We start from the raw sequence: 549,249 nt of genomic DNA, 5'->3' as shown, positions 1-549,249 counted from the left end.
AGAGGCCGAAGCACACGTGCTGTGTGCTTTGTCACAATAGAAAATGTCCCGCCATCCTGCGAGTACGCGCGCCAAGGTAACAGCTCCTTCTCTATCAAACGTGGTGATAAAATTGCTTTGAAATAATTGTCCGGAGGCGTTTTTATATCCCGAATAAGTAACTTTTCTACTTTTTCTCTTGTTATGTCGTGAGAGATTTTTAAATTTCTTTTTTGCTTCTTCTGTAATAACGAAACGCGTGTTAGAAAGGAGCAGATGTGCTTTCGCTTGAATTTAACGCTTTTGAGCGAAGAAAAATTTCAGCCTGTTATGTAAAGAAGTTCCATATGTCAACTGACTGAATCAGATCTAGTCGGAAAACTGTTTCAAAGAAGTTTTATTACTTCCGTAGATAACAAAAGGTTTGTAAAACGAGTCACAGTTACATATCGGCGATAGCCACGAATATCAGCGTAGTCAACTGATAAGGCATATTTGCGCAGTTATTCATCGATTCAAAGAATAACACGCGTGAGATACGCTCTCTTCCTCTCTCAATACTGCCGCGGAGAAATCTTACACCGCTTTGAGGTACAACGACGCGTCCTCTGTGTCCTCTGTTCCTTGCTCAAAGGCACTCTCTTTGTCAAGCTTCTGCGGACGTGTGTTTTCCGAGACTTTTTTCTTCATTTCTCCCAACATAGAATCTCCGTCCTGTGAGTTTTGTCGGCAGAGCGTTCAGTGCAAATTAATTCGGTGCCTCTTTTCAGGAAATTCAAAGTTTCTTTACAAAACGTCAAGTACGAGCTTAATGCTCGAAATAATTTCCATTATTTTCTATGACTTTACTTCACCTATCTCGGGCAGCTGATGAATGCCTTCGCGGAAAAAACTTGACGGTTTTGATTCAATAAGGTCATCAATGCTTTCTCGGATCTCGTCAACTGTTTGAAAATGCGTAGCCGCCAGATGATGTTGAAGCGACCGAAATAGGAGGCAGTCCGAGGCAACGAGGCTAGATCTGGCGAATAAGCCGCATGAGGAAGAATCTCCTAGCCCAATGTATAAACGCGATCCTTTGTCCCTTTTGCGGCATGTGGTCGAGCGTTGTCGTGCTGCGAAATCACTTGCCTACTTCCGTCGCCAGTATAAAGCTTCTTTTGCTCCAAAGTATCGCTTAAACGGACAATTTGCTGTTGGTAATATAGTCTGCATCAATAGTCTGGCCAAGATTCAGCAACTCATGGTAGACCACACCCTTCATATCCCATCAGATGCACAGCGAAATTTTTCTTGCGGGAATATCCGCCGGGCTTCGGCGTTGATGTCGACGGTTGACCAGGATCTACCTACGATTCTTTAGGGTTGTCATACAATATCCACTTTTCGTTATTCGTAATGATTTTGTATAAAAAATCTTTTTTTTTAGACCGAGTCAGCAAAGACACGGCCGTGTCGAATCTTTGCTGTTTGTTTCCCGGACTGAGGTTATGCGGAATCGATCTACCTTCTTTTTGAATTTTTCCGAGTTGAAGCAGACGATGGGATATGCATTGGTGGCGTAACTCTCAGTTGCAGTGCAAACTCCTGTTGAGTTTGAGCGGAGTTTTCACTTAATAGTTGCTCGATTTCTCCGTCTTCAAACTTTTTGGTTGGCTTGGACGTTCTCGATCCGAAAGATCTGGTAGCATTTTTTGCACATTTTATACAGCGTCACAGCGTCTTTACCCAGAGCGGAACAAATGATCTCCGTAGCTTCAGCAGTATTTTCTTTCGATTGAAATGCCAAAAGAATGCAGTGCTGCTACTCGACAGCCATCGTGTTCACTGCTATTTTGTGAGGTTATGTCGGCAGGGCCGTCAACTATTATGAAGCTTAAAGTTGGCACTTCGTTTAGTTTGAACCAGAGTTACAAGACGTCAAGTGTAAAGGCACCGAATTAATCTGCACACCTAATGTATCGTACCTTTTTGTTTTATAAGACGCTATCGCGCGTCGACTACGATTACGGTACGATCGACGTCCGATCGTCTCGCTCGCCGTTCGATATGTATCGATGATATTTGGCATTCTACGCGGGACGGTCTCTCGCTCGCCGCTCCCCGCATTTTGATTTCGGGGCAGAGAAAAAGGGATTACGACGAGCCGGGTCTGCGGCGGACGCGGCTCGCATAGCAATTTGCCGCACGTGTTTTCGAAACTGGACTTTCTACCGAACGGACGAGCTGCGCGCGCGTTTAGGCGCGACCTGGCGCGTTCGGCCGAGCGCGAAAAAATTTCGATCGAAATCGAGAAGAAAGCCGAACGAAAGTGATTCGCGCGAACTTCCTTTTCGCGCCGCGGCCTCCTCGCTCGTTTCTATTCCCGTCGCGTTGTCGACGAAAGCGATATTGTAAACACATTCCTGGGTTTCTCGGCAAGCGCCGCGGAATCTGCTTATTCATGGTGTCACGGTAGCAGGCGACCTCGTCGTTTTTCCTCGGGGGCCTCTGTGACGTAACTTGCCGAAGGTACCCTGGAAGCCACTTGAAAACTATCCCGACGCTCGCACCGTTGGAATTTACCGTTCGATTATTACCGTCGCCTAGCAAGACGTTTTTCACGTCCCGCCTATCGATTGCCGGTAAACCTCGACCTATTAACCGACGGCACGAATCCTTTGTGCTATTTTCGCCCCGAGTGACTCCTCGCCGGAGAAATGGCGTGCACAATTTATTAACTTCAGCCTACGTCCGGCTTATAATAGAAGGATGTCTAACGACGCTTTGAACGTCGCGACGTAAAGATGGATATATATATGTAAGCGCACGAGTTCGATATAGATCGTTCAGAAACTATAAAAAAGGATTTTTGCTTCCTTCAATGCGGTTGTCAGCGCATTTCATCGGTTTGCTGTTCTCTGCCTTCCAATTTTTTCGTGCCAGCACAGCTGACATTCCGAATTGCCGGAATAAATGTTCATGCCAGCTGTGCTGGCATTCCGAGCGCAATACATAGAGTTCAGCAGGGAAGTCCGCAGTTCTCGCAGTGCCTGATAACGCATAACGCGTTATCGCCGCGACAATTTTCAGCGACTCTTTCCGTCAAAAGTCCAGAGCTGCGTTGTCCTCGAGAGAGACAGATCAGCCAACACGAGGCAAGCAGCGAAGCCATAACCGAGCATAATTCGCTGAAATCTTCGCTCGGTGCCGCTGCAGAATTTCCGATCGCAGTTGCACATCCGCGGCGCGGCGATCGCATAATTTCATAAAAATGACAACAAGCTGTCGCTCAGAGCGGCACTCGCGTGAGCGGGGCCGGGGGGGGGGGGTTTCCGAGCAGCGGCGTAATAATGCCCCTCGAGTGCTCTCGCCCACTAATCCAAATCTCGAAATGCGACATTCTCGGACGAGTTCCACCTGCGTTGATGTATACGCGCGGTGGATTAGTCACGCGGCCTCTGAGAGTGCGTCGAAATAGAACGCTTAGTCAGACGTCACCAGGAACTGCACCAGGAGAGTCACCGGCCCGCCGCTGCCACCGCCCGCCGTCGCCGCCGTCGTCGTTTTACTTTGTTACGCTTTATGCGCTTATTCGACATTTCGCAGAGATCTACGGCGGAGTTCGCGACGCGTCGGGTTGTGCGATTTTCGTCATATCGTCGGATATGACGTTACGGGGATGGCTCGCTACATATTTAGTTTGTTTTAATAATCTAAAGGTATTGTCCGGCGGGTGGCTTAGGAAGAATGAAACTTGAGCAGCGCTGATATCAGTGCAGCTTACAGTCAGAGATGTTGAATCTTCCTCGACATTGACTGAAACATTGCTGCGATAACAATAGCAATGATTTTATCCTTTTGCACTCGAGGAATATTTTCTTCCATCAACTCGATAATTAATATAAATGTAATTACCAAATTTCTAGAAGAAGAAGAAGAAGATTACTAAGTTCTTAGAAAAACGGATCTACGAAAAAGGATTTTTACTTCCCCTAATGTTGTCGCCGCATTTCATTGTTTTGCTATTTTCTGTCTTCCAATTTTTTCGTGTCAGCACAGCTGGCATTCCGAGTTGCCGGAATAAATGTTCATGCCAGCTGTGCTGGCATTCCGAGCGCAGAATCAAGAATCAAGGATTCTTATCTCAGAATTATCTACACATTCAATTGTCTCAAAATACTTCGCTGGCGTCTGTTTGAGATTCCCAAGTTCAATCAGCATTGCTTAATTTACTCAACTATGTATAGAATTAGATTAGCGGAAATATCACACCCAGAAAAAGCTAATTTTAGAACAAGTGAAATCATTTAAATTTTAGAAGATATTCTCATATGTGGCATCAAGAGGACTCCTCTAAGATTAAGAGGAAAATATTATAATTAAAGTTAGAGATATTATATGTTATACGTGTAATGCAAATCTGATTGATTTTAATATAAATTTCCTCTTATACATAGATTATTCAATCTTTTTTTAAGACAATTATTATTTATTCTCACTGTACTTTTCTTTTTCCTTTTCCTGTAAAAGCCTTCGCTTAGAATATGAGACTACGGAAAGCATCACTTTACAAATAGAATACATTTTTCTAGATGCAAGTATTCACAGGGTGGGGATGAAAAATCTTGTATATTTCATCTGGAACTAAAGTTCCAGTAAGTTCCATAATTGATCGATGCAACGCAGTCGTCGCGCTAATAACCACAGCGATGAATCAAAAGTACACACACACACGCTACCGCGGACAATAGCAATGTAACGTTACGGGACACCCAGATAACCGCGTTTCTCCGTCCGCCGTTACTATCCGCGAAATATCATGGCTCATCAATCGGGTATTATCTCCCGATTCAATATTCGAATCAGACACAATCGCGACTGACGAGTTCTCGAGTGACGCGCGGGGCGGGTAGATTAAGACCGACGGAGGAAGTCGCTCGCTCGCAATAGCGAGACCTTCTCGTGCGCGACGAACACGTGCGAACGTTCGGTATTCGCGCGCGCGAGTTCAATCCGCGCGTTGATATTCCGCTTTAGAAACTAGACGCGAGCGGGTGAGCCATGAATTCACGCGCCTTATACGCCGGCCGCTATTGTTACAGCGATGGCTGCACGCGTCCGCTCGCGTCACGCCGACCATTCGCTTTCTATTCGCCTCTTTTCATTCCTATTTACGTATGATTTATGCGGCACCCACTGTTGTACAACATCGTGTCGTCGTCGCATGCGGACGAAAAAACGAGGAGGAGGGAAGAAAAGGAGAGAATATCCCGGTGCGCGCGCACGCGTATAAGGACAAGCCCGGCACCATCGGAAACGTGTCGCGCAATCCAGCGTAAAATTGGACGATCTCGCGAAACACGCGAATAAAGTGCATGGAAATGTCAGTCGGAGCCGGCCGATAAGTCGGAGTTGCGGATCGAGTCCGTGTGCTGTTCGCTTGGCCAGAACGTAACCGGTTGACCGTTAATCGACCGGAGAAAGTATAAATATTCGGGAGATTATGAAAGATCTCGCAGATTACGGAAGATTATTACGGTAACACGTAATAATCAAGCGATTCAAGCGGCACGCGTCGGTTACGCGCGAGCGCGCCTTGCGAGCGATGTCCACCGTAGTGGATTAATTTTAATTGCAACTTGTTCCCCTCGTCTACCGCTAATCCCGCCCGTAGGGAGAGAAACGAGAACTCGGTTAAGCCGGGTTTAAAGTTCACCAGTGTCGGCGTCGTCGGTCGGCCCTAAGAGTGAAGGGAAGGCAGCACCGCCACGCAAACTTTGCGGCGCGTACGACACCCACCGAATTTATGTCTGTGAACTCTGGTGAACTTCTGAACTCCCCCTCTCTCTCTCTCTCTCTCTCTCTCTCTCCCGCCGTCCCGTCTCCTCCTCGGAGCGACAATGACGAAGGAATGGCATCCTCGGCCGTTCGCGCGATGTGCGTGTCGTGCGCGCGCGACCGCTATCGAGGTTACGGTACTTTAGGACATAGGTACCGTGTCTTTCGTTCCTTCGCCGCTTCGTGCTTCATCGTGGTAACGCGATGCTTCGTTATCCGGAATATCCAGAGATACTCCTGAATCGAAAAAAAAAGTATAAGACTGAACGGTTGCAGTATCGCAACTTGTTTTCCTCAAAGAGACGCGAAACTGTGCGAGTGTCATTTTCCTTCGCAGCGGAGGAAGCGCGAATTTGCTAATGGAAAACTTGGCAACGCCTTTCATATAACTAATGTTGCTAATGTTACCTGAGAGATTATCTAAACACACACAAAGAGATCGGTCGAATTGAGGTGACGAGATGAATGAACCGATCGCGTTCTGTTTAAAATGCGTTCGGATTGAATTCTTTTCCGTGCAGGCTTTGGAGTCGGTGAGGAAGCATTTAGCGGACGAATGATCAATTTTGTATGTCCCAGCTTTAAACTATTAAATTATACAATCTCTGGGATGTCGATATCCTTCGCATCTCTGTGTAGCAGGAAAAAAAAATAAATCTAGCAGAGCGTGGTTTCGATCCACGGACCTCTGGGTTATGGGCCCAGCACGCTTCCACTGCGCCACTCTGCTTCTTGATTGTGCTCTTCTAGTAGAAGAATTACAGGTCGTCTATGAGAGACATAACATCGTTCTGAGATCGATAAATAGTTGAATCTTGACACTTTGGCCATGAATCAAATATTGTTCCATCAAATACCGCAGAAATTAATGAAACAAGACTTCCTCAATTAAGCGATCAACCATTAATAGAAAAGATTCGTATCACGAAATCACGTGAAATTATTATTACTTCTCCAACTCCACACAAATTATTTTTTACAATGATACATATATAAATAAAAAATATATACAGGAAGTTCGGGATCTTTTGAAAACGAAAAATTGTAAAAATTAATCAAACTGGGGAGAAAAGTCAAGTACCATTTCGCAAGTAAGTACGCAAGTTTTCAATTAAAAGAACCTCTAGATTTTCAATCATTAATAACTGAATAACTATTGCAATTTTTGTAAAATGGCACTTTTGGACTTTTTTTCTCAGTTTGATCTGACTAATCATCAGAATTTTTCGTTTCCAAAAAATCTCGGACACACTGTATATCACATATGTTTAATTGGGTGTATTACAATTACAATTATATCTAATTTTGCACAGATAATTTTTATTATCATATTATATTTATTTATTACTTATTTATATTTATGGGTATTTATACATTACTTATTAATATACTTATTAATTTTACACATTATTTTTTATAATGATATACATATATATGTGTTTAATTAAGTATGTTACAATTATAACTGCAATTATAATTATATCTAATACACCCTAGGGATACACCCTATCGGATGGAATAAAAATAGCGTGTACAGATGAGAAAAGGTGTAAAACGGCTCTCTCTTCAGGTCTGAAACAGTGTAAACGTGTCACAATGAAGTTTCCTTGTCTTGTCCCGTCTCTGCTCGCAAATTTGGGCTCGGGCTGCTGGCTCGTTGCACGCGTCTACATATAAGTAACATAACGGCGAAACAGTGTATCGATCCCGGGGGTTGAGGGCTGGTCGGATTACTCGCGCGACGTATATAGCGACATTTTCTAATATTAGAGAAACAGATCGGGGCAACGATGTTGCGAGTAACCTTGCCTTGCGAGAACGCGCATGCATATTTACGCGGCCGATTCCACGGCTTTGAAGTCAGTCCGGCGGGTTGCAAGGCGACTGAAGTTATCGTGCTTCTTTATCGGCGTGACATTTGAGATGAAACAAGAGCGCAGCAGAGAAGGGGGGAAGGGGACGGGGGTCGACGGAGGGTTCGTCCCACGATCTCACTGAGAGTCTTAACTTAGACTCTCCCCGTTATTAATACACCGATATATCGTTATCTCGGCCTTGAATCCTGAAAGAAACGAGAGCGCAACGTAAAGTGCGACGCGCCGACGCTTGACGCTTCGGTGAAAAACGTGTCAATGATGTGCCGACGCTTGAATTCCATTTTCGCTCTCTTTGCGAGAGAGAATCGCCAGACGTATCTGTGAGTCAAAGAGACATCCCGGCACAAGAAGGACAAAAGGCGTCTAGAAAATGTCTGGAAAGTATCCGGCAGCGAAGGAGAAGAACTACCTGAAAACTCTCGCTGTGCCCTGTCTCGTTTGCGCTCGTTGTTTTTATTCCGTCCGGTAGGATGCGTCCTTCGGAGGCTCTAAGGCTTTTAGCAGGGTTGGCAAGTAACTCGTTACTTGCAACGAAGTTACAGTTACATTGTTTTTCTTTTAACTATGTATTTAACTTTATATCTTTTAACTATAACTTAACTTTGTTCCGTTTTTCCCATCTGTAACTGTAACTTAATTTAGTTACATTTGTTTCATAACTAGTAACTAATTTAATAGTTATTTTAATAGTTACTTTTTATATTTCAGATTTAAGTTTCTGGCAGACTAGGACGATAACGCGACGTGCGACGCTTGATATCCAATAAGCATACAGTTATTGTGGCTGCATTTGGAAAACGCGTTATTGCGTCATTTATCGTTCATTAGATATAAAACAAGGATAAAATGACGCAATAGCGCTGATAATCTCCTCTCCGAATGCAACTTGTATTTCTTTCAAAAAAATTGCACGCCTATTGGACATTTCCGTTGCGCGTCGCCAGTCCTTATTTGTTAACCTAACCTGCATTCAGCGTGAAGTGCGCTGCGTGGTTTCAGTTATATAAAAAATTCAAGTAATGGGTAAAACATCTTAATTTTCGGAGAAATATTGTAAAATGCCATGGCCAGCATATGCAGAAATATTTGAGATACAGCAAACATTTGGGAACGAGAACAACTGGGCATTTCTCTGCAAAATTGCGGCCAGCAAAAAATTATTTATACAAGTAGAACTTCAACTGCAATTTTAAGAAAACATATGAGTGTAAATCTTTATTTATAAAATATCATTATATTTTTTAGTGAAAAAATCTAATTTTTGATGCTGAGATTACTTTTAGCATTTTTAGTATTTATTATCCTCATCAAATTCATTCACTTTCTTATAATTGTTATTAATACTTTTGAAGAATAACTATGAATTGCTTATTTGAGTTAATGAATCTAATTTGCAAAAATTATATGCAATATGAAAAATGTAATAATCAACAAACTACTTTTATCTAAAATTGTAGGAATTTACACAATTACGAAATTTAAAATAATATCACAATTATTGTAAAAAAGTAACTGAAAAGCAACGATTCGTTACTTTCTGAATGGCTATAACTGCAACACATTATTTTTGAAGACCAGTAACTTGTAACTGTAGCTGGTTATTTCTTTAGTGAAAAAAATTGCAGCACTAACCAGTAGAGATGTGCGAGTCAAGAATTTGTATGTCGAATCGAGTCGAATTGAATCTGTGGAATTTTATTCGAATTCAAATCGAGTCGAATCATTAAAAAATTTAACATGACTATTAAACATGCAAATAATGATGGGAAATTTTAATATTAATAGGAATATTGATATTGTAATATCATCTTAAAGTAAAATATATATTTAAATATTTAAAGTAATTTGTAATCAAGTTATTAATTATAAGTTAAGTTAATTGTAAGTTAAGGGTTCAAACATACAGGCTCAGATGGCGCCCTGATTTTGTAGCTGATGCGCTCAGACGTTGTATGTATTTGATCCGTATTTGAATCTCCGCGATTCGAAATTTTCGAATTATTCGGATTCGAATTCGAATAGTTCGCACATCTCTACTAACCAGAGACTTTTACAAAGTAACTTTCCCAACCCTGGTTTTTAGTCTCGCATCCTCCCCCGCCGTCTCCGTCGTTATTTCAGACTTGAGCAAAAGCGGCGGCGGGTGAGGCGTAGCCGAGAGACATTATAATATAAAGCGACCGATGCGCGATTTCTTTGACGTCGCGCGTCGCGCAGCGATTTCCTCTTCTTGTTCGAGCGGTAAATATCCTCGCCTCGGGGAAACTAGGCCGTTATAGCCCGCGAATAAATGTGTATCGAGGGCACGCAGGATTTTTGCCGCGGTCAGATGTTTTACGCGTACTTTATCGCGACAGTGCACTCGACTCGTGTCTACGAATTTGCGGTTGCACCGTTGGCGCGCTAAAACATCCGCGTGCACTTTCCCTCGGCCGCAAATGCACGAGCCAAACTGTGACGGGAATGCCGCGTTTATTCCTTGCTTTGAAACGGCCGTAATTCCCCGGCGCGTAAAATACCGCCGGGAATGAATGGCGAATATTTTAGCTGTCGCACTTCGTACCAGGTGGATTTCATTTTGACAGGATCTCGCTAATTACCGGCGTATTTCACGTCGCGGGTTTACAAGGGATTACAAAGAAATGGCGTCCGCCGCGGCCGGCCGGGATTCTCGCGGGCTAGGCGAAGCTTGGTTCGGGAATATTCCCCCGAGGAATTTGTAACAACGCAGCGGCGAGAAGCGCGCACGACTCTGGACTCGCGTTATGTGTACGTTTTGTGTCGGCCATCACATCACCCACTTATTTACTCGAGCCGCTCGCTGAAAGCTCGGTTACACCCGCACGTGTCTCGCGGTTAGTAACGGCGATTTACGATACACCCGGAATGTGCGGTCGGGGACATTGTATTGTCAAGGAGGCTACTCGCTGGCTTATTAACATTCCACGGGGCCGACATATCGGCGATTTCGTCGTCGCACGATCTTTCCGGCACGTTTGCCGTACTCGCGCATAGCCGCTCCTCCGCTCCACTCGCGCGACCTCTGTCAATTAGCGTCTTCTTATAATTCCTTGAGGAAAGTAGAGTACCATTCTAGGCCCCTCCGGCCTGACAAACGCTAAAGATTAACGGCGCGGCGAGACGCTCCGCGAGATTTGAACGCGCGATATGCGCGTATTTCTGGAAAGTATACGTCACTTTTCACTTCTCACTTGGAGGAGTTGATTTTAGGACAGATTTAATTACCCCGGATCGTAAGGAAGCCTTTTAATCGATGTAACGCGTCGGACGATAGATCGATTAGAAACCGAGTCGTGCCGAGGCATTTCTGAAAACATGAGTGAAGGGTTAATTTCTTCTGCAAAGAAGCGTGATTCAGTTTTGAGAGTTCTTTTTCTCAGAAACTGATTAACTGATTAACAAGATAATGAATCAAGATATTTTTCTTCGCTTTCTACGATTCTTTCCCATCTTCTTGGCAAGAGATGGATTCCGCGACGGTAAAAAGATTCTTCTCTGCAGTCGATCGAATTTTCAACAAATTTTCGCACTTGTTCCAAGTTACGAAAGTGTGTATCCTCTAGTAGGGATGCCGATTTTAAGTCGATTTTAGATTAATCGAAGATCGATTTGATCCAATGCTCGCTTCAATTTGTATTGTAAATTGTTGTCGGTAACGATCAGTGGTGACAGTTTCATTCGGATTTAACAGTTCATAGTACATAATACCTTCTTGATCCCAATAAATACACAGCAATACCTTCGAACCTTCGTGAATATTGCGCCTCGAAGTGGATGTTGCCGGTTGGCCTGGGTCAACTCATGATTTTGATGAAGTTTGGGATATTTCGAAACAGATCCATTTTTCACCCCCCTGTAACAATCCGATACAAAAAACTCTTCATTTTTTGTCTGGCAATCGACGAAATGCAAATGTTCAACCGGTTCGCAATGGCATTTTCCGATAATGCATGTGGAATCCATTTTTCTTCTTTGTGAATCTTCCCCATATCGTCTAAACGTTTAGTAACTGTTGCACGATCAACATTTAATGCTTTAGCGAGTTCTGAAGTGAATTGCGCTGGATTTTCGTGCAATAATGCTTGCAAATCTGCATTTTCGAGCTTTTTGCTTGTACCGAGCGATCTTTGTCGTTAACAATAAAATCATTACTTTTGAGTCATTTAAACCAATATTACGAAACCAATATTCACGTATCTTAATTGACGGAGCAACATCACCATAAATTTCTATCAGAATTCTATGACCCTCAGTCGCCGTTTTCTTTCGATTAAAAAAAAAATGAAAGAATAAAAGCTACGCATATTGAAAATGCTCTTTCGAAGGAGGCTCCATTTCGAAGATGCTATTAACATGATTTTTACTGCATCTATTATTAGTAAATGGCTAAATATCACGAGTTGATATTAAATCATTGAGGAACTATAGCTGTGATTAGAATGTCTTTGACAAACTGATGTTAGTGCCAAGGGTTTCTTGCAAAACCCTCGAAACTGAATTATACTTATAATTTTTTATATTATCGCATACCTGTGCAATTCCACACATTTATTTTAGGACTAAATTACTTTTGATTGTAAAGATGCGTTTTTTAATCCGATATATTGAACGCTAATCTGTCGAACGATACATCGATTAAAAACCGAGGCGAGGTAATGTGCATTTCCCGGGGAACATTTCCGAAGAAATGAGAAGTAGGGACCAATTAAAATATCTCTACAAACTATATCGTCCTTATATCGTCACATGTCCACCAGATTCCACAAATTAAGGCCCAGTTGCACCGACATTATTTTGGTTTCAAGTGAGACTTAAACACAAGTCTACCTTTATCTTTCTTACCAAATAAATAAAGACAGAAATATATTTAAGCCCAGCTTAAAACTAAAATAATGTTGGTGCAACTGGGCCTTATTCTTCTCAACCTCTGGAATGGATATTTTCCCAAAAGAAATGCTTCGGAAGAATCGTGAATACGACAATATGAGAGTAGAGACTTGTCGAATATTTCGGCAAGGCTCCCGCCTGTATTTACACTCGCATTTAACGCTGCAACTGGTTAACCGACTCGGTCCAGTGATCCTCGCGTGAGGTAAAACAGCAGGCAGGATCAGACGGCTCTGATACGGAGATTTTACGAGATGTTTATCTATTGTTTCCTGTACGCGCGCCGCGCCGATGAAAATGTAAAGTGCGGGGTGCGCGATCCCCGCGTATATATCAACGAGATAACGACGAGGTGCTCGACATAAGAGCTGAAAATCGAGCGAGTGCGGCGCGGAGATTATCTTACGAGGAGAGAAGCCAGAGTGCGGAGAAAGAGACCAAAACTAATTTCCTGTCGCGGTATCGTGACTTGTCGCCGACTTGCGGCGACCGTTGCGCAAACTTCTCTCGCAGTTACGCAAGAATGTACGTTCGGCGTCCTTTTTCCACGGCGTAGAGCCGTGATCGATAGAGCCAAACCTATGGCATTTCGATTCGGCCGAGCAGGTACACGCGTGCTGTCATAAGCGCCGCTCGCGCGCGGGCGATTATGTAAAAACAGGCAGGCAGGCAGGCAGGCAAGTGAAAGAAAGAGAAAAAAGCAATCCTTCCCTCGCGCGTGATATTTACCCCGAGACCGCTCGAAGTCGCATGCAAGCTCGGGAAAGCGGTATCAAGTTCTGATCGCATGTTACGATTGCGGAATGTACGATTTCATTTACTCATCACACCGGTCGCTCCACACGGGTTCCCTCCTCCGCCTGCCCCTCCCTCGGGACGTCTTGGAAAGGTCGAAGACACGCGTGATGTTGCTAATCGAGTTATCGCTCGGAGTGGCTTAACGTTGAACTTACTCGACTAATTAAACACGGAATTAATTAGCCCGCCTTCTTCCCCCCCGCCCCTCCTGCATTTTTCCTACGGCTGAGCATGTTAACTAATACGCGACGGAAGATACCGCACACGCGAGGAAAGAGAGAGAGAGAGAGAGAGAGAGAGAGAAAGGAAGGTAAAAAAAGAACTCCTCGTCCGCGCGCCGGTAACCGAAGACGCACCGCAACCTCCCGGGGATCCTGCGTCAAGGTTGCCCGCATGTAACCAGCGCGACTCGCGCGATCATCTATTTTCCCCTGTCCATCGATTGGAATCCATTTCATACGCGGAAGAACGATCTTCGATTACGATATCCAACTATGACGGACCGTTATAGATACATGCTAATTGCGGTTGGCACGTGTGACTCCGCGATGAAAAGTATATTCCCGTTCGAGGGGTCCTTTAGATCCTTAGACGCGGCTCCTCCTGCGAACTCAACGACCGCTAGCGCCCCGGCGATTCTACGCCCGGGAAAAATCACTAAAGAAACGTGTGTTAGAAGAAACATTAATTTTTCTTAATTTGTTTACGATTTGTTTAAAAAAATTTTGTTTCGATCAATTTGAAGCACCAATAATCATTGCTAGGACTCGTGTCAAAAATCCAATAGTTACTTTTCTCATATTTCTAGTGGTCTAAGGATGAGCCTTGATGGATCAATGTATCAAATTTATACAAATTTTTTTGAGGTTAGGTCGAGTGTTAATTCATTTATAGCAGTACCTCGTTGTAGCAGGATCCTTTGCGAGTATTTTAAACAAAAGTTTCATTAAAATTGACGGAGTTTTGTTTTGTCGGTGGATTTTTGTCCGTAAAGTGGCTTATTTTTCCCACTGTGCGGCGATTCCGCTGTATGACACAGTGACTCGCTGGTGATACTCTTGTGGGGGAGGGGGGAAAAGAGGTACGCTCGCTAATTAGCGAGGGAGATAATCTCGAAGTACTAGGGAATGCGGGGAATGCGCGATAACGTAACGTGTCGTGAAATTGAGGATAAGTGGTCGAACGAGAGGAGTTATTATTAGGAGGTTGAATTAGTGCTGGTCCTTAGCAATAGATAGGTTTTAGTAACAAGTTAACGGTTAGTACGAATGCTGAAATCTGGCAGCACTGAAAGATTTAAAAAGTCAAAATTGCATTTTCGACATTCATTACTTTTTTTATTTGATTTGAAAGAATCGGCAACTGAAGCTCACGAAATGCTTGTTGCAACTTACACTAATCAAGCTCCATCGTATTCCAACTATAGATTTTCGTTTCAACAATTCAAAAGTGATGATTTCGATTTGAGTGACAAAGAACGTAACCGAAAAGTCCAAAAAATTCGAAGATTCTGGATCGCAAGCATTATTGAATGGGGAAACACCGCTCAGACGGAAAAACAATTGGCCGAACAACCCAACGTCGATAGGTCAACAATTTCTGAACGCCTACACGCCATGAGGGGAGAAGCTCAAAGGGAAGGCAAATAGCTCCCACATGAATTGAGTGAAGGTGCCATTGCAAATTGTTTGAATATCGCCATGTCTTTGCTTGCCAGACAGAGAAGAAGACTTTTTGTGCAAAAATGGGTGTCTGATGGGATCGCTTCGAAAGACCGATCGTTCTATCGTCGGGGGATCGCTATGTTGCCAGAAAGATGGGAAAGAGTCGCAGCTAACGACGGAAAATATTTTGATTCACGTAAATTTGATCATTCATCCTTAAGGATAAAAAATTGAAGAAAACAAGACCAGAATTAATTCTACCTCCTGATATTAATATATCTATAATAATAACACACATCGACGATAATCCGCGACGACGTTACGCCGATCACGCCGTTGCGCCGCGAAAGTAATCGCGCGCGAATCTCTCTCTGCGCCGGGCACGCAGCTCGACGAATTAGCCGATAGAGCGGCCAGCGAGCGTAATGATCGCCGGCACATAAATTTAGCAAGGAGACGAGGCGAGAGACGAAATGCCGGGCGAATAATCCAAACGTGATGAATGCTGGTCGGCTTTACTTTGGAACGGATCCACGCGAGCTCGGCTCTCCGGGGACCGAAGACTCGAGACACGACGGAGAGAGAGAGAGAGAGAGGGCGAGTGAGGGAGAGAGAGAGAGAGAGAGAGAGAGAGAGAGGGGGGTGGAGAAAGAGAGAGAGAGAGAGAGAGAGAGAGAGAGAGAGAGAGAGAGAACGAGGCTCGAATCTCGGAGGCTCGAGCCGACACGCAACGTCAAACCCGCGGACGAAATTCTCTAACGCTTTTCGACGTTTGACATATTCGCCCACGCGCGCACCTGCTGACTCTCCCTCAAATCTCGAACCCCGCGTGCCTCGCGTTTCCGCTTCGTTGCGCGGCATCCGTCCCCCGACTTTTCACGATTCTTCGACCGCCCGCTGATAAATCGCGGTCGCTCGCTCGCTTCCTCGCTCGGGATCGTCGCCGGCCAGCGGTGCGACATTTTTGTGTTCTCCGAGATATCGGAACGAAATTTCTGTCCGTACTCCTCCTCCCCCCCCCCCTCCTCCTCTTCCTCCTCTTTCCGACACCGTGCGACTTTGTGCGAGAATGAAAGAATTTTCCTCGGTGAGGTGTCAACGACCTCCCGGGAGATCCCGGCCGAACTTGTCGGAATTCGATCGAGATTATCGAGCCTTCCGGTCAACCTCGACAGAATTCTCGGGCTCTTCGGTGGAAATTCTCCCGAACGTATTCATATTTCACCGGGAAATTGCTCCATTCAGCCAAACACATTTGTCTCTCTCTCTCTCTCTCTCTCTCTCTCTCTCTCTGCGCGCGTGTTCTGCCCCCCCCCCCCTCCCGGAATCTCAGAGAAATTATCGACTTGAGGCCGCGAAAACTCGCTGTTACTCGCGCATTGTTCGACGCGGCAGTGCATAATTCATATTTCACCGTGTCGCCTCGTCGTCGCGCTATGGCCGCTCGCGAGCCGTGAGCGCGATTAGATTAGATCTCTCTCGGTGGTCGAGGAGCGGCCGAAGTCTCTTGTGGACTCTACGCTTTATCACCTCGGCTAATTACGTTTCGGTGTTAACGCGCGGTGTGAGCCGCCGCCGCGCCGCTTTCTTGAGCGCTCATTATCGTCACCGCTGCTTTGACACAATTACGTATTTCGATGACGGACGGATAAGAGATCTCGATCGCGTGGCAGATGGCGGCAAACGCGCCTCTCCGCTCTCCGACACCGAGACGGCCAGGTATATTTACCTTCCTCGCGAGAGAGACGCTGGGCGCGCGCGCGCGCGCGCGTTCCGCTAATAAAATTATAACTCGGTAGCGCAGGACCGCCGCGCACAAAGGGGCTTTGAGCGCGCATCAACCGATCGTCTGTGCGCTGATGCACCTTTAAGTATTTATAGCACGTGACGTGTGTCTGAGCGCGACGGAAGGATTTATCGCGCTGCCGAAAGCTGCGTCAACTATTCCGCGGGATAAACAGCCTCGTTGTTCCCGGCGGGCTTTTACAGTGAAAATATATTCTACAGCTGGAAGAGGGGCGCGCGGTGGCGGCCCTCCCTCCCCCGCCGACCACCCCCTCCCGCCAGGCTCGCCCGCCGGAATTATTAGCTTGTCAAGAAATTAATGTTACTCCGTGAAATCACCGCTCGCGCCGCTTTCACTCGCACGCTATTCAGCATGGCGGCCGGAATGCCGGCGGCTGCGGCGGGGGATTAATAATTCCTGTGATTTTCCGCGGGCTTCATTGTGCTTCTAAATGTAGGTGTTGCCTCTCGACGTGGAAGCCGGCCGGTCGTCCGCCCGTTCTCGCGATGCGTTTCACTCCGCCGGAGTGATGTGTCTCTCGGCGGTGGCGTTTATCAGTCGCTCGATTAACTAGCCTAAGGGGCTCTAAAGGGCTGATTCGCGGGCTGCCGGTCGCGAGTCTCAATCCGCGGCGAAGAAAGTTGATTATTAGGGACCACGTCGCGAATGTGCACGGTCGAAGTCGTGTCGCGCAGACGTCTGCATCGCGCACGGGATGACACCCTCCATCACGAGCGAGCAATTTTTGTCGTCTGAGAATGCGACAGGCGAAACCAAAGGCAACGTGGACACGGTCCGCTGATTGAATATTATCCGAAAAGTGAGCAGATTTGTTGGGCAACTGGCTGTAGGGTTTGTCAACCCTTGAACACTAGGATGTTTTTATCGCCTCCTCTCACCCCAGGACGCGTGAGCTTTTATTCACAATTTCTTTTGAATGTGATATGAATTATAAATATCTGATGAGAATTTGTAGCAATGCGCTCTGAATCACGTACAATTTTTTAAGGGAAAAATAATAACCATTCTCACTGTAAGAAAAAAAACTTTTATTTGAACTGCTCTCTCTCTCTCTTTCTCTCTCTCTCTCTCTCTCTCTCTCTTTCTCTCTCTCTCTCTCTCTCTCTCTCTCTCTCTCTCTCTATCTATCTATCTATCTATCTATCTATTTAGTGATAATATTTGAAAAATATTATTGTATGAATTTTCACCCATAATTTTTTTATTATTCTTTTTGAGTATACACAAACTATAAATATCTGGTAAAAATTTGTAACAATGCGTAAAATAGTTGTAAATCATATACAGTTTTTTCAAGGGAAAAACTAACAGCTTTTCTCGCTGTAAAAAAAACTTTTATTTGATCTGCTATCTAGCGGGAACGGTTAAAAAAATATCATCGGATGAATTTTCACCCATAATATTTTTATTATTTCTTTTTTTAACTGAATAAATATTTGGTAAAACTTTATAGCGGTGCGAAAAATGATTTTAAATCGTGTGCAACTTTTTAAGAGAAAAATAATGACAACCTTTCTCACTGTAAAAAAAACTTCTTCTTTTATCTGAATATAAATAGTCATAATGGTCTATTTATGAACATTATAAATCCTAGCAGGACACCGCTGTGCAATGTACTGCCATCTAGTGGCAACAATTAAAAAAGTGTCATCGGGTGAATCTTCGCTCATCTTAGTGTTCAAGAGTTACCTGCTTCTTCGTGGCGGACAGCTCGACGCCGTTCGAGTGGATTGTTCGATTACATTGTAACGTTCAACGAAACTTCGGCTGCGAGGAACATCCGTGATCTCGAAGGAGAGATCGAAGAGGCGCGGTCTTCACCGACTTGTTCCGCTGCCCCGACGTAATTTCCACGGGGTGTCTCTCATCGTCTCTCCGTACCCTCGCTGCGTGCGCGTGTTATTCCCAGCAAACATAGCTTAAAGTTGCCGGTCTTCAAGCGACTCACCCCTCTGGGGCGAAAAATCGCGGCTGCAGTCCAGTCAACTGAAAAAGTAACGGAAACAGCCGTACGCGGAACGTCGCGACAGGGTTGACGGCTGGCGCGGTTCGAGGAGAGCCCCGCGACAGACCGCGCGATAAATTCTTGCGCGAGGAGAGGCGCAGCGCGTGCGTCGCTAACTTACTCACTTCGCAGGCCGCATTTTCCGCGACATCGGCTGGCCGAGCCGGACAGAGAAACGGCCGTAAAATCTCGACCACTCTGGCGATTAAGACGCGCCGCGCCTCTCTCTCTCTCTCTCTCTCTCTCTCTCTCGGCACCCCGGAGATATTAGCTTGTAGCAGCAGTGATCATACCCGACGAGGTACAAACCGCGGCCTCGGCGCATCGCGACCATATTTCTTTCTCTCAACGAGCGCGCGCGCGCGCGCGGTGCCGCGCTCTCTGCTATTTGGAGTCGCTATTCGGAGGCGCCCAATATGTCGTACCGGCACGAGAATTGGTCGCTATTCGGCCGGTTATTTGGGGACAGAGAGAGGCACTATCACGAATATAAACATCCAACGACCGCGATCCTTATGGTGGTACGGAGTTAGCAGGCTACTCCGCCCGGTTGCCAAGAATCTCACGTCCCTACAGCATCCGCCTTGGCGGTGCCAAGAGAACGTATTCTGTTTCTTCGTCTTGCTCGCTCACTCGCGCTCCTCTCTCCTCTTCCGTCTCTGCCACCCTCTCATTCTCTCTCTCTCTCTCTCTCTCTCTCTCTCTCTCTCTCTCTCTCTCTCTCTCTCTCTCTCTCTTTCCTGCACGGTTCCCTTGCGGTCTTGCGTTCTGCTGCCCCCCCTCTCTCTCTCTCTCTCTCTCTCTCTTCCTCTCTCTGTCTCTCTGTCTCTCTTCAAGAGAGGTTCCGTCTTGACCTGGACCAGGGCTGGTAATCATTTTTCTTCGGACACCCGTTGCTCTCTGCTCGATCGGTGATCCCCAGGCGAGAAAACATGGAACGAGAGATTAGTACAGCACGCAGCTGATACACCTTCTCTGTCTATCTTCTTCGTCGCCTCGCCGTTTCCTCGCGCGGAAAATACGCGCCCGGCGCGGCGGGACAGGAGAGAAGTACGACGAGCAGCGACAACGCCGTCGACGGCGTGTCCATTTTCAATGATGAAACGGCGCGATGCATCAACATGATATCCGAAGTTGTCGCAATTCGTATCGCCTAATGGCGCTCACCTCCGCGCCGGGCTATTTTCGTCAGCGGCTGACTGATGAATCGATGTCGCCCGACATTGTGCTCCTTGGAACGTTTCTCTCGTTAGCCGCAGCGCAGCCGTGATGAAATTCGCGCGATCGCGCCCGTACTTGAAAATACTCGCGCAGTAAAAATAATCTGATACTCGATAGGACTCGACGTCACACACGTCGTTGCTCGGCGGACGTTGCTCTGCCAAGAGTAACTTTGTATCGCGAGATAAAGAAAGACTTCGGAGTCGGCCGAGACGTACGACCGAAGCGACCCGTACACCCGTTTCACCCGCGCGGAAAATCTTCTGGCTTTTAATCGGGATCCGTTCTAATTCTCTCCCCTCTCCCACCTCCTGCCCCCCCGCCCAAAAAAGATTGGGTTACTGAAGTTGGTTCAATGTTTCAAAAACGCGATTCTCAGCGGGAAACACAAATAAACACAGACGGTTTTTTCAAACGTCGCAAACGTTCTCCCAAACGTTGTTTTCCTTTTACTTCCATTTTGTAACAATGAACAATACATCTTCTTTAACGTTCTTCTAACGTTCTTTCAGTGTATTTTACTAAATAATTAAAAAAATCAAAATTACTAAAATTAAAGTAAAATTACTTACTAAAATAATTTACTAAAATTAACAAAATATATATTTTACTGAATAATTAAGAAAAGAAAATCAAAATTATTAAAATTGAAATAAAACTACCAAAATACTTTGTTAAAATTAACAAAATACTTTACTGAACAATTAAAACAAATCAAAATTATTAAAATCAAAATAAAATTACTAAAATACTTTACTAAAATTAACAAATTACTTTGCAGAATAATTAAGAGAATCAAAATTATTAAAATTAAAATAAAATTAAAAAAAATTAAGGAAGCGTAAGTAGATCTCGTTTAAAGTATTTCGCGCTCAAGCCTTTTTTAAATAGATTGTAAAATTATTCCAAGTATAAAGCATTTTGACGTAACACTGGACAAAATGAAACCCAAAGTGTTTCCGGCTCGATTTCGGACAGATGTCTGAAATATTTGTTATATACCTCGCACGAAATATTTCTCGCTGACGAATTGCGTTACCTAAAAGACAATGTTCGTCGCCCATGCTCGTGTTCCACAAGGCAATAAGTACTCCTCGGGAATTCCGTGGGCGTTTTTACTTCGAGCAACTCGGTAAATACGGCTTGCGCAACGCAATCGAGTTCATCGCTGCACTCGATCGGTTCGTCGTATTGTTCGACGAGTACGAAAGCCACGATGTAGTCATGCGATCTCGCCGCGGGGTACCTCCGCGCGGTATCTCCTTGTAAATCTAGCCTAAGTATCTGCTTTACATAATTAGAGTTGTTTCGCGTACCGGCGATTTTCCTCTTACAATGCACCGCGCGGATATTACGGGCCGCTTCGAACGGTTTGCTTTACGCGGAGAAAAGACCTCCATTCGATTATTTATTACCGCCTACCGCGCGCGGAAAAAGGTGTAGCGGCGTCTGCTTGGGCTTGGCGCCGGTCGTAGCCGGCGAATGTTAAACATTGATGGACTCATGCAAAAACACACACCTGACTCTATTAGCGCACCCCCCCCGCCCCCAGCCCCCAAACGTAGTGACATCGGGGACATTTTCAACCGATCGCGCCATATCTGAATATTCGTGCATCATGACTGCTTCCTGAAATGATGGATCCGTGTCCCGAAGCTGCTGACCTGTCATTACTATCGATAAATCGATAATATCGGCAATATCGATATATCGAGGGACAAATATCGAATATTTATCGATACTCTTTTGTCTCCGATAAAATCGACATATCGATATGAATTTTACTGATTTTCGTATTTTTCCGTTACAATTCTGGGGCGGGGGGGGGGGCTATTACGGCCTCCTACGACCGAGATGAAAATTACAAAAGTGAGTGAATTCACTAGAATATATATTATACGTATAATTGCTCGATGTCTAGTAAATTCGCTCACTTTTATCACTTCCACCTCAATCGTCGAACCGTAATAGATCTGCTCCATGTATGCGGTGATCTCCGGCAAATGACTGCGGTTCATTATATATTTTCTAATAAGAATACGACAATAAATTATACGAAGATAAAAATTTTTAAAAGATGCTTTCAAATTTTTCGTGCATACCCTTTATGCATGTGTGTTATACCCCTATATGTATACATTTTTTTATATAAATATCGACATAAATATCGATATCTTTTAAAATTATCGATATTATCGTTACCGATGCTTCTGAACGGACCCGGTAATATCCCGTAATCGATATTTTGAGAAATCGTTGCATCCCTACTCGCGCCGCGGACAGTAAATTCGGCGGGGCCCGCCGAAAGTCATCCGGCGCGGCGCAGTACTGCAACCGTCGTCGCGAAAAGTTTCGTCCGAGGTGAAACTAATTTTACCGTTCATAAGTACGTTCTCGCGTGCGTATCGCCGGTGCACGCCGCGGCGGAAATGATCGTTCCGATCACGGCGAGGGGCGAGGCGGAGCGGCCGAGGGAGCATTGGGGAAACGCCGCGGGCATTTTTTTGCATCCGACTTAACAGAACGAGACCGCGATACGGCGCGCGCGCGAAGTAAAAGTATTTATAGGCCTGCAGAGCTTCTCGAACGGAATCTGGAGCGGCATCATTCGTCCGAGACGAACGATCGAGCGCGCCGGTATTTATCATATTGTTTTATTCATTCCGCGCCGATTATGCCGTGCTCGTCGTTTTCCGAGCGTCACGCAGCGAGCGCGCCGCGTAAAACGCCCGACCGCGGAGGGGGGAGAGAAAAGTCGAGGAGGAGGCGCGCGCGCGGGACGGCGGCACTCGCGGCGAAATTTGTCCGCTGCGGATTAGTGCTCGACGAGAGGAAAAGAAGCGCACAATCACGCCGGACATTCCCGCGCTCGTCGAGCTGCTTGGCGTTGGCGATGCGAAATAAATTCCGCGCGGCGACGGAAACCTGCGACGCGCGCGCGATAAGACGCGATCGTCCTTTTCTCCTCTTCCGCTTTCCTTCCTTCTCTTGCTGGAAAACGCGCGCGGTGCGCGTCTCCTCCCGTACTTTTCATCATCCTTGAGACTATCGTCGCTTTTGTTGCCTGGCCTCGCGCCGCGCGTGATTAATATCGCGGCCGATCGACGAGAACGACAGACTTACTACCGGCTCGCCAACTAGATCCGATTTGATCTACAATGATGACTACCGTTGGTCGCCGTTCGTTTTGCGATCGTTTCCAATCATCGGCCGGCTCGAGTCTCGGATGGATTATCGCCGAGATACAGACGGCCGAGCGCTCTCCACAAGATTGGCATGTTTTAAATTTTTTATTCAGAACAAACAAGTCTTCAACATGTTTGAAAAACATTCGATTTTTCAAACATATTCAATTTCAAACATACGTCTCTTAAAACATGCTTTTTTTCAGTGTCCGATATAAATTTTGCACATAGAATTATCGGTAATATATAAATTTGTGATATAAATTTTTTTCACAAAATATCAATTCTTTTATGGCACATTGGTTTATTGCACGATTATTAAAAAAAAAAATAATTGTCACTTGTGTATATGAAGGAGAAGGTGGTATCACAGTCACTCTCAATATCTCTGTTATTAGGTAGCGAATTCCGGTTATTATTTGTGGAATCATTTGCTCACTTTTTATTTGCATCATTTATGGACATTATTTACATTGTGTTGCCCCATATTTTTATAAACAATATCCCAAATAATAAACATTGCGTAAATTTGAGTCTATAATCGATTGAACAACATTGCGACAAGTTTAAGTTCTCATTCAGAGAAAGACATTCAGTTCTCATTTTAAAATATCAATTATTCACCAAGTTATTGTACAAATGTGAATGAATTTATTATTATAGAGGAGGAGGCGGCCGTAATGCCGCCTCCTCCTCTATTTACTTTAATAATTCGCATTTTGTATATATATATTTTATAGTTTATTTAAATGAAACGACTCTTCGTACTGAACCACCGACTGCACTCCAAACCGCAAAAGTCAATTGCGTGTGTGTTTAAAACAAATTAAAGTTAAAAAAAAGTTAAAACATTTGATAAAACTTTAGAATAGGGCCTTTTCCGAATTTGGATATTTATTTGCTACTCTCATGGTAAAAATTTTTGTTGTGACTCCGACAGTGATAATTAATCGGGGGAGCTCGGAAAAAAATGTTACCCACTTATTTTTTGAACAATTTTTTTGGTAAATATTCAGAAGTACTATTATACCGAAAACTACGTTTTCTTGTTCAGTAATTTACAAAACTAGCTGTAAAAAAATTTTTATACAAAGTTTCACATATATATTAAGAGAGGGGGGAGGGGGGTTAAGATCTTTATAGGAAAAAATATGAAAATTTTATTCCACATATTAAAAATTTTAAATCTCGATTTTATACTGATTAAATACCGTTCACAGTTGTTACTCGAATCTTTCGCCTTACTTTCGCCTTACAGTTGAGCCTACGATATACTAAAAATGGATACTGAAAATATTAGCAAGACCCCTACGCAAGGTAGGACGTATCATAAATTACAAGTAAAATAAAGCAGAGCATTATTCACAATCATGCTCTGCTTTAATCAAAAGCACAAATTTATATTATAAAGTCTAAATTATAGCGGAGAATAGCTTATGTCTTTGGTTTATTAAAGTTCATTGAGTTTTTTATACCTTTACTCAATAGTTCAAATTTGGTGCATTTTTCCTTCAGAGTTTCATAAGATCCGAAAAAACTTGAAAAAAATAGGTCGATAACATTTGTCTCGGACTCCCCCCATTGATTATCATTGTCGTGATCACAACAAAGATTTTTATCCAGCAAGTGGCAAAAATATATCAGAATTCGGAAAAGGCTCTATTCTAAAGTTTTACCAAACATTTTTCAGCAAAAGAAACACGACGTTTCGTTTTTCCTTTTACTTTTATTTTCATCCATCAGTTTCCCATCAGGTCTGGCGTTCTCCGCACGGCGGTGAAGTCGCGTCACATCCGTTACACAAGCGCGTCGAGCCCGAAATGCCAGCAAACAATCGCCGTCCTACGCGCCATTCTTCGAGATTCTCCGCACGGATAGAGCGGGAACTAGTTCTGCGCGCGCGGATCGGCCAAGGCCTAGATCATTGCCGTCGATGTCACGGCGATGTCGTGCTTGCACATTATCAATGACATCCGCGGCGACACATGCGAGGCCAGGCCCCTTGAGATATATTCGCCCCTGCCTGCGACGTTTCTAATATTGTGGCCGTGCCACGAAGAATTATTAACGGGACACGCCCGCGCGATATCGAGAGACGCGAGTATACACGAGTGCGGTGCTTCCGGTTAACAGTCGCTCCTCTCGCCTCGCCTCGCCTCGCCTCTTCCTTCTGTCCGATACGCTTTATTTCATAGTCGCGCCTCGGCGGACCTAATTGGGGCTTCGGGGACGTTAATCCGCGCGGGAGTCGTTCGTCCTGTGATTATTAGGAATAGTATGGTTCAGTTTTGAGGAGACGGTTTTTCCAAGAGACGGCGCTAATGTCAATTTTGTCGAAGACATTCCAATCCACAGTTGTTGCTTTTTAATGCTTCGATATTAATCCGTGATGTTTAGTCATTTTCTAACAAAGACGCAATAAGAATTGTGTTACCACCTTCCATCGGAGCTTCTTAAAGAGGCTTCTTAAAACGCATCGACATGCGTCCTTTTTGCTTGTCCCGAGCGATTTTTGTTGTTAACAAACATTGTTAAAGCTGGAATGGGAAGTCTTACCGCGTATTCTCCAGACATTGCTCCATCCGATCATCATTTGTTCCGGTGGATGCAACACGCTCTACAGCAGGGTTTCCCAACTGTTTCATATTCCGCGCCCTAAAAATTTATTAATGAACCTTCTCACCTCCTACAGAAAGAGCTGTTCGTATGTTTTATGATAAAAATTAGTTGTTAGGATTTTAAGGTACGAAGTTAATTTATAATAATTTATTATTACATAGTATTATTTTATAGAAATTAACTATCATTTTAATATTATAAAATTATTATATATGAATATGTACAGATACGCAAAAAATATATAACTTTAATAATATTTGTTTTAATTTGATGGTAAAAATGCCGGATTATTCCAGAATTCATCTTAATCATTATTAATTACAGTCATTTTTCCTCGTACCCCCGATAATGTTTTTTCGCACTCCCCTAAGGAGTGCGAGCATCACCGGTTGGGAACCCCTGCTCTACAGGATAAACACTTTCATAACTTGGAAACAAGTGCGAAAATTTGTTGAAAATTCGATCAACTCGAAGGAAGGATCTTTTTATCATCGCGGGACCCATCTCTCGCCAGAAAGATGGGAAAGAAGAATTGTAGAAAGTGAAGGAAAATATTTTTATTAAAATATTCGTTCATTATCCTGCTAATCAGTTTTCGAGAAAAGGAATCTCTCAGAACTAAATCACATTCCTGATGATATTTCGTTAAAATTCCCCAAGCACAGAGAGAGAGAGAGAGAGAGAGAGAGAGAGAGGAGAGCTCCTTTTGCCCGCTTTGAGATCGCTCGGGCTCCCGTATGATCTAGTTCGCGTATCATCCCGATAGCTGGCTCGATCTCGAGCCGGTAGCTCTCTTCCACGCTATTCCGCTCCGCCTCTCTTCGAATCTGATTAGTATAATACACCCGTACGGCCGACCGGCGACCATTGATCCTCCGCGTATCTGATACATTCCTCGTGACGTTAAGATGTAACTCGACTCTCGGGCACAGCTTTGCTCCGGCGGATGTGTACTTCCTTGACCGTAACAAAAGTTTCTATCAGATATGGTATGAATTCCTGCTGATTAATGACGGCCGCGGAACTGGGCCATCGCCTCTCGCATCGGCGCTCGTATCCGCGATTGTTTTATTAACGCCGCCGCCGCCGCCGCCGCCGCTTGCAATCCTCTGTCCGTGTGCTATTACATTGTACGCGATTTATCACGTACAATGGTATCGTGATATGCGCGTGTACCTGTACAATTATTACACATCAGCGGGTAAATGATAAATTAGAGCACGCGACGTGCGATCTGCTAAAAATGCCCGGCGGAGGCGATCTTGCGAAATATTGTTTCTCATTACTGAGCGAAATGAATAAAACGGCTGCTGCTTCTTCAAGGATCCGAGGAATGCACGAGGTCGAAAAGTCCTCGGCCTGACAAGCATAAAATGTCAAATGGCTAGGATTTTTCTCAGATTTGATCCTTACGTTAAACGTTTCAGACAATAGTTTAATTGTTGGTGGTCGAGCAAAGCAAACAAGTTTTGGCGTTTCTCGAAAAGTGGGTAAAGTCGAATGTCGGATAATGACAAAATATTTCGTTTTAAAAGATTTAATCGACGGAAATAAAAAAAAAAACGAGCTGGATTCTATTTTAGGGAATTCTTCACCATCGTTTTCAACGGTGACGTAATGGACCGCTGAATTCCATTGTGGTCGTTCGTCCATTCTCGACGATGAACGTTCAGTAGAGATGTGCGTACCAAGAATTTTTATATTGAATCGAATCGAGTAGAATCTCATTTTTTAAATTCGAATTCCAATCGAATCGAATCTATGGAATTTCATTCGAATTCGCATCGAATCGAATGAAATCGAATCGAACTATTAAAAAATTTAACATGACTACTAAACATGCAAATAATGACGGAAGATTTTAATATGAAAGGGAATTTATAATTAAGTTGTTAATTATAAGTTAAGTTAATTACAAGTTAAGGGTTCAAAGATACACAGGCCCAGATGGCCCGTTTTGTAGCTGATGCACGCAAACGACAATGTATTTGACTCCTATTCGAATTATTCGGATTCGAATCTTAGGGATTCGGATTTGAATCGAATCGAATTACATTAGGATTCGATTCGATTCGATTCGAATTCGAATAGTTCGCACATCTCTGACGTGCGGATCGGCCAAAAACCGCTACTTGAAGAAATTGTATCACACTGAAGGTGCAAGAAAGTCAGAATATCGTTGGTCCAAGTGTACCGAGTTGAAAGGCGATGTTCAGAAACGAGAGAAAAACCTTGCCAAAAATCACGTGTTTTCTTCACGTCAGGCTGAGAACTTTACGAACTACCCTCGCGCGCGCGCGGAGCACAAAAGTGGCCGTTCTCCGGCGGGACCGAAATAGAAGCGTTAATCGCGGCTGTGTCGCGAAATGCGCGAGTTAACGTCGACCACGCAGGACGCCGCTCGAAATTACCCGAGTATTTCACGGGACGTCAGCAATTAGAGATATCACGGAGGCTGAATTACTGAATCGGCCTGAAGCGGCCTGCGCGGCTCTGCGCGTTCACAATGTGAACGCGAGGATATGATAATCCAGCCAGATAGATATCTGGAACGCGACAGGATACTCTCATAAATAAATGCGCAGTTATCGCGCGTCATCGTCTCGAGCGATCTCTGAGCGTCGACTCGAGCGAGAAGGAGGAAGCGCGCAGAGGTGAGGGGGGGGGAGGGCAGATCGCCCCTTCGCCAGACATTCGATAGACGGAAAAATTGCGTGTGGATAACCGTACGCGGATACACCTACGTCCAGCGAACTAACGGCTGTATCGAGAATACCGATGCTCTCTCTCTCTCTCTCTCCCCCCCCCCCCTCCCTCTCTCTCCTTCTCGCGGCGGGCTTGGCCGGTCACCTACTTTCGGTATCTTAATCTCCGCTCGCGCGACACGATACCGATTAGGTTAACCGCGAGCGCGCGGTGTTTTTGCTCATTGCAACGCAACGCGACGCCACGCCGGCTAATTCTATCCGCTGCGCCGTCTTCGTCCTTTTCGCGGGATATCCAGGATAGCGCCCGACAATATGTCGGCCTTGTTCTCTCCCTTCTGCTACTTCCCTCGCTCTTCTCCTCGCGCGCGCGCGCGTATCACGCCGATGAAATGCGGAGTTGGGAAGTAACTCGTTACTTGTAACGAAGTTACAGTTATAGGTTTCTTTTTGTTTCTTTTTGGTCACTGTAACTTAACTTCGTTCCGTTTTTTTCATCTGCAACTGTACCTTAACTTAGTTACATTTGTATGATAATTAGTAACTAATTTAATAGTTACTTTAATAGTTACCTTATATATTTCAAACTTAAGTTTCTGGCCAGCACGATAACGCGATAACGCTTCATGTCTAAATAAAATAAGCATACAGTTGTTCTGACTGCATTTGGAAAACGCGCTATTGCGTCATCTATCTTTATCGCTCATTGAATGTAAAACAAGGATAAAATGACGCAATAGCGCTGATAGTCTCCTCTCCGAATGCAACTTGTATTTCTTTCAAAAACAATTGCACGCCTATTGGACATTTCCGTCGGCCGTCGCCAGTCTATATTTGTTAACATAATCTGCGTTCAGCGTGAAGTACGTTGCGTGGTCTCAGTTATATAAAAAGTTCAAACAATGGATAAAACATCTGAATCTTGGGAGAGGGATTGTAAAATGCCATGGTCAGCATGTGCAGAAATATTCGAGCAAAAAAATTATTCCTGCAAGTAGAACTTCAACTGTAAATTTAAGAAAACGTACACAGAGAGAACGATTTGAATCTTACAAATGCTTATTTGGAATAGTCGAAATAAATTTTCTGATTGATCGAACAAAATTTTGTTTGACGCAACAAAAAGTTGGAACTAAGCTGCAACAAAATATTTTTGTTGCGTCAAACAAAATTTCGTTCGATCGATCAAAAAATTTATTTGGACTATTCCAAATAAGCATTTGTTAAATTCAACTAAATCGTTCTCTCTGTGTACGAGTGTAAGTCTTCATTTATAAAATATCAATATATTTTTTAGTGAAAAAATTTAATTTTTGATGTTAAGATTATTTTTAGTGTTTTTATAACATTTATTATCCTCATCAAATTCATTCACTTTTTTATAATTGTTATTAATAGTCCTAAAGAATAAATATGAATTGCTTATTTAAGTCAATGAATCTAAAAAATTTGTAAAAAATTTGTAAAATAAATCATACGCAAAATATGAGGAATATAATAATCAACAAATTACTTTCATCTAAACTTGAAGGAATTTGCACAATTACGAAATTTAAAACGATAGCGCAATTACTGTGTATTTTTTCAAGTGAACTGAAAAGCAACGACTCGTTACTTTCCAAATAACTATAACTGTAACATGTTACTTTTTAAGGTCAGTAACTTGTAACTAGTTACTTTCTCAGTGGAAAAAAAAATCGGTAACTGTAACTAGATACTTTTACAAAATAACTTTCTCAATCATGATGAAATGTAACGGCCGCGGTCGTTCGGTAGCTGAAATACAAGCGCGCAGAACGCGGAAGTGCGTGAAGTGCGTGCGGGCGGAAAAGTCCCGTCGCTACTCATCGATTACGCGACTTTTCCCCGCGAGCGAGCGAGCGAGCGAGCGACGACGCGCGGAATGCGCGTTTTATCGCGCGAATTAATCCCGCGTGGGACCGCGCGAATTCTGCCGGCGCGGGCGTGCCGTCGTCGACTCGTTCCATTTACCCGCGGAGTACGCAGAAATGTAGCACGTTGCTGCTACATTTTTGCTTCCGTTCGAGCCGGCGCGCCGGGCACGTTATTACACGTTACACCGCGACCTTCCTCGCCGGAATTTCCGATGAATTAGCAGATAACGCGAGCGCATCACGCGCGAGGACTATCTCATTCAGACGACGGGAACGACGCGCGAGTGCTTTCTGGCTAGCCCGTTTGGAAGAGACAAAGGAGGCGTCAGGCGGAAGATGACGTCGTTTATAGCGCCATAACGTGTGCTCATCTAGATAGATCACGACTATCGTGAGATATCTGGACGGCGGCTCGCGAAAAAGCAGCGCGCTCGCGCCGAGCGACATCGCTCATAAATTCACGCGGACGAGCGAGACGGCGTTAACGCAAGGTTTACCGTCAACGCCGTGAAATATTCTAGGTAAGTCGCCGTGTAATTTACGTCGATAATCACGGGGATAAGGCGAGGCGATCTCGGCGGTGCGGGCGTAGCTTGCATCGCGCGCGCCCGACACGCACGCTGCGTGTCGACGCAGTTTTTCCGTCCGCGCGAAAACTTTAGTGTCGCGCGGATGTTACCGTCGAGTTACACGCAGGTTTTTCGCGGGAAGAGCGCGATTGCGATAACGCGTGCCCGCCTGAACCTTCTTCCGCGAGGAGATGAGTAATGAAACTCTCCTTGTATTAGGTCAATCGGAAAGTTCCGTCCGTATTTTGCAAAACGTACGGCTTTATTTAAGAAACAAAATGAGAAAGTGCATGAATCAAAATATTGTCCACCGTTAGCGATGACATTTTTCCATCTTTCGGTCAGCAAGCGAATCTCGCGGCGAAAGGATGACTCATTTTTGGAGGCTATCCCTATATAGTCAGAGACCCATTTTTCGACGTCTTCATAAGAATTGAAGCATTCGTCAGCAAGTTACCGTAAGTTTCAAGAAGCACTATAATAGTTGACGGCCCTGCCGTCACATAACCTCACGATGTGGCAGTAAACACGATGGCGGTCGAAAAATAGCATTTGAGGCGCTGCATTCTCTTCGCATTCCAATTGAACGAAAATGTTGCTGAAGCTACGAAAATGATTTGTTCCGCTCTGGATAATGACGCTGTGATAAAACGTGCAGAAAATACTACCAGATATTTTGGAATGGAGATTTTGATTTTTCGGGTCGAGAACGTCCAGGCCAACCAAAAAGTTTGAAGACGATGAACTCGAGCAACTGTTAAATGAAAACTCCGCTCAAATTCAACAGAAGTTTGCACTAAAATTGAGAGTTACTCACCAATGCACATCCCATCGTCTACTTCAACTCTGAAAAATTCAAAAGGAGGATAGATGGATTCCACATAACCTCAGTCCGCAAAACAAACAGCGAAGATTCGACACGACCGTGTCTTCGCTGACCCTGCGGTCCAAAGTCTGCGGACCTGCGGTCTAAAAGAAAAGATTTTTTATACAAAATCATTACGGACGATGAAAAATGCCACAGCCAAGACAAATTTCGCTGTGCATCTGGGATATGAAGGGTGTGGTCTACTATGAGTTGCTGAGTCTTGGCCAGACTATTAATGCAGACTATATTACCAACAGCAAATTGTCCGTTTAAGCGATACTTTGGAGCAAAAGAAGCTTTATACTGGCGACGAAACTAGGCAAGTGATTTTGCAGCACGACAGCGCTCGACCACATGCCGCAAAAGGGACAAAGGATCTATACATCGGGCTAGAAAATTTTTCTTCACGCGGCTTATTCGCCAGATCTAGCCTCGTTGGATTGCCTCCTATTTCGGTCGCTTCGACATCACCTGGCGGCCACGCATATTAAAACAGTCGACGAGGTCTGAGAAAGCAAGCATTGATGACCTTATTGAATCAAAAGTTTTTTCTGCGAAGCAGAAAATTCATCAGCCGCCTGATAGATGGGGTAAAAGTCATAGAAAATAATGGAAATGATTCCGAGCATTAAGCTTGCACTTGACTTTTTGTAAAGAAACTTTGAATTTCTTGAAAATAGGCATCGGATTAATTAGGCATACCTAATATCGTCGGGGAGGCGAAACACGATACTCGCTTTCTGCTCGCTGAAGTTGAGATGTCAAAAAAGATTAGACATCAAGCAGAATGCGGAATGCAATTACTGTCTCGGAATTTACTTGCGCGCAATGACCGATCTCGCGAGCTCGGATACTCAACATTTTAATTTCCGCCTGTCTCTCAATGGAACATACTGTTACGTCGATGGACGGAACAATGATTACATTAGCTTTCACTCCTTCCGAAGTAGTTACATGAACGAGCAGACCATTAACCTCTGAAATGTCTGGAAGTTCAAGCCGCTCGGAGCGAACAATCGCGCGAAGCCGTTCGCGCCTTTCAAGTTTTTCAAGAGCATTTCGTAATCCCGCCCGTGCGGGCTTTTCGCAAATTTTCGTTTCCCCAGCGAAATATCGCTCTCTTGAGAAATCAAGAATACGAGGCTCGTCATATCTTGCCTGTGTCACACACGTGTTATCGCCTACAAATCAAGTCTAATTACGAAGTTTGTCGTCGTTGGGCGTGATGAAACGCTGTTCCAGGCATTTTTCCAACATCGCGTAAACATTCCTCTCGTCCGTAACGGCGCATTGTTCGCGACGAAAGCGAACATTGCGCAGTTTATCTCGTTACCGGATCGCGGCGACAATAATCGATCGCGCCGACAATGGAGAAAGTTGCGCGGATAAAGGAGCCGAGCATTGCAGGCCGGCAGCATTGCTTACAATGAGAGAAACAGCCGATTCGTTCGTGCCGCTCGGTTTTTAAGACGTTCTCAAAATTATTACCGTAATGGACGGTTTCACCGGCGGCTTACGGGTTAACTTTAACCTCGATCCGCACACAAGCAAGTCCCTTATCTCCCGCCGGAACTAGAAATTCGGCCATTAATGCCGCGACGCGGACGCGGGCGGCTGCGAAAGCTTTAATTGGTCTATTTCTTTCAACGAAGCTTTCTCACAGACTCTGCCTCACCTTTCTCGTGAGAGATCCTTCGTTTTGTCCGTCAGCCGAGCCGCCCGCTAATGGCAACGCAATTGTGCGCTCCCGCCCCGAGCGGTGTGTGCATATTATTAATTAAGGAACAAATTTATCGTCACATAGGCGAGATACTTGATTACTCCGCGTCTCTTAATTATGATTCGGCTGTGGCAGCTGGAGCACAAGCGGCAATTCCGCTGAATAAAAATGAAACGCCGGTGAAATCTCTCTCTCTCTCTTTCTCTCTCTCTCTCTCTCGAAGGGAATTAGACCTGGCCGGTAACCGACGACGGGAGGTCGTCGACCGCTCGCGATATCGCATGATCTCTCTAACTAGAAACATAATATATAGATATATGTATATCGCGTGCTTACAATCGACAGAGCGCGGCACGTAAACTACGAGATAGCCAGCATCGCGTTATAATCATTTGCGTATGCGGAAATTGTCCGCTGATACGCACAGACGCGTCTCATTTCGCGGCGATCTACAAATTGAAAAGTGGGATTTTCAGAGAGAAAAGAATCAGGTAGAGCGAGAGAGATGTATCGCTCCTCCGGACGAGAAGAGATATTCGTGAAATCCGCTCGTTATAATGAGAAATGTGACAAGCGACTTCTTTTTTAATGCAATAATAATAACAGGCGAGTGAGAGCCAGTGCTAGTTGCACGAGCACGTAAATTAATATATTAATTGGGAGACAATAAATTATGTAAATTATGTAAATTACATACGTATGGATCCCCCGTGTATCTGTTGGACCCTATCTCTCTTAAGTGAGATTGCAATATACAATTAGTAACGATAAAAACCGTCGAGCAGTACGAAACAAAAATATGATGAATTATAATTCAATGAATTATCCAATTATGCGAATTATGAAAATTATAAAGTACGGATTGCAAGTACGGAGAAATTTCCTAAAGTTTACGAGTTTATTCTTTGTTTCTTTTTTTTCTTATTGCAACAAGTTCTATCATAATAAGTTTGTATATCGACTTTATGATACTTACATTTGCATATTCTACAGAACTTTGCATGTAATGTATCAACATTCGTTGGCCCGCGACGTTTTGAAAATGTTTATCATTTTCTGATGCGGTTACCACATTACGTTTTCATTTTTTGAATTTTATTTATTTATGCAGCTTCTTTCCGATTTAGGTAACTGATAATAAATTGGATCGTAATTTTCTATTTTTGTTTCATATCGTCGGACAGTTTTTATCATTATTAATTTTACATTATGATCTCAGAAGACTTCTGAAAAGGATATTTTACGTGAAATTCCTTTTCCTTTATCTCTCTCCGATCCATTTCTTCCTTATCTTCTCTGTTCACTTTCGCGAAGGATATTTTACGGCGATACAAGGGAACGGTATTCCTACGGGACAATATGGAAAATGATTGGTTTATTCGACCATTGTGCGCAGACGTTACCATTAATCAATACCATGCATTACCATAATTTTCAACTTTTGTTTTATATTGTCGACTAGTTTTTGTCGTTATTAATTTTACGTTGTGATCTCAGAGGACTCCTGAAGAAAATTCAAACGATTAGACCCAAGTGTGTGTGATTTATGCAATTTATCGTCTTTTGATTAATATATCAACTCACGTTTGTACTTGAAAACGTTATATTTTATGTGAAATTGCTTCTCCTTTATCTCTCTCCGATCCATTTCTTCCTTATCTTCTCTGCTCACTGCTTTCGCGAAGGATATTTTACAGCGATACAAAGGAACGGTATTCCTATGGGACAATATTTCCATAAAAAATGATTGGTTTATTCGACCATTGTGCGCAGACATTACCATTGCATACATTGTACCGCTCATGCCACGCGTACTAGAGACGCGACATAATTGCGCGTTGATTCTTGAATTAGGAGAAAGCTCCGAGCGCGCTAATTGGCTATTCGACTGATATTACGCTGCCGGTGGTCGCCTCACTTTCGTTGGATTAGAACGGCGGCACATTGTGACGGCACTTCGGCTCCGTCTCTTCCTCGGTCGGTTCACGGACTAACCGTGACTACATCCGGCTGCGAGACTAGAAACGACGATCGGGTCGTCCCAACATCGTTACAGTCATTGTTCGGTAATAATTGCACAATGACTGTCGTATTATTTGTCGGCTCGATTCGTAGCGATTTGCGCCGGTTTGTACTCTCCAGCCGGAACGCATCGGCGACGTGCTCGTCGTTGAGAGAAAAAGTGCCTCGCAGGATCCTTCCTTTGTGCTCCTTCCTGGACCGATATCCGGTCGTGGGATCACGTCGCCGGGCGGGGCGAGGGGGAGGGGGAGAAGCGAACATGGCGTCTCGCGCTCGACCGCGATAGATCGCGAATTTGCGCGAGCGCGTTTGTCGCGGATTTGTCAGCCGCGGATCACAAACGTCCGACGAGCTGCGAGATCGACTTTGGATAATATCCTGACATCCTGCGACTCGCCGGGAGGCCGACGCGACGCGACGCGATGCGACGCGACGCGTCCGGACGTTAATGGATTAACTTGGCAAAAGCGATCGCGCCGCGATAGAATCGGCCGCCGTGCGACATCGCGCGACGAGGCGCGCGCATGCGCAGGCCGCCTTCAATGTTGCACGTCCGTCGTTATTCTGTCGGGTCCGACACGCGGCAGTTAGCGGATACGGCGGATTGACAAATGCGCGGGGCGCGCGCGAGCGCGAAATCACAAAGCGTCGATTTGTGGTTCCGCGCCGTCGCCATCGCGCCGTCGCGACGATTCTATTTATAATTGCACCGCGGAGACACACTCGATGGAGCCCGCCGCTGTCGGCCGGGCTATCGTCTCTCGATTCATCGGGAAATTATGGGCCTCGCGCGGTATCGGGCGCAAACTGGCGGACAGCCGGAGCCCGTAGCAATGACAAACGCGACACTATTTGCGTTACTTTGGATACCGGAAGTGAGAGAGAGAGAGAGAGAGAGAGAGAGAGAGAGAGAGAGAGAGAGAGAGAGAGAGAGAGAGAGGGAGAGCGCGCGCGAGACGCTCGAAATATAATGGCATAATGCCTGGCGATTTATTGTCCAGCGTTTTCATGCCGCTGGACGGGGATAATAGCGAAATCGTTAAATCCGACTCGCGCGCTCTTGATGGGCCGCGAGCGCCATCGGGCCACGTCGTAAAATTTAGATGCCGCGCGTAACGGTGGATTGTAAATTTATGGGGGGCATACCTTTTAGCTTTTCGTCCGGAGACCATTTGCCGCGGATGACTGCGCGTCTCGGTTGCGATAGCCCGTCGCGAAAAAGAAAAGTCGAGCCGCGCTCGTTCCTTCCTTCGCGCGAATTATTCGGTCTCCGCTCTGCGCTCCCGAGCGCTCGGCTTGACATCACGTCGACGCGTTCGGCGCGCTAAACGAGAGGCACTGCAGAAGACAATGCGCTATAAAGAATGCCCGGACTCGCTCTGTAAGAAGTATCAGGTCGGTGCAAAAGTAATTGCGGTTTTTACTGTTTCAAGTTTGGCGCCGATTTTTCCATTGTCTTTCGTTACAGTCGTGTGACACATCATTGTAAACAATGACACTGGCACCGCTCGAGCAGAAAATTGTTAGGACCATCCTCATGAAGCATAAGGCCCCGGATAAGGCTGAAAGTAGGATGTTCTAAAAAGGAATGTCTCTTTGGGTGCTTCCGAAATGTTCAAGGTTGAGTCGAGTTGAGTTAGTTCCACTATAGTATATGTAACGGATACTATAGTGAAACTAACTCAACTCGACCCAATCCTAGACATTTCGGAAGCACCCTTTTATTACATTCAATACTCTCCGAGGAATCGATTTTTCCTTAAAAGAAGCATTTCTTTTTCAACTTTGATTTGTTATAAATAATCACAAATGAATAATTGGGTATGAAAACCTATTGGAGTATGTTGAACAACTAATCTGGAAAACTCAAATTCCCGATTAGTTCTTCAAAATTATGTGATTTACAAGGCAAGATTGAATCAAGTAAAGTATACTTCCCACTAACAGTGAAAGGGTTAATTCTCGCGCAGAAATGTCGAGACGAATGAGCCCAGGTAAGTCTGGACGGTCGATGAAGCGGTCGACGGGCTTAAAGATATAGCCGCGACAGTTTCCGCGTGCGGAGGGGCTCCAAGATGTGGCGTGCGAACACTCGGTGTTTGCGAGAGGAGCGTGTCCGATTTGACGGATCATTATGTAAAGGCTTGATTAAAAGTGCACAAGCGAAATGGAAGGGACACGCGTATGGCGCTTTATCACGCGCCGGACATCGTATCGCATAAATCCTGCGCGGCGCGATCGTTACTTCAGCAGGGCGCGGTCGGACAAACTCGTTCTGCTTGTACGCGTCGCTTCTGATTCTTCCATGTCGCGCTTCTCGTATTTCCGTCTCGTAGAGAGCCGCGTCTGTAGGTGCCAGCGTCCTCCCGCTACTTTCGTATCGACGATCGCGTCCGGGAAAATGCTATATATATATATATATATAGGATGTTTAAAATAAAAGGCTTCCAGACTTACAGGATAGAGAGCTCTCATTCTGCTATTAGGGGCGTGATTTAATTCTGAGGGTTTTTCCTCTGAAAAACTGATTTACTTAAACGAGATAATGAACGAATACCTCAAAATATTTTCTTTCGCATTCTACAATTTTATCCCATCTTCCTGGCAAGAGATGGATTTCGCGACGATAAGAAGAGTCTTCTTTGGAGTCGATCCAATTTTCAGCAAATTTTCACACTTGTTCCAAGTCATGAAAGTATGTATCCTCTAGAGCAGGGGTTCCCAATCGGGGATGCTCGCACCCCCTGGGGGTGCGAAAATACATTCTTGGGAATGCGAGGAAAAGTGATTGTAATTAATAATGATTAAGATGAATTCTGTTCGCCATTCTCTTTCCCCTTCCAAATCATGGGACACGTGTTTCAGCTTTTTTTAATATCTTTCATAGTTCTCGAAATTTTTTACCTGTTACATTTGAAATTTAGCACCCTGTATATATATATAATTCAGCGCCGCGGTCTCGCGTAGCGATTGCGTGGCGGTTGAATCGGCGTGCACCGATCGTTAGTTAAACTCAATTGCTAGCCGAGCGGACACCGCGCAGCAATTGAATCTCTCGAACGCGTCTCGATTACGCCGAGCATTGAATCTGACGAGCGTCTGAATGAGAAATCGGCCCCCTCGGACGAGCGTCGAACGACCCGGTAATTCGCCGAGACTCGAAGAACTTTGATAGTAAAAGGCGGACGCAAGACTGGAAAGTGAGAGCGTGACTTCGCTTTATGGTTGGCGATCTAATAGTTCAGAGGGACTCGGGTTATTCTCATTAGACAAAAACACTTGGTGTACTCAGGATGCATAAAAACCGAAGTTGTAGAGAAGGTCGGTGAAACGCGTCGTTCTGAGGAGTTTTCATCGTGTTTGGTCAGACGTATATTTTGACGGAGCTATCGCTACAGAGATACTTGGAATGAGATCGGGCAATATATCTTTTGGCGAAAAGGCCGGCGGTCGTTTATATTTCCTTGGAAAATACAGCTTGATTTGAGCAGGGATTATAAAAGGAGGAACGCAGCGTGATTTGTTGCATCCCAATACGCAAGCCGCGTCTCGCGCGCGTCCACGATATATTCCCTATAATATATATTTAAATATACGTACGTTTCACGTATAACGTGATTGACTTGGAGTACTCCGTGTCCACGGCGTTGTTCATAGCGACGCATTCATACTTTCCCTGATCTGTTACATCGGATTCGGTAATCTGCAAAGCGCCAGAAACATAAAATGCGATATTCTCGAACAGCGTTCCTCTCAGGATTTTCCTGTCCAAAGAAAGATCAATGACGCGATCGCAGATCTCGTGTATGTCATGTCAAAATAGAGGCAGTTTGAATGCGGCGTAATATGATTCTCGGAACAGACGTAAATAAGTATTGTGATGTTTGAAGCGAGTCTTTCACAGGCATGCTTTGAAAACACGAGTTGTTTTCATTTTCAGCTAACGGACGACGCAGGCATCAACACTGATCGGCAAGGTCAGCGACTGGTGGGGGGTAACCGTGCCTTCCCGATTGTTTGGTTTCGTATCCTTATATATGACTCCGTGATTGCGGAAAGGACATTGCGCCTCGGGCCGACGAACGACGCGCATACCGCGACGCAGAGTATCGGTTAATACGCGTTTCTTTGTCCCCGAATCTTACTTGCGCGAGTGTTAAAGCTAGAGTCAGTGTCGTCGCCAGTGCTACGATGGAGTATCCGGGGGTGCTGCGGAGTTACGGAGCAACCAGAAGGAGGACATCGGATCGAGAAGCCAGGATGGAGGAAGGACCTGGAGCCGAGAGACGTGGACAGCGATACATCAAGTATGGTATTCGAGGTACCTCGAGTCATTATTATTACGCAATGTTTTTCTGATTTTAACGGACCTTACTCGAAGTAAGGATATACCCGAGTCGAAATTAGATCAGCATTCATAGTTTATCATCTGAAAAATGATAAAATAGCTTGAGATTTGATTATTCGTTAACTTAATTTCACGTAATATGAGTTCTACTTTGCTTTTCTCATAAAATATGAATGTCTATTCGAGCAAGGCTGCTGAGGCAAGCTAAGGTTTATAAATACAAATTTGTAATTATGTTCTCAATAAAAAATTGCACATAATTTAGAAAACTATGAATAATGATCTTAGAATCTGATATGAATTTTGCAAGTGTTGATTTTTATTCGTCTAATAATGCTCAGATTGCTGTTTTCGTTTAGAATCTGCTAGAATGCCCGTTTCTAATTCTTGTTTATCTTTCTTATTGTACCAAATCTGAATTAAAATCTCTATTGGTGAAACAGCATTATTAGACATAACCGTTGTCTTTTTGCAGCTTCAGCTCTTTTGAGAGCTACAATTCTCATCATTCTTATTAGAAAAAAGAAAAGAAAAAAAAAAAGAACAAAAAAGGAAAAAAGAACTTTAAGAATGATGAGAATAAAAAGTGTTTTCATCTCCCCATTTCCTCTAATTCTTATATAATTATTTAATCCTTATATATTTATCTCACGCGCAGTTCTAACAAAAGCAATTCTATTTACGTTTTTATCTTTGATCTCTTTCTTGCGCTGTCAAGCAAATATATAATCAACATCAACAAAAATTGCTCATTTAAATTAAGAATATAAGGATTAAATACATATATATTTTCGAGATAAACGAGTATTAAATAACTGCGGAATACGTCGCTGTTGAAGACTCATCATGGGCGAGACTGCGAGAGTAGCCAGATGTAACGTTCAGGTAGGACAAAGCTTGTTCACTATTGCGCATCTAGATATTCTGCATTGATTTTTCAAATTGGATGCAATTTGCAGGATCAATGTAGAATTAATATTTCGACTCGGGAAAGACTCGGGAATAAGAACGAATTGTCATTGCACTTGGACAATCTTCTGACACTTCTGATTTCTGGTATTGATCAATATTCGATTTTCGGTACTGATTTACTCTTTCATTTCTCTACAAGAAAAAAAATTGATACGACTCATTCATTTATCCGCGTTAATTTGATGAATAAATTAAATATTGATCGGTCTTCAATTTTCGGTACTGATTTATTCTCTCATTTCTTTATAAGACAAGAAAAATTTATACGAATCATTCGTTTATTCGAGTTAATTTGTTGAGTAAATTAGAGGGACAAATACCTGAAAAATGAGAACAAATTGTCATTGCACTTGAACAATTTTCTGACACTGATTTACGGTATTGATTGATATTCGATTTTCGGTACTGATTTACTCTTTCAATTCTCTATAAGAAAAAAAAAATGCATACGAATCGTTCATTTATCCGCGTTAATTTGATGAATAAATTAAATATTGATCAGTCTTCGGTTTTCGGTACTGATTTATTTTCTCATTTTTCTATAAGACAAAAAAAATGGATACAAATCGTCCTTTTATCCGACTTAACTTGTTGAGTAAATTAGTGGGGTAAGTACCTGCAAGATGAAAACAACTTGTCATTGCACTTGGACAATCTTCTAACACTGATTTATGGTATTGATCAGTCTTCAGTTTTCGCTACTGATTTATTTTTTCATTTCTCGATAAGAAAAAGAAATTCATACGAATCGTTTATTTATCCGCGTTAATTCGATGAATAAATTAAATTAATATTGATCGGTCTTCAATTTTCGGTACTGATGTATTCTCTCATTTCTTTATAAGATAAAAAAATTGATACGAATCGGTCGTTTATCCGAGTTAATTTGTTGAATAAGATTAGAGGGGTAAGTACCTGAATAATAAAAAAAAATTGTCATTGCACTTGGACAATTTTTTGACACTGATTTATGGTATAAATCGATATTCGATTTTCGGTACTGATTTATTCTTCCATTTCTCGATAAGAAAAAGAAATTCATACGAATCGTTTATTTATCCGCGTTAATTTGATGAATAAATTAAATATTGATCAGTCTTCGGTTTTCGGTACTGATTTATTTTCCCATTTTTTTATAAGACAAGAAAAATTGATACGAATCTGTCGTTTATCTGAGATAATTTGTTGAATAAGATTAGAGGGGTAAGTACCTGAATAATAAGAACAAATTGTCATTGCACTTGGACAATTTTTTGACACTGATTTATGATATAAATCGATATTCGATTTTCGGTACTGATTTATTCTTTCATTTCTCGATAAGAAAAAGAAATTCATACGAATCGTTTATGTATCCGCGTTAATTTGATGAATAAATTAAATATTGATCAGTCTTCGGTTTTCGGTACTGATTTATTTTCTCATTTTTTTATAAGACAAGAAAAATTGATACGAATCTGTCGTTTATCTGAGATAATTTGTCGAATAAGATTAGAGGGGTAAGTACCTGAATAATAAGAACAAATTGTCATTGCACTTGGACAATTTTTTGACACTGATTTATGGTATAAATCGATATTCGATTTTCGGTACTGATTTACTCTTTCATTTCTCGATAAGAAAAAGAAATTCATACGAATCGTTTATTTATCCGCGTTAATTTGATGAATAAATTAAATATTGATCAGTCTTCGGTTTTCGGTACTGATTTATTTTCTCATTTTTCTATAAGACAAAAAAATTGATACGAATCGTCCTTTTATCCGACTTAACTTGTTGAGTAAATTAGTGGGGTAAGTACCTGCAAGATGAAAACAACTTGTCATTGCACTTGGACAATCTTCTAACACTGATTTATGATATTGATCAGTCTTTAGTTTTCGGTACTGATTTATTTTTTCATTTCTCGATAAGAAAAAGAAATTTACGAATCGTTTATTTATCCGCGTTAATTCGACGAATAAATTAAATATTGATCAGTCTTCGGTTTTCGGTACTGATTTATTTTCTCTTTTTTCTATAAGACAAAAAAATTGATACGAATCGTTCGTTTATCCGAGTTAATTTGTTGAAGACGATTAGAGAGGTAATACCTGAATAATAAGAACAACTTGTCATTGCACTTGGACAGTCTTCTGACACTGATTTATGGTATTGATCAGTCTTCAGTTTTCGGTACTAATTTATTTTCTCTTTTCTCTACAAGAAAAGAAATTGATACGACTCGTTTGTTTATCCGCGTTAATTTGATGAATAAATTAAATATTGATCGGTCTTCAATTTTCAGTACTGATTTATTCTCTCATTTCTTTGTAAAACAAAAAAATTTGATACGAATCGTTCGTTTATCCGAGTTAATTTGTTGAATAAGATTAGAGGGGTAAGTACCTGAATAATAGGAACAAATTGTCATTGCACTTGGACAATTTTTTAACACTGATTTATAGTATTAATCGATATTCGATTTTCGGTACTGATTTACTCTTTCATTTCTCGATAAGAAAAAAAAAATTCATACGAATCGTTCATTTATCCGCGTTAATTTGATGAATAAATTAAATATTGATCGGTCTTCGATTTTCGGTACTGATTTATTTTCTCATTTTTTTATAAGACAAGAAAAATTGATACGAATCGTTCGTTTATCCGAGTTACTTTGTTGAATAAGATTAGAGGCGTAAGTACCTGAAAAATGAAAACAAATTGTCATTGCACTTGGACAATTTTTTGACACTGATTTATGGTATTAATCGATATTCGATTTTCGGTACTGGTTTTTACTCTTTCATTTCTCTATAAGAAAAAAATGCATACGAATTGTTCATTTATCCGCGTTAATTTGATGAATAAATTAAATATTGATCAGTCTTCAATTTTCGGTACTGACTGATTCTCTAATTTCTTTATAAGAGAAGAAAAATTGATACAAATCGTTCTTTTATCCGAATTAATTTGTTGAGTAAATTAGTGGGGTAAGTACCTACAAGATGAAAACAACTTGTCATTGCACTTAGACAGTTTTCTTGACATTGATTTATAGTATTGATCAGTGTTCGGTTTTAGGTACTGATTTATTTTCTTATTTTTTTATAAGACAAAAAAAATTGATACCAATCGTTCTTTTATCCGATTTAATTTGTTGAGTAAATTAATGGGGTAAGTACCTGCAAGATGAAAACAACTTGTCATTGCACTTGGACAGTTTTCTTACACTGATTTATGGTATTGATCAGTCTTCAGTTTTCGGTACTAATTTATTTTCTCATTTCTCTACAAGAAAAGAAATTGATACGACTCGTTTATTTATCCGCGTTAATTTGATGAATGAATTAAATATTGATCGGTCTTCACTTTTCGGTACTGATTTATTTTCTCATTTTTTTATAAGACAAGAAAAATTGATACGAATCTGTCGTTTATCTGAGATAATTTGTTGAATAAGATTAGAGAGGTAGTACCTGAATAATAAGAACAACTTGTCATTGCACTTGGACAGTCTTCTGACACTGATTTATGGTATTGATCAGTCTTCAGTTTTCGGTACTAATTTATTTTCTCTTTTCTCTACAAGAAAAGAAATTGATACGACTCGTTTGTTTATCCGCGTTAATTTGATGAATAAATTAAATATTGATCGGTCTTCAATTTTCGGTACTGATTTATTCTCTCATTTCTTTGTAAAACAAAAAAATTGGATACGAACCGTTCGTTTATCCGAGTTAATTTGTTGAATAAGATTAGAGGGGTAAGTACCTGAATAATAGGAACAAATTGTCATTGCACTTGGACAATTTTTTAACACTGATTTATGGTATTAATCGATATTCGATTTTCGGTACTGATTTACTCTTTCATTTCTCGATAAGAAAAAAAAAATTCATACGAATCGTTCATTTATCCGCGTTAATTTGATGAATAAATTAAATATTGATCGGTCTTCGATTTTCGGTACTGATTTATTTTCTCATTTTTTTATAAGACAAGAAAAATTGATACGAATCTGTCGTTTATCTGAGATAATTTGTCAAATAAGATTAGAGGGGTAAGTACCTGAATAATAAGAACAAATTGTCATTGCACTTGGACAATTTTTTGACACTGATTTATGGTATAAATCGATATTCGATTTTCGGTACTGATTTACTCTTTCATTTCTCGATAAGAAAAAGAAATTCATACGAATCGTTCATTTATCCGCGTTAATTTGATGAATAAATTAAATATTGATCGGTCTTCGATTTTCGGTACTGATTTATTTTCTCATTTTTTTATAAGACAAGAAAAATTGATACGAATCGTTCGTTTATCCGAGTTACTTTGTTGAATAAGATTAGAGGCGTAAGTACCTGAAAAATGAAAACGAATTGTCATTGCACTTGGACAATTTTTTGACACTGATTTATGGTATTAATCGATATTCGATTTTCGGTACTGGTTTTTACTCTTTCATTTCTCTATAAGAAAAAAATGCATACGAATTGTTCATTTATTCGCGTTAATTTGATGAATAAATTAAATATTGATCAGTCTTCAATTTTCGGTACTGACTGATTCTCTAATTTCTTTATAAGAGAAGAAAAATTGATACAAATCGTTCTTTTATCCGAATTAATTTGTTGAGTAAATTAGTGGGGTAAGTACCTACAAGATGAAAACAACTTGTCATTGCACTTAGACAGTTTTCTTGACATTGATTTATAGTAATGATCAGTGTTCGGTTTTAGGTACTGATTTATTTTCTTATTTTTTTATAAGACAAAAAAAATTGATACCAATCGTTCTTTTATCCGATTTAATTTGTTGAGTAAATTAATGGGGTAAGTACCTGCAAGATGGAAACAACTTGTCATTGCACTTGGACAGTTTTCTGACACTGATTTATGGTATTGATCAGTCTTCAGTTTTCGGTACTAATTTATTTTCTCATTTCTCTACAAGAAAAGAAATTGATACGACTCGTTTATTTATGCGCGTTAATTTGATGAATAAATTAAATATTGATCGGTCTTCAATTTTCGGTACTGATTTATTCTCTCATTTCTTTGTAAGACAAAAAAAATTTGATACGAATCGTTCGTTTATCCGAGTTAATTTGTTGAATAAGATTAGAGGGGTAAGTACCTGAATAATAAGAACAAATTGTCATTGCACTTGGACAATTTTTTAACACTGATTTATGGTATAAATCGATATTCGATTTTCTGTACTGATTTACTCTTTCATTTCTCGATAAGAAAAAAAAATTCATACGAATCGTTCATTTATCCGCGTTAATTCGATGAATAAATTAAATATTGATCGGTCTTCGATTTTCGGTACTGATTTATTTTCTCATTTTTTTATAAGACAAGAAAAATTGATACGAATCGTTCGTTTATCTGAGATAATTTGTTGAATAAGATTAGGGGGGTATGTACCTGAAAAATAAGAACAAATTGTCATTGCACGTGGACAATTTTCTGAGACTGATTTATTAATCGATATTCGATTTTTGGTACTGATTTACTCTTTCATTTCTTTTATAAGAAAAGAAAAAATTGATACGAATCGTTTATTTATCCGTGTTAATTTGATGAATAAGTTATATATTGATCGGTCTTCGATTTCGATACTGATTTACTCTTTCATTTCTCTATAAGAGAAGAAAAATTTGATACGAATCGTTCGTTTATCTGCATTAATTTTATGAGTATATTGGATATTGATCGATCTTCGATTTTTGTTACTGATTTGCTATCTTATTTCTTCATAAGAGAAAGAAAATTGATACGAATCGTTCGTTTATTCGAATTAATATGTCGAGTAAAGTAGAGGGGTAAGTAACTGATAAATGTAAACAAATTATCATTGCACTTTGACAATTTTTCGACATTGATTACGATATTGATCGATATTGAATCTTCGATATTGATATGGATAATATTTTTCGATACTGATTTACTCTTCTTTCACTTCTGTATGAAAGAAAAAGGGAAATTGACACGAATCGTTCGTTTATCCCAATTACTTGTTTGAATTGAAATTGAAATTGAAATTTTAAAATTGATTAAAATTTAAAGTTGATTAAAATTTAGAATTGAACAAAGTTTAGGATTGAATAAAGTTTAGGTTTGAATAAAGTTTAGGATTGAATAAAGTTTAGGATTGAATAAAATTTAGAATTTAGAAAAATTTAGAATTGAATAAAAATTGACGAAACAAGACCAGAATTAATTCAACCTCCTAATATAATATTTCACGCATACACACAATGTGTCGACGCGCACAATGCGAGCGACATCCGTCGGCGAAATGAGCCGAAAATGAGCTGAGACACGAAACGCGAAACAGCTCTAGTAGATCCGCGCCGTCGGCCGGACGGCTAAATAACAACAAACGATCATCCCCGCGGGCGGGAGGGGAGCGGCGACGGGCGACGGGCGACGGGCGAGCGGCCAATCAATTCGCCAATTCATCCCGACGCGATATTTCTCGCGAGGTCGTTAGAAATTCTAGTCACGCTATGAAATTCGCCCCTATGAAATTCAATTCGCGCCGTCATTGCAGTGTATCATTTCTGGATCTGCGTTACGCAAGTGCCTTTCACCGGCGCGCTAGCTGTCACCTCCTCGCGCGTCAGTCACATTGTCCGCGTCCGCGTCCGCGGCGTCCAGCGCGTCGCGGCGCGGCGCGGCGCGGCGCGGCGGCGCGGCCGCGCGGCCGCGCGGCATGCGGACCGATGGTATTCTCGATGCGATGCGCGGCCCCTCTATTTTCGTCCGCCACTGGAATCCGCGTCGAATTCTATCATCCGCGTCCCCAAACGTCCTCCGCGAACGATCTCGCCTCGCCCGCGGAACTCGCGCTGACGAAATGAAGGAAGTCCCGGCAGCGTGAGTATCGCGCCAGCGCGGCCGGGATTTTTCATTTTCCTCCTTGGCGAATCGTAACAACTTTCGCGCGCGCGCGCGCGCGTACGCTTTATTACATAAGACGGCGAATCGAAGTTACACGAGCGGCCAGTCGAGATGAATAATGAGCGAGGCGCAAAAACAAGACACACCAAGTACGAAACTCTCCGCGGGGGGATCGTACGTGTGTAACGAAATATTAGATATTTACGGTTCGATTCACAGGATCGCAGGAGCGTAAAGCCGCTTCGCCTCGCTATATTATTTCCCTGACGAATCGGCGGTATCGGCATTATGTCGAAGACTAGGAGAAGCTTGAAGGTGAATAAATAAGTTGATTTTGGATTTGGACATTGCGAAGCTAAATTTCAAAGGTACTTCTCGATATGCATTTTATTGTCATTCCGTGTGTACAGACTCGCGAACATTTAACGCACCACTTCTTCTGGTTCTGATGAATAATTGCAATACACATCTACGGTTATTATCACGCTACGCAGCGATTTAAATCTGTTCAAGTGTGAATTTTAAAAATGTTCTGCGATACGCATTTTATTTCGCTCCGTGTGTATTGCCAACTCGAGCGTTTAACGCGCCCAACCGCCTTACTTGAAAACGGTACACTGCACGTAGGAAATATTACACTGTAAAAAAAAAAATAGTTAACCGGTTCGCTGGTGATTCGTTAAAATCAAAGTTTTGCGGCAAAACCCGTGAGAGCGAATAATTTCGTAATTTACACGGAAGCTCACCTATAAGGGTTTCTTTGGGTCGCTGATAACGAATCCGCACTCGTAATTAAATGATGGATCCAATATGGCGGATATCAAGCTCGATATGTTTTTTGGTTGCAGGTCCGACTGTCATAAATTCAAGCTTTTCACCAGAAACGCCATTCGGCACAGAAATAGTTTCCTTCTACGTAATTCATCTAATAATGGAGATAAGATTATCCATATTGGAATACCGTTAGTCACTGAAAGCCACTGCGTGAGATCCTATTGCATCCGCCATTTTAGATTTTGCAATTTCGATTGGATTTATTATCAACAACCTGAAGAACATGAACATGTCGAATATGATCTTCTCCATAATGGAATGACAAAATTATTCACTGGAAACCGCCATATTGAATCCGCCATTTTCGGTTTTGCAATTTCGATCGGATTCATCATCACCAAATCTGAAAAACATGAAATTATCGAATATAATCTCCTTCATAATAAAATAAAAAAATTAGTAACTGGAAGTCGTCATTTTCGGTTTTGCAATTTCGACTGGATTTATCATCAGTAACTTGAAGAACATGAACAGATCGAATGTGATCTTCTCCATAATGGATTATCAAAGTTAGTCATTGGAAGCCGCCATTTTCGATTGTGCAATTTCGACTGAATTCATCATCGGCTACTTAGAAAACATAAACATACATCCAACATTCTCCTCCATAATAGCATAACAAAATTAGTCATTTGGAGCCGCCATATTGAATCTGCCATTTTGCATTTTGAAATTTCGACTCCGGGTTCGCCACCAGCGATCGAAAAAATCCTCTATAAAGATTTCATACAAAATTAAATACATCTTATATCTAGATATCTTAATAAATATTCTTCAAAAACTAACAAGATTGACTATTTCAACGCCGCCATATTGGAAGTGTAAATTTTATTCCGCCATTACGCATTTTTCAAAAAACATGGGTGTACCAAGTTTCATGCAAATCCGTTGAAAACTAGCGGAGCTATTCATGTTGCTTATACATGAGTCATTACTGGCGAACTGATTAATGTCATTACTCGACTACATCTTCTTATTATTTCACACTTACTATCGCCTCATTGTGCGATTGCAGTTCCGGTAAATATATAGAAAAGGGTACATCTCACCGATTTTTTTCATTTTGAAATATGTTATAAAGGATGAAATTCTGAGTGACTTCCTGATATAAATATATGGAGGTCGCTTATAGTTTCCAAGATATTTGATTTTAAAGTTTTGGAATTTTGATTATCCTGGAATTAAATTCCAGATATCATAAGCTGACGTTATTTACAATACAATCCAAACAGTTAATCCATAGAATACATAGTATACATAGAAATATAGGAAACAGCACATATAAGCGTGAGCGGGGCTCCGCTCCTCCCCAAAAAAATTCTAACCTAACCTAACTTATTGCATCTTTATATATTATTGAGCGATGTTGACAAGATCTCCTTAAAAGCCACAACACCTAATATGCAGATATTATGATAAGTTAAGTTGAGCCAGGTGATAGATCTTAAGAGAACTTTTTTCAACAGTGTCCAAAAATATATAAAGATGCAATAAGTTAGGTTAGGTCAGGATTTGTTTGGGTGCGAGGGAGGGGCGGAGCCGCTCTCACGCTTATATGTACGTTTCTTATATTCAAGGTGAATGAAAACTGCTTGTCTGCTTCAAATATACTTCAACGTACAATTATAAAACTTTAAAGTCAAATATCTCAGAAACTATAAGCGACCCCCATATAATTGTATTAGGAAAAGTCACTCAGAATTTCATCCTTTATAACATATTTCAAAATGAAAAAAATCAGTGAGGTGTACCTTTTTCTATATACTTACCACAGTTCCAAGTGCAAGTTTTGTCTCGGTCCCCAGAATCCATTCGCGGATTCGATCAATCAGGCTCGAATGAAAGTCGATAGCGGCGCTGAACGCGCCGTAAAACGTGATATAACGAGAAGCACGGCTGGAACATAAGCAGCGCGATACTTACGCTCGGGTTTCCCGGAGCAAAGCAGAAGCGGACCTCTCTGTCATGTACCTCACCCTCTCCCTGAGTCCCTCCCACCGCTGCGACGATTCAGATTCTCTCTCATCTGGATGCGCATTATTATTGTGCGCGTGCGAGACTGCTCCGACATTATGCATCTCACGATTGCGTAACGCGACTCACGGTACCGTAATTTCCCGTAAACGCAGCTGCTACCTGGCCAATCTCTCATAATAAATCACTTTCCTTAACGGCGATTAAGCCCCGACCGGCCGAGGTGGAAATGAATATTTTCAAGCGGCGCACAGGAGAGGAACAAGAGAGAGATAGAGAGAGAGAGAGAGAGAGAGAGGCGGCGAGAAAGAAGTTTCGCCGGTTATTCGACGCCGCTCTCGATGGGATCCCATCAGCAGCCATTAATCATTAGAATCACAACGACTCGCGCGCGCTAACAATCCGTACGCGTGCGAATTAATACGAAATTAGCGGAGATCAATCTCTCCCGGCGAGCGCCGCGCGGCGGACAAATTGAGCGCTCCGATGGATTATCTCGCCGAAGCGAGATAAGCTATTAGGCGCTTCGCGACAGTACGCGCGATTTGTTCTTCACGCGCTATTTCGCGCTCCCGGGGGGAAACTCCGCCGCGGCAACCTCGAGAACGCGCCGTGTAAGGAGATACCGAAAGCGCGAGAAATGAAGCGCTAACACGCGCGGCATTCGCGAGAAATGGATTCAGCTAATAGCTTCGACCAATGTATCAGGGCCTTATTACGAGAGGGGGAGAAGAGGGAGGGGGGAGGGAGAGGGAATATAACTCGGGCGTTGCGTCTTCCGTTGTGCGCGCCGAGACGGCCGACGACGACTGTCACGCACATTCATCGGCCGCGTTCCCGAGTCCACGCGCGTCTCTCTCTCTCTCTCTCTCTCTCTCTCTCTCTCTCTCTCTCTTTCTTTCTCTCTGAGAGTGAAATTAACATCTCCATTAATATTATTATACGGGCCGCAAAATTACGCGAGACCGGCTAACTTCGCGCCGGGGATCTAACGCGCTGGGACGCGATAGGACTGTGATTTAACGGCCGGCCGAATGAATTCTAGCCGCGTTGTTTAATTGCGGTCGTAAAAAGTCGAATTTAAGGGCGGGGACATCCGTAACTGTCGCGGCCGAGCAACAAATCGCCGTAACTGGAACGAGTGGTGGATTAAGCCGCGGCTATTATCGAGTAATTTAAGCGCCGCGGCGGTGTCGCGGAGAACACGCGACGTAGCGCACTAAACATCCAGACCCGCGATGACATACGCGAGCGCCATTTATTGTCCTATTTTAACGCGTCCCTCCCTCATTTCTCCCTGAGAGAGGGAGGGTGCGCGTTGGACGTGCCCGAGGACGCTGATTCGCGCGAACCACGGCCGCCATTTCGTTCACCCGCGGACGGTCTTTTTTGTACAGGGTGTCCGGAATCTTCCGGAAACGAAAAATTGTGAAGATTAATCAGATCAAACTTGGAAGAAAAGTCATGTACCATTTTGCAAAAATGGAGATAGTTATTAATGATTGAATATGACCACATCTAGAAGATCTTTTTAACCTTTTCTCTGGGTATCCGCGCAGGCGGATACCCAGAGACCCACCTATATTCCGTCAGTTTTTTTATATTTTATGAACAGTTTTAATGATCGATTTCTTAGCAATTATATTTCTTAGCTTCTTAAGACCCTACCTAGTGTAGAATAATTGTGATTAGTTATAAATTCTTTAAATTTATTATTGCTAATAGTAAATAAGTAAACACAATAAAATGTTTTTAAGAATAAATGTATGGCAAGGCGAAGAATTGACTATTTTTATTTGGGAGTTGATACGCAGGGATTGTTTTGGGGCTGATTACGAATCCGTTGTCAGATTTTCGAAATTTAAAATGGCGGATCCAATATGGCGGACATAAAATTAAAAATTCAACCAATTTCCATGAAACTAGGTATCTAGGGTTTTCTTGGGTCGTTGATTGCGAATCCCTCATCAGATTTTCAAAGTTCAAGATGACCAATCCAATATTTCGGACGGAAAACTTAAAAAAAGCTTTAATTTCTAGAAAAATTAGTATTGAGGATTTTTTGGGTCGCTAATTATGAATCCATCATCAGATTTTCAAAATTCACGATGGCTGATTCAATGCAGCGAAGCGAGAATTTAAAAAAACCCAAATTTCTACGCCATTTTGAATTTCGAAAATCTGACAATGGATTCGTAATCAGCGACCTAGAAAACCCCTGGATAACAAAGTTTTACAGAAATCGGTTAAAAGGAAAAATTCGTGGCTCAAAGAATTAATTGATAACTTGAAAACTTGCGTACTTGTTTGTAAAATGGTAAAGGACTTTTTTGTTTAGAATAACCCAATCTACAATTACATAACAGTTGTTATGTGTAGCAGTAGATATGGGTATATTGAACTTTGAACCCCGAACCTTGAACCTGTCGCTGGCCACAATAGCCGTCGTATAATCGTAGGTTAGGTCATTCTGAACAAAAAAGTCCTTTAGCATTTTGCAAACAAGTACGCTAATTCTCCGTCACTTCGCGTGTCGAAAATACGCTTTAGGAAGCTCCATTTTTAAGATGGTATCAACACGACTTTTACTGCGTCTGTTGTTAATAAATGACTAAATATCGCGGATTAATATTGAAGCATCAAGAAATAATAACTGTGACTGTCTCCGACAAAACTGACATTATTGCCACCTCTTGCAAAACCTCCTGAAAACTAAATCACTCTCCTAATATCCGTGTTGCAAGGTGGAAAGAATGTCGAAGGTTGCCTGAGGCTTATCAAACGCACCGCGTGTGTTTTTGTAAATTATTGCTCGATGAAGCAGCAGAAGAACGAGCGGACGAGAAAGGTTTGTTAAACCGCGCGCGGTTGGAGTCGTCGGCGTCCCTGGGAGAGACGAAACGTTGACCCCCCGAGTTCATACGAGTCGGAGGTTAATAGATGAGAGTGTGATTATTTTCGACTCAGCTGCCGGAGACGAAGATTACCGGCGTGGTACGGCAGCGTTAATCCAACGTTCCAAACTTGCCCGCGCCAGATGGTGAAAGTACCGCGGCAATACCTTTAGTCGCTTTGCCCGCCAGCGTTTCTTTCCGTTTACGTTTGCTCGAGAGGAGGGAACCTGGGAACAATTATGGAAATATGACCCTTCCACTTTCAAGGAACGCGTTAGATTTACTCGAGAAAACATAGAGAGAGAGAGAGAGAGAGAGAGAGAGAGAGAGAGAGAGAGAGAGAGAGAGAGAGAGAGAGAGAGAGAGAGAGAGAGAGAGAGAGCCGTGTGTGTGTTCTTTTATACCGCTCATCGCTACGCGCGGCGAAAGATTTCCCCATTAGTGTGTTCCCCGTGCATTAAGGAACGTTAACGAAAATTAGTCTTTCGAGATGAAGATATAACGGGAAAATTGCCTCGCAATTTCGCGATCGACCTTGGCGATAGGTAGATTGAACACATTTCCGTCGCTCATCGCGGGCCTCCTATATGCGTGCAATTTGTACGAGGCACGCGTGTGCGTCTCGATTAAAAGTCGATATACGACAGCAAAACCACGACACTGTTTCCTCGAGATTGAATTACGCCGCGGTAAAATTGCTTCGCGGTAATTTCATTAGCTGCAAAAGGCAAAGAGGGAGGGTTAATATCATCGGCGTGCGATTCGCTCGATGAGACGAGTTTGAGCACGAAAGCGCTGTTGTTCCGCCGCTGCGGAACAATGCCACGATCTGTTCTTCAGGAGGTACCGTTAAGTCACTAAGAGGGACTCGCTCGCGTCTCGTTCGACTTGGTGTGAGACGAAAAGTGAGGAACTGCACGGATACCGAGCGATCCCCGGCGAAGGCATATCGACATTCTGGAGATTAGCTCCGATGAATGGATGGATTTCTCGACTAAAAGAGCGCTTGCGATGCAAATCGCCGTAGTTAGCCGAACTTTCCAAACTCGAAGCGAACTCTGAGACCGTGATTAATCAAGATCCTAATTAGCTTCGAAGTATGCCCGAGTCCACAACGTTGTTTGCAGGACGGATGGTCTCGGACGATCGATTTATGATCTTTCCTCGCGCTCGAATTAAAAGCACAAAGTGAAATTGCGAACGCTCAGAATTATAAAAGGCTTTCTCGCACGGAGAAGACAAGTTTTAAGTCCTTTAGTGTATTTGGATTTTCCCGGAAGAACAGCGACCGGAATATCGCGCGACGACAGATTTTCTTTTCGTATTATTTCTCTCGTCACTGGACTTCCCTCTTCATTCATATTATTCAGTATTATTCAGTATTACGAGAACTGCCCGAATCAGAAAAGATTACATCCCATGTTATATATCATATATAAACCATATATTATTATGTATTATTATATAATATTTATATATAATTATTATATGATATATATATTATAATTATAAATATAATATATATTACAATAATATATATATTATAATTATATATTTATAATATATATATAATAATTATTATTATTAATAATAATTATTAATATATATATAATATTTATATATATATATTAATAATTATATATATTTAATATTACTGTATAAACTATATATTTTTCATTATACACACATATTTGATATCGTTATATATTAATATGTGATCCATAAATATATAAATGTTCCTTCTATATAATATATTAAATATATAAATATTCCTTCTATGGTTACATATAAAATTATGTCTACGCATATCCACGGTTTTTGAACCTTTCTTTCTGTGACTTATCCTACCTTCCTGTCGGTGCTTACAAACATTACTTACATTACAGACATTACTTCTTACTGAAATCATGAAATTGCTGCAAAATTTATTTTCCTATCCCTTATGTTTGCCGAATATGCCGAGAGCTAATCAATTACACAAAAATTTAATAAGAAGGTCTCAGGCGAATTAATTGAGAATATAAAGGGTTAAATGGAGAATAGCAGAGACCGCCTCGCGCCGTGCCACAAACAGCAACATTTCTCCACTCGAACGCGCGTAATCGCGCGCGTTGCCACACGGTTATTCAGCGACAGCGTTGACGCACAATCGCGCACCGATTACCGATTATCATCACGCAATGACGATCATCGCCCTCCACCGAGCAAGGCTCCCGTTTTCCGCACCGCGGGCCCCCCTCGCTCGCAGCGGAGCGGGGAGCCAGCGCGCCGCGTAAAAATCCGCGCGGCGCGAACTTTTCCGCGGCGCCTAAGATTTTTCTCAGGCCGCCGCCGACGGTATATTTACGACGCCAGTCGCGCCGTTCGCGAGCGATTAATTCGCTCGGTGGCTTTTTACAAGGATGCAATTGACGCGGCTAAGTAAGTGGGTAAGTGAGAGCAGAGAACGGAGCGCGGCGCGCGCGTTAGCCGAGCCGGGCCGGGCCGGCCGGCCGGGGATGATTAGGGCGGGCGCCGCGCTGCATTCTACGACGGCCACTGCGCGCGCGTACGCATGCCATCGGGACTTACGTCGGATGCAAATAATACTGAAGTGCGAGCGCGCGAGGCGGGGGGAGCGGAGCTCGAGCTAATGACCGAAAGAGTATGAGGCCGCGTCCTCGAGTTTCCCCGACGTGAGAAAAGGGATCGCGAGAGGCGTGGGCGAAGCCTGCGAACGACTTCTCTCTCTCTGTCTCTCTCTCTCTCTCTCTCTCTCTCTCTCCCCCTCTCTCTCTCTCTGTGTGCTCTCTCGAGCCGATCGGTATTATTCCACCGTTCGCCGCAAACATTCGCGGACTCCGCCTCGGCTCGGCTCTCCTCTCCCTCCGGCCGCGAGATCGAGTCGATGAATTCTCGTATCGAGGGGAGATTTATTTCTTTGCACAGCTCTCGCCGAACTTCGCCAATCATTCTGAGGCTCTCCTCCTCTACTCGGCTCTCTTCCTCTTACTTTCCTTGCGTCTCGTGCAACCGTGCAACTCTTCGTCGACTCTTGTGTGGATCTCGTAATTCTTATCCCCGTGTGTATTTATTATTTCCGTCTAGGCGTCTGCTTTGGATTTGCCAGGATTGAGAAGTAACGCGTTACTTGTAACGAAGTTACAGTTACAGTTATTTTCTTTTTGGTAACTGTGACTTAACTTGGTTCCGTCTTTTCTCCATCTGTAACTGTAACCTAGTAACTTAACCAAGTGACATTTGTTTGATAATTAGTAACTAATTTAATAGTTACTTTAATAGTTACCTTATATATTTCAAACTTAAGTTTCTGGCCAGCAACGATAACGCGATAACGCTTCATGTCCAATAAGCATACAATTATTCTGACTGCATTTGGAAAACGTGCTATTGCGTCATCTATCTTTATCGCTGATTAAATGTAAAGCTAGGATAAAATGATGCAATAGCGCTGATAGTCTCCTCTCCGAATGCAACCTGTATTTCTTTCAAAAAAAATTGTACGCCTATTGGATATTTCCATCGCGCGTCGCCAGTCCTTATTTATTAACATAACCTGCGTTTAGCGTGAAGTGCGTTGCGTGGTTTCAGTTATTATATGAAAAAATTCAAGCAATGGATAAAACATCTCAATCTTTGGAGGAGGATTATAAAATGCCATGGTATGCAGCGTATGCAAAAATATTCGAGTTACAGCAAAAAAATTTGAAAACGAGAACAACTGGGCATTCCTTTGCAAAAGCGCTGGCAAAAAAGTTATTCATGCAAGTAGAACTTTAATTGTAAATTTAAGAAAACATACGAGTGTAAGTCTTCATTTATAAAATATCAATATATTTTTTAGTGAAGAAATCTACTTTTTGATGTTAAGATTATTTTTAGTATTTTTAGTATTTATCCTCACCAAATTCATTCACTTTCTTACGATTGTCGTTAATAGTCTTAAAAAATAAATATGAATTTCTTATTTAAATTAATGAATCTAATTTGTAAGAATTATATACAATATGAGCAATATAATAATCAACAAACTACTTTTATCTAAGATTGAAGGAATTTACACAATTACGAAATTTAAAATAACTGCACAATTATTGTAAAAAAGTAACTGACAAGTAACGATTCGTTACTTTCTAAATAGCTGTAACTGTAACCTGTTACTTTTGGAGGTCACTCCCTTGTAACTATAACTGGTTACTTTTTCAATGAAAATAACTGTAACTCTTTCGCAAAGTGGTTTTCTCAACCCTGTTGATATCTTATCATTAATATTGTAAAACTCGTTCTCAGGGGGAGCATACCCCAAAATGCCACTAAATGTCTCTTCCTTTCTCCCTCTCCCTCTCTCTCTCTCTCTCTCTCTCTCTCTCTCTCTCTCTCTCTCTCTCTCTCTCTCTCTCTCTCTCTCTCTCTTTTTCGTGACTCCTAGAGTCATGATGTCGCGAGACTCGCCCGAGTTACTCCTCTATTTTTGGATACTGGCGCGATAGCGCGAAGATATATTTGAGGTCAGAAATTAGATTAGCGATTTGCCTGCACTTCTGAACTTGATACGCGTCCGCACGTCGCGTCGCGTTGCGTCCGCCTAAACGCTCTAATTAGAGAGACGCGATATCGAGATATCGCGCGCCGCGCCGGCCTTTTTCCCGTCCGATCCGCGCGCGACGCGACGCGGCGCGGCGCGGTGCGGCCGCATCGGCGCCCGACTAATTATCCGCAATGGCAGACAGTTTCGCCGCATTTCGCACCGGCGCGGCGCATTAATTTCCATCCGCGCGCTCGCTCCCCCCTCCCCCCCTCCCCCGCCTTCTCGCTTGTGTCCGTGTCGCTGACCGCGTGCGCGCGAATGCCGCAGCGCGGCCGCGCGCATTGCCGCTTCTAATTTAATGAACAATCATAACCCGCGCCGATCGAGCGCGTTGATACGCCGAGGAACGCGCTCGCGTAAGCCGCGGATCGCTTAGGATCGCGCGCTAATTAACCGCGGACAAAAGTTCAGCCGGGAGGAATCCCGGGGGAACTGGCGCGCGCGGCACGAGAGGGGCGGAGAGAGACCTCTGCTTTCTCTGGTAATTACGCTCGCAGTAATATCGAGTGAGAGTCCCATCCGCGAGCGATCGGCCGCCGCGCCGCGCCGCGCCGCGCCGGCGCGTTCTTTTTCCGTCGCTTTGCATTCCGTGCGCGTGAATTCGCACGAATTCGCGTTCTCGCATACCACTTGTGCCCGGCCGCGGACGCGCGTGGAGGACGCGGTCAGCGAGGTTCTTGCAGCGTGCGAGAGCCGGTCATCGTGTCGCGACATGTTGCTCATCATCGGCCGGCCGACCGCAGAAACGGTTTGTAATTGGCAGGTATGGCAATGCGACACCGCGCGACGCGACGCGACGCGATGCTACGCGATATACAACACTCGGCGCGGATCTCCTCTCGGCGGATACACGGCGCATTCTGTGGCTCGCATCATCGCCCTTCGATCTCCTCGAGAGGAAGAGAGCGAGAGAGAGAGAGAGAGAGAGAGAAAGAGAGAGAGGAGCGCTCTCTCGGGTGCACCGACGCGACGTCGTCGCGCCGTAGTCCAATACCGTCTCGCATCTTGTCACGACGGATAAAGCGCAACGAGACTTTATGGTAGCCCCGTTATGGCTACGTCAGAAAGTATCAGGGAATCTTGACGGACACCCACTCGCGCCTTGCTTTATCAGCGCGCGATGAAAATTACATGCGGTGGGTGTAACGCGTATTCCGTTACTTTTTAGTTATCTCGCTGAATGCATATAATCGAAGATTTATACTTCAGGGACAGTGAGAGGCGGCAGGTGAGGAGGGGAGATGGGCGGGGGTGGAGGTGGGGGGAGAGGGAGGGGAGAAAATCGTGAGGATCGGGAGGATCTCTCGGGGCTCTCGAAGGCAGGAACGAAGCGCGCAGCGGTCTCCTCCGAGTCCCGACGAGGCTGCGCAATAATTTCGCGAGCAACGACACGAGAGAGAGCGAGAGAGAGAGAGAGAGAGAGAGGAGAGGGACTGCGGCGTATTCCGCAGCTGTCGTGTTATTCAATATGTCGGCGAGCGCGTCAAATAATACTTTTCTTTTTTTTGTCTCCTCCTTGTCCCGCATCTCCTTTGTCTCGCTCCCACCCGGCGCGACTCCTCTCGCCGTCGTTGCGACGCGCGACGTGCGTGTACGCTCGCACGCGACGCCCCGGCCGGAGTAAATTTCGACCGGGGTGTATTCTGTTTCGTCGCTGGCAGTATCGTGTGTCTCTGGAACTTTCGATTTTCTGTCTCACATTTCGCGCTTTTGACGCTTTCGATGCGAGTATACACGGAGGAGGATTAACGAGAAACAAAATGCGAATTCCTCCGACGCGGCGAGCAAGCGGCTAGACGCAACGCGACGAGCGACAGTTGCTTTCACGTGCGTGAAGTTGGCCCCGCACTTTTCGAATTTTGCATTCCTTCGATTTGTGCCGCGTTGTGCTACGTTTGTGCCGTATCGCGCGGCAATCTGCGCGACTCTGTAACTCAAAGTGTACTCGAGAAAATTAAGGAAAAGTAAATTTTTGGCAGCCCCGTACTTTTCGAATTTTGAGTTTTTCTTTATTGTGCCGTATTGCGCTGTTTGTGCTGATTTGTGCCGCAAACGCGAGACCGATAACTTCGATAACATTTGAGGAAAAAAATAAAAACGAATATTTGTCAGCCCCCACTTTTGCCCCCGAATGAACCCAACTTTTGTTTGTGAATCTCTACTAATTTGTGCCGCATTGTGCCGTTTGAAGATACTGGATATCTCCTTTCGTTCAGTAGAAAAAAATTGTTAAAGTTAAAATACAAATTAATAAATAACTTTTTCTACAATGCATTTATCGCAAGTTGTGCTGAATTGTGCTAATCGAATAGCGATTAGCATAGAATAATCTAACCACTTAAAGTTGTATCGAAAATTACTTGGATTGCAAAAGAAATTTGCAAAAACTGATGGCGCAAAAAAATTTTTCATATTTTCGAAATTTCGAAAGTTGTGCTGGATTGTGCTAGTCAAACCCACCAATTTTTTTCTAATCGCAAAATGTCCTCAGATGGCTGGTTTTCGCAGTACGAGTATTCAAAGAAAGTAATTTTTAGGAATAATTTTACGAATAATTTTCAGATCACTATAGCTCTTGAACCGTGGTAAATATTCGAATTCTGCGAGCTGTGCTGAATTGTGCTAGTCGAGTACAACAAGAAACGACTTAGACATGTTCTGAAAATTGCGCGGCTTACAAAAAAATGGTGGCAGAAAGTGGTGGGTCAAAAAGAATTTTTTTACATTTCCGAAATTTTGAAAGTTGTGCCGGGTTGTATTAGTCAAGCCCAACAACTTTTCCTAATGGCCAAATTACGTCAAACCATCGCAGTCCACAGTACAGCAAAAACATTGGTCTCTTCGCTGATGTGTATCTCTAACTTCATACCTCTGTAACTTTTGAATTGTTACGAGTAATCAAAATCTGCAAGTTGTGCTGAATTGTGCTAGTCGAATACAACAAAAAAAGCGACTAAGGCATGTTCCGAAAATTGCACAGCTTGCAAAAAAATTGGCAAGTAAAAAGTAGTGGGCCAAAAAAGTTTTTTTTACATTTTCGAAATTTTGGAAGTTGTGCCGAAATTGTGCCAGTTAAGCCTAAAAACTACGTAATACAATTTTCTTGAGAGTCTCTGGATTGCCCCTGTGCTTGAAGAAGCGAACAAGTCTACAAGATGGTACTAATTCGGAAACCAACCGAATCAAGTTTTTCTCTGCACCGCGCGAGGATCTAAAGTATCGCAACAAACTGTAATTAATTTTCAGCAAATCGTGATTGACAGAAGTGATGAAAAAATGATTAATGAGACACGATGTCTTCCCTCGCGAGCATCATCGTTGCTTCCTTGCTATCCGCTATATCTACCGTTTATTATTACACGCGTATTGGAGCCATATCATTATTGCGTATTGCTTGTATCAGCGATGCTTCTATTATTATCTATTTCCCGACAATCTCAGTCGCCTCCGCTCACGTCGATTATTCCCGAGTAATAAATATAATTCATATAATCGATCGTAATGAGTGAACGCACACTTGTTTCATCGCTTGATCACGGCCGATCCTTCGCACGTCGCCCGAGGAGACGACCGCGAGACCGGCAGAGGGCTCGATCGACAATCGCCATATGTATTTTATTAAAATGCGCTTCCGACTCGTATTTGTCGAAGCTCGCAGCGGCTCGCCGCGGCCGCGGCCGCGGCGCTACTGGCCGCATCCTGGTATTGGTGCATCCTGCCGAGAGAAATCGACGGGTATCGCAGGAGGGAGAGATGCATGGGTAGAGACAGATAAATAGGAATAGATAGGCGGGCAATCCGTTATCTCTCGGGGTTAGCAGCTTCCCCCTGTGCGCTTTACGCGCCATCAAATATGTTACACCGGCAATCAAGGCTCCGAGTCTTCGGGGTTCGTAACGGGACGCGCATACAGACCGGTGGGCACGAGTTCAAGGCGTATCGAGGCTGCGTCGCTCGTAAATGATACACTAATGAAGAAATCGCGATACGTCTTCCTGCGTTAATCCCACATCGAACAATAGGTAGACGTAAAATAGGTGTGGCGCGTGTGGCAATATTTATTAATATAATAACATTGTACTCATTCTGTACGCATTTCGGGAAGCGCACAATGCACCGTGGCTAGACTCGGTTAAATCGTGTTGCATTCGCGCTGAATTGGTCGCTCAGTCCGTTTCTTCGGGGAGAAGAACGACTGTTATCGCGTCGTTGAACGTCGCTTAAATTCTCGGCAAATCTGGGTGCACAAGTTTGGACGGGCTCCTCAAGGATTCGCGACTCGCTGATCCAGTTTGACGGCAGTGTTTTTGCCGAGATACGTACAACGTACCGTTGGATAATGAAAACCACTCGGCAGAATTAACAAATCGTTGTTTTTTTTTTTTCTTTTTAATCAAATCGTTGGCTCCGCATTTTTCCGTCGCGCGAGGTCCATCGAGACTTTTGCACTCGCCCGTACTACGCGGTTTAATTGCGGATCACGCCGAGGAGAGAGAGGAGGATCTCTTTCGCCAGTTTCCGATATATAAGAAGTGTTTGTAATGACGTACCATTAAACCGCGTTTTTTTTCTCGATTTCTCACGTGCCACTCTACATTCTCTTATCGCGGGTAGACGCGCGTATCCGAAGGTCTCGGAGCGCGCTGTAAAAGTTCGAACCGGCGCCAATTACCGCTTCGCACGTAAATCTTCTTCCCGTGGACCGAATGCAGAGCCCTGCGCGCTTGCGTGACTGAAATCCGAAAGAATTTTTATACCGTATAATTGCAGGGGGGCAGGGAAGGGAGATCCGTGGCGCGGGCGCGGGCGGTTCTCTCGCATCGATTTCGCGCCGGAGATCGTCTGATGGCCGTCTTTAACTCTTTGCGAATCTCGCCGGCCAATTTCGTAGATTGGCGAGCGATCTGTTCGGGACATTATTAACGTTTTCAAGACCTTTCCATTGTTGTTGCCCGCACAGGCCCGTTGTATCGACCTTCGATCGATTCTTGCCCGCACGCTCGTACGACTCCGTTCCGGAATCGGACGAGACGGATAATCGTTCGCAAAATTTTATCGCTAACCCTCCGTTGCTCGCGATACGCTGCGAAACCGTCTTGAGGTTTTTGAAGTTTTTTCATCCTTCGCTGTTTTTTATAATACATACTTCGGTGAGCCGCTCTAATGAGAGAAGACAGTCGTTTCGAGTGAAAAATTGCCGGAGGAAAATTCGTGGAAAACACGGCGACTAACGGAGGGCCAAACGTCACGCGAGCGTGACTCGTCCGGGGAATCTCTTTCTCGTCCCGGGAATTTGGAATAGATTAGACTACCGTTATACCCGTTCGATCGCGACGATAATGACGCGGCTCATGTTACACCCGGAGCCTTTCGGTTTCCGCTCAGGCAGAGCGACGTCGAAGACACCGAAGTGCGTCTGCGCCGCTCGCACAAAGATCATCGCACCAGTGGGTCGAAACTTCAAATTCTGTTCGGAAACAAAATTTTGTGCAGGAATAAGTTTTAATGAAATTAATTTTCATAAAATGCTTTATTTACAATATCTTTGTGTACTATTTTGATAACAATAGTATTGCAACGAATATATATAAATATATAGTGTTCCTATTCGGTTTCAACAGCTAGCACCACGTGAAGGTAAGGAACAAGCTAGCCTTGGGCGAGTTATATCAAATCAAATCTTCTTGTATAAATTCAATCAATAGAATATTTGTTACATATTTTTGAAAATTTCAAGATTAAACAATCTGTGTGAAAACACAAGAGAAAATTGCAAGACCAGTGGATTTTGTAAAACAAAATTCGTGAAAGCAGCCAGGAATAATAATAACACAGCATAGAGGTTCTTCGCAAATCCTTTGATTACGTGTGTATGAATAGAACTGGATTAAACGAAAGCACTATTCGAAATTTTGCGATTCTTTTTCAATCCGTTGCAACAGATCGAAAAAAAATTTATGTCTTGCTTCTTATCTACGTGACGCTGACTTGAAAACAAACAGGAATATTTAAAATTCAATATATAAAAAATATAAAAAAAATATATTGTTATGGAAAAATATTATGGAAATATAAATAGAAATTTTACTGAAATTTTCATTACAATTGATTTCTGTCGCGAAATTCTGTCTCCGAATCGAATTTTCATTCATGTACAATTGTATAATACATAATAAGTTAGATGATTTCTATTCACTATACGATGTATAGGAGAAAAGATCGCACGAGATCGCACCTGAAACCTATATGGTTTTTTACTATATGAATGATTTTTCAAAATCCTACTTAATAGATCTTGGACAAATATGGACATTTCTTTTAATTATTCAATAAACACGTACGAGTTGAGTTACGATTTCGTTCTGATTCACCATCAGAGAAAAATGTAACGGTAATCAGTGTAAAATATAACGAAATCTGGCAACGGATATGATAAAAATGTTCTTGAAGAACCATAGAATTGTTGTGCCGTAAGATAGACAAGGCTCGATAATTATTTATATAAAATACAGCGAACGCAAATGGACGACTTATGCTCAACACATTTTACTTATCACAGAAACCCGAGACTTTAGATACTTACAGTATCTAAATATATCACTCATTACTTGATATTTTCTGCATTCCGATCATATATTGGGACTATTTTACAATACATTCTAATAGATGAAGTTGTGAAAATTCGAACTTTTAATTTTGGCCCGATGTCCACCTTTTTCACCGTTTCGATCCACCGCGCTCGTTTTCTGCGCTCCCTGCGCCGCTGATAGGTCGCTCTCCCGCGGCGGTTCTCGGGAGAGAAGGCCTTCGGAAGGTTGTGCGCGATCTCTTGTTGCTCGCCTCGCTTTCGCCTCGCGCGCGCCGTGTGTGCCCGCGGAATATTCTTCTATCGCCCCCCGCCCCCGGGAGCTGCCTTGTGCGTATAGTAGTATATCGCACGTTCATTGTGAATTCCTTCACGTTCTCCGCCTTCCGGCCGTCCTGGCGCACCGTTATCGGAAAAGGCACTTTGTCATGTGCGCGCCGAGTGCGCGCGCTGACGTTCGTCTCGAAATCATGTCGCGATAATACTAGCGCGGACACGCCTACGAGTGCAGCCTACCAGAAATGCGCGTACAATAACAGAACGAGTCGAATCGTTGAGTGCTGCGCCGCGCTACAAACGTTAAGATATACCGAATGCAATAAATTGCCTTGCGAGAAATTTCCTCGACCGCGGAAAGGGGAGAAATGGAAACACAGCCGCTCCGACAACGGCCAATTATCATTCGATCGGCCGAGCGAAGATAGCGACGCGGTACAATTCAACGATATTCGCGCGCTGTGCGTCACATCCGTTTTTGCCTCACCCTTACACGATGCTTGGTGAGAAAAGCGAGGGAGTGTGTGCGTGTGTGTGTGTGTGTGTGTGTGTTTCTTTTTCTTATCCCGGCACGATTTCGTGGATGATCGCATAACGCATACCCGCCCACGTCGCGGGACGTAATTGTATTGTAGCTGAAGAAATCTTAGCAGCTGAAGGCGGAAGAAAAGTCAGTCCTAAAAGGCGGTCTGTCTCGAGCGAAGTATCGAGGCCCCTTAACGGGACCTTACCATTGGCCATCCGCCATAAATTACACATTATATCGCGTAAGAGCCAACCCACGTGCCGGTAGATCGTAGAGTGCTCGCGAGATGCATTTTTCTCGGCCGTTCGCGTGATTTACGGCCGACTGTAAGCCTCCCGAAAGTCGGAAGTCGGATATCGTTGCATCGGCCGTTCGGTTTATATCCGCGTGTTTTTAATAGATCGCAGTCGAGAAGATTGCGCCTCGCATGATTTCGCGCGAATAAACGTTAAGTATAGCGATCGCGCGGATGTGTTTCCTACTTTCCGCCGGAGTTTCCGCGATCCCGCTTCTCAAACGCTTGAGACGCTTCGCGCTTCCCTCCATCCTCCAGAGAGAGAGAGAGAGAGAGATGTCGCGTATTGTTGCTGTTTTTTTATTTATCTTTGCCACGATATGCGATATTGTCCGACATATTATTTTCCGTAATCATTGCGTGTCGATTATTGTTTTACCGAGAGGGGCATTAACCGTCTTTGGCAAATTTCTATTTTAGAACACGGATGTTTTGTATTACCGAACGGATGAATTTTTATTCATAATTTTTTATTATTTCTTTTTTGGGTGTATATAAGCTACAAATATTTGATAAAAATTTGTAGCAACGTAGAAAACAGTTTTCAATCATATACCATTTTTTAAAGGAAAGATAACCTTCCACTGAAAAAAAGATCTTTTATTTCAGCCATCTAGTGGGAATAGTTAAAAAGTATCGGCTGAATTTTCATTCATAATTTTTTTAATTTTTTTTTTGAATGTACATGAATTACAAATATCTGGTAAAAATTTGTAGCAACGCGTAAAACAGTTTTAAGTCACATGCAATTTGTTGAAGGACAAATAATAGCTTTTCATTGTAAAAAAAAACTTTTATTTGAGCTGCTCTGTAGTGGCAACAGTTAAAGAACATCATCGGATGAATTTTTACCTATAATTTTATTTTTTTTTGAGCATACACTAACTAGAAATATCTGGTAAAAATTTGTAACAATACGTGAAACGGTTTTAAATCATATATTAATCATATACAGTTTTTATTTAAATCATATACAGTTATTTTAGAGGAAAATAATAATAACCTTTCTCACTGTAAAAAAGAAACTTTTATTTGAGCCGCTATCTAATGGCAACAGTTAAAAAACAGTTAAAATCATCGAATCAATGAATTTCCACCCATAACTTTTTTTTTTTAGTGTAAATGAATTACAAATATTTAGTGAAAATTTGTAGCAATGTGTAAAACAGTTTTAAATCATCAATCATGCATTTTTTAAGGGAAAAATAATAACCTTTCACTGTAAAAAAAAAAAATTTCTTTTATTTAAGCATAAATGGTCAATAAGGTATTTATGAACATTATAAATCCTAGCAGGACATCGCTGTGCAATATATTGCTATCTAGTGGCAACAATTAAAAAATATTATCGGCTGAATTTTCACTCACCTCTGTATTTAAAAAAACCTATTACACACACACACACACACACACACACAAGTATGTTCAAACCTATGAGAGATACGTCCGCGTCCGCTTGCCCGGAAAAAGAAGACAATCGTCTGACTGATTTCGTGCTTCATCGCGCGTCTTTGCGGTCTTATCATTCACGATCGTTTCGTAAGACACTCGGCGAGGGATGATGCGTCTCGGGCCGCGACTAATCGAGCTTATTTCAATGATGCAGTACTCGTTTCGGAGCGTACAGCGGCGCAGCCGCGAAAAAGTCCCGCCCGCATCGCAAGATAAATTTCTCATCTCGCAATAATAATACGGAACAAGTGATGTCGAGCCTGCATAACGGTGCCACATCGTGGAGCATGATTTGCCGGTACATCAGAATCGATGTCGTAAATTTTTCGCGTGCGCGCGCGCGCTCGCGCTCGCGATTCCGACTTCGTCGGGAAATAATTTATGTGCGTTTTCGAGCACGATTCCTACACGTGGGTGGATACTCGGCCATGTGCGGGCCATCGCCGAGACGATCGCGCGCGATTGAAATATCCGCATGCCGGGATCACCGATGCGCGAAACAATACATTCAGAAAACAAAGCGGGTGTCCTTTTATTGCCCTCGTTGCGATTGCGGCTAAGAAAACGGGGATAAGAGCGCGCTCGTCGGTGTCTCGCCGAGCTCCCGTGCTTCCGATAAAGCTGAACTGACGGAATTGGGAAACGCGATAACGGTGCATTCTAGTCGGGCAAAGCCAGTCGACGATAAACGGACGATAAATAACGACAGACCGTCGTCCAAAGCCAGTCGTGTCTTTGAACGTACGTGTATATATCACACTTAGTGGTTGATCCTTTCGGATGAAATTTACATAGCTCGGAGCAATATTTGAAATTGAAGTATTCTCCCGCTCTTTTGCGGCTTTCAAGTGTTGACATTCAGCTTCTCGAAGTGACATATGGCTCGGCGTTTGATGCACATAATCTCAAATAATCAGTAATGTTCACGGTGGCTGTCAACAAGGAGCGTACGCGATGCGTTTCACATTCCACTTGTAAACAAAAACAAAAATCTTGTGTTGTATTGATTTTTAAATGAAGATTGAAAATTGTCGAAAATCGTAAAGAATTAACCAGTATACTTATGATATTATCCTCATGATAATTAACATAAAGTAACGCAATGCGCAGAACCATTTTACGAGACGGTTTTTGTGCTGAATCGACGCTGAAGCGCTCTCTGCGACGATCGAGCGAAACTAGTTTTTCGTGCGTGCATATTTGACAATTACAAATCATCACGCAAAAAATGCAATGTGTCAGTGATGAGAGAGATTTTCTTCCCCGACGATTGTGCAGGCAGAATCTCACCATCGCTAATTTTCAGCCGGTCATATCGGTATTGACGCGCTTGATAGCCGTAAAGATTTATAGCTTATTCGCAACAACTATACATTTATTTTTTAGGTTAGGCGATGCACAAATATCGGCACTAACGAGTCGTAGAACATTTGGCAACGGAGAAAAGTGCGACATAACTCTTTCTAATGGATGAGTTTACGAAATTTCAGTGGCCTGCCGTCCAGGTGGGATTCTTTTGTCGTTAAGGTAACTGGAACGCCGGCGACGTCCTCTTCCTCCCGCCGTCGTCATAGCCCGGATGGGCAATAATGTTATTGAGTTTTGTTTGGTAACACCAGTAGGCGGTTCCTGTGAATCTGTGATAAAAACATCTTGGGTGAATTCCTACATACAGGGTGTTTGAAAAGAAGTGCGATATCTATACTTGTATTCTTCTAGTCAAAATGAACAAAAAAGTTTCTACGTGTGTACACCAGCGACTAAAAATTCGAAAGTAGTCGAAAATTTAACGTCGAATCAAAATTAAAAGGATTAATTTCGATGTTAACGTATACGTTAACGTAATACATATACGATAATATTTATTTAAATTAATTTCAACAATTGTTTTCGAATGGTCTCACGGAAAAGCAACGTCAAATGGATTGAATAATTCCGGGAAAAATAAATTATTGCTTATATTATATTATAATCGATTAATTAATTATTTAGTTAAAAAAGTTAACATCGTTCAGAGTTCAGAGAATTAATTTTGATTATAATATAATTATAATTGATATTAATTCTCTTAGTTACAATCACGTTACAGTCGAAATTAATACCCTTAACGTTGCCTCGACATGAACTTTCTAGCTGAGCGTTTCAGATAACACAACATACAGCCAGCCTGCTCCGTTTGAAACGCTCTGTACATCCAAGAAGCTTATTTACATCATAATACACATTTGTGCGTCCGATTGCCGTGTAATCCAACATCCAAGATAACGGTTATACCTAATCTCGTTCAGACGACTATCTCTGTTTATAGAATTGTTTTTAATCTCCAAATTTATATTCCATCTTACGGTCATCGTACTTTGCGATCAATCGTCCTTTATACGAGAGCTTCCCAACATTCGGACATCAAACTATCTAGTGATGTCCGAAATCGCTCTCGGCCCGAAAACGTCGGCTCGTGACCTCGCTATTCGGATAATCCGGATAATCCAAATTATTCGAGTCCAAAATGATCAGGAAGGGATCCGGATGAACAAACTGGGACTCGAGTGAAATATTGAAGCCCTAGTTTATATGGATTCCATTTCCTGGTTGCGTCGACATTCAACGAGCCAAATTTACGACAGTGTGGAAACCTAACCTAAGCGGTGTGATTCGAATACGAACCTTGCCCGCAGTATCTCGTCGATACGTATCTGAGCGTCCTGCCGCACCAGCCGCCGCTGATCCTTTCGCGAAATTTCGGCGTAGTGAAGGTATACAGCAGCGGGTTGATCGCGTGCTGTTCACCGGCAAGAAGAATATCACTATCCAAGCGTGAACGTAGGCTGCAAATTATTCGCTCGATTATTATTCAAGCTTAATCTTTCTCTCTCTCGGGCTGTCGAGTCACTCCGTCGCTCGCTCGCTCGCTTCGCGTCGGTGTTCCTTCCGCGTGGAGAATTGTCCGATCTGCGCGGCGGCCATGTTTCCGTCGAGCGACGATTGTCACTCGGCGGAATATATCGCGAAACGAGCGGGAGGGGACGCGGACTTCCGGCTTACACGGCACCGGGTACTTCATTATGGCGACGATCTTCAGCGCTATAATGGGCGCCCAACACGCCGCGTCGGTCAACACGATGAGGAAGAACCTCAGAGGCAACTCGAAGTCGCCGTTCGACAGCGACGTTGCGTTGCGTTGCGTTCTCCAGACGCTGACGAACATGCTGGCGTAAACGTAGCCGATAATGACCAACCTGCAAATGAACGCAATGATAGCCTTGCGCGGGTCTCTCTCGGCCTCCGACCCCCCCCCCCGGGCCCCTCTCTTTTCTCTGCACCGCATGAAATACCTAATAATCGGAGTAATCACGAAAATGAGAACTCGAGTCGAGAGCGCGCGGCGCCGCGCCTCGGTTAAATTCTTTCCTGGATTGAAACGGATCCCGATACTCTATTACCGCGCGCTTCAGCTCATTCGAGAATTCGAACGCCAATGATTGGATTGCGCGATTGCGGAAGGGATTCCGGAAATCGGTCCTTCGGCTGCAATTTTGCTGAAAGAATATCACTGACAAAGTTGCCCGTTGCGTTATACGTTACGTTACGTCGAAAGTATGCAATAACGATCGCTGATTCACCGTAGCCGTAATGTCTTATCGGGAAAAGTCGATTCCATATTGCGTAACTACGCCCGACTGCAAGGCCGTCGTAATAATAATGCGCCGTTTACCCGACGAGATTAAGTCCCAGAAAGATAAAGGCCGAGTACTCCCAGCCGACCAGATACGGATCGTCGATGTGTAGAGGAAAGCACATTCCGTTGACGCCGTAGAACTTCGTGCTGCTCCTCAGATGGATGGCTTCCGATTCGGGAGAGACGAGAGATTTATTTCACTCGGGATCGAGGAGAGAGAGTTGTGTGCGGAAAAGTTTCTCTCTCCCTCTCTCTCTCTCTCTCTCGAGGAGTCTTCATTATACAGAGTGAGGAGAAAAAAGATGGAAACCCTTAAAAGTCTCGAAAGATACAAGGTTTACAAAAGAGTGTTTCAGACAAAAGTTATAAGGCTCAAAACGATGTATTTAGTGATTTTATCAGTTTAATCTCGAGTGGCGTTGCCAAGGTCAGGTTAAGGTCAACTTATCTTTTTTTAACAGAAACTCTCATTTTCTCTGTTATATCAGCTTTTTCTACCAATTAATTCGAACAACTTTTGTCTCGCCACTCAACAACGCCACTCGAGAACAAACTGTTAAGATTAGCAAATACATCGTTTTGAGCCTTATAAACTTTTGTCTGAAACACTTTTCTGTAAAACTTATATCTTTCGAGATTTTTAAGGGTTTCCATCTTTTTTCTCCACCCTGTGTTAGGAAGTTGCACGGATTCTGAGGGCGAATACTTTGATTGATGTATTCACACATTTTGTTATTGAAAGAAATGCTCGAAAAGCACGAAAACATAGCGGCTTTCGATGCAACCTCCTGACGCACTCGGCACTTCGTTACGGCGTTCGAAATACGAACTAAAATGAGGAGGGACTTGCCTTGCTCCGGCGTCTCCGCGGCTTTCAACGGCTCTCGATACAGGAAGAGGATTATCCCATCCCCCTTGCGAAAACAAACCTGGCATAATGGCGAGGATCAGTCCGGCGACCCAGATGACGATCATCGACAAGAATGCGGCTTGAGATGTCATGGCACGGTGGCGCCTCAAAGGGGCAGTGATCAGGACAAATCGCTCCACGGACATGAATGACAGGATGAGCACGGAGACCTGGATGAATACAGAGAATCATGAATATGAGAATCACTCGTGCTCTCACTTTGGCGGCGTGATTTCGTGACGTACGACATTCTCGAGTATCATCGGTTGATCTCCGCGTCTGTCGTCGCACACTCGGAATGATGTTGTAAAATCTCGCGAAGGGAACGATCGCGGAAGACTACTAGAGGTTCGCGAACTCTTCGCTCGTTTTCTCAGCGAGCTCGGGAATGCGCGAATGCTCGTGACACAAACGGTACCGTTAAATAATAATTGTACGTTGCGAATTGAAAATCGTCCGCTTCAGCGAGAGGTGTTAATGCGCATACCTCGGATGACGTCATCGCCAACGCTCCTAGAAGCGTGCAGGGCCACGAGGACATCCACGTACTCTCGCCTCCTCTTTGTAGTTATCGCGGAACCTCACGTCTTCTACGGCGATTATGAAGAGATATATTCCCATCAACATGTCGGACACTGCAAAAGGATCACGTGACTTACCGCCCTGTGATTTATCGCGGGCCCAACATTGATACACACGATCGATCATCGTGTTGCGCTTTGTTGTGAGCCGCAACGACGATGACTCGCGTGCACTTCGTGATTCGTGCGTTACCGCGAATCATTTGAATGCGGATTATTTATGCGCTTGTTATCTCTCGCGTCTGCGTAACGGTTGTGTGTATGTGTGTGTGTGTGTGTGTGTGAGATGCTGTGTGATATGGAGCTACAGCGGGCAATTCGCGCTCGCGTTTCGCTGAGTTCTTCGGATTTCTACGAAACATTGAGCGAAATCGATACGATTTAGCTAAATAGTCGATACTCAAACATGTAAGGGACATAGATTGTGGAGAGTTATTTAAAAATATTGCGTTATTAGAAAAACTTTGTATTGAGCTGGCCGATAAGTAACGTCGGATCTTTCCGTAGGAGATTATTTCTGCTGTTTTTAAAACAAAAGACTACTCATAGTCCATAAAACGCGTAGTTTAGTACAAAAGCTGAGGTTTTAACGTGTGATTTAAAACAAAAAGTTTATTATATTTGGTTAAATTTGTTTTAATGCTTATTTTGATTTAGAGACGAGAACAACGGGAAGTATTTTCGTGCAATTATTCTTTTTTATTGCCACATCTGGAAGCTTTTTTAATTGATAATTTGGGTTTTTGGGTCGCTAAATATGAATCCATCATCAAAATTCCACGATGGCTGATTCAATACAACGAAGCGAGAATTTAAAAAAAACCCAAATATCTACGCCATTTTGAATTTCGAAAATTTGAACGGATTTGTAATCAGCGACATTAAAAACTCCTAGATACCTAGTTTCACGGAAATTGGTTGAATTTAGAATTTTACGTCCGCCATATTGGATTCGCCGTTTTGAATTTCGGAAATCTGACAACGGATTCGTAATCAGCGACTCAGAAAATCCCTGGATACAAAGTATTATAGAAATCGGTTAAAAGGAAAAATTCGTGGCTCAAAGGGTTAAAAGAGTCTCTAGATATGATAATTTTCAATCATTGATGACTCAATAACTATTGCGATTTTTGCAAAATGGTACATGACTTTTCTTCTCAGTTTGACCCGATTAATTTTTTCACAATTTTTCCTTTCCTAAATATCCCGGACATCCTGTATATATATATATATATATATATATATATATATATATATATATATATATATATATATATATTGGTCAACCCAATATAATTACCTGCGAGATTCCCGATGACAATACTCAAGACACGATTCTCGTCCCTGACGGTGAACCTTCCCTACAAGACGAGACCATTACCCAGACAGGTAACAAAAGAGATACTCCAGACGATTACCCTTAACAAGGGTGTGTGCCCAGCAAATGAGACATCGATGACACGCCTTGAGAGAAAGAGGAATGACTCGCTTTGAGAAAAGAGGAGAAGATGGAGAAACAATCGTTCAAATGAGGAAGAACACGTTTCCTAGACGCTGTAAACTCTCGGGAAAGAAATCGTTCATTTTATTTAAGTAAAAGAATTTAGATTTAAGTAAATATGCTATGATATACTATCAGTATTCGCCGAGTGAATATTTCTCATTTTTTAGATATTTTCCTCTCGCTGTAACTTTTGTTGCGATTTTTTTTTTCCGGTAAATTAATCGTTGGTAATCAGAAAACTCCAATTGTGACACACACACACACACACACACACACACACACACACACGTGGCCTTACCATCGTTAGTGGGGCCGCATTTCTGTACGTTTGGTGTGTAAGTCATGCAGTAATGGAACTTCTTGAAGTATCTGAAATTTGAATCTACTTGATTTTAGTTGTTCAGTGTGCGCGTTGATTTATATTCTGTCTTTGTCTTTGTTTCCAACGAGCCACCTCGAGTAATAGAGAGACGTACACAAAGTTGAGTTTCGGCAACTTGTCGAACACCCTCTTGTTCATATTGTCCATGTTGATGTCTTCGACGCTTCTGAAATGTAACGTGATTGCTTCATTGAGCAAGATAACCGGCCAGTTCGTCGCGTTAACGAGAAACGCGGAAATCGCTCAGTCGAGCGCATAAAGCTAATGCGGTGGGAAAATCAGCGGGTGGCTTCACTTCGCATCGCATTTTCACACATCTCTCATCGCGATATCTCGCCAAATGAAAAAGGAATACCACATGAGCCACGGAGCTTCCTCCGAGAGACGCAGAGAGACGCAACTTACAGAGAACGAAGGTTACTCAGCGGATTAAAGAGAGTCTGCGGTAACTCGCCGACGGGATTGTAACCGATTAATCTGCAAGAACGAGATTATATCAGGCTCTCTTTGCCGGGGCGACGTGTTTTACGTTAGCCGAACGGGTTCCGCTTTACACGCGCGCGTGCATACTTAAATTATAATTAAAACCGGTCGCGCGCGCTTCGTGACGTTTTCGTAGTTCACTTTCACGAGCGGATAAACTCGGCGCGGTAAGCACAACAACAAGCAAAGCTGCGGGAGGGTTGTGATAAGACCGGGGCTAAGCTCGCGCGCACTTACAGCTTCGTCAGATTATTCACAGGTCTGAACACATTCGGCGGCAGCGTCACTATCTCGTTGTGGGCCAAGTCGCTGCAATGAGATTGTAATTTGGAATAACTCGTGCGATCGAGGCGCAATTCATTTAGACGCGTTCGAGTCAGGATTGGCATGTTTTGAACCTTTTGTTTGCAAAACAAAGGTTTTAAACATGTTTCAAACATTCCACAATTTTAAACATGCTTTTCTTAAGTGTTTTATATAAATTTTTAATAGACTATTAATGATAACGCGATTAATAATGACGTAAATTATTAATGATATAAATTTTATCTTTTCACGAAATATTTTTCTCTCTTCATATTTCATCGTCGATTACAATGTTACACACAAATATGTACAGAGTATTTCAAAAGTCCCGGAACGGCTAAATATCTTGACAATAAAGCATTTTAGAGAAAAATGTTTTATACAAAAGTGTTAGAATTTCAAATGACGCATTACATAGCAATATTAACATGACCCTGAATAGTGCTGTCAAGGTCATGTAAAAATCACTTTAAAATTCTTAAACGGAAACCCCCGTTTTTTTATCATATCATCTTTTTCTATCAATGAATTTGGATAAATTTTGTCTGAAATATTTTTTTACTTGCCTAATATTTTCTGAAATACTTAAGGAAAACTTTTTCGATATTTAGTTTACGATATCTCGGCAACTATTTGTCGGAAGAAAAAGTGGTGCTAGACTTTGTTCTACTCTATTTGGTCTTAAGAAATACGCTATTCTTAATTTTTATCAACTCGATGACTTTTGAAAATTTCCACTTCACTCTCTATTCAAGGTTGTATTAACATTGTTGCATGCAACGCGTCATTTGAAATTCTACAACTTTAATATAAAACATTTTTCTCTAAAATACGTTATTTTCCAGATGTGGCCGTTCCGGGATTTTTGGAACACTCTGTACATCATATTGCACGTTTATAAAAATTAATTATTATATGATATATGATACATATATATACATATTTATCATAGTTTATTTAATATATTATATTTTTTCGTCTAAAAACTGAATTTTTTCCGTCTAAAACTGAACTGATGGAATTAAAGGTCCTAAAAATGGCCGCCAATCAAAATCAAAGGAAACATTGATGACCCGCAGTTGATTTTCTAGAGAACTAACCGTGTTATAAGGGAAACGAGTATTAGAAATCATCAGCCTTAATCGTGTTTTTTGCACTTGTTTAAAACATAAAAAGCAGCTTTAAACGAAAAAAATGTTTGTTCTCTTGTTTTAAACATGTTTTCTGCCAATTTTGGCTCGAGCTGTTAATTGAAATTAATCGCGCGTTTCGGCGTGTAACGTTAACGTGCGGCACACACACAGAGAGAGAGAGAGAGAGAGAGAGAGAGAGAGAGAGAGAGAGAGAGAGAGAGAGAGAGAGAGAGAGAGAGCCGGCGCCGGCAGTTGCACCGATCGCGATCGAGCTGCATTATTATTAAACATCCGCGAACTTACAGCATGACAAGCCGCCGTAGAGCGCGGAACGCGCGCTCGTCGACGCTGCTAATGCCATTGTGCTCCATCCTCCTGAATCATCGTCGCTCCGTTAGCAGCTCGCACGGCTCTCATTAACAATGACAGCAATCGCTTCCGTAATCTACTTACGTACGTACAGTAATTTCAAATCGGGGCATCCGGCGAACAGGTCTTCCGTTATCGACTCGAAGCGATTCTTGCTCAACACTCTGAAACGTTACTTCGGAAAATTGGGAACGCGCACGTGCGAACGCGCACTCAACACCCGCTGGACTCACATTGTCGTCAGCGTCGACCATCGTGGGAGCCTCAGAGTGGACGTCGTCAACAGGTTGCCCGTCAAGTCTCTATTTGTAAACGGAGAGATAATCCGCCGAGGTAATCGTTGCGAACAAAAGCAAGCCGACTTCCAAGCCACGCGAATCAGCATCGATTCCACCGGTGCGTGGAATTCGCCTGCACCTCGATGGAAACGATACGACACAGACGGCTGGAATTCCCGGCGCGATTTCGTCTAATCGCCGCTCGGACTTTATACATTAGTCGCTGTCCTCCATACGAAGGTTATCGCGATTAACTTGCTGCGCGCACCGAGGAAGTAATTTGCAAGCGAATCTATATTTTCATAACGAATCTCCTGGCTGGCCCGATGCGCTGATTACACCAAATAGTACCGCACGCGCGCTTATCACGCGCACATTAGATTACTCGGAGACTAATGGCCGAGTGCGATTCTCGCGAGTTACGAGGCTGAACATAGTGAAAAATGCGGACGGTAATATTTGCAAATGAAGCGGCTCAATAAATGGAGCAGAATATAAGCTCTCCGGTGATAACGTCATATAACTCCGACGTCAAACGGGAAAGCCGCGCGTAACGCCCTCGTCTACGAGCTAACGTTACATAGACGGTTGGATTAAAGAAAAAAAAGAGAAAGGAAAAAGCAGACGCCGATAAAAATAACAAGCATTCAGTTCGTGAGGAATTTAACAGATCGAGATCGGCCGTTACGTTTGAAATAATTTTAGATAGACTCTTGTATCGCACGACGATTTACATGTTCGATAAGTCGGTGCTATTCTCCAGGTCGGAAAAATCCGCTTCCGCAATCTTGTTTTGCTCCAGTTTCAGAGTCTGCAGCTCGGTTAGCCCCTTCAGATGCCCAGGCTGTATCTCTCTGATCTTATTTTTACCGAGATCTCTGTGCACATAAACGAACGGTTTCGGCTCAGTTGCGTCTTCAGTATCTTCAGAGGAATTATAAATTGTTAAGATACAGGGCTGGGAAGTAACTCGTTATACCTGTGACAAAGTTACAGTTACAGTTATTTTTTTGCGGTAACTATAACTCAACTTCGTAGCATTTTCTTCCATCTATAACTGTAACTTGACTTAGCTACATTGATAACTAGTAACTAATTTAATAGTTACTTTATATATTTCAAACTTAAGTTTCTGGTCAGCACGATAACACGATAATGCTTCATGTCCAATAAGCATACAGTTACTCTGGCTGCATTTGGAAAATGCGCTATTGCGTCATCTATCTTTGTCGCTCATTAAATGTAAAACAAGGATAAAATGATGGAATACCGCTGATAGTCTCCTCTCCGAATGCAACTTGTATTTCTTTCAAAAAAATTGCACGCTTATTGGACATTTTCGTCGCGCGTCGCCAGTCTATATTCGTTAACATAACCTGCGTTCAGCGTGAAGTCCGTTGCGTGGTTTCAGTTATATAAAAAATTCAAGCAATGGATAAAATATCTCAATCTTCGGGGAAGGATTGTAAAATGCATAGTCAGCATATGCAGAAATATTCGAGTTACAGCAAAAATTTGGAAACGAGAACAACTGGGCATTTTTCTGCAAAATTTGCGCTGGCACAAAATTGCATTCATGCAAGTAGGACTTTAACTGCAAATTTAAGAAAACATATGTAAGTGTAAGTCTTTATTTATAAAATATCAATATATTTTTTAATGGAAAAATCTAATTTTTGATATTAAGATTACTTTTAGTATTTTTAGTATTTATTATCCTCATCAAATTCTTTCACTTTCTTACAATTGTTATTAATAGTCTAAAAGAATAAATATGAATTGTTTAAATTAATGAATCTAATTTGTAAAAATTGTATACAATATGAGGAATATATAATAATCAATAAACAACTTTTATATAAAATTGAAGGAATTTTTACAATTACGAAATTTAAAATAACGGCACAATTATTGTAATAAAAGTAATTGAAAAGTAACGACTTGTTACTTTCTAAATAACTATAACTGTAACATTATTGTTATTTTTCAGAGCCAGTAACTTGTAACTAGTTACTTTTTCAGTGAAAAAAACTATAACTGTAACTAAATACTTTTACAAAGTAACTTTCCTAGCCCTGTTAAAATATAAAGTATATATAGGGTGTCTGAGGTGGAAAAGTAGTGGAAAAACGCTCGCATGCAGATCGGATGAAAATGAACATACAAAAAGCCTCTGCCGTTTCACTACGGAGAATTTAAATATTCCGAGAAACATTCACTTATTGGTGATTTTATTCCAATATTTTTACACGCCGAAATTAATTTATATGAAAAAGGTTATATAATCCCATAAAAAAAAAAATAAAATTAAAGGAAACTTTCGAAAACGGCCGAGGCTCACAATTGTCTGTTGGCAATATTGAATAATAATTGATGATTCTATCGCATCGCGCGCGTCGATTGACCAATTACTACAATTTACGTAATTTCTCGTCTCCTGCGACTCTTGATTAATGACGTCGAAAGCGAGAGAGCACACGTTGAAATGAAAGGATATATTCATAAAACGACGCTCGTAATTGATCGAGTAGATTTGTCAAACAGTTCCTCTTGCCCTGATAATCAATCAATTACTGTAAAATTAACGTGACGTATGTATATGTAATCTTTTTAACGTAACTTTTTTGCAATCATTTATCGATTACTAGAGATATTAAGGAAAATGTTCCGACCATTTTCCAGATATGCTCGATTGCAAGCGTCATTTGGTGGGTACATCTATTTATTTCGAAGTACTTTGTAAAAATTTTTACAGTGTACTTCTCTTCTTGCTTTTGACGTTATAATTTAAGATAGCTGTGACGAGAATTATACCTCGACATTTTACGTAGTATTTTGCAAAATGACAAGGATAATGGTAGGATTTGAATTTAACGAGTTCTACCTGTACACGAGCGGTGTCAGACACTCAAAATTCAGACACCCTGTAGATTACGCAGGTACTCACAATCGAATCAATCGACTTTGTCGAAGGAACATCCCCACTTCCAATTCGGTTACACTGTTTGCATGAAGATTCCTGAAGTTACAGAAAATTCCAACGCTTTGTACAACGTTTGCAAATTATTTTTCTTTCGCCACATAGAAGGGGCGCACATTACAATGCAACTTACAATGAACGTATATTCGGGTATCTCGATAACGCATCACAGGGCAAACGCGTGAGCGAACTATTGCGCATGTGTCTGTAAAAGTCTCACGTTAATATTATACTGACGACATGATAAATGAGTCAGCAGAGCTGCTTCGCGAGGAATCGCTCCGCATATAACGTAACGTTGTTGCAAAAGTACAATCTGTGCGAAACGTACAGCATTACGATACTCGTCGACAAGTCCTGCGGCACGTTAGTGCGTTTCTCGCAAAATATATTGCACCTGAAGTTAATGCACCCGTCGGATCCGTTAAACGTGCCTGCAAAGAGAAACAAATGAAATATTTTTTATATTTATATTTATTTATATTTTTTATATTTATATTCATATTTACTTTTTTTTATATTTATATGTTTGATAATATTACTGCAGTTTCCAGGGTCCTCCCAGTCCTTGATTTTTATGGAGAAATTCCACATACCGTGCATGTCAACTGCGTGCAAGTAAAGTTACCGATTAGAGAAGGAAGTGAAATTATTTATTGGAAACCTGCAGATGTCTAAATGTTTCTTTTTCTTTCATATTTAATGAACCGCGACTAAAAATGCACGTTACCGCTGGTTGCCAAAATAATGCATATCTCAAAGTGAAAAAAATCGGTGAGGTATACCCTTTTCTATGTATTTACCATTTCTCGCAATAACGAGTCTCTATTTCAGTCTCTGTGTGAGTATAAAACTAAAAATTATATACAAAATACTTATAATTTAGTCAAAGACCAATAAATACCGAAGAGACAGAACCAAGGTGGACACTTGAGAAAACTCGCGGAAGAAATAAGCAATTATCGCAAGGGTCGGCTGAAAACGGGATCAAGATGAGTTGTACTTTGTGTACCAGCGTACGCCCACGGGAACACAGTTAATCCGGCGAATTCCGACTACGTAATGAATCAAATCCCAAGATAGTCGCGCGCCCGTGGCGTCGCGGAGTTGAAGCACACGTGCGCGCCCCGGCGCGCCTGTGTTAATCGAAATCTCTCCGGAGCGGCGAGAATCAAATCAACGACAAGGACACCTGAATTGCAGATACCTTCGCCGATGTAGTACATGAGTCCAGAGTACAGCAGGCAGAGCGTTACAACGAGTAAAGCCGACGATGCAAACGTATCTGTACCTCATGATGTCCCCTTGCTTATAATCGCTGCAAACTCGATCGTCCAAAGTCTTCAAGTTCGAATCGACGTGCCTCGTCCAGGAGGCGAGATGTGCAGCGTGCTAGCGCTCCGCGCGTTAACTGTGTGTGACACCCCAGCTGGATTTATCCGCCCGGTGGAAAGCTCCCTAAGGCGCGCGCGCGCGCGCGTGTCCCGTCGGATCTCTCTCTCTCTCTCTCGGCCAGCGATGCGTGCGAATAAAATTCATCGCGTGTGCCTTGCGAGTTTCTTATCACGGGAGCAAGATTTTCGCAGCGCTCGGACGCGACCGAGCGCACCTCGCAAGGCACTTCGGCCATTTTCCAGGTAATAAAGCAGCGAGAGAAAAATCGCACGAGATGCCGAAAGCATCTCGTGCGATGCAGGCGGAATCTGGAGATAGGCACCGCACTAACGTTCTCCCGTCAGCGCCCGTGCGCGGTGGTGCGCGGTGCGCGGGAGGAGGGAGAGATTTTGACCCCGGGAGGTCAAAGGGCACGTCGTGCCTCGCCTGAGATACGACATAATGCGGCTCATGAGACATGCAGATTTATCTGCACCTTTCGAGATTACTCACGCGGCCGAGTCGCGTGAGCGACTCGCACCGCTGGCGAAATTTCACACGATGTCTCTCCCGTCCCGACGCGCTCTCGCACTTCGCCGCCATCGGGAACGTGTGATTACGCATCAATAAAACAAGCGATATCGATTTCGGGGGGATTTCGTTCGCGTCGCGAACGGCGGCGGCGAACTTTTCGCCAAGTTCGGCCACGCTTCGCTATTCCGACCGTACCTCATGGTATGAATTCGGGATTTCGGGCTCTTCATCTCCCGCGCGAGTCTCGCCTGCTCGCGTGTGGGAACGTCTACGTGTGGGACGATAAGAACCGTAATTGAGAACGTGAGAGGCACACACGCAGCCCCGGTCGTCGATCGCGCTACCTTGGCGAAGTCGAGGAGAAGCGCTGGCCGAGCTCGACGAGAACTTGGACGGGAGCTCTCATGCGGCTGCGGCTCGAGACGTTTTACGACGGCCAGGTGCTGTCGTGGAGCAAGCTGCTGCTCTCGATGCTCGGCCTCTGGCCGGAGAGTCGCAACGATCTTCAATTTGCCTTCTTCGCCGTGTACATCATCAACGTCATGGCGTTGTTAGTGGTGGGCCTACTGCAGAATATGCACGACACCGACAGGCTCATGAGGAACGTCACTTTCACCTTCCCGACCTCGCTGATTGTGCTGAAGAATCTCATGTTCCGCTGGAAGATGGGCAAGCTGTCGCCTCTATTGGCAGCTGTAAGGAGCAACGTCAGGGAAGGACTCTATCGGAGCCTCGCTGAGAGCCGCAAAGTGATTTGGTACAACGCCGCGGCGACGCTCTTCACCGTATCGTCCGCTGCCTCCTTGTTCTTCGTGCCCACATTGTTTTACATAATACCGATTCTCAGCTGCGTCCGATCGAGTAAGTCAAGGAGACTGCCGGGTAGGTCGAGTTAAAATTTTCGGGAGTTTCCTCGCGTCTCTCTCTCTCTCTCTCTCTATCTCTCTCTTTCTCTCTCTCTCTTTCTCTTCCCCTTGCGACGTGGACAGCAGAAGTATTGAGTGTGCAAATTAATTTGATGCTTTTTTCCATGAAATTCAAACATTCTTTATAAAAGGTCAAGTATGCAAGTTTAACGCTAGAAATAATTTCCATTATTTTCTATGACTTTACTTCATCTATCTCGGGCAGCTGATGAATACCTTCGCGGAAAGAACTTGGCGGTTTTGATTCAATAAGGTCATCAATGCTTTCTCGGAGCTCGTCAACTGTTTGAAAATTCGTAGCCGCCAGATGATGTTGAAGCGACCGAAATAGAAGGCTAGATCTGGCGAATATGTCGCGTGAGGAAGAATCTCCTAGCCCAATGTATAGACGAGATCCTTCGTCCCTTTTGCGGCATGTAGTCAAGCGTTGTGCTGCAAAATCATTTGCCTAGTTCCGTCGCCAGTATGAAGCTATCTTTTGCTCCAGAGCATCGCTTACACGGACAAGTTGCTGTTGGTAATAGTCTGCATTAATAGTCTGGCCAAAATTCAGCAACTCATAGTAGACCAGATCCTTCACATCCCACCAGATGCACAGCGAAATTTTTCTTGCGGGAATACTTTGGGGTTGATGTCGACGGTTGGCCGGGATCTACCCCGGGATTCTTTGCGTTTAGGGTCGTCATGCAATATCCGTTTTTCATCATCCGTAATGATTTTGTATAAAAAAATTCTTTCTCTGAGTCAGCAAAGACACGGCCGTGTCGAATTTTCGCTGTTTGTTTTCCGGACTGAGGTTATGCGGAATTCATCTACCCTCCTCCTTTTTTCCAAGTTGAATCTTTCCAAGTTGAAGTAGACGATGGGATATGCACTGCTGGGTAATTCCCAATTGTAGTGCAAGCTTCTGTTGAGCTTGAGCGGAGTTTTCATTCAACAACAGTTGCTCGAATTCTTCGTCTTCAAACGTTTTTGGTTAGCCTGAACGCTCTCTCGATCGGAAAAGTCAAAATCTTCATTCCGAAATATCTGATACTAGTTTTTGCACATTTTATACGTCACAGCGTTGTTATCCAGGGTGGAACAAATGATTCCCGTAGCTTCGGCAGCATTTTCTTTCAACTGGCATGCGAAAAGAATGCAACACCTCAAATGCTGCTTTTCGACCGCCATCATGTTCACTGCTGCTGCTGCGAGGTTATGTCGGCAGGGCCGTCAACTATATCACAGTGCTTTTCTTAAAGCTTAAGGTTAGAACTTTCAAGTTACCACATGAGAGAAAATTGAAAAATGAGAGAAAAGAATTTTAATTTGTACCAGAGTTACAAATCGTTAGATGCAAAGGCACCGAATTAATTTGCACACTTAATACTTAGCGAGTGCGATGTCGGTCGCAAACAGTAGCACGAATTCAATCATTATATAGTAAACAATACTGATAAACATTATACATTATAAAAAATATAGGGATATTTAGTAAAATAGGTATTATATGATGTATAAATATTAAGAGTACACAAGAGTTAAGATCAGCATGTTACGTAATTTCAGCCATCGCGCAGTCGTTTCTTCCGTTTAATTCGTCATCTTGCATGATCATGCGAATAACACATCCCGTGCGTATTCGTGCGAATATCTTAATATCCCGCAACGCTAAAGTTCTCCCCAACGGTTTACGAGGCAGCGTTATCCCGCGGATAACGGAGAACGCTATGGATTCTCCTGACAGGTTCCGGCAACTGCACTCTTCCGTACGAGCTGCCCGCTCGCGTAAATCTCCTGTACGAGATATCGGGGATGCGCTCGTACGCGCTATTTTGCGCGATTTTACTGCCGTCCAGCACGTTCCTGACGATCGGCGCGACCGCAGCGGACAGCCTGCTGGTCTCCCTGACGTTTTATCTGTGCGGTCAGCTGTCGATTCTCGGTCATCGTGTGAGAAACACCGAGCCGCGATCGCTCAGGTATCATCGTGAGATGAAGCTTCTCGTGACGCGACACGCCGAGCTCTTGCGGTGAGAGATGTCCACGGAGATGTAATTAAGGACGCTTCCTCCATGCACAGCAAGCAAATCCCAGTTTGTGCAACTGAACCAGGGAGCAGACAATTGGTGACGAGGAATGATGTCTGGCTAAATAAACATTAAAAAGGAAATATTTGAAAAACATCGTATCACATTTCAGGTATCTTTAGACGTCTTTGAAACGTCTTAGAGTGTCGTGCCGCCTGAGAGCGTTCAGAATTGTGTTGAGGCTTCTGAGAAAACGCTCAGAATTTTCTCGTGCCACTTCCAGGGGAAAAGATATTTGTGTGAAAGATTACACGAGGTCGCATATCTGTAAAATGTTCCCAACACCCATAAGCCTGTTCTGAAATCGGTTTCGGAAACTTTGGTTTCAGTCACGAGATTGGTACGCCTTACATTCATTTAAATACATTTCGTAAGTGATCAGCTGATCACGCTTGGACGCCCACACGCCTGTTTTGGTTTACAAACTTGGCTTTAATTACCAATTTTGTAGTATTGAATAGAGAAGTAAATATATTTTTTATTACTTATTATATTGACAATTGATCAGCTCAATTATGTATCTAAGTTAGCTTAAGGCCTGCCAACCTTATATAACCTAAAACTAAAACCAAAGTTGCCGAAACCGATTTCGGAACAGGCCTTACACTTTTCCCTTGAAAGTCAATCAACTGCCGTCAAATGATTGCGATATGAGGTTATATATAGATATATAGAATGATTGCGCATGCAACTATGACTAGGGCTCATATAGCGGTCATTTCCCAGACAGCACACGAATGTCCACTGGACGTCCTGGACGCGTTATATGTTCATTCTTTTTACAAAAGACGTCCATAGGACATACGTTTGTCACAACTTCGGACATAGGACGTCCGATGGACGTACATCGGACGTCCTACAGGTCCGATGTCCAATAAATAAGGACATCCTTGTTACGTCCGTATGTCCAATTTATGTCCACGGACGTAAATCGGACATACGGACATAAATTGGACGTGAAACGTACATCCATTGGATGTCCGGTGCTGTCTGGGTTTGTGGTCGTTGATTGATAGTCGTTGATTGAGTCAGGATCAAGGGAGAAACGTAACGTTTTTTCACAAATGTGAACAATATGAAATATTCTTCCGTAGAGATATTTTTTTCTGGAAATGGCACGCGAGTTTTCAGCGTGTCACTCCTCGCTGACGTTTGACGCCACCACCTATGGTCGCGACCCAGTCAGAACCACAACGTTGATTCGACGTCGATGAGGATTGAATTAACGTTGAACGAATTAACCATTTCATTGAGCATTTCTACATTAAATCAACGTCCAGTCAACGTTATGGTTCTGACTGGAGACGAGCACACTTGGAAGCTTCAAAACTCGGCGGAGACAGCTTGAAAACGATCAATTGGGACATTACCTAGAAGAGAATATTTCCGTCCCCACAATCGAGTTTTCTCCCTGGTCCCTGCTTTTCCCAGGAGGATTCAGTTACACTAACGGGCTAGTTTTTCTCTGCGTGCGCAGGTCGTATAATTAATACCCGCGAACGCGATCGAAGTTTCTGCTTCGAGTGCCGCGAAACAGACGCAAATGAGTCAAAGTGTGATTTCTTGCAGATTGGCGAGCATCCTGGCAGACGCGTTCAGTTCGCTCATGTTCGTGCAAACGGTGGGTCTGATCTTTTCTCTCTGCATCGTGGTGTATCAGCTACTTATGGTGATGTTGTCGACTTGATACGTACCGCTTAGCTCTGACTTGATTCGATCAAGATTAGGCCGCGCGCTTGGGGACAATTTTCCGATCGCACGGACGCGTTTTTCCGTCGTAGATGTAAAGAGCAACGAGGAAAGACGTAGCGTGGGATTTAGTCCGCATCGAGGCTCCTCCTGCTGTTCTCTCGCCGCTCTCGCAGCCATCTTGGATGTCGACGACAGAAGCGAGGAGATTCGTGCTAAAGCGGACTTCCTACGGATTGTAAAATCGAGACAAAATGACACTCGCGACGGATCGAGCGCTTTTCTAAGACGCTGCGCGGAAACTTCTGCTCCGTCGAAGCGATCGACAAGTACGCGAAAAATCCACGCGGCTTCGTCATGGGAAGCAGCGGGTCCGAGAGAAAAGTTACCTACAACGCGCGTGTCAATTTTACGGTGATTTATCGTCAGAGCGAAAAGAAAGCATTTCCGAAGCATTCAGAGGTGCGTTCGATCGATCGCGTGTGTCGTTTTTATCTTGTGTCTTTTTATCTCGATCGCGATCCGTGAGAATTTCCAGCAGTGAGCATTTCCTCGCTTCCAACGTCGTCAATTAGTCGCGGCCCCGCCGCGAGGGAGCAGCAGGAGTCGCGGAGGTTGTCCTAACGTTCGGCGACTTGCGACATTTCAGACGGCCGAGAGCGGCAAAGGATTGAACGAGATGGTTCACTTTATGATTTACTCGGCCGCGGTGATGTTGCTGGCGTTCTGCTATTGTTTCCTCGGAGAGTGCTTGATCGGCGAGGTGAGAGCAGGTTTCTCCGCTTTGTAACGGCCACGTTCAGCGGAGAAAGCTGCTTTGCGACCGTTGTAAAATTCGTGAATCTGATTGGCGCATGCTTTCGGATTCTGCGAAATTTAAGAGTGTAAGTTGTGTGGTTTTTCACGGATAGATGGCTTTACTTGTCATTAAACGCCATCAGGCCTAACGTTTAAAGATTATAGCATTTGGACCATCAGGTTACCATTTATTTCGTTCCTTGCAAAATTCCTTGAAGGGACAAAAATTCGATTCTGATGAGGTTATCAAACAGTACTTGTGTGACCAGTTATTCGCCAATGAGGACCAGAAGCCTCTATGAGAGGCCGGAACTCACGAAGCTACCAAACAGATGGCAAAATGTCGTTGAATTAAACGGACAATATATCACAGAATAAAGTCTTTCCTTTGTATGAAGGAAACATTTATATAGAAAGAAAACGCGACATGACTTTCTTGCCAGCTTGATAGATTCACGAACTTTACAACGGTTGTAAAGCAGCTCTTTCTGCTGAACGCAACCAATTTCTCCATGATGCCCGTCTAACACGAGACGCGTCACACTAACTCCTGATATTTGACTCCAGAGCGTGGCGTTGGATTGGGCGTGTTACTCCACAAACTGGCACGAATTGCCGACCGAGTCCGTGCGTCTTCTAATGATATGCATTGCTCGATCGCGGAAGCCGTTATATTTAACGGCCGGAAAGTTTTATGTCTTTTCCCTGGAAATGTTCGGCGCGGTAAAGTCTCTCGCGGACGATCTCGGCGGAGTGGTCCTGGGGCAGGACAACGACCTGCAAAAATCGACAGAGATACAATGCATCTTTTCTTGCAGATTATGAAGGCCTCCATGGCGTATCTCTCGGTGCTGAAGACCATCGTGTAGTTCGGCTCGCTGAGCTCTGCGATGCTGACGCTTGTCGGCGACACGTGAGAGTCCATGCATGCTTGATTACTTAAGAAACAAATATACAAAGATAATTATTTTCGCACGATATCCTGTAAATATGTCCTCATTCCGCGAGACTTACGCTTGTACGACGTGTGTAAATAGAAAAAGAAAAAAGGCAACAAGAAACGATTCTCCAATTGAGGCGTCCCGACCCAACTTTTCGTATCTTCTTAATCCTCTTAAACGCATCGGAAGAGCAAGTGCGCGCACACTAGGAAAAATGTATTGTTGCGTGAATCAAAATTTTGTTGTAACAACAAAATAATTTGGTTAAAACATGCCCAACAAAACTGTTTAGTTCCTGCAAACAAATATCTTGTTTGATTACAGTTTGTTCGTATAACGTAATAATTTTGTTATAGCAACCAAAAAGCTTTAGCTAAATGAATTTTGCTAAAAATACTATAAATTTTTTCTTAATATATAAAATCTAAATTTTACTGCACAGAAAGGCAAAATAGTATCCATTTTAGTTTATGTAAAATAATACTTCGTTATTATGTAATTTTTATGGACGAAATTACTAAAACGCTTAATTTTTATGTATGAAGCCTAAGAACAGAATCATTTGGTTCTGAGAACAAAGTTTAGTTGAAACAACTATATAAAACAAGATATTTGGTTGCTATTAAAAAATGCTTCAACCAAACAGTTTTGTTAGAGATACTAAATTTTTTTTCCTAATGCAGGATATAACTCGACGCATGGAGACGCGAAATACGTCCGCAAGAGTGATCGATGACGATCGATAAGAACGATTGCAAAATTCCGATTGAAGCGGAAAGTATCAAAGGTCAACTTCTGTCACGATCGATCGCAAACTGCGATATTTGCTCTTCAGAGCGCCGTGTGACGCACAGAGGCACAGATAGGGGAATGAAGAGAGCAACTTGCCGGTCGCGACAGGACGAGGCGAATCGGCGAACGGAGGTCAGTCCTGCGGAAGTCTCGTCTCGTCCTGACGCGACGCGGCGGCGGATCTTGGCTGGAGGAGACGTGGAAAAAGAAAAATTTATTTCTGTTTATTCAGAAAAGATACAGAGAGTGTACATCTGTCGAGGATACATAAATTATACATGTCCTTGCCTTTTGTGCTATTTCCGGTTGCGAGAGTGCGCGCGGCGAATTGGATCGGCGATTGCCGCGCATGCGCGTGCGCGCGCGCGCGACGATCGCCGCACGACTTCCATGTTCGATTCATATCGAGCGCGGCCGACGCTCGCGACGCGTTTTTTGGCGTCGGGAACGTCCAGGGCGCGAAGTCGTATGCGAAATCATCCGGGGAATAATCGCGGATGCCGGCGACGACCGAGGCCGTTTCTCGCGGACGCGTCGCGAAGATCCGCGAGAGCCTCTCTCTCTCTCTCTTTCTCTCTCTCTCTCCCTCTCCCTCTCCCTCTCGCCACGCTTTTTCCGGCTGACCGGAGCGTTTTCTCGCTTGCTCGTCTCTGTCCCGTCGGACTCTCGCTCGCGGATTTCTCGTGACCGGAGAAGAATGTTTCAACGTGACTCGGCGCGCAAGGAAAGACAATCGTCGCGTTTCTTCGCGGAGGATACGAGTCGCGGGCTCCGAAACTGTCGATATGTACGCGCGAACCAAATGAAGATATATTTATGTATAGCGGAAGAGGTCGGGGTGCGCGGAAATCCGTAAGAATCCTCGCGGCGATGTGAGACGCGAGATCCTGAGCGATTTATTCGGACTTCCCTGCCCCTCGCGAGATCAATCTTCGCTCCTCTCTTGGCTTCTCCCTTCATGTATTTCCCATCTCGCGTTTTATTCTCTCTCTCTCTCTCTCTCTCTCCCTCTTTTCTTCGCGCACAACGAAAGATAAGACTGATAAGACGGCATGGCCGTTTTCGCGCGATTTTCTTGCCCTGCAGCTTCGACACTGCGGGAACGATGCCAGCCAATGGTGGTGGTTTTCAGGACGGAAGAGGCTACGCGAAAAGTCGAGAGTGTGCTACAGACATGTCTATGATCTCCCCGAGAGAGGTAGACGAGTCGAACCGGCGACCGGCCTCGAAGTAACGAGAGAGGACGCCGATGAAGTCCCGACGTACAAGGGTAACATTGGCTGCGTTCAGCCGAACAAAGCGATCAGTGAGCGCTTAGTGATTCTCGCACCTGATTGGTAAATACTTCTGGGTCTATGAAGAATCTAAAAGAATGCTCCAATCACAGACAATAATCACTAAGCGCTCACTGATCATTTTGCTCCACTGAACGCGGCCGTTGATGTTCACTACTCGGGCGAACCCTGATCGGGCAAAACCGTTTACTTTCTTTCGTATTCTCTCTTTTTCGTTTCAGCTCGCTCTTATCGAGCACCGAGTTCCCGTTTCGGTTGTATGTGTGCGGCGTGCAACTTCCGAAGCTGGAAATCCAGGATACGCGGGCGACGAGAGCGCTACAATCGACGCAACGCGTTAATCGAGTATAGCTTTGCGATAAACCGAACTAATGAAGAATCGCGACTCCAGATTTTAGAATCCGTGCTCCATGCTGGAAATATAAGGGGCTTCATAAAATGCTGGGCTCATTCAAAGAACGCGATAATATCAATATACACGCACACACACACACACACACACGCGCGCGCTTCATATACTTTCTTCTGCACACACACATACACACACGCGCGACGAAACGTCTAGCGATATTAATGAGTTTAATTTACAAATCTTACGTTTAAGCGATTGTAACTTGCCCCCGTCGCGAGTGACTGACTTCTCCTGCGTATCGATTGTATCGAAAATTTCGTCGGGGATTTATGCGATAAATATCGGCAAATGGCGGGGGAGATCGGGCTGTGCTAATTGCGTGAAAAAATGAAAGAAACGAAATCTCTGCGACAGAATCCGAATGCCATGGCGTTTATTCAAGGCGATCGAGAGCTGATCAAATGCTGATATAAAATGACCCGATGACGATACGACGGGTGACGTAAATACTCGGTATGAATAAACAACGTGCGAGGAAATGTTGACAATTGCTTCGCGGGACAAGTACGCAAATTACGCGTCGTTCACAACAGCGTGGACGTTTCCTCGTCGCATTTTATCTGCGAGGTTCTCGATCAACCCGTTTCGTTCTCTGACTAAAAAATGATGACTCTGCATTTCGGTAAGAAAGAAAAAAAAAAAAAAAAAAAAAGAGAAAAAGAAAATAACGTATTGAACGGTGATTTGTATACGACGGTTTGCTCGGTTCTAAAAACACAAATCACGCGGCTCCGCAGGTTATATTCCTGCTGACCCTGCGATTATACGTAAAGCGTAAATCGATTCGATAAAGTCCTTCGTCCTGGGGACGAGCAACACGGCACGCTCTTTTTATCGTCAAATAGAGAGAGAGTGTATCAGCCGTATCAATTCGAGAAACTTTTGCACTTGTATGCACCGTTTTTGTCCAACAACGACGAGGTTTACGTGGGCGCGGACAAAAACGATCCTTCCGATGAATGCGAGAATTTTGTCGTTTCGGGATCGGACAAAATTTCGTACTTCGCAGAATGAGCGAAGTACGAAATACAAATACGAAGGTGGAGAGAATCGAAAACAGCGCGACGAGAATTTAGAAGAGACTATACGTGAGTAACAAGTGAGTAACAAACTCGGCAACAGTAATTCCCCCAAATTGTGCTCGATGGCAAATAACATTACACTGAATATATTTTCAAAACGTCCGTGAAATATAAGACATACTCATGGAAATTCGTTCTTTGCATTATTTCGTATTGTCGTTTCTCGACTCTTGAACTATTTATGTAACTGCTGCGTAAATGTATCTACGAACTGACGGAATCAGATGGCGCGTCTAATTTTGAGAATATTATTCGGCGAGTATCGTAATGTTGATTAATGTCTCGACAAAAAGACAAATTAACATCTTTTTTTCTCGCACAAAAAGTGCAACTTTGGAAGAAGGTCTTGCGGACGAATAGATTCAAAATTTACGACTGCGTCTCGAGTACAAGTATCGACATATAAAAGTGGTGGAGACTGCAATACGTAATTTTATTTTATATATATTATGTCTCTTGCACATAACGAAATAATTATTATATTCGCACAAATAGATCTCGAATCTCATCCGGCGAATCGAGTCTCAATTTTTTACTGCTGATCGAAACTACGAAAAATATAGAAGTATAATCTCTTCTCCCTTCTTCCTTTCGAGTGTAGAATCTACTTGGGACACTTGCCGAAATAAATTTACGGATATTCTGCGATTCCGTTAATTTCCAATAATTCGGTCTCGCGGATAATGATCGAGAAACACGGCCGTGTCTCTTGTCGCTGGCGTCGCGTTACGTCGATATTGATGCTTGTTAGAAACAAGAATGAATCATCGATAGATCGCAGGCGCGTCCTTGCTGCTGTATGTTTAGTCGTGAGCGAGACGGTTCGAAGATTTTTCTTTACGCAATTCGGCGACAGCCAGCGGCTGTCCAACGACGGGGCTGAACATTTTGGAAATTTTCTGGAAACAAATTTTTCGCGTCGGAGCCGCGTTTCCAGGTGCATCCAGGAAGAAATGTCCAAAACCGTTCAAGCCGCTTCGCTCCCGAGTAGTATACATACATTTTAATCTTTGATTAGAGCGTGAAATTATCGCGAATCCGCGGGAAAATGACGGAAGGGGGGCAGCATCGATGCTGTTTCGAAGTACACAGAGGAAAGCATGCAACTCCTGCGCGGTACTCCTGCTCGGGAGGACGCTGTTAGCGCTATTTAGCGCTACAGGCTTGTTCGCGCAGCGCTAACAAACGCTATATCATAGCTTCACCGATGATAGCGTGTGTGTACGTCACACGCTTCCGAAGTAGCGTTAGCGTTTACAAGCTTCTTCGCGAACGCCCAAAGTATACTGCTGCGCTGTAAACTGCGCGTGATCGTCAAATGATGCCGGTGAATCGTATTTATTATTTTATTGTCATTTATGCACCTAATGGGAGGACAACCGAGTCGAGATAAATCTCCGAGATGTTAAAACTAGAGAAGTGTTTGAACGACGCGGGAACGACGCTGTAACACGCTAGCGCCGTTTGCGGAACTCGCCATTGTTCTATCGCGCTATTATAGCTCCGCGGATCATTAGCGTTCGCGTTGATAGCGCTAACAGTGTCTCCTCCTCAAATGCGTCTCTAGAAGTCTGCATCTCGCACATGCTTATCGACAACCGTCGGCTCGGGTGCAGTCATATCGCGCAACAGCCGCACCGAATCGATCTCGGTAAGGATGCGCAGGATACAGGCGCTGATCAATAAATAAAACGACGACTCGATAAAACGGAGAACATAAAAGAGTGGAAAAGAAGCTGTCGCCTCGGCACACCTACAAATATATATATACATAAGTAACGGAATGGTCTCTCTAATCGTCACTGCACGCAGGCCGGCATGATAGTCTTGACACTCTGCGCGAACGGGTTATTAGGACTTTTTAACCGCACGCAATGTAGACTCGTACTTGCTTACTGATCGTTCCAGGTGACGACTCGGTCAAGGCGATACATTTGTCACAGCGGTGGTCTTACGTTAATTCCTACGAGGAAAGAATTCGTACGATTAAAAAACGCTTAGTAACCTTGTACGTTGAAGAGTGTTGAGGCCTATCGCGCCGGTTTGTGTACACGAAATCACAGCACTTACAAAGCCGTTGTGACGCCACGAAATCACAACGCTGTTCAGCCGAATGTCGGGAAACGGTGCGCCGCATAGAAATCTCTCGACGATTAATTCGACAAAAACTAAAAAAACGACGACCTCGAAGTGACTCGTTACTTTGCAAGTGCCTGATTTTTACATACATTGCAGTGTTTCCGCAAGTTTTGCTTGTAACAGTTGTAAGAGTGAACATCAAATACCTTGCAGTTTTACGATAATGGACATGTCTTTAACACGCGAGTCGAGACGGTAATGCTCAAGAAAGATAATCGAAGTCGGGACTAAGGATCAGAGCCGTAGTAGGTCGGGAGAGCGAAAGCTTGAGATTGACACACCTGAAAAAGAACTCACCGTTCCGGTGACAGGTGGTTTCAGTCGTCCAAATTGTTCTAGTTCGTTAAAGCTATAACTTTGTCTCCGAGCGAGAAACTAAAAGGCGACTCCGTACGAAACTGTTTCACGCAACATAATCACGCAACAGGATAGTCAATGGCCAATTAGAGGTGTTTCATTTGGACCGAAACCGCGCGTTCAGCGTACGCGAAACACTCTCGGATTTATGCCAGTGTCGGTGACTCTTGATTGTTGCAGCAACGCAGTTACATTACGGTTTTGCACCTAATCTTTACAAATAATATCAACATTAAGTATCGCGTAAATGATAGTTTATACTTGGTACAAACAGCGGCGCGTGTTGAGGCGCCCACGATATAGTACTGCTTGCAAGTCCCGAAACGAGACACGGATCACGTGTGTGTGACTAATACGAGTAATAAAGTATACGAGCTACTTAGAACTAAACGATACACACTCTCGAACCATATTTCGCTGCGTGCATTACGGAAATGCACTTTATATAAGAATATATATTTTTGCTCATTTCTTTTGTCTTCTTCTTTTTCTTTTTTTTGCAACACGCGGAAACGGGGCCGCGCGAACGCGAGCGCGTGAGTTTCCATGCGCGTAATTTTCGACCAAACTATTCTTGCTCGTCATGTGTAAGATATGTAAAATTATGTTACATCAGAAGTATCATCATGTCTCTCTCTCTCTCTCTCTCTCTCTCTCTCTCTCTCTCTCTCTCGTTTTCTTTTTTCTTTCTCTCTCTCTCTCTCTCTCTCCCTCTCTCTCTTTCTTTCTTTTGTTCAAGTAATTATCAATAAAAAAGGCATCGTAAACAACGTATGTACAAAAGGAAATATATAAAAAGTACAGTTGCTAATTTGTTTGTTTTTTCTTTTTTTCCTTTCCTTTTAAGAGGCAATAGACTTAAGATTCCCGGTGGCTGCAATTCCTTCGGTTATGCGGCTCAAGAACTATTTATACAACCCACGATGTGTAATATATAAAAGACATCACAGACACTGGCACAATCGCGTTAACTTGTTCTGTTCGTAATTGTTCCCATTGACTGTCGATGTTCTTACAAATTACTATTACTTATAGCGTGTCCATATGCACTCAATGCACACACACACACGCACGCGCGCGCGCGCAAATATGCACAGTCGTTTTTCTTTTTTTCTTTTCTTTTTTTTTTTCGATTGACTTCATCCGAGTTAACTTCCTCCATTGCGCAACTTTGTTTTTGCTTTTATTAACGAGACGAAGGACTTACAGTGGGCAGTAGATGGTTGCGTGAGAAATGTTTACAGTCTAGATGGTCCAGAGGAGCATCTGTGGATTGGTGTGAGATAGTAATTTTGCAGTGGTCAAGTGCATACGAATCCCTCCTGTGCTACTGTGGACGCACCGGTAGGTCCTTCCTGTTATGTCAGACATTACATTACGTCAGACACAAATGTATGAATTGTACCGTTAAATGTCACAGATAATATCACATGCGGCAGAAAAATGAAAAATTGTTAACGGTTTCGATACAACAGACGTATCGAGCACGCGGGGAAAGCGGATAACTGAGGCCATGACGATTATCACATTTCTTTTATTTCTACTCGTCGTAAATGTAACAAATATATACGGATAAAAGAAGAAAAAAAGAAAGAAACTCAACGACAAATTTGGTCTTTCACGTTTTAGTCAACTGATTGTATATTATAAATATTATTTACAGATGTTATTCATCATATTGTACGTAAAAATGTTCACGAAAGGCACGGTTCTTACATCTTTAGTAGTCGATAGGCTCTGTTTGTACTCGTCCAAGTTGAAGTCAGAATTACTATCTTCTCCGCAAGATTGTACTACTATCGATGAGTTCTCCACCTAAAATCGCATCATCGTACAATTGTTATACCTCACACTCGATTCTCCACATTGTCGAATCGACAGGATAGAGTGTTCTTCTCTTCATGCAGTGCGTTTTATGATGTACACTACCTACTTGCTCTTCCACTTCATTGACTCGCCGTTTCTTCCCACACGCATCAATCCCCTGATCTGAGAGTCGCTTTCTGCCCGTTGTATCGCCTGGATTTCTGGGTGACACGCTACCACTGTTCCCGTTCCCAGCAATGCTGCCGTTTCGATGCACACCGCCGGAAACCTATAAGCATTTCAACACTAACCATCGCATCATGACAATGAGAAAATGGATGCTCTTGAAATACAAGTCTTGTCATTTTGCAGTATCCTATTGTATAATATTAAAAAACAAAAAGATGTGTAAAGTATTCCTGGAATATCTCAACAAAAGATAAAAATGATTACGCAATAGGACCGCAAAATTCACATGTCCAGAGTTGAATAGGCAAAATCAATAAAATTCAAATGTAATATATTGTGTTACCTTTCGCTCTTTTTTCAGCAAACTCGGAGACACATAAGTATGCAAATCCTTCCTTTTTACGTGTTTAGCCTCTATCCACATACCCTCTTTCAGCATATTTATTTGTTCCGCTTGTCTCTCAACTGCAATAAATGCACGTACAGTTGCATTATTATGTACTTGGTGCATTTGTAACGATTATATAACTTGTAGCCAAACTTACTTGTCTCCACGAAGGACTTTATATCATATGTGAGGTCGATATTGAGATTCTCGCTTTTAGCGAATAGCAGACCAATGAACCACATAGAACAATGCTTGTCCGGTTCTGGGTCCAATGGTGGAAATGCTTCAGGATTAACATGCGCCAAGTTAATATGAGGATTCCTTTCCAACGTACCTGTTATAGAGTTATAATTTCATCATTTTAGTATTGACAGACACTATTGGTATATCATTAATATTTGACCACTAGAGTAATATACACCAGAGTAATATAAGAGAGATGAATGTATACATATTTACGACGTTATCATCACAAAATTAAGAGTGAGATTCTAGAAGAAAGACTAGTCTCTAGTTAATCGTAACTGTTCTTTATTAACTTTATTAACTGAAAAGATTACCACACACACATAATTTATTTCAAATCTTGTATTCTTTGTAGTTGTTAGTAAATACGACGCTTCTACATCTTTGTTTCCATCTATACTGACTATAGCGGGATAAGTGCAGATAATGGTAGAGCGAGATAATACCGAAAAAACAATACAGAAAATAATATCGAGAAAATAGTATGGAATACCTTTGTGTACCAATAAATAAAATGTCTTTTGTTGCGAAATGTGTTCGAGTATTTGTTACCTATCAAATGCCGTATTTTCGACTCCACGAGACCACACCATTCCAATTGATCTTCCGCAGTTGAACTTCTAGCTAACAACACAATATAGTGTTTGTATTTGCTAAAGAAGTTTGGCGGTTCAAACAATTTGTCCCAATTCGCCTTGCCCATGATAATCTCCTCGGTTATGGATAATCCGTTCTCAAATGCTTCTTGCATAATGGTTCTGGTTGATACAGATACGTTGAAAGTGGAATTTTGTTGAGGATACGCTGGCGTAATTATAGGCATCAAATGATACCTATCTGATATATTAACCTGAAATATAGATAACAAAGAAGTAGAGATTGATTTTCAAGAGCTTTAAATCAGCACAAGTTTTTAAAGTAAATATTATAGCTGGTTTATAAGTAGCTACAGGAAGTACAAATTTCAAAATCTATGTAAAATATGTTAATATATTATATCTATACATTTTTCATTTGTTAAATATATATATTTGTCAAAGTCGTATAGAACAAATAAAATTCTTACTCTTGGATCCCAAACCGGATAACCTAAATTGACATTGTCGGGTTGTTTTAAAAGTACCGGTTGAGGCCACTTCCACTGAGAGAATACGAGAAAAAATTTTTCTATTAAAGTAGCAGCCACAGCATTGGGATAAAGTTGACATGTTCGAGCGACTAACATCGCCCATGATACACCACCAAGGTAACCTAATACATTGCTATATATGCCATGCCCTAAAAATAAAAAATAGACATAGGCAAAGATGCACGTAGCATAGTAATAGTTGTTGTTAGGAGTTATTATTATATAAACTTACGTTTTGCCCATAATTTTATAGCTCTAAGGGCTAGTCTGAAATTTTCTATATTAGGTACTAAACGCAATATTTCATCCGTTACTCTGCAACCGTTAAGACTCCGTACGCATTTTTGATCAAGATTTTTGAGTAGCATGTCATCCCTGAGATCCTAAACATTTATTAAATACTTATTATTAACACAAGAATTGTAGAATATTACTTTTGTGTACATAAATACACAAAATATATTACTAACCATTGAATCTGGAATTTCTTTAAGAGTTAATTTTGCAAATAGCATATCAATTTCTATACCATCAAAATTCATCTTAATGACTGGTACAAAGGCTTCTTCCACTGCCTGCAATAAATTATCATTAGTATTTGTCATCACGCCAGAATTTTTACATGTATACATGAATGATCTTTTTACATTTTAAATGCACATGCAATAAATAATAATTATTTGTATTACACATTGTTAAATTACATACTCTTAAATCTGTAACTTCTTCTTGCATCTTCAATAATTCGAAAAAGGAATTAAAATAATCTGATCTATAAATGTGACGTGGTACAACACATAGTGCATCAATATCGGCACCCTTGTGATGTACACCTAGCCTATATGAGCCAAATGTGTATATTTTACCACCGACTTGTTCAGCCACATTAGGTGGCATATTTCTAGCTATGCTTGTATCCCTTATCCATTGTTTAACCAATGCATTCAATTTACTATAACAATAAATAAATTTCATCATTACTACAGTAGTCCCCACTGTTGTTTCAATATAAAAAAAAGAAATGCTAATTACAAAGGAGTATACATATTTTTATATACATATTTAGAAGTGATTATTTTGTTCTTTCACCCTGAGATTCTGAAATGTACCTTAAAATCTCCATCCTATGATTCAACTCTTCTTCAGATTCAAAAACATTGTAGGGTTTAAGGGCCTCTTTCAATTCGTTGGTTCTAGCGATATCAAGGGGCTTGGGCTCAGCTACACTGATAGCAGATGTCATGCCCAGAGTACGTAAATTCTTTTCACTTGATGCCGAGTTTGTATTAGAATTGTTACTTTGTGTCGGCCACATCTTAATATCCTCTAATCAAGTATTCGTTTCTAAAGACACACTTCACTGTAAATATCATGAACAATACAATTTCTCACTATAACTTTACGGATGCAGAGTGAAAAGAACAGTAACAAAAGGTATCATGTGTGAAAGCAGATACGTCAAGAATAAAGTAAAAAGAAAAAGAAAAGAAAAAAAGATAAAAAATAAAAAACGTAACTCTAAGGAACAAAAAGATGCAAACTTTCGTTATCAGTAAAGTGCATTCCATCACATGGGCGCACACATATTCAGTTATTGACGACGATTCGATTAAAACAATGGTCGGCGCGTCGATTTTACAACAAAATGGGAGCAACAAAAGAGGGCAATAAAGGGACAGCGATACGTAAATGTCTTACCGCCTGAATGTTTCGTCAAAGATACAGCGACATGATAAAGATACACAGGACGAAGAACTCGATTGTGTTGTCAGGTTATAAAACACGCAGATGCTCACGCTAACCGTGGCATAGCGTGCATTCGTTTGATCGCAGTGCGACTGCCGCGAGACCAATCGCGATCTTAGAACGAATAGCACGTCTTGTGTATCGCACGGCTGCCTAATCGCGTGAGTCTAAACAATTTCTGCAGAAGCGAGGTGAAGAACATCTAGCTGCGGGTGTAGTGTAAGAGGGAGATGCAGTTCTATACGCGCGATCAAGACAAAATACACGCGCGGCACCGTCACGGAACTGCGTAATTCGTCATACGCCACGGAGACACGTGGCTCGTGAATCGTATTCCGATCGCGTTGCACTACATAGATATAGGAGCAAATATTATTACACGAAAAATTATAATCGACACATATACCTGAACACTCCGCGCGACAAACTACCTACAGTATAAACATGGCGTTACCCCTGGTTCGTTTGCTCGAAACAGTCTATGATTACGCGAGACTTGAATAGTCACTAGCAGAAAAGTACCGTTACGTCGTCGGGGTGACATCTGGTGAGCTATTGTGCCACTATTATTTCTGATGCTTTGTTATTATTTCAATTAGAAACACTGAAGCCGGTATTCATAGTCAGGTCTTATATTTAAAACCGTCTTAAGTTTATCTTCAGATACTGTACAAATTACTTCATTGGCTACGGAATATCTGAAAATGCACAGACACACCATATATAGTGCCTACCAAAAGTTCCGGGCCACCTAAATAATTTTTGGATAATAATTTTTGAATGGTTTGAAATGTAGGATTGAAATTTATAGGGATGCAATAATCTGCACATAATTTTATTTACAATACAGTTGGGTGTAATAAGGTGCAATGAAGCGGTCTGGTTATTGCATCAGATTGTACCATCACTGTCCTATTAAGCCAGCGGCACACGATGCTTGTTTTCGTGCTGGATTGCTTGCTGGATGAAAATACTGCGTTCTGATTGGTGCATTTATCAGGACGCAGTATTTTCATCCAGCAAGCAATCCAGCAATCACGAAAACAAGCACCGTGTGTCGCTGGCTTAACTAACACTGCGTGTAGCTCCGAATTAAATCGATCTATCATCGATTGCTTTCACCCGCTCCTCGTACACTTTGTGCAGATAGTTCCACTATAGAAAGAAATGAATTACCGCGATTGGTCGACTCAGCTTCCCGAGTATCCCGCTAGTGGCGCTATTGCATTCGTATTTAGTTATGGCGCCGGTTACGGGTTGTGTTGTGTGCGTCGAGAAACCGTCGTTCGTGACTTCTCGTGATTTTGACTCGCCGTAGCTGAGTTTCGCGCCTTAAATCGTTACCGGGAGTGTCGAAAGTAAGTTTCGCGCGTTTTGTGTTATGGCGCAATGATGTTCGTTCCGCTGCGCGAAGTGAAGTGAGATGAGTCGTCGGAATGCCGAGGTAAGTTCAGCACGCCAGCGGCGCGATTCTTTAACTCATTATTGGACACTTAACAACACTTTCGTTATCGTTGCGCAGCTTTTGTATACCGTAGAAAAGCTGCGCAACGATAACGAAACTGTCGTTAACTCCAATAACGGGTTAAAGAATTGCACCACAGCTGCGTAAGGACAGCTCGGTTTTCGCGTCGCAAAGCGTCGTCTTGGACTCATCAGCCGAGTCTCGGCCGTGAAACATCGAGGTACGGCACAGCTTTCGTTAAACATATTCGTTGAAAATGTGCATTGTTCGTCGGGAGAGTTGAGTAAAGTTTCGGGAAAGTTTTTCTGTCATGGCCGACTTCTTGTGGAATATTTCAAACGGAACGGACAGATTTCGAACAGATTATTTTGATTGGCTAGTACGCCAGCGTTGCATTGCAACGCTTAGTACGCGAATTCCAAAAGCCGACCGTGCATATTTTTCGCGATTTTGCGGAAAGTTCCCGAAATCGATTTCACAACAGACCTAATATAGAACGCCACAACAACTTACCAGATGTCACTTTTACAACGTAATAGTATTTTTTGGCTAATATTACATGCGTCGTGCGACAAGCTTGTCGAACGTTTCAATTCGCTTTTAGATAGAAAATTTTTAAGATGACTAGAGAAAAAGTTAGGCAGCATGTGAATTCTCTATTGATAACTAATCAGAATGTCCGACAGACTTGTTATACGACGCATGCAATATTTACCTTTTGCTGGTAAGATTTAATCTACAACACGTCATTTGACTGAGCTGGAGGTTGGACGCATGCGTACTGGATTGTCAGCTATTCCAATATGCCAATGACTGCGTTCTGCAATGATGTTGACAGTATCGACAACACTGTTACTGAAATCAGTACATAGTCGTTTCAAAAGTCGGTGAGCGGAAAGATCTGAGAGTGATGTCATTTTTTTTGTCTCGACGATACTACCGAATGCAATTCTAAAAGTTCATAAAAAACCTCTAGTTTAGATTTTATTAAATTAGTTAGCCCCATAAAATTTGTAGACCCTAATTGAAAATCGTTTTATATTGATCTTCAGATACTGTGCAGATCATTTCATTTGCTAAAAGAAATATCTGAAGATAAACTTAAAATTATCTTAAATATAAGATAAAATCTTAAATATAAGATCTGATTATGAATACGGATTACAGATTATATATTTCGAGCAAACGAACTAACATATTAATAATAATTTCTAGCTGAGACACAAAATGTATAATTTATATAATATTATATATTATCTATAAACATCATTCGCATATAACTAATATTCGTTGCGACATACATTATATAAATATATATTGATATATAAAAAGGATGGAAAATCGAAGAAATATTTATCCAATCGGAAAAAAGTATTTAAGAAATATTTTTAAAAATATTAGAAAACATTTAGAAAACATTTTTAAAATGTAAAAAATAATTTCAAACATGTTATTAATGTGAAATAAATATTAAATGAACATTAAATAAACGTTAAATTAATATTTTTCTAAAACACTATTTTAAATGAATGAAGCGAAATTAATATAAAATACACATTAAATAAACGTTAAATAAGTATCTTTTGTACAATGAATAGAAGAAATGAAAAGAAATGTAAAATAAATATTTGAGAAACATTAAAAAAATATTATCTGCTGATTGGGTAACGCTGTCGCGTTGAAAAAATCACATGAACGTTGTTATAAATTTTTTGTCAGTTAATGATCGATTGGATTAATTAGAGTTTAGGGGAAGTCATTTTTAAACATTTTTGGTTAATAAAATATCTTAAAATTTCAGTCATTACATACAAATATGCAAATACCCAGACAGCACAATGTCCAAAACTGGGACATAAGACGTCTTTAAGACTTCTTTAAGACGACTTAAAGATATCTTATTTTCAGACATCTTAAAGACTACTTAAAGATGTCTTATTTTCAGACATCTTAAAGACTACTTAAAGATGTCTTAAAGACGTCTTATGTCTCAGTTTTGGACATATGTGCGGTCTGGGTATATATATCAATTGGGATAAGATATATGTATTTATATATATGCAATATAGCATATTAATTCAGACCAGAAATGTTATGCTTGGTCATATTGCGTATGGATTGTTTCCATTTTTTTAAGCTTCGACTTAAAATTATTCCATATATACATGTTATGTGCGCGTCCGTGATATCGGGCATCGATATCTGTATATCGATATGGTATGACTTCGAGCGGCTATAGGTATGAGATAAAGCAGGTCAGGGCGTCTAACAGGATGGCAACACCGGTGCAGTCGAACTGTATACGCCACAAGCCAGATGCGATGTTCTCGTATAATCGGGTTGTCGGCACAGTTTTTCTGTGAGCGTCGGAGCCAAGAGCTTCGGCAGTCGTCTCGACGCGGCGCTGCCGTGGCTCGCTTGTTTCCTGTTGAACCGCACCGCGGCAAAATATCAACCGGTGAGCTCGAACGCTCGTGGTTTTAGGGTCTTCAGATTTGGACTGAAATTTGAATCTCGAGATTCGGACTTTCAAGTTTAGGGACTTCAAAGAATGTATTTTTACAAAATTACAAGAATGTACTTACAAGATGTATCGTTACATCTGCAGTTTTCCTTTGTTTAGATTTTTTAATTTATAAAATTAATGGTCCTGTGCTCTTCACAACGGCAAACGGCTGTCCTTCTCCAATTTACAATTATCCGTTTTATTTCAGTTTGTTTGTATCGTTTGATTATTTCTTGCCTGCGTGACGAAGTCACGACGTCCATATTCTATCGTCAATGCCTACAGCTGTATAATACTAAAAATGTCCAGATTTTAAATATTCCTTACCTATTGATATATTCTTGAAAATTATATTTTTATAGACTACATTTCCAGTTATTTCTCTGAAATATAATTACTCGCCTTACTTTGTACGCCCTGTTTGCTCCACTCTTGAATACCCGATATTCTTTGCCCGCCTGCGTGAAGAAGCGGCGGCGAGCCGAGCACAGCAAGGAATGCTTTTTGCAAATTGTCCTTTGACGATCGCTCTGCGTATTCCCGGCAGGTAGAATAGACGGACAGCATCGCGGGGCTAACGAATGAAGACGAATGGAATGCCCAGCGCACCGAGAACGACAGATGCGCGCCGACCGTGGCGGCTGAAAAATAAGCTAGTCTCGCGCCATGGCGACTGAATTGCGGGGGCGCGGCGGAAATTCCAAATTGCGCGAAACATGATGAACGGATGAGCGGACACGCATGCTTGTAACTCGCGCGACCGGCCGCGCGTACTTAACTGCGAGTCTGATGGAGGTAAATGGCGGAGTGTAACGCGATTTGAGTGTACACGGCGTAACGGGCCGCTACTTGTTTGCCCGCGATAAAAGCCCGAGAAATATATCGCGCACGCGCGCGGCTGAGATTTTATGTGAGCCGCGGATGTGGGTCGCGCGCGTCGCGCCCAGATCGCCCCGGCGCAATTATTTGTTTCGAGTATTTCGCCGGAAACATGAGCTCGCCGCCGGGGTTCGCCGGGAATGTTTTGTAACGTAAGTACGGAGATATTTCGCGCGGCATAGCTGCAAGGAAATGTGTCTCGTCAGCACGTACTGTTTACTGGAATTAAAATCATATAGCGCGGAAGTCGGCGGAAAGTATGCGGAAGTTATGTAGCAACCGTGTTGCTCGCAAGTATGCACAAAACCGGCCGTTTTACAGGTCCCGACAAGTTACGCGGGGCGAGAGGGGAAAGGGGGAGGGGGGCAAAAAATAATGAAATCGATACGGTGGGCTTTTTTTAAGCGCCGGGATGCCGATAGCGTTAGCCGATAACGGGACGGACGCGGCATAAATAAAGTCTGCCGGGACGTGACAGGACATTTCGGAATGACAGGCGGAGGCTCAACTGGCTACTTAAAACTCACGACCGCGAGCGGGAGGTCTCAGTGCGAACGTTGAACTGAAAATCAAATATTATTAATGAGACACTCAGCTGAGTCTTACTTGGCGCGATAATGTCTCTTTCATGGTGAGCTGTTCGTGGTGGTTCTCGCCGAGCGTTTCGTTCGCCTTCGTCCCCTCGGTGGTCCACCGATGACAATCGGACCGATATCGTGACAAACCCATTTTATTTTGCCGCGTAGTAATCAAGAGAAAGAGTTTTCAAGCGCCAGTAAGATGACAAAATGATGTTTACGCACGTTGCCCTCCGTGAAGAGAACTCGAGCAAAAAATTGTTGGGCCCATCCTCATGAAACATAAGGCCCTGATAAGGCTGAAAGTAGGATGCCCTAAAAAGGGATGCCTCATTATTACTACATCAAGCTCCCGAGATGGATCTTTTAAGGATATCTTAGATTTTATGAAATAAAGGATGATTGATAAGGAAAACTGATGAGGAATTTAGAAGGATTTTTTACTTTAGATCTAATAAATAGAATCTTTCTAGTATTGCCTTCATTTTGAAATGTAGCAAACTTTAATAAAAACAGTGCCAGGATTTTTATGTGTAAAAAATACTATGTTTTATTGTAAAGTATGCTATATTTTTAAAATAAAAAGTTCTTGTTGTATACTAACAAGGTTATAGAGAAATAAAGAAATTACAGTCTAAATTTCTTGTCTTTCTATCCCTATTAGGGCTCGATTAATATTAGGGAAAAATAATCAGACCCTTACCAGATTCTTATTAATTTTTCTATTCGGGAGGTGCGTTTTCCGTCGCACATTCGCGGCCTGCGAGAGCGCTACTCATCGAAGGTTTACCAAGCTCGGTAGTTGTGGTTTCACGCTCAGGTTCGCAGCGATGTAAGGCGATTGCAGATTAGCGCAGGTGTTAGCGCGGGCCAGCAGCGCTCGCGAGTGTTGGGTAATTATAATAGAATTAACGCGGGAGCGCAACATTCGAAAGCCCCGCCCATACAGCGCACAAAGTTGAAAAAAACGTTGCTGCAACGTTGGAGCAAGGTTATAATGTTGCAGCAACGTTACAGCAATATTGCTGCGACTTCTGTGCTGTATGGACGCTGTAGTGACTGCCAGTGAGCAGAAAACCCCACGAGCGAGATGCAACGATGATGTCTTGGTTTCGTTCAACATTACATTATATTTCGTTCGCATTACATTATATTTCACCGCGCAATGTTTTATCGCGCTCGCGAGCTACGAAAGCTCCATCGCGGCGGAGTTTTATAAGACGGGCGAAACTCGCTGGACGGCCAACGGGTTAACGAGCAAGCTGTCAAGCGTGCTGATAACTTGTATATACTAAATAACTTTATTACTTAGTTTATGGGCGATAAAGAGAGACGAAGATAGGGAGAGAGAGAGAGAGAGAGAGAGAGAGGGGGGATGGAGAAAAATTGAGCGAAGAGGAGTATTAGGGGGAGCGCGAGGATTCTTTCGTTTACTTTATTGTATTTACTTCTGCTTACTTCACTTGCACGCGTTTTATTTCCACGAGTTCGCACCGTTAAGTTTCTTTACAATCTAATCTGCTGGGATTAATTTAGCCTTAAACGGTCCTGACAGTTTAGGTTGTAAAGAAAGTTAACGGCGGGGCTGTGAAAACGAAAAGAAAAGTGAGAAAGTCGAGTAGGGGGAAGAATTTCGAAGTTGGCCGGGTTGACGCGCGGTGGGACAACGCGACGATTTGATCAGTGGCGTATTGTTTGCATAAATTAAGTGGATCGGTAACCGGGGCGAAAAGCTGATACACCTGTCGTGCGCGAGGGACACGCTAAATTAGCGGTCGGAATATTCATTCCGACCTGCGAAATCGTAGCCCTCTTTCGGACGCGCACACACAGGGGGAGGGGGGGTGCGATACTTTGCCGAATGAGATAATAACGCGAGGTGCTATGCGCGATACACAATATCCCATTGGAAATCACCGGGTCTTGTCGCATTTCACCGGCGCTTTTTGCAATCGCGAAGAGCGTATTTGTTCACAGCTCGATACGCCATTGAATCCACGCAGTAGCGCGCAATCAAATTCCGGTTATTTACGCAGCACGCAAAGTACATAGCGCGCACACGCAGGCATGGAAAGAGGTCTCGGAACGGGAGAAAAAGCTCAATGCGGCTTTCGCCAATAATTCCTTGTTGACGCAAGAAGCGATCACGCGCATTACGTCGCGAATATTAAATCCGCGATTTCGAGCCCGCTCGGGCGATTCTCGTATGTTATACATTTTAAAACGTGGCCGAAATTTCAAGAGGACTCGGCCGCTCCTCGGAAGGCGAGGAGAAGGATTCAGCTTTGCATCATAATTTCGCCCTTTGCACGGTTTTATTTCACGTATGCTTGTCCAGTCGTTTGGAAAATATTGTCGTGTAATATGACTCTTGAAGTATCGCGAAAATGTTTGAGATATATCGCCTCCAATTATTGAGTTCATTCATTGCTAATGACTCAAATCTGAACACCATGAATAAGTCTGCCAATTTTCAATGGATTTGCTTCAAACTTGGTATATGTTTTTTGGGTCGCTGAATCTGGAATTAAATTTAAAAGATTCATAATGGCGAATCCAATATAGCGGCGCTTAAATACTCAATTTTGTTAATTTTTGAGGAATATTTACTAAGATTGATATTCTCACTTCATTTTGTGTGAAATTTTTTATATAGAAGGCTTTCCGGATCACTGATGATGAATTCGATCGAAATTGCAAAATCTAAAATGGCGGATTCAACATGGCGGCTTCCAGTGACTAATTTTGTTATTCCATTACGGAGGAGATTATATGCGAGATACGTTCGTGTTCCTCAGGTTGCTGATGATGAAACTGATCAAAATTGCAAGATCGAAAATGACGGATCCAATATAGCAGTTTCTATGGACTAACGGTATTCCATTAAAGATATTCTTACTCTATTATTAGCGGGTGAAATATGAATAGAAGGAAATCTTCTTCTTTGCCGAATGAAAACCTCGGATTTATGACAGTCGTATCTGCGACCAAAAATACTGACTTTGAAATCCATGATGATATATCCATGATGGAACATCAAAGTTAGCCGCTTGAAGCCGCTATATTGGATCCGCTATTTTGGATTTTATAATTTCGAACCTGGATTTGTCGACCTGGACAGCGACCCAAAAACACCCTTATAGATAAGTTTCCATCTAAAATACGAAATTCGCTTTTACCAGGTTTGACGAAGTCTCAAAATCTGTATCAAAGTTGTCCATAATAATGTTCATAACAACGTTGAGAACTACATTTTGACTACTACTTTGAAACATGTTGTCGTGAAAAACGTTGCATCGTTCTGTTATCATTATATACAAGTTACATGCAGATATTAATTATATTATACACAAACGCATTATTTTACGTACAGAGAATTTCACGTTAACACTAATGTGCGTCGTGTAATTTGTAATAACAGACCGCGCGGATCGCGGCCGGTAACGATTAGCAGTTACGTTCCCGGGAAGTACACTCGACGAGTAATGCTCGGTCTTCGCGCTCAAGTCCGGCTTCTTCATCGAGTGGCCACGTAGCTCGATTTGGTTCTGATCTCAGGAGGTGGTCCACGGGGAAACATTAAACCGTTTAGGATGAGCAGTTACGACGAGGTCCAATCACCGTTCATAGTCCCGAGGCGTACGGCTCAAAGACGTTTAATTCCGCAGCCACTCGTTATGGCCGTGATTTCCCGGGTGATGTAGATACGGGGTTGGAAAAAAGCGCGCGCGCGAGAAAGCCGGACTCTGACGATTAAACGAACCCGAGAAAACATAAACAAGAAGACGGGCCGCTTCGGAGCGCAGAAACAAGTACGCGAGCGCGCGGGCGGGATCGGGGGGAGGGGGGAGGGGGAGAGAGGTTTCTAACGATTACGGACGAGGCTCAAACGCCGATCCGAGTGGATTGCTCGTCCCAGCTGCCGAAGCAGTTCGAAGTGGTGGTGACGCTCAGGCGATGAATCTGCGACGTCCGCAGGTAATTGCTGGCATAAATTCTTTGACGGCTAGGCGAGGAAATTATGCGACGGCGCGGCGGCGGCGGCGGCTGCGATGGTAGTTTCGGTCTCCAAAATTCAACCTCTCGAGATTAGGTTTCTGAGTTTCATAAATTGCTCGGCAAATCGCCGGATGATCGAGTGTTACGTTACGTTGTATTGCGTTGCGGCGCTCGTGCAAAATCGCACATGAGACGATGTTCATTAGGAGTTCGCCTCACGTCGGAGAGGTCGTGCGACCACGCGACAAGCGCGACAGCGAATGGAGATCCATTCCGGCGCTAATTCAGCGCATCTCGTCTGGATTATTTGCGCGAAGCTCTGCCACTTCTCCGGAGCTACGCAAACCATTTGGGGCTGCCGTAGCGGGACGTGACACCGGCAACGTCGTTATGTGATATTTGTGTAATACATATTATCAGGCTTGTTGGCAGGATTTACTCGTAGGATCCTCAGAGACCACCTCATGTTTTTCTCTTCTTCTCGTAATTGCACAGAACAGACCCGACAACGCGCGGGCACGGGAAAAAAGCCGAAACTGCTCCTCCTGCTACACGTGTGACGTGGCTGGTAGCGCATGACTTGCGGTTACGCGAGTCTTCTTGCTCGAATCAACAGAGCCGACGACGAAAAACGCGCGCGATCAGCACCCCGTCATTGGCGAAGGTTCGGAGTCTCCTCGGGAAAATCGCTGTTACCGCGGGATAGAGAAAGACGCGCCTACCGAAGCTCCTCGAATAGAAAAATTAATAGGGCTCTGGCAAGAGCCTGACTATTTTTCTCCGACATTAACCGGGCCCTTGTAGGGATAGAAAGACAAAAGCCCTGCAAGATGTGTAACAAATGGTTTAACGGGTCCTTATGAGGCAATATTATAAGGGACTTATAAGGCAATGTTAATAGGGTCTCGTAAGGAAATATTTTTATTATTGCTTGAGTAAAAATATTCGTTCTTTTCATTCCAAGAAATTTAGACTGTAATTTCTTGATTTCTTTAAAACCTTGTTAGGATATAACAAGAATTTTTTATTTTAAAAATATAGTATTCTTTATACATAAAAATCCTGCTACTAATTTTATTAAAGTTTGGTGCATTTCAAAACGAAGGCAATATTAGAAAAATCCTTGAAAGGGACTGATGAATATAGCAACTGATAAAACTAATAAAATTTGTTTTTAATTGCGGTATAATTAAAAAATTAAAAAAAAACCAGATAGAGCGTACCTATTAAAACAATATTAAACTGTGACATCCATGTGACAATTTTATTACATGCTTCAGATCTTATTAATTTTCTATAACAAAACTTAATTCTGTATATCTAAAACATCCTTCTCTCTCTCTCTCTCTCTCTCTCTCTCTCTCTCTTTATCTTTCTTTCTCTTTTAAGAAAGATCCTTCTAACACCCATATCAGTTTTCCATGTTATTTCGTAAAATCTAAGTCATCCCTAAAAAATCCTTCTAAGGCCCTTTTCAGCTCTCCCTATCAAAGCCTTATTTATTGAATTTAAGGCATCCCTAAAAAAATCCTTCTAAGGTCCTCACCAATTTTCCTTATCAACGTCTTATTTCGTAAAATCTAAGGTATCCGTAAAAGACTCATCTCGGGGCCTGACGTGGTAATAACATGAGACATCCCTTTTTAGAGCATCCTACTTTCAACCTTATCGGGGCCTTATGCTTCATGATGAGGGGCCTAACAATTTTTTACTCGGATCCTGCGTATGGCACTCCCGTTAATTAGCGGTGCACAATTTGGTGAATCACGACGTGGAAGCGGCAAGGAGGAACATTTCTATCTCCGCGTGAGGATGTATCCGCAGCACCTCCGAGGGGGGGGGGGGGGAGGATGTATGCGCACACTTTGCTCTCTATTCTTCTCGCGCGATGGTTCCTCTCGGCACTGGCTTATCCATAAGCGGCGCGACATACATTCCGTGCCTTGCAAGAGCGCACGAAAAGCCCCGGGACTCGGATTTGCACTTAGATCGCCGCGCGCGTTATGTGACGCGCCCGACGTTATTTGCAAGTACGATATTACGGATACGAGATCCAACTTAATACCGGGCGCAACAGATGTCGCGGTGTTATTGTGCAATATCTGCAAGGCGTTAATCACGGGATGCCTCGCGCGTTCGGCGCGCGCGCGCGCGGATGTCCGTTTCCTAGTTTCTCGATTCGGACTACCTCCAGCAGCTGGCTGGAGGCTACGTGACTGGAGAGAGAGAGAGAGAGAGAGAGAGAGAGAGAAGGAGAGTCGCAGGAGCACGGACTGTTCTTCCAGGCACGATAAATTCCGCGCGGTCGGCGACCGCACGGAAAACAATTCATTATTGATAATAATAACAAGTATGGAATGGCGGCGCGCGTGAAGGTCGGACGACGCTCGCCGACAGTGAGGAAGAAATGCAAAGAGCTCTCTCGCGAGCTCTCTCGGGGGAAATATCGTTATTCATAGTCGCGGTAGAGAGTCGCGAGCTCGCGCGCGCGCCGCGCCTTTGAGTGCGGCTGGCGGCGGCGTATACATTAAAATTCTCTCGGAAATATTTTTGATCGCGAATACTACTACGTCCACAATCATCCTGCAAAATTCATGCTCGCCGTTTAATTATCTGCCGCGGGCGGGCCGTCAATGAATATCGCAATCTGAATTTCCTCGACGCTCCATCGAGTGTCACTATCGATATTCGGAAAGACCGAGTTTACTCTCAAAGGATCATTATTGCGGCGGCGGCGGCGGCGGCAACAGCCGCCGCGAGCGCTCTTGTGATAAAAGGCGGCGGGTACGAGCGGCGCGGCGGCCACGATGAAGGTGCCATTCGGAAAAATTGAATATCGCCGGACGCCATAACTTAGGAAATGACGACGAGCCGGCCAGTTCCGCGGCGTAGGATTTAAAAGTAAAATGCAATCTCAGCTATGCAAATCCGGCATAAACCGGTCGGAATATGCGAGCGGGCGGGCGAGTTGCCCGGTCGTGTGTCAAGGATCAAAAATTTCCCTCGGGTTGGGAACACTCAAAAATGTATTCGGTTAAGTGCGCTAAGGTCCTGTGTCCAATTGCGCGAATGGCGACGATGACGATGCGCGATGTAGCACGGCTCGAGGCGATGCCTGAGGCAACATTTTTCGCGACATGCCGGATCCCGGGAGAAATAAAGGATGAGGAGACGTGCTTGTGGTTGGTAACGGTGATTATAATTGTTTGCTTCAACTCCACCGTCCTAACGTCTTCACCGTCAGTGGCTGTTTAGTGCTTTCCGGCTGTGTCTGTGCACGGAACAACGTGTGAACGTAAAAGTTCACACACGATTCTTCAAACTTCGCCATCGAAGTCCAGGGTCGATTCTGCCGCGACTTCGGACCGAGAAAAAATCTCCGCAAGATTGTTTTTCTGCAAAACTTGCCGCAGATATTTTTGAGAGAGAGAGAGAGAGAGAGAGAGAGAGAGAGAGAGAGAGAGAGAGAGCGAGAGGGAGAGATATTAGAAAGTGGAGAATCACTTGTTTGCGTGAAAAGTACAAATTTAGCACGTGGAGAAACGCATTTCTGCGAGACTCTGCAGTCCATCTTGCGCACTCGCAATTTGCACTCGAACTATGGAACTCCGTCGCCATGTTGCTATTAATCCGGGATAGTCCGGGGTAGATGAGCATAGGGAATAGATGGCCAATTGCTATAACTTTGTTAATATGATATTATATATGCTAGGCGTCAGCGCTGATCGGTCAGTTGTGAGTTGGATGTACCACGAGTAGGTGTGTCTCTGATGTACAAAAACACTGTTATTGTGAGTAAATAAATAAGTGTTTCTATTAATCTCTAAAATGTTTTACACGTCGGAAAAATACTTTGTGAATACGGTTCATTTTGAATTACAACATTAGACATGGGCTTAACTCTTCATTCCGCACTTTTTATAAATGACCATTAATAATTATTTTCACGTGCAGGATCTTATATAATTAATATCCTTGAAAGTTTACAATAAACCTTCTTAAAAATCTTACAAGTAAAACACATTACAATAATAATAATAATAATAATAATAATAATAATAATAATAATAAAGTGCGAGAAACGAATTATATTTTGACTTCCAACTTCAGATTCGTAATTAGAGGCCCCAAAAACCTCCAGATACCGAAATTGGTTTGATTCAGCCATCTTTTTACAATTTCGGTCCGCCATATTAGGTCCGCCATCTTGAATTTTGTAATTTTATCTCCAGATTCGTAATCAGCGACTCTAAAAGCCCCTCACTGACTACCTCAATAGAAGACAAGTTTGACGGAAATCACATGTAATATGTACAAAAGATTGAAATAGTGCTTTCATGTTCAGGGATCAAGGGGTGATTTCCACCCTTAAAATGCGTTGTCGACCGATATAAGAAAACACGTGTTCAGTATTTTTCAATGTTCTACGTGCATGCCAAATTTCATTGGAATCGAATGAGTGACAGTCGGGTAGTGTTACTTGTGAGTGTGTTAATATGTTGTTGATCATTTATCGCAATAATACAGACGTGTTATTTGCAATTAAAAAAAACTATGCCCATCTATCCCGGACGTAGCCTAGCACACCTTGCGTCCGCTCCTGTCCGCTGCGCGAAAAGAAGCGCGACCGGATGAAAATTGAAAAATATCGGCGTAGATCGGCGTCGACGAGGATGGGAGGCGCTCCGCGTAGCCCGGCGAGCGCGACCGATGAAACGTCTAGTCCCGCTCTAATTATACGGGGGCAGTTAATAAAAAGCTTTTGGATCCCCGCCAGGACGTCACGGCTGCGAATGGCATTCGGTGGTGCGAAGGGACGGACATGTGCGGAGAAAAAGCGCTGACACAAAGCGTCCTACCTATCCGTCGCACTACCTGCCGCCGCGCGGCCGGTATATCCGGTGCAGCGCAGCGAAACGCGCGACGTGCGCATGTTACTTCCCGATATACGATTAAATCCATTGTCGCGGCAATCGGGGCGAAATGTTTCCGATGCATTAATAACGCATAAATGTCAACCGGTGCGGTTTCTGGAGCCCGGCCAACGCGCGCGCGAGAGCCCGCTTCGCGCGCTTCGAGCTCCCTCCGTTTAGGAAATCCATCATTCTCTCTCTCTCTCTCTCTCTCTCTCTCTCTCTCTCTCTCTCTCTCTTTCCCGGGTCAATCGTCGTTCGAGGCTTCGGTTTCTAGCTGGTAAGTACGCGCCGCAGAGATGCGCGTTAACTTCGACCACGGCTGTTCCGGCGAACGGGAGAGAAATCCGATTACGGGCTCGTGGACACGAAACGAGATTGCTTTCGTCGCAGCGCGGATCACGCGCGGTCGGCCCACTCGCTCCTCAGCTGCGAGACGCAGCAATGAATCGAATTTCTTCAGTCTCCCGACGTAATAGCGACTCCGCCGTTATGGCTCAGACGTTAATGGCTTGATATCCTGTTATCGGGTAAATGGAGATTCTTTCGCCGGAGATCTCCGCGGGTTATACTGCTGGACGCGTTATTGAATGATAGTTAAAGGGGATACCAACGACACTGGGTCGGCAAGAGACATGTTTGAGATCAGAAAACAAAACATCGTGCATTTTTTGTTTAAAACTGTTCCTTTCTGTTTTAAATTTCCGTTTTAAACAAGCTCGAAGGAAACATGTTTGTAACATGGGAGATATGTTTTAAACACATATGTTGTGTTCACGTGTGATTTCTAGTGCAGTATGGGCATTTGTTTTTTTACGCGATTTGGAGTGTAGTTGGAAGTTTAATAAGAAAACATTTTCAACAACCAGTGAAATATATATACATAAGATGTGAATCATTAAGTAAATAGATGTAACATATATACATGTATATGTAATAATTATTTTTTTTATAGAACAATAATGTGTGCATTTGTGCGTAATACTGTAACGTGCTAGAATATAAACAAAATAGATATTCTGTGGAAAGAATCAATTTAGATCACCAATAATTCTATGTCCAAAACTTATATCAAACACGAAAAACATGTAAAAGAAGACATATGTTTAAAATTATAATATGGTTAATATTTAATATGGTTAAAATATCGAATGTTTAAAACATGTTTAAAATTTTTGTTTCAAATAAAAAGTTTAAACGTTCAACCCTGTATTAATATACGCGAGTGTTGCACTAAATTATGATTAAAAACTATATTAAAAATTCAATCAGAAAGGAATTAAAAATAAAGCAATTAAGGGGTACATGAATATTACGTTACATTAAAAATTAAAACATTAAAAATATTACAAATGTGAGAAAAATTAGAACGTAATTGGGAAGTGCGAAATTGAAAAAAGTATAATACATTCTTAAATCTTGTACGTTTTCTAATTTCACATTTTTTAATTCTCTCCTAGCATTATTTTTAATATTTTAGTTTAATGAGGTGTGAAATTAAGAAGTATATTCTCTATTTTTATATTTCTCAATTTCATATTCGTTTATTCCCTGCCGCCAGTTTTCTGTTTTTAATAGCTTTGACGTTTTAATTAGAACAGACGTGTTATATTGTTAACTCTTATATTTTTTAATATAATTCGTATATTCGTGTATTTATTTATAATTCACTCTCAATTTCACAATTTTTTGATATTTTTGGTGTTTTAATCGTGGATGTAGTTCTTAATCTTGCGCTAAGCGACAATCGTGGGTGCGGCATCTCGGAGAACGGAAACGGAAACTTCGCACAAGAGTGCCCTATGATTCTACCTCACGTCATCGTGCCTGCAATTGCGAGCGGAATGTTTCGCGCTCACCATCAAATAAAGCCCCGCGATTACGATTAGGCGCTTTACAGAGGTTTCCCGAGATCACGTTCTAATTTTGCGCGCCTCAAGCAGTAAATTTCAATAAAACGCAAACTTGTCGCAGTATATCTCACACCGCCGCGGGTGTACAATGCAAACTGTTTAATTCTTGCAAATTAATTGCGTTTCGTAATGAGTTCCGGCGTGAAATCGTCGATATCATCGAAGCCACCCAAAACACAAACTTCCCCTTCGCTCCCCTCTCCTTCAAGCTCTTTGATGAATTAACGATTCCGACGCGCGCGCGGTAGTGCTCTCGACGTCGTACTAATCGTCACTCGATCAGCGATTGATTATTATTCTCTCCGCTGCAATTTCACTATGACTATAATTAGCGCCTCGATATTTCTAGCGTCCACCGAGATACGCGGAGATGTCGGAGGTTTCGTCATCTTTTTGCATTGCATCAGAGATGCGATGAAACAATGTCAACAACGATCGATGTGCTGCAATCAATGTATTAAAATAATACATAACGTATAATCGAAATATGTGGCGAAAAATTGCACGTGAAAGAGGAACGCTGCAGCTCTCTTCTTCCACTCCCTTTGTTCTTTTTTCATTTCTCTCTCTCTCTCTCTCTCTCTCTCTCTGCCTTCCTTTCTTACACTCGGCTATTTCATTCTGCTTTCGAACGACACCCTTCCGATTACGACGCAACTTCGCGAAGGTCTTTATTCGAGTCGACATCAAAATTCACGGAAGAATTTTTGGCGAGGAACGTCCCTGCGGAAGGGTCGCTCTTTAAGATCAAACAGCGAAAACTCTTGTTATTGCGCGCGAGCGTCACTTGTCGTTTCAAGATTTCCCGTAAATTGCATATTCAAGCACATATTCGCGCGTTTTCTCTTCACCCGCGGCACTTCCTCGCTGCGCCGAGAAGCAACGATGAGAGGACGAAGCGAAGTACCGCTTCCATATTATTTTTACGTCTTTTGAGTCCGTTTTTACTTTTTGAGATCGTGTCGTGTGTACGTGTGTATGTGTGCCCGCGCGCGCGCGCGCACGCGTTTGTGTGTGCCTCTTCTATTGAATTCTGAAGAACACTTTAATTAACGACCGGTCCTGCAGTGGCGCAGATCCTTGCCTCTTTTATCCCTGGGAAAGATTTCTCGACGGCAGTTGCTCGAGTGCTCACAGTGAATTCCGACGATCCCAGAACTCTCCGCGACAGAGCCTATGCGACAGTCTTGCCCGGCTTATTTTGCACCCGTGGATCTTTATTGCTCCGTCCTATCGGTCAATTGGCCCTTGCCAATTGGTTCGAGCCCTGTGAGTCTGCGATAGAGCGGTAGTCCTTGGTAACTTGGCCGTCCGGTACTTCGCTTTGCGCAACTTTCGGCTCCCTTCTTTTAGAGACATGTTTGTGAAATTTCAGCGGAGCTTGAAGGCGACGAATCGTCCTCCGGTTCTCGTGCAAAGGAGTGTTCACGTTCTCCCGCCATTTTTATATGCCGTGTCCTGATAATTTTTTCGGACAAAATGAAATCATTGCGTCTTGATGTCGTGTTAGAATATGATAAATCAACGCGTGCGAAATTTGCGAAATTTCGGCGGAGTTTGAAGGCGACGAATCGTCCTCCGGCGGTTCTCGTGAAAAAGAGTGCTCACGTTTCCCCGCCATTTTTATACCGTGTCCTGATAATTTCGGGCAAATTTTTCGGGTGAAATGAAATGAAATTGCGTCTTGATGTCGTGTTAGAATTTTATGAAGCAACGCGCGCAAAATTGCGCACAATTTCGGCGGAGCTTGAAGGCGACGAATCGTTTTCCGGTTCTCGTGCAAAAGAAGTGTTCACGTTTCCCCGCCATTTTTATACCGTGTCCTGATAATTGCGAGCAAATTTTTCGGACAAAATGAAACGATTGCGTCTTGATGTCGCGTTAGAATTTTGATGAAGATCAACGTGTGCGCCGATTTTCGTCCACGATTTGCCATCCTTCGCGTACAATTTTTGATGAGATCGTCTCATGTGATCGGAAAACTCCGAAATCGCTGATTACACGGGTAAATAACACTCCTTATTGTACATATTATTATAAATATTGTTATGGCAGCGGGGCAATGGAGAGACCCGAGCGACCGTCGAAATCAACGGGCGGAACGAACCGCGCGACTGATACGCTCGTATTTCGCGATCAGCCAGCGGAAAATCGGTCGTCTCGCTAATTTGCCCGCGTGCTTCGCAAAAGCCGCCAGCTTCCGCGCGCTATTTGTTCAATTTTAAATGCGAGCCAAATACGAAACAGCGCGCGAAATGAGGATGTTTCAAAATGTCCGCGCGTACTTACAGCCGAGTTTTAAAGCTTTAATTAAGCCTTCGGAGCCGACGTCGCAGTCATAATGGATCAGGAGTTCAGAAGCGAGAAATTATGCGGAACTCTTTCGGGAAGTACACACCGCGCTAAATGAGTTTCCTCCGCTCGCTTCTGTCGCGCGCTGATGATTTTCTTCGTGCTTGCACTTCATCAGCGAGAGGCGTCGCGCCGCCGCCCGGCGACAATGCCGCCCTACGATGCGCGCGATTGATCGGAAATGTACGGATATTTACTGTCGTGCAAACCAAACAACGCGTTATCGCCGCGTGTTTCACGGGATTCCGCGCTATCGGCGCGCCCGACGACGACGAGTGAGAGAAAGCTGTCTCTTTCTCCCTCGCGAGAATACAACACACTCCGGCGTCCCCGTCGCCGTGAAACATTTCGAGCGGCAATTAATGCGCGCCCGATGGAATCGCGCGCGCAATCGGTCATTCTCTCGAGAGTCTCGCGATTTTGCATCGCAAACACAGCTTTCGAGTATCGGCGAGTCGCGATTTCATCTCGACTAACTCGTCGCCGCCCCCTCTCCGCCCCTCCGCTCCCCCGCCGTCGATCATACGTAATTTCACTTCGTCGCGCGACTTTACTTTGTGCACTGGAGAACGCGAGGACGACGCTGCGATAAGAATCCAATTGTCGCGATTGAAAATGTAGAGAGCGACGTTCGCAGACACGTCGCGAGATCGCGCTTCCTCCGCGCCTTGTCTTCGCCTTTGCGCGTGCGCATGCGCGGTTTCGATCGGAGCGTCAACAAGCCGCGCCGCGCCGCGCAATTTGCCACGCTCCGGCGGCTCCGCGGGAAAAAAATCGCCATTAGACTCTCGCCCTCTCGCAGCGCGACTTTGACGCGCGAGTTCACCCTCGTTACAGGCGACTCCGCGTCTGCTTTAATACGACCGCGGCGGAGGTTAAATTAAGCAAACACGCCGACCGGCGCTAATGACGATAGGTCCCGCCGCCGACAGCGCCGTCGGCGGTGCCCGGGCGAAACGCCTGTCATTTTTCATCGTGGCGCGCATCGAAACTCGGCCCATCCGCTAAGTTAATGTCCCCGATCAGTCGCGGCGATGGGAATTGCCACCGAGGGTATTTACGAGAGCGGATATTGGCCGCGCGCATTAGGATTGTCCGTGCGCGCGCGCGCGATATCATTTACTGCCAGCTTTCCCTCTCGGGTGTGGCGATAAATAAATCTGTTTCGTACCTGGAAACTGTTCCGGATAATGAAATGTCAATGCGGCCAGGCGTGTGCCGGCCGTAACTAATTAACGACAGTGCGCGCGATGCATAATTACGAGGGAGACTCTCATTCCTCATCGCGCGTGACCCATTTTCATGTAACTGCTAATTTACGGACAGATAATCAGCGCCAAGTCCGCAAGGATAAAGCGTCCTTTGAAATGCCGCGAGAGTCGAAGGAGAGGAGGAAGAGGCGAAGGTACGAGTATTATTATGTAACGTGCGCGGTGAGCTATCGATGGAGATTTAACGACGTGACGCGCACGGAACATTGCTCAATAGCGCGCGATTTCAGTTACCCGCAGACTGCTAGCTTTCCACGTTTCTCCGTTATCGCATCGCTGCGTATTTTCCTCTCGCCTATCACGGCGGTTTCGCGCGTGAAAGCGGAATGAGGCAAAGCGTCGTTTGAAGAAGGTGAGGCAGTGCGCCCATCTTGGGATTCCAGGAATCGCTTCCCGAGTAGAAAAATTAATAGAGCTTTCTGGTAAGGGCCTGATTATTTTTCCATAACATTAATCGGGCCCTAATGAGGATAGAAAGACAAGGCAACCTACAAGATGTGTAACAAATGGTTTAACGGGTATAATATAAGGCATAATATTGTGAAGGCCTTGTAAGACAATATCAACAGGGCCGCAATATTGATAGAGTCTTACAAGGAAATATTTTTATTATTGCCTGAGTAAAGATATTCCTTCTTTCCATTCCGAGAAATTTAGACTGCAATTTCTTTATTTCTTTATAACCTTGTTAGTATACGACAAGAGTTTTTTATTTTAAAAATATAACTATCAAAGCTTTATTTATTAGTTATCTAGATCTAAGGCATCTCTAAAAAATCCTTCCAAGGCCCCTGTCAGTTTTCTCTCTATCAAGACCTTATTTGTTAGATCTAAGGTATTCCTAAAAAAATTCTTCTAAGGCGCTCATCAGTTTTTTTTATCAAAGCCTTATTTCGTAAAATCTAAGATATCCCTAAAAAATCCATCTCGGGGCCTGATATGATAATAACGAGGCATCCCTTTTTAGGGCATCCTAATTTCAGCCCCTTATCGGGGCCTTATGCTTCCTAAGGATGGCCCTAATAATTTTTTGCTCGGTTTAGTATAGGGATTTAACACTGTAAAAGAAAAAAATTCGCAGAACAAAGAAGGAGGTGGGTGAGGGGAGGGGGGGGGAAGTACACGTAACACGATCGATCGTTTGGCGGAGCCTCGAAACTTGCATGTCTCCGATGTCTCTTCTTTCTGCCTTCTTAATTTTCAAGTCTTAATTTTCAAGTCGATCTGTGCACGACTGATCGAGGCAGCCGATTTTACGTGCACCCCGCCGTGTAGCTTCTCCGTCTTCTTCTTTTTTTCTTCCTGTTCCCTTTTTACAGTTGCTCGACGTTGGGAGAGCCACGACGTAACGAGGGATCTCGACAAAGAGCCGGTCGTAAAAATTTCAGCGCCGCCGCCGCGGCGCGGAGTACATCGGCCACAAATGTGCAGGAACGAAATATACCGCGAGTACTTAGTACAGTAATCCCGGCTGATAGGAGGCTTTCAAGCCGAAGCGGCAACAAACGCCGCGCCGGATCGGTAGATAAAGGCAGATGTGTTGATGAGCGAGGAGCGAGCGTGGAGGAGCTTGCAACTATCAGCCGCCGGCCCTCGCAGCGCCGGCAAGAGCAGGGCTAAGACTGCCGTTCCAATTTAGCGGATCGCCTATAACGCGATCGTCAAGTTAAACGCGACTTTGTTTTATCGCGGCAAATTTAATGCGCGCCTCGCGCCGGGAACTTGCTATATTTTTTTACACTGCTCGATACGAGCAGTCCGCGATAAAGGAGATTTGCGTGTATTAATAGCCGCGTAGAAGAATCACCCTCCGCCCGGACACCGGAGAACGTGTATTTCGATCAGAATGCCGACATTTCCTAACCTCAAGGTGGATGTCTCGTTACAATATCTAGTTAGGAATTCTGTTCTTATCTCAAATTTATAGCTTACCCGTTTAGAATCGCAACAGAAGCACCGTGAGAACGCAAGCGCTGTTCGGGGGGTAGTTGGTTGGAGGGTAAAACTGGTATTTTACGGAATCAAACGCGAAACGTTTCCATTTCTTTAGCCCGACTAGCCGGGAGAATTCAATGGAACAATAAATAGAAGTTCCGCGTGCCGATCGCACAGTACAAAAGTGGATCATTACACTCGATACGATTAATAGCGAAAGAGAAGTATCGATCTTTCCGGCTGAAAATTAAGAAAGAGTACGAACCCAATTTGTACGTAGTTGGAAAAGAATGTACGATACTAACATGAAATATGAATTTATTAAATAGCTGAGAAATGAAAATTTACACACATATGTATATGAGGCGAGTGTAAAATTCATTTCATGTTAATTGACATTTAACGATACTCAAATAATGGACGGTGATATTAGGTGTGTGCAAAAGTTTTTGCCTGTTTTCGGCCCTCTGATGTAATTATTTTAAATTGAAATATTTTCCCGCCGTTTTGCGTTTCTGCGAGGTTGGTAATGAACTTTCGAAAATTCGCCATTCATTATGATCCATCGGTGCAGATAACTTTAAAAATAAGTTGATGCAACGAGCGACGAGAAATTTTATATTCGACATCGAATTCCAGCGAGGAAAAAATGCTGCTAAAGCGTGCGAACTTATTTACTCTGTTCTTGGGGAGAAATATTGTGTACCAAAATACGTGCAAATATCGCTTTCGTCGCTTTAAAGACGGTGATTTTGACGCGAATTATCCTTCGTACTCTGGAACGTCACGAAAGCTCGAGGCCGATAATTTGGAAGCGTTGTTGAATGAAAACCCGCCCTAAACGCAAATAGAACTTGCAGGACAATTCGGAGTTGACCGAGCGACAGTTTCAAGGCGACTGCATGAAATGGGAAAAATTCGGAAGGTCGGAAAATGGCTGCCGCGTGATTTGTCGTAAGATAGCATCATCCGCCGGTTGAGTACGTGCGTTTGATTGCTTTCCAGATAGCGCGGAGGAGATTTTTTGCCGAAAATTGTTACTGACGATGGAAAGTGGCGATGAAAAATTATGACAATCTTAAACGCAGACATTCGTCGGTGATAGCTCTTTACATCAATGGCAAAACCAAATATTCACAGCGAACAGATCCTTTCGCATATTTGGTGGGATGCAAAAGGTTATGCGCGCCAATGAATCACAACGAATAATGTTTCAGAAAGCCGTTCAATGCCTTACAACCTTACAAAAACACAAAACGGCGGGAAATATTTCGATTTGAAGTAATTACATTAGAGGACCGAAGAAAAAGACTAAACTCCACGAAACAACTTGAACATCAAACAACCTGACAGATTCCGAAACAACTCTTTTTCAAATGAAGCGTGAAATGTGCGTTGTAAAAATGTAAAATAGTTTTCTGGTTTGAAATGAGGTTAACTGCTTAAAAAGACAACTACTAACACCATCTGTTTGAAAGAACCGAAATTACTTTCCGAACAATCCAGGTTGAACTGAAACTTTTGCACACACCTAATATACATCTCCAAATCGTTATTTATGCTAATGCAATAACGATAAGACGCAAATCCTTGAATCTACCAGCGGCTTTGAATCAGAGAGCCTCATAGAAAGAGAGCGGCGAACTGATCGCGTGATCAGGTCTCTGTTGATTCGATGGAGGCACAAAGCCTTCTTGACCAATTAGAATATCGATACAGTAAGACGACAGGTTGGTTTTACAGTGAATTTTTAAAGCAGTCTGACGTACATCTGTTAATCATTAGAGGAGGTTACGACGAGTCGCGCGATATTCGCCTACGAATTAATAACAGCAATAAGAATCAGATATCCGCAAGTAATAAGTATTAATTGTGAAAGAATATTTGCCGCGATTCGATTTACATAGAATAAGAATCATAATATATATTATTTACATAATTTTGTGTCTTGTGTATACATAGTATAAAATGCCCAGACTGCTTTTAAAACTTGCTGTAAAACCAACCTGTCGTCTTGCTATATCGATATTCTGATTGGTCAACAAGACTTTGTGTCTCCGAATCGAATCAGCAGAGACCTGGTCACGTGATCAGTTTGCCACTCTCCTGCTATGAGGAACTCTCTACTTTGAATAGTGCGCAACGTATTTTCGCTTTAATTAGAGTCCAGGAAACGTTCAATGTGCATTACATTCGCGGTGTTACTTTCCCGCTGACTGCCGGTGCAAAGTTTTCGACTCCTAGCTGCGCGAAAGTGCAAAAAATCTGCATTGAAATGCGCGCACGCGTATTGTGTGTGTTCAATTGATATATATATATATATATATATATAATAATTGAATAGCGTTGCCGCGCGGATATATCGCTGCCACGCGGATTACGACGAGCGAAAAAGACAGCCGGAGGCATTCGCTCGCCTTCAGTCGCGGCAACGGCGAGGGCGGTTTCGCGTATTGCCGTTGTAAATTCATTGAACTATAACTTTCCAATTATTCCCGGCCAGCCGGGCTGGTAACTTTCCGAATATCTGCATTACCGCCGTATCAACTATAATAAAGCCGGCGAAACGTACAGCTCATGCAACATTATTGGTCCGATCCTAACTTTCCCCGAATGCATTTATCCTCGCGCTATCGTTAATGTAGGTCCACTCGCGGTTGCAGCCATGTTAATGACTTTGTCCTTTCGTAATGACGATCGGCCGAACTTGTGATGAACGTTACGCTACTGGCAATTGTGCCACGATAATTATTTGTTGTAATTACAGAGTGATTATCGGAACAAGGGGCGGGGACGTCATCGAGCCGTCTCTGAGTTGGCGAGTAATTCTTTGTTGCTTCTTTTAGATATTCGCGGTTTCTTCCGCTTAACCCTTTAACGCCTCATGGTAATTACAGTTACCAGAAACGCATTTAAGAATCCATAACTTAGTCAAAGAAGGAGATATTTTCGTTGCACCACTGTAAAGTGAGAATTCTTCTTCTAAAAATATAGATTGTATGTAGATTCGGTTTAGTCTGTTTTTAGCTCAGTTTTAATGATAATATGTTTTGTCAAATTCCAAGTAGGCATAGTTAGTATTGTTACTGACATCTAGAAGCGCACTATGAATGAATAGATTGGTGTATCTGTTATAATTTTATACATTTGGAAGCTTTCTCAGATGCAAAATATGAAATTAAAAGAATACAGAAATTCAAAACGCGGCGAATCCAATATGGTGGACACGGGAATCAAGAAGTCAGCCTATTTTCGTGAAATCTGGTGACCTACATTTTTTTATGCGGTGAAAAATGCAGGGACGATTGACTATCTAAATGGTGATCTATAAGATATTCTTCTGAAATAGTAAGCTTGACGCTCTGAATGATAAACTTCACTCACAAATATAGTAAAGTTTCAGCTAAAAAATGTCAAGCTGACTATCAGAGTTATGTCGTATAGATTACCCTTCATTTTTCTTTGTATAGGTTGCTCATTTCGTATATTACCGGCTCATTTCGTATATTTCGCTTTTAGGATCCAAATTGTATATCATTACCAATGATTAGGCGTATTTTTCGCTTCTGAGAGTAGTTTCTGCTTGAAAAAATCGTTTTTCGTAGATATAAAATTCTGATATTTTTTTTGGTTATCACTACTTATAGTCTCAGTTAAAAAACAAACTCAAATTTTATTCTTAAAACATTAAAAAAAAATGTCGGGCGTTAAAGGGTTAAAAGAGCGGAGAGACCCGTCATTGGACGCATCGCGGTGTCTGTCATCGATTTTGACGCTCGTCTGGCATTTGAATTGCAACCTCGCGTCGAAATGCTGTCGCGATGCCGTCGCCATGCCGTCGCCCTGATCCACCCTTTAAGAGACCGCTTCTTCCTTTCAAAAGCGCACGTCGACGTGCGAAATTTCTTGCTGAGAAAAATGCGATTAAGTAGCGCCGTCAGCCCGCCGTCTTTCACGCGTATCTCTGCGGTGTATCTAATTAGATTAATTCATACGTAAAGAATGACGAGAAAATGTCGAGACAATTGTAAAAACATCTTGATAAAAAGGACGGCTCGCGAGACACGATAAAACCGCGGCGGAACAATAACAACTGGAACATTATGACCGGCGCGCTGAAAGTACATTTTCCAGCTGCGCCATTTATTTTTGCTTAGAGGCAAGCGGACGGTAAAAGGGCTAAAGAGAGCGTAACCGGGAAATGATTTCTCATAAAAGAGAAGCAGATCCGCGTTCGTGGACGATATAATGCCTCGCTTTGATGTAATTTTGCGAACCACCGGAACTGACGCAAATTCAGTGAAAAATTCATCTCGACGATATATCGCCGGTCACCGATTATCAAGCGGATCGCGAGATCAAAGCGGACTTCCGATAAAACGGCATTTAATCTCTCGGATCTTCCTTTCGGAGATCGCTCTCGCGCGCCTCCCCATTATGTGCACTCTCTCTCTCTCTCTCTCTCTCTCTCTCTCTCTCTCTCTCTCTCTCTCTCTCTCTCTCTCTCTCTCTCTCTCTCTTTCTTTTTCTCGCATCGACGAATCACCCATTCCGCGATAATGAAGGCGATATTTAAAAAAGTCGCCGTTTTTATTGACTGTGTCTACAGCAGAGTTAACGAACGGTCGCGCGTTGGAATGAAATCGGGTGGATGAAAAGGGACGCAAGAGATATCGCGAAATTGCGACGCGACGATTCTATTTTTTTTTATTTTGACGATCTTCGGAACTCACGAAACACGAGGAGGTCGATCGCGAGACGCGAAGGTTGCGCACTGAGAAAAAGAGACTTCTGTTGTCGTAACAAATGAACGTTTGCTGTTTGACAATTGCACGGGGAACAAGTCAAACAGTCACCGCAACGCGGTATCACTTTTCGTTCTTTGTAACTTTAACGAGTATATATCGTTGGAGATGCAAATCATATATGTTAGATGTACAACTTTCAATGAAAAGAATAGCAACGTCGTAACAGCATGATATATACAGGGTGTAACATCAATATACAGATCAGTATGACGGGGTTGCCTGCCTCTATTCGGACGATAATGCAGAGGTTGCCGAACAAAAATCGTTGACTTGTCAGTAATGATATTTGCAGTGTAATATTCCCAGTGCATGATGAGTGCAACTAACTTCGCACCGTGATCGTTACGATAGTTTATCGGCCATTTATCGATCGTTTATGCCAGGAGTCGAGTCTCATTGAATTAAAAAAAAGATGTTTAAAAAAGTGAGAGAAGTAAGCATTACGGATTTAAGCAGAGTAAATAAGAGTAATAGTCAAGGAGATAAACAACACAATGTATTTTCTAATTTCACATAATTTCTTAATTTCCTTCTTGCGTTGAAAAGTTTGATAGGAATTGGAGATTAGAGAGAACGGTATGGAAATATATTTAGAAGTTTTATATACTATATTCCATCCATGTTTCTACAAAAGATCGCTCTGCGCTTCTACAAAAGAACTCTGCTTAAATCCGTAATGTTTATTTCTCAGTTTCACTTGTTTAAACATCTCTTTTAATTCAATGAGGCCTCGACTCCTGTCATAAACGGTCGATAAACTGTCATAACGATCACGGTGCAAAGTTATAGTTGCATTCGTCATAACTGCGAGCATTGCAAATATCAATAAATCAACAAAGTCAACGAGTGACTTTTTCGGCAACCTCTGCATTACGTATTGTCCGAATGGGGACAGGCAACCCGTCATACCTACATGTTGATGTTACACCCTGTACTACGTGACTCTTCTGTGGTCCATATTCTGAACTCTCATAGATAAAGGCATCCCTGAAAGTGATTTGTAAGCCTTTTTAAGTAGCTACGAACCATTTTTATAAACTTTTTTCATAAACTTTTTTTATAAACTTTTTTATTGATAAAAGTACGTTTGCAGTACGAACCTCTTTCTACATCTATCCCCCTTAACCTTATCCAATAGTTTATTAATTTTATACAATCTGTCGTGCTAAAAATAAAGGTTAATGTAATAATGCGTTGCTCTATTTCTTTCTCCGAATTCTTGCAAAATACACACACACAGAATTATTATTTTGTCAACCCTTCTCCACCAATGTTTGATTAGATGTAATGGATTTATGTTTGAATTATTTGGTAATTACGATACGCGCTAATATAGCATTATATGTGTTTCATGGGTTTCATCAAGTATTTCGCTATGTATTACACGTTGTTGAAGAAGAGTTGACACTAATTTCTAACCTCTTATACACGATTACACGCGCTTATACACGATTTCTAACCTCTGTTCGTATTCCGTATTGCCAAGTACAAAATTTATGATTTGTTAAACATTAATATAACAATACCATTTGTTCCCGTATAAAATTGTTGGTTAGAGCAACAAAGTTATCAGTGACAAGTCACTTGTTACCGCAACAGAATCACATTTGCTGCCACATTAACGAACCATTTGTTGCGGTTACCGAGCTTTCGTTAACCCAACGGAACCTCTTTTCTCGAAACCGAAAGCAAATCGATTGCGATTCGGAATTCGTGAGAGGAGTCACACTCGATACGTGAGCCGTTGAGTGCCACGCACTTTGTAATCGCCGCGTCTTTTCGTGTTAAATTCAAACGTCGCACCCCGGCGCGAACGCCATCAGTGCTTTAATTTGCCCGTCCCGGGCTCTTTCAATTAACTCGGCGGACACACTGATCCCCGCTGCCTGACTAGGAGAAAGAGAGACAGAGAGAGACAGAGAGAGAGAGAGAGAGAGAGAGAGAGAGAGAGAGAGAGAGATACATAATGTAAATATTTATAAAAGTCTCGTAACAATTTGTAATCCACTTGCTCGGCGGGGAAACTTTTACCGAGCTCGGGGATAGGATAAAACGCGAGCGGCGAGAAAGACAGGCAGAACGGAAGGGACGGAGAGGGAGCAGGGGCAGAGGGGGGAAGCGGCCGCCGGGCTGATGCATAATTGATCGCAATTGAAACAAGAAGATGTTTCGCAGCTCGAAGTGATCGCGGTGAAGATGGTAATTGCACGGTGGAATTTTATTCCTTAGCGTATATTTCCGCGGTCGAGCCGCGCCTCCCCGTCGCCGACGCGCTCCGAAACTCCGCCCGCAAGCCGGCTGAAATATAAATTATTCTCGCAACCTTGCCGCCCGCGTCCCGCGAGAGGCCCCCCTCGCAGAAATGACATTTTGATGAGTACGCGTCGGCCAAGAGACCGTAAGATGCGCGTTGCGCTGTTTCTTATCTTGTTGATAACCACTGACGGATTCTAAGGGGGGAGGGGGGGTTGGGATTAAAAGCCCCCTTCCAAATTAAAAGAAATCGGTCTTACTAGATCCGTTAACAAAATTTAGGTAAAATGATAAAGGCCGATTGACACAGGCGTCCGTGAATCAAATTCTTATGTCTAGGATTCACTGCATCCAAACTGTCCGATTTCTGATATATAATACAATGTCCGCTGTTGTTTGCTGAGAGTCTATTAATGGTTATAACAAACCGCAAAGCTACAGTATTATTGTTTTTGGGACTTCTTTTCTAATTAAGTTGATAATTTAGCAAATTCTCGTGAATCCCCATAAGGTCAGTGTTAAATTAAAATTACATTAACTCAACAACTGGCCTTGTAAATCTGCTGAAATTGTATACAGTGTTTTATGACTGCAATATCTACTGATTATCAAAGTTTGAACAATTTGACATTATTTTTGTCTTAGGGGTACAACCTTAAACAGTTTATTTTTATGAAATTCTGTTAAAGTCTATAGAAAAGCTCTCCTATTGAATATCGGACGTCGTATATTGAACATCGGGCGCAGTGTGAATCCTCCTTTATAGGCTTCGCCTATTCCGGCTTTCGTCCCTCCTCCGACTCTCTCTCTCTCTCTGACATGAAACAAAAAAATAAAAATAAAACAAAAGAAAAACAAAAAAACAAGAAAAACAAAAAATGGGATCATAAGTTTCACCACGTTCTCGTCGTTGATCTTAGTGTTAAAGCTAAGCGTGAAACAAAGAAACATATGAAATAAAACAATTTGATTAAACCCCCTCCACCCCATTATCGACGTCAGCTAGTTATCCGCTAGTGTTGATAACACACGCGCGCGCGCGCAACTAAGCCTAACTCGTCATGCAGATCGACGCGAATGCGACGAATGTCTGCTTGTGATCGTAACGCATAAACTCGCGGACAAGATTTCTCTCTCGCGACGCGATAACGAAACGCTCGCGCCAGATGCGCGATTTCACGTTCTAAACGTCGCGATGCTATTTCGTAATCGCGGTGTTTCGTTGCGACGAGAACGTAACAACGTGTAACTGCGCGGAGCAGGTGTTTTCTACGTGACCAAAGTTTTCAGTCAAATTTATTACAGGCAGTTTGAACAAATGAATGCCAAGCCGAGACTGTGTGGAGGCTTTACCCGGCCGTAACGGTCTCTCTCTCTCTCTCTCTCTCTCTCTCTCTCTCTCTCTCTCTCTCTCTCTCTCTCTCTCTCTCGCTTCCTGTGAAGCTACCCGGTCAGAAAGAAACTTAAGCTGGATGTCTTAGAACATGCTCTACCGCGTTGCGGAAAGTTGCGACGCACAAAGTCTGCGCGTTGCTTGCTCAGCGGCGCGCGATAATTAATTAATTATCTTCGAACACACCGCGCGCGTGCGTCGTACCCGCCTCAGATCTTCGCCGTGTCGAGTCACACACAATTGAAATTAATTTATTCGTCTTTGATAACTTGCGAAATTTCTGCCCGACACTACGTGCCACTCGACAATTTCCAGAGAGACGTCTCTTCTGCAAAGGCGGACTTTTCACGTTCCGCCTAATCAATTCGGCGAGACCGCGATTATCGGAGCTGCCGAGCTGCAGGCGTGTGAGACAATCCCCTCCGCGACTAAAGCTCTAAATAAACGATCTCGCGAATGAATGCGAGATATTTCGGTCACGCTTTCGGTCGACTGAACTTTTTCCAACGGCAACCTCGCGTCTCTCTCACGGAACGATGTTTTATTGAAAGTGAAGAAGGACACGATTTAAAATTGAATTCGCCGCGCGTAGTGTCGGGCGGAGATTAAGCGGGGAAAGTCCGCAAAACTGATACACAAAAACACTTTGCGAACTCTAAAGTAACATTATTGACGATGACGAGCGGCGTTCACCGGTCGCTTATGAATAGCGACACAGACGGAAAAAGACTGGCGGGAACGGTACCGCGGAGAATTGAATCTCCAGGGAAATTGGGGCTGGTTCCTGGCGAATTGACTAATATGCATTATTCAGCCAATAACTTCGTGCCGCGCAGCGCAGCGCAGCGCAGCGCAAACGCCATGCATCGCGTTAAGCGTTCCCGCATCGGCTGAAAGCCGTAGGCCCGCGCGCGAACCTGCGGTGCTGGACGATAAAAATAACGCAATGCCCTCTCTCTCTATCTCTCTCTCTTTTACTTTATTCGTGACAACGACGCGATTATTTGCCACCAACCCGAGTAGAAAAATTAATGGGACTTTGGTAAGGGCCTGATTATTTTTCCCTAATATTAATCGGACCCTAGTAGGGATAGAAAGACAAGGGCCCTACAAGATGTGTAATAAATGGTTTAACGGATCCTGGTTCTTATAAGGCAATATTATGAGAGCCTTACAAGGCAATATCAAAAGGGCCTTATAAGGCAATATTAATAGAGCCTTATGAGGAAATATTTTTATTATTGCTTGAGTAAAAATATTCGTTCTTTTCATTCCGAGAAATTTAAACTATAATTTCTTTACTTCTCCATAACCTTGTTAGTATACAACAAGAATTTTTTATTTTAAAAATATAACATACTTTATACGATAAAACATAGCATTCTTTACACAAAAATCCTGCTACGGTTTTTGTTAAAGTTTGCTGCATTTCAAAACGAAGGCAATGCTAGAAAAATTCTTGGAAAAGATTAATGAATACGGTAACTAATAAAACCAATAAAATTAGTTTTTAATTGCGGTATGATTAAAAAATCTTTAAGAGAACCAGATAGAGCGTACATGCTAAAGCAATGCTATAAACTATGACAATTTTATTACACGCTTCAGATCTTCTTAATTTTGTATAACAAAACTTGATTTTGTATATCTAAAGCATCCTCTTAAAAGATCCTTCTAAGGCTCTCATCAATTTTCCCTGTATCAAAGCCTTATTTATTAGATCTAAGGCATCCCTAAAAAATCCCTCTAGGGTCCTTCTCAGCTCTTCCTATCAAGGTCTTATTTATTAAATCTAAGGCATGTTATTTCTCTTTGAAAAAGTTGTAATTAGGTGTACGCAAAAGTTTTAGTCTTTTTCGAGCTGCTGACTTTTTTACATTTCATGCAGTCGCCTTGAGACTGTTGCTTGGTCAACCCCGAGCAGTTATGCAAGTTCTACTTGCGTTTAGGGCGAGTTTTCATTCAACAACGCTTCCAAATTATCGGTCTCAAGCTTTCGTAGCGCCAGTTCCAGAGCGCAGACGAACACTCACAACAAAATCACCGACTTTAAAGCGACGAAAGCAACATTTGCTGCACGTATTGCAGGACACAATATTTTCCCCAAGAACAGAACAATTGGATTCATTCGCTTTAAAAGCATTTTTCCTCGCTGCAATTCATATTGAATGCAGTGTCGAGAATAAAATTTTTCATCGCTCACTGAATCAACGGTTATTTTTCAGGTTACATGCATCAACGGACCATAATGAATGGTGTTTTTGAAAGTTTAATATCAACCTTATAAAAATACAAACCGGCGGGAAAATATTTCAATATAAAATAATTATGTTAGAGGACTGAAAAAAGACTAAAGCTCTCGCACATACCTAATATATAATTTAAAACTGTTTTACACACGTTGTTATAAATTTTTATCAAATATTTTTAGTACGCTCGATGAACATGATAAAAAAATTATGGGTGAAAATTCATCCGTTCTAGTAACAGCAGGTGACAAAAACATCCTACTGCTCAAGAGTTAAAATATATTTCAGCGAGAAGAGCTTTCGCGCGCGGGTTCGTCGCGAACTTTGTCCCTTTATCGCGTATTTGTATGTATTTAACGTTCGTCGTGTTTAAAAAAAGAAAAAAGAAAAATTAGCGTCGATTCGTGAAACCGTACAGCGTCGGCCGCGCACAGAGATGAATTTCTTCTCTCTGTCCAAGTGAGATACATAGCGACGTAGAGTTATACTCGTATATAGTTACATCGCTACACCGGGGGGATTACAATGGATGAAAAAGAGTCAGATAGCCGCGAGCAGTCGCTCCCCTTCGCTCGACCGCAGCAGCGCGAGGGTGGTTTCGGCGAGCACGTTCATTGTGCGATCGCTCCTGAATCGCGACGCTTTGAAACAAGTCGCGGGGCGAGGCGACTTGTTGGAATTTACGAAGAAAAAAAGAAAGAAGAACGTGGAACATCTCGTTATGAGTACAAAAGATCTCTCCCTTCCCCCGCCCCCGCCCCCCCTCCCCCCCTGCTCGCCCCGATCCGCGCTCTCTGCTCCATCGAATTCACCTGCGATTACTCCCAAGACCGATTAATTCGTCAACTAAACACCTCGCGCAGCAGCGCTCGTCAAACGAAGCCGGCGTGTGAACCGAGCGCGTTTTTTCTGAGAATAAGCGGGAAAGCTGCAACGAAAATTGTAGACTTTTCCTCAAGGCAATCAACGTGCGCGTTGGCGGTGGCGGTGTGGCGAAACACGAAAAATATCGTGTTGCGTTGAAACCACGCGATCGCCGTGAAACGAACCGCGCCGGTAGTTCAAGCGCGTTCTTCGCGTAAAACAATCGTTGAAAAATTCACCTCCTGGGGCAGAACCTTGTTAACCTGCCGATATCTTTTGCGCGCGCAGAAGTACAACGTCTCCTTTGTCAATTGTCCAAAACTCCAGATCCCAATCCGCGATGAGATGATCGGCAAACTTGGCCTCTTTAAATCGTCGGACGGTCTCTCTCTCTCAAGAGTCGAGCAACAGCCTGAAAACGTCCACTCTTGATACTCTCTCTATTTATTTATTTCGCTTCTCAATATTTGTTGGTCGGACAAGACAAGAGAGACACGCAGAAGCTCAAGTCTCTGTGCTTGACGTCTCTTTCTGCCGGCGTTCTCTGCATGTCTCTCCTTTGAGTAACTCTACCATTTTCGCTCCAGTTGGAAACGCGAGATCGTGTAATACAACGATTACAAGAGGAGGTAAGGGTGTGTAAAGAAGAGGAGACACTCGCGGATAAAATCTCAGAACGTTTGGTTAAATATTAATTTAGCCAAGCGAGAAACGAACACGTACGTGTGTGTCTGTATTTCCACCGTATCAAAAAAATTCTCCGCACATTTCATCTCGCTGTGTTAAATCCGGCCGAGAAATCCCGATGGCGCGCATGTTTTCGCGAGTTCGGATAATCGCATGGCGATAAATGAACGTGGCTCTTTTCCACGTGATTCCCTGCATTCAAATGTAGCACACCGTAATTTCCGTGCACGCCGGCTATGCGTATACAGATATATTGGGTGTGCAAGCGAATAATCCAAATTTTTCAGCTAAATTCACGGTTTATTTCGAAGGAAAGTAAAACAGATTTTGCCAATCAAAGTATTCGCCGTTGTTAATTTTAAGCCGTTCTCCTTTACCGCTGTTGCGGTGTTTACGTTCTAATTCTTGACTCAAACGGATTAATTGGTGTTGGTAGCGGTCCGCAGTAATTGTTTCATTCGGTTTTAATAGCTCATAATAAATCACGCCCTTCGCTCATCTCATCAAATGCAGAGCAGAATCTTCTTTCCGAAGTGTTTTGGCTTTGCGACTGATATTGATGGCTCGCTGGGACTTATCCATGACTTTCCGCATTTCCGGATTGTCACAGAGTATCCACTTCTCATCGCCCGTAACAATTTTTCTACAAGAAAGACTTTCTACGCTGCTTATTGAGAAGAGAAAGATACGAGTGCACTGCCGCTCGTTGATTTTTTGTTGGCTTCATTGAGTTCATGCGAAACCCATTTTCCTTCTTTCTCAATTCTCCCCATCTCAATTCTTATCGAGCAGTTGCTGCAAATGATTGTTGTCACATTTCCGAGGGCCTCCAGGACATTATTTGTCACTCAGACTGAAATCGTCGCTTTTAAACCGTCTAAACCAAAGTGCATATACATCGTACGATATTAACACCTTCGCCGAGAAAGAAACAAATCGATTCGTATGCTCCTGCAGCATTTTTTCCTTGTTGAGATTTGTAAAGAATGCAGTGTCGGATATCCACCTAATCTGCTGGCATTCTCGGCTGTACCGAACTGAATAATTTTTGACGTTATGTTGAACATTCCGCCATACCAAATGTAATTTTTAACAGCTACATGTCAACACTATATAACCGTAAAACCGTAAAAAAGCGGGGGAATTTGATTACCTGAAACTTAATTTCTTAGCCGCTTAAAAAAAGTTTGGGTTATTCATTTTGTAAATCGCATTTCTACTTTACAAAATTCCGTATAACCTCTTCCATTTGATACGGTTTCCCCCGTGCTTTCAGCGAGTCCACCGGACACTTTCCAAGTTTTCATTTTCCCAACGAGATCCAGCAGGAGGAAGAATCCCTCGGAGGACATTAAGAATTAGACGCGAAGATTTTCCATTAAATGGAACATTGATTGATTGCTGCGGATAAGTTCTACGAGGCGTCCGCGTGATAAATGGATATTTCGGAGTACTCCGGTAATTGTTTCCTTGTCGGTGTTCTATCACATCGAGCGGCATTTTACTCCTGCGAGAGAAGGACAACGCGAGAGTAATAATTTGTACGTTATCATCAAGACACGAGAATAACAGTCGGCGTGTACGCGTATCGCCGCTTGCAAATCCAATGTTCTTTTCCCCTTTCAATCGAGACGATCGCGCCAATTTCTCGCGCGAATATCTCAAAGCCGACGCGGCCGCGAGAGCGGTCGAGAGAGAGAGAGAAAGAGAGAGAGAGAGAGTGCTGCTTTGATTATATTTTCAGCACAGTGACTGTCGTCCACTTCTATCACAATTTCGAAACCTCTTTTGTTTACGAGAAGTCCGCTATTTACGGTGCACGTGCAACAGCCAACAGGCTGTCTTTCCTCTCGCGAAGGAAAGCTTCCTCCGTCTCCGATTTAGCGGGCCGTGTGATATTATTTCCTCCTAATAATGGCCTATTACTCGTAGAGTTACAGGGAGAGATGAAGTACCAGGGAGAAAATGGGAAAGCGGAAACCGATGAATGCGCGCCGCCGCAAATAACGACGGGAGAGTTCAAGTCGCGGATTATGCAAGGATGAGTTTTTCGGACTCCCTTATTATCGGTGACCCAGAAACGCGACTAATCCTCGAACGTTTTTGTTACCTCCTGTTACCAGGACGAGTGAATTTTCACCCGTAATTTTTTTATCATTTTTTATTTCTGCAGTGTACACGAACTATAAATATATGGCAGAGATTTGTAGCAATGCGTAAAAGTTTCAAATCATGTACAATTTTTTAAAGGAAAAATGTTAGCTTTTCCCTGTGAAAACAAAACTTCTCTTATTCGAGCTGCTATCTAGTTAAAAAAACAGTTAAAAAAGATCGTCTGGTGAAAACGGGCAGAGAAGGAAACAAAAAGAGAAAAACGAGACGAAGTGCCGCGGGTTCATCCGCGGTGCTTCTGATGCGCGCGCGTTACTTTCGCACGAAAACAAGAAGACAATGCGTGTTTCCCCCCCGTCTGGCGGCTCTAATAAATCAGCGACATAAAACAACTGATCGGGGCCTGACGTGCCGCAGGAATTGGGAATCGGCACATTATCCCCTTCTCGCGCTGTCGCGCGCAATCTCTGCCGCGCCGCGTCGCCGACGCTTATTCGAGCATGAAATTGAGTCTTACAATACCCGGACCGCCGCGCCGTGGCGGAGCGGTTTTTCCCTTTCGACGCCTCGCTTCCCCCCGTCATCTGTCTGTCCCGATTTCTCAATTTCTCAATTGCGTGTTGAACTTCTCGCGGAACTCGGCGGTTCCGCCGCGAAAAACGCCCGCCTTACCGCGGGATCAAAAGTGGACGCGCGGTAAGAATAGAATGAGGTTCGAAACCCGAGGATCAGATGGAAAGAGACGGACAATGGGGGTGCAGTGTATCTTTCTCTCTCTAACGAGAAAGGGGTGGGGAGAAAGTGGAGCGTGAGAAAAAGTGGAGAGACATTTGAGCGTGGCCGAATAAGGTTATACTCACAATCCCGTAGAAGAGAAATCGTATTTTTAAATATTTTAAATACCTAACCTAACATCATATGTATGTCGCGTACTGCGCATGCGCGTCGTTGCGCTCGATCGATCGCGCGTGCGCACACACGCGGTCGGACGCATCGATCGTGTTGCGATTGTTTATCCCGCCGGTTTTTCCTCCGCGCGCTGATCGCCTTCGATGATCTCGCGGAAAGTCAAAGGATTATTCCGCGAGGATTATCCGTCCCCGCTCAGAGGAATATAATCGACACGTGTAACCGGTCTCTCGCGAACATCCGGGGTAAAATTTGCGTATTACCTTCCCCTCTCATTTCGCCGGCGTATTTTCCGCAGATATTAGCCGCCTCTGCAAGTTTCCTCCCACGGCGCGCCGCCGCAAAGTTATCCTTCGTCGGCGCAAAATACCTCAATCTGACGGCAGCGGTTCGCTTTGAGCGGCACGGCGCGGCCGAGCATCTTCTTGGGGAATTTTGCGATATTTTATTAAGCGCCGTCTTGTCTGCGAAGATTTACGTTACATAAGTCGGGTTTGCGTGTTATTCAAGTTTCCGTGAGCATTGTTGCCGATAGGAATCAGCGGCGCCGCCGGGCCACTGCGAGCAGCAACACCGAGGGAATGCCGAAGAAACACTCGCGAGAGCACGTTTGCGAGCGTGTGAGAGCTTGTTGGACAATTAGAGAGAGAGAGAGAGAGAGAGAGGGAGATATGATAAAAAAGTGTTCTCTCCGGAGGCGTCTCTTCGCACTCGGAAGGCAGCGATCGAAAAAGTCGAATCTCTCGACGATCGTTCGGCGAGAGACCCGCGAGAAAAATCTTCCGCGCGACTTTCATTAACGTCGGACGGAGGATACGAGGGAAGAGCCGCCGCCTCTTGACGGTTTTCTCGAAATCGCGATTCTCTCTGTTTTTCTTTTTTCTTTTTTCTTTTCTACAGAAGAAGACAAATGTCCGCGCGTCGATCGACGAAGACGGGCGATAAATATCCGCGTCGCGATGACGGTCCTCTCGCAGAAAGTTGCGATGATACAGGCCGCGCCAAGCTGCCGGTAACGTCGTAAATCGTACTCCGGCCTCGCTCGCTCGCGCGCGCGCTGACCAGATTTATCGGTTCCTCCGTGCGGGCGGATAAGAAGAAATTAATTTCCCATAGACACCAATTTTTCACGAACACCAATTTTTTCCTATCGTCGTGGTTTTAACAGCGTCTCTCCTTCCCTTCTCTCTCCCCCCCCTCTCTCTCTCTCTCTCTCGCTCTTTAAGCTCCCTCTCCTCGGAAACGCGCGCGTTTAGTCCGCAGATAGTCAATTTGGACAGTCTGAATTTATTAAATATATACCGGGGTTATATATAAATTCGCGCGGCCGGGAGGGCCGGCGCGGCAAGAGGGAGGAGGACGGGCGCTGCGCTGGCTCGCCGATCGGAATAAATCAGAGTTAAAGTAGGCACGTCCTCGGCGAATTTAATTTTCAGCGCTATAAATATGGAAAGGCGAATTTCACGGCACGTGGCGCCTGCCCGGGCGATCCTGCCCCGGGAGTATCTTTGCAAGATTTAAAACGCGAATTTCTCCGGAATATCCTGCGCGTCCTCTCGCGGTTACACGCTGCAACACTCGCTGCTGTCGCTTGCGGATCACGTCGAGTTGCCGATGTCCACGGGAAGCTGCGCTTCTAAATCATCTCCAGACCAAAGTATCGATTCCCGAACCTTTCGGAACGAGCATTCGTATTAGAAACTTCGCCCGCGCGCTGAAATTTCAATCGCGCAGGCGGAATCTCGCGACGTCACATTGCGACGTCAGCGGAGGCGTTGCTCGTGCTTTCGTCGTCGACGAATATCAATGCGCGATGCGGATTATAATTATTATATCCGCCCGCCGGCAATTGATTTCGCCGCTCGGCGAAAAAAGCCACGCGCAATTGTCATTACGAATGTCCTCTCGCGCGCTTTTCTCCCCAGCCTCCGTCCATTATCGACGTTCGTAATTCAGTGCGTTCGTTTGAATCAATCCCACAGCCGATTCCCCGAAAGCTCATAAAATTCGGCGGCCGTAATGAAGAGCCGCGCTATAAATGCACGATGCTTAAAGCCTGTGCATTAACGAATGTGAGGTGCACGGCATTTACGGTTGAACGTTCCTAATAAAAGCGGTCCGCGTTCCTTCTCTCTCTCTCTCTCTCTCTCTCTCTCTCTCTCTCTCTCCTCTTTTTTATTTATTTGCGCGCCAGATACCCGGTGTAAATGGGCGTCGCTCGTGCGGTCGTCGTGCGAGGTCGTGCGACGGTGGATTTCGGATTCACAGCGAAAGTGACGCGAATTTTTCCGCGTATTCCATTCGGGCGAGAAATGCTATACCGCGCGAAACGTACGCGAGACATTAGAGACTTAGCTATTCGACTTCGTTAATGTAAGCGCCGCGCCGTCCCGTGGCCGTAATTCCTTATAAACGAGAAGGCGATAAAAGCTACGCGGATGTTTAAGGTGAGATTATAACAGCTATTCATATGTAGCGAGTGCTCAACTCCCGAGGAAGCGATACGTACTCCATGCAGTGATAAAACACAGTATTAAAGCGGACGTGCCGTATCTTGAGGAGCTCTGATGCTAATTAGCGATATACTAGCTTCACTTTTGTAGTCTCGTTTAACCACCTCCAGCGGCGTTCCGCGAGCGGTTTAACGGCGTCCGAGCTGAGCCCTGGAGCCGTTCGGAGGATCGCTAAACATTTTTTTCGGAATTTGTATCGCGCGAAATTAAAGGAATCTTGTTAATTTTAATCCAACAAGAGTTTTCGATCAAAATGTAAAAATCGCTCTCGCCGCGTAAGGTCATGTAACGAAAAGTGGGTCAAATTTTCTGTGACCCGACATCAAAAGAGCTAGTTACTCCAACCAGATTCGAATCGAATATTTTTTTAACTACGTTCCTCACGCATAAACTTTTGGGAGGGAGCGGAGAATTTTAAATATTTATATGTCGTCAAATGCAGTCGTCAAGAGTAAATGAAATCACGCTAATACGATATGCAGCTTTAAGCTCACCGTGCGGCATTTCATTCGAAATTTTTCGAAATCGAGAGAATAAAAAGAAATGTGCGCATTTCATTGGTAAGATACGTGTAATAAAATATTGCTCCACTGCGAACGAGCTTGTCCATTTTCGATTCGTAACTTTACTTTGACATAACAGCTTTTTTTCTTTTTTAATCAATCGGTAGCCATAGAGTTTTCTCACATCACATTTCATTTCTTTTTGCGATCCGTATCAAACGATTCCTCCCTTTTGTCAGTTGTATCGTTACGTTGTCGCATTTTACCGTGACATGTGACATTTCCGATCTGAAGAGGCATTTCGCATTCATTTAATAGTTCGTAATAGTTCAGTGATTCGTTATTGTCTTAACACAGAATTTTTTTTGGAGAACGAGTTATCATTCGGAGATTATCATTTTTCACAGATTATCATTTCGAGTGTTCCGTGTTCCCTCTGTTGTCATTATTTTCCTTGATCGTTTGATATTCGACGGCTCGAAACGAATACGCCACGTGCAGAATAATATGTCGCAGTTGTAACACCGTTTTCCTATTTCTCTTAATCACGTTCGCCGCGTGTTACTCCTCGATGTTGAGTTACGGCAAATTGTCAACATAATCACCATGTAGCTCTTTGACGGAGTTCCTCGTGAAACGTTCGATGGAAAAGGACTGGGTAAACAGCACGGCGGAAGATGGCAGCGTCCAGAATTGTTTTTACTCACAAGGAAATATAGGGAACTCGGAAATTCAAAAAATTATGAAACCTACTCTCGCACACTCTTTGCAACTATGTATTCAGATTTTGCGAAATTGAGAAATCTTTGAGTCCCCCTCCGCCCCTCTCCGATTTTGCAAAATCTGAATTCACAGTTGCAAAGAAGTGTATGAAGTACACTACATCTTTCATATAAACCATTGTTGCGTATGCCTCGTATTTTAAAATGCATACGCTGACAATGAAAATGTTTCTTTTTTTTCTTTTTTTTCCGAAGACTAGTTTCACTCCCTCAGATTGCAATTCCGATTGCGAACGAAAAATAGTTTTGCACTACGGATGAACTGCTTTACTTCCACACAAAGTTTCATAATTTTTTGAATTTCCGGCTTCGCTACCTTTCCCTGTCAGCGAGATAAAATTGCCGATGATAATCCAAGCGGCGCAAATAGGACACAACCGGGAAGAACCCTCCGCTCCGTCCGACTCGCCCACGTAAGTTTGCCGCCCCTCCCCCGCCTCGCGAGTCCTCGCGAGAGGAACGTGTCCGGGAAGTCCGGGCCGGATTTCCCAACGAAAGGACTTAACGAGGATTAGCTGTTGCACCTACGTGACATGTATTTGACGCGGATCGAAGCCTTGTCACGTGCGTCGGTCGCCGGCGGGGGCGGTGGCGGGGGGGGGGGAGGGGGAAGGGAGCGTCGCGGCGTCAAGCCGAATAATATCGCGAGGAGTAAGTTCTAACGCGACTTGCCGGCGTGGCAAGCTCTGCTTGTTGCGCGAAGTGGCCTCATAAATAAGGCCGGAATTGCGACACCAAGCGCCCGGATATGAATAACAAAATACCTCGAGTTTCGAGGCGCGCGCGGCTCCTCTCGAGGCGGCGCGACGCGGCGGCGTCGCGGTTCGCATCAGCGGGACGCGCGCACTCGATAATTTCTCCGCGGCCGCAAATAATAACCGTTGAAGCGAGCCAGATGCGGCATTACTCATACGTCCTTCTTACTACGGCTGCACCCTCGGGCTCGTTAATCTGTCCCTGCGCCACGGAAGGGGTCGCAGTTGGAAGCGGCTACGGCAATTAGACCGCTCGTCCCTGGAGCTTTCGACGGCGGGGTGCCGCTTCCGCGGTTTCCGGGCTTTCCGGAGTTGCAGCGATGATTCGAGGATGACGAGTGATGAATCGCCCGACTTCCCTAAACGATACATCTTAACGAACGCCCGACCGTGTCGATACACCGCAAGATAGATTATCATGTCGACGTGACGTGACTCGCTGTTCAAGCGGCGGAAGGTCGCTCAAAATGACAGAAAATTCGAAACTGCTGACACCGAGAACACTCGACGAGAGGAGGGAGGAAGAGAGAGAGAGAGAGAGAGGGAGAGAGCGGAAAGTGAAGTGGAATTTATTTTGTCCCTGGGCTTGCAAGGGCCCTTTGGGCTTACAGCTAGTTAGCACACCAAGTAGCAAAGTTGCATTTATGCTTATTAACAATACAATACACCGTGAGAAAGAGACATTAAAAGAGCCTGAAAAACAGACTCACACACATATCAGCGTGTGGTACTCAAGCTGGAGACTGGCGGATAGTTAAAAACACATCGATAATGAGCTTACGCCAGAGAATTGCTTAAAAATGTAATATAATTACATTTGAGAATATAAAGGTAGTACAGACCGATACTTCAGCCTTTCAGCCAGACATTGAAAATTGTGTAAGGACCGTTTGATCCTTTGAAGATGCTTTGGATATACAAAATCAAGTTTTGTTATAGAAAATTAATAAAATTTGAAGAGGGTAATAAAATTGTCATAATTTCGTGTTGTTTTAGTAGGTATGCTCTATCTGATTTTTTAATTATGTCGCAATTAAAGACAAATTTTTTTAGTTTTATTGGTTGTCATATTCATTCTCTTCCAAGGATCTTTCTAATATTACCTTCATTTTGAAATGCAGCAAACTTTAGTAAAAAGAGTAGCAGGATTTTTATGCGTAAAGAATGCTATATTTTATTGTAAAGTATGCTATATTTTTAAAATAAAAAGTTCTTGTTGTATATTAACAAGATTACAAAGAAATAATGAAATTACAGTCTAAACTTCTCGGAATGAAAAGAATGAATATTTTTACTCAGCCAATAATAAATGTTATTCTAATATTTCCTCGTAAGACCCTGTTAATATTGTCTTATAAGGCCTTGTTGATACTGCCTTATAAAGTCCTTATAATATTGCCATATAAGGACCCGTTAAACCACACGTTTTGTTACACATAGGGCCCTTGTCTTTCTATACCTGCTAGGGCCCGATTAATGTTAGAGAAAAATAATTAGGCCCTTACCAGAGCCCTATTAATTTTTTTACTTGGGTAGTTGACGGCTTAATTTCGCGGATCCGCAAAATCTTCTTGCCGCAATCTTCTTCCGCGCACAGCAAGTCGTCCCCGTTGGCGTTACTCAAGTCCGCCCGACACAGGACGTTTTAAGACACAGACGTTTTAAGGCCCAGACAGACGATCCATCAGACTTCATGCGTGATTCACGCTGTTTAAAAGAATATGGAAGCCACGGTTGCCGGGTAATGGGAAAGTGGTCGGTAATCTGGAGTCGGTAGTGGGACATAATGCTCAAAGCTTACTTTCTTCGCGAGAGTGGGGATCGAGAATATTCAAAATATCGCGGTGTGACGGTGGCAAGCGAATAGACGTATATTCAAGCGGAGAAACGGAGATTTCCAGACTGGAAAGCTCCCCGCGCGCGGGCGTGTGTGCACGTATGAATACGCGAAACTTTTATGATTCTTCGGCAGGAGAGAAAGAGAGCTTCACCTCTCGCGCGCTCGCAGTTGTAAAATGTCGCGGGCGTCCCCTGATGCATATTCGAAAGCGAGACGCGAATTTCCAACTGATCAAATTTTTTATTCGCCGCCGCATGAGCACACATCCAGTATATCCCGGGCCGGGATATATTTTTCTCCTCAAAGGAGCGCCGTTGCGACGTCGATCGATTGTGCGCCCGAGCGTCGCGAATTGAAAATTATCCCAGAAGTACTCGATGTATAAACACTGCGATAAAGTATTACCGTCGCCCACGCAAAGAACGCCGTCGACGCAGCGACGAACATATATGTGTAGCTTTGACGGTCCTCATCTTTAGCTCCCACTCTCTCTCTCTCTCTCTCTCTCTCTTGCTCTCGCTCTCGCTCTCGCTTTCGCTCTCTCGCTGCCTTTCTCCCTCGGGAAAGAAACCGGTCCGAATTTGAATCCGTCTCATCCACTTACTCGTTGATCCATCTTTCATTCCGTTTCCGCTAGCTTCTTCCGCCGGTTTTTGTCCGACGAGCGAAGCATCGATTCCACCCGTGTCCTCTACTTAGCTCGGTTTCTCCGATACGACGGCTGCCGTAAAAGCCTGGTCGCATTATAGATTCGCGCCCATTACGCGCGGAAGCGGAAAGCGGGCTCTCGACGTAGCAAACTGTTTCGAATTATCGCGCTTTCCCGGTATCCTTTCTATCCTCTCGACGTTCTATGCTGGCTCGTTTGCTGTCTCTTTTTACGGACGCACGTCTCTACCACCTCCCCGCCCCCCTCCCCCGGCACCGTTCTCTCTTTCTCTTTTTCTCATTCCTGCGATCGATTGTTGTGTTCCAGGCGATTTATCTCCATTCCTTTCCTTCCCGCCAACAGGCAACGATCGATGACGACAGGCGGCGACGTGTAATTGAAACGACTAATTAAACACGCATCTTCCGGCTTGTTTCTCTTTTCCGGTAAATAGCGACGGATATTCAAGACGAGTCCACTCGGTGGATCTCACTCGGTGGACTGTACACCGCTATCACGCTCGCACGCTTGTGCAAGCCGCGCGTTTCGTAATCGTATCTCGTTATCAGAAACGAGATAATATATGCGTCACATTAGCGCTGCATTAAGCAAAGCATTAATCTTAATTTCATTCTCCTCGGGGTCCCGGTGTAAGATTACAACATTGTGTCGCGCAAATGTCGCGAGAGAGAGGGGGGGCGGGTATTTTCTTTCTCTCAGCCTTCCCGGATATCATCCGGGAAAGAAGATCCTCGCCGCTATAATTGATACGAATCACATTGAAATTTCAAACCGTGCTGCGTATTTTTAGACTATGCGACCTATCCCTCTCCCGATGTCCGTGCTTCCTTAAGTAACGGAGGAGAGTATCGCGTTATATCCTGGAGAAAGCGTCACGTAAAACGCTGTCGCGCGCGACGCTAAGGAGGGAGAAGGAACGACATTTCGGCAACTTCACAAACAATAGGGTAAGTTCAACAATAGGGATTGATGGGCATAGTTTTTTTAATGGGAAATAACACATTTTTATTATTGTGATAAATGATTGACAACATATTAACGCATTTAATAGAGGATAATGTTTAAGAGACAGAAAAATTTGTGTGAAAAAGAATGTATAGGACGCCAGTTGTAACGAAATATTAAAAATATCCTGTGAGGGGTAGATGGTTAAATAGTCATGAAGGGATAGTTGGGCATGCCTATAATAATAATGTAGAAATTTCTTCATCTTTATTTACTTTTTTAGTATTTTACCTTTTTAGTATTTAACCTTCTTATTAATCCTTTTTTAAATTATCAATAAAATAAAACATTTTCACAAGTTTCTTATGGAAACCAAGGATTGGAGAGAAAGTTGAAAAGTTGCAACACAAAAAAAGGCCCTATGGGAAAACATTGTTTGTTAAAGAGAGAAAAGAGAAAGAAATTTATTATGCATCTTTAAACGACACAAGAAGCTGTTTAAAATATACTGAAGTTTTTAATGTTAGGTATTCAGGGAAAAATGATAGTCCAATAGATATCGGATCGACGTGTTTTATACGTCTAAAGAATCTAGAAAATGTCGATCCGATGTCTATTGCTTGCTATTTCTCGCTGAGTGGGCTGCTCATCTAACCCTGATAAAAATGAACCATCTATCCCGTTCGGAGAGTTTGCATAAAGATGCGTATACCGCGTGAAACGTAGTCTCGGTGACGAATTTTGAGTACGCAAATACGATGTTTTTCAGTTGTTTAAAAGGGGATGTTCTGGTCTGGCGGTCGAGATTTTATGCTATTTTTGCGATTCTTTGGGGGGAAAAGTATAAGGGTTACTGCAAAATGGTTTTTTACAATATGTTTATATATATTTGCAAATTTCTATACTACTAAACAGTTACAAATAACGTATGAATGAATTAAAAATATATGAAAAGAACGCGAAGAAGAAAACGATGCTCGATGGCGATTTCGATATGATTTCAGCAGTTCTATTCATCTGAAACAAGAGAACCAAAGAGATTCTTAATTAGTAGGAATGTCGCTATAGCCGGTACCAGAGTGAAGAAAAAAATCGTGAAAATGTAAAAAATGGCGCCATGTAGAAAATTGAATATCGATTTTCGACCTTTTTTTTTCACCTTTGAAGGGCTGTAAAAAATACAAAACAAAGAATTTCGACTTCATCGTGGTAGGGGCTATAGCTGCATATATGCTGAAGATTTGTGCACAAGCAGGACTTAATTGCTCAACTGATTTTTGGTCATATATCATGATCGCCAATTTGAAAAAAGTGATTTCAAGAAAAACGCGTCTAAAGTTTTATATAAACTGATCACACAGAGAGCATATATTAACAAAATTATAGCAATCGACCATCTTACCCTATAACGAACCTGCCGAGAGGAAGAAGTCTTTCTTCGGCGGCGAAAGCGCCGTGGCAAAACCGAGTGATTAAAGAAATATTCGCGAAAATCGAGCGCTCGGTGCGGCCGCTCCTCCAATTGCCGCGGCTCGATGCGCGCGTGATTATCGAGCCCCCCGCCTCGCTCCGCCTCCTCGACGCATCGATTCCCGCGCGGAACCTAATTTATCGAATTTCAGAGAAATTTCACTCGCCCGATACGGAATTTTTCTCCCGGCGCCAGTCCGCCGGTTGTTTGTTGCGTTCCGGCGCAATTCAATTTTGAGGAGGGCGGAAGGGCGAATTCGTTTCGAACCCCAGCCGGCTATTTTATGCCCGCAGCTGGAAGACGTTGCCGCAATTTCGCCTTAAAGTCGGCGCACACGACGTGGTATACGCGACGATGCAACTTTTCGCGCGCGCGCGCGCGACGCGTCTGCGGATTTTCCCAAAGTTGCGCGACTTCGCAAAAGTCGCTCGACCTTCTCCTTCCTCCTCTTGCGCGACTCGCTCGCTCGATTACACGCTGTCTGATCGTCAAAGTATTCAGAAAGCGCGCTCGCCGGCCGGGTTAATTGCGCACGGGAAAAACGCGAGAGTTACAAATGAAATATAATTAGCGAGTAAGAGCCGTAATTATCTGCGGGACAACAAAGAGCCCGATAATAATATCGACTTCCGCTTGGCATGCTCTCGTCTCGCGCGTTGAAGTAATCGCGAGGCAAAATACTTAGGATACAACGTGGAGAGCTTATTATAATTACATCTAATCTATATTATAACTCAGTTATACGCTGTGCAGATTTATCGGAGGCGTTTCGCTGTAAACACTCGCACGCGCGCGCGGCCTGTGCTCGGTCCATTAAAAGAAGACTCAGACTAATTCGAGCTAAAAGTAATTTAAAGTGAAGGCAGTTGAAGTTTATCGCCGCCGGTGAACATGGAGATAAGGCGCGCGCGCGCGCGTGGATAAACACCGTCGGCTAATAATAACATTAATAAATGACTTTGCTGGATCTCTCGCTGCGCGATGTGCATATTCTACATAAGGCGATAGGAGAGAGGGGGGAGAGACAGAGAGAGCGATAATGGCGGGATTAGGTATCGTAGAGCCATTTCAAAGGAGACGACTTCATCAGTGTGTAATTGGTATTTTGAGGCGTAATGCGCATATATATATATATTGTAAGATAACGAGGTCGAGATCCTGCCTAACTCCGTGCATAGGGGAACTGTTGAGGCGTGGTGCGAGCAGCCTTTCACGGAATCGATCGCGTCTACGGTATTACTTCGGGGCGATGGCTAGCGTAATCGATCGTTGCCGGCGAATCGGGCGAGCGGATATCGGCGGCTCGGCCGAGGAAATTTATTCGTTCCGTTTTCCGCCGCGCCGCCGGGTTATCCCGCGAAATACAAGCGACCATGATCGAGAGAGGGCGAAAGGGAGAAAGAAGGAGCGGGGGAGGGGGGGGGGAGGTGAACGGTTGTTTTCTACAATTACTCGCGGTCTCTTTGACTTCCCCGAAATTGCAGCCGGAGTTAACACCCTCGCGGATCCGGACGTGTCTGGGTCCCGCCGTGAGGCGCATCCTGCGCTCCTCCGTGAGAGAAATTCCATCGATCGCGCGACCCGACGTGTGTATATTTTGGATTTACGACGAATTTACGGGGAATCCCGGGCGAATTTGCGGAATCGATGGCGCCGATTTCCGAAAAGCGGAAAGCCGCGCGCTCTCGCGGCGATTTTTCAACGGCGACGCGATCGCGACGCGTGGATTGCCAAGCGGAGAGCTTCGCGCCGGTCGCTCGTGTGATAATCGCGACTGTTTATTAGAGAAATGAGCGGATGTTTGTAGTCATACCATGCCGCTCCCGCAGCGCGCACGGTGAGACAGCGGGTCATCAGGTTTGCGGGCGCCGTGGACGTGGTAGCGATTAGGTCAAGGATCTAAATCCTTGTCGGCGCGAGCGGCGGGCGAATTTAATCATGGCGTCGTACGACAATGTCGGCATAGTCGTGCCGACGCTGTACGAAGATAATTACGTCTCGCACACTAAGCATCCGTTGTAATCCTCTCGCTATTAGTACGTCGTCGTAAGGAGCTACGTCGAAGGTGAAACCATCGGATTTCCGCGGACGACTGCCGACTTCTCGCACTTTTTTTTTCGCGCGCAACACACACACACACACACACACACTTGCACACGCGTTTAATCTTCTTCTCGTGATGATTCCAGCCCTTTCGAGACTCGTATTCTTCGGTCGCGTCGCTCGCACCATGGTTTAACTCTTTGAGGCACATATTTTTCAGAAAATTCGAATTACATGAAAATTTATATACGGGGGTTCCTGGGGTCTGATGACGAATCCGTTATCAGATTTTCGAAATTCAAGATGGCGGATCCAAGATGGCGGACGCAAAAATGAAAAATCATGATTATTTCGGTGACAATGGGTATTGCGAGGTTTTTGGAGTCGCTGATTACGAGTCCGTTATCAGATTTCCAAAATTCAAGATGGCGGCCACAAATATGAAAAATAATTCGATCCACAAGTTTGGGAGTTTGTCTTTGGATTTCGACCTTGGATTCACGATCAGTAAACAAAACGATACGGAACAAGTGATTAGAGTACAATATCAGCCGATCGTATAGGGATTCTATGATTCGCGATTTTGAAAATCGACGTTTACAATTTTCATTTCAAAGTCGTCATTTCTCACCTCAGATTTGTAGTCGAGAACCTGAAAAATCAACCGGAAGATAATGTCAGATAAATATATTAGAATTCCATAATCCGCCAACTTGAATCTGCAATCTTCAACAATGAGTTTTAGACCTCGGATTCGTAATCAGCGACCTTGAAAACTAACCAAAGTACAATTTCAGCTAATCATATAAAAATTTTATGATCCGCCATCTTGGAAAATGAATTTTAGAATGTGAACCTCAGATTCGTGATCAGCGACCTTAAAAATTAACCAGAGTACAATTTTAGTTAATTTAATAAAAATTCTATGATCCGCCATCTTGAATCCGCCATCTTGGAAAATTAATTTTGGAATTGGGATCTCAGATTCGTAATCAGTGACCCAAAAAACCCCCAACTCTTGATTTTGAACAAAATATTCACTCATAGTTCGTGGAAAATGATTTTTTTCTGTAAAAATGTGTATTTTTCACACTTTGTTTATTTATTTATAATAAATGGACAACTTATGCAAAACACTATTCAACTTTTCATATATGTTCCCATATCATATAAGAAGCTAAGAAACGCGAAAGACTCGACAGAAATCCCTCACGTATGAAATATTTCACGAAAATGTGAGAATAAATAGGTGGTAAGTATACTTAGCACTATGCCTCAAAGGGTTAATGCTAAAACCGAGGCTCGGATCTTAGACGGGTCGGGGCGAAACTTGTACCGCGTGTTAATGAGGTCGAGCGGGCGAACAAAGTTCGTATAAACTTACGTCCGGAAATATTTTGCTAAAGAGTTATAAACGTTCGGAGATTTACGAGCGAATTTGCTACCCGCAACTCGTTGTGCGGAATCGTTAATTCAGAAACGTTCTGCGCGTCTTGACTTCGGGGTGAGTTTTGTCAATTGTTACAATACTCGGCTAGGAATTTACCCCAGGATCCTGATCGAGTTAATCTCGTTCGGTTATTAGGTTTGGATAAGGTTATATTATTAGGTCCTGGTAAGTCATGTAACGCAGCGTGGATATCAGGATCTTGTTAAGGACTCATAGACAGGTCCCTACTATCGGGAGGTTGAACTAATTCTGGTCTTATTTTGTCAATTTTTTTATCTTTACTTTAAGAAATGGTTAAAATTATATGGTTAAATTTACATCGATTAAAATATTTTCTGTCGTCAGCTATGACTTTTTCCCGTTTCCCTTTTTGGCGACTCCGCGACGATAAGACGATATCTGCCTTTCCAATTTACCTCCTAATTAATAATACTAAATTACCTTATTGAATCCTTCTCACGTTCGATTTCAGGTTAAAACCTTTCTCACCTACTCGATTACCTCATTAGCAGATCGTCCAAGTTTGGTCCCGAGCTTCGCGCACACCCTGTGTATCTAAGATCACTTCAAGTTGAACTGCGGACGCGGCGCGGGCCGCGTCTCATCGGCTACGAAGCGTCCGAAGGCAAACTTAGGGCGACCTTAAATGCGATATCCCGGTATGAACACGAATCCGGATCCATCCAATTCCGAGTTTTCGTTTGTCTAACGCGCTGCTACGGAAGATGGCGTGATGTGGCATGCGGCGGGCACATTTGTCGTGAAATGCGGGGCAAGAATATGGGCCGCGGAGCCTTAGCCAAGCTCATTATTCCCAAGTTTCGACGATGGGACGTGCCGTTGTAGGGTCGCCGGTATCGGCACACCAGACACGTCCCCACGCGCCAATTAAATGCGCGGCGCGGGGGTAAATCCAGCGATCTGGCGGAAAGTTTACGCGCAATAGAGAGCCGCGACGGCAGTAAACATCCATTATATTTCGATTTAACAAAGTAATTTACACGACCGGCGTGTCATGCTAATTATCGCCCAACGTTTCGTCGTATTTCCACGACCTAGTTCAACGTTTGGACTGTTACCAGCTTTGCGAGAGGAGCGCCGGCGCGCGCTCGCCCGACGGCGCTAAAATAAATATAAGCTTTTACCAGCCGCGCGCGCGCGGGCGGCCTGAATCGGTCATAACGGATTTCGGCGTTTCATCGCTATTAGAGCGGCTTGCTAACGATACGAGGTATCGACTCGTCGAGCTCTGCTAAAGCGGCATCGCCGCCGATCGCGGCCATCTTTTCTCTTCTTCTCGAACGACGACTGACAAGGAACATCCACAAAGTGTGTGTCTCCGATCTCGACGAAACTTGACATATTTGTAGAGTAGCCCAAGATGAGAGACCCGTATATCTTTTATCAGCAATGGCTCAGGTTTAAGGGGGGAAACTGCCCCTATAAGTTTCATCCCCTTTACGCTATCTTTTGGTAATTATCGCAGATAGGGAAAAACTTTTTAGACAAAGATTGTATTGTTTTTCATTGCTATACAATTTTTGTTGAAAAAGTTTTTTCCTATCTGCTATGATTATCGAGATAGCATAAAGGGGATGAAACTTCGAAGGGCAGTTTCACTCCTTAAACCTGAGCCGTTGCTGATGAAAAAAATATGGGTCTCTTATTTTTGGCTACTCTACAAATATGCCAAGTTTCGTCGAAATCGGAGACACGCACTTCGCGGATGTTCTTTGCGAGTTCAGGTTCGTTCCTCCGTTTGGCATCGATGGAGGAGGACTCGGCGAATCCCGCGGCGGCTCGGCAATTTTTGCCGTCGGTTCGTGTATCAGCGGCAGACGCGACGGAAAATTAGGCGTGGGTGTTTGCGCGCAATCAGTCGTCGCGACGCATTTACATTTACACTATATGGAGAATATAAAGAGCAACGTCTCCGTACATCTCCGAGAAAGAAGCTTCCGGATCCGCTATCGCGGATTTATTTATTATTTGCGAAATTTAGATTTCCCCCCTTTCTCTTTCTCCCTCGTTCTCTTTTTCCGCGAGTTCTTGCAAGGATAAATATGAAGCATTCCGACAGCAAGCGAGTGTGAGTTCCATAAAAGCTCTCTTCATCATCGCCACCGCGACGGCCATCGCCGATGCGTCGCGCCTTAATACCGCCGTTTTATTGTGTAATTTTCATTTTATCCGCGCCCGGTCATTTGCACGATAAAATTCACTATGAAACGCGGAACAGTCGCCTTTATAGTAAATCGACCACTTTTTACTGTCCTCATAAATCGCGCCGACGTCATCTCGTCGTCGGGGGAAGCCTCGTGTTGGATCGTAAAAAAAGGTGCGATTTTTGCAAAATAAAAAAAACTTGCGCAAACGATTGAAAATCAATAGCGGCACCGCGCCCGTCCCCTTCTCGCGGGTGTAAAGCCCGTTTATGGCAGTTCGCGCCTCGCCTTCCTTATTTCTCTTATTTCGACTCACGTTTCCGCGTCTTCGCGTCTTCGCGTGCGCGCGCGCGCGCGCGTTTCCATTCTGCGAGATTACGAGATATCTTCCGCGAAAGGCAGCGATTTCGCGCAGTCGCTGTTGTCGCTGATTAATTAAACGACACCGCCGTTACAAAGGTGCTCATCAGCCTCGCGCATTGACGGAGTTCGGCTTTTACTCCACTGTCGTATATTATTCATCGCATGACATGGGGCTCTGTCAACATTTCGGTGAATTTACTCGACTGAGAAAGCCCTCCTCCTTGAGTGGAAATGCAGTACGTAGCCCGCACACTTGCCGCGCACAATGGATCTTAAGCACAATACGCCCCTCCACAATTTTTCGAATCCGCGCCGCAGCGTTTGACTCGCAACGCAGAACCGAAACCGGACACGAGATCGCGCGGAATACGATGAATTGTGCAAAGTTACGAGGAGCGCGGAGTTGCGGTTGCGTCGCGTCGTACATGGATACCCGAGACTTTTCTCGCTGTGTTAGGAGGGAGAAGGATATTAATTTAACGATAATACTTTCTTCAAAATTACTCGACAGTCTAGTTTAGTTTAGTCAGCAGCAGGATTCACCATGGCTTTCAAGCCACGGCATCCGAAGCTTCATACAACCAATAACTCGTAAGGTTAAGAGCGAGAATATATATATTGAATTGTTCGGAAAATAATCTCGATTTTTTGCATGAAAATGAAATTACTTGCACGAGAATGAGATTATTATTGAAAGACGATATCTTCAGTAAAAAAAGAAAAAGTTTTATTCTGTTAAGTATTGACCATTTTGTTCCAACATCTTTTGCCATCTTTGAGGTAATAACATGATTTCACGCTCGTAGAACTTCCGGTTCTTTTCTATTGGCTGAAAACTGAATTAAGTGGTTTTTGACACCTTCATCTGAATTCATCGAAATTTTTACGATTCACAGAATTTTGTAGTGACCGAAACAAGTGATAATCGGATGGTGCCAGATTAAGTGAATATGGTGGATGTGGTCAAACAAATTCCATCTAAGCGCTAATCTAAGCTAATCTTCTGGCGAGTCATTAAATTTGTGTGAGGCCTGGCGTTGTCATGATGAAACATAACATCTTTACTGTTCGCCAATTCTGGTCTCTTCTGCTTGACGGAATCATTCAATTTGTCCGAACGATGACAATACGCATTCGAATCAATTGTTTGGTTGTTTGGTAGCAGCTCGAGAAGGAAACATTCCTTTTCGATCTCACCAAACAGAGAGCATCATCTTCTTTTGATGGATATCAGCTTTCGATGTTGCTTTGAGTTACTTCATCACGTCTGTTCCATGATCTTTTGCGTTTAATATTGTTGTACACAATCCATTTTTCATTTTCAGTTATGAGTCGCTCCAGAAATGGATCGTTTTCTTCACGTTTCAACAGCAAATCGCAGATGGTAATGCGACGAATCGAATCTCTTTCTTTGAGAACGTGTGGAACCCAAATATCGAGTTTTGAAATGGGACCAAGTTGTTTCAAATGCTCATGTACGGTCGAATTCGATGAATGCAGTCAGCAATTTATACAGTTGTTAAATGACGATTTGCGTTCATCAATGTCTTTATTTGGTCTTCAACTGGTCTTCCAGAACGTGATACATCTTCGAGGTCGAAATTCTCGAGAACGAAATTTCGAAAACCAATCCTGCTACTGACGTTCACACATCGACACTTCCTCTCCATACACCATTTTTTTTTCTTGCTTGTGCTGCACTTTTGCCCTTACGGTATAATAAAAAAGTCAAATGTGACGAAAATGCTCACGTTGGTTTTCCATTTTTGATGCGACGCTAAACAAAAACAATTTGACAGGTTCCAAAGCAACTTTTTCTCGAATGAAGCTTGAAACGTGCGTTGTAAAAATGTAAAATAATTTTCTGGTTTGGAGTGAGGTTAAAAATACTGCTTAAAAATCAGCAGTAGATGGAGATAAGTATAGACTCCTATCAGAGCTGATTTATCAGGTGAAACGCGTGCCGATTGTTCCATTGGGTTGGCAACTAAGTGATTGCGGATTTTGTCGACAGATGGATTTTACACTTTCTTTTGTTTCGTTAACGTGTTCAAAGTACCTAACCTATATTTTTTTCTTATTGTTTGTACTTCTACCTTTCATTTAGTACAAAAATTATATCGATTAGTTCTTTAGTTTTGTTTTTATCCCGATTTAAAAATGGAAGAGCAAGACGTGCACTTCAGACATATTTTATTGCATTATTTCCGAAAAGGCAAGAACGCATCGCAAGCACACAAGAAGTTGTGTGCCGTATATGGGAATGAAGCCTTGAAAGAAAGGCAGTGTCAAAATTGGTTTGCCAGATTTCGTTCTGGTGATTTTTCATTGAAAAATACTCAACAATCTGGCCGTCTGGCAGTTGAAGTCGATGAGACCCATATCAAGGCCATTATCGATTCAGATCGTCATAGCACAACACGTGATATTGCAGAGAAGCTCAATGTATCGCATACATGCATTGAAAAGAATTTAAAAAAGCAAATTAAAAATTTTGAATTTTCATTCTTATTTCAAATCCGCAATCACTTAGTTGCCAACCCAATAGATCGGGCCGCTGTTAGTAATTGGGACATTCGCCTTATGTCATTAGCGAAATTAAAGCGTTTTTAATCCCGGCACCTATCGGTTATGCATATTGCACTCGGTTTGAATTTCATACGACTTTGAACGAAGCAAGCAAGCAAATGGCGTCCGCGGCTAACAAGATTCGCGCTTCGAGGTGTCCATTACGAGGAAGAAAGTAGCGGAACGGTGTTGCAGGAGAGAAGCGCGATATAAAATACACCGCGGGTATAAAATTGGCGAGACGGCGAGGCCGTGGGTCGGCTTTCGCCGCTACAAATATCTGCGCTGATCGAAGGAGAACCGGCTCTGTCGTTCGCTACAAAAGAACAGCTCCCGCCAGTCTCTCTTTCGGCCACAATGGCCGGCTTTCCGGCACGCACAAAGGCTTTCTAATCTCCCTCGATCGGGCTTGTCATTGTCAAACGTACGTCCAGCTTTTGGATCGTCCAGCGACCTATCGTTCGCTATCGACGAGTTCATCGACTGATTTTGCAGATTGATAAATGTCCGTTCGAGCAGATGATCACGGGTAACGACATCAATCACTATCGACTGGCAATTCTTCCAGGAGGTAGGGAGAGCTGCAATTAATAACTGACGAAAAGGGTTCTTCGGCATCAGGAGGGGATTGAACAAGATTATTGATTAGCTGTTGCACTTGAAACGATTAGGCGACTTCTCGTGCCGTGAGAACGTTTATTTTCGCCGATTAGCCGCGCAGCTCGAAATGGATCTCCTCCTGATCCTTAATCCTTTGAGGCACGTATTTTTCCGAAAATCCGAATCAGATGAAAATTTATATACAGGGGTTTCTGATGGGGTCGCTGATGACGAATCCGTTATTAGATTTTCAAAATTTTCAAGATGGTGGCCACAAATATGAAAAAATCGCGATAATTTCGGTGACAATGGGTTTTGTGATTAAAGTACAATATCAGCCGATCATATAGGGATTCTATGATTCGCGATTTTGAAAATCGACATTTACAATTTCCATTTCAAAGTCGTCATTCTTTATTTCAGATCTGTAGTCGAAAACTTGAAAAACTAACCGGAAGACAATGTCAGATAAATACATTAGAATTCCATGATCCGCCAACTTGAATCTGCATTCTTGAACAATGAGTTTTGGACCTCGGATTCGTAATCAGCGACCTTGAAAGCTAACCAAAGTACAATTTCAGCTAATCATATAAAAATTTTATGATCCGCCATCTTGGAAAATAGATTTTAGAATTTAGACCTCAGATTCGTAATCAGCGAGCTCAAAAACTAACCAGAGTACAATTTTAGCTAATTTAATAAAAATTCTATGATCCGCCATCTTGAATCCACCATCTTGGAAAATTAATTTTAGAACTTGGAGCTCAGAGGATCGCAATCAGCGACCCAGAAATCCCCAAATCTTGATTTTGAGCAAAAAATTCACTCATAGTTCGTGGAAAATGATTTTTTTCTGTAAAAATGTGTATTTTTCACACTTTGTTTATTTACAATAAATGGACAACTTATGCAAAACACTTTTCAACTTTTCATGTATGTTCCCATATCATATAAGAAACTAAAAAATGCAAAAGCCCGACAAGAATCTCTCAAATATGAAATATTTCGTGAAAATGTGAGAATAAATAGGTAGTGAGTATACTTATCACTATGCTTCAAAGGGTTAAGTCGTCAGCTAACCGTCCCACAAGCTCCGTATTCACTTGATGTGGTGCTGTGTGACTTTTTTCATTTTCCTCGGCTCAAGTTACGTGGACACCGTTTCGAGTCGATAGAAGAGATAAAAGAGAATTCGCTGCGGGTCCCAAAGGCTACGTCGGAAATGGACTATAATGGGTGCTTCGAGGATTGGATAAAACGTTGGCATCAGCGTATTGCGGTGGCAGGGGATTACTTTGAAGGGGGTATAATAAATTTGAATGGTTAGATACATACTTTGCGTTTCATTTAAAATTTCTTGGAATTCTTTAAACATAGCGCGCATGGCTTCGCGACCAACCGAATGCTATAAGAAACTTCCTGAGCAAAAATTCGTCAGGGCCATCCTTATGAAGCATAAGGTTTCGATAAGGCTGAAAGTTTGAAAATAAGGATGCCCTAAAAAGGGATGAATCATTACCACATCAGGCCGCGAGATGGATCTTTTGGGGATAGTTTAAATTTTACAAAATATAAGGCTTTGATAAGGAAAACTGATGAGAGTCTTAAAAGGATTTATTAGAGGTATGTTAGATTTGATAAATAAGGCTTTAACATGCGAAACTGATGCGGACCTTAGAAGGATCTGTTAAGGACGCTTTAGATATAAAAAATTAAGTTTTGTTATAGAAAATTAATAAGATCTAAAGCGTGTAATAAAATTGTCATAGTTTAGTATTGTTTTAGCAGATACGCTCTATCTGGTTCTTCAAAAAATTTTTTAATTATACCGGGATTAAAAACAAATTTTATTAGTTTTATTAGTTGCCATATGCATTAGTCTCTTCTAAGACTTTTTCTAGTATTGCCTTCGTTTCGAAATACAGTAAACTTTGATAAAAACAGTAGCAGGATTTTTATATGTAAAGAATGCTATATTATTGTAAAATATGCTTTATTTTTAAAATAAAAATTCTTGTTGTATACTAACAAGATTATAAAGGAATAATGAAATTACAGTCTAAACTTCTCGGAATAGAAAGAACGAATATTTTCACTCGAGCAATAATAAAAATATTTCTTTATAAGGCTCTATTACAATATTGCCTCTAAATAAAATTAAAACAAGGCCTTGTTGATATTGCCTTATAAGGACCCGTTAAACCATTTGTTACACATCTTGTAACAAATGGTTTAACGGGTTCCTTGTCTTTGTATCCCTACTAGGGTTCGATTAATGTTAGGGAAAAATAATCACGGCCTTACTAGAGCCTTATCAATTTTTCTACTCGAGTTTTTCTCAACTCCGAGAATCGCCGTGAATCACACACCGGTATCTGACGTTTCAAGCGAGTGTTAAAATTCCGTCTCCCTCTCTCTCTCTCTCTCGGGTTCGAGCACTTCCTTCCCCTCGCGCCTCTCCGAGACTTACGATCTTCCGGCTGATTGAACGTCCGCGCACCGAATCGTGGTCACCGCCGTCCGAAATAATGCACACCGCGGGGTAAGTTGCGGGGGTACGTCTCGAGCGACTAAAAGCGGACGCGGTCGTTGAACGAGGCGGAGGGTAGTCGCGAGATTCACTGCAAGCTCGAATTAATTAAAGCACGCGATGGGAGCGGCGCCGTGTTATACGAGCGAGCCATGGCGCGCGCGCCCCGTTCGTGCGTCACGATTACAAATGGCAGAGTTTTGCCCACTAACCGCCGTTTCTTGGGCGCGTGCAATAAATGCAGCCGTCGTAAGTAAGTAAGGCCGCCTATGGCCTATCGGCTCCGACCCCGTTTGCGGCATTACGCATTAATTTATTCTGCCCTGCTGCCGACGGAGTTTCCGGGCCGTTTCGCGATCGACGATACAGCGGACGCTGCCCCCGAAAACGCGCGATCGCTGTCTCCCCCCTCATTATTTTCCCCCTTTCACTCCTGCTGCTCCGACATCTGCGGGACTCTCGCGTGGGCCCGCAATCTCGAGGAAAGCGCTGAATTATTAGTTGATAGGAGAAATGGCGTTTCTTTCTTTCTTGAGATCAGCTCCCGGATTCTCCGTGACTGGCGAAGAAAATTCGTAAAATAATACTGACGTATTATTCTTACGATGAAATTGTCAATATTCGACTTGACCCGTCGGAAATGAAATGAGCTCATTACGTGGGTTCGAAATTAACCCGACGCAATTATACCAACGGCTGTTTACATCATTGTGACACATACATTTGTAATGCGGTATAGAAACATGGCGCCGTTCGGTGGGGGTTCAATGTAAATACTTTATTGTTACGTAAGTTAACAATCAGTAACATCGCAATTTCGAAATTAATGTATTTATATACGCGCGCGCGCGGATCCGAATCCGAAACGTTGCCAAGGGAGCGTCCGAATATCAATTTTCCCGTCGATGGCAAGAAACGGATGGAGGAAACGAAGAAGAGGCGACCGAGTGTTGCTCGACGAGGCAATCGCGATATATTACGAGTCGATATAGATATCCGCGAGCAGATAAATAAAAAGGAGATAAGCGCGCACGTTGGACTCACGCGTTCATTATGATTGATTCATTACCGGAGAGCGCGCTGTTCCGTTTTTCGAGGATTCCTCGAGGAGATTTATTCGACGTCGGCGAAACGGTATTATTACGCGGCGAAAAAAAGTGTTCATAATTTAAGAAAATCTGGCTAATGCCACTTCGCCACTTGGCGGATATATCTTGAATAACGGTCCTTAATACTCTAAAGTGACATCCATAATTCATGGCGCTTTTAATGCTGATTCGGCTCGCATTTCCGGTTCATTGATATTTTCAGTGTGCACCGCCGCCTTTATGTTTCCTTTCCTCAAAACGTCGACTATTCTGCCGTCGCGTAAGAAATTGGCTCGTTGTCCACGTCTTATGGCAGGGAAATAAAGCCGGGTGAAGGATTATGGTCGCCGCTGATTTATAGGACGAGGCTATATTAGATTTTACGGACACAGGAAAGATGGTGCAAAATGCATAGGCAACAGCCGGCGCCTATGTAGTCGTAACAACAGACACATTCGCGACGGATTCAGGACGATACTCCTTGACAGGAGGAGCCGGCGGAATGATTTTTTCTCCCTTCAACGGTATCCTTCAGACGTAGATACGCGGCCCCCTTCGCGGGCCGCTGCGGTCGTAATATTGAAAATTCCGATCATCAGGCTTTTATCCCGCGCAGTCGAGACGCTTGGACTTATCTCGCTGGAATAATTGAAATTGGGTAAAAAATGACGTACTGCTTACGCGCTCGCGTTTTGCGCGCGCGTGTTCGAAACTTAATTCGCCAAACGAAGTCGAGCAATTTCGTTTGTTAAATTGGAGACGAAGCTTTATGTTTTAAATCAACGTAACACGCCATTTAAAAATTCCGTTTTCCAAAAGTAACGGACCTCCCCCCCTCCCTATTTCAGAATCTATGCATTATAGGGAAGAATGACCCGAACAAAAGTTTTAGGATTCATAAAGTTCTGTTTTTTTGTGACCTCAAATTTGACCTTGAAGGCCAACTTGCGTTTTTTAAATAGGAACCCTTACTTTTTATTACACTGTTTTTTTTTCTACCAATTAATTTGAACAACTTTTGCCTGAAACATTTTTTTATTTGCCTAATATTTTTTGAGATATTTGAGGAAAACTTGATAACTGTTTCAATATTTAACTTACGATATCTCGCTATTTGTTGGAAGAAAAAGTGTACTTTTTTGCTTTATTTAGTCTAAAGGATATGTTGTTACAATAGTGCTCTGATTTTTGTTAATTTGATGATTTTGAAATTTCCAAAAGTCAGTCCAAAACTTATCGACCTTTGGAAATTTCAAAATTATTTAACTAACAAAAGTTAGGGCACTATTATAGTAATATATTCTTGATAGTAAATAAAATAAAAAAGTCTAATACTATCTTTTCTTTCGACGAATAGTTAGCGAGATATCGTAAGTTAAATGTTGAAAAAGTTACCGAGATTTCCTTAAATATAATCGAAAAATATTAGGCGAATAAAAGAATGTTTCAGACAAAAGTTGTCAAAATTAATTGGTAGAGAAAGAAGATATAATAAAAAATTGGCCTTTCTATTTAAAAAAATGAAGTTGACCTTCAATTGACCTTGAAAATGCCCTCCAAATAAAAATACTGATAACGCCATTCTCTTTCTCCTTCGAAATCATGGAACACGTGTTTTAGCTTTTCTCAATACGTTTCACACTTTTCGAGATAATTAGCTGGAAAGTTTTCACATAAACAGCCTGTCTATCTCGAAGTAACTGATCGATATTTATCGCGCTTCGTATTGAAAAACGGCGTAAAAACCTTTGGCGTCATAAGGCAAGATGAAATTGTGACGTATCGTTTCTCTCGGAAAATGGTTCTTTACCGTGTTGCGTTGCGGCGGACATTGTTCTGACCGGCCTTTGTGGTCTCATCTGTGAATATCGTCGTATTTTCCATTTAATGGAATATGACTGTCCTTTGTACCAGCCGTAATTGGGCAAATTAAATTTCCTAGCGCGTGCTTCTCGTCTACACGATTAAATTCGATCCGAGCGTAGCTTAATAGGATTTCGCTACTTCGCGGGACATGCCCCTCTTATGTCACCGAGATCTTTTTATACGTCACGCGGTACGATATCGAAGTTCGTGAAGGACCTCTCTCTCTCCCTCTCTTCCCCCTTTTTTTTCTCCCTCTCTCCCTCTCTCGTTTTTTCTTTCGCTTCAATCCACATGTTTATCGCTGCTGCATTTCTCCAGTCGCGACAAGAAAAATCATATTTTCAATCTTTCCGTTCACTTTCCGATAGTTTGCCCGAAGATCAAAAAAGTTATTGCTGCACTTGTTGCTGCTGCCTGTCGCCGACGATTATCGAAATCGCGCTCGCGGGAGAATATTACCGAGCCAAGGGCGCCAAGGGCGCGGGGCAAAGCAGAGTAAGTTCGTGTATTTTGAATCTGTATTTCTTAAGAGCGCTATATACCGCGCAATATCTTGCCCCGGCTGGGACAAGCCGACAGAAAGTAAAGCTGGATTCGCAATATAAATCGAATATCCCGGGAGCAACGAGAGCGAAACGAAGCAAATCGGTTTCGGGCAATCCTGAAGAATCGAAATTGAAGTCATATATTTTCCCGAAAATATGATCATCCGGCGATCCGGCGATATCCGGAGAATACCGGAGTACGAGTGATGCGTACACACGGCTCGCGGTGGGAGAATTTCGTCGGAACAATTTTGCTTCGTAATAAAAATCCTCGCCGCGTATCGAGAGTGAGAAACCACCCGCATTAATTCGCCGTTCCCGCGGAATTCTCGCACAGCCATCACGTTCCGCTCTCCACCCCCTCCCCCCCATTCGTTCTCGATCCAAAATTCAACGTGACTCAAAAAATCGACACCCTCCGGGAGGAGGGAGAGGAAATCGGAATCCGACGATGAATTCGTAGAATTCCCCGTGAATCCAGCCTTCAGGTAGTCATCGATCGCACGCGTCGCTTATTATTACGCAACGAAGCAGACCACCGTTTTTCATTTCGACTGTCGCTTTCGTGGCGGCGGCGGGAAGAGCCATGTTTGGCGGTTTCTTGTGCGTCTCCCCGCGTCGATACGCGGCTTTCACGGCGCCCTGAAAAACGCGAAGCGGAAGCGGCCGGATGCGCGCGTGCTCGCGACGAGAGCTCCGCCGTCTGTCCGGCGGCGAACAATGAGGCAAACGGCACAATAATGGGCACGGGACGGGGCCCGCGTCGCGTGTTGAATCGTATCGCCGTCTGAAAGTCTCCTTTATGCGCTTCTCCTCCCGCGCGCCCAGCCGCGAGCATGCCAGTGTGTGCGCGCGCGCGCGCGCGCGCTGTAATAATGCAAGGTTATCAGAATGTCCAAGCCGTTTGCTCCGCGCGTTACGAGCGCGTTGCACGGCCCACAGGTGCGCGTTCGGTGCGCGAGGTAAGCACGCATTCGCGCCCTCCGGTGCTCCCGGTGTGTGCGTTTTCACGGAGTGAAACCGCTCCCCGCGAGTCCCAAGCACGGGCCGTTGGCGCGGAAGACCGCGTCAGTCCGTAAAACCGTATTTTCATCAGGCCCGCGAGACACCGTTAATTGCGCGGCGAATCTTCGCGCGACAGTCTGCGGCCGCGATATTCGCCATATCTTGGATATAGCGCGCGGTACAGCACAGAGATGCGCGGGAAATTCTGCTTCTCCCTTTATCTTTCTTATCGATCCTTGAGCAACCCAGGACGAGTGAACATTCAGCCGGTGATGTTTTTTAATTGTCAGCGTTAGATAGCAGAGCACGTGCGGTGTCCTGCTGGGATTCACAATGTTTATAAGTATCTTGAACCATTTGTGCTGGAATGAAAAAAATTCCTTTTCACAGGGAAAGGTTATTTTTCTTTGAAAAAATTGTATATGATTTAAAATTGTCTTACACATCGCTAGAAACTTCAGCAAATTCATATACACTCAAGAAAAGATAATGAAAGAAATTGCCGAGAAGAAAAATTAATAGGGCTCTGGTAAGGGCCTGATTATTTTTCTCTAATACTAATCGCGGGCCCTAATAGGGATACAAACATGCACAAAGGCTCTACAAGATGTGTAATAAATGATCCTTGTAATAACGGATCCTTGTAAGACAATATTATGAAGGCAATATTAATAGGACTGTATAAGAAAATATTTTTATTACTGTCAGAATAAAAATATTCGTTCTTTTCATTATGAAAAATTAAATAATTATAAATAAATTAATGATTATATAAAATAGTTTCAAAAATTGATAAAATTTTCCCCTTTACCTGATTTATAAAAAAATTAATTTTTAAATTCACATCTCATCTCAATTTAATTTGTAAAATTTATAATGCTGTATATTTTCAATAATCCCGAAATTTGTGCTCTAGATTCCGATACGCTTCGCGCATTACACATTAATCTTTCTTTCTTTATTTCTTCTTTTTAACATCACCGCTTCTGAAAGTTAGAATCGCGTCTTCCGTAAATTTTCCGTAATTTATTTATCTAAAGTAAAGTTTATAAATTTGTTGTTAATTCATACGAATTCATACGAATACGTGCTGGCTGGGAAAGAATACGAAGAAAATCACATGCCGACGTTATGCGTAAGTAAAATTACGCATCAGATTTCAGGCACACAGTTCTTTCTTTCTTTTTTCTTTCTTTCATTTCAGCGCATGTCCAGTTTACCGTGCGCGATTCGTTGAACGTGTTTCCGTCTCGCGTTCGAAAGAATGCAGGCGCGTATAAATTAGTTTCGTCGAAAATATCACATTTTCCATCACGGTGGCAGTCTGCAGAACGTAATTCAGCGCGATCACGTCACGCAGTAATACACGCTTCCGTCGAGTGAGATGCGCTTGATTCGACGATTCGTCTTGCTTAACAATTTCCTTCGCCGCGACGTGCGACCTTTATTTAGACCGTTCGGCCGAGAACGGGGTGATGTAACTCGGTAATATCGAGTCACGCGCTACGGGAAATGTCACGCTTTATTTGTTTCGTTCGTCCGCGACTAATCGACGGCTAATCGGTTTCTGTGCAGAGCTCTTTAAAAAAGAAACTCTTTGATTCCGAGACGAGAGAGGAATGCCACGTTAGTCGTCTGTCCAGACGGAACTTTGTGTCGAGCTGGTCGATCGAGTCTATCCGTGTCGAGGTCGTATCCGAAGCGATATGAGATATACTGCGGCGAATTCGACACCTGGCGCTCTAACCGCGAAAAGACGAATCCCGCTCCCGTGATTCTTATTTTCTATGCGCAGTATGTAGCAGGCCTTAATGACGAACATTAACCTACTTCCGAAGCTCTTTTTTTCTTCCCTTGTCGGGTAACTCGAGCTCGTGAAAACTTTAAATCGTCGGCGGTCTCCCGCTGACGGATCTAATCGTGAATGGCGCGAGATTTCATTGGACTCTTTAACGATCAGGGTCAGCTAATTACTTACGCGATGCCATTTGTCATTGGCCGGGAACGTCGTTGTATTATTAGCCGAGTTTGCAGCTTTCGCTGCCCACCGGTCCGCGCTTCTCTCCATCTCCCTTGATACACGCCGGGAACCATTAAATTTATAATTTGACGGCCGGGTCGGTGGTAGTTGGCAAGTCCCGCGCATGTTTTCAATCAAGTGACGATGGGATATTACGCAGAACGGATGGAACATTTCGCTGACAGGTCTCGTTCGTGTCGCTATAAATTTTTTAAATTCCACCACACGCGCGATTTTAGCTTAAATGCGACAGAAAGAAAGAAAAATATTTGTGATCATTCCCCCAGTTGTTATTATCATGACGATCATTGTTGCAATCACGATGGCAACGATGATTGCGAAAGGTAGCGTGTGATAGCCGGGATAGAGAGGGTAGTTTTTTAAATTGGAAATAACACATCTATATTATTGCGATAAATGATCAACAATATATATCAACACACTCAGTAGAGGGTAATGTTCAAGGTACAGAGGAATTTTTGTGAAAACAATTCATGGGACGCCAATAACAACGAAATATTACAAATATTCTGTAAGAGTTAGGTGATTAAATAGTCATGAAACGAAATTATTTATTCTTTTAGTATCTTACATCCTTTTATTAATTAGTAATTTTTTTATCAATTCTTTTATTAATTATTAATAAAATAAAACGTTTTCACAAGTTTCTTACATAAACCAAAGACAACATTGGAGAGCAGGTTGAAGAGTGGCAACGAAGAAAAAGGCCCTATGGAGAAATATTGTTTATTAAAGAGAGAAAAGAGGAAGAAATCTATTCGGCGTCTTTAAACGAAATAAGAAGCTGTTTAAAATGTACTGAAATTTTTAATGTTCTCGCGTTAGTTCGATAGAAATTGGAGATTAGAAAGGACGATATGAAATATTTAAAAGTTTTACATACTATATTTCATCCATGTTTCTACCAAAGATCGCTTCTGTAAAAGTATGAATGGACTAGAAACGCGGTATAAATATTGGTTGCAATTTAATCAACCGCAACTATCAAGCGACATATTTTCGGTACATTATAGTCTTATATCTCGGCATCTCTTATCGAGAATAGGGCCTGTTTTTTGAAATTTTTTGCAACTTTTCAACGTGAGAAAACAATTAAGAAATTATGCAAAACCAGGAAACATGTAGTATTATTTATCTCTTTAAATATTACTCTTACTTATTCTGCTTTATTCCGTAATTTACTTCTCAGTTTCATTTTCCAAACACTTTTTTTAATTCAATGAAGCTCGACTCCTGTCGGTAAACGGTCGGTAAACTGTCACAACGATCACCGTGCAAAGTTGGTTGCATTTGTCATAACTGAGAACACTGCAAATATCATGATCAACAAAGTCAACGAGTGACTTTTTCGGCAACCTCTGCATTATCATCCGAATAGGGGCAACCCGTCATACTGACCTGTATGTTGCTGTTACACCCTGTACACCCAACTCACAACTGACCGATCAGCGCTGGCGCCTAGCATATCTTAACGAAATTATAACAATTGACCATCTATTCTCTATGCCCATCTATCCCGGACCTACTCCGACGCTCGAGAACGGCAGAGGAGCGAAGCTAAATTACCGACATCCCGAAGAGAGGAAGAAAGAGGAATCCGGCGTGACAAATGTCGCTCGTTTAAAAGGTGCAGCTCGCAGTGACAGATCAACCTATATGCTCTCGCGTTGGAAAGTGCTAACGACGACGATCAGAATCTCGCGCGAGTCGGAGCCTTAGATCAGTTTCGGTCGATGAGCTGGAAGGGGTTAGGAAGCACTAGATCTTTTCTTGCCTCGAGAGAAGTTCACTTCGCTCGCGAGCGCTCCACATCCTCGCTCGCGTCCGCGCGATTCCACCCCCTCGGTGAGTTACCAAAGCTCAATCTGCTCAAGTTTTTGAACTACGCGCTCGTAAACAACGAGCCCGCGGCTCCCTGAGAAAGACGTTTGCGGATTGACGCGGCTGTCGAGCTGTATTTGCTCCAATGTAATTCGGTTTCGCCTCTCTCGCGCATTGCGACAATGCACGCCTCGCGTGTGTTGGTCGGTGATGACGAGCGACACAGACCGGGACAGGGATGATTTTTGCCAGACACACGGATGGCGGGGTCTCTGTGTGTGTGTGTGTGTCACTCTTTCCCGAGCTTCCGCAACTTATTCATTTGCCGTTCTCGCAAGTGGCGCCGGAAGAGGCCGCGCTCCGCAAGACAGAGAGAGAGAGAGAGAGAGAGAGAGCGCGTTTGGCTGTTTGCGACAGCGCGAAGAAAGATTCTACCGTTTTCTTCCGAAACGGCGGATGTGCTTGTCGGGGGCGCGGAAGTGCCGGGGGATGATGGAAAGTTCGTTGAAACTGGAAGGGTCTTAGCGCGTTTCATTCAACGAGCATCGCTGGCAATATCCTGCGTATCATCGTCGACGAGCGCGAACTCGTTCCTCGCGCGAGATGCCCTTCTTCACTACCCTCCCCTCCCCCCTCTCCTCGATCCCATCCGGCCCGTCGACGGACTGTCAAGACTCAATTCCTGCGAACTTTCGAACTTGCGCTCGTAAACACGTTTCTTCGCGTAGACGGGAGGAAGAAGGCGAGGGGGGCGGCGGGGGCGACGAGCAGATGAAGTTTCTCCGGGCGAGAACGCTGCCGCGGAAAGCCGCGGCTCTCTCGAATATCCACTCCGTGTTCCTTTCCCCAGAAATTGAAACCCGTATAATTCGACGAATTTCAATGTTCTCGCGTGATAATAGCGGCGTTACGACAAACGACGCTACCGCTCGGTGTCGCCGCGGCGAGAATCGCGCTCGATGTTCAACCGCGCCGCGGTTCAATCTCCGCTTCTCCGTCGCTCGGCGAACGATCATGAATCGCCGCCCCGATGAAAGTTGCCCGGGTTTGCCCGGCGACGTATCGGAGCTTTTATCACGCGCGCTTGTCGACTCGTCTCGCGGCTGCTCGCTCTCAACCTCGTGTGACTGCGACTTTGAGTGCTTTTAAACTGCTCCGCCGCGCCGCGGCGCGGAAGTTTCGCGCTAATTTCGCGAGCCCCGAAAACTTTCACACGGCTGCTGGCCAATTTGGGGAAAACCCAGTCGCTCGTCATCATATTCCTCATATTCCCCTCATTAAATCGCGTTTTTCGCAAAACGATGGACACACGCCACGATGGACCACGGATGACCACATTGACACGCTTTGCATTAGGAGTGCGATTTACTTTCGAAGGTTTTCTTGTCTCAAAAACTGATTTACTTAAATGAAATAATGCAGAACTTAATCGGAATATTTTCCCTCGTTTTCTGCAACTTTATTAGGAGGCCTTTATTAGTATTAGGAGTGTAATTTAGTTTGGAGGGTTTTTTTTTTCAAAAACTAATTTCAAGTAAATTAGTTTTTGAAAAAAAAAAAAAACGAGATAACGAACGGTTACCTTAATCGAAATATTTTCCCTCGTTTTTCACAGCTTTTGCCCATTTTTCTGGCAAGAGACGAATTCCGCGATGACGATGAAAAGATTCTTCTTCGGGTTTGATTTAATTTTCAACAAATTTTCGCACTTGTTTGAAATTATGAAAATGTACATGTTCCAGAGCATGTTGCATCGACCGGGACAAGTGATAATCCGATGGAGCAATATCTGGAGAATACGCGGGGTGCGATAAGACTTCTCATTCCAGCTCTAATAGCGTTTGTTTCACTGATAATGCGACATGAGGTCGAGCATCGTCGCGAAGAAGAATCACTTTGCGCCGTTTACTCGCAATTGATGGTCATTTTTGGTCCAATGCTCGCTTCAATTTATACTAAGTTTTCCAAAAGTAACGGACCCCCCCCTCCCCTATTTTAGAATCTATGCATTATAGGGAAAAATGACCCGAACAAAAGTTTTAGGATTTATAAAGTTCTGTTTTCTCGTGACCTCAAATTTGACTTTGGCCTGGACTTTGAAGGTCATTTGAAGGTCTTTGAAGGAACTTGTGTTTTTTGAATGGGAACCCATATTTTTTATTACACTGTTTCTTTCTACTAATTAATTTGAACAACTGTTGTCTAGAACATTTTCTTATTTGCCTAATATTTTTTAAGATATTTGAGGAAAATTTGATAACTTTTTCAATATTTAACTTACGATATCTCGCCAACTATTTGTCGGAAGAAAAAGTAGTACCAGACTTTCCTGCTTTATTTAGCGTCAAGAATATATTGTTACAATAGCGCCTGACTTTTGTTAACTTACTGACTTTTGGAAATTTCAAAATCATCAAATTTTGCCTGGCGATCAACGAAATGCAAATGTTCAACCGGTTCGCTATGGCATTCACTTAATGTGGAGCCCATTTTCCTTTGTGAGCCCTTCCCATATCATGTAAACGTTTAGCAACTGTTGCACGATCAACATTTAATGCTCTGGCAAGTTTCGAAGTGGATCCTGCTGGATTTTCGCCCAATAACGCTTGCCAATCTGCATTTTCAAGCTTTTTTGCTTGCCCCGAGCGATCTTTCTCGTTAACATTGAAATCACCACTTTTGGATCTTCAACCGGTGTTTTCTTCTGATTAAAAAACAAAAACAACGCGCGTCGAAAATGCTCTTTAGGAAGCTCCATTTTTGAGATGATATTAACACGATTTTTACCGCGTCTATTGTTAGCAAATGACTAAATATCATGAATTAATATTAAAGCATTAAAAAAATAATAGCTGGATGATTGGAATGTCTTCGTGTCGTCTTAGTGCCGTCTCTTGCAAAACCCTCAAAAAAAAAATCACTCTCCTAATAATTTGCCTCGCTGCGAGTCGCGCGAAGGAGATCGTCCTTCCGAACTCAGACGAGTTTCGCAAATCCGACTCGCCATGTTTTTACGCTTGCAGCGCACACAGTCCGCGCATCTGACCGAGGGTCAATTTGAAAAGTCCGACGCTCTTCTACGGCAAACATACGAACGTACAAAAATATCCAACTTGGCCGCGGCAGATTTTCATACGCAGCGCGGCAGCACTTCCGTCCAACAAGTGGTGGCCACATCGAGAACGCGGATATCCCGGGCGTTTGGATTTAACGCGGCGTATCCCGTGGCGTAAGATACGCCGGGGCAGCGCGTGTGGGAAATATCGATCGATCATACGCTGAAATGACATTAATCCTGTACGCGCGCGCGCGCTTCCGGAAAATGTCTACCAGGAGTTAAGAGCATTAGAGAGAATGCTTCAGCGATCAGCGATACTCGCCGGGAAACGAGAAACTCCGCGGAATTGCATCGCTCTCGTCGATACGCGCAGAATGCGCAGCTGCGAACGTATCAAACGGTAGTGGAATATTCTTTCTCCTCTTCCTTTTTTTTTTTTTTTTTTTTAACGAGAATAACAATAAACGTTGTTCGCAGCGCACACTTTGACGTTCTCATCGCGAGCCGTCGTTTGTATTCTATATTTAACGTACGGTGAAATCGAACGTGCCCTCGCGGATGCCGCCGTTGCTCCAAAGCCGATCGCGCCGAACTCTCTCGGGGATCTTCTCCCCGCAAGATTCTCGCGCGAGTCGGCTAATAGCTGGCTGCTCGCTTTTTAATTTCGACCGTCACATGCCAGTTGGCTCCCGGGCTGCTGGGAGGAGTTGCGCGATCTCGCAACTAAGGAGAATTTGTACGTGTCAAGCGTGCATGCCCTTTGCCGCTCCCTCTCCACCCCGAAGTAAAGGGAACAAATGTGGGAAAATGAGAAACCTGAAAGAGACAGAAAATTCGAGAGATGTTTTGCACAGTCGTGAATGTTGCGTCCGACGACGAAGAAAGAGGGAGAGACGCGCGTAAGCACGTATTTCGCGGACGTGGCGTCGTCGCCCGGGACAGACGCGGAAGCGTTTAAACTTATTTCCGGCTGGTAACGGCGCATAAGCGGCCGTAATAGATGGAAATTAATGCGACGAATTAGCATTTTAATTCGCTATCGTCGGTGCAGCGAGAGACATCGCTTCTTCTTCTTCTCCTCCTTCTTCTTCTTCTTTCTCTTTCTTTTTTTTTCTCCCTCCTCCTCGTCCTCCTCAGCGCGAGCCCTTAACGCGAGCGGAATCACCGCGAGCGTCGCCCTAAATATGCCTTCAACGACGTAAATATTTTAACGGGTCGGACGAAGTCCGACGAGTGCCTTTTCGCCTCTCAACCTCTCCGTGCGACTCACCGCGATATTTCAATGCTTGATGCGAGCTTCAAGTGAGGATACACCGTCGAGCAAACGCGGCAGACGGGTTTGTTCATTACCCTGCCCCCCTCCCTCCGCGCCCTCTTGCGCGCCGGCTGCAATTTGTCGCGCGTGTATCGTGTCCTTTTTGTGTATTTCGATCGTGCCGTTGGGAGAGAAAGATGGCCGGGTAACGTACAGTGAAATACGTTTCTCACGTGCACGTTCGAAGTTTTGCGGACTATTCAATATCGTGTGTACCGAATCAAGTTTAAAATACGTTTGTAAGTACGTACGAGGGTAGACTAGAAAAGTCTCCGACCCGTCTGAGAAGAAAACATTTTTTTTGTGAGCGAAATGAAATTTATTTCTCAAGTCTCCCTTCGACTGGACTACACTTGGTCCGCGTTTTTCATTCCCTCGGTGTAATAACTTTTATCTAAATCCGAAAAATAATCATCAACGGCACCTGTCACTTCAGCGTCCACTCCAAAAAAAAGTGATTTCAGAACAAGCGGAATCATCTAAATTTTAAAGGATTTTACTCTTACGTATGGCTTCATGAGGATTCCTCTAGGATTAAAAGGAAAATATTATAGACGCATTATTCTTAAAGTTAGAGGAATTATGTTATATGTATAATGCAAATCTTGTTGATTTTAATATAAATTAACCCCTTATACGCAGATTATTTAATCTTTTTTTAAGAGAATTATTATTTATTCTTACTGTACTTTATTCTTATCGGTTATACTGGTTAATTTGAAAAAAATTATTATAATGTATATAACAAAAAGTAACATATGTATAGATGCATTTCTGGCTCCAGTTCTTCGCCATCACAACAATTGCTGATTTGTGGGCAGGCGCATTATCCCGGTGAAAAAAGATGTCCTTTTTGACTAACCGCGGATGTTTATTCTTGATTTCCACGTCCAAACATTGTTATAGCCCAGCATGACATTCTCCGGTGAGTGTTTCCCTTTTGCCAAATAGTCCATAAAAATTATCCCATGGGAATCCCAGAAAACTGTGGCCATCACTTTACCAGGCGACGAGACTGCTTTCGCCCTCTTCGAGGTCGGTTCGTCCTTTGCAATTCATTGCTTTGACTGTTCTTTCATCTTCAGCAGTGGACCCAAGTTTCGTTGACAGTAATAAAACGCCATAAAAATTCCTTCGCGCTTGAAACGCTCAAGACGCGGTCGTAAAATGTCCAACTGACGTCGTTTTTGATCAACAGTGAGCGAACGTGGCATCCAACGCGCGCTCAACATTCTCATACTTTCGCGTATTTGCATTTTTCCACGTAAAATTTGGATTCAGTGCGTAGAGTTTTCTCTCGAATAAACTACATTTTTAATCGTGTCAAATTCCTACGACTTTTAATCAGTTTGAAATCTGGAAGTTTATCGACGATAAAAAAAAACAGCTTTCCCGTTCCAGCTAGTCGAGTGTTTTCGGTCTGTCGTTGCTCTCTCTCTCTCTCTCTCTCTTTTTCTCTTCAGTGCCTCATAGAGTGATCGTCAAATTTTACGACGTCGAGCTGCTTTGCGAATCGAGCAATTGCGCCAACTAGAATTGCAGGAAATTATATGCTACGCAAAACAAACGCATTTCAGCGAATCGTTCTCGACGACATTCGCGCGAAATAAAGGAGAGATAAGTCCAGGCGACGCTGCTCAGAAAAGAAAGTCCGGAATTTAGATAGCGCAAGATTTAAATTAGCGAATTGGAATAAGTAAGGCGATACGTCGGAGAACTTAAATATCCCAGCGCTTTGAGACATAAAAATTCATAGTATTTGAATATTACGCTGCTCTTCGATCTTTCGCGAAGCGAACATTTCAATGTCTAAAGTTCCTGAAGTCCGGGAATTTAATATGACCAAATGAATAATTTCCAGAGTCTAAGACATTACGAGGAGGTAATTGAAAAATAAATGATGTCACGCGCGCGGACGCGCGTGTGCACCTCCGCGAATCTGAGCTTGCGAGATCACGATTTTTAATTAAACAAATCATTCAGGGAGTATGAAGCTTTTGAATCCGTAAGCATCTTCCAACAGCACCCTGTCTTCCAAAATCCCCTACACTTCTCTCGTTAGCATGTATACAGGGTGTATTCGAAGTCCACCGACCAACTTACGATTTTATGCCGAAGAATAAATAAGAAAAAGTCCTGATGAACATAAAGTAAACGTCTCAATGGTCGGACACGTCCCAGAATCTATTTTGAAAAAAAAAAATTTACTATTTACTTTAACAATAATTAATGAAAGTAATAATTATTGTAAGGAAAATTCCAATATTTGACGATTAGTTGGAAAAAATATCCAATTTGATACATTTGTATTAAAATAAAAATTAATTAAATAAGTACGCACCTATGGTTTGGCAAAATAATGGTCAATCGTTAATAAATTCATTAAGAGATAGCATCTATATTTATATTATTTCCCGTTAGCACCTACTAGTTTTCTAATTGCGGACAGACACATTAATGCGCTTCATTACTTATGTAAATATTTCATTAATAATAAATATGCATATATATATATTTTTTTTTAATAGATATATACATTGCTTTAAATCATTTTTCTCTACTTCAGTTTTCGAATAAATGCAAATATTTATATCAAAACTATTCTTAATATTATACATTGTATTTTTTTGTGACGACTTACGTTTAAACGCCCGGTTACTGTACCGACATTTACCGTATAATCTTCAGAAGATGATGACAAAGAAGAGAAACGACGAGCGATTTAAAAATACAACACTCTTTCTTCATCTGTTTTCGAAAGTGATATCGATTTTGATAATTTCTGAGTGTTAACCAAAGAATCGATCGTTTCGTCGCTGGCATACTGCTGCCGTTTGTCGCGAATGAAATTAGAAAAAAAAATATTATTTCTCTTTGACACACGATGGATACTCACACTTTCGAGGAGTTTGCAGATACGACAGAAATTTTGGGCAATTTTTATGACAATATGCGTTTAGTTGCTCAACTGTGTAAAATACGTTTTTCAAACGGCCATATCTAAAGCCGTATCTAAAAATTGAGGCGTTTGAGAACATATATTCGATGAGACTTTTTTACTTATTTGTTTATTTTTGTCATGTAGAATCTATTCCGCGAGTTCGCCGGTGGAGTTCAGGTACACCCTGTACATCCGCGCTGCTGCAGTTACATTTTCACGAAATTAGGATCACTTTAATCTCGTTCGCGAGATCAAATAGATACCCTCTTATTTCACCCTGTCACGGTGCTCAAGCGTTGAAGCTCCGAGATATTTCAAACTCAGTTAACGATATATATAGTTTAGCAGCTCTCTAACTGTGTTTTTACGATTGCTTACTTTCCACTTCTGCCTCATAGCTCATGTCGCTCAATATCGCGACGGGCGGGCGAGCGTGTTCCCAGGATACCTAGGATAAAATAAAATCGGCGAGATAAATCGCGTCTCGAATCGCGTGGCACGCGGTAAGGGAAGTCAGGAAATTACAATTCCCGACAAGTACAGACTGTATGCACATGCACGCACACACACACACACACACGCGCGCGCACAGATACAACCGCACCCGCGAAGGGCGCGAACTTCACGTAGCCGAGAGGTGAGGAGAAAGAAACAATGAGAATCCGATCGCGGAGCGAGCGAGCGTCGAGACTGAAACGGAGCAGATGTGAGGAGCAAGAAGGAACAGTCGCATTAATATTTATTCTACGTGCGTCGTCTTTCGTACTTTCGAGCCCGCGGCTCTTTCCCCGCAGCCGCCCGCCACAGCTCCCCCCGCGTTCGCGCGGCGGCGGCCCACACATTTTCGCGCGGCGATGAAAACTTTCGTTCAGAGAGCGAGACCTCCCCGACTATAACGCGCGCTCCTCCCGATCTCGCCGTGTTTCTCCTCTTGGCGCAAAATGCCCGAGCGGGTGTCAATCTCGCGGATCCTAGCTGGATAATTCGTCAATCGCACGCACTCACGATCTCGAGCTTCAAGTCGCCCCTTTAAACTGCCGTCACGCGAAATTTTCCACAAAGCAGGATGCACCATGCGCGAACTCGCTGGAGAGTAAATTCCACTCTACCTGACCCTTAACTTTCAACGTTAAGTACTTTAATTAATGAAGTTTCAATCCAATTTTCGTTAAGAAAACACCCGGCGCTAATTACACTAAGCGTTGCCTTCTCTCTGTCTCTGTCTCTCTCTCTCTCTCTCTCTCTCTCTCTCCCCCTCTCTGTGCTTTTGTCCTCGAGACCGTTGCAGGGGCATGCAAATTTCTTGAAATTCTTCTAGCAGTTCGCCCCGAGAGTCGCGAGATCCAATTTGGGTCTCGCGGCATCGACACGAAACGCCGGGCACCGTCGTCGCGCCCCGGAAGATCTCGACACGCACTTGCCGCGCACTTTCGCGGACATGTATCGCGCCTCTAACGTGATTAAATCCTCGTTATGGCCGCGGCTTGTTTGCCGTCGAAATTCGCCTGTAATAGCGCCGCGATACGGCGTGCTTCGCGAGAGGACGAGGCGCGCTCGACCCGCGTATGCATCGCAGAGCCGCTTAACTCGCAAGCACGAAAGCACATCAAGGAACTTCCTGCAGGAGGGCTGCAGAGACCCATCTGTCCTCGAAACTTCGCCTCCGAGCGTTTAAATCCGTAAACTATAGGCGGGGGATAACACCCGCGAGAGCGTAACGAGCGAAACCGTGTATCGGCGTCAACGGTGATAAGGACGCTGCGTGTAGCCTGAAAGGCCATCCAAGCGCTCGCTCGGCCATTTTTCAACAACCCTCCGCGCGACGTCGCCTATCCCTCCCACCCCTGTTCTAATTCTGTTTTCCGTTTCGGGAACGTGTCCGAGCAAACGGGCTCTCTCTCTCTCTCTCTCTCTCTCTCTCTCTCTCTCGGGCCGCACGCGGCACTGTCATTACCGCTGGTGCCGACGCACGATTCCGCTCGCGGATGTTAATTTCCTCTTTTCTTTCTTTCGCTCCGAGCTTTTTCTCGTCCCACCGCTCCCTTCATCCGCGGAAGGCGTGTAACAAATGAATATGTGTAAATGCGTATTGCACTGTGTGCAATGCTTGACGTGCAGATTTATGCACGCGTCTAAGTAGAACGACGGCCGTTGGAGTCGCGCGGTGCAGACTCGCAGATAAAGGGGGAGGAGGGTGGAGGGGGATGCGACGGGAAATACAAAAGATCGGAGACGAGAAGCAAAGATGAGATGTGGCGTGGCGTGTCCCCGGGAAACACATTTTCCACCTGCTAGCACAAGCCAACCTTCATGAATACAACGTACACCGGAAGGGGTAGGCCCTCTCTCTCTCTCTCTCTCTCTCTCTCTCTCTCTCTCTCTCTCTCTCTCTCTCGATCCGTCAATAACGTCATCAATTCTCCGAGATGAGCTCTCGGCTTCGTTTCCATACTACGGTGCATCCGACGGATTAGGATCGAAGGCCAAGATATAATTTCGCTTCGGCGAATCTAATCATTCGAACTTGCACGCTATTAAGGTAATGCCGTTAATTGATATCTTGTTTGAGATCCGCACGGTGCATCTAACCGGCATAGATCACGCGCGCGTTAGCGCGTTGGGCGACCAGTCAGTCTCGCTCCGAACAATCGCGTCGGGTTCTCTTCGGTTCTCTCTCGCTTCCGGCGCGGTCATCAAAATTACGGCCACTGTCAAGATCATTGACCCCCCCTCCACAAATCACAACGCGCGCCTGACCCGGACAGACTCCCGGTGGAAATGCGAAATATATTACATTAGGTGCGTGCAAGAGTGTTTCAGTCTCCTTCTTTATTCAGCTCTTTAATTATTTCCAATTGAAATATTCTCCCGCCGTTTTATGCCTTCGTAATGTCGCTGTCAAACTTTCCGAAACACCATTCATTATGATTATGATTGGTGCACATAATCCTTTCACATCCCACCAAATTCGCAAAAGGACCTCTTTGCTCTGAATATTGAATTTTGCCACTGATGGCACTCATGAAGACTTTCCGGGATCCACCCACGAATGTCCGCGTTTAGAATTGTCATACATAATCCGCTTTTCATCGCCAGTAGCAATTTTCGATAAAAAAATCTTTCTCGCGCTGTCTGGAAAGCAACGAAACGCACGTACACAGCCGGCGGATGACGCTGTCTTGCGACAATTCACGCGGCAGCCATTTTCCGAGCTTTTGAATGTTTTCCGTTTCACGCGCAGTCGCTTGATCGTTTCGCAAGTTCTACCTGCGTTTGCGACGGGTTTTCATTCAACGACGATTCCAATTGTCGACCTCAAGCTTTCGTGGCGCCTCCACAGCGCAGACTATCGCTCTCGTCAAAATCATCGTCTTTAACCCTTTAACGTCTACTGGTAACTACAGTTACCAGAAACGCATTTAAGAATCCATAAGTCAGTCCAAAAAGGAGATATTTTCGTTTTCTTTGCGCCACTGTAAAGGTGAATTCTTCTTCTAAAAGATGGTATGTAGGTTCCATTTTCCAGAAAATATTTCAAATTAAATAATTACATTAGGGGGCTGGAAAACTAGACACAAAGCTTTTGCACACACCTAATGTAAATTGCGTGGACTTTGTCTTGGAATTTCCTTCTTCGGCATTTCCCTGATACACTTTCACAGCTCGTTCTCTGTCTGAATGAGATGAAACAAGGTTTATCGCAATAAGATTTCACAGAGAATGCGCTGCATTCTTCCGTTTTCGTTGATTGACTGTTTTCACAGATTCTCGGTTGCCGCAGACACGATTTCGAAGCTCGACTCAAGCTTGAATCGCCGGAGACGCGTTAAATGTGTGCGACAATGCAATTCGCGACGCGTTCGTTCGTTTCGTCGTCTCTCTCTCTCTCTCTCTCTCTCTCTCTCTCTCTCTCTCTCTCTCTTTCATGCCAGATTCCTAAAATATTACAGCTTCGGTCAGCGGCCGCTGCGGCAGTCGACGCGTTAATTCTCGACGAGCTATATCAGAACAATACGGTAACGTTTAATGTTACGACGTTACACATCCTCTCATTTACATACAACATCCGGTATCCGCGACGAATATTTCGCCGCGTACATATGTGCGCGCTCTCTCCTTTATTTTACTTAATTAATAGTGTTCCAGCTCGGCTCCTCCAGCCTCCTCCTCTCGCGGTTTCACGCGTACGCACGCAACAGTCGACGTATTAACCTTCACGGGCGTGCAAATGAATGAGATTTAATTCCACGAGCTTCGCGATTCCCACAATAAATTACGTGAAAGAAAAAAAAAAGAAACGAAAGAAGCGCGCGCGGGGAGGGGGGAGGGGCAGGCGGGCGTATGTGTGCGCGAAGGTGCACGTTTGCCTGACGCACAGCTTTCCGCGTGAAATTATTTATCTGAAGGCGTGCGCGCCGCCGCGCCGCGCCGCGCCGGGAGAGTCCCGCGAGAAATCTCCAGATTCGCGTTAGCCGCGGCGCGACGGTAATTCCTGGACGATAATAAAAATGTCCAGCGGGGCGGGAGGAGAGGAGAGGGGGGGCGAACCGCGCCTTATCACTGGCCCCAACAATCCGCGCGCGCGTGCGCGCGGTTGCGCTTCCTTGGTTGAGCTGAATCGGAATATGCATGCGGTCGCAACTTTGCGCGATATTGTTGCTGCGTGTGTGTGTGCATACGCACGCGCGCAATAACAACAATAACGCGAACGCAAGTGAACAACGGCGAGCGGGCGGCCGCGCCGTAGGCACGAAAGCAATAAGCGCCGGCGCAAAGCTGGCCGTGTAACCGTTCTAATTCGCGCGGCGCGGCAAGAGAAAAAGTAATCCCGGCGCAAGCGATGCACAAATGCGCACAGAGCGCGAAACCGCACGGAAAATTGCGCGGACTCGAATTTATACTGTTTACAACATTCAGCCCCGCGCGCGCGCGCGCGCGCGCCGACGGAATTGGCCGCGTCGCGCGACGGCGTGTGACTTCGTATCGATTATCGGGGTGTTCCTGAAGTTTAATTCGAAATCACATCGCATCCAGGGACACGTCGATTTTCTCGCGGACGACCGCGCGCCGCGTGCGGCGCGCGATGCTTGATCGAGCAGATGCAAATATAATGCGGGCTGCATAATGCAATTGGAGCATGCGCTTCGCTCCGGGAGGAGGAAGCTGTCCTTGCACGTAGCACGAAATCCAATCTCCAGTTTCGGCAGAGCCGCCTCTCGGATCGGATATTTTGTCATGCGCAAATATTATTATATAGACAGACAAACGCGCGACGGCGAAATGCGCCGTCACGGTCGAGAGTCGCGCGCTTTTATTTCGCGCGCGTAAACACTCCCGAGCCCGCGGCCCGCGGCCCGCGGATTTATGTCGGAATCGCCGTGATAAAGAACGCCGCGTTTATAATTGAGTCATATTTTACCTTTTCCTCGTATTTTCACTCGGAGATATTTAAGCGCGCGCAAGGAGGATTGCGAACGCATCGGTGATTCAAGAGAGGCGAGGTACAACGTGTATAACGTTGCTCTTTGCAACGATTGGTATCTTGAGAACACAGATGTGACTCGACGTAGCAATTGTTTTAATCCTCGGTGTATATATCATCGCGTGGTGATGATTGAATTGCCGTAGAAAATTGACTTATCCTACACTGAAATGGAAGGGAATTTTTTTCCCTGTTCCTCGGGAGACTTGCAAACAGGAGAAAAGATCGACGAAATATCGACGCTTATAAATTAACAGAATTCTGATGATATATTAAGGATTAACCTCTTCTTCTTGTACGTAAGTTCCTCTTGCAAGCGGAATTTCGCAAAAGCGCTGAAGCTGGCGAAAATGGATTTTCCAAGGATTTTCCCGTTGAGCGATGTCCCTGCAATTTTGTGTGTCAGGAATTTTTTCAGGTCATTATTTAATATAATGCGAACCCTTTTCAAGTTTAAGATGGTGAGTTCAGTATGGCGACTAAAATCATAGCTTGATTTCATCAAAGTAAAATCGCATGTCTGTTGCGAAGCAAGCTGAGCGGCGAAAATACAGGAAATTTGCGTCTAAAATCCGTAAAGCAACAAAACATCGAAATAACAAACAGATATAATTTATAATAATAGGTTATAACATATGTGGATAACGTTTTATTTTGGTTTGGCTTTGAGGCCTCGCCATTTCGAACTTCCATTTGTAAAATTCACCATTGGAAAGAACGACCTCGAAAATACGACATTGCAAAGTTCCCGTAAAACTTTTATGTTTTCAGTTTTTGTCTGGCCGTTACTGCGCCCGATATCTTGAATTTTCAAGTTTACCATTGAACAGAACTAAAGAACTCTGAACACCCAATTTTAGAAATATTCAACTGTCAGAAATGTCACACGCACACACACACACACACACACTCTGAATGCAGCGCTGCGTTTCCGCCAGTCAAGGGTTCAAGAAAGAAACGCGAGATCGGCAGTAAAGCGGGTAACAGATGTGCCGGCGATCAAACGCAACATTCTCTCGAAAAATACCGTCCATATCTCCACCGTGACTACGACATCGCGCCGATGGCTGTCCGGCAGGCACGCTCGCGCGAAATCGATCGCCGCGACTTTCGCCCGCGGCCGGCTCCAATCCATTAGCGCGTATAATTCGGGTAACGATGTTTCGCACAATCTCCAAGACTCGAATTACTTCGGGACCGCGCCGTCTTCCGGGATAAAGCATTCTGTCTTGGCAAACATTGACACACACAACCGGCATACAAGCGGTTAAGCGAGCACAGTTGTTATTGTTATAAAGTATTGTATAAGTACCGCGGTCAGTTTGACTTCTGGCAGCCGGGATCCGAGTGACGTTTAATCGCCTAAGAGTTGGCCGGTTACGATGATTTCTGCCGATTAACCCTTTCAAGCCCTTTCAAGTCGAACGGTATCGGTACCACCAAAGATTCCGAAGAGACTAACCTTGTGAATTTTCTCATCGCTTTTGGTATTAAAATGTACCATTTCGTACATTAATAGCCTTCCCCTCCCCCGCCCAGTATAATACAAATATTTTTCCAGGCTTGGGAAAGTTGCTTTGCAAAAGTATCTAATTACAGGATAAAATTTTAGAATAGGGCCTTTTCCGAATTTTGATATTTATTCGCTACTCTCATGGTAAAAATCTTTGGTTACGGGTTACTCCGGCAGTGATATTCAATCGGGAGAGACCGAAGAAAATGTTACCCACTTATTTTTTGAACAATTTTTCTGGTAAATATTCAGAAGTACTATTATACCAAAAACTACGTTTTCTTTTTCAATAATTTACAAAACTAGCTGTGAAAAAACATGTATACAAAGTTTTACATATATAATAAGGGAGGGGAGAGGGGGCTAAGATCTTTATAGGAAAAAACATGAAAATTTTATTCCGTATATTTAAAATTTTAAATATCGATTTTATACTGATTAAATACCGTTCACAGTTGTTACTCGAATCTTTCGCCTTACTAAACAAATGAGTCTACGATACACTAAAAATGGATACTGAAAAGATTAGCAAGACCTCTGCGCAAGATAGGAAGTATCATAAATTACAAGCAAAATAAAGCAGAACATTATTCACAATCATGCTCTGCTTTAATCAAAAGCACACATTTATATCATAAAGTCTAAATTATAGCGGAAAATAGTTTACGTCTTTGGTTTATTAAAGTTCATTGAGTTTCTTATACTTTTACTCAATAGTTTAAATTTGGTGCATTTTTCCTCCAGAGTTTTACAAGATCCGAAAAAACTTGAAAAAAATAGGTCGGTAACATTTTTTTCGGGCTCCCCCCATTGATTATCATTGTCGTAGTCACAATAAAGATTTTTATCCAGCAAGTAGCAAAAATATATCAAAATTCGGAAAGGCCCTATTCTAAAGTTTTACCAATTACAGTTACAGTTTTTTCATTAAAAAAGTAACTGGTTATAGTTACAAGTTATTGACCTTCAAAAATAACATGTTACAATTACAGTTATTTAAAAAGTAACGAGTCGTTACTTTTTAACTACTTCTTTATAATAATTGTGCTGTTATTTTAAATCTCGTAATTGTATAAATTCCCTCAATTTTAGATAAAGGTAGTTTGTTGATTATTATATATTCCTCATATTGTATGTAATTTCTTACAACAACAAATTAGATTTATTAATTTAAATAAGCAATTCATACTTATTCTTTAAGACTATTGACAACAATTATAAGAAAGTGAATGAATCTGATGAGGATAATAAGTACTAAAAATACTAAAAATAATCTTAACATCAAAAATTAGATTTTTTCACTAAAAAATATATTGATGTTTTATAAATAAAGATTTACACTCGTATATTTTCTTAAATTTGCAGTTGAAGTCCTGCTTGCATGAATAATTTTTTTACCAGCGCAAATTTTGCAGGGAAATGCTCAGTTGTTCTCGTTCCCAAATTTTTGCTGTAACTCGAATATTTCTGCATATGCATTCTGAATATGCTGACCGGAGAGGAGACATCAGCGCTGTTGCGTCATTTTATCCTTGTTTTGCATCTAATAAACGATAAAGATAGATGACGCGATAGCGCGTTTTCCAAATGCAGCCAGAATAACTGTATACTTATTGGATATCAAGCAACGCACTTATCGTGTTATCGTGCTAGTCTGCCAGAAACTTAAGTTTAAAATATACAAAGTAACTATTAAATTAGTTACTAGTTATCAAACAAATGTAACTAAGTCCATTTACAGTTACAGATGGAAAAAACGGAACGAAGTTAAACTATAGTTACCAAAAAAAAAAGAAAAAAATAACTGTAACTTCCTTACAAGTAACGAGTTATTTCCCAACCCTGAACTTTTCTATATATAAATATTTCGATCGGAATTTTTATTCAAAGATAAAAAATCGTTTGGCAACAACGAACCTTCGGCAGTGCTGGCACTCCGTGTCAACCTTTTTAACGCACATTTTTCACGTCGTTAAGAGTCACCCGCGTTTGCGCGAAGCGAAAGAGACTCGCCTCTCGACGATTCGCGCTCGTCACTTGCGCGAATAATTAACGTTTGCGAAATCACATGCGCGAGCCACGCACGCGTTCTCTCTCGCTCCCTTCCCCTTTGTTGATTGCGGCGATGCAAAGCGGCCATTGTAGCGCGGCAATATCCTCGCGATACGTCGTACGCAACCGCGGTCGCGCGGCTTCCGTACGTTTGTTCAATAAATCGCCATTTAGCGTTTTGTTGTTTGCCCGAAAGACGGTATTCCCGGTATCTTCACGCCCGAGCGAGCGGCAACCTCCGAGATTAAGTATCCCGCGCGGGAGAGGGGGCGGGGTCTTCCGCCGAGCGGCGTACTTTTTGCGCGCGGCACGCGCGGCGGACTAAGTGCCGATAAGGGTGAAAAATGCACGGCAGAAGTAGCTGACGAGCGATGTCGCGACGCGTCGGCTGATGTATCGACAAGCTGTGTCATCGATATTCGGCGATCGCGCATTGTGTCGCGCGGGGACGGCGGCGATATCGAAGGTGTCAATTGTAGAAACACGAAAGCACACGGCGACGGCGGCGACTTCGACTCACCGGCGGACGATTTTTCTAAACTCGCCCATCCCGCTCCCGCCCCCTCCCCCCGCCGTCCGCCCCGCAAACGTTGACAAAGTGGTGCGCGGTGGCGTAGATTTGCATCTAAATTGATAATTAACTCTGTGTATACCGCGATTGCACCTCGCCGCACCTTCCCCCTCATTTCACGCCGCGGGGCGGCGCGGAGAGGGACGCAATCGTTTATTATCGCGGTGCCCACGATATGTCTCAATCGGCGAGAAAATATATTCCCTCCTCCCCTGCCCCTCCGCTGCGATTTTTGCCTGATAAATCCGCCCGCGACCTCACCTCGCTTCATCATTCGCGGCTGGGTGCGTCGCAGCGATCGATTTAATCTTTATTGTCGGAGGCGGATGATTAAGGTGGTCGCCCCGAACGTAACGAAAGTCGACTCGTCATCCATTCCCGCGGCTGAATCAGCTCGTTCAGGGCGCATCAATAATTTTGGCGGCCGCGCGAACCGGCCCGATATCGGTAGCGGTATCACGTCCGGACTACGTGCTGGCGCAGGTGCAATCTCGGGAATATAGAAAAAAATCTGCTACCCACCAGCGACATCTGACAATTTGTGAGTTTTCCGGAAGGCGGGTCTCTCCCTCGCCGGCGCGGCGAGTCGCGCCGGCTCGCCCCGTTTAACCTACGAGACAGACAGACAGACAGAGAGAGAGAGAGAGAGAGAGAGAGAGAGGGGGGAGGAAGAGAGGGAGAAGGGTGTTTTTTTTACCTTTTAATAGCGCGCGATACAGGATGATTCATTCGGTATGTTGAATGCCATCCTCCGGAAAAATGACGGCACGCGCGCGCGCGGCACGCGGCTAGATAATGGTTACTTGGTCGATTGCGTGCTGCACTTGTTCCAACGCGCGGGAGAAAAATGGTGCGTGTTAACGCGTTTCTAGGAATATCCAGCGCGGCTCCGAGGCGAGGTGGAGCTCGGAGAGTTTTCTGAATTTCGTCCGACATCCCCGGGACGTCAAATCCGAGAGCCGAGATCATATCGTCGAGGGGCCGCTATTTATATTTGATCCAAGAATAAAATACGTTCCAGTCGATCGCGCGCGACGCGTAACGTGTATCGTGCGCCTCTTCGAGACCTCCGCCGAAGATAGTATCTCACGCATCATTCAGCGTCTCGGCTATAATGAGTTAAGAAAAAATAGAAAAGAAGAGAGAGAGAGAGAGAGAGAGAGAGGGAGAGAGAGAGAGAGAGAGAGAGAGAGATAAAAATGAAAGACGGCTCGCGGGCCATAAAAAGCCCGCCGCCGTAATAGCGAAAGCTATAGCCGAGGGCGGAGCACAAAGGCAACGGGTTGTTATAACGTCTACGGTGCAGTTGCAGCCGACATAATAAGCTCAAGTAATTCCACTCCATGGAGTCACGATCGTCCTTAGCAGCAGCTCGATAACCGGAGCCGCGCCGGTCGCCGGACATAAGTAATGAAAGAAAGAAGGGAAGCGAGTTTTCCGAATGCTCCTCTCGTCGGCGCTGCCTCCGACCGCGCGAGAGGCAATGATTCTCGTGTAAAAATGGCGCGTGGGGGTTGTGAAAAGAAGGGGAGCGCGCAAAATGCTGCCTGGAAGCGGTCCAGCTTTGCGCAGCCGGAGCAGCGGCCGGACGGGAAGCTCGTTCGACATCGTGTTTTACGTAACTCATAATAACCACGGAGTCTTATGTGGATATTCGACGGTACCAGACGTCGAGATAAAGCTCTCCCCCCCCCTCGCGCGCTCATCTCGTCTTGAGGAGCGCGCGAATTGAAATGACGAGTCGACGCCATGTCCTGCGTAATTCTCGAAATCTCTCTCAGGGATATTGGCTCGGAAAAAAAATAAAAAGAAAATCTCATCGACCTCTCTTTCTCTCTCTCTCTCTCTCTCTCCCTCCCATCTCTCTTTCCGGCGTATCGACGTGTCGCTCGGTAATATAGCCGAGCGCGTCGCATGTAACGTCGCGCGGAATATGAAAGAATGCACTTCAGTGCACTTTAATTCCGATCCGGGAGACGGATGGGTACGAATGAGAGAAGACAGCGGTGGGATGGATGGAGGGGCAGGGAGGGGATCGCGGCAGTAGAGTCAATTTTTCATTTCAAAGGTCATATAAATTATTGTTAATTCGCCTCTCCTCTCCGGGGGCCCTACCGGAGAGGAAGGTGCACTTTTAACGCGACGCGCCTCCTTATCGCGCTCGACTCGCTCTCTCGCGCGTATAAAAGCAGCTCTCTCCGAGCTCTTCGTCGCGCAGCTTCGTCGCTCTATCACTCGCCGTCGCGCACGCACATGCCAATATAAAGCGAGAGCCGACCGCTGTATTATTTTCGGCTGTTAAGCTACACGTCTTTCTCCCTCCTGCCGGCAAGTCCCGTCTCGGCAAGTGTCTCGTAAACGCGGCTCGTAAAGCGCGCCGGGTCGCTTTAAGTCGCGAGTCTTTCATCGTCCTCTTAACATGCAGCGACGGCTCTGACTTTTGTCTCGTGCCTTCTGGCACCTCCTGAGCTCCTCGCGCTTCTTTATTAATTCCACGCCCCGTGCGGAGCCGCAGGAGTCTCCCCGTGGGACGAGAAGCTGAGGAACGAGATCGGTACATGTGCGCGTGCGCGCGCGCGCGCGCTGTGTAATCATTGATGCGGAGGAGAACCTTTGTTTATCGGCAAATATCAGCAGCCAGGATTATCGTTTCTTACGATCGTCACGTCCCGTCGCTTGCACGCCCGCGTGAACCGTCCGCGGCGGCGAGTTTACGACAATGTTTACGCTTGTAAACAGCGAAGGTCGCCAGGATATCGCCGGGCTGCTCGCGCTAATCGCGTGTAACGCTTACGTTGCGCTTACGCGTAAACGGGGGGGGGGGAGGTTAAACGTTCAAACGCGCGAGGGTATTCGCGCGGAAGACGCCGTTCACTCCTGCCGGAAGTCGCGCGAGCCCGATGAATTCCGCTCGACCGGTGCGGCGATCGGCGGATTCATCGCGCGATCGTTCGTGCTGATCTCCCGGGGTTCGGGGACGGGTGAGGGGGGTGAATAGGCAGGACAGCGTCTCATACATGCCGAAAATCGTATGAAATCGTTAGGACGGCCGGCGCGGCCGCGTGAAACAGAGAGGCGTACGTTCAACGTTGAATGTTTTATTCATGCCACGAGGAGGCGGATCGCAGCCGCGACGGGTATGGAGCACCGTGCGCCCTCGAAAAGGATAAGATCCTGTGAAATTGCCGTGGATGATAAATTTCAGTTTAAACGCCGGCGCTCGCGCGGTTTAAGGCGCCGCGCCCGGGATCGCGCAGGAGGAGACACTGTCTGGCCCATAAGCGGCGAACACGGAACGGAATGCGAAGGGCTTCCCAGTACATGAAATAACAAGTTCCTCCCATTTTTTTCCCACACGGACGACGGGAGCTTCCGCACGCGCGAAGACGCGGCGAACTCCGCGGAGATCCGAACGCCGATCTTCCCTGTGTGTGGCTCTTTCTCTTCTTCCTTTTTTATGCTCCCTGAGAAAGAGAGCGTCGATTGTTCGGCCGGACGAATTAGCGGTCGTCCTGCGCGCGGAGGAACGGCGCTGGCGTTTAATAATAAATCTCGAACGTTCCATCGATATTCCCTTAACCCCTCGCGATTGGCGGAAAGCCAATTCTGCGATTTTGATACTTCTGATAGCGGAACATTTTTCAAATTGTGCTTCCAAAGATTTCTCGGCTCGCTCTGTTCAACGGTGAGCTTTGAATTAAAATAACCAGCACGAACTTGAGGAATATGTAAAAGTTTTACAAAAACTTTGAAATGTTGTATTCTGGAATTTTCGAGATTGCTCTCCCGTCGATAATGAATTTAAAAAATGAATATTCGAAATGGCGAGTCCGCAAGATAATATAAATAACCAAAACCAGGTGTCGTTCATATATTATATAATTCGTTATAAATTGTGTTTATTCGTCATTTCGGTTTTCATTGCATTTTGAATTTCAGATAAAATTTTGCGCTTTGTCTCATTATTTAAATTTATCCGTAACAAGTATTTTGTTTAAATAAAATAAAATTATTATTTTATATACTAGTCGCTACACTGGGACACCATTTTAAATTTGGAAAGTCCTGGCTTTACACTCGAAAAACCCGTAACAAAAAATTCCAATGACAGAGCGCTCGACATTTGAACATTCGTTTTGTCAGCTTAAGCGCTTTCGTGAAATTTAGCTCGCCGCTCTCGCCAGTCAAGCTACAAGCTGTCAAACTACATTTTAAACAACTTCTTGTTTTGTTTAAAGATGCCGAATAAATCTCTTTTTTTTTCTCTCTTTAATAAATAATGTTTTCCTATATATAAATAATATTTTCCTGTTTCTGTGCTGCCACTTTTCAACTTTCCCTCCAATGTCCTTGGTTTCCCTCCAATGTCCTTGCTTTCTATAAGAAACTTGTGGAAATGTTTTATTTTATTAATAATCAATAAAAGGATTAATGAAAAGATTAATAATTAATAAAAGGATGTAAAATACTAAATAAGTAAATAAAGATAAACAAATTTCTACATTATTATAGGCATGCTCAATTACCCTTTCATGACTATTTAACCATCTATTCATCGCAGAATATCTTTAATATTTCGTTATTATTGGCGTCCCATGAATTTCTTTTCACAAAAATTCTCCTGTACCTTAAGCATTATCCCCTACTGAGTGCGTTAATATGTTGTCGATCATTTATTGCAATAATACAGAAGTGTTATTTTCAATTAAAAAAGCGGTAAAACTTTAGAATAGGGCCTTTCCGAATTTTGATATATTTTTGCTACTTGGATAAAAATCTTTATTGTGACTACGATAATCAATGGGGGGAGCCCGAAAAAAATGTTACCGACCTATTTTTTTCAAGTTTTTTCGGATCTTGTAAAACTTTGGAGGAAAAATGCACCAAATTTAAACTATTGAGTAAAAGTATAAGAAACTCAATGAACTTTAATAAACCAAAGACGTAAACTATTTTCCGCTATAATTTAGACTTTATGATATAAATGTGTGCTTTTGATTAAAGCAGAGCATGATTGTGAATAATGTTCTGCTTTATTTTGCTTGTAATTTATGATACTTCCTATCTTGCGCAGAGGTCTTGCTAATCTTTTCAGTATCCATTTTTAGTGTATCGTAGACTCATTTGTTTAGTAAGGCGAAAGATTCGAGTAACAACTGTGAACGGTATTTAATCAGTATAAAATCGATATTTAAAATTTTAAATATACGGAATAAAATTTTCATGTTTTTTCCTATAAAGATCTTAGCCCCCTCTCCCCTCCCTTATTATATATGTAAAACTTTGTGTACATGTTTTTTCACAGCTAGTTTTGTAAATTATTGAAAAAGAAAACGTAGTTTTTGGTATAATAGTACTTCTGAATATTTACCAGAAAAATTGTTCAAAAAATAAGTGGGTAACATTTTCTTCGGTCTCTCCCGATTGAATATCACTGTCGGAGTAACCCGTAACCAAAGATTTTTACCATGAGAGTAGCGAATAAATATCAAAATTCGGAAAAGGCCCTATTCTAAAGTTTTACCTTATTCTCGTTATACTTCAAACAGCGACGGGATATCGAAGGCGCAGATCTCGCCGCTCCTCCTCGGCCTCGGCCGGTTGACGCGCCCCGATCGCGCTTTGTAGCGGATTAATTCGCAATTTGGAAATTTCGCAACGCGCAGCAAGTATCCGGCAGAATGACGTGGCACGGGTCCCCGAAGTGCCGGGGTAGACCCGATTGTATCCGGTTTCAGCCCTGGTAATCCGTCTTTCATTAGAGCGCGGTCCCGCGCTGCGTGTAATACGCTCGCATAGAATGTTGCAACTACATGTAACGCCCGACGATTCTACGGATAACGCCCCGATCGATTATCGCCTTGTCCATTCGTTGCTCAACATGGGCAGAATGTGACTTTGAGATATGGCTCTACTTCGGCGCGCACGACAATTCGCGCAGGCAAATGTATACCGGACGCCGCGATTAACTGGCTTGCCCGGGACACGCGGCGGATACGGTTGCGCCGTGTTCGCCGACGCGTTGATTACTATTTGTTTACCGATGCGGCACAGTCGCGAGAGGAGAGACTCCCAGGAGGGATTCCTAGCCCGGCCGGCGGCGAAGCGGCGCAGTTTTAATCGGCCGACGGTGAATTTTCTCTGCCTTACGGCGGAGATGCGGAATCCGGGAAAATACGACGCCTCCCTCCCCCCCTCCCCCCGCCGCCGGCCCCGTGCACGCGCGATTGTAATTCCCGGAGAATTATAAGCGTCATACGGTTCAGCGCCGACGATCTCAGCTTATTATCATTTGTCACACGCGAATGTACGCCTGATGTGATACCAAGGGGGAAAAAGGCGGAAAGTACCTCGCGGGGGGTTAACGATTGCGCTCTCGATGAAGATGCATTGGCGCGGCGATTAAAATCAACGAAGAAAATACTGCGCGCGCGCGCGCGCGGAACGTGGCGCCTTTTGAGTCGGGAACGTTAAAAGAACGTGCAGCGAATTTTCTATCGAATCCCCGAAAGTTTGCCGGTGCGAGGGGGAGGGGGAGAGAGAGAGAGAGAGAGAGAGAGAGAGAGAGAGAGAGAGAGAGAGAGAGAGAGAGAGAGAGAGAGAGAGAGAGAGAGAGAGAGAGAGCGACGGGCAGAAACTGAAAGACAATAAAGCCGAGATTAACTTAAACGGCGAATATGGCCGGACGAAATATCTTCCGAATGTAGTTTCAGAGTTACCATCGAAGTGTCCGAGTATTTCAAGTTTATTAAGCCGGCCATTGAAACGCGATATTCGCGGCCGTTCGAAATACTTAAACCGTTATACCTCGATCGTATTCGTGCCCTGCGATACGCGAGTGCGCGTTGAAATTAATGAAAACTACGCGCTACAGGCGAGTAATATGCATGATAAGCGAGTCGAAAACCGTAAAAGATACGCCAATGGAGGCGATTCGCTCGCAAGATTTTAGCTAAAAACACCTCCCGTTCCCCCCGCCCCCTCCCTCCTCCCCCGCGAAGTTGTAATCCTTGAGTTTGAAACGAGCTCGCCCATTTCCAGCCATTCAGACAAAATGGAAAACCTTCTTTGCTAAAAATTACAGGATTACTTTGCTCGGCTTTTGCTTTACTCTACTTAAGTTTAAGGTAAGTCTGGGATAGATGGACATAGCGGATGTATGGTCAATTGTTATAATTTTCTTAATATATGCTAGGCGTCATCGGTCAGTTGTAAGTTGGATGCACCACGAGTAGGTGTGTCTCTTCCTGATGCACAAAAACACTGTCATTGTGAGTAAATAAATATTTTATATTTCTATTAACCTGCAAAATGTTTCGCACATCTTGCAAAAACATCTTGCGAATACGGTTTATTTTGAGTTACAGCATTAGAACTGAGCTTAAACGACTGAAAAACATCGTATTTGCGTATTTAACCTGAAAATTCGTCACCGAGACTACGTTTCACGCGGTGTGCGCATCTTTACGCGAACTTTCCAAACGAAAGAGATGATTGAATTTCATCAGGGTCAGATGGGCAGCCTACTTGCGGCGAGAAATAGCGAGCAATGGACGTCGGGTCGACGTTTTTCTAGATGTTTCAGACGTATAAAAGACGTCGACCCGACATCTATTCGTTCTACCATTTTTTTTTCCCTGGGTGCCTAATACTTAAAAACTTCAATATATTTTAAACAGCTCCTTGTTTTGTTTAAAGAGGCCAAATAAATTTCTTTCTCTATTCTTTCTTCAATAAACAATGTTTCAATAAACAATGTTTTAATAAACAATGTTTTTCGATAAGGCCTTTTTCCGGATTGCCGCTTTTCAACCTTTTCTCCAATGTTGTCCTTGGTCTCTATAAGAAACTTGTGGAAATGTTTTATTTCATTAATAATTAATTAATTATAATTAATTAAGGGATTGATAAAAAGGTTAATGATTAATAAAAGGACGTAAGATACTAAAATAGTAAATAAAGATGAAGAAATTTCTACATTATTATAGGCATGCTCAACTATCCTCTCATGACTATTTAACCATCTATCCCTCACAGAATATTTTTCATATTTCCTTATTATTATTGGAGTCCCGTGAAACTTTTTTCACAAAATTTCTTCTCTACCTTAAACATTATCCTCTACTGAGTGTGTCAACGTGTTGTGTTGATCATTTATCGCAATAATACAGATGTGTTATTTCCAATTAGAAAAAACTACGCCCATCTATCCCGAAGTTACCCTACTTGAAGACGCAAGACTTTAAGACGCAAGCAGTGAAGCGGCGACAAACCGACCCCAATCACAGTCGTTTATTCATGGACAGTAAGAGGAGTAATCGACTGCGGTGGATCCATTTGCGCACTGCTTACGTCCTGAAGCAAGGGCTTGCGAGTCCGGGGTTAAGGCAAACCGAACTAAGCGAAAGGCTTACTGCACGTATACCGTAGACACCGGGCCTTAAACGGGCTCAAATATCGGTATAGGTAGGAATATGTGGACGGAGCATTCTACGAGGGAGGGTCTAATTAGAGCGGTGAGGGGAGAGTCATACGGCAGCTTCAGGTGTTCCCGCTGCGGCTTCTTCGGATATAGCCGGCTTTCTACCAGCTCGCGCGCTGGAACGGTGACGTTAGCAGCCAACCGAAGCAGCATTTTTGGTAGGATTTGCCGCGGCATCTTTTTTTTTCCCCCTCTTAGTCTCGGCGAGAGACTAAGTCGTAGTGCCCTCAGCTTTCCCCACAGCGTTTCTGCTTCTGCTCGCGGAAATGAAAACTCTAATCCACTTTTCCCGCTGCGCGCAGTTATCGTCAATGTGTTCCGCGCTGTGTCCACGAGGTAAATACGATCCTAAGATCCTCCTCCTCCTCCTCAAAAGGCAAATTTCTCAAATCCCTCTTCCCCGAATTAACAGCACACACACACTTCGTCCGGACATTTCCGGGTCTCGAGCCGCCCGGCGGCGGCGACGGCCTGCGGATAGCTTTTGACGCTATCAGACGCCATCGGGTAGCCAGCGAACAAGCAACAATGAGCGGAATCGAATTTTCCTCGGTAACGAGCGAACGGGGGCGGGGTGGGGGGGGAGGGTCCGCGCACTCTCAGGGAGAGATCTATCGTCGAGCGGTTTATCAATTTGCGGGCGCAGACGGAGGTTCGCTCGCGCTCGGGAAAGGGCGCCTCCATCAATCACCTTACCGAGAATCTGGAAATTCCGCCCTCGGAACGCGCTAAACGCCTTCACGTGTCCCAATTTCCGACGGCAGTCGGCCGTGCACGTAGCGCGCGTGCCGCGGGCGTAGTCAATTTGTTGGAATATTTTCGTCTCTTCGAGCGAGCGAGAGAGAGACGCCCGCGCGAGGCGCCGCTCTCCCTGCCTGCGGATGCTCTAATTGTCGACTTGACCCAGGACATCTATTTTCTGCGTCCTTCCTGCCTTCGCGGGACCCTGACTCTCACCCTCAGAAATCATCGACCGCCTGGAGGCGGCGGGCGGCGGGCGGCGGGCGGCGGGCGGCATCTCGCGACAGCTAAATATAGTTCGATACACGCCGGTTGCGTGAGAGAGCCCGCTTCTCGTTTCTCACCGCCGGCGATCGAGCCTTGCAGACGCGGACGATCGCTTCTAAGAGGCTGACTGAGTCGTTCGGCGGTCGTTGTTTTGTTTCGACGTCACGGCACGACCTCGCGGTTAACCCTTCGTCGGCAAGATTTACCGCCGCGCCTTTTGGCGACTTTTGCAGTCTTTGGACTAGAAACTTTTTTCCCCTCGCGCGTCAAAGGGTGGCTTTGCAAAGGGAAACGAGAGCCCGCCGCTGCAGTGGCTTCTCGGACTGACGAATACGCTGCATAGGTATGTCGTGAAAAATGGAGATTTCGCGGAGACGTGAAGTATGAAAAATTGACGAGCTGGATGCGATTCCTCGGGGGGGAGGTGCACGTTGGCGACCTCGCAATGTTGTAAATAAGGGCGTAAAGTGGCTCGCGAGCAGGCGTATATCGCGGCTGGAAAAATATTGCGGCTTACGTCGGCGTAAAGAGAGGCACTAGTACCAATAATAAGTTACGACGCGCTTGGAGAACATCACAGCCGCGAGAACAGCCGCGGAAGTTTAAAAATGCTGTCACGTAACGCAAAATGTTATGCAAATCAGCCTTTTACAACGACAAATCGCAAGGCTCACTTTTTGCATTTGCCGCAGTTCACAATCTCGGCGGGATGCCGGGGATTATAACTGGATCCGCGTAGAGGAATAAATTTCGTTCAACGCGCGGAAAACTTTTCTGCTCGACGGCGTTTTTTAGCGCCGTATTACCTCCTCCCGTAACGAGACGCTTCTGCGCCTCTTCACTTGTAGGCTCTCGTTTCACTCTAAATGCTACATAAGGATGCGAAAGTGCACTTAAGCGGGCGGAAGTTTGAAGGCCTCCGATGTAAGGGGCCACCGATTGTACAAATATAATGGTTACATCCTCTTACGGAGTATAATTAGTTTTACAGTACGTTCATTAGAGAGACGTAATGAGAGGAGCATGGCACGGGAAAGCCGCGCGCGCGCGCCAGCGAGTTTGTTATATCGACGATAATGTCTGTAATAATTATTAGAAATAATAACTCACAACTATACATACGAGACCGAGGTCGAAATCCGATCTTCACCGATCTTGAATATCCTCGTTTTATCTCTAGAGAGAGCTATATCATTCTACCGTTGAGTTGTTCGGAAAGTGATTTCGGTCTTTTGCATGAAAATGAAAGACGACATTTTTAATAGAAAGAAAAGTTTTATTCTGTTGAGTATTGACCCTCACTTTGTTCCAACACCTTTTGCCCTCTTTCAGGTAACAACATGATTCCACGCTCGTAGAATTTCCGGTCCTTGTTGGCAAAAGATTGAATCAAGTGGTTTTTGACGTCATTCTTTTCAATCGAAATTCAATCTCGATATACATATAACAAACAATGATAATTCCAATAACGATAATCTTCACAGCGGCAATAACGATGATAATGATAATGACAATAACGATATCCGTTATTTCTCTCCTGCTCCGTCGCAAGAGCGCCAAGAACGCCAGGACTCAAGGACGTGAAGCGTGAGAACACACACGAGCCAAGGATTAATCCTCGAGAAACGCGCGTCGCGGTAAAGATGGATCTCTCGTTACGTTACTCCTGGTTACTTCGTAACATAGAGATGCTTAAGGACGCGTTGATTCTAAGCGCGTTCTTACTACGTACACTCGCTGAGCACGTCCACGCGAGAAATTTTGCTGCCGCGGAGGTGTGATTAGATATACGCGCGCGCGAAATATGCGCTGAATTATTTACCGTGACAATGATAAAACCGACGGGGGCAATAATTACGTTTGCGCTGTTTAAATTGCATTCCATACCGTAATCCGCGTCTTCGCGGTCCACAGGCCGCGTTATTACCTCCTCTTATACATTTCTGCCACTCTCTTCTCCCACCCCCTCCCCCCTCCCTCCTCCCCCCGACTCTCTCCTCGCCCCGCCGCCGCCGGCGCGGCGCATCTTGAACTGCTTTGTTCACGAGCGCGCGTACATGAGAAAAAGCGCCGGGGCGCCGGCGGAATATCTCGGTTTTATCAAACGGCGCGTTCGCGCTATTCTTACCTTTCGCGCGGAAGGAACGCGCGGCGAAGGAAACAGCGCGTTTGTATCCGCAATTTGCTCAGAGCCGAGCTTGTCCGAGAGCGCAACTGCAGCCCCGGCGCCGGGGGGTGCGCGTTTATCCACTTCGAAGTGTGACTGTAACGCGCACGTTTCAGTCACCGGCGAAATTCGGCGAGGAGTCGCCGCCACGCGCGCGCGCGAGCGGTTTCTACTTGAAAGAAACGCGGGTCATGCAAATTAGGCACACGAGTCGGTCGCTGACGCTAAAATTGCTCTTTCTGCCGGAGGAAAAAATGATGTTACGCGTTAACAGCTCGGCGGACGAATTAAATCACTTTCCCGGAAAAAAAAAAAAAGCAATTGCACGCGTATCAAATTTCGGTCAATGTATTCTCGCAAAAATAAAGTCGTTGCTCGCACGCGATTCCTCCCTCTCTCTCTCCCCCTCTCTCTCTCTCTCTCTCTCTCTCTCTCTCTCACTCGACTTTGCTGAACCCACGCACACACAAATACACACGCGAAACGAATAGATTAATTCTCCATGTGTTTATTCCGTGTTTTGTCCGTCGCTCTTGGAATATTTGCGAAATACCGGCAAATTAATAAATATCGTTGAAACGCGATATATATTAACCCTTTAACGCCCGACTCTTTTATTAGTGTTTTAAGAATAAAATTTGAGTTTTTTTGAACTGAGACTATAAGTAGTGATAACCAAAAATGATATCAGATTTTAATATCTACGAAAAACTACCTTTCCAATGTAGAGTAGTGTAAAGTAAAATGTAAAGTAATAGACTACTTCTGAACGAATAAATTTGTATTTTTTTTTGTAAATGTAACGGTAAAAATGGTAAACATGGACACATTCAGAGATGGTTATCCAGATGGAAAAACCGTGAAACAATTACACGGAAAATCAGCGTCAGTCGTTTACTTCTGAATAAATGAGTACATGAAGTTTCCGCTTTTCGTTTGTTGGTTTCGTTAGTTTGGTTTTTTTATCGTTCGTCTTTTGTTTATTGGCAAATATGACTTGGATCCTAAAAACGATATACGAAATGAGCAACCTATACAGAGAAAAATGAAGAGTAACCTATACGACATAACTCTGATGGTCAGCTTGACATTTTGCAGCTGAAACTTTACTATATTTGTGAGTGAAGTTTATCATTCAGAGCGTCGAGCTTACTATTTCAGAAGAATATCTTATAGATCACCATTTAGATAGTCAATCGTCCCTGCATCTTTCGCCGCATAAAAAAATGTAGGTCACCAGATTTCACGAAAATAGGCTGACTTCTTGATTCCCGTGTCCACCATATTGGATTCGCCGCGTTTTGAATTTCTCTATTCTTTCAATTTCACATTTTGCATCTGAGAAAGCTTCTCAATGTATAAAATTATAACAGATACCAATCTATTCATTTATAGTGATGTCAGTAACAATGCTAACTATGTCTACTTGGAATTTGACAAAACATGTTATCATTAAAACTGACCTAAAAACAGACAGAAATCGAATCTACATACAATCTACATACCATTTTTTAGAAGAAGAATTCACCTTTACGGGTGCAAAGAAAACGAAAATATCTCCTTTTTTGACTAAGTTACGGATTCTTAAGTGCGTTTCTGGTAACTATAGTTGGTTACCAGTTACCAGTAGTTACCAGGCGTTAAATGGTTAAGTCGGCGGTGAAAAGTGAACTATCAGATCCGCAGCGGAAAGTCGCAGCGTGAATATTTACCGATCGGCAATTTGCGCCCGCCCGACGCGCGGAAAACGCGTGTCGGGATAACCGGCGCCGCGTGATACAGAGAGGCCGTGGAACGGTGAACGGTGAACATTGAGTCACTAGTTGACCGTGCCAAGACCTACCGCGTCGCGGCCAGGATTTATCGCCTTTCGTAAGATTAGACGCCGACTCTCGGCCTAACCGTGAGTAATTAGCCGAAGCACGCCACCGGCTCTATCCACCGATCGGCATCTCAACCGCCTAGATGACCCAACCTCCCCTCGAGCCGGCTTAATGACAATCGGCGGACTCGTTTCCGAAAGGGCTGGGCCTCATTTTTCAGCCCTACCCTCTCCCCCTCCGCCCCCCTCGTGCTGGAAACGGGTAAATGTATGTATTCCAGTCGTGAGCCGCGAAATCAACTTTCTCCGTGTATCTTCATCTTGTATGAGCCGCGAGCCTCCTTCTCAGCTTCCTTAATTACGATCTACCAATTTGGCATGTAAGATGTTATACCGCGCGCGCTTGTCACGTGGCTTTGTCTCGCGTTGGATTGCGAGAAAATCAACAGAAACGCGCCTTTGAATGCTAAGCCGATTACGCCGATCTGATCAGAATGCGGAGGCCGTTTCGTAGAATATTAGGTCTAGTGGTTAATTCTTTTCGATGAAATTTGCATAGCTCGGAGCAAATTTGAAATTGAAATATTTGATACTGAAAATATAAATTTGGAATTGAACGTTTTCGAAGTAATGATTTCGATCTTTGCGACCAACCACGCCCCGGTCAGCCAAAAAATTTGAAGACGAGGAGTTGCAAAATCTACGGAATGAGAATGCGCCACAACAAGAACTTGCGCAAAAGCTAGGAGTAAGCCAGAAGAGCTATTTGCGATCATTTGCATCGTATGGGAACAATACGGAAAGAAGTGGGTTCCACACGAGCTAAGCATTGACAAAAAGATCGCCGATTGACCACACGCGTTACCTTGCTCGCCGGACAACAAAGAAAAAGATTTTTTGCACAAAATCTGGTAACTGGTGTCGGAAAATGGATCATGTGTGAAAACCCTAAACGCAAAAAATCATGGGTAGACCCTGGCCAACCGACAACGTCGACAGTAAAACCCAAACGTTTCGGAAAAAAGTTCTTCTCAGTGTGTGGTTGCATCAGAAAGGTGTGCTGTACTTTGAGCTCTTGGAACCGGGTAAAACCATTAAAGCAGATATTTACCAAGAGCGATCGATACGTTTGAGCGACGCAATTGAGAAAAAGGTCATTTATTGGACAAGGCAGCCGTAAAGTCATCCTGCTGCACGACAATGCTAAACCGCATACAGCAGAAGCCACAAAGGAAACCATCTTATACCTGGGCTGGGAAGTTTTCCCACACGCGACGTATTCTCCAGATTTGGCTCCATCAGATTTTCGCTTGTTTTGGTCAATGCAACACGCACTGTTCGATACACATTTTTCGACAGCTAACGACATACGAAATTTCACCGATGACTTTATAACCTCAAAGTCACCAAGTTTCTTTCGTGATGGGATTCCGCGATAAATGCTCGATAAATGGCGTTATCATCACCGACGATAACGAGGAATGTTTCATTGATTAATCTTATTCTAATGATTTCTAAATAAAGATTGAAAATCGTTGAAAATCGGAAAGAATGAACTGCTAGAGCTAAGAACTCATTTGAAAGAGGATTTAAATCTACCACAGATTCGTCCTTAAATCCGACTTTATAGCTGATGCATTTTTCCCTTATTCGTCGCAATTTCGCGTTAGGTTGAACATTTGAGTGAAGAGAGAGAGAGAGAGAGAGAGAGAGAGGGAGGGGGGGACTTTGTCTCATTATATAACTTACTTACGTAGAGCACCGCGAGTGTATCATTAAAGGGAGTATCATTTCGCAGACGGCCGCGAGCACGTTGCCGCAGCAGTTGACCCAAATAAGCGGAGATTCCTCTCGCGGATCGGCTTAGGACGTACGGATCGAAACTGCACATTCGCGCGTACGTATCTCCAGCGTAGCGAGTCTTACCACGGTTAACCGATAAACCAACGTATCGTTTGACGATGCATGCCCGCTCTCCGTTTCTGGATCACAGCGCGGAACGTATCCGCGCGTATACACACGCGATGCACGTAACACAATACCGGGCGTATAGAGAGATACGCATGCGTGTACGTGCCGTGTGTAATGAGGCACGCATCTATATGCGCCGACGACGACGACGACGACGACGACGACGACGACGACGATGAGTTGTTAGAATAACAGGAGTGTCTCGAATTCGACGAGGAATTGGCGATATTAAGCGACGGATCAAGGACGCGTCAATGGCCTTCCCGCTCGGTTATTAAATCGGATCCGCGATCCGATCGCGAGAGAGCGCGTCAACGATATTTTCATCGTTTATTCGCGCTGATACCTACGGGGTCTGCAAGCTGATAGCGTCGAGATGTAATGCATCACGCGGCATTGTCCCGTTTGAATTGTGTCACGCGGGAGCTGCCGTCCCGCGTGATCGAACGGAAAGTCGTAGGAGCCGGGAAATGGATTCGCGGGGGCTGCTTTACGAGCCGTGCATCACACGGCTGACGAATTCGCTCCGACTCTCGGGTTTCAAAGTAGGCGCGAGTCGCGTCGACGAAATTCACGGTGACCCTGGACGGAAATGGAGAGAGCACTGCGACGCGGTGCTGAGAGCACAAGAAGATCGACGCGGCGTGCAAACGCCAGCCGAAATAGCGAGCGTCGAGGTCGCCGTGTGTATAATCGCGGCACGTTACCTCCTTAGAGTTTAACGAATCCTCTCACAGCGGCGCAATGGCGACGTCGAGAGGTCGCCCGAGAGACAGAGAGAGAGAGAGAGAGAGAGAGAGAGAGAGAGAGAGAGAGAGAGAGAGAGAGAGCAGAGACCGAAATGTTACCCGCGCGCGGCTTCCGCGGTCTTTCAGGCTGCTGGCCTTTGAACAACGGCCGGCGGCTGTCAGATGTGATAATCAAGGGAACTTGTATAATGCGAACGCTGCATTATTATTTGGTCGAGCAAACAGGTCGGGCGCTTCCCTAATGACGACGAGTCAAGACGCGAGTCGCTTGCGAGTCAATATTGTCCGCGAGTTGTCGCGAGTTGTAACTTTCGTGTCTTCCGGCTGCGAGTGATTGAACGGCGGAGAGAGATGAGGCGGCGGCAGTTTGAGCGGACGAGTGTTCCGAGCGTTGCGCAACGAAAAAAGTTTGCGCCGTTTTAATCGATACACCCGAGAAAAGTATTCTATTTCTAAAGTGATCTTTCCGATAGTCTCATATTCTGAACGAGGCCTTTTACAGGAAGAGGATTCCTCTTTCGAGCGATTAAAGCGAACCATTAATCTCCAATTTATTAGATGTATTTCTAATTGTTTTCCTCTTAGTTCAAGAGAATTTTTTCTTATATCAATTAATTTTCCTCTTATATGAAGAGGAATATGTTGATTTAAATGTCGGCTTCGCTTCTTTTGTACAGTCATGCTCTACCTCCAGACATGAACGAAAAAAATGCTCATTGATCAGAATATTTGAAACGCTTTTTGAAAAGGGTATGTCTGTTGTTGTGAACATATAACGAAGATAATTTACCCATATTTGGTGAGATACAGTTTATAATCTGTCGCAAGAAGTTGAATAATATATTCTTTCTTTTAACTATATCTCATACAATTGGTTATGACGAACATCTTTGTAGCTGTGAAGTCCATAACAATTATTGGAAATTTATTTGTTATGATAATCTTATTACATTCGTGCCTACTTATTGTAAAGGGTGTCCCAAAATTCACGCAAGATTTGAATTTTGCGCCATCTGTGCGGTAAAGTGTTGCCAACGAAAAAAAAGACAGCGTGACAGCTGACAGTTCAGGGTTTTTAAAATGGAGTGCTGCACGAAAGAACAACGCGTTTTCATTGTTGAGCAATATTTTAAAAATAATGAAAGTTTGGCAGCTACAGTTCGCAATTTTCGTACAAAATATAGTCGGAATAGTGATTTAACTTCATCAACTGTAAAGAGATTAATTAAAAAATTTAGGGAGACTGGATCAATTAGTGACCTTAAACACTCTGGCCGTCCTTCAACAAGTCGTTCAACACAAAACGTCGAAGCAGTTCGTGAGAGTGCTGTTGAGAGTTCAAGAACATCAATTCGGCACCGTGGTCAAGAATTAGACATTTCGAGAAGCTCTCTACAGCGTATTCTCACGAAAGATTTGCATCTTCATGCTTACAAAGTTCAATTGACTCAAGAACTGAAGCCCACTGACCACGCACAGCGAAGAGAGTTCGTTGAATGGATTATGGAACAACAACAAGTGGATGCTGATTTTTCGAACAAAATCATCTTCAGCGATGAGGCTCATTTTCATCTTGATGGCTTGGTTAATCGACAAAATTGTCGCATTTGGGGCTCAGAAAATCCACGAGTGATTGTTGAGAAACAAATGCATCCACAACGTGTCACTGTTTGGTGCGGATTTTGGGCTGGAGGCATCATCGGACCATTCTTCGGAAGAAAATGCGGCTGGTCAGGCAATAACAGTTAATGGTGCTCGCTATCGCGACATGATAAACCAATTTTTTGTGCCTAAATTGCAAGATATGGATGTGGACGACATGTGGTTTCAACAAGACGGTGCCACATGCCATACAGCCCGAGAAACAATTCAATTACTGCATGAGTCATTTCCTGGTCGTGTAATTTCCCGTTTTGGTGATCAGATCAGACCGCCCAGATCATGCGATTTAACGTCGTTGGACTTTTTTCTTCGGGGTTTTTTGAAGTCTAAGGTTTATGCCAACAAGCTCACGACCATCCACGCCTTGAAGGAGGAAATTGAGCGCTGTATCAACGAAATTCAACCACATTTATGCAAAACGGTCATGGAAAATTTCAACAAAGAGTGCATATGTGCCAGCAAAGCCATGGAGGCCATTTACCCGATATGCTATTCCATAATCTTATACTGTATACTTTATGAATCAATAAAACATTTACAATTTTTAATTATAAACCTATGTTTTCTAACAAAATTACTTCTTGCGTGAATTTTGGGACACCTTTTAGAACTGGAGCCAGAAGTACATCTATACATATTACTTTTCGCTATACATTATAGTAATTTTTTTCGAATTAACCAGTATAACCAATGAGAATAAAGTATAGTAAGAGTAAATGATAATCGTCTTTAAAAAAGTTTAAATAATCTGTATAAGAGGAAATTTATATTGAAATCAATAAGATTTGCATTATATATATATAACGTATAATTTCTCTAACTTTAAGAATAATATGTTTATAATACTTTTCTCTTAATCTTAGGGGAAACCTCTTGAGGCCATATATAAAAGTGAAATCCTCTAAAATTTAAATGATTCCGCTTGTTCTGAAATTACTTTTCTCTTGAGTGTAGAGATAAATAATAAATTGCTGTAAGGGTGTTAGCGAAAAACTCTCCGTTATAAGTGAGCGTTTTTGTTCGAGCGTACATAACCGCACTTTTAATCGACAGCGTGCGCATGCGCAGTCCGAGTGGTGGCGGAGAAACGGCACGAACTTCCTTGGTTACCTAATATCAACATTCCGACGTGCCGGTCGCGCGCGGTCAAATGAAATGGTTCCCGTCGCGGTCTCTTTGCCTCCTCCTCATTTCTGGCGCGTGAGGGCGCTTGGAACATTTTTCAGCACTCAACAAACGCCTCTCTCGCGGTAGAAACACTTTTCATTACTTCTCGCGCGAGGCGACTTGCAATTTCGGCTGGAGATCACCGGCCGACGGAACGCAGCTCCAAACGACTGAATGTTTCATGAGCGAGAGAACATCAGAGTTAGAGGGATTCTCTTTAAGGATTTAAAGCGGCAGTTACGCCCGCAGACGCGGCGTATAGAGCCCCGATAAGACGATAGGATGCATTGTTGTAATATTCCGCGGCGCGGCCTACTCGCGCGCGACGTGTATGCAACGGTACGTAATAACATTGTTCCTGGAAGGATGCGGCGAGCAATAAACTCATATGTGACTAGCGTTAACGAGATTTTGAATTTTGCATGCGCCCGATACGGGAGACGCGGGGAAGCATTCGCGCGCCGTCTAGTCGTACGGGAATTAATGGCCGTTTGCGTTGTTTGCGATAACAAATTCGCCGATCGATGCGCGCCGCTAACGATCGTTCAGGCTACTTGGCTGCTCCGCGGTACTTGGCGCGCCCCGAGGCAAAGTAAGTACTGAGAATCCGATTTGTTGCTTAGAGAACTTCAACGCAATGCCGCAGATCGCGCCGTGGAAATATTACTCTTCGCGATCCTCCACCGTAGCTCGACGCGCGCAGGGGAGGAAATCTAACGGGGATACGCTCGGTATTATTGCGAATAATATACGTAGCAGAGACAGTGTCGCTGACGCGAAGGTCTTTCTCTCTCTCTCTCTCTCTCTCTCTCTCTCTCTCTCTCTCGCTGCGGACCGACGCCGCTTCTTGCGCCGATCGAAACGTCCAACGCGAGGAAATTAAGTTCGGGGTTCTCGCATTACGCGCAGACGAGATGTCCGGAGAGCTCACCCCCGAGATGGATTTGCCCGATCGGTGGTATATTTTTTTCTTTTCTTCTCTCCCTCTCTTTCTCTCTCTCTCTCTCATTCCTTCTTCCGACCTCTCGCCTGCTCGAGCGCCTCCCGAAGCGCAATCTCTGTTTATCCGCGAGTTTATACGTTTCGGAACGTCGAAAATTCAATCGACCGCACTCAATAATCTGGAAGTCTCCGGGGACTTTACATCCATTTCGTATATACTACGGCCTCACTCACTGCCCGACAGCTTGTACATACGCCGTGTACACGGGTAAACCGCAGAGCCCTTCTCCGCAATCCTTTATACGGACGCGCCTTCGTGCTTTGTTGTAGTCACATGTAGTCACCGGGAAAGGTAATTTACTTTACGTGCAATCACGTTGCGCCGAATAATTCAACGGGGCTGCGTTTTAAAATGCCACGACCCGTGGCTCGCCCCGTGCACGAGAGACACACTGGACGGATTGCGCCTAACATGGCCGGAAATCCATTCAAGAGTTTTCAAACGCGCGCGCGCGCGCACTTTCGCGTTGGGAGTACGCATAAGGAACAGCGAAACGAAATAATAATTTGTCGAGGGGGCGCACGGTGGAGAGAACGGGCGAGTCTCTCTCTCTCTCTCTCTCTCTCTCACTCTCTCTCTCTCTCTCTCTCTCTCTCTCTCTCTCTCTCGTCGAGAGAGTTCGGCTCATGATGATAAATATGCTCTTTCACCTTATTGCATCGGCCTCGCATCCCCTCGCGCGGGAGCAATTAGTTGCGAAAAGTGCCGGCAGATTTAAAACAACAAAGCCTTTTTAGCCGTTTCTGCAATATTTTTAACTTTTCAGTAGCTCTCGCGCATTAATCGGCGATTCCACTGCGGCACCGCCGCAGTTTTTCCGCCGCGATTGGCACGGAAAATATTCGAATATTCGGTTTATCCGTGAGAAATAAATAAAGAGGGACACATTCAATAGAAATGCCCGACAACGCCGTTGGTCATTCGGCGCAGAAGCGCGCGCGGAGGCGCGTGTGGCTTGAATAATTAGACGGTTCGACTAATTTATGGCGCGCTTAACGTCGGACTTCTGTCGAACGTCGAAGTTATCTCCCCCGAGTAGTGACAGGAGAGGGTGGTAAATTAAAGAGGCAGAGATGGAGAGGAGAGGAGCGACAAAGAGCTAGCTGGCGAGCGAGCGAGCGAGCGAGCGAGCGAGCGAGAGAGAGAGAGAGAGAGAGAGAAAGATAGAGTTCTTTCATGTAGCCTGAAAGAGGCAGGTATGCTCTTTCTCTCTCGTACGCGTGAGAAGAAGAAAGAGAGAAACAAGAGGGAGACAGAGAAACACACACACAGAGAGAGAGAGAGAGAGAGAGAGAGAGAGAGAGAGAGAGAATTTCGAGCGTGGAAGGGAACCTCTTTATTTCCCGCTCATCCAGCTTTCCTTTCCACCTTCACTCTCTTTCCCGCTTCCGCATCGAACGTCCTTTTCCCTCTCTGTTCACCTGGTCTCTCCACTTGCAGTCCATTTCACGTACGCGGTATTCGCCTAATGAGCGATGGTGGCGGGCCTTTTAACTTGGAGTTTTTGCATGTTTTCCGACGGCACAAGGGGCGACCGGAGAGTGAACAGCTTCTTTAGGCTCGCCGAGTCAAGTCGAGCGTGTATTCGCCCCGACGTTGATAGAAACACTATCGTGTTCAGCGTGATTCGTTCTTCTTCCGATCGCGCTTTTCGATCGCGCGGCTCTGCAGCTCTTGGCTGACTTGGCTTCTCCGGCTGACAAGACGCCTTAGAAATCTGCATGTTCCCCTTTGGGAGACAGAGTTTGGTCAAAGCGCGGCGGTTGCATACATTGACGCCGCTTCGGCTTCGTCGTCGTCGCGACAGCTCACCCAAGATCGCGGGTTTAATGCGTAACTTGTAATACAACGTGTCTCGCGTATTACCCGTTCCCTCCCTCGCCGAAGCCGAAAGACCGGGAATCAGCCGTGACGTCTTCCGATCCGTTTACCATCGCGTCGAGGACTGTTACGACCGCTCGGCAGTTACGTAATCCCGACTTGGAATTCCGATTCCGCATTAACCGCGCGAATTCTTGCCGTCCAATTGGGAGCATCAGGAATCTCGAAGGCGGTGCTCTCGCAGCGGTCACATGACTTTTACCTCGACGACTCCTCTGTTGTTTCCTTCACGTGCGAGCCAATCGAATTTTGCCAAGGGATTTCCCACGCCTTGAAAAATCCGCGAGACGCCACGAGAGTGTCGATTGTTGTCACCGCTCCGACATTCGCTGGCGAAGCGGCCGTTTTCCGCCCGCTGCTTTGGTGTCGTCGCGCGCGACGCGTGGCTTCCCTTTATCGGATGTCACGTTACAATTGCGCGAAATTTCCGCCGGCTTTTGGAGGATTGAATCGGACCCCTCGGTCCGTGCGACTCGCTTTAATTAACTACTGTTTTTCCCCGATCGAATCGTGTTTACGCGAATGTCCTTGTCCCGGGCGCCCGCCACGGCGGCTATTCAGGGATGTTATGACGGAGCTCCGCCAGGTGCTTCGCCAGGATGCTGCCTCGGGAAGCTGGGGCGAGCGACGGCGACGATATATCATACGTGCATCTCCAGACGGATTAAGCGGTACGGTAGTGCCGTGACACCGATAAATAATGGATATACGTATACGCGTGCGCACACTCCCGGCGACAATGAAAAAATAAATAATAATCATCGAGGCGAACACCAGGATCGTGACGTCATCGGCGTGATCGGCACGGAAAACGGTTAGGTTTGACAATGAGGCGACGCAACCCGAATGGAAAAATTAATAGGGCTCTCTGGTAAGGGCTTGATTATTTTTCCTAACATTAATCGGCCTTCAGTAGGGATAGAAAGACGAGGGCCTTACAAGATGTATAATAAATGGTTTAACGGATCCTTATGAGGCAATATTAACAGGACCTTATAAGGAAATATATTTGTCTTTTTCATTCCAAGAAATTTAGACTGTAATTTATTTCTTTATAATCTTACGTCAGCATACGACAAGAATTTTTTATTTTAAAAATATAGCATACTTTACGATAAAATTTACAGTGTCCTTCGCACATAAAAATCCTGCTACTGTTTTCATTAAAGTTTGCTGCATTTAAAAATGAAGGCAATACTAGGAAAATCCTTGGGAGAAACTAATGAATATGGCAACTAACAAAACTAATAAAATTTATTTTTAATTGCGGTATAATTAAAAGATCTTTAAAAGAATCAGATAGAACATACCTATTAAAACAATACTAAACTAGGACAATTTTATTACACGCTTCAGATCTTATTAATTTTCTATAACCAAACTTGATTTTGTATATCTAAAGCATCTTTAACAAATCCACCAGAGGCGTTACGAGCGCGCTGAAGAAGCAGCGAGTGCGAGTGAGCAAGCGAGACAGAGTAAGAGAGAGAAGAATACAGGAGTAGAAATGTGCGAGAAAAAAAAAGAGAGCGAGAGCGAGAGCGAGAGAGAAAGAGAGAGGGAGAGAGAGAGGGAGAAGCCAAGATTTTTGCATACACGCTCAGGTGCGGTACGATGTACAGTACTAAAAGCGTAAACATTGCCGTTTATCTTGAATAAAGAATTAATTATATTATAATCATATATATATATATATATTTATATATGTTAGGTTTCTCAGTTAGCGTTACTATTTTAATATATCATTTCTTTTGTAAAGTAGAACAGTGTTGTAGAGTTTTATTATAGTTATAAATTTTACTTATAAAATTTAATGTTACATATATAACTTGAAAAAAAAAAGTAATTTGAAATTTCTAAAAATAACACAATACGTGTTACGCGTGTACTCGGTGTCTCTTTTTACCTTTCTGTTTAAAAAGATAAGTTTTATACAACATTACGGGCTTTCTGAGACGCGTCCCAGCGGGACAAGGTCGCGCGACTTTGAAAACAACATGTTCATAAGTACGCAACTGCCGCGACCGTCTCCATTATTGTTTACGCCGCGGCGGCGGACGGATCGGCGGATCGCTGCGCGTAATAATTTCCGAATTTTCACGCTCGATCATAGTGTATGCGCGCGTATAACGTGTAATATTCGTGCGTGTGTATGTGTGTGCGTGATGATCCGGAGCATTTTGAGCAACAGCAGCGTTTCATGATCTTTAAAGGTAAACTTTTATTGGTTAAGTTGAAGAAGCTAATTTATAGTCTCGAGTCTTTGATGCAGGACGTATTGTCGCTGTAATACTAATAAGGAAACTCGCTTTTTGTTACAGATCTGCTGGAGTTTGCGGCCACGCGATAGCTGCGGTTACCGGGACGCAGTTTCGACGGACGCCGATGCCGCACCGGAGGATCCGGTTCGGGCCGAGCAGAGTCGGCTTGAAGGTGAGGTTCATCGATCATTTCTACATTTCTTCTTGATTCATTGCGATCGAAAACCGAGCGATTGGAATAAAAGCCGTTGAATCACGATAGCAAAGGGTCAACGTTTGTGTCGGTTGTATGTGCGCGCGCGCTTCCGCGAACTGAACTCAACCTAACCTAACTTTTAACCTAACGGTTTAACTAACGAAACTATATTTTTTGTTACAGATCCGCTGCAGAACGCGGCCGACTCTGTCTGCTGTGTATCGGTGAGTCAGAGAAGAAAAGACATTTGTATGGTGATGGGTGTTTGCGATATCTCGAGAAAATCAATGCGATTTAATTATACTTTTTTCACACGTTGCTCGAAATAATCAGGAGATCGTGTCTTTCAATGACCGTATTACACAATAGAATTTTGAAGATATAATATATATTTCTCTCTTTTACATTTACTCTGAATCATTAGAAGATACAGATATAAATGCTTCAATTTGTTATTATATTGAAATCAAGACATGGAATTATTTGCTGCGATTCGATCAATATAACTCCTGCTTTGAGTGTAGTGTTAAATTTTAATTTAACCATTATTTATCTTATTCGGCTTGATAAATTTCACGTCTGTCGAGTTTATCAATTTTCTACATTTTTCACGCGTGTATAGAAGCGATAATATTTCATTTGAAATTACCGATAAATTCGGTACGCGCGTTTATTTACGTTACAACTTAGTCCTTACGAAAACAAGACGTGCGTTTCTTTCGAATTACCGTTCGCGAAACAAAACATCTTCGTTTTTTCTCTCTTGTCTAAATGTCATAATTTTCATTCGCGATTGATTCTACACAAATCGCGTCTCACGTATACATTCTCGGAACGTTGCAATTTATCGTGTTTACTTCGATTTGAGATAAAAATCTCATCTCTTGAACGCGACCATATATGCTTCTTTGTCTCGTCATTCCTTTTCCTTAAATTCCATCGTAATTAACGAAAGAGAAAAGATAAACAAAGAGAAAGAAAAAGCGACAAAATATTGTGAAGAAAGAAACTTGTCCTGGATGCTGAGGAGATGCTGTACATTGGACTGATTGGCAGAGTCGCAGGAGTCAACGAAAGTCGGTGAGTGTGCGGATCAAACGCTCAAAAAGCGTCATGTTTTATAATGCAAGCTCATATATAAATCGCATTGGTTTTCGACCAGAGATAATAAAAAATAGTGCGCGATAATATGCGTTCATATCTAGTTTGTGAATAAAAATGTGAATTGCGAGAGGCACTGTTTGTGCTTCCTCTCTGATCATTGCGGAAATATTTATTCTCCGAAAAATTATACGCGAAACCTTGAGAGTGATAATCGGTAAGATATAATATTTGACGAATGAAAAACCATACTGATTGCACCGAAGCTGGCTTCTTTTTGCAACACTTTATACGAATATTAATGTGATATTTCGTGCATAATATTTATGCGCAGTGTCAATTTAAGAAAATTTAACGAATCACTGCTACGGCAGTCTCTTCCTCGATGTAGTATTTTTTCTCATCGTTCGTGCTTTGGCTTCGAGCTAGCAAAAATACTAGCGACCGCGTCCCTCGTCAATGTCATCTCGGCGATGTTTACACCTCGGTAGGCGCGATCTCGTGCTCGTTGTTTACGTCCGATAATCTAAGATCATATATGAAAAACCGCTCGGTGTACAAAAAATAGACTAACGACCGCATTCGGGCATTACGGCGACGGAGCGCGTTGAGACGTGGACAGCCTCGATTACGTTAAGGAAGAAACGATGCCCGAGCAAAAGGAGCTGCAGGAAGCCGCTTTGCAGCGGTGTCTCGTAATCAAATTACCATTTCGCGAACACCGTGTATATATCTGCTGCGTCGCTCCTGTTTCGTACGGACTCTGTCGTCGCCGTCGTCGTCGTCGTCATTGTCGTTGTCGTTGTCGTGGTAGTCGTCGTTGTCGTTCGCACATTGCTTCAAGCATCCATCCGTCGCGACGGGCTGTTCGTCTTGCTGCGTTTTGTATCGGGCTGCATCAGTGTCGCATCCGTTGCGACGTACACGAGACGAGACGCGACGCGCGCATACAATTCCTCCCTCGCCGGGCGCGGCATCGCGGAAGATTGTGGATTTATCTCTTAGGCGAAGATTTCCGCTTTTTTTCCCCCGCTACCTCCCCTGCCGCTCCTATTTTCCCCCGCGTTCGTCAGGTCTCACCGAGAAATCTTCCATCGATCATTCCTCGCGAGGGAGGGCGCGACACCGGAGGGAAGGGAATGAGAGAGGGAGGGAGGGAGCGCCGATGAGTCCCCCCATTGAGGGATTATCCGCGATTTAATTGTCCGCGAGTCGACAGTCGCCTATTGTCTCGCGCTGTGACGATCTCCAGACGATTCGTCCAGATTACATCTCGCGCTTAATACGCGGCAGGTTATAATACGCGCACAAAACCGCGCACGCTTCCGGCTTCTCGCCGCCGGCTAACGCGAGAGGGTGCTTCGCGTAATTCGGCGGAGCTCGTCATAATTCGCACGTACGCGCTATTCCCAGCGTTTTAAAAGAGCCAACCGCGCCGCGTCGCGACGAGAGATTTCCATTTTACTTTCTCATAGAAACGGCCGTAACGCCGCGTCCCAGGCGGAAGCTCCTCGCGCAAAACAGCGCCAGTGCTCTCTCTCTCTCTCTCTCTCTCTCTCTCTCACAGTTGACCGATTCGGATATTTTCTTCTTTCTTTTCCTCTTACAAAATATCATCGCGCGCTCCTCCGTCTATCCTCCTGCCCCCGCTCCCCGCGCGTTTCTTTCTACTCCCCATCTCTATCCCTTCGAACTCGCGGGACCCCGGGGGCCCGCGATTCGCCGGTACATCGCTGCTTATTCTATTATTCCGCAGCTCCTGCATAATATACAGTCACGACTGCGGGAGAAACGAGTATCGTTCTCGTCTGCGCGCGCGCGCACGCGCGCGCGGTGTCTTTTTTCCTCCGCGCGCGCGCGCGCGGTTCTGCTCTCACGCCTATGTATTTTCCAGGTGCATTGTCTCGTTGCACATCTCTCGGAAATGCTTTACCGGTGGTGAGAGGAGGCGCGCGTCCGAATAACTCATCGCTTCTGCTTCGTTTCGTGCGCGTCGCGAGTGTACCCTCGTAAAAAATGGGCTCGGCGGAAGAATTTTAATCGCGAACGGTAAACCGATATCGCCGGCCGGAGGCATTGTTCGTCCGGTTCACGGTTCATTAGTTTGCGATCGGCGTCGACGACGCGATCGATAGCGAATCGTCGACTTTTGTCTCTCTCTCCTTATCCTTCCGCTCGCGCGCGCACGCGCGTGACGCCACGACGCGACAGGTTCCGCTTTAATTAACGAATTCACTTCCGCTCGCACTGCTGCTCCTCCGCCGGTGCCTTTGCTCATTCAAAGCGCGCCAGCTGGCCCAGCCCCGAGGGACCAGCGGAGGAAGCCGAGATTCGATCTGCCCTATTTTTATCCGACCGCGCGTCAACCCCGGATGATTTGGGGGCCCGTAGATAACTCCGCTAGAACGTCAGGCGTTCCTCCTTTAGCGCAGAAAATCAGGTCGATATCGCAACGAGAACACGCGCGCGCACCTTCTTGCAATTGCGAGCGAGCGAGTGTCACCGACATAAAGCGCCGGTCATTACCCAGCGAGAATCCGGCTGTGTTATTTCGACACGCATAAGCGCGGAATTTTGTTGTTGAAGTAGAAACGTGCGAATCAAGAATTTCTTGTCGAATCGAATCGAATCGAATCTCATTTTTTTAATTCAAATTCGAATCGAATCTGTGAAATTTCACTCGAATTCGAATCGAATCGAATGAAATCCAATCGGATCATTAAAAAATTTAACATGACTATTAAACATGCGTAAAATGATGGAAGATTATAATATGAGGGGGAATATTGATATTGTAATATCATCTTAAAGTAAAATATGTGAATTTAAATATTTAAAGTAACTTATAATTAAGTTATTAATTATAAGTTAAGTTAATTACAAGTTAAGGGTTCGAACATATTATGTATAGGTAGCTCGTTTTGTAGCGGATGCGCGCAAACGCTAATATATTTCATTCGTATTCGAATCTTCGCGATTCGAAACTTTCGAATTATTCGGACTCGAATTCGAATAGTTCGCACATCTCGAGGCTGAACTAGGTTCCTTTACCCGCCGCGTTGTTTAAAATACGTTTAACCCTTTGTATCCTGAATTAATTTACCCATGACCTTATGAGATTTTTGTAACTAAATAGTTCTCATCTAAAAAGAAGTATTCTATTTGTAAAGAGATTTTTCCCATATTAGTCTCATATTCGTAAGTAAAGCCTTTTGCAGAAAAAGGATTCACTCCTCCTTGCCTCCTTAAACCTCAAGAATGCTGAATTGAAAGACAACGTGTAAAACCGTAATAATCTTACTTTAATCCTTCGATATTCTATCCACGAATAAATTAACAATCAACTAAGGCTATGTTGTTCGGAGACATTTTTCCGAAGCGGTTTAAATTTGGTATCCAGACCGAGGAAATTAAAGCCCGCGGGCGGTATTCATGGCAGGATCTTATATTTAATCGTCTTAAACTTATCTTCAGGTAGCCAATGAAATGCAATCACCAGGGAATTGTCAAAGCGCGGCTTTTGAGCTTCGTGTTTACGTTTTGAGAAAGAGAGAACTCTTTCTTTTTTCTTTTTTTAATCTGTGACAGTACATTAGATAAAAGCAAGCAAAGTAGGAAGGCGGCGGCACAGAGAAGGAGAAAAGTTTCCCGACGGACTCGATGTTAAAAAGAGAGAACATTATCGAGGAAAGGTGTACGGACACGAGCATGGAAGAGGCCAAAGGAGAATGTTGGAGGGAGAGAATTCTTGATCATATTAATGGATATGTCAGGGCGTACGTATGTACGCCTGTAGAAAGTTGGAAGGTTAAAGCAACCTTAGACTATGCCGTAGTTTAAATTTAATACTTGGTTTAAGGTTACGAGACCAAATCATAAAAAGAGTGCCTCTGAATACAAAAATGTCATTGGTCTCTTCCTATACGATTGTTAGACTATTTTCATATCATTGTATTAGGCGCACAAATTAATTCTCGGCCTTTTTGGACCAACTTTGACATTTATTTGTAAAATAACATAAATACAAATTCAATCTTCGAGGTAATCTCCTTCGTTTTCTGTACATTTTTCCCATCTCTCAGGCAATTGTCGGATTCCAGATCGGGAAATTGATGGTGCTTTTAATTCAGTGAATTCATCGAGGCTGTTTTCGATCTGTTCAACCGACTTGAATTGAGAATCAGTTAGATGGTGCTGTAAGGATCGAAGTAGGTGGTAATCCAAAGGAGCCAAGTATGGAGAACTTTCCAGCCTAAATCTGGAAATGGTTTCCAGAGTCTTTTTTGCTATGTAGGGTCGGGCATTATCCTGCAGCAGTATCACCGTCCTTCTCCCATTGTAAACGGTAAACGGTCTTTTTTCTTCAGATACGTCATTCACGCGGATCATCTGTTGTTGATAGAGCTCAGAAATAACGGTCTGATAAGGTTGAAGCATCTCATAATGGATCACACTCTTCTGATCCCACTGAATGCATACCTTTTTTGCATGGATGTTTGGTTTTGCGGTGTTCGTTGATGGATCTCATCTGGACGGACCCATGATTTTTGTCTCTTAGGATTCTCGTATAATATCCACTTTTTATCACGATTAACAATTTTGTGCAAAATATTCTTTTTCTTGAACCTGGAAAGCAAGGAGAGAGCAATATCGTGGCGTCTGCTTTTGTTTTCGAGAGTGAGCTCATGAGGGACCCATCGGGATTCCTTGCGAATTCCCCCCCCCCCAGTTTCCCTGTAGGCGATAGGAAATGACTTGCTGCGTCACTCCAAGTGCATTTGCAACTTTCGGTTGAGTTTGGTAAGGATTCTTGTCCAAAATTTGCTCCAACTTCTCGTCTTGCACTCTTTTTGGTCGACCAGGGCCGTTCACTATCTTGAAGGTTGAAATTTTCCTCTCGAAACTGTTGGAACCATTTTTTACACATACTTTACGATACAGCGTTTTCACCCCAAGCTGAACAAATCATTTCTTTCGCCGCGTTTTCTTAAATTGAAATGCGAGAAGAAGGCAGCGCCTCAAATGTTGCTTTTCGAATGACATCGCGTCTACAACTGATCTTTCAGGTTATGTTCACAGTAGAATCAAGTATTATACCTCGTCTTAAAGCTAAAAGATGGCACTTGAAAATGATCACATAGCGGGGAAAGAATTTCAATTTGAGTAGGTTCTGTGTAATCGATGAAAGGTAGGGGCCGAGAATTAATTTGTACACCCGATACTATTCTGCTTATACTATTGTCTAGACTACGACTGAACCAAGCTCGTTTTGCCTCTGACTAACATCCCGAGTATACGCGCGTCGTGTTGAGCGAGCAGAGATTAGAGGAGGGCACCGTGATGGCGGCGACGGCGCGACGAGAGCTCGGCTGAATCGTGCTTCTCATTTAGAAGGAACATTTAGCGTTTCCACTCATTGGCGATTGACTGTGCAATCGCTCGTGATAAAATCGACGCGATTCGTACGCGCCAGTTCGACGATTTATCCGATCGTACAAAAGAATTCGCGCGATTCGATCAGTGCAGCATGATGCGCGATAGGTGTCGGAACAACACGAACGAATTAACCGGTTAAGCCATTTGTACGCGAGCTCAATAACGACAAAGTAATCCGATTAAAACTGCCTATGTGCGCAGCTGCGCTTTACATTCATTTATTATTCACATCAACCGCGGTGCAAATAATCTGCCGGCACGTGGAGGGCAAAAATTGGAACAAATATTGCGCGCGGCGCGGCACGGCGGTCGCGAACGCGATCACGTCCGTCGTTTGTTCCGTGCGTTATGGTTGGCTGCTGCGCCATTACGCGCCCCCGTCGAATTCTCGAATGCCACTTTGATCTGTCTTCTCGCACCTGTTTCGTCGTCGACTTTGCAAACGCCGCGGCAAACGGAACTTTGGGAGTAAACGCGCGTCTGGGCTGGATTAATTAAGGAAGAGGATTTTCCGTCGGTGAACAATCTCGGCGTAACGCGTTTTGTTACCTCGCGAGTATCGAGGGAAGCGAATGATTGAGCAACGTAACGACGCCGGATGCGGGAAAGTCTACCTGGACGGATAAACATGACTGTAACGCTGTATGAGGCAGCTCGTAGATATTTTTCCACGGGAGATGATGATACGTCCTTCGCCTTTGCTCGAGAGAAGATATGATTTGGGAAAAGAAATATCGGGAATAAGATATTGTGATATCGAGTAAAGAGAAAAGCAAGTAGTTATTACACGAACGAGTTTTGTACTGTTTTGAGATCGTATTTTTCGTCTAATTTCCACGGTGGACTTTTAATCAGAGAATGGATGCGTTTTGTCGGCTGAGAATCAACGCTACCGTATGTGTGATTTCGAAAATTTATCAGCGGCGCGTCGCGTTTCAAAAGTTTGTGATAAAAAATCACCTTCAGTCAGATTAAAAAAATAGCCCGTATACGCAAGAATGGTGCAGTTTGTTTCGCAGGATATATTTTTTTAAACAGAATATTTGTATGCTGTCGCGGAACTTCCATTCCCTTTTCCCATCGCGTCGTAATAAAGCTGTTGATAGAGGATTATTTCGTGAAGTGCATTTACAAAGTTGTCGGCCGATTTGAATGTATAAAAGCTATTCAGACGCCGGTTATTATTTCGAGTTATCTCGGAGAGATGGCCGTTGTTTTTGCACTTGTGCATTTCTGCGCCAACAAATGGTCTCTCGTACCGACGGAGCAGCCACTCCGACAGTAAACGTTACATAAAGATGACAAGTAATGAGCAAATTCTTTCCGCACCTCGTGTTCTCTCGACAAAGGCGACGCTGAACGCAGGCGTGAAATTTTTCAAATTCTCTCTTCGCAGCTCGCTCAGTGGCGCAAACTATACCAATAGTCACAGACGCCGCGAGGCGATCCACTCGCGTGACTAAAGAAGTTAACACCACGCTCGAGAGCCGAGAAAGGATACGCCGCGAAACTTGCAGTCGGCCATATCGATTTTACGAAAATACAAATTCTGAATATTGATGAGCGTCCCGGCAATTCAGATGGACACCGCGCATATTAGGTGCTCCGGCCAGTTTTGAAGGATTTTTTGCAAAAGAATCATCACGTTTATCTTTGAGAGACGTTAAATTATATTTTGCTCAAAATATTTTCCGTCGCTAGCTGTAACCCTTTCCCACTTCTCGGGCAACGAGTGAATTCCGCGATAAAATAAAAAGTTCGTCCTTCGAAGCGATCCACTCATCGAGCCATTTTTGTATTTTTTCATATGATTCGAAGTGTTGGTCAGCAAGGCTGTACTGCATAGATCGAAATAAGTGGTAATCGGAAGGAGCACAGTTTGGTGAATACGCGGCGTGTGGTAGGGACCTTCCATTGAAGTGCCGATAATGTATAACTTAACTGTTTTTGCAACGTGCGGTCGAGCATTGTCGTGTAACAAAATCACTTTGCGTTTCCTTCGAGCTATTACTGCACGTTTTTGGTTTCAAGCGTGATTCAAATCGATTAATTGTTGTTGATAACGCAGTGACTGTTTGATTCAGTTGTAGCAATTCATAAAACACGACACCTTTCATGTCCCACCAGATGCACGGTAAAACCTTACTTCCATGGATGTTGCGTTTTGCGAGTCGACGTCGATGATTGTCCTGGACTAATCCACGACATTTTATGCTTAGGATTATCGTAGTGGATCTATTTTTCATCTCCAGTTGCGACTTCCAGAACTGCTGCTTTTTGTGACGAGAAAGCAATGAAGCGCAAATAGTTCAACGACTTTGAATAGCCAATTCGGACAATGCACGTGGAACACATTTGTAAATGATCTGAAACGGTTGATCTGCCAACATTTAATGCTTCACAGCTAGTTCTTGAAGCGTTTCAGCTGAGTTTTCATCCAATAATGCCCGCAATTCGGCATCTTCAAACTTTTTTCGTCCGTCGACCCGAACGTTCTTTGTCTTCCAATACCAATACTCTCATGTTTTAACCGATGGAGAAAAGTCAGAATGAGTTTCTGAGATGAATCGGTGGGCTTCAGCAGCCGTTTTCTTCGAATCGAGACAATAAAGCGTCGGTAAACGTCGAAAATGCTCTTTACCACGCTCCATTTTCAATCGCACGCGAAAAAAGTGTGGTTCACGAATACGTTCCACGAATGCGCCGTTGTGTCGAATGATTTGTCGAAATGTCCAAGCTTTGAAATGGCGTGGCGACTTTCAAAACATCTCTAGTAGATTTCTAGTTGTAACCATTAAGCCCTCAAAACTGAGCGGAGCACCTGATATCTTGACGCGACTCAGCCGACATTTCGCCGCGACGCGGCGATCGAGTCTGCCAATTTAAAACAAGCATGTTTGAAGAGCAGTTTAAAAATTCACAGGCATTCGCACTCAACACTTCGCGGCGTATTGATACAAAATCATTAAAGTCAACACTCAGGTCAACACTCATCGAGAGAACATTTAATCTTAGTGAGAATACAACTCAACAGTTGTTATATTTTATACTTATCTATTCAGTGTCTCGTACTCCGCGTAATCGGGCGAGCTCACGACGACGGCGGATTTTTCAGCGCATGGCGAGTTACGAATGAAATTCTCCGGAAGCGCTCTCTCGCAGGGAAGTCATTAACTTCGCGTCGATTCGCCTACTCGTATCTCCCCGTGCCGGGGGACGGAAAGGAGAGATCCGCCGCGGCTATTGCCGGGGAAATAATCTCTCGCATGTTCTAACGGCGGCACTCTGTCATCGTCAGCCTTTTACTACCGTATCGTCGGATACGTCTCGAAAAAGCTCATTTCGGAAACGCTTTACACCGGAGATACGCGTGCGCGCGTCTACGCGGCCGGCTGTGCGTTCGTATCCGCCGTGTGAATAATAAACGCGCGTCGTTCCGCGCGCAGAATACGCGCGATAAACGCATCATCGTTCAGCATGTAGAAAGACGATAACGCGTATACGCGCACGGGCGCGCCCTGTAAAAGTTCGAAACGCGCGCCCGTGGGAGTACGCTCGTGTGTAATTAAACGGCTGCTGAGGGATTACGACAGGTTCGATTGTGCGCGAGGAGCTAACTCGCGAGTTATCGTGTCGTCGCTAAAGTAACTTCGGAAACGGCGAATGTTCCTCCATCCCCTCCCCCTCCCGCCACCGCCCACCGGCAATAAGAGAACCTTCCGCGCACGAACTCGCCGGTTCTCCCCTCCCCCTCCCCCTCCCTCCCCTCCGGGCGTCTTCTCGCGTGATGATAGCCGAGGGTGCACACGAGGGTGCACACCTTGAGGGAGCGACCGCGACGCGAGAAAGAAATTGCTCGCGTTAATATATTAAATGCAAAATTGCTCATTAGCCACGAAACCTCGGCGCGCGCGGTTCTCGACGGCGGATGAAATTAACTTACACGCTCATTAGGGGCGGAACTATCTGACAAACAGAGCGCGCTTCTTCGGTCATGCGATCGCGAAAGTAACTTTGTACTACGTCCCGGTTCTAAATTAAACCTCGCTCGCGACTTCCGCGGGAACGAGCTCCCTAAACTTTGCCTCACGATCATTTTCGAGACTCGTTATTCATCGAGTCGAGTCGAGCGGGGGCGGCCGGTTCTCCCGTGTTCGCGCCGCGGGATTGCGGAATTGCGTTTTCTTCGGCGTGCGAAGGAAAAGGGGGAGAGCTTCGTCGGGTGACTCTCTGATCGGGCGACTAACTCGATCACGCGCGGGCGGATTTACGAAATGCTCGATTGGACACGCGAGACCGTGTTTTGCCTGTGCGATCGCTAATCCATTACGGGTGTTGGGTCGCGCGGGCGAGCCTCGTCGCTGATCGATTCCAGTTCCGGCTCTCGGGCGTTGCGCGAGGCCGATCCCTCGAAAGGCAGACCCGATCGGCGAAGTAACAAAGGATAGAGTTAGCAAAGTCGGTGCCTCGGAGTACCGATAGTTGCTAAGTTTCGTTATTGATCCAACCCCGGGGATACTTAGCGGGACTAGCCGGGACTGCTATTCCCGAAATGATTGGACATGCGACGGCGAGGCTGCAACACGCCGCTGGAACGAGCGAGCGCGAGTGCGCGCCGCTAACATCGACGATTAAACCTCATCGCTCCGGTGCTATTAATTCGCGATATACAACCTTCGAGAGAGTGAGAGAGAGAGAGAGAGAGAGAGACGCAACAGCGCCGCCGTCGAACTCGAGAAACGTGTCTCTCCGCTTTGAATCATTTATCTTGTCGGGTCGGGCATCGGTGTTGCGCATCGAGATGGCATTATTTGGCAAACGCGCCCGGTCCGCGCTTGTTAGAAACGTATCGCATTCTAGCGCGAAATTGTAATCCAAGGAATCAGAAAATGCATAATACACAGGATGTTTCATTGTAAGTGATACAGTCGATTATCGATCGCGAATCGATGGTTTTATTGAAAAATTTGTCGAACGAAAGTTGCACGGCTTGAAGGGGGACACATGATGGGAATGTGGATATGGCTTTGAGTGACCTTGTAGAAATCAGGTCGAGGTCATTAATGTTTTTTTTTTAAAATGGAAACCCCTATTTTTTATTACATATTCTTGTAGCTTATCTTTCCAAAACACTATGATAAAGTCACGTTTCATTGAGTGCTTTCCGAGTTATGAGGCTTGAAAGTTAAGGCAAGACCGATCACTGATCCGGCCAACTATGGCAAGACTTATCAACAGCTAAAGACATATTCGAATTGATCTTCTCTTAGTTGGCCGGATCAGTGATCGGTCGTGTTTTAACTTTCAAGCCTCATAACTCGGAAAGTACTCAACGAAACGTAACTTCATTATAATGCTTTGGAAAGCTCTCGAGATAAGCTACAAGAATATGTAATAAAAAATAGGGATTTCTGCTTAAAAAAAACATTAATGCCCTTGACCTGATTTTTACAAGGTCACTCAAGGGTCAAGTCCACATTTCCATCACGTGTCCCCCTTCAAGCCATGCAACTTTTGTTGGAAAAATTTTTCAATAAAATCATCGATTCGCGAGATAATCGACCATATCATTTAAAACAAAACACCCTGTATATATATGTAGTATATCTCTCCCTCTCCCCCTCTCTCTTCTCCTCTGTCTAAGATTCTGCCCATCTTTTGTTCTCGTCCTTGGGATTCATTGTTACAGAATCGTGTTTCTTTCTCTTTTCTTTCAGTCATCGTGCTTTCAGCTGTTCGCCATTTTTCCTTGAGCGACGATAAACGCATTTATCTTGATCCGTCTCTTTCTCGCGCTGGCGTGCCGCAATCGGCATACCGGGGACGATAACGCGAGTTTTTGCCTAATTCTCGCACGCGATATTACTCACGGATATTCGCAAGGGGCGCGTTGCGACCTCGGAATGAAACGGCCGTTTACGAGCAAGAATTTACACTAATAATGCTGTAATATCGCGCTCGGCGCAACATCATCGTGCAAATATCCTGGCGTGACGGCGTGGCAGTGATGTATTGGATTAAGTCGTTAATGGAATGTCAATCGGCCATTGGAAGTTATTCATTGTGATCGTTACAGCGCCTCGGCGAATTAATAAACACTCGCGCGACGGGGCGCGCAGCGACAGCGCCGTCGTTTTATTTGCAGTCGCGGCGGCAACAACGGCGGCCTGTGAGCGCCCCCTGGCGCGTGGGGTTGTTATAAATCGGCGGCGCGTAAATGAAGCGTCAACGTAACACCGCCGCGTACGACGTGATCGCGATTCGCGTTATCTCCCTCGAGGTATCTGCCAAGACGGCCGCGGATTGCAGAATTTCTTACTCGCCCCCGTGGCGCAAGAAGGGCTGGCGGATTAATTCAATCAATTCGACGACGCATTACATCGCGCGCTATCTGATATCTTGTATTTATTTTAAAAGAAAGTGAAACAAATTTGTCAAAGTATTCGCCGTTGTTTCCTATAACTTTCAGCCGTTCTCCTTCGCCACTATAGCGGTGTCTTCGTTCTAATTCTTGACTCAAACGGATTAATTGGTGTTGGTAGCAGTCCGCAGTAATTGTTTCATTCGATTTTAATAAATAATGATAAGTCATAATCTCATAATGAGGCTCATGATAAATCACGCCATATCCCGCCAAATCCCGCAGAGCAGAATCTTCTTTCCGAAGTGTTTTGGCTTTGCGACCGATGTTGATGGCTCGCCATGACTTTCTGCGTTTCGGATTGTTGCAGAGTATCCACTGCTCATCGCCCGTAACAATTTTCCACAAGAAAGACTTTCTATGCTGCTTGTTGAAAAGAGAAAGACGCACTGCCACTCGTTGAGGCGTTTGGAAATAATTTGTTGCGTTACTTCCAACTGCTCTGCGAGCTCTTTTTGCGTTCGTACTGAATTCTCAGCGAATAGTTGCTCCGAATCATTGTTGCCGCACTTGCGAGGGTCTCCAGGACGTTCTTTGACCGAACTCAGACTGAAATCGCTGCTTTTCTGAAATCATCTAAATCAAAATGCAGACACATCGTACGATAAAACATTTTCGCCGAGAAAGGAACAAATCGATTCGCATGTTCTTGCAGCATATTTTCCTTATTGGAATTCGTAAAGAATGCAGTCTCAGATATGCATCTTATCTGTTGCCATTCTTGACTGTACTGAAGTGAATAATTTTTGAGGTTATGTCGAGCCTTCCGCCGTACTAAGTGTCATTTTTAATAGCTACATGTCAACACCGCACATAACCGTAAAACCGTAAAAGCGCGAGAAAATTTGATTATTTGGAACTTAATTTCTTAGCCGCTCAAAAAAGTTGGGATTATTCATTTGTACACCTAATATATTTACGTCACGAGGCGTGTAAATTATTGCACCGACGCAATGCTGGGGGCGGGGGGGGGGGGCAAACGCGATCTACACACTTGACAATGAACGCGCGACTATGGAACAATTAATTTGGCCAATTATTAGCGCGACTATGGAACAATTAAGTCGGCTGAAATGTGCTGTCGCGCAGCACGGAACGACAGACAAACACATTCGAGCGTGCCGGTTAATTTTTTAGCTGAAACCACCAGCCGAGGCCCCCCGCGCGACATGTAAATTGAACGTTACCAATGCCGAGTGGAATTCTGCGACGGACAATTTGTACGTCTGACGTATTTAATGCGATTCGCCGTCTCTCAGCATGCACATTTCATCGCCCGATCAAAATTCCAAGCGCGTCTCGCGGACAGAGAGAGAGAGAGAGAGAGAGAGAGAGATCGTGAGATTACGATCTTCGATTTTTATCAGGCGGGGTTACGCGCGCGCGCGCGCGAGAGAATTAGCCGTCGAGACAACAGACGCGTGCGACGTGTTTCTCTAATCTTTTCCAATAGTCTTACTTAACTTGTCCCGCTCGGGGACAAGAAAAGCGCCAGCGAGAGCCACCGAAGATCGAGCCCCGCGGACGTTATCCACTCGAGACGACAATCGTGCCAGCTTACTCTTGCTTTCATCGTCAGTTATCAGGCGCATCGGGCTCCGAATATGCCTTTGTCTTAGTAACGGCAATGCACTCAGCCCAAGCGGGGGCAGTCGAACTGCACGGCGAATTGCTCGCAATAATGTCAGACACAGGCTCACCTAACTCCCCGATACGTCGAATCCTTACCGACCCTTGGGGAATGTTCGCGAACTCGATACGCTCGTTCTGTCTGTTCGATTAAAGAGTTGATATTTCATCCCTTTGGCGTCGCTTAAAAAGCTCGATCGTGCAAATGAGCGAGTTAAAATCCATCTCGCGCGATGCCTGCTCGCTCCCGCGGCGCGTTCCGATTGTCCCAGCGAATTCTATCGAAAGTCAGCGCTCAAAGATAAAAGTATCAGGGAATGACTTTTGCGAAAGTCGTTTGGGGAAATTACTTTTGTAGAGAAGGAATATATCGAACGCGCGCTGGGAAATAATTTAAAACGCAATTTATCCGCCGAGAAGAAGAAGAGCTGCAGGCGCCGAGTGATTGGACTATTATTTTTCGTATTTCATATACAGGAGGCTAAATTTCAAACGTAACAGTAAAAAAATCCCGGAAACTATGAAAGATATTAAATAAAGCTAGAACACGTGGTGTTCCATGATTTCGAAGGGGAAAGAGAATGGCATTATCAGTTTTTTATTTGCAGGGAATTTTCAAGGTAAGTTGAAGGTCAACTTAATTTTTTTAAATAGAAAGCCCAATTTTTTGTTATATCTTCTTTTTCTTATTAATTTGAACCAATTAATTTGAACAACTTTTGTCTGAAACATTTTTTTATTCGCCTAATATGTTTTGAAATATTTAAGGAAAACTTGGTGACCTGGTAATGTTTTCAACATTTAGTTTACGATATCTCGCTAACTGTTCGTCGAAAGAAAAAATAGTATTAGACTTTTTTACTTTATTTACTATCAAGAATATATTACTGTAATAGTGCCCTAACTTTTGTGAATTTAATAATTTTGAAATTTCCAAAGGTCGATAAGTTAACAAAAGTTAGGACATTATTTTAGTAATATATTTTTGATAGTAAATAAAGTAAAAAATTCTAATACTATTTTTTTTTCGATGTCGAATAGTTAGCGAGATATCGTAAGGTAAATGTTGAAAAAATTACCAAGTTTTCATTAAATATTTCAAAAAATATTAGGCGAATAAAAAAATATTTCAGACAAAAGTTGTTCAAGTTAATTGGTAGAAAAAGAAGATATAATAAAAAATTGGGCTTTCCATTTAAAAAAATTAAGTTGACCTTCAACTGATCTTGAAAATGCCCTCCAAATAAAAAACTGATAATGTCATTCTCTTTCCCCTTCGAAATCATGGAGCACCACGTGCTTTTAGCTTTTTTTAATATCTTTCATAGTTTTCGAGATAATTAGCAGGAAAATTTTCAAATGAACACTCTATATATATATATATATATATATATATATATATATATAGTGACGTTTATTAGAGACAACGTTCTATTTTGCAAGGTTGTTATCGAGATACGCTTGGATATTGGATTATCCAAGTGGAGACGCGATGAGTCACGAATCCGGGTAGCTCGCTATTCTTAAAGTACACCGGAGTTTCGATCGAGAGCAATCCCATCCGCAACGGCCGCTCCGAAATATCTGTTTTCCAATAATCTGCCAGTAGCGTAACCGCGCGTTTATACGCGCCGCGCTATCGCTTTTACGAGTGCCAGTTTTTCCTGGAGACTCTTCGCTGTCACGGCAAAAGGAATCGGCGGTTCCTCGCGCTTATCGCGTGTGTGCACACACTTGAGCGCACCGTGACGCGGAAGAGGAATCGCTACGTCAACGTGTACACGAGAAGCCCGATATAATTGTTTCTTCTGCGCCGACACACAAGACGGTGTAGTCTACGCAGTCTGTGAAATCTTTAAAACCGACAGGTCGAGCGATCAACGACACGCTTCATTAAGAGCTGTCGGCACTACGGGCGAATAATTTCCGGAGGCTCTTAAACGAGAAAATGTCGACGGTATTACCAACCCGTCCTTTATTTTACCCGCTGCGCATATACTTAAAATCTCAATGCGCCATCATGTTAGCTATTAAATTAAACAATTAATTCATTCCATGCGAAAATAAGTAAATTTCCTTTTATTCTTTAAAAGATAAAGTTCCTCGGAGGAGGAAGCTCCTCTGAGGAAGAATAAAAGTGATGAAATATCGATCCTCATAAATATTAAGAGCCGTTCAAAAAAGGAGAGAGAGAGAGAGAGAGAGAAGAAATTCGGAAAGTATAATCTAATCTATCTAATGATATATTAAGGGTCGAAAAAATGTACAAACATTTTCTCGAGCCGGTTTTCTCTACATCGGCAGTCCGCACCGTCCTTGCGTTTCATAACGCGCGGGTGGACGAGCGACTCGAGTAGAAAAATTAATAGAACTCTGGTGAGGGCCTGATTATTTTTCTCTAACATTAATCAGGCCCTAGCACGGATAAAAAGATAAGGGCCCTACAAGATGTGGAACAAATTGGTTTAGCATTAATGCAATATTTTTATTATTGCATACAATGAAAGCAATATTTTTATTATTGCCTGAGTAAAAATATTCGTTCTTTTCATTCCAAGAAATTTAGATTGTAATTTCTTTATTTCTTTATAACCTTGTTAGTATACAGCAAGAATATTTTATTTTAAAAATATAGCACACCTTGCAATAAAATATAGCATTATTTACACATAAAAATCCTGCTACTGTTTTTATGTAAAGTTTGTTGCATTTCAAGACAAAGGCGATACTAGAGAAATCCTTGGAAGAGACTAATGAATATGGCAATTAATAAAACTAATAAAATTTGTTTTTAATTGCGGTATAATTAAAAAATCTTTAAAAGAACCAGATAGAGCGTACCTACCAGAACAATACTAAACTATGATAATTTTATTACACGTTTCAGACCTTATTCATTTTCTATAATAAAACTTGATTTTGTATATCTAAAGCATGCCTGAAAAATCCTTCCAAGACCCTTCTCAGCTTTTCCTACCAAAGCCTTATTATAAAATCTAAGGCACTCCTAAAAGATTCTTATAAGATCCTTATCAGTTTTCCCTATCAAAGCCTTATTTATTAAATTTAAGGCACCCCTAAAGTAAATTCTCCTAAGGTCCTCATCAATTTCCCTTATCGAAACCTTATTTCGTAAAATCTAAGGTATCCCTAAAAGATCCATCTCGGGCTCTGATGTGGTAATAATGAGACATCCCTTCTTAAGGCATTCTACTTTCAACCTTGTCGGGGCCTTATGCTTCATGAGGATGGCTCTAAAAATGGTTTTGCTGCCGGAGCCGATGGGCGAGAATCTACGCGACAAATTGACACGATACCCGGCACGATATTACGTCACTTCGGCGATTCGGCGATTCTACATTTACGGTCGATAATCTTTCAATGCGCCAACGACGTAGCGATTATTCAGCGTCGAGCGGCCCGCTGTCTTGGGTATCGCGCGCGAATTGATTAGTTGGATAATACGCTCTTATCATGTATCAGTCTTAACCTCTCAGGGTGTGGCGCGCGCGCTCCACCACGCAGATGAAATTACGTGCAAACATTAATCATGCAGCGGTTGGTCATTTCTGCGATATGGGCATTCCGGGCTCGGCGGTGCCGCCGCCGCCGCCGCCGCTGCTGCTGCTGCTGCCGGTTACGAGCGCGTCGCTCGCCGTCACTCGAAGCGGCCACTAGTATCATCGGTTTCCCGGTTGACGCGGTTAAAATTGCGAATATATTATAAAGAACAACAGCCCGCGCGACGGATGATCTCTGCTTTATTAGGAGCGACCCGCGAGTTGTTTATTAAAAGTATCCCGGCGTAATTCGGGCTTTCGTTTACGCCTCGATGTCCAGCGCCCATTGACCCACTTCCCTTTCACACTCCACTTACAATTAGACAATAACACGAGTATCGCTGTGTGTTATCTTTCCGTCTGCCGTTTGGCCGCCATGTTACTCCAGCCGCGTTATCGTTCCCGTACAATACGTTTCCACTCGTGCACGCATTTTACTCGTGCGCCGGTGAATTTCTTCCGGTCGTTATTTTTGCGGCCTCCCCCCTCCCCCTCGGGCGGTTATGCAAACGAGTCACCGCGCCGGGCGGATAAATAAATAAATCGCCGTATGTAAATCATTACATAGGTTTCCCCGCGGTAATGGCGCAAATTATCGCGCGGGAATTATTTAAATCGCTCGATATCGCGTGCGCCATAACTCGTTAATACCGCGCGTGTGTGTGTGTGTGTTCGCTATCTCGCTCGCTGATAGAAGACCCCCGAAATTGCCGGGGTCGATATTCTAAGGCGACCCGCAGCACACATTACGGTATATAGGATGACGATGATTTAAAGTGGCCGCGGAGCGAGATTACCAGTACAGTCGAGTCGCCTGCACCCTGTAATTTCGCCGATATTGTGTCCGAGAGAGGCGCACGGAGACTTTTCCGCGCGACGAACAGTTTCGTCTCGCGCACGCGCGAGAGGTGAATACTTCGTCTCTCTGAATCGCCGGCCGCTCTCTTTAAAAACGGCGCGGCGGCGGCGGCGGCGGCTCCCCAGCCCTCGATCGCATTACTTCACTTCGGTTAGCATAAATTTGCATTCTTCAACTCGGCGCGGTCGAACGTCGTTCATGTGAGGCGACGCCGTTGTTTGGGCCGCGAACGACCCCCCGGCAGAGGGAGAAAGAGGGATACACGGTGCGCGCGGGGTAGTGACGGGATTAACCGGGTGAGGAGCTTTTCACTTCCGATCAAGCGACGCGCGGGCGAGATGGCCGCGCAAATCTGTGACCAGCCCGGAGGCTGCGCAAGCTGCACGTACGTTGAAAAATTTCACACCGTCTCGCGCGAGTGAAGTTCCCGCGGCGGGAAAAACGCCGATCCGAAAGGATTGTTAAACATATCGATTGCATTCCTTTGACGACCCGCGCGAAATTCGCACGCGCGTGCGTTCACACAGGCACGCACGCAACAGAGAAAATTCTCATTCATATGCAAATACGAACGGCGCATACGAACGGAATCCCCGCAGATCTCGGCATTAGTATTTAATATTCCGCCCGCATAACGGCGTTTTCTACGAAGTCACGTCGTTCGGAATTTCCAGCTTGCACAATTATCGGCGCTGCTCGAATTGTCTTCGAAACCGTCGCTAGAGACGAACGGAGACTGGCTTCAGAATGGGCTGGAAGATTACGTTGAAGAAGCAAACGTGTCTCGGCGAACAAACTATCTCCCGTAAACCGTAAGTACTCACTTTGCGGCGTCAAGCCGTCCGCTCGGCCTGGTTGCAGCCAGCCAGCCAGCCAGCCAGCCAGCGCGCGTGTGGTTCTAGCACTCAAAAGTAATAGAATCTCCAGCTTCTCTCCTTCCGCGGATACAAGCGGAAGCGTTTCGCATTTGCTGCAGTAAACGGAAGGAATTTATCGCCGCGACGAGGTAGCCGCGGCAGAGACGCGCTTTAATCCTCCTGCAGGTATAAGAAACGCGACGTTGTGGACGGTAAATTCCTTAATGAAGCTTTCATCAGGATTAAGCCATACTTGGCCGTACTCGCTCGGATTAAGTGTTAGAGCTATCATTATTGGGTCTGGTGGTTAATTCTTTCCGATGAAATTTAGCTCGGGGTAAAACTTGAAATTGAAATATTTTCCCGCTCTTTTGCGATTTTTTTAATTTGTTGGTATTTGGCTTTTCGAAGTGACATATGGTCCGGCGTTTGATGCGCATAACCTCAAATAATTAATAATGTTTGCAACGGTTATCAATAAAGAGTGTGTTCGATACGCGACGCATTTTGCATTTTATTTAAACAGAAATAAGATGATTTGTGTCGAAACTGGTTCGAACGTTTTCGAAATAGTGATTTCGATTTTCGCGACCAGCCACGCCCCGGTTAGCCAGAAAAATTTGAAAACGAGAAGTTGTAAAATCTACTGATTGAAAATGTGGCACGGACGCAACAAGAACTTGCGGAAAAACTGGGAGTAAGCCAGAAAGCTATTTGCGATCGTTTACATCGTATGGGAAAGATACACAAAGACGACAAGTGGGTTCCACACAAGCTAACTATCGACAACGAAAATCGCCGATTGACCACACGCATGCGTTACCTTGCTCGCCAGACGACAAAGAAAAAAGATTTTTGCATAAAATCGTAACTGGTGACGGAAAACGGATTATGTATGAAAATCCTAATCGCAAAAAATCTTGGGTAGACTCTGGGAAAAAAGTTCTCCTCTGCACTGTAAGAAATGATGTGTTAAATTTAACATATTTCATGTGTCTCAAATCATCCACTCTCATTTATGTGTTAATTTAACATACAGCAAACATGTTAAAAAATAACGCACATAATGCGATGATGAAAAGATTAACACAAAAATTTAACATTTGAATGCCGTCAAGGATCACAGTTTGTGTTAAATTGACACACAATGAATGTTACTTCAACAACATTTGGGAAAAGTAATGATCTATGATTTAATGAAGTGAAGATGTTAGACTGACATAATCTATGTGTTAAAAATCCAATCTTCACATACCAGAAATGTTAACATTATACATTTAACACGTGATGACTATTATAATGAGGAAAGTAACACATTTTAGGTGTTGACTTCAACATATAAAATACGTCACAGCAAGAATTCACGCATTTACATGTAAATTGTGTTATTTTAATACTTGGAAATGTCATTTTAACACTTGAAAATAGATAATCTTAATTTAACACAAGAAAGTCACCAGGTAGTAACACAACAACGATATGTTAAATTAACACACGACTGTGCAAAAAATCTAACACAAAACTTTCTACACACAAATAATTTTAACAAAAGTACGAAATGTTTGCAACTGTGTGTATATGATGGCACCAGAAGGGTGTGCTATACTATGAGCTCTTGGGGGAACCGGGTGAAACCATTAAATCAGATATTTACCAAGAGCAATCGATACGTTTGAGCGATGCAATTGAGAAGAAAGGCCATTTACTGGACAAGGCAGCCGTAAAGTCATCCTGCTGTGCTACGACAATGCTAAACTGCACAGAGTAGAAGCCGCAAAGGAAACCATCTTACACTTGGCCTGGGAAGTTCTCCCACACGCAGCATATTCTCCAAACTTGATTCCATCAGATTTTCCATCAGATTTGTTTCGGTCGATGCGGATGATGCGACACGCATTGTCTGATACACATTTTTCCACAGTTGACGTACGAAATTTCATCGATGATTTTATGACCTCAAAGACACCAAGTTCGTGATGAGCATTCGGCAACTGTCCTATGATAAAATGGCGTAAAGTCATCACGGTGACAGCGGAGAATATTTCACTGATTAATCTTGTTGATTAATATTGATTTTTAAACAAGGATTGAAAATTGTCGAAAATTGGAAAGAATTATCTACTGGACCTGATAAAAAAAGTTTCCTACCATTCCTACGAAGAAAAAGGTAAACAGATTTTCCGAGAAGAAGATTTTCTGAACGATAGTTACTTGTTACACTATTTTTCAAACATTTTTGCGTAGAGGCAGTGACAAAATAACTTTTATGCCTCGAACTGCTTTTAAAAGCGCACCTCTCTCCGCCGGTTTTTACGATAATCTTACATCATCTCGCGTATTTTTAACAGCACTCTCCCGCAGAATTCGGTGACGTTGCTGTTTTAAGAATGAAGAGCTCGTAAAAAAAAGAAGATATTAATCTCTCAGCGAAGCCAATATCCCACCTCATCTTGGACGTATACCTGGATCCATCCATACACACGCAAACACGAGACTGCGCGCGCGCGCGTTTCAGCTCATTCATGTGGCGGCTTGTAACCCGATGCTTTATTATCTCACGGAAGCTGCGCTATTGTGCGTTGATGTGTATTCGCATTGTTGCTACCGCGAGTGGGGAAGAAAAAAAGTTAGAACGAGATGAAGCTCGAAAGGGAACGATAAGAGAGCGGGAGCGGCGCGAATTGTGCATTTTGTTCGCGAGCGAACGAGCGCGCCTAGCTCGAGGAACTCGGAGGAACTCGCGGAAAGCGATAGACGAGCAAAAAAGAAGCCGGGAACGTTTTCCTTTTCAGCGGCTCCCGCTTGCCGAGGAGAGCACGCGTTGTAATTCTTGCATTTCTCATAATTTGCCGGAAACGCGTTGGAAACATTTGGACCCGGATTTGACCCTCGCAACGTTGACCCTGCGAGACGCCGAACTCTCACAAGCCCCTCGGCGCACCTGAAATTGCGCGGCGGAACACAAAAAATGCTTCATCTCGCCTCGAGACAAGTTCACATCTGTCGTCGATTAGACGCGACGCGTTAACGAGCGTGTATTACCGCTGCGCCTTGCGCGACCGTAAAATCGATCGAAAGAAGCGAGACGCGCACCCAGCCGAATATCGACAGTCGGAGGGACGTGCGATCTTATGAATGCTGTGCTTTATCTCGGGGAAAGGTGCGAAACGCGTAGGGACGAGCGCGCGACGGGAGTGCAGTGACGTGTCAAAAGTCGCGCGTGAGATTGATGAAGGTACTCTCCAGCGCGTCTGTGCGTCTGTGTGTGTGTGTGTGTGTGTGTGTGTGTGTGTGTGTGTGTGTGTGTGTGTGTGTGTGTGTGTGTGCGCGCGTGTGTGTGTGTGCGTGTGTGCGTGTGCACAGCTATATGCGCGGACTTCTTGTCTGAAAGTCGCGCGTGCTCGAGTCTTTATGATCGCGAGTGACATCGCCGGCTAACGGGTGTTCGCTTGAAAACGCGCGCCAGAGCGTGGACCGAAGTTCGACATTAGACACGAGTTTATCGACGCGATACGACGGCCGATACGCGTTTTATGCCCCGGGCTTTGCCGCGGCGACGCCGCGGTGTGTTGCTCCGTTAATTACAAACTCCTCTCCCGGATAGGAGGAGGAGGTCACACGCACACGCGGCAGGAGCATATCCTGTCGCCGACGTCGAAGTTTCCATAGACACGCCTGGTTGGCCGAGCGGGGCGGCGGGGGTGGGGGGGGTGGGGGGCGCAGGCACCCTGCAAATTCTGCCCTAGAGCAGATTTCGTCGATTATCCTGGATACGCTCCCTCGGCAGGGAATGTGGGGGTGCAACAAGTTTTAGCGCGTCGCCGCCGGCCGCGACGAGTGTTACCGCGATGTAACAAATTGCGCGTAGCATTTCGCGTTTTAAGCCACACACAGCGAGCGCTATCCTATGCAAATAACCACTGTAAATAAGCCACATCGCGTAATACCGTCGCACAGCGCGCGTCGCAAGTGTCGCAACGAGGTTGCGGTACCTCGACTTTGGCTGGAGGATATTAAAGGGCGGCGCGAACGCGCGAGATGGGACGTCGGGGATTTTTGCGGAAGGAAGCGACTCCTCTCGGAAGATCAAAATTTCGCTCGCGACGACCCACGTAAGTCTGCCTCGCAGGTATGGGCTGCAGCTGGGAGCTTCACGAGAGATGGATGTAACGGGTGTAACCTGTGATATTGCGAGTCTCGCTCGATGGGTCCAAGAGACAATGGCAGGCGCCTGATATTTCTCGGTTCTACTATTTTCCGCACGGTCGCAGGGGACGTTAAAATGTAAACGTCACGAATTATCCTCATTCGGCCGCGTGATTTATCTCGCTTTTATGCAGATTCGCGAGCCGCTGGGCGGCGGAAGGCGGCGGGTATAAGTCACGCGGTCCTCATCGGGGAAACAAAAATATTCATTCGGGATTATTCGTCGCTGAAATCAGCCGCTCTATTGTAGCGCGTGCTCGGTCTTCTCTACTTTTTTCCTTTTCGGGGAATCCGTGCCGACGCAACGAGGGAGTAAGGAGATAAATCTGCGAGGCTCGAGGCCGCGGCGAAAATACCATGTAGACGCTCGCGTCTGCCGAGGTGAGCAAGACCCTGTTACTACCGCGGCTGATTTCCTCGCCTGCTGGTTACTTCGCGCCGCAGCCTCCTCGCCAGCCTACTCGCGAATCTAAACACGCCCGCGAGTGAAGTGCACTCCGTCGCCGTCCAGAGATAAGTCGATGGTAGCCAATATTCAAATCAGTTGGCAACCATTTCCCGATCTAATCCCGCCGCCGAGGCTGGGCGGACGGGGGATTGGGGGACGCGCGGGAGGGGTGGGGGATCTATGCCGCGGGGGTCCGATTTATCGGTTTTGGATAAGCTGGTGACATTTACCAACGCGGCCCGTAAATCATAGCGTCGCCGGGCTGACGTATTCGCCGATACACAGAAAAGCGAGGAGAGGACCGCATTCTCGTATTCTACCATTGAGCTAGTAGATTAAAGGGTTCGGCGGTTTCGAATAGATTCGTCTTCCGTTCTCCTCCTCCTCCTCCTCCTCCTCTCTGCTCCCGCGGCGGAGAGGCCGCTCTAAGTCGTCGTAAAATATCGCACGATTTATTCGAAGCAGGCGTGTTCCTGACTGCCGCGAGCGGATACGCGGCTCGTGCGATGCGAAATCGATGACTATTAACGCCTCGCAGCGAGGAGCGCGTTTTTGCAAACGCGTGCCGAAAATACGAGCTATCGATCCGCGCGCGAATTTATTCCCGCTACCATTTGATGAATAGTTATGAGACTTTGAATTTTCGTTAATACGCCTGTCAATTGTCTCTCTCTCTCTCTCTCTCTCTCTCTCTCTCTCTCTCTCTCTGTCTCAAGAGAGAGAGAGAGAGAGAGAGAGAGAGCCGGCAGACGGATACGCCGGACGTGTCGAAGTGGGCGAGACGAATTCCGCGGGAAAAAGTGCCGTGGCCGCGTTAAATCTGCGCGATAAGAATGCGACGTGAGAAGAGCCGAGACTCGGGTTCTCTCCGTTAATCGGCCAACATTCCGCGCAACTTGGAGAACCAATGGGAAATTTCGAAATATAACGTCACACACGTTATTGTTTTACCTTTGGATGCCGCAAATGGTTATATCGTGTTCGGTTTTCAAGCGAAAGAGCGAAAAGTGCAACGCGTTCGTTCAGCGTGGACGACAGCTGCATATCATTTGTATTTCCTGTGTTTTTACGATATATAATTCACAGTGGCAATAATTTTTGAATGGCTGACGGTAACTATTTGCACGAGCCCGCGCTGCTCGCGGGTCGCGTCTGCCGAGAATGACGTACGATAAACGACAGGCAAGACAGCTTCATTTCTCGCGACACAAAAGAGAAGCAAAGCGAGCGAGCGAGCGAGCGAGCGAGCGAGCAACGGCACACGCGTTACGCGAAAAGCGGAGCGAGCAATCTCTCTTGCAATCAACAGAAGCGCAACTTCTCACGCCATCGTCGGGAGAGCCAGCAAAGAACTTGGTTCGAATTCACGCTGTGTGTGCCGTAATTTCAGAATTATTCAATGTTCGATCGTCTCGGCATTCCACCTGTGTCTATTGCCTTCGGCTCGAATCGTATATGAAATATAAAACTCACCCTTTTTTTAAACCCTTTAACGCCTACTGGTAACTATAGTTAGCAGAAACGCATCTAAGAATCCATAACTTAGTCAAAAAAGGAGATATTTTCGTTTTCCTTGCACCACTTTTGCAAAGGTGAATTCTTCTTCTAAAAAATGGTATATAGATTCTATGTAGATTCGGTTTAGTTTGTTCTTAGCTCAATTTTAATGATAACATGTTTTGGCAAATTCTAAGTACACTGAGAGAAAAGTATATGATATTTGGAACTACTACTATAACGATATAGTAACTAAATTATAGTCCGAAATATCATATTTATAGTAAATATTACCATAATATCGGTAATAATTACGATATATCCATAGTATAACCAACCATATAATATTTTCACTGAGAATTATAGTAAGTTAAACTAAAATTATTGTATGGATACAAATATAAAATGGTAGGTGAAGTAACTCTTTTATATAGTCAATATTACCCGAATATTTGCTAAATGATGACAGATGTAACTGTAATATGAATATTAAATCTCACAATATTTGTGAATGAGAAATTATCATATATGTGGTAAAAGTAACTAAACAATTATTTCAGACAATCATTGACTATATATTTGTGTTTATTCTACTATATTTTGCAGGTTTATTTTACTTGTTATTATAACAAATTAGTTGTACAGTGCAATGAAAGATATTTAATGCAAAAAATCTTGGCCCACCCCACCACTGCCCTCATAACGCCTTCGGTGTCGGAAAAGAGAGTTGCACACTTCTCCACTCCTGTGCGTCTAACGTTTGTTACTTTCTTACGGAGTCGAAATTTTCCGCAATTTTTCGGACTTTGTCTTAAAATATCTCCATTTAGAGGCAACGTACACAAAAAACACATGGACACTTTTCTTCCTGTTTTTTAAGGCCTCTTGATTTCTCGCGAGCCAAATTCGATTCTGAGAGCCCGAAATATCTCCTCCGACCAAAACGCGCGCTCGGTCCGTTCATCGTCACGTTGATTCAACCGATCTTTTTCCCCCGCATAATAAATGAGCCGACGTGCTCGGAAATATATGATTCATCACCGCCTGCACTCCGATGACCTGCGCTCTCGCTACCCGATCCTCAGTATCCTGGCTTTCGGCTGCTTCACCGTGGCATCGACACTGGCAGTGACATTCACGTAGACGCGTAATCTCATCGGGGGAATGCGCGTTAATTAGCCCGCCGCCGATGAGAGTCGGCCGATTAAGTGTATCAAGCGCGTCGGTCTGAATAATTTTTGAATAATTTATCAAGCGTCGGCTGAAATAATTTCATCGCCAAATGGAGTTGCGCGATAAACGATGCACCAGCACGTCGCGCCTCGTCGCTCCCGTTTTCGGCTCGACGTTTTCATGACTCGCTCGCGAAGAAGTGCCCAAACGAGGGGCGTAAACGAGGCTACGCTATCTTCGTCAATCGCCAAGCATCCTTCACTCTCGTCGCCACCAGACGGTTAAACCTATTCCCGCTGCGCGTTGTATATTTTTCCCGTGGTTTCCGTTCGGCTTCGAAACGACGAGCGATGTACTCCGCAAAGTACGCGTGTCAGTGACTCGGTTATTTATTACCCTCGGCGAGTGATTGGATGATTTCGTCGGCCTCTCGAGTATTTCACCGCTGAATTCCCGGTGAATTAACACGCGTTCCTCCGCTTGAATTGTATCTGAGCGAGTGTCAGCGCCGATGTCAGTGTCATGACGAAACAGCCGCGAGCCAGGATGCCCGATTGGGGATGCCCGAGCCGAGATGCCAGAACGCAGGACATTTGGACGTAGGCAGCGATATATCGTATATTTTCAGGCGCGTAAAATCATGTATTACGCCAGGAAACCGCCAGGGCTTTAACGGTCGATTGACAAATTCAGTTCGGTATTTGTAATCCGTTTCATTTAACAAATAACTATACATTATTCGCCTCGTGGATCTGATTCGTCGACTTTTATCTGTACTCGCTATATGCAATAAGAAATATTCTGTCAAACAGCAGAATAATTATCCATAAATGTACATTTATAATTAATCATAAATATCGGTGTACTAGAATTTAATGCAAATCTCACCCCTCTCGGTGTGTCTGATAATTCTCTTTAGAATTAGCGAGGTAGACAATTATTCAACATTGGATTCAGGATATTAAGTGCAGATGAAATATTGACACGATTCGACATAAAGAATTCTAAAATAATTCTAGAATAATCCTTTCTTTTAAGATTCACCATGGAGCAAACATCAATAAATAACCACTTACGTAGTACCAAACAAAAAGAGTAGTCTATATAATAATATAGAGAGAGCCAAATATCTTGAAAATAAATAGACCAAGTAGAGTAGAAAAGTCTAGTAGTACATTATTCCGACAAATAATTATCGAGATGTCATAAATATTGAAAAGATTACCAAGTTTTCCTTAAGTATCTCGAAAAATATCAGACAAGTAAAGAAATGTTTTCGACAAAAGTTGCTCGAATTAACTGGCAGGAAAAGATGATGTAATAAAAAATGGGGGTTTCCGTTTAAACATTTCAAAGCAATTCTTACATGACCTCGACAACATTATTCCAGGTCATATTAATATTTCTATGTAATGCGTTATTTGAAATTCTACAACTTTTGTACGAAATGTTTTTCTCTAAAATATTTTATTTTCTAAATATTGGCCGTTCCGGGGTTTTTGGGACACTCTGTATATACCGAGAGAGAGAGAGAGAGAGAGAGAGAGAGAGAGAGAGAGAGAGAGAGATTGATTATTGGTTCTTCATGTTTGACGGCAAAGTCAATGCACAAACAAAAGTCTAGGCTCCTGCAGTCTCGGAAAGATTAATTTCGGGGTTTCTCATTGTGTTATTGAAACGCTTGTTTCATCGAGCGTGTACGTATCAGTTGATACACTTTCGCATTCTTACATTTCGACATTCTCACGTAGCAAACTTCGCGAGGCATTTTGTAAGTGTTCGTTTGTATCGAGCAGAGTATTTCCTCAGTGGAATCCACTCTTAATATCGATCCACTTGCGATGCTTTTCGTATTCAAACATGCTTGCCCATTTGCAACCCGTCTACAAAGTTGCAAACTCCGAGCCTTCTTCGCTGCGCGTGAAGCTTTCGAAACAGCTGCACTCGAATGCTTATCGATTGGCGGGCACAGTTCGCAAATGAAAATTGTAGCTACGCGGTAGCTCCAATTGCGAAATAAAATCGTCGGGTGTCCGGCATTCTAATGCGAACACCGGAAGGTACAAATTGATCGGGTCTATCGCGATCCGTTGCGTTTTGCGCGTCAGTTTTCTGTATGGACGGTGCAATAATTGACTGTCACGGATAGTTTTTCTCCTCCCGCTTGTTATTTTCGTTCGAAAGCGCAAAAAATACAATTGCATTTAAATTCAAATGGGACAAAAAAAAATACGCGCAACGTTAACACGCGTCATCTTCAACACGCGACTCGCGCTGACAATGAATCAGCCGGAATGAAAACAGCCGTATCGGCAATTTTTTTTCATCGCACACTTCATCTCGGCGGACGACTTAACGTTTATCTTATTCGCGATCGCGACGTAGGCGCGAGTGCAAAATGGAAGCTGAACGACTCAGAGACGACGAATAGAATGCACTATCTTTTCTTCGAGGAACGCGCGAAGTTCCTTCCGCGTGACATGCATTTATGTCACTCACCGCGTGAAAGATTTATTTTCAGTTCTCCACGGAGAGAGAGAGAGAGAGAGAGAGAGGGAGAGAGAGGGAAAGAGAGAAAGAGAGAAAGAGAGGCAACCTTGCCGGAGAGTGGCTGCCATTTTTCGGATATTTGCGGCGTCGCTTTGAAACGCGCGTAAACGCGACATAATTCGTCAATTGGCATATCGCGTTTCGTTTTTGTCGTTTTCGTTATTTTCATCGCACTCTCGGAGAGGGCCTGTTTAACATTTCCACTTTTGCCCTCGCGAGATGCATAATGTCGTCGCGTTCCGTTTTAAATATTTCATATTTATATTTTTTTCTAGTAATATGCGCGTATCATACACACACATATACACATAGAGAGAGAGAGAGAGAGAGAGAGAGAGAGAGAGAGAGAGAGAGAGAGAGAGAGAGACCGCGTAAACAGCGGTGCAACCGGAGGTGTAGCGTAAAATTGCATGTTATGCAACAACTTTTCCAGCCGATATTTCGCCGGCGCGGCGTCGCACAGGGGCGTGTATGTATTGTATTTTTCATATTACCGAGGAATGCCGAGGCTTATTCGTGCGACGGGGACGCCATGTGCGGCGCACCGACGATCGCTTCAAAGTATCAGTTACAGGCGATATGCTTCATACGGTAGCGATTTCGCTGAATTTGAGCTTAGCCGGCCTGACACCGTATCTCTGGACAATGTCAAAGGGTCTTGTAACGTTTTCGAACGGCGCCGCCCACGCCGCGGCTGAAAAAGCGACCCTTGTTCGTGCGTGCTTCTGGTAACCGGAGTCACACCAGCGACGAGAGCCGTCGCTTTTACGGAAATCTTAAGGGTCGCCAATCCCTGCCGTCCCTCCCACAACTCCCCAAGTCTGACATCTCTGGTGACGCGGGAATTCTTCATTGTTCGTTTTTCCGTTCTTTCTGTCTTCTCGTGACGCGAGGCGAGCTCCCCCCCTCCCACCCCCCCCCCCGCGGCTGTTTTACGGCCTGACGGGATAAACTGATATCGCGGCGTTCAGCTCGAACACGTTTCTTCTCGCGGTCGCGAAGAGTGTATTTTCCGCGCGCAAGCGCTCTCGGCAAGCGGCTCAAAGCGCGAGGCGCGGGCATTAACATTCTCTATGTTTCATAAAGCGATACTCGAGTCGTCGGAGGGTGCCCCGGCATTTCGCTCGTGAGTTCCTTAGCCAACTTACAGTGGCCCTGGAAGCAGCACGACGCGGAATTATTGATCGAGGATATTTTGATCCTCGTTACCATGCAAGAATGCTCGTCTCTCTCACGTCTCGCTTCTCCTCCGGCAGAATACTTGTGAATAATTTGCAGCGTCGAGAGAGAGAGAGAGAGAGAGAGAGAGAGAGAGAGAGGGAGGGAGGGAGCGAGAGCGAGAAGAGGGTCCGGAGGACGCGGGGTAGTTGGCGAGGGCGGCAGAGTTGCGCGAGTAGAGGGAACGAGAGCGGGGCAGAGGGGTGGGGGAGGAGATGACGTCTCCTCTGCACTTGGTAACCGAGATTAAACCGCATCCGCGGTAACCGCGAAACGAATCCTCGCGAGAATCGGCCTTTCAAATTGGGATGCATGCTGTCACGTTCGATACAAACGTAATACTCGCCGCACCGCCGGTAACCAGAATGCCCGTCGCCGTGTTGCCCGCCATCGTCGTCGCCGCCGCCGTTTCCACCTCCGCTTCCGCCGCCGCCGCGCCGCCGCCGCCGCCGCCGGCAACTATCGTCGAAGTGACCTTGTAAACCCAAATTAAATTCGTTAATTTTTTATTTCTTAACGCCCCCGTGCACTTCTCGCCCGTGGTTTCAGCGCGCCCGTTTCATTTACCGTTTCCCCGTATCTCGTAGTACGCAGCGCTCCTCCCTCCCCGCGCCGCTAACTTTGACCCAGCAACAGATTGCACGCGCACGTCCGAGTGCGGTTTGCGTAAATGAATCGATAGCTATATGTGAGATAATTATTTGAGATTTATTAGTTCGATGATGCGCCAGGCGGATTGGATTGTATTATGATACGCGGTTTACATTTAATAACGCGCGCGCAGCCAATTGTCCGTCTTGCCGGCCGTTCGAATGCTGAATTATTCGACCATGCGTATTCTTATTATATTTTATAGTTTCACGAGTGTAATTTGCTTGCGTTACAAGCAAAAGCCGATTACGAAGATACGAAGTAATATATATATTAATAGGCGAACGGGGTCAACGGGGGCAGAAAAAATTATCGCAGGCCTCACAGTAGGAGTTTGTAAACGTCAATTACTCGCGCTTTCCGCGAGAGGTTTAATTTCACGCGGAGAAACGAACGAGCGTGTGTCGAAGATACAAGCGTGTTGAATATTTACCGGTTCACTTGCCGATTGTGCAGAAAATTAATATAATCCCGCGAAAAGCGAGGCAGCGAGTCATTTGCAAAAATATATTTTCATCTCCAGAGAAATATGAGCGGGATATATTTTCCCTGCAATTCCTCGTGATAAACAGATATTTCGGAGAAGCAGCTTACGCCGGAGAACAAAACGAGGAGAGGTAAGGGACGCGAATTTTTATTCCCGCCGTTCGCCAGAATTTTATGCGCGCCGAGTCTTTAAATATTCCGCCGGCCGGTGGACAATACGAAGCAGTTACCACGAAATAATCCTTGTAGCACGTCGAAGTGCGGAGTGCGAGATGTGTATGTACGAATTCGCTACATATGTCGCGAGCAGAACGCTTCAGTAAATACGGCTTACGCCTCTCGAGAGAAGCGGGCGTTTCCTATCGTTTCTTTTACTTTTCCTTCGTCGCCCCGAGTCGACGCAATCTGACAAACAAATATATTTCAAACCACCGTCCGCGCGAGAGAGCAGAACCACGGACAAGGCCGGGCGCGGGACGGAGAATTCGATTATACGACCATGCCGGCTACGAGACGAGGCGAGGCGAGGAGCGAGGCGGGACAAAAATCAGATCGCTCACGAAATGGAGAAAACTTCCCCCACGAAGAAAACTTTACGTCGCGTCGCGCGATACTAATTTATTAAAAAATTCAATTATGAAAACGGCCACCACGGTGCGCTAATTATCCCCCCCTCTCTCTCTCTCTCTCTCTCTCTCTCTCTCTCTCTCTCTCTCGCCGACCTATTTTGTACAATGTTGAACCGGGATGACACGAAATGTCTATTGATCGCTTAATCTTCTGTAGCACTACGCGCTGTCTCCCCGCCCCCACCCTCTTTCTCTCTCGTTCTCTCGTTGACCGACACCTCGCCGCGAATCCTCGGGCGTCCGTGGATCCTCTCGATTATACCGCAAAAATGCATCAATTTATAAACGCGCTTCTTTCGACCGGCAACCCATCAATTGTGGGCGGACCGACGCAAGGACCTTTTGTGTAAGTTGTGCGGGTTGTTGGGCTTTTTTAATTGTACGCAATACCGCGATTTATTATTTAGCGATTTTGCCGAAAAGAAATCCACGTACAATATATTACAATAATAAATATTGTAATAATCCCTCGTACTCTGAATGTTAAGGCTGAATTATGCGGATCTGTGCGCAGAACGCGGGAACAGAATTCGGCGAGAAAAGAGAGAGAGAGAGAGAGAGAGAGAGAGAGAGAGAGAGAGAGAGAGAGAGAGAGAGAGAGAGAGAGAGAGCGCGCGAGCGAGCGTACCAGTTGGAATATTTTATGGATGAAACGATTGATAAGGGCGAAAGGAGGAAAGTTGACCGGGCCGCGGGCCGAGATCGGTGCGCGTCGGGCCCGGGGGTTGATTTAGCTCTTCGTATTTTCGAGCGCGCATCCGATATAGAACCGAGAATTGAAAGGGTTAACAGTTTCAGAAAGGATCGTTTTATAATTCCACGGAGGCCGCAATGGGCACATGTGTTTCCTATGGGCGTCGAACGGTTCTTACTGGATACCCTTTCAGAAATCGATCCACACGTACCCGAGAGAGCGCGCGCGCGCACACACATACACACATACATACATACATACAAACACACACACACACACACACACACACGACAAACGTCCCCGTGCGGCAGCAATATATCACTCTTTAAGACCTCGCTTCGGGAGGAACCGTGAAATACGACGCACCAGCAACCGCGGCGAGTGTTGCAAGAGGCATTACACGTAGCGACGTCAGGAAAATCTTGACTGGGCTCCCGGGAGAAAATATTTTACTTAGAGGATCCGAAGAGGTGCGAGCGCGCGTGCGCGCGCAGAATTTATCGTCCATATTATTACGCACCGACGCGCCCGCCGCGTTGAACGCGTTTGTTGGGGAATTTGTTCGGAAAATATTTCGCTTTAATTCGCAGGCCCGCCCACCCCGTTCGCTCGTTCGCACCGATACGAATCGCCCGCGAATCGGGGCCGAGAATCCGCTATCCGCCGCTCTATTTAATCCCGTTGTTTTGCCCGTGTTTCAAGCACGCGTCGGAATAATTGTGAAACTAATGGCGGTTATGGTAATCTCTCGCGTCACCGTCGATGAAAAACACGCAGCGCATTGTTACACGTCCGGTCCGCTTGTGTTGTATAAATAGCAGCGACTCTCTGAAATAATTGCCACTCGTGGACGATTCGTATTCCCGATTATCGATCGCCGCCGCCGCCGCCGCCGCCGCCGCGAAAGAATTCGCCGGCGAGCTCTCGAAATTCTCGCCAGCGGTTCGCCGCACGAGTCGCAATTCGCGCGCGCGGGCATTCTCGTTAAGGGTGCCCTCTCGACACTTTATACACGGCCGATACCCCCCTCGAAACCCGCCCACCTTTACTTCCGCTCCACTTTACGCGAGAGTGCGCACGTGAATCCGCATCCCGCGGAAAACAGGCGTCGCGGCGCCCGATGCATCGCAACTAGCCGCCATTGCCGCTAGGCAAGAATAATTGGCACTTTGTGCATGCGACTGCGACTCTTTCGTGCGTCGCTTGCACATCCGGCGAATTTGGAACGGCGCGCACGCCGCGAGTTCCTATATTTTGCCAGCCGAACTTTGCTAACCGACATCGCGAGCGTCGTGTCGAATTTATTTCCCGAACGGAGCGACTCGGCTGCGCGCTTCGCTCTCGGAGCCCTCCCCTCCTTCCCCCCTCCTCCACCCCCGCCCCTCCTCACCGCCCCGCCGCGGAGCGGAGGTCGAACAGTGCAGGTAAAGCCTGTTGTTCCGAGTATCGGCTTATTTCGGGGAGTTTCGATTGCTTACACAAGATCTCACGACAACGATGCGTCGATACGGAACGACGTCAGTGACTTGGAAACATGATAACGTAAAACATATCGAAAGTCCGGTCGAATCTGTTTTCAACGAAATACCGGAGTATCCAACTCTCTGCTCTTTTAGTCACTCCAACTATTCGACTCTGAAAGCTGTTTTTGAGAACTGGACGACTTCTCTGTCTACGGTTCGTTGATTGGACAATGCGAGCTCCATTCGAACGGGATCGCTCGCGCCAGCATCGTGTTGTTTAACCCTTCAAGCCTACTGGTAACTATAGTTACCAGAAACGCATTTAAGAATCCATAACTTACAAGTTACTTACAACTTACTTGTTAGTCAAGAAAGGAGATATTTTCGTTTTCTTTGCATCACTGTAAAGGTAAGTTCTTCTTCTAGAAAAATCTTCTTCTAAAATATGGTGTATAGATTGTACGTAGATTCGGTTTAGTCTGTTTTTAGTTCGGTTTTAATGATAACACCGGGGCGGTCAGTTCACTTTGACAACAAGAAATTGAAGATCAGGAAGTGTTACAACAAGCACATGCCTGTTAAGGAAACCAGTAAAAGACGTTGTGTCAATTGTGCAGCTCGAAAGGGAAGCAAAGCAGGACAAAAATAATTTGCAAAACCTGTAAAATTCCCCTCTGCACCTCTCGATGCTTTATGCAATTCCATTCCGGGTAAGTAAAGATCAACTTCTGAATATGAGTTTTATGTTTCGAGGAATTTTTCCAACCATTAGGTATGATATAAAATTATTAAAATTAAAGAAAAAAAGATTTAACCGATCAGACGTATTTTTCGCTTCTGGGAGTGATTTCTGCTTGGAAAGGTAGTTTTTCGTAGATATAAAATTCTGATATTTTTTTTGGTCATCACTACTTATAGTCTCAGTTCAAAAAAACTCAAATTTTTTATTCTTAAAGCATTCTTATAAAAAAAGTCGGACGTCAAAGGGTTAAACAAATCAAAGCAAATACTCTACACCTCGTTTGAACGAAAATATTTGGAGCTATTTGGAGAGCGAACGAAGAAACATCTTCGCGAGAGATGCTCGCGATGTCGCTCGCAGTTGGCGAACACGCACGATAATTGTTCCTCCGCGGCCTTCGTGTTTTGCTCGCGCGGGCAGAGGGGGGCGTAAATGCGATTTGGAGAGCGCGAACTTTTCTAACACCTTGCGCGTCTTGTTCTCTCCCTCATCTTTCTTTCACTCCCGATTCCGCAATTTCCCCCGTCTTTTGACTTCGCAGACCATCCTCCACGTTGCCGAGCCGTGTAAACTAACCGAGGCGCTGAAAGAACGGACGACGTGGAAGCGAGCGTTTCCCTTATTTATGGGCTTCTCGGAATTTCCCGTGGACTTTAACGCCACCGTCACCTGTCTAATTTATGAAAAATTCCCAGGGTCGAATTTACGGAGCGTGAAGGCGTAGATCTCCGTACGCGCGCGCGCGCGCATGCGGTAAGGAGAACGACAGAGACGGACGCTCGTTCTCCTTTATTATGATTTAATTCTATTGCTGCTTCAGCGGCAGATGATATCTATCAACGTTGATGAGCACCAACGAATATCTTTAGAGTCGCTGTTGCGTTATTTATCTCAATGAATCTTTGTCGATTAATGAGCTTTGGAAAGGCGTATAAATCCCCAGCCGGGTATGTTTAACCCTTTAACGCCTGACTTTTTTACAAATGTTCTAAGAATAAAATTTGAATTTTTTTTAACTGAGACCATAAGTAGTGACAACCAAAAAGATATCAGAATTTTATATCTACGAAAAACTACCTTTCCAAGCAGAAACTACTCCCAGAAGCGAAAAATACGCCTGATCGTTTAAATTTTCTTTTTTAGTTTTAATAATTTTATATCATACCTAATGGTTGGAAAAATTCTTCGAAACATAAAACTCATATATTCAGAACTTGATCTTTATTTACCCGGAATGGAATTGCATGAAGCATCGAGAGATGCAGAGGGGAATTTTACAGGTTTTGCAAATTATTTTTGTTCTGCTTTGCTTCCCTTTCGAGCTGCACAATTGACAACGTCTTTTACTGTTTTCCTTAACAGGCATGTGCTTGCTGCAACACTTCCTGATGTCTTCGGTCACCAGGTCTCACGAAAATAGCTTGATTTCTTGATTTTCGTGTCCACCATATTGGATTCGCCATTTTGAATTTCTGTATTCTTTCAATTTCACATTTTGCATCTGAGAAAGCTTCCAAATGTATAAAATTATAACAGATACCAATCTATTCATTCACAGTGCACTTCTAGATGTCAGTAACAATGTTAACTATGCCTACTTGGAATTTGACAAAACATGTTATCATTAAAATTGAGCTAAGAACAAACTAAACCGAATCTACATAGAATCTATATACCATTTTTTAGAAGAAGAATTCACCTTTGCAAAAGTGGTGCAAAGAAAACGAAAATATCTCCTTTTCCGACAAAGTTATGGATTCTTAAATGCGTTTCTGGTAACTACAGTTACCAGTAGGCGTTAAAGGGTTAAGAAACTTGGCGGATTTGACAAATTCTAAAATACCGTTCAACCTACTCAGCATAGCAAGTGTAACGTGCAATGACGCTAAGCTCATATTCGGATCACGTTATAATATTTTGCGTTACGATATCTTCCTCAATTGCGGAAATGCTTATTTTACTACCGCCCGACCGTGCACGTCTTCGAAATTAAACAAGTCGATAAATAACGTCCGTTCACTTAATTTCGTGTCTTCTTGAGGCGGACGGAGGCGTAAGGGGGGATAAGCGGAAAATATAAGCGACAGATGCCGGAAGCGTTAGAGAATTACAAATATATGCAGATTTCTCGGGGAAATTTTTCAGGGCAATTCCGTTTCGTATTTATCTTCAATGTGCAGGATGAGTCTCTTTCTTGCTGTTGCTTTCACGTACATACAGACTGTTGCAATTTTTTTCATTTATCCGTGTCATTTGTAATTCTCTTCTCGTTTAAAGAATTACGACTCAGAGTGCGACTCAACGTCGCTCCGAATGTCTCCTCGGCTGAGCGAGCGGTTGCACGCGCAACCCCGTGAAAACGATCGAATTTCTCGTGCCGTAAATATCGAGATCTCGACGAGAAAGTTTCGCGGCGTAACGATCGGGGCTTTAGAGATGAGTTTCTTCGCATGAATTGTACGTGAAGTGTTTCATCTTCAAAGCACATCGATCGTAGTGCCATAAAGTCTCGCTCATGGCGCACCTTGTGCCGCCTCGTTTCGCGTACGTAGCCTCGCCACACTACGTCGCCTTTGATCGACCGACTTATATTCAGAGAGAACCACCCTTTCTTATATGATAGTAAACATGTTAGACGAAAAATAGTCTTTCGATTTAAAGCGACGTTCTATTTGTTGGCTACGTGCTGACATCCATGGAACACACGCGGCGCGTGAAAAGTATCGCTGTAAAACAATAGTTTTGCGCGAAGAATTTGCACGAAATTCTCACCACAAGCGGCATAATGTATTTGAAGATATATAAACAGGTAGAATTTTATAAACACCTGAGATTGAGAGGAATATATAGTTTTTAATTCTGTGGCACCTCCGCACCACGAGTTTCTGTTGCGTGCATAAAAGCAAATTCATTGCATTCCAGCAAATAATAAGGATATCGCAGTCTTATCTAATTTTGAGTAAATTATTAAATTGTACAATCGTTGCCATAACAAACAACGAAACAGAATTTCTCTGGAAAAGTTTTAAACAATCTACGAGAAAACAAATAATAATCGAGGCACAATTAAATCAGGTAAATAGCAGAAATAAGTGTCTTTGGGAAATATTTTTAGAAAGTTTTTATAATTGTAAAATGTGCCAGAGCATAAAATATACGAGAGAGAGAGAGAGAGAGAGAGAGAGAGAGAGAGATTGCGGAGCAACAGCCGACATTATTGCCGCGGCAAAAATGTTTAGGGGTGGTGTAAGATCGATAGAATCGTTCACGAATCTTTGTCATGAGTTATTTTGAGAAGTCCATCAACCTCGCCTCTCCTACAATTTTATAGCTGGCGAAAAACGTTCTCGACCCCATCAGAAGCTTTCTTTGAAGCCGTTGCTTTATTTGAGAACGGTGACCAATCACCAATGTGTCTCGGATTAACACGTAATGCCAAAACGAATGGGGAGCACTTTTTTTTTCCCTCGCGCTTTTCATTCGCGGCACCTACCAGCATCGCGACAGAGTTTAGTCGTAACGATGATTTACGTGTCCCGTTTGCTCTTTGTAATTGACATATCGAGCCAGATGGTGTGCACCGTCGACGGTTCTGCAAACGAGGAGATTTTCCGAATAATCAACGCGAATACCGCGAAACGCGTTTTCTGAAAAATAAAAAAAAGCGTCTCGCTTTTTTATAACAAGCAAATTATAACAAGCAAAACACACGACGAGGGAGGGGCATTGTTAATATTATTTGTATTTATGCTATTTTATTTTACGCGTTTCGTTTGTGCATGCAGGCGTTATATTTAAATATGCATTCCTTCAAGCTCGATGATTTGAGAAATAATGTTTAGTTAATAAACAAAAAGTCAGTAATGAGCGGCAGAGACTGATGTTGTATATTCGCAAGTGTCATGTCAAGCGCGCGTATAGAAGGGATTAGGGAATTAAAGAATTCAAAGAGAGAACGGCACGCACGCATGTTTAAGTATCGTGTAATTCGTTATTTCGCATACGCATACGATGAATAATAAAATACACGCGTAAAATCAACGATGTATGTCGATATGCGACTTTAATTTGATTACGAGAACTTGTTCCGATTAATTGTGAATAATCGTTTGTTATTAAACTTTAATTTTGGCGCAAATGAGGTACTTAATTTCCAAATGCATTATTTGCACTTTAATCACATATAAATCGAAACTTTTCGCACGAATACGCTTCCCCTTTTTAAGAATTTTAATCATGCTTATCCGCCTTACCGATATAATTAACGCTTATTTACCCCGCAAGTGCGCGATATTTTAAATAATTCATACTTTGGTCCATCTTCCTCCGCTTGATGTAACGACGGTAATTTGCGGTCTTCTCCGTGTACCTCCGTATGCATACAATCTCATAAACCATATCGATCACGATGTGCGAATTTCAGTGAAATTCAACCGCGCTCCAAGCGGGTAGTATTGATGATACACGTTAAACAAGTAGCCGAACATCGATTGTCATAACCCTTTGAGAGGGGCAAACTCAATCAATGATCGCGTTGTTTATCACGGAAACGCGTCTGTCGTCGTTTCGCTGCCGTAATGGCAAGCTGAGGTTAAGTAGGAGGAATGTTGCGCCGGGCAGGCATTTCGAAGGTGCGGGATGTACTTTACGAGCTTGCCTCGGTTTGTTCGCAAGAAGGAACTTTGATATGCACGCCGAGGTTGCATCGTTATCCAGCTAGCAATATTTTTCGAAGCTTCGACAAATTCTTGCAAACTCGTGCGATACCGTTATTTAAGCGCCGAGGGAGCGCGCAAGAAGATTGTGTCCTGCACTTTGTTTTACGCAAATCGATCAGGCAAGAGAGCGAGCGAGCGAGAGAAAGAGAGAGGGAGAAAGAGGGGAGGGGGAGAGAGAGAGAGAGAGAGAAAGAGAAGAAGTAGTGTTCACTTTTACGGTGCACAACGCCGTGGTAGTTTTGCAAAAGTCTCTCTCTCGGATATTATACGATCGTCAGTGGACGCAATATACAAAGTGAGTCGCCTAACTTTACCCGGCTAAATTTATGTAACATCTATTTTACGTGAAAACTGCTAAAAATGGTTAGCGCGTGCTTTCCAAGAATGGCGAGGTTGATAATGTATCACTGGCTTTTACGTGTAATCTCTCTTTTACTCGATATACAACACAATTATAAATCTGTATATTTAAACTATAAAAAGTGTTACAGTTACTATTGTACGCGACTAACAGTGAGCGATTGAAGCTTTCAACGGTGCGCACATATTTCGTGCCTTTCTTTGCATCAGCGAAATTATAACATTATTTCATTTTGTGCAAAAATACCAACCGCGGTAATCACCGAGTATTTACGCGTACATAGCGACTTAGACGTAACACTTTACTTAAGAAAGGATGTAGAAGTAATAAGCTAGGATGTCGCAGCGAGCGAGGGTAAAATAATGTAGGAAATGCTCCTAGCGTTCAGAATGCGTTTTATGAGGTTGCTGTGGTAACGTCTTTAGCGAAACGCAATAATAAGCACGAAGCATATTGCGCATCTTTAAGTTTTACAGACTGATTATATTGTCTTCGTTATTTCGTTTATATAAAACATTGCTCGAAATGTACTCATTTCATTTTAAACAACATTTCCCGTTCGTTGTGCAAGTTTATGGCTGTACACTTCCGACACGTATAATTTCAGCAATGTTAATCCTAAAATGCGCGTATGTCGAGATATTTTTATTTTAGGGACATAAAAACCTTTTTCATGAAAAAGAGTAAATTTAAGTATACAGGAAGAATAATAATAATTATGTATTCTGTTCGAAAAGAGACTGCACGATCCACAATTTTCTCTATCCCGCTATATTTATCAATTATACGCATGTACATAAAAAAAAGAAAAAAAGGAGAGAATACATTCAATAGGAGAAAGATTTAGAAACAGACGATGTGTAGAAAAGCTGAGATGAATATACACGATGTTCAAAGTGCTCCGATGAAGGAAAAAAAAAAAAAGAAAATACATCTCAGCGTGTTCGATAAAGTGTCCGAAGAAGTTGGGAAGGTAAACTCATAAAACGCATCTCCCACGTTCGAAGCTCGTCCTGCGTTGTTCTATATAACCTTCTTCGTCTCCTCTACTTTATTACGTCTGCATCCTCCGAACGCTGCCAAACAATTTTCTCACAATCGCCCGCTTATCTCTGCCGACTTTTTTGCGACTTTCAATAGCGCGGATTTCTTGTCGGCGTATCACCGATCGGCTGGCGCTGTTAATATCGCGCGCGGCGATATTGTGAATTTACATCACTGATGGGAGAAGTAGAAGAACACCTGATTGATCATGAAAGCGAAATATCGACTCTACCGGCAACTCCACGCGCGCGACAATGAACCGTTAATCGGCGATTAATACGGCATCCCGCTTGCGCCGTAGAAATATTTTCAGGGAACATGGTTACGTAATCTAAAGTTTGCAACATTTTCTGATATTCCGGCGAATCCCACGCGCACTGTCGCCCGCGCGAAGTTTGTTTGTAGCGAGCGTGTCGGGCGGAGTAATTCACGCAATTACCCAGGCACTCGTAAGCAAGTCAACTGTAATTAAGGTAATATTTAGGGGATCAGAAGGGGAAGGGGAGTTTGAATTTGTCGCTCCAGTGTACACGCGACGACGAAGCTGCGCGAGTGTGCGTTTCACATGTTCGCCGAGTTTCACGGCGTTTCTTCGGCGGAGTTGATGGGCATAGAGGATAGATGATCAATTGCTATAATTTTGCAAATTATAGCTAGACGTCAGAGATGTGCGAACTATTCGAATTCGAATTCGAATCGAATCGAATCACACTAGACTCGACTCGATTCGAATCTGAATCCCTATGATTCGATTCGATTCGAATCCGAATAATTCGAGAATTTGGAATCGCGAAGATTTGAATACATTCATCCACATCATTGAATACATCAGCTACAAAAACGGGCCAGCTGGGTCTGTATGTTTGAACTCTTAACTTGTAATTAACTTAACTTATAATTAATAACTTAATTATAAATTACTTTAACCATTTAAATATATATTTTCTTCAAATATATATTTACTTCAAAATGATATTACAATATCAATCTTTCCTTTCATATTAAAATCTTCCATCATTATTTGTATGTTTAACAGTCATGTTAAATTTTTTGATGATTCGATTCGATTTCATTCGATTCGATTCGAATTCGAGGGAAATTTCATAGATTCGATTCGAATTTGAATTTAAAAAAATGTATCACGAGTAAGTATGTCTCTTCCTGATGCACTAAAACACTGTTGCGAGCAAATAAATGTTTCATGTTTCTATTAACCTCCAAAATGTTTCGCACGTCAGGAAAATACCTTGCGAATACGGTTTATTTTGAGTTACAACATTAGACCTGAATCTAACCTAAGAAAACCTAGGAAAACTTCGTATTTGCGTACTTGACTTCAAAATTCGTCACCGAGACTACGTTTCACGCGGTATACACATCTTTACACGACTCTCTAAACGGTTAGATAGATGGTTTATTTTCATCAGGGTTAGATGGGCAGCGAGAAATAGCAAGCAATGGACATCGGATCAATATTTTCTAGATGCTTTAGACGTATAGAAGACGTCGACCCGATATTTATTCGACTATCATTCTTCTCTGGATACCTAACATTAAAAATTTCACAGTACATTTTTAACAGCTTCTTGTTTCGTTTGAAAATGCCGAATAGATTTCTCTCTCTTTTCTCTCTTTAATAAACAATATTTTCCCACAGAGCCTTTTTCTGTGTTGCCATTTTTCCACCTTCCCTCCAATGTTATCTTTGGTTTCTATAAGAAGCCTGTGGAAATTTTTTATTTTATTAATAATTAATGAAAGGTTTAATAAAAAGGTTAAGAATTAATAAAAGGGTGTCAAATACTGAAAGAATAAATAAAGATAAACAAATTTCTACATTATTATAGGCATGCCCAATTATCCTTTCGTGACTGTTTAACCATCTACGTATCTTCCTCACAGAATATTTTTAATATTTCGTTATTATTGGCGTTATTATTGGCCATGAATTTTTTTCCGCAGAAATTCTTCTGCACCTTAAACATTATCCTCTACTGAGTGCGTTAATAGGCTGTTGATCATTTATTGCAATAATACAGAAGTGTTATTTCCAATTAAAAGAAAACTATGTCGATCTATCTCGGATACTCTCTCTTACTCTATCCGTCCTCTCGATACCGCGTTTTTTTTTTTTACGTAGCCGAGTGAATAAAATTAAACTCGCGCGCGCATCCAGACGTCTCCTCGCGTATTCTTAGGTCGTTCTTGTGCGACACACTCCGATGCACATGGCCCCTACACTCGATGTCGCTATCGCGCTGCTCCTTGCCCTCGGACCACGCCGCGCGTTGCATTTAGAGCGCAGTTCGCCCTTTATATTTTCGACGCGTTTTTCTCAACGCAGGGAGAAACACAATTTCACGAAACCGGCTCGCAGACGCAGACGTTTAATCCCTGCTCGCTGCGCGAGAAACACGGAGGAGAGGAGAGATTTCTCATGGTGTAACTTTGTGTACGTACGTCGTAAAGAAAAATTTAATTTTCCCTTGTACCGTGCATAAACACTTCACTGGACTGACATTTGGCAGCGAGGCAATCGCGAGGAACGCATCAATAATGCAGTAATAACGTAACGTTAATTTTCCTTCTTTCTCTCTTCCGATTCCGCTCCCGATGGACGAGCGGTAGCACGTTTGAAAACGTTTAACGGAGGTCCTTATAGCAAATCTGAAGTTATATGGAAACGGCGTCGTTTTCATAGTATTTTAATCGCAAATATAAGAGCAACATCCATCTCATAATTTCTCTCTCTCTCTCTCTCTCTCTCTCTCTCTCTCTCTCTCTCTCTCTCTCCTTTATCGCGACGAGAAGTATATACAACGGGCTAACAAAGAAAACCACATGTTGAAATTAAAAGCTACGATGTAGAAACGCATTAAACGAAGTAATAGAGAGAGAAAGAGAATGAGAGAGAGAGAGAGAAAGAAGGGAGGATACATTTTATACCAACAATGTCGACAGGGAGCTGTCGCGGAGTTCATCTCCCAGCGGAACCGCGGGAAACGGTTTTTCAATTTTCATCGTGCGGAAGTAAGAGTAATAAAAGGTGGACCGCGAATCTGTTCGCTGCGTTAAAAGCAGCAGACTTACACGTCGGCGAAATCCGCAGTACGAACTGGGGCAATCGGGCAGTACGCCAGCGTCGTTTACCTGCCGCACGATCGCGTTCGCCGCAAATCGCCCTCGTACTTAACGCTTTTCCCTATACGCGACCGCAAACCCCGAGATTCGGAATGCGCCGCTTGCGAATCACATCCCCCGAAAAGCGCAAGATACGCATGCCCGACAAGGCAAGTGAAGGTTGGTTAGTCGGTAGATAGGTAGGTAGGTGAGCTTTAGGCAGGGTCATGGTTCGGGCGACTTCACCACGTGTTTCTACTGTCGTCGACCTTTAACTCTTTGAGGCACGTATTTTTCGAAAAATCCGAATCACATGAAAATTGATATACGGGGATTTCTGGGGTCGCTGATGACGAATCCGTTATCAGATTTTCGAAATTCAAGATGGCGGATCCAGGATGGCGGCCACAAATATGAAAAATTAATTAACCTGAAGACAATGTCAGGTTGATATATTCGAATTTCATGATCCGCCAACTTGCATCTGCAATCTTGAACAATGAGTTTTGGACCTCGGATTCGTAATCAGCGACCTTGAAAATTAACCAGAGTACAATTTTAGCTAATTTAATAAAAATTCTATGATCCGCCATCTTGGAAAATTAATTTTGGGATTTTGACCTCAAATTCGTAATCAGCGACGCAAAGAACCCCCAAATCTTGATTTTGAGCAAAAGATTCACTCATAGCTCGTGGAAAATGATCTTTTTCTGTAAAAATGTGTATTTTTCACACTTTGTTTATTTATAATAAATGGACAACTTGTGCAAAAAACACTTTTCAACCTTTCATGTATGTTCCCATATCATATATAAGAATCCGACAAGAATCCCTGAAATATGAAATATTTCATGAAAATGTGAGAATAAATAGGTGGTAAAGTATACTTACCACCTAGCCTCAAAGAGTTAAAGGCCGAGGATTTGCCTTGGTTTGCTGCCTCAAATTCGACTCGCGCGTTTCGAATGGTCGAAATCCGGCCGGGGACGATATCGCGCGCGTTTTCGTCTCGCCGGCCTGCGGATTCTCATCTTCTCCAACGACGAAATGATCGAGACGACGCTTTTGAGACGACGGGCCATCGAGAGCCCGTCGAGATGTCTCGGCAAACTTGCGCGCGGGTAGATAACGAAACGTACAGCGCTCGGAGGAACTGGACGTGGCAAAGTTTGAATTCATTTACTTACAGAGCTGCCCGCTGCGAAGACTCGAAGAACGTCCGCATGACACAATCTCGTCGCTCGCGATTCAGCGCCGTCATCGGTCATTCCCGTCCAATATTCTCTCCCGACGAATAAACGGACAAAACGAATGGCAACCTTTGCGTCGGACCGACCGACACGAAGCTCCGCGAGATAAGATAACCTCACTAACGAAACACGAGTGCCCGCGGCGCGAGCTATCGACGATCGACGACGAAGTCGATACTGCGCTTCGCTGCGGTGTCGTCGAACTCGTCTCGCGCGTCATCTCGGGTCTGTTTCTGCGGATTAAACGCAGTCCGCTGCAATCGTCGCTTCCAGCTGCGCTTCCTTGCACTTCTTGCTTGCAGAACGGCTCGGGCACAGCGCGAGTCTTTCACCGAGTGAGGGAATCTTCTCGACCAATTCGTTCCGTGAAATTTCACACACACGAACGCGAGGGACTCAGCTCCGAGTAGGGATGCCGATTTAAAATCGATTTAATCGAAGATCGATTAACCGGAGCCTAAAAAAAAACATCGATTTCAAATCTATTTTCTGGAACCTGAATCGATTCAAGGATCGATCTGTAAATTCTGAAAATCGCCAACACGATTTTTTGCAGTTTCTACCGGTAATATAGTTTCTTTTTTAATTCTTTTTAATTGTAATATTTGAACTCACTTAATGGCTGCACGATGCACACTACGTTGCCTTCAGGCCGATGTCCTATGGGCGAAAATTTTCAGCGGAAAATTTTCAACGGAACGCGCGAACCAATCACAGCCACTCCAGATGTATATGCATGTAATAATAAACGTGATTTCATATTTAATAACGTTTAAAAAGCCTTGATTGATGTTTAATCAAACCAACTAAATCCTTAGCATAATGATTCAAAGATCTTTTTCCATCCTGTTGTGGCCATACACAACACAACCGAAAAAGAGTACCATCTCTTTAATTTCTTTCATTCAGATTAATATTTCATACGAATTACACGAGGTCTACTCTAGAGTGTAGAAATTTGACAGATACGAGTAGTAACACTTTAATGAGTGGTTCACTTTACATGCGTACCGATTCAAATCGATTTTCTGAAATCGATTCTTTACAAAGATCGATTTCTTTCTTCGTGATCCGAAACGATCTTTCAATCGATCTGTTTGAACAGAAATCGGCATCCCTACTCAGACAGTTCGAAAATTCGACGACGGGGTTACCACCCCGCGCGGCGAGGCGGCGACGGCGGCGGCGGCGGCGGCGGCGGCGGCGGCGGCGGCCGGGAGAGCAGGCGAGCTCTCGCACGAGGGCGCATGTGTCGACCGGCTGGCTGGCGTGACGTCGCGTGTCGCGCAGCCCTACTTTCAAAAGTCCCGTCTGACCCGTCAGTCGCGCGCCGGGCATCGGGTGATGTGTATGTTCTCTGTTTATACTCTGGAACGCGCAAGATCGTGCCCTCGCGAGAGAGGCGGTAATAATCGTCTCTCGTATCGTTCTCGCGGACTGCTCTCGCGGTGAGCCAACGTGTCGCTTACGAGTGTGCCGTCGACGCGCTGAGTGAGTGACGTCGCCGGCGCTTCCTGCACGCGCGGAGAGGCTCGAGAACAGTGTCGCTCGAGATGCTGCACGTTATAACCTGCGACTTCTTCGGTAGCTCGCGACATGGCTAACGGCAACTGGCGCGTTCAGACGGAGCCGCTACCCGCCGTAAGGCGCAAGTGAGCGAAGCGGGGAGCGATGTGACGCGGCTTGACACGATCGAATGGCGGCAGCAGCGGGTCGTGCGATCTCGTGAGGATCGGCCAGCGACAGTCGCGCGTGAATCGCCACCAATCGAGCGGAATCGAGAGAGAGAGAGAGAGAGCATGGCGCGCCGCGGCTCCAGCCGCTGCGATCGAGCTTGATCGGAGCGGGCCGGCCGGCCGGCCGGGATGATTGATACGAGCTCGGTGACTGCGCGAGTGACTCGTCGTTGAATGGCTGCGGAAGTGTCTTGATCGTGAGTCGATGATCGAGTGGTGCGACGTATCAGTGCGAGATTCGTTAGCGCACGACGCGGTGCGGCGTCGCTCGGTGACAGGTTAACTGATCAGTGCGTGACGATGATCCTCGCCGGCGGCGGTGCGGCAGAGGACCTCGGCAAGAGGAGGAGCGTCATGATCGGCTTGGCGGTGTCGTCGTTGCTGCTTCTCCTGCGGGCTCATCGGGCAGCGGCCTCCGACAATTTGGGTGAGTGCTAAAGAAACGAGAGGGACTCCTCGGCGACTCTGTTCCGCGAAATTCGCGCGGTTCAACCGGCGCCTCTTGTCTTCCGATCGCGCGCTCGCGCGCGCGGCCGAGTTTGAGGGCCAAGCGGAGGAATTTTGAAGCGTGCGAATTTTGCAAACAGCTGCAAAGCGCGCTTCCTCGACACGCAGCCGACGTGCCGCTGCAAATTTGCACGCTGCTGCGAAAATATCAGTCGCGCGCAAGGTCAACGAGAATGTTTATGTTTTGGTCGCGCGCGTTCAGATAGGCAGGACGGCGTACGAGGTCAACGCACGTTGCGAAATAAAGTACGGCCGAGTGTATGCGTGTGTGTGTGTAGAGTTTCGTGTTTTTCGTCGTCGCACGAGACGCAGCTTTGGGATTCTTCCCGCTCCTTCCTGCGTTTCCGCGGCGTCGCGCTCCGTCTTCCACTCGCGTTTGCGATCTTCACTGGGCTATCCTCCGACCTCTTCTCCTCGGCGATCTTTTAAATGTCAAATGTGAGCGTACGACCCCGTGCGATCATATCACACCCAGTGCAACCGCGTCTGCAACGAGCGTGAGTCCCTCCCCTTTTTTACATGCAATCGTATATATACGTGAATAGCCGAGGCGCGGTCGTTTGTAAATCTCTGATTGACTTCGGTCAGGCGTCTCTCCGTATGGAAATGCTTTTCCTGTTTGGTCCCGCGCGTACCCCCATCGTACATACATGAATAACGCGTGGCACGCAATATGCTAAGTGATAAAATTCATGAAGCGACGGAGGAAACGGCACGATACGCTGCAGATTGCATCGAAAGTCGGCGGGCTCGGCGACGTCGTTACGACGTCGTCTTAACACTTCCCCGATAACAAGCCGCCGCCATCGTCGAGCGGACGAGAGAGCGGGCGGTTATAATTACAAGTTACATTCCCTCGTTTCCTCGTGCCCGGGGAGATTCGACGTATTCGAAAGTATTCGACGCGGAATCCGTCGATGCGCGCGCGAAATCCCTCGAGCTCAGAGTCTCACCCCGTCGCGCGCGGAGCGAGATCTAAAATCGACCGTAAAATTGATTGCTTACGCTTGATTGAATATCCAAGAGCTCTCGCGCAGCCTCGGTATTTAAAGTTGGAGATGTTGGGGGATGAGAGAGGGCGAGAGAGAGAGAGAGAGATTGGCCGAGTCGAATCGTGTCGCCGCATACTCCGGCGAGGAGCGACTGCGGCAACGCTACGCGGGAGGGTGGCAACTCCGTGTGCATATAATTAAGATATTAGAGGGTAAATTGAGGGAATTGCCGCTCGGGGGATGATGTAGCGTGTCGCTCGCGTTTAGCTCCGTCTTTCGTGACGCCTAAGGCGCGCGCGCGCGCGCTCGCGCGCACTCCTGCGACAATTAGTATAATTGGACTTAATAATGTTCAAGTCGATATCCCTCGCGCGCCATCGGCTCGGCTCGGCTCGGCGCGGCCGTTCACCGCTCGTTTTGATTTACGGCTGAATTCCGGCCCGATGCGCCATGAATCACGGATCATTGTGACGTGCGAATTAGTTGCGGAGTCTCTGGCCGTTCCTCGTATAATTTATCTATAGCGCGCGAAATCGTTTACATATAGATGACGCTTGTCAGGCCGCGTTTTACGTCCACGCGTGCGCTCGGCGCCGCCGACGATTAAACGAATATATCGTGGGATTTGTAAGAACAGCCGGTTATATCCGCGACCACACCGCGCCATGGCGATTTATACGGCGGCGGCGGCGGTTCGCGCGCATATCGCTCGCGCGACTGCCGATTTGTCGGGGAATTAGCGTGCTCGTTAATAATTAATGCCCCGAGGAAAGAAGCCCCTCGGAAACTCGGAAATGTCGAGAGAGAGAGCGCGACGCGACGCGACGCGACGCGACGCGACGCGACGCGACTTTAAAGTGCTTTTGCGGGCCATCGTGTAATTAGATATGGATATGCGAAATTGCGCAGGAGGTTAGGAAGGACCACCATCGCCGCCGCCTGCGGATGGTCTCTGCGACTGCGAGCGTGGCCGAATTTTCCATCGGAATGTTAGGATCGCGCGATAAATCGTCGGGGAATTTTCATGTACAAAGCCGGCGTACAACTGGAATTATTAATTAGACTTATTAGCACGGATTCCACGCGGATACGTTGTGTTGCCGAGTGTGAGGCGTCGCACGTTTTCTACATCCGCGCGATTTTTATACCATTGCCATTTTTCGTAAAAGTACTCAATTAGCGTCGCCGAAACAACAGTTTTCGAGGCTTCTCCTATTAACTGGGCCATTTTGCAAATTTAATCAATTTAATTGCGACCTTTGATCCGAAGTAGATATTACTCCGGATATGCGTTCTGTGCGCGAAAATATAGTAACTATGGGAAGAGATGGTAATTATTTTATTTACACCGACGGGAATATCTCAAATCAACAGTGCATTTTCGCGCGTATTTATCACCGATATTATATTAGATGCATAAATGAGTGACACAAAATGATCAGCTAAATTCAAGGTTTGTTTTAAAAGAAAGTGAAACAAATTTGTGTCAATCAAAGTATTCGCCGTTGTTTTCTATAACTTGAAGGCGGCCATCTTTCAGGCGGCCGATGAATTCCATGTCGGAAAGAAATGTGGTGTCTTTGGACACGAGAACGCCATTTTCGTCAAGCCATTTTTGGATCTCATCCACTAATTTTAAGTACGTATCAGACAAGGCATGTTGCACCGACCGAAACAAGTGGTAATCGATAGGAGCGATGTCTGCTGAATACGCCGGATGTTGCAAGAACGTAACCCAGCCAAGACTCATTATGATGTCCTTTGTCGTAGAAGCAATGTGTGGCCTAGCGTTATCATGCAACAATTTCGCAGGACGTTCTCCTTTGCCACTATACGGGCGTTTTCGTCCTAATTCTTGACTCGAACGGATTAATTGATGTTGGTAGCGGTCCGCGGTAATTGTTTCATTCGGTTTTAATAGCTCCTAATAAATCACGCCCTTCATATCCCACCAAATGCAGACAGAGCAGAACCTTCTTTCCGAAGTGTTTTGGCTTTGCGGCTGATGTTGATGGTTCGGTTCGCCGGGATTTATCCACTGACTTTGTGCGTTTCGAGAAGAGAAAGACACACTGCCACTCGTTGAATTTGTTGACTTCAGTGAGTTCATGCGGAACCCATTTTCCTTCTTTCTGAATCTTTCCCATCTCGTGTAGGCGTTTGAAAATAGTTTGTTGCGTTACTTCTAACTGCTCTGCAAGCTCTGTTGCGTTAGTGCTGAATTCTCAGCGAGCAGTTGCTCCGAATCGTTGTCGCTGCATTTCCGAGAGTCTCCAGGACGTTCGTTGTCACTCAGACTGATGTACAAAATTAATGAAAATTCCAATTATTATTAAATAATGACCAGGTCGTAATAAGAACATGTGATTCTAGACGATGGAACTCGATCGAGCTGGAAAAAATTTATTTGGGAAAATATTCAATACTGCATATTTATGCTTACTAGAGATTAAACATTCATTTTTGAATAAAATAATATTGATAGTATGGATAAGATGGAGATACAGAATGAAAAAAACTAGGAAAATAGAGCTAAAAAGTGCAAGAAAATAAAATTTCGGCCGTTTTTGTAGAAATATTTGTTTATAAAAAAAAATCTAACTTGCAAAAGACTACTGAAAAAGACATATGTTTGTTGTACAACATCAGAAAAATATTTGGTAAAAATTTCAGACCTCTACATTCTTTTACAATACTCTCCGAGGAATCGATTTTTCCCTAAAAAAAAAGCATTTCTTTTTCATCTTTGATTTGTTATAAATAATCACAAACGAATAATTGGGTATAAAAACCTATTGGAGTATGTTGAACAACTGTTCAGTTATCTGGAAAACTAAAATCCCCGATTAGTTCTTCAAAATTATGTGATTTTCAACGCAAAATTGAATCAAGAAAAGGTGGGAAGTATACTTCCCACTAACAGTGAAAGGGTTAAACCATCTAAACAAAAATGCATACACATCATACGATGTAACACTTTCGCCGAGAAAGGAACAAATCGATTCGCATATTCTTGCAGCACTTTTTCCTTGCTGGAATTCGTAAAGAATGCGATGTCGAGTATGCACCTTATCTGTTGCCATTCTCGACTGTACTGAACTGAATACTTTTTGAGGTTATGTTGAGCCTTCCGCCATGCTAAATATAATTTTTAATAGCTGTATATTAACACTACGCTAGGAAAAAAAAATTTAATATCTCTAACAAAACTTTAGTTTAGTGTTTAGTTGAGGCTGATTTTTTAATAGCAACCAAATATCTTGTTTTATATAGCAAAATATTTAGTTGTCTCAACTAAATATATTTTTCTGCTTTGTTCTCTGGACCAAATGATTTTGTTCTTAGACTTCATATATAAAAATTAAGCATTTTAGTTATTTTATCCATAAAAATTACATAATAACGAAATATTATTTTACATAAACTGAAATAATGCCCAATAAATACTATTTTGTCTTTCTGTGCACTAAAATTTAGATTATTAAGAAAAAATTATAGTATTTTTAACAAAATTCATATAGTTGAAGCTTTTTGGTTGCTATAACAAAGGTATTACGTTATACGAACAAACTGTAATCAAACAAGATATTTGTTTACAGGAACTAAACAGTTTTGTTGGATATATTTTAACCAAATTATTTTATTGTTACAACAAAATTTTGGTTCACGCAACCAATACATCTTTCCTAGCGTGCATAACTGTAAAAGAGCGAAATTTGATTATTCGAAACTTAATTTCTCAGCCGCTTAAAAAAGTTTGGATTATTCATTTGTGCATTTGATATTAACAGGGACACGTTACGGAAATGGTTGAAATTTTTGCAGCACCCCGCGAGGGTGCCTTTCGCGCCTCTTTATTGCAACTAGTCGCGTTTCGATCGTGATGATTGGTCTGCGGGTGTCCAGCACGTTGCGTCGAAATACTAGACACGAGTCGATAGTGATCAACGGCGGGATCGTAAAGTTGGTCAGACCTGTCACGTGGGTGCTAACGTGTGCGAAAAGAGAGCGGGGGAAAGAGACGGAGAGGTGGAGAGAACGAGATGAATAAAGGCGAGAAGAACGGATAGCGCGTTCGCGCGACGGATAGCCGCGGGTGAAAGCGCGTAATTACCCTCGTAAATCTATCGGATGTTTTCGAAGGAGGGAAGGAGACGGGTGTCCCGTCGATGGCACTTTATCGATAGTCCGCGCAGTCGTTCGGATTCGCTCGTAAATTCTTATTATAATTGGCGCGATTGCAGAGAGCGGCCGGAAATCGCGCGATCGGCGATCATCGCCGCCGCCGCCGTCGGCCTTCGGTAGTTTGAAAAGTCGCGGCCATCACTATAAATCGCTCGAGACGATGGACGCTCGCGAGCTTACGAGCGAGTAGTGAAGTTTCGCAGATCCAGGTGAGAGCCGCCGTGCGAAAAAGCTAGGCAGTCGGAGTCTAGCGGGAACGCGAAGAAGAACCGTTAGGTAACGCGTCCGGGGTTTTAAGAGATTCGACGTTACAGTCTATAAAAAAGTTGGTCGGCAAGATGAATGTTCCGAAATAGATTCGTCGCTCGTTCCTCCCGTGATTACTCGACAAGGCGATTAGCCGTGCGTCGGGGGAGGGGGAGGGGGGAGGCGTCATGGCGGATTCCTGGCGAAACGTTGGTCGTGTTGGTCGGCGAGACGCGAGACTCGGGCGAGTTGCGTTATGTAACTTAATCTTGATTATCTCGCACGGATATCTTGGCCGCCCTGTGCTATAAATTGCGCAAAATCTGTGCGAAATGAGGTCACGAACTGCAAGGGGCAACGCCGCGCACCTATCTGCATTTCGCCGGGAACAGTCCCCCGTTCTCTCTCTCCCCCCCTCCTCTCCGCTGCCTCTCGCCGGTCATAATTCAATGCCACCGGCGAGAGAGCGGAAAAAAGAAAAGAGCCGGACGAGTCGTAATTTTCGCTCTTTCGCGAAATAGATTCGAATAGTCGGATATTAATGCGCAAGATGTATTTTACGTTCGCAACACGGCCGCGCGACGTTGATGAAATACTGGCCGGTCGGCCGCGGCGAGCGGGGGGGGGAGGGGAGGGGAGGACTGTGCCCGTGAAAATATGTTTTCAACAAAATCTCGAAATTTTGTTTCCATCGTATATATCCCGATATTTCTCCCCGCGAGATGCGTTACGGCGGGCGTTATACAATATATACATATATTGTGCGTAACGGCGCACAGTGTTGCGAAACCTCCAAATTAGTGGCCATAAGTCAATTCTCGCTATAATGTACTCTGCTCATGAAATTTATCATATTTTTAGCGCTGGATATCGCTCTTTCTACCTTTGCACAAGGATTAATAGATATTTTATCTTTATTTTCACAAAGTTACAACATGGTGCGAAATGATGCATTTTTTGTACATCACGATATAAGTGATTAACTGTATATTAAAAGTGAGTCCTGTGAATCTAATTTTTATTGTATATACTTATAACTATTTCTAATATACTCTTTATCGGAAATAAAACTACGCAGATGAGACATTAGACAGGGAACATCATTTTCATGATAAGAAATTGTTTCAACGCAAAATCAGTTATATCATTTGGAGGGTTATAACCCAGCTATTCTGTACTTCGCATCACGTGTACATTTGAATTCATTTATCTTTGTGATACAATTGGATTTCATCAAAATGTTACTACAACTTATTAATTTGGACCTTTTAGAAAATATATTGAAAACGGAAGCCGAAAATTTCGCTTTTTGTTCTTTCCTATTTTGGCCACGTTTAGCGATTTCTGCAACACTGTGCGGCTGCGCGAACGTCGCATGAATCACGGATATTTCGCGCGGGGTAATTATTGCAGCGCGCCGAGAGCGAAAGAGCGACAGAGGGCACACCCGTTCTCTTCATCATTTCAAGCACGTGTCGGCATATTGCGCTCGCCATAATCGCTCGCGCTCGCGGTCTTATTTATTAATTTACCCGGAGACGCGCTGGACTCCCCCGGCTGCGGCGTAAAACAATGGCTCGCGTGCATAATTGGCCGGCGCATGGAGCGCAATTTCGCGAATCGAGTACGATTAAACGGCTTTCCCGCGTGTTTCGGCTCCCATTTTCATTCCCATTGCCGTCTCCCGATTACGTCCGCTACCCCGTTCGTTCGCTTCGACTGTAACCGTGGAGTTTCCGCATTGCTAAATAAATTCGCGCGCTCGCGAATATTTTCCCTCGCTCCGTCGCTGCGGCGCGGCGCGTCAAATCTCGTCAATTATTCAGCGTCGTATTACTCGAAGAAAATTCAAAAGCGTCGTCTGTTGTCACAAGACACGTTGTTGCGCCAGCTTTATAAATCGTATATTACTCGCGCTTGATCGATTAGTTGCCGCCTTGGCGAAATCATCGTCGATTCGTCTCCGACGATGTTCGTCGCAACATCCCCCGGCTCGCGCTTCCCCGCCGTATCACTCATTTGGCCGATTTTTCCAGTTTATTATTTACGAGGCAACGCCTGGACTCGCTTGAGTGTCGCGCCGTGTACATCGACGCGCGCGAATGTATCCATGATCGATGCGATAAACGTGCTCTTGTCGTGTTACGCGAACTTCTTCCCTATCGACACCCTCTCGTCGGGCTGGCTTTTCACATTCAATCTCGCACATTCTTTCCGAGGATAAAAGTTTCGACGGGAGAGCACTTCGTTTTCAAGCTTTCCCATTTCCGTTTCCATCCCCGCGCCGCCGCCTTACGGTCGCCGCAACAGAACGCCTATTTCTCGACTCTCGATTCAGCGAGTCGTCGCACCGCGCGAGCGGGCCAGCTACCAGCTCGGCTACGGTTTAGTAGCGGTCTACATTTGGCGGAAGTGCATTTACCTATTGTTCGGCTGGCTCGTCTTTCTTTCCGGCTTGAAAGCGTGCTCAATCTACATATCTGGCCCCGTGTAAATATCCGCCGTAGTGTTGCACGCACGCCTCCCCCGACTCTGTTATTTGCAGCTCTCTGCTCCGAGGCTCTGTGCTTTCGTATTATCGGCGGCAGCTTGTGTGATTTCGAGGCGAACGCGCGAGACACGCTACGAGATTGCGCTTCCTTTGATTCGCAGGCAATGTGACCTTGCGCGTAACACAAACGCGCGCGCGTGTTTTAGCCTCGAAATGGGCTTCGTACACGATTATACTCTCTCTCTCTCTCTCTCTCTCTCTCTCCTCCTTCGAGCCGGTCGTTCCTCTTGTGGAGTTAGGAGTGCACCGAATTTACATATGTATCCACTTGGGCGTAAAGTTTTTTACGCTCTCGCCCACTGATCCGCCGCGCATAATCAGACGTATGCATGGTTAGCTCTGATTTCGTTCAACCCGCACGTTTTTCCATCAAAGTTCCCGCGGAGCAAATAGAAAGATCCGAAAGCGGGCTGCGCTTTGAAATTGAGATGTTCGGGACGAGATAAGCCGCGACCGCATGTTTTAAACATCAGGATATAAGAGGTCAAAGTTCGGGCGATGTAACGAGTGCACCGCGCGGCGGAGCCGGGCGGCCGATATATAATACAAAAAAGCGCTGCGATGTGGAACGGACTTTTCTTCTGTTGTTTCGCGTCTCATGAGGAGACACACAGGTAAGTGTTCCTCCTCCGATTTGGGTGGGCTTGAGATATATCGTAACTCAGGCCGAAATAAGGGACACGTATTTTCTTTTATACCTGCCCAATCCGGACTCTTAAGGGGCGAAACAGCCCTTTGAGAAAGATCGGTATTTTTCTTTCGGAGCATGTACCATGAAAAGTATAAGAGATGGAAAGAAACCTTCCGAGTAAAAATTTAATGGTTTAAAGAGTACTTTATAACGATGTTCTTTCTTATTTTTGTATGTTAGAATTTTAAACGTATGTCCCCGCCACTTGCTAATTTTTTTTATAATCCAGAGATTTCGTTTCTACCGGATGAAAGGATATTTTGCGCCGAGTCGATCCATGTACGTTAATGCTACTTTCTGACGTAAGGAACTTTTTGAAAAATAGATTAGCGAATTGACACGCGGAATATGTAATCCTAAAACATTTCAATATATAACAACAATAACAACAAAAATAATAATTCACTCTTGGAAAATGAAATTTTACTTATGAAAAGTTTGTGTATCTATTTTTGCAACATGTAACCTAACTGCTACGACGGAAACGATATACGGAGTTGCAAAATTGGTTATGTTAAACAGCGCGTTGTAATTCCGGAGAAATATTCAGTGCATGTAGTAGCCCTGTCAGACATTATTCCCCCACAATTTAATACTCGCATGTATGAGACATTGTCGAACAAAGTATATAATAATAAAATATAATTTTGGCAAATTGTCAAAATTCTGGTTATTATTTCATTAATTTTTATAACGATAATATGATTATGAAAGAAATATTAAATACAAAGTGATTCCAAGCACCAAATAATTGTAGCAATATACTGTCGCAAATATTGCATGCTACTTTATTAAATTTCTTTTTTTAAATGGCTGTCTATAAGTGTTCCTAATTCTAGCGATTTTTTTTCTGTCTTATATCCTAACCGCTTTTATATCATGTATATTTGATCAGGTTTCAAAACTTTAGTGACGAAAATTGATGATACATATCAAAGAACGCTCCGCGTTAATAAATATGACAACTTTATATTTCACACAGACAAACTCACAGCTCCGTGTATCGCTTCTTAATATTATAATTGCGTCACACACGCTACAAAAATAGACACACAAACTTCTTATAAATAAGATTTCATTTTCAGAGAGCGTATATATACTTTTTAATAAAGACAAAATATGGAAATATATAACTATTATTGTGTATGAAATGATAATAACAATTATTATTATTATTTCTGTTATTATATATTGAAATGTTTTATGATTATATATTCCGCGTATCAATATAGTCGTCTCTTGTTATGAGAAAGTTTGAAGAGAATATGTGTTAATGGTACATTGGTGTTCCGAGAGAAAAATATCAATTTTTTTCAAAGGGGCATTTCATCCCTTCCGATTAGGTACATGTAAAAAAATACGTGCTCCTTCCTTATTTCGGTCTGAGTTGCAATATACTTCAAGCCCATCCAAATCGAAGAGGGACGCTTACCTGTGTTTTCTTATCAGAAATGACCAAGCCGAGGAACCGCCAGCTCTCTTTGACCGCGTGCGTGCGAGCGAGAGAGAGAGAGAGAGAGAGAGCGAGACGCGTCGTTGCGACGGGCTCGCGCGTGACAACGTGATCGCGGATAAATTAGCACAATCTCGGTCGACCGGGATTCACGCTGAAATAACTGCGAATAAACGTATCTGTTTGCGTATCTATTTAGCGATATACGCGGCGCGCGCGATAGATATAATCCGCGATATATGTAATTAATGCGGAATTATTCCGAGCGGCGGTGATCGCGCGGGGCTGCCGCCTCTCTCGTCGCGTTGATCCCTTACGATTGATGAGGTGGCGTTCGTAACACGCGGCTAACTCCGCGAATGGAGCGTGTTTCGGGTGTGCCTGCGAGATAATTATTAGCCGCTAATTTGCAATCGTTGCCGTCTGACTAATGACCGGGCGCGCGCGCGCGCGATGAACTTATTAATAATGCATGCATAAGTGTAAACGCGACAGCCTTATCGAGAGAATTCGACGAGCAAATCCATTCGGCGCGCGCTCGCTTTAGCGCGTCGCGCTTTAACCTTTTAACGCCCGACTTTTTCATAAGTGTTTTAAGAATAAAATTTGAGTCTTTTCGAACTGAGACTGTAAGTAGTGAAAAGTAGTGAACCAAAAAAACTATCAGAATTTTATTTTGTTCTTTATGAGTTGTATGGAAATGACTTGGATCCTAAAAGCGTATACGAAATGAGCAACCTATAGAGAGAAAAATGAAGGGTAATCTATACGACATGACTCTGATAGTCAGCTTGAACCATTTTTCAGCTGAAACTTTACTATAATTGTGAATGAAGTTTATCATTCAGAGCGTCAAGCTTACTATTTCAGAAGAATATCTTATAGATCACCATTTAGATAGTCAATCGTCTCTTCATTTTTCGCCGCATAAAAAACTGTAGGTCACCAGGTTTCACGAAAATAGCTTGATTCCTTGATTTTCCACCTTGGTGTCCACCATATTGGATTCGCCGCGTTTTGAATTTCTGTATTCTTTTAATTTCACATTTTGCATCTGAGAAAGCTTCCAAATGTATAAAACATTATAACAGATACCAATCTATTCATTCATAGTGCACTTCTAGATCAGTCAGTAACAATGCTAACTATGCACTAGGAAAAAAAATTTAGTATCTCTAACAAAACTGTTTAGTTGAGGTTGAGCTGATTTTTTAATAGCAACCAAACATCTTGTTTTATCTAACAAAATATTTAGTTGTCTCAACTAAATATATTTTTCTGCTTTGTTCTGTGGACCAAATGATTTTGTTCTTAGACTTTATATATAAAAATTAAGCATTTTAGTTATTTTATTCATAAAAATTACATAATAACGAAATATTATTTTACATAAACTAAAATAATGTCCAATGGATGCTATTTTTCTGTGTCTTTCTGTGCACTAAAATTTAGATTTTATATATTAAGAAAAATTTATAGTATCTTTAGCAAAATTCATATAGTTGAAGCTATTTGGTTGCTATAACAAAAGTATCACGTTATACGAACAAACCGTAATTAAACAAGATATTTGTTTACAGGAACTAAACAGTTTTGTTGGGCATATTTTAACCAAATTATTTTGTTACAACAAAATTCTGATTCACGCAACAATACATTTTTCCTAGTGTGCCTACTTGGAATTTGGCAAAACATGTTATTATTAAAACTGAGCTAAAGAACAGACTAAACCGAATCTACGTACAATCTACATGCCATTTTTTCGGAGAAGAATTCACCTTAAAGTGGTGCAAAGAAAACGAAAATATCTCCTATTTTGACTAAGTTATGGATTCTCAAATGCGTTTCTGGTAACTGTAGTTACCAGTAGCCGTTAAAGGCTTAACCGGAACGTCGCGGCCCTCGTCGCGCGACGAGCTTGTTCTCGAGACGCGTTTCGTCCGCTGACTTTGCGTCGCTTTTCTTGCCCGTCGTCTGAAGGCTACTTTCCTTGTGTTTAATGAGTATCGATCCGGGCCGCGTCGAGAGACGAACGGCCGGCCGGGAGGGCGCGTGGGAGGGGACGCAATTTTATCTATACATACGGTTTCGCCGGAATCCGGAAAGTAATTGAATGCAGCTTTGCGGGTATGAGTAATAGCGGGGCGCACGTTATCCCACATTTCAGCATAACATTCGCCGCGCAACTTGACTCTCTCGCGGTTAATGGGGGAAGTTGACGCCGGGGGCAGCGCGACGCGGCGGAGGGATGTGCCGTTTTTGGAAAGTTCGTCGAAATTTCGCAACTTTTCTTGAATGGCTCGACTCGGTAATGCCGCGCGATGTATTCCTCAATTAGGGCTCCCAACTTGGAAGAAGCCGAGATGGTTACGTGTTTTTCGAGCTGCCTGTCACTCGTCGCGGGAGAATTTAATACAGTTTCGCGACGGCTCATTTCGGCGCGCGTTTCGCCGCCCTGTTTGCGCGACAAGCGTGAGAGAGCTCGGCGACGAATTATCTTCATTTTTTAAAATTAAGCACCCGTGTGATTATGTCGCGGGTGTTTTCAATCTTTCTCGTCCTTTATGCGCATTATTTCGGGGGATTTTGCGATTCCCGCGAATAACGTCCACGTTCGCGGGCGCGCGCGGTGGAGCGCGTCGTATCGTTAAATCCACGCGATACAATTTTAAAAGCTACATTATCGCTTAATGCGCATTTGTTACACGGCAATGGCAGAAATTGAAAGCTGAAGCTGGCGGAATATCCTTTCGCGGGACAAATTAACCGGCGCCCGGCCGCTTTATAAATCGGAACGGAGCGTACTTGATAACCGCGTATCGCTATTTCGTGTCCACTTTACCGTAAGCTATTCGTAAATTTATTGCGGCCATAGATCTGGCCAAGCTTTTCACAGGCGTGCCGAGCGTTTGCCCTGCCGCTATTTATCGGCCCCGTATCGCCCCTGATTAATCAGATTTGCTCCAGCAGCCGAAAGTATTCAACATTGCGGTGGGAAATTACAAACGGCGAAAAGCGCGGCGAAAATTCGTGCGGCGATCCCTTCGTCGTTGAACGACACGTTGAAATGCGGACAGTGTCTCGACTTTGCGAAACGATACAATCACATAAAATTCCGCAAATTAATATGAAATCGAATGACACTTTCTGGCACGTCGCACAGCGGCGCGAAAGTTGTCAATCTTTATCCCCGTTGGTCATTTTTGACGAGCCGACAATTCGACGGTTAAGAGAGGAATTACGTGCGGAGTAGGTCGTTTTTAATGACATTTTTGCGAAGTTTGTTTACAGAAACCATAGGTAGGATCAATGGACTTGAAATTTCCACAGTATACTCATTAATGTTCAAAGCATAAAATAAATTTGTTACTGTCTATATGGAAACACGGAATACATATAAAACTTTGAACGCGTTTATCGGGAAATACCATTTTCTTAAACCGTCGACACGATTATGCAAAAACCATTGCACCAAATAACTTGAAATTTTTAAACAATAAACAGTAGACATGTAGTTTTCACGCCCCTATCTCGAACACAGTTATATTTTATATAACGACAGCACACATAGAGCTTGCAAACGGATGACTGCATTTTTATCTATAATTACAAATTGAATTGGTTTTTGCGATTCAATAAAATTTATTTTATACTTTGAACATTAATGAATACACGGTGAAAATTTCAAGTCCATTGATCTCACCGTTTCTGTTAAAAAAATTCGTAAAAATAGCCTTGAAAACGACCTTCCGCATGTAATGCTACCTTTAAGATCTCAGGGAGAGAGAACAATGGGGCACGATGAACAAAAACACTCGCGTGTCGCGAAACAATCGCAAAATATAAATCGAGCGGAGAGACACGGGACGCCGGAGTATTCGCTCGTTTGTCGTTCCACAATCGCTTACTAGGGATGCCGATTTTTTTTCAAACAGATCGATTTAAAGATCGATTCGAATCACGAAGAAAACAATCGATCTTTGAAAAATCGGTTTGTAAAGAATCGATTTTTCAGAAAATCGATTTGAATCGATATGCATGTGCAAAGTGAGCCACTCATTAAAGTTTATTACCTGTCGAATTTCTACACTCTAAGATAGACCTCGTGTAATTCACATAAAGTTTAATATGAATTAAAGAAATTAAACAGATGGTACTCTTTTGGTTGTGTTGTGTGTGGCCACAACAAGATAGAAAAAGATCTTTAAATTTTATGCTAAGGATTTAATTAGTTTGATTAAACATCGATCAAGGCTTTTTAAACGTTATTAAATAGGAAATCACATTTATTATTACATGCATATATACATATGTATATAATATATATTATTATACGGAGTGGCTGTAGCTTGGTTCGCGCGTTCCTGGTTTCCGCTGAAAATGTTCATCCATGAGACATCGGCCTGAAGGCAACGTAACGTGCATCGTGCAGCCATTAAGTGAGTTCAAATATTACAATTAAAAAGAATTAAAAAAGAAACTATATTACTGGTAGAAACTGAAAAAATCGCGTTGGCGATTTTCAGAATTTACAGATCGATCCTTGAATCGATTCAGATCCTAGAAAATCGATTTGAAATCGATCTTTTTTTTTAGGCTCCGATTAATCGATCTTCGATTAAATCGATTTAAAATCGGCATCCCTAATCATCACGTGGTGGGCGCAGATTTGAGCGCATCGGGAAGACTCGCACAAAGAATTAGGCGCAGTATGCGGGCGAGAATCGAGACGGCGGCAACTCCCCTGAAATCGGGAAAGAGCGGAGGAATGGCGCGATGTCGGCGGGCGGGGCGCGGCGCTGAATCACAGCTGCATCTGTCGTATATTAGTTTCCATTTCAGTTTCCAGCGGAACTCTCGAATTTTCCTCTTCCGTCGGGCCGCGTTTCCTCGCGCGTTGTTGCGCGCAGGAGGTAACCGGGCTTGTTTCACGGCGTCGTTACGTAGCTACTTAAAAAGAAAAAAAAAAAGAAAAAAAGAAACAAAAAGAACAACCCACGCCGCAACTGCTTAATTAGAGATACTAGCGGTCTAATTATGCCGGAGGCGGGGGGAGGAGAGGGAGTGAACCGGAGTAGTCTCGCGCGGAGAGAGTAGCCCGCTCCCGCGCGCGGAATTTCGTCCGCCGGCGCGCGGTTTTCCACGTCGCCGCCGCGACAACAGGCCGGCTAATCTTTGCACACGTTTTGCGAACGCACGACGACGACGAACGTGGAACGTCGGGGACGCGACGGCGGATAAAATTGACACGGCCGTAGCTTGGCTTAGTCGTCGTGGGCCGTAATTGCCTGAATTCGTTGGACGAAGCGGGCGGACGAATGAAAATGATTTCCCCTTCCGCAGCGCGCATTGTTAGTCGCGCGTTAGTGTCGGAAAACCGCCGCCGTTGCATCATCGTGTGTGCGCTTTGACGATTAAACGAAATCGGCTGCTCGGTTTAGCTCTCTCTGCGCGAAATTACGTTTGCGCGATTGCCCGCTCGCTCGCCGGCGAGCAGCGGGAAACGGCCGAGAAATGGACTCGCTTATCGGATCAGACATTCGTTTTGCGTATCCCCGGCGAACTTTCGTCGCGGAGTCCAAGTCGCTCTCCCCGCGGCTAATTCGATTCCGAAAACTCTCGCGGCGGTGGACCCTCCCCCCTGCCCCCCTCGCCGGTCGCTCGGAATTTTTGACGAGTGTGTTTCCCGTACTTTGTACACACGTGGCTTGCACATATGCTCGCTCCGGAGGCACGTACGCACCATCTGTCAGCCGTCGCAATCCCTTGGAAATGCGGAGTATCTTCAGGGATAACTCCCTGAGGGCTAATATCGCCCTCTCTGTATGCCTTTAATAGCCGGGGCGACCATACCGCCAACAGTTCGCACGATGACACTAGCATGAAAGGAAAGAGAGAATTATAAAGGACGATCGAGAGGATCGTCGTTGCGCGGTGGCTATGGGGGGACGTGCGGGGGGAACGGCAATAAGCTCTTATTGAACGCGCGATGGCGCTCCGCAAGGACGACGCGAAACACACAGCAATGGAACGCGCGCGGGAAACAGTTTCCGCGGGGGGAGTCGCGTTGATATCTCGCGCGTGCGAAAACGGTTGCAGCGCTCTCGCCGCCGCGTCATGTTCAATCAAAGTCGAGTTATTTATTAACACCGGTCGAATCATCGAACACGCCTTAATGAGCTTTCGCGCGCGATGGAAAGAGATGCAACATCGCGTCGAGAGGCAGCTCTGCGCAATCAAGCGGCGTGCTCAGCGCGCTCCAATCGAGCGACGGAGGGAATAAAATTACGCGGTCGACCTTCGGCTCCTCGCGTTTCCGCCGAAGAATAATTCTCGTATTTTATTTCACAGCGTCCGTGTATTCATGTATATTCAGCGACAACGTACGCCGCGGCGTGTGAATGTCTGAATAGGAAAAAGAGCGGCGCGCAGAGCGCGAGGCCGGAGTTGAGCCTTTGTTGAAATATGGAGCGCGCCTTCGAGTCGGGAGAAATGAAGTCAAGAAACTGAAGATGGTCAGTTGATCGCATTACGCGGCTCGCAGGAGCGAGAGGAAAAGTGCAAGTTATCCCGGTGCATATTGAAAGCGCTCGATAACGATAACTCGACTAGAAATTTATCCCATGGTCCTGATCAGGTTAACCTGATTTGGACATTAGGTGCCAATAAGGTAATACTATCTGGTCCTAGTAAGTCATGTAACGTAGCGTGGATATCAGGACCTTGGTAAGGATTCATAGTCGGATCCTTATTGAGTTACCTTATGGAATCCTTATTACGTTTTTTTTTTTTTTTTTCAAATTGTGGCTCCTGATTACTCGCCACGGCTATATTGGATGATGACATTAGAAATAAGAAATGACACGCTGAAACTTCTCTCATGTCATTTCCAAATAACAAAGATATTTGCATGAAATAATATTTTAGATCGCTTGTAGCATACTTGTAAAATGTTTCGGAAAAGAAATATAAAATGAATATCATAAGATCATGAAGTATCACAAGGTGACAAGACATAAAGCAGTGTAAAAAGAGAAAAGTTGCATGTCACGTTAATTTTACAACTATTTATTGACTGCTAAAAAAAGGATAGTTTCTATAGCATTTTACAAATGTATTCAAGTGATCTGAAGTGATTTTTTAATGCAAACATCTTTATATTTGGAAATGACACCCAAAAATTGTTCTGTTAAAACTAGATAATGCAAATCATATTAGGCACAATGAATAAGATCCCCGACAAGGACCTGATTAACTGAACCATATCATATCATACACTAGGTTGGTAACATTAAGGTCCTAATGTGAACCCAATCATTATAACCTTATAAAGATCTTCCTTACTCATTTGTCGTTAGGGCATTATAAGGACTGACTTACTTAGGATTACCTTTCATTCACCCAATTAGGTCCTTATCAATGTTAGGTGAACCTGATCAAAATTTCTAGTCGGGAATGTAAGATATAGACCATTTGGCGACATCTCTCGATGTAAAAATGCGTAAATAGTAAAAATGTGTAAATATGGGTAAATAGTCTCCGATGTACAGAGACACCTATTTGGGGTATAAATACTGCCAGGAAGAAAGAGTAGCTCTCTTCGGCAGCGGCAAGTCAAGTGTACGAAACTCACAAAGCGAACTTCGAAGTAATCCACGAATGAACTACTGGTATGGTTATATTCTGTTAAACATATGCAGTGACTCTTTCTGACGCATCGTGGCATCGACATACTAATTTCGACTGAACTATTACTAATCGCGGGTGTCGATCTATGCAATCAGTACCGTCTTCTCACCTCATCATTTCTATATCTTACTACTGCAAGTCTCACGAGTTTCGGAGATCATTGCAGGTGGTGACTCTTCTGTAAAGTCTCATTTACATTTTTCATGTTAGAGTATTAAAGTGTGTGTGTGTGTGTGTATGTGGTTATGTTTTAAAGAATCGTCTCTTATTAATAAGCCGCATAAGATTCCTAATACACACAGGTAAACTTCCTATTTAAAATACGAAATAATACTCGGTTGATCCTACAGGAACGTCGACGTCGTTGCGTATCGCGCGACCGACAGGGATTCGAGGCGCGTTTTGTGCAGCGGCCAATTGTCTTCACGTTATTAGTTTCTTCCTTGTCTCCTTGGCCCGACAACTCGTTTTTCTCGAGATCGGCTAAGTTACGAGGGTTCGCACTTAGCCTTAAGTGGCTGTAGCTGCTGTAAAAAACTGGCGGAAGGATTGGAAGATGGTTCGCGGACGAGACGCGCTTCTCCCGGGAACGGCGACTTTGCGAATGATGATTTATCGCTCGACGAATCGCTCGTGTCGTCCGTCGCATCGACGCGCGGAAGCGCTATTTTTTACAACGCCGCAGCTTCTTTTCGTCGGTATGGATTTTTTATTCTTCTCGCGCATGGGAAGTGTGGCGCGAGAGATATCCTCGGATCGTAAAAACCCATACAACCGCACATTGTGGAATTGATACTAATTACGGTGTGAATGAAGCGGGGAACAAAAGGATAAGGTGAAAGCCCGCGGACGGGTCGGGGCTGGTGTCGTTTAATTAGCTCATGCTATTTTTCGCGCGCGGCTTTTTCTCGAATAAAGTTTTTTGGAGCGGAGGCATGCACGATACTGCTTCTGCACGGGCGGCATTCAGCTCATTGGCCAATACTTCGATTTCACGCTTGACGAGATAAAAGTATATATATATACAGTGCCGTTTATACGGCCATTGGATGTCCTTATTTTGCTACTGCTAGTCTTATCTATAAATAGTGCCTCGCAACTGCTCGTGTAACAAGTACATTGCCTTCCCGCAAGCGCGTTACCCTCGATAAAAACGACCATCTCGAATAGATTTTGTCCCGCGTCCCAGTAACGAAAATATCGTGAGATCGCTATAAATGAGAATCATTTCTTTTTATCACGTAGAACGCGCGCGCGCGCGTTCTACGTGAGTCGCATACATACGGACGTGTAACGAGCTAAATTACCGGGAGATGTATTTGGATGATGTAACATTCAAATCCTTTGAATCCATTGTCGGGCCGATTTAATAATACGCGCGCGCGCGCCGCACGTTCTTTCATTTGCTGAAACACATAATCATTGCTAATTATGCAAATGCCAACACGGCTGGCGAAATCGTATTTGTAGCGGTTGTTACGAATAAATGATCCGCGCTGATACGTTCTTTGTGAATACCTCGCAAACTATTTTGATGGAGAGCAAGGGAGTGACGATATCATTAACGTTTTTGTTATCATTTGGCAGTAACGAGAATTTAGTGACGCTTTCGCGGATATAAATCTCTCGGTTTCTCAACGATGCACGCAAAAGTACGAGACATCCATTATATACGGAGAAAATGTCTAACGTGACTTTGTGGAATCATTTAAACAAAGCTTTTAGATAAAAACACCCAAAACACAGTAATTTCAGACAACAAGTGGAATCATCTAAATTTTAGAGGATTTTATTCTTATATATGGCCTCAAGAGGATTCCTCTTGATTAAGAGGAGAATATTGTAAACACATTATTCTTAAAGTTAGAGAAATTATATGTTGTATGTTAATGCAAATTTTATTGATTTTAATATAAATTTCCTCTTATACACAGATTATTTAATCTTTTTTTAAGAGGATTATTATTTATTCTTACTGTACTTTATTCTTATCGATTATACTGGTTAATTTCAAAAATTATTATAATGTATAGCGAAAAGTAATATAAAAAAAGATTAAAAAAATTAACATACTCCTCTTTATACAAGAGGAAAATTAATTCATATAAGAGGAAATCCTCTTGAAATAAGAGGAAAACAATTAGAATAATATCTAATAAATTTTAGATGAATGGCTCACTTTAATCGCCTTATCGAAAGAGCAATCGCTTATCGCTTTATCGGAAGAGGAATCCTTTTTCTGTGAAAGGCTTCGCTTAGAATATGAGACTATTGGGAAAAATCATTTTGCAAATAGAATACCTTTTTTGTATAAAGTTGGTATAAAGAGGGAAGCAAATAATCAATCAAATCGACGCGATGCTTCTGCAATGCTTGATTGTATCGATAGACGACCGTGTTAAGAGACAACACGGATTCGAATTACACGCATTTGTATTCACGGCTTTCATTAATATTCACTCGCGTCGGGCCGCAAGCGGTGGCTCGTTGGATTCTTTTCCTCAATTTGCCCTTGTACCTAATTTCCCAAGCTCGTTGTGTTCGGGGCGATAGATTCCCTTTCTGGCTCCGTGCCATCCAAGGGCGAACGACAGGCGCGGAGCGGAAAGTCACCGAGCAGAAGGTAGTAGTCCTGACTTGGAACATCTTACGGTATATCTCTAAATGTTAAATTAGTGGAAATCCCAAAGTTGGCGGGAACGCGAACACGTCGGGGCTCGCTCCCCGGATTCATCCGCTCTGATGTTCCTTTTCATCTGTGCCTTATCTCTTTCATTATTTCTCGCTATACATTCCACTCCGATCTCTTTTATTCTCTCACTCTTTGAGAGAACGCTATTTCATACGCTAACCTTCAGTTAGCGTATTAATTTGAAGCTCGCGTATTTACAAGAGCGGACGGTGTGACATAATAAACGTCGGAAATATAACGCCTAAGAAGAATCCTTTAAATATTTAATATAAATAAATTGATATAAACTAATTTGTTACAAATTAATTCAATGTAAATTAATATAAATTTAATATATATAAAACGTTGAGTTCTTTTTTTCTTAAATTTATCAGAAAGCCGACCGCGCGATAAAAGCGGAACGTTCGGGTGGAACTGGTCGACCAACTCCCGTCTCGTGATAACGCCGACGTCATGATTATCTTTTCTCACGTTTCGTTTATCGCGTGACCAGAGACTCTTTAATCAAGAGAAGTCATATCGAATATTTTTATTACGGCAGAGAGCACGAAATGTGTGGGGGTCGTGTCACACGCGGATGGGAATTGGTCTGAATGCGGGCGGAAAAAGTGTATCTGCGTTATAAATCAACCTTTTTCCCTCGCGGACGGCATACTCGACTAAAATTTGCCATCTGGATGCCTTTTCGATGTACGCGGGATATCATGCTTCATTATTAACGCAGTCTCAATTACCGTGGAAAATGAGATCCATGTTGCGCGGCCTTGAAAACAATAACGCGGCGAGATGCCTGGAGTTTCCCGGATGTTCCTCGCTTCCGGTCAGAAACTGACGAGCTAGTCTCCGACGTAGCGATGGATTGCCGATGAATTTTGTTTAGCGCCTGTTTTTATCTGACAAACAAGTGCAGCGTATTCGCGAGCGTAATTTACACGTCGAGCGTCGGGAAGTTTCGATTTACAAGTTTACGAGTTTCGATTTGGGCGGAGATTTGCAAGTTATATAACGGACGATATCCCTCGGTTTACATCTACTCCTGCTATCCTTGAACGGTATTCTCATCCTTGCGGTATCGATCTATAGCGAAAATAAACAACTTTTCCGGGACTTTGTCTGAATCCCTCGTCCCTTGTTTAATTTCCCCGCGTCTTAACCTTGAAGGGGGGAGAGAGAGAGAGAGAGAGAGAGAGAGAGAGAGAGAGAGAGAGAGAGAGAGAGAGAGAGAGAGAGAGGGAGAGGAAGAGCGAGACACAGAGAGATCCTTTAAATGCGAATAGAGAATCACTAGGACGACGAAGCCTTAGAGATCATGAAATAGCGTTCCAACAGTTATCCGCGGGATAAGGATTTCTGCGAGAGTAACTCGACGTGGTTCTAGCTCATTCGTAATCCGTGAATAATGAGCTCGGCACTCGGGATTCTTAATCCCGTATTGTGCGTCCCTGTGGATCACGTGGGATCATCTCATTTGAGTATCGCGCTGGGTTACGCCAGGCTACACGCACACACACACACACACACACACATATACGACGATCCACGTAAAAATACGGGAATACGGACGGTTTAGTCGCTGCGAAAATACCGCATGTTTATGTTAGAGGAAATTATTTTCTCGCGCGAAGATTTTGACGGCTCCGCGCGTTTGCGTCATATTCATACTTGCCTTGCGGGCAAACTTGCCCCCCCTTGGGGGCAGGGGGGAGGGAGGCTCTTTCACGGCAGATAACGGAGACGGTTATTTGCCTTACCGTAATTTTTCTCGCGGACATTATTCTCGATACTATGTAAATACGAGATTATTTAAAACTCTACGTATCTCGGCGGCGAAGAATAGCCCCTCGAGTGTATCACGACGCGTCTTCAATTATGTCTGCGGATTTTTCTCGTCTCCTGCGAGAGGAGGACGTATCATTTCCCTCTCTCTCTCTCTCTCTCTTCCTCTCTTTCTCTCTGTCTCGCCTTTGAAGCATCAGGGAAACGCTCGTGCTCTCAAATCGGATTCAAGGAGCGCTTTAATATCGCGTCCATACTTAATCCAGAAGTAGCAAACTCCGTCACGACGGTGACGCTTCTTAATCCTCGCATTATCCTGCGTGTCTACGGGTCAGGCAGGCACGTCCTTTTGGGCTCTTATCCTACAGCGCTCGCGGAAGGGGCGGAGCATTTCATAAATCCTGGCGCGAAAGATAAGTGGGTCCTGAATGTCTCTCGTTCTGCTTCCTTGGCAGCGGTTCATGACCCGCCAGGATCTTCCCGACATTTCGGTGCGATAAACGCGAGAACGCGAGCTACGATCCCAAGCCGCCTTAGTTTGAAATTAAAATCTGACGATTAGCATCGGATCTTGTCTCGCTACGTAGAACGATACCGCGCGCGATACTGTCTCGCGTCGGTGAAGAACGACACACATCCATACGACGTCACGTAGTAGACTGCGACGACTTGGACAATATGTTAATTTCGAGGATAACGTAGTCCCTTATCGCCGAAATACTTCCGAGACAATTGTCGGGACACTGTTGCGATTTCACACGCTGTGTAAGGATAGGGATAGATGGGCATAGTTTTTTTTTAATTGGAAATAACACATCTGTGTTGTTGCAATAAATGATCGACAACATATTAACACACTCAGCAGAGGATAATGTTTAAGGTACAGAAGAATTTTTGCGAAAAAAATTCATGGGACGTCAATGATAACGAAATATTAAAAATATTCTGTGAGGAGCTAGATGGTCATACGTGAAGGGATGGTTTGGTATGTCTATAATAATGCAGAAATTTGTTTATCTTTATTTATTTTCTTTAGTATCTTACATCCTTTTATTAATTATTAATAAAATAAAGCATTCTCACAAGTTTCTTATAGAAACCAAGGACAACATTTGAGGAGAGAAGGTTGAAAAGTGGCAACACAGAAAAAGGCCGTATGGGAAAACCTTATTTATAAAAGCAAGAAAATATGTTTTATTTTATTTAAAGCATGTACATCGATCCGAGGTCCATTGCTTGCTATTTTTCACTGAGTAGGCTGCTCATCTAACCCTGATAAAAATGAACCATCTATCCCGTTTGGAGAATTCGCGTAATACCGCGTGAAGTCTCGGTGACGAATTTTGAGGTCAACCCTTTAACGCTCGACTTTTTTATAAGTGTTTTAAGAATAAAATTTGAATTCTTTTAAACTGAGAGACTATAAGTAGTGATAATCAAGAAAATATCAGAATTTTATATCTACGAAAAACTACCTTTCCAAGCAGAAACTATTCCCAGAAGTGAGAAATACGCCTGATCGGTTAAATTTTTTTTAGTTTTAATAATTTTATGTCATACCTAATGGTTGGAAAAATTCCTCGAAACATAAAACTCATATTCAGAACTTGACCTTTATTTACCCGGAATGAAATTGCATAAAGCATCGAGAGATGCAGAGGGGAATTTTACAGGTTTTGCAAATTATTTTTGTTCTGCCTTGCTTCCCTTTCGAGCTGCACAATTGACAACGTCTTTCACTGTTTTCCTTAACAGGCATGTGCTTGTTGTAACACTTCCTGATGTCTTCGGTCACCAGGTTTCACGAAAATAGGTTTATCTCTTGATTTTCCATTTTTTAGAAGAAGAATTCGCCAAAACGAAAATATTTCCTTTTTCGACTAAGTTATGGATTCTTAAATGCGTTTCTCGTAACTATAGTTACCAGTAGGCGTCAAAGGGTTAAGTACGCAAATACGATGTTATTTCAGTCGTTTAAGCCCAAGTCCAATGTTGTAACTCAAAATAAATCATATTCGTAAGATATTTTCCCGACGAAACATTTTGGAGATCAATACATGCATAAAACATTTATTTACTCGCAATAACAATGTTTTTGCGCATGCAGGAAGTGACCCACTCGTGGTAACATACTCCAACTCACAACTGACCGATCAGTGCTGACGTCTAGCATATATTAACAAAATTATAGCAATTGACCATCTATCCCCTCTACTCATCTATCCCGGACTTAACCTATAAGAGACACGAACGCTGGTCGGATATAAGAGGCGAGACAAGTGCATATTCAAAAGGCTGTTGAAAAGAGTGAGTCAGGTGAGAAGCTGAGAAAGTGCGGCTAAATAGACCAGACTTATGGCTTGTCGTCCCGTCGTCGATGAACAACACGCCGCTGGCTGTCCGATCGGGCGGAAGCGAGGCGCGACAATGGCGGCGACGGCCGCAGGAAGAATCGGTCGCGCTCCGGTCAAGCGACCGGTATATAATACCGGCCTCTCTCGCGACTACCTGGCCGATATGAAGCCGTAAACGCGATAAAGAGCCGGATATGCCGCGACCATACGCTCGCCAGAGCTGAAACACGATGCGCCGACGTAATCATAGGCATCGATCCGGTTTCTGGAGTATCGTAAAGTCACAGCGGGAGTATCCCCGCGCCGCCGCCTCGCCACCCTCGAGGCCCTATAGGTAAACGTTCAACCTGCAATTTGCGAGACATTCGTCGTTATCTCGTCGGACGCTCTGCATACAAACGATCGTAGCGCGCGCGGCGATGGTTTGTTTTGGAAATTTTCAGCACCGTCCTAACTCTCTGCGAGATTTATGAGGCCCTTCTGGGGCTTGTCGGACTTTTCTGCTTTCGGATATGTATGGAGGGTCACTCCTCTTCCTCCCTCTTTCTCGATCCCTCTCTTTCTTGCCTCCCTCCTGCCTCCGGCCTCTCTCTCTCTCTCTCTCTCTCTCTCTCTGCTTCGGAATTTCAGATCAGTAGTATCGAAGTTATCGTTGCGGCATACTTTGTTTCGAAAATTGCTTAAACATACATCGAATAAATTAATACCCGCCGCCTCTCCCAGCGCGTCTGGTCCAGCTCCAGACGATATTGCATCGATATTCCGTGTATATGTTTAATTGATTCTTCCTGCCTCCCTCTGCTCTTCTTTGTTATTTTTCGTTAATCCAGCCCGCGTCGATATATATGTATTTTATGTATTTTTTACATAACACTCTTCGTCGTGTTCGTCCTCGGCTCGCACGCGACGATATCTCACGACGATTCGTTCCGTAATACCCGCTAATTCCGAGTAATTCCTTGTAAACTTTCGCGTAATACCCACTAACTCCCAGCCATATCTCGACGTTATGCCCGAAATTGATGAAAGACTCGCCCCTTGGACGTGCGTGCGTACGCTGAGGTAAATTGAGTCCCCTCAAGAGATCCCTTAGTTAATGCGCGAGCGCTAAGTACTCGATAGCAACCAATGGGGGAAACTCCATTTCGTCTGGCGTTTCGACGATCTCAGCGTCTTGTGAAACTCGAATTTTTCCTCACGGACGTTGCACGCTCGTCTGCAACTTGCCCTCCTCCTCCCTTGTGTCCCTCCGCCTCTTGCGCGCAACTGCGCTTCTCTCTATCGGAGAAGCGGAATGTTGCCGCGATAAAACGCTGCGCGAAACGCGATATAGGCGAGCCCTCGTCAAAAGAGCGGCGGCGGAGGGCCGACGGCGGAAAACGCGAGATGATTTGCGCGCTAACGGTGCTCGGAGCGGGAGAGAGAGAGAGAGAGAGAGAGAGAGAGAGAGAGAGAGAGAGAGAGAGAGAGAGAGAGAGAGAGAGAGAGAGAGAACTCGGGGAATTTCTAATATAAACGACGCGCGAGTGGATGCGTGATGCAAGAGTTAACCGCCAGAGTTACAATCACGGTGTAAGACTGCGCTCCGTGTAAAGTAGCGGCCGCGTTATCGTTGTTAAACAAATTCCGAAAGCCCGGCGGGGCTCCGCGCGTTTCCGACGCCGACGCCGCCCGGTCGGCGCAACTTTAATTCCACTTACATGGCTTTGCCGCGCGCAACGATAGGGCGCGGCGGCGGCTTGGCGTAGTTGGCGCAACGTGAGAATTGTGCGCCGCGCTCGGGCTCTAATTATGTTATGCGTGTAATGACGAGGTCGCGGCCGCGCGCGCGCCTCTCTAAAATTTCACTACGCTCGATGTGCGCGCGTGTGACATTCTTGTTTTGCGATTGTAAATTCGACCGTCGCCATTATTCCCCGCGCTAGTCACATTTCGCGCGGGCATGCCGTTACTTTTATTCCGATATTAAAGCTCGCTCGGAATTATTTATCATGCTTTTCCGTTCGCTTTGACGACGACTCTCGACACGCTCTCGCTCGCTCGCTCGCGCGCGCGAGCGTTTAATCCTCCGTGTGCATTCGAACGATTCGAATCAACGCGAGCGACGCTACTATTTAGTTTATAATTTTTCACCCCTTTGTGCGAACTTTTTTCGCTTGTAATAACGCAGTCGCGCAAACGCGCGCGCGTACGTAGAAGAAATTTGGTTGAAAATACTCCGGCGAGCGCGCGCGGATGAAAGCCGGTTGTCGCGCGCAGCTGGATATTAAAATCATTGACCGTCGGTTTGGACAGACGACACTCGGAAAAATTTACATTGTTACAACCCGGAGGGTTGTTGTAATTATTACGCCCGGAGGGCGCTGTGAAGTTTGCAACCCAACTTTAGTTCTTGATAGTTCTGATCAGAGTTCTAGCTTCCTTTTGAAGAGTATAAGAGTTCTCTTATATCAATAAAAAGACTTCCGGCGATTAACAGTACTAAAATAGCAATTAAAACATGGGGTGCTAACTTCACACCCAACTTCAAGATCACATAGTTCTGAGTAGCTCATTCGATGTCTCTTGACGAGTACTAGAGTTCCTGACAGATAAAGAGATATTCTGATTTTTTTCCAAAAAATTAAACATTTCGAAAAATTGAGCATCAAGCTCGAATAGTTCTGAATGGTCTATCTGATTTCTTTCGATGAGTTCTAGAGTTATGTAAATATAATTTAACGTCTCTCGAAAATAAACGTGTTTCTTCGGCAAAAAATCCCTCGAAACTAACCAGGGCCACCTAATATTAACGATAATAATAATATCACGCGCGCTGCGCCGAGTTGGCACACAACACGCGAGGACGCACAATATGGCTTTTAATGTCCGCGGAATTTCACGCGCGGTATAAAAAGCGAGCCGTGCATGAGTCAGGCGGCGCGAGCTAATGTTACTACTACCTGTCACAACGCATTTACGCGTTTGCTTCCACGGCCGCGTAGCTCTCGTTTCGTCCGCATTATCGAATATCCTCGGCCAACGTGAGCACACGTCACTACGCCTTGCGGTTTCGCCGGTGAAATCAAGCAAGTGCAAGTTCGTTAATCTCGTTGTAAGCCGGCGAATCGCACCGCGAAGCTAGCTAGCAAACGTCGTGAGATTAACACGCGCGGAGCGGAGGAAAGGCCGACGGGTTTCGCGAGTTCGCGGGCTAAAAATTCCGCGAGCCTGGATTTCGAGCTGGAGATCGTGGAGATCGCGCGGAGAACTGCGAGTTCCACTCCGGGAACGCGTACGACCAACTGTATGGTTTTTCGCCGGCCTCCCGGATGTTGTCTCGCAAATCTCGCAAGTATTGGTGGTGCACGCAAAAGCTTTGATCCTTTTCTTTCAGCCCCCTAACGTCATTATTTCGCACTGAAATATTTCCGGCCGTTTTGGCTGTTTGCAAGGTCCGTATATTGGGCCTTACTAAAACGCCGTTTTGCATGAATCAAAATGAACGGCGCTTTAGAAGCCGTTTCAATGTCAACCCTTATTATTAACGCAAAACGGCGGAAAATAGTTCAGTTTAACCCTTCAACGCCTACTTCTGGTAACTATAGTTAGCAGGAACGCGTTTAAGAATCCATAACTTAGTCAGAGAGGGAGATATTTTCGTTTTCTTTGCACCACTTTTGCAAAGGTGAATTCTTCTTCTGAAAAATGGTATATAGATTCTATGCAGATTCGATTTAGCCTGTTCTTAGGTCAGTTTTAATGATAACATGTTTTGTCAAATTCCAAGTAGGCATAATTAGCATTGTTACTGACATCTAGAAGTGCACTGTAAGAAGTGTAAGATATTCTTCTGAAATAGTAAGCTTGACGCTCTGAATGATAAACTTCATTCAGAAATATGGTAAAGTTTCAGCTGCAAAATGTCTCAAGCTGACTATCAGAGTTATGTCGTATAGATTACCCTTCATTTTTCTCTGTACAGGTTACTCATTTCGTATATGCTTTTAGGATCCAAGTCATATTTACCAACAAACGAAAAACGAAACTAATAAAAAAGAACCAAACTAACGAAACCAACAAACGAAAAGCGCGAAAACTTCATGTACTCATTTATTATATTCCATTCCGAGTAAGTAAAGATCAAGTTCTAAATATGAGTTTTATGTTTCGAGGGATTTTCCGAACCATTAGATATGATGTAAAATTATTAAAACTGAAAAAAGAAATTTAACCAATCAGGCGTATTTATCGCTTCCGGGAGTAGTTTCCGCTTGGAAAGGTAGTTTTTCGTACATTTTTTCTTTTATTTTTTTTGGTTATCACTACTTGTACTTATCTCGGTTCAAAAAGACTCAAATTTTATTCTTAAAACACTTATAAAACTTATAAAAAAAGCGGGCGTTAAAGGGTCAAAATAATTACATGAGAGAGGACCGAAAAAGACTAAAACTTTTGCGCGCACCTAATAATAACTTTCGCCAAGGACGACAGAAAGACTCGACGAGCCTGTTACGATCGACAACCCAAGTTATTGCTGACAATGACGAGTGGGGGCATCGTTGCGAGATATCTCGTCCACGTCCATGCTAAATTTATAAAGAGAAGGAGAAAGAGACGAAAATTTGTGAGACCCTGCTTATGACCCGACTCGGTTTAATATTTGCGAGGATATCCTCCGGTGTGTCGTAGAGCACACATCGCGGCCGGACTTTTTTCCAAACTAGTCTTATATATTTATGTGCACAGAGACAAACAACGGCGGGGCGCTGCGTGTATACGTGGGCAGGGGGGAGGGGGATGTATGCCAGAGGCATCCCTGCGGCTTGGTCATCCTTGATGCGGTGTGGGGTCGTCGGCAATATCCGCTCAACGTTGTTAAGTTGGCCCGGAGACTGCCTCGATTGCAGGCATTAAAGTGTAGAGCGGCGCGGCGATTTACGGTGCTTTACTAAATCAAATTTGGCCCCGTGATAAAGTATGGGATACGACGCATTAATACGTAAGTCCGCGGCCGATTTTGCCTATTCGCCGTTGCGCCGACTTGGCGCCGTTATCGGTAATCGATTTATAGTGGATTAATAACTCAACGGGGTTTCTCATCTTCTCATTCCCGCGTCCCGCCCCGCGGGAGGTGTAAAAAGCCGCTAAAATCCCGCCAATAACAGCGACGTCCCATTGAGCATCTCGTCGCGAGTAAATCTCCGTTTTTGACACTCGAGTGTCTTCTACAGCGGCAGTAAGCAGTAAGAAGTAAGCGTAAGCGGTAAGAAATAATCCAATCACAGTCGATTATGACAAAAATAATCAACATGTGGTTGGTCCATTTCTTACCGTTCACGCTTACTTCTTATTGCTTACTGCCATTGTAGACGACGCTTCACGGACGGGGCGGAGTCGTACGTTTCCTTACGGTATCCTCGTATCCTCGCGCGGAGCCGGAAAGCCGTCAAAGACGAGCTCCCGAAGAACAACAAATGATAATGACGCGAGGCGGCCTTGGAAGCGTGCTCGTTCGCAACGCGCAACACGCGAGGCGTTCGCGCGCAATTAAATTCCACCGCTCCGCCGCCGCCGCCACCACCACCACCACCACCACCACCACCACTGTCGCTTTGGAACAATATCAATCGTAATGCGGTGAAAGAGGCAGAAGAAACAAAAGAAAAAGAAGCAACTTTCAGTGTCCGTGAGAGGCGAATGGAAAAGTTTACCGGTCGGATGGATAGAGCCATCCCCGAGGCAGATGGTATGGGAAGGAGTCCACCATTAGTCTTCTCGACATTTCCATCGCGAACGACCAATCGCTTTCCCTTCCGAGAGAAAGAGAGAGAGAGAGAGAGAGAGAGAGAGCCGCCTTCGACTCCTTTAAAGCGATCGATTCGTGTACGACGATTATTATCGTTCCCGGCGTTGTCATTATTATCGCGGCCATTACCGCCTCGATTATTTTTTCTCCGATCTGCTCCGCTCTCTCGCCGGGATAATGACCGCGCCGCCCTCATGGGCGCGTGCGAGAGTGAGAGAGGGGGGAGAGGGGGGAGAGACTCGCTTCGCCTCGCTGACGACTTAGAGCGATGCCCGGCGAATCGAATGTTACTCGGACGAAAACTCGTCGAGGAAACTTCCGTAAGTGGGTAGTTTTGCTGAGAAATTACTTGCATCAGTCAGTCGTAATCACTATACTGCACGGCTCGCCAGAAATGTAAACGCACCCACTAACTCACCGGCCGCAATATCCCCCTGCGCCACAACGGCTCGCTGTTGTTCGGCTCGGTGATGTTTTGCACTCACCTGCCTTTTTATATTTCGCTGAGGATCCGCACGCTCGGCGCGAATTTACAGCGCCCGGTCTTGATTTACGCATCTAACGATGAGGGCTGTAAAAGATATCAGAGATAAAACCCGCGCGCGCGCTCTCTCTCTCTTTCTTTCTTTCTTTCTTTCCTTCTTTCCTTCTTTCTTTTTCCTTCCCTCGAATCCCTCGAGTTGTGCAACGGATACGTACGTTAAAAGGATACGAATGTACGTTAACAAGGATAGATGTTTGATCCGCGCGGGAAGTCCATGCTTACGCGCCACGAGTAACATTGATCACACATTCGACACGCGTTCTCCGCTCTTTGATACCTTTTCTCCTCTCCTCTCCCATTTCCTTTCCTTTTTGCCCGCCGCGCCGGTGGCTGCGCTCCAAGCCCGCGTTTACCGTTACGCCATGCAAATAGCGGTCGGGATAAAATGGAAGAAAGAAACGAGAAAGAATCGAGAGCGGACGTAAGAATGCGAGTGTAGGGGCGAGGGGGGAGCAGGGTTCGCGATAAAGGGGGAAATAGACGAAGCTGCGGCGGGGGAGGGCGAGGTAGGGAAATAGATCGGAGGTGGAACAAGAATGGAGTGAGAGGGAGAGGAGGCAGAAGAAGAAGAAAAAACGGCGGGGAAAAAAGATCGCGCGGCCCTCCCGGCGAGGGGAGGGCGAGGGCGAGGGCGGGACGCGCGGAAGGTACTATGCATAATGCATGCGCGCGTCCGCGCTGTGGTACACATAAGTAATACGTTATCTGGCATTAGCGGGGTCATAATCGTAAGCCGCGATTACATCGACGGGTATCGCATAACTCACAGCTCGCACTCGCGGCGCGCCAAAGATTCGATTGCGCGCGGCAAATATTCGGCTAAGAGCAATTTGTGCATTGCCCCCGATGCGACAGGGAGGAGGGGGGGGGGTGGCTGTTTCCTCCTCTCGATGTTGGAGAGTCGCACGGCGACAGTGCCGCCGTTTGATCGGCTCGTAATTTTTTTTTAACCCGTAAAAGCCACCGTCGAATAGCAGAAAGTATCAGGGGGTATCGAATTAATTCTGATCTTATTTTGTCAATTTTCTTATCTGAATGTTTAAGAAACGGTGAAATTTATATCGATCAAAATATTTGCCGTCGTCAGCCGTGACTTTTCCCTTCATCTTCTCATACGGCGACATGGCGGTTCTGCGACGATAGAACGATGTGTCTCTCGAAGCGATACAATCAGAGACACCCATTTTTATGCACATCCTCGTAATTGTCGAAGTGTATCTGCCGAGGTGTGTTGTAAGGACCGGAACTAATTCGACCTCCTAATATATATGCGAACATTGATCTGTTCTATCACAATGCTGTGATACTGATAGTGTAAATAAATACCTGTGAAATTAGTATCGTCCGTGTGTGGTTACGTTTTCTTTTTGAAACCAAAAATTCGCACGGGGGATGAAATCTCCCCCCGTATCCTTTAAAGGTTAAGCGCATCCGATTGTGAACTCTCGACGCTCATTTGTCGCGTCGTGAGCCCTCCCGCTTGTCGCATGGACTGTGCGTGCTTCACGATAACAACGAAAACGGGAGGATTTAATGGGGCTTCATTGGTCCGATGGGAACTTCATCGAAACAATCAGAGAGGAAATACCGATGGATTTGTCACTCGCGGAGCGAAATAGTTTTATCGACTCGTCCGGTGCGAAAAAAAAAGAAGAATTGAGTAAATCGAGCCGGTCTTCTCTTGTTCTCCCCCCTTGCCCTCCCCTCCCTTTGCAGCGACTGCAAATATCCGCGGCGAAAAGACTCAGCGAGACTTGACGCGCCATAATTCCGCCTCGTGGACCGATCTCGCCGCAGCGCGCGAGTTAAGGATTGAAAAGTCCCGCGGACGAGAGACCGCTTTTCCGGCTTTCCCGCTTTATCGAGCATCCTCTCGCGTCTTGTTTGTTTGTTTGTTTGTTTTTTTTTTTTTCGGCCGCGGAAAACAGGGGGTGCTGCGTGTCGCGCGCTGTGTTTTCCCAACGAGCCGCGGATAGGCCGTTTGGAGGCCGCGCGCGCGTACATGACTCTCATTTAGTCGTTCATTCACTCGGCCGGCCAAGAGCGAAAGGTTACACCGCGCGCGGAATGAGTTGAATGTGGCCGGCGGGATAAAGGGATCCGATCAATTATCCGCGACGCGGAGGGTCAATTCCTATTCACCGCCAGGCGTGCGACAGGAAACGTCACTACTTTCGGCAAACAAGTGGCCGGACTCCTCCCCCCTCCTCTCCCGCCCGCCCTCGCGTCGTTCCGAAGTATTCACGGCGCGGTCTTTTATACGGAGCGCGCATAAAAGAGCCTGACTGCAAAAATTACTCTCGTCGATGTTGTCTCTCTTTATGATCGCCGTTATGGGCCAAGAGCCGGAGGATTATTATCCTGCTGCGATTGGTTCCCTCTCTCGCTTCCGCGAAGAGCGCCACGCGCGGCCGCCAGCTCGCCTCCGGGCGAGCGCCTGTATTTTTATTGCGCGCTCGCGATTTCGCATAATTGCAGCGCGGGCGTATGAACGTGGTATGAACGTCGCGACCTTTCGCCGCGGTGGAATCGATGCCTCTCCTGCGATCTCTTCCCGTCGATTTTACGAGCGCGCGCGCGCGCGCGCGTCTCGCGCCGCGGTGAGCCGACAGTTGTCGCTCTTGAGGATCTCATAATCGTTATCAGCCTCATCGCCGACGGACGATCGTATTTGTCCCGGTGTCCGGCAATTACTTCAATTGACTGTGGATCAATGGCGGGGCGAGTTTGTCGCGCGAATGATTTAGGTGAATCGCGCACCGCGTGCCGCCCACATTTCACTCGGCGCGGCGAATGGTTACGCGCGCGGGACACGCGTCATTCTGCCTGGTGTGTGTTGACGCTGTAAATCGGTGGCAATCAAGTATTTCTCTGTCCCACTCTCCCTCTCTCTCTCTCTCTCTCTTGCGCGCGCGCGCGCGCGTCGGCCGGCGCACTCGCGCGTAATTGCATAATTATTCTATGCGAAGTAATTTCGGCGCGGATGATCGATCGCGGCTGATCGGCGAAAGATCGATCCGTCTGCGAGAAGAGCGCGTCGTAACACGACCGCGGTAATAGGCCCATAAATCGCGTTGGATTAACCGTTGGATGCCAGAATTTAAATGTCGCCGCTCGATGCGTCCCGGAGGGCTCTCGCGGACGCACGAAACAAGCGTCTGTGCGCGCGCGCGCGCCATGTTAGCCTTCTTTGATCGATGAGGCTGCGGAACGACGTTGTTTGGACAATTTTGGCCGCTTCGCACGCCGCGCGGCTCCTACCGCCGTCAACCGAAATTAGATGAATCTATTTTAGAGTAATAGAGAGCGGGAGATTAACTGCCGCCCGCAAAGAAGCGGGGACTATTAATTTTATGCGGAAGCACGCGATACGCTGAACGCCGTGCATTCTGAATCGCGAGCGCGTAATTTTTTTGATGGCGACGCGAGTGAAAATCGACTGCGGGGCTTCAGCGGGATTTCCCTTTTCCCTCGAAGACGTGTTATGTGCAGGGTGCTAGATTTCAAACGTAACAGGTAAAAAATCTCGAAAACTGTGAAAGATATTTGAAGAAAGCTAAAACACGTGTTCCATGATTTCGAAGGGGCAAGAGAATGGCATTATCAGTTTTTGATTTGGAGGGCATTTTCAAGGTCAGTTGAAGGTTCGACTTAATTTTTTAAAATAGAGAGCCCAATTTTTTATTTTATCTTCTTTTTCTACCAATTACTTTCAACAACTTTTGTCTGAAACATTTTTTCATTTGCCTAATATTTTTCGAAATATTTCAGGAAAACTTGGTAACCTTTTCGACATTTAACTTACGATATCTCGCTAACTATTCGTCGGAAGAAAAAATAGTATTAGACTTTTTTACTTTATTTACTATCAGGAATACGTTACTCTAATAGTGCCCTAACTTTTGTTAATTTAATAATTTTGAAATTTCCAAAAGTCGATAAGGGCGTGCAGTTAACTTCGCTGTTGAGCAATGAATGGTTCCAAACTGAGATATTTAATTATACTGTAGTATCGATGAGAATTATCGCAAAATTTGGGTATTCGCGCCGTGGACATTGCTGAAAATTCGAGGAGAGCGTGAAATTTATCTTTTTTATCGCGGAAAGAAACCCCGCGCTGGCTAAAAATCGTGCGGCAATTCGGCGACTCCCTAGCTCTCTCCCTCGCAGCGCGGAAAATTACTTACCGCATAAAGAGCATAAAGAGAGGATCCGAGTTTCTTATAACTGTGTCTGCAGTTTGGCCACATAAAAATATTATTCTACCGACATGAGCGCGAGTGAAAATATCTTTCACGACCGCGTCTCGCTTTTTTACGAGCGAGCCCGCTGCGCTAATTTTTCTTTAATCACGTATACGCTCGGCGCGCCGCGTGCGCGCGTTTTTCTTTCTTTTTTTCTTTCTTTTCCCGCTGCAGTTTCCCGTTCCACTCGATCGGATTATATTTCCCCACTGGGTTTATTTTCCGGCCACTGGGCCGAATCTTCCGGAAAGGGCGGTCGCCTGAGAAATCGCCCCGCAACAAGCGCGCTGAGTTATAAAGCGACGTACGAGTACAAACACACCTGAACACTCGCCGTGAAACGACCCGCGCGTGCGCGCAACGCGTCGACTTATTTGCCCGGGAATGACTAAATTATTGGACTTTACCGCGTCGTGTAATCGCCGGCAGCAGCTCGCAGCTCGCTCGTACATTTGACAGAAACGCGGCAGCGGAAACTCTTCATTATACTTCGGGGCTTTGATTAATATTCAAGGAAGCCAACTTCCATCCCCCTGGCCGGTGCTTAAATAATGCATCGGTACGATTAAAATATCGTTCGTAACAGCGTACGCCGCTGTTTCGCTTCGCTCCTTGCCGAAATGTTGCCGACGCTCTCGTTTGACCCGTTCGGAGAAAACTCGCGAAAGTTATCTTCATTACTCGAGCCGAAGTGCGCTCTCGCTGCCTGTCTCCCCCGCCGTCATAACTATGACGAACAGGTCGGGTTACTCCATCCGTGAGTTCCTCGCGATGCACGCGTGCGTGCGAGCACGCTCGCGGCGGGGAAACTCTCTCTCTCTCTCTCTCTCTCTCTCTCTCTCTCTCTCTCTCTCTCTCTCGCGGAGAGAGCTTTGAAAAGCGCTCTAGGTGAGGCGAGTAACGCGAGCGGAGACGAGTTACTTTTCCCAGCTGCAGCTCCCGTTCGTTCCCGAGCTCGGCTTTAATGATGATCTCGCAGCTATGTAGGTGACGAAGAGCGGGGAGGGGGGGGTGAGGGGGGCAGTATCGGCGGTAGCACGGAATCTAGTTCGGTCTGTCAGTTGCACCTTACCTCAGCTCCCGTGACGTGCCTCACGCCCGCTCTTATTCCCCTTTCTCTCGCATGACCAGTATTAAATCACGGCGTCACGGCGAGAGCAGTATTGTTTCGGCCGGCGTACGCATGCTGGCACACACGCGGCCTAACGCTCGCACGCGGCTCGCACAATGGCGCGGTCTCTTTGTTGAACACTGTTGAACGGATGACTTCGTCATAGGAAACGGAACGAACGTTAGGAAAGTTCGGCGGATGGGCATTCACGGGGCCGGACGGACTTTTGTTTTAAGACTTTTGTCACGGGGTCGACAGGGTGCCCCGTCGGCAAACTTCTCGACTTGGCATTATATCCGCTTCCAGACGCTATTGTCTCCCTCTCTCTCTCTCTCTCTCTCTCTCTCTCTCTCTCTCTCTCTCTCTCTCTCTCTCTCTCTCTCTCTCTCTCTCTCTCTCTCTCTCTCTCTCTCTCTCTCTCTCTACGAGAGCGCGTATGGCTCGCATGCATGGCGCGGGCGTTTTCGCGAGGCCGCTCGAGCGCGCGAGTTCTTACGGGCGGGAACTTGCTCGCCGGTGCGAGCGATTAGGTGTACAAATGAATAATCCAAATTTTTTAGCCAAATTCAAGGTTTACTTGAAAAGAAGGTAAAACAAAGAACCCTCAGCGAAAAGGGTCGATTTTTTGCCCGTTTTTCAGCCGTCGATTTTGGAATCGAATTTTATGTCGAAAGATGGTTCATGATGATGAGACATTAATTACTGAAAAGTTTGACGTTGAGCGTACGATTGCTTTCAAAGATGTAGAGGGTCAAAGTGGTCACTACCTACTAAGAAAGTATATGACACTAATAGCGCTTTATCGCACGCGAATTTTTGCAAAATTCGCTATCGATGGGTTCTTTGAGTCGCTGATTATGAATCTGATGGCAGATTTTAAAAATTCAAGATGGCAGGTGCAACATGGCGGACACACATGGTGAAACAATCATTTACTTTTACTGGAACTGTTATGTTGTGGTTTCTTTGGCTAGCTGATTGCGAATTTTCTATTAGGTTTGCGAAAGTAATTTTTTCAACGACAATTTTTGAGTGGAAAATATTTTTTTTTATTGTTTTTTCATAAAAAAGATATCAAATTCAAGTTGATACGTTACGAGACGCGGCGGAAACGCGAGTTATAAGGTCGCAATCATGGGGAGGGTATGGCTCTCTCTCTCTCTCTCTCTTTTTCTCGTTTCTCCGTGAAAAATTTCGAACACGCGCCACGAGTTACTTACAATCTGCGCACCGCCGACGTGCGTGCGAAACGTAAAGCTGCCGGATGTTAGTCGTGAAATTAACGTCTAATTCCGCAAGTCCCGGCGTAATGAGTTTCTTTATGTCTCTGCTTTTTTACCTATATGCGCGCAGGACTGAAGAATTTTCCTGATGAGATGGCGCGGCACTTCAAAGAAACGTCGCAGGGGAGCGTCACGTGTTGAAAACGCGGGGGAATAGATTTACACGTAAATTGAACGCAAGTTTCAACGTGTTTACTCAATATTATCATGCGCGGCAAAAATAAGTTGTCGCCGAAACACATTGCGCGCGGAAAAAAAAAAATATATATATATATATATAGGATATTCATTTGAAAATTTTCCAGCTGATTATCTCGAAAACTATGAAAGATATTTGAAGAAAGCTAAAACACGTGTTCCATGATTTCGAAGGGGAAAGGGAATGGCATTATCAGTTTTTTATTTGGAAGGCATTTTCAAGGTCAGTTGAAGGTTCGACTTAATTTTTTAAAATAGAGAGCCCAATTTTTTATTATATCTTCTTTTTCTACCAATTAATTTTAACAACTTTTGTCTGAAACTTTATTTTTATTTGCCTAATATTTTTTGAAATATTTCAGGAAAACTTTTGATAACTTTTTCAACATTTAACTTACGATATCTCGCTAACTATTCGTCGAAAGAAAAAATAGTATTAGACTTTTTTACTTTATTTACTATCAATAATATATTACTATAATAGTGCCCTAACTTTTGTTAATTTAATAATTTTGAAATTTCCAAAGGTTGATAATGCCATTCTCTTTCCCCTTCGAAATCATGAAACACGTGTTTTAGTTTTTTTTTAATATCTTTCATAGTTTTCGAGATAATTAGCTAGAAAGTTTTCAAATGAACACCCTGTATATATATTTTCTTTGCAAAATGATCTTCCGTACGTGAGAGAGGACGACGTTCTGTTGCGCAAAAAACGAGATGAAAGCCTCAGGGTATACTCATAACGCTCATGTTTGTATTACGTGCGACGCTTCATCCAAACAAGGGCGCCTTTTATTTCACACCCACGTACGTGTCACGAAGTAAAGCGCCCAGTCGGGGAACGAAATGTGGAAGATATACCGTCTTAATTGGACGACCGAGCGGCCTCTCGTGCTTTCATTCGCAAATCGGCGCTTCTTGTTCGCGCGATATCGCCGTTACCTTTCACCCGAGCTTCCCGGATTATCCGAGCCCGAGGCGGAAATCCGCGGATTTACTTTAGGCGATTTTCACCACTCGCGACGCGTCTTTACGCGTCTTCGACCGCGCTGACCTCACCGCTTCCTCGAGAAAATTATGCACTCGCGAGGAGTTCGTCCTTAATTTAATGTAACGCGGACATACTTGCGCGCCATTATGCACGTTTTATGTACGTGAGGAACAATATAGGAGGGGGGAGATCGCCATTAGCGGGGACGTAAGCCCTGGACGTGAACGTCACATCTTTCTCTCTCTCTCTCTCTCTCCCTCTCTCTCTCTCTCCTCCCTCGCTCTTGGAAAAATCCTTATGTCTACACTCCATTAGATTGGGTTCTATCAGCTCGGTGTGTTTGCCTCGGGGATATAGCCGTGGTTACTAATCGTGGACGTGCACGTAATCGCCGTATCCGCTGAGCACGTCGTAAGGAATAATAAATTAATCACTATAATCCCGTCGTCATTACGTCCGCCGCGGGCTTGGACGTTCTCGTGAAACGCGCTCGAGACGACGCAGCGAATAAGCGTAGCCATTTGAAAATTGGCCGGCGAAGCTTCAGGTCTAGCCCCCTCCCCCCTGGCCCCTCCTGCTCCCTCTTACTCCTGCGCGCGTTGCGCAGCTTTCGAACATTTTTGCCTCGTGTATTTGTGTATGCAAGCGCTCGCGGAGTAAACTCGCTCTCTCCGTCTCCTCCGCTCTCGCACAATGGCGCGAGGCGCGAGGCTCGTAAAAGTAGACTTTATTGCCCCGGCGATAAATCAATTTGTATGTTTAGTTTCGCTCGCGCACTCTTATGTGATTTTAAGGCCGGTAAGATGATAGCCGTGAGCGGCTTGCCTCGAAAAACCCAAGGCGATGACACTGCCTCGTCCAACAGTTTCCCGGAAGAGATTCAGCGCGGGGCGGGGGCGGGGGCGGGGGCGGAGGTGAACGGCATGGCGTGCTAAGATAAACAACGCTGCAGTTGTAACACGTTCCAAGGGGATCGGGAATCTCATTGCTTCCTTTACGGCTTCTTTTTCCCTCCTCTGCAAATAGTTTATCTTAATGCTTTTCTACTTAACACTACGAAAATATCATTTTATCTCCAATCTTAGCCCTCGCGCGCGCGTTTTGCTTTTATCTCGATGTGCGTAAGAATATCGGCGGGTTTTCCCCGCAATGTTGAACTCGTTCTCTTCGGCAAACCTCTCCATGCAAATACGTCTCCCCGCAAAGTGTCGTCGCTTCCTCCGCATAATCGTCGCAGTCGAATTTTAACTTGTTCACGTGACACTTTCTCGCACGCTCTTGCGGTAAAATCTCGCTAGATCTCCCTTCTCGCACTCGATGCCGCATTCCGAATGCGCGTGCGAATTTAAGAGGCGCAATTTTCGTTAACTCTTGAACAACCAGGATGATTTTGTTACCACTCGTTACCAGAGGACGGTTGAATTTTCACTCATAATTTTTTTTATTATTTTTTTGCAGCGTGCATAAACTAAAAATATTTGGTGCATAAACTAAAAATTTTTAACAACAATGTATAAAACAGTTTTAAATAGCGTACACATTTTTCAGAGAAAAATAATAATCTCTCACTGTAAAAAAAATTTGTTTTACTTGAATATAAATGGCCTAAGGTATTTATGAATATTATCCTTTTCTTAAAAATCCTTCTCTTAAAAATACAAAAAGATATATATTAACTCTGGCTCGTGTAATTAAATTTATTTTTATTTAGTAAAAAATATTATCGGGTGAATTTTCAGCCATTCTAGCGTTTAACCCTTTGCTGCATAGTGGTCCTCCCAGAGGACCACCTATCATCCAAGTTTGTTTTTCCAATAATTGAAATTTTTCACATATTTGTTTAGCATATTTGGTATCGGACTACTAAAATGTCCCTCTTTTTAATATATTAACTTTTAGGGTCACACTTCAAATAAATAATTTGTTATTAATAAGCATATACTGAACAAAATTGTCGTTTTTGAGAGAATAAATTCATTTACATGAATTTGTAATTAGCAACCTCGAAAAACCTTAAATAACAAATTTCAAGCGTATTCGGCTGATTTTGAAAATTTCGTCCGCCATATTGGACCCGCCATTTTAAATTTCGTATTTTTCACACCGAATTTGTATTCACCGACCCTAAAATCTCTGAGTAACAAGTTTCACAAGATTATATTAGAAAGAAACGTGCAACAAAGGGCTAAAGGTCGAATTACAAGAATTTCCGGCGAAACAATCAGCGGGTAAATATATAGAAAAGGGTACACCGCACCAATTTTTTTCATTTTAAAATATGTTATAAAGAATGAAATTCTGAGTGACTTTCCTAATACAATTATATGGGGGTTGCTTATAGTTTCTGAGATATTTGACTCTAAAGTTTTATAATTGCACGTTGAAGTATATTTGAAGTAGACAAGCAGTTTTCATTCACTTTAAATATAGGAAACAGTATATATAAGCGGGAGAGGAGCTCCACCCCTCCCCAAACAGATCCTAATCTAACCTAACTTATTGCATCTTTATATATTTTTGGACATTGTTGAGAAAAGTTCTTTTAAGGTCTATCACCTGGCTCAACTTAACTTATTATAATATCTGCATATAATTAGATGTTGTGGCTTTTAAGGAGATCTTTTCAACATCGCCCAACAATATATAAAGATGCAATAAATTAGGTTAGGTTAGGATTTTTTGGGGAAGGAGTGCGGGGGAGGGGCGGAGCCCCTCTCACGCTTATATGTACTGTTCCTATATTCCTATGTTCCTATATTTCTATGTATACACGATGTTTGGATTGTACTGTAAATAACATCAGCTTATGATATCTGGAATTTAATTCCAGGATAATCAAAATTCCAAAACTTAAAAATCAAATATCTCGGAAACTAACAAGCGACCCCCGTATAGTTGTATCAGGAAGTCACTCAGAATTTCACCCTTTAAAATATATTTCAAAATGAAAAAAATCGGTGAGGTGTACCCCTTTCTGTATATTTACCTCTACTTTAAATATACTTCAACGTACAATCCTAAAACTTTAAAGTCAAATAACTCAGAAACTATAAGCGACCCCCGTATAATTGTATTAGGAAAAGTCACTCAGAATTTCATCCTTTATAACATATTTCCAAGTGAAAAAAAATCGGTGAGGTGTACCCTTTCCTATTATATATATTTACCCAATCAGCGTTTATGGACTTACCCCACTTTGCGCCGAAACGAAAATTTCGCACGGTCGCCTTCGACGATGGCCCTGTGACGAATCCTCCGTCGCTCGGCGAGCTTTGTATTCCAAAAGCGACGCGTCCGCGAGAAGAAGCACGCCTTCATCGACTGGCGCGCGTGTTCCGCATGCGTGAGTGTCTCGAGGACGTCATCGTTGTCGGCGGTCTGCGCAGTTAACGCGTCGTTATCCCCGCGACGGCCTGCCGGCCTCGTTATCGTCAAAGGCCCCGCGCGAATGCGCGAATGGGAAATCGTTCACTCGCTCTCCTCGCAGCTCGAATTCTCCCATAGTCCGGCTGCGAGTGGGAAACTCCGTTCACACTCCGTCCTCCCTCACGGATGCGGCTCGAAACTCTTCCATATTCTCGCGAAGGAACACTGCCTGCTTGAAAGTCTCTCGTCGGAGCTCGGGGTGCCTGATAGGGGAGACCGTGAAAGATACGTGTCATCTGTCTTTAACGTTCACGGCAAGGAAAAACGGGAAAAAGACGCTGGGTGGGCGAGGGAGCAAAAAAAGACGAGAAATTAGTCGCGCGTAAAATATCACGTAACTCACCGGCGACCCTCGAATTTCTCGAGACTCGCATGGCGGACGAGGCTTCGCCTCGTCTGTGCGTGCGTCTGACTGTATCCTCGTGAATTTCCATCGAGCCGACTCGGCGTGATCGAGGAGGAAGACCTGGATGCGGAGCACAGCCGCGAAGCAGGACGCACCGCGCGCGCGTTACGAGGACGATCACGCGCGAGCGACCCCGTTCGCCGTCCTCTTCTTGTTCGATTTGCCCTTCGCGGAAACTGGGTATTCCGAGTATGGGCCAGCTGTGGCCGCTGAAAAAAGAGGGCCGGCACGCTGTTCCGCGTGCGTTCTTACGATTCCGGGATGTACCAGAGGGAACGTACACACACACACACACACACAGGTTTGCTCTGGCTGGCGATTAAGGAGGATGAGGAGGAGGAGGTATAAACCTGTCTTCGGTGCCATCGCGAGGCACAACGGCCGGACAAGATTCCTACTATAGCGGGAGCCCTCGCTCGTGTTCCCCAGGGTCTTCTTACGCGCGAGGGAGGGAGAGAGAGCAGCAAGCGAGGGCGGTTCGAACGGGGCCGGGGAGCGGCGCGAGGGCCGGCCGAGGGGGACCGACAAATACAGAGAGCTCTGTAGCTGACTGCGTTCGCTTGCGGCTGCATAATTCAGCGCCGGTGCCAGGCGAAGTTCGCGATAATGCACTGGGGCAAACAGCGCGCGTACATACGAGACCGCTGGCCGCCGAACGGATCGCAATCGCGCTCGAACGAGGCTGTCCATCGTGGCAGTCGTTACGGCTTCGATGGAAATAAACCTCCGCCGGATGCATCCGCCCTTAACCCGGGCGAGATACACCCTCGCGCGGTTACAGCGCTCGCGCGCCGAGTGTAACGAGCGATCAGCCACAGCGAGCGCGGGATAACGCGCTCGCGATAAGGCAAAGTCGCCGGCGAAAGGCGCGGCGAGAAAATCCCCGACACACGTCGCTCGCCTAACAACGAGATCACCGTTGACGCCGTGAGGAACGTTGGCCGCCGATCCATTACCCGAGTAAAAAAATTCATCTGGGCATCTGGCAAGGGCCTGAATTATTTTTCCCCAACATTAACCGGTTTACGGTTAAACCGGCTAAGATCTGCTACCTTCAGGCCCGCCATTTTTGATCCGCCATTTTGGATTTTGCAGCAACCTCAAGTTTGAAATCAGCGCGTTCGAGAATTATTATAAAACATGAAAGTCAATCAATATTCCTCCGCGGGAAAGATTTAACCATTTTGATACTAATTTCTGCCAGTGAATAGAACCGCAAGAGGGTTGATCGGGCTGTAATAGGAGTAGAAAGACAAGGGTCCACGATGTGTAACAAATGATTTAACGGGTCCTTATAAGGCAATATTATGAGGAACCTTATAAGGAAGTATCAACAGGGCTTTATAAGACAATATTAATAGGGTCTTATAAGGAAACATTTTTACCATTGCTTGAGTAAAAATATTCGTTCTTTTCGTTCCAAGAAATTTAGACTGTAATTTCTTTATTTTTTTATATAATCTTGTTAGCATACAATAAGAATTTTTTATTTAAAAAATATAGCATATTTTATAATAAAATATAGCTTTAAGTTATTCTTTACACATGAAAATCCTGCTACTGTTTTTGCTGCAAAGTTTGTTGCATTTCAAAACAAAGTCAATACTAAAAACATCCTTGGAAGAGACTAATCAATATGGCAACTAATAAAACTAATAAAATTTGTTTTCAATTGCGGAATGATCAAAAAAATTTTGAAAAGAACCAGAGACAGAGCGTACCTACCAAAACAATACTAAACTATGACAATTTTATTACACGCTTCACATCTTATTAATTTTCTATAACAAAACTGGATTTTATCCTATCTAAAGCATCCTTAAAAGCATCCTTAAAAGATCCTTCTATGGCCGACATCAGTTTTTCATGTTAAAACGTTATCTCGTAAAATCTAAGGCATCCCTGAAAATCATTCCAAGGTCTTCATCAGTTTTCCTTATCAAAACCTTATCCCGTAAAATCTAAGGCATCCCTAAGAGATCCAGGCTCGAGGCCTGATATGGCAATAATGAGGCATCCCTTTTCAGGGCATATCCTATACCTTCAGCCTTATCGGGGCCTTACGCTTCATGAAGATGGTCCTAACAATTCTTTGCTCGAGTAGACGCGCAATCGGTCGACACGGCCAACGATCGTCGCGCCTGATCGCGATATAGAGAGTGTTCGTGAACTTTCTTCTTTTCCGCGACTCGTGGGAGATCAGCGGTTTCAGCCTCGGCGAGGAAACGAGGCGGTCCAACCGGAGGAAATTTATGCCGGCCGCCTTGCCGATACCAGCCGGGCTTGGCCGGCCACGCAGGAGCTGCGGCATTAGCAAACACGCGCGGTGGGCTCCTCCGTATCGGGCGATATCCCGATACGGTAACAAGGCCGCGGAAAATGAAGGGATCAATTTACGAGATATTGGCTCGTCCGATCGAAAATGGCGCCGCGCACGGTGTACACACGGTGTAAGAAAGTAACTCGCGGCTGAGCGGAAATCGAAGGACCACGCGGCCGGAAACGCTGATACCGCGACAACTTCTCAACTCGGGGCGTATAATAGAATTAAGCGTCGCTAATTTAGGTTTTATGAGGCGTGATGGAAGAGCGCGGGCGCCGGATCTATTATGGGTCTACGTACGGACCTATGCGTTCTCCTGCTCGGTTATTTGCAGGCCGCCCCTTCCCGTCAGACTTCACTTCAACGAGCTGCGTCTCCTCCCCCGGCGCGGACTTGGCGAATCGACTTTGGGGCGAGTCGATATCGCCGAACTTAATTCTTCGCTTGTAATTCCGTTAAAGGGCGCGCCTCCTCGTTTCGTATTCGAGGAGAAACAAGATCTCGTCACCCGAGAGAGCCCCGAAGATTCAATTTTCTTCGGGGCTCTACCTCGGATCGCTTATGATTGAAAAACCGCAATCCGTGTTCCGAATTATCGCGAGGCAGGAGGGAGAATTCGGCGGAATTCCCGATGTAGACGCATCGTCCTCGCCGAGGAGATGGGAAAGTCATTCATCATCGATCGGGGCGTCATTCTAATCACGCCGCGTGCTTCGCTCTATCGCTTGAAAGCCATTGAGAGCATTATCACATAGTAATTACCACATAGAGAGACCGCGGCAATTATTTCTCCGAGTGGAAGCGGCGTGTCGATGCTTCCCACCATCGGCGCCAAGGAAACCGATTGCGCGGCTAAGTCACGTGCCAAGGGAACAATTACGATGCGCTGAGCGTACCGTTTTATCCGTCTCGTGCTGGCTATACCGCGACGCCTTAATCTCGCCGCGGCGTCGCCGGCCGGCTCGTTCTTTATCCTTCAATGTCCGTGAAACGGGACGCTGAGCGGCGGACAAAAGGAGAGAAACGCGCGCGCGCGCGCGCGGACATTTTAAATTTCCGCGCGAGAAGGACCGATTTAATTATCCGTCTGGCGAAACGAGCAAACGCGCCAAAGGGGGAGACTCATCTTTTATCGCGGTTCCTCTCCGCTATTCCGCTCAGCTGAATCTGTTATCCATGTTGTGCGGCCAAACGTTGGACAATTAATCCTTGAGACCGGCAACCTGTCCCCTCGGACGGCTCTTGGACGAGCCGGCTCGCTTTATCCGACGATTTTATTTCCGTCGGTCTCTCATCCGACAATTTTATTTCGACGCTCGCGTGGCAAACGCGATATCTCCGGCGGAAACATCGAGCGCGCACGAAGCAGCAGCAACGACGACGAGCAACGACTTATGTTAACGGTTATGCTGACGAGTCGGGAGCAACGTCGGAAATGTCGCGTCCCCGTCGGCTCGCGCTGCTATACGTCGTGGAACACCCGCTCGCTATCACGTAGCGCTATCGTTAGCAGGATAAAAACTTTCCGCTGCGAGCTCGAAGAAATGATGAGTAAGCCTCACGCCCTCTCTCGTCGGTTCCGAAATAATGATACGGCACATTTCGAAAAGTCCCGCGGCCGAAGTTTCTTTGCGCGAGTCGTTACGCAGCGCGGCTGCTAGTTGGAAGAACTTGCCGGATGATTGCTCGTGGTAATTAAGTACGACGTAGAAATCCGCGCCTCGGCCGGACGGCCGAGAACGCGCGCTCGCTGATTTCATTTTTTGAGGAGCGCGCGACTCGCGATGAATTATTAAATATCACCGTTTACCGCATCCAAGTGTACGATGTCTCGAGGGGGGAATTACACGCGGGGCAGGCCGTTTTCAAGGCTATTTTTACGAATTTTTTCAACAGAAGAAGAAGTAAGATCGATGGACTTGAAATTTTCACCGTGTATTTATTGCAGTGTCCAAAGTATAAAATAAATTTTTTATCGAGTCACAAAAACCGATCCAACTTGTAATTGTAGATAAAAATGCAGTTATTCGTTTGCGAGCAGCGAAACCAATTTTGGAAAATAATAATAACTATATAAAAAAAAAAAAGTATCGAAAATGAAACATTTTTCAACTTGTAATCATGTTTAAAAGAATGAATAAAATAAATTATAATTGTGTTCGAGATAGAGGCGAAAATTACATGTCTACTGTATATTGTGTAAAAATTTCAAGTTATTCGGTTCAGTAGTTTTTGCGTAATCGTGTCGACAGTTTAAGAAAATGGTGTTTCCAGATAAACGCGTTGAAAGTTTGATGTGTACTTTCCATTCCACAGATAGTAACACATTTATTTTATACCTTCAACATTAATGAGTACACTGTGAAAATTCCGAGTCCATTGATCCTACCTACGTTTCTGTTAAAAAAAATTCATAAAAATAGTCTTAAAAACGGCCTGCTCCGCATGTAATCCCTCCCCCCTCCTCTCCCTAAAGATTCGACCAAACGCTCTTTCCGACGCATGTCGAATTTAATGCTCGCTCTCGGAGCGTGCATTAATAATCGCGCTCAAGGGTCGAGTTTGAAAAATCGCGGGGGGAGAAAATTGGAGAAAATGCACTCTGTATTATCGCAAGAATAACGAGCCCTCCGATCTCGGAACGCTGCGCGAGTTGTCAGCAAATCAGCGCTCGTTATCCGTAAAACGTACAACGTTTTGAATATCGTGCCCGAGGCTACGCTATAATAGCGATCAACGACGAGCCATGCTACTTGTATGACATGTATATCCGAGATATCGTCGGTAATGAACATCCGTTCGCTGTAATCCACCTTGCCTGACGGCTCGCGTGACTGCAAGAGCAAAGAAGAGCAATTCGCGGTTTAATTTGTTGATTGCGGAGAGAACGCAGTCGGCGGAGGAATCTCGAGTATTTAATTCGGTCGAGATCGGATTAACGTCGAACGCACAGCACACGGTGGGCTAATGAAATCGTCAAGAGCAACGGTAATATATGAGACGCAACGAAGAGATATCAGAGTCATTATATTCGACTGTAATCCATCGGCAGCCTAGCAAGCCGCGGTCGGAAATCCGCTACCTAATGGCGGCCGGGCGTGAAAACACCACGTGAGACGTCGATTACACGCTGAACCGTATTTTGGTAATTGATCAAATCTATCAATTTACAAATCGAAGCGGGACGCGGTGTTGTGCAGCGCTTTAACCCTTTAACGCCCGGCTTTCTTATAAGTGTTTTTTTAAGAATAAAATTTGAGTTTTTTTGAACTGAGACTATAAGTAGTGATAACCAAAAAGAAATATCAGAATATTTTATATTCTGATTTTTGTATCGTTCGTTTTTTTGTTTATTGGTAAATATGTCTTGGATCCTAAAAGCATATGCGAAATGAGCGATCTGTGTAGAGAAAAATGAAGGGTGATCTATGCGACATAATTCTGATAGTCAGCTTGACATTTTGCAGCTGAAACTTTACTATATTTCTGAATGAAGTTTATCATTCAGAGCGTCAAGCTTACTATTTCAGAAGAATATCTTACACTTCTTATAGTGCACTTCTAGATGTCAGTAACAATGCTAATTATGCCTACTTGGAATTTGACAAAACATGTTATCATTAAAACTGAGCTAAGAACAGACTAAACCGAATCTGCATAGGATCTATATACCAGTTTTTAGAAGAAGAATTCACCTTTATGGTGATGCAAAGAAAACGAAAATATCTCCTTTTTTGACTAAATTATGCGTTCTTAAATGCGTTTCTGGTAACTATAGTTACCAGTAAGCGTTAAAGGGTTAAACTCGCGAATCTCGCTCGGCTCGCCGCGCTGTTGACGCGTCGCTCGTTGTTTTATCGCTCATCGCCGGAGATTATTAAAATATGTGTGCGATTTATCGCGCGATTCCGTAATATCGGCCTGCGATAACGGCTCTTGGGAATGATCGCGCGCTGTAACCATGGCAACGCCACGTTACACTCGGCCGTTACACACGAGAGATTCCTTACATGATTTCGCAATAAAACAACGCGGCTGCGTGTCGCCCCTTCGGACATCGTATTTCTCTTCGGGACGGGACGGGGCTTCAAAGTGGTGGATTTGTATTTCATTATTCGCCTGTCAACGGTCGTGGATTCAAGCGCCGTCGTATATAATATAAATTCTCATCCACAGCCGCGTGCCATCTTCATTCGACGTTACGGTCCCGGCCAAAGAGAATTCCGCGTGTCAATTGTCCCCTCCCCCCCCCCTCATCCCCCTTTGTAAAGAATTTGCCTCGCTTCCGACCGGCGATCGGAAATGCCTCTCTTTCACTTGCAGATCACGATTCCGTTCTTGATCATCCCGAAACTAGCGAGCAACTCGCGCATTCTCATCTCGACGGAGATACGACGCGCAGCGTGTGTGCGATCTTTGTTTCCTCCGCCACGAAATTGCGCAAGTTGTACGCATCTATCGACGCAAGCGACAGCGCACGATCTCGTGCGGAGATCCCACGTTAAAATTATTATTATTATTTGCTACGATTTCTCTAGTGATCACAAATGATACCGCGATGTTTCACACTGCGACGATGATTATAAAGTCACCCACTTGGCGGCGCTTGCAAGGGTGGTTACTGCAACAAAGAACGCTTTATCCCTTATCCCTTATCGCTTATCCCTTATCTCCGTGCCTCGAAGGCACGGCCAGCCGGCAGCGGCGATTTCTCGCTGAGGAAAGTCGAGTCGAAGCTCAATCGCGGAAAAGTGGAGGAATTTTACGAGCCGGCGAATAATGAAAGCGTGCCGGGAGGGAAGGGCTGACGATCGCGGTCGGTGCACTCTTTCACACTGACGCAACACTAACGGCCGGCATATAACGAGTCTCGGGGGAATGGAAATCACGATATATCGACGCGGCACGCGAGTCCGCACGTTGCCGGGGATACCTTCCCCACTCCGCCCCCCCTGCCCCATTAAGCAAATGACGACCGTGCGCTTTTTATTGCGCTTTGTTGTAGATCATTGTGCACGGCGCGGCGGTGCGGTGAAATAAATTCGGCGTACATATTCGAAAACTTCGCTCCTCGGCTATGAGCGCCGGCGGAATTTTTCCCGGGGAGTCGCGGGGGGAGCACGGGGAGACGAGACGACGGAGGGCAGCATCGCGTCCGCCGGAAGTTTTCTCAGGGGTGTGGGGAGCTCGAACTTTGGGGAGGAGGGGATTTGCTCATTTTAAAGATTAATATATCCTGTTACGCGGCAAAATCGCCCATCAAGGGCTCTCTCCTATCGGCGGAACTTGTTTTTCAATATATACGTCGCGTGATTTATCGATCCGATCCGAAAGAGCGACCCAAAAGTGTAACTCCTCTCCAACTAATTTTTTCGTCTCATTCGTCATCATTTCGTCGCGATTTTACGCCCCGGCGGAACCCGTTTTAATCCGTCCGATCCTCCTCGCCGCCGGAAAGTTCTGTTATTCAGCCGGAGTAACGCGCGTCTCGTATATTTTGGTCAGAGCTAATATATTTCGGCTACGCCTGTGTGCAGGTGCATGTGTACACGAATCTTCGAATTTATGCACGCTTATGAATACGAGGGCAATGTATAACGGACGCGCAGGCGAGCGGAGAGGGAGGGGGGGGAGGGAAGGGGTAGCGGATATACAGCCGCGGCGCCGTCAAGAATGAATCATCCGCCATCAACATTTTCTTACCGGGATTTATGTAAAGTACCGTTCCTTACGTATCTATGAGAACTGTACGATTTTTATCCGCATTATTCCGCACTGCGCTCCGCGGATCTTTCCGGCTGTGGGAAGCGCTCCCCTTCCCCTCGCATTTTTAACCCCGGTGGTTCAATTTTTCCGTCCGCCTGCGCGGATGAATGCGCGGTATTGAGTTGCTCGTAAAGTAATGTCGGTTTTTCCAAATAGTGTGACGGTGTTAGTCACTTTTTTAACCCTTGGAGGCATGGCGTTAAGTATACTTACCACCTATGTATTCGCACATTTTCATGAAATATTTCATATTCGAGGGATTCTTGTCGGGTGTTTTGCGTTCTTCAGCTTCTTACGCGATATGGGAACATACATGAAAGGTTGAAAAGTATTTTTGCATAAGTTGTCCATTTATTATAAATAAACAAAGTGTGGAAAAAAATACACATTTTTGCAGAAAAAAATCATTTTCCACGAACTATGAGTGAATTTTTTGCTCAAAATCAAGATTTGGCGGTTTTTTGAATCGCTGATTACGAGTCCGAGGTCCAAATTCCAACATTAATTTTCCAAGATGGCGAGATTCGTTGCATCACCATCTGCGATTTGCTGTCGAAACGTGAGGAAAACGATCCATTTCTGAAGCGACTCATAACTGGAGAAAATGGATGGGAGAAAATGGGTTGTGCGCAACAATATTAAACGCGAAAGATCGTGGAGCAGACGTGATGAACCAGCTCAAAGCACATCGAAAGCTGTGATATCCCTCAAAGGAAGGGTAATGCCTTTTGTTTGGTGGAAAGGAATGGTTTTTTTTTTAGCTGCTACCAAACGATTGATTCGAATGTGTGTTGTCATCGATTGAACAAATTGAATGATCCCATCAAGCGGAAGAGACAGCAGAATTGGCGAACAGGAAAGGTGTTGTGTTTCATCATGACAACGCCAGACTTTACGCAAGTTTAATGACTCGTCAGAAGCTGCTAACTCTTGGATGGGATTTGCTACCGAATCCACCTGACATTCACCTGACGTGACACTGTCCGATTATCATTTGTTTCGGTCGTCGCCAAATTCTTTGGATAGTAAAAATTTCGATTCGAATGAAAAGTCACTTAATTCAGTTGTTTGCCAATAAGGACCAGAAGTTGTACGAGCGTGGAATCATGTGTATTATTACCTCCAGAGAGGGCGAAAGTACCTAACGGAATAAAACGTTTCTTTCAGATGAAAAATATCGTCCTTCGTTTTTCACGCGAAAAAGCGCGAAAATTACTTTCCGAGCAATCCGCTACGTTCGGATTTGAGCGGCAAGCGCTTCTCCCGTCTGTCCCGTCTGTTGTTTGTTCGCTCATTACGAATGAACGCGCATACGCATACGCGTAAGATGAACCCGCTCGTAATTAACGGTGGGAACGTTCTGCCTACGCTATTCTGTTACGCAACGCAATTGCGATTATCGCGAGTAACGTTGCGTCAGTTGGAGCGCGGTTTCGCGGGGCCGAGGTCTTGCCGAGGCTTTGAAAAAGCGCAAGCGGGACCGTGACGGTCAGCGTTACACGAGCCGTCATAGATGACGCAATTTGCTTCTCGAACACGCCGGACGTGACGGATAGCTTTTGGCGCCTCCCGCAGTATTAGGAGTTTTATCGGAATATGGGAACGCTCTCGTGTGTGCGTTTCGTGTTTCGCCGGTAGCAATTGGCTCGGGTACGGGTCGGCAAGTGGAGTTTTCGGAGATGTAAAATTGTCTTCGGCGCTCGATCGAGCGCGGGCTCTTTGAGCCGCCGGAGTTGTCGGTGCTTTCCGCGAAGCTGGCAGCGCGATTCGCCGGAACAAAAGGGCACCGTAGGCGCCCACGCATTTCCTCGCGCGCGCGCTACGATCGTTAAATTTCTACAAACGATTTCTCGTCAATAGACAGACAGCCCGCACGGGCATGGAATTCGGAAAAGGCGTGGAGATGCTCGGATTGCACGCGGTGAATGATCGAATTATTCCGGTCAACGAATCTCGCGTGGGGGAGCGCTACGCGCCCGACTCCTCGCGGCATCGACCCGTTTCTTTTTTTATTTCACTTTTCTCCTTTTATTTTTTTACTACCGCGTACGTGTAATTCGATGGCGAAAGAATGCGAATGCGCGGCCAAGTGCCTTCGCTGATCGCTTTTTCCGCCCATATATATACACACACACACACACACCGAGCGCCGGTCGAAACGCATTGCTTGCCGTTTTCTAGTAGCTCGTTCGGCTTAACCATTTATTTCCGTCTCTATATCGCCGGATTATACAGCCCTATTCGCGGAGCCCTGTTTTTTGCGAGAGAACCTTGATCGCGCGCGTCGACTTTTTGCGAACGTTCAGTCACGCTCGAGTGACTCGTTTTCACGCCTGTCTCGCGCACAGGTGAGACTTCGCGGACTTTCCGCGCGCCCCCGCCGATATAATAGAAACGACAACCGTGTGTGAATTATGTAATTATAATATACAGTATACACATACATAATATAAACATATTGTGTCTTTTTTTCTGTTTCAGGTATGAGACACTTTATTCTTGTTATTCTCGCATCCACCGGCTTTGCCGTCCCACTTCGCTGTCAGGATGTAAGGTACCCCGGCACTTTTAATTATCAGCGAAATACGAATGCATCGTCCGGCTACATCGTCGGGGGCTATTGTTCTCTTTGCGTCTCTGTTGCATCCCGCGATGCGTTTCGCAGATAACGCTACAGAACTGAGCTTTACGGGACGCTCGAACGGGAGAGCACACTTTTTCCGCTTTACGAGTTTGATAGGAATATAAATATCCGAGGGAGGGGCGGGGGAGGGGGCGTAACTCTTTTTAGCGTCAGCAATTCAGTCGTAACCTGCATTACATCCAGCGCGCGCTACATTGTACGTAAGTACCAACCCGAGCGAACGGTGGCGCACCGTTCATTATGCTTCCGCAACTTACGCGCTACTTAATCAAATTTCGTCGGTTCGCCGCTGGAACGGGGAATAATATTTTTAATTGCGTTCACAGTAGAGACCCGCTGTGTGTGTGTGTGTACCGCGGCGGGGCTGTAACTCGCGAGCAAGTCCCTTAGCTCGATTGTACACGGGAATGAAAAGGCGCGGTTAAGAGACCGGCTGCGGGGCGAGGAGAAGCGAAAAGATTATATTACAGCGGCGATTATATTCGTTCTCGAATTATTTAACTGCAGTTTCAATACGTTTGGAACGGACGTTTTCATTAATCATCTCTCTCTCTCTCTCTCTCTCTCTCTCTCTCTCTCTTGGATACACCGCTTGAGTTTCATTCCGGATAGATTGATTTTTCGTGCCGCTGTAATTTGCGCGGTAGTTAGTGATTTTAATCAACTATTTGCCCTCCCGCGAGCTCCGCGTTGAAATATCAGCTGAAAACTTACAAACATATCAGGCTTCCGAAGTTCGCGGGAATTAGCGAGAGAGCAATCATCGCGCGAGCTCACTGCGTGTATGTAGAACGGCGCGCAAAATACGGAACATCGTATTATTTGGCGAGTTAGTTTGATTAGTCTGTTGTTTAATGTAAATAATTATTAACGGCACCCCCGTATTTGCTGTCCTCCATCGTTTCGCGTTTAAACGCTAATATAAATCCCTCGTTTCGTACTTTGGCGTGTATTATTATTACCGTCCGCACGCATCTTTCTCCCAACGCGAGAGAGAGAGAGAGAGAGAGAGAGAGAGAGAGAGAGAGAGAGAGAGAGAGAGAAAGGCAGGCTGGAGATTTGTATTCAAAGGACATTTATCGCAAGTGTCAAAGTAGTCGGGCTCGCTCGCGACATGGAGAGCTGCGATTCTCCTTCTCGCCGGAGAACGCTGAAATGGTCGCTGCTGAATTTTCATTCGTTTAAAATTTTGCACCTCGGATCGCGCGTAGCTTTTAATTCATTTAGGTAACCATTTCATATTCCTCAACTTCAATCAAGTCGTACCGTCCGCCGTCGCGGTTGAGAAATTGACTTTGGAGTTCTCGTCTCTCGCTGAATGGCGCAACGGGAAAATATCTAGTTGAAAAAAGTTTACACGCCGCACGCTCACCTGCTCGTCGCGCGGAAAATTTTATTTCCCCGCCGCTGTATCAACCGAGGCAGCTGTGCGACTGTTCCAATTTACTTTTCAAATGCCGCCGGGCGATGTGACGAGCTACTTTTCTGTCTGAGACAATTAAGGTCGCGAGAAGCGAGAATCCTTTCTTATTTCCGCGATCGCATCGCCGATGATTGAATCAATCATCGCGCAGAAGAAGAATGCGATTCGGCTGCGACAAGCTGCAGCGACGAATTATTCTCTCTCCTCCGTCCCTCAATTAATAAAATAAATTACTCGCATTACTCAAATAACTCTTACAATATTTCCTCAATTATTTCAATTATTCTCATTTAACTAACGGTTAATTTAATTTCAGTCTTCTAAGCTATTTTTTCATCATTTTTCGCGCGCTCTCTGACACAAAAGTCAACGAGAGAAAGAGAGAGAGAGAGAGAGAGAGAGAGAGAGAGAGAGAGAAAGAGAAAGAGTCACAAATGAAATTCGATGAAAATTTTGCGCGAACGAGAGATTCGATAATAAACGGCCGCGGCAGTTTTTTCAAAGCCCGAGAAAGATCGCGTTTATGGACTCTCGGCGACGCGTCGGCGCGGTTATTACCGGCAATTTTTCTTGCGTTCCTCTCTCTTATGTTTTTCTTTTTTTTTTTTTTTTTTTTTTTTTCAAAATAAGCCCGTTGCAACTGACACGCTAAATCTCGTTCGATACGAGAAACCAGCGTGAGCTGCCGTTAGCGCATCTGGTAGCCATCCGTGGTTTAGGACGGGAAGCTCGCTCGCTGCTTGCCAAAACGCGGAAACGAGGCCGATGTTTCTCGTTTCACGCGCACGCGGTACGGAGAGAGCCCAGTCGTGTAATCGCATACTTATTTCCTCGAGAATGTGGCCGGCGTTTAATTACTCCGCTACTCGTGGAACACGCTCGCGGAGCTGCATGCATTTCCCGCATGCGCGTATCCGCCGTGCGTTGCAGTGTTTCGCATTACGGGCGCAGTTACGCGTGAAATCCGTCGATAACGCTCTTTCGTTCCCGCAATAATATCGCGTGTGCTGCGCGCGTGCACACGTCCTCCCTCTCTCCCCCTTTCTATTTTTCATTTTTTTTCCGTTTTTCTTTTTTTCCCTTTTTACCTTCCCCGTGCGCCGAGCGCGCGCTGATGTTCGCCGAGCAATCAGGAAATAAAAATTGACCGTTTCCAATTTGCTCTCTTTGCCTTCCTCGCGACGATGGACGCGCGCGAGCGCGAACGCGCGCGGCGGCCGATCGCGCGCGTTCTGGTTTGTCCAAACAATGGGATTTGCTCGCGAGATACCGTCGATATGCGGTTACGCCACGCCGTATGTATGAGTTTTTACACGACGCGCAACGTCCGCCTGATTTCGCGCGCGGCGCGCCCGTCAGTTGTTGTGCTCGCTCGCGAACTTGGAATTTATGCGAAATTTGCGCGGCAGCGAGTGTGACGCTGTCAAACGGCACGCTCGTTATCAGGCGGTCGCTTCACGCTCGGCCATCGCCATCGACTTGTCTTTTCTTCTTCTCGTCTTTGTTCTTCCTTGCCCTTTTTTCAGGTTCGCGATCGAACGATTCCTCCGGAGGCTCGTTTGTCAACGCCACCGCGCCGGTGCGGCGGTCACAGGGCTGACGGATTTTTGTCGTTAATTGCCCAAACTCGTTTTATCGAAGATAAAACACTCGGGAAATCCCTCACAGCCAACGCGAGAGTGCATTACGCGCGTTGACGATAGCCATGTCTTCAGTTGCGCGATATTTGAAATTTGTGTCGTCGTGATTAACGCGACAATTGCGCGGGGAGGGGGCAGGGAGACGCGTCTGATCCGGCTGATAGCGTGACTTGATAGCGTCAAGTCGCCGGAAGTGAGCCATGCGTCGAACGACTCGAGCGGCTCGCTCAAATTCTCGCCCACTGATAGCAATTTGCGATATCATCGATACACTGACCGACGTCGCGCACGTGATGTCCAACGTTTAACCTGTCAACCAATTTCATCGCTCGTTTTATCCGCCCCCTCCCCCCGCCAGAAAATTGACCGTGGCCGTTTAATCCATTTCCAGGCGCGGTTATGAACACGCGATATCCCTGCACAATCGTGTCCGCGTAAAAAAGGGATCCGCTCTCGCGTTTCACGCGGTGGGCGCTTGTACTTTCCGGAAATCACGTGTTTTAAATCGTCGGATATATTTACCAAAAAAAAAAGAGAAAAAAAAACAGGAGAAAGAGGGGGAGAGAAAACAAGCGAAAGTGAACATTCAAATGCCTCGTGCTCGTCAAGGCGCCCGTGAAACGGAGGCTCTCTCGCTCAGCGAGAGGTCCTGGAAGAGTTTGGCGCTTTTACGGGTTTCGAATGCTAACGGCAATGTGGCGATTAACTTCGTCGAACGTTTACGAACTCGAGACAAGGGAGCACGTAGCGACGCACGTGTGACTGAATCGATATCTTGAAACTCGGTCGAGTGCGCACTTCCGCCCCGGGAGAATAGGACAAAGTCGTCAGGTATATATCGAGCACGCCCATAAAGTAAAAGGGAGTTGCAACGTGAGCATACAGGATGCGTGAACTTCCCGGACTGCAACATTATTCGGCGCCGTTCGTCGCTCAGGATCATCGACCCTGCCGGGGTCGTTTCTTCCCCCGTCGTCTAACATTTTTTATTACTCCGCTCCTACGGTGCGCACAGATTTTGTCTCTCTATTACCTATTAATCCGTCGACCGGCGAACTGAATCTCGCTCGAAAAGTGCTCGAGCTGGTGAAGAGAGAGTGAATTTCCGAAAATTAAACAGTGTCGTTAAAATTTCGTTTTCGGGTCAACGTCGGGGCTTTTCGGGGTCACTGCTCGCGAAAGCGGAGTCAAAATTTTTCACATCCGAAATCGCGACTCGAGTTATTTATCATTTTGTTTCGTCGAAATAAAGCCGGATATTTCTGGTACGCAGAAAGTTAAACGGTGAAAATACACAAAATTGTTGTCTAATTTACGACGATAAGTTACGTTATATGTGAACAACACTTTGGTTTGCTCATCTATATTGGTCTAAGGACTCGTCATTGCGAATTTTTATTCTTGAAATTGAAGGAAATTTGAAAAGAACCAATCTCGAAACTCCCCCAAAATACAACATTTCAACACCCAAAAGAAAGTAATTTCAGAACAAGCGGTATTATCTAAATTTTAAAAGATTTTATTCTTATTTATGGCCTCAAGAGGATCGCCCTAGGCGATTAAGAGGAAAATATTACACATTATTCTTGAAGATAGAGGGGTTATATGTTATATGTATAATGCAAATTTTATTGACTTTAATATAAATTTCCTCTTATACATAGATTATTTAATCTTTTTTTAAGAGGATTATTATTTACTTTTACTGTACTTTATTCTTACTGGTTATACTAGTTAATTTGAAAAAATTATACAATGTATAGTATAGCGCAAGTAATATATATATACTTTTGGCTCTAGTTGTATAATAAGTAGGCATGAATGAAATAAGATCATCGTAACAAATAAATTTCCAATTAGTTTTATTATGGACTTCATAGCTACAAAGATATTCATTATAACCAATTGTATGAAATATAGTTGAAAGAAAGAGTATATTATTCAACTTCTTGCAATAGACTATAAATTGAGTATTTGACCAAATATGGGTAAATTATTTTTGTTATATGTTACAGCAACACATATATAATTTTTAAAAAGCGTTCAAAATATTCTGAGGATATGGTTATTTTTTCGTTCATGTTTGGAGATACAGCATGACTGAACAAAAGAAGCCGACATTCGAGTGAATATATTCCTCCTTATATAAGAGGAAAATTAATTGATGATGGGAGGAAATCCTTTTGAAATAAGAGGAAAACAAAATAACATCTAATAAATTTGAGATAAATGGTTCATCTTAATCGCTCTATCGAAAGAGGGAGTCCTTTTTCCGTAAAAGACTTCGCTTAGAATATGAGACTATGGGAAAGATCACTTTACAAATAGAATACTTTTACATTACATTCTTTCAATCTTAAGTCGGCCGTGTTAAGCTCGCCATTTTGAATTTCGAAGTTCGCCGTTGAGCAGAATGACCGCAGAAAATATCAAAATATTGCGTTTCCGGCGGTCGAGAGATTTGACCGTTAATATTACACCTCAAATAAATATTGACTGGCAGATTTACCGATCGGCAATCTCGCTCATTCTTGCGCGACGACGAGAGTTGATCCGCGCGGAGGAGAGCGTGGAAAAATGAGAAAATGAGTCGCGCCGACGCGCGGTGCGACCAAGTGTTTGTTGTTGGCCGATACTCTCCCGCCACTTTTGACGCGGCCGCGTTATTAATTTTCCACAGCCCCCGCCCACGCTCCTGCGGAGATGTAGTTAACGTTAAACGGGAACTCGGCTGATTTCGACACACGCCGTCTGTGCGCGTCTATACGTGCACACCCGCGCACACAGACGCGCGAGAAGCGAGTATCAGCGGCACGTTTGTGTACACACCGAAACGAAGGCTGCACGCTCTAATCAAACTTTTGCCGCAGTCCTCTCTCTCTCTCTCTCTCTCTCTCTCTTTCGTGATAACGATTCAGTAAACAGTTACGATGCAGGTAGTCGCGATCCTGCCGGCTCCTTGCCGGCTTTCTTACGAGATCGGACGAGAATCGAGAGAGAAGTTATAACGACGCACCCTTGCGTATACTGCCTCATGACGCACGAACGAACGTCTTGCACGGCCATGTCTGGCGCGCTAATTAAAAATCGAAGCTCGATGTCGGGGCGGAAGTTCCGGGGCTCCTCGTTAAGCCCGCTGTGGGGAGGAGAGATTCAGCTGACGCGAATCGTTGAGAGACATCTCGAATACCTGAGAGTTTATTCATTATTTTGTCAGCGCGGGTTTAGCCGCGATAAAATCGCGGCTGGTTATATAATTTTTGCGCTAAGAATACAGTTGCCGAATCGTCTGCGAAAGTTTGCCTCGCTTGATCCCGCGATTATTCGTTCAGCTTGACAACACACATTTTTTCCTTTGCTTCGTCCGCCACATCCTACGTCTCGCGCAATGTTACTCTCGTTCCTGTAGGTGGATCACGCAGGTGCGGTAAAGAAGGAGAGTGAGAGAGAGAGAGAGAGAGAGAGAGAGAGAGAGAGACCCGACTTCACCTCCTAAAGTCGACTTTAGTTATCCACTCAGTTTGAATCTCTACACGAATTTTTACGGGTTCCATTCGGAACTTTTTACGGGCTTTTACGACGCGCGCGCGAATTACTCGCAGGAGTCAGCTTTGATGGCGAAGTTTTTCTTGTTAGTCATCATGTGCACATAATAAAACTAAAGTAGCGAAGCGAGACGGGAAGAGAGAGAGAGAGAGAGAGAGAGAGAGAGAGAGAGAGAGAAAGAGAGAGAGAGAGAGAGAGAGAGAGAGGCGAGAGAAAAGGGTGAAAAAACAAAGTAGAATAAGAGGCGAGCACAGTGTAAGCCGCGAGATTAACGTCACGACGCGCGCATAACCGGCGCGTGTTTTCGGGAACGACGCGTGTCCCGCCATAAATTGCGGAAAACATTGGCCGGCATAGACGATGGAATCATTGTCGCCATTATAATTCATGGCTCTATAAGCCCACAATACGCGCCAATTATACCGCGATCGATCGCGGAAGCTCGTCGCGCGCGCGAGTAACTTTTTTCCGCGGATGACAATTATAAATTAACGAGGCGAGCTTTATTATCCCGTCCCGTCCCGACGCGGCGCAGCGCCGCTCTTTTTATTTACCTGGGTGAACATTTTCAGTGATCGAACGACACGCGCGGAACGGAGATCGCCTTCGATGCTCGCGCTTGCGAGCGAAATCATGCCGATTAATTAATCAGTGCTGCCGACATTTGCGTACTCCAATTTGCGCCGGCTCTGCTTGATTGCTTCTTGCGCGCTACACGTCCGGATTATCTCGAGATGAGTTTATCTGTTTTTTTTTTGCATTATTGCAAAGCTGCCGATATTGCAGCGGCTCCTAAATTGTATCGTCTTTATATTTCATACAGTCCAAAAGCCATCTGCATATTATGCGAGATTCATCTATCGCCGTAAAGATAATAGAGAAATGTGAATGTTTATGCAGGAAAAGGTGTCGCTAAAAAAAGCAAATAAAGGTTTTTTTAGCTTCAGAAGTAAGTTTTACATAAATTCGAATAATTTCGAAAATTTCAAAAGGTGTGTTAATTTAGCTGCTTGTTATTTTTATACCATATAAAAATTAACATATTTGCATTATTTGAACATAGTCTTGGAGTAAACATTACCGCCATAATTTGAAAAATACGTCTCTTAAATCGTATCATCTATTGATTACCTTCGTTCAACAATTTATAAATTTCTAAGAGAACATTAACGATTATTGTTTCTAAAGTCTATAGAAAGCAGTTTGTTTTTTTGTTTCCTATATTTATTTTTTGTTTTAACTGGAAAACAGATTTTGTTTAATATTTATTAATTTTTTATATAGTGAAGCTTTTAAAACCGAAAGTATTTTATTTCTAATTTTAATTTCGAAGATGTGATAAATGCGATGAATTTTGCAATTTTTTGTTACGTGATCGAAAAGTGACTTTACGAATATAAAAGGTCAACTTTCATGTACAAACAAACTTTATATTAAAATGAATATAATTTAAATAACTATTTTAATAAGCAATTTTAATGTTTATTTTTATAAATAAAAAAATATTTCCTTTTACTTTTTTATACGATTTGTGATTTTAATTAGTTTTTTATTTAAGTTTCTGAAAACAGAAATATTTTATTCCTGTAATTTTAATGTTTATTTTCTATATAAAAAATTAATTTTTTTTATATAAATGGTAATTTCAGTTAAACACATACTTGTTTAAATTATGTGTGTGTGTGTATTTTATTTTTATCTCCTCATAGTTTTTAACTTAATCACAGCGGTACGATAAGGGAAATACGGTACAATTTGCACAATTGTTTGCTAAAATTGCATCACTCATAGAGGCTTTGAAAATCTGCCGAAGATGCGCAAAAAATCTCAGAAAAAATTACAGAATGTCCAAGACAGATCAGATATAACTTGTAATTAGTCTCCATTCCACTTTTATCAAGTATCTGCAAATTATGAAAAAAAAACAAAATGAAAACTAGTCCGATACTCCAACTTTCCTCTATATTTAGGCCGCGAGCGCGCGTGTCAATCTCAATAAATTCCGTCTCCCGATATATACCCGGCCGGCGATTTTAACGGCGGCATTATACGAGAATTATTTGCACGCGCCGCGCGTGCGCGCGCGGAGTCTCTCTTATATCCATCCGCGCGACGAGTAATACGTTCATCAATCAGCGGCTTTCGCGCGAACGGAAAAATTGAGCAAATTTTCACGATATCCCGTCGCACAGTCCTCTCGCATGCATGCTCTCTCTCTCTGTCTCTCTCTCTCTCGAAACGCGCGTCGCCTATCATTGCGCTCAGTTTACCGTTTGCTCTAATGCGCCATCCGGCGGTGCCGTCGCATTATCGCGCGCGCGCAACTTCATTCGACGCGCAACTGTCGGAGCAACGACAGGCGAGGAGGCAGAGCGTTGTGTGTTTTTCTCTCACGTGCCGCCGTTAACGAGGCCGCGCGACGGCGTCGCCGTAAATTATATGGTCCTGCAATTGTTCGATGCGATCGCCATCAGCTGCGGGTTACTGCACGGCACGAAGCACGCGGCAGGGTGCGCCGCGCGCGGATCTACGGCAATTAGTTGATGGACAGGGTGTGGCGAGCTGGATATATTTCGAATGGAAGCGTCGGACACGGGCGCGCGCGCGCGCGCCACGAAAACGCGTTTAAGTCGGTCGGAAGGAGCGGGAAAGGGCCGCGCGATGAAGGCAATGAACCGACGGCGGCGGCCGGGCTTTTATGCCTGCGCAGGTGAGATCGCCACGGGCAGATTCTCGGCCCCGCGCTGTTACGCGCTGGTTACCAATCATTCGCCGCTCGACGTGACTTCCGACGTGGACGCGACTCGCCCCTCGACGGCCGATTCTTTCCCTTTGTTTCCTTCTCTCCTACTTTTTTTTCCTCTTTTCGTCGCGCCGACGCGCATTAGCGCGATTCGTCCCGTCGATATCGGCGTTTCATCAACGCCGAGACGCGCTAAACGCCCCGCCCGGCTTGGCCGAAACCGAGGGGGAGCAAATTCGAGGATGCGGAGACCGCAATGACGATCCATCGGTAATTTCGCGTTTCAACAACTCTCTCCGCTTCGCTTCTGATTCCCAAATGCGAACTTTATTCTTTCCCGATGCTGTATCGACTGCGCATACACACAGCTGAAAACGTTTCGTACTCTTGTTGAAACTTTTTGTGTGTAGAAAGTTTTGCGTTGAATTTTTTACACAGTCGTGTGTTAATTTAACATGTCGTTGTTGCGTTACTTAGACTTTCTTGTGTTAAATTAAGATCAATTATTTTCAAGCGTTAAAATAATAACATTTTCAAATGTTAAAGTAACACAATTTGTATGTAAACGCATGAATTCTTGCTCTGACACATTTTATATGTTAAAGTCAACACCTAAAATGTGTTAATTTCCTCATTATATAACAGTTATCGTGTGTTATATTATATAAAGAATGAATTTTTAACACATAGATTATGTCAATCTAACATTTTCATTTCATCACATCATAGATCGTTACTTTTCCCAAAGAAGTTGAAGTAACATTCATTGTATGTCAATTTAACACAAGCTCTGATTCTTGACGGTATTCGAATGTTAAATTTTTGTGTTAATTTTTTACATATTATGCGTGTTACTTTTTAACATATTTGCTGTATGTTAAATTAACACATAAATGAGAGTGGATGATTCGAGACACATGAAATATGTTAAATTTAACGCATCATTTCTTACAGTGTACACACGGCACGCTGCTATTAGATGTACAAATGAATAATCCGAACCTTTTTAAACGGCTGAGAAATTAAGTTTCAAATAATCAAATCTTCCCGCTCTTTTACGGTAATTTAGTGTTGACGTGCAAGGTAAACGTCCCAATGGCCGGGTACGTCCCCGACCACTTTGAAAAAAATATTTACTATTTATTTCAACAATAATGAATGCAAGTAACAATTATAGCAAAAAAAAATTCCAATATTTTTGACGATTAGTTGGAAAAAAATATACCTTTACAATTTGATACTTTTGTGTGTGTTAAAATAAAAATTAAGGAAATAAGTATGCACCTATATTTATATTATTTCCCGTTAGCACATATTAATTTTATAATTGTGATCAGACACTGGGACAAATATATCCGAACATTGGGCCACGATCTACAATTTCAACAGCCTGGTCATCGGTCCGTTAATACACTTAAATAAATACGTTTCGTTGCTTGTATAGATATTTCATTAATAACAGATATATTGTGTAGATTTAAATAAATTGGTTGGAATAAATCCAAATATTTATATCAAAACTATTTTTCATATTATACATTGTATTTTTTGCGACGGCCTACGCTTAAGCGTCCGGTTACTGGGACATTTACTTTAGCTATTAAACATTACATTTGGTATGGCGAGAGGCTCGTCGTAACCGCTGAGAATTCAGCGCCGACCGCGCCGCGACAAGTGCGACAGTCCCGCAGACTGCAAAGAGGCCGAACGACGGAAGGAAAATGAAGGATAACCTTATTCCGATCGACTCTGGCCGATGATGAATCATCCGGATGATAACGGACGAAACTCGCGTTACGTTTACCTTCGACGGTCGTAACGCGCCGCGCGCGTTCGACACTTTTACGCTATTTGGACAAAGATCGTGATCGGGCATTAGTACCTTGGCACTCGTGCGCTATCTCATATTTCTGCCGCCTCCCCCCCCCTCCCCCTGCCCTTCACTCCCACTCGAACGCCGGACGCAATTGCAGAAACAGCCTCCTCGTGCGTATTAAAGCCGCGCTCGCTCGCGCGAAGATAACGACCTTACGATAAAACGCGATTGCGAACGTGACGCGAGGGACGAATTCCGTATATCGCGCTCTCCCAAACGTGCTGTCGCGCTTACGCGCGGTTGTTCTTTTCTCGGGTACTTTTTATCATTACACAGCGCGCGGAGCAGCGGAGCGTCGGCCGGAATCCAAGACGGCGCGAATAAACGGCCGTAAAGCCGGCGTAAAAATCCCCACCCGCCACGTCGCAAGAAATTCTAAAGCGTATATTTCCCGTGTGGGCCCCGGCCATAAAGGGCGGCCGCGTAAATTGAATGCGCGAGAAATTTGTCATGTTACTTCACTTTCGATCCCACAAGGGCAGTCAAGGCTATCGCGGCTTTTATTGCGCGCGGCCGGGCGAATATGCGGGCCGGCCGGCCGGCCGGCAACTCGCAGGCAAGTCGAACAAGAGAACGAGAACGAGAGGGAGAACTGTGTACACGGCGCGCGTGTATCGGAGGTGCGAGCTTTTATTTCGAGAATACACTGCGAGCGCATTAAGCTTCAGTTCCGACGTCGCGCGAGATTAACCGAGGATCGTTTAATTGGCCGTGCGCGTTCCTCTGAAAAAAAAAAAAAAAAAACGGGGAGACAGGAAAAAAATAACAAAAAACGGGGAAAAACCCGACAACGCTCGCGCGTGCTAAATGACGCACAATGGCGAGTCGGGGGACGATGCGAATGCCGACGCGACGCGAATTTCCTCGCGCGCGAGCTGCTCCCGCGAGATTCGCAGCGCGCCGACGTTGACGTGATATTCGCACGAACGTCACTTACGATCGCGTGCGTGCGCGGAGGGAGACGCAAGACGGTAGAACGAGACGAGACACTGCGGACGAAGTGGATCTCCGCGGGGCAAAAGTATCCGAAACACAGGCCGCCGCGCCGGCATTCAAGCCGGCACGCAAATATCTACATTTGAATGGCGACGCGGCGGAGTATGAAAATCGATTTCCCTCTATCAAGCCTGTATTTCCGATTCATGCGGTCGTTTAAAAACATTCCCGCGCGCACATCCGCAAAATTCCGCCCGTCCGGCCCGAGCGCGCGCATTTGCATGATTACATCTGCGGCAATTATACCCTCGTGCGTAATTTATGATCATCCTTTTATAATATTTGCAATCAAGCGTCGTTCATATATCACGCACGTGTCACGCTCCGGAATGAAAGCTTTGCAAGTAGAACGGTTACTCTCTCTCTCTTTCTCTCTCTCTCTCTTCTTCCTCCCTCCTCCCTCTCTCTCTCTCTCTCTCTCTCTCTCTCTCTCTCTCTCTCTCTTCCGCGAGTGCGCGTCGGACATATTTCACGATACTTGTAGAAGCATAATTCCGATATGGATTTTGCCGAGGCGGACAACGCGCGCGGCGTTTTATATCGGCGCTCACTTCGCCGAAAACGGATACCTCTCGGGGAATATTCACCTCTCTCGCGGGCGAGAGGTGAAGGACCTTGGAATGCGATTGTATTCGTCATCCCGATACCTTCATGCTCGAAATAGAAATAGAAATCTCATTAATGTCGCAGCGGGCTTAATGAGCGAATCGGTTTAGCGAAATTTTTGTCTTAAATATAGAACACATCCGAACGCCGCCGCGCGGAACCCGCCGCAGCTTGCAAGCCGATCAATTATTCATCCGATAATTTCACTATCCGGCACGCTCTCTCGCGCGACGTTCAAATTCGCGACTTTCCGATCCGGAAAAGCAGCCGCTAATTGACGTCACGAGCAGGTGACTGATTGGATCAACTTTCTTATCAAATATATGTCCGAGCGCTGCTTTCTCGTTAATAATACTGACAGCGCTGAATATCCGATCGTTTTTCTCTCCCTCCCCTCCTCTCTCTCTCTCTCTCTCTCTCTCTCTCTCTCTCTCTCTCCGTATGCAGAAATTTTGTGTGACTATTCACACTGAAACGCCGATTTCACGAGCTTTTACGCACGAGATACGAGGGTATTTTAAGTGTACAGATGAATAATCCAAACTTTACAGCTAAAAAATTCAAGGTTTATTTTAGAAGAAAGTAAAACAAATTTGTCAGTCAAAGTATTCGCCGTCATGTTTTCTATAACTTCAAGCCGTTCTTCCTTGTCACTATACGGGCGTTCTCGTTCCAATTCTTGACTCGAAACGAATTAATTGGTGTTGGTAGCGGTTCGCAATAATTGTTTCATTCGGTTTCAATAGCTCGTAATAAATCACGCCCTTTTTATATGCCCACCAAATGTAGAGCAGAATCTTCTTTCCGCGCGGCTCTCGGTCGGAAAGTCCCAATGCGTTTCTTGTCTCCTCCGTCCCGAAGAACGAAACAAGCGGGGCGTGATTTGCGAATTTGCGCTCGCAGGAGTCTCGTGCTGGGCTCCTCGACGTCGCCGGGCGAATTTCCATGAATTTCGTTCTCGCCCCTTGGCGGACTGTGCCCCGGGCTGTACTGAAATTTTCCTAAATTTGAGCGGATTTTCGTCGTCCCCCTCCTCGCCTTATTAAGGGGCTGGATTTTGTTCCTTATTTCGTAATCGTAGAACAAGGGCACTCCGTGCGGCGTATTTCACGCGAGAATGACGCGGAAGTTTCGCAGCTACCATCGACCTTGCACGCGCGGCCGACTCGCGGAAGGGTGTATATTTTTTTTCATATCTCGAGCGAACTAATTGCCCGAAGAAAAACCCCAGTCGGAACGTTACTCGAAACAAACGTACGTATCTCGGGGTCGGCGGGAAGATAATACTCGGCTTTAACGGACGTTTCCCGGATGAGAGCTGATTTTTCTGGAGAAACGCGCGCCGTTCTCTCTCTCGCGTTGACTGAGAAGGTGGATAAAGGAGGAGAGTGGTTGTTCGAGTTTCATACAGTCCAATATCCCGCGCCCGTTCCAACCACTCTCCCTCACATGATGAAGATATCCTCGCGCACCGGGCGGCGCGCGATTCTCGGATTCTTGCGAATGGCTTGCGAGAGCCGGCCGAATTTTGTTGCAGCTGCGAGTACCGAGATGTCGCATCAAACTCGCGTTTCGCCGCGAACTTTTCATTCTCTCGCCAGAGACTTCGGGATCCCGTGCACGTCGATTTCCCTAGATCCGATTAAATTTCACCCCCGGCTCCTTCGCAACTTGTGAGGAACAAATTTTACACCGTCTGCAACTTTGACCGCTCGGCGCATATTTCAAAACACGCCGCCCGTGGAAACTCTCGCGAGATATTTATGATATCATATTTATATTAATTTATGATATTAATGAATCTTTCATACTGCCTGCGATAAAGAGAGAAAGAGAGAGAGAGAGAGAGAGACTCTCAACTATTTAATATGCAACTGCACAGACGGCTTTGTACAACTTTGATATTTCCTCACTTTGATTATCGTTCAGCGGTTTACGATAATCTCACACCTGAGCTCGACGGAGCTACGCGGAGAGAGAAAAATGTTTGGTCGAATGAAACAATTTTCTGCTGAGATACGAAGGATTCCGAGATGCCGATTGAAAAGACCAGAATTCTATTGAAGTTAACCAGAAATCTTGACAATTTCGACTGAATTCTGAAACCTTCAGCCGGAATTTCCGTATCGTCCATATTTCACCGCAAAATTGCTTCATCCGACCAAACATTTTTCTCCGTGTCAGCTCCAACATTCTTTTAATCTACGCGGGCGATTTATACACAACCCTGGGACGAGCACATCCTTATCGTATAAGCGAAAGCTCGTTTTCTGTTCGACATCGAATTATTACAAAGATTGCTTGTTATTTTCACTTTTGCAAACTTTTCCTTGTCTTTCCATGTTTTTCTCTTATCTTGGAGAACATCTATATCTATATAGGGATCTTTTGGAGACGAAAAACCAAGATTATTCAGGTCAAACTGAGAAGAAAGTCCTTTACCATTATGTAAATAATAATACGCAAATTTGCAAGTTATCAATTAAAAGAGCGGTCTAGATGCGGTCATTTTCAACCATTAATAACTTAATTAATAACGATTTTAACTTAATAGCGATTTTTGGTACGTGACTTTTCTTCTCAGTTTGATCTGATTAATTTTTCATTTTCAAAAGGTCCCGGAGATCCTATGTAAGAAATCTTTTACCGTAGACGCAACTTATCTTTGGAACTTTCTCTCAGACGCGCTCATTAATTTGTTCTTCTTAGTCTCCTCGAAACGCGCATTTTTTTACAGCGAGCGCTGTAGTTCTGAATAATATACTATGTAATCTTCAACTAGGATTAACAATATTTCACCCGCTACGTTTGTGCAGCTCCTCTCTTACTTCCTTTCATTCCTTTCCTTCTCTCTCCTCTCTTTTAACGTTAGCGCCATTCAAGCTTCTATTAACGTAAACCGTAAACTCCATGGGGTCCCCCACGGAAAATAAATGAAAAATAAATTCCACTTGTGATCGTAATTCCGATTCGATCGTCGGGCGCTTTTCATTATCATCGAACAAACTCGAGCGGACCTGTTACTTTGGGCCAAAAATAAACAACAGCGCGATACCGGCGCATTGTGAAATTAGGTATCATTCGCGATTATTTGATCGCTAATAGCGCGACTCAGCGCGTACACCGCGTTACAATATCTATGATAAAAGCGCGCCGCCATATTGCGACGTAACATCGCGCTAATGCTGATTCAAAACGCTGATTCGTTACTCCGACGCTAGTGAAACGCTGATTTTTAATATTGTATCGGGGCTAACAGCGATTTAATACTAATGTTGTGTACCAATGTTTGCTGCAACGCTGCGCTGCTTGCTCCAATATCAACCTCGGTATTGGCGCAACAGCGCACTAAACACCGCAAGGTCCGCTGCGCTATAATACTCAGTGGCTCAGTGTTTCGTGGCTTCAGATAACCGTCCTCGGGTCACTTTACTGTTACTTTGATTGGTATTAATATTGTGTCAATATTAATGCTATTCTCGATATGTTGCGCCCGCGTTCGTACCAGTTTTGCGTAATTATCGCGTTGATAATGGATTTCCGAACTGGCGGCAGCCGCGCGGTCACGTAAATTTTCCGTTTAGCACGGAGATCAAAATCACTTCAATGCAACCTCGAGGAAAATCTTATTATCAAGATTCCAAAGTTTTTTCCAAGAATCCTCGCGCTTCTCCTACTTCCAAAGTTCGTGGGATAGTCTTGATCGAGACGGCACGCCGGGTTTTAATTGTGGAATTGGAGTTTATGTCAAAAAGAGAAAGAGAGAGAGAGAGAGAGTCCTCGAGCAAAAAATTGTTAGGGCCATTCTTATGAAGCATAAGGCTCCGATAAGGCTGAAGATAGGATGCTCTAAAAAGGGATATCTCATTATTGCCACATCAGGCCCCGAGATGGATCTTTTTGAGGGATACCTTAGATTTTACAAAATAAAGCTTTGATAAAGAAAACTGATGAGGGCCTTAGACGGATTTATTTAAGGATGTTTTAAATTTAATAAATAAGGCTTTGATAAAGGGATAATTGATAAGGACCTTAGAAGGATTTTTTAAAGATATCTTACATTTTACGAAATAACGCTTTATTATTAAAAACTGATGTGGGTCTTAGAAGGATCTAATAAAAGGACGCTTTAGATATACAAAATTAAGTTTTGTTATAGAAAATTAATAAGATCTGAAGCGTGTAATAAAATTGTCATAGTTTAGTATTGTTTCAGTAGGTACGCTCTATCTGGCTCTTTTAAAGATTTTTTGATTATACCGCAATTAAAAATAAATTTTACTAGTTTTATTAGTTACCATATTCATTAGTCTCTTCCAGGGATTTTTCTAGTCTTCGTTTCTTGTCTTCATTTTGAAATGCAGCAAACTTTAATAAAAACAATAGCAGGATTTTTATATGTAAAGAATGCTATATTTTATTGTCAAGTATACTATATTTTTAAAATACAAAATTCTTATGTACTAACAAGGTTATAAAGAAATAAAAAAATTACAGTCTAATTTAGTAATTACAGTCTAAATTTCTCGGAATGAAAAGAACGTAATATTTTTACTCAAGCAATAATAAAAATATTTCCTTATGAGGCCCGCATAATATTGCTTTATAAGGACCCGTCAAACCATTTATTACACATTTCGTAGGACCCTTGTCGTTCTGTCCCTACTAGGGTCCGATTAATGTTAGGGAAATATAATCAAACCTTTACCAGAGCTCTATTAATTTTTTTACTCGGGTCAGTATATGTATATGTACTTGAATTATATAATTAATGTTTAGTTATGCTGTACACAATTAAACTCTATTGAACGGAAATGTTAGAATAACATAATTGGACCGAAATTTACCAAAAGCCACATCAAAGAGCTAATCAAGGAATCATGGGAGAAGAAAGGAAAGCTAATAGAGAGAGAAACAAGAAATAAAATATGAAAAGTCACTTCCCAATTAGAGATTGCATTTTACAGCAAGTATTTGCACAAGGTGCGTTTTTTCCCCGACGAGATTTTATTTTGCAGGAGCTCTACTGCGGAATAGATTACGACGACGAATTGTTATTTTCAATTACGTTTCACATCGTACTCATCTCTCTCTAAATACGTCCGAGTACGGTACTAATTGCCAGTCTTTTAAATATTCCTCCACCCTTCCTCGCGTATTTATTTCGTGATTGATCGTGACGGGCGAATATTTGCGGGGTATTAGGGCCGCGTTCCGATATTTACCGCCGGTATTGAAAATCTATGGCATAAGTAATGCGAGCTATAGATTGCCAATACCGACAGTGCACATCGGAACGCGGTCCTTGAAATGGAAAGATCGTTTGTCATCCTGCATGACACATTCGGTGTAATGAGATCGCGCTCTGCTTCCCCCTGCGCGAACAGCTGACTACTTTGTTGCAGTAACTCATCGCATTAGGAGCAGAAATTTTCGATTCCTCGGGCCAAAAGTATTCGTCGCCGGTGTGAACAGCCTCTTGGTTGCTGCAAAAAGGCTTTGTGCCACTGCAATTGAAACTGAAGCAGCGGAACATTCGTGGCTGCTACTATCGAGTTGTTTTTTCCGTGCAGAGGGAGAGAGAGAGAGAGAGAGAGAGAGAGAGAGAGAGAGAGAGAGAGAGAGAGAGAGAGAGAGAGAGAGAGAGAGAGAGACGCTATCGCGTTTCTTTTCGCCATGTTTCGCTATGTCGCTTTTTCCGCATCTCATCTCGGAGAAATCGACCTTCCTTGCTTGCTTCCTTCCCCGCTCCCGTCCGTCAGGAGTCGACGACGGAAACGAAATCTGCAGCGTAGGGAAGATATTTAATTTCGTCGCGAGTTCCGCGAGACGCGGTGAAATAACTGCTACGAGATAAGAGGATAAAACGCGAGTCCTGCTTTCAAAAACCGGCCCGAGTGCCTTCTCTTCGTCTCTCACTCATCATATTTTAATACGCGCCGCTCCGACTCACCGGGACGGAGCGAGGTCGTCTCTTTTGAAACGAAGACAAGACCGAGACCAAGCTCGGCTCGAGTCGAGCGACTATTACGACATTGTATTACGAGAAGTCGAGTGTTGCAGTTATTGCTCGTCGCTGTGTCGGCGAGATCGAGCGCCGTGTGTGCCGAGCGCAGAAGCTCGCGACGGGCGTTTAAGTAAAATTAACGCAACTCAATGTAATTAGAATTGCATTCCGCCGTGTGAGGAGGATCTCCCGCGCGGGGAAATCGAACCCTCTCGCGCGGAATATCGTAGCGACAGACGCGAAATCTATTTCGAGCGTACTCGGTTGGAAAAAGAGAGAGAGAGAGAGAGAGAGAGAGAGAGAGAGAGAGAAAGAGAAAGCGACTTCGGAGGGCTGGAATTTCGTGCTCCGTATACGCGGAATTATAGCGATACCATCAAAACGCGCGTCTGTGCGAATGTAATCTGATGTTACGGCGAAAACGTATCCTGCCGGGCGTGGAATGCAAGAGTTGTGCTGCCGGAGTAACTTTATTATTATCCTTAACGCGAACGGGCGCGCCTGTGGCGGAAGAGTTGAAGGAAAAAAAAAAGAGATAGGAAAGAAGAGGAGGAGGAAAAATAGTTATAACGAAAGACACGCACGAAGAAATGCCACCGCTATCAGAATCTCATCCATTATCTTCGACGTCATCAATATCCGTCAGCTCGGAAAAAAGCGTCCGCGGATTAAAAACATTCGAGGGCGATCGATAATAGGGGGAGGGCGGGTAATACACGACAATTCGGTATACGTACGCATTGGCAAGTAGCGATGGATGACCGAAATACTATTCGACAGCCGGAAGTGTCCTCGACTACGAAAATCATCGAAATCACTTGAGCGAATCACGCTAAATTATCCCACTCGCTCGTCGTCGATGGGCCCGTCGTCATTCGCTGACACGCGCGATGGTGTATTTCATTCATCATGCTATAAGCGCGCACTGCATTTTTTCCCGAGTCCAGACGAGTGCTTATATTTTTTGCCGCTCGTTCTCGCGCGTTTGTCAAAACGCACTTTACGCTCGCTCGCGCGATAATCGCTCGGATGTTACTCTCGCTCACTGTCGGTTCATTCGCCCGTCGAGAACCTCCCTCCCCGTCCCGACATTTGAGCGCCTCCGACTGCTCGAATCGCTCACTCGCTGAGTAACAAAAATCGCAGCAATCGGGCGCCTCTTTCTCGTCTGATTGGATATTCAAGGGAGTCGAACGCCGCCCTGAGTCTAATAACACTAGTCTACATTTTGCGACTGTTTTTTTGTCACAAAAGGAACGACACCTGATTTCGATCGGGTTTTTCCCCGTAGATCGCGAATCTGAAATTCAAAATGTTCCATCGCGTTACGTTTTTGAGAAAATGGCGGTCAAAGTGTGAAATAAACGCGTTTTTGGCACTTTTTCAACCTCTGTCACAAGGAAACAGGACGTGATACAATACTGTACGTGGGCTCAAATTAAAGCTTGAACCTTAAACTTTAAATATATGACGCTAAATAACACGTGACAATACTATGGAATCGTGTAGCACTGGTTTTTTTACCAGGCGCGCGCCAATTTGGACTCCGCATTTAACAGTAAACCTGACTACAACGGAGAGTCTCAAGTAAGCAAACGTAAGATAAAATAGCTTAAGACAAGACAATTTAAGAAAGCTATTGAGAGTTAACATAAATTGTCGGTAGTCAGATTAGTAGCTATGAAATTGGAAATCAGCGATTTCGGAAATCCTCGAAAGAACAGTTTCGTTAATACTTATATATATATATTTTTTTATATATTTTATTAATTTTTTTTTTATAATTCATAGTAACTTTTTTAAACCTCTTTATTTTATATAAGCTTATTTTAGGCTTTACAGGGCAATTAGGTTCACTGTTAAACGCGAGATCGAAATTGACGCGCGCCCAGTCGAAAAACCAGTGCTACACGACTCCACAGTATTGTCACATGTTAATACAGCGTCGTATATTTAAAGTTTAAGGTTCAAGCTTTAATTTGAGTCCACGTATAGTATCGTATCACGTCCCGTTTCCTTGTGACAGAGATTCAAAAAGTACCAAAAACGCGTTTTTTACACATTTTGATTACGCCATTTTCTCAAAAACGTGACGGAATGGAACATTTTGGATTTCAGATTCGTATTCAACGGGAGAAACCCTATCGAAATCATGTGTCGCTCCTTTTGTGACAAAATCAATGTCGACTAGTGTAATTGATATAATTATGGTAAGTCCGGGATAGATGGGCATAGTTTTTTTAATTGGAAATAACATCTGTATTATCGCAATAAATGATCGGCAACATATTAACGCACTCAGTAGAGGATAATGCTCGAGATACAGAAGAATTTTTGTGAAAAGAAATTCATGGCACGCCAATAATAACGAAATATTAAAAATATTCTGTGAGGTCATATATGAAAGGATAATTCGGCATGCCTATAATAATGTAAAAATTTGTTTATCTTTATTTATTTTTTTTTTAGTATTTTATATCCTTTTATTAATTATTAACCTTTTCATCGATGCTTTTATTAATTATTAATATAAAACGTAACAACTGCCGCTTGCAGTCAAGTTTCAATATGGCGCCGTTCTTTTAATCTGCTCGCACACGCTCGACCGCGAACTGCCACAGCTGTTGATGGTTGATTCCTTGGATGAGCCGCGTGTAATGTCGGCGAGCGAAAACGCTGATCGGATTTGCGCTATCGAGAATGGCCGGCGATTTGTCGCGCGGTTGCCGCAAAATTTCATACGCAATGTCGGCAATTTGCAATATGCGCGCGCGAAATTAACCCTCCGTCCCTCTCTCTCTCGCTTGTCTACCCGCCACCCGCACTCTCTCTCTCTCTCTCTCTCTCTCTCTCTCCCCCTCCGTTAGCCGTTCAAGTTGGTGCACAGGAAGAGCCGCGCGCAACCACGAGCTCCTTCCTGCTCGTTAAAGGAAGTTTCCGGCCAAGTCGAAGGAAAACTCGGCCTCGGAATGCAACTAACACATTTGCATGGCCGCCCGAGGAACTCCTAACCACTTTGCCCGCAACTTGGCCAAGATTCTGCCCAGGACATCGTAGGGGCTCCAACTTGCTCCTGGAAGGATTAAGTCACTACCAGATATCCTTGCGCGATATATATACCCGTGGATATTATCTAAATGCTAATTTCGCCGGCGCGCCCGATATTTAGCGCTGCCCATTGAAAGCTTCTCCGCGAGAGCAGTTGCTAGCGATACAAACTTGAGGAGTCGGGAGCGAGGAGCTCGCATGGGCCGACAGGATGCGCGAGGCTTCCGCAGGAATGTCTGATCCCACAATCGCAATCACCGTTTCGCATTTTTACCGAGTCAAACTTGACGCGCGCTCGCGACGCCATGCGACACGCTCATTCGCTCGCGCTGAACCGCCAATTTCATGCGTTTCACGCGCGCGCAAGTGCAAACACGCGCTACATCAAGCGGCGAGCACTAAAAACACCGCTCGCGCCGTAATGAGCGACCCGCCATTTAAGCGCCGTCACGAACATGTTAATTCGCGCGCAACGGAACTTGTCGCATTACAAATGTTAAGTTGCAGTAAGCAAGCGCCCCCCCCTCTCTCTCTCTCTCTCTCTCTCTCTGTCTCCCGGGGGACATTTTCCGGCTGGAGAGCGGGCAACTAAATAGCCTTTATTTCGACGTAAAATTCGCAGAGAGCGGTGTATTCGGGCGGGCGGTGAAACAATAAAGCCGCGGATAAAATCGAACCGCGAGGACGTGTCGTCGGCTTTTATCGCGCTCTTCAGGCTGGAGGAACTCGTGACGTGATCGCCGGCGGTTCACCGGCACGATACGCTCGACACGTTATAATCCGCGCGAGTCCGCAATCGTAAAAAGACTCCTCGGCGATCTCGCTGGTGAGCGAGGTAAAAAATGCACGTAGCAGCCGCACATCCGTTCTGTACGGTCACGCGATGCATTACCGGGCTGGTGTAAAATATATTTGTATGTACGGCGGCCGTAGTAATGGCGCTAATGGTTAATGACATCTCCGGATAAGTACTCGCGCACGCGCTCATTTAAATATTCGCGTCAATTTGCCGGGTGAAATTCCGGCGACGCGCGCCACGGGGATTTAAAAAATCGTGCAGTTTCGGAGGCGCCGCTCGCCCCTCATTTTTCCACATTTTCACTCATTAACGACTGCACGTTACGCACGCACGCACGCACGCACGCAATCGCGTGGCTGTACGTGGTAATGTGCGTACGTACGTACGAATGACTGTAATTTCGGCACCGGGGGCGTATTCGCGCGTGAAATAAAATGCGCACGCGATGCGGCCGGTCGGCCAGTCGCGCGTTGGAATATAAAAAATCCCGGGAGGGAAAAATGCCGGGGATTTGCGCTCCGGCGCAAATAACCGTTCGATTTATATTCATTTTGTTCGTACTTTCTGCAGACCGAGCACGAGCGACTACTCATAATTACATGATGGGAGCGCTCTTGTTACGAGCCCCGGATAACATTCGCTGGGAATCGCAATCTGTAATATCGGCCTGCTGACGACGAGCATGAATAACGAGATTCACAATTGAAAAGAGTCCGCGCGCGAGTGGATGCGAATAGACGCATCGTATGTCGCGATTTGATAATAATGACGAACAGAGACAGAGGATTCGTAAGTTCCGTTCGCGCGAAGGATACATCAAGTGGCCGGAGCATTAGTTTTCGGATTTTGCTCGACTTGCTTGCGCGGCAAGAATTGACGCTCGCGCGCGGGAAAGAGGCGGCAGGATTTCGCCGAAGCGTCACCCCGAGTAGAACATTAGGACTCTGGTAAGGACCTGATTATTTTTCCCTAACATTAATTGAGCCCTAGTAGGGATAGAAAGATAAGGGCCCTACAAGATGTATAACAAATGGTTTAATGGGTCCTTATGAGGCAATATTATGAGGATCTTATAAGGAAATATTAATAGGGGTTTTAGTAGGCAATATTAAGAGGGCCGCCTCATAGGGTAATATTAAAATATGGAGTTAAAATCCATTCTAAGTTTGAATGAGACATTCACTCTTGCAATTGCGAGTCGAAATATTTTTATTATTGCTTGAGTAAAAATATTCGTTCTTTTCATCCCAAAAAATTTAGACTGTAATTTCTTTATTTCTTTATAACCTTGTTGGTGTACAACAAGAATTTTTTATTTAAAAAATATAGCATATTTTAAAATAAAATATCAAAAGCATTCTTTACACATAAAAATCCTGTTACTGTTTTTCTGCTTGCTGCATTTCAAAACGAAGGCAAGAAACGAAGACTAGAAAAATCCTTAGAAAAGGTTAATGAATGTGGCAACTAATAAAATTAAAATTTGTTTTTAATTGCGGTATAATTAAAAAGTTTTTTAAAGAACCAGATAGAGCGTATCTACTAAAACAACACTAAATTATGACAATTTTATCATACATTTCAAATCTTATTAATTTTCTATAACAAAACCTGATTTTGTATATCTAAAGCATCCTTAAAAGATCCTTCTACGGCCCACATCAGTTTTCCATGTTAAAACATTATTTAGTAAAATCTAAGATATCCTTCTAAGGCCCTTCCCAGCTTTTCCTATCAAAGTCTTATTCCGCAAAATCTAAGGTATCCCTGAAAGATCCATCTCGGGGCCTGATGTGGTAATAATGAGGCATTTTTTTTCAGAGCATCCGACTTTCAGCCTTATCGGGGCCTTATGCTTCGTAAGAATCGTAACAATTTTTTGCTCGGGATGTTGGGCTGGCCACGTGTGAATTATCCCTTGACGACGCTGTAAAGCTCGTCCGTAACCGGAACTTGTTATTGCGCGAGTTTTTTTCACGTCGGCGTTTCTACGCTTCGGATTTATGTAAATGACATCGATTGACTCCGCGTCGCTCCGCGCGAAATCCGGTTTTATGCCTCGCGCGATTCGCCATCGTAGTCGACGTGCTGGCTTACGCGGAGGAATCTTGGCCGGGCGCTGGAAAACACCGCTCCCCGCTCGCGCCAGGAACATCGGCGATGCCGAAGCAGGGCGAATTTTCTTATCGTTTCGCGAAAAGAAAAGGGTCGTTTGACGGAGACTTTGAATCGAAAATAGCGGCACGGGTAAGCGCGACGTTTCCCGCGCAGTTTTACGCTCGCTCTTTCTTCCCCGGAATCCGTTACGACGATTGCGTCGATCGGAAAAAGGTCGAGCAGGTTATAAATAAATTTTTCAGAGAGACAGAGAGAGAGAGAGAGAGAGAGAGAGAGAGAGGGGACGTCCTTTTCAGTCAATTTTTTAGTTCGGAATGAAAACGGTCTTGAGAAAACACACAAACACTGAGCATAATTTCGCTTCTCTCTCTCTCTCTCTCTCTCTCTCTCTCTCTCTCTCCGTTCTCTGTTCTCTTCGAAAACGATCTGTCGATTTTGCTTCTTGCGCGACGAACGGAAAATAGGTTGTAGCGACGAGAAAAAACGCTAGTTTCTCGAAATCACTTCAGTATGGAATTGAATTTTGAATAATTCGAGCCACCGTGTTGAATTTTCCGTTGACGGGAAATTTTGACGGTTCTTTGAGAATTGAAGCGGAGTTTGATATTTGAAGAACGAGCCGGGTTTAAATATAGTCGAGGTCGACGCGCCATACGAGAATTCCTGCTGTACGTAACTTAAAAATAGCGGTCTGGAAAGGATCCCGGTTTCGCTCGGAGGAACAGAAAGTTTTTTCGCTCCGCTTCTCTTCCACCTCGGCCAACAATTAATTCTCTCGGGAGAGGGAACTTGCGCGCTAATGTTACACCGTGATTTTCCCATTGTCGCGTTAAACGTTTATTGTTAGTTTCGCGCGCGCGCGAACGGCGTACGGTCGGTCCGTGAAAACGCGGGCTATTACATTTCGCTCGTCCGTAACAAAGTGACCCAATTATCGATTGAATTCTGCTCAAGTATCGCCGGGCGAATGATTCCATCCGCTTCAGATGCGCCGCGCCTCATTATTATTTGCCATTAATCATCAGCGGACAAAAAGGACTCTCGGACTGTGTCCATTAACGATTATAACGATCTAATTGTTCATTAATACAATTGACCGATGCGCCGACGCAGCCGAGCCAGCTGCCGCTGAAACAATGCGCTGCCTTACGTTTCGCCGTTCCGTAACGGCGCGGCTGATCGTGAAAGGTCGATAGACCGAGACTTTAATTGATCACGTGCGCGCTATCTCGCCGGCTTTAACGCGCCCGCTATCGCATCAGCCGCGTTTTCGCTCGATATTTGCAGGTTGCGATTTCATTTCCCCGAACTTGCCTCCGTTGCGCTTTGCTTCGGTAGAAATATCGGTCGAACAATCGGTCGCATCTTTGGGAGACTTTCGGATCCCGAGCAAAGAATTGTTAGAGCCATTCTCATGAAGCATAAGGCCTTGATGAAGGTAGGATGCCCTAAAAAGGGATGCCTCATTATTACTACATCAGGCCCCGAGATGAATCTTTTAGGGGGATACTTTGGATTTTACGAAATAAGGCTTTGGTAAGGAAAACTGACGAGGAGGACCTTAGAAGGATTTGTTAGGAGTGCCTTAGATTTTATGAAATAACGCTTTAACCCGGAAAACTGATGTGAGCCTTAGAAGAATCCTTTAAGAGGATGCTTTGGATATACAAAATCAAGTTTTGTTATAGGAAATTAATAAGATCTGAGGTGTGTAATAAAATTAGTCATAGTTTAGTGTTGTTTTAGTAGGCACGCTCTCTATCTGGTTCTTTTAAAGATTTTTTTAATCATACCGCAATTAAAAATAAATTTTATTAATTTTATTAGTTGCCATATTCAGTTTCTTCCAAGGATGTTCCAAGCATTGACTTCGTTTTGAAATGCAACAAACTTCAACAAAAACAGTAACAGAATTTTTATGTGTAAAGAATGCTATATTTTATTGTAAAGTGTGTTATATTTTTAAAATTCTAAATTTCTCGGAATGAAAAGAAGGAATATTTTTATTCAGGCAATAATAAAAGTATTCCCTTATAAGATCCTCATAATATCGTCACCCGTTGAACCATTTATTACACATCTTGCAGGGCTCTCGTCTTTCTGCCCCTACTAGGACCCGATTAATGTAAAGGGAAAAATAATCAGGCTCTTACCAGAGAGTCCTGTTAATTCCTCTGCTCGGGACGATACAGTCGATGAGACATGATAATTCCCGCTGACGTTCGCATTATTATTTGACTCACCGGGTGAAATCGGGTCTAAAGGGCAAATCGCTCGGGCGCGCCTTAGCCGGTTCGTTCCCGGGCGCGAAACGACGAGGCGCGAAGAAAGAGTCTCCGCGGAGAGCGCAGCTCGCTCCAGAGAGGAATTCGATACTTTATTTCCGCGCATTAACCGAGGACAATGCGCGCGTCCATCTTACTCTATTATAATTCGCTCGCGCCTCGACTTCTCACCCCCGTGACTCTTCGTTCATTCCGAGCGCCGGCTATTTGATTACACGCTGGCACAGATCGAGCTGCTTGCACGCTCGCTCAAGGCGATGACAAGTTCGAGCGTTCTCTCAATGACAATTTCAATCGCTTAATGAACGGTTCGCTCGGTCTTCCGGATCACAAAGACACCGGCGAGTCGGATACACGTGTCAACCGAGGGACTCTCGCGCTTGTCGCCCGCTTGTCTATTCCAAGTAGTTGCGGTGCTCTGGGGACAACGCGGGGAGAAATAGCGAAAAGGAGATCTCACGGAAGGATATGCGGACGAGGCAGAGAGAGAGAGAGAGAGAGAGAGAGCGAGAGAAGAGGGAAACGGAGAGACAGCGAGAGGACAGTTGTCGCCTCGTGATTAGAGCTTCAATAGTCCGGCGGCGTAATTACGACGGGACGTAGGTGTGTATGGATGAATGTGGCAATCTGCGCGGGAGCCTCAGCCGCGTGAAGGAGGGATGGGGGGGGGAGAGAGGTGGGAGCAGCGAGGCCGGGGGTTTGAGGAGAAGTTTGGTGCAATTCTGGCGCAACCGCAGGGTCACTGCGCACGTCGGACGGAGGAAGTGGCTCCTCCGATACTTGAGGAAGTAAGGAAGGCCGAATAGCGCTTAACGTCGATCTTGGGGGATAACTCCTTCTGATGAGGTCGACTATTATTCTCGGAAGAAACCTATCCATCTCGATACGGACACGTTCCCCGCAGCTATGGAGCTCTCGTTGTTCGCGCCGGCAGACAACGATCGTGCCAGGCGAGCTGCCGCAAAAACGGGGGTGCTGGATATAGCAAAGTGGGCCAGTTGAGCCACTCCAATCGGGAAAATAAATGGATGGCCGGGACGAAACGTCATGCGGTGAATATTCCAGCGAAGCGCGTTGCTCCTTTCGGCGTTTGAATTTTCGTTTAAAATTCGAATTAATTAAAAAGGAGGGACAGGGGGGGGGGGCCGGCGGCATTGGAATATAAAAGCAAGATGGAAATGTGAACCAGCTGGCGTGTGTGTTGCGCGCGCTATCCGGTGCGGGTTTACCGAGATCTCACCACTGTTAACTTTGATATCTGTCGGGTAAGCTGTTAATTTTGTGGATTTTTCCTTCTTTTTTTCTTTCTCCTTTCGTTTTTCCTTTTCTTCGTATGCGTGCGTATACGTGTGACTTAAACCGTTCGCTTAAACTCACATTTCCATGCTCGCGCGATTCATCTTTCGTAGGCTTCATGGCGTCGTCGGCGCGACTCGAGCGGCGCCAAGAAGTAGGTAATCCCGGATAAGTAAATAGGCTTCCCAGCTGGTTGGTTTTAAATGGCATATATGATTCGTCGCAAGCGGATTTGTGTCGATTTTCGGAGCTTTCGCTCCCGGAACGAATCGCGCTCTCCGTATCGGCTCTTTCTTCGCGCCTCGTCCGAGGGTGCTCGGCCGGTATTTTTAACGCGCGGAGATAGGAGCGAATAATCCGAAATAATACGGCGAAGCTCCGTTCGAATTTGTAACATCACGCCCGACTTCCCTTTCATATCGCAATCTTGCGGTTTATGTTTGATTAACGCGCGTTTGCCTGTTACAATACGACGCGCAAATTTATCGATATATTGGATTGTTCGGCAAATAATTTCCGTCTTCTGCATGAAGATGAAAGACGATATTTTTAATAGAAAGAAAAGTTTTATTCCGTTAAGTGTTGACCACTTTGTCCCAACACCTTTGGCCACCTTTGAGGTAATAACATGATTCCACGCTCGTACAATTTTTCGTCCTTATTGGCAAAAAACTGAATTAAGTGGCTTTTGACACCTTCATTTGGATCGAAATTTTTACCATCCAGAAAATTTTGCAATGACCGAAACAAGTGATAATCGGATGGTGCCATATCAGATGAATCAGATGGTGGATGCGGTAGAAAATCCCATCCAAGCGCTAACAGCTTCCAGCGAGTCATTAAACTTGTGTAAAGTCTGGCGTTGTCATGATGAAACACAACACCTTTTCTGTTCGCCAATTCTGGCCTCTTTTGCTTGATGGAATCATTCATTTGTCCAATTGACGACAATACGCGTTCGAATCAATCGTTTGGTTGTTTGGTAGCAGCTCAGAAAGAACCATTCCTTTCCAATTCTCCCACCAAAATCCCACCAAACAAAAAGCATCACCTTCTTTTGAGGGATATCAGCTTTCGATGTGCTTTGAGCTGGTTCATCACGTCTGTTCCATGATCTTTTGCGTTTAATATTGTTGTGTGCACAATCTATTTTTCATCTCCAGTTATGAGTCGCTTCGAGAAATGGATCGTTCTCCTCACGTTTCGACAGCAGATCGCAGATGGTAATGCGACGAATCAAATCTCTCTCTTTGAGAACGTGTGGAACCCAAATATCGAGCTTTGAAGCGAAACCAAGTTGTTTCAAATGCTCATGCACGGTCGAATTCGATAAATTCGATCTCTCAACAATTTCTCATGTTGTCAAATGACGATTTGCGTCCACCAATGTCTTTATTTGGTCTTTATCAGCCTCAACTGGCCTTTTAGAACGTGGTGCATCTTTGAGGTCGAAATTCCCAAAACGAAATTTCGAAAACCAATTCTGACACTGGCGTTCGGTCAACACATCCGCTCCGTACACAGCACACAATTTTTTTCTCGCTTACGCTGCATTTTTTCCTGTACGATAAAAAAAAAGTAAAATGTGACGAAAATGTTCACGTTGGTTTTCTATTTTTGATGCGACGCCAAACAAAGCAACTTAACAGATTCCGCAACAACTTTTTCTCAAATGAAGCTTGAAATAGTGCGTTGTAATAGTGTAAAATGATTTTCTGGTTTAGCATGAGGTTAACTGCTTAAAAAAGCGACTAACACCATCTATTTGAAAAAAACCGAAATTATTTTCGGAACAATATTTACACTCGTGTGTATGTGTGCGTGTTAAGTGTGCCTGCACGTACTTAAACGTCCGGCGCGACGCGGCGTGTCTAGAAGCGCCGAGAAATTATTAACGATACACTTCAGCAAATTTCCCCATACATCTTACTTCCTCGTCGTGGTCGTCTCAAGTATCCGTGTTCTTAAAATCCTCGCGCGGGATCCCCGGAGGGTGCTTAAATTCTTTGAACCGCGGACTGAGGGGAGTAGGTGTCTCGCACCCTTCCAAGTTCCGTCGGAACTTAACGCCCGAGTCACGGAGCCATCTGTTACAGTTCGTCGGACTTTCACTACAGGGGGCTGTATTTATTCGGAGAAGCAAATCTTTCGTGCCCGCGCTACAGGAGAAAGAGTTGAGCGGCAAAGAATTCACGTTACGTTAGTGACGGTTCTCGAAACTTCTCTCAGCTCCTGATAAGTGGACTTGGTGCTTCGTTATTACTAAGCTCGTCCCGCCTCTTCTTTCTTCACAGATTCCTTCGCCAATCTCGAGTCGGTCTTCCTTCTTTTCAGCTAAATTGATCCCGACGCGTCTCTCTTTAGTCGTTTCGTCGATTATTTTATTCTGATTTAAAATTTACAGTACAATACGAAATGCAATTTTATGTATTTTTTTTCTTTTTTATAAAAGGTCCCAGAAAAATCAGTCGTTGATGCCTCCGCATTTTTATGCCGCGGACTTCTAAATGTTAGGGAAGGGTGTGCGATAAACTCGTTACATCCTCCATCTGGGTGGTATAACGGATATCTCTTATCGAGTCGAATATCTCGTTTGCACGAAATTAATGATCGCGGTAAAGCTGCGGACGTCGTTTAGCCAAACAATATCTCGACTCTCGAGCTCGTAAAGAATACCGGTAAGATATGTACAAACTGCGCGTAAAGCGAGCGCCATTACCCCCAAAGAGAGAGAGAGAGAGAGAGAGAGAGCGAATCGTAAATGCTTTTAATCTCCATCCATGTTTGACCTCCGCGCAGGTTTTCTGACAATAAAAACGGTGATAAAGTATTCGCCGCGATTTAATGGCGCTTACAAACCAGTTCAACTCGATCGCCATTTCGCTCGCTGAACGCTCTTATGTTTGCTAATCAGAGGAATATACAATCAGCCAAATTATATACAATAAATATATGTATAATTGTATGCATTGCAATTATAAATTATAATTGTATGTTTACGCATAGACCACTATTACCGTCGCAATTATACATCTCGCTGTTTGCGCGAATTTAGCCGAATAAATGTACGAGGAAAAGGATATTCACGGTATCCTCCTGTGCTCCGCTTAATTAAGCATTCCGCATTCCGCTCGACCGTTAAATTTTCGCCGACCGGTACGAAGATTGAATATCGGAGATTGCGCGAGCCAATTCGCGCTTAACAACTTTCGTATCGGCCGCGTCGCGCGCGGCGAACGGATCTCCGCGCGCGACGCGGAGGCGTCTCGGGGAAAAGTGCCAATCAATTTTCTCGATGGAGTAATACTGTATCACGCCGGTGTGGTCAGAAGAGTATCCCTTGTGGTCGCGAGGAACACGCGGACGTGATCCGACGTCTTTGCCGAATGCTCACTCGTACTCTCGCTCGTACGTGGCCGGACTACGCTGCAGCCGCGGCGCTGAGAGGCAATCATGCGTGAGACTCTGCGATTTGCAATCGGAGATGCATTCGCCCGTTTACGGCCATCGCGAAATCTCGCCGGCTTGCTCGCCCAGCGTCGTCATCTCACCCGGTGTTTGCGAGGGCGACCCGAAGTAGAAAAATTATTAAGGGCCTGATTATTTTTCCCTAACTAATCGACCTCTGGTAGGGATAGAAAAAGCAGGGGTCCTGCGAGATGTGTAACGGGTGGTTTGACGGGTCCTTATAGGGCAATATTAAGGGCCTTATAAGGAAATATTTTCCTGGTAAATATATGGTATATATAGAAAAGAGTACACCTCAGCAATTTTTTCATCTTGAAATATGTTACAAAGGATGAAATTCTGCTTCATGAGGATGGCTCCAACAACTTTTTGCTCGAGTTGCTCTCTCTCTCTCGCATAGATCAAGCCGAAAAATCGAAACCGATCAGCAGCGATTTTGGCGTATCGACTGGCGCCGGAAGAGCCTTCCCGGCCTTCGGAGCCCGAAGGTATCACTTTAATCATCTTCTCTCGGGGCAAAATAATTTTACACGACGCCGCAGGCTTACGAGTTTCGCGAGATGCAGTTTCGCATGTTATTCGTTGCATTATTCGATGCAACTCTCTCTCTCTCTCTCTCTTATCGCTTTAGCGGCCTGTGCGCAAAAGTACTTTACTCCGCGCGTGCCGGCGAAGCGGTGGGTACACAAAAATTAGGTGGAAAGGGCCCCCAGGCGAGAGAGAGAGAGAGAGAGAGAGAGAGAGAGAGAGAGAGAGAGAGAGAGAGAGCTTGAGGCTTCTCCTGCAGCTCGGAATTCGATTAGAACTCGAGATTCGATTATACGGCGAGATCTTTCCGCCCTGCTCCAATTCTCGCTCTCTCTCTCTCTCCCCCCCTTTTCCTCCCTCCCTCTCTTTCTCACTGTGCCTGCTCCTCTCACCCCTGTATATATTCGCACGCTGATCGATCCCGCGCGCATCCCAGAGGCGTTAGAAACCGTTCCACATCCGGTCGCATTTCTCGGCTAAGATACGCAGTAGACACCCATACGTGACACGCTAATGCGATTCCCCCTTCCCTCCTCCTCCTCCTCCTCCTCCTGCCGCTTGTCCCTGTCAGGGCCGCGTCACATCACGCTTTCGCGATCTTCGAATCGAGTGGTCCGCGAATGACGTGTGTCCTGCGAGCGACACGCATCGCGCGAAGGATAAAGGACATGTCAGGCACGCCATCGTTTCCACTGACGGCGCGATTGTTCTCTTGCCTGCACGCGCGTTCGCGTTACCTCTTTTTTTTTTTTCTTTTCCTCCCCTCGCGGCATTTGTTAAAGATTCAGTCGGGCAAGGAATCGCCCGCTGTGTGCGCACCGAAAAATTAAAAGGTTGCTGAACAAATGAACGCGCTCGAGAGTACTCGAGAGAGCAAATTCGCACGTTGCCCGGAGCGGTTCAAACATGCTAAATGAAACGATAATCGAGTCGGATAGCGTTCGTTCATTTTTATTATTAATACTCATTCGTCATCTGTCTTTGTGTGACCGCACGCGTGCGTGTGTGTGTGTGCGTGAGAAAGAGGAGAATGGGGGGGGAGGCGCTCTTGGTGTCATTATTTCTGATTAATCGAAATTTCGCTCGGGTTGATTGGCATATCGCATGTATTTCTCGCTCGCTCGCGCAATCACTGGCATATTTCGTACGTTGGGGAAATATTGTAATCGCGAAGGGGGAATAAGAGACCGGCTCCCTGCGTCGCTCGGCGGCGGTGAGGCCATAAACAATTGCACAAATCGCTCGTATCCGTCGGTTCCTCCGGCCGGAATTCGGCCCGCCGCGGCGAATTCGCTCGTCGTTTGCCCGCCGCGGCGACGTCTCGCTTGCTCGTCGCGACCAGCGTAAATATTTATGTGATTACCCGGGGACACGCAGCGCGCCGGGGTAGCTTTATTATTTCAGAGGGTATCAAACCCTCTCTCAGTGTCTGCGCGCGCGCGAAATGGCGAACCGGCTCTCCTCTTTTCTCTCCTTTTCTGCCTCATTTTCCCCGCCTTTGATATCTCATCTTTCGGATCCTATAACGGGGCCACGTCGACTAGCCAAACAAAGAATGCCGCCGGTAACTCACGATCGATACTGATGGAGTTTCGATTGAACTTCCGGCCGCGTAGGATGCCTTCACGTAGCTCGAGCGGACCGACGACGACGACGAGACACGGCGTCGCGCCGGCCGAATGACGGCTCGATATTATTGTCTTGGCCGATCGAGCTCGCGCGATCCAGCGCGTCTCCTCCTTATCGCGATTCACGGCGTGCGTGAGGGAAGGATTTGATAATTAACGGCGCGGCCAAGCTGTGTCCAGCCCGGGGAGGGCCGATACGGCACCGTCTCGATGTGTCTCGCCACAATTGTGCAAGAACGATCCGTACGCTTGCGAGCGAACGGATATATGCGGCCATTTGTGTACATACCGGGTGTCTCGTGGATCATGACCACCCGAGTCACTTCTGCCGCGAAAAAATGTCTGAGGGGAAATTTGCGGTCTATTGAGGAGGACAATTGTGGCGGCAAGGACACGTGTCTTTTGGAAACTTCTACGTCGAGATCATTGTTTCAAACGGAACGGTACGTTTTTGTCTGGCCGATTTTACGTTACGTCGGAATGGATCTCAGCAGTATTTCTATAACAATATGATTCTCTTGACGTCGTTTTAAAAGGGCTTCAAAGTGACGCTCATCGACTTCAATACATTTTTCAACACGACAGAAAGATGCCTTTTCCCGTTATCTCATGCTTTTGGAATCACGAGATCGTCCTACGTCCTGCGAAAATGTACGGTTCCGTTAAACGAAACAAATAATCTTGAAAGAAATGACGCCATCGTGATAATTGTCCTCTGGAACAGCGCAATTGTTTCTTCAGATACTTCTTGACATCGTCAGACACAACAGAAATATTTCCGGTGGTTGAGATGCGTTCGGGACACCCGGTATATAAGACACATCGAGCCACGCATGCGGCGTGAGGATTGGAACTCGTCGGCATTATCGGGATTTCGACTTCTGCTAATTATTACCTCGAAAATTTCGAAGCAAAGCTGCGTTTCGGTATCGTTGCTAGGGGCTACGCGGATCGGAGAACGATAATTTCTCGCAAGCACACAGACTCACACATACACACGCACACACACACACACACACACACACACACACACACACACACAGTGGTGACGATCGTCACAGTTTCGTTCCGCCGTTGCGGATCCACGAGAACGCGAAGTGCGAGAACCCGTTCAGGGCGGGTGGTTATTAATAAATGGAAAAATGAAACGGAGAGACAAAGGGCCGTGATAATTTCGCGGCGAGAGTCTGTCAGGCGAGCGAAAACGAGTCGCGACGCGATATCCGAAAATGATCTGTCGTCGACGTTGATTTGTCGAGGGGAGACGATTCGCTCGCGCTCGCGATCGATTATGTTCCGCGAATATATCTGACACGTCCATCTTCATCGGCCGACGCGATGAATATCTAGGATTTCAAACGAAATAATAGGAACGTCGATACAAGGATCCCGTTTCATTTCCGTCAATTGGAAGTGCCGCCGCGCGCGCGCGCGCGCGCGGATGGAACGCTTTATTAATGGCTATGCTAAAGTAATTATCGATCTAGTCGGATATATTTGCCATTGTTATAAAGCGCTAAGCCGAGGGGATCCGCTGCTTTTCGCAGGACGAGCGTATTCATATTTCCTTGTCGGAGCCGTGCGGCCGGTCCAAATTAGGATACGTTACAATGGCGTTACAATGGCGTTACACGCGCGCTCCTGTATTATTTATTTTTTAATAGATTCGCACAAGACTCGTCCGGATTTGTATTGTACGTTCGTGTTCGAAACCGTGGCGAAATTATAATTGAAAATTTCATCCTTGAGCTTGGACGTTGCCGGGAGCACAGCCGACTCGGTGCATCATCACGGTTAGAAATCGCCGCGACGCAATTAAATCACGAAAGCGTCGGCGAGGCGTAGAAACTCACGAGGGAGAGGCAACAACACGCGACACTTAATTAATCATCGTTGGGCACACACATCGGCGAGCCGTGCAAACCCGCGTCCGCGGACTCTGCCTCGGAAAGATGGAACGAAGTTCTATGCGAGTATCGCGTCTCTCCGCATCGCGATTCAACTGACGCGCTCGTCGCTCGGCGGGAGGTATTGAAACGTTGAGAAAACGATGAACCGCTTAATTAATCGCTATTACACGCACGGGAACGGAGCTTTTGATCGGCGATGTGAGAAGAGAAACGAACGCGACGCTCGCGTGCGCGCGCGAGAGAGAGAGAGAGAGACAAGGGCAAATTCGTTGCGGACAATCGTATTTATTATATGGCGCAACAAAGTTGACCGCCGTCTGTGTTTTTTCTTCTCTCCTTGTATCAAGATATTCGTCAGCACGCGTCTATATGTGTGTGTCACGACCGCTGTTGCAGCGTGATTCACAACACGGAGGCGGCAGATTTTTCGCAATCTCGCAATTTCGAGAAAATGTCGCGCGCGCGGCGATTCGCGCGCACGAACGGCGTCATCAGGAATTATTGATTTTTTTTAACGACGGCTGCCAAGTTTTCCTAATTGGTACCTTGTGTAATTAGTACTTTGAATAATAACAACCGTTTAACCGGGAATTTGTTAAATTAATTTCGAGAAAGAGGGAGAGAGGGAGTAATCAACTTTAAGTTTATTAATAGAATTTTGAGTGGCAATTTAACCGTAATAACGTTACTTACGCAACATCCGCGAATTGTAGAGATTCGCAGAGCGCGGAAATTGCCGGGTGAGTGTATATATCCTCGAGAATACATCAAACAATCCGTTGCCTAAATGTCTTTCCACAACTCTCGAGCGAGGGGCGGAGGGGGGAGGGGAGAGACAGAGAGTTTGCTCTTGGAGCGCGCGCGCGCGCGCGCGGAAGTATTTTCAGCGTCTGCTTCGCATTAATGAGAGACTGCTTAGAAACTTTCCGTCTCGATACACCTTGCTTCTCCCTTTGGCGCGCGACATTAATACCACGCGGTTGATCGTCCGCGTGCGGCCCCCAACCGCGGTCGAGGCTCTTTGTTGTAGCGCCCGCGGCCGTTCCTTTCGGCATTTCGACGGGTGCGTCGTCTATTTTTGCCCGCTGCTATTCTCGCGACACGTTCCCTTGCACGCACGTACGTACGCATGCGTGCGTGCGTGCGTGCGTGATGCAGCGTAGCAGAGAGGGAGAGAGAGAGAGAGAGAGAGAGAGAGTTTCTCGCTGTTACTATGCACCTGTACGATCCTCCGGCGGCGGCATCAAAATTCTCTACGACTCATCTGGCGCGACAAAAAAATAGCTTCTCCGATGCTTGGCCGTGCCTGTCGAAATGGAGCCGGCGCGCGTTGACGATCAATAAACTATTTTCATGCATATCGAATGCAGACAGCGCGTCGTCGGATTTTATTTATCGCCGCCGAGCGTGTCACTCCGTGACGGGTGCCTGCAATTTTTTATGTACCCACCGCAGTTACCCGCATTCATTCGCCCGGTCGATCGGAAGTTCTCGTTAAGAACTCGCCCGAACTTCCGTCCGGTTTCCGCTGTTGGGAATAATATTCCCCCAGGACCCTCTCCGCAGGGGGCAGAGAGGGGGGCGGGACCGCTGGTTTGCCGAGTCGTAAAGAAACAACCATCGGCCGGGTGCATAAGTTTTGATGGATCAGGGAAAATGGACCAAGCAATTTTATCGGGAACGATTTATCCTCATTTCATCGAGCAATCCTGTCTGTCTGTGTGTGTGTGTGTGTGTGTGTGTGTGTGTGTGTGTACGCGTGTCATTTTTCAGTGCTATTTTTGGTATATTGTTTAAATATTTGTAAGCGCCGTCGTGAAACTCAATCGGTTTCCCCATCTAAACTTTTGCAGTCACTCGATGCTTTGGGCGAAATATCGAAATTCCACGAACGGTATAATTAGCTGACCCTCTCTCTCTCTCTCTCTCTCTCTCTCTCTCTCTCTCTCTCTCTCTCCACTTTATCGAGAGCCTCGCTCGTCGACTAGATTTTGCTGCTACAATTTCGCTGGCGCTTCGTCGATCAAGCCGCCCGTTCTCCTCCCGGTCGGCGTCGAAGCTGATAAGAGTTATTAGATCCGCCGAGGTGAGCGAGTAATTCTTCCGGGCTTTTCCGGAAATTCCGGAAATGAAGTTTGGATCGGTCGTTGCGTCGCAATCGCGGTGTACACGTCACGTTAACTGCCCCGCCGGGTTATAAGGTGGCAGGATTTGAAGCGCGCGTGGCAAGACAGTGAAATTGAAACGCACGGTTGTTGGAAACGCCCGCACCGTGGCGATCGCTCGGAGAGAGAAAGAGCGAGAGAGAGAGAGAGGGAGAGGGAGAGAGAGAGAGAGAGAGCTCTCTTGCGAGCGCCATCGCGATTGAGCCGTCCGATGCTTTATCTTCGCCAGTTATGGATTTCATGCACTACGTATCTTTCCGGGTAACGCTCTCTGTGCGTGTAACAACTGGAATTTCGGCTCGATAGATGTCGAGTTCGTTTCGCAGATAGGAACGAGGAGGGAGATAGAAAAAGTCGTAAAACACGATTGCGCGTTTCCGATCGTTTGTAACTCCGTTCAAGTCAACGAAATTACACGTCATGAATGTCGACACGTCGACGTTTGACACGCCGACCGGTCGAACGATACGAGCCCGGTCGCTGTTTTCCTACTGTGCGGTATTTTACATAGCCGGGATAAAATGTGATCGCCGCATGCTTCGCTGGGGCGAGACGCGACTAGAATGAGCAAGCAGCTGCGTCTTCAATTTTACACAAAGAACGCTCCACAAGTCCACTATGTCCTTTTCCACTCGCGGATACGTTGACCGATCCGACGCGTCGTTTGTGATCCTTCCCCCTTCCTCCCGCCGGGCCGGGCGGGCATTTTATCGGAGACGGTATATCTCTGTCGGCGATGTTTCAATATTCAACGTTAAGGGGGGAATTACATGCGCAAGGCCGTTTCCAAGGCTATTTTTACGAATTTTTTTAACAGAAACGGTAAGATCAACGGACTTGAAATTTTCATCGTGCATTCATTAATATTCAAAGTATAAAATAAATTTTATTGAACTACAAGAATCGGTCCAATTTGTAATTATAAATATAAATATATGTATATATATATATATATAAATTACAAATGTAATTATAAATTATAATTTATAAATTATAAATGTAATTATAAATATATAAATATACATAAAAATACAGTCATTTGTTTACGAGTTTACGAGTCATTTGTTTCTATGTTTGCTGTCGACATAATTCCGGGCCTCTCACTACTCTGAAAGCAAAATGTGAGAAAGATTTTTAAAATATACGGTTGTCATTATAACTCGTACCAAAATGAAGGCAGTGAAGCCAAGTTTGGAAAAGTAATGACTGTATAAAAAAGAAAAAATATCGAAAATGAAACTTTTTTCACCTTGTAATCATGTTTAAAAAAATGAATAAAATAAAATATAATTGTGTTCGAGATAGGGGGATAGAAAATTACGTGTCTACTGTATATTGTGTAAAAATTTCAAGTTATTTGGTTCAGTTATTTTTGCGTAATCATGTCGACAGTTTAAGGAAACGGTGCTTCCGGATAAATGCGTTTAAAGTTTTATGTGTACTTTCCATATAGATAGTAACAAATTTATTTTATATTTTGAACATTAATAAATGACACCGCGAAAATTTCAAGTCCATTGATCCTACTGTTTTTGTAAAAAAAATTCGTAAAAATAGCCCTGAGAAACGGTCTGTCCCGCATATAATTCTCCCCTTAAGTATCTCTCCCCGCGTGGAGTCTTTCTCTGTCTATCTATCTCTCTCGTTCATGTACATGAAAAATTAAGCGCGCGAGAGTGAGCTCTCGTTTATTGATTCAGGTGGTCTCTCGTTTTTCGGTATCCCTCGTCAAAAAATGATTGGCGTTTCGGCGAAAAGCTCCCTGCGATTGCAAATTGGTCAAAGGACTCGTATATGCGAAGGGACGCGCGTATATGATTCCGGAGGCGCTCTATACATTTGCTCTCTGCCGTGTACGAATAACCGATAAATTAAAAGATATTTCGGACGAAGTATGATGGGGGCCACGCGCAAATACGCAAACGTTCGGCTAACTGGCGAAAAATATCCGCGCGTCGCGGTGCGCATCTTCGCTCGTCGCGAATTATCGTCGCGAAATAATCTCCCGATGCCGAGTGAGATGGCATCGTCGAGAGAGAGAGAGAGAGAGAGAGAGAGAGAGAGAGAGAGAGAGAGAGAGAGAGAGAGAGAGAGGGGGAGAGAGAGAGAGAGAGAGAGAGAGAGCCACCGAGGCGCGGAGGAGAGTGAGTAAATGAGATGGACCATCCATTCCGTCATCCGTAACGCTCGCAGCTTTATCCGGAAACAAGAAACATCCCATACCGCGCGCGGCAGCCCCGGCTTCTCCCGGCGACGGACAGGGAGATAGAGAGTGAAAGAGAGAGAAGGAGAGAGAGAGAGAGAGAGAGAGAGAGAGAGAGAGAGAGAGAGAGAGAGAGAGAAAGGGAGAGAAGGAGGGAGAGAAAGGGAGAGACGGAGAGAGGAACTGCAAAATCTTCCTAAAAGCCAGATCGCTTCATAAGTTTCAGGAGCGAGACAAATCGCCGCATTTACGCTCGCGTCTATCTCTCGCCGCGCACGTCGTAGACCGAAATGGCCCCCTTTGGCGTTTCTCCCGCTGGCTGGGCACAAAAGAAACGAGCGGAGCAGGCAGGAATCAAATGAGCGCCGGATAATTAAGCGGATTTAGGCACTCTCAGACACGGCCACTCCTACCTTTCTCTCACAAGCGCGCTCGCGCTCACCCACTCTCTCTCTCTCTCTCTCTCTCTCTCTCTCTCTCTCTCTCACTCTCTCTCTATCTATCTCTATCTCGCTTCTCTTTTACGTCAGTTAAACCGCTAGGCGCGAGCGCATAGCGATTAATTACGAAAGATTACACCTCGTGATGAGACCATCTGTCCCGCCTTTTCTCCCGCTTCGCTCCCCTGGCGTGTCTTTAGCCTTTCTTCTTTTCTCCTCCTCTCTCTCTCTCTCTCTCTCTCACTTTTTTTCAGCGCTGGTGTCCCCCGCAGATAATCGATTCTCAAGTGCGACCGGACAGGCGCGCTCGAATTAAGCAGACGGGAGCGTTCTGTAAAAGTCATCACGTTCACGTGGGTTCTTCCGCTTCTCCCTCCCCTAAATAGAACGTATCGTCGAACTTTCGTAGCGGCCGCGCGATACGCTTGTCCATGTCGTACAAATGGAACCGCGATAAACCGCGCATCCACGCGGATGATGCGCGTTTGGATTTGGGTCGAATTTCTCGACGAATTTGCGCTCGAGATTGATTACATCATTTGTTCGGTATCGGCTTGCAGCGCGCTTGTGTGTTGCGACTTTTAAGATTTCAGCGTCGACCGTATCGCCGATTGTGTTTCCCGAGTTAAAATCGCGGTTAAATCCATTTGCTGCACGCTCAGCGACGTGTCGTCGCTTTCTCGCGTACCGAAAGCTCCCCTCGAGAGCGCGCAACTTCTTCGCCGGCGATCGTCCTCGGCTCTCGAGATATCGTCCGGTGAGTGTTTAGGGGATGCTCCGCATCGTAATCCGGACGGGCATGACGTTTGGTGTCGAAGCGAGGCGTGAATCTGAATTATCGGGGAGATAAGGTTTCAGCGCTCTCTCGGCCCGGCGCAGCCGGGGCTTCCGTAAAAGTTTATCAAAAGGCCCGGTATTCCCGTTACGCGCACAATATCTCGCGAAAAGCCCGGGAACCTCAAGCAGCCATTTCAGGATACGATCGCGTCGGAGCCGATCCGCCGACTACGCACGGAATTCGATGGGAATGAAATTTACGCGCCGATACGAGATTCGAATCGAGTTCCATCGCGACGGACTTATGGCGGCGTTAAATTTCATTCCCGTGTAAGATTTCGACGGTATAGGCGCCCCCGTCGTCGATATAGCTGTCCTGAGAATTGTAGAATTAAGGAACGACCGCAGACGATTGGATGCCCGCGACTGAGATACTTTCACGGGGAGCACGCAATTCCCAACCCCCAACCCCGGTAACGACTTTTAAAGCGGGGCTGCTGGCTCCGACGACGTTAACCCCGAGTGTCAGAAGCGTACATGTTAATTCAATTAAAGAAGGGATAATAAATTGATTAAAATCAACGAGTTGGCTCTCTCGCCAACGTCGGTTAATTGGAAATCGTGAATAAACCGCGATTTTGTGCGCGTCTTATCTCCTCTCGGAATTAAAGCGGAAGATAAAACGGTTGTTGCTAGGTGTTTCGTATACTCTCGAAGGCCGTGAGGGATGCAAAATTTGACCATGAGATGTACTCCGATTGCACTTGTATCGCATATTTTGCGATATAACTCGCTACGTAAGTCGCATTATAGATTGCTGTATTTAAGGGGACTGGAGAGTCAGATTGCTGAAAAATCGTGCTTGTTTTTGATAATATTTTCTGACGAACTGAATAAATATGCAAGAATGAAAATTTTATATATATTCATATAATATGAAGAGTATAAAGACATATGAAGAGTAGAACAATTTTATTTTTAAACAAATACTCATATAGATATACGTTCATTTAAATTTTAAACGCGTTTTGCTCGAAATTTTATTATTCAACTTTTTGCAATGATTTCTCCGAAACTGAGCTTCGTATCGATTTGAAATTTTAAAGCAATAATATTTGTTCATGTGGCTCTCAGGTGAACCATGAACAATTCCGTCAAAATATTTCATTTCGAGATATTAATTTTTTTCATTGTAAAAGAACTGAAAAATTTGAATTTTTTCCTAACAATAGCTGCCATTTTGTTAATTTTGATCGATTTTTCTTCTAGTGATTTACCGGATAATGATAAGCCTTCTCAAGATTTCTAGCTAAAATTCGCTCTGATCGGACCACCGAGAGCCGAGATATTACTGCGAAAACGATAACTTGAAAAAAAAAAGGAGAGTATTTTCAGCTATATATATCGTATATTTATACGAGTATTTGTTAATAAACAAAATTTTTCTACTCTTCATATGTAGTATAACTATACCTAAAATTTTCATTTCTGCACATTTATTCAGTTTGTCAGAAAATATTATCAAAAACAAGCACGATTTTTCAGCAATCTGACCCCCCAGTCCCCTTAATGGCGCGATGATAAAACGAAACGAAAAACACCATCGCGTATTAATTCGCGAAGTATTTCCGCATTTCCCCCCACCAACTCAACAAATGTATCATTTGTACATAAATTTATTGATACTTATAAAATTTTACGTCTTATAGTTTACGTATTAAAGTGCGATATATTTTATGTTTTCGTGTTCAGTGCCTTTTCAAATTCTTTTCATGCCAGCACGGCTGGCATTCCGAGCTGCCGGAATAAACGTTCATGCCAGCTGTGCTGGCATTCCGAGTGCAAAGGGTCAAAGACATTTGTATTTTTCTCTGACGAAGACTCGAAGTTGCACATATAGGCTGAGCACAAAAGTTTCGATGGGTCCCTCAAAGAGATGACTCTGATCTAGTTTCGCGACAGCACTCGCGATACATCATGTACCGTAGAAAGAATCATACTTTTATCGAACCCTCGGTAGAACGGGAGTGGAAGTATGGTTTTTAATAAAATTACTTCTCGTCCACACACACAAGAAAACACACACACACACACACACATACATACATTTTTCTGTTGCAAGATCCATCAGGACTACTGCATGCACCACCGTATACAAAGCCTGACGCGCTGAATTATCGTGTTTCTTGTAAGCACGACGAACGTTCATCGACATTGATGGAACCGGCTGCGCGAGCGGTGAATGCGCGCGGTCGAACAGGCGAAATTCTGGCGACGATAGATCGTCGTTGAACCTCCGAATATTCCAGCTCCTGTGATCAGCGTGCGGTGTGTGTATATACACTGTTGCGTAGCGCTGTTGCTGTTCCATTAGCTTGTTCTTGGAACAAGGGGGAGGGGGCGAGCGCGGGGATGAGGATGGAAGGAGAGGATGCCTCGATAGGGCGCGCAGCGCGGTATTGATTCGCCGAGCATTAATTATCACAGTCCGAAGGAATATACGTCGGGCCGAATTTCCTCGGCCTTCGCGACGCCGCGACCGGCGTGTGTAACCGCGAGCAATGCGCACGCGCGGCGCTCGAATCACCGGCTGCCGAATTATTTACAGTATTGCCGGGCCGGCAACGCGCGGCAGCCGTTCCTGATAAAGGCATTTGTCATCACGCGGCTTTCATGTTCGATTATCGATACGTCCGGCGGGTCCAATCGATAGGCGCGCGCGCCGCCGATGAGTATTTATGGTCGATCGTTTCCTACTTCCGCTGGGGCCAACTCGTCCGCGTTACATCGGTACTCGCGCGCCCTCTCGTGTCACGTCATTTCACAGACAACTCTAGTAACTTAAATATGTCGGGCGCTGCATACTTAGCGCAGGACCTGACGCTCGAAGATTACGGGAATAATTGGACGCGTTAGGAAGCTGCTGAATTCTCCGGCTCGTCTGTCATTGTCAACGGGAGGAGGGGGGGAGCTCTCGCGCTAATCCACCGGCACGACGGTGAGTCCTCGTGAAATTCTGTATATATCGGCGCGAAAACTCTCTCGAATTTTGCCGGGAGAAATCATCTCCCTTCTGTGCGAGCGGGCCGCCGCGAATGGCGCGAACCTCGCGCTCGATGACTCGTTCGCGGCTGATTCGACGATCGGACGAGCGAGTGAGAGCGACGGGGGATTTCAGCGAGACGAGGTGATCCCCGCGCGAGGGAGCGTATTAGGCGCACGTGCCCCTGGGACACTTCGCGAAAACGCGCGCGCCAACGAATGAGACGGGTCAGGTTAGGTTAGGTTAGGTTAGGTGGCGGCGGCGGCGGGGTGGCGTTTCAACAAGGTTGAAACGAAGGCTCGCAATGACGCGAGCCGAGGCATCATCTCCGCGAGTCTGGCTTTTCCCATTATCCGCTGGCCAGGTGGGAAACATTCGTTCTTGGGCGCCATTGTTTTCGCGACGCGCCGCGTCATTTTCGCGCCGGGGATCTTCTTCCCGGCTTTGCGCTCAGCGCTCGTACATACATCCGTAACTTCCCTTCCTACTCGTACCTTCCCCTGCCTCTCCCCTCCCCCCCGGCCGCCCGGCCATCGCAAATGTAGCGTCGCCGCTATTCTCGCTACGCTCGCCGTGCCGCTGGACGACCTTTTTTTTGTTTGCGGCGCCAATTAAATTTGTATTGGTGTCACGTGTCACGCCGGTGACAATTTACAAACGGAACAAAAAGGCACAGAAATGCGCGCCGTTTTTATTTGCGTGTCTGCTCGTGCGGCTGTAAGCACGCATGCGACACGCGCGTTGAAAAAGGACGTAGAAAAAGCTTTATCTCGTTGGGATAAATTTTTGTTTTGCCGACAGGCGCGATTAAAAATGCATCGCTGAGCGCGCGAGCGGACAATTCTTTGACAATTGTTTAATCGCCATGGGAGTCACGAGGCAACGCACGCACTACTGCTGTCGATTGTCAATTCTGCGTCGTTTTGTAATACCTCCGCGTGCGAGCTTGTTTCTTTTTTTTTTTAATTCTTTAATTCTTCGGTTTTTCTTGCATCCATCGGCTCCTTCGAGTTTTAATCGTCGACTTCACGATACCTGTGCGAGGTATATTCAATAACGTGTAAAAGGTTTCAAAAAAATGGGCTAGCTATATATAGTTATAATTTTCTCATCAAGACACGTAAAAAAGTTCTGGCGAAACGCTTGGTTTAAAAGTTAATGTCGAGTCAAGATTATTAATGTTTTTAATGATTATTAATGTATTAATTGTTGCATACGTGTAATACACACATGCAACAATTCTTTTCGTTACTCGACATTAACCTTTTAACTAAGCGTTTTACGCGCTACATTTATATGCAAAAGTATGCAAAAATTTTAATCCTTTTTCAGCCCTCTAATATAATTATTTTAAATCGAAATATTTTCTCGTCGTTTTGTGCTTTTGTAAGGTTGCCATTGAACTTTCTAAAATGCCATTCATAATGATTCGTTGATGCACATATTATAATTACACCAAAGAAAAAATATTTGTAAAAAGGTATTGTAAAGTGATAATTCCTCTAACTTAAGAATAATGCGTTTATAATATTTTCTTCTTAATTTTAGAGGAATCCTCTTGAGACCATACATAAGAATAAAATCCTCTAAAATTTAGATGATTCCGCTTGTTCTGAAATTACTTTTTTTTTTTTATGTAAAAATAACAATTGATACAACGAGCAACTTTATATTCGATATGAATTCCAACGAGGAAAAGATGTTGCCAAAGCTTTAAAGCGAATCCATTTGCTTTGTTCTTGGGGAAAGAATTGTGTCCCAAAATACGCGCAAATATCGCTTTCGTCGCTTTAAAGACGGTGATTTCGACGTGAGTGATCGTCCGCGCTCTGGAATGCTACGAAAGTTTGAGACCAACAATTGGGAAGCGTTGTTAAATGAAAACCCGTCCCAAACGCAAGTAGAACCTGCGAAACAGTTCGGAGTTGATCAAGCAACGGTTTCAAAGCGACTGCATGAAATGAGAAAAATTCAGAAGCTCGGAAAATGACTGCCGCATAAATTGTCGCAAAATAGCGTCATCCACCGGTTGAGTACGTGCGTACTCGTTGCTTTCCAGACAGCGCGAAAAAGATTTTTTATGAAAAATTGTTACTGGCGATAAAAAGTGGATTACGTATGATAATCCTAAACGTGGATATTCATAGGCGAACCCCGGACAATCTTCTACATCAGTAGCAGAATCAAATATTCACAGCAAAACAGCCCTTTCGGTGGGATACGAAAGGGATTACGCGCACCAATGAATCATAATGAACGGCGTTTCAGAAGTTTGATACCAACCATACGAAAACACAGAACGGCGGGAAAATATTTCAATTTGAAATAATTAGAGAGACTGTAAAACTTTTGCATACACCCAATAGAAATTCTTTTGCTTGGCTTTGACGAGAGGAAAAGCACTGTATACGGCCAATCTACTCTCTTCTTGAAACGTCCTGCACAAGTACCTGCACGTGGAAAGTTTAAATAATTGCATTTAAGGTCCAAAGTAACAAACATATCCAAAGTTAGTTACGCGTCCCGGCACTTTTATCTCGCTGTTAATTTAGCCAAGGGGGATGCAGCAATTTGCGGTAAGGGGAAGTTACGGTGCTTGCGCCGCTGGCCGCTTTACTTGACTCGCCAGCAGGTTCACACGTACTTTCTGTTTGTGTACATTTTACAGTTTGTGCACATTGACGTAGCAAATCCTGGGCTTCGCGAAGGTGCCACTTCAGTCGGTCGCAAACGTCCTCGCGCACGCGCGCGCGCGCGCGCGCGCGCTGCCGGCGCGGCGCTTTGCATATCCGGCCGCGCCGGAAGAGCCCGAAAATACCGTAACTTTCCCCTCGCCGCTAATTAGACCTGCCCCGTCGCGGAATGCTCTGGCGGGGTGTTCTCACATGTCGATGGTTTTAATTTCGGCTCGGCGCGAGCAAATACGCGCTCCCTCAAGGACTCGTCGAGCAGCGTGACGCTGCGCAGAGTGCCCTTTAATGTTCGGCGCGTTTGTTGTTTCGAGCTGCGAATAAAGCCGTTTCTGCCGTCGTGCATTCCTTCTTGTTGTTCGCGCGAATGTCACGAAGACGGGGAACGTATCGTCGGGGTTCATTAGGTTCATTGTGTTTACTGGCATCGCACCGCTGGATGTATCCGCCGGCGGCGGCGGTTTCGTGTTTTCCACTTACCAAATTCCACATTCTTCACCGACTCCGTCACTCCACGGTTGCGCGCTTGCGCGTTTTTCGTTCGCAAAATTTCAACTATTTATTAAGTTCTCTCGTTATGCTGACGCCAGCTCGGCGAGGACGAGCGATATTATTCTGCTCGCTCGGCCACCCGCCCGCGAGGTTGCGATCTAGGTCGATGCGATGCGCGTGTCGAGGAACTGGATTTTTTCCCCTTTTTCGAGTTGATTTATCGCGACGGTTTTTTAACACCGGGGTAATGCCGTGAGTTAGCGGCTACTTGAAAGAATAACTTTCCATCTTACGTGCGAAAAAAGATGAGAATTAAAGTTCCAAACAACGAAGAACACACTCCCTCTCTCCCTCCCCTCCTCTTTCGTAATTCGCGCCGCTAATATTAATTAAAAGTTTACGCAAGCGCGGACTTTGCTGCGCTGGCGAAAAAAAATTCGCAAGTTAAGATGCGCGTTCCGGCGTTAATCCGAGAACACGAGTCAACGTTACCGCGCTGTCAGTGGCGAGACAACCGCAGGAGACGACGTCGCGGATTTTTGCAGAAGAAGAGCGGCCATTTCGCGTCGCGCGGACCGCGTACGAGGCGATGAACGCGATCGATCGCGGCCCAAAGAAAGAAGTCAAAGCGCGCACACGCTCTCTTTGTGTCGGTTGTGAAACTTTATACGGTCGGTTGGAGCGTCTCGCATCGATCCGAATCGCGACCGATCCTTAAATCAAAGGGAAAAAAAGGGGCGAACCAAGCAGACACGGGCGCCAAGTTCCGTCGCGTCGCGTCGCGTCGCGTCGACGCGACGGCATGGCGGCTCGAGCAGGTGCGAATGTAATTGAGACGCAGTGCTTTTAGCGTCATAATTCACGCAATGTTATCCGGCGCGCGTCGAGCGACGTTATTACGAGTCGCGGCGCGTTGCTCGCGAATAGATACGGTCGCGCGAGAAAAATAAAGCCGCGCGTGCGCGACAGCCGCTTAGAAATCTCCGCTCGGAACGAGCTAATAGATCGTGAAATTGTTGACAACCGAGATTAATGAGCCATGAGCGGCGGGGGATGCGTACGCGGCGCGTCCATAATTCGCGGATACGCGCGGCGGCGCGTTGCAGTTGATGCGTTTCCTAGCGGACAGAAGTGTGAAACGGCATTACACAGGTCCGGCATCGCGCTGACCTATCTCGGTCGATCCCGCGGAGAAAAAAAGAGAAAAAAAGAGCGCGCAATTCTATAGGCGGCATAAATCAGCGGATATCACCATTGATGCACATCGATGACTTTTACGGAGCGATAATTTTCGCGCGGCGCGCTTCCCGCTCGCGTCGGGAGCGCCGATAAATCCTCTCCGGCGCAAATTCCATTCGCGTTTTGCGCCCGATATGTTCAACACACCATCGGTCCGTCGATTTACTTCGCGTCAATTGCGCGGAAAATCCATCTAATATATGCCCATTAATTACGCATTAACATTGCCGGAGTGAACAAAAATCGCCGGATGGGATATTTCGCAGCGCGCGCGGCGCACCGGCGAGCGCTAAGTGTAGGACGCTCGTCGGGAAGAGATAAAAAATGGGTGAAAATATTTGGAAACACTTTCGGGTTTTTGGGTTTGCGCTTGGTGGATCAATCCGGCGCGCGGGAGGACGGTCGGGGCGCCGCACAGTGGGAACAAGTAGAAATTTACTGTTCAAAAATCGCTAGAGACCGCGATTTTATAGCAATCGGGATGCGTTTTCTTTTTTTTTAATTAAACGTTAATCAATGGAAACAAAACTGTCGAGCTCGATTTCTGAAAACATTCTTTTAAATTTTGCAGCATTAGAAAGAATTTGTAAGAAATTATCAAGTTTTGCGAACCTCTGTTACAAATGGAAAAACCTTCCATCTCTTCGCTGCGCAGTACATTGTACTAAGCATCGCTGATTACGAATGTGATGTAAAAATCAGACTTTGGCAGTTAACAATTGCTAATCTCCCGTCAACATAAACAAAATCATTGTTTTAACACAGTAAATACGTTGCGATAGAGTATACAAAGCCGTTCAACATAAATGTGAAGTCTGATATGAGGGATGATAAAAATAACAAATTCAACGGAAAGAAGTTGCAAAATAATTTGTTTATAACAGAATTGTTCTCACGAAAACCAAATATGTAGCTTTGATCTGATGTTTTCAAATCATCAAGCATCAGGTTTTCAAAATAATCATTTTCTAAATACATTGTTTAAACAATTTTGTTTAAAGAGAATTCTTTTTAATACTGCAAAATTTAAAAGAATGTTTTCAAAAATCGGGCTCGACAGTTTTTTTCCCCATTGATTAACGTTTAATAAAAAAAAAAAAAGAACGCATCCCGATTGCTATAAAATTGTGATCTCTAGCGATTTTTGAACAGTAAATTTCTATTTGTTCCCACTGTGCGCCGGAAGCCGCGCGCGGCATCGTTGCGTGATCGAACGGTGTCGCGTGCGCAGCGTCGCGCTTTAACCAGCGTCGCAATTACTTCGCTCGCATTCGAGCGTAACTGCAATTTCGAGACAACTTGCGCTACACATCGGCGCGATAACGTCGATCCGTTGGCCGAAACTCTCCCGCATCGACCGTCTCGGTCCGCTCGCCGTAGGCGAGTGTACTCTATCGAGTCTGATCCAAAGAAACTTTCGTCGCGAAGGCCAAAGAAAAGGAAGTGAGAAATGCAAGGCGAATCGGAACGCTCGGAATATCCTGCGCCGGTAAGTTGCGACTACGAAAAACTTCCGGCGGGCTCGTATTAATCTTATCCGTCGGGAGCTTTCCGTCGCGGGGCTGAAGCTCACGCGAGTTCAGGGGTCATGCGACCGACCGGCCAGATCGATTTTCTAATGTACGACAGCCGGCAGCCTCTCGTCTCGGAATAAATCTCAAATCAAACGCGTCCACGCGAGAGGGAGGAAGAGAGAGAGAGAGAGAGAGAGAGAGAGAGAGAGAGAGAAACGTAGACGCGCGTATTGGCGCGTTTATCGCGGTGTTGAAGCGTTACATTCACTCGGTAATTCGATCGTTTAAACGCCCCGCTACTACCTTACTTACGTCATCCTTTTCATCAAGTACCTTTAATTTAAGTGAAATTTTAGCCGAGCGTTAATCATTGACTATTCCTACAGGCTGCTGTAAATTTATTAGAAGGTTTCCCAACTAACGCGAGCGCGCGCTCGCGAGACCAATCACGCCGAGTCCAATTAGTTCGGGAAAACGAAACCAGACGAGTCTGGTCGATTGCGCAATCAATTTCCCACAACAAATATCAGACGACAAATCAACAAGTTCGCTCACGTGATGAGCAAAGCGAGGAAGTCGTAGGCAATCGTCGGACGATGAATCAGCGGGGAGGATCAGAGTGTGCTGATGGGAATAAAAATATCGTGTGTTCCCGACAATTTTTATACCTAGTAGTTTTTCTTCTCTTTTTTTTCACTTTTTACGAAACTTGATCCGTATTTTTCTCTGTATGCGCTTGTGAGAATTTATCAAAGAGAAGAATATTTCCTCTTCTCTCTTCGATTTATTGGATTGTTCAGAAAGTAATTTCGGTTTTTTTCAAATAGACGGTGTTAGTTTTCAAATAGACGCCTTTTTAAGCAGTTAACTTCATTTTAGACCGGAAAATCATTTTATATTTTTACAACGCACATTTTAAGCTTCATTAAAAAAAAAGTTGTTTTGGAATCTGCCGAATTGTTTCTGTTTGGCGTCGCATCGAAAATGGAAAACCAACGTGAGCACTTTCGTCACATTTTGTTTTTTACTGCCCGTAAGGGCAGAAATACAGCGCAAGCAAGAAAAAAAATTGTGTACCGTGTATGGAGAGGATGTGTTGACTAAACGCCAGTGTCAGAATTGGTTTTCGAAATTTCGTTCTGAGAATTTCGACCTCAAAGATACACCACGTTCTGGAAGGCCAGTTGAGACTGGTGAAGACCAAATAAAGGCATTGGTGGACGCAAATCGTCATTTGACAACATGAGAAATTGTTGAGAGGTTGAATTTATCGAATTCGACCGTGCATAAGGATTTGAAACAACTTGATTTCGTTTCAAAGCTCGATATTTGGGTTCCACACGTTCTCAAAGAGAGAGATTTGATTCGTCGCATTACCATCTGCGATCTGCTGTCGAAACGTGAGGAAAACGATGCATTTCTGAAGCGACTCATAACTGGAGATGAAAAATAGATTGTGTACAACAATATGAAACGCGAAAGATCATGGAGCAGACGTGATGAACCAGCTCAAAGCACATCGAAAGCTGATATCCCTCAAAAGAAGGTGATGCTTTTTGTTTGGTAGAATTGGAAAGGAATGGTTTTTTTGAGCTGCTACCAAACAACCAAACGATTGATTCGAACGCGTATTGTTGTCAATTGGATAAATTGAATGATTCCATCAAGCAGAAGAGACCAAAATTGGCGAACACGAAAGGTGTTTCATCTTGATAATGCTGTGACTCGAAATTTATCCCATAATCCTCATCAGGTTACTCATTTGGACATCGGGTCCCAATAAAGTAATACTATCGAGTCCTAGCAAGTCATGTAACGCAGCATGGGTATCAGGACCTTAGTAAGGATTCATAGTCAGATCCTTATTGGGTTACCTTATGGAATCCTTATTACATTTTTTTTTTCAAATTATGACTCCTCCAATGATTACTCGCCACGGCTATATTAGATGATGACATTAGAAATAAGAAATGACACGCTGAAAATTCTTTCATGTCATTTCCAAATAAAAAGATATCTGCATGAAATAATATTTTAGATCGCTTGAGCATACTTGTAAAATATTTCGGAATAGAAATATAAAATGAATATGATAAGATCATGAAGTATCACAAGGTGACAAGACATAAAGCAGTGTGAAAAGAGAAAAGTTGCATGTCACGTTAATTTTACAACTATTTATTGACTGCTAAAAAAAGAATAGTTTCTATAGCATTTTACAAATATATTCAAGTGATCTGAAGTGTTTTTTCAATGCAAACATCTTTATATTTGGAAATGACACGCAAAAATTGTTTTGTTAAAACTTGATAATGCAAATCATATTAGGTACAATGAATAAGTTCCCGACAAGGAACTGATTAACTGAACCATATTATATCATATACTAGGTTGGTGCATTAATGTTCTGATGTGGACCCAATTATAACCTTACAAAGGTCTTCCTTTGTCTTACTCATTTGTCGTTAGGACATTACAAGGACTGACTTACTTAGGATTATCTTTCATTCACTCTATTAGGTCCTTATCAACGTTAGGTGAACCTGATCAAAATTTCTAGTCGGAGCCAGACTTCATACAAGTTTAATGACTCGCTAGAAGCTGTTAGCGCTTAGATGGGATTCGCTGCCGCATCCACCATATTCATCTGATCTAGCACCATCCGATTATCACGTTTCGGCCGTTGCAAAATTTTCTGGATAGTAAAACTTTCGATTCAAATGAAAGTGCCAAAAGCCACTGAATTCAGTTTCTTGTCAATAAGGAGCAAAAGTTGAACGAGCGTGGAATCATGTTATTAATTATCTCAAAGATGGCCAAAGATGTTGGAACAAAATGGTCAATACTTAACGGAATAAAACGTTTCTTTCTATTAAAATGATCTACGATGTGTTTCGTTTTTATGCAAGAAACATGAAAAACGAAATTACTTTCCGAACAATAACCCACCAGATAAGAGGATTTAATCGTGTTTCCGTTTGACGCGGATTTCGCGCGGAATTTCCTATTTCGAAATGAGAAATGTAATACGGTACATACCGACATAACGATGAGGGACGCAACGCCGTAATTCCGAGCGATCGCTTCGCTCCCTCCTTGCGCACCTGCACGGCCGTACGCGTTTTCTCCGCGCGAAAAAGTACCGCCTCACGTATTATCGTCCGGAAAGTTACATTACGGTGTCGCTGTAACTCTTTATTATTCCGAAAATTATTTGCCGCGCGGCCGGCATCCCGAAAGCTCTCTCCTGCAGTTTCACACGACGCTCGCACGATCCGACATGATTAAGTTCCTCCTCTCAGGGAAGAAGTATTCTCGCGCTGTGATCAGAAAACCCATATCGCCGGGCAGCGCTGGGAACTTATTATGAGAAGGGAGGTTGTTCGAGACGTAAGCCGTCCATGCCGAATACGAATTTGTTTCCCGCGATTGTTCTCGCTGAGCTCCGCTCAGCAAATCTGCCGTCATCCGGATCGCTCGGATATTTGCGCGGGGAGGAGAGCAAAACTAGTAACTAGGATTTGGGTTATTCCGCCGTCGCTTTATCCGCGCGTGACGTGTCCCGACTTTTGCGACTTCGCGCGGGGAAACCTCGCCGCGAGCTGTTGTCGATTTCGCGACGATGAGGCTGATGCGGCAATTTTATAAACGTTTTTCATCACACACACACACACACACACATATATCGTGATCCTTAATGTATTCTTTTTTATCCATAATTCATAACCGCGGAGGAATCTGTTCAATTTGTCCGACGGGGAAAATACCAAATATATGCGCGTGCTTTAATTTTACCTCACGGTCCCGAATTCTTCTCATGCCGGCGCGTCTTGTTTTTAATATGCACAAACGCGTATCGAAACGCGCCGCTCGCGGCGTAATTCAGAAGCCGGTCTATCGGATACGTCACTCCGGGGGAAATTACCAAGTCCTGGGTCATCCGTGCCCCGCCGCATCTTATTTTATATTTTGCCAAGGCGAGCGCGCGAGCGAGCTCCTCTTCTTCTTCGTCGCGACTTTGCTCTTTTCGTCGACGGTTTAACCGATTTACACGCGCGATAACATACGTACATGCTACGTTACCTCCCTCTAATCAGGTCGTATCCTACTTTCGGTACACACGAGGTATTTACGAACACGGGGATAATGCTGAGCGGCAGATTGATAAAACATGCATCGTGCAAAACGCGTGCTTTCCTATCGACAGCTTCATCCCGGTCATTATACAATTCACAATTAATTTAATCTAACTGCGCACACACACACACACACACACACACACACACACACAAAGTACGCGCTATGTTAAATCCGTCGTAAAGCGATGGCACGGTAATCGAAAAATAACAGCGCGCACCTCTTGCGATATTTATTATAAACAGCTCTGTATTATGTCCTTTTTTTACATGAAAAAAGGACGGGGCAAACAGTCGGAATTTCGTGTTTTTCGTGCGGATTTTACGTTTTTATCTCCGCTCTCCACGGTACAGGGTGCCGATTTTATCACGAGCGGTGTGTTTCAGCGGCGCGAGTACAGTCGATCAACACTGCGTATTACTAAAAATTATCGCGCGAGGCGTGAAAAAAAATCACCGCGCGTCAACGCAATGCACGCGCGAACGCGGAAAGAGAGAGAGAGAGAGAGAGAGAGAGAGAGAGAGAGAGAGAGAGAGAGAGAGAGAGAGAGAGAGAGAGAGAGAGAGAGAGAGAGAGAGAGAGAGAGAGAGAGAGAGAGAGAGAGAGAGTGAGAGAGAGAGAGAGAGCGAGAGAGCGAGACAAGGTAATATCATCGCGTCGCAGCTTGCCATTTATTGTTATTCCATATCCGCGCGAATGCGTATCGATTGTCCGCGCAGATATGTCACTTTTGCCGCATCCATGAGCGGCGCTGTGGGCGCGGTCGGTCGTAAAACATCGGGCTTGGGAAGAAGCTTCGGCGAGATCAACGTTAAAGTTTCATAACGCGCGGTCTGGACATTAGCCCGTTATCGGATGTGAAATGACGTTAATTTAGCGGGGGGGGAGGGAGGGGGAATACAGACCCGCCGCGCCACCGCGAAATCAGCATGCCGGAATAAAGTCACGCACGCGTGCCGCACAGACAGTATCCCTCATAAACCTCATAAATAAGCGCATAAATAAACGTATTACGAGGCGCGCGGTAATTTGAAAAATGCAGCGGGCAGCCCGCTTTCCGCGCGGAGGGAGTCGCGGCGAGCTGAAAAGTTCTCGGCCTGACACATACATGGCGTTAGAAACTGTCAAGCTATAATTGTATCGGAAAGTGGCGTCTCTGATATAAACCCATGTAAAATTTTATTCGATCTGTCAAGTCATTCGAGCAGTAGCACCGGTTGAAAAAGCTTTGCGCAAGATGATGGGTGCCGCATTTGCTAACAATTGACCAAAAATGCATTCGAATGCGTATTTCTCAAGCGTGTTTGGCACATTTTAGTCGCTTTAAGCAAAATCAAATGGATTTCAAGCGTCGTTTCATAACCGTTGATGAAACTTGAATACCACCACTATACACCAGAGCGAAAAGAACCTTCCGGAATCACACTTTAATGATGGTATTGAATTATCGGAAAGATGTTGGAATAAATGTATTGCAGTTTCAGGAGATTATATTGAAAAAACGAAACATATTTCACGGCAAGAAAAATTCTCTCTCATTGTTAGGCCGAGAACGTTTCGGACTGCCCTCGTCATTTGGACGCCTTAATTTGACGTCACGCGACACCGTTTACTCGCGCGTGAAGAGTGCTCGCGACAGTGCTGTGTTATTAATCGGCGCGCCAAAGCGAGAGAGCGATCTCTGATAAACCCAAATAGGCCGTGTAAATCGCGCGCGAGCGCGTGTTTACAGGAGCTGTGTGAAACTCCCTCCCCCCTCCTCCTCTTTCTTCTGCCCTCTCTCCCTCGCGCTCCTTCTCTCTCGTGCGCGCGCGATATTTACGCGATATTGCTGCGTCAAAGGCGCGCGGCAGTGGTAGTCGCGCAGCGTCGTCGACGTTAACGTGTCACTCGTTTTAATTCGATTTGGAAAAATGCGAAAATCACTATCGCGCGTGTTGATCGCGCCATCAGCGTCGCCGCGCTAAGCCGTATTACGAGGAAAAGCTTAAAGAGTCAAAGGGTATTGCAGGGCGCGTGGAGCTCGGAAAATCCGCCACCGCTGCCGCCGCCGCCGCCGCCGCTGTCTACCCTCCCTCCTTCCTTCCTTCCTTCCTTCCTTCCTTCGTTCCTTCGTTCCACTCTAACTGAGAACGAGTAAAAATCAAAGAGCACGAGGAAAAGGAGCAACGTGCCACCTGGTACTTCGCATCTTCGACGTTCCAGCATGGCGTTGCTGCACAGTCCTCTCTCTCTGCATTCCCTCGTGCCATCTCTCGAGTCTGCTGTTTTACTCCCCCCCCTCCCCTCCCCCGTTCCCCGCCGCGTTCTCCTCCAAGTCGCTTTTAGTCGCACAGAAATAATCTTTGGCGTACTCCGCGCGCTCAGTGTCGTATTATGGGGACAGTAAGCGGCGCCGTAAGTCTAATACCTTATCATTCGGACTTCAAAGTAATTCTCCCATCGCGAGCTTAATAATGCAGTGACGTTTACGGCACGGCGTTTCCCGGACTCGGCGGCGGCCTCCTGGCCTCCGCCTTCTGCAAAATTCTCAGCCACCGTGAATCGCCGCTGCTTACCGCTGACTGTCCGCAGGCAGCGGAAAATAATAATTACGCACCGCTTTCTCGCGCGCGCGCGCTCAAAGTGCGATTATTAATTCAGCGTTTCGCCAAATTACGTAATATGCAATCTCGTTCTGTTCGCTGACGTCACGTGAACAAGATGTTTTATTTAAATTATTCTAAATGTTGCGATAGAATTTCGCTCTTCGCGCGATTACTGAAACATGGCACGTAACACAGTGGTGTGAAATGGTGGAATTTGCGAAATCCCCGACACGATTATCCTCCGCGCGTTAAGTTTACTATGCGCGCCTCTATCGAGGCTCGCCCGTGAAAATTTCACGGCGCGTTTTCGAGGAGAGAAAGCTCGATCGTCCCGCTCGAAATGAGCAAAGATTTGCTTTTTGGGCACGCCGCTCGGATACGATTTTTTAAACGTGCCATTCCTAGTCGCTAGTGGGCCGGTGGGGGGGAAGGAGAGAGAGACAGAGAGGAGAGCCGGAAGCCGAAGAATCTTAATCCACTACTGGCTGCACGTGGTCGTACGAAAACATCTTCGCTCTCTGGCTACCGTACGGTAGCCATGCGCGTTTTATTGTCTTCATGACACGGATGCTATTTTGGAATAAGCTTTGCGCGTGCCTGCGTGATCGAAATTCCGCGTGTTGAGGCGTTGATCAGCAATATCGCTCGAGACGGGAAGACTGCAAAATAACGCCATCTCTACGTTACAAGAGTTGGAATCGAGGATCGCGGGAGGGGAGGGGGGGCCCTCCTGTGATAGATTTTGTTATTGTAAAGGAAGGAGTGTTCGGATTTCTACGAGGTAATTATTTTACAGATGAGGAGCGAAGTCTCCGGGGAGTTGGTTGTAACAGTATTTTTCCACGATAATCTAACCTAGATTCTTTCTCCCCCGGGATTGCCAATAGTGCCATTTTGCTGCCGCGAAAACCTCGGGTTTACCGGCTTTAGGGTTGCTCAATAAATTTCATTACGTTACTGACCGATTTTCGTACTTCCTCGCACGGAAGTGCGCACCGTCGAGACACACAATCTCGGGACATCGGTTATCAATTCTGCTTATCTGTGCGACTTCTTTTTTTCTTCTCTTCTTCTTCTTCTTCTTCTTCTTCGTCTTCTTCGTTTTCTTCTCCTTCTTCTTTTGATCAAGATATTTGGGATCTCGCTTGCTCGTTTCTGCAAAGAGCGGTTACTTGGAATTATCATTTTGTGCCGCGCATCAAACGATATGTTGCACGAGCAGCGTATAACAGTGACATATTTCCATTAAAATTATTTCTACATATGTACAAGATAAACAAAATTTAATTAATTTGGCATCGTGAAAAAAAAGCAAGCGTCGCAAATGCGCGTTTACGATAATTTATTAACTTGGTGGTTTCCGACGTTCTGACAATAATTTATTAAATCATCTGCTCGTTATTATAAATTAATTGAAACTTGTATTAATTATTCGCGAGATATTTGAAATATAATGCAAGCAGACGAGACACGCGCGCGCGTGTGGGCACGCGTAAAAAAACCCGTAAAATGCCAATGCGAATTAGTTTAACGCCAAATTAATTATCGCGTTTCCGTGTCTTTCGACGCGACACGTCGAGCAGGAATCGCGAGCTCGGACGAAGTAACGAGACAACTGTCGCCCGGAGATCCGTCGAATTACCGGCGCCGGTGTTTCGCTTCGATACCGGCGTAAAGGGACGGGAAAAAAGGGAGAAGGACGAAGCTCTCTCTCTCTCTCTCTCTCTCTCTCTCTCTCCCCCTCTCTCTCGGCGTGATGCTCGAGCGTGTCCGGGGAGCACGGGGTAATTTTTACAGATCGGGGCTTAATTCTCTCGGTGCATGCCGCACGCTACGACTTGCGGGCTCATTCGTAGCAGATGGCAGCGGAATATCGTCGTCGGTGGGCGAGCAATAAAATCGCAGCGAGAGCCTGTGCAACCGATATTGCCGCGCTTGGATCATGATTCCTATCGTGCGCGCTTCCGTCGTAACGGATTCCGCGAGGAGGGATCCACGGGAACTTATTGTGCCGCGCCGGACTGACGGTAATTCGCACGGTTTATTCGTTTTCCGATGTAGTTAGTGCCGCGCTGAAGGGAGATAGAGGAGGGATGGGGGGAGGGAAGAAAGGGGCGAACAAAAAGGAAAACTCGTCAGAATTCGCCGTTATTACATTTTTTTTTAGTAAAATCGAGTGAGGAGGGGGGTGGACGCGTAATCCGGACGGCGTAATTTCCATTTCGGCGATCCGCTTTACAGAATTTCCCGATCATGAATGTAAATGTTATCTGAAACGAGAGTTTTACGGGCGGCGCGCGCCGCGAAGTCAGAGCCGGCTGCAATCGACGCAAATTTCTATCGGGCGTCGTTTCAATAACGGCCGGTCCGTCGAGTAAACTCCGGGCTGCAGTCGCGAGCGCGCACAACTGCCGGCGGCGCCTCGCAACGGCGTTCTGTGTCGATTTTTCGAGCTCGCGCGAGACAAGGTGTGGGAAAGTTTCCCGGTCGCCGGACGGACGACAAACGAGAATGCTCGTCCCGCTCGTAACGCGCTACGTCGTGTCGCTGAAAGATTCGTCATTAACCCGCCGGAGCGATGGAGCGCGCGAGAGGGGGAGGAGGGGGGGGGAAGCGGAGGGAGATGCACGTAAACGCGGAGATGCGTTCGATCAAATGGCCCTGGCTTGTTGTAGCTCGCCGTTCATCCGATCGTGATCGAATTTCGCGCGGGCGGATGTGTACGCGCGCTTTTCCGCCTTGCTGCGAGCGCATTCCTGGCTTTCCAATAACCGATAATAACAAGAATCGTTATTTTTGGATAGATGGAACTACGGCAGGCACTCGAAACTTGTTATCGATAGCAATCGCGAGTGTCATAGCTGCCGCGCGCTGCACTTGACCGGAGCGCACGCGCTGATCGATAGAGTCCTCCTCGAGACTTGAAAATACGCGTCGCTAAGTAAAACGGGTCATAAAAATATCAGCGGCGCGCCATGAGGAATGCCTACGTGCTGCTCTTACGAGGAACATACGGCTATTTCGCGCAACTGTCTCTATCGCGAGACCGATGGGCTTTTATTGAGCATGGCGCGTCGCACCGCCACAGTCACATCGTACTTTGCAGGCAAAATATAGCAATTAGCGGGAAGCTGAATATTGGGATGAAAACATTTGGTCAAAAGACGATTACTCATAAACAAGAAATTAACTTTCCAAATGTTTAAAAAATTATTGTTTGAACAATTCGTTGAAAAATGCGAGATACAAGGAAACTGATAGCGCCATTCGATCCTACGGGAAAAACTACATAGAATTCATGTACTGGACAATTTTTTTTCAATCCTATTTATTAATAAAATAAGAAATGTTTCGATGGGTTGTCTTCTACCGCCGCACACAGTGGATCGAAATTTCAAATTCTGTGGGCGTCGACTAAAATTCTGTTTGGAAACAAGATTTTGTGCAGGAATAAGTTTTAATGAAATTAATTTTCATAAAATATTTTATTTATAATACTTTTGTATACCATTTTAGTAATAATAATATTGTAACGAATATATATAAATATAAAGTGTTCCTATTCGGTTTCTAGCATATGAAAGAAAAGAAACAAGCTAGCCTTGGGCAAGTTATATTAAATCTTCTTGCATAAATTCAATCAATAAAATACTTGTTACATATTTTTGAAAATTTTTAGATTAACCAATCTGTATGAAAACACAAGATAAAATTGCGAGACTAGTGGATTTTGTAAGACAAAATTCGCGAAAATAGCCAAGGATAACAATATAGCATAAAGGTCCTTCGCAAATCCTTTGATTACGTGTATGAATGGAACTGGATTAAACGAAAGGACTATTCAAAATTTTGCGATTCTTTTTCCATCCGTTGCAACAGATTGAAAAAAATTTATGTCTTGTTTCTTATTTATGTGACGCTGACTTGAAACCAAACAGAAATATTTAAAATTCAATAAAAGAAAATATTGTTATAAAAATATTATGGAAATGTAAACAGAAATTTTACTGAAATTTTCATTACAAATGATTTCTGGGCGAAATTCTGTCTCTGAACCGAATTTTCATTCATGTACAATTGTACATAACAGATTAGATGGTTTCTATCCATTATACGATGTATAGGAGAAAAGATCGCACGAGATCGCAGCTGGAATCTGTACGGTTTTTTACCATATGAATGATTTTTTAAAATCCCATTTAGTTGATCTTGAAGTAGAACAAATATAAACATTTTTTTTAATTATTCAATAAACATGTATGAGTTGAGTTACGATTTCGTACTAATTCATCATAGAGAAAAATGCGTAAAATATAACAAAATCTGGCAACGGATATGATAAAAATGTTCTTGAAGAACCGTAGAATTGTGTGTACCATAAGATAGACAAGGATCGATGATTATTTATATAAAATAACAGCGAACACAAATGGACGACTTATGCTTAACACGTTTTTCTTATCACAGAAGCTCGAGACTTTAGACGCTTACGGTATTGTTCTATATTACTCATTACTTGATATTTTCTGCATTCGGATCATATATTAGAACTATTTTACAATACTTTCTAGTAGATGAAGTTGTGAAATTCGAACTTTTATCTTTGGCCCGATGTCCACTTTTTTCACCGTTCCGATCCACTGTTCCGGCGCGGCCGCGCCGTCGAATCGCCGTTTGCGGAGCGGCTTGAGGGAGCAATCGCTTCATTAAAAAGTGATGCGAACTCGGCTGAAATAGATCTCCATTCTATTAGCGAACGCGAGCGGAAACTTTCGCCACCGCGCCGGCCGGGACATCGTTCCGGTTATTAATAAAATCGCCGTATTTTTCCACGGCTATTTATGCGCGCGCGAGCGAACTTGGGCGGGAAGATGCACGCCTTGCAGATGCGCCGAGAGCGAGAGAAAGAGAGAGAGAGAGAGAGAGAGAGAGAGAGAGAGAGAGAGAGAGAGAGAGAGAGGGCACGCATATCTTCCCTTTTCCCTTGTTTCTCCCCGAGGCTTGAGTTCATTAGCGAATGTATAAGCCGCAATTCATCCTCGAATCGTCCTCATCTCCCGGCGGAAGGTTGAAGCGACTCGGTAAGAATCTTCCGCGCGGCAGCTCGTCCCGCGAGTGCCGCTTCTTTCCCCAGGCCGGTCGATGGAGAATCCGCCGTCGGCAGCGACGTCGGCGTCGGCTTGAAGTCACGTGAAAAGCGACGATCGATTCGGTACCTGGAAGATCGCACCGCGCCATCCGGAAGATATTACGGAGATGACGATCCAGTCGTTGTCCGGCTCGCATCGACCCGACCCGGACGTGTCGATGGCAACTGGATACCGCCTGGATCATCGATAATCGGCCGACAGCTATGTGAAATCCTCCGGATATCGAATCGATGTATGATCGATATCGACGAAACGTCACGCGAGCCTGTCGCGACATCGAGACCTCGGCCTCGGCATCGACAACGGGGAATCCAGTTCGACGAAATCGAGCAACCATCATCGACCGAGCGAGAGCTTTCTCGGAAAATCCGTTGCGTCGTCGTTGCGTCACAGCGAGATGACGGTCGTCATTATCGCGTCTGAATTCGAGGTCGAAGACGAGACGGTGAGCGATCGCGTCGTTAGCTCGCGGCGGACGAGACGACGCGCGACGCTCGGAAATTAATAACCCCTCGGCGGATAGAGAGTAACCGAGTGAGAGGGAGGGCGGGAGGGGAGTCGGGCGTCGTTCCGCCGCGCCGCGTCGGCGAGAAAGAATCGCACATCCGCGGGCCCGTTTGACGAGGGCGGCGCGGCAAATTTGCCAGCAATTCCTCGCCGGCGAGAGGGCGACGGGAGTGGCGGTAATTCGCGCCGGAGGGATCAGACGTGCTCCGTGTGACACGGCGCGGCGCATACAGCCGCATATAATACACGGTGTGGCATGTGATACGGGAAATATCCTGGCGGAGGAAGGAGCGTCGGCGGGCGCGCGAGAGATAGGACGGGCGGTTTAGGGTTGAAACGACACGAAGGACGAGTGCGCGTGACTGGCGTGGTGTCTTTGAGGCGGAAGCTGCACACATGCGTCGCATACTCACGTTCCCGGAGTCGCTGGATAAGCCGTGTGTAATCTGGAACTGATAATAATTAGACGAGCGCGCGATCTTGCGCGAACAATATGGCGGCGTAGAGCGCGATTACCGTTTCCCTTTGAGGGCGATAAGCGCGCGCGCGCGCGCGCGAGGCGAGTCCCGACGTCAACGAAGGACATTCGCCGAGCACTTGGCGTTAAGAAGCTTGATGATACCGCCGTACCGGGTGTCCCGGAAATACGTCGTCGTTCCGAGCGACGATTCCGCCGACGCGACGGGTCAGTTTGGGACAACGGTGGAAAATGTCGGGCTCACCCCGGGTGCCTCGTCTCGTCTCGCAATGCAGAGTGTGCGCGAGTTGTTGAAGGCGCGCGTGCGCGCCCGTTTGAACGTTGTTCCCTCGTTATTCTATTTTTCCGTACTTCGCTGCCACGCTGTGCTGCGTCGTGCGGCCGCGCGCGCGTTTACGCAAACTGAGCACGCGCTCGGGACGTAAGTGACAGGGCGGATAGATAATCGATAGTTAAGTGTTTTCTCGACGCTGCACCCTTACGCTGCCTTCAAAGGCTGCGCGCTGTTGTTGTTATTACTGGGCTCGTGTCTTCGAAAATATGACGCAGACGACTCGGAGAGACTCGTGATTAGGCATCTGGATCCGGCGTTTGGAATTAAGACCCTCGCCGCGGCCGCGGCCATATTGGATAGTGAGAAGTCGAGCCGAGAGAAGCGACACGCTGCGGCAACTCTCGAGTGCCATTTCCAGCTGAAAAGATATCCGTATGAAAGAATACTTCAGAGACCGCTGGAGCGTGCTTGTGAAATGCTCCTTCCTTGATAATCAGTCAACAGCCGTAAAATGACTGTAAAATGATACTCAGCCACGCGTATGCGCAATTCTTCCGTACGACCGGCTCCGTAATACAATCACCTTACGGCTGCTGATTGACTTCGAAGGGAGAAGCGCGCTGTTTTACGCGTACGTTCCAACGACCCGGAGTATCCTTTCATACAAAAATCGTTCGTCTACTCGGACGCGAGAGAGACTTGGGCCACGTTCTCGTTCGCGACAATCATCAATCAAGAGTTCGGCGACGAAGAGCGCGCGCGATCGAAAGCTTCAACACTTTTCATATTTTTCCCCACCAACTCGATGATTATAAAAATAATTTCTAAATCCCTAGAAAAGAATCACGAAGAAAGATCTTTGTTCCGTTTAATCTTGTCGCCACATTTTATCGTTTTATTGCTCCTTGTTTCTCTCATGCCAGCACAGCTGGCATCCCGAGTTGCCGAGATAAATGTCCCTGCCAGCTGTGCTGGCATTCCGAGTGCAAAGGGTTAAAGTCAATTTCGAACATGAGACGCGCATCTTGGTCTCTTCCAGCGGATGAGCCAAGTCGCCGGAGGGCAATTGTGAAGGGGAGGGGAGGGAGGGGACGCTCGTGGGTACGCGCAACATCCTACGATGGATTAATTCGGGAGGACGTATTCTTCTCCTGGATACTCCCGAGATGGGCGCTGATTGTGTCTCTAAATGCATTAGCCCGCATTGTCCCAGGAACTAAAGCCTCCGGGTATTCCCCAACGGTGGCAATGAGCGAGGGATGTTACTGACTGACAGCGGCGGCGCCGTTATATCGGCGATTGCGATCGTCGGGCGCATAAATTGCCGTGCCGCGACACGTCGCGCCGAAGCGCCTAATCTGTTTAATCTCACGATGAAAAATCGTCCCACCGCGACCGTCTCTTGCGTTTCGCTTATCGTATTATTATTCTTCTTTTCTAGCGTACCGCGCGCGCGCGGCGTGTGCGTGTATGTCTCCCTTGGACGGGATCCAAGGTCTCATCGGAGCGATGACTTACGCTCATATTCTTTCTCTCTGAACCCCCTGCCCCCCTCTCCTCTCCCCTCGTCGCGTCTATCCGCGTTCGCCTCCGCGGCCGGCTTTTTTCCTCCGCGCAGTCCGTCCGCGACGGATCAGCCAGCGTATGGAAAGGGATTGGAGATAGAAGGAGTTCTTAAGCAGAAGAGTTATTCTCGTTCCATGAACTCGATCTACAAAAGTAGCCGCGATTTGTTCCGGAGCAATGTCGCGCGCCAACATGGGAAAGCGATTAAGCCTGGGGACTGGAATTTACTCTTTAACTCCCATCCAGACATAATGGATCGTAACACAAGAAGTCTCTTACCTACAGATAATTTATACACTCGATACAAGCTACGGCGCCAGTGGTACGGCGCATAACGTTCCCATTGTTCGCTGCGTTATCGATCGGTCCGCGGGCTCATTGGAGCCTCCGACCGCGCCAAGAAATCATCCCGTCACACCTCGGATCGGATCTCGTCAGTTTTGCCTCGGGCCGGATAATTTTGCGTGTGTGTTCCCGCGCGCAAATGTGCGCGGGTCTCGATCGGCGCCGCTCGTAGGTAAACGCTAATTAACTCGCGAGATCAAAATTCCCGCGCACGGCTGGGAATTGTCGTTTGGTTTAGTTTCGCCGGCGTTTGAATGAATCGGCCGAGTGTAATCCCGGCGAATCAGTCACGCGCTGGCGTAACTACGAGTCATCCAGCGGCCGATTCTCGGGCAGGCTTGTCTCAAGATAAGGATGCTCTTCGAAGAGTTCCGCGAGAGTCACGGGCGGCATTGTCGAAGACGCGTCTCTCTCGCGTGACTCTTGACCCAGTCGCGCGCGCGCGCGCGCGCGGTATTCACGGAAACGGGATTATCTCGCAAGGTTGGGTCGTTTAATCTTGCAAATGCGATCGTGGCTGGATTAAGCGCACGCCACCGCCGCGCGGTAGACTTTGGGACGTAAAACGTCAAGTTTCCTTCCCAGACGGCGTGCGAACGTGCGCGGAAATCGCGCTCGCCCGAGCAAAAAATTTTTAGGGCTATCCTCATGAAGCATAAGGCCCCGATAAGGCTGAAAGTAGGACGCCCTAAAAAGGGATGCCTCATTATTATCACATCAGGCCCTAAGATGGATCTTTTAGGATTTATGGATACCTAAGATTTTTTACGAAATAAGGCTTTGATAAGAAGAAGGATAAGCTGAGAAGGACCTTGGAAGGATTTTTTAGGGATGTCTTAGATTTAATAAATAAGGCTGTGATGGGGAAAGCTGAAAAGGGCCTTATAGAAGGATTTTTTAGGGATGCTTTAGATATACAAAATCAAGTTTGATCTGAAGATGTGAAGCGTGTAATAAAATCGTCATAATATAGTTTTAATATAGTTTTAGTAGGCATGCTCTATCTGGTTCTTTTCAAAATTTTTTTAATTATTCTGCAATTGAAAACAAATTTTATTAGTTTTATTGATTGTCATATTCATTAGTTCCAAGAATTTTTCTAGTATTGCCTTTGTTTTGAAATGCAGCAAACTTTAATAAAAACAATAGCAGGATTTTTACGTATAAAGAATGCTATATTTTATTGTAAAGTATGCTATATTTTTAAAATAAAAAATTCTTGTTGTATTCTAAATAAATCAATTTCTTGGAATAAAACGAACGAATATTTTTACTCAAGCAATGAAAACCTTATAAGGATCTTATTAATATTTCCTTATAAGGCCCTATTAACATTGCCTTATAAGGCCCTGTTGATATTGCCTCATAAGGACTCCATTTGTTAAACCATTTATTACACATCTTGTAGGGCCCTTGTCTTTGTATCCCTACCAGGACCCGATTGATGTTAGGGAAAAATAAGGCCCTTACTAAAAAAAATAAATAAAAAAAAATGAATCAGGCCCTTACTAGAGCCCTATTAATTTTTCTACTCGGGCGGCTTGCGCGCGCGCGCGCGTGCTTGACAACGCGAGCCGTTGAGCGTTAAATTGCTGGAGATCACGAGACGTCTAGTCTAGTCGGAGATTATCCTCGGCGGGTGGCGTTAATTTACTCTCGTTATTTGTGCGCCGGTAGCACGTGTCAGTCAGTTTCGCTGGTCGAGCGTTATTTGCGTCGCTTGTAATCGTCGGTGTCTCCCGCGGGAATTACGGCCGCCGCGCCGACCGATAAAAACATGTCGCTGGACGACGGAACAATGACGCGACGGCGCATTTTCTTTCTTCATCGTCGCGAGGAACGGTCGAGTTCGCGCGCAAGTAGCAGGCGCAGGCAGCGGGATGCTTCTCCGTTAGCGCGAAGAGAAGAAAAATCACGTCTCTCGCGTTACATCGAGCGCAATCGGTCATCGCGGCCGCTAAAACACCAACCAGCGATGCCGTTGTCGAGTCATAACTCTCCTCTCCATCGAGACACTCCGACACGCGGGGGCCCGCGAGCGGGGGACCGAACGTGATACGCAGATTTAGGGCGGTGCTCGCCGAGGGTACCGACTCGCGACATTAAATATTTCACGGGGCTCTGAACAATCTGACCCGTGAAACGGCAGTCGGGACTGGTAAACCTACCTACCCCGCTCCGTAGGTGGGGTAGCTCACGTAGAGTTTTCGGATGGGCGCGTAATTAAGTGTCCCAGAAGGGCGCTGCGGCTTATCATTTCAGGATCGCGCAAAAGCCACCGGAGACGGATCATGGATCATTTTATCCTTTCATGTTCCCAACGGCGAGGATCAGAGAACCGCGAGCTCTGTCGATCCTAGGGGCTAATTAATCAGTTTGAAAGGCCATACGGCGGTTCGCTTAAGCGCGCCACCTTTGAAACAATTTAATTAAATCTCCGTAACAAAGAGAGAGAGAGAGAGAGAGAGAGAGAGAGAGAGAGAGAGAGAGAGGCACGCTCGCCTTTCGTTCGGGTCCCCTTGTTCCGTACGGTACATTCTTTTTACGTCATTCTCAAGGTCCTCGCCTTTGGTGGGAGAGAGAAATAGAGTGAGAGACAAAGAGAGAGAGAGAGAGAGAGAGAGAGAGAGAGAGAGAGAGAGAGAGAGAGAGGGTTGGAATCCTAAAACAGATGTAATTCATGTCCACGCTGCGCGCTAACGACGCGGACGGTTACCTCAGAATTTATTTAACGTCCGCTTACGTCTCCGAGAAACTAACTAACGAGTCTCGTTGTTCTTCTCGACAATATGCAGTCTTCCTCCGTGAGTGAGCGTACTGAATAACCGCCATCGCGGTGTTTCGGGTGCAAACGGAAAGATCGATCTCGCGGAACTCGGTAAGTCTCGTGCGCTTTGACAAACATGCGTTTGTCAACATGCGTTACCCTCCTCCCCCCCCCCCTTCACCGTTCCTCGTCGTGCGAATGAGTCTGGGGATTTGTGAAAAGTTTGCAGTAACGATTGCCGACTCATTTCGGGGGAGGGGAAGAGGGAGGAGGGGGGATTTTAGACAATACATTCATCGTAACGGCGTGAGTGATCTTTTTGTCGGCGTGTTTGTGCGAAAATGACGACTCTTGTCTCGTGGAAGATTTCGCGACGCGATCGCTGTGACGTCAAGCGACGTGAAACGATTTGTCAGGCGCTGGCTTGGTAAAGTAGACGTTACGCTGCGGAGCACACGGTTGTAAAACGGTATGTTGAAAATGAAGGATCTTGATAATTCTGTCTCCATGCCTCTCTTTCTCTCTCTCTCTCTCTTTCTCTCTCTCTCTCTCTCTCTCTATCTATCTATCTATCTATCTATCTATCTATCCTCACCCCTTCGTTCTTCCCTCGGTGTACCAAACACCTTGAACAGGTGCGGTGAAAATTAATTTCCTTCGTCTTACGGCAGTGGAGCAGCGGGTGCGAGCGTCGGAATCTGTTTAATCAGTAGCAGTAACCTCGCTTGATAAGGCATTAAGTGCTGTAGACCAAATTAAGCTATTATGTTTGTTAATTAAGGGTACCGCTGTCTTAGAAGACTCCGGTAAACGGTGAGTTCCCGCGGATGCCATCGGCTTCCGTTACAGCCCCGGCAGAGAATTGTCTCTATTTAAACCGCCAAATAATCCCAATAAGTCGGCGCATTCTTTCTTTCGAATGACTTTTCGATTCCATTCACATGGCCGAGCGAAAGGAGGGGGGGAGGGGGCAAGGAGGAGAGAGTCGTCGCGAAGTCGACGCGCGCGCAACGGCGCGGGCGGTCTGATGGAATTTGAAATCGCGCGGAATTATGCGATATTTGTTATTCATACGTTCCCTTTTTTATTTGTCTATCTGGTAGAAATCGTTGAATCGCCCGGGCAAATTAAAATCGCGAACACTCCCCCGCCCTTTTCCCAGATGAAATTACGCGCGAGATTTATGCGCGCGCACGCGCGAGCGGCCGCCTTTCGTACATAATTCGCTCCCCCTCTGCGTGTACAATTTGTCCGAAGGAATTTTTCGGGACAAAACTCGAAGCAAGGGATAGCCGTCGGATATAAAAATTCATTGCCTTGTCGTAGAGACGGCTAAGTAACGAGGGAAGGAGAGACCCTGAGTAACGAGTACACGCGGTGATAGTCGAAGGATGTAATTTCTTGCTTCCGAAATTACCGAGAGAGGAGAAGAAGTAGGTCATGAATTTATGTATATACTCGGCAGCTCGAGGAGGAGTTTTCTCCATTCAGACGTTGCTTTTTATTTGTTCCAACTTTTTCCGTCATTCGCTTTATTGCGCCACGGTTGCTAAATACACGGCGCGCGCGCGCGCGCGCGCGAAGTTTCATCCGAATGCTATTCTCCCCTCGTCTGTAATTCTTAATTCAAACAAAGACATAATAATCGCATTGATACTTTAACGGGGTGGCGCTTGAAGCATTAAACGGGTCGCGCATTGATTTGCAGCGAGCTCCTGCAAGCCGAGCGTTATTAATGCAGAGTCTCGTAAAATATACACGCGACACCAATAACGAAATAAATATTTATCGCAGTTAAACAACTGCGTTCTGCGTCCAACGTGTAATGCTTGAACGTACGAAATAACAAGCTCGCGCACCTGCCAGCCCCGAGCGAAAAATCAATTCACAAATAAATATCATCAGACTCAGAGATGATGTATGTTAAAAAATCCTAAGTGAAATTTCACTTCGATCGGAAGTAGGTAATCCCTCTTCCGCGAATATCACTTGGCCTTCGGTTGTCAATCAATTTGCGACATATTCCCCTCCGAGTGTCACATAAAACACACGAAAATGCGGGACAAGCGAGAAGCGCGAGATCCTCATCAAACATTTTCGCTCGCGTCACTCCACGACGTTTATTTGCCTGAAAATCAACACGCAGAGAAATCAATAAATCCCGCGATCACGAGGGGGGCAAGTGGAGGAGTTATCCGTAAATTCCTCGGGATTGGTTCAGCGTCCGCACTTTCCTTTTGCGTCCGGCCGGCTCTCGGACGTCTCAGCGCCCCCCCCCCCCCGTGAGAAGCGCGCGACTTCCTTCTGTCGTCGCGCCCGTATCCAACTGGAATTTATCCGCTAAGACAAGCGTCGAGAGAGAGAGAGAGAGAGAGAGAGAGAGAGAGAGAGAGACTCGATCGACTCTGCCATCCGCCCGGCGCGTTAACGTCACCCCGGTACGGTAAATCTCTCATATACCAGGCCCGCTATTACTCGGCGGGCTGGCGCGCCTTACGTCCGCTTTAGCGTAAAATACAACGGGCGGTATACAGATAGTCTCGTTACTTAGCGGGCGCGCGCGGAGCCGAGGAGTTATTCCTCGTTGACGACCGCATCAAACGTGCCCGGGGTATAACCCCGGATGCATATTTAACCGGGGTATAATATTCGGCGTAACCCGGCCGGCTACGACGCCGTTAATTATACCCGAGGACCTCTAGAGAGAGGTCCTCGGAGACTTTAAAACGCCCGGTTATGAAATATTAACGGCGCGACGCGACGCGACGCGAATCATCGTCGGTTTAGCCGCGGCCGCGGCGACGAGGTTCCCCTCCCCCCTCCCTCTGCCCCCTCGTCCTTCCGCGCGACGCTCGCCCGGGGTAATTGTCGTTTCTCAGACACGGGAGTCGCGAGCCGCGAAAACTCATTTTCGCCCCTCTCCCCCCCCCTTCCCCCGTTACGGAGAGCGACGCGCTCGCGGGTCCTCCGCGCGCATCGAACGAGGAGTGCTCGCGCGCGCTCGCTTGTTACAACGAGCGAATAAAAATACAAACGACGTCGCGTCGCAGAATCGCAGGTGAGAATCCCCGGTAACCGGAGGATCCCCGCGGTACCGTTTGCGACGTTAGCGCGATGATTTACAAACACGCCCGCCGCGGGTTTTTACGCCGCGCCGTCGCGCGGCGTATGAAAAATCGCCGGCGGAGCTCCGACGGCGCGGACATTCGATTCCGCATTCGTTTTACAGGCTCGCAGTAAAACGTGCCCGTGCCGTGCCGTCGTTTCGCCGGGCGAGCGATCGCTGCGCGTTTCGCGCGCAAAGCCGCGATTTCACGGCGGCCGCGGAGGAGGAATCGTAAGTTGTTCGTGCGCGCCGCGAAACGATATCGATTCTTCCGCGCGATCGCGATCCGAATTCGAGAAGACGTCGAAAACGCGGCCGCGGCCAAACCCGGTTTCCGCCGGCCGGAGAGCTATCGAGAGCATCTCGGCGAGATCCATTTCCAGCGCGTAAAAGAGAAAATAAGAAAGCGAGAGAAAAAATGAGCGATATCTCGGCGAGGAGGAGGGGAGGGGGGAGGTAAGAGGATCCCCAGGGCGCAGCCAGGCGAGCGCAAGTGCGCCGAAAACTCGACGGAGTAATGATCGAATGTCGATGGAGCGATCCGCGGATCGTCTCCGAGGCGTGTGAACATTCCCAAGCATCGTTTCGAATACGAGCGTTGCTTCGCCGCCACGAAGTCCCCGAGCAAAAAATTGTTAGAGCCATCCTCGTGAAACATAAGGTTGAAAATAATAGGTTGGGCCGAAGGGGAGGAGGTGTGCTGATTATTTTTGCGCGCGGCGAGTCGCAATTTCTCGCGCGACGAGCGACAGCTTTTATCATCACCTTCATCCGGCCCGATCATCTGGCGCGATAGATCGATAGATCTGCAGGGACAATTTCTCGCACGATATTGATCGCTCGAGGTATTTCGCGTTACACGCGTGGAGTTCAACCTCGCGCGCGCGTGAATATATGAGCCGAGACCTTTGGATATTTAATGGAGAATTTTCATCGTTAACTATCTTTTGCAAGCTGTCTTCCCGAGAGATAGAAAGTTTCAAGAGGGATTTCTTCAAATTTCTCGAGACTTTCTATCTTTTCGAGCACTCCGTCGGCGTTTTCGTCTCTCGCGGATCACCGTCGCGTGATTATTTTAGCCCCTTCGACCTACGGTAAACGATACGTTTCACGTTGCGCCCTGTTGGAAGTTTGATTAACGCGATCGTGTGATATTCCTTAAACCGGGTTACCTCCGAAAATCACGTTTCGCAGGTAAGCAAAATTCGGCTGTCTGTCAAAAATTAATATTTGACTTTTTAATACACATCCAACAGCAGCTATCGCGGTTTAGCCGATGCACGCTTGCTATTATAATTAAAGTTTGACTTTGCGAGCGGAGTTGAGAGAGAAAGAGAGAGAGATACACATATCCAAATATATGTATATATATATATATATATTCATAAAATGTATTCATTTTATGAATGATTTAATTATAATTCATAATAGTATCGACTTACACACAATATGTGGATACACTGAATCAATATTAAAATACATATCGTAGTGCGAAATGAATGAACGAACAATTATAACAAATTATGAAATTCGGCTGTTTGTCAAAAATTAATATTTGACTTTTTAATACACACCCAACAGCAGCTATCGCGGTTTAGCCGATGCACGCTTGCTATTATAATTAAAGTTTGACTTTGCGAGCGGAGTTGAGAGAGAAAGAGAGAGAGACACACATATACAAATATATGTATATATATATATATATATATTCATAAAATGTATTCATTTTATGAATGATTTAATTATAATTCATAATAGTATCGACTTACACACAGTATGTGGATACACTGAATCAATATTAAAATACATATCGTAGTGCGAAATGAATGAACGAACAATTATAACAATTATATGGAGTAACGAGTTGATTTGCCTCGCTGCTATAAATAAAGAATTGGAAAAGAGCTTTCTCTTTCTCGCTCGGCAGAGCTTTGTCGTTAAACATCGCTATTAGGAACGTTTTGATAATAGAGGTACCAATTATCGCATTCGTCTCACGTATGTTCCCTAATTATTACTTTGGACCTTATTTTCCATTTATCGGAGCCGTCTCGTAACGATCTAAAAGTATCTCCGGCAATCGTCAGTATTAGCCTTTAATGTCTAACACAAAAGATGAGGGAGTACGGGAGATCGTAATGGTCGTGCTCCCTCTCGTCGGAGTAATCGCGCATACCGACGAAAAATAACCTCCTCCGTTTACCTGGACGATCTGAGTTGGCAGTTTTTCAACGCTCCCCGTTTTCTCTTTTCAGCCTCGGTAACGTCGTTCACCAAGCATCCGAGCTATTACAGTCGGTAGCTGAGGCTGACAAAGAACCTGACGAATCGTGCGCAATTTGAATTATTGCGATTGCTCGCGAAAGGGAGAAAGAGAGAGAGAGCAAGAGAGTGGGAGGGGAGGGGGACAATGAAAAAATGAGACAATGGTGTAACGCGATTTGCCCTTTTTACTTAATCCGCAGCAACCCTAGAAAGGAACGGGAGGCTTCGAATTCGCCAATTTTAAGGGCGCTCGCATTTTTCCATTCGACTCTGTCGGACTTATTGGTCATATTCCGCGCGGTTTTCCGATGATTTTCGTCCTTTTCACGTTTTATCCCAGCGAGTCCCGGCGTTCGGAGTATCGGACCGTTCGCGGGGAAAAAATGCGGGAGAAAAAGGAGCGGCCGTAAAAGGTATCTGAACGTTTAACATAAAGTACCGTGTCAGCAGTTTGCAAGAGAGAGAGAGAGAGAGAGAGAGAGAAAGAGAGGGAGGGAGGGAGAGAGAAAGAAAGAGTAGCCGCGTGACAAACGGGGGTATCGAAGATACGAGAGGACAAGCGCGCGTCCAGCAATCGCGCGTTTCGCGCGTTTGTCGCGCTAACCGGAATTTTCCGCCCTGCTCGCTATGCAAATTTCCGCGAGTTTGTTATCGCACAGCACGCCCGCGACTTTCTCGCGTCCATTTTCGTCCGTTGCTTTTCTCCACTTTCCCGTCACTTTGGTCCCCCTCCCGCTCTTCTTTTCATTTTACCGAGCTTGAGCTTTTAATGTACCAGGCGACCCGAATAGTACGGCGTACGAAGCCACTTCGTCGTAAATACAGCGAGCGAGCAGCGCGCCGTAGTTTCCACGAGAACGAGCGGTGGTGCCTCTCTCTTTCCCACTCTCTCTCTCTCTCTCTCTCTCTCGCTTTAACAATCGGCCACGGCACTTTGTCTCGAGTGCCACGATCGAAAACTAGCTGCTGCGTGTACACGCTCACGCGATCCGAAACAATTCGACTTTGACCTCCGACGTGCTCGCGCGAGCTCGCACGAGGAGGCAGTCCGTCACCGGCGACGCGACGCGAGTCGGAGAATAGTCGCGATTAACGATGAAGTTTCGGGTTAACTTGCGGCCCGGGCTTAACCGCGCGCTTTTTCACCGCGCGTTCTCCCGTTTCTCTCTCTCTCTCTCTCTCTCTCTCTCTCTCTCTCTCTCTTTCTTCGCGCCTTGCCTCCTCCCGCGCTCTTCGCTCGCGCGTGCACAGGCATGCCTTTCTTGCGCGAGGAATTTTCGCCCGAGCACGGGCCCGGGCTTTTTTGGATGGAAATTAACGGGGTATTACCCGATGAATAGGACATTGCGCAATTAGCGGAGAAATTCCCATTTCCAAACGATGCCGGTTAAATCCCTCAGCCGCGGCGCCGGGCGCGCCGAAATTTCGCCGCAACACTTTTATCTGTCGCGGGGGGCGCGAGGATGCCGAGTGTCGTGAGTTGCCGCGAGTATTATTAATAACTGAGTCGTGTTATTAATGCGTAATGCGCGCTAAATAGTTTACGCGTTTGCTCTTTGGTAACCAGGTAACGCCGGTTGAATGTATGAGCGCGCGAGTATTACGGTGTAAATATTACATCGCGATATTATATCGCGGGCATGTAATCAATTTATTTACTACCGTTATTGCTCTTAATTAGCGTATGGGGGCGCCTAGGCATTGCGGGATTGATGCAGACATTCTTTATGAGCGATCTGCCCCCCCCCCCCCGCCCCTGCTCCCGCCCTGTCGCCGCAGTCGGTGAGGAATTGTCGGATTCCAGGATTTATCCCGGCAACTTAAAGACCGTATCACACTAGCGACTCGCGACTGCGGCTGCCGCTGCGGTTGCGGTTGCGATTGCGATTGCGATTTTTCCTCGACCAATCAGAAAGCTGCGACTCACGACTGTCGTTTGGACGGCTGTCCATTTTTCGAGTCGCAGCCGCAGTCGCAACCAATCACAGAACTCCGTATAATCACGTGACGCACTCGTCATAATCACATTTATTTAATAGCATGTAGAAGTCGGTGATCATTAGAATAATTATATCTAGTGTTGTTTTATGTGTTACGTATTTTTTTTTAAAACGTCAAAACAATTTAATAAGGAGACAGACTATTATTTAGTAGATCTCGTAGAATGTAAAGCCTTTCTCTGGGATTCTACGTGTGACATGTACAGGCGTACTCATTTGAAGATTGCAGCGTGGGACGAAATAGCTAAGCAATTATTATTATTATTATTATTATTATTTTCCTGCGTGGTGGTGTCTTATAATACTCCGTAATTATAGCAAATGTCACCATTGCACACATCTTCCTTTTACGTCTCGGTCGTATCAAATCCATATTCATATTAACGGTATTTAGCCGCAGCTGCGATCGGCAGTCGCAAGTGTGATTGGAAAACAAGAAGTCGCAGTCGCAGTCACAGCCGCGAGTCGCTAGTGTGATACGGTCTTTACGCCGACTCTGTCGCCGACCGATTTATCTCGGATCAAACATCCTACACTTGCGATAATATTATCTCAGCTTCCACGCGGCCGCAGGCCCGAAGCCATTATTAATGACCTTTGCGGGGTGGACTAGGCGCTCTCCTTACTCGCGCGGCGTGCGCGAGCGCGAAAATAGCTCGCGCGCGCGCGATATTTGCTCGCCGCGCTCGCACTCGCACATTTTAATGAGCTTACGGTAGAAAAAAAAAACCACGACGACGGCCGAGTGCATTGAGTCGTCGACGAGCTGACTCGACGACTCGGCGAGCCCAAGCCTGCTTTATTTTCGACTCTCTCTCTCTCTCTCTCTCTCTCTCTTGAGAGGGAGAGATGCGCTTAAAAGCTTTTTTACTCCCAGCGAATAACTGATCGTATATCGATCGCCGTCAAGAGAGTTATTAAAAAGCGCGCTCAAAGCGAAAGGCGTCGGCGGCGGCGCGGGCGGCGGGGCCGTGAAGGAGAGAAGAGCGGCTTACAGGGGCTCCCCTATGAGAGAGCGTCAAAAAGTACAAACCTTTTTACAGGCCGCTCGCGCGCCGGCCGGCCGCGCGGCCGGCCGAGAAAGTGAAACGGCGCTCTCAGGCGCCGAGGCGTATTTCTCTTTGTGAGTGGGCGACGGGGAAGTGCCTCCTGCAGCGGACTCGCTTCTTGCGCGTGAGTCGCCCCTTCCGGCCGTCGAGAAATACTGTACATACCGTAACACTCGGGGAAGAGTCGCGCGCACGCGCGCTCCGTCGCGTGAGAATGTTATTTCACATCGAAAATGTGTCAACGCCATGTCGGCCGCGCGCCGATCCTCGCGTCCCTTTGTAGCGCGTCAAGCGGCCGGATCTTTGCAGAGTGCCGTGCAGCCCGCGGTGTCATCTCTAGGAATCTTTCTCTCTCTCTCTCTCTCTCTCTCTCTCTCTCTCTTGTTCTCCCCCTCGCCCCTTCCATACGTAGTCCTTCCCCTAGCGAGGAAGATGTACTTTTATCCGCTCAGCGGCGGAGTAGCCGTAAATACATGTGATTTCTTCTCCCTTCCCCCCCCCTCTCTCTCTCCTTCTTTTTCGTACTCCACTTTGTATCATATTTTTCGCGCGATATCTCGGGTTCATGAAATTAAAGGCCTTTCGCGAGTCGCGAGCGCGCGGGATCCTTTCCGACATATTTCCCGCCGAAAGGAGGAAGAGCGAGATTTATATCTGCGCGATTTCCACGGAAACTCTTCTCGACTATCTTCGGCGGCGGAAACTCGCAGTCGGCAGATTCTTGTGTCTAAATACTCGTGCCGGTTCTCCTGAAAGATATGAAAAGATGGAGAGTGCGATCGTTCGCGTGAGATGTTTCCTCCCTAAACGTCTGCGCAAAGTGTGTATCTTTGCAGAATTCAGAGGGTAATAGCTGTAACTGATACGTCCTAATATTTCTCGGTCCTCTTTTCTCTCTCTCTCTCTCTCTCTCTCTCTCTCTCTATTTTTTTTTAAGAGACGAGAGAATTTTGGCGGCGGCGAACGCTTTCTCCGCGTCCACGTCCACGTAAAACCTGTTTGCACGCACCTTTTTCGACAAGCTTTCAACGAAACATGTCTAATGTCAGCGGCAGGCGTGATGTTGCCTCAGCGATGTTGCCCCGCCGATGTTGCCGAGATGGATAACCGCGATTTTACATACCCAGCTGGATGAACTATTTTATATTACACTCCCGGTTCGCACACATCGCCCGCACGTCGTGCGGTATAATTTATCTCTGTCTTTTGCGCGTATACTCCGCGCGATTAAGTCGGCACGGATAACGAAACGCGCGAAATAACATTATGAGATTGATGATTGCGTTTGATCGTTCGTTTTTTATCGCGTTCATTCAGGAAATAAATAAACGCCACGGGGAAACATTCGACGCTCCTCGGTCTTGCAAGAGCAGAGCGCGATGATCCTCCGCACAGGGAAAGAAAAAGAGAGGGGGAGAGAGCGAGAGAGAGAGAGAGAGAGAAAGATTGGACATATCACGTGCAATCGAACCTCCAGTACCTTTCAACTCACGGTATTTTTTGGGGAAATTTCACTCCGCCGCACAACAGTCGTGCTATTTGTAACCCGATTTTCCCAACAGCTCCGTTTTATGCGGATTGTTTTCTATTCTCTTCGTGGCGGATAGCGTCCTTCCTAATCAAAAGATCTCACCCCCGTGTTCGCGCTATACTCCTTCGCAATTTTCTTCTCCTCGTCCTTCGCTCTCGCACAGGTCGCGATTATATACCCGTTTTATCTCTAATTGCATCCAAAAGAGCTTACACACACACACACACATACACACATCGACGAGAACAAACACGAGGCGACCATTATACTTGAGGAGGTTGCTCTGTGACAATATCGCTAAAAAGCTCATAATTAATGCAACGCGAAGAAGCCGAATCCATATGCGTGTTAAATGCGTGATAAATATGATTTATCATGTGAGATTCTGACTCTCTCCGTCGCAAGGGAATTATTAATTAAATTTACAAAATGTTTGAATACTTTTACGACACTTTTGTTCGGGACTGTTTTTGTCACGTATCAGTGCGAAAACAAACATACATCAGTAGGTAAACATTAATAAATGCTGCTGGAGAAACGACAGCCGGGAATTGTTTATTTTCCATCGCGCATGTAATTTCGACTCCAATTATCTCAGCTCCGGTGCGGTCAATTTCTGTCGGATCGCGCATGAGAGTAGATCGTGTTTCCACTGATATGCTACTGAAATTTAAAGAGATCCCAAAGAGAAGCGGTGTTTTAGTGCCTGGTCTATTAATCAAGCGCTGATGAAAGAGGGAAGGAAAGAAAAACGAGAGGGAAATATTGGAAAAATCAGCGCATATCTACGAGATACATTCACGAGAACGTGGAAAACGCCGCGATTAACGGAGGCTCGTCGCCAGATATCGAGACGTGAGCAAAGGACAAAAGGAGGAAGAAGGGAGAAAAACGCCGGCCGATGGCCGAGAAATCCCACGGCCGCGTTGCGCGTCGACCCGCGTTGCGTTTTCCGACGCGCTTCGCCTCCGCGATGAAACGCGCCGTAATGCTCGTTCCCCTGTTTAATCCGCCCGAGCGCGCGGCGTCCTTTTTCCCGCGCGGGAAAATGGAACCGCGCGCGCGCGGGGAAATCATTGACGCGAACGTCGGGAGAAATTACTTCCGTGCTGCCAACGCGTGAAATGACGAAGGAAACGAGTTCGCTGATCGGCGCGCGCGTCGCGGTGTGCCGATAAAAATGGAACGCCGGGGCGCTTTTCGCTCCGTGCTCAGGTGCAATTAATATCGGCCGCGCCGCTGATTAAAGCCCGTTGGGAAACATATCGCTGTGTCCGCCGCGGACAATAATAAGCGATAACGATTTGCGCGCGCCGACAGGCCGGAGTCTATCAATTTTAAATGCCGGCGACGGTGGCGGCGCACAGTGAATCGAAACTTCAAATTCTGTGGACATCGACTGAAATTCTGTTTGGAAGCAGAATTTTGTGCAGGAATACGTTTTAATGAAATTAATTTTCATAAAATATTTTATTTATAATACTCTTGTACACCATTTTAGTAATAATAATATTGTAACGAATATATATAAATATATAGTGTTCCTATTCGGTTTCTAGCATGTGAAAGTAAGGAACAAGCTAGCCTTGGCTAGCTATATTAAAGAGCTATATTAAAAGAGAAAAATGCGTAAAATATAACAAAATCTGGCAACGGATATGATAAAAATGTTCTCGAAGAACCATAGAATTGTGTGTACCATAAGATAGACAAGGATCGATAATTATTTATATATAAAATACAGCGAACACAAATGAACGACTTATGCTTAGCACATTTTACTTATCACAGAAACTCGAGACTTTAGACGCTTACGGTATCTATATTACTCATTATTTATATATATAGCTTCTGCATTCGGATCATATATTAGAACTATGTTACAATATATTCTAGTAGATGAAGTTGTGAAATTCGAGCTTTTAGTTTTGGCTCGATGTCCGCCGCTTTCACCGTTTCGATTCACTGTGCGGCGGCGGCGGCGACGAGTGAGAAGGGCGGCCCGGCACGGACAATCGTGCGGCAATTAATTAATCTTTAGGAAAACATGTGAATAATAGGTCGTTCCGCCGGCAATCTGCGATGAGAGGGCTGCTGAAATATATGTATTAATAATTGATCTGCCACGCCGGGGGAATTAATTCAATAAATGGATAGATAATAGTTGATTTTGCACGCGCCTCGCTATATATCGCGGCGCGCGCGACGATCGGTTTTAGCGGCGATATCTCGCGGGATAACGTGTCGTCGCGTGATAATAATACACCCGCACGCGGGCGGATGTATTCGCGACTCGACGAGGGCTCGTCACTCGCAGACGCGAGTCGACTGATTCTGTCGCGGGGACAATGAGCGAAGCAAGAGACAGGGGCGGGGGTGCGGAAGCGGAAAGAGAATTATTGTCGAAATCACCGGACGCGCTAATTTCGCCGCCGCCGCCGCGGCTTACCGGCTGCGTAATCCGATAAAATCGGATTCTTGTTCTTCAATTTGTTGACGACGTCGGCGAAGACGTCCGCGGGGGCCGGCGGATTATTGCGGCTGTTTATCGCGGGAAGGTGCCCGGCTGGCTGTCTGGCTGACAAATCGCCACGAATTTACGCACGACGCGATCTTCGATGCGTCCATCCAAAAAAAGTATTCTATTTGTAAAGTGATTTTTCCCATAGTCTTATATTCTAAGCGAAGCTTTTTACAGAAAATGATTCCTCTCTCGGGTTGCTGACCCGCTCCCTGGCACGCGCGTACGAACGAGGCTCACCCTTCCTGCGAACAGATAAGTTGCGTTCCTCCTCTAGGACGTAACATTACTTTTCGCTATACATTATACTAATTTTTTTTCAAATTAATTAGTGGAATAATCTGTGTGTAGGAATAAAATACCAGTAAGAATAAATAATAATTCTCTTAGGAAAAGATTAAGTAATCTGTGTGTAAGAGGAAATTTATATTAGAATCAATAAGATTTGCATTACATAATCTCTCTAATTTTAAGAATATTTTTACAATATTTTCCTCTTAATCTTAGAGGAATCCTCTTGAGGCCATAATATAAGAATAAAATCCTCTAAAATCTCGATGATCCCGCTTGTTGTGAAATTAACGTTCTCTTGCATGTCTCTCTCGCTCCGACCGGCCCGAAATCCGTCCGATTCCGCTTGACGATTTTGATCCCGAGCGATTCGTCATTTCACGGAGCTTCATCTTCGGGACCGCCTCTCTCGCACGCGCGACAAGCGCGCGCGCGCGCGCGCGCGATTAATATTTCCGCTCTGCGCGCTATCTGCAATTAATACATCCGAGGCTATATCAGTTTCTAGAAATAATATTATCGGGCAAATTAAATTAACGGCGCAATATCTCCGCGTGCGCGCGACGCACTCATATTCCACGGTGCGTTCATTATTGCGCCCCGGCTGGAAAATATCCATTAACCCCGACTATATAGATAATGGTCAATAACAATTTATAGGCGCGTTGTCCCGGCGTATCAGCTTAAAGCTCACGCTGTCGATAAAGTACGTTTATATGGACGCCTATTTTCAATTAGTCCGTAAATTGCGAGTCTCGCCCGGCGCGGTTACTATTTTTCTGTTAACGCGACAACAATAGTCATTTATCGGCGTATCGTAGCGTATTGCTGCGTGCGTACGGACACGGACATGGACGCGGGCCGCGGTCCCGCATTCGCGGCAATTGAAAATACAGAAGTGCAGATTGACGGACGGCGAGTGCGCTCTCGCTCGCGGACTCGCTATCGGCCGCCGAATCGATCGCGCGCGCGCGCGCGCGCATTACGTTTTCATGGAGAATATCCATTAATCTCCGACAATGTGTAGGCAATAATCAGTGATTATCCGCGCGTATGTTCCTCTCGGCGCGATTCGAACGCGATACGTCGCCTTGCAATTTTAAATACTCCATATGGGCGCGCGCACAAAAGCCGCCGCTAAATGCTCCTCGCTCGGCCTCGCCGCCGCGCATCCGTTGGCGAAGAAACGAGGGGGTGTCGCTTTCGAAATGCACTCGAGATTACGGCAATCGATCAGAGCGCCGCTCGCGTTTCCGCGCAGGCAAATTGCGCGGTCGCGTCGGCTTTATGATATCTGAAGCCACCTTTGACAGTCGTACGAATGAAAGAGCAGAAGGAGGAGGAGGGGGCAAGTCGGCGCTTATTTTGCCTTGCCTCGCCCCACCCCGCGAATTTCGGTCGGCTCGTAAACAAGACCACTCACGTAGTCCGAGATGATTTCGCTTCTCTGAATAAGCCGCCGGACGACGCGATAATATTAAACGCGAGTCTCATTACACCGTGTAAACGTAAGCGTAATTTGCTGTAAGATAAACTGCCGCGAAGCTAATTGCGAGACAACAATCGACAAGGGATCGCGACATCGCCAACAGGGCTCTCAGTCTTCATCCGCCTTGTAAGAAGACCCAACTGCTTTTTCGCTTCTCTTTTTTACCCTCCCGTCGCAGTTGCGCGCGAAGTTGCTCAATTTTTGATACTAATGGCTGCCGCTCAATATGGGAGACATAAAAGGCTGAAAGTCTGCGCGGTCGCGCGCTCGTACAACGACGAGAGGATAGAGCGCGAGACAGATAGAGAGTGAGAGAGAGGGGAGGAGGTATGGAGAGATACAAGACTACGACGTCGAGTTCTGAAAAGTTGGCATCGTTTCCAGATTTCAGTTGTTCCGCGAAACTAGCGTTACGTGGCGACTTTGCGCAAGCTGCCTCGTAAGCAACTCGAGCAGCACGTCTTCCGGTTTCCGCAACGGTGAAACCGGGGCGACCGCTGATCGGGTCTGACCGCGGATCTGACCGTTGGTAACCCCCGTGACCCCCGTGCTTATCGATATGAACAGGGTCGTGGCGCGTAATTCAATTGAGCTTTTTTCCCGCCCCCGTGCGTAGGGAGGATCTCTTCGCGGCTTGTTTGTTTTTTCACTTTCCTCCCTTTTTTTTTTTTGTTCACGCAGGAGAAATCCATCATGGATACCCCCGCCCCCTTGGGGAGAGGCGGGGGTTATGTCGGACTCTTACCAACTAAAACCCCTGCGGGATGTCTACCTGTCGGACCGTGAGGAGGGGGAGTTAGGGGAACTGCTCCCGCATTCCCTCCCCGCCTTTCCTCCCTCCCCCCTTTTTTTTTTTCTTTGACCCGTCGAAATGCATTTACGAAATGCGCATAAGCGCGCGCATTTTCGTCGGGTCGTAAATCGGGCGGCGGGCGGCGTGCAGTCGCAACTTGGAAATTATATTTTCCGAAACTTTACGCAGAATTAAATTCTGCGGAAGTGGGTTATTGCGCCGGGTAACAGCTATAACCGGCTGAAATAAAAACGGAATATTTAATATTGACATTTTTTTTCCCGGGGTGGCAAGCGCGTCGGGAACAAAGCGAAGCTTGTTTGGACACGGCGCGTTTAATTTCGCGGCCGCTTAGTTAAACGCGCAATTATTTTATCATTCACAGCGCGAGACACGCGCGACCGCGCGTAATGTTTGATAATTGATAATTCAGAGGGAACGAGTTCCGGAGGTATGTATCCAGGTGTTACGGATTTTACCATAACTGAATGTTAAATTAATCTCAAACGTCGTAAATTGTGCTTCGCGTGGCTTCGTAAACGCACATTAACGTACAATTAGATTCGAGGGAAGTTTTGAACGAGCAGTAGCTGCAAAATGTGATCGTTCGCGTGTCTCGTGAAAGTTAGTCGAATTTAATTAGTGCAGCGATATCACGCGGACGTTATTGTAATCGCGGTCACAATGGAATAGCGGAGCGGGCGGGCTGTTACTTGTGTAACAAAAGCGTCATTTCCGATTAATAATACTGATAATAATGCGCGCGCGCACGTCGTTTTCTTCGCAGAATTCGCGCCGTCCACGATCTTCTTCTTCGCACAGTCGTGTTCGCACAGTCTTCATCTAATTCGATGATTCGAGAAAGCACATTTTTTTCGTGACAATGTATCTCGATAAGTTTTTGTACAGTGTCATTCGTTCAAGTGTGATTTACTTATGTATGCTTAAATATGTTCTATTTATTGAACAATGTCTGCCTGTACTACAGAGTATTAAAAAAAGGTCCCGGATCTGCAAATAATACTCGATACGGAGTAAACAATGCCGAGCAAATATGAATCGCAAAAGTCAATACTTTCAGAGCCATAAACGTTTTTCGATTTTGGTAACGCGAGTTATTTGTTTTGCCTTCATTGACCACGCGCGATGGATAAACGGACGAATATTTTGCCATATTATTATTTCGATGTTTACGAAAAGCGCACGTTGCAGCTCCAGCTCATTTTGTATTAATTGCCAGAGAGCGTTTAAATAAAACATTCGAAAAATGGAACCGGGCCGAGTTGGCCGGTCGCGCATGATCTCGATGTCCCGAATTAAATCCACCTTTTCTTTCTTTACGATCTTTTTTTACGGGGATATATGAGAAGCTTAATTTATGTTTTTCGTCCGTAAATAATGCACAACAATTACATCAGCGAGTTCAAAATGCAGCTGTACGGATCCGGAGGCGGGAATTTTTGGAAAAAAAATCCTCAATTTTGTAATTCAAAGATGTCAAGCGTGCGTAGAAATGGCAGGAGGACACACGGAACACTTGTCGCAAACAAAGCAATGATAAAATAATAATATGGCAAGATACTCGTTTGTTTAGCCACCGGTCGCAATCGATGAAAGTACATGAAGAACTTGCGCTGTAAAGTTCGAAAAACTTTCGCAACTTTGAAAGGTTTGATTTTTCGCAATTTTTAATCGGTACTATGAGTACCGATCAACTATTTACTCTGCAAGTCCGAAATCCTTTTCTAGAATATCCTGCGTATACTTTTTTTACATAAACTCGAGAGACACGCGGATGTGTTAAAAAGGAAAATACGATGATGGCGAAACGAAAAATGGACTAACGAAATTCGAGTCATCCGCTTCGTTTTCTTTCTTTCTTTCGGCGCGAGGACGAATATATTCCGTTCTAACGGGTTTTGCTATTTTATAAAGCAGCGAGCTCCTTGCCGCAGTTACACTAAAAATTATACGAGGTTGTTGCGGAACTAGTACGGTCATTATTTTTAAACTTTCGCGTCGGACTCCGGCATGTTTACACTGTCCGTTCCATCGTAGCAACGATACTTTAATCCTCTGGTAAGCTTTCGTTTCGAGGAACCTTAAAGCTCGGCTTAGCCGGACGAATTAAGTCGAACCGTCTCTACCGGCGAGTTCGACTCGATTTAATCTTTCATCGCGAGATATCACGTTATTGTGCGACACAAGCGGGGCGTAGCCGTTGAATAAGAAAGAAGGAGACCGAAGGAGACGTTATCCTCCATCTTGCATTAAAGTCATGAAACTGGAATGCATATTTAATATATCGGACGTAATAAAACGGAGATTCCGCTGAGTCCTTGCTGTCAGGCGACCGCTATTATCCCGTGACGGACGCTATTGTCCCGTGATTTTGCCAATAAAATGACTCATTATCGTTAACAATATTACTGTAATATTATTGTAATAACGTAAGTGTCGAGGGAGCGATGATATCTCGCTTGGTTGGAGCGAGAAACAACATTTCGCCAAAAGTTACAACGGACATGCCATTCACGTCGACTCACGGATTTACAAGTTGTTTCCCAGCTTTTGTCCTCCCTCTCTCTCTCTCTCTCTCTCTCTCTCTCTCTCTCTCTCTCTCTCTCTATCTCTCGATTCGATACACGATATACGATCTAGCGGATAAATGGACCTTTTAAATAATGTGCTCCCGCGAAAGTCGCGCTCGTATGGCTGCAACTGAATAAACATTCGAGCTCACCGTTCTACTTCCGCCGCGTTCATCCGTTACCGGAACAACAATTTACTTCCAGCCGTGAGTTACCCTACAGCTTGTCGCCATAAAAGCGCGGGTGTGCGATGTTCTCGCCCGCTGAGAGGTCGGATAAGAGCAAAATCGAATGCTCCTGGGGAAGAGTATTCGGCGAGAGGAGCCGCCTTAGGGTGAATTTACCTGTTGTTTATGCATTGTCGCGGCCGTAAGGAAAATAACGCGAGTAACGAAATTACTTCCGCTTCTTTCTGGTCAATATCGCGGCGCGCGCTATACGCGCAAGTCGCAAACCCCGACAGACAGACAGGAGAGGTCGCTCTCTCGTCGGGAATGCTCTCGATCGTTATTACGGCGATAAATGAGACGGGTATAAAAAACGGGGCATAAATGAGACAACTGCTTTATGCGCACTGCCGAATTCCTACTTTGTTTAATGTCGCACTTTCCTCGTCCTTCATTGCTATCGTACAACTTTGTACGTTGCCCATGATTGCACGGGGAATTTTGGCACATCGTCAGTGAGGTAAATGTTTTTTTTATATTCGATGATGTTATGTTTCATAATGTATCACGTATTAGATGCACTTTGCGTCTGGCGAAAGGATGTAATCAGGGTACAATATGCCGTGCATTATACACCGGAGTGGATGTATAAATTTTTGTTAACAATCTGGACGCTTTTGATTGTGCATATTAAATTCCCCTGTCCCTTCGCGCTCTGAAATTTTTAGATCGTTTTTCATATATTTATACATCGCTGGTATATCTGCTGCGAAGCGTAACGTTACACGCAGATGTCATTAAATATGAGTAATCCACAATATTTTGGCGTTTAATTTCCGCGCGAGCTCATTATAATTATACAAGATAAATCAGGATACGATGATGTGTTCGAGACGGCCATTAACCTACTTTCGCGGACAAGTGTCTCCCGTGGGATATTTATATATTTTGCGTTTTATTTATGTACTTGCGCACATGCGTGTAAACGTGAATGGACGCTGATTGACGATAACGAAATTACGATAACAAAGTAGCAAGGGAAATCTGCGTGATGGCCCTTGGCAAGAAAATTAATTGCGCAATTACACGAAATTAGGCATTTCAAAAGAAAAAAAAGAAAAGCATTGTGTGAGAGAAGTAACTTTTTCGTCCGTGTTGCGAGAAAAAGGCAACGTCCATTGCTTGCACGTCTCTACGTGAGAAACATAAATTAAGTACGTTACAAATGAACGACGCGGGACGAAATCTCGCAACAATACTAAAGATCCCCGAGTCTTATTATTCGACTTTTCCATGAAAGTTTCCTTTGATTTTTTTTTTTTTTACGATAGCGAGCGGAAAAATAAAGTTGTTCAAACGGACCGGAGGGAAGAAAATACCAAAAAGAAATAATTTCAGAACAAGCGGAATCACCTGAATTTTAGAAGATTTTACTCTATGGCTTCAAGAGAATTCCTCTAAGATTAAGAAGAAAAGATTATAAACACATTATTCTTAAAGATAGAGGGACTATATGTTAAATGTATGATGCAAATCTTATTGATTTTAATGTAAATTTTCTCTTATAAACAGATTATTTAATTTTTTTTAAGAGGATTATTACTTATTCTTACTGTACTTTATTCTTGCTGGTTATACTAGTTAGTTTGAGAAAAAATTATTATAATGTATAGCGAAAAGTAAAATAAATAGATGTAATTCCGACTCCAGTTCTACAATAAGTAGGCACGAATGAAGTAAGATCACCGTAACAAATAAATTTCCAAACAATTTTATTATAGACTTCATAGCTACAAAGACGTTCGTCATAACAAATTGTATGAAACATAGTTAAAAGAAAGAATATATTATTCAACTTCTTGCAACGGATTATAAACTGTATTTGACCAAATATAGGTAAATTATCTTTGTTATATGTTGCAGCAACGCATACATACCTTTTTTAAAAAGCGTTCCAAATATTCCGAGCCACGAGCATATGATTATTTTTTCGTTTATATCTGGAGATAGAGCATGAGACTGAACTAAAGAAACCGATATTCAAATTAACATCCTCTTCATATAAGAGGGAAATTATATTGATATAAAAAAAAATCCTCTCGAAGTGAGAGAAAAACAGTTGGAATGATATCTAATAAATTTTAGACTCACTTTAGTCGTTTTATCGAAGAAGGAGTCTCCTCTATAAAAGGCTCCGCTTAAAATATAAGACTATTGGAAAAATCAGTTTGTAAAAATAGAACACTTTTTTTGGGTGGGAACTCAGAAGAGAGAGAGAGAGAGAGAGAGAGAGAGAGAGAGAGAAGGATCGTGATTAAACGTAATCAGACGCGGTGTGTGAAATCGCGCTGTGTGAAAGCACACGCGCGCCGTTACTATTCAAACTTCACCTTCGCGTATTCTTCATCTACGGGGAGGAGATCGGGGCGTATCTCGAATCGCTCGGTCATTCCAATCACGTAGTCGGGTTACAGCGGACCTACGAAGATCCCAAGTAGCTGCCAGTGCAGTTTCACGCTTTACAGTTCGCGTGCTCGCGCTCGTTGATTTACGAACGGTGCACGCGCGCGACGCGCACGGCGAATGCCGCGGCGCGGGTTTGCCGTTGTCGGTGCAACAATCGTTTGTATGCATTACTCTTTGTGCATATAATCTAAGCAGCGGGACGAAGATGGTCCCCGTTACACTAAGACGATGCACTCCGATGTTCTCCGGCCGGGAAACGCCCGCGCCTTCTCCGCTCCGACTCTCGACGATTATTGCGAACCATCGCCGATGCGGAAGACTACAAATTATACAATATCGCCGGCAGTCGTTGACGATATTTCATGGTATACCGGCGGAGGCAAAGCCGCGGTAACTCTCATATTTTTGCGAAGCTCCGTCCTCTCCGTGAGATGATTCACGTCGGAAGCGTGCGTTCTCGTCCGCGAGAGACGAGCGCGATTCCATCCTGCTTTTCCATTAATCCGGCATTATCGAAGCAGGATACCGGTCTCCTCACTCGATTAACTCGATGCCTCACAACGGTCCTTTGTAACGTCGACCGCACGCGTGTGTGCACCATTTTCGGCTATAGTTTCGCGATTGTAATCAGCAGCTTGCACTCTCTCTCTCTCTCTCTCTCTCTCTCTCTCTCTCTCTCTCTCTCTCTCTCTCTCTCTCTCTCTCTCTCTCTCCTCCGCTCAACGGACGGCGAGATTTGCTCCGCCGCGCAGAGAGCGGGCGACTTTATATTTAACGACGCGGAAGAACGACGGAAAATGTAAGATTTGATGAGTCGGAAAAGTGACGTCGTCAAGGCGATACCGCGCCTCCGGAGGAAGAATCTAAAGAGAGTGACGTTCGCGAGACAAAAGAGCGCAACAGCGACTCCAATTCGCGAGCATATCGTCGAGCGACAGAAATGATCTCGATCTGTCGTTGTTTCCGTTCTACAAATTTACTCGATACAATTGGAAAGCGCATCCCTCGCTTCACCGCCGTCGCTGACGGCGGCGGCGACGCCGGCGACAGTGGCAGCGGGCGTGTTACACCTCGAGCGCTACGTCGCAGTAGAAACGACCAATATCGGGCCAGACAGATGTTCCTCCGTCGCGCCGCGCGTGAATTATCGCCGTCGCTTCTCCTGTGCAAATTCCTCCCGCCCGGCGTTAGGAAATATTGAAGAATTTACATATCCCGCGTCTCTCTCTCTCTCTCTCTCTCTCTCTCTCTCTCTCTCTCTCTCTCTCTCTCTCGCTCTCCCTCCCCTCCCCTCTCTTCCTCCTTGTGGACGTGACTGCTCGTGACGTAACTAACAGGCTCTTTTGTCTGCTTTATTTTTCATGTTCCCCACCGGGACATCGACTGGCTGCTCTCGGCTTCCACTGGCTGCTGATAACTCGCTGATGGTGTTGGTGACGGTGATGGTGATGGTGACGTCGGGCCTCTTAACTACGACGGTGATGGGCGTCGCGATGATGTATTAACACGTTGGTGGTGGTGACATTCACATCGGCATGCTTCTTCACTCGCCGATCGGCGATCTGCGAATGTCGCGCGTCTCTGCGCTTGAAACGCTGAACTCGGCACGATAATTACTACTAACTGCGGCGTTCTGCCCTTTCTCTCTCTCTCTCTCTCTCTCTCTCTCTCTCTCTCTCTCTCTCTCTCTCTCTCCCTTTCTGCGCTCCGTATTCACACACGCATTAACACTCGCGCACACTCGTTATCGTACTCGCGCGCAACATCGAAATGGCCTCAATCGCTCTTATTACGCCGCGGACCGCATTTCGGCGACCCCCGTTATCTCATGCCGGTTGTTATCACGCACTGTTACAATCACTTGGCCGTTTCCTCGGCAACTTCTGCGCGCCACCCTTTATTGGCGGCCACTCGCGCGACATTATCACGCGCGAATCTGCATTTACATGCCGGAACCGTCTGCGGTTCCGTTCGTAAACTCCATCGTCACGAACGATCCGCGCGCGTTAAATTCCACAAATGTCGCGCGCGCTCGCTGCGTTAAACCACGCGCGTATCGTGTGTAAACGAAACGACGCCGCTCTCGCGGCTGAATTTGGGCCATTGATACATCTGTGCCCTCCTCCCCTTCCCCGCCCGTCCCCCTGCCCGCTTGCTGAACCAATCCCGGCTGATCCACTCGTTAATTACTCTCAATCCCCTTAAATTGATCGCCGGTGCGGTGGCGACGCCATTACGGCTCATTCATCGATCTTCGATACTCGGCGACCTCTCGGCTCGCCTTTTCTTTCGCGCGCTCGTGTAACTTATGCATGTGGCTTTCGCGTTATCCTTGTATACCCCCCCCCCCTCGGGCCACGCTCGATCGCTCCGCTCACGCTCACGCTCACGCGACGCTTTTCGTCGGCGCCGTCTTTCAATTGAATTAACGTTTTGTCGTTGTGATAATTACAAATGTGATAATTACACTTTTGCGCGTCGGTAACGCCATCAACAACCACGCGAATCCGACCTGACCCCCCGGTCGACCGTCGAATTCAATTCCAATTTTATGTCGGTCGCGTCGCGTGCGACGGGATATTTTTTTTTTTTCGTTTCTAACTCGGCAGCCCTGTTGTCAGGCACCCTGAAGACCTATCAGCGCGCGGCCTGCGACGAGGAAACGATGACATTGAAATGCCCACCCGGCACGACCATCTCTGTCGAACACGCTCAATATGGAAGAGCGGGAATGTACGGCATCAGCAAATGCAACTCGTCCGTTCCTCCGATGATCGCCGGGGACACATCGACGAATCACACATGCATCTGGCCGCAATCACTGCAGGTATGTGCCAATGAAATTCTCATTCCGCGCAGGTAGGTGTCGATCGAGTAACATGCGCGCGCGCGCGTCCGCGGTTTTCAGGTTTATAAAAATCATCGCCGCGCCAACACCGGAATATTTATTCTCTAGTCGCTGTAGTTAACGCGCGCGGCGGAACGTACAAGTCGCAAACGGACGTACACGTGCAAATTGGAAATGGAACACCAGGAGAATTGTAATGCCCTCCGATGACTATCCTCCGAGTCTTCCTCTCTTGTAAAACGGACTTTCCGCGTCCGTTTTAGTTTCTCTAAAGACTGGCTTTCAAGAATTAGGGCGTTTCAAGAATCAAAGGTCGCAACGTTCTGAGTGTCGCACCCAAAAAAAAGTAATTTCAAAAGCGGAATCAAAATCGTCAAGCAGAATCGGGCGGATTTCGGCTGATCGGAGCGAGAGAGACATTCAAAAGAAAGTAATTTCACAACAAGAGGAATCATCTAAATTTTAGAGGATTTTATTCTTATACGAAAGAAGAAATAGACTTTTTTACTTTATTTACTATTAAAAATATATTACTATAATAGTGCCCTAACTTTTGTTAACTTGTCGACTTTTGGAAATTTCAAAATTATTAAATTAACAAAAGTTAGGGCACTATTATAATGTATTCTTGATAGTAAATAAAGTAAAAAAGTCTAATACTATTTTTTTTTCGACGAATAGATAACGAGACATCGTAAGTTAAATGTTGAAAAAGTTACCAAGTTTTCCTTAACTATTTCAAAAAATATTAGGCAAATAAAAAAATGTTTCAAACAAAAGTTGTTAAAATTAATTGGTAGAAAAAGAAGATATAATAAAAAATTGGGCTTTTTGTTTTAAAAAATTAAGTTAACCTTCAACAGACCTTGAAAATGCCCTCCAAATAAAAAACTGATAATTCCATTCTCTTTCCCCTTCGAAATCATGGAATCACGTATTTTAACTTTTTATAATATCTTTTATAGTTTTCGAAATTTTTTAATGCGAATGTTAAAATGGGACACTGTATATGGTCTCAAGAGGATTTCTCTAATATTAAGAGGGAAATATTATAAACACATTATTCTTAAAGATAGAGGAATTATATGTTAAATATATAATGCCAATCTTATTGATTTTAATGTAAATTTCCTCTTATGCACAGATTATTTGATCTTTTTTTAAGAGAATTATTATTTATTCTTGCTATACTCTATTCTTACTAGTTATACTGGTTAATTTGAAAAAATTATTATAATGTATAGCGAAAAGTAATATATATAATATATATAGATGCACTTCTGGCTTCATTTCTACAATAAATAGACACGGATGAAACAAGATCATCATAACAAATAAATTTCCAATCAGTTTTGTTATGGACTTTATAGCTACAAAGATGTTCATTACAACCAATTGTACGAAACATAATTAAAAGAAAGAATATATTATTCAACTTCTTGCAACAACTATAAACTGACCAAATGTGGATAAATTATCTTCGTTATATGTTATGGCAACACATACATATATTTTTTAAAAAGCGTTCCAAATATTCTGATGAGCAGATATGGCTATTGTTTCGTTCATGTCTGGAGATAGAGCATAACTGAACAAAAGAAGCCGATATTCAAATCAACATATTCCTCTTCATATAAGAGGAAAATTAATTGATATAAGAGGGAATCCTCTTGAAGTAAGAGGAAAACAGTTAGAATCATATCTGATAAATTTTAGATGAATGGTTCACTTTAGCCACTTTGTCGAAAAAGGAATCCCTTTATCGAATCCCTTTTCTGTAAAAGGCTCTGCTTAGAATACGAGACTATGGGAAAAATCACTTTAGAAATAAAATACTTTTTTTTTGGATGCACATCCAACAGCGAAATGTATCTTCTGAGAATTGCTAAGGAACATATTTTCGTGATAAAAAAGCTTGTCCGACGGTGACACGTAAAGGTCGGCGAACGATAATGCTTCGCTAATTAACAATTAAACATCCACGTGATTATTTACGGAATGACAATTGCGAGTTATCTGCAGAATCGACTTTTGACGTCGATGCCCGCAAAGCGGCAGAGTTCAGCTTCGTCTAATCTACAATGAGAGATTCGCGTGTTATTATCGGACATCCGGTTTATACCATCGATATCGAGCGATCGGCGAATGGCCGACAAGTCGAGTCGAGTCGCACGGCGACGACGGCGAGAGATAAGAATATGAGACGCCGAGTGTGACGTACTCCTACGTAAGTTAAAAGACAGATCACACAGTCGGTATTTCTCGTGTAATAACGCAGCGTACAAACTTTGCAAATTCGCAAAACTTGCCAAGACATGATCCTCCTCCCGGCCCCTGCCCCGCCGCCCGGCCCCGCGGAAACTTTAATATTTGGACGTACTTTAGATTCCGATTATCTCCCGATTCTGCCTCTTCAGCTGCCGGAAGGAAGTTTCCCCGGTCTAAACTCCCTGTTCAATCCGAGACCGCCTAAATTTGGAAGTTCCAAAGAATCCGGACGCGCGCGCCGATCAAATATAGGCCACGTTATCTCCGTTTCATAACCGACATCTCGCCAACTCCCCCGCCCTCCCCGCCGAGAGGTATACAGCCGGCAGGGGCTTTTGCGGCGGGAGCTTTTGCGCCGTCGTTTACGCCTGCTCGATTTCCGCGACAACGCTTCTTCGTCTCGGCCTCTTCGCTCTTCTCAAACTTTATTCAGCGTCTTACATTTATTGGCTCCTAGCGAGCTCCCGTTTTCTAATCCAGAGGAGGGCGTATACGTGTACTTCCCCTCGCTCCCCTTCTCTATCTACTCTACTCCATTCTCTCTCTCTCTCTCTCCCCCCCTCTCTCTCTCTCTCTCGTTCTATCTTGCGTGAGTACCGAAGCGGAAAGAATCGTAAACCGGATCCACCCCTTCTGGGGTTAACCTTCGTACGCCTCAAGCCTCGTAAACCCTGCTCGGATGCGTGTGCTCCGAGCATGAATCGGAGTTTGGTCGTTTTTATCTTTCGGGAGATTTTACACAAGATCGAGATGGCCGCAATCTTCTCCTATCGCGATCATTCTCGACCGTCTTCCGCCTCACCCCCTCTTCCGCGACTCGCGCTCAATTCCTGCTTTCTCCGGGAGAATCTTCCTCTCTCTCTCTCTCTCTCTCTCTCTCTCTCTCTCTCTCTCTCTCTCTCTCTCTCTCTCTCTCTCTCTCTCTCTCTCTTTGTTTTCTTTCCTCGTTTCTTTTCTCTTCTTCTCTCGATGGAACTTTTAAAGAAACCTCTGCCTCTCTCGCCGCCACGGCACGAGTACTTAAAATTGTTATTCATACCGTATTTGTCAAGTTGGCAATTTTTTTTCTTCCGCAAACTTTCCTCCCCGGGAAGAGCGGAGGAAGATGTTGAATATGCGATGATCTGTGCAGTCTGTGCAAGTGTCAGCGCGACGGACGCGAACAAGGAGATTAGACGTTTCGTTTGCAGCATAATTTGCAGTCTCGGTTCAGCGGGCAACGGCAATTATTTTTCGTGCTTCTCTCTCTCTCTCTCTCTCTCTCTCTTTCTCTCTCCCCTTCTCTCTTTGTGCTTGCGCTCGATGCGATTTTCTTTCTTCCGCCTTTGTCAGTGTCAGCGAGTTTGATTTAAACGGAAAGGGAGCAAGTGCGCGAGAGAGGCGGTAGAAGCGCGCGCGAGTCAAACGTGAGTGCGAGCGGAGGGACGGAGGAGGAGGTCGACGGCGAAATTTTTGCTAGAATGTTAATCGAGCGAGTCGGCGAGCAGTCGGTGGAGCAGTGGATGAAGGAGAGGGGCGAGAGGAGGGGAGCTATCGGGCGCGCGATTTATTCTCTCAACAGGAATGCACCGGCGGTATAAACTCCGCGAGAAAAGTCCGCGCCGAGAGAATGCGCCCGCACGAAAACTTGTTTTCTTTGAGCTTAATTCACTGGCAATTATGGATACCGCGCGAGGGCGGAAAAAGAGATACAAGTGCTGCCGCAAGTCTGGCCTGAAATCTTGGCTCGCGAAATAATGGCAACTGACCCGAAAACGGCACCCCTGTGTTTTGCGAAGCGTGCAACTGACAAATTCGTTTGAAGCCCCGCGGGCCAAAGAGAGACGGAGTAGAGGGAGGGGGGGGGGAAGGAGGAAAAGAGGAAGCGACCCCAACAACGGTAAGCCCCGACGGTTTAACGAGGTTGCCGGCAGAGTAACATATTCTTAAAGTACGGCGCTCCCCAAATTGACCTCTTCTTCCGATATTAAATTACTGATCCTTTATGAAAGTCGCGCGATTTAACGTTAGCTAAGCGGAAATCGAATACAGAATTAGTCACGGTTTCGCCGGCTCTCCTAACCGTTCCTTTGCCTCTCGGCGCGAAAGAGCACTCTCGCGACGAAAATTTCAGTGGCTATTTACGGGGTAGAACGAGAGAGAGAGAGAGAGAGAGAGAGAGAGAGGCAAGGAAAGACGCGCAAGACTTTCAAAAGGACCACGCGCTCGTCTGACACAATTCGGGCGTGCAATCCTGCGCGCCTTTTGCTCCAGCCCGGGCGCGAAGAAAGCGGTGTTATTCACACGACGTTGCGGTATAATAACTTACCACGGATGTAGAATAAAATCTCCAACGACGCCCCCATCGCTTTGCGGTTTTCGAATCCACGTATCGATTTAATATTTCATATTCCGCCGAGCGAGAAGGAGCAGCCATTGTACGTATGATCCTGCCCGCATGCGAAAATGGAGTGACTCTTTTATTTCGTCGACGATCTTATCCTCTCCCGCGGATCTTGCTCTCTCCGTGAAATATCCGCGCCTGCCTCTGTCTTTCCCCCTCCTTCTCCCTCCTTTTTCCCTTCCCCCTTTCCCTTCCTCTCTCCCCCTGCCTCTTTTTTCCCGTTGGCGCGGCCAATCATGCCTACTCTTCAACATGCAAATCGTACAGTGCGCCGCGTATAGATTCGCCTGTAATTCCCTTAGCTCGAGATACTACGACGGTTATCGGCGGTTATTCATCGTCCTAGTTCCCGATAATGTAATCCAGAGGACGAAGATTCAGAATCTAGAAAGCGAACGTCGGGCATTTCGCCACCGCGCAGCGGCGCGGGGTGGAGAGAAGCAATGATGGTCGATAGTTCGGGAGGGGTCAGATATCGTCGGGGAGAATCTTCTGTCCGCGAGCGATTTATTTGGTCTCTTGACACAAGGTCGATCCATAAAACAATCCCACAGCGAAGCGTGCGTAATTTATTTAGTACGCTCTTATATTGGATCAATCCGCGATCTCGCATTAGCTCCTTCCGGCCGATTTATGAGATCCCGAAGCACCTTCATTTACCGCCCGCCACTTTTCACTTTGACGCAACAGCTCAGATGGAGTTTCAATCTACCAACTTTAACACACATAAATTTAAGCAATTTAACCAGACGTCCCGGCGGGTCGCGGGAAATCGCGTCCGGACGTACGGCGCAGCGTTCGACAAACGTGCAGCGCGTTTCTCGGATCCTCTCGAAAGCGCGCAGCTTTATCGAAAATTTGCTTACTCCCGATTACGTCGAGCGCGCAAAGTGCAACGTCTCCGGAAGTCCGATGGAACGTAAAATAAATGAATGAAAAAAAAACGAGATACATAGCGTCTCGTAATTATGAGGCAGGCCGACATCAATCATCCTCGCGAAACTGCTGCGGGTGAACTTAGCAAGAATTTCTGGAGCGCTGAAAAATGGAGCGTGCCTGTCAAAAATGCTCCGTCGCGTCAGACTTTCGAGATACTCTCCGACTTACCCCTTTGTTGCACGTTTTTTTCTAATTAATATAATCTTATGAAACTTGTTACTCGGAAGTTTTTAGGATTGCCGAATACAAATCCGGTGTGAAAAGTACGAAATTCAAAATGGCAGATCCAAAATGGCGGACGAAATTTCCAAAATCAACCGAATTCGCTTGAAATTTGTTATTTAAGGGTTTTCGAGGTTGCTAATAACAAATTCGTTATCGAAACTTCGTAATGTCAGAGCTATGGATGGATATGTACGGCAAGGTTCGGTCGATACCGATCAGGCCGCCCGGTTCTCAAACGCAGTCAGCTTGTTTCATTTCTATAATTATGCTCGCCATATGAGATCCGCCATCTTGAATTTTGTATTTTTCACACCGGATTTGTATATAGCGATCGCAAAAACTCCCATATACACTGATAGAAAAATATAGTTGAATTAACTATAATCTCACTATATATTTTATAATTCATTTTGGCGTCAACCATATTTTTATAGTTGGTGGAACCTGCAAAATATAGTAGAATAAACACAAATATACAGTCAATGATTGTCTTAAATAATTGTTTAGTTACTTTTACTATATATATGGTAATTTCTCATTCACAAATACAGTGAGATTTAATATTCATATAGTTACATCTGTCATCATTTAGCAAATATTCTGGTAATATTGACTATATAAAAGAGTTACTTTACCTATCATTTTATATTTGTACCCGTACAATAATTTTAGTTTAACTTACTATAATTCTTAGCGAAAATATTATATGGTTAGTTTTACTATGCCCATATCGTAATTATTACCGATATTTATGGTAATACTTACTATAAATATGATATTTCGGACTATAATTTAGTTACTATATCATTATAGTTCCAAATATCATATACTTTTCTCTCAGTGTAATGATTCTGAAGTATACGTTATTACTTAAAATTTCACGTAAACGAATTTATTCTCTAAAAACGACAGTTTTTTGTTCGGTATACCGCTTATTAACAACAAATTACTTATTCGAAGTGACTCTAAAAGTTGATGTATTAGCTAGAGCAACATTTTAGTAGTCCAACGATACCGAATATGCTAAAGAAATACGTGAAAAAATTTAATTAATTTATTGGAGAAACAAGCTTGGTGATATGTGCCATTCTGGGATATGAGGACCACTGTGCAGCAAAGGATTAAACGTGCCAAAAGAGCCACTTTTGGATCAGAGTATCTCGGAGGCCGTACGCAGAGTGGGGCCAACGCGAATTTAGTCAGAGGACGCCGAAGAGACTTCGAGAGATCCGGCGGTCAGGGCAAAAGTTAAAGTCGTCGGCCTGATCGATTATAATCGCACGTGCTGGAGGCGGACGCGAGCCAACACGGACGAGGAAGCGTCGCCGCTCGCGTCATAAAGCGCGAAACTCATCAAAGTAATCCTCCGTGTCGTGCTTTAATATTTCCGGCTCTGTCGCGGCGCGGCGTAAGATATCGAAACGCGAGAGAAGCGAGACGAATATTCCGCACACAATGCGCCGGCGGTTCCGGCATGGCGTCCTACATCGGTATACGGCTATATTTAGCAGGAAGGAATCGGCGGCGAGGCTGGACGGCGGCGGCGGGGGAGGGGGTGCGCGCACGATTCACTCGAGATGGCATCGCGAGAATGCGAACGCCCGCGTCATTGCGCCGAACGCACATGAGGAATTCCTTGTCGCTCGGTGACGCTCCTGTTTCCTCGACGATTCTTCCGGAAGCGTTACCGGCGCTGCCGTCGCCGCCGCCGACTCCGCACGGGAACGAATCAGCGCGCGACGTACTTCCTGCAGCGGCGGCTGCAGTTGCAGCAGAGAATTTCCAAAGCCGGGGAACGCGTATCCCTGAATGAACGTATTCCCGGTAGGACCATAAGAAGGGTTCGACTCGAAAGTGGCTCCGTGCCGCGTCGAGCGGTTCGAATCTCGCGAAAGGGCTTTTCCGCGTGAGTGCTTACCTCCCCTTCCCCGCGCGCGTGCGCAACTTCTCGGCGACATACGTCGCTGCTTCCATAAAGAGGGTGGAATTTAAAGTCGCGATTCGTCGGGGATAAAAGCGTCACTCACTTGCGTCTCGAGGACTCGCGTCCTCCTCGCTTCCTCTTGCGTGCAGGAACGTATGCAAATTGCGACGACGACGACGACGATGACGACGATCTGCGAGAAGATCGAGAGGAACGAGCGCAGTGCGAGGTGTATGAGCAAATGTCGATAACGAGGGCTTGATGGGAAGGACGGAGGGGGTGTATTTATTTTTGAGCGAGCGACTGGATAAGAAGCTGCAGGCAAATCGACTGGCTGGGCGAGGAGCGGAGGGAGGGCGGAGAGAAAGCGCGAAAGCGAGAGAGGAGAAGAAGAGGCTGCGAACACGGAGGAAGGTAACCTCCGAGACTCGTGGTCGTTTTATAGTTCGGATTTCCTCAGGGCGGGTCGGACGTGTGTGTGTGTGTGTGTGTGTGTGTAACTATTCTAAAGAGCGAGACGCGATACTCTGATCCTCCGGTTTACAGTTCGATTTTATCGCTCGCGGACTTACGCCGCTCCCGCGGCTGTTCGCGCTGTATTTTCACCGCGTTACGTGTGTGCGCGGCAAGAATCGCGCTTTTATCGCGCGTCGTACAAGTAACTGATGCCTGAGACGACGGGCGTGTGCGTCGCTAATTGTACGATCGTTCCGGCGGCAAATGGCGCCCCTGCCCCGTGGATATTTCATTCCCCGAGCAAAAATTGTTAGGGCCATCCAAATGAAGGATAAGATTGAGTTGAAAGTAGGATGCCTTAAGAAGTAGGATGCCTCGTTATTCACCACATCAGGCCTCGAAATGGATCTTTTCGCGGTACCTTAGATTTTACAAACTGAAGCTTTGATAAGGAAAACTGATGGGCCTTAAAAGGATCTTTTAAGGATGCTTCAGATCAAGTTATAGAAAATTAATAGGATCTGAAACGTGTAATAAAATTGTCATGGTTTAGTATGGTTTTAGTAGGTACGCTCTACCTGGTTCTTTTAAAGATTTTTTTATTATACTGCGATTAAAAGCAAATTTTATTAATTTCATTAGTTACCGTATTCATTAGTCTCTTCCAAGGATTTCTCTGGTGTTGCCTTCGTTTTGAAATGCAGCAAACTTTAATAAAAAAACAATAGCAGGATTTTTATGTGTAAAGAATATTATATTTTATTGCACGCTATATTTTGAAAGTAAAAAATATTTTTGTATACTAACAAGGTTATAAAGAAACAAAGAAATTACAGTCTAAATTTCTCGGAATGAAAAGAACGAATATTTTTACTCAAGCAATAATAAACAATAATCCTTCCAAGGCCCTATTAATATTGCCCTGTAAAACCCTGTTGACATTGCCTTACAAGGCCCTCGTAATATTGCCTTATAAGAATCCGTTAAACCACATTTGTTCCACATCTAGGACCCTTGTCTTTCTACCCCTGCTAGGGCCCGATTAATGTTAGGGAAAAATAATATCAGGCCCTTACCAGAGCCCCTAGTAATTCTTTTACTCGGGTCGGTACGTCCGGCGTGCTCGCGCCGTGACTAGCCGCTAGTTTGCGGTATCGTGAGATACAACGGGAGAGAAACGTAACGATTTCAGGGAATTACACGGCCCGAGCCGGACCGGGCCGGGCCCCTAGGGCGAAGTTGCGCGACGGAACGGTAAACGTTTGTACAGTGACGGACGACTCGAAAACGGTCAGAATGTTTTCGACTCGCGGGCGGAAAATCGATTTCCCCCGCGGGGTCGCTCGACGGCGTGCGCGTGAAATGCGGGAGAATGGCCCAAGACGGAGACTCCGAAAGCCGATAATTAGATGGATATTGTGTGTACGTGGAGACACATACATACGCGCGCGCGCGGGAATCTCAGCGCGTTGAGGAGGATGGCAGCTTGAAACCCGGAAATGTAATTTCCACACATTCCCCACGACAGACGACGAGATCTCGTCTCATCCCGAAGCGAGATATTGCGACGACCGGCGAAAACTTTTCTTTTCTCCGGCCACTTTCCGCAATCGTGTTTATTGATTTTCAATTATCGGCCACGGGAGGCGAGACGATGCAATCGCCGACAAAAGCCGGCGATCCGACACGGAATTGTTTTCGTGCTCACGCAAATTCAACATGTACTTCTCGAGGTGCCTGCCATCGTTATCGTTGCGGTTAATCCCGATTAGAAATTCATTCTATGCTCCTGTTCAGGTTTACCTCACTTCAAGTCATCAGGTCTGAGAAAGGTAATACTCTCGGGTCCTAGAAAATCATGTAACGCAGTGTGAATATCAGGACCTTATCAAATTATCTTATTGAATCCTCCTGACGTTTTATTTCAGATTGAGAAAATCCAATGTCGATATTCGGATTGATTCGACGTGTAAAAGAGCAGATCTGTCTCCGAGTGTAATTTCATTATCATTTCATGTCGAATTAATTACTCAAGGAACGTTAATGTGCGTATATATTCATAAAGAAAAATTACCCCAAATTTTCTCACCTCTCGCGACCGCTAAAACTGAAGAATTGCCACGCACACACACACACACACACACGTACACACTCTGAAACGCCGCGCGTCCTTTCCGGCATTTTAATGCCAAGCGACGCGAGCGGTCATCATTCCATTATCTTGACCGAGCTAGATGTTGCTTAAATCTTGATGGTCGAGCGGCATGTAATAACCCTAATAATCCCGACGATATTCTTGCGACTAACGGTTGTATAATATATTCTTATAGAGTTTATGCAGAACATTATTACATATTAACATTGAATAACGTAACAACATTATATATGCGACGGCTGATACAATATACATTGGCGCACCAGAGGGTGCATGTGTGTGTGTGCGTGTGTGATTCCATGGTTGCTTTAAATTTTTAATAAAATATTAGTTAATCTCCAAACACCAAAATTGTTTGAAAACAAACCTGGATAAATCCGAATGTCACGTTAAGTTTTATTAACTGTCAAGGAAAAAGGATAATCAACCGTAACTCATTAAAATCCAGTAATACAAGCCGCATTAAGGTATAATGAATAAGAATCTCGACAAAGACTCGATCAACTAAACTGGTTGTTACATTAAGGTATTAATATAGATCCAATTATTATAAGCTTACAAAGGTCTTCCTTTCTCAGTTGTCACCAGGATATTATAAAGCCTAACTTAATTAGGATTACCCTTCACTCATCCTGTTAGGTCCTTGTCAATATCAGGCGTAGCTCACACTGAGACAAATATTCTTTTTTCTTCTTTTCCTTTGCTTACTCACCCCTTTTTCTTTTTCCTTTTCTAAAGAATGCCATCGATCTGTTGTTGTGTATACCTTTGAAGGAAAGCACATAATTGTAATAAAAATATTGAATTTATTTTTGCTTCTAATACCCAACCATTCATATCGTACGAGGTGTGAGTATCGCATGTGAAAATCCGAGATGGGCATTCGGAGCGTTGAGAAACGATAACGATCACAGTGAGATCAGTGGTGGGGGAAGCGATGTGTTTACGTTTGGAAGATAGAGACGCGGATCATAAAAACGATGTCGCGATAGAGGTAGGCAGTTAGTCGCTGTTGGACGCCCGAAAGAGACGTGCCATCGCCACTCGTGCAGAAGGTTGGTGAGTGTTGATCAAATCATTGTTTTCTAATGTTCATCGGGTGGCCGGGGTCGAGCATTGTTCCCTTACACAATTAGTTGATTCCTCTTGATTCCGAATACCGGTGTCGTCGTGCGTTTCCTCTTCGACACCGGTCCGATTCAGATGTTTTCTTGGTCGCCAAACCAAGCTCGCCGTGCGTTTTCCCGGGGGGCCCGGTGTGACCTAAATAATCTGAGCCAGCAGCTGAGAGGGACATTTCGTGCGCTTTCCCTTCATGTCCATTGTACCTCTTGATGCTGGATGGTGAGCTTCAGGCTGGGATACGTTGGTGATTTCCTCGTACGCTTTCCCTTGGAGATCTCCGTCTGCCCACCAGCGGTTCGAGTGTGCGCATACCCATTCGGACCGGCATTTTTAATTAATTATCGCGTGAAGTAATTGCGCGAAAGTCTGACTCGAAGGTGTTCTGCCACCGAGTGGTGCGTCTCCGTATCTCGCTCGACCTCCACCGACCGGCGTCTGAATTATATTATCGTTCTGCTATCTATTGTTTTTTTTTGTGTTTACTACCTCGAACTGCTCGTCTATTCATTCGGCTCTTAGTGTGTACGCATAAGGCGAGTAAACAAAAGGAGATAGGTCATGTCTATAGGGACTCGCTCCGATGTTTATACATTCTATACATTACTCTTACACTCGTTAAAATTTCTAGTCGGGATATCGACGCTAGGATCGAATTTGATCGATTAGAAAGCGAATATTCCCTCTTTCTCAATCGCAACGCGTTAGTACGAGCAAACAACAATTCTTATCGCCCGTCTTTTATTTTTTTACCTTATCCCTAACGATCGTGCGCGGCAGATAAGGTGAGAGCGGACCCGATGCAATCGCTGACGATCTGACACGGAATTGTTTTCACGCAAATTCGCAGCACATCTCGAGGTGTACCGCCATGATCTTGCGATTGTTGCGTGAATATTAACGCTGGAATCGATATTGATTTATCAGGAAGCAGAAAAGCCGCTTCCCAAGATGCATCACGCGATACAATTCATTAACGCGGCCGAGCTCCTTTCGCCCTGTGACATGAAATTACGCCGTCCATATCTCAACCCCCCTTTGTCTTCTTTTCGGTTTGATCTGCGGTCGGGCTAACTGTGCGTTGTCGCGGTTAAAATTACTGTGTGCTTCATTAAGATGCGCTCGCGTGACACGGTGAAATTGCGCTTAGCGTAATCAAGCTCGAACGGCGTAACGCGAGACCTCGCGCACAATTAGCCGATTGAAAATGGAATCCTAGGAATTCCCGACAATGTGCGGATATCACCGGCGGCAGTGTCGGATAGCCAATGACTTCCGAGGAACGCGGGACTGGGACGTTCCTGCAGGATGTCGCCGTAACAGCTGTGAATTGCTGTGCACGCGTACGCGCCGCACCGAGATGAGCGGTTTTTCTTTTTTCCGATGCGCAAAAAGTCGCTAGTCCGTTTACTCTGCGCGTCCGCTTGCGATCGCGCTCCTTCCGCCTCGTCCTCCGCGGAATCGAACTGTCGCGTTTTCCGGTTACGTCAAAATTACTCCGTCGCGGAAGTTGCTTTTTCGTGTGCTTTTTTCGCCGGAACTCCTTCGTCGTCTTCGCTATTCCGCCAGCCATTTCGGCCCGGCCGCCGGTGCGTACAAGCCCGCGATGTGGCGTTAAGGGGACTGGAGAGAGTCGGATTGCTGAAAAATCGCGCTTGTTTTTGATAATATTTTGCGACGAACTGAATAAATGTGCAAGAATGATAATTTTAGGTATATATTTACACACATATGAAGAGTAGAAAAATTTTGTTTACAACTAACAAATACTCATATAAATATATGATATAAATAGCTGAAATATACTCTCCTTTCTTTTTTTTCAAGTTGTCGTTTTTGCCGTAATATCTCGAGGAGGCTTATCGTTATCCGGTGAACCACTACAAAAAAATCGAACAAAATTAACAAAATGGCAGCTATTATTAGGAAAGAATCCAAATTTTTCAGTTCTTTTACAATTAATATCTCGAAATGAAATATTTTGACGTAATTGTCCATGGTTTATCCGAGAGCCAGATGAACAAATATTATTGCTTTAAAATTTCAAATCGATACGAAGCTCAGTTTCGGAGAAATCATTGCAGAAAGTTGAACAATAAAATTTCGAGAAAAACGTTTAAAATTTAAGTGGACGTATATTTATATGAGTATTTGTTAATAAACAAAATTTTTCTACTCTTCATATGTTATATAAATATATCTAAAATGTTCATTCTTGCACATTTATTCAGTTCGTCACAAAATATTATCAAAAACAGGCACGATTTTACAATAATCTGACCCTTCAGTCCCTTTAAGGCGGGAATTACATGCGAAAGGCCGTTTTTAAAGCTATTTTTACGAATGTTTTTAATAAAAACGGTAAGATCAATGGACTTGCAATGTTCGCAGTTCATTCATTAATGTTTAAAATATAAAATAAATGTTATTGAATTACAAGATCCGATCTAATTTGTAATTATAGATGCAGTCATTCGTTTGCGAGCTCTATGTTTGTTGTCGACATAATTCCGGGCTTCTCCCTACTTTGAAACTAAAAAATGAGAAAGATCTTTAAAATATATGAATGCCATTGTAGCCCATACTGAAATGAAGGCAGTGAAATCAAGTTTGGAAAAATAATGATTGTACATACAAAAAAAAATAACGAAAATGAAACTTATACCTATGCTTAAAAAAATGAATAAAATAAAATATAACTATGTTTGAAATAGGGGCGAAAATTACATGTCTACTGTACATTACGTACAAATTTCAAGCTACTCGATTTTGTTAGTTTTTGTGTAATCGTGTCGACAATTTAAGAAAATGATGTTTCCAGATGATAAACGCGTTTAAAATTTTATGTGTGCTTTCCATATAGATAGTAACAAATTTATTTTATACTTTGAACACTAATGAATACATTGTGAAAATTTCAGGTCCATTGATCCTAGCGTTTCTGTTCATAAGATTCGTAAAAGTAGCCTTGAAAACGGCTTGCTCCGCATGTAATTCTCCCCATAAGAAAGGACGAGAATTGGAAAAAAAGATTTATATCTTTTCACCTCGCCGGGGTTTGTTTCCCCGCGCTGCGAATATTGACGCGCGCGCGCGCGCGCGTTCCTCTCGGATTGCATAGGGAAGTTAACTCCCCCGACGATATTACTTTGTACCTCTATCCGAGAGTTTCTCGTTTGGGTGAGAGGAGAAAGGAGAAAGAAGAGAGAGAGAGAGAGAGAGAGGGAAAAAAAGCGAGAATAATCTAATTTAAACTCGAACTCGTCAGCGGAAAGGGTTGAGGCCGCGAAAATTAAGTCTTTATTTCGCGCAAGAGCGGGCTCGGTTCGGCTGAAGTTGCGACGCAGTTTGCCCACTCGGTCGTCGCTGCGACTGCCCTTTTTTTCCCCAGCAGGACGTATATCCTCCGCGGCAATCGCAATAACCGCGGCAAAGGGTGCGGGCGCTGTAATTTCGAGTCCCGACTTCAAAGCGCCATCGAGCTGGATTGTTCCGTCGGTGCAGTCCCGCTTGCCTTCGTTATTATATTAATCTCCGTCGTTGCGGACCTGTCCCCTTATACCTCACTCGTCTGTATAATTAACTTGTGTACTATATCCGGCGGAGGGTATTTGTAATCGTGGAGAATTCAATTCTTGAGACGTCCATTTCCTTCGCAAGACCAGTCCCGGAGCTCGCGCTCTCCCTCGCGACAGTTTTTCCTCGCCAAGCGCGTTTCCACGCGACGTCGAAGCGAAGACACCGACTCCGTCGACAAATGAAAACGGACTTGCCCTTTCTCCTTCGGCTCGCCCAGGCAGTTTACGTAACAGTCGCCTCGGTGCGGCGAGTAAATGCGAAAACGAACTCCGCGGGAAATGATGGAAAGCCCCGTCTGGGCGGTGCGCTTCGTTATACCGCAACGATCCGATGTATTCTCCCTCTCTCGCAATTACCATCGACCGCTATCGCAATGTGAGCGGGTCTTCTGAATGACGCGTTAGCACTCACTGTTGCAGACGGTGGTCGAGGTCTGCCAGAAGAAACGGCAGTGCAAGTTCAACACCAGCCCGAACACCTTCCAGGGCGACCCCTGCCCCGGTTTGCGCAAGTACATCGAGGTTGCCTACAAATGCCGTCCCTGTAAGTACTCTTATCTATAAACGTACGCGCGCGTGTGCGCGCACACACACACACGCGCGCCGGCACGAATGCATACACGAACGTGCGCGAGCAGACGCGAGATCGAACTTCCTCCTCCGAAGAGATCGTTTTTCTTTGAGACATCCGCGATTCCTTTCTATGCGGACGTCGAGCATTAGTTCGGTTCGTCGCTCGCATAAAACCCGGCTATATCGGGGAAATTCCCCGCGCGCGACACGCGTGCATCGACGAATTGACGAGGAACTCGCGAGAATTTCTCTCAGACGCGACGTGATCCTACGAACTCGGGCTGATTTTCATGGCTGCGCACGGGCGGGAATATTTATGGCGGGTGAGAACGTAATCGCGCGCCGAGATGAAGCGAACCCGAGTGAAATCGAACTTCGGGACTTCGTATCAGTGCGATTCCAATGGGCTCGGATCTCCTCGAGGATCTTTGCGATCCCTTACGGAGGACGTGGTCCTTACGTGCGCGCAGATATCTTTGCCCGATATACCGCGAGCTCAGCGCGTTTTGGTTGGAATTTTAACTTTACGAGCTTCGACTGCCGCGAGTCGATCTCCGCCGATTACCTCGATGCTCCGCTCGAGATCGCAGCCGCTAAAAATGCCTGTTGGCTACAACAGAAGCATCGGGAGTTGAACTTACCTGGAAAGTCTGCGATCGGGCTGGATTTTTTATTTCCGCCGTCCAGCCGACAAACAGGGTCCGAGCTTGATCGATTTTCACTGTCAGCACCGTCTTCCCGAGCAAAAAATTCTTAGGGCCATTCTCATGAAGCATAAGGCCCCGATGAGGCTGAAAATAGGACGCCCTGAAAAAGGATGCCTCATTATTACCACATCAGGCCCCGAGATGAATCTTTTAGGGATGCCTTAGATTTTACGAGATAAGACTTTGGTAAGGAAAACTGACAAGGGCCTCAGAAGGATTTTTTAGAGATGCCCTAGATTTGATAAATAAGGTTTTGATAGGGAAAATTGATAAGGGCCTTGGAAGGATCTTTTTGGGATGCCTTAGATATACAAAATCAAGTTTTGTTATAGAAAATTAATAAGATCTGAAGCGTGTGATAAAATTGTCTTTAGTTTAGCATTCTTTTAGCAAGTACGCTCTGTCTGGTTATTTCAAAGGTTTTTTTTAATTATACCGCAATTAAAAACAAATTTTATCAGTTTTATCAGTTGTTACATTCATTAGTCTCTGCCAAGGATTTTTCTAATACTGCCCTCGTTTTGAAATGTAACAAACTTTAATAAAAGCAGTAGCAGGGTTTTTATGTGTAAAGAATGCTATATTTTATTATAAAGTATGCTATGTCTTCAAAATAAAAAATTCTTGTACATTAACAAGGTTATATAAAGAAATACTAGTAAGGAAATTACAGTCTAAATTTCTTGGACGAAAAGAGCGAATATTTTTACTCAAGCAATAATAAAAATATTTCCTTATGAGGCCCTATTAATATTACCTTACAAAGCTCTGTTGATATTGCCTTATAAGACATCTACGAGTTCTCTAAAGCGAGAGCGAATGTCTCGACGGGGAACCGACGGAGTCCCGCCAGCCGGGGACAGCCGGTGAGAATTCAGCCTCTTAAATGGCGAGACAACGCCCCGCGGATTGCGCTGCATTTGTTACACTATGTACTCAGCAGCCGACAACAAAAGCTCGCGTCTCAGCCGCGCGCGCGGCATCTCTATACGCGCGCCTCCGCATAGAGCAATGACGGCAACCTGTTGCGGTAACAAGGTTCGAGTAATTTTTGCCAGGCGGTATAGTAACTCCATCGCGGCGCGTTTTACATTCTCGAGGTCCGCGATGGCTCCTGCGCAAGCCGCAGTCATCTCATTGTTTACCGCACGCGCGCACACACACACACACATACACACACGCACGCACGCACGGTAAATCCAGGTGGCTTTTTCGAGGGCGCCGTTGGCGGCGTTAAATCACTCTCGCGAACAAAGGTGTGTCACAGTTTTGCCGGCTGAAAAAGACTACAATTCAGACGCAAGAAATACGGCCTGGTAACCGGTTCGCTTTAGCACGATAGCGCGAAACTTTCGGGCGCGACGCGCGGAATGCTGAACAGCAAACCGCTCCAATCTGCGTCCTCCCGCCATTTTTTTTTTTTTTTTTCCCCTCCCGCGTTGTTTTCCCTTTTCATCTGATCCGGCGACTTTGGGGCCTTCCGACGCGACGCGTGGATCAGAGAATATATTATGAAATTTATCTGTAACTCGAGTTGGGCCGGGCCGGGGGGAGGGAGGGGGCGGGGGCAACGAGATACCCGTTTTTATTTTAATACAGCTTGCTCGCTGTTTGTGCGTCGAGCGGGGCTCTCCGTATCGCAGATTTCATCCGTCGCGTTATGTATATATGTTTAAATATATCAGCTATTTTTTTTTCCTCCTCCAAAAAGCATCCGCGCAAGAGATAAATCCGATAACATTGCCGGGGGTTGTAAATATATTATTTCCTAAATTCCGTTTCCATTTAATGGCGTGTCGTTAACAAGACTCGAACAAGATAAAAGTGCGTGTGTTTCAATTTACGAGAAGTGTCATATTTTATACATGGGCTTCGTCCCGCGAGCGTGGAAACGTCTCTCTCTCTCTCTCTCTCTCTCTCTCTCTCTCTCTCTCTCTTTTGCTTCCTTTTTTTTTAATTTTTTGCCCCAAGCTAAAATCATAAAATCGAAACTGCTACGTACTAAACCGTGGTGGACCCATTTCCGAAATGACTCGTGCAGCATTTTTCACAGCCGATAGTTATCGAATTTTTATCGACGTACGGAGGTGCATCAATCGTAAATTGATGGCTATCCATGCTTAACGTCTGGACATGCCAATTGTTTACGTTACTTTGAATCCAGTCGTTAAAGACGTCCCGATTATTCCGTAAACTCGTGCAATATCTGCGTTCCGCTTTTCAAATCTATTCGCTCGAATGGGTAAATATTTTAAAGGGGAAAATGGAAGGAAAGGGGGATCGCAGAGATCAGTAGCGTGCGCACGCGGTAGTTTGCAGCAAGAGTAGTAGCTTTATTTCTCTTGAAGAGAGAAACTACGTCCCACGATAAGCTAATCTAGGCTTTACTAGATGGCAGTCTGTCGGAACAAATCGACAGTAAACCCACGTATATTTCCAATTCTTATGCAAGACGCAGTATATTTTTTATATCGTCCATTTCGTCGCTCGAATCTTGAGACGATTCGCCCTCAAATTCGCTCTCAAAGCCATAGACAGAGACATAAAAAATTAACGTAACTGAACGCACGACGAGAGATTATCGTGAAGGAGAGGTAGGCAAAAGCGCCGCCGAGTGTATCGGCGGATCGTTAGAAACGCAACGGCAAGTACAAGACAATTTTTGCTCGACAAGCCTCGCAATCAGCCCGCCGGATTGTTTCCCGAGTAACAGCAGCGAGAGGAGGCAATGCGAAACACTTCGAGCAGATACAGGGAAAAGTTCGGCGAACGAGAGAGAGTACATATTACGGCGAGCGAGGTTGAGAAGTTTTCCCGGCGTATTTGCGCCGGTAATACGAAAGACAATGGCTTTGAGTACAGCTTAGGGGGCGCTTGCCTCGAGACCTCGCCGGAATAATCTTTAATATCTATAAAAAGATCGCGAGATACAACACGAAGGGAATACGCGAGCGCGTCTTAGCATCGGCAATGATCTATCCGGCGGGCGGCGGGCGCGCGAGGGAGAGAAATTAACAGCGGGCATTTTACTTAACGAGGCGAGGCGAAGCGAGTACTGTTAGTCTAATGAGGCCTTCGAACGAGCGCTCGTACGCTGGATAAATAGACAGATAGATTTATTTAATAAATTAACTTTGGCTTATGTAACCTCTTTGAGTATACAATGGCTGCCTCCCGATATTTCCCGCCGGCTACTGAAACTCTGGAACGTACGTGATGCAAGCTATGGATTTTCGGTAGCCGCGGTGAATATCGAAAGGCAGCCGATGAAAGAGGTACAAAAGGACGAGATCAGAGGCGAGTCGCTGAATGAACGTACGGAGGAGAATTTGAAACGCGATCCGTAACGAGGAGAGAGGAGAACGATGGCCGCGCGTTGTAATTGCAGCGTCACACAAGGTCGATGGAGAAGGGAAAGTGATACGGAAGTGCAAGAAGAAAAATGAAGAAGGCAAAGTCGAGCGTATTAACGGGACAATGTCACGTGCGAGGACGCGCACACATCCGAGATAAAACACGGCGTTTATCGTGCAAGCATGCTCCTCTTGAAATCAATTGGACTCGCGGCAGTAGTAAAGTCGCCCACAGGCCGGACAGAAGTAGCGCAGGTCGACCGATCGTAGACCGCGTTAATATTTGCCGCATTAATTGACATGAATATTGATCGTTGATCAATTATTCGCATGATAAATTATTATAATATCAATCGTTGGAACGAATTGTTTAAGCATATTAATGTTAATTCACCAACTAACGTAAACACGATATTATCGATATTCCGGATCGATCCGCGTGAGATGGGGAAGAAATAGAAAGTCTGAAATTGCTCCATGCGTAGCCGCTTCGTTAAACGGCAAATTATACGGTGCAATTTCTGTGTGTCGCGTCTCACTCCGAGCAAAAAATTGTTAAGGCCATGAAACATAAAGCCCCGATAAGGCCCCAAAAGTAGGGGATGCCTTAAAAAGGCAAATGACCCATTATCACCACATCAGGCCCCGAGATGGATCTTTTAGGGATGCTTTAGAACTAGTAAATAAGGCTTTGATAGAGGGAAAATTGATAAGGGTCTTTTAAAAATCTAAGGCGTCCCTAAAAAAATTTTTTAGAGACGCCTTAGATTTTACGAAATAACGCTTTAACATGGAAAACTGATGTGGGCCTTCGAAGGATTTTTTAAGGATGCGTTAGATGCGCAAAATCAAGTTTTGTTATAGAAAATTAATAGGATCTGAAGCGGATCTGTAATAAAATTGTTATAGTTTAATATTGTTTTAGTAGGTACGCTCTGCCTAGTTTTTTCAAAAATTTTTTTATTATACCGCAATTGAAAACAAATTTTATTAGTTTTATTAGTTGCCATATTCACTAGTCTCTTCCAAGGATTTTTCTAACTAAAGAATGCTATATTTTATTATGTAAAGTATGCTATGTTTTGAAAATAAAAAATTCTTGTTGTATACTAACAAGGTTATAAAGAAACAAAAAAAATTACAGCCTAAATTTCTTGGAATGAAAAGAACGTAATATTTTTACTCAAGCAATAATAAAAATATTTCCTTAGAAGGCTTTATTAATATTGCTTTATAAGACCTTGTTGACATTACCTCATAAGGACCCGTTAAACCATCTGTTACACATCTTGTAGGGCCCTAGTCTTACTATCCCTACTAGGGCCCGATTAAAATGTTGGGGACAAATAATCAGGCCCTTACCAAAGCCCTATTAATTTTTCTGCTCGGGCTCTTTCTTCTCGAAGAATCTTCCTTCCCGCGCTGGCCGCTCTCCGCACGGCGCAGCTTACGTGCGCGACGCGTAATTTCCTGGCTGCAGCAAAATGATGAGCGTGCGAAACTCTAAGTGAAGAGCCCAAATGTCCCGTAAAACGTTCGTTTCGCGAAACTTTTATCTCGACATTTTTTCCCTGGAAATATGGTGTCGCCCGGCGGCGGCGGCGGCGGCGGCGGCGGCGGCGGCGGAGGCGGGATAAAGACCGTACGCGGTCGTTTAGAAAGTACGCGCACATGTACTTCGCAGTTAGCCAACAGACGCATGGGAAATGTTACGATAACGACGCTACATTTTGGAAGAAACTATCGAAGTTTTCCCCCGCCGCCATTTTCATTATTCGCCGGGCGGAAACGCGATCCGATCACACGCGCGCGCGTGCGCAATTTATCTGTTTATCGCGACGTTGCAATGTTCTTGTTGCGGCACGCAAATTCACTGTAACATCAAATTCGCGATGCAAAATTCAGGTTTCTGCAATTGAATTTTCATTAACCGTGACACGCGCTCTCGCGCGAACGAGTGCTTCCATTGTATCCCGCGAACGCGCGCGCGCGTGCGCGTGCACTCTGCTAAATTCAATAATATTATATCAAATTAAACCCTCGCGGCCTCTTCCGTCCGCAGCGTACGTGCGACGAAACGCACGTTTGCGCGTTGCATTCGCGCGTTCCCGACGATTTTGCGAATTTTTCGGGGAGGATCCCAACGTCTCAACGATGTTAACGCAAGTGCGCGCGCGCTGTCCTGCCTGTATTTACCGCACGTCGTTCGACTCTTCACGTCCAAAAACGTAACGCCCGGGGGAGGGGAAGGGGAGCGCTACGCTGCTACGTGGCGAACGCGGTCGTCCCCTGTAATACATCAGCGGGACGATTACATATTACACGTGTCGCGTTACGTGCCAAAGCCAGCCGACACCTCACGCGCTGGCCGCAAATCTATCCGACGACAGCACGTGCCACTTATTGCGTCACTGCACACGCACAGCGAGCTCCGCGCGTCTGTGTGAACGCGCTTAATACGTCTAATTAATTTTTGCCCGTTCGTCCGACCGATGATCGATGTAATGAGGAGTAAACGAGGTTGCTTCATGTTTCACCGTGCTGTAATCGGATTTGCGACGCGCGTATAATCGATAGTCGGGTTGCAGCAGCGGGATAGTATTCGCGCTCGGCCCGGGATATATGATTGACGAGAATAACGGCCGTCTTTAGAGGTATCCGATTTCTTGACGATCGCGCGTCCGAGCCGAAAATTCGAGCACCCGCCGGCGAAACAGAGAAACGCGTCCGCGCTGGAAAACGCGCTGGATTCGCGCGCGGGAGACCGTTCTTCCGGTCGCCGCCGCCGGTGATTCTTCGTCATTTTCTTTCGGCATCGGGATCCTCGGTCTATTCTCAATCGCCAAGGATTAATAGAGGCCAATAAGAGAGGGGGGATGTCGGCGGCGAGCGATCCCTCCACACCGGCGGGGTAATAATGTCGACGATGCGTCGCACGCGCCCCGATATTCTTCTCAGTCTTCGAGCGTACGTGGAGCAATCGGCCGCCATTCCGTCGTCTAGCCGACCTCAATATCCCGTTAAATTATTTTCCTCCTCCCCGCGCACGCGTCAGTCACGGAGAGGCGCGATTTGATATCTCGCGCTGTTCGTTATCGCGCCGCTTTTCACACGTCGCTGGCGAAGAATCTACCGTAGCCGGGGAGTCGAACTGCCAAAGCTCGTCAGCTCGGCAGCTTCATAATCGAGCCAATTAATAACTTTCAGCTTTGCGCTGCCTCTTCCCGTCTCTCGCCGCCCTGTTTCTCCGTTTTCCTTTCGTTCTTAAGCCGCAGCGACGACGACGTGTCCGCGACGCCCGCGACGTCATTATCGTCGGCGCTGCTCGATTCGCTTTAGAATCTAATAAAATTCCCCTCCTCCTCCTCCTCCTCCTCCTCGCCGGCTTTGTCGGTCACCCACGACACGTATTCTTTCTCCGCGTTATTCGCGTCCACAGCGTACCCGGCGGAGTGCTCGAAAAAGGGCCGGACGTACCTCGAGGAGAATTCCATTCGTCGACGTACATCCGCTCGTGTCGGCCACCGACGTGCCCTCTCGTAGGTGGAGGGCACGTACTCTCGCGCGCTCGCGTTTTCTCTACTCCCACTTCCTCCTCCTCCTCCTCCCCCCCCTCTCTCTCTCTCTCTCTCTCTCTCTCGGCCTCTCTCGGCACGGGAACATACGTGGAAACTAGAGATTCCATCGATGTCGGAAAAAGTAGGTCGATCGAAGCCCCAGCCTTTTGCTGAAAAAGCGAGGAGCCGGCTCCATTGTCGCTTCGAGTGGTCCGCCGAGGGAATTACCTCTCTTTCCCCTCGCCCTCCCCTGCAAGCTCCCCGCCGCCGCCGCCGCCGCCGCCGTCGCGCGGCGCGCTTCCTCTTTTTTGCCAATTAAACCTCCAGACTGGACGTCTCCCTCGCACGACCCGGCCCCCCGCACTCCCCGCGGACGTTCTTACGGGCAATAAGGAAGTTCCGCGAGCACTCTCCCTCTCTCTCTCTCTCTCTCCCCCCCTTCCATTTCGCTCTTGCTCTCTCCCGGCCCGCAGTCGTGCGCGCGCGTTTGTACCACGATCCGCTCTTCCGAGCGAAATTTCACGGGCCATTGACGCCCCGGTCTTTGATATGTCCGGAGAGTGCTGGGATCCTTCCACCTTCCAGGTGGGATACGAGTCTCGAGAGACTTCCGGCAGGTACGTGGCGCGGCGATTTTTGCCTCGCATGGCTATCGTGGCCGTAATAGCGCGATACGGGCAGTTACGTGGGGGGGGGAGGAGAGGGGGAGGAGCAAGGGAGACCTGGAGGGATGCGCAAGCCGATGTAATCTGATGCTGATAACGTGGAAGATTGGGCGGCGCACCGGGGGGGAGAGCACAGACTTCTGCGCCATTTTGCAGAGAGGCGTCTTCCGCGACCGCTCGTTACGTACGCGACGGCCGGAACGCGGCCGATTCGAGCTGGCCTGGCATTTTCGACATTGCAGTCGCCGCGACAAATGAGATCAACGCGCATGTTTGCCGGGTGTAATGAATGAACAATCGCGGCTGCGGTAAAGCGATATCAGCGGAGCGGGCTCGCTTGAAATGAGCGGATCGAATCAGCGGGCTGCCTGAAATCGGATGCATGCGCCGCGTCGCGCCGCGCCGGTTATGCAAACGAAATACGAGTCGGCAAAACAACACGCGACTTACTAAAGCTGGGACCAAAAATACGGGATATATTGAAATATGCCAGCGCGAAAACAGGACTGCTGATGTTTATAGCGGTATCGACACACACACACACACACATACACATACACATAACGGGACATTACGCATCGAAGAAGACACGGCTGAATGCGATCCGCGCGATCGATCTCGGATCATTTCGGCGGGCCGTTGATACATGAACGCCGGCCATGAAGTATGACGGTGCTTTTAACCGTCGGCACGATTTAATACAGTTCGCGGTGAAACTGCCGTTATTGCAAAATTACACGCGCGGCGCGCGGCTGTTTGCGGGCTGAAACTCGATATCGGCTGTACGCCGCGCGGCAACAAAGGATGCGTGAATGTAGAAAAAAATACTACCGCCCGGCTACATCTGTCCGGTCGCGGTCGGACATGCAAAATGCGATATCACAGGCGGTGGAAGCTCGGAAAAAGAAATAGGTCAGTCGGTGTTTAGACGGTCCGGCCGGTATCGTCGAGTCGGCGGGTCGGTGACCTTGAGAGAGAGAGAGAGAGAGAGAGAGAGAAGGGTGCGTGCGCGCGCGTAATTTCGCCCCTTAAATTGTGCAGCGCGCGAGTGCGCGCAGTGGCCATTGGCCGCCGCGGTTCGCCGGCGCGAGAGAAGTTCGGGAAGCCAACACGCCCGGCGGGCGCCGTAAATCGCCAACTCAATAAAGCGGGGCATAACACTTTATCTCAAGCATAAGTGCACCCGCCGACTTCCGTGCTAGGCTAAGAAACATGGTCGCGGTATGAAAAGATGTTGCCCCGCCGTGGTGGGATCGTCGGTTATGGCCCAAGTTGTTCCACCGCAACGAAACCGCGATATATCAACGAGTTACCGCGGCCGACGGCGGCGTTCGTTGCGTCGCGCTCGAACGCGGACAAATTCACTCCCGCGGCGCGTCGGGCGCATCTTTGTTGCTAATTAATCGCGCCGGCCGGCCCGCTGCGCCGCGGCTTGCAACTCTCTGCAGCTGAGTCTCGTTAGCCGTGCAGTCGAGATTTTTTCTCCCCGCCCGCCCCCCTCTCTCTCTCTCTCTCTCTCTGTCTCTCTCTCTCTCTCTTTTTGGGTAATCGAGACATGACAGGTAACATTCGGCAGCATCGGACAGGTGTAAGAGACTTCATTGCCGTATCATGTTGTTCGGTTCGCGTGCGGTTGTGATTGATACATGTTGGTTTCGATATCGAATTCGCAACGCCGACAATGCGTGATCGAGACAGCGAACGGGCGCGGTCACTGTCGAGCGCGGCCTAGCGAGAGATAGCTTCGAGGGAACTGTCCGGGAGATAACTCCGTCAACTCTCTGTCGAAACATTCCTCGATGCTCTCGCATCGGAATGTGTTCGCCCTTGCGTGTCTCTCGGTAATTTCCATAAAAGAAAAGTAGGGTAAGTCCGGGCACTTTTTAATCTTCTCTTCAATGTTGCCCTTCTGGTTTCTACAAGAAACTTGTGCAAATGTTTCAGTTTATTAGTAATTGATAAAAGGATTAGTAAAAAGGTTAATACTTAACCGCTTGACTGTCAGTGACACATATATGGGCAAATAAATCTCGTGCCACTTTTGCTTTATGACACATATATATGATATATGAGCATCTTGAGAAAAATGTATTTATACTATTGCGATTTGCAATAGTATGGTGCTTTGGTATTTGTATGTTTTCATGATCGTTGAATCCGAATCTGAAATCAGACTTTAGAAATTTAAAATGGCGAATTCAGTATGGCGGTTGAAAATTCGAAAAATACTTGGATTTCTATAAAAATTGGTATCTTATGGTTTATTGAAGTCGCTGAATATAAATTCATCGGCCATTTTCGATTCGCCGTTTTAAATTTTAAAAATCTGATAAGATTCGGATTCAGCGATCTGACAAACCCCGAATATCAGGTATCATTAAAATAAAATAAGTTTTTGCGTTTTAGTCCGCCATATTGGATCCGCCATTTTGAATTTCAGAAACCTGATTTCATATTCGGATTCAGCAACCCCAAAAACCGTTACAATGAAATTTGGGTAGTTTTGAAAAAAAAAAATATCCAACACACTTTTGGCACGAAAAATAAAAGGATGTAAAATACTAAAAAAAAAATAAATAAAGATAAACAAATTTCTACATTTTTATAGGCATGCCCAACTTCACACTCTTCACACCCTTGCCCACATCCATCCCTCACAGAATATTTTTAATATCTCGTTATTATTGGCGTCCCATGAATTTTTCTTCACAAAAATTCTCCTGTACCCTAATACATTATCCTCTTCACCGAGTGTGTTAATATATTGTTAATCATTTATTGCAATAACACATATGTGTTATTTCCAATTAAAGAACCATGCCCATCTATCCCGGACTTACCCTAATTGATCGGTTTCTGTCTGCCGTCGTTTAGAAAAAATCAGCCAAGGATAAAGGGGAAATGAGAAAGGGGGCCTGAGAACCGAAAGGTACAAAAGGACTTTTGTCTCAAGGGGGTGTCCTCCCTTGCCCCGAAGCCGTTTCGGATCAAGGAGAGAGCGCGTGACAGCGACGCGATTTTTACGTCGGCGACTGCCAAGTATTGACCGAGTACGAGCTCAATTGATAATTGATGCACTGAGTCTGCACTTTGCGAGCAATTTTTGCAGCTTTAGCGCCGTCCACGCTAACAAACATCGCGCTCGCGGCAACCGTCGACTCAGTTTGATAATTGCCGCACTGAGTCTGCACTTTTCGAACAATCCCCGCGGGCTCGACAGTAGTCGAGACATGGCGAATGTGGCGCACTGCTGTCGATAAAATCTTCGCCCCGATGCTGATCGGCGATGAAGTCTTCATACTTCGGGAGACCGCGACCGGGCGGGAGGGGGGAGGGGGGGGGAGGTGAAGGTCGATGATTTGACGCCGATGTTAATCAATCTTGCCGAGCGGGCCCGGCGTGTGACGAATACGGATGGCGGTGTGTATCGCTGGTCCGCGCAAATCGACAGACTTTGTCGTCAGAACCCGGTCGCTTTCCGGCTTGTCTCCTTGCTTATCGCGTCCCCGGGATACCGGCAGCGAGAGCGAAACGCCGGCAATCCGTAAGGTCGCAAACTACGTCCGCCGCAAGAAACTTTCCGGGCGACCTCGCCACCGCGCGACTCGCCCGCAAAAACGTACTATCGGCAGCTGCAAGCTATTCCGCTTCATTGAAATTCGCGAATGCAACGAGAGTGTCGTAACGAGACGAGTAGACAGCGTCTGTTCCACCCCGAGGAAACGCCCCGGCTCGTAAAAAGCACCCTCCACGGCGTTCGAGCCCACGGAATTTACGATTTGTCCCGGCATTTTTCCTCGTTTCTTGGGCTTTCTTCCGTTTCGCCTTTCTCTCTCTCTCTCTCTCTTTCTCTCTCGTTTCCGACGAGACGATGGGGGAGAGAGAGAGAGAGAGAGAGAGAGAGAGAGAATGGCGAGCTCGCTAATAAAGTACAGCTTGTAAAACGGCGTTACACGGTAACATAATTGTATCCTGCGCCACTGCGAAGCGCGCGATGCGACGCTCGAACGGCCGCTTTGTTAAACGCCGGTTTTGCGATTTCAGATGAATTCAGGAGCAAAGTGGCCTGCGAGAACGACGTTATCAATCTCGTTTGTTACCCCGGCCAGAGGGTGGCGATCTTCAGTGCGTCTTTCGGCAGAACGGAGTACGAGTCCCTGCAGTGTCCGCAGCCGCGGGGCGTGAAGGAGGAGAGTAAGTAGCCGGCGTCGATTGCCGACATTTTTCTATTCATCCATTCAGCCTGACACACTTAACCCATTCAGTCCTGTGCGTTCGCCGGGCGCTTATCGGCCTCCTCCCCCTCTCTGTTCTCTTTCTCTTTCTCGTTCTCTGCTTTCGACACGTGGAAGAGAGAGAGAGAGAGAGAGGGAGAGAGAGAGCGGCGCCTCTGGAAATTTTCAGTCGCGCCCCCCCGACTTCGCGAACGATCGATATTTTTGCGCATCCCTCACGGGCAGGCAGGCGGGAGCGGAGGAGAGAGAGAGAGAGGTATTGAGGGAGGAGGGGAGACGCGTTAACTGTCACGGTATTCGGTAAATGATTTATCGTCGTGTAACCGCGCGAGAGATATCCGGGCGTTTCGAGATTCTACCAATCAGCAAATTTGTCGCGACTGCCTCGCGCTCCAACCCTTCCCCCCCGCCCCACCCCGACCGTGCCAAAGGAACTGAAACCGACGGTTCCCGCCCCTTTCGAATATCTATATAATAATAAATCATTCTGTGTGACGGAGAGAGAGATATACCCATTGTGTATGGAACATGAGCGAGGTACACGCGGGAAGAAGAAGGAGACAGAGAGAGAGAGAGAGAGAGAGAAAGCTTCTCATTTTATCTTGATTATGCAATATTTACGAGACTTTTCATCTGCTCGGGGCGCCACATCACTCGTTATTACAGCAGAAAGTAATCGAGCATAAACTCTAAGTTTCGCGCGCTCTCCTCTCTCTCTCTCTCTCTCTCTCTCTCTCTCTCCGTCTTGTTCCGATATCATCTCGGCGTTACATCACCGTCGTCGTTCCGGCGTTGCGTCGTTTACCTCGCAGGAAATAATAACGCGACGACACTTCGAAGTTACAGTTGACGTCAAGTATTTACGCGAGCGTAAATAACGCGTGTCATTAAAGTAATGATATCCAGCGTACGATGTCGGCGACGATGTCGGCGGCGGCGATGGCGACGACGACATAAATCTCACGAAGCCCCATCTCCGTAGAGTCGGACGACATATTATAGGATTTTCCGATGCCGCGGGAGATCGGTCGATAAGTTTCGTCGTCGTCCGTTTTTCTTCTTCTGGCCGCCGATGAGTTTTTCGCGGCGGCGAAGTCCCCACCCGCGCCGATCTGTCTGTCCCACTTTATTGTCATCCTCGGCGAGACGGAATTGCGACTTTCCCCGGCGCGTCCGCCCAAGTTTCGGCCGACTTTAGCGCGACGCCAGGAAGAGGAAATTAAAGTGAGTTCCGCTGTGGTTTAAGAAGAGAGTTGCGAATGTTGCTCGGATGGACGGACGGACCGACGGACAAGCTGCGATAATTCGATGACCGATAGATGTACTCCCGCAGCAAATATGACGTTTGATGTCGGCAAAGCTCGTTACTCACGTTCTCGCGCTGCCGCGGGAGCTACTTTTAATTCGAGCTGAAGAGGCAGCCAAGAGAAAAGAGAGTCTTCTCTTTTTCGCGCGCGCGCAGCCTCTTTCCCGTTCATTTCCCCTTAGACGCGGCGCGCTTTTATTTAACTTTTCAAGGTAAATTCCATCTCGACTCGCGATTAAACGGTCTCGCTCTCCTCGGTCGGCTCTCTCTCTCTCTCTCTCTCTCTCTCTCTCTCTCTCTCTCTCTCTCTCTCTCTTTCTCTCTCCCTCCCTCCCTCCCTCCCTCCCTCCCTCCCTCTCCCTCTCTCTTTCGTCGAGTGCGTTCCCACGACGACTTTTCGTCTAGTCCGATCAATCAGCCGTCGCTGGAAGGAGCACGAGAGTTTCCCCGCTGTCTTCCTCTTCTCGCTAAACGAGAGAACATAAACGGGAATGGCTCGCCGCCGCGAAGACCATTGTCGTGCTTTTAGCCGTTTCGTAAAGTGTTACTCGGACGATCCCGCCGCGTTGGCTGACTGCGGACGGCGTGACATTAATAATTCCCGGTCGTTTTGACCGCTGCTATAATCATCGTTCGCGCGCGCATACGTCGTAAAGTCGCTCCCAACTTTGAAGGCGCCAGCGGAAGGAGAAGCGGACGATTCCAAAAAGTCGTCGTTCGCGGCGAAGTAAGCGAAAAAAATGGAGAATGGACAAAGCGGCTCCTTCTGTCAACGCATCTCTCGGCACTTAACCCGAGACATCCATCTTGCCGGCCTCCTCTTGTATAAACAAAGGAAAGACATTCCCCTGAGCAAAAAATTATTAGGGCCCTTTTCATGAAGCATAAGGCCCCGATAAGGCTGAAAGTAGGATGTGCTAAGAAGGGATTATTATCACATCAGGCCCCAAGATGGATCCTTTAGGGATACCTTAAATTTTACAAAATAAGGCTTTGATAGGGAAAGGGCTGAGAAGGGCCTTAGAAGGATTTTTTAGGGATGCCTTAGATTTTATGAAATAACGCTTTAACGTGGAAAACTGTGAGCCTTAGAAGGATCTTTTAAGGATGCTTTAGATATACAAAATCAAATTTTGTTATAGAAAATTAATAAGATCTGAAGCGTGTAATAAAATTGTTATAGTTTAGTATTATTTTAGTAGGTACGCTCTATCTGGTTCTTTTAAAGATTTTTTGATTATACCGCAATTAAAAATAAATTTTGTTAATTTTATTAGTTGCCATATTCATTAGTCTTTTCAAAGGGTTTCTCTAGTATTACCTTCGTTTTGAAATGTAACAAACTTTAATAAAAACAGTAGCAGGATTCTTATGTGTCAAGAATGCTATATTTAATTGTAAAGTACGCTATATTTTTAAAATGAAAAATTCTTGTCTTATACTAACAAGGATATAAAGAAATAAAGAAATTGCAGTCTAAATTTCTTGGAATGAAAAGAATACTTTTACTTCAGCAATAATAAAAAAATATTTCCTTATGAAGCCTTATTAATATTGCCTTATAGGATCCTCATAATATTGCTTTATAAGGACTCGTTAAACCATTTGTCACACATCTTGTAGGGCCCTTGTCTTTCCATCCCTGCTAGGGCCCGATTAATGTTAGAGAAAAATAATCAGGCCCTTATCAGAGCCCTATTAATTTTTCTACTCGGGATTCATCCTGCCGGCCTCCTCTCGTATAAACAAAGGAAAGAAGTCCTGATTTCATAGCTGTCCGAGTAGCTCGTTTCCGAGAACCTCCCGTGATGATCCGATAAATCTTCACCTCACGCAACTACTTGGCCTACTCGTCACCTCATCATTCGCAAGGCCAAGAGCAGCCAGCCAGTCAATCCCTCCGAGACGCAGAGGGGGGCGCTTGATCGCTCCTTACGACTGCTCGATCTCGCCGGAGCGCGAACGACAATAAGGAGCAAAATCTGCGGAATGGCGGCGCGTTATATAATGCCGTTTTTTTCGGGCTTCTCCGGTGTGAATGCCTCGCGGTCGCCTTGATATCCTTTCGCGAGACGCGACGACAGGCCGCGTCGTCGCGTCGTCACGTCTGACGTCGCGCGAGCGCAACGTACGTATTTCCTCGCACAAAAGAGTGTCGGAAACTCCGGAGACTTCCTGCTCTCTCCTCGTCGCCTCTTTTCGGCTTCTTCTCCCCTTGTCAGCGATGTCGTGTGTGAAGTCGGATCAATAAATTCTTATTTTTTTTCCCGCGCGACTGCATCGTCGTCGTCGTCGTCGTCGTCGTCGATGACCGGCTCTCCGTAGCCCTCGAGCGCATTCGCTAACGGAAACAATGTGCATCGTGTTTGTTCTAAATCATAAACAAGCGCGAGCGGAAACTTACAAAGATGTTTCTCGCACAAAGGGAGAGACAGAGAAGTCTTTCTCTCGGAAGACAAAAAGCAAGCCCGGGATCGTATACGCAGATACGTTCTGGCGGGATGAAAGCAGTCGCGCCCGCACGCGTTTCAACGAAATGCGGAATTATTATCGTGAGACTCGCGCGGACGCATCCTTCTGTCCTCCTTGTGATTTCCCCGTCCCCCTCTCGCATTAATGCACCCTTCGCGAAAAGATTGAGGACATACGGGCGACGTTTGCTCCTTTTTCCCCCTTTTTTCGGGGCTGTTTCTGACACTTCCACCGTTATATGTTTGCAGCCTGCATGGTAACGTTCGCAACGGAAACCGTCATGCAATTATGCCACGGTAAACGACGATGCTCGGTGGTGGCCAACAGCACGACCTTCGGCGACCCCTGCAGACCGGACAGCAAGACCTACCTCAAAGTCGTGTACACCTGCGGTGAGTCCGGCTGAATCTTCTTACTTTTCGCTGCGCCGCGCCGTATCATTTGCTCGCCGACGGAATGCGGCTGAACGCGACCTCCTCAATAAGAAATCGCTAATGATCCGTCTCTGAGAGGCCGAGTTATATCCACGCGAGCGGGCCGCATTAATCCTGCGCTCGTGCTCGCGTAGATTTCAACGCGCGAATAACGGCCTTGGCATAAATGGTTTTATATCCGGCGCTCTCAAGCCGTGTGCTAATTCTGCCGCTCGCTCGGCACGAGGAAACGCTGGTTTCGCGTGCGGCTCGCGAGTGGCCGACTTGAAAGAATACCGGCGATCCAGAGCGACGGCGCGCTCGCGAAGCAAGCGACGATTATCTATAAACGATGGAGTCGATACTACCGATAATAGAGACCGGGATAGATGAGCATAAAGGATAGATGGTCAATTGTTATAATTTTGTTAATATATGCTAGGCGTCAGCGCTGATCAGTCAGTTGTGAGTAGTGTTGGGGGTATTTATTTCGACGGAACCTCCTCCTGCGCATGCGTCAATTGCGTCACAAGTCTTGATAGACTCTTGCTTAGATGTAGAATAGAGCGCTCTTGGGGCGAAATCAATGTAGCAATGTAAGATTATACAGGGTGCTAAATTTTAAATGTATCAGGTAAAAAATATCGGAAACTATGAAAGATATTAAAAAGAGCTGAAACATGTATTCCATGATCTCGAAGGAGGAAAGAGAATGGTATTATAAGTTTTTTATTTGGAGGGCATTTTCAAGGTCAGCTGAAGGTCAACTTAATTTTTTAAAATGGAAAGGCCAATTTTTTGTTACATCTTTTTTTTCTACCAATTAATTTTAACAACTTTTGTCTGAAACATTTCTTTGTTTGCCTAAAATTTTTTGAAATGATTAAGGAAAACTTGGTAATTTTTTCAACATTTAACTTACGATGTCTCGTTATCTATTCGTCGAAAAAAAAATAGTATTAGACTTTTTTACTTTATTTACTATCAAGAATACATTATAATAGTGCCCTAACTTTTGTTAATTTAATAATTTTGAAATTTCCAAAGGTCGATAAGTTAACAAAAGTTAAGGTATTATTATAGTAATATATTCTTGATAATAAATAAAATAAAAAGATTCTAATACTATTTTTCCTTTCGACGAATAATTAGCGAGATATCGTAAGTTAAATGTTGAAAAAGTTACCAAGTTTTCTTTAAATATTTCAAAAAGTATTAAGCAAATGAAAAAATGTTTCAGACAAAAGTTGTTGAAATTAATTGGCGAAAAGAGAAGATATAATAAAAAATTGGGCTTTCTATTTTAAAAATTAAGTTGATCTTCAACTGACCTTGAAAATGCCCTCCAAATAAAAAACTGATAATGCCATTCTCTTTCCCCTTCGAAATCATGGACTCTTTCTTTACGTGTACGAGCCATTTACCGATTATATTGGCATTATTTACTGTTTTTACTGTTTTATTAAACGACATCAATAACGGCATTATCCAACGGTATTTATTATCGCCAACTATCGATACGATATCGATGATACCTGCCTTCCCTTTTACTTTTAGCTAGTATCGATAATCGTTATTCGCACCTCCGCGACCGAGCAGTCGTCGACGGCGCTTATAAACAACGCGAAATAGGGGTTGCGCGAGTGTTGCGCTGCACGCGCGAATAAAAATGCAAGATCATTCGGACGCGACAAATGCAGCGCGCGCTGCATCTCCCTTTTCGCCGTAGTAAGCGCGCCGGCCGATTCAGCGTGTCGCAGCGTTGGCGACTTGAAAAGTTACGAGAAAAAGTGATATTACGGGAGGCCGCGCAGTATAACGTGTTCGGTAAGGGATTTATCTGGAGCTTGTGCTGCACAATGGCGTATAATGAGCGCAGGAACGCCCGCTCTTCTCTCGCCCTGAAGTTATTTTATTGCGAGACTCTCCAAGTAACTCGACGCGACGGCAGCAACGAGTCAGCGACAGCTTTAAACAGAATGACGTCGCGTCGGTCTCTTCTCTTTCTCTCTCCCCCCCCCCCCCCCCCCTCTCTCTCTCTCTCTCTCTCCCCCGAGTCCGGGCGGAAATCTATTTTATTTCGTTCTACCCCCCGGCATTTTTAATGGGCACTCTACCCGGAAACGGCTCGTCGCGAAGAATAGCGAAAGCCGGTTGGGAAAATTGCCGACGAAAACTAACGAGTGGCATCGCCGGGGCGCGTATTTCCAGCTACTGCCGGAGCAACGCCGGAGAACGGCGTGTCCCTCTTGGACCGAGCGGAAAAGCTGGAATTTCCGTGACTGTGCTGTAATCCGAGATGCAATTTTAGTGGCGCGGGCTTATTCGTCCGTTTGCGCGAGGAGTCGCGAGCGAGCGCGCGTGCGCGCGCATTCGTAATAACAATTTTACGCGGCGGACTCGATCACAGCGAGAGCCGCGATCGCGCGTCGGCTTTGCCGAAGAATCCCAAAGTCGACATTTTGGTTCCGCATTAATCCCGCTGGTTCCATCAAACTCGGCAAACCGGGCTATGATATTGCGCCGGCTATTGTTTCCCGACGTTGCAAATAATCACCGCTGTTCTTACTCCCCCTTCTTTCTCTTTTTTTTTTTTCTCGCTATGGCTCGTCTGCGTTTAATCTTCGGGTGTCCTTAATAATTTCAATAAACAACAAGTGTGGTCCATCCATTCGCTTAATTGCGAATGCGAGTTTGCGATGAACAAAAATTACGTAATCCGATAAGGTACAAACAATACTCTCTTTCATTTCATTAATATTTTCTCAACGACGTTAGAAATTTCGATTTCTCACGCGGAAGAATTTGGAGATTTCAAGAAGCGATTGCGAGCTTCCTGTGATGCGTTCTGGAAAAATACCTGTAGCAACTATTTGCAGCCAAGGCGAAGCGGTAGCTCGTAAAGCGTCATACTTCGAGATCCTCCATTGATCCTTCAAGTTGGAGGGTGCTTGCAGGATTAAAGTGGAGTCAAAATTTCGGTTCGTGTTTGTCGCAGCTTTCACGACGGCGCGGAACGACAGGGAGGAACGAGGCAAACAGCGGCGCGAGACAAGTTTGTTGTTACGTGGTTATGAGGCAAGAAGGAAAAAAGGGAAGAAAATAAACAGAAGGAGAAAAGAATTTACATCGTCCTCGTGGACTTTCCGTCGAGTATGCACGCGTGCTCTCGTGCACAAATTCCCCGTCCTGCCGCGCGGTTCTCGGGGAAAAAAGTCCTTTCTGCGGGGGGGAGTCGCGGGGAACGGCGCGGTAACATTCTGCGCGAAAGTCGCGCGCGCGCGAATATTGAGAGACGTTAAGAGCGAAAGTTTTATACTACTTACGAGGCACTTATCCGGCCACCGCGAACGAATGGCAACGAGAAGGCAATGCGAGCGCAACCGCAGCGGCGCGGGCGTGTTACACTCCCCGCGTACGATCCTTTTTTATTCTCAGGAGCGAAATTACGCGTATCCCGCGCACGTACATCTCGCCGGTGTGTGCCGCGGGATCATGTAACTGCGTATTACTTCCTCGCGCGGAACAGCCCGTTTACATTAAATCGTAGCCATCCTTTACTCCTGTAACAAAAGAACGGAAGAGCGAGGGAGGAGGGAGGGGGGAAGGAGGAGGGAGAGAACAACGCCGTATTGCGAAAATAATTTTCCGCAATTTTTCCTGAAGCGTGCAAGATTTATTTCCATCGCGCGAGACTGCCTCTCGCGAATTCTTCGCCGCTCGTGAGATTTATTTCGAGAATCGATAACGCACGATGGAGACGGAGAAAGCGGATCAGAAGTGCGGAGGGGGAGGTAGTACGGTTCGGATATCACGATAGCGTTACGCGTAATGAAGAGCGTCATTATATCTGAATTTAATACCGTTAACCGAACACAGTTGACTTAAAAAATTCGCCTCCAGAGCCGAGACAGAGAGAGAGCGCTCGTCGGCGGCGGCGGTTAACTCCGATAATCACGTTCGCGCAACGCGAGCGAGCGCGTGCGACGCGCGGAATTGCGACACTTATATCTCGCGCGTTATATTTTCTTCGTGAGATTTTTAAATTAAAATTTTTTTAATTAAGAATGGATCGGGGCGCGATTTCTGCGGCTGCTTGCGCGAGAGCCTGTCCCTCTCACTCTCCACACTCTCGAGTGTGATTAAAATGAGTAGCGCCCCTTGTGCTGGGAAGAACGGCGAGAAGGAGGAGGGGAAGGGAGGCGGGACGGGGGAGAGAAGGGATCGTTGGTCCTTTCGTGGCTCGTCTCACGTCAAATTACCAGCCGTAAACGACCGCGCGCGGATTATGATTCGCGCGACACAGCCGGAGAATGCATTTGCGTGTGCTTGTGAGTGCCCGATGCGAGCTCATTAGTCAATGTCGCTCCGGCTCTCCTGTTACCGGCGACTGCGTCGCCGGGTTAGCAGAGAAAAAAGAATCCGTCGCTCGCTTTTCTAATTTAGCCGCGAGTCGTGCGTGGTTTCCTTGGCGGTGGTTTCCTTCGCCGTTCGATAAAATATGCGCGCTCGTCGCCGCGTGCTCGCAAACAATAGGCGGGGAAACGAAAGAAAAAGGAATACGCGCTGCCTGAAAAATATTGCGGAGATTTCCCACCTAAATTTCTCCACAGGTAACAATCGCGCTCTCGTATCTGCGCCTCGTCGTCGTCGGCCCGTCCGGCGTGCCTGGAATCGCGCGCTATTATTCCTCCTTTTCGAAATTTCGAGCTTTCGAGATTTCCCGCGTAACACCGAAAAATCCCATTCGACTTGCGAATGAGTTCGCCGCGATTGCGGTTATCAGAGTGAGAACAGTGTTCGGAAATGTTAGAAACACAATGAGCGAGCGAGCGAGCGAGCGTGAGAGAGAGAGAGAGAGGGGGGAGGGGGGGAGTAGAGTAAAGTTTATCTTGTTCGCGGGGTTATAAAAGCCCTTGGGATTGCAGCTGGTTAACACAAATTATACCGAGCGCCAAAATCGAACGATGCTTATTTACAATAGCGCGCGCGGCACTCTGCGAAGAGAAAGAGGAACGAAGAAAGTAACTGAAGCGCGCCCACGCGCATGCGCGTATCCGCGTATCCAGCCATCAGGCTGGAGACTGATGTAACGAGAAGCGCACCGCGCGATAAGTTTACGCCGGGAAATTGTTGTCGGGGGAGAAAGGGGGGGTCCCATCTCCTCTTCTCTCCTAAACCACCTGCCGATGCTTAATCGCCAAATTATACGTCTGAGGCAATTTGTGCGACGCACGGAGCGAGCAGCGAGCAGCAAAACGCTCCTTCTTATTCATACATGTATGCGCATACGCGGCGCCGCCGAGAGGAAAAAAGCCGGAGGAATAATAAACTGGCGCGATAAGAGGGTCGGACATGTTGCGAATCAAATTTCGTCGTGGTGAATGTAAATTGCTGGTTTACGAGGAAATTGAGTTGCGTAAAAGCGCGAGCTCGTGCGCGTGCGCGTACGCGCGTGTTTGAGAAACGTGTCATCGACGTGCGCGCGCGCGCGCGCGCGCGGTTGTATCATTATCGGTAAGTTAACACGGAGAATAACATGCGCCGATGCGAGTCGCTCTCGTTATGTTTCACACACAGGTCACGTCTGTTGTGCTCGCGCGCTTTTTATGCGCGTTGTTAATTTCAGCCCCGGGGGTTTCGGCGTGATACGGCCGCTAATTATACGGGGCGCGCAAGCGCGCAAGTTTGCACGCATATTTTTCGAAAGTGCCCCAATTGCAGAGACCGCGGCCCGCTCGTCGGGCCTTCTGGTTTTTCTTTTTTTTCTTTGTTTCGCCTGGCGCTCCCGACTTCTCCATATTCACAAGGGTCGTTTTTCTTGTTCTTGTTTTTTCTTTTTTTTTTTCTTTTTTTTTTTCTTTTCACGAACGCGAAACGAACTCGCAACGCGCGCGCGGCTGTTTAACGTCGTTCGCGAGCTGACGCGCGGTGGAGCGCGACTGCGACGAGAACCGCGGCGATATAAAATTGACGTCCACAGGACGGCGCGAGAGGAAAGGGGAGAGAAAGAGAGAGAGAGAGAGGGAGGGAGAAATGGCGCCGGAAACATTCTTTTCGCTGCGATTGCGCTCGATCGGATGACGATACCCGGAACGAAATCAAACGCACTTCCCGCTCCGTCCGTGTGCCGTTCCTGTGAGGCATGCTCGTCGGCTTCTTCGACTCGGGCTCTCCACAGGCTGGGGCATTGACCCGGAACAATTATCGGGCGATCCCAAAGTGTAATTGGATCCGCATGAATTATCAATGTGCATCAAAGTCCCCCGGTCGAGCGCAGACAGCCCAGCCAGGTGCACGCAAGTTGGAAATGAAGCACTGCAAATCCTCCGCATCCTGCGAGGTCTTATCGAATTTCAGTCGATCATTGACATCGGCAATATGTTAATCAGCCGCGATACAGCGAGCTCTCAGCGGACGCGCATTGTAATGACCGTAATGACCGACGGGGCGGGGGGAGGGGGAGGAGAGGAGAGGAGTGGAGCGACGTCGTCGCATGCGAAAAAAAGTGCAAATTTTAATTGTCGCATCAGACCCGAAACTGGAATTAGTCCAAACCTGTGTACTCTTCCGCAAAGTAATATCCGCGAGGTAAAGAGACTCTTCCTCTCCTTTTCTCTCTCTCTCTCTCTCTCTCTCTCTCTCTCTCTCTCTCTCTCTCTCTCTGTCTCTCTTCCGAGCGGACTTATTTACAGCGGTGGCTATTAAAAAACTGTGCCGGCAGGAATGAAGTAAGGTAAACTTCAGGAGGGAAAATATTCAAAGCGTGTTTCCCCCGATGGTACGGGAACTTTTACAAATTATAGAAAGCACGGGAATGCGCGACGCCACATCTATGACGACGTCATAAAGCAATTTCTGATGTCATTCGGGTAACTTTACCCGAAGCACGCTTCGCGCAAACCGCGAATTTATTCCGCCACTGACTCGCGCATTTAACTGACTCGTTGCATTTCGAGTTGTTTAACCGGGCTCTTTCGGCGGGAGAAAAGGATGAAAATTTTCAAAGCCGCGCTCGAGAGAGATGGCGCGGAAAAAATCATCGCGCATCGAGAGATCCGCCGCTTTCTCCTCCATTGGAGGGAATAGAATGCCGAGGAGAAAAGTTTCGCGTCGGTCGAACGGAAGAAATGTATATATCTTTTTTAACAATTACTATCGAATTATCGAAAATGACGAAAATCGACACAGCTTTTGCTTCCGCCATTGCCGTTCGCTTCTCCGTTCAATCTAACGTTCGCGTTTCGAACAATTAACTGCGCTGCGAGCTTGAGATACAGATCAGTGGCAAATATTGCGCGAGTAAACTTTCCCGGATAATGTCGCTTAATTAACCATAAATCACAGCTGCGGTTGTTAGATGAGCGTTACGCACGACAAGAATGAGCAACTGGAGAATTCTCCTCAGTCCGTGCGCGCGCGCGGTGTATTAATTATGATCACGTCTTCCCGATAGGAGAACCGAATTCGCCGGATTTCACCATCCATTTCCCGAGAACAAACTGAATCATCCGTTGATTTCACACATGGGATCTCCTTGACAAAGTGAATGTACGTACATCGGCCGTGCCGAGCCGAATCAGTTGACGCCTAACGACATATGAATACGCGTTGCTTAATCCCGCGATACGAACACTGTAAACTGAAGTGTGTTACAATAACGTGCTTGAAGCGTGTTAAAGTATGTCTCCACTTTAGACATACAAAACCAGCAAATTAAATTAACACATATATGTATGTGAAAAGAACATATGATATTTATGCGTGTGATAAATATAATCGTTTGTATGTATGTTAATGGTTAGGTGTATTAAAATAACACACTTTCAGTGTGTTATGAAAGTATATTAAAATAACATATCTCAAATGTGTTATCAGGGTATATCAAGACAGCAGTGTGTTATTTTGAAGGTGAATTGAGCAACATTGCAAATCCAAGTGTGTTATTTTGAAATGCACAAGCGCGTAAATGAATGAATCTGTTTTACACATTTCTTTCCATTTTAAGTCACGCGTTATTTAACATATTACGTTTAAACATATAATAATGAATAACATATAATTAATGATTTAGTCTGTAATAATATGAAAGCAAGTTATTATTACATTAATTTGTTCAATAGATACAATACTTTTTTGGAGACGAGTAGTCGCCGATTTTGTCGATTTGTGTTTTTCTCACGTGTATTTTTTTTTTTTAATACACATATGTGTGTTCATTTAAACGTGTGTTAACAAAATTAGTGTGTTATCATGAACACATTACTAGTGTGTTGCGCGACTTGGTGTGTTATCCAATATATCATCCAAGTGTGTTCTCAGTGTATTTCGATTATCATTCTGTGTGATTATCATTTCTGTGTCTAGATAACGCACTCTACGTGTATCACGGGATTGTTGAGGAAAAGTAACACGTTTCTGTAGTGTGTTACATGATGTGTTACAGACAAGTGTGTTATTAAAGCTTTTGTCACTTTTGCCATAGAAAACGAATTATCTTGACGCACTTAGTGCCTTAACGCCAGCTAATGTGTCAAAATAACACACTAACACTCAATTTTAACACATGTTCCGATGCCTAGTTTTACAGTGAATACGCCGGTTAATACCGGTCGATCGAGGAAATGAATTAAACTCGCGCTGGATTTCTGTTCCATTGGCCGCGCACGCGGCAGCGGGCGATCGTATCTTTTTCCCTTATTTTGCGAGAGGATTCGGGTCGACTCGTCAGTCTGTCTCGCTTGATTTCGCGACACTCGTTCGTTGATATGAAGTATAATGCGCGTGAAAAGATATTTCTTTAGTATTTCGACATTTTGCTATGTAATATTTCGATATCTCGTTTAATACATACTTTTCTCTCTGTCTCTCTCTCTCTCTCTCTCTCTCTCTCTCTCTCTCTCTCTCTCTCTCTCTCTCTTCGCTCGCGATAGCGAATCCATTTAGATAATTATCCACGTCGGACCGTTAAAGTCAGCTTTGAAATTTTCAACGGGCGATTCTTGCGAGATTCTTAAGGGAGATGTGATAATACTCCTTTTTTCTAACAAATGACTCTCTCACCGACCCGCAGATCGAGAAGACGGTAATCATTCTCTCTCAACTTTCCCCGATATTTTTAACGATTTTGAGGATACCCGGGAAAATTCCGAAAGAACCGTTTCTCATGTTCTCGAAAGACCATTTCACTTGAAAGTCACTTCGTGCAACTCCAACGAGGGATAATTACAAGTTCTGCCTTGCGCAAACTTACATTCTCTCGAAACCTCCTTTTTTCTAATTTATAAGTTTCCGAGCCTCTCTCTCTCTCTCTCTCTCTCTCTCTCTCTCTCTCTCTCTCTCTCTCTCTCTCTCTCTCCCCCTCTCTCTCGTTTCCCTTTGTCACTTTTCTCGCGCGAAATACTGCCGAGGTTTCTTAAAACAATAGCTGCACCCGCGGCGGTGGGAAACCGAGATTCGAGCGCTTTCGCGCGATAATATGAGTCACCGTTGCGGGGCGCACCGCTCGGTGAAGCGGCCGCGCCGACGCGTCACCGCAATTCGTCTCAATTGAATTTTGACGCGCGGTTGAAGAGCCGTGTCAATCAACGATAGAAAATCAAGCGGCCGCATGGCCACCGAGCTAATTAGAGGTCGAAGTTCCAACTCGACAGCGGCCGGTTATATAGCTACTTTACATCACAGCGCCAGCCACGGGGTAATGATCCCTCGAATTTCAGCGCGGTTAGTCCGCGCCACATTAATGAAAAATGTTCCTCCGTGCGGAGTATGTAATCGATTTAATTCCCGCTCATCGCGCTCGTTTCTTCGACTGCTGACTGATAATTTATATTTCGACCACACACACACACACACACACACACGCACACATAGATGTATAGGGTAAGCCCGGGATAGATGGGCATAGGGGATAGATGGTCAACACTGTAAAATTAGCCATCGGAACATGTGTGTTAAAATTGCGCATCGCCCTCTTTGTTGCCATTTGGAACCCGTGATCTTTCGCCCTCTTAAATCGAAAGCGGGAATACATGTGATATCGGTGATATCGGTGTCGCGGCAATATATTTTCTATAGAATCGCGGGGGACGGAGCGCTTTGCGAGTCGTCTTGACTCGTATTTAATCGACAAACAATGGGCGAGCTGCGCGTTTTCAACCGATTTGCCGTATTTTAGGGGACATTCGTTATTTCGAAAACACCGCTACCGCGAAACATCCGCGGCGACGGCGCGGCGGAGAAGAGGGGAAAGGGGAAGGGACGATGGCGGACACGGAAGCTATAATATCGATCGTATTTATGAAAGGAAAAACCAAATGTTGACAAGCACGGGACGATGTCCGCCAGCTGCGTCATACCCGTCGGCGTACGCGCCGGAAAATACCGAAGTATTTTCCGGGGCTACAAATGTTTCAACGTTTATGCCGTGCGTTTTACATACAACGACGCGCATCTTGCGCATAGCGCAGCGTTTGTCGAGACGGGACGTTTATCGAGCGGCCGGTCAAATATCGAGGATAGCTAAATATTTTCTGCGCGACGAGCGGACGACGCGCTTGCCGGAACCGCGAGGCGGAAGGAGCGCGCGTAAGCTCGCACGGGCGTGGCGTGTAGCCGACTAGAAATTTATCCCATGGTCCTGATCAGGTTAACCTCATTTCTAATATCATCATCCAATATAGCCGTGGCGAGTAATCAGGAGCCATAATTTGAAAAAAAAAAATGTAATAAGGATTCTATAAGGTAATTCAATAAGAACCTGACTATGAATCCTTACTAAGGTCCTGATCAGGGACATCAGGTCCCAGTAAAATAACACTATCGAGTCCTAGTAAGTCATGTAACGCAGCGTGGATATCAGGACCTTAGTAAGGATTCATAGTCAGGTCCTTATTGAGTTACCTTATGGAATCCTTATTACGTTTTTTTTTTTTTTTTTTTTTTTTTTTTTTTTTTTTTTTTTTTCAAATTATGGCTCCTGATTACTCACCACGGCTATATTGGATGATGACATTAGAAATAAGAAATGACACGCTGAGAATTCTCTCATCTCATTTTCAAATAAAAAGATATTTGCATGAAATAATATTTTAGATCGCTTGAGCATACTTGTAAAATGTTTCGGTAAAGAAACATTAAATGAATATGATAAGATCATGAAGTATCACAAGGTGACAAGACATAAAGCAGTGTGAAAAGAGAAAAGTTGCATGTCACGTTAATTTTACAACTATTTATTGACTGCTAAAAAAAGAATAGTTTCTACAGCATTTTACAAATATATTCAAGTGATCTGAAGTGTTCTTTCAATGCAAACATCTTTATATTTGGAAATGACACGCAAAAATTGTTTTGTTAAAACTTGATAATGCAAATCATATTAGGTACAATGAATAAGATCCCGACAAGGACCTGATTAACTGAACCATATTATATCATATACTAGATTGGTACATTAAGGTTCTGATGTGGACCCAATCATTATAACCTTATAAAGGTCTTCCTTTGTCTTACTCATTTGTCGTTAGGACATTATAAGGACTGACTTACTTAGGATTACCTTTCATTCATTCTATTAGGTCCTAATCAACGTTAGGTGAACCTGATCAAAATTTCTAATCGGGTAAGTAAAAAGCCATTTTGTTACGATTTTGCGTGAAATGAAAGCATGCGATAGGCATGCAGCCTCGTCGGATCGTCGCCGATACGGCTCTTTTTAAAACTCGTATTTTTCGCGTATTAACGTGTTATCAGCGCGTCGCGTTATTCACGAGTCGCCGGCCACGCGGAGACGCAGGCGATAAATCGGTGATGCTAATCGGATGTGCGATAAATCACAGCGTCCACCGGCTAAAAATCACAAGTTTCGCTTATACTCGTATATTAAACTCGTATTAAACTGAAAAAGCGGCGGGAGCACACATGAAACGGAGAGAGCGGCGGCCAAGCCGCGAGCAAATCAGCTTTCGGATACGCTAACGCACGATACCTTCGAGGCCCTTTGCCACGAATCCTCTCGATTTCCATTTTAAAGAGTGGATTACGCGCCACATAGTTGCCTCATGGAAGATTAATGAACTAATCCCTCTCACAAAGTTGACCTTTTATCCTGACTTTCAACCTTGGCTGCGCTGGCGGGGAAACAAGGCGCTACACACGCTCGCTATCGACGCGATTAATTTGACAGGCTGCGAGAAGGAGGGAGGGAGGGAGGGAGGGAGGGACAATCGCAAAATAAAAACATCATGCGCGCGGAAACGCATTTCAACGGCATTAAAACGCCGCGCCGCGCGTCGATTTTTCCGTCGTTTCTTCGCTCCGACAATTTGCCTCCGTCGCGCCGCGCTGTCAACACGCACCGCGTCGGTCACCCGCTCGTTATTAATTCTCAGTTTTGCTTTGAGTGGCACATGCCGATCCTCTTTGGTAGCCGCGGCGTGGTTGTGTTCGCAACAATTCTCGACAGGGCGCACAATAGCGCGCGCGGCCCGGGGCGCTTTTAACCATTATACGTATCGTGCGTATTGTACGAACAAGAGAGAGAGAGAGAGAGAGAGATTTCTGGGCTCCAGGTGGCTCTAATTCGTCTTTCCGCGCGACGTGCATTAATTTGCGCGCAGTGTACTGTCGACACTTGAATTACTCGATTTAACAATTCAGCCCGGCACAGATCAATCGCTATCGCTTTCAACGCTCGGGCTCGGCTCGCGTTCGTGCGCTCTCGCGCGAGATTCGGGCATCCATATTAATAAATACCTTAATCTGTACGCGTCCGGCTGTTTGGGAGTGGGAAACGCCTGTAATTGGCGACATCCCGGCCGACCGGGATACTCGACGAGTGCGCAACGAGTACGAAGTGCCTGCAGACCTCAAAGTGTCAAATTAAGGCTGCTTTCGAGACGCTCGCTCCGTCGCGCTTCGTCTCGCCCGAATTCGTCAATTATTGCGGCACGGATCTGTCAAATACTCCGATAAGCCAATAAATTATTATTATTAGTATTAGTAAGCGAGCGCACCGAGCGCAACAAATGCATACATTTCGGAACTTGATTAAATACTTAAGCCGATTGGATTCGACGTTGCGTAACGGTAATAATTGACTGGTTGATATTACTCGCATATCAAGAACGAGGAACTTTTCAGTCCGCACAGGCCGCAGCCTGCCAACCATTACGCCATTACGATATTTGCGGGTCGTAAGGGTTAACGAGGACGATTCACTTTGAAAGTTCGCGCGCTCTTAAAAATTGGAGGCGATCCAGCTCGAACGCGTCGCGCGCTGCATAAATTATCGCGATGAATAACAGGGGGGGAGGGATGCACATCTAACGATGAGGGTAGCGAGCGACCGAAAACGTCGGGATGCCCATCAGGGTGACAGAGACGCCTCGATCGCGCGTTTCTTCACTCGCGTCGCTCTACTTTCCCAGCGGGACGGCATTTCGGTCTCTCCCCTTTGATATTAATTTGACGTCCCTGCCTGCGACCCTTCCACCCCCACTCCTCTTTATTGCGTTTGTCGAGGTCGCGCATATCCTGAAATTTATTGCGCGATCGAAGAGAGGGCTGGTCGTTGAATATTTCAGAACGACGGGACATACAGCGTGGGTCGTGCAGGCAGCCCGCTTCCCACCCCCCGCCGCCGCCGCCGCCGCCGCCGAACCCGTTGGTTTTGATTGCATATTTTAGATCGCAAACTCGTTAAACTCGCCGACCCTGGTGCGTTCGCCAATGTCTTTCGGGATCGAAGACGCCAGGAATTGTCCGGGGCCGCGCGCTTTATTCCCGTCGGCTCTTATCCGCCATTCCCGGACTCGTCCGGGGGATCGTCCTCTATGCTATTTTATTTCAATTTCTCTCGTGTCTGCAACTTGTCGCGCCGGCAATCTTCAACAAGTGGCCGGCCGATAAGTCTCATTCGCCGAATTGCTTCGTAATTGCATCGGGGGATCTCGCCGTGCCGCGAAATTCGCACGACGATGAGGCGCGACATTTTTTCTCCCCGCAAGACTTCCCGTCCCCCACCATCGGCGTCCCTCTTGACGCAAGAACGATCGAGGCCGAAGTGAATCGATCGACGAGAGAGAGAGAGAGAGAGAGAGAGAGAGAGAGAGAGAGGAGAGAGAAGTCACTCCGAGAAAGATTAACAATGTTTTTAACTTCAATGATGTAATACCCAAAAAAGAATATTGTATTTGTAAAGTGATTTTTCCCATAATCTCATATTCTAAACGAAGCTTTTTATAAAAAGAGAATTTCTCTTTAGATAAAGCAATTAAAGTGAACCATTCATCTAAAAGTTATTACGAAAATTTATCATTCTATTTTCTTCTTATTTCAAGAGGATTTTTTCTTATATCAATTATTTTTCCTCTTATGTGAAGAGGAATATGTCGATAAGAATGTCGGCTTCTTTTATTCAGTCATGCTCTACCTCCAAACATGAACGAAGAAACAATTGTATATGCTCATGGGTCAGAATATTTGGAACACTTCTAAAAAAGATACGTGTGTTGCTGCAACATATGACGAAAATAATTTACCCATATTTGGTCAAATATAGTTTATAATCTATTGCAAGAGGTTGAATAATATATTCTTTCTTTTAACCATGTTTTGTACAATTGGCTATGACGAACATCTTTGTAGCTATGAAGTCCATAACAAAACTAATTGGAAATTTATTTGTTACGATGATCTTGTTTCATTCGTGCCTTTATATTTATTGTAGAACTGGAGCCAGAAGTATATATATATATATTACTTTTCGCTACACTGAGAAAAAATTGTATTAAAATTAAATAAATATTTGTTCGAATATGACTGTGAGTACATTTACTTAAATTAAGCAATTATTTTCTAAAATTCAAGAAAAAAGTTTACATTCAGAACCTCTATTTCATTTTAGAAATTAGTCGCTTAATTTGCATAAATATATTCACAATCGTATTCGAACAAATATTTGTTTAATTTTAATACAATTTTTTCTCAGTTTATACATTATAATGATTTTTTCAAACTAACCAGTATAATCAGTAAGAATAAAGTAGAGTGAGAACAAAAAATAATCCTCTTAAAAAAAGATTAAATAATCTGTGTGTATAAGAGGAGACTTATATTAAAATCAATAAGATTTGCATTATACATATAACATATAATCCTTCTAACTTCAAGAATTATGTGTTTATAATATTTTCCTCTTAATCTTAGAGGAATCCTCTTAAGGCCATATATAAGAATAATATCCTCTGAAATTTAGATGATTCCGCTTGTTCTGAAATTACTTTTTTCGGGTGAACTTCCGCGAGGCCACCGCAATGGCGCGGCGGATGTCTCTTATTTCTCTCCCACCTCTACAGGAAAATTCTGGTCGGTTCGGTTTCTCTCGCCGCTTATTCTCCAAAATCGTCGAAAAATTGTCGCTCCGCTGCACTGCGGGGAGAATATCTCACGAGAGAGACTGCATCCTGCTCGCCGACGCATCAAGCGTGAAAAAAATAACGCTGCTCGCGCCTGATCGGCGAAAATTCCCGTCGATTCTCGCGGGAAACGCTCACGGGGCCGGGCGCGGCGCGGCGCGGCGCGCTGCGGCGCGGCGCTCTCCCTGTGCCAATATTGATTTTAGTAAATATCGCGAGGTGCAATGCCGCGCGATTGCCGGAGCGCGCGGAGCTGTTTACAGATCGCGAGAGGCCGTCAAGTTCTCAACAAGTGGTCGAGTCCTGGTGAGACGTCTATCAACGTCAGAGACCAGATGTGTGTATGGTATATAGCGCGTAATGCGCCGCGCGTTGGACGTTTACCAACACGCCTGCCGGTTACAGCCTCGACAAGATGTTTGTTCACGTGCAACTCGAATAATTGAATTCGCGAGCGCCAGACGCTCGATATACGCCGCGCCGGGCGACCCGGGCCGGCCGTTTCGCGCGCGATCGTTCCCGCCGTGAAATACCGCCGGCGCGGCGCTGCGCCGCGCCGCGCGCGCGCGCTCGCGCGTGTTTTCCCGGCAAACATCAGTTTTATCTACGGGGGTAATCCCCGCTTTTCGCCCGGCGCGGCTTGGAAATCACTCGGATCGAAAGACCCGCGTGTTGCCGCCGTGCCGGCGAATTCGCGACGCAACGCGCGCGCCTCGCGTTGTCAGTTTCCGCTCGCGGCCGCGGCCGCCGCGATTCGTTTCAATCAGCCTTTAACCGCGTCCGCGCTGAACGAGGATTAGCGGCTACGTCTGCCGCCTTCCTCCGACATTTGTCGTCATCCCTCCTACGTCGCGTTTTATCCCGTGAAAGATGTAGAAGAATCACTATCGTTCGTCTCGAAGAAAACGCTCGCGAAAACGCAACTGGCTGCGCGCGTAGACATCAAGATCGAACATTTGAACCCGGGACTGGCCTGCCTCTCAGAAAGAACTCATTGACTCGTCGAATCAATTCCGCTAAGTGGCGGAGGTCCTTAGAGACTCGAAAAGGACCCGAGGGTGAAAGCCGAAATCGCGGGGGTGCGTCCACGGTTTAGAAATAAATTGCTGTAAATCTCCACTCTCGCTCCGCTCCGCTCCGGCGGGCAGGTCGAAACATTCAGCGTTACACGCCTGCGATCGTCGGATTCGCTACGACAAAAGATCGGGTCAAAGCTCAAAAGGGCCACGAAGAGGCCGGCGTTTAGTCTCTCGGTGGCTCCTGCGCGGCCCGACCCGTTCTTTTATTCATTCGCCGTGTACATGTGTAACGTCGCGCGAAAATCAAAATGTCGCGCGCGTGTTCCGCAGAATTTTCAAAACCATAAAGCATCTCGTTTGTTGGCGTAAGTAGAGGTGAGAGAAAGGATCCCGAGCAAAGAATTGTTAGGGCCATCTTCATGAAGCATAAAGCCCCGATAAGACTGAAAGTAGGATGCCCTAAAAAGGGATGCCTCATTATTAGCACATCAGACCTCGAGATGGATCTTTTAGAGATGCCTTAGATTTTACGAAATAAGGCTTTGATAGAAAAAAGAGGACCTTGGAAGGATTTTTTGGGGATACCTTAGATCTAATAAATATGACTGATAGGGAAAGCTGAGAAGGGCCTTGGGAGGATTTTTTTGAGATACCTTAGATTTCATAAATAAGGCTTTAAGGTGGAAAACTGTGGGCCTTAGAAGGATCTTTTAAGGATACTTTAGATATACTAGCAGAAAATCAAGTTTTGTTATAGAAAATTCAGAAGAGCTGAAGTGTAATAAAATTGTCATAGTTTAGTATTGTTTTAGTACGTGCGCTCCATCTGGTTCTTTTAAAGACTTTTTAATTATGCCACAATTAAAAACAAATCTTATTAGTTTTATTAGTTGCCACATTCATTAGTCTCTTCCAAGGATATTTCTAGTATTGCCTTCGTTTCGAAGGGCGGCAAACTTTAATAAAAACAGTAGCAGGATTTTTGTGTGTAAAGAATACTATATTTTAAAATAAAATATTCTTGTCGGCAATGAATAAGCCCGATTTTTCTCTCTTCCTGCCGGCGAGAATCTCGCGCACTGCTGCGATAATATCGCCGCGGCGCTTCAGGCGCGGACAAACGGTCCCTTCGCCTCTTATTTTTAAAGAGTTTCCATTTTTCAGTCAACTATCTTTTTCTAAAGTCCTTCATTCAGCGCGGAGCGTCGACCAGCGCGAGCGCGAAGATAAAGCGCGACGGAAGCCGGCGAGGAGTCCGCGCGCTTCTCTTCGAGGTCAGCCCATCGGTCGAAATTTTCTCCGCGAGACGTCCCCTCCCCCCTCCTACCGCCTCCCTCGCCGGCTCTCCGGCTCGCCGATCTCTCGCCAGCTTGTCGCGCCTGTTCGGCCGGCGAGATATGCAGATCTAATCCCGATAGAAACGCCGAAGCCGCAATACGTCGGCAAGTGCGCGCGACTCTTTCATCGGGAAATGACTTTCCCCACGTCAAACTAGCGCGGCAACACGTATTATGCGGGAAGCAGACGCAACAAGCAGTAATCTCGTCTAGCAACGAATTCGCTAGTAGCCCGGGAAAGTTTCGTATTCATGCAATCCCTTCGAACCCTCTCGCGCACGCTTGCTTTTCCCTCCCTCCCGCTCCTCCGCTCCTCCCTTTATCCGGCCGCGATAAATTCGCTTCTGTTGACGCGGGAATTGAATTCCCAGCAGCGTCGCCGACGGCTGCCGCGGCGACGGCGACGGCGACGGCGACGGCGACAGCGACAGCGACGTCCAACTTTTTCGCGCTCGATCTGCCGAGGCGAGCCTGCGACGAAGCAGCAACCCTTGAGATTCCGGCGCCGATCGGGGAGATTCGCGAGGTTGCGCTTCGCCGAACAAAAAACGCTCCCGCGGCGAAAAATCCCCCCGCTGCCGCGGCGCGATCGCGTCATAATCGCCGCGCCGTGCTCGACGCATCGAAGTATCGCATTAGCGACGTTACTTTGGCCCGAGATAACGAGATATCCCGGCGGCGGCGAGATAGATGGGCCTCGTTTTAATATCGGATTTCCGGATTATCTGCGAATTGCGGCGACGCGACGAGAATCCGCGATAAATTTGAATTTGCTGCCGGCCGGCCGGCCGGCCGGCCGTTGCGAGAGCGCGTATACATAATTTTTTTCGCAAGCCCGCGCCGGGGACTTTTAAAGCGGTGAAATTCTGTGTGTGCGTGGGAATTTTTTTCCTCGCGAAACGCGGCGCATTAAAGGGAAAGGGAGGAGAACCGGGCGTGAAAAAACGACGACGACGACGACGACGACGGGGCGGCCGACAATTTCCCGGCCGAGCAACGCGAGATGTGCGAGCCGTTGAAGCGCGCAGATACGCGTCGCGATTCGCGACGAACAGCCGGACGACGCGCGTGAAATTGCGCGTGTGAAAAGCGCGAAACATGTCGTGAGGTGGCCACGTACGGGCCGCCGGTATGTGTGTGTGTGTGTGTGTGTGTGTCTCGATGAGGTTATTGCCGCTGAAATATATCAGGACGAGGACGCACGTGGCAAATTGGCAAGTCAAGTGGACGATATGTAAGAGAGCACGCTCAATTATTATACGCGCGAGCGCGCCTCGCGGAAATTGCGTCGGACAGCGGCGCGAGAGAGGATCGACGTCCATGCGGCGAAATACGCTACGAGCTGGAAGCGCGCGCGGCCCGGCGTGGCCAGCAACGGCCAGCAACAGCACTTTGATCAACGGACGTGGATGTCTCGTAGCGCGCCGCTGCATTGCTCAACCGTGCGCGTACAATGCACGCAGACTCGCGATTCGCGCGAATATTGAGACATATGCACGCTCGATTTACGCATTCCTCTTCGTTCGCTCAATCACAAGCGGCGGCCCGATTGGGAAGTGCATCCGGCCGAAATTAACGAAGCCCGCCCCTCCCTCCTCCCCTGCTGCAAATGAATTCACGGCCGGCTTCCTTGTTCGCTCCGCTCGCCTGTGGCCGTTTCCCCAGGCCGGCCGAATTGTCGCGGACGAACGGTTGGTGTTTCCCTTTGGTCCTTGTTACTTTTCCCTCCCCTCCCCGAGCAAAAGATCGTTAGGGCCATCCTCATGAAGCATAAGGCCCCGATAAGGCTGAAAGTGGAATGTCCTGAAAAGGGGTGCCTCATTATTACCACGTCAGGCCCCGAAATGGAGCTTTTAGGGGTACCTCAGGTTTTATGAAATTAAGCTTTGACAAAGAAAACTGGGGAAGGCGTTAGAAGGATTTTTTAAGGGATGCCTTAGATTTAATAAATAAGACTTTGATAGAGGAAGAACTGATAAGGGCCTTGGAAGAATTTTTTTAGGGATTTTACGAAGTAACGCTTTAACATGGAAGACTGGGTGTGGGCCTTAGAAGGATCTTTCAAGAGGATGTTTTAGATATACAAAATCAAGTTTTGTTATAGAAAATTAATAAAATCTGCGGCGTGTAATAAAATTGTCATAGTTTAGTATTGTTTCAGTAGGTACGCTCTATCTGCTTCTTTTGAAGATCTTTTAATTATACCGCAATTGAAAACTAATTGTATTAATTTTATCAATTGGCATATTCATTAGTCTGCTCCAAGGAGATTTCTAGTTGTCTTTGTTTTCAAAGGCCGCAAACTTTGATAAAAACAATAGCAGGATTTTTATGTGTAAAGAATTCTATATTTTATTGTAAAGTATGCTATATTTTTTAAATGAGAAGTTGTTGTATACTGACAAGGTTATAAAGAAATAAAGAAATTACTGTCTAAATTTCTTGGAATGAAAAGAACGAATATTTTTACTCAAGCAATATTAAAAATATTTCCTTATAAGGCCCTATTAATATTATTTTGTAAGACCTTGTCGATATTGCCTTGTAAGGCCCTCATATTGTCTTATAAGGACCCGTTAAATCATTTGTTACACATCTTGTAGGGCCCATCTTGTCTTTCTATCCCTACTGGGGCCCGATTAATGTTAAGGAAAAATAATCAGGCCCTTAATAATTTTTCTACTCGAGTTTTTTCATCGCGGCGACTGGGCTCGGTTCAGTTCTGATCGGCCGGATTAAGGCCGATTCTCACTATTACAGCTCTAGAAGACGCGGCAGACAAGAGTCCGTCGATTCTCTCCTTCGTGTCTCTCGGAGGACATTCAGCGGTCCTTTGCCTTTCCGTATTTTCCTTTCGTGTCCGCTTCCTCAATTCCGGCATCTTATTTTTATGTAAAACGGTCTGTATCGCAATCGTCGGAAAATATTCTTCGATGTTCTCGGGGTGGACGCTCCGATACGAAAGCATCGAAGGACGATTCGCCGAAGGATCGGCGGATTCTTGCCCGCTTGGACTATTAGCGAAATTCCGGCCTGAATCTCGTCGAGTGCCACCCACTCTGAATTACGCGGTGCGTAATTTCTCTAAATTCCCCGGCATCCCCTGAAAGTTCCTCATAAATTACAGCGGGAAATATTCTCCCTCGCGTAAAACAAAATCCGCGCTTCATAATGGCGAACGACACACGGCGAGAGGACATTAAATGAAATTTTTACAGCGTACACGTCATACCTTCCACCCACCTTATTTTATTTCATTTATTACGCCCGCGCGTAACAGTTGGGCATTAATGAAAGCCCCGGCGCGCTTTCATTCATCTCGACCTGCGTGCGCAATTCGTTCCGCGGCGGGCGTATTTTCGAGCGCGAGGGAAAAAGCGTATTCAGGATGTAATCAACGCATCGTATGAATCTATGGATTACACGTCGTCCGCGGCCGGCGACGATGACAGTCCGGCGTGTGTGCAGATCGCGAGCGCGCGCGACTGGGCCACTCTTAGCCGGAGAGTGGAGAGATCCCGCAGCTTATTAAAGGTTCGAGTTTTCCCTCCCTTTGAGCACTAAATGAACGCACCTAGCGCGACAATGGCGACTGACAGGCCCATGTGTGAGCGGCTGTGTATGCGCGGGGGGATGTGTGCGTGCGTGTATGCGTGTGTTGCTCGCCACCCTCGCCAACTAGGTGAAACGAGACGGAAAGGCTCAGTGGCTCGTGGCCGGGGACTTTGCAGCGCGGAACCGTTAAGTGGCTGAAGCGAAGTGAAAAATTGCCCGTTCGCGTTCCGCTGGTTGAGGCGGATTTTTAATGCATTATTTAACCGTCGTATATCGGCCGCCCGAGGCAGATTCGCGAGACGTCTTCTTCGTCTTCCGCGTCTTCCGAGCGCGAGTCGCGACGACGCACAGTGCGGCCAGGTGACTGATTTTTTGGTTGAAAATTCTCTAGAGACCTGAATTTCCAACCGATCATCGACGCCCATGGATGAGGTTGATCCTGAATAAATTCCAAAGAGATCTGTCTGGTTGAAATTTTGAAAAAATTATCGCTTCAGGGCTCGTAGGTTCAGGGTTTGTCTTAAAAGTTTATCGTTTAAAGTGTCTTGGGTCTAGCTATGGCTAGATTGGGTTCTTGGACTATTTGGGGCTCTTAATATATACGGCTTCATGCATCCACGAGCTAAAAAGTTCTCGGATTGATGGATTCCTAGGTTGATGGGCTTAAGACTCAAAATCCCTCGGTTTTGTGCTTAACGGGTCTATTATATTTGATGTTTTTGTATTTTGGGCATATGAGTTTTGAGTTAATGGGTTTCTGGTTCAAGATCGATAAATCTCGAGGTGTCTGTTGATTGCCCGAGCAGAAATCAAACACGGCAATTTTTTATGCCTGATATGGCGTAACTAGGCAAACCATAAGAAGGAATTTCGAGTGGTCCTTATCCGGTCGGAATGTGGCAATTGTCTTGCAATATTTTCCGGATTATATCCTGATCAGCGATGACGCCATTATTTGGATGCCTGATTTGGTCCTGATGAACATTTCATCAGGTTTCTCGATCTCAGGCAATTTTATCAGGGCATTATGCAGCAGTGCGTTTCATTCCTTATTACGTACCGGATCCGATAAAGTTCCGGGCCCTATTTGAAATTTGGAAGACGGATGGGGTTTTAATACGGCCGTGGGACGATGTTCTGCTCGGGTGGTTCATAGTTTCAATCCGCTGAATACGCTATTAGATAGAAATAAGTGTCGAATAATGAGTATTTCACAAGTTCCTCGCGTTTAACGATAATTTTTCCTCTTTTGGGGCTCGAGAAATTCGAGAAAAAAATGTTTTTTTTACTTTTGGCAAGACAGATCTCTTCGGAATTTACTCAGGATCAACCTCGTCCATTGGTGTCGATGATCGGTTGGAGATTCAGGTCTCCAGAAAATTTTGAACCAAAGAATGTCATCTGGCTCCATTGTGCGACGGCTCGGACTTCCGTCTTCTCCCGCGATTTTCCAGCTATGTATGCGCCACGGAGAACACGATCGCACGGCTAATGAGTAATCGCTCGATTTCGTCGGCTTCATCGCGGCGAGCGAGGATTTGCATTAATAATGGAGTATGCGCTCGCGCGTGCGCGCGCACGCGCGCCCGTATCCCGCATTTGCGGAAGAAAAAGATCCTCGCGGATTCGCGGCGCGCGTTTCGCAAACGCGCGGCGTAATCATGTAAATTTTACAGATAATATGTATGCGGGATGGATATCGCTTCGGCTCGACGAAAACAAAACAGCATTCCGAGTTCCGAGCTCGTGGACAATCTTTCCGATCGAGCGCGCGCGCGCGCGCGTGTGTGTGTGTGTGTTGCGTGGTGTGTGTAAATATGTAAATATATCTATTGATATTTAATTTGGTTTCACCAGCGGGGGGGGGGACTACATACGGGATTTCATATCTCTCTCCGGGGACACTCAGCGGTGCATTTTTACATTTCGATACTCTTGTTTTATGTCTTTTTCCTTCCCCCCCCCCTCGCTCTCTCTCTCTCCCTCTTCTAATTCCCTAAAACGATCTTATTTGCATAAATCTGTTCGTATTATTTTCAGTTTGCCGGCAAACGATTATCGATTATCGATTGACACGTCACGGGTAATTGTAAAACTCTGCACAATTTACTCTCCCCAAAAAGGAGAGACAATGGGAGAAAGGGTGAGACAGCGGGCTGAGAGAGGGAGTGACGAGCGGCGATAGATTTATTATACGTCCGCGATGCGGACGACGCGGCCCGATAACCGGCGATCCTGCCGCGATAGCTGCTGCGTAGTACCGATTCTTTGTGCCTTTGCGAGACGACAATTATCAAGTTATCGCGCATAACGCATATCGCGCAGCCATCTTCGGCTTGTCGGCCAGGCAATTGCGTTTTACTTTCTCGTATATTCCCTCTCCCGCTTTCTCTCTCTCTCTCTCTCTCTCTCTCTCTCTCCCTCTCTCTCTCTCTCTCGAATTCTGAACGAACCGGACAAAGTAGTAGCGCGTCGGGGATGGTCGGGGGCGGCGGGGGAGGGGGGGGGAGAGCGAAGAGACGACAGGGACGCGTAGGGTCGTATATATACGCAGCGCGCCGGTAGTAATTGTAGGACAGAGTGGACTTGGAATGAATATGCAAACCGCAATATGCAAACATCACACAGGCGGGCACGGGGAGAAAACAGAATGGGATAAGAGGAATGGACGGAAAAAGAAGGCGCAGAGCGCCGGAGAAAACGCGAGCTTCCGTCGGAAGCGCCACGGCGGGAGTCCCCCTTGTGCGCGTCCGTCTTTTCGCGTATTTTCGGTCGTAGTTCGCGCACGAACTTTACTCTCTCGGTAAGAAGGGAGGGGTGACGAAGGGTAATAAGATGCATAAAAATTCAAGCCCGTCCGCACGTCCGTCGCGAGAGCGATCGCGCGCGATTTATCCGTCTCGACAGCCTCGAGTCGACGACTTGGAGGAATTTACAGCTCGCGGAGGAACGCGAAGGATTTAATGACGCGACATATGACGAGTTCGACAGCGGACGCCGTTGCAGCAGAACGTTTCCTCGGGCGATGCTAAACGCCAGACATAATGTGGCTTCCGCGGTTTGCATTGTTTTCCCATTCGCTTGCGCAGAACGCTCCGGCACAGAGTTCCGCGCGTCAGCAGCAAGGGCAGATTTGCGGGTGAATATTTGTTGCCCACAACACGAGGCGAGTTTTCGTAAATTGCAGCTTACCGCGCCGAGAAATCGGCGCGTCGCCTGGCCCCAAATTCACGGCGCGCGCCGTTCCCGTCGCGGCCCGGCGAAATAACGTTATAAAATGAAAGTAGCGTATTCGACGGTACGAGAGATCCCGAGATTGGATATGTAAAAACGGCTCGCGGCTCGCCATTCGAAATGGCGGGCCGCCCGCGACGTTAGGTTCGGATGTAATTCTAATTTCCCGCGCGCGCGTTCTCCTTCTCGCGGGGGTATATCGCGCGGAACAGAGAGATAATTTACGAACAGTAAGCCTGCGCGGCTGTATTTGCATACTCGTTCAAACTACATATGTAATACATTCCGTAACCGGATTCCACTTGCAGTAAGGTTTTTGCTCAATATTGTCGCTCGCGCGCGCGCGCGCGCGCGGCCTTTGTGCGAAAATTGCAATTCAAGCTTTCGACCGTTTTGCACTTTTTTCCTGCCCCCTCCCCCTTCTGCCAGGTCCAACTGCCCGCTCGGGGGTATCTTTAAATCAATGCGCGCAACGACACATACACACACACACACACACACAATGTTTGCGTTGCTATGACGAAAAGTCAACAAAATAAATAAATGTCGTTTTTGTAAGCCCGCGCCGCGCGAATCCGCCTCGTGAATCCGCTCGTACGGCTGCAAGGAGCCGCGCCCTCGCGCTTGACAATCGATACGTCCAACTTCGTAGATTGCGCACACATGGTTTGCATCGGTTCGCGTTGCGCTTTTACGTTTGTTGTCTCGGGATTTTATGCTTCCGAAGATTATGGAACGGCCGAAGCGCGCGTCTTTCGCGAAATGCGACATGCGGGGATACGCCAAATAAAATATTTCTATCATCGTCGGGCGGACCGAGAGACAGAGAAGTCCAGCAGGGAAGGAGCGGCGCTTGAATAAAGCATAAAACATAATGGAGTTTATGCGTAATAAATAGAGTTGATTAGAGATTTTAGTAGAGATTTGCACAATACGGCTCTTTTCTTTTTTTTTTGTTTTATGAAGTACGCGGTCGAATCGTACGTACGATTCCGCCGCGTCGGCTTCGTGCTTTCTCTCTCTCTCTCTCTCTCTCTCTCTCTCTCTCTCTCTCTCTCTCTCTCTCTCTCTCGAGAATCGTGTCGACGAGGCGATTCGTGCAAGCTCCTCTGGGCGGAAGAGAGAGGCAATTGTCAAACGTTTAATACAAATTTGTCGAGCCCGCGAAGTAGCCGGGGCTAAATGAGAGAACGACTCGAGTGAATTTTTAAGATCTGGCACGTGGCCAGACTTATGTGCTCGAGCGGAACAAAAGCATTCTTGCCTCGGCCGCAGAGGGTTTGCTCTGGCGCCGCTGCGCTGGGAGGGGAGGAAGGAAGGAAGGGAAATGGGATAATGCTCGGCGAAAGGGAAGGAGGGGAATGTGTAAATAAAATGACGTCACAATTTATGTATCGATGCGGGAGGGATGATAAATACGGGGAGAGAGAGAGAGAGAAAGAGAGAGAGAGAGAGAGAGAGAGAGAGAGAGAGAGAGAGAGAGAGAGAGAGATATCATCGCGCGAGCGGCTCTCTCGCGTCTCCCGTTGAGTAATACATTTCTTTGTACACATACGTCTCACCCTGCGCAAACACACAAACAAGGCCTGCGCGCATACAGAGTGTCCAAAGAAAAAGGGCTCCGGTCTTGCGGGGTAGGTCGTACTTGTTGTACCAAATAAAACGTGCTCGGCAAACATATAGAGCGGAAAATCGGGCCTTTCAGAGCAACAAATGTTTCCCGATTTGTAGCTCGGTGACGCGAGTGTATTTGTGTACTTGCACTGCTTACGCGCGGTGAATACGCCGGACGAGTGTATTACTGTATTATTGCTTCGATGTTTGCGAAAGGCACGATGGAGCTCATTTTGTATTAATTGCCAGAGAGCGTTTGAATAAAACATTCGTGGCACGGCCACGCGTGCACTGCAAACCCGAGTGTGTTATTTTGACACGTATAAGCTGAAGCTTTCTTCGTCTGACGCGTTTCTTGTCGTCTGAAATCACGTCATTTGATGCATCTCGATATCACTTGACGCGTTTAAACGCGTTAAACGACGTGATTTAAGACAAGACAAGATACGCGTAAAGGAAGCTTCAGCTTATACGCGTCAAAATAACACACTCGGGTTTGCAGTGCGGCCTCCTCGATCTGGCCGACTCAAGTCCATTGGATTTCTTTTTATGTGGGAAAACTTCATTTATACTCTTCATCCATAAAACACGCACAAGGCTTGCATCAGCGAGCTCAAGATGCAGCTGTGACCGGATTCCAAGAGGAGGACCGGGAACTTTTTACAGAGTTTGCAATCCCGTAAAACGTCAAGCGTGGGTAGAGACGGAGGGGGAAACATGTACAACACTTATTACAAACAAAGCGGTAACAAAATCGAAAAATTTTATCTCGCTTATCTCTGTTCATCGCGCGCGAGAAACTTGCGTCGGGAAAATCGAGAAACGTCCGCAGATCTGAACGGGTCGATTTTTCGACCCACCTCTGCCGAGCCCTTTTTACTCGGCATAATGAGCATCATCCACCCTGTGTGAGTGTGGAACTCTGTTTTCCTGACACCCTGTACATGTACGCTCACAGGTACGCCGCGTCGTGACTGCTTACGCGAGATGACGAATGAAGACAGATGATTGACTCGATTAATAAGACGAGGAAAAAGGAGGAGTCATCAAATTCTCTTTAGAAATCCACGGTAATTGAATAGCCCGCGCCCGGAGGGGAGGGGGTATTTCCAAAATGAATTGAATGTGATGTACAAGCGCGCGAAACTTTCGCGATGACTCCGCGCGAACGGGAGCGTCGCGTTTTTAATCTCCGGCCGTAATTTACATTAGCCTCTCTTTATCTCTCCTCCTCCCCCGCCCCGCTCCGCCCCGCTCGGCCAATTGACGTTTTGTTGTTATCGCTTCAAAGCGGAGCGTGTAATTAATAACCGCGGTCGGCACGCATTCGTCTTTCGGCGCGCGAGCTGCGAACGATCCATCCATCGTTCTTCATTAATCATCCCCGCGTTTACACGGCCTGGCAGCCGCATCCGCGTGCTGTCCTCTTCCCTGCCTCCTTCCCTCCCGCCAGCCCGGTCCTTCCATTCTCTATTTCGCTGTCTCTGTCTCCCCATCCTCCCTCCCTCTCTCTCTCTCACTTTTATATTTCCATGTAAATATCGTTTGCGAGGGTGGATGGCAACGCGAACGAAAGGTCGGCCGATGGAACAGGGTCACCACTGTCGACTGGTTAGCACTTTTTCGCGTGACAAAACGATTTTGCATTTCCTGCGGTCAACGCTCCTGTTCCGGCGGTACGCTCTCGGCGTGACAGAGAACGAGGGAGGACAGGATGGACGCCCGGGGCGGGGGAGGGCGGCTGTGTGTGTGTGTGTGTGTTTGGGTAAAAAACGACGCGCGTGAAATTTTCGATAGCGACGGATAAACGGCCGTCGAGGCGCGTGTTCCCGCGTAGCGCCCGGATTTACATACTACATTTTCGATTACGGCGTTTAACTTTTTCGTTTGCCGCTCTTGGGAGGGGAGATTTATCGCGTACCTGCGCGCGAGAGAGGCGCGCGAGCGCGCCCGTGTCGCTCCCGAGGAAGCGGTTCTATCTTATCGGATATGTCATTTAGACTCTTCTCGCGCGCATCGGCAGAAACGACGCGCCTTGTCAATCGGCGGCTTTCGATTCTTGTTTGCGGAAGTAGCGGGAAAGAGGAGAAAAATCACATACACACACACACACACACATACATACTCACACAGCAAACGCCGTGAGCTCCATTGTCTGCGCGAGTCTGATGGATTTTTAGCCGGCACAGTCGCGTGCTTTAAGCCGGCGTATTTTAAAAATGCCGCCGCGGTGCGCGGGATAAATTCTAACGGATCCATTATTAAAGCGCGCCCTGCTGCGCTGTGCCGGCGACCTTCCGCAAAAAGAGGAAGAGAGAGAGAGAGAGAGAGAGAGACGTGCGTTTTTACGCGGGCGTGAAAGTGTTATTATTTAAATGCGCCGTAATTAGCGAGAATTACGCGAGAGCGCCGCTCTCTCGGCGTAAATTCGCGCGTTTCGCGGCGAATTTTCACGCGGCGTTGCAGCGGCGTTGCGCCCCGCGAATTAGAAAATTGTATTTCCCGGTTGCGGGTTCGCTCTCCTCTCTCCCCTGGTCTCCTATCAGACGATCATCATGCATCCTCGGCTGATGGCCGGCGGAACGGGTGTTGAAGATTCGCTGCTGAAGTCACGAGTGACGACGTGTCCGTGTAAATAGCCGAGCGGGCCGAGCTGAATCGGCGCAAGCGTAGCGGCCCTTCGTCTGTGTGTGTGTGTGTGTGTGTGTGTGTGTGCCTGTGTGTGTGTGTATGTGTGTGTGTGTGTGTGTGTGCACGCTCCTAATTTCGGAGCACAGCCAGCCGCGACTCACCCCGTTACCCATTCGAGATCATCCGCGTGCCTGCCGTTGCCAGGCTTCTCGCACTGATCCGATTTCACTGAATATGTTCGGTGTCCGTAACAGATACGGGAACAATGAGAAATACCTCGTCGCAAGTAATGAGCAGGTTTGCCACGGAGGAAAAAGCGGCGGCCGAATGCGCGTGGCGGGAAGCGGTCGCGCGCGGTTCTCGGGAGAGAGCCGCCGACTTGCCGCGTTACTTTGAGCTGCGCATTTTGAAAGGAAGCCAATGACGGTGGGATTAAATACTGGGGTTTTGTGGACGAACGGGATCGCGCTGTCGTGTCGGCTGGAGGAAGCTGAGAATGAAGTCGACTCTTGGAGAGTCGAAGCCTTCGTCTTAGGACGAATGAATTCAAGCCATTTTCTCGCTCAGGAAAAGTATTCTACATGTAAAGTGATTTTCCCCATAGTCTCATATTCGGAGCGAATATGAGCCTTTTACAGAAAGAGGATTCCTCTTTCGATAAAGCGATTAAAGCGAAGCATTCATCTAAAATTTATTAGATATTATTCTGTTTTCTTCTTATTTCAAGAGGAATTATCCTCTTGTAATTAATTTTCCTTTTAGATGAAGAGGAATATATTGACTCGAATATCGGCTTCTTTTGTTCAGTCATGCTCTATCTCCAGACATGAACGAAAAGGTTAACTATATCCTCAGAACGATTGGATCGCTTTTTAAAAAAGGTATGCGCGTTGCTGTAACATATAACGAAAATAATTTACCCATATTTGGTCAAATACAGTTTATAATCTGTAGCAAGAAGTTGAATAATATATTCCTTCTTTTAACCATGTTTCATACAATTGGTTATGATGAACATCTTTGTAGGTATAAGGTTCACAACAGAACCGGTTGGAAATTTATTTGTTACGATAATCTTATTTTCATTCGTGCCTACTTATTGTACAACTGGAGGCAGAAGTACGTCTATATAAATATTACTTTTCGCTGTATACATTATGATAATTTTTTCAATTTAACTGATATAACCAGTAAGAATAAAGTACAGTAAGAATAAATAATAATCCTCTTGAAAGAAGATTAAATAATCTGTGTATAAGAGGAAATTTATATTAAAATCAATAAGATTTGTATTATGCATATAACATATAATCCCTCTAACTTTAAGAATAATGCGTTTATAATATTTTCCTCTTAATCTTGGAGGAATATATCTTGAGGCCGTATATAAGAATAAAATCCTCTAAAATTTCGATGATTCCGCTTGTTCCAAAATTACTTTTTTTTGTCGGCTGCTTACTCTCGACTTATTTGGATATTATGAACATTCCGTGCAATAGCGACCGTGACTACCCTATTCTGTTGCGTGATCTTGTTCACCGACTGCCCGCGACGGCAGCGAAGATGCTGTTGGACCTCGCACTTCGCTCTTTCGGGAGGAATTTTGTCGATGTCTTAATTAGCGAGTTATTTAAGTTTGAAAAGTGTGCGGAAAGATAACAGGGACTTGGCTCTAAATTAAGTTGCAGCGGACTCCAACTCGAGAAGAATTTAATTGAAGCCTTAATTGTGCCGAGATATTTAATTTCGGAAATTAAAAGACTGCGAGCACGCTGGCTGGCTGGCTGGCTTAGAATCGCAGTTTGTTGGGAAAGAAAACAGAGAAAAATGGAAAAGCTTTGCGGACGTTTCTATTAACAATAACGTGCGCGTCGTTCCAAACAGATTCTCGCAACGAATCCGGCATTGTTGTTCTTTTGCAATAACAACAGCATTGTTTTGCTCTAAATACGTCCATATATCGGCGGTCTGCAAATAACGGGCCAACAAAGCCATTCCGGCGAAAATATCCAATCGGACTCTCTCGCGAGTATCCTTCCTTTGTCCCATCGCCGGTGATCTGCATTTGCAAAATTCAATTTCTTCTCACCTTACGCGCGTTTTGTTCGCCGTGTTGTTTCGCGCTCGGGAACGTGAACCGCGTCGCCGTCGCGCACCTCGGCCGCTCGATCCGGACCGTGAGAGTTCCCGGTGAAATTTCGTGATCGATGACGCTCTCAGCACCTTATCTCTGGAAATGGGACAGTTAGCGGTCCCTCGTCAACGCCCCGTGAACCGTTCAAAATGAAAAGCCATTTACGTAGAAGACGCTCACTACCACATAAATCCGCGTCTTGCTGTTTGCTCTGTCCGTACCTACTTGTGGCATCTCTGTCGAGTAGGTCGTAGCGGGGGCTTAAACTGATTTCAAGGTACTCTCATCATTCCGACGGCTTACCCAGTTACATCGGTCCGCGGGATCCTTCCGTTGCGCAGGATTGAGAGAGAGAGAGAGAGAGAGAGAGAACGAGAAAGAGAGAGGGAGGTAGAGGTAGAGAGAGGGAGAGAGATGTTCTCGTGCATTACAGGGGTCTTATTAGCGCGTCGCACAGTGTAGAGAATCACGAAATTTAGGACGTCTCTAGCCTGGTCGCGCCAAGGTCCACAGGATATATCTCGCTGATGGGACTTCGGGGAACAATTATTGCCACCCCGTGTCCGCTCACCCGCCCGCGTACAGCCCGGCCGGCTTCCACGATGAACTCATTGAAGGCTTTGTCGCCATCCGCCATCCGCCGAGCGAGCTCCTCTCGATTCGGCGGGAGAACGGACGTCGGGATTCACGATCACCGGCGCGCGATACTCGATGCTGACGTTTGTTGCGACACGCGTATTATAATTTCACGTGACGTCGCTCGTCACGTCGCATTCCAAGTGCATTTCGACTGCGAGACGCCGAGCTGTCGACGTGGCGATTAGTCGGGAGCATCGAGGTGGTCTCTCGCTCGAAAACAGCGTCCGCGTGAACGAGGGATTGTTCGTTGTCAAAGCTGGGCTATAAAGGATGCGCGCGCGCGTCCTTTACAGCATCCTTTGAGGCGACTGACCATCGGCGAGCTGCGAAATATTTCATGACCCGAGTGCCTCGAGGTATCCAGCAAGCCCCGAAGAACACTTCGAACACCTTCGTCCTCAACCGGGTCTCTCGTCGGCGGCGCGTCGAAAGCGCGAGGAAAGGACCTGCGGAAAAAGGGTCGGTTTTTTGCCCGTTTTTCGGCCCTCGATTTTGAAATCGAATTTCATGCCAAAAGATAGTTCATGATGAGAGTTCGTTAATTACAGGAAAGTTCTACGTTGAGCATACGATTGGTTTCGAAGATGTAGAGGGTCAAAGTGATCACTACCTACTAAGAAGGTGTGACACTAATAACGCTTTATCGCACGAATTTTTGCAAAATTCGCTATCTATGGGTTCTTTGAGTTGCTGATTATGAATCTGTGATGTCAGATTTTAAAAATTCAAGATGGCAGGTGCAACATGGCGGACACACATAGTGAAACGATGGGTGCGTTCACAAAGCTCAACAGTTGCACAACAGTTGAGTGTCGTGAACGCACCCAATCATTTACTTTTTATTGGGACTGTTATGTTGTGATTTTTTTGGCTAGCTGATTGCGAGTTTTCTATTAGGTTTTCGAAAGGTTAATTTTTTCAACGACAATTTTTGAGTGGAAAAAAGTATTTCTTTCTATTGTTTTTTCATAAAAAAAAATATAAAATTCAAATTGATCTCACTCGGCGGAAAGAAGCCGTCCTCCCGCGAGCGAGAGCGAGAACCTATAAGCTTTCACACGTCGCGGAGCTTTCGCTTCGCACTTGGCTACGTTTCTCATGTTGCCGCGCTGCGTTTCTCGTTCCCGTGAAATCTAGAAATGTCCCGTCACGCGAGAAGACGAAGGAACGTTGAAACGTAGCGAGGAAAAAAAGGCAAGAGGGAGGGGAAAAGAAGAAGCGAGCACACCGCGGGAGCGTGTGCAGTCGGTCTCGCAGAATTCCAATGATCAAACGTGCGTGCGCACCGCGCATTAATTTAAATTTTCAGCAATATTGCACGGCGCATGACATTTTACTATAAACAACAATGTTGTGACCTATACATCAGCTTGACAATTCCCGAGATAATAAATTAATTGCTCACTCCAAAGAGAGAGAGAGAGAGAGAGAGAGAGAGAGGAACGGAGGGAGGGAGGGGGGATGGGAAGAAGGGAAGGTGAGTGCGAGAGAGGACGAAGTGGTAAAAGCCTCGCGCCTCGTAAATTGCTGGTTCTCATAATTATTGCCGCTGGCCGTAGCTAATGTCCTCTATCCTGTATCCTGGCTAACACGCCGGCCGGGCGAGCGTTATTACGACGACCTGCGTTAAGCTAACGGTAACTACGGTATGCGGTAACAAGCTCTGGTGTCGCCGATGTGGAGGGTGGTATCAGAACGACCGCCAAGGTCCCTCGCTCTCTCTCTCTCTCTCTCTCTCTCTCTCTCTTCTCCTTCGTTCTGATAAAAGTTAACCAATTTTCCCGGACCTTGGACGCGTCGTAATCCTGTCGGGTCATGCCGGCGCGATAATTAGGCGATCGCGCGATAAGTAATTATTGCGCCGACTCGCACGCGCGCGCTCGCTCGCCCCTGCGCACTCTCGCTGCACCCTCGCGACGGCGCGCATCCCTGCTGGAGCGGAACGGCTTTCCTTTGTTGCATTATTCTCGCTGGTGGGTTCTAATATATCCGTGCAGATTAAAGCTTCGGTGTACCGACTCAAAGTAAATTTAAGCCGCATTTACGGCGAGCCGTGCCGCGAAATTGGTGTTAAATTACTATAATTAATTGCCGCGCGAGTAAGCTATACTTCTCGGCCGTTGCGCGCGCGCGCGCGCGTCGTCGTTGCGCGCTCTTCCGTATGCCTACAGCGCGCGTGAAAATAGAAGGCCACCATTTTCTTTTTGCCCGCGCGCGAATCACGGTCCAACTGAGGGAAATGATTAGAAGAAGCCGCGAGTTGTGCCGCGCGGAAACAATTCTGCGGGTTTCCACGTCGAGCTTCCACGTCGAGAGCGGTGCCGGCGCGCGTGAGAGGACAGACGATGCTAAATATTTATTCCTGAATATTTTTCTTCTGCTAGAAAAATATACATGCACGCATATTCATACATCGATAACTCGACGTTTTACACGGTTGTTTGCGAAATGACAAAGGACGTTTGTTTAGTTTGATTTAATCTGCAAGCGCACGGGGGACGTCGTCGTATCTACCGTTGGACATTCTATATACACAGGGTGCTTCGTGTATCTTGGTCGCCTGAAATGTTTCCGTTGTGTTTGACGATACGGCGAACACGCGGGAACGAATTTTGCATACGTATGATTCCATTATAATGGAGTATGTAAAAATGTATCATTTATGCACGACTTTCTTCCCGGACTTTCTTTCCGTATCATTAAACGCGGCAGGAATACTTCACGTGTTCGAATTGTACAAAACATTCTTTGTACGTGTACAGGGTGCTAAATTTCAAACGTAACGGGTAAAAAATCTCGAAAACTATGAAAGATATTAAGAAAAGCTAAAACACGTGTTCCATTAGCCCAATTTTTTATTATATCTTCTTTTTCTACCAATTAATTTGGACAACTTTCGTCTGAAACATAATAGTGCGCCCTAACTTTCGTTAACTTATCGACCTTTGGAAATTTCAAAATTATTAAATTAACAAAAGTTAGGGCACTATAATAATATATTCTTGATAGTAAATAAAGTAAAAAAGTCTAATACTATTTTTTCTTTCGACGAATAGTTAGCGAGACATCGTAGGTTGTAAATGTTGAAAAAGTTGTCAAGTTTTCCTAAAATATTTGAAAAAATATTAGGCAGATAAAAAAATGTTTCCGACAAAAGTTGCTAAAATTAATTGGTAGAAAAAGAAGATATAATAAAAAATTAGACTTTCCATTAAAGAAAGAATTAAGTTGACCTTTTTAACTGACCTTGAAAATGCCCTCTAAATAAAAAGCTGATAATGCCATTCTCTTTCCCCTTCGAAATCCATGGAACACGTGTTTTAGCTTCTTTTAATATCTTCCATAGTTTTCGAGATTTTTCACCTGTTACGTTTGAAATTTAGCACCCTGTATATTTTTTTGTTGATATTTCGCAAGCCTTACGAGTCGGTTGTTTGTTTCTCTTTTCTTTTGCAAATGAACGACTGCGATCGCAGTATTACTTCCTCTTCGAGCGTCTTCATCGGTGTTAAGCGATACGTGTTCTCGCCGGCGACGACGCGCGCGGTGGCGAAATATTTCTTGCCTCGATACTTGGCGTGTAACATTACACTGGCTGCGCGTTAGTGGCTCAGCCGCACATCTTGCCCTCTCTTCGCTCCCCCTGGGCCCGCGCATTTTCTCCGTTCCATTATACGTGGACGCGGGTCATAATGTATTCACCCGGCTTAAAGCGTCACGGGCGTTCCGCTCGCACCGACCGAACGCGGTGCGCTCAGCAGCGCCCCAAGATCGGATATAACCCGTCGCAGCATGTACTGCCGCAAAATTGGTGTTAAATTACAATTATTAATTGCAGTAAACAAGTTACATCGCGCCGCAGCTAGTTCAGCCGTTTATGTAGCCGCGTCATTTGCCTTTAATCCGGCGAAGAGGCCGACTACGCCGCGCGCTTCAGGATTACCGTGCGGAAATTTTCCGGCAAAATGGCGGAAATTATTTTAAAGCGGGCTAGTGAGAGAGATTTTACATGAGAGACGCTGTCTCCCGCCGAGCACGGAGCGTGTGTTTCGGTGCGCGCGGCGGCTATCTCCTGCGAGTTAATTTATCGCTCGGCGTTCCCTCTCGGGACGCGCCGCATCGACGAAGTCGGTAAACATTTTGCAGCATTGAAATTTCCTCGAGGAGACTGCATCTCCTACTCGAGACAAAATGGGAATTTCAGATCAGACCGAGGCCGATTAATTCTCCTTCTTTCCTTCCAAGGCAAATTTGAAAATGTTGCGTGCTCCACGTTAACGTCTACATTTGCTCCGTCGGGATATAGCGAGAAGAAAAAGTCAATAATCTATAAACATTTCGTTTCACTACTACCAGCTACCTGACGTATTAGACGTATTAGAATCATGATCGGTGCGATACTCTCGTCGCTACATTAGGGTAAGTCTAGGATAAATGGATATAGTGTGTTTTTAATTGGAAATGACACATTTGTATTATTGCAATAAATGATCAACAATGTATTAATGCATTAGAGGATAATGTTTAAGGTACAGGAGAATTTTTGTGAAAAATACATTCATGGGATGTGCCAGTAATAACGAAATATTAAAAATATTCCGTGAGGGATAGATGGTCAGGGGTGTGAAGGGATAATTGGGTATGCCTGTAATAATGTAGAAATTTGTCCATCTTTATTTATCTTTTTAGTATTTTATATTCTTTTATTAATTATTAATCCTTTTATTAATTATTAATAAAATAAAACGTTTCCATAAGCTTCTTGTAGAAACCAAGGACAACATTGGAGAGAAGGTTGAAAAGTGGTAACACAGAAAAAGCCCTTTGGAAAACATTGTTTACTAAAGAGAGAAAGGAAAAAGAAATCTACTCGGCATCTTTCAACGAAACAAGAAGCTGTTTAAAATGTACTGAAGTTTTTAATGTCAGGTATATACCCAGGGAAAAATGATGATAGTCGAATAGATAATCGGATCGACGTGTTTTATACGTCTAAAGCATCTGGCAAACGTCGATCCGACGTCCATTGCTCGCTATTTCTCGTTGAATAGACTGCTTATCTAACCCTGATAAAAATGAACCACTTATTTCATTTGGAAAGTTCGCGTAAAGATGCGTTTCACTGCGTGAAACATAGTCTCGGTGACGAATATTGAAGTGAAGTACGCAAATACGATGTTTCTTTAGCCGTTTAACTCTTTGAGGGACGTATTTTTCAGAAAATCCGAATCACATGAAGATTTATATACGGGGGTTTCAAGGGTCGCTGATGACGAATCCGTTATCAGATTTTCAAAATTCAAAATGGCGGCCACAAATATGAAAAATCGCGATAATTTCGGTGACAATGGATTTTGGACCTCGGATTCGTAATCAACGGCCTTGAAAGCTAACCAGAGTACGATTTCAGCTAATCATATAAAAATTTTATGATTCGCCATCTTGGAAAATAAATTTTAGAATTTGGACCTCAGATTCGTAATCAACGACCTCAAAAACTAAGCAGAGTACAATTTTAGCTAATCTAATAAAAATTCTATGGCCCGCCATCTTGGATCCGCCATCTTGGAAAATTAATTTTGGAATTTGGACCTCAGATTCGTAATCAGCGACCCAAAAAACCCCCGAATCTTGATTTGGTTGGAAGGTACTTTTCCGACGTGTAAAACATTTTGGAGATTAATAGAAACGTCAAACATTTATTTGCTCACAATAACAGTGCTTTTGTGCATCAGGAAGAGACACACTTAGTCGTGGTACATCCAACTGATTCACAACTGACCGATCAGCGTTGACGCCTAGCATATATTAACAAAATTGTAACAATTGACCATCTATCCCCTATGCTCATCTATCCCCTATCTATTGTGATTTCTACTCGTTCAAGCGCGAAATCGCAGGTGCGCGACTGCGGCGTGTCGGAGGACGCTAATTGAGATCAAGCGAAATTAGAAGTACCAACGCGTCGATTGGCGCCGATGCACTCCCAGTCGCACATGAACTTTCGCTGTCGCAAAATCTCCATAATTTCCCAATTGGCCGGCGCTATTTCGCCGATACCTACGATACATCGTCATATTTCGCTTCTATGCGTTATTCCGCGCGCTCGCTCCTGCGCCGCGCCGCGGCGGAACTATTTCACGTCGCGGATTCAGGAGCTCTCACTCCTGGCGAGCGGCAAAGGTTTATTACAAGCGCGGCAACGCGCATGAAACGCGGGTGATGAAAAATGAGTGGAGCAGCGAGTAAGCACGATCACGATTGCGTATCGCGATCGGTGGCATTTCATTCCGAGTCGATACCGCGAGCGAACGAGCGGACGGGCGAGCGGGCGGGTCTGCGAATGCAACATTATTACTGACAGGTATTAGCCGCCGCGCGCTCACACATCATGGAACGGATTTATTTGCGAGCGCGCATAACGTTAACGTTTGCGCCTCGATCCAATCGACGCTTATCCGCGCTTCATTGCGCCGCGATCGCGCAAGCTCGCGCAAGCTCGCGCGAACTTAGAACCGACTACTGCGAATAGAATGCGCAGAATGTGCGCGCGGTATCGGCTGCCGAAATTCCAAAGGGCGAGATGAGTCGAGCGATCGCGGGATGATTCCGATGGAATTTTCAGCGCTCGATATATCTCTCGTTTGCCAGAGAAAGAGAGAGAGAGAGAGAGAGAGAGAGAGAAGCCGGGAAAAATAAAGGGAGACTTGTAATATAGCGACCGATGCAAATTTCAACTTCGTCGCGCGGCGCACCCTCCTCATGATTTCGCAAGCAGCCGCATCCGCGGCTTCTATTCCCCAGCGCGACACGCCGCCGGTGTTCACGGCGGTGCCGAAATTTCGCAGCCGCGTACCGGCAACCAATTTATCACCGTGGAGGGGGGGAGGGAGAAGCGAGCGTGAGATTCCCAGATTCTTTCGTCGCATCGGCGATCTTGCGCGGCAAACGTGATGGTGCGCCTCTCTGTATATTTGATGCGCCGCTGATGGAGTCCATTACACGCGGCAGCAGCAGACTTGTAACTTACCTTTTTTCCCTGACGCTTTTGCAGTTCCGAGGTCGGTGCTACGCGAGCAGTACGAGGGCGAGGTCGAGTCGGACGAGATCGAGCAGATGCACGAGTTCGAGGAGGGTTTCGACAGGACGGACTTCAGGTCGGAATTCAGTCCGAGTCCGAACCTCGAAGGACCGCAGCCGCAGCCGCGGGATAATGTCTCCAGAAATTTTCCGACCGTCAGCTCGTCCCCGCCGCGCGCCCGCACCAACAACGACGGTGAGTGAATTCTAGCGCGCCCGGCGCGCCTCGCCGCCTCCGTCTCTTCACTTGGGGAATGCGAACGCTGTTGTTTTTGCGCACGCATGCGTCTCCGTAATGTTTCGGCACAGTGTAAGGAAGAACAGTAGGTTCACTCAGCACAAACAAATAGTGCGAACGGTCGTTTGTCGCGCATGACCGAACTGCACAATCAACAATATGGCGGCCAATAGCTGTCAAAATGTGTAAGTGTAAGCAACGATTAACTGTACGACCGAATTTTTAATATACTATTGTTGTTTTATTAAAATCAGTAAAATGAACGAAAGAGGTGGGTATAAGTGTTGTATAATAAACTGCAAAAGTGCACATTTAAATTTGCAAAGTGTTAAATTCTGTTTTAATTAAAATGTGTCCCCTTCGAGACGATACAATATAAAAAAAAGGCGGACCTCAATATCATTTAGTTTTCGAGATTTTTTACCTGTTACGTTTGAAATTTAGCATCCTGTATATATATACATATACATCCTTCTATATTATAATTAATAATATGCTATATATTATTAATGATAATATTATTATAATATTATTATATTATAATATTATTAATATGTTATATTAATAATAGTTCATATTTTTATATTATTTTACAATGTGTATTATAGATTTGACAGTAAATATTGAAAAACAGCAATAAATCTATTTTAGCTACTATTCATTGTCATTCAAATTATAACTCGCGCACAACCAACAACATGGCGGTTTTGTAGCATCTGAGATCAAAAGCACCGCCACCGAGTGAACCTACTGTTCTTTCTTATACTGTGTTTCATCCATGCATGGGAAACGGGACAGCGGCGTATAATAACGCGGCTCTCGATAATTACGGCTAATTTCCCGCGCGAGCCCCTTGACTGGCGAGCTGAATTTCGCCGGCGAAAAATGAATTTTTCAAAGTTACGCGATTTCATCGAAATTCCGTGTCCAGGCATTCCCTTTTGACGTCGCGACTGTTTACGGATACGAAGCAAAAAGTGTTGAAATTCAAAGTGGAAGAAGCTTTTTTTACTTCATCGGAATAAAACCGGACATCTGTCGCGAGGAAAGTTTAATAATGAAAATGCATGACATTTTTATCCAGAGTAGCGAAATATCTAAATAACGAGTGAATATAATTTGTAACGATAAGTTACGTACTACGTGGATAGTGCTTTTTCCCTGGATCATCCATATTTTGCTTTGAGAAGTCGCCATTTCCAATTTTTATCTTCGAAATTCGCCACTGAATACGGAACAATCGCAAGAATTTTCAAACGTCCATTTTTAGAAATATCGAGCCACCAGAGAGACGTCGCACACACGAAATTGCGTGTCCACCAGGGTGGCGCACTTTTTGCGAACGCGCTATTGTGTTTCCGCCGTGTCAAGGAGTTAAGGAGCGCCTCAGACATCCCGACACGCATGCGCGGTAAAAGCTCGTACACGCGATCGAGCGCGGATTTGATTCGCACGGATTCGCAGTCAGATCGCGACGTGACGTTTTCGTTCGCGCTTTTTTCTCCTATTTTCTTTTTTCTATCCTTGCGAGCTCATATCGCCGCGTCGAGACCTCTCATTTTTCTCCCTTCGTGCTCTCGTAAGTCTAAAAGCCTTGTTTATTCTTGTGCATTTAAATCCCCTTCATACGGCTTTCGTCTTCTTCGCGAGCTCATGAGCTTTTTTCCGAGGCCTTTTGTCCCGCGAAACGAGAACAATATATGACTTGGAGAGAGAGAGAGAGAGAGAGAGAGAGAGAGAGAGAGAGAGAGAGAGAGAGAAATGATAATCAGAAAGATTGCATCTTTTCTTTCTATCTTTATTACTACGATTGTTGCAAAATATTGCTATTGTTACGATTATTGCCCTATTGTGTATCTTTTCGTTCTATTCTTTCTCTCGGAAGATCGCGACGAAGCCATTATCGGGGACGCCGATAATGTCTCGCCGTACTTGATCTTCGTCCGTTTCGCTGCGAGTTTGCGCTCCGCCTGAAGAAATTCGCGACGTTCGAACTGCACGCAAGAATTTCCGCACGTGTCTCGCATGTCTGTGCTTTTGCATGCTTCCGCTCGTGTCATTGCACGCCTGCTTCGTGATCGGCAGTGCGCAACACACAGACGCCATACCTGGGGATGTGGTACCAGACGGTGGCAGGATCAAAGTTACATGCAGGTAATGCGCGCGAATGTCAAGACGAGATCAGTCTACCTCGTCCCCTTCTCCCCTTCCGCCCCTCTCGCTCCTCCCCGGGTACGTCGAGATTATGAAAATTTATGTCGCGGTTTCTCTCCGCCGCGAGGCGTATATATCGGCGGCGCGGCAGTTGATTAATTCTACTCAATTATAAATAACCGCATAATTGTGTAATTACATACGGGGAGCGACGGGATGAATTATTATTTCCATGACTAGTTAATCCACGAGCGAGGGCGCGCGCGCGCCGCAACGTCAACACAACCCGGCTCCATTTATCCCCTCGGCGGGGAGAGGGGGGGAGGGAGAGGCGGAGAGGGACGCTATCGCGACGCGTGGCGAATTTTTCCGCGATGAAATTACATTTTCGCAAATGTACGAATAAAAGTGCGGGATAATGGGAGCGCGGCGCAAAATTCAACTGTTCGTGACGCGTTGTCTTGAAACAATGGCGAGTAATAATGTAGCGGAATATTAATATACGATAAAACCGCCGCCCGCGCCCGCGCCCGCGCCCGCTTCGCGCGCACGAAAACGGCATTTCGAACAAGCCCGGAATTGGAAAATGGAAATTTCGCCCGTGTGTTTCTTGTTTTCCATTTCTCTCTCTTCCTTTTCTTTTTTTCGATTTTCTTTTTCTCTTCTCCTCCGACGCGTTGATTTTTTATCACGGTCGCCCGGTTGCAGCCGGCTCATAAAGGGAGTATATTAAAATCCATTTTTGCGTTTCCGTTCTTTTCGCGGCAGTCGGGGGACATTTCGACGCATTGAAACGCTTTTCCGGTTTCTTCTCGCTCTCTACGCCGCTATCGCGCTGCGTGCCGCATAAAAATGCGCGCGAAGCAAAGTGCTCGTCTTAAAGTTGCTCTCTTCCTCTCCTCCCCCCCTCCCTCTCTCTCATTGCTGCTGCGACGTAAGTATCCGGATACACGTAACTTTATATCCTGTAGTAATGTCCGCAATGAAATTACCAGCTCGGTAAGAAGCAAGCTCCAACATAGATGAGAGGAGCGGGGGGAGGGAGCCAGGTTGGAAGAGAGAGGAGAGCGAGAGAAAGAGCGGCAACATCCAGTCGTTTTACATTCTTTTCGTCTACGAGCGTTTTTCTCTCTCGACTTTTTCTCTTCGCACGAGCGTGCGCGCGCGCGCGCGTCAAGAGCGTTATGTCGGAACTGCATATAATTAGCATCGCGTATGCATTTCGACTCTTCGTTAGTCGGTCTCTCATCAGCGCCCTCGGCCACGCGCTGCAATCGGCCCGTTTCGAAGCCGTTTCGCGGCGTGCCATATATTTGGGTCAATGCGCTCGCGATATATATATATATATATGCATAATTTCATCGCGATATCCGCCGCCTCGAGCGAATGAGAACGCGTACTTCTTCCTCGGTGTGTTTGCCTACCCCTCGCCCTCTCCTCCTTGAGCCCCGCGACGACTCACCGGCGTATTGTCGCGCGCGGATTGTCTCCCTGCTGAATTTCGCGGGGTCTAATCGTCTCGCTAAACGACGGGGGACTTGGCTGCCAAGACGAGCCGAGATTAATGGGATAAACCGAGCGTCTCATCGGCAGGAAGGCCGAAGGCAACTCATTAAAGCGCAAGCGGAATTAGGTAGGTCAATCGGTTTGGAAGTTCGGCTTCAAAGATCGCCCGGCTGGTCGCACAGAGTCCTGTAATTGGATATGCATTCACTCGAACACTTCTTGCCGGTGCCTTTGCTTCGCGGTCCGTTGAATTATTCGCCGCGTTGCCTTTGGTTACTCAGCCGCTGTAGGCGCTGCGCAAGGTAAAAAGCAACACACACACACACACACACACACATACACACACACACATACGTGCGCTAAGGGCCGCATCTTGGAATTACGCGCGAGCAAAAGGACGAGAGCGCGCGCGCGCGCTCGCGCGATGCGTGAAAGCCGACGTTTGATCTGCTAAATTTTGTATTCCGCGACGGCTGTAAAGTGTAAAGCAATAAATTGCTTTACTTTGCTATTATACGGAAAAATGTTGCGCGTTTTACATTTTAAGTACACACACACTTATACACATAGCGCGAGTGTGTTTTTTACGCGGAATTTTCGCATTTCGCCGAGCGAGAGCGGTAAAATTCTCATTTTCCTATCTCATATTTCTACTTCGTGTGTATATATATATGTGTATATATATATATATATATATATATTTGTTTTACATTATACGCGTATCTATCTTCTCGTTTACGGTTCAGCTAGAAATCGGCGCCCGAGCGAGCGAGTGAGAACGCGCGTAGTCCGCGAGGACAACAAAAATACAAACTTGGACTAAATTGGCTCGAATACAGATTAAATGTAATATATCGGTAAGCAATGTTCACTCGCGCGTGTGTAGTATCGATATGTGATACAGAGGTATAAAACACATCTTGCCGTGTGCATGTATGTGTGTGCATTATGCATATTGTGCGCGTGTGCGTGTGCGCGCGCGTGCGTGTTGACTCACGGCGGCGAATATGCGGGCGGACGAGATATTCAACCTCGGAGTAATAACGCTCCGGGTATTTATATTCCCGCCATAATTCGAGACGTTGAAGTGTTAATTAACGGCGATAAAATTGCAGTCGGAGCTCCGGGGGCGGGGGCGGGGGCGTAGGAATACGCGCGGCAGGATAACAACGAAGCGCCGTTTATAGATTTTCTTTTTCAACGCGCGACGCGCGCGCGAGAGAGAGAGAGAGAGAGAGAGAGGAACGACGTTGACAAGAACAGCAAGAGGCTCGCCCTTAGCCGGCTCGGGGAGAGCCGGAGGCTCAAAGTTCCTCGACGACCTTTCCTCCCGGGGTTAATATCGCGCGCGCGGCCGATTCTATAAATATCCTTCTTTATCCAGCGTCTCGTCGCCACAACCCTCTCCTAACGCGCCTGTAATTTCCGAAGATATCGCGACACTCGCTCGCTCGCTCGCTCGCGCGTGTGCGATTACTCGCACACGGCTGAAGAAAATAAATTCGCGCGGATTTACGGCATTTATGAAACACTCATCAGTCGCCGAATTCTGCGCGTTTAAAGCGCATCTGCAAAGCCGTGAATCAGCGCGGCCCACTCGTATTTACAAAACTGCGCGACGCGACGAAAAACATCGAGCTCTGTTCATTATTAATGAATTATTTTCACTGAGTTAGTCTCACTGATAAAAGTAACATATACGCACACACATTATTTCTCGCGCGCGCGCGCGCGCGCACACGTGCGCATGCAATCATAGCGCAGAAAGGTCCAGCATACGAGGACATCTCGTTACAAAATCATGCCCGGAATCTAAATGATTATAAGCGCCGCTTAGCATCGAATTCGCCCCGATCTTCTCGAGCGAGCGAGCGAGCGCTCTCGCAATGCTCACCCTTGAGTTTTCGAACGGTTATTCCGGCTTCCAGTTACGTGGCGCGGTCGGTGGCTTTAATGAGTTCGCCGACGAGGCGTGTATAATGCGATGCGCTAAGAGACCCTCGTCTCCGTCATTGTCTCTTCGCGCGGAGACGCCGGCGTGTAATGACTCCGTCGCGTGCGCCGCTTTGATGCCCGGCCTGGATTATCGAAATTGCGTTATCGCCAAGGGAAATGAGCCCGTGCGAACGTGTAGGCCCTCTGCATCGGGAAAGGCTCCTCGAGAGCTGGTCCCTCCCGTTGATGCACAATCTTGAGCTTCGCACGGCTCGGCGCGATCGTCGCAGTCTGGTCTCGCACAACGGGCGATAAATATGTCCTTTGAATTCCAAGCGCTGCTGTTCTTTGGGACGCGCGACATCCTTTTGGCCGGAGAATCCGAAAGACCAAGCGAGCTTGCCTCGCCTGAGACACTCGGATTTTCATTCGAACTCGGTCTGAGCTTGATCAGCATCGACGCGCACGGTACGTCTGTGATCAGCCTGAAAACTCGTAATTCTACAGAGCATGCAATTCTGTATATCAATATACAGGTTAGTATGACGGGTTGCTTGCCCTATTCGGACGATAATGCAGAGGTTGCCTGTTGATGCCTTTGTTGATAATGATATTTGAACCGTACCAGTTATGACCAGTTATGAAGTGCGACTAACTTTGCACGGTGATCATTATGACAGTTTATCAAGCGATTATCGACAGGAGTCGAGCCTCATTGAGTTAAAAAAGATATTTGAAAAAGTGAAACTGAGAAATAAATATTGTTACGTCCTGCGGACTCCGGGCAATTAAAACAATTTTTTTCTCCTCTCGAACTTCTATTCTCCTAATATAACAATGGACATAGGAAACAGACACATCTGGCTAACAGCCGTCGCGCCAATTGAAAGGCGATTCAGGACAATTTCACAACAGAAAACAGTGTTCTGTTGTAAGAATCTACATGTCTCTGTTCAAAGTTTACATCTGGGTAATGTTCGCCAAATGCGTCCGTCGGTCTAGCTATAAAATTGGAAACTCTGCGCTAACAAATCTTTAGCAAAACAAAGCAACTCGAAGCATTCCTGCTCTAAAACTTGAAACCTACATCTTCCCAATCCGAAACCATACGTACCCTACCAGTCAAACAACAAAGCTTACTTCACGGATAATCATAAAATCTTATCTCAACCTTTTTGACTTACGGCATTTCTGACTTTTCCAGCTGGCCACTTGTACACATTTCTCTACCCCACAAGAATCCACCACCATCGTACTTGTCATGCCTAATCCATTCGGCCAATCAAAGCCAATCCGCCCAAAACTATGAGACATCCACGCTCCACCACTTAGCCCTTCTATATTCATATCTTCAAGAACTAATCATCTCCTCCCACGAGATCTTTTAACCTCATCCTTAATTTCTAATGGCTAAGACTTTTTCCCACCAAGGTCAACCAGGACCAATAATATAAAATTACTAACCAAATCTTTGACATCATTGGACTCTTCTTAGGATTTCACCCCTTCTCCAAGGGCCATCTCTCTACCCACTTTGATGGGTCCTGCCTCCGATCATCAATATAAAAACTGCGACAATCCACCTCCGCATTCATTCAGATATTGCTTTTTCTTGACAGTTGGTATTCAGACATTCAGGCATTCAGACTCTCTTTTTCTTTTTTGACGAATATACATTCAGAGTTTTGAAGTGCGGACTTCCTGTTTCCAACAAGTGAAATAAATAATTATTTGGTGCCCCAATTGGAGTACGGGCCTGGTGCAAAGTTGCACGTATTGGAACCCAGCACCCTTACGCAGATTTGCGCCAATTCTTCTTTCTTGTGTGAAGCACCCGAAACCAACAGTAAGTTTTATTTTCTTTATTCTCAACCTCTTCTACCGCCATTTTATTAATTCCACCCTTTAATTAAAATCCTATTGCAGTGGGTCATTATTATTATACCGATATCACCCTCCATCAAGTTCTCCATTCGTTCGAGTCGGTCTCCGACACAACAGATCCAGATTCATTAGAAGCTAATCGATTCAATATCTCCGATCGATTATTAATATTTCCCTAGAAATAGATTATCACCCAGATCCGACACTCCTACCCCCTTTCCTACTCCCTCTACGTTTATCCCCTGCTCCTTCCTCTTCTCCTCTTCAATATCTTATTCTCCTGTTTCTTTCTCTGAACTATCCACTCCCCTAAATTCACCAGACGGCTCACGTTCCCCCTCACCTGACTAGTTTTCCTACATTAGTCTTATTTATTTTAGTCTATATTTCGTTCTAATTTAAACTGCTATTCACACTAGTTCCACTTGAATTCATATACAAACCTCTGTTGTATTCAGCCAGTAAATAAAGGTTTGTTTTAAGATATAGTTTCGCCCAGCCAGTCACATAGCCTAACCTCTCCACTCTGACTCTTATCTTCATTCATTCATTTGTCAGTCGTTAACTAGTCGTACAAAACGCTCCTAAAGTCCACTAACCAAAAAGCCTAAACATAAGTAAATCAGTTGGTTAAATTTATTCATTTCTCTCCTATTTCTCTTTCACGCCCATACACCACACACAGGCTTGTCGATCCCAGGGTAAATTGGTTTAATCCATTGACCCGAAAAACGACTATATCATAAACACTCACGAGACGTGACAGTTAACGACCGTCACAATTCGGCTCATAGCGTTCGATATGAGCCCGAGATAAGTTTCCAGGCTATTTCCGCGTTCAGGCGCGCTGAAGACGCGAAGTACGGCGCGCCTTAATCCGCGTATGTATTTTGACGGTGAAATTTTCCGATGCTTTTTACACATCCGTGCAGCGTGACGTATGTCCCAAATTCGTTCAATTTAATCCGGAGTTATCGGAATTCGCCGCGCAAGGGATTAAACCGCGCTTTGCGCTCGTTCGTTGTTGAGCGCAAATCGCGCGGATCGCGTCGCTGCGCTCTCGCCGCCGCGCCGCCACGGCTGTCGGTTCCTCATCAGCGTTTATCCGCGTAAAAAGCTCAAATAAAGGAGAATTGATTTTTCGAGAGCCGAAGTAATTTGCCCGCCATCGGCGCTGCCGCAGCTCGAGGATAGCCCGAGGATATTTTCAAGATCGCCCGGAGGGCATTTTTGCCCCGGAATTTATTACGTAGGACGAATTCTCCCCGTCCTCGATCAAGACACACACACACACACACACATACGTATCCACACATGCTCGCGCGAGAGTTCTTCGGCCTCCGCCATCCTCGTTTTCGAGGGGACCCCGGTCACGTGTAAACGCAATCAGACGGCGGTGAGACGATGTTATATATGAAATACTCGACGTTGAGTTCGTCCGTTCGTTTGCCGGCTCTTGCCCAGCCTGTATAAATCGCAGGAAAGAAGACCAAGTCGTTCTCCAGGACGACGAACGAGGCACGAGGTCGGAGGTGACGGAAAGAGATAAATATGTTGTATTAAAGTCCGCCAAGGGTCCGCTGGGAATGAGCGATCAGCATAACAGGTCTCGTACCCGCTCGGTGTTATTTCTTTTTTCTTTCTTTTTTTCGACAAATGCAGAGAGAGAGAGAGAGAGAGAGAGAGCTATGGAAAACAATGCAGTTGGGACAATAAAATGGCCACCATTCGTGCGTAAAACTCTCGAAATAATTCATGAGATTGTATGATTGCTCCACATATGAACGGGCTGCAGCATTTTGCAACCCCGCCAATATATACAACGGACTTTTCGTAAATTAACCTTTTATTCCGTTGCTCCGCTTTTGGCCGCGTTTCGGCACAGAAGAGGCCGAGGGCTTCCAGCCGCGATTTCATCGATTGCGATTCGACCGCCGACTTTCCGCCCAAGTGGTGCTTCTTTGGTGCGCCGTTAATCAGCTGTTAACGTATATTCCGACCGCAGCGATTCGGATATAGGTCAATCACGGTCTCGCAAGTGACAAGAGGGAGAGAGAGAGAGAGAGAGAAGGAGAGAGAGAGAGAGAGAGAGAGAGAGAGAGAGAGAGAGAGAGAGAGAGAGAGAGAGAGAGAGAGAGAGAGGCGAATTCGCGATTTCCGCCGGGCCGGAATATTATGCGAGCGTTCGCCGGCGAATTTCAGCGTCGCTCGAGAATTCCAGCCGAAATTGATCGGTCGCACGGAACGGTCGGCACCGCAAGGCTCCCGGCTAGAACACACGCATCGCCAACAGCGCATATAATTGGGGAATTCTAATTAAAAGCGTTCGCACCTGCCTCCTCACGTCGGTCGGCCCGTCCCGAAAAATGCACCGCGCCGGCTCTTTCTCTCTCTCTCGTCGGCGCGTTGCTGTTCGTTACTCGCGTTCGGGCTCGCGACCCGGTTCGGCAACAAAAGAAATCTCGACTTTACGACGGCGGCTCTGCGTGAAGTCGGGGCCGGCGACGTCGACGTGGCTCCTGCCGGAAGCAATATTCGAGACGCATTCCCGAATCTTGTCCAATTCCACGAGGCCACCGATCCTCCGCCTCCGCCTCCGCCTCTCTTCCGTCTGTGACCGTCCATTTTGTCAGCGAGAGATATCCCCAAGATTTGTACTCTTGCCTCTTGTGCTTTCCAGACCGGTGAATAAATAAGACGTTTGATACCGCTCTTGCGCGGAAAGCTCTTTGTCGGCTACGTTTTATGTATAATGCACGGTGTAGCGAGCCGTTCTCCGATGTACATATGGCCGCATGACATTTTCAGCTTCAAGATAACAACCCGCTCTAAGGTCATGCAAACAACAGCAGGGCAAAGGTCATGCGTGAACTTCAGTCGTGAGTGAATACTTCGATCGGCCTGGGACGTGATTTTCAATACGGGGGAAATGAAGTTTCGCGATCGTGAGGTGTCGACTGAATTCTCAAGCGTTGTTTCCCCGTTCCTCTTCTATCTCTCTCTTTTTGCAGCTTACATTTCCAAAAGTGCTCGAGATGGAATATTAGAGAACTCTGCGTCGCTCTCGCGATATGTCTCCGTCGACGGACACGCGATACATCTGAAAAGCTCGAGGGTGTCTCGCGCTCGCGCGCGGCTTCATGATAGCCCATTTATCGACGACAGAACTGCCGGTCGGTGCGCGGGTTTTTCCTTTGATCAAGATTTCGTCCGACCTCGTCTTTCTGCTGCGCCGTCTACGCAAAAAGGGTTGAAATGGCGATCGCCCATGGGGAAAAGGTTGCGCGCCGCGCGCGCGCGAGCGAGCGAGCCGGCGGTGCGGAATATCGGCTGCGCCGGATGTGCACCGACCGAGATTAAAGGTGAAAGGGGACATCGAACTACCGCCGGGGAAAAAAAGTCTCAGATAAAGTTAACGCCACCTGATGGGATGCGATATGTGAGCGATGAAAAACCTGTGAATCTGACTTTGCGTCCGGCAAGCAAGCAGCAGCCTCTACCTCGCTCGCCTGCGATAGGTCAATCCCCGGTCTTTCGGTTTCGTCGACGACGACGACGACGACGACGACGACGACGACGACGACGCCGACACGTTTCACTTCGCCGCTTCGAGCCGGCTTTGCGAACTTTATCGAAGACACCGCGGATTCTATCGCGCCGCTAATTAAAGGTAATGACCGGCCACCGCTATCCTCCAAAGACACGGCTATATCTTTGCCACCGCCACGTCCCTCCCCGCCGCGCTCCTCCGCCGCCTAGTCGGCTGTCTGCACGTTCGCCGTGTCTGAAGCGATTTGAGCTCTGCGAATAAATTGTTACGCAGGCCGCATTGCGCAAAGGAGAGATCAGAGGAGACGCCGCGATTCGGTTGCGGAGTCGCGGAGTAACGAAATGGCTCTTTACGTCATTCCTGCTTAGATGTGCTCGGAGCGTGCAAGAGAGACGGAGAGCTCCATCCGGGCTGAATTTGAAAGGTCCGAATACTTTGTACAGCTCGGAAAACCAACGACGACTGTGGGCCGTTGGGTGTGTTTGGTATTGAATTTCTTTCAGTTTTATTCATCTTTCACTCTTCCCCTCCCCCCCTCCCCGCTTTCCGTCCGACTGTCATCATGGATTTCCTGACTATCGTGCCTTTCGTAACTATCGTACGCTCACGTGTATTATACACGTGGACGGAGCAAGGAAGAATTCTACGGCTGCGATTCCAAAAGAGCCAGCCACCGAAATCCGAAGCTCAAAGGCGAGCGGCACAAAGTTTGAGCTCTCCCAGACAACACCGGAGCTTTGCCGCTTCGCGGCCCGCTCACGGGCGCATTAACGGTGCGCGCGACACTTTGAGGAAGACGCGCTTCGTGTCTCGTCATCGATGATGAAACATTCACGCGGCTCGAGCGAAGCGGCGACGGCGAGTGCAAAGACGCAGGCGGGTCAAAGGGACGGGGTGACGTTGCGAAATAGGGATATTCCGATCCGAATCGATATTTAAAAGTATCGATACATCGGCCATTTGATATTCGATATTTTGTATCGATATTTTAAATTACAATTAGGGATGCAATAATCTCTAAAAATATCGATAACGATATTATCGTCGGATTCAGAACCGTCGATAACGATAATATCGATAATTTTGAAAAATATCGATATTTATATAAAAAAATGTATACATATAGGGGTGTGCGTATAAAAGGTATACATGAAAAATTTAAAAAGATCTTTTAAAAATTTTTATCTTCATATAATTTATTGTCATATTCTTGTTAGAAAATATATAACAAACCGCAGTCGTTTGTCGGAGATCACCGCGTTACATGGAGCAGGAGATCTATTATGGTTCAACGATTGAGGTTCAACGATTGAGGTGAAAATGATGAAAATAAGCGAATTTACTAGACATTGACCAATTACATAATATATCAATATTCCAGTGAATTCACTCACTTTTGTAATTTTCATCTCGGTCATAGAACCGTAATAGGTCCCTAGAACTGTAACTAAAAAATACGAAATATCAGTAAAATCCGAAATATATCGATATTTCGATAGATCATTTTATTGGCTACAGAATATCTGAATATGAACATAAAACAGTCTTAAATATAAGATCTTACTGTGAATACCGCCCATTGATTAGCTATCGTGTGAACTTTCGCCGCGCGGCAGGCGTTGTCACATTCCTGTGTACGAAAACCTTGACGATATTCTCTAATATCGATATATTTCTAATCAATATATCGGTATATCGGTACTATGCATTTCGATTCATATCGATACAAAATATCGATATGATTTATGCTTCTCCGCACATCCCTATTGCGAAAGAGAATCCGAATTCGCGCATCGGTCGAACCGTCGTCGGCGGGATTATATAAATCACGGCCCGACGTGAAGGAAGGGGAAATCTGTTTGAACTTTCCCGGGTCTTACCTTTCTTCGAAATTTGACACATTCGATTCCAACTTGCCGGCTCAGGTGGAACGAAATATTCGCCAAGTTCGCCCGGCGCGGACGAGCGTGTCACGTCTCTCCCTCTGCCCCCTTCTCTCTCTCTCTCTCTCTCTCTCTCTCTCTCTCTCTTTCTCTCTCTCTCTCTCTCTCTTTCTCCCTCTCCCTCTCTGTCTCTCGTAATCTCTCGCGGCCGATTAAATCGGCGGATCTAATAATCGATCCCCTCGCTTGAGCGACGTGCTTAATGATAGCGGGCGGGCGGTATTAAAAATCGAGTTAAGTCGATCTGATAAGTTAAGGCAATCGGTATAAGCAGATCGGTATTCTTTGATGCACTTTCACAAGCGGGATCGTAAATGCAAGTTGCACGTTGAATCCTATTAACCGCCGAGAAAGTCAATGGCCGCGGGGCCGTGGCAGCCTTTGAACGGAACTGCAAAAAAGAAAAGCGGCTGAATCCTTGAAACGCGATGTATCGGGAGAGGAATGTAGCCCCAGCTTCCCCGGCCGATGGGGCTGTTAATCGAGCATCCGGCAGGTTTCAGAGGAATGCCGCTTTTGTATGGTCGATGGAAAAATTTATTACACTCGCGGAGATAATTTTAATACTCTTGACATGGCGTAGTGACGAAAGATCCGACCTGACGCAAGCTGCAGATCGATAGACGTAAGGTAAGTCCGGGATAGATGAGCATAGTTTTTTAACCCTTTGAGGCACGTATTTTTTAGAACACCCGAGTCACATGAAAATTTATATACGGGGGTTTCTAGGGTCGCTGATGACGAATCCGTTATCAGATTTTCGAAATTCAAGACGGCGGATCCAAGATGGCGGTCGCAAAAATGAAAAATCGCGATAATTTCGGTGACAATGAGTTTTGGACCTCGGATTCGTAATCAACGACCTTGAAAGCTAACCAGAGTACAATCAGCTAATCATATAAAAATTTTATGATCCGCCATCTTGGAAAATGAATTTTAGAATTTGGACCTCAGATTCGTAATCAACGACCTCAAAAACTAACCAGAGTACAATTTTAGCTAATTTAATAAAAATTCTATGATCCGTCATCTTGAATCCGCCATCTTGGAAAATTAATTTTGGAATTTGGACCTCAAATTCGTAATCAGCGACCCAAAAAACCTCCATTGTGAATTTTTTGCTCAAAATCAAGATTTGGGAAACCCGACAAGAACCCCTCAAATATGAAATATTTCATGAAAATGTGAGAATAAATAGGTGGTAAGTATACTTACCACTATGCCTCAAAGGGTTAATTGGACATTTCAGGTTTTCTCAGATCAAAGAAGATTACATAAAAAATTATAGGGTAAAAAAGTCCGAGATAGAGATGGGCATAGTTTTTTCCATTGGAAATGACGCATCTGTATTGTTGCAATAAATGATCAACAACATGGTAACACACTCAGTAGAGGATAATGTTTAAAGTACAGAGGAATTTTTGTGAAAAAAATTCATGTGAAACGAAATTCATAATAACGAAATATTAAAAATATTCCGTGAGGGATAGAGATGGTCACAGATGTTCGGGTTAGATGGTCATATGTGAAGGGATAGTTAGGCATACCTATAATAATGTAGAAATTGATTTATCTTTATCTTTTTACATCCTTAAGTATTTTACATCTTTTTATTAATTATTATCCTTTTTATTAATCCTTTTATTAATTATCAGAAATAAAGTAAAACATTTGCAGAAGTTTCCTGTAGAAACCAAGAACTACACTGGAGAGTAGGTTGAAAAGTGGCAACACAGAAAAAGGGGAAGAAAGAGACAAAACATTGTTTATTAAAGAGAGAAAAGAGAAAGAAATCTATTCGGCACCTTTCAACGAAACAAGAAACTGTTTAAAATGCACTGAAGTTTTTCAGCGCTGACGCCTAGCATATATTAACGAAATTATAGCAATTGACCATCTGTCCCCTACGCCCATCTATCCCAGACTTACCCTAATATCCTAATATTAATCGAGAGAAATCGCGCACGCAGTACGAAACGATCTCTCCGAATCGGCGTAGGCACGCAATTGGAGCTCGTAAGAAATCTGCTTATGAGAGCGTATAGATCGTGCTTAATGTCGTTGCAGACCGCTGATTTCGGTATTTCCGTGGGAGCGTGTAATAAAACTCGTGATTAATTTAGGACCGTTTGACCGCACTTGAATCCACGCGTAATTGCGCCCGATGCAATGACTTTCCCCACACTTTGCAATCGAATTATTATTGATTGCGAGAATATTCGGTTACGCGATATTGACATTGTTAATGATCGTTCGTGCAGAAACATACTTGGCTCATTGTTCCGCGATAACACGGTGAGACAAACGACAAATGTATATTTTAGATGTGTGTGTGTGTGTGTGTATTTTAGATGTGTGTACGTGTTTTAGGTGTGTGTGTGTGTGTGTATGTGTCAGTGAAATGTAGCGTTTCACGTTGCGTTTCAAGCAACGACGAAGAAACTGTCAGAATCGCGCCTCTGCGACATGGACAAATGGGGATTAACGCATATTTCGTCGTTGTCGTCGTCCTTGTCGTCGTCGTTGTCCTCGTTGTCGACGTGGTCGTCGTCGTCGTCGTCGTCGTCGACGACGACGACGACGACGATGATAAGAAACGGCACGTTTCGCGCGTTAGGCCATGCCCATCCCCGTACATTAGCCGGCAAACAATGATAGAACTTAGCGCTGAAATTGGATGGCTTTAATCGAGTGGAATGTCTGGGGACAATCTTAAGTTACCACCGTGCCTCGCTACGTTGTCTCGGCGCGGCTAATTAAGCGAGTCGTGTTGGCTCATTGTTGTAGTAGGTCCGCCGTGGTCTTGTTTCTTCAGGACGCAGTTTCTTACTTAATTTTTCATGTTTGAGCTGCGCAGGAGGCCGCGGGTACGACGTAGCGCTCTGGGGAAAACGGAAGGGTCGATGGAGGAGTAAGGGGGGGGAGGGAGGAGGGAAGGAAACGTGTGGGGAATCAAATTGAAGTGAAAGCGGCGAGAAAAAAGAAAGAGAAGGCAAAATAAATAAGACGATAACGTCTTCCCCGGGAGATCAATGAGGAAAAGATTAAACAAAGTGGGTTATCGTGCCCCATTAAATATCGTTTGTAAGCGCGCATCGGCAAGCCGGTTGTACAGCCGGCCATAATACGGCGCCGGATAGAACAAAATCGCTTAAGTAAAAGTTACACAGCTTGATGAGAGCTTTCAGGGCGCGCAGAACTTTACTTTACCTTCTATTTACATTTTTAACTCGCCGGCCGCTCCAGCGGACTGCGCATCACGGTCTTTTAACTCTGAGGCCACGGCTAAGATAAAGATCTTTCTCTCGTGCCGTCAAAACGGGATGAAATTTGGTTTTACCCTCGGGTCTTCCTTCCTCGTCGCTCGTTGCCGCCGTCGTCCTCGTCCTCGCCCTCGTTGTCATCGTCGTCGTCCACCGCAACTGAATTTCTTGTAGTGTTCTTCTGCTTCTTTTTCTCTCTCTCTCTCTCTGCCGTTGCAAAAATTATTCTACTCGTTACAGAGAACTCATTAAGAACTGTCCTCGCGACGTGACTCGAAAGAGAAGATGTTCGGTCTCTCGTAATGTGACTTTAAATCTTGCCGTATACCTCGAGCTGACAGTTTTTGGATCTCGTCGATTACATTTCTAGTCTCTTTTTCCGACGGTTTTATATATATATATATATATATATATGTCGAAATTTATCTGACGACGGATGATGGTAAAATTGAGTAGAAGAGCGAGGATAATGCGATAGGAATTTGGCAAGCTGCGCTTGGCAAGACGCGATTTTTGCTTCCTTCGAAAATTAAATTCAAACAAAAATTTACACTTCATGTTTCTCTCTCTCTCTCTCTCCCTCCATGATACACATGTCTCTTCCGTATTTATTCTTCGAAGCGACACGTTAAAGTCTTGAGCGTTCTTCATGAAACACTCGGACGCAAATATTATTTCAGATATCTTCATTCAGTAAAGCATACAGTCCGATAACGAGGCGTTTCTGTCACAAGTTGAGTATCTCGATGTAACGAAAGTTAGAGAGAAGAGAGAGAGAGAGAGAGAGAGAGAGAGAAAGAGGGAGGGAGGGAGAGGGACAGATCGTCAACAACGAGGAAAGTCAATGCCGACTGTTTAATAAAGTCGCATGTAGTGCTTAGTAAGTTTCGAGGCCATTCTGTCGCCTTTAAACTTGGCGGAAAGCTGTCGATGCGAAAGCAATTATTGAACAGCTGTCACAGCGTCAATGCCTATCGGGTGAACTACTTTGAGACGCTGCTTTTAAGTTCCAATTGCAAGTCGTATCCTCCCATTACACTCTTACGTCACTGATGAGGTGGACCTTGCGAATGAATTCAATACATTCAATTTGCTTGTGTCTCTACGACACACTTCTTCCATCTTCCACCGCGTGTCTCCCGTCGATGAGATAGTTCCTCTCTCTCTCTCTCTCTCTCTCTCTCTCTCATTTCGACTTTTTACATCCCATCCCGAATATATCACGGTACGTCTTCCGTTGAAAAGAGAAAAAGAAGAATAGACCGAAATTGTCATTCCGTCCGAATAGCCGCAATTAACCCTCGAGCGCTGGCGCGAAGATTTTCGACATTTTTAATTCCTCTGCGGCACCTACGGCGCATTAAAATTCACATCGAAAGCTGATAGTTCGCATTACGACTTAATTATACAATTAAGTCGTAATGCGAAGTCCAACTTTTGTCATCACATCCCGATGAAAAGGCGATGGATTAAAATCGCGATTGGAGGTATCAGGTTGCGCATCGGAAACTTCGATCTACAACTATTCACTCCACCCGGTTGAACCCGAAAAGAAAGGACTCGGCGAGTGAAACTCGTGAATCGAATGGCCGCGATGGCGCATTCAGATTATTTGGTCAGTCGACGGGCCGCCGCACCGCAACGCAAACGCATAAACGTAGAATCGACTGACCGCCTTTCTCGTCGTCTCGAATCACGCCTCGTTCGACGCGCTTCAGTCTACTAAATAATGTAATTTAAGCAACTTACAAAGGAAACTTCAGGCGAGATCACACGTTTGCGCGTGTCAGACTAACGGAGTTACCGTGCGGTCGCGACGGTTCCTCCTGCGAAATTGCAAATGTTGCAACGGAGCTCTCTCTCTCTCTCTCTCTCTCTCTCTCTCTTTCTTATTCTCAGCCGACAGCGGACGCCTTATCTCATCGGAGCGTCTCCCGAATAAACGAGTAGCGGGAACATTTGGAAACTTCTCTAATTTGAAGAAGGGAGAGAGAGATATCTGATACCGCGAGCGAGCGCGGAGTGTTACCTTTGCCGGTAACCGCCGTGCAAACGTTGAGGCACGATTAATCGTCGCTGTTAGTGATTGATGTTGACATTAGTACCCGGGGATCCCGGGGGCGATATGACTTTCGTTTGGGCCACCCCTCCCCGCCAATGATCGATCCGGGGGAGTCAATATACTAACAATCCCGCTGACCATCGGATGTCGATTAGAGGCGGCGACGGCGACCGCCCGCGAAATTCCGCTCGATTATTCGCGCGCGGCTGACGGAGAAGCCGGGCCGTGGGACGGGCTTTAACACGCTACTTTATTGTCTCACGAGGCCTGTCGCGTGGCCGCGACGCGTTTTATTAGCGGATTTACACGGCTTTCTCCGTAACGCCCGGATTTACGGCGCGCTCTCGCTCTTTGATCGCTCAATAATGAGCTCGCCAAGTTTTTCGGGGTTTTCACCGTGACGAGAGAGCCAGCCGCCGCTCCTGCGAGACGACGACCTTCGATGGAGGCTTGATAAGGCGCTCCTTCGCGCCGGAGTGACTCCTTGGGTGTTCCGACAAAATGGCGGATACGCGTACGCGCACCTGGAAGAGAGACCGGCCAACAATCAGCTTCGCCGGCAGAGCGTCTGATCGTTCCGCGCTGATATGACACTTCTCTCCGGTCAGAGGTCAGACACATCCGCCGATCGTTGCACGACAGAATGCTGGAAGATACGGTTACGAGAGGCCGACGGAAACGTCGCACACACGGTGCATGATTTTCGACGCGCGGAGGGACGGGAGAGGGAACTTGAAAATTAGCGCCGCGATCTCATCTCGCGATCGCGATCTTTCGCTACTCGCCACCTCTTCGTTCCGCTATTTCCCGGCAAGATTCCGAGTAGGAAAATTAATAGGGCTCTGGTAAGAGTCTGATTACTTTTCCCTAATATTCATCAGATCCTAGTAGGGATAGAAAGACAAAAGCCCTACAAGATATGTATAACAAATGGTTTAAAGTTCTTATAAAGCAATATCAACAGGGCTTTATAAGGTAATATTAATAGGGTCTTATAAGAAAATATTAACAAAGATTTTATGAGGCAGATATTAAGGAGGCCTCATAGGATAATGTTAAGATGTATGGAGTTAAAATCCTAAATAAAAAATTCTAAGTTCGAGTGAGACATTCATTCTTGCAATTGCGAGTCGAAATATTTTTATTACTGCTTGAGTAAAAATATTCGTTCTTTTCATTCCAAAAAGTTTAGACTGTAATTTCTTTATTTCTTTATAACCTTGTTAGTATACAACAAGAATTTTTTATTTTAAAAATACAGCGTATTTTACAATAAAATATAGCATTCTTTACACATGAAAATTCTGCTACTGTTTTTATAAAAATTTGTTACATTTCAAAACGAAAGCAATACTAGAAAAGTCCGTGAAAGAGACTAATGAATATGGCAACTGATAAAACTAATAAAATTTGTTTTTAATTGCGGTATAATTAAAAAATCTTTAAAAGAACCAGATAGAATATATTTACTAAAACAATACTAAACTATGACAATTTTATTGCACGCTTCAGATACTATTAATTTTCTATAATTTGATTTTGTATATCTGAAGCATCCTTAAAAGATCCTTCTAAGGCCCACGTCAGTTTTCCATGTTAAAGCTGTTAATGTTGTTATTTCGTTAATATTGTTATTTCATAAAATCTAAGGCATCCCTAAAAAATCCTCCCAAGGCCCTTCGCAGCTTCCCCTATCAAAGCCTTATTTATTAGATCTAAGGTATCCCTAAAAAGTCCTTCTAAGGCCCTTCTCAGCTTTTCCTATCACAGCTTTCCCGAGCAGAACATCGTCCCACGGCCGTATTAAAACCCCATCCGGCTTCAAACTTCAAACAAGGCAAACAAGGAATAACTTTATCGGATCCGGCACATAATAAAGTGTGAAACGCACTGCTGCATAATGCCCTGATCAAATGCCCATCAGGACCAAATCAGACATCCGAATAATGACATCGCTGGTCAAGATATAATCCGGAAAATATTGCAAAACAATTGCCACATTCCGACCGGATAAGGACCACTCGAAGTGCCTTCTTCTGGCTTGCCTAGTCATGCCATATCAGGCATAAAAAATTGCCGTATTTAATTTCTGCTCGGATGTGCGTTAAATCCGCCGTAAAACGGCCCGCTTGACGACGCATGAACAGTGGCGACGATTCCTCGGGACCTCGCGCGCGACTCTCTCGCAGGATACGCGAGCGATGTAATCCGCCGCGGCGAGGAACGCAGCCAGGCGCGCGCGCGCGCGCGCGTCGGTGCAAACTAGTGCGCAATGTTTTCCCTTTTTTATCATCCGCCCTTTTTCTCCCCCGCGACGGGGAACGGAACGGGGGGAGGAGTTATTTCGCCGCGTGATGAAAATGTTTGCCGCGGTGAAAGCGCAACGGCGTTCGTCTCCATTTTCGCCGGCGATAACTTTTCAGCTTTGTCCGCGAGCCGCGCGCGTGTCGCGCTCGCGTTTTTTTTTTTTTTTTTTTCTTTTTTTTTTTTTTAATAATAATACCCACGTACGCGCGCACGCGTTTACGCGCCGTTACAGGTGCGAGTGTGCAGCGCATAATTTTGCGCGAGGTATCGAAGAACGCTGCGCATGGCCGGCGCTGTTGCTGCCGCTGCCGACAAAGATAACCGGATATCGCTTCTATGTGTATTTCGGCGCTCGCGCGCGAGCGATTTGTGCAACGCGTTGCTCCGTTTTAATACACTCTCATAACTATGTCGTTCCACGGCGCTGCTACACAATAAACAGATTAATACCCGTCTGTAATATCGAACGTTCCGCATGCATGTAAATTGCATTTAGCATCAAAGCGTCGCAATCTACTCCGCGAGAACGAGCAGCGTGCTATTTCCGTCGGAATGTATCGACTCTTCGGCCCATCTTATCGAGGGGGAAATACTCCCCGCGATAAACCGTAAACAATTTACTCAGCCGATCAATTATAAACGGTTCTGTGATTCTCTCTCTCTCTCTCTCTCTTTCTGTCCCTTTTTTACTGCAGCGCCGTCCTATTCCGGCGAAAAGCCGTCGGGGAAAAACATCGCGCTGCAACTGCGCACGCCGCTTTGCGCGCGCGAATTGCATACTTCATAAGGTGTAAAATGTGAATCGCGCGGTACCGAAATGAAGCTTTCATGAGCTATCGATTGCCATCTCGAGCGAGGCGTCGATTTCGCCCCGACGTTCCTATAATTCAGTGAATCGCTTAAAATTACCGGCCGCTGCATCCTCCCGCTCCCTCTCGACGCGATATTTTTTACAATTCCCTTCGCTCAAGCGTGCAACTACATTCCGCATACCGGCTCTCTCGCATTTCGCGGGACTCGTTCAATCCTCGCAATATCGCGCGCGCGCGAGCGACGGTTCTTTTAATTCCCAGCAAAATATCGCGTTCATATTAATTACATGATTGCAGACATATCTCGCGTCACCGGCGAGACGACGTTACACTGTGACGCTACATTTTGTGACTCTTTCGGGCGCTCGAATCCAATCGACCAAATCGAAAATGCGGCAAATGCAGAGGCGAAGCAAGTCCGCCTTCGGCGAATGTCGCAGCGAGCGGGAAAACGATAATCCTTGCAACGTTTGCGAGGTTCATCTTGTTTCTATTCGTCTATCCATCCATTTATCCATCTCTCTCTCTCTCTCTCTTTCTCTCTCTCTGTCTCTCTGCCTCGCTCTCTCTCTCTCTCTCTCTCTCTCTCTGTCTCTCTGCCTCGCTCTCTCTGCCTAGATATTCGTATCGCGTGATTTGGTATTTGTATTTACAGCGCTTCAATTACGGCCGTTCAAAGGGAGTATCCAATCACGAAATCAAACGTCCTCCGTATAATATCTCCGGGTTCGCAAGTATCAATTAGGTATTCGCGGTTTAGTTTCCTTTGGCGAGGTATAATTGCCGGGCGTAGACTGCCGCTGATTTCGTACATCCATCCACGTTACTCGCTACAAGGCGCAAACAGAATTACGTAACTTCGCGTTTGAAGACTCGCGTCAGGCGCAGATATTATCTAGTCGGCTGTGTAAATTCGCGAAAAGACGCTTGACGGCGAGATAATGAAGCGCGGTATATTACTCCGATATGTCGCGCGAGAGTGCGAACTGCCGGCGGTGAGTTTCCTGCTGCGCTCGACCACGCCGAGGTGGAAGGATTCGATCGTTACCATTTTTATCCGTAAGTGACATATTTAGATGGTGTTTGGTGTAAAAGTGCAAGTGTATGTGCGTGCGTGCGTATGAGCTATATCGCCTCATACTTCACCTTCGCGTTTCTTATCTTCGCTCATTCTCTTCAGAACGCTGATGGAAATTGCCGTCATCATTCTGGTCCGATTCGTCGAATAAATCAAAACCGCGTGCCGCGCGCGCGACAGTAATTGACGGTGCACCCGTGAAAGCTACCTCCAAAAATAGCCCAAAAAATGTTTAAAATAGAAGATAAAAGAAGAGATACCCGAGTAGAAAAATTAATAAGGCTCTAATAAGGGCCTGATTATTTTTCTCTAACGTTAATCGAGCCCTAGTAGGGATAAAAAGACAAGAGCCCTACACTAGGAAAAATATATTGTTGCGTGAAACAAAATTTTGTTGTAACAACAAAATAACTTGGTTAAAATATGCCCAACAAAACTGTCTAGTTCCTGTAAATAAATATCATGTTTGATTACGGTTTCTTCGTATAACGTAATATTTTTCTTAAAGCAACCAAAAAGCTTCAACTATATGAATTTTGTTAAAAATACTATAATTTTTTCTTAATAATCTAAATTTTAGTGCACAGAAAGACAAAATAGTATTTATTGGGCATTATTTCAGTTTATGTAAAATAATATTTCGTTATTATGTAATTTTTATGGATAAAATAACTAAAATGCTTAATTTTTATATATGAAGTCTAAGAACAAAATCATTTGGTCCAGAGAACAAAGCAAAAAATATATTTAATTGAGACAATTAAATATTTTGTTATATAAAACAAGATATTTGGTTGCTATTAAAAAATGCTTCAACTAAACAGTTTTGTTAGAGATACAAAATTTTTTTTCCTAGTGTACAAGATATGTGTAATAAATGGGTTAACGGGTCCTTATAAGGCAATATCAACAGGATTTTATAAGTCAATATTAATAGGGTACATATAAAGAACCATTTTTATTATTGCTTGAGTAAAAATATTCATTCTTTTCGTTTCGAGAAATTTAGACTGTAATTTCTTTATTTCTTTATAACCTTGTTAGTATACAACAAGAATTTTTTATTTTAAAAATACAGCGTATTTTACAATAAAATATAGCATTCTTCACACAAGAAAATTCTGCTACTGTTTTTATAAAAATTTGCTACATTTCAAAACGAAAGCAATACTAGAAAAATCCTTGAAAAAGACTAATGAATATGGCAACTGATAAAACTAATAAAATTTATTTTTAATTGCGGTATAACTAAAATATTTTTAAAAGAACCAGATAAAGCGTACCTATTAAAACAATATTAAATTATGATAATTTTATTACACGCTTCAGATCTTAATTTTCTATAACAAAACTTGATTTTGTATATTTAAAGCATCCTTAAAAAATCTTTCTAAGGCCCACATCAGTTTTCCATGTTAAAGCGTCATTTCGTAAAATCTAAGGCATCTTTAAAAAATTCTTATAAGGCCCTTATCAGCTTTCCTTATCAAAGCCTTATTTATCAAATCTAAGACTCTCCTAATAAATCTTTCTAAGGCCCTTATCAGTTTTCTTATCTCGTAAAATCTAAGGTATCCCTGAAAGATCGATCTCGAGGCATGATGTGGTAATAATGGAGCATCCCTTTTTAGGGAATCCTATTTTCAGCCTTATCGGGGCCTTACGCTTCATGAGGATGGCCCTAACAATTTTTTACTCGGATAAAAATCGATAGATTTCTCTCGAGCCTTTCCTCTCCTCTTACTTTGACCGTTCCGTTCTCACGGCGAATTCGCCCTGCGCGTGCTGACGTTACGGAAAAGATCCGATTCTAATGAAACCTGCCGCGAAAATTCCGCGAGCGAGCGAGCGAGCGAGCGAGCGCGATTTATCTGTAAACAGCGAGAACTCGCGCGACGGGATAGCTGCGAGATTCCACGACGTCGTCGGCTAATTGTAAGCATTCCCAAGTCACTAATTAGAAAACTAGGAACTGCGCGAACGTTATCTCGCTCGGGAGAGATAGCAAGCTTGGCTGGAATAACGCGGCCGGAAGAATTAGAACCATATTGCTTGAATTATGATGTAAATAACTTGAAGCTAAGACATTAGCGCGCCGCGGCCGCGGAGAAACGGAAACTTCCCGATGGGCGCGCTAATTCCGCGCGCTATTTTATATACGCTACATTAATGCGACACATTAATGCGCCCTGTGTGTAATATTCTAATAACGGAGAGCGAAGCGAGAATCCCGCCTCTCGTTCTCCGCCTCGCGGATCTCCGATCTGCGAGCGGCGCAGTCGTCCGTACCGTATCGCGAAATTAGTCACACCTGACGCGTACAAACGACCAAGTGTCGAACAAGTGTCTCGGCGCGTGCCTCTCGGCGCGGCCCGCAAACACGCTGATTCTTTCTTTCGGTTTCATCACGTCAGCGAAACCGCGCCTCGCGAGACCCGCGCCGCGTGTTCGTGCAATTCATCGCCTTGAAACCCGCGGCGGATCAGTCGTTCTTTAGCCAAAGTGTGTGTATCGCGCATGGCTCGGCGGGGAACGCAACGCGGCGCAGCGCGGTGAGTTGAATTGAGGAGAGGAAAAATCCCGCTTTTTTCATTAATTAAAAATCCCCCTCCAACGTCCTCTCTCGAACGTATCCAGCGAGAGAGATTCTCCGGCCTACGTCGGCGTTCGGCATTCGCGGCGTCGTCATGCGTCTGTCGCTGTATTTAAAATTACCGTAAATTTTAGAGTGCTCGGGAAAGGGAGAGAGAGAGAGAGAGAGAGAGAGAGAGAGAGAGAGAGGGAAAGAGGAAGAATAGGTGTGCGTGTTTCTTTCCAAAAATTCTGTACATCTCAAAGTTATCAGGGCATTGTAAGTAGATCGAGTATTCACATAGCTCGTCTACGCACGATTCTTGTCCGGGATATTCCGTCAATACCCGACAACAAAGAGACGCGGAGGCTACTTGTCTGTATATTTTATTCCGCCGCCGCATTTCCATTTCCCATTGACATTCAGAGAGGAGGGACCGTGCGGTTCTTTCCTGAAAAATAACCCGCGCGAAAAGTAAGTCAGCATGCGGAAGGCCGTGGAGCGCTCCACGGCTACAATGTGCCATTTAAGTTCCACGATCCGTAGAGAGATACGGGGCGGACGAAAAACTCGTCGCGAGTTCTCGGAGATTTTTTCTCTTTGCGCGCCTCTCTTTCTCTCCCTCTCCCCCTCCCCTCCCCTCCCCCCCTCTCTCTCTCTCTCTCTCTCTCTTTCTCTCTGTCTCTTTTTCTCCGATTCGGTTCGTTTAGCGCGGGAGAATCACGAATGTGTTAACGACGATCGAGTGACCGATTTGGTTCCCCGAATCGCAATCCCGACGAAAATCGACGAGACGCCGAGAACGCTGTAGAAACGTGTCAAGCAGTTTCCGCGATTATTGATCGCGCAACGTATACTCATTAAAGCTCGAAAGAAATGCTGCTTTTGCTCAACGCCAGAACCGCCGACAGTCAACAATCCATTTGAACCGGAGCGGAGACGAAGTGACGAGTCGGAATCGGGGGAAAAAATATGCAATGCGATAGAAAGAAATGTTCATTTATTTCTGTTTAATTAAAAATTCAATTAGAGATGTAAAATGCACGGTTACGAGTCTGAGTAGTTTTTATGAGAAATTACCGAGCGGTCGTTTTGGCCGCTTGGGCGGTTTTAATGTTAATTATCGATGCGCAGACTACGCATCGAGGGCACCGCGCGGTAAAATATACCCGGCGACGCCGTTGATTGGTTAATAAATGTGTTTCGATCGAGGCGGGATTCAGGAGACCTCCCCCATTTTGTAATACGCTGTACAGCCGCGAAATGCCTCGCGATAAGGATAACTCGTGTTGCCGAAGATGCCATAAACAGATAATCCTCGCGCGACAAATCCGCGTTAATTGCTCAGGCGTGCGAAATTCCGCTCGCGAATCGCGCGTGCGCGCGCGCGATGTTTGCTTGATTTCGTCGTGTTTTATCTACATCTCGTGTATCACTCTCAGCGCGGCCATATGCTCTCTGTCATCATGAGGCCCCCCCCGCTAACCTGCCATTTGTGTAACCGCATAAATAAATACTGCGGAAAAATAACGTCGCATTTTGGTGGTTGGTTGGACGCCAATTTACATTGTAAATAACGCACAGTGACTAATCATCGTCGTTTCCCGACGCCGATATTTCCCTCCTCAGACAGACCTCACCGACCTCCCGCAGACCTCTTCGCATACGTGGACTAGGAAAATGTATTGTTGCGTGAATCAAAATTTTGTTGTAACAACAAAATAATTTGGTTAAAATATGCCCAACAAAACTGTTTAGTTCCTGTAAATAAATATCATGTTTGATTACGGTTTCTTCGTATAACATAATATTTTTCTTATAGCAACCAAAAAGCTTCAACTATATGAATTTTGTTAAAAATACTATAATTTTTTCTTAATATATAAAATCTAAACTTTAGTGCACAGAAAGTAGAAAATGGTATCCATTGGGCATTATTTTAGTTTATGTAAAATAACATATCGTTATTATGTAATTTTTATGGATAAAATAACTAAAATGCTTAATTTTTATACATGAAGTCTAAGAACATTTGGTCCAGAGAACAAAGCAGAAAAATATATTTAGTTGAGACAACTAAATATTTTATATATATAAAACAAGATATTTGGTTGCTATTAAAAAATGCTTCAACTAAACAGTTTTGTTAGAGATACTAAACTTTTTTTCCTAGTGTGTGTGATGTACAATCGCCTAATTAAGTGTTCAAAAGAAACGAGAGGTGTCGCGTGTAAAATTCTCGCGCTCGAGACGTTCGTCGCACACGCAATGTTCTATTGGGTTGTTCAAAAAGTCATTGCGTTTATTTCCGATAGATTTAGTTGTATATTTAATATATTGAACGCATCTATAAATTCATGAAGCCATGCGCGTTTGACAGCTGACGCTTGTAACTCCCATGAAGGAAAAAAGTGCGCGAATCGATCAACAATTATTCTTCCTGTAACGTTCTGGAAATGAAGAGTCGACACACGAGCAAGTTTTTCGCCAAGTTTCACTTTATTAATTCCGAAAGGGAAAGAACGCTATGTAGACTTGCGAAAAGTTGCGTAAAGTTTGACAAAGCCCTAAAAGAACGCCAGCGTCAACATCGGTTTGCTCGTTTCCGTTTTGGTGACTACAGCGTGAAAGATGCACCAGGTCGGCCATCGGAGGTTGATGATGATAAAACAAAGGCATTAGTTGAAGCTAATCGACGTTCTACCGTTCGTGAGCTCGCTGAAGCACTAAGAATATCTATTGGAAGCGTTTACCTTCATTTGCAACAACTTGATTACGTCAGTAAGCTCGATGTTTGGGTCCCGCATGAACTGAAGGAAGTTCACCTCATAAGACATCTGCGATCAACTTCTGACACGTGAAGAATCCGATCCATTTCTGAAACGCATGATTACTGGCGATGAAAAATGGATTGTCTGCAACAATGTGAAGCGAAAGCGATCGTGGAGCAAACGCGATAAGCCGGCCCGAAGCAGACATCCATTAGAGAAAGGTGATGCACTCAATCTGGCGGGATTGGAAAAGTGTGGTGTTTTCCGAGCTCTTACCAAGAAATATTACGATCAATTCGGACGTGTACTGTCAACAGCTCGACAAATTGTACGAAGCAATGGCAGAAAAGCGGCCAGAATTGATAAATCGCATAGGAGTAGTCTTCCATCGTGACAACACTCGATCACACACAAGTTTGATAACTCGCGACAAATTGTCGGAGCTTGATTGGGATGTGTTGCCTCATCCACCGCATCAGACTACCATTTCTTTCGGTCCTTGCAAAACTCCTTGAGTGGAAAAAACGTTCGCTTCAGATGACTCCATCGAAAGGCACTTGGTTCAGTTCTCCGCTAATACAGATAGGAAGTTTTCCGAGAATGAGATCATGAAGCTTACCGAAAGATGGCTACAGAAAGTCGCCGAACAAAAAGGGCAATATATCGTCGACTAACGTTCATTCTTTGTGTAAAATAAACGATCTGGCAAATCACGGGAAAAAACGCAATGACTTCTTCTGGACAAGCCAATATTCTCCACTCGCGAGACCTTTCGACACCGGTCGGCGCTGCCAGAAATGCGGCATAACTTCGCACAGATTATGCGCAGCCGTCTTTCGCAGCGCGCGGCGCTTTCGCTCTCGACGAACGGGCGTCGGAATTGTCGCGATCCCGCCGTTGGACCTTTTCCGTCAGTCGATGCCGCGCGCGCAGAAAAAATCCGCGAAATTCTCGCGCGCGGCACCGCGACGATTGAACTCGCCGACATTCCGCACGCCTCTTTCAACGCCCGCTCGGACGCGAGTCTTTCGCGATTGCGAACGCCCCCAACCCCGCCCCCATCATCCCCCTTGCGTGCCTCTGAAGTCGTTTTTCTCGCGTGCACAGTGGACGCGCGGTTGAACATGTTAAAGTCGCTCGGTATCGGAGCGAAAGATTTAGCCTTACCGCCTTTACCGCCCACGGTTATCCAGGGGATCGCAATGGCGAGCGACAACGGGGTTGGTAACGCTGCATCTACGGGCTCCGCCGCATCGGGAAATTGCACCACCGTCGTCTATGCGTTTCCCAAGGAGGAGGAGCAGCAGGAGGGTCGCTTAGTGGTGGGATACCTGAATGAGTGGATCAATGCCTATTCCTTCATAACGAGTAAGTATTACCAGCGGACTCCGGTCCGGTCTTGCTTTCAGCCGGTAAACCGACCACTGCGACGCGCCGCGTCGCCGCTATCGATCCCCCGACGCCTCTTGCCAGGCTTGGATACGACAGGTAGTTCGTCCCGCGGAAGAGGGTTGCCGAAAGAGGGGCGTTGCGTCTCCTCGTGCCTGCCTGACCGCCCTGCGGTATACGCACGTCGAGGAAGAGACGGCGAGAGAGAGAGAGAGAGAGAGAGAGAGAGAGCTTAGTGTGTCGATTAATTTCGTATGATTCGCTTCTCGACGATGGAAAAGAAAAAAAAAAAGAAACGTGATCGTCGTGCTTTGAGGATCGCCGGTGGCGTAAAAGGTACACAGTAATCCGCGCGCAGTGCTTGCAGGATATCGAGAAAATCGGACGAATGGAAATTGATGGACTCGTGTTGCAGCTCGGGATTGCCATGGGAACGATACGCGCGGGACAACAAAAGATTGCCGGATTAGCTAATTTCATCATTGAATGTTTGGTGTTGCATTGTTCCTCCGCTAGATACATAATTAGCCTGGCATGTTGGTTGATTTATTCTTCTGATTTCCGGCTCCGTGCCTCGCACGAGTATTAGTTTGCGCTTATCTACATGTGTGTGTATGCATAGGCAATGTACACTTACCGTTGGACAAAGAGCAGACTATCGCGACTAGAAGCAGGGGGAGAGAGAGAGAGAGAGAGAGAGAGAGAGAGAGAGGGAGGGAGGGAGAGAGAGAATAGTCAGGGAATCGATAATTGTGTGTATCCTCTCGTCGAGAGAGCCCGCCGGGAGGCAGGACGATTTGAAAACGCACGTTTGACCGTGATTTTGTGCAGAGAACCAAGAGAAATTCTACCTCTACATCATCCTGTCGGTCACCGGCGGTATCCTGGTCTTCCTGGCGTTGGTGATCGGCCGCCTGTTAGTCAGCCGTCGCCGCGCCAAGAGGGACGCCAAGTTCCACGCGAACAACGAGGCCCTGCCGAACGGCTTCACCGACGATATCTCCGAGATCGATGCCGACATCGATCTCACGACAGCAGTACCGGTGCCGATGCAGGACGCAAGGTAACTATCTCGCGCGAAGGCTATCTTCTCGCGAGCTGCTCCTCGCGAGCGGAAAGGAGAGGAATCAATCGCCGTTGGAATGGTTAATGGGAGGGTAGCCCCAGAAGTACCTGACCTGACAAAGAAAACACAAAAGATTTGGGAAAAAATATCTTTATTCCTCTTCATAGTCTCCTTTTAGCTCAATACACATTTCCCAGCAATGTTCAATAGCTTCGATACCCTGTTTATAGTGGGAATCGTCGAGCTCCTCAAAATAGCGATCAAGCCACCTTGGTCCATTGTTTTGACTGTTCCTTCGTCTCAGGTGTGAAGTGATGGACCTATGTTTCATCCATGGTTATGAATCGGCTTTATTGCTGCGAAACTTCGCCAAACACTGAAGATTGAAGCATCCTCACGACGCTGTTTTTGTTCCAATCGTGGCACCCATCTTTCAAATTTTCAGTCAATATGCGATACATCGCATATAAAAATTTGAAAGAAAAAGTGCTGTACACAGCACTTTTTGAAATGCCTACCATGTCTGCTAACTCGCGCATTTTCAGTCGACGGTCATCCAATACCATTTTGTGGATTTTCTTCACCATTTCTGGCGTGGTCACTTCATTTGGTCGACCACTGCGATGTTCATCTTAGCAGCTCGTACGGCCTCGTTTAAACTCTGCCACCCAATATTTTACTGTTCTAAACAAAGGAGCAGACTCCCCCAGAGTAGAATCTAGCTCCGCTTTGATATTGGTTGGACTGAGGCCTTTCAAATGAAAGTATTGTATCACATAACGATGACCAATTTTTTCCACGTTTACAAATTCACTGAGAGCGCTCACTATTGTTGGCTGCCAAAGAAATACTAAACAACGTAGCGTCGTCAAACTTCAAACTTAAGCTTTATAAGGTTGGTACTTGCTATCATAGTCATTCTTCTCAAACAACAACCGCTATCTATAGGTCAGGTCAGATACTTCTGGAACTACCCTCGTAATCCCGCTTCGGAGTGGTGGTCTCTCCGTCGCGCCTGTACACTAGGAAAAAAAATTCAGTATCTCTAACAAAACTGTTTAGTTGAGGCATTTTTTTAATAGCAACCAAATATCTTGTTTTATATAACAAAATATTTAGTTGTCTCAACTAAATATATTTTTCTGCTTTGTTCTCTGGACCAAATGATTTTGTACTTAGACTTCATATATAAAAATTAAACATCTTAGTTATTTTATCCATAAAAATTGCATAATAACGAAATATTATTTTACATAAACTAAAATAATGTCCAATGGATAGTATTTTCTACTTTCTGTGCACTGAAATTTAGATTTTATATATTAAGAAAAAATTATAATATTTTTAACAAAATTCATATAGTTAAAGCTTTTTGGTTGCTATAACAAAAGTATTACGAAGAACCAATTATACGAAGAAACCATAATCAAACAAGATATTTGTTTACAGGAACTAAACAGTTTTGCATACAGTTTGCAACAGTTGGGCATATTTTAACCAAATTATTTTGTTGTTACAACAAAATTTTGGTTCACGCAACAACACATTTTTCCTAGTGTAGAGATCTGTAAAGATCTGAGAGAATTTTTTCAAGATTCAGCTTCCGATGTTTCGGTAACTGTTTGTCGGAAGAGAAAATGGAACTAGACTTTTTTCCTCTATTTGGGCTCAAAAATATATACTGTTACAGTAATGCCCTAACTTTTGTTAACTTGATAAATTTCCAGAGGTCAATAAGTCAACAAAAGTTAAGATACTATTGCAACAATATATTCTTGAGACCAAATAGAATAAAAAAGTCTCGTACCACTTTTTCTTCCGACGGATAATTACCGAGATATCGTAAGCTAAAAAAAATTGAAAAGATTATCAAGTTACCTTAAATATCTAAAAGAAATATTAGACGAATAAAAAAATGTTTCAGACAAAAGTTGTCCAAATTTATCGACAGAAGAAGATGACATAATAAAAATTGGGGATTTCCCTTTAAGAAAAGCAATGATCAGTAAACATCTCGGAAGTGGCGCCATCTGTAAACAAAATGATATAGTTGTTTTATGTCCCCCTTGAAGCCATACAACTTTTGTCTGAAACATCTCTTTCGAAAGTGCCTAGTTTCCGAGATATTTCGCCGTCCCGGTTCTTTTTATATACACCCTGTATGTACAAATATCCGCTGCGCTCGACAAGGAATGTCCAGCTTTCCTCTTGATATCACTACAACCTAAAAATCTCACGTGCATATTGAACCTGTCTCGATAATGAAAGTGACAGGAGGACTAACGAGTCGTCACGGGTTGCAGCGATTCCTCCTGGAAGTCCTCGCGGAATCGCCTCTGTCGAGGCTGCTTACCGATTACAAATCTCCTTGTTTCACAGCAGATTGCCCGAGACCCAACTGGCGGAGAGGCTCCACGGCGAGCGCTACTACGTCGACACGAGGATACCTCTGTCCCCGACCACGATCCACGCCACCCCGGTGCACCACTCGGCCAACACGGGGGTGCGCGACCTCGGCAACCACATGGTCGCCACGGACAATCTTCACACGATCCTCCGCACGGAGAATCCTCGAAGCCTCAACAACAAAAGCTACTACTACGGCTGACAGGAGGAAGGGGTTGTCCCGCGCGAGGGACGACCCCCGTCCTTGAGCCCAGTGCCGGAAGTGAGCACGCGGAAGTATTGCTTCTAATCGGCGGGACAGGACGCGCGTACGTCATAGGAGTTCGGGGAAGGGTGAGGAGGGGAGGGGGGGAGCGGCAGACGGAGGCGCGTACTCGCCGAGCACCAAGCCGCTGTAAATTACGTTGAATCGGCCGAGCGGAGTTGTCGCACCCGGCGCCAAATTGTGCACAATCTCACAAACTTGTCGGACCGACGCGGACCCAGCGCGCGCTGTGCTGCCTCATCTGCTGACGTTCGTCGAAAGAACCGAGCGCACTCACGAGCGCGGGCTCGTGCATCCCCGGAAGTGTGTTGTCCGTTACGCGGAGATCCGCGGGGATCCCCCGTTGTCAGCAGGAGGTGCCTCGAGGAGGACGAAGAAGAGGGACAAATGAACGACTCTCTCACACACAACACACACACACACACACACACACACACACATGCATACAGGGTCATGATACGAACGATGGCGGCGTCGCCTCGTCGCGATCGCGCCGCGCGTCACCCGAGGAGGATCGAGCTGTGAACGTGCATGACGAAGCTCGAGCGAGCCGAGTGCTTTGTTTGAGCAGGACTGAAAGTAGCTTTAAGAACGAGCGTTTGTGCGAAACTACGTGCGTTCGAGCGCGTTCCGTAGCGATTTAATGGAAGGGACTAGCCGCATTATGCGATCCGGCGCGCGACAGGCTCCTTCCGCGATCGGTGGTGCCTCGCAGAGAGGCGTCTTCCAGATGCGGATGAAGCCGGAGTCGATCGAGCATCTAGGAGCGAGAGAGGGGGGAGAGAGGAAGAAGCAGCAGCGTGTATCGCTTCCTTTCACTCGGCGAGGCTGTAAAATCGGCGGATTAGGGTTCTGTTGGCTCACAGATTAAGCACATATCCCGAGGAACCTGTGTTATCGACCCCGCGTATAATGCCTGTCGGCTGAGCGCGAATTCACTCAGCTTGTATACCTCGCAGTACGCTCGACTGTATATATCCTCGGCGAGAGAGAGAGAGAGAGAGAGAGGGAGAGAGAGAGAGAGGGAGGGAGAGAGAGAGAGAGAGAGAGAGAGAGAGAGAGAGAGAGAGAGAGAGAGAGAGAGAGAGAGAGAGAGAGAGAGAGAGAGAGAGAGAGAGAGAGAGAGAGTTCACCGAGCGAAGCGGCTGCCCTCCGGTGGGGTGAGAATCGATCGCGTTTCGCCGGTAACGCGTCCCTGCCGACAGACTTGTAGGGCACTTTATCTCAACGGCAGATTCCTGTGTTTCCAAGTTGTACCATCCGTCAGCCGTCGGGGGAGAGGCCTCACCGGGTCAAGAGTTCACCTCCCGAGGACATGAGTGATGCGCAGGGAGCAGTCGATCTACTCTCGCGAGTAATATATCTCGCACGGGATTCTCCTTTTCCGCCAGTTCCCGGCCGGAAATTCAGCTGACCAATCTTCTCGAAGCTTGTTGTTGCGTAACGCGACCGTATTAGAATTGTATCAACCGACGTTCCTTCGACACTGATCGCCGCCCGCGCACCGACCGACCGACCGACCGACCGCGACGTCGGCCGGCACGGGCCGGAGGAAAAATCTCTCAACGAACTTACAGCGGTTTTGTATATCGAAGCTACGCTGCCACAGTCGCGAGACGATTTTTATAGAAATTGACATGTATGTATATCACTGCTGTAAATAGGAACGTGTAATTTAATATACGGATAAATAAGCGGGAGATTGTGAGAGTGAAAAAGAGAGATTGCGCGCGCGCGCGCGCGCGTGTGTGTGTTTGTGTATGTGTGTGTATGTATGTGTGTGCGTGTGTGCGTGTGAGCGCACATACATTTGGCAAAAATGCGCATGATGAAAAGACTCGATCGAAAGTGTGTCGGGGATCGCAGAGAGCTGAGGGTCGCCCTTCGTGCCATACAATCGATTTTGCAAACGTGCGGAAAAGCGAGAGAGCGCGCGCCTGTCGGGGACTGGCGGAGGCTCTCCCTCGTGGACGATCGCAAGGATTAGTACGTAATAATCAGCGCTCGGATTTTCCTTCCAAGGCATCGGACGAGTGCGGGTTACGGAGCGGTGATGCGCGGCGATCCTGTTCTCGCCGTGCGTTCTCCTTCTCAGCCAGTCATTGATCGCGGCGCTTGTACAGGATTGACCAGTGGTAGCGCTAGGACGTCGTCCGGTGAGGTCGGAACGTCACGAAGAAGCCGACAAACACTCGCATTTCCGAGTGGTTGGAAGTGCACGTTTCAGAGGGGAGAAGCTGATGCGTTTCTTTGAAGAGAGAACGAAGCTTTAAATATTAATATTTTGGCGTATGTCTTACTTCATGTTTGTTGTATATATTTTCTATTCGGTACGTTGATATACTTCACACGTCTTCGAGATGTTCTGACGCTGCTCTCAGCTTCTCCTCGGCGATAGAAAACGAATCGGGATCTCGTTTAACGCGAGAGGATCGCGCGTCACCGTGCTCCTGCGCCCGTGGCGTATCCTTCGTAACGCGAGAGCCATCGATGTAATTTCGCTCAACTGCCCGTAGTGTACAAGAAATCCGAGCATTAGCAAGCCCCGTTCTCGTTGTTTGTTTGTACGTCGTTCGGTAAGTCGTAATCTCTCCCCGAACTCGCGGTGTCGTTATGACGGATCGATCTCGCGCGCGGCGTATCCGGCGGCGACGCGGAGTCGCATTTTCGACACATCAGCGCGGTCGTTAACGTAATGACGTCCCCGGGCCGGGCTGTTATCTTTAAGAGTTAAGTCATCAGTTAGGTAGTGCCACAGCGAGGTCCTTCGAACGAATGTCATCAGCGTGCCGTAGTGCTCGGTCTCACGTGAGACCGCGATCCTCGTCAGGGATGCACGTGTCGTTCTCGCGGATTGATCTCTCGTGACTGCCGAGACGAAGGAAAAGTAAACAAGCTAGAAGGAGGAGGAAGAGGAGGAAGAGGAAGACGCGCGAACGCGACCACACCCTCGTGCGAAAGGACACACGCGCGTTAGAAGTATTTTTTAATGAGCATTCCTTTCTTGTACACACCCCACGCGTCCATACCTGTGTAGATTTTCGCACGAGCGCCGGCGATACTTTTGATACACACTATCGTATTTCACGCCCGCCATCTGCGGAACGAAAATTAGAGCTCCTCGCGAAGAGGAAGATCCGTCGGATCGATCGACGCACGCACGCATCTCTCTCTCTCTCTCTCTCTCTCTCTCTCTCTCTCTCTCTCTCTCTCTCTCTCTCTCTCTCTCTCTCTCTCTCTCTCTCTCTGTCTTCACCCTCCGACGTGTGCATTTCTCGTCGGCGGAACCTCCCCATCTCGTCCTCTTCATCTGTCCGAAGTCATTCCCAACATCCCAACATCCTCTCATCGCGAATGAACAAAACTCGAGCGGCTCGTCGGTTCTCCCGCAGGGCGATCGCCGATCGTCGGGACGAATTATTCCATCTGACGGGACGGAAATTTCACGACCGGCGTAACTATTTTTGTTTTTTTATCCGTACGTTCGAACTGCCTTGATTATCGGTAATTTCGTGATTACTCGAAGCGGAAAGAGAGAGGACTCGTCCCAGCTTCGAGGGAACTTCTGTTTTCGCCCCAATAATGCGCGTTGAAAAGCTACATTTCCTTCGATCAGCACACACACACACACACACATACCTACACTCACACACCGCGGAGAAATAACGCTGAAATAAAGGCCGCTCTCGAAATCGGTGATATCGCGAGAGCAGCATCGATCGCAGCGTAACTCAATTTCCGCGATTCCGCGACTCGAATCGTCGCAGCGTAACCGAACGTGTAATCGACTACCGACGGAAAATATAATTCCCGCGGGCTATCGCATCTCTCGCGACGAGATCCGAAAACTTGGGAACGAGCTCACCCCCTCCACCCCTCTCTCTCTCTCTCTCTCTCTCTCTCTCTCTCTCTCTCTCTCTCTCTCTCTCTCTCTCTCTCTCTCTCTCTCTCTCTCTCTCTCTCTCTATGCCTCTCGCGGTCGAGATGCTATTATGCAAGCTCTCGCGGACTCACGGGCGCGCTGCACACGCGCGCTTTTTTTAATTGGTCCGCATTAATTAACGTGCGCTTATGTACCGCAAGCTGTAGAGGCGCCGCCAGCCGGAAGAAAATCCCCTCGTCAGGGAGAATGCTTCTTCTTTGTTATTATTCTCCCACCTCTCACAATGGTCGCCCCTCGCGAGTTCCCCCCGGCCCCCGGCCCGGTCCCTCTTTTGTGAGGAAACCACCGCGGGATTTCAGCGCGACCGGCGGCGACGTATTTATGCAAATCGTGTCGTGTAGCGTTTTATGTATCTCGAGAGTCCGGGGGGGGAGGGGGGGAGGGCTGCCGGGGAGACTCTCGTCGGCGAGCACTCGCTACTTTCGCTTTCCCTCGACATGTAGCCTTTATTACCGCAACCCCCCCCCCTCCCCTCGCCCCCGCTCGTCTCGCCCCGCGTCGTCTTTCTATTTTCGTCGGCCTTTTTATTTTTACATTCCGCGAGAGAGATGCGCCAATAATAACTCCAGCCTTCCGCCCGAGGTACCGCGATAATGGATATCGTCTCCCGAAATACACACGCACCCTCCACACACACACACACACACACACACACACATACACACACACACGCATACATACATACATACCGTCGTGTGTCGTCGATAAAATATCGCGCGTATCTCACAGGCAATCGCGCCGAGACGTTGTTCCCAACGGCGTCGGGCGTCGATCGATGTCGGGCCCTCGACAACTCGGCGTACTTCGTACGCGTCGCGTGCGTTAATTCCGACGGAAGGCCTATTGCGCGCTCGATACTCGTGCGTAATCGCGAGCTCTCATCGCGTGCCGTTGAAAATCCAGAGAACAAGAAAGAAAGAAAGGAAAATCTCTCCCGCGAGCGCGGCGAGAGCGCGAAGGGTAGGAGGGAGGGAGAGAGGGAGGGAGGGAGGTAGGGAAGGTAGCCTTCGGTTAACGGCTGTTCGCTTGTCCGTCGCGACGAAGTGATGCAAATCGCACGCGCCGCAATCTTCGCTGTCTAACATGCAAATTAGCCCTATATAAATATAGAAGTCGTAAGAAGGGCCGCTTACGCGGCCCTTAACGCGCTCGCCTCTCGCTCTTCCATTTTCCGAGCTGCCGCGCGCGCGAGTTTCTCTCCCGGCTGCTCGCCGCGCCGCGCCGCCGAGGGTGAATTCTTCAGCCGCGGACTCGCGCCGCAACGCGAGCGTGAGGAGAGCCCGCGCTGTGTTTTGTTAACCGCCGAGTCGAGTCTCGGCGATCGGCCGGGAATCGCGAGCGTTCCTCTCCGGTATTTCGACTCATCGGCCCGGAAGCGCGCCGCGTGCTGAAATATGCGCAGCGCTCTGCGTAACGGCTCATTAATGACGAAATATTAATCGGGAGCGGCGGCTCCCTCTCCGCGCGCGCGAGCGCGCGATAACAAATGTTTACCGTAACCGCCCACAATTAACGTTTATTCCGCGCCGCCGCTTCGCGTTATTATCCCGCGCACATTACGTCCATTAACGACGACGTGAACGTTTACCGGCTGTCATTCTGTGAATTTGCCGCTCATCGCGCGCTCGCGGGATCCCCGAAACGGACGAACGTGAAATTATGAGATTATCGGCGCGGCGAGAGAGAGAGAGAGAGAGAGAGAGAGAGAGAGAGAAAGAGAGGAGCGTGCGTTGTTTGCGTTTCGGCAAGGGGAAGTTTACGGTGCTTCGAGGCTCACCTGTTTCGTCCGCGCGGACACTTGCGGCAAATTGATAAATTATCGCGAGATCGACCAGTGGCAGATCCTTTGAAGGAAGAACGCTACTTCAGTTGCTGCGGAGCCGAAGAAGCGATGCAGCGGAGGCCCGAAGTGTGTACAGCGAAACTTGCGCTCATTGTTAATTAAACCCTCCTCGTGGGACCGTGGTTCCGTTATCGGATATCGCAGCAGCGTCGACGCATAAATAAAGTCGTTCCAATTGGCCTGTCTGTCTGAAGCGCTCGGGCGCAATCTCGTCCCGTTCGTCCTCCGCGCGGACGGCGGATCCTGACACGGACGAAATGCGGCGATGGCGGCGGCGGCGGCGGCGGCAGCGGCGACGACGACGCGTGTCGTTTGCAATCCCGCAAGATTTCGTCGTGCGCTCCGTGCGCGACCGCGCCCCTTCATCTCGGCTATTAATTAGTCTGTTCTCGTTGAAGCTACTTATTCGGAGTGCCTGATATTAACTGACGCGGAGCGCCCGCGACGTACGTACGCGCAAGTTCGCGTCGCCGCGAATTTACGCGCCGTGCGTTGCCCTCCGCGCACGCAAGCTGCATCATCTCCTGCGTCGATCTAATCCTGCGACTGCATCTAATACGAGCTGCAACGTCGTCCGACGTTCTGAGCTCTTCAAGGGACCCGGCGACTTCGCGCGCGTTCTTGCAGCTTGCACTCGCGTGGAGAAGAGCATTGAGCGACGAAAGTGGCGCGTTTACGTGCAGCGCCGTCGCTTCGCGTTAAATAATATAATGTTTCGTATGTAAGGCGAAGTGTGTGTAACGTGTGTCTGAGAGAGAGAGAGAGAGAGAGAGAGGGAGGGGGGGCAGGAGCGAGAGAAAGAGAGAACGTGAGAGTGCGTACCGTAACTAAGACGTTTTTATTGTAAGTACAATCCGTAAGCACACCTGTAAATATCGCTGTACTATAAATAATCCGTGTATAATCCGTCGGTTCGACTTCTTTTCCGACCGCGAATCGCACGTTTTTTCGTACGGCGACTTTCATGAAAATTGTTACTACGCGACAGCAGCACAAGTACATTGTGAGATGCACACATGCGTGTGCCTGCGTGCGTGCGTGCGTGCGTGCGTACGTGTGTGTGCGTATGTGTGTATGCGTGTGAGCGTGACTTCATATTTTTGTTACGAACCGCAGGCGATTCCGCACGCGTCCCGAACCGCGGATGAATCGTCCTCACGTGGTGGATGATGGAAGCTCGGGCCACGCCGTCGTGTCTGTTAACATTCGGAGCGGACTCCGCTTTCTCGAAGCGTAAGAGATTAATGTTTTCAATTTGTGTAACCATCCCTCGAATGATTTACAATTATAATAAATAACTTACGGAAAACGCAATCCCCCGGCGCGCTCGTTAATCCGACACGTGGCCGTTTGTTTCCGGATGGAATAGTTTGCAGATAATCAACCGGGGCCTTGGACCTCGACGCAGAGAAGCGGGACACGCGAGAGGGCGTGATAAAAGTGGGACTTGGGAGAACAAATTCCATCGGCTGATCTTTATTACGTACTTGCATCGTTACTTTGCGGTTTTATCTGACGTGAACTAATCTTTTTGCGTTGCGTTGTAGGTGGAAGGGAGAAGGCAAAATAATTTCGAGTCCGATGCGCGCAATATCGGCTAACAATAAACAGCAGTTTCTTTTCGGCTCGCAGAAGGGAACATCACCCGAAAAAAGTATTCTATTTTTTAAGTGATTTTTCCCACAGTCTCATATTCTGAGCGAAGCCTTTTACAGAAAGAGGACTCCTCTTTCGATAAAGCGATTAAAGCGAAGCATTCATCTAAAATTTATTAGATATTATTCTAATCGTTTTCCCCTTATTTCAAGAGGATTTCCTCTTATATCAATTAATTTTTTTCTTATATGAAGAGGAATATGTTGACTCGAATTTCGGCTTCTTTTTTTCTTCTTTTGTTCAGTCATGCTCCACCTCCAGACACGAACGAAAAAATATCTGCTCATGGGTCAGAATATTTGGAATGCTTTTTAAAAAAAGTATGTTTAAAAAAATTTTAGAAAGGTATGTGTTGCTGTAACATATAACGGAGATAATTTACCCATGTTTGGTCAAATGCAGTTTATAATCTATTGCAAGAAGTTGAATAATATGTTCTTTCCTTTGACCATGTTTCGTACAATTGGTTATGATGAGCATCTTTGTAGCTATGAAGTCCATAACAAAACTGATTGGAAATTTATTTGTTACGATGATCTTATTTCATTCGTGCCTACTTATTATAGCGCTGAAGCCAGAAGTGCATCTACATATATAATTTATTACTTTTCGCTACACATTATAAGAATTCTTTTCAAATTGACTAATATAATCAGTAAGAATAAAGTACAGTAAGAATAAATAATAATTTTCTTAAAAAAAGATTAAATAATCTGTATAAGAGGAAATTTATATTAAAATCAGTAAGACTTGCATTATACATATAACATACAATCCCTCTAACTTTAAGGATAATGTGTTTATAATATTTTCCTCTTAATCTTAAAGGAACCCTCTTGAGGCCATATATAAGAATAAAATCCTCTCAAATTCAGATAATTCTGCTTGTTTTGAAATTATTATTTTTTTTGTGATATCTTTTCCATTTTTTCTTTTTTCTTTCTTCCAACGAGATCGCGTACCAGCGAAATTAGCGTACGTAATGAAAGCCTGGTATTTGTGGCAGTTTAGCAAAGCTCCTGGTACAAGCGAGCGCTCGCCGCGGCGGAATGAACACGTCTAAATAAGCAACGTGTGTACACCCATTATCGACTAAGGATTTAATACGTTTAATTACAGACGATACGGCTGCGCGACGTATCGTGCGCCGGCTCTTTAATCACCTTCACGAAACGCGGATTAGCAACCATAATCGTAACAGCATGCGAGACGGGGTGATAAGAGGTTGAACACGTTGCGCACGTGGAACCGCCAACCGCCCTCGCGGGAATACAACGGCTCAATAGTAAAACAGTGGCAGTGGCGGCGGCGATGCCTGCGAGTTGTGTTGTCTCGATATTAACGCGTTAATTGCCCGCGAACCGCGTCAGATAATTACAGCACAAAAGTTGGCGCGTTTGTTCGCGCGGCGGCGGTGGTTGCCTCCGCGCGAGCTCCCACGAGATTGTTTCGGGCTGCGCCTTTTTCCTCCTTTTCGCTCAACGAAGAGAGAGAGAGAGAGAGAGAGAGGATCCGGGCACGGATTTAATTGCAGCGGAAAATTTGATTGATCGAGACCGGTATTTGTACGCCTCGCTTAACTCTTTCTCTCTCTCTCTCTCTCTCTCTCTCTCTCTTTCTCTTTTTCCTCCCACTCTCGCCTCCTCTCTCTTTCTCTTTATAACGTTCCTGCGAACTTTTCGCACGGACGAACTTTGTGGGATTTTTTCGTTGTTGCTTTTCGTTACGGACGCGATTCAAAGGATGTCCTATTTAAATGAGTTCGCCCGGGTCCACCGTGCGCGCGGTATCGGCAGATCGCCGATATCTTTTTCGCGATAAAGTCAGGCGCGCGCTCGCCTTAATCGTTGTTCTTCGTTACTCCGAGCCATTAAATTCCGCCGCGCCGCGCGCTGCGCCCGCCAATAATTTATTGGATTGTACTATCGCCGAACTACGGCAATGATACTTTTTGCCGGCTAACGAAACGGATAGAGAAAGAGGGGGCAATAATTCCTCTAACTCGCGATAATTACGATCGCGGTACGAGAGACGCGGCCGGCCGGGCAATATTTTCCGGAGGCTCATCGATTCCGTCCGCGTGACGCGGCGTGTGCTCGTCACATGACTGACGATACGGCTACAAGGATCCGTGCAAGCTTCATTACCGGCGTAATAAGTTAATCCGCCGACGTCGATTGAAAGGTCGGTCGATCGTCAATTCGTCCGATCAACAGTCGGAAAGCGCAATTACAATCAGCCGCGAGTCAAAATGTGGATTCCGCGGAATCCTGCGGAATTCTTCCTGCGAAGCTCCTTTCCTCAAAGCAACAATCCGGAGAACGCCAGTGTGTTCCTCTCATAAATTTTTAATACTCAAAGTGAAGCGAACATATCGTATTCATTAGTTATACACGTTGCATTATCTCTGACTTCGCCGAGTGAGATTCGTCGGAGGCGAGTCGAACGGCGAGTACGATTGTATTTTGTTGTTTATTGAGAAACCGCTGACGTGAGGTTCGAATTTTCCAAGCTCCCGCATCAGCCGCTGTTGCTTTTTGAGAACGTGACGCAGAGCGCGACCAACGTCGTCATGTGTGACGGCGCGCAAGCAGTCGCGCGCGCGCGAAGCCACAAAACGCGGGGGATACACAACGCGATAGTATGCTATAGGAAGATATGAAAAATGCACATGGCCGCTATAGCACGCTCGCGGACTTTATACGCGCGTATCTTTGTGCCGAGTAATAATTGAGGACGCAACGTGTGCAGCCTGGCAAGTCGCGCGGCGCGCATGACGCGCGCCTTGTTTAGGTTGAAGATAAATTAACGAGCACTTTTATTTCCTCGCGCATACGCGCGCTCGAGCTTTACGCTTCGCGCGAGGTTTACTCGACTCGAACTCGAGGATTGTAGCCCGCGTCGTGAATCTCGCGATGTTTAAAAAAATAGCCGCCTCATTTCGCGCGCGCGGTCTGATTACATCGAGACACCACACGCCGCCGTGCTGATAATCGAATGTGGCGTGAGCGTACACGTGGAAACGCCCATATAAAAATGAGCACGCCATCAGGAGGGGGGGACGCGATCTGATGCGCTGGCGATGCCATCCCCGACGGCGACGCGCGGTCTGACGTTCCGTCGTCGGAGCGAACTATCATGGCGCGTCGCCTCGCAGTCGAGCGATTTTCTCGCCGGGCGCCTCCAGCAACTAATTCGGCGACGCGGGATTTGCAGCGAGCTTACAATGCCCGTCATTTTCGTGCTTTCCCCGTCGGTTCCGTACGGTAACGCCTCATATAAACCTCAAGTTTCGGACGTCGAATTTATACACACACACACACACACACACACACACACACACATACACGTGTGCGTATATTTTATGCGAAATAAAAAGTACAGGCGATTGTGTAAATGCGGGGTTGAGAAACTTACTTTGTAAAAGTATCCAGTTGCAGTTATAGTTTTTTTCTTTTTCAATGAAAAAGTAACTAGTTACAAGTTACTCTGACCTTCAAAAATAACATGTTACAGTTATATAGTTATTTAGAAAGTAACGAGTCGTTACTTTTCGGTTACTTTTTTACAATAACCGTACTATTATTTTAAATTTCGTAATTGTGGGAATTCCTTCAATTTTACATAAAAGTAGTTTGTTGATTATTATATTTTTCATATTGCGTATAATTTTTACAAATTAGATTCATTAATTTAAATAAGCAATTCACATTTATTCTTTAAGACTATTAATAACAATTATAAGAAAGTGAATGAATTTAATGACGATATTAAAAACTAAAAAATACTAAAAATAATTTCAACATCAAAAATTAGAATTTTTCACTAAATAATACATCGATATTTTATAAATAAAGATTTACACTCATATTAAATTTGCAGTTGAAGTCCTACTCATGCATAAATAATTTTTTTGCCAGCGCATATTTTGCAGAGAAATGCTCAGTTATTTTCATTTCCAAATTTTTGCTATAACTCGAATATTTCTGCATATATGGGCTGTGACATTTGACAATTTTTCTCTAAAGATTGATATGTTTTATCCATTGCTTGAATTTTTTACATAACTGAAACCACGCGGCGCACTTCATGCTGGACGCAGGTTATATCAACAAATAAGAACTGGCGACGCGCGATGGAAATGTCGAATAGACGTACAATTTTTTTTGAAAAAAATACAAGTTGCATTCGGAGAGGAGGCTATCAGCGCTGTTGCGTCATCTTACCCTTATTTTACATCTAATGAACAGTAAAGGTGGATGACGCAATAGCGCGTTTTGCGGAAACGCAGCCGGAATAACTGTGTGCTTATTGGATATCAAGCATCGCACGTCGCGTTATCGTGCTGGTCTGCCAGAAACATAAGCTTGAAATATATACAGTAACTATTAAAGTAACTAATTAAATTAGTTACTAGTTACCAAACAAACGTAACTGAGTTAAGTTACAGTTACAGATGGAAAAAAACGGAACGAAGTCAAATTACAGACCAAGAATTATTGCGTATAATTTTTACAAATTAGATTCATTAATTTAAATAAGCAATTCACATTTATTCTTTAAGACTATTAATAACAATTATAAGAAAGTGAATGAATTTAATGACGATATTAAAAACTAAAAATACTAAAAATAATTTCAACATCAAAAATTAGAATTTTTCACTGAACAATACATCGATATTTTATAATATCGATTTTATAATATTTATAATATGCATTACCAAGAAAAGAAATAGCTGTAACTGCAAGTTCGTTACAAGTAACGAGTTACTTCCCAACCCCGGTAAAATGTACAATTCATAATTATCGAGTCGAATCGCTCGAATCGACGAGTAATCGTCACCCGCGACGGCTCGTCAATGTTCCAGCAACGTCATCAGCGACGTTGCCTGCATTCTACATCCAGTGCGATTTACAACGCTCGTCACGTAACATAATTCCAAGATTCTCCGGAGCGTTCCCTCGCGAACAAATTCGTCGTCCGCGACCGCTCCGAGTATCCAAGCGACATGAAACGGAATGTTAATAACGACTGACGGCGTCTCCACCGTATCAATGATACGTCATTAACGCGTCGCCGTTCGACATCCTCCTCGTTGTCGTCGTCGTCGTCGTCATCGTCGTCGTCGTCGTCGTCGTCGTCGTCGTCGTCGTCGTCGTGTTTGCCGGGGCGGAAACTGCATCGGAATGAATTCGCCCGCGACGTTATCAACGCGCTCGAGTGGCGAATCAATTAAAGACGGAGCACAATCGTGTCGCGCTCGCCGCGAAATTGAAGATGTAATTTCGACGGAAGCGATACGAGATCGTCGAGCGGAGCGTGTTCCATGATGAATGATTCAGGATCCGCCCGGCGGGTGGCCGACGCTTTTCCGGCTCTCAATGCGCGACAATTTTTCTCTCTCTCTCTCTCTCTCTCTCTCTCTATCTCTCCCCCCTCCCCCGTTTCCCGTTGATTGCTTTCCAGTTTATATAGGTGGCGGTCGGCCGACCCAGCTCGCGTCGCATGTAAGGACGTCCAGAGCTCCTTTTCCTCGCGAGAGGAGAATCCGCCACCGAGCCCGGGGCAGCTACGTGACGGCGACGTCTTCTTCCCCGCGGCTGCAATAAAAGTATCGGACCGACGAGGACGACAAGGACGACAAGGATGACGAGGACGACGAGAACGAGCGCGACTCCCTTCCGGCGGCGTGCAATAACGCGCGGGTTACGTACGTATATTTACGCTAAACACGGACGCGCGATAAACGATTTAGAGCCGTCTAATCGGCGACCCACATTTTACCGCGGACGCGATTAAATCGCGCGTATATGACCCGCATCGCTCGCGAAACGACCTCGCGGCCGCGACGAAACAATTGCACATCGCCGATAACGTTACGCTCGTTCCCGCGTGAATGATGACGCGCGGAGGAAGGAAGCGTGATCGAGCGATTCGCCGTCGATACGCGACAATAACAAACTTTGCCGGAGAATGAAAAGAGACAAGGGGGAGGGTTCGGGGTAGGGGAGGAGGGGGGCGAGGGTCCCCAGCGCGAATGGCTGCAAGTCGAGGTTCGATTCAGAGCGTTTCACGGCGATCGGAGCGGTTTATCATGCGCCGGGCGACGCGGATTTTATACATCTTTGATACGCCGCGAGAATGATACGTCGATGTGATATTTTCCCCGGGTATTTTTCACGGATGAGAGGGAGAGAGAGAGAGAGAGAGAGAGAGAGGCGGCTTTCCAGCGGGTTCGTCTCAATTTGGGGCCGAACGAGCGGCGACAGACGCGTTAGGGATACTGACTATTTAAATCGATTTAATCGAAGATCGATTAATCGGAGCCTAGAAGATCGATTTCAAATCGATTTTCTGGAAGTGAATCGATTCAAGGATCGATCTGCAAATTCTGAAAATTGCCAACACGATTTTTTCAGTTTCTACTAGTAATATAGTTTTTTTTTACTTCTTTTAGTTGTAACATTTGAACTCACTCAATGGTTGCACAATGCACATTATGTTGCCTTTAGACCGATGTCCCATGGGCGAGAATTTTCAGCGGAACGAAACGCGCGAACCAATCACAGCCACTCCATACAATAGTATACATTGTATACATATGTATATGCATACAATAGTAAACGTGATTTCTTATTTAATAACGTTTAAAAGCGTTTAAAAAGTCTTGATTGACGTTCAATCAAACTAATTCAATCCTTAGCATAAAGATTTAAAGATCTTTTGCTATTTCGTTCATACACACACGCACACACACAAACACAGAACAGTACCAAAAGAATACCATACGTTTAATTTCTTTAATTCATATTAAAATTTAATTTCTTTAGTTCATATTAAGCTATATGAATTACACGAGGTCTACTTTCGAGTGTAGAAATTTGACAGGTAATATACTTCAATGAGTGGTTCACTTTACGTGCATACCGATTCAAATCGATTTTCTGAAATCGATTCTTTATAAACCGATTTTTTTAAGACCGATCTTTTTCTCCGTGGTTCGAATCGATCTTTAAATCAATCTGTTTCGGCAAAAAAATCAGCATCCCTGGTCTAGCCGCGCCGCACGTTTCTCGCGTTTGTGCGAGTTTCTACGAGTTTGACAAACGCCGATGAAAGTCGCGAATCGCCGCGGACGACCGAGTCGTTTGCGGAGCTGCGATTGTCATCTGGCCGAATAATTGGCCGCCGCCCGCGCGCGGCAAGGATATAATCGCCCCCGCAAGGAGAAAATGTGAGAAAGGGTGAGAGAGGGTGGGAGGGAGGGAGGGAGGGAGGGAGGGAGTGGGAGCAGCTGAAACGTTGCTCGCATCGTGTGTTACGGCGGCGCGGGCCTGCCGAGTTTGGGGAGCGATATTTTATGAAACACTTGACCTCCTTCCGAACCTTCTGAACCTGCTGAATCGGCCGAATTCCACTTAATCCTAAATCGCGGCTATTATATTTAACGGTCCTCCCTTGGACACATTCGCCTAGACCCGGAGAGATTCCGCGCACTCGGATCCGTGCGCCTCGAAACTTTCCAGCTTGACGGGAAACGGGAGATATTCTCGAGCGATTCGAGCGCGCGACTCTTATCGGGTCCATGTCTCTCGCCGCTGCTCTCCCCCCACGAAAATTCGCTATTTACGACGATGCTGGTCTGAGGAGAGCACTTTTTGCCATCAACCGATGATTTAAAACGCCGTTCCACTTTTAAACGGAATTTCCGAAAGGTAGCCGGAAAGAAGTTAGGACACGGTGAAACTTTAGATGGATCTTGAGTGAAATTTTACTCGCTCCCCTCCTCCTCCTCTCTCTCTCTCTCTCTCTCTCTCTGCACCTCGCAGTTTGATTAAATATTCAAAGATTTTATTTTGCCCGCTCGCGGCAGGATCAAGCAACGCAAACTTGCCGAGTCCTGATCCGAGAGGTGCGCGCACCTGGTCATGGCCCACTTTTCTTTCTTCTCGCCGAGTTTACATGATGCACCTGCAAAGGTGCCGGCATTTTCACAAGTCGATCGCGCAGAGGCGGCTTGCCTCTGTGTACAGGGTGTAACGTCAACATACAGATCAGTATGACGGGTTGCTTGCCGCTATTCGAACGATAATGCAGATGTTGCCGAGAAAATCACACCTCGTTGACTTTGTTGATGATATTCGAACCGTGTTCCCAGTTCCCATGACAAGTGCATCGTTATGACAGTTTATCGACCGTTTATCATCGACAGCAGTCAAGCCTCATTGAATTAAAAGAAATGTTTAAAAAAGTGAAATTGAGAAATAAATATTACGGAATTAAGCAGAATAAATGAGAATAATAGTTAAAGAGATAAATAATACAATATATTTTCTGATTTCGCATAATTTCCTAATTACTTCCTTACGTTGAAAAGTTCGATAGAAATTGGAGATTGGAAGAAACCGACGATAGAAATATTTAAAAGTCTTATATACTGTATTCCGTCCATGTTTCTATAAAAGATCGCTTCTGCAAAAGTACGAATCGACTGAAAATGCAGTATAAACTTATGCAAATATTATCAACAAAGTCAACGTGAGTGACTTTTTCGGTCTGCAGACATCGCTCGAATAGTGGCAAGCAACCCGTCACATGTATATTGATGTTACACCCTGTATATCGGCTAGAAGAAGCAAGTTGCCGCTGCTTGCTCGCGATCGAGATCTTTTGAATCTCTCAAGGCGAACAATCCCCTTGTGAGCAGATATTATCAAATGAGCAAGCAAAGCGAAGAAATATGCAAAGCGAGAGGAAGATGGTCGGTCGCGCGCACGCGCGGAAAAAAAAGCGAAATCGCAAAAATCCCGCGAGCGACGCGCCGCGAATAATTTCCTAGGGTGCAATGTCGGCGAATTGCCGAGATCGCACCGCCTCAGCTCGCTGTATTTACCGAGGGGGTAAGAGACGAGCCAGAGAAGAAGCGGTCGGGCATGGAGGAGGGAGGAGGGCTCAAGACACTATTTGCATAGAATTACACGTTCGACTTGAAATATGTCAAAAGTGTAAGTGGACCACCATCGCAGCGGCGGCGCTCTCGGAAGTTCGCGCTACGAGAGAGCCGGATAAAAGAGGGTGAGAAAAAGGGTGGGTGGGTGGTCGAAGAAGGGAAAACCGCTTATATTCGCGGAGCCACAGTCGAAAGAATATATCGGATTACGCGAAGCTAGCGATGGGAGCGATACGCCGGCGGCCGCGACTGTCGACTGTAAGAGACTTATTCAAGAATGAGACCATTAATGTGACGTACAGCCCGTCATCGAAGATTCTCTCGATGGCTCAGCACATACGCGTTACGAGCGCGAGCTCGACAAACGAATTCCCGCCGGAGTACGCGCACAAGAGCTTACATTATTACGCGACGCTTGCCGCAAAACGAATTTCGATGAAAGCCTGCTCGTCGACGCGCCTGCTGGAATAAAAAGATCTCGTAGCGGCTGTAACGGCGGCACTCTTGCGCTCTCTTGGCCGACGCTAATTCGCCAGGACGGAGGCCGCGGTTTGCCCGAGCAAACAGCGACGGTAATCGACGCGATGGAGAGAGCGGTCGACGTTGTTGCAAAATGAACAACAATATACATCAGGGCGATCAATTTCCAACTAGCCCACGCGCGTAATCCGGAGTATCTCGCCATGCAGAAGAGGCACGCCTGTTTCTCCTCGAGTAGAAAAAATTAACAGAGCTCTCTGGTAAGGGTCTGATTATTTTTCCCTAATATTAATCGGGCCCTAGTAGGGATAGAAAGACAAGGCCGCTATAAGATGTGTAAGAAATCCCTTAACGGATCCTTATAAAGAAATATTTTTATTATTGCTCGAGTAGTAGTAAAAGTATTCGTTCCTTTTATTCCGGAGAAATTTAGGCTGTAATTTCTTTATCTCTTTTTACAAGAATTTTTTGTTTTAAAGATATAGCAAATTTATATACAATAAAATATGGCGCTCTTTACACGTAAAAATCTTGCTACTGTTTTTATTAAAGTTTGCTGCATTTCAAAACAAAGGCAATACTAGAAAAATCCTTGGGAAAGACTAATGAATATGGCAATTGATAAAACTAGTAAAATTTGTTTTCTAAACTATGACAATTTTATTACGCGCGTCAGATCTTATTAATTTTCTATGACGAAACTTGATTTTTTACATCCAAAGCATCCTCTTAAAAGATCCTTCTAAGACCTACACCAATTTTCTATGTTAGAGCATTATTTCGTAAAATCTAAGGCATCCCTAAAAAATCCTTTCAAGACCCTCAGTTTTTCTTATCAAAGCCTTATTTCGTAAAATCTAAAGTATCCCTAAAAGATCCTTCTAAGGCTCCTCTTTTCAGTTTTCCCTCCATCAAAGACTCACTTATTAGACCTAAGGCATCCCTAAAAAAATCCTTTTAAGATCCACAGTTCTTCTCATCAAAGCCTTATTTCGTCTAAAATCTAAGCTATCCCTAAGAGACCCATCTTAAGGCCTGATGTGGTAATAATGAAGCATCCCTTTTTAGGGCATCCTACTCTCAGCTTAATCCGAGGCCTTATGCTTCATGAGGATGGCCCTAACAATTTTTTGCTCGCGTCCAAGGCATCTCGCGGTGAGGCGGCCACGTTTCGGCCTCAGGCTCGAGGAAATAGGACGGAAAAGTGAGGCTCGTTCACTCCCGCGGACTTCCCGAGGTTTTTCGAAATTTCCAGCTGAGCGTCGGAAATAATTGGCGCGTCGGAAATCAGCGCGGCGGCAGTCAGCGTGTCAACTCGAGAGTCACTACCATCGCTTCGCACGGTCGCTGTTAATAGATCGATACAGCCGAGAACCACGATGCTTCTCCCGTCCCTCTCCCCCGTCTCTCTCTCTCTCTCTCTCGACAGTTACCGCCTATTCATTTCCCTCATTCACAATCGCCCTTACATCACACACTCGCGTGTCCGGGGCAGCTCGTGCGTGGACGATAGCCACGGGGGTGTGTGCGTGCAGGTCGCGTGGGCGATTCGGGCCGGTCGGTCGACGTCGGACAGCGATGCGCCGGGGCGTGTAAATACGTCGCGCTCTCGGCGAAAAGGCGGATGTAATCAGATTTTGCTTCGGCCTCTTCGCTTTTTCCGGTCCTCTATTTCCCGCTGCACGGCCGCCTAAGGGATTACGGTATAGAGAAGAGAGCGCCACGCCGCGCGCGCTCCGTCCCTCCGATGTGCCATGAATATGCATGTGTAGGTGTGCGCCGAGTAATCCCCCTCGCATAAAACACACACACACACACGCTTGTACACACGCACGCGCGCGGATCCCTCGACGTGGAGCGACGTATTAGCGACGCGCACGATTACGCGAGGACAAGCGTTACCGGCAGATTTGGGGTGTACTCCGCCGCGCATAACGGCCCGGAAGAATCGGGCCGCGCTCGTTACGTTAAGTCGACAAGTCGGCAAGTCGAGTTCTTCGACGAGAGCGCAAATCGCCGGCCCGGTCGCGACATTAACTCGGCTCGGCCGGTCGATGGGTGTCAAGAGAGAAAGAGAGAGAGAGAGAGAGAGAGTAAAAGAGAAAGAGCGTTCTCGAGCGATTCGTTATCGTCGCATTATTTGGCTGCGCGTTATTTGGCCCTCCCTTATTTTCTCTCTTTTTCCACCTGTTTTTTTTAAATTGCGCGACATGCAGGTCGCGAGTGTAAATACATTGACAGAGTGTCCGATGCGTGACGCTGGGACGCCGCCGGCGAATCTCACATGCCGTGCCGTGTTGCGCGAAAGCGGCAGGGGGGAGGGGGCGGCTGCGAACGCTTTTTGCTCCCTTCACTATTTTTGCGAAACATCACCGCGGCGACAGTGGGGGGAGACCACGGAGCAGGTGGGCGGCGGCGAAAAAGTGAGGTGGCAAAACGAAAAAGGTAATCACGGTCGGTGTTGTTACACCGCCGCGTGTTGTTTCACTAAACAGCGGCGACGCTGTGGATTCGCCAAGTCAACCATTCACGGTGCGGCGTCCCGGCCCGCGCTAACGGCGGAATCGTGCGCGGATTTCAATTTCAAACGCGGCCAGGATTCTTAATCGCGCACAATAAATGGCCGCGCGCTATTATTTGCGCGGCAACAAACGAAAGAAGGACGCGCGTGTGCATTAACCGCCGTGCGATGCAAAACGCGCGGCCAAAACGCGGCGCGGCGCTCCCTTTTGTCTAGAAAAAACAAAGGGCTCGTTCTCTCTCTCTCTCTCTCTCTTTTTCTCTCTTTTCGCAAAGATCCTTAATGTAAATTTCACCACTTTGTCATGGTACCTCTCGCCGCGCTGCACGACGAGCAAAACGCAAAGCCTCGCGATGTGTGTCCCGCTGAAGATAACGCGCAACTTTTACACCGCTCCGCGATTTGCACGAGCGCGATTTTTACTCGGCGAATTTTCGGCGCAGACGCTTCAGAGCGATTTTTCGCTCGGAGCCTGGTAATTAATTTTAATCGCGACGCCGCTCGTTTCGGCGATTCGGGCGTTTTTCGCGCGAGCGAACGGCGGCGGCAGCCGGTAGTCGTCTTACTCGCGCTGAATAAATTTTTCATTTGCCGGCGTACACATCGCATGCGCGTGCGCGCGCGTGTGTGTATGCGTGTGTGTGTGTGTGTGTGTGTGTGTGTGTGTATTCTCGTCGCGTAGCGCTTCCTGCGCTACGTGAAATCTCGTTAACGGCGAGCAGTCACGGCTGTGTATTTGCTCGAGCCATCTCCCGCTCGTTTCCCAACTATGCAAAGTCGCGCTTCCGTTTACTTCCGTTCCGTTCGGCGTTTCCGCTCGGTCGCCGCATTATAAGATATACAGGTCGTTCCCCAAAGGGCCGACAGCTCCGTGCGAATATGCATTTGCCGCGCGCGGTGTGTCCCTCGGCTGCTTCGTCGGCGAATGCGGGGACTTCCGTCAGCGTCGTATAAAGGAACACTCGAGTGTCCTCGCCGACCGGCGTGGCGAGGAGTTGTTCGATACGCGGCTTTGTCCCGCGCCCCTCGCTCGTGACAAATTGTCTCGTCCGAGGGGACTTTTCCGTGCCAGTTACGAGCTGCAATGTGCATCGCGCTGCAGTTTACCGAATCGGGTTTCGAAAGGAGATTTTCGAGGGCGCCGAGGGTGCCTCTCGCGCCTCTCGGGTGCGCGTCGCTAAATTTTTGCACGCCCCGCCGCCGTGAAGCACGCTTGTATCCGCGCTGCGCAGACAAATTCGCTCGTTTACCGTCGATTGTACCGACGGCGGAAAGATGTTTCGTTGGAGCGAAACAATTTTCCGGTGAAATGTAAACCATTCGCGAAATCATTCCGGCTGGTTATCAGAATTTACGCGGAATTATCAAGATTCCTGGTTAACTTGGACAGAACTCTGGTATTTTCCAGCGGAATTTCCGACTCGCTCGTGTTTCACAAGAAAATTCGTTCGTCCGACTAAATATTTTTCTCCCTGTAGAGAAAGAGAGAGAGAGAAAAGAGAACGGGTGGCTGAGGGAGTTGTCGGTCTTTAAGTTGGTGGGAGCAAAGGCGGGCGGGTTGTCTTACGAGTGTTGATCCTCAGATAGGCAAAATCGCGACGCGTTGCATCTTAGACACCCTGTATATATAGGGATTAACATCAACATACAGGTCAGTATGACGGGTTGCTTGTCCCTATTCGGACGATAATGCTGAGGTTGCCGAAAAATGTCTCTCTCGTTGACTTTGTTGATGATGATATTCGAACCGTGCTCCCAGTGTTATGACAAGTGCATCGTTATGACAGTTTATTGACCGTTTATCGACAGGAGTCCAGCCTCATTGAATTAAGAAAGATGTTTAAAACTGAGAAATAAATATTACAGAATTAAGCAGAATAAATGAGAGTAATAGTTAAGAAGATAAATAATAATGCAATATATTTTCTGGTTCCGCACAATTTCCTAATTACTTTCTTACGTTGAAAAGTTCGATAGAAATTGGAGATTGGAAGAAACGACGATAGAAATATTATTTAAAAGTCTTATATATTTAAAAGTCTTATATACTGTATTTCATCCATGTTTCCATAAAAGATTGCTTCTGCAAGAATATGAATCCACTAGAAACGTAGTATAAACTTATGCGATCGATAAACTGTCATAACGATCACGGTGCAAAGTTGGTTGCACTTGTTATAACTGGGAACACGGTTCAAATATCATTATCAACAAAGTTAACGAGTAACTTTTTCGGCAACCTCTGCATTATCGGCCGAATAGGGGCAAGCAACCCGTCGTACTGATCTGTATGTTGATGTCACCCTGTACGGGCTTTAACATTCTTACGTCTCTCGCTCTCAGTGAGATTGAGATCCCTTGTTGAGTCGCTTAAGTTGCGACAAGAACGGTCGAGTTTTTTACGTCGACGAGCTCCACTCGTCTTCGATAATGCGGATGATAATCGCTGCATGCCGATCGGATGGGTCTCGCGTTTCAATTCGCCCGGCAGCGAGCGCGCGCGCGCGCGCGGGATAGCAATGCATAGGAAGAGCGAAAGAGTTCCTCGTGTAATTTCCCGCTTTATGAGGCATTCGATAAAAATCTCATCGCGCGATTCAGCGCAGCGCCCTCGCCCTCGTCGGCGCGCGAGCTCGCCGTATCGATTTCTCATTTGCCGCCGTTTACACAGGTATTCTATAAAATCGCGCCCGGGCGATTTATTAGCTCCGAAAAGTACTACATCATGATCGAATTTTGCAATCCCTCCCTCCCTCCCTCCCTCCTCCCCACCCGCCCACTCATCTTCCCGCCCGCCCGCCCGCCCGCCGGCTCCCGCAACTCGCTCAGTGGCGAATAACGATCTTGGCGACGGCGAGGAGAGAAGGAGAGGAGGAAGATGACGTTCCGCGACCTTGCCCTTTTGTGCTTAAAGTCGGTCAAAAAGTGTCCTGCCGCCACCGCCGCCTCGCCGATTCGCAATACGGCAGAGTGGCAGCGGGGGAAATGATCCGTTTACGCGGCGTAAACGTTTTTAATGAGAGACGACGTTTCGCTCTGATGGTGTATCGTGTCGACTTAATAACGTCAATTTAACTTGTATTCCATTTGCTCTTTATTAATTTCATACAGAAAACTGGCACAACGAAACACACACATACACGCACGCACGTGTACACGGATCGGGTTTCGCTACTGAAACATATCGGCTGTGTTCTCTCAAAGGCGCGACGATTGCAGCGGGAAATCGAATGAAGAGCGATAAACGGCCCTGTGTAAAATAAAATTGACTCTTCCGCTCCTCTCTCTCTCTCTCTCTCTCTCTCTCTCTCTCTCTCTCTCTCTGTCTCTCTTGTAAAAGTGGAAACGTGTTACAACGAATCTGCGTGTTTACGACAATCCCGCGCTGCGATGACAGATCGTTGGGGCGCGCGCGCGTAAAAATTGCAGCCTCGGCCGTTCCGGCCGAAATCGCATGTCGCTGAGAGCCGTTAATTCCGAGTTATCACCTTTCTCGGGTTCTCAGGCGGTTCTTCGATTCCGATCGATTCACGTGCGCGCTTGGCTGTCGAGTATTTTGCCGTTTCGCCTGATCCCCAAAGCGCCGTAGAGGAACTCCATTTCGCCGGCCATTACGGTCGATCGCGAAAAATACGCCCGATTGAACGGGATTCTGGGCGGCGAAGTCTGCGGAGGTGTGCAAGAACTGTACAATGCGCCCCGTTGTTTACAGCGTTTACAGCGTAACAATGTCGAAGTCGCCGTCGGTAAGTTGGTCAGCGTAAAAGGGAAGTTATAAACGAGATTTATACCCAGCGCAGTTACAACCGGAATGACGGGATTTCTTGCGTAATCCGCTCGGAAACGCGAGCTTTTTACGTAACGCGTGACGCGACGTACACAAGAGAGAGAGAGAGAGAGAGAGAGAGAGAGAGAGGGAGTGAGTGAGAGGGGGGAGGGGGGAGAAGCTGACGATGAACACGCGAGGGTACGGCCGCGTTCTCGCGCGCTTGTAAAAAATTGTATACGTGTAAACAAGCGTGGCACGTTACGGCCGCCTCTGCATTAGCATTATTGATTGCACGCGGAGGGGGCAGAGGGGGGGGGGGTGTGCACAGTCGCGCGGCGAGCAGCGTTCTGGAAAATCACGTTCTGGAGAATATAATCGAAGGAGAAGAGAGACGCATGATCGCGAAGGGTAATGGAGGACATTCGCATTCGCGGAGATAACGAATACGAATCTTCGCTCGCCCCCGTCCCCCCCTTCAAGATTTTGCGCGCGCGTTGTGTGCGCTCCTCCGAATGCTCATAATTAATCCACACCGCTGATCGATTCGGACCTCTTTCCACGCTCCCGTCGCTTCTCCTCATTTAGCCGCCGCGCGATCACCGGCACGTCCGCTCGCATCTGCTTCTCCCGCCGTGATGAGACGCCTCCCGATAGCATTTATAATTCGCGAGCGAGCTCGAGTTCTCCGAACGGGTCAAGGGGTCAAGTCGAGCGGCGTCCGCCGATGACAGATGACTGTGTATCGGAATTATTTCATCAACGCACGCGCGCAACGTGAAATAAAAAGGACCGGCCGCAACATACGCTCGCCGGCTGTGTGAAATTCATCGAAACGGAAAGTACCGAACGCGATAAGCGGCTCGATTTCCCGCAAATCGATTCACTTACCGTACGGCCGGCATACCTGAACCAAGTGGCACAGTGTGCTTCAAAGGCCGCGCTCGCTTCCTCTCTCTCTCTCTCTCTCTCTCTCTCTCTCTCTTTCTCTCTCTCTCTCTCTCCGGTCATTATTACGAGGTAAAAGGTGGCCGCGCGTGTCGCTGCGTGATTTATGCACCCAACACGATGAATTCAGTTTATGCAAATATTATTGCAGCTGAATTGGTTTGGCAGCGAGCCCGATCGCGCTCCCGCTCGCACCGTTGAACCCTCGACGTCCGCTAGGGAGAAGATGCCTGCTGCGTCGCCGACGCTTCCCCTCGGGAGCAGCCATCCCCAATCCTGACCTGCGCTAGGTGTCTTGGAAAATAATTAAGACAAACACATCTCCTCCCCTCTCGCTCTGCCTCCCTCTCTTATTCTCTCTCTCTCTCTCTCTCTTATTCTCTCTCTCTCTCTCTCTTATTCTCTCTCTCTCTCTCTCTCTCTCTCCCTCTCTCTCTCTCTCTCTCTCTGTCTGTCTCTCTTGGTCTCGCGCGCACTCCCTCTCCCTCTCCGAGGCGGTATTCGACGAGACAGATTCGCCAAACGCGGAGAGGATTAAATATGGATCTACCGCAACCGGGTTTGCAACTCGGCAAGGCTATAGATCGTTGGATATTCAATTACACGAGCGACGTGTATGTGTGTGCATGCGCGTGTAGGCGAGGCGTCGATGATGCTTTCCGCTTTCCAGAGGCGGTTTGCAGTTTCGGAAAATGACCCGAGTGTAGGAAATACTGTTCAGGATGGACAAGAGAAACTAAATGGTTCCGCCTTGAAGATAAAGTCATAATTACTCCACACGAAATTGCTATATAGTAAGATACGTGAAGACGTACACACAAAACGACTTGGCGTACACGCGGAGATTCAAATTGCCTGCGGAAACAATGCTTAGCCTAACTCGAATTCGCTAACGAATTGCTTAACGCTTGCTGAACAGAATGCTAATTGATTTATCACGTAAGCGAGTCGAAACCGAAGAGCAAAGAGCTCCAATCCTTTTGTCTCCTATTCTTTTATTACATACATCGCTCCATCTAACTCTTTTTTTTCTTTTTTTCTTCTTCTTTCTCTGTTTACCCGAATCCTCGAGCGAACGGAAAGCCTAACTGTCCGTTATGTGTGCTTTGTTGTGCTATCACGCGTTTGCCGCATGATTGTCAAATATTTCTTACACGAGTAACTAAAAAACGCGTTATGTATGCGCGGTCGTCTTTTACCGTTTAAGGGGGGGACTGGAGGGTCAGATTACTGAAAAATCGTGCTTGCTTTTGATCATGATTTGGTGACGAACTGAATAAATGTGCAAGAATGAAAATTTTATATATATTTATATAACATATGAAGAGTAGAAAAATTTTGTTTTTAAACAAATACTCATATAAATATATGTCCGCTTAAATTTTAAACGCGGTTTTCTCGAAATTTTATTGTTCAACTTTTTGCAGTGATTTCTCCGAAACTGAGCTTCGTATCGATTTGAAATTTTAAAGCAATAATATTTGTTCATGTGACTCTCAGGTGTACCATGAACAACTCCGTCAAAATATTTCATTTCGAGATATTAATTCTTTTATTGTAAAAAAACTGAAAAATTAGAATTTTTTCCTAATAATAGCTGCCACTTTGTTAATTTTGTTCGATTTTTTTTTCTAGCGCTACACCGGATAATGATAAGCCTCCTCAAGATTTCTAGCTAAAATTCGCTCTGATCGGACCACCGAGAGCTAAGATATTACTGCAAAAACGATAACTTGAAAAAAAAGGAGAATATATTTCAGCTATATATATACCGTATATTTATACGAGTATTTGTTAATAAACAAAATTTTTCTACTCTTCATATGTTGTATAAATATACCTAAAATTTTCATTCTTGCACATGTATTGAGTTTGTCACCAAATATTATCAAAAACAAGCACGATTTTTCAGCAATCTGACCCTCCAGTCCCCGTAAATGCGGAAGATTGCGGAAGAAGTGCACAAGTGCTTGAGGGCAAGAAGATCATGCAGAAGCTACTTGAACTCGACGGTCTCGAGTACAGTCACACCGTCCAGATAGGCGGCCGTGATACTTGATCGCGATGCCTCGTGAGAGCTGCTGAACGAGCGCGCCTGGCAAAAATTCCGGTACATAATCACATTCGCGCCGATACAATCGCCGTCACGTAACCCGACCGGCAAACGCGCGCGCTAAGGAAAAAGAATGGCGAGGAGCGGCCGGCACGTGGAAAATCACTTTACCCAGGAGAGAGATTATCGGCCGGCGACGACGAGATAAAGCGCGGCGGGTCCGCGAACGCGCTGCGTTTTGCAAAAATTTGCGACACCGTTCCCGATACCGCGGCGAGTATTAAATTACGGAGTTTCGTCTGAAATCTCCGCGACATAGTTCGGATAAAACGCGCGGACGCGAAAAATGCCGCGTAATATTTCCGCGCGCGGTAATTCCAAATAATACCAGCATCAGTCGGGCGATTTTGTGCCGATGCGGAAAACGTTAATACCGAGCGAGCTACTTGATTACTTACGCCGGCGATATCAATGCAGAGAGAGAGAGAGAGAGAGAGAGAGAGAGAGAGAGAGGTAAAGGAATAAAAAAAATAAAAGAAGGAAAACAGACGAGTGAAATGTGGGAAAGCCACGGTTACGTGCGATATTAATTCGCGAGATTTTCAAAGCACCCTCTCTACGCGCGCGTAATTACGCGGGCCGGAATTTCCGCGGCGGTGTTGTTGTTGGCTCGCACGGACCGACTCGATTACGATCTCGCGTCGCGCCGCGACGCTTCGAGCTGAGCCTAATTTGCTTTGCATCCGTGAAATACCGCGGTTCTCGGGTCGGCGAGGACGCCGAACAGGAGTCTCTGCTAAACAAGCCACGTACCGCTCTCGCGACTGTGTATGCAAGGCGGTTTCGAGTTAGCACAGTTCCAATTTGCTACGCCCGGACTTTTCACGCGGCCCGGCAAGTAATGAGATAACGCTGAGCAGATGCTAAAGACGCTTCTTCGCGCCTGCAAAACGCTTACTTAAGGCTCGACTCCGAGGTGCGGTCTTTGCGTTGTGAACCGACGTGTGAATCCACGACGTGGAATGGGAACGTCTGCGCGATAGTTGTACAACATACAAGCCATGACAAGCTATGACAGGTTGCTTGCCCCTATTCGGGCGATAATGCAGAGGTTGGCGAAAAAGTTACTCGTTGAGTTTGTCGATAACGATATTTTGCAGTGTTCCCAGTTACGATGAGTGCAATTTATTGTAATTTTGCCCCCGAATCGTTTATGATAGGAGTCAAGCCTCATTGAAAACTCCTCATTAAAGTGTAGAATGCTCGTATTCTGAGCTCTTTTTATCGAAAAAAGTGGCTTGCGAGTCTTCTGATTTGCTTGTAATCTGCGCAAACTTCGAAAAACAAACGTTATTTTTGATAAAAGAGGCATTGAAATACGAGATTATGTACCGAAAATTTATCGCTTAATAGTTATCATTGATTAAGTTGCGATCAATAATTTATACTGCGTTTCCGGTTGATACATATTTTTGCAGAAGCGACCTATTCCAGAAGCGATGGTATACATGAGAGAGTACATGAGATTTCAAAATATTTCTATACCATTTTTTTCTAATTTCCAATGCCTATCGAATTTTCCAATGCAGGAGAGAAATTAAGAAATTATACGAAACCAAAAATATGTTGCATGATTTACTTCCTTAACTATTACTCTTATTTACTCTGCTTAAGGGGACCGGGAGGTCGGATTGCTGAAAAATCGTGCTTGCTTTTGACAATATTTTGCGATGAACTAAATAAATGTGCAAAATTGAAAATTTTGGATACATTTATACAACATGTGAAGAGTAGAAAAATTTTGTTTATTAACAAGTACTCATATAATTATACGATATATAGCTGAAATATACTCGGTGGCCGATCAGAGCGAATTTTAGCTGGAAATCTTGAGGAGACTTATCATTATTCGGTGTAGCGCTAGAAAAAAAAATCGAACAAAATTAACAAAATGGCAGCTATTATTAGGAAAAAATTCTAACTTTTCAGTTCTTTTGCAATAAAAAAATTAAAAACTCGAAGTGAAACATTTTGACGGAGTTGTCCATGGTTCACCTGAGAGCTACATGAACAAATATTATTACTTAAAAATTTCAAATTGATACGAAGCTCAGTTTCGGAGAAATCACTGCAAAAAGTTGAACAATAAAATTTCGAGAGAAACGCGTTTAAAATTTAAGTGGACGTATAGTTATATGAATATTTGTTAATAAACAAAATTTTTCTCTCATATCAAACTCTTCATATGTTATATAAATATATCAAAAATTTTCATTCTTGCACATTTATACAGTTCGTCACAAAATATTATCAAAAAACAAGCATGATTTTTTAGTAATCTGACCCTTCAATCCCCTTAAATTCGTAATGTTTCTTTCTCAGTTTCGCTCTTTTAAACATTTTTTTTGTAATTTAATGAGACTCGGCTACTATTATAGACGATCACGGTGCAAAATTAGTTGCACTCGTCATAACTGGCAGCACTTCAAATATCATTATCGACAAGATCAACGAGTGACTTTTTCGGCAGCCTCTTATTGTCCGAATGGGGTTAGGCAACCCGTCATACTGACCTGTATGTTGACGTTACATCCTATATGGAATGCCGCATCAGTGCCGCGTACTTCAAGTCCGTCGCCGTACGTGCCGCATCTTTTCAATTTCGCGTCGACGATCGACCGACGAACGTACATTGCGTCGATCGGCGGCTCGGAACGGCTACTCTGAAAAAGTGGAGCACGCGATGCGCCGCGCCGCGGAGCCAGAAGCGATACTGTGAAATTTAAAATCGATATTTGGCCTTCTGCGAATGACAGTGTTCGCCTCGATCTCGCGTGGAGCAGCTCTCGAAGGAGGCGACAGCTCCGATACCGCGCGACTTCCGCGTAACTCTGCCTCCGCCGTCGCCGATAATTCCAGCTTGCTTTCGATCCCACGCGGAGAGAGCAATATCGCTAAATAAGGAAGCGCGTATCGCCGGCAATCTTCCTGGGCGGAGACGGAAACGCGGCGAGAGATCGAAGCGAAATTTCGCACGTTCCGCGGAATGAAGCGCGTTCATTCTTCCCTCCGGCGGGAGATACGATAGAAATCTGTGAAATACGCCGCGATCTATTTACAGTGTATACTCGCGTCGTTGAAAGGCGCGCGCGCGCGTGTCGTCCGAAGAACAAATGTTAGAAGGAAATCGTTCCCCGAGTAAAACATCCAATTTCCCGCCGCACCAAGGAGAACCGCCCTCTCCTCCTCCGCCCGCTGCGGAAAATATCGACACGCCTCGGCTGATGCGACATCGAGTATAACGAGCTCATCAAGTAAATCGCGCGCGACCTTGACGTCCGAACGAACCGCCGGGCTTTCATGGGAACGCATCGGGACGGAATCGGCATGTTATACCTGGCGTTATGTAGGTCAACGGCTGTATAATTTGCGCTGCGGTTGCATGATTAAGTGAATAGTGGATGCGCGCGATAGCCGCCGTGACGAAAAAGGACAAGCCTTGCGAGGGAGAGAGAGAGAGAGAGAGAGAGAGAGAGAGAGAGAGAGAGAGAGAGAGAGAGAGGACGCGACGTACATCGCCACCGCCGTCGCCGCGACTACTTTAAAAACATGACCGACTTGTGTAGCATTGCGTGATCGATTTATTTATACGCGACTAGCCGATGTGTTCCGCCGAGCCGGGAGCGAGAGAAAGAGAGAGAGAGAGAGAGAAGCACTTATTAGTGTTCTAGAGTATATTTCCCAAGAACAAGTAAACGTTACACGACATCAATAACGAGAACGAGACAGAAGTAAAACTGACATACCAGAGAAAGTACTGTGCGAGATTCACCCGAGGAGTCGAAGGAAAATCGCAACCGAGAAAAATAACGACGCAAAGTAAAGAGGGGCAGGGAGGGGGGGGGAGGGGATGAACTGGTGCAATATATACAAAGTGTATGAGAAGAATAACAAAAAGAGCCAGCTGGCGAGGGCGAAGGTGAATCAGCGAATTTGGCGTTGGAAATGTGCATGTACCGGGTGAGAAGAAGCGGATGAGTGAATGAATGCAGCAAGACGAAGTCCTGCATAATGAGTGTTGTCCTGTACCGGCAGAGAGAGAGAGAGAGAGTGAGGGGAAACGGGGGGGAGGGACGGGGGAGAAGAGGAAAAGAGAATTAATCCGACGTGATCTACGCGCGGATTTATTGCGACGTGACGCCGACGACACCGTCAGGAAGTCGACGACGCACATAATGCGCGCACCGGCTCTCTCTCTCTCTCTCTCTCTCTCTCCTCCCGCGGTTGCGTGACGCGCGCTAACGCACATGCACACTGGCATTCGCGAGCGCGGGGTGCACGACACGGGGATGCAGACAATGCACAAGCTGACGGTACTTACGATATGAGCGGGGTGGGCTGGGGGTGGGCGGTGACGGAGGGGTTGACAGCGGCCGGTAGTTATGCACGGCGAATGCCGGTGATCCAGGTCAAAGTTGTTCCCATCATGCCGGTAAACTATAAAGCGATCGGTTAATGCGAGTCCCTCTCCTTTCGTCACCCTTTTTACGTCACGAGTGACCCGCTTCGTCTGAAAATCCGACCGGTCGCGGCGATAGCCTCTGCGCGCCTCCGTCGGCGCGTGCGCGAGCGCGAATTTTTATTATCGTCCTGGATCCGCGAAGGGGCGAACTGCGGAGGGGGAAGGTTTTCGAATCGCGCGAAAGAGACGTGTCTCGGATTTGCGCAACGCGCGTCGCCTGCGCCTTTCATAAATACCACTTAACTCTCTTGAATTAAGCATGAGTTAACTTTGGCTATGCGTATAGAAGCGTTCCCTCCCTCCCTCCCTCCACCCCACCCCCCCTCCGGCCCGCCCCTTTCGCCGGCACTTTCCTCGTGATTTTCCCAAGGCGCGACGCGCTCCGCGCGCGAGTTCTCGGCGTCACGTCGCGGAATTGCACGTGGCGCGTGCAACGGCAATTCCATCCTCGCTGACTCGCGAGCGCACATCGCGCTGTTCCGCGCCGACACGTCGCGGTTCGCGCGGCGCATTCCTAGAAAATAGAACACACGGAGGCCGTCGATATGCCGACGTATATGCCGCGGAGTGAGAAAATCGAAAGGCGGCGCAGCGCGACTTGCGCTCGCACGTCAACGCGACGGCGGCTCTCATTATCTCTCCGCCGTCGGAAATTATTATATTCAATATGCGGGCCCGCCGCGCCGCGCCGCGCCGCGCCGCGCCATACTCGCCGGTCTGATCCGAATTACAGCGCACGAGCGCGAGCGCATACGTGGGGGGAGGGCGGGGGGCGGGGAAGCTTCGGTACTTTGAAACTATCGATTACCGCTGAAAAGTATACATACCGGCCAGCCGAGCCGCAATACGCCGCGAAGTTCGGCTTATAATGAACTTGGCGAACTTTCGATATTCCGCAGCCTCGAAAGGTCGCAGCTACTTATAACTGCCAGAGGGTTTCTCCACCTCCTCCGACGAACCGAGCTGGATTCTTGAATATTTAGAGAGAGAGAGAGAGGGACGAGCCTGCCGCGGAGGAGGCCCGATAAATCCGGATGGCCATCGAGAGAAGAGCGGAAGTCGCGTGTGTCGCCACGTGAGTATCATCGTAGCGGCGGCGACGGCAAAGTCCGATCTCACGTACAGAAAGGAAGAATATCCGCCTTTGTCCTTAACTCACAAGCCCGCTGCTCCTCGGACTCTTGACAAAAGAGATCGAGGGGTAAAGGGAGCGGGGAGGTCGAGGTCTTCGTGGATGGTGGCGGTGAATCTGGGTCGCTCTCTTTCTTTTCAGACCTCGTCGACGAGAGAGGTTTCGCTTCTCTTTGAACGGCTACCTGCTCCTGCGAGCGGCGCTCAGTCCCTCCTGCAGGTATGAGAGGCACGTCGTGGGCCGGCGAGGCTCCGAGGATCCTGCGTATGTGAGAGATCCTGTCCATTATTCTGGCTTCCTGCGGAATCCGTTTCTCTCTCGGCTTGTAATATCCCTCACGTGCGCGACGTCGCTTCTCTCTCCCTCCCTCCCTCTCTCTCTCTCTCTCTCTCTCTCTGTCTCTTCCTCGTGAAATTCAGACCTTGGACATGAACGTATCAGTCGTGCGCCTTAGACCGAGGATAAAAACCGCTATAAATTCGAAAGGCCGGCTACCGCAGGACGAGAAAGAGAGAAAGAGTGACTGCTGGGGGGGGGTGAGCCCTTCCCTCACGTGAATTATCCGGTGCTCATTCGGACGAGCACGGTGATCATTTCCGGAATCCAAGCTCGTCAGAATTAAATCTGTCTGGATCTCCGAGTTTCACAGGCACGGCGAGCCTACGAGGATTAGAAACACAAACAGCACGCACATACGTGCGCGCAAGTGTGCGTGTGCGTACATGTGTGCATGCGTGCGTGCGTGCGTGCGTGCGTGCGTGCGTGCGGCAGTCTAGTGCATATTTAAGGAACGCCAATTTACATGAAGATTGTTACGCTCGGAGACGAAGTTACACGGGTGTTTCATTCAAGTCCCTACCGCGCCCAGAAACTCAATGGGCCGCGCGGTGCCACATGTAGCGGCTATGCCACGCCCTGGCAAATAGGTAATAGCTCGTCAAGTGACGCAAGCTGCCGCGATTAGGTAGGATCAGGAGCGGAATAAGGGTCGCTCGAGGTGTCGATCGACGAATGGACGAAAGAAGAGGGCGCCGGATCAATGGCTAGGCCAGCTGCCGGGGACGGAATAAAAACAGCCCGATTATGGGGGATCGACCGAGCACGGCGCTACGCCATTAACATCGAAGGGCTTAAAGCCACGACGTGTATGCAATTTCAAGCGGCGTCGTTATTAACGGGACGTGAATGGAAGGCGATCTCGACGGTGTCTGACGGCCGACGACGATCGAAGCTCTCTCTTCTCCCACCGCGAGCCCAGGCAAAAAATTGCTGGGGCCATCCTCAGGAAGCGTATAGGGCCCCCGATAAGGCAGAAAGTAGGACGCTCTTGAAAAGGAATGACCCGAGCGGAACATCGTCCCACGGTCGTATTAAAACCCAGTCCGGCTTCCAAACTTCAAATAGGGCCCGGACAACTTTATCGAATCCGGCATGTAATAAGGAGTGAAACGCACTGCTGCATAATACCCTGATAAAATTGCCTGAAATCCTGACAAACCTGATCAAATGTCCATCAGGACGAAATTAGGCATCCAAATAATGACGTCATCGCTGGTCTGGGTATAATCCGGAAAATATTGCAAGACAATTGCCATATTCCGACCGGATAAGGACCACTCCAGAAATGCCTTCTTACGGCTTGCCTAGTCATGCCATATCAGGCATAAAAGATTGCCGTATTTGATTTCTGCTCGGTAATCCCTCATTATTGCCACATCAGACCCTGAGATGGATCTTTTAGGGATGGATACCTTAGATTTTATGAAATAAGACTTTGATAGGGAGAGACTAATGAGGGTCTCCGAAGATTTATCAGGGGAGCCTTAGATCTAATAAATAAGGATTTTGATAGAGGGAAAACTGAAGAGAGCCTTAGAAGGATTTTTTAGAGATGCCTTAAATTTTACGAAATAACGCTTTAACGTGGAAAAGTGGTGTTGACCTTAGAAGGATCTTCTAAGAATGCTTTAGATGTACAAAATCAAATTTTGTTATAGAAAATCAATCAGAGCTGAAGCGTGCGATAAAATTGTCATAATTTAGCATTGTTTTAGTAGATACGCTCTATCTGGTTATTTTAAAGATTTTTTAATTATACCGCAATTAAAAACAAATTTTATTAGTTTTGTCAGTCGCCATATTCATTAGTTTCTTCCAAGGAGTTTTCTAGTATTGCCTTCGTTTCGAAACGCAGCAAAAGAAAAGCTTTAAGAAAAACAGTGACAGGATTTTTATATGTGAAGAATACTATATTTTATTATAAAATATACTATGTTTTTAAAATAAAATATTCTTGTCGCATACTAACAAAGTTGTAAAGAAATAAAGAAATTACAGCCAAAATTGTTCGGAATGAAAAGAATGAATATTTTTACTCAAGCAATAATAAAAATATTTCCTTATAAGGCCCTATTAGCATTGCTTTATTAGTATTGCCTTATAAGGACCCCGTTAAACCATTTGTTACAAATCTTGCAAGGTCCTTGTCTTTCTATTCCTACTAGGGTCCGATTAATGTTAGGGAAAAAAATAATCAGACCCTTACCAGAGCCCTATTAATTTTGCTACTCGAGAAGCACTCGGGGGGGGGACGCCTTTATTTTTTTTTATTTCTCCGGGTTGACGATCTCACACGGCGAGGGGGAAACGCTGCGCTGGCGCGTCTGCCCGTTCGCGCGATTGACTGTGCGACGAGCACCGCAAATTTGTAGCGAGCGCGATTATAATGCGCGACAACGGCGGGATATGAAAAGGCCGGGGAGACGCTCGTAAACGGCGAATTGTTCGCGAGGAAATAACAGTCGGCGACGAAGCTCGAACGCTCGCGCGGTCCGAACTTCACAGCACTCCTGGGAGATTCGTCCGGAGAGCGGAGAGAACACCGCGTGGGGGGCTCCGCAGCGGCGTTTCCGCCTAAGCCACAGTTATTCCCCGGGAAATTCATGTGATGTGTGCAGATTTACCGCTCGTATCGTACACGCGCCGCGCGAGCGGCCACGAGAGCGCCGGCGAGAAGCGCGGAAAAGATAGAGGAAGAGGGACCCCGTATACACGACGCGGTCGTTGTCATGAATAGAGATTAGAGCTGTAGTGCTCGTAAACAACCCAATTTCGTATATTGAACAGACCGTTGGAACGCAAATTCCCGCGATATCGGCGTCTCGCGCGAGGTCGGCGCGAGGACGGCGAGATGACGACGCCTCTTACCGGCAACTTTGCGACCGTCCGAATTTATTTCCTCTCCCCGGCCCCTCTTTGACTTTTATTTTGCACAAGACGAGAAATTCTCTCTCTCTCACACACACACACACACACACACACACGCGCGCGCGCGCGTGCGAAGAATAGCCGTTTTGTTCGGTAATGAAATTACTTTCCGGAACGAAGATTAAATCCCTCGCGCTGGTTTTCGCGTAGGGATCCGAGCGCGCGGGCGTACAAGCGGTGAGACGACTTGAAATCAAAGCAAAATGAAATTCGAGCGAAAGGTCAGTTTGAGTACTTCACCGCACTCCTGGGGCTTCGCGCGCTGCCGAAGAATCCCGAAGGCGGTGTTACGGCGTTTCCTGGAGAAACTTGCGCGCTAGTTACGGCGAACTTGCGCGCCGCGCCTCGTATCGGGAAATTTCCCGGCGACCTGGACCTGGACGTGTAAGGAGATGAAAAGGTGCTGGCTGTGGCGGAGAGAGTTTCGAGCGAGAAACAGTTGTGTTCTTCCAGAGACTGCTAGCTTTTATAAAACCTCATATATATCACTTTTATTGTTATTCTAGGATGTAACATGTTCTGCTGCTTTTACAAAATCAGGAATCTCGTACATCGTACGTGTATAACATCCTCGTTGTGTCGAGTAGCAATCCGTTGACTCGGTTTTTCTCGAAGCTTCATTGGGGGAAGCGATTGACTGTGCGGGCAGTTTATATATGGCGACGGACGAGCTATCGCGCGTCGTGTGCGCTCATCTATCTCGACGAGCCGAAAAGCCTATCGCCTTTAAAAGGCGAAGGGAGGGGAGGATTATCTTTTCAACAACGCTACTCGCGCTCCCGATTGTATCGTAATTCGAAACACGGTGTCCAGCAGGCCGGCGACGAGTTTCGGATTCGCCGCGGGTGGGAGGGTAGAGGGGAGGGGGGGGGATGAGCGCCGGGTATTTGAAAAATAAAAGAGAGGAATGGAAATATTTCGTTTTGAAATATTTATCTGTCCGGGGGGTGAGGAGAGACGCGGGAATACGGGAAAGCCGATATTTCGGAAAATGCTTTTAATCCCTCTTGCGCAATTACGAACACTCTCGGTGGTGAGCAAACTCTATTTTTACCCAAGGCGCGACACTTGTACATTGGCTGTGACGTCAACGTACAGGTAAGTGTGACGGGTTGCTTGTTCTTATTCGGGCGATAATGCAGAAGTCGCCGAGAAAGTCACTCGTTGACTTTGTTGATAATGATATTTTAATCGTGCTCCCAGTTATCACAAGTGCAACTAACTAACTTTGCACTGTGATCGTTATGACAGTTTATCGACAGGAGTCGAGCCTCGTTTGAACTAAAAAAGGTGTTTAAAAAGGTGAAGCTGAGAAATAAATATCACGGAATTAAGCAGAATAAATAAAGAGATAAATAATACATCATACTTTTTACTTTCGCATTTATATGGCGTTTATAGTCGATTCATACTTTTGCAGAAGCGATCTTTTGCGGGAGTATGGATGAAATATAGCACATACAAGACTTTTAAATATTTCTGCACCGTTTTTTCTAATTTCCTATCGAATTTTCTATCGAACTCTTCAATGTAAGGAAGCAATTGAGAAATTATGCGAAACCAGACCTGTTTTCGGCAACCTCTGCGTTATCGCCCGAATAGAGGCAAGCAACCCGTCATACTGACCTGTATGTTAAAGTTACACCCTGTACATATGGTTATCTCTTTCACGTCCTCCTTAGATCTCCAGTGAAACGTTAACAACGCGATATACGTCAAACGAGACAGCTCTTCAGGGAGAAAAGCGACCGGCGCGGCGCGGCGGAGCGCCGCGAAATTAAGACGGGGGGGGGCTCAGGTGGGAAAATGAAAATTTGATGGATCGAATATTTCTGCGAATGTTACGTCCTCCGATGTAATCGGAGAGCAGGTGTCCCGACGATACGCGCCAAGATTTTTCGATGGCGCGAAATGTGCCGGTGACACCTGTCCAATCGCTATCCACGGACGAGATTTTCAGGGAAAAGTTTCACCGGCAGGGGGGGGGAGAGAGAGAGAGGGGAAATGATATCTCGTCGAATACGGATGATCGATGCGAGGCAGGTCACGAGAAGCATACATGGCTGGTTATTGAGCCATCTAACCGCGTTGTGCACTATCGCCCGGGCAAACACACCGACACGCGCCGACGGGAAACAATATCGCGCTCTGGAAACATTAATACCGGAATATTACGTTTCGGTCGGCAGCAAACGAGCGTAAAGAATTTTTATGAGTGGCTTTGCGAGCTATTTGCGAGCAGTTTAATCGAATATAATGCAGCAGCGCCAATTTGCGCGCGAGTCGGTCACCGACGAATCCCGTATTTCCGTAGATAATCGCCGATAATTGCGTTTTGCATTTTGCAATCCCCCGGTCCGGCCTCCTTCTCGGCCCGTTCACCGTCCGAAAAGTCCTTACGACTTTGTTCCTTCCGCTGAAAACGCTGCATATAATAATAACGGAAAATATACGAGTGCGTCTTGAAGTGTGTCTTCGAGGTAGACGGAAGCAAAATCACTTGAAGTCACGCGGATATATGAGAGGATAGTTCGCATCGAACTTTTTAATCGCGTATACCGATGTATCCGCGCACGTCACAAAGGCAGCGTCCAATCAAGATATCTATTAATTCCGCTCTGGCGTAATTTCATTACCCTCGTGACCGATTGCCCGAGCCGTTATCAATGCACCGACGACAGGATTCGCTGTCACTCGCGGAAATTAGTGGTTATTGCGTGGAAATTTCAAAGAGACCCGAGCGACGGAAAGAAAGAGAGAGATAGAGAGAAAGAGGGGGGAGGGGGAGGGGGAGGGGGAGGGGGAAGGGGAGACGGAGGCAGCGCGAGGCTGGAAATAGAAAACTCGCAACAAGACGAGATGATTCGCGAGGCTTAATGACAAAGCGGGGAGAGCCTTATCGTTTCTAAGATTGTTCGTCCGTCGTGGTCGGCGACTTCTATAATCTGGGTTAGTCTACAATTAAGGTCAGGTCGACAAGAGGAGAGGTGCGCGACGAGAGGAGAGACGGCGGAGCAGATTGCATTCGCGAAGGCCGTCATGCATTCAACCTGAAGAGCTGATTTGCACCGTAGTCGATCTCGAAACTCGCAGATGCAAAACTTGCCAGACACCACGTCGGTAATATGCATGCGTGCGTTCCGTCAACGACGTGCTTCGCGCTCGATTCAGACTGTTAGTTGGTTGGCGCGGTTCGTCCTCCTTTCTCGTTGGACTCCGTTTCTCCGCTTTATTCTTTATTTTGCTTCCGTACGTTTTTCCTCCGCCTTTGTTCCAACTCACTGACTGTCCAAACGCTCGTTGTGTGTTTGGCAAATTTCACGGTTGCATTCTCCCCGCGAGTTGGATCCCCCCGAGTGAACGGACGAGAGCAAGCGTCGCGGCGTGTGAAATCGCGGCGGGAACTTTCGGAAAAAGGCATCGGCGCGTGTCTGTGATCGCCGATCGCCACGTTGACAACTGCCAAAGTGGAGACCGATCGGATTGCTACCGCACACGTACGCGAACACACCTTACAAACGCCTCGGTAGAAATGTCGACTTCAAATTCTATTTCCCGACATAGCCTACGTATACAATAATAAAGTATCTCACGATCGATTAAACTCAACAACGCTATGATTAGTAGAAACGAACCCTCTGCGATTTAGACCAGCTAAATGCCAACATCGGGCGACGCTATTTGTAATGTCCTTAATTAAGTCACGACTGACACCATGCTCGCCTTTATCCGCGAGCACCATTCCAATGAATTCGAGCCCTCGGATTAGCCTACGAGCTCGTCTAGTTTACATTGCGCACTTATTCGCAGGTGTGCGACTCGCGTGTGTGTTTGCGTGTGTAGGTGTATGTGTGTGTGTGTGTGTGTGTGTGTGTGTGGGTGTTGTATGTGTGGTCGAGAGTGTGACGTGTGTGTGTGTGTGTGTGTTGTTTCGAAGAACACTACTAACTACGAGTATAATTTATTAGCTCCGTATGCGATTCGTTCCTTCGCTTTCTTCCTTCGCCGCCACGCGGCTTCTCGTCTCGAACTGCGAAGGGAGCTTCATATCCATCGATCGTGCCAGACGAAACGATCCGTTGATCGTCGATGATTGTTGCCTCGATCACGCGACACAACGTCCTCCTCTTGGCTATCGGCACCCCCGGCCCGGTCTCGTGCGGTCTTCGTCGAGAACGCAAGCGCGCGTCGCGTGTCGTGTCGTGTCGTGTACGAGAAAAGAAGTTGCCTATGAGTAAGCCGCCGGAGCCGACCTTGGACGCCATCCAGGTCGCTCGCGAAGTCAACGTACAAAATCCTTAACGAAGTTTCGGCTCGTTTATTTGTTAAGACATATCTAGGGTAACAGTCATTAATTTCCTACGAGACGCGCCTCTGGCCCTTCCTCGCTCCTGCGTGTGCGCTCGTCTCTTCATTATCTCATCATTATCATTATTATTTTTATTTTATTATTATTATTATTATTATTATTATTAGTATTGTTAGCAGTAATATTCTTAGATTTTTGGTTCGGTAAGCTCGTGACCTTGTTTAATGCACTCTTCTCTTCGTGTTCGCTTCTCCCTTCCCTCTTTTCTCCTCTCCTCACTCCCTCCTCTCCTCGCTCTCCTCTCTAGTTATCTCGTTCGTAGCTTGGTCAGAGCTTTTCCTCCGGCATTAATATGCAGGCTGCCTCCGAAAAATGCCGATCTGACGCAAACGTGCATTAACGATGAGCGTGCTCGTGCAGTCCCTAAAGGTCGGCTCGAATTAAAACGCGAGCCGTCGGCTCCGCGTGCGAGGTTTCCGCGGACGCAGTTTCTCTTTTTTTTTTTTCCGAGACAGCCGGCGCAGGAAAATCGCCGTACAAGTGCGCCCCCGCTCCGAAGGGGAACTCCGTTTAACGTCTCACCACTCGTCATCTCTTATCGACGAATCGCGGCTCGATTTGATTAAGTGTCTTTGACTGGCCGTGCCGGTGTCACCTTTTGATTCAGAGTTTTGTAAGCCTGGCAGTGCCCGTATAATTAATTAAACGCGCCATCGGAGGCACGCGCGCATACGAGCGCACATTCCGCGCCGCGTCGCTGATACTCGATCCGCCGAATGTTCATTCCGCCGGTTCCATCATTACATTAATTAAGCGGAACGCGTGCCTCCATCGTCACATTATCGAGTGACTAGAAGTCTACCTATAATAATTTTAAGCTAGTTCACTTCTCTAAGCGCCTTTCCAGGGACAAGGAGAGAGAGGGAGAGAGAGGGAGAGAGAGAGAGAGAGAGAGAGAGAGAGAACGAGCAAGCGTCCCGACAGCGGCGCATCCCTTCCGTAATTTACCTTCGTTATTCGCATCGCGATGACGTTTGCGAGCATCCTTTGTGCGTTTGGATCTTTAATTTTGCCGCATCGATTCTCCGCTCGACCGACGACGACGCGAGAGATTCACGTCGCGCGACAGACGCGCGTCGCGATCACGTGGAACGCAGCAAACTAGACGAAACGATTCTGCGAGTAAGAGCTGAAACAACCGACCGAGTGGAAAATAAAACATACGGAAATAAGAAAGCAGGACGAATATCTTGCCGCACGAAGCGGAAGAAACAAATCGAAGTAAGCTCGCGTCTCCGCGAGCTCGCCCTAAATTCGCGCGCGTGTTCCTCCTTTCCCCTTTTTCCTATCTCTCTCTCTCTCTACCTCGCCGCTTATACAGGTGTGACGAGCTGTTTATACCGACGCGCGGTTCTCCTGCGTTTTAAAAAAGCGTCGGCGTCGCGCTGAAACGAGACACATTTGCATTAATGCACTCTCGTCGCATCGAGCGCGCCGCGTCGATGAGTGCAACAGATGGCACCGATTAAGAAACGAGTTATCGATTAACCGAGCGCTTTTTTTCCCTATCCTTTTTTTTCGCCTCTATTATTGCAGCAATCCGTTCGCCGTGACGATTATTTTCGTAACTCCCTCGAGCTCGAGGAGCCGCCGCGTCCGCGCCGCCGTCCGGGTCTCGCTACGTTATGCCGCCACTGTCGTTATAATTTCTGAGCGTCGTGACACAACATGGCCACGTGAAAACGGACTTTCGCGAACGACACGAATGCCCTTACGTGCGCGTTCCTTCGTTGTCGTTAATTGATTTTTCTCTCTCTCTCTCTCTCTCTCTCTCTCTCTCTCTCTCTCTCTCCCTCTTTCCCCCTGTCTCTTTCTCTCGTCCTCCCTCGTGCGAGCTCGCTCTCTCTCTCTCTCTCTCTCTCCCTCACGCGACACAAACATCCGATTGCCCCAGATTCCCGTTCAAGATACGTGATTCATGAAAACGAACCATCTGGAGCGTTTGTAATGCTGTCGGCGTTTGCGATCAGATACCCCGGAAGAGTCGCGACGGCGAAATAACGTTATCGAAACGCGACGGGAGTCGGGGAGCGAAGCGAGAGGGTCAAAGCGCACACAGCGCACTGTCGTGTCTCGTGATTAGTGAATAACCGAGTGCGATATTGAACGGCTCTCCTCTCTCTGCGAGCCGTTGGGCGGAATAGTGACACGAATCGGGAGTGAAAATTATACCATGCGCAAAATCGCGTCGTGCGCGTACGCGAGTGCTCGCCGCGCAATTCGCCGGCATGCGACGATCTCTTGATCCATCCGTCCGGATGGTTCCGCTCGTCGCGAGATTACAAAAGAGACTGACTTGTTTACGCCGAATAAGAGAAAACATTTCACACGCGCTGTCCTCTTCGCTCTCTCGACGGAAGGAAGCGAGAGTTGGCCTTTCTGCGATCCTTGGCTACTCCGAAGGAGAGGGATCTTTTACTCTCCTTCAATTTTCTCTACTTCGGATTTGCGTGCGATGACAAGATTAAGAGACATTTAAGAGCATGCATACATTTGATCGCGTGGGGCACTTTGACGAGAGTGGAGTAATGTCAAAGTAATTTTTATGATCGGGCAGACTCGTGAAACCTCCTTTTAACGTGATCGTACGGCTCGCTCTCTCTCTCTCTCTCTCTCTCTCTCTCTCTCTCTCTCTCTCTCTCTGGTTGAATATTTAAATACGATAATCTATACGTTCGACGAATAGCTATCTCTAATATGAATCACTTCACGTGATTCTTCGGCTATGCGGCATTCGGCAAACGTTATCCAGTATGCGACGACAACGTAGCGCAGCGTTCGATCTTCCGGTTCCGCATAATTTCGCTGTGCAGACTGCATGCCTGCCGACAACTTGCGTCACAAATTTAGCATTTCGTCGATAATTAAGCGCATAGATACTGCACGAGGAATTATGAATTCTGCTGCGTTCGCGTTGCAAAGTCACTGATTAATAATCACAGAATGTTTCATAATTACGAGCGAAGACTCGACGCGACTTCCCAGACAGAGAAACTAAACAAAAAGTACGAAAAATCAACAACTCGCGTAACGTCCAACACGAACATATCCGCAATTCTTGTCTCCTTTTCGTACAATTTTACGAAAAAGAAAGAAAAAAACTATAACCAAAAATATTCGTGGAAAATGAATATTTTGGTATCGCGCATTAATTCCGCCTCAGTCTGAAGCCAATCTCGCGATATTTCTCATCGCGATAATTTAATTCGCTACCAACTGATCCCCCGGCATCCCAGCAAATTTGCCTTCGAATCACCGCAAGCCCCCAGCAGCGAAGATATCAACAACAATACCGCGCGAACCGGGTTTCTTCGTCCGAAACTACCAAAGTCCGTCGCCCGGCACCTGCTGAGTGTCACGCAAAACAGGCCAGCGGGACGAACGAGCACGTGGCGACCGAGCGATCAGCTGACAGAGGGCGCGGGGGTAAGGGCAAGTCCGCGCGTTCCAGCGGCGTTACGTAAGGCGTTACGCGATAGGTGGAACGCGGACTTGCCCCCACTCCGACGTCCGTCAGCTGGCCGCTCGACCACGGTCGTTGACCTCGGACGCGCGTCGCCCGGGCTGTGCGCTGCTACCGAGTGTGCTGAAACTTTCAAGGAGCGTCGTAACTCACGAACGGAGAAATTATATTCCGTTTGTCGGCTGGAGCGAGCCGGAGCCGCGCACCGGCTCGCGGCTACGTGGACGTGTCCTGTTCGTGCGAATTCCGAGGAAGCTCCGACGCAAATCAGTTGCATGCCGCGGCGAATTTCAGCGGCTCCGAAAACCTCGCGAGCAGGAAGAAGCACGCGAGGCTCGCGAAACTTTGCGTATAAATATATCTGAGCGGCGAGGAAAAAGGTGAGAGAGAGAGAGAGAGAGAGAGAGAGAGAGAGAGAGAGAGGGAGAGAGAAAAAGAGAGAAAGAGAAAACGACGCGAGAGAACGCTCCGATTATCGCCGCGAAATATTTCCCAGGCGGCTTATCGCACGCTCGGCAACTCTTATCGGCGGCACTCGGATTGATCGACGACGGACCGCGTCGTTATGTAAAACGCGTCGAGCATTTTCGATGAAAACGGTACGCCATGTCGATCATTAATTTGTGAATGAAAGAACCTGTGATTAAAAAAACCCGGAAAACACTGAACTGAAATATAATGTATAATGAGGCTTTCTTGATGAATCTATTGCTAATTAAATATCCGGTTGCGAGAATCGCGCGCAGATATTTTAATAAATTAGAATATTTTGGCAACCGATACAAAATCGATATAATCACGTATGGATTTATATGATAGCTTTTCGGTAACGACTTTTCTTCAAGTTTCGAATTGGTTACAGAATTAAATTTCAATTACAGTATGATATATTCGGCAAATGGGGTTGAAAGTGCTGCAAGAGTCCTGCGGTACTTCTTGTAGTAACCAACTAAAGTTCTCAGGAGCAGCTGAAAATTTTGGCAGAAGAGGACTCGGAAATACTTGCTCGACATCGACCGGCGCTTTCCGCGCAAAGCTCAATTCATAATTATACTATTTGCATAAATTTGCATGTTTCCGTGCAAACTAAAACTTTCACCCCCACCCTAATCAGAGCCAACCTAACCAAACCTAAGCGAACCGAACCTCACAAAGCTAATTCCGGGTTTGAGAATGTACGCTCAAAACGAAGCGTTTTCCCCACAAAAACCCAAAGTTCTCCTTTGAAAGCTTGTGCATATACATCT

General features: G+C 45.5%; 4 protein-coding genes, 1 long non-coding RNA gene and 1 other non-coding gene across 11 annotated transcripts; 2 read left to right on the top strand and 4 right to left on the bottom strand.

Moving 5' to 3' along the window:
* Window positions 1-6,457: 6,457 nt before the first annotated feature.
* Window positions 6,458-6,529, bottom strand: TRNAM-CAU (transfer RNA methionine (anticodon CAU)). Its single transcript has one exon. It is a non-coding gene; the product is annotated as a tRNA-Met (tRNA).
* Window positions 6,530-48,283: 41,754 nt separating this feature from the next.
* LOC112589031 (uncharacterized) lies at window positions 48,284-49,419 on the bottom strand. Its single transcript, XR_003113203.1, has 3 exons — window positions 49,303-49,419; window positions 48,625-49,055; window positions 48,284-48,516 (listed from the first exon to the last, which is right to left on the bottom strand). It is a non-coding gene; the product is annotated as an uncharacterized LOC112589031 (long non-coding RNA).
* A 17,677-nt stretch (window positions 49,420-67,096) lies between these two features.
* Window positions 67,097-81,329, bottom strand: LOC105186258 (relaxin receptor 1). The gene is given in 24 exon segments (XM_083287591.1): window positions 67,097-68,940; window positions 69,968-70,079; window positions 70,082-70,128; window positions 70,346-70,539; window positions 71,016-71,145; window positions 71,909-72,059; window positions 72,377-72,439; window positions 72,442-72,524; window positions 73,771-73,906; window positions 73,909-73,934; window positions 74,273-74,343; window positions 74,451-74,522; window positions 74,762-74,833; window positions 75,077-75,148; window positions 76,582-76,653; window positions 76,740-76,811; window positions 76,881-76,949; window positions 77,660-77,803; window positions 79,873-79,944; window positions 80,039-80,110; window positions 80,237-80,339; window positions 80,415-80,513; window positions 81,113-81,168; window positions 81,170-81,329. Coding segments are annotated over 24 exon segments (2,181 nt in total). The 5' UTR covers window positions 81,202-81,329; the 3' UTR covers window positions 67,097-68,779.
* Window positions 81,330-81,847: 518 nt separating this feature from the next.
* LOC105186259 (odorant receptor 82a) lies at window positions 81,848-88,449 on the top strand. The gene is made up of 6 exons (XM_011146335.3): window positions 81,848-82,674; window positions 84,469-84,754; window positions 86,381-86,480; window positions 87,150-87,263; window positions 87,866-88,021; window positions 88,117-88,449. Exons 1-6 carry the CDS (start codon window positions 82,218-82,220, stop codon window positions 88,165-88,167), a joined length of 1,164 nt encoding a protein of 387 aa, XP_011144637.1. The 5' UTR covers window positions 81,848-82,217; the 3' UTR covers window positions 88,168-88,449.
* hrg (poly(A) polymerase hiiragi) lies at window positions 84,853-100,292 on the bottom strand. 5 transcript variants are annotated; one of them, XR_003113199.1, is made up of 13 exons: window positions 99,773-100,292; window positions 99,184-99,434; window positions 98,783-99,026; window positions 98,545-98,649; window positions 98,307-98,457; window positions 98,012-98,223; window positions 97,498-97,795; window positions 96,857-97,033; window positions 96,655-96,776; window positions 96,250-96,411; window positions 96,033-96,131; window positions 95,524-95,671; window positions 84,853-84,871 (listed from the first exon to the last, which is right to left on the bottom strand). XR_003113199.1 is itself a non-coding variant. In XM_019842843.2 (12 exons), exons 2-12 carry the CDS (start codon window positions 99,387-99,389, stop codon window positions 95,618-95,620), a joined length of 1,830 nt encoding a protein of 609 aa, XP_019698402.1. In that variant the 5' UTR covers window positions 99,390-99,434; window positions 99,773-100,292; the 3' UTR covers window positions 95,012-95,617. The 5 variants fall into 5 exon arrangements, 2 of the variants coding, with proteins under 2 accessions (XP_019698402.1, XP_011144636.1); XR_003113198.1 differs by lacking the exon at window positions 84,853-84,871 and adding an exon at window positions 89,236-90,739; XR_002162881.2 differs by lacking the exon at window positions 84,853-84,871 and adding an exon at window positions 90,746-93,783.
* Window positions 100,293-255,199: 154,907 nt separating this feature from the next.
* Window positions 255,200-506,094, top strand: LOC105185657 (protein eva-1 homolog C). Of its 2 annotated transcripts, XM_025300725.1 has the most exons (9): window positions 255,200-256,050; window positions 400,654-400,871; window positions 416,348-416,486; window positions 428,842-428,991; window positions 433,059-433,202; window positions 471,860-472,081; window positions 501,068-501,328; window positions 502,181-502,412; window positions 504,795-506,094. In XM_025300725.1, the coding sequence occupies exons 1-9, from the start codon at window positions 255,924-255,926 to the stop codon at window positions 505,021-505,023; spliced, it is 1,722 nt and encodes a 573-aa protein (XP_025156510.1). In that variant the 5' UTR covers window positions 255,200-255,923; the 3' UTR covers window positions 505,024-506,094. The 2 variants fall into 2 exon arrangements, with proteins under 2 accessions (XP_025156510.1, XP_025156511.1); XM_025300726.1 differs by lacking the exon at window positions 501,068-501,328.
* Window positions 506,095-549,249: the final 43,155 nt, after the last annotated feature.

Source organism: Harpegnathos saltator, unplaced genomic scaffold, assembly GCF_003227715.2.
Source record: "Harpegnathos saltator strain DR-91 unplaced genomic scaffold, Hsal_v8.6 scaffold381, whole genome shotgun sequence".
Classification (NCBI taxonomy): domain Eukaryota; kingdom Metazoa; phylum Arthropoda; class Insecta; order Hymenoptera; family Formicidae; genus Harpegnathos; species Harpegnathos saltator.
The sequence above is the reverse complement of the archived record's forward strand: the minus strand, read 5'-3'. Positions and strand labels throughout refer to the sequence as shown.

Coding starts and splice junctions, on each gene's coding strand:
- hrg (XM_019842843.2), bottom strand. CDS start 99,389: ATGTGGCCGACACAAAGTAACAATTCTAATACAAACTCGGCATCAAGT. Junction 98,224..98,306: donor TATAAAATTATGGGCAAAAC/GTAAGTTTATAT, acceptor TTTTATTTTTAG/GGCATGGCATATATAGCAAT. Junction 97,034..97,497: donor GAAAATACGGCATTTGATAG/GTAACAAATACT, acceptor ACTCTATAACAG/GTACGTTGGAAAGGAATCCT.
- LOC105185657 (XM_025300725.1), top strand. CDS start 255,924: ATGATCCTCGCCGGCGGCGGTGCGGCAGAGGACCTCGGCAAGAGGAGG. Junction 428,992..433,058: donor GCGGGGCGTGAAGGAGGAGA/GTAAGTAGCCGG, acceptor ATATGTTTGCAG/CCTGCATGGTAACGTTCGCA. Junction 501,329..502,180: donor TGCCTATTCCTTCATAACGA/GTAAGTATTACC, acceptor GATTTTGTGCAG/AGAACCAAGAGAAATTCTAC.
- LOC105186259 (XM_011146335.3), top strand. CDS start 82,218: ATGCGGCTGCGGCTCGAGACGTTTTACGACGGCCAGGTGCTGTCGTGG. Junction 82,675..84,468: donor TCTCAGCTGCGTCCGATCGA/GTAAGTCAAGGA, acceptor TTCTCCTGACAG/GTTCCGGCAACTGCACTCTT. Junction 84,755..86,380: donor CGACACGCCGAGCTCTTGCG/GTGAGAGATGTC, acceptor GATTTCTTGCAG/ATTGGCGAGCATCCTGGCAG.